Consider the following 576,716-nt stretch of genomic DNA (forward strand, 5'->3'; position numbering starts at 1 on the left):
CGCTCAATTTTTTATAACCAATGTGCTTTAGTGTTTCTTACTGTAAGATATTTCCTAATTCAAAGGGAAGCTGTGAGGATAAATGGGAAAATAGATCTGCTTTATTCTCTGCATGTTGGTGAGTAAAGGTGTGCAAAGCTGCCAAGAGCACCCCTTTAGTGTGCATGTCTGTGATAAATTTTTTAGATTTACTCTGACTACTATTTATTGTTTCCCTGAGGATTTTCAGTGTAGGCTTTCTTTGCTTTTATCCTGTCTGCAACAAGACACACTAACATAATTCTGAGAAATGCAAATACAAAACCAAGAGGATAAATTCTGGACTTCTCTGTTCTGTAACCTCAAAAAAGCAACAATGCATAAAATGCTGTCATTCTGGAACACAAAAAGAGATTCATGCCAAGCGTTCTGTTCTATTTTTTCTTAAACAGCAATGGCTACTGTATCTAGTGCTTTACTGCATTCATTTGACACATCTTTTCTGAGGTATGCCTAGGAATCGCTAGTGTGGCCTCTCCCCATTTAATTGTAGCTCCCCTCCTGTCTTCTAATCCTTCTGTTTATAACTTCTCTCTTGTCCTTGCTCCCTAACTGAGTTGAAAGATGGAACTAGGGGACCTAAAAATGAGTTTGCTTGGATTATAACAATTAACATTTTACTTTTTTTGGTCATCTTGAGCTATACATTGTTGACTTGATAAGATATCTTGTTATTGGTGAATAGAGCATGTACTTTTGGATTAGATAAACCTGAATCTGAATTCCAGTTCTACTATTTATCCTCAGTGACTTTGAGCAAATTGCTTTACCTCTCTCAGCCTCAATTTCCTTATCTTTAAAAAGGAGATAATAACATTAACTTTGGGAGTTTTAGATGAAATAGTGTATGTAAAGCACGTAGCACAGTGCTTGGCATACAGTGCTTAATAAATGGGGTATTATTCTGTTTCTCTTTAGGGTGACATATGGTAATTTTCATTTAAATACCACAAGTTTCAATGGTCCTAAATTCTCTTTTTTATAATGCTAACAATTCATAACTATGAATCAAGTTTAGTCCGTGTCTCCACCACCACTTTGCCCTCCAACTCCAACTTTTGGAAAGTATTTTCCCTGGGAAGATAGAGATGAGCTCCTTAGTTCCATGAACCACTGCAGTAGAGTGGGGAAGGGACTAAAAGCTTTCTCTTCCATACCATTCTTATATAACTTACCTACATCCACTCTTTGCTGTCTTTTATCTCCCCTTCCTGCTGAGGAAAGTCTGTCTTTAGTGCCAAGCACAGGAACTATGTCTGCTGTGAAGCTCTCGGCAAAGGATAACACAGCTTCTCTCAGAGAAAAGTCTTGGTTCTCCTTGGGATTGGACATCATCATGGACATTTCCCCTGGAAAGAAGAGTTTCTCAGGCCTCTCTTGAGAAAAGTCTTCTTAGACATCCTAGCCTGCTTATCTAAGTGATTGACGTTGTGATATTTTCAAGAAAAGATTTCCTTTTTCATTTGACAGAAATCAAGTGTATGCAGGACATCTAAACTTCAGCCTGCATAGGGGGCACTATAGACTTTTATACAGATTATAAAAGCATCAAAAGATTTAGTGGTTTTTTCACTTTTACTTTTCAGAAAAATATTATAGAAAAGAGCCCAAATGAATATTTGACAATGTTTTAAAAATGAACAGAAATTTTAATTTTCGCGTGATAATAGTGATAGAAATATTTCACCAACTCATTAGATTGATTATACATACTCATGGTACTATTTCTTTTGGGATAAATATGCAGCATTTTCCCATTTCCTTCTTGCCTCTTTAATTATGAAAGTTCCAGAGATTGTGTAGATAGCTACAGTCATTTTTATTAAGCAAAAGTTAATTGCCATTATTTTATAGACTTACTAGTTTATAATGTATATTTATGCATCCAATTGAATAATAATTTCCAGTTTTGTTTTTGAAGGTTTGTCTATTTTCTAACAGAGTCATTTAATATGACATTAGATTTCAAATTATTAGTCTTTTTAGAATAAACTCTAAGTATTGGTAGGAGTGTCTTATTTTTTCCCTCAAATTTAAATTGCTGTTTCTATAAGCTGTATTGAAGAACACAGGGCAAAATTAGTTATATGGAATTTGTAGTTTGTTTATTGGAATTAAATGTCATTAACTACTTATAGCGAAATCTGCTGATTCCATTCATATTGAGCCCATGAACAGAAAGTATAAAATTAGTTTTAGATAAGATTCAGCAAATTTAGTCCCCATAAATGATGTCAGGTTGGCAGCCTTTGAATGGTGCCAGATGGACCTGGGAGATTTTATTTTTTTTATTTTCATGAACAAAATAGAGAAGCAGGTGCTACAGGATAACACTCAGGGTGCTGTGAGGAATTTGGCCTCTATTCTCATTCTAGCATGATTCCCTATTTTGAAGCAGCAAAGGACCAGGGATGGGAGGAAGGGGGCGAATGGTCACCAGTTGGGAATTCCGTGATATGAATTCCTACCATAACTGTGACTGTGGCATAGCTAGGCTGACAACCAGGATTTCAACACTCAAATACCTAATGCATTAGAGCTGTTAGAATCAGCTTAGCATCACTGTATCTCAGAAGTGAAGAGCTTCTTAGGAATCTTCTATCCCATAACCATATTTTTACAGATGAAACAAAAGAGGCCTAGAGAAGGGAGGAGATTTGCCTAAAGTTACATGGCTAATTAGTGGTATACTCCTGACCCAATGCCGGATTCCTGACTTTGAGTCTGTAACTCTTGCCATCACACTATATTGCCAAACTCTTAACAAGGAGAAGAATAAAAGCATCATCTGTTGACTTTTCTTCCCCTGCAGTATGAACTTGAGAAACAAACAAACAAAGGAATTAGCGGCCTGTTGGTACTTTTGCATCAAGACAGGTCTTCCTTATCTCATAGATTCTCCCCATGAGTTTCCACATAGACATTCTTCTTTGGCAATTAGCAATTAGAAAGGAAAAATATTTGCAGCCTAATTTAAATCTTCTAATTAACAGTCATTATTATTTTTAATATAATCCAATTGCATTATAAACATTGGAGAAAACAATTACGGCAAGCCGAGAGAGAGAGAAAACCTATCAAATCACTGCACTACTCTTCTAGATCATTTCATATCATGGATCTTTTCCTGGAGTTAATGAAAGATCATTCCCCCGTCTCTTCATCTGGGTTGTATGGTATATGACCGTGTCCATAGAACCTAAAAGAAATGCTCTATGGTAAATAATTATAGCAGTGAAAATTCTGTCTCATTACAACATTGCAGAAAGACCAAGTTATAGGATCTAAAGTGCACAGAGGAGAAGCACGTATAAATGTGGAAATGTGCGTTGGTTTTAGCCGGAGCTTTTGCTAACCAAACTTTAAGCAGTTAAGATGATTTTATATTGCTTTCTCCACATCCATCCTTTTTCCTTTATTATTCTTATCAGCTGCCCTTCATTCTTTGCTTGACATCTAGCCTGCCTGGTTCTTGATTCTCATCCTTAGAACCATTTGGTCCTCTGGGCAGTCTCTGTCCAGATTGCCTGGGACTTCCCCCTCCCTTCTTTTCATAGACCTCTGCCCCCAATCCATCCACCCCTCATCCCGACCTGAGTGGCCCTGACTGGGATTATTCATGGCCAGAGGCTGGCTGCAAGGAGGATTCAAGTCCTTTTCTTCTAGCTCAGTATTGAGAGACTCCATCCCCACTCACCCTTGTTCATCATGTGATCCTAACCCAGGACCCTTCTCCTGATAAGATTAATTTTTCAGAAGAGGGGTAACAATGCTGAGGATAGACATTTGGGCTTTGGAGAGAGGCAGACCTAGATTTAAAGCCCAACTCCAACAAGTCTTATTACATGGTTGACATTAGGCAAAATACTTTTCTTTTCTTTTTTTTTTTTGAGGAAGATTAACCCTGAGCTAACTGCTGCCAATCCTCCTCTTTTTGCTGAGGAAGACTGGCCCTGAGCTAACATCCATGCCCATCTTCCTCTACTTTATACATGGGACGACTACCACAGCATGGTGTGCCAAGTGGTGCCATGTCTGCCCCCGAGATCCCAACTGGTGAACCCCGGGCCTCCAAAGCGTAACGTGTGCACTTAACCACTGAGCCACCGGCCCGGCCCTACTTTTCCTTTCTAAGTCTCAGTTTTTACCTCTGAGAGGTGTAGGGAGGCCTAAATGAGAGAATTAATGCAATTAATATGTCAGAGAGTAAGCTGCAATATACTGTACGGTGTTTATAACGAGGGGAGGCAGGAGAGCATGGACACTAAGTGCTTGGGCTTGGGAGGCAGACAGACATTTATTTGCATCCTGACATCATCCGTCACTAGCAAGTTCTTTTCTTCTCAGAGCCTCAATTTTCTCATCTGCAAAATGGAACGAATAATAGTTCCCGCTTCCCAGAGGATTTAGAGAGAAAATAGCTCTAAATCATTTGACACCGTGTGGTTTATCTGGGGATAGGTTGCAAGAAGGGAAGTTCATGCTCTGCTATATTGTCTCCTGCCTTCTTCACTGCCATAGTCACCTTTTCCACCGGGAGACCGGCTTATTCTCTCATGGGTCTCCCAGAAGCTGAGTGCATTGCCCAGAGAATTGGAGGAAATCTACACTCATTCATCCATCCATTTTCTCATTCATTCAGCAAATATCTACAGTTGGCTGTTGCTGTCCTTCCTTTCACCTCTATGTTGGACTTCCTCCCAGAACTGCCAGCTAGGTCTCTCCCCAGAGTCTCCCTTCTCTCACTGGTAGCCTTAATTTCAAGTCCTCAGCAACTTTCCGTCCTCTTTGTCCTGCGCGGTTACTGAAGCCATATCCCATGCCTACTGACCTCTGAGCTTGTCCTCTCCATTTGTGCCTGCTGACTTTCCTTTTGACCCAGAGCCTTTGCTTTTAAACTAAGACTCAACCATTCCTCCCCCTTAAAACTTCTTTCTTCCTTATTTCTTTCTTTCAGGTCTAGGTTCTTGTCCCATTCAGTGTGACAATGAACTAATTTGATAAACAATTCTGAGCTGAATGGGAAAAGTCATAGGATATTATTCATCCAAACACTATATTCTGAGGACATGCCAGAAGCAGGGCACGGTAGTAACTTCTATGGAAGTCAATGGTGAATGAGATGGATGCAATACTTGTCTCCGTAAGTCTTAGAGTCAAGAGGGGAAGATGGGGAAGTAAACAGACAATTAAAACACTGTGTGCTGAAAATTTCTACAGTAGGGGAAGCACATAGGATACGCACCAAATCCAGACTTGAGGGATCAGGAATGGCTTCCTGAAAGGAGAAATGTCTTAACCAAGACAAAGGGTGGTTGGAAGTCAGCGTTCCAGGCCAAAGCACATGAAAAGCTCTGAGCAAAGAGAGGGCATGACTTGCTTAGGGTATTGGGAAACATTCCGCATGGCTGGACAATGGGGTATAAAAAGGACTAAGAACAGATTAGGTGATAGAAGTAGGCAGGGCCTAGACTGCAAGTGGCTTTATAAGCTACATGAAGCAGTTTAGACTTTATCCTAAATGCATTAGGGAACCAGTCAAGGGTTTTAAATAGGGCAGAGACATTATCAAGTTTGGTTTTAGAAAGCTCCTTTTGGCAGAAGTACAGAAGATGGTCTGGAAGGAGGGCAATGCTGGAAACAGTCCATCCTGTTAGAAGGCTTCTGTAGCGGTTCAGGTGAGCAATGAGGTTGCTTGAGCCATAGAAGTGAGGAAGTTTGTGATCATTTCTGAATCCTCTTATTTATTCATTCAACAAATATGTATTGACTCCATGTCAGGCGCTGTGCTGGGTTTTCGGGATTAGATGGTGAATGGAAGAGACAGGGTCCCAGCCTTTAGTGGGGGATTCTGACTGGTTGTGGTAAGTATTAGGACAGCATGCTGAGATAACTCGGGGCTGGCAGCAGGCTGGCACTTGGAGGGGTCAACTGAAAGGCAAATAAAAGAAGTAAAAGGCAAACTCAGATCTGAATCCAGTTATTCCACAAATATTTATTGAATATTTTTTGTATGCCAAGAACTCTTCTTGGCACAGAGGAGATAGCAGTGAAAAAGACAAATTCCCTAGGTCATGGGCTTACATTCTAGTGCAAAGCCTCCTTTCTAGCCTCACGATTTATGAGTATCAGTAGGAAGCTAGAATAGGGGATGACAATAGAGAGATTTTATGAGATAGATTGACAATCAAGGTGAAAAAGACGAAGAAAGCAAGACCATTGTTCAGAGAATTCAGGAGGAGAAGCAGGACCGGCTAAGGAATGATGAGCTCAGTTTTATACATGTTGAGTCTGAGGTGTCAAACAAGAATTCTTCAATAAACTGTATTGTAAAATGGTCAGACATCTGGGCTCTGCATGCACATTGCCTGGGTTCAAATACTGAATTCACCACTTATAAGCTCCATTATCTTGGACAAATTACTTAACTTTCCTGTACCTCAGTTTCCTCATCTGTGCAATGGGGATAATAGTATCAACCTTATAATGTTGTTGTGAGGATAAATGAGCTAATATATGTTAAGTGCTTAGAACAGTACGTGGCACATAGTTCAGACCTAAGTAAGTGTTAGTTATTGTTATATCTGAAGCTAGAGTTGTATATTTTGGACTCATACCCATACATTTATATGAGTTATGCATGTCACAAAGGTGCCATACCTAAGGTGACACCATTAATATAATAGATGTAGTCAATTTGCATATTTATTGTAACTGCTATCTAGCAGATGTAAGCAAGGAGGGAGTATATTTTTCTAGTCTGCACAAAAGTACTGAAATAGTTAATAGTGGCCCTAAGACAGTTGACTATCAGTGCTGCTTATATGATATGAGACTTCTCAAGGAGAGAGCGTTGAGAGGCATGAATGGCTTAGGATAACACCTTAAGGATCAGCAACAACATTTAAGGAAGAAGTGAAATCTGCAAAGGCGACTGAAAAGGCCTGGCCAGGGAAGTAGGAGGAAAACCAGATGCTCATGATATCGTGAAAGCCAAGGAAAGAGAATGTAACAGGAAGGGCAGAGTGGTAAACTGTGCCAAATGGTGCTGAGAAATCCAGCAACCTAAGCACCAAGAAGTGTCACTGAATTAGCAGCCAGGATATTATTGGTGACACTGGGAACAGAAATGGTGGAGGAAACCTGGGTGCCATAGACGGAGAAGTGAACATAAGATGATGTTTGATTGTGAAGAGGTGAGAAGGCCTGATAACGGGGGAGATAGCGAATCCAGAGGGTGTTTTTCCTGCTTAATTTGAGGCAGGAGAGTTATGAATATATCTGAATGCTGAATACAAGGAACTAGCAGAAAGAGAGAAATCAAGCTCCAGGAGTGGAGTGGTGGTGATTGATAGAACAAGGTCTCTTGGAAGTTCGGGAGAGGATGCGGCAGGATATGGACCTCCCGAAATCTCCAATATTACACACGTACAATTTACCAATGTCCTTCTGGAGACTACTCCTCTTGCAAGGCAGGAATTTCAGGTCAGGAAAGTGGAAAAGATTTTGGGGGAAAGAATTTTGTGTTCCCTCAAATTATACCCTGTAAATGGTCATCCACTCTGTGTAAGGTTAATTTAACCAGCAATTGTCCATATTACAAGCGACCCCTTACCTGCAATAGTTCTGCTCTCTATGATTGCATCAATAGCATACCTTTTTGATTGATTTTAAGTGACAAGTCCCTTATAAAGCTGCAATTATTTCTGTTATCTAGGTTGTCTTGAGCTTTTATTGTATACTGTTAGTTTCTGCCACTATTTGGTTCCTATAATCATAAATAAAATAATGACTGGCTTCCACTTCCCAAGTCCCCGTGGGATCTGAATCAAGATGTGTCACATGTCCCACCCATCTAATTTGTTATTTCAGTCGTTCTCTACTTATCTCCTTAAAAGTATCAAAATGACATAATTATCTTTCTTCCTAACATCAAAAATATTTTTTTCTCAGTCATTTTATAGCTTGTATATCTTTTAGGATATATATGTATATATTCCTTTTCACATACCGAGGACTTTATGTGTGTAAGGTAGATCCTTTACACACATTTAAAATCTCTGTAATTTCTTTTAGACGGTTTGGGTACTATTTATGGAAGTAGGGTTTATTGTTATTATATGGATCCATTTTTCTTTAATACAGTTGAAAGAAATATGCAGGATGTATGAATTAAAATTTCATCATGATAGTCTTAGTAGAATAAAAAAGCATAGCATAGTTGAAACAGTAGAAGAAAGAGACTGAGTATCAGAACAGAAAGGGTTTGTCTCTGAGGTTCTTTTGAGAATGATGAAACTGAGGTCCAGACAGTTCGGATGACAATCAGCGGGGCACTCAGTAGCTTAGTGGCAGCATCAGAATAAGAATTTGGGTCTTCTGACTCTTAGATAGAACTGCAAATTTGTCATATTATGATACTTAGAAATTCTGGTTATTTCCAAAACATGCCAGTTTGATCAATTTAAAAGTAAAAAATATAAATAATACACATACATTTTTGGCCACATGATACCTATGAGTAGGTTAACTAATGTTTTTTCCTGTAGAAATTTTTTATTCTATACTAATAAACCAGTGACTTGCTGTCACTTGATAACAAATGGAAACTGGAAGACACAAATACTTTCAGAGAAAGCTTTCAGGATGATCAACGAAACACTTCCTGCCTTCCTGAAATTTCACTCTATCCAATGACTTTGTAATTCCTTTTATTTCACTGGAACAATGTGATATGCTATAATAAGAATTCAATCTGTTGTGATATTATTGCCTAGGAATATTCATCAGACTCATAAGCTTAGACACAATTAGATCTGTCCTCTTCAGAGCCTTTCAGACTCCATTTTCCTATTAACTTATCCCTGATGTGGCATTTATGCTTAGAAATGCCTTTTTATTTCCATAGACTTAAAACAGCTGTTTGTATTATTCATCCCACGGTACCATTTATTTCATCAGCAGGAATCACAACCTTTGTTGTGTGTTTTCTCTTCTCCTACTTTGATTGGTGAGACTGAGTCACTGGGCTCCTGAGGGCAATGTGGGGTGAGCAGTCTTGGTTTTGCAGCCCCTGCTTTGCCTTTCTGTGGGCATTCATTCACATACGGATTTACTCAAATTCCTTTTAGCACAATAACCTTGAAAATCTTTATTTTGTGGTATATCCTTTACAAAGAAGAAGCACCTAACAATGACTAGTCTGTGGAATGATGACGAAGAAAGAGAAATAGGAAATTGCATTTTGCATTTGCCTTCTTTTAAAGCGAATAAAGTGTAATTGTATCATGCTCCCTAAAAGTTTTGAAACAATATAGAAATTAAAAGTGAAAGCAATACAAATTTGTGCAAAATAAAAGCATGCATTCTTTTACAAAACAAAATCAGTATAGAAACGCTTGTATTGGTCATGGTCACTCAAAACAATCATTTGAATCTCTTGACCCAAAAAGCATTTCCTTTTATCACTGATGTGTTTGGCATTGACGTGATGGTGTCAGGCTGGTATTAGCCTTTAGCTCTTTTATGAAAGGATGACAGGTGAATTGTGGAGTGGAGAAGGTATAGCTAGCTCTAGAGAAATAACAGGTGTTTGTTAATTTCTTCTGCTTTCCAAAAAGCCCAATTTCTCCCACTGCAGTGTTGGCTTGTTAAAGTTTCAAAAATTAAAACTCACTTAACTATTGAACAGGACCGAAGCTCCCAGTGGGTCACACTGAGTCCTCCCAGGTCAATAGTGTTGCATCATAATACTATTCTCAGAGAATCCATTCCAGCCACAGGCGTGTTCCTCTCCTAGGCTTGTCCAGCACTGCTCACATTTATGGAAAAGGTGGCTTTGGGGTAGATATTTCTAAGCTATAAAAAGAAATCCATGCTGCCCTTCATTTTTGAGCACCTTTCCTTGCAAATTAAAAACCAATGCTAATTGAATTCATTTGATTCAATGATAATTCATTTCCTTTCTACTAAGTATAGAATATACCAAATCACACAGCCCTGATAGAGAATACTCTTGCTATGTTGCTGAACCTTGAATTTTACCAGGAAGGCTGGGGAGCTGGCTAGCAAAATGACTTCACTGATTCACTGCACAAAACCATATTCCCACCTGCTGGGAACCACTTTAAGCTTAGAAGCAAAGGGTCTCATTCCCCTAGCAGTGCCTGTTATCTGTGAAATGTAGTTTTAGGACATAACTGATCTTTTGAAGTTAAGGTGCCTAGATTTCAATCCTTTTTGGTAGATGGAGCATTTGCTTTCCTGATTTGGGAAATAAGCTGTTTCAGGTATGAATCTATGGCATGACTTTGTTTTCTTTAATGATTGAGTTAAAAGTGAGGGTGTGAACATTAGTTATGGCAACGCTTTTTAAGTGGTAAAATTCCTTTTGGAGTTGAGATAATCAGCTGTCCAGATTAACAAAATATGTATAATAGCTATGACATATTTATAAGAACAGTTTTTATGAGGCAGATGTTGTGTCTGTGTTTTATTCATTATTTATCATTGCACTGAACATAGTGGAACATAGTAGGTGGTGCATAAATATTTGTTGAATGAACAAATGAATGAATTCTCTTGAAAACTGATTTATAATCATTAAACAGTCTTCTCGATGATATCTCCTTAAGAAATAATCTGCAAACCAAGTTCAGTTAGCTGAATAGAGAAAGACATTACTTTTAGTTTTTCTGGGTTAATAAAATAAAGGGTTATAATTATTTGTCCTTGACTCTTATAGTTATTTAACTCTCAATTGAACTAAAGTTTTCAGTTTAAAAAAAAAAGTATGAGCCGTAGAAATGGGCTTATGTAGACATAAGCCCAATTTTTCTTTTAAATTATTGTAAAATCAAGAAATCCAGCCACCTCATTTTATTTACCACTGATAAATACCCATTGTGTTCATTTCTCTGACAAACTAATAAGATTTCAAGGCTCTCTTACTCCTATGTCTAACTAACACCCAAATTGTTCCCATTTATTTTGATTTAAAATAATTATGATCATGATAACAATAGCTTAATAAAATAGTAAGTGCCCTCCTACACCAAACTCAAAAGCATAGCCTATAACATATTTGAAATGAAACAAAATTCTTCTAAAGTATATTTGAATATACATTAGAAATTGAGTTGCTATTAGAAGGTTAATATTGTCAGCACATAAAAAATGGAATATAAAATCATAGGGTCATATTCTTAAAGGCATTTCAGACGGATTTCTCAATCACTGCATTTGAATTATCTGATAAAAACTGGGTTATTCTAGAATAGATTTTACAAATTTATTTTAAGTATTGGGGAAATTTATCGATGTTAAAACACTATTTATTTATACTAGATAAACCTAACTCTTGCTCTTGATCTTGTTCTTAGTGATGTAAAATACATTAGTGTGCCTTTTAAAAAAAATCCCTCTACAGTTTAACTGATTTCTAAAGGATGATGTTTTTGAAGTTGCGATGAGTGATCTATTCGAGTCTGATTTAAGTCCTTATTGAAGCATAAATTAAGAGAGATCCATGGTTTACACAGTGTGCCCACTTGTGAATACTGTCCAACTAAAGAATGTTCCAAAATAAAAATGTCTTTAAAAATTTGAACACACAGCTTCAATATTGCTTAGCATGTTTATACTAAAATTGCAGAGCTTTTATAAACAAAACGTCACATAGTCTTTCTGATTATCTAGGCCATTTTTCTGAAACTGATCACAAGGAAGCCAAGTGAGAAAGTGTGAATTGTTCAAAATTCATCACCACTAAAGAAAACGTTAAAGTTTGTTTGCCCTTAAAAGATTACTGGTATATTCATTTACAAAAGGGAGGGCAGGATTATTTAGATTTTGATTACAGATTCTCTCTCTCTTTGCCTGTTTTGGAAATAATACTTGAGTTAACATCTCAACTGGGACAAGGGCAAAGAGATTCCTAATTAAAAAAAAACTTCTAAAATTAATATTTTTGTTTTTCTATCCTTCTATGTAAATAATATTTCTACTTTTTAAGCATTTATTTATCTCCTAGTAGGGTACTTTGTGGGGGTAGAAAATAGGCAGATGACACGGCCCAGGAGCTTACAGTCTTATTAGAGAAATCTGAAGCAATTAGAGAATGCCATCGTATCATGTAAAACTAGAGACAAATTACATATAATCTAGGTATGCAGAGAAGTGAGAAATTAATACCGGTTAAGGTGATCAAAGATGAAACTTGAGTGGGCCTATGGATTGAGTTGGATAGACTGCGGGAAAAGGAGAAATCTGTGCCTGTATGTTGCAGGGGGTGTCTGTGTGTGTTTATGTGGTGTTGATAAGGAATGGAAAATAGCAAAGAATGAGAGAAGAAAATGGATAGATGAGAACAGTGTTATATCATAAAAGGTCTTAATAATGGGCTTTCAATTTGATCTTATATATACAAGAGAGACATTGAAGGTTCTTAAACAGTGAGGTCAAATTCTAAACCACTCAAAATATTAGTCCCATGCTTTCTTCCTATTATGTACTTTCAAGCTTTTCAAACTCTCCTATTAATGAAGATGTTTTTTCCTCGTGTCACTTGTTTCTATCACTGAAACAACCCTACTGTTTTAATTTCTTATGTGGCTTCTCTTTGGTGACTGGACATGTGTCCTGCTATATCTTGGTTTCCGCTACTAATGGAAAAGTGTATTTAACTATATTTTTCTGTCTCCTGCCATCGAGAAACATCTAAGGAGGAAGTCGGATCTATAATTTCCTTTATATTTCCCCTCTGTTCATTATAATGAACACTCTAAAACTGATCATGACTATCAATATAAGTATAGTTCTAGCTGGTTGAAAATAGAATAGTTCTTGGTTGAATATTTATGAGAATCTGTTTTATCATGTACATACAATTTAAGCTGGTTTTTATATTATAACAGAGAGCAAATATTCTTCAGCAAAACTCAAAACAGTAGAAAAAGTCTTTCTCTTTCTCTTTTCTTCCTGAAAATGACAGTTTTTCATGCCCATGATGGAAATACAAAGCACTAGAGCTGTGGAACTGCAGAAAATGCTCAAGACCTTCCAGGCATAACAAATAATAGCACCACAGAGAGGAACACAGGTTCTTTCTGCATCAGGGAGCTGAGTGACATTATATCTAAAAGCATTGATGCAATAATTGTGCAGAATTCCCAATGCACAGTGGGTGTATCAGAACCATGTAAAAATGGGAACATTTGTTTCATTGAATTATGAATTCTAGGATGCATGACTATTTTTCCATGCTACCTACCAAATTCTTTATTAGTAGCTAAAAAGTTACTACCATGATAAGAATAATATCTTTTCTAGTTCATTTTCTTAAAAGTCAACAAGCCACTGGACTCAAAATATATAAAAAAGGGTGTTTTATGATAACTAAATAGTTTTTGTTGTAAATCAGAAATTATAAATTAAAAATTGCACCATTAATTATAGCCATTTAAATCTAAGCCCTGGGTGTGATTAAAAATAGAGGAAAACGCTTTTGTATCTGGTTGAATTTAAAAGCCAATGTCTTCATGCATGTAAGGCATAGCAAAAACACTATAAAAAGAAAACTAGATTTGTGTTCGTTTTACAAGTCTTTAAGGCTAAAACCTCAGCCAAGACCAGATTCAACTGAAAGATTTATTAAGCACACAGTACAACTCCTTGTACACAGTAGGTGCTTATTAAGTATCTGTTCAAAGATAGATCATTCTGTAACTGCAAACTGTGAAGGTACTAAAATACCTTCCTAAATTTTATGTTTCATGTATCTGAAACAGGAACTTGAAACAAATTTGACACTCTCTAAAATAAATCCATGAATTATTTATAATTGAGAATAAAACATAAAAAGGAATAACAGGGCACAAATATCCATAATTTGGTCATTTGAAATGGAAGCAGAACATCAAGTCTGTCTGATTAAAATTAAAAGTGCTATTATGAAGTTAGCATATGAATAAAGCAGGAGCCCAGTGAAAGAACATTTTAACATGCGAAGATATTCTTTAGCATTGATATCAACAAGCTGGGATCAGCTTGGGCCTACAACTGCTTAGGCAGGAACCTACTTAGTTGAAATATTGTACACAGCAAGTGGCTCTCAGTGGATCAATGTCAGCTGTGGGAAGCTACGTATGTCAGAAATAACCACGTCATTATTGTCCTGGGGACATTGCTGACCCAGATGGGCAAACCATAGATTTTTCCAAGCTGGAGGAATTTTAGATCAACCCCTTTATTACTCAGTTGAGGGAACTAAGAGGTCAAGCGAATTGACCATGGCCTGTAGCTGGTCAGCAGCTCAGTGTACCACAGGATAATTAAATAGAAACTATGCTTACTGAGACCACAAATATCCCCAAACTGGAGTGTGGGGGGGGGGGCAGGTGGCAGTGACTGTCACTTTAGAAGATGGAATCACCTTGGTATAATTACTGGTAAAGTAAGAGGTCAAATAAAAAGAACGAAGCTGAATTGGAATGAATGAAGGGGGATTCAAACGGGCAAAACAACAGCTTTAAAAAATGCAGTGAAGGATGGCCAGGTGTGTGAACAAGAGACTGTGAATGAGTCAATAGTTATAAAAGTGTGAGGACCATGCGGTTGCATGAATACCAAGCAAACAGGACTCATAATGTAATTCTGCCGTGATATTCTCCATTAATCATCCCTTTCCTATGTATAGTTATGAAGGCTAGTTACAGAAGGCTCTGGAGAGATTTCAGAGCAGGGAAATAAGTGTAAGTAGCTGGGACTTGGCTGGGAATGATGATCTTGAACGGTGGACTTGAAAAGCAGATTTGACAACACACTCCATGAAAGAATTTTACCCAGCCTATGACAATCATCCATTTAAAATCTCCACTTTACATACAATGTCACAAAACTGATTTAGGACTGAAGACTATGAGCCAGATCAAGGTAAAACTCTCCACGGAGTATGAGTGGTGTAGCCTACTTGTAACATTTGAGGGATCTAATCTGAGCAATGTCCCTCTAAAACGTCATTTGAAAGATCAGATGGATTCTCCTGCTTCTGTGGTAAGAGGATCCTACGTGAAAGTGGGGAGGGGTATTAGGCCATGACTATGATTCTTGGCTTCCCTGAGATTCTCCATGGGAAAAGAGGAGATCAGCAAGAGGGAGCTGAAGTCTGAAGGCTGGAGCTCTGTTTCTGCTCAGTCATTTCAGCTCCCATGAGTCTCTAACCTTCTTCGATTATTTTTTTTTTAAATCAACAACAACAGCAGCAGCAACAACAACAGGCAACATTTATTAAAAGTTCACTCTGGGCTGGGTACTGCAGTGAGCGCTTTACATCCATGTTTTGCCTATTACTAACTTGTGCAAGTTACTTAACTTCTCTGTGCTTCAGTTTCTTCATTTGCAAAGAATGGATAGAAATGCCATCTACTTATTGTGGTAATCAGAGTTAAATATGAAGAATATTTAGAACAGTCTTTGGCAGGAAGTAAGTACTTAATAACAGTTGTTATTATTATCTCACTTAATCTTCAAAGCCAAGCGTTGAAAGTAGTGCTTGCTACTACCTATTCTCTCATTTACAGATAAGCAAATTCAGATTCAAAGAGTTTAACTAACTTATTCAAGATCATCAGGCCAGCAAGGAACAGAAGGACTTCAACTTCCAAGTGTTGTGCCTTTTAACCTGTATGCCATGCTGACCCTCCCCTTACAGGGACCTCAGTGCCAGCCATCGCATTAAACTGCTCTGATTGGTGGATCTCTGGGTTGAACACATCATGAGCTTTCAGATCTCTTTGCCGTTTGCTCATTTCTTTATTTCCTCTGTCTGAAACGGCTTTCCTAACTTTGTCAAGAAGATAAAATTAAAGTGATCCTTCGAGACTGAGTTCAGTTGTCACTTTTTCTCTCTCACCTTCCTTCTCCCATCTTCACAGAGTTAATTGCCTATCTGTGTTTCTTTAACACTTCTCTCACATACCTCCCCTACAGCACTTATCACATTGTCTCATAATTTGTTTGTGTCTCTGCTGCTATAGATGGTGAACTATGAGGGAGCCAGTAAAAAGGAAAATTTAGTTAAGATGCCAGACTCTCTTCTAAGGGCTTCACAAGGATGCACTCATTGAATCCTCTCAATAACCCCAGGACGTACGTCCTAGTATCCCCTTTTTATTGACGAGGCATAAAAAGGTTAAGTAACTTGCCCAAGATCATACATACAGTAGGCATACAATAAGTGATTGTTGAATTGAATTATGTTTAAGCAAAAATGCTTACTAGAAATGATCCAAAATTTCCTTTTTCACTGGAGAATATGAACTCTCAATTCAACATTTTTTTGATGGAGGAGAAAAGAACAAATTCCTCTTTCATCTAGTCAGATTTTTGCTTTCTTAAAGCTATAAAAAAAACCCCAAATTAATTTTACCTAGTTTAAGCTTGATTATCAATCCAGCTTTAAAGTTTTTAATATTGTAATAACTTTTTCCCATGATATAATAAGTGACTTACTTCTTGATCCCACGACCTTGAATATCCATACAAGTTAAATGTTATTTTATTGTCTATTCAAAGCCTCATAAACCAAGATATGCATTACAGTGTCAATTTAAAAATTTGTGTCAAGAATCTGTTATTTTCCAAACACAGAGATAAAAAAGGAACTGTTTTCTGCCTCCAAGCTGAGCTTGAAAACCTATGTCTTCCGGAGGATGATGTTGTCTCACGGCACCAGAAGGAGCTGGGGTCTGGCTGCAACGGCCAAGTGTGTGCAATTCTAAACCTCAAACCACCTGTGGCTCCTTTGAGTCCTCTTCCTACAATCACTCAGAGGGGAACAGTCTCTTTGCCTTTCTCCAGGGGCCTTTCAGGGCTCCAGCCCTCGTATTAACTCCCTGGTCTAGTGGGAGGAAAACTGGCTTTAAAAGCCTTTTAATCCAAAGGGTTTGAGCAGCTAATGGACATCATCCCTTTGGCAAAAGGAGATGATAAAGAAGCTACTTCTGCATTTTAAAAACCAGGTCTTATTTATATAATCCTTTTATAAAGTTAAAACCTCTTGGTTTTAATATATTTTTTAGAGCCTGTTACATTGGAGTACAACGCAAAAAGAGTTAGCCAAAAAAATCTTTGCTTCGTTGCTCCAGTTCTCAATATCGCTTTAACTTATTTGACTGTTTTGACTGATGGCAAAAAATAAGCTAGTCATTTACAAATGACATCTTTGTTTCAACACTCCATAGACTAATTATGAACTTGTGCCTCAAAATTGAGCAATTCTATCATTTTTAAATGGTGTCAAAAAAGTTTCTGAGGGAATTGGGAAAGTCACAGAACACTAGCAAGCCCAGAGTTGAGAACAACAATAAAAAGTGTCAGCAATAAACAATTATCTTAGTAGACCCTGCAGTTTCCATTCAAAACATTTATAAGAGAATATTAACAAACATGAAAGTGATGTATTTTTGCATAGAAAACAAACTCACAAGTTTTTGGAATCATAAATAGCCCACAATTCTCGTAACCATCTACCTTAATGTGTTTAGCCAGTATTTGAAACATTACGATTTATCATCTTATCTTCCTTCTTTTCTTTTTCATACGGAATTAATATAAGCTGGGATTTTTTTTTGTTTTAATAACAATGCAGTCTATGCCACACGTGGAATAAAATAAAGAATGAAACAAAGCAAATTCATATAATGGTGAATACACAGTGAAGAGTTTTGGTTTTGTTTGCAAGTGTACTACAGTAATCTCAATTGCAACACAACTCAGTTCCACACAGTTTAACTGAAAAGAAGTTTGTCTCTCTATAATTATAAATACATTTCACTGTATTTGCAATAGAAATAAATTTTGAAGGCCAAACTTTTCAACTGATAGGGGGTTAGGGAGTTTTGTTGTATCTTCAATAAGGGGCAATAAAAAAATGGAAGGAGTGGCATGCTTTAATAATAAAAGATATGTACCGTTTCACAGTTTGCTCCCGTCTTTGCTTGAGCACCATGGGAGGCTCCCTGGGAGTCTGCATCTTAGTGCCTTCCTTACCCAAGCATCCTCACACTAACTTGCAGGAAGTTATGAGTATGGAAGAAAAGACACCTCCATGCCTCTTGAAGGAACTGAAATCTCTCTTATGTGGAAATGGACATTCAGGACATTCAGCAAAACTGACCTGTTATTTTGTATATAGCGTTAACAACATGGGAACTCAGTGTTCCAAAACACAACATGATGATTCATCTAAATGAAGTATGAGCAGAATGGGGGTTCCCTCTGAATTGAGGGAGTATGCCATATAAAAGATCCCAAGGATTACTGGGAAAAGGTAGCAGATAAGGCACTGAAGGGAAAATGGAGAACAGTCCCATTTATGGCCATTAATACCACGTCCATCTTAGAAATGTTTACTATCATAACACTCATAACTCATTGCTACTATGTATTTAATTGTTTATCTTTCCCACTAGACTAAGAAATCTGTATGACTGTTCTGCTTGTTTTCCACTGTGCTCCCAGCACCAAGCCCAGTGCCCAACAGACATTCGTTGAGTGAGTGAATAAATGAATAAGCAATTCAGGTAGCGTTCATGGAAGCAGAGGCAAATGGCTACATGGCCATATCCATGTGTTATCAATACAAATCAGTTAACCTCTATGAAAAATACTGGTGTTAAAATCCAGCCAGCTAACAACATTCGAAAAAGACAACTCAGTCAATAGATTGTCCTACAAATAATTTTTAATCTTATCACTATGGTTCATTTAAATGAGGCGTCTGTGGGAAACTGGGCAAGTTACTCACCTCTTTCTGCCTCTGTTAATATCTGCATAGCATTCCACAGTCACAGACTGAAAGCCTGACTCCAGTCAGGCATCTCACAAATGAATATACTATGCACCAAAGGAACCAGATGAGATAGTACAGACACATCTATGCAAACACATCACCACTATTAAGGAAAACGATTTAAAGACTGCTCAGCTCAGATGTAATTAGTCCAAGAGGGACACATTATTATTGATAATGGGTCTTTCTTACAGGGAAGTTGAACTCCCCACTGCGAATGTATTTTTATGGGTTGAAGATTAGTAACATTTTCAAGTTAAATTAGTTACCAACTGTTTTTAAATATTGAATATTGGAATGGGTGCCAAAAGAGAGAATGTGATTTGGTCATTAAGACACTGAAGCAGACTTTTATTTTATATGATTGCTACCATTACTCATTGACTTACAAATGGCGTTGATTAACTGGGGTTGTATCTCACTCACTGCTTGCCCCTTGACCTGAAATGCCAAGTTAGTCAAGAGTAGGCTTACACGAAAGTCACTACAGTTCAGTATTATTCACTGACCATTGGAGCTGATCACTTCCCCAGGCTGTTGGAATCTGTTATTCCAAGTAGCTAGGTGGAGTCAGGCAATCTCACTTGGCTGCTGCTCTTGACCCCTCAATCCCCTACTCTTAATTCATGCCCTGGTGTTCTTCTCTATGTAATGGAGGCTAGTGTTGATAAAATCTGGCCTCTCTGGCCTCAAGATTGTTGCTGAATTTCCTACTGATTGCTGGTGATATTTGAACCTCTAAGCAAAATTCTCTATAAATATAATCATCATAATTATGTCTCTACTGTAAATTTTTTTGAGTTGGAAACATAATGTTATCAGAGTATCTTTCAATAACATTTCCTTTATTGTATTTCGGATAATTATTTTAGTGCCAACAAAGGGCCTTTATTGCTAGATTCAACTCACTGTTGTACATTAAACTTTGTCTCAGATCCAATCAACTTTGGTATAAAGTAAAAATGAGGTCAAACAGTGCTCACTAAGTCACGGCTTGAGTTGTCCTTATAAGAGCAAAATGGAATAGTTGCATATATCATTGAGACATTTCAGTGATTTATTTTTCCTTATTTATATTTATATTCTCTTTACAGAAGTACTGTAGTAATAAAGAATTCTGTTCCATTAGATTCCTAATCTTACTTTTCAAGTACAAAAATAAAATTAGTAAAACCCAAACAAACAAAAACAATGGAAAACAAGCAAAAACAATAACAACTTTCTGGCTTTGTCATGTTATTGTAAACTGTTCTTCTTGCAAGTTATATATTTAGAACCCCAAGTTTCTACTGTGCCCCAAATTTAAATGTGCTATTTATAACAAAATTCTGAAACAACCAACTAAACAGGTATACTTCTCTAAATATTACTGGCTTGTAAGAATAAATAGAGGGATAATTATGATAAGCTACCAAATAATGCTCTTGTGGATATTATTATTTGTCAGTTTATCAGCTTTATGCTCCCTACCATTCATGCATTTCCAGTTCCAGAATATAGAAGCTACAAAAATCAAAAAACAAAACCATAATAAAGCTAGTTTTCCTAGTTTGTGCTTGCCTCCCAGGTCAAAAAAAATTGTTAAGTGCCAAAAATGTAAAATTTATTCCAAAAAAAAGTAACAGGCTACACGGGTAAATTTTGGCAAATGCAACTTTATATTGAAATTCACACATCTGTATCTTAAAGAATGAGACTCACAGACTCTAATGTATTTCTAAAATACCAGAAATAATATTATAAGCTTTCACAAGTTAAAACTGAAATAATTTAAACGACCAATACACTAAATGTGCAGAAAGTATAAACAAAGACTGTGCCTTCGGTAGAATAAATGCTTCACAAATTGTGCAGGATGTCATACTAAGGCTGTGGTCTCCCCTTGACAGCTGATTTAAAATATAAACATACATCAACTGCCTGCTTCTTAGAACCCACTAGAATGGGTAGCACACCTCAGAAGAAAAGCTCATCCCAGTGATGTGCACCTTAATTTTCAAACCATGTGAGGAAAAAGGAAAAAGTTTTAAATGATCGTCCATGCACTTCCAGATGTATGCCCATGACCAGTTACCGATTCCATTTCCCTTGACTACATTCTCCAATTCTAAATAAGATGAAAGATACTAGATAACCCTTAAGGCAACATGTGTTTATTCTGCATTATTAGAACTGCTCGATTGTGACCAGTTGTACCATTAATGTTGCCTCCCAGACCAATATCTAGCATTCATAAAATATAAATGAATCGGAAAAACTTTATACCAAATCAACAAAAATCACATAATACAGCTCAATGCTAGCAATTTCACTAGTAGGTAAGGAAAGTGGTATTTAGAAATAGTAATGTATTAATAAAAAAAGAAAAGTAAACTCTAATTGGAACCAATATACTGCTTTGGAATGCTCCCAAAACCTTACAAGGCGATTTTTTAAAAGTGTGATAATCCAATAATTCATGGCACGTCTTTAGTGGATTACAGTACTTTAAGTTCCCAAATATTTCAGTCTTTGCAAAACAATAATTGTATGAAATGTTTTAAAGTCTTCAAACTTCTAAAATTAGTTTTTATCAACACATTTACCTCATGTCAACTTAATTTATTAAGATGTCCAATGCTAATTGTTTTTTGATGTTTTGTCGTAAGTAGTGATATACACAGCATTTAGCACTGATACTTAGCACCTGCTACTTTCATTATCTAGTTTTCAACCACATAAAGAAACTTAGGGCAGTGGTTCAGTCCTTTCTTAATTACAAACCTTCGCCGGCCATCAGCAGGATCACTCTGAGATTTAAAATAGGATTATAGGTGAACTATTGCAAAGACTGCAGAATGTTGCCCAAATCCTTATAACCTCTGATCCCATTCTTGATTTTCTTCTCAAGATATGGCTACAGGCCACAATCGCTTAGCAGAGAAGGTTAGTGTTTCACAAGGCTAAAGATTTACAGATGCTCCTTCATATAACACAGTAAGGTTCCCTTGGTAACCTGGATTTTCTGCAGTAAAGAAGGGTTGTGCTGAAACAGCGCCTCAGCTCCCTGTTGGAGAAAATGCAGACAAAAGGATTGATTCCTGCTTGGGCAAAACTCATCCAGACAGCAGCTGTTAGAAATCCCCCTGGTACTACAGGCCCTCTTGCAAAAACTCTCCAATAACAGGCCACCAGATAGGGGCCCCACAAGGTTAGGAAGAGGAAAGTCATGATATAGAACATTCTGCTGATTCTTTTCTCCATTTTGAACTCATCTAAGACCAATAGCCTTCTTCTGCCCGTGGTGTTTGCATTTTGCCTGATGCCCAGCAAAGTGGGTGGTGTGGGACCCCTTCCAAATCCTGCTAGCCAATTGGCAGCTGCCTGGCCACTGGCTCCGGGGCCATGAAAAGTCCAGTTCTGGCTGACTGCTGCTACAAACTGGACTGGCTTCATTTTCCTTCGGTCGTGGACAAAAAATATCAGCTTGAGGTAGACAAGCTGTGTGGCTAGGAGGATGAGAGCAAGGAGCAGCATAAATCCTAGGGAATCATTAGCCCTGAAGGAGCGGTGTTGGAAGGTGCATTGATCTTCCTCCCTAATGAAGGAGTAAGTGCCCACATCTAAAACTGGGGGGAAGGCCATGGCCACAGACAGAGTCCACACCATGCAGATCACAGCCAGACACGTCCAAAACGTCAGCCTCTTTGTATAGAAGCGGTGATGGGCGATAGCTAAGTATCTGGTGACACTGATGCAGAAGAGCATGAAAGCAGTGTGGAAACAGGACAAAACCCCCAGAAAGGCAATCACTTTGCAAGTCAGAGTCCCATAAGTCCAGGTAGAGCCATTTTTGACAGAGTTGAATACAAATGGGAAACAAATTGCAGATCTGAGGATATCTGAACAGCAAAGATCCAACAGGAAGTAGTAAGGTGCTCTATGCAAAGTCTTATCTTTCACTAGCAAAATGGAGATCAGAAGGTTGCCCACAACGCTGACTCCTATTATGAAACCCAAGGAAGTCAGTTTCAGAAAGGCTGTCAGAGGAGAAAGATTTTGCAAAATGTTGTCGGCTGCATGGCTATAGTTCGCCATAGATGGATGGAGGATAAAGATACAGCCTCAGTCAAGTCTCATGATCTAGATATAAGAACAAGGAAAAGATAGATCCATACATTTTACTGGAAATGTAATCCACAAAGAGAACTGATCTGATCTGCAGTCATGCTTCCTCGTTTCTTCCAGTTGATTTGCCATCGGAATATCTGAAAAAAAAAAGAGCTATCAGTTCTTAAGTTAACAAGTAATGATGTCAGGCAGTGCTAACATAAAGTTGTTCGTTTTTGGGTAAGCAAATAAAGTTTTAATTTCGAATAACATTATTTGCTTTAGTATTTTTGCTTGAGATTTCAGAGAATTGGCCTTTTTAATTTTCTGAGCTGGACAAATTTTAAAATGTCCTTATTTTGGAGAACATACGTTTGGACCGAAGGAATAAAATGTTCCACAATCGTAAAATATGCCAATCCAGGAATTAATCACTAGTGTTGCAATGGGATCTACAAGATTGCTAATAGGAAAGAGACAGAAGACTATGTACATTTATTTGAGGTCTGTTAGTATCTGTCAGTGTTTTACAGCCAGCTTCTCTTCTGCTGATGTGGATCCAAAGAACCCTTGCAAAATATATGTCTTTTAACTCAAGTGCCAGTATTCATGCTGCATATTGTAAGAAGAGTATTTGTTGATTCATCTTAAAGCATAATTTCAACATTAGACCTTGAAATTAATAGGACTTCTCCCAGGATTTGATGTGATTTAATCTTTTGTCTTTCCCTCCCCATCCCACCCCCCATTTTTGGCAAATCTTTTCTTTTTTAAGTCCATATGATTATTAAAAATGATTAATGTAAATATTGGCCAAGGAAACACACCCAAAGGAATAATGCACTTGCATTTGTAAACCCTGGCTGCCTGGATTCCAATGAATTCAACATGAACCTTTATTTCTTGGGCAATTAAGTCTTCCCCATTTGCACGGACAATCTTTGTTGCAAATTGCAAGTGGCTTCATTTTAAAACGAAATGCACATCATCTGCTAGGTGCCTGGGAGCCACACCAGGGAAATCAGCTTCCTCTCTTATTCCCACGAAGCGTGCTTCCTTGGCCACTTCTCACTTGCCCGGAATATGCTGATGGAAGCCCAGGCAAAACTGCGTTCGATGATTTCAATTTCCTCACCGGTACATCCCCGGGTAAATACCGATCGCATCATGCAACATTACGAAACCTGAAATCCGCCACCCCTGGATTTATAATGGGGGGTGGAGGAGGGGGAGGGGGGAAGAGAGAGAGAGAGAGAGAGAGACATGCATTACATACGCGAAGATGGGGAGAGAGATTGCTTCTGTGCTGCAAGGGAACTGTTCCCGGTGATTCGCAGTCTGATATTCCTCAGTCTTGCAACGCTTTCCAGAAATGAAGCTCTCAATAAGCCCTACTGAAGATGCATTGTCTGAATGTACTTCCATTATGCAGTTTATTGTAAAAAAAAACAAAAAAACAAAAAACCTCAGGGAGGGTTCTTTCCCGGTGAACCTGCAGTTTCATCGACACTGTGCGCCCCCCTCCCCCCAAACTTAACGGAGAGTATATCCTCCTACCTGTTGGTGTTGGATATCCCGACAGACTATAGCTTCTTCTTTCTATAAATTGCTGATTTTTTTTTTTTTTTTTGCCTTAGTGCCTTGACTGAGCATCCAGGCAGGGCTCGGCGGCGCCTGCGCGCTGGAGCCTCCTTGAGCTCCAGCCGCGTCCTCCCCTGTCGCAGCGGCACCGTCTCCCCCAGTAACGCAGGGGCCGTGGCGGCGGCGGCGGCGGCGGCGGTGGCGAGGGCGGCGGCAGGGGCTGCTTCAGGCTCTGTGGAGCCAACAGGCGCCTCGACCCGTTTCCAGAGTTGGCTGGGTTAATTGAATGTCCTGTCTTGTTGAACTGGCAAAATTAGGCTTTTGTCCCCTTGTGGCTCCTTCTGAACTTTTCCCTCCCGGCATTTGAAGTGGGGGCTTGGAAAGGCTGGATCAGGACCTCAGGCCCACCCTCTTCCCTTAGGGCAGCGCCCGGAGAAGCCCGGGTGCCGAGGGCGCCCGCCCCTTCCTCAGCTTCCCGGAACCCTCGCCTTCCCCGAACATTTTCTTCCTTTCTCTTTTAGGGTGGTCCGAAGCCTTGGAAGCTTCTTTTAGATTTCTTCTTTAATGATTTCCCCAGCTGACCTTTGACTTGCAGGCTAGCTGGGAAATAATAATAATAAGGAAAAAGAAAAAAGAAAGAAAAGAAATTAAATATAAAAGAAAAGCTTAGTCAAAAATTTTGCCAATGGGGAAGAAGGGAAAGCAGGTTAGGGCAGCCTTGTCCTTTGTTAGTCATCTTCTATTCTCGAATGCACGGAAATATGTGTTAAGTAGGGAGAAGCTAAGTTCAGGGGACAACTGCAAAATGCTTTACATCCATTCTACCTTAACGAATAGACTATAGAATCAGGCTTACAAAAATGTTAAATGACTACTCTTTGCATGCCACCCCACCGAGCAAGTGCCTTTTTTTTTCCTTCTTTTAAGCCGCTGACCAATAAATTGGTAATGTCAAAGCAGTTGTGTGTGTGTTTCCTTCCTGCCCCCCTTTGTTATTACGGAAGAAAAACAGTAGGAATATAGCGAATTTGTAAAACTTACACCCATCCAAAAGGTCCGAAGATATCACAAGACACCACATAGCCTGACACCTGAGTGCTTAGGGATGCCTCTGGAATCATGCATTTCCTTGTTTTACCATTTCCGAAGAGTTTTGTTTGTGGGGGTGGGATGAGATTTTAAACAAGTCTCCTCTCTCCACCTCCAAAAAACGAGCAGACGTGCTTTCATTAATTCCCAACGTAAAACGTCTGCTTCTCTTCCTGCATGCTTATTGCTTTATAATAATCTGTTAATGAAACAGAAAAAATAAAGATCTTCTCTACAGTAATAATTTGATCTCCAGACAGCAGTAAAATACCTCATTGCTGGGTGGTGAGATTGTGACATTAGGGGGAACTCAAGCCAATCAGCATACAGATAATATGGGTTAATTTACATATTGTATTTCTATTGGACATACGGAGGTAAAGCTTCTCTGTTTAAGCTTAAAAATGAATACTTCACTGTCATGATGTCACAGTCATTACACAAAGCCCTATGTTGGTAATACTGAAGTGATGTTACATTTCCCTGATTTGTTTTTGGATATCCCAAACCCATTAAAAAGTAGATAATGATTTGTTTAAAAAAGGTACCTAACTTTGGCATACCCTTAACCTAGAAAAATCAATCCTACAGCGGTACTGGAAGTAACTCGAGGGCATTTCCATTCAAGTGAAACATTCCACTTTTTTGCAAAACAAATAAATTCGGAAGAGCTCAAAACTATATGCTGGTTTGCAACTTGTAAGTGAAATGTCAGACTCGTTTTTTGTGGAACTACAAATCAATTCAATTTGTTCTTTTATACTTCCCAATTAGTGGCTCAATGTGCTTTGCAAAGAGTTATTATTTCCTGAATGTTTACAGTTAAAAAATCTATAGAATAAGGGACTTAAGTTTGTTGAAGATTCATGATTGGCAAGATTTTAGGTTGTATGGAAAAGCTATTTAAAAGTAAATTAAAAGGGTGACTGCACTGCCAGGCCATGAGGCAATAATTTACTCTGCCAAAAAGTTTAGGGCCAAGATCCAAGGGTTTAACTGTCCTTAAAGATAGTTAAACCCTTGGATCTTGGGAAGCTGGTATTGATTCCTTAAAAATAAGAGAGGGGACGTGTGTATGCAATATTCTTTCATATCCACATCTCAGGGTGCTGTAGAGTTGTTATTTTCCTTTGCATCTGAGCGCAGTTATATCCACTAGCTCTTCAGTTTTTCCAGCTGTTAGATGAGAATGTCATTTTCTTGCCTCACAAGGGGGCTCAAGAAATTAATGAGATATTTTCCATTTAGTTCATTAACTCTACTGGAGAAAATGTTGAAGTCTGTTTCTTCCATCAACAGGAATTTTTAGAAATATATCTGATAGCTGACAAAAGCTTCATATCATCTACAACTTCTCAAATGTGAAGTTATGGCTTCAAATTTTTCAGGCAGTAACGTTATTTGATCTTAGCTAATTTCTTTTTGATTCCTTATATCGCCAAACCTAGAAAAACTGATTGTCAGGTTAATAAAGGGACAAAGCAAACAACAACAAAATACTATATACCCTGGATTTGAAGATTCTAAAGATCTGAAGGATTTAAAGTTTTCAAGCTCTTGGCATATTACATTTACTATATTGATCAGTGGCTTAGGAAGACTGAATTTGCTTAATTGGATTCTTGTAATAAATGTATACAATTTTATTTAAAACAGCAATTATCTTCTTTTCAAAATTAATCAGACATTTCAGATTTTTGCCAAGTGTTGCACAGCTCATGATGGGCAAATGCGGTATTTTGTTCCACTCATTGTTTATGTGAAAATGTGTCAAGAAGTAAACAATCCTTGGTAAATGCAGAGAATGATAGGCTAGGTTAACATATTCTAAGGAAAAATTTTTAAATCATTCAAAGTGCTATCTCTGTTGCTTAAAGCTTGTCATTAAAACTTTGAAAACATGTATCTTTGATATTCTCAACTCTAGCCAAATCTAAAGCTGTATATGAAAAAGAGGCTTCTAGACCTTTTCTGGAAGCTATCAGGTTAAGAAAGGCTCTCATCAGGAACTTTTGCATAGAAATATTTTCTAATAGGTTATTTTAAAAATTCACTAACCTAGAATAAGTGACCAACAAAAAGGGAGATTGTGCGTTTATATTTTGATAATGGGTTTCACTTTCTAGTCTATGGAAAAAAGTGACCTTTTCCACAGTGACATCTAAGTAACTGGAAGTTTCTAGGGCTTTGTACTCTATCTGCTTGAGGAACACAATGGTGAAAGAATACACTAGACCTAAAAAACTACCACAGGACTTTTAAAATTGTGCCTCGGGAGTTCGGAATAACCATAATTGTGAACACCTCAAGCAGTGAAATTCCTCCAGAATTTTAATGAGTTTTGAAAAGATTAAGAATCTGGCATGTTCCTTTCCAAAATGCTAAAAGGTTCATTTGTCAGATTTTTCTCTCTGCTCTCACAAAACAGGTTCCAAAGTGTTAATGTAATTCATTTTTAATTTTAAAGCTAGCATCTCTAAGACCTTCCTTCTCAATTTAAGATCCAAGCTTTTAAAAACTTAGCAATTTCCCTTCTCTGACCTTTATGTTGAGAATTTTCTTCTCTCTGAAAACTTTAAGACTTGTTCCTTTATTTAATTCATTTAGCAAACATTTGTTGAGATCCTATACTGTAGGAATCACTGTGCTAGATCTTGCAAGAAACGAAAATCAAGAGAGAGGACCAGTGTCAGGCAGCTGCATCAATGTAGGGAAAGTGTGACCTGACAGAAGTGGGAGCAGGGTGGAATGAATAGAAACAAAGGGATAGATCAGATTGTAAGGGGAGGTAGAAGCTATTTTTGTTATCAAGTGATTAGTTAAGGGAAGCGAAAGAGATTGAGGAGTAAGAATTGACTCTAAGGTTTGGTGCTTGGTTAACTGGGAGGTTGGCGCCACCATTAACCAGGAGTAACAAAAGTCAAGAAAGAGGTAGCTGGTTTGCTAAGAAAAGAATGAGTTAACTTTAGACATACTGAGTGTGAAATGCTGGTGGAACATTCCAATGGTGATGTCTTACATGCAGTTAGAAGTGAAGAGACCAAGGTCAGGAAGTACCTACAGGTGATGGAGGAGGTAGGGTAACTATTGGGTGCCATTGCCAGGGGAGAGATTGTTGACAGAGAAGAAGGGTGAGGTTAAATAAATAAGCAAGCATGCCCATTCTCCTCCCTCTGGACAAACTGAAAAGCTAAGAGAATGCTTGCATTTAAGAAACAAGAAGGAACATGGAAGGACCAGAGGTAGAACAAACTGAAAGGAAGGTGGAGCACCGGTGTCATAGATCCTGAGGCAGGTGAGAATGTCAAGGAGGGAGTCGTCAGTGTAACTTGGAGGTTTAAAAGGAAAAGGGGTGAGAAGATATCCTTGGATCTGGTGATAAGGAAACAATTAGCAAGCTTTGAGGGAGCAGTTCCAGAAGAGCGAGTCAGACTGCAGGCATTAACAAGTGAGGGACAGGAGTTTAAAGGCTTATAAGGTCAGGCTAAGAAACTATTTTGCTGTTTATGACAGCACTGTCTTAGTGATAAAGGTTTTAATGGATTCTTTTGAAGTTTTATGTACAAAGTGATAGCTACTTAAATAAATATAACATGCCTTCTTCTGGTAGTCTTTAAAACTCCTTTTCTGTTAACATTATTTCAGTGTGATCCTGTGAATGAAGAGAGCAAATGCAAGTTTCCCTACTAATGCCCCACAAAACTTAAGAGTTTTGATCAAAAGTCCTTGGTTTATTAAAATGTTCTAAGTTGTCTCCTTCCCCTTTGCTTTTTTTTTTTAGATGAAGTTAAACCATGAAAAAGAGAAAAGTGACCCATGTGGTTGTGGTGTGAGAGTGAGTATGGTGTGCATGTGTGCATGTGTGTGTGCATTTGTGTTCGGAGGTGGTGTGGAGGCAAAGCAAATGTTGGTAAAATAATTAAGAAGTGGGAAGTTTCATTTATATTCAGGTTAATGACGAGTCATACATATCTTATAAGGATTGTAAATTTTCACAGAATAAAAATGCAATATAATTTTAACAACTCAAGAGGTATAGGCATTTTTTTCTTTGGTTATTTAGAGGTTACCTCAATCTTACAGTGTCTTAAGGCCATTATTATAAGCACTAGTGATATGATAATATGAACGATTGTGGTTATTTAAGCTTTTGTGGTGTTTAGCTCTTTGACAAACAGCATAATTAAAACATGGCTGAAAGTAAATGTGTCATCTAAGACTGCAATTTCACAGCTTCCCATATTGACTGTCCAGTCCTGCCTTCTGATTTTCTGATTAGCCCTTCCACTTTCATTTCTCCTAAGTTTTTAAACTTTATAATTTTCTCTTTATAGTGTAATAACGAAGAATAAAACAAAGTTCCCATACTTCATAAATATGGTTACTACTTTAATTTGGTTAACATTTGGTTAAAATAAAAGTGTGATTATTATCTGCCTAATTTTACATCAAAGAGGATTTAAGAATAAGTCCTGGGGCAACATGGTTTCATTCATTCAGCACGTCATCGTCTTCACCAGAACATGAACCCTCTGAGTGCCCAGACACTGTCTTGTTTTGCTCTGCTCCTCCCTGGTGCCCAGACAGAACGTGGCTCATAGAGACACTTCCCACATTTTTGTTGAATGGGCGATTATGAACTTATACATAAAAGGGGCTGAGCTAGGCACTGTGGGGAGGATATAAAAGAAAAAGAAGAAAAAACAGTGACACAGGCTCCGACTGAACTCTGTTTTTCTTAATTTAATAAGGTTGGGATAATTATTTGTATTATGGGCAGATAGTTTTTTTGGCCAAGGATTTCCCCTGGATTTGGGGGAATTTTGTTTGCTTCTTAGCCTTATTACATTAGCATTTACATGATTCTTATTTGCCTTCCTATTCAGTAATTTCAAACCATTTTCTAATAACATAATGTCTCTCATGCAGATTATGAGCCAAGAGCAGATATTTTATATTTTGAGCTCCTAACCTGGTGCTCAAATACGTGACAAAGTATCTGCAGCTTTTATCTGGCTTTGGACTTATGATCATTAATTTTTATTTATTTATTTTTTTTTAGTGAGGAAGATTGGCTCTGAGCTAACATCTGTGGCAATCTTCCTCTATTTTATATGGGATGCCACCACAGCACGACTTGACGCGTGGTGCCATGTCTGCACCAGGGATCTGAACCTGTGGACCCCAGGCCACCGAAGCGGAGCTCGCATTAACCATTACACCACTTGGGTGGCCCCAAGATCACTAATTTTTTAACAGCCAAAAGGGTAGTGTAGCCTGAAAACAAAATTAAATCTGATTTATCAATAAAGAAGTAAAATGCTTGGTAATATAAATAGAAAAAATTTTAAATGATGAATACTCTGCTCTAATTTTGCCTATGGATTATTCATAATTGTCTACAGGAGAGAAAGGAAAGGAGTTGAAACAGAAACTGGTCGTTTAGCTACTTGGAAAAAAGGCTTCACGAGGACAGTATTACTCTTAGGTAAAGATCAGGATTATCTTTTCTTTTTAGAATATATTCCTTTCCTTTCTTTACCAGGCATAAATTAGAGCGGAACAGAAGAGTTTCTCATATAAAATAGTGCTGATTCATCTTACTAATTGAATACAATTAAAAAGCTACCAGCTAAATCACCCTTTAAGTTCCCTTAGTTTGAACAAAGGCCAGAGCTGCTGTTAGAGTTTGCAATCTCTGAAACAAGGAAAGTGTTGAACCATGCTTCCAACAACTTGAAATAGGACGGTATAGTTGCTCACTTTCAGAAGGTGGTAATGACTGGGGCTGAGTGTACACAGTCTCACCACATAGAACTTGGTTAAGATTGCCGTTCTCCTTTATCTGATCCAGAATCACGGCATCCCCTATTGGCAGTTGGTATGTGATTTATAGCACTTGTTTTCTGGTATGGCTATCCTTAATGGGTCATTAATCATTTCCATGGACTATAAGGAATACTGTTGTATGCATGCATTATGAAAAATGCGTCCTGTTTATAGAGATTCAAAGTACCACAGGACTTACATCTACAAACTCTGTTATCTATACTCCCGGCTGTTACCTGTCGTCTCTTTGAATGTCGCTATGCTGCATAAAGGTGGGCAGGTGAACAGGCTGAAGGAGCGGAAGTAGAAATGCTGCTATGCCAAGAGTTCCATTATTTGAAATATTTTTTGACTGTGGATTTCATATCACTCAGTCTCAATTAAAACTGTAGAATAGAGCTACGATTCTAACATTTTTAAAACTAGTTGCTAGTTGTTTGGGCAAGCAGTTGTCTGGGTAAGCTGGAGGGCCACAGACTGGTGTTAGGCCTCCAGGTAAATGATTTGTCCTCCTGTGAGAATTCTTGGTTTTTTTTTTTAAGATTGGCACCTAAGTTAACATCTGTTGCCAATCTTCTTCTTTTTTTTCTTCTTCTTCTCCCTAAAGCCTCCCAGTACGTAGCTGTATATTCTAGTTGTAGGTCCCTCTGGTTGTGCTGTGTGGTACACTGCCTCAGCATGAGCTGATGAGCACTGCTAGGTCCGCTCCAGGATCTGAACCAGTGAAACCCTGGGCCGCCAAAGCAGAGCGCATGAACTTAACCACTCAGCCATGGGGCCGCCCCCCCTGTGAGAATTCTTAATGTGGAAATTTCTGGCAGTTTTAGTTAGAGTGGTGTCTCCTCCCGTCACCATGCGGTTGTGGTGTGCAGGTCCAGGATTGCTGTCATTTTGTTCTACTTGTACAAAATCTCTTGACAAAAACAGTTCTTTTTAACTCCAGGTCTTTACTAGCAGTTTTCTTCTAAGGGATCCAGGGGTCTCTTGTATTTTTTCATAGTAGATCTGGTCAGTTAATTAAAAACAACTCCATGATGTAAAATTCAAAATTCTCTATTAATTAGGTGTTCACTAGTTCAGGTAGGTCCTGTATGCAGACCCAGATGTATTTACTGTTTAGTATTATATCAAACACTTTCACATACCCTGGCCATCTCTAGCCAAAAGCTTTATAAGTGCTCCAGTCAGGGCCTAACACGCAGTTGGTCTGTAGACTCTCAGCCCAGGGAGTGTTTTCCACGGCACTGTGCAGTCTTTTCAACTAGCCTTTGTTAAACCAAGTCAGCACATTGCTTAATTTGCTCCCCTTATCCAAAGTATATGGAAAATGCATACTTTTATCTTAGGGCTCTTCAAGATTTCACTTCACAGCAAAGGGTTTTTTTTTTTTTTTTTCCCGTTCATGCACTGTTAGTTCCCGTAAATTCTAATGGGTATTAAACACATAAATCCTTGGCACTTTGTTGAAAGACTAGGAATCATGCAGAGACAGCAGTTTTGTATATGGCCTACTTGTAATCCAGTCTATAAATGGTTTGTTTTTTGTGCCATGTGGCAGTGAATAGGTGAGATTCTTGCTGGGGTTTCATGATGAGTCTTGCTACTATAGAAGAACATACGTAAATTGACATTTGGTGAAGAGATGGAAGGAATCTTTTTTTTTTTTTTTTGAGGAAGACTAGCCCTGAGCTAACTGCTGCCAATCCTCCTCTTTTTGCTGAGGAAGACTGGCCCTGAGCTAACATCCGTGCCCATCTTCCTCTACTTTATATGTGGGATGCCTACTACAGCATGGCTTGATAAGCAGTGCCACGGCTGCACCCGGGATTTGAACCGGTGAATACGGAGCTGCCGAAGCGGAACGTGCGAACTTGACCGCCTTGCCACTGGGCCGGCCCCATGGAATGAATTTTTTATCCTACTCACAGACTATGTTCAAAATGATGTTTTAGTAAAAAGCCAAAAAAGCTCAGAACTGATGCATGCCAACGTCACTCTCTACCTTGGGTGTAGACATGTGCTTGGTGTTGAACTTGCACTCTCAATAATTTTGATACTGCATGGCTCCATGAAGGCAAAATTTCTGTCTATGTTGATTATCTATGTGTTCCTGGTGCCTAGAATAGTGCCTGGCACATAATAGGCATTTAGTAATTATTAGTGGAATAAATAAATGCATTTTTCCTTTAAAACAATCATCATAACTAAGAATTAAATGCTTTTCCTTTTACATCTATTTCTCCTAATGAATCTCCAAGTGTGTATGGCACTTTGAAAATAAATTAAAGGATAATCCCTTCCTGTCAGGAGCTGGATCACATTTTACAGCTGAAACCTTTTTCTCACAGTATTTCCAAATACTTCTGAAGTACAACATGTTGTAGAAAGCCCTAAGTCAACTTAAAAAATGTGCAGTATCAGAATTATTGAGAGAGCAAGTTGAATGCCCAGTCTATGTGTATATACACAAATTTGAGAGTGAAGATGACATCAATCCTGAGCTTTTTTGGCTTTTTACTAAAAGGTCATTTGAACATAGTTTGTAATAGGAAAAACAAATATGTACAGCAGACCAACCTACTAATACTCTAGGGTAAAGGAATCTGCATGCTGAACTCACATTTATGCTGGAGGACTTCAACTTTGCAATGACCATCAGAGTTGCATGGATTTATTGACTTTTAGAGCTGAACAATTACTAATATTTGCCTAGTTTTTATAATTTATAAATTAATTTTAAATACTTTATTTCATTGGATTCTAACTTCATTCTGTGAAGTATTTTCCTTTTAATATAATAGAAACCAAGTTTAGAGATATGAATAATTAATAGTTATATGATGCTTATAATGCGACAAGTGTTGTTCTTTGCATTTATTAACTTACTTGATTTTAATAAAACCTTATAAGGTAGGTTCCATGATTCATTTCACTGTGGAAGAAATTGGAGGCACAGAGAGATATAATAACTGGTTCGAGATCAATAGAAAAGTTGGAGTTTGTGCTAAGTGACGTTTCAGAAGTGGTAAAACTAGAAACTTGATTTAGGTGTTTCTGACACTGAATCGTATGCACTTTCAGTACACCACAGTGCCTCTAGAGTCTAATCAGTGCTGTCCTTAGATATTTAACATGAGCCACACATGTAATTTTGTTTTCTAGCAGCCAAAATAAAAAAGTAAAAAGTAAAACTAATTTTAATAGTACATTTTATTAAGCCAATATATCCCAAATATTAGGTCAACATGTAATCAAACCAAAAGTATTGCAAAGATATTTTATATATTTTTTCTCACTAAATCTTCAAAATCTAGCATGTATTTTACAGCACTTACAGCACATCTTAATTCAGACTAACCACATTTTCAGTGCCTAAACCAGCTCTGAGCCATCAGGCATAAAGTCTTTATGTAGAGATAAGAATAATAAGGCCTGGAGAAGTGAATTCCCATACTCACACAGTTAATGGTCAAGTTGGTGACCAGACTTGAAGAGAAGAGTTAACTGCCAAGACTTGAGGCCTGGGTGGTCTCTGCTGCCCTAATGTGTGAGGTATGGCTCTACTGCACTCCTCCTGTTTCTCTTAGCAGCCTGTTCCATCGAGACCTAAATAACCAGAACCCACTGAACTGCATTCCATCTCCAGAATCTTGAATGCCAAACCAGCTGGTTTTACTCTCCAGTGGAACCACTCGTTAAGCGCTGTTTATTTACTGTTGCAAAGTTGCATGAAACAGAAAGAAAAAGCCAAAAAAGTTCAAATCTCCATGGAATAGAAGATCTTGGAAACTCCCTCTTTTCACAGATTCTCTCTGGTTAAATACAGATGGGCAGCGGAAATCATATTGTCATAATGTGCTTCGGTTTAGGAAGCAGTCTGGGATCTTATGGACTCCGGAAAGTGTGTTGTCTTAGAGACAATTCCCCCACTTAATCACAGATGCTGTGAACTCTTATAGGCTTATTACACTCTTCTCCTGTTGACTGTTGGGGAACCAGAATAATTCCTGTATTTTACCCTAAATTCATTAAAAACCTTCGAGTTGCCAGAGCCAGAACTGATCAGAACTGATGCATACAATAAATAGAAGCCTAAACTAGAAATTTCTTTAATACTATCTTAATACTGATATTACTAGATTCCATAGGATTTGAACTTTAGAGTTGAGGGACCTTAAAAAGTCACCTAAAACTGTTTTTTGAGCTTGTTTTTCTTAAGATAATGGTACAAGGGGTTTTTGTGGTGAGATCATACTTGGAACTCACATATAAAACAGACAATGGTGGAGCTGCTCTAAGTGAACCCTGGGGGCCAGAGGCACACTCTGGGGGCTGGAGCCACACTCTGCTGGCCTTGATTTGATTTGGCAGCTGCCAAGGCAGCTCTGTGGGGCCTACGGGTCTGATTAACACAGTTGAAAAACACTGATTTAGTATATCTACCCCTACTCCCCATTTTTTTCTTCTTGCCAGGCTGATGATAGCCAGAGACTTATAGTTCTAAAATATTTGAGTTTATGGAAAATGGTCCAGGCATGAGTCTTAGAGTGATAGAACAGTCAGTATAAAGAACTGTAATGAGAAAGAACCAAGGTAGGTCAGAATTATTGCCCGGTATGGAAGTAGAACAAGTTGAAGCTTGGCTGGCTAGGAGACTGATGGACACACACACACACACACACACACACACACACAGAAATCAGACAAGGTGTTCAGTTTTGACAGGAAGATGAGTTTAATTTTAGCAAATGAACATGAGGTAGCAGCCAGCCTCACACATAATAATCACATGGCATTATTTATAAGCACTAGTTGGTCTTGAACTGGAACTCAGAGAGTCAGGCCAGTCATATTGGGAGTTGCCTGTTCATAACGGAAACCCTGAGGCCATACTCTGAGGGAAGTAGTATGGAGATAGATGAATTCTCTGAGAAAGAGTGTGAGGAGAAGAAAAGGCCAAAGTCTGAGACCTGAAGAATTAAGGAATATGGGGGCATCAGAACAGCGAGAGAAACCAGTTAAGAACACAGCAGAAGAATAGCAGAGAGGTAGGAGGAAAACAATCCAACCATTCTCAGCCCTTCCCCTGTGATTCTCTTGACAAAACTAACCTCTCTTTCTAAAGCCACTGCAACAGCCTCCTAATTGGACCAAGCATGTATTTTTTTCTTGCTTTTACTGCAAATAAGACGTAAGTGAAAATTCATTTTATCCAGACAATTTTTCATTGTAGTAAAAGATCTTTAAAATGACAATGGATTCCCTTAAACAGAATAATTTCTTTCCTTCCTCTCTCCCTCTCTTTCTTCCTGCCTTCTTTTATGTTTGAGTCCTGTCATTTGAGTACACCGAGGTGTAGGCTCCCTTATCAGGCCCAAGGTGGGAGGGGAACCTCTTCTTTGTAGTGGGAGTGCTGTCACGCACTTTAAAAACCACTATAGCAACCATTTTATGCCAGGAATCTATAGAAAAATAAAGCATATAAACACACAGGCAACAGCTATCTTCATACAAAATCATGAAGTGCTCTTTCCTTGCTTTGATTTTACATTTTTATGGTAATGCTACTAATTTGAATTTTATTTTGATCCTACTTGGTTTTTGTTAGACTACCAACGTAGATGATGTTTTTTTCTTATGAAGTCCTTTATTTTGTCATTTAAACCATTTGGGTTTTTTCTGTGGCTGGAGTCCTTGGGTCAGCCTACAAATATTTATTGAGCACCTGTTGTGTTAAGTGTTTTATCTTGGGTGTTTAAGAATCATGCAAACCTAAAAAGAAAAATTTTCTGCTTATAAGGTTATTGCTATTAGGTCGACATGATTAATTTAATGAACTACAAAGCAGAAATTAAACCTCTTTTTAAGCAGGGCCAACCCTCAGTCATGTTGGTTATGAATGTCTGCGTATTTTTGGTGCATTGACCACCCCAGGCCCTTCCCCACTTTTGATAATCTTAACCTTTATCCCTCTCCCTAGCCCCACTCCCAGGTGTCTAATTCCAATTTGAAGTTCCATTTGGAGGTTCTTGTCATTACCATTCAATAGAGGAAGCCAGAAGACCTCTAGGCCTTCATGACCCAGAAGAGGCACCATTAATAGTGGAATTGCAGGTATCACAAAAATACTGAAGAATGGATAGGAGGTAGGCATTTTGGTTTGGGGAGTTTCCTGCTGGCTTTCCTTAAATTATGTCATCTACCAAGGAACTACTTCTGCCTTTTTTCAAGGCTGGCCCCACTTCTGGGTAACTTTCTGCCAAGGCCTTCCTTCACCTTGCTCATCCTTCATCAAAGAGGAATTCTTCTCTGAAGTGCCTGCCAGTGGAATAGGTTAAGAAAACGAGAACTAGGATAATTTGTAAGTGATTTGCCCAGTGCCCTATAGTTTGTTAGCAGTGTAGCCAGAACTAGGATCCTTGTCCCTTTGACTCCTCATAGTGCTCTTTTCATTATGTTTCACAGCCTTTCTTAGCCATAAACTTCTGTCACTTAGCAACAGCACAGAGGAAAGAAACACTTTACTGTGTGGTTTGATGCTTATTATTGTAATAATGATCAATTTAATGTTTCTTGATAGCTATCATTACTATTGACCACTAATGATAGTAAACATAGGGATCATTGGATGAGTAATGCTTAATTTCGATTATGAAAACAAAAAGGATAATCTTGAAAATGAATATTCAAGAACACATGATGATTTCTCTTTTCACTTCATATGCTCCTTTTTATAGATTGCTTATTATAAAAATGCACAGTGACTCCTGGCCTTTTCTTTAATAAGAGATTTATCATCTTCTCTCCCTGGATAAAACCTTTCTTTCCACACCTAGATTTCAAATAGTCTTTTACAAACCCAGTCCTCTAGCATTTCTGGTGTAGTACTGTATAGTAACCTCAATTATCCTCCATTTTGGAAAACATAGATCAGGACAAGAGACACTTTAGAAATATATTTAAGTACATATTTGCATTTGCTAATTTAGAATATAAAAATAATACTTAAAGTCAACTTATAAGCTGGAACCACACATTCAAAGGATGTGAGTATCTATTTGGAAGTTGGTAAGAATTGCCTATTTTGCTTATTTCAGTATAGTATTATCAGTAATGGCAAGATGTTGGAAATCACTGACATATCCAGCATTATTAAAAGAATGGATTTTGAATAAGTGATGGCAAATATAAGGGATGGAATATTATTTGGTTGTTAAAATGTCCATGAAATACTTAAATGTTAAACAAAACAACTTGGAAAACAAAATGGTATGTATGCTCTAATGGAGTTTCATTACATTTATGCATATGGAAGGTGGCATGTACAAGTGCAAATAGTTTTACTGAGGGCAGGTAAGGTATGGGTCATTTTGTTATTATACCATATCATTACTTAATGTTGTTTCTTTTTTTTTAGTTAAAAAAGTAATACATTACATAGTATAATAACCAGTTAGTTTGGTTTGTAAGTTGCAGAAAAAATTTTTTTTGTTACTTCTAAGTCACTTATTCATTTTATCAAACTGTGTAACTTTACATCTCTAAGTAACTTAACCTCTCCAAGCCTGAGTGTCTTTGTCTGTAAAATGTGAGAGCACAAACCTCTCATTCAATTCGGGAATTAGCTTACTGAGTGGTTGTTCTTTCTATTTCTGGTTACCTACCTTATTCACACACAGGGCTCAGCTCTGACTTACTTCTGGTTAATTCCTAAAACCAAATGCTCAATGATGAAGTCTTCCCTTCATTGGGGGTATTCAAAGGAGCATGTCACAGGCTAAATATGAGTACCAAATATGCTTTGAATAATGGCATCAATGAAATTAAGTCCACATTTTTCTTAGAGGACTATTTTATACAGCCCTAAATATTTGGATGAACAAGTTGATTTGTAAAAACTGACTTTTAGTGCTTCTTTGTACCTTTAGTCGTAAAGGTACTGACACTGAATTGATTTATTCTTCAGAAGGAGAAACAGCCCAAGTGAAAGATCCAGCACAAGTGCATGGAGCCTACATGATAGTCATTCGCCATGACTGAGGGTGAGAAGTGGAATCCTATTTGGGGCTCTTTATTTGAGAGTCATCTTTGGAAATGCAGAAGGACTTTGGGCTACAGGCATCTTTTCTTCTCTTTTTAAATTTTTGTCTGCTAAAGTCCTCTCACCCAAATGAAATGTAGGTTTTGACATCATCAGTGGTAGCATCATTTGAGAACTACGATGTGTTGACAACTGTCTTGTGATTACTTCACAATGGATCTCTTTCAAGGGATGACATTTAGAGTAACTATGAACTGCCAACTGCTTTCAGAAAGACAGAGTTCACACATTTGTGTGTAAAAGGAAAACTTCCAACCTGCAATGTTATTAAAAAGTAATAATGTTAGCTTCAGTATTATACCTCAGTTAGCATATAGACTTGCTTACTCAACGCTACTATATTAATTTGTTCTTCAGGATTTTTTAGGAACTAAATTCAGTACACAACCAATTATTAAAACCTCTAACACTACGGACAAGGTGTGTTAATACTTACAATGATAAAAAGACGCAATCTTGATTTCAAGAAATTTAAGTTAAAGGTAACAGAGGTAGGATGAATGGGAAGGGGGTGTCGTGGAGCTGGTGGTATAAAAGGCATAATAAGTATCTAAATAACCATAAAACAAGGCCGAGTGAAATGCAATAATACAGGTGTAGACAAAGCACTAGGGACTCTGGAGGATGGATATCATTAACTGCTTTTGGGAAAGGCTTCGTGGAAGAGATGACATTTGTAAAGTAGATGAAAGATGAGCATGGAGGAACGGCAAGGCATTTGATTTTGGTAATCAGGCGGTCTAGTGTTGCTGGAGTATAGGATGAAGAAGAGAATGAGGAGACAAAGCAGTAGATCATCCTGTGTTTCAAATCTGTGGATCTTGTCTAAACTAAACGAAGCATTAAATATGTACATACAATGCAAGCTTTTATAAATAGTGTATATAATTGAAATCAGCTAACTAGACATCTTGAAACTTATTAGGATCATGTTCTACAATTATAATTTAGATGTCCAAGAAAATGATAAATCTCACAACGAATCTCAAACTTGTCCTGTGTAAGATCTGAAAGATTGGTAGAGCTGCATTGAGGTTGCTGAGGGCACAGCCAGTCTCAGTGAGAGGATGCCATGATCTACTGTGTATCCTGGGCTGAGGTGTCCCTTTGCTACATTAACTTTCTATCACATATTCATTCTACAAAAGTTTGAGTGAGCCGCGTTTTCTATATGCCAGCCACTGTGTTAGAAGCTGGGAATACAGCAGTGAATTAGTGATTCAGTCCTTGTCCTCACAGAGCTTAGAATCCTGAGATGGTAAACCATCATAATCTCAATTAAAAAAAAAAGAATCCTAAGATGGGGTTGAGGTTGGTTGAGATAAAGATAAGTAAACAGAGATTTCGGTATAGAGTGCTATGTGCCTGATAGAGATGTACAGAATGCTGTGTGACCACACAGTAGGCTGTGTAACACAGACAGGAAGAGTCGGGGAAGACATTCTAAAGAAGTGCTGTTCAAGCATGAGGAGGAAGGAATAAGGCAGGCGAACCGGGGAAAACTATGCCAGGCAGAGGAAGAAGTGTGCAGACCTAGAGAGCAGGGCTTGTGGGGGAGAGAGAGAGAGACACACACACACATGCACACGCACACACACAGAGGTGAGACAAAGAAAACAGATATGGTGCTTTCTAGGAAGTGAAAGGCTTAATATGGCTGAAGGCTAGAGTACAAGGTAGGTTGTGGGTCATGGACATAGATGAGACTTGTGAAATAGGGGAGGAAATAAGGGCAGATCAAACGGTGCTATCTTCTTAAGGCTTGTTAAGAAACTCATAAAAACAGGAAATCCACTAAAGAGTTTTGACCTGGGATGTAACAGAATCAGATTTGTGTTTTAAGAAGTTTACTATGGCTGTTGTGTTTAGAAAAGAATGCAGAGGGCTAAGGTGGGAGGTCAAAAGACCAGCTAGGGGCCTGCTGCAGATCTCATCCTCATCAAGATGGCAGTCTGAACTTGGATAGGAGCCATGGGGATGAAGAGAAGTGGGTGGGTCCTAAGGATAATTTGGAAGTGGATTCCATAGGACTTAGAGATGGACTGGAGGTGGAGTGTGAGGGAGAGGAAGGTGCCATGAATCCTCTCAAATGTCTGTTTTGGCCACTGGGAAGATGGTGTCTATTAGTTGAGTCTCACTGGTAGTGCCAGAAAGACCAAACACAGGAAACTGCAGGGTTGTTTGTTCCTGGATCCCAACAGGCTGACATCAATTCCCGTGTGGGCTGTTTGCTGTGAGTGGGAGTGGCAGGGTCACAGGTTGTCTTTATTCTTCCTTCTTGAGACAATCTCTAATCATACTTGTTCAGTACAGAAAATGAGCGGCCCCCACTTCACTGAATTGAAAATCAAAAATGTACCAAATGACTATAGTTTTCACTGAGGAGTTCGAAAGAAAATCAGCTCCTCGTGTTGCCAAATGAAAATGGATAATTAGAATATTTTTAACACGTTAGACCTTATTATCTTTGAAATCAGGAAAACTATGGAGCCACAAAACTCTATCACTAGGAAGCCTTTTAAAGATTACTTGCAAATAATTTTACAGATGAAAAAATTATGGAGATTAAATTATTGGCTCAAGGTCAATTGCCTGATAGTTGATTAATTTTTTTCTTTCTAAATTGCACTGATGATGTCTTGAAACGTGTTGATTAAACAAGTAAAAGTGAGCATACAGGACCCATAAAATTGTTGATATCAAAATGCCCTGGTAATTTTTGTGGCAAAATGAAAGGGTTGTTCTGACAAATCATTTGAAAGACAATATAGTATAGTTTCTGTTCTTGGTGATCACGCCAGCTTCTGAATTCTTTTGTTAAGTGATTTATGCACATTTATCCAAAGCATAATTATCTTGATTAATATTGAGAAATATGGTATTTATATTCCCAATGTTTAACAAAGTGCTACATGATTAGCCCTTTAAAAATAATTAACCCTCTTGTATATAAAATTTCATAATTTCATTTTAGATTATGAAGTGCCAACTAATATTTTCAAAATTTTACTCACCCATATATGTAATAGATTCAGTGAAAATATGTGTGAGCATGGTATTTTAGTTCTGATACTACAAATCAATGAGAAATTATATCGCATTTTAGTTTTTTGAAGCAATCACATATTTTTCTGGTCTTCTGCTTTTTGCATTTAGATGTTAGATATACATTATTTAATTACAGAAAAGATTTAGAAAAATGGTTACGAAAAATTAGAAACAAAATTTAAAATGTGCTACTCCACACACATATTTATTGATTTGGTCCTGTTTTCACCTAAAAGTGAAAATCCTGTCTGGGATTAGTAAACCAAAATAGGGGCTTCCTTTCCACTCCCCATCATAGGAAACAACCATTAAGAAGTTACGTGTTGCTTATATCTTTATGACTTCTAATGAGATGAGATTTGTCAGAATATTTTTCCTGGTCGAATATGGACCAGATCTGCCATTTTCCTGAATAAGCAGAACCAAATTCCTTGTAATTTCCTTTAATGATCTGAGCAGTTGCTGGTAAGCTTTTGTTATGTCACTTAAGTCATCATGGTTGAACATGTTAGGAATTACTAAAACAGCATCAATTATTTTCTTTCTTTTTTTCCTTTTTTTTCTCCTCAAGAGACTCAGGTACAAATAAGAAGACTTGGGGAAACTTTAGAGTAGCCAAATTTTCTTTTCTTCATAGATGTCTTTGAGTTTCATCAATTTGTAAGCCTATAATGGGGGGGAGGGGATTATGGTAAAGAAAATGAAGACTCAGGGAAAATGTCAAAATTGAAATATAAACTGTTTAATAAGGGATTTGCTTATATAACTTTCTAAAGATGCCCTCTTTGTAAATAGAAACTTGGTGCTAGTAGTTTTTTTCCCCAATGTCTAGGAAATATCTCCAAATACCAATAATAATAATAGCATCCAGTGTGCCCAGCCTTTCACATTCATTATTTTCTGTATTCCTCACCTATTTGAGATAGGTACTACAGTCATGTATCACTTAATCATGGGGATGTGTTCTCAGAAATGCATTGTTAAGTGATTTTATCATTGTGTCAACATGCTAGAGTGTACTTATAGAAACCTAGATGGTATAGCCTACTACGCACCTAGGCTATATGGTTCTAATATTATAGGACCACTGTCGTATGTGTGGTCCATTGTTGACCAAAATGTTGTTATGCAGTGCATGACTGTATTATTATATCCATTTAACAGAAAGAAATTTAACAGGGAGACACAAATTTAAAAGAAGTTACTTGCTCAAGATCACATTTTAATTGGTGGAGCCTGGTTATCTATTTAGTTGTGTTAGATTCCAGAGCTTGGGCTCTTAACCCCTATTGGGATACCAGTAAAGAGAGTGATACGTGAGTCTCAGGGAGGGAGATAGGTTGTATACCAAGAAGTGCCCTTCTTTCATTATGTGCTGCAGGTTGTATAGCTACATCATTTTTCTACATCCAAGGTTGGAAATGGCATTTGACAAGCTTCTACACAGCTAAGAAAGCCTAAGAGGGTGAAGGTACATGCGATGTGTAGCTTCTGAGATTTCCTGGGCCTGGCTGGTTCCTTCAGTAGGTACATTTGGTCTCACATCAGTTTTTCAGAGCTGCCAGTTGCACTGGCTGAGACAAAATAGGGACACACTTCATTTTTTCAAACTTCATCTGCACTCCTGAAGTCTTGACTGCTAATTGTACTCCCTAGTTGAGCTTACTGGGTAAAGACAGGAATATGATACCTTGGATGGGTGAAAAGGGGATGACAGACGAGGGACATCACAGGACAAGTGAAATACCTTGAATCAATCATTTACCTGGTGTTTTCTCTCTCTAGGAAATTCACTCTTTAAATATGCACTGAGGAGACTTCTGTTCCCAGGAAGATGAAGTAGACATCCTTTTTCCTATTTCTGCCACTAAATAAAGCTAAAAACTCTGGACATTTTGTATAAAACAAACATATGAAGATTCGGAAAGTTGGAAAGAAGACAGATCGGCTAAGGACCTCATGACCAGTAGAAAGACATGGTAGTGAAGTCTCTAGATTTTCTTTTTGCTTCATAGGTCTCTGGTCAGGTACTGGAGAAGCTAGCAATCCAGAAATTCCAATGGGCTTGGACACAGTCACGGGCCAGTGGAGAACACGTGGGGAGTCTGGACTTCCACTCGCTCCCACCCAGTAGCTACAAGGTACCTCACCCCCAGGGTCAGTGGAGGGCACGTGGAGAGCACTAATGAGGTGCCCCTGGAACTTCTATCTCTATCTTGGCAGTAATGAGGCAGCATCCTCCCTTCCTCTGAGGGAGTGGTGTCAGAGGAGGCCTGCTAAAATACAAGATTTAAATAAGGTCCAGTCTTTTTAATATAAAACCCCAAATGTCCAAGAATCAATGGAAAATCACTCATCGTAACAAGGAAGACCTCAACTTGAATGAGAAAAGACAATCAACAGATGCTGAGACTGAAATGAAACTGATGTTAGTATCATCTGACAAGGATTTTGAAGCAGCCACCATCAAGGTACTTCCATGAACAATTACAAACATGCTTGAAACGAAAGAAAAAATAGAAAGTCTCAGCAAAGAAACAGAAGCTACAAAGAAAAACCAAATAGGAAAGTTAGAACTGAAAAACACAACGGCACAATCAGTGCACTTGAGGATAGAACACTAGAAATTACTCAATCTCAACAACAGAGGAAAAAAACTAGGGGGGGCCTGGGGTGGGGAAGAGCCTCAGGGACAAGTGGGACTGTAAGAAAAGATCTAACACTTGGGTCACTGGAGTCCCAGAAGGAAAGGTGAAAATAGATGGGCTGAAGGAGTATTTGAAAAAATAATGGCTGAAAACTACCTAAATTTGGGAAAAGATATAAACCTATAGTTCAAGAAGCTGAGCAAACCCCAAACAGAATAAACCCAAAGATATTCATGCCAACACACATCATAGTTAACCTTCTGAAAACTAAGGATGGAAAAAAAAATCTTTTTTTTCCCCTAGATTGGCCATGAGCTAACATCTGTTGCCAATCTTTTATTTTCTTCTTCTTCTGCCCAACCCCCCCAGTACATAGTTGTATATTCTAATTGTAGGTCCTTCTTGTTCTGCTATGTGGGACACCACCTCAGCATGGCCTGATGAGCTGTGCTAGGTCCGCGCCCAGGATCCAAACTGGCAAAACCCACGGACACTGAAGCGGAGCGAGCAGCCTTAACCACTCAGCCATAGACCCAGCCTGGAAAAAAAATCTTAAAAGCAACCGGCGAGAAACCATCCATGAAACGCTCTGATTTTTGGCATTAGAGGAATAGGCTGGTCACCAGCATTTCCTGTTGATTTCAACTATTAGTCTTCTGCTTTTAACTGGACTCAACCAGGCCAAGATGTACAGAGCATTTACATTTACAAATTATGCTGGGCACCTGGGGGACATTTATCACCCCATTCTTCTTATAGCTGCCCCACTGCAGGTGTTATCCCTCAGAGCAAATTAAGGAATTCCAGAATTGGAAAGAACCTCAAAAAAAAAAAGGAAATACAAGAGTAGAAATTTGTAATTTGGGATTTCTGGATGGGCTTCAGCTCTGTGAACTCCCTGAAATTAATCTAAAAATGCCAGTATGTATGTGCTTTTTTCTAGGGAAAGGACCATAGTTTTCATCAGCTTCTCAAAGGAGCTGATGGCCCCCAAAAGGTTAAGAGCCACCATAAGAGTTTCTGTTCTTTTCAGGCAAACCCATATAATCCAACCTAGATAGATTGGCTAAAAAAAAAAAAAATGAGGCTAAAAGTAGGGAAGATATTCCCTATCATATCCATCAAAATTCCTGAATGCCACCTCATGATGATTCTCTATTTTTAAGGAGAAAATAGGAAAACGACAGTTTCTAATTCCTTCTAGGCACTTCTGAAAATACATGTGCATTAAAGAATGTTTGCCTGTAGTCTTATTTTGAACATTTTAAGAATAGTAACTGGAGGTGACTACATGACTAATACACTGTGATTTAAAATGTACTTGAGGTTTGATTTCTCTCAATGCCATTGGAAGAGTTCAGACACACGAGGAAGCCACAGCAGCCTCTCTAGATCAGTACCAATGGGCTGGTTTACAGTCCACAGGGCAAACTGGCCTTTTTCTGCATTCCTTTTTCCATCTTTCAGAAAACAAAAAAAGGCATGTAAAATCAAGTTCTACTACTTACACAATGTGTAACTGCCAATTTATCTGAACAAAACATGTTAGTGCTTTCTCTGGTGAAAAAACAAAAGAACTATGACAAATACAGATCCATTCAGTTTCTTCACTATCTTGATAGCGTGGCTGTCCCTTACTCCTTGACTCCTCTGCCAAATCCCTCATGCAAGCCAGCTCAGCTCACATCTGTATTGTAATATACTGTAAACAAGATTGTAGATTGCTCCTGCCTGTTTTCCGACCAAAATTAAGGCTCCCAATGTCACCTGGAGAGCTAGAGATTGGTTAATGCATTATCTTAGGGAAAAAACTTGACTACCTGCTTCCATTAAGACCCTAAAGTAGTTTGACTTACTCAGATTATTCTATGCTGGCTGCATCTATAGAATCAAAAGAATCACTGGGGGGCCCTTGTTAAACATAGATTTCCAGGCCCCAACCTACAATTACTACAACACAACCAGGACAGACACCTGGGAATGTAAAAGTTTTACCAAGTTCTTCAGGTCATTCTTGGGTACAAACAAGTGAGAGTAGTCTTCTTAAACTTGAAGGTGCATACAAATGACACTGGGCTCTTCAAACAAATGCAGATTTTGATCCAATTGGTCTGGGTAGGACCCAAGATTCTGGATTTCTAACAAGTTCCCAGGAGATATTGCTGATCTGAGGGTACTTTAGGTAGCAAGGTAAGAGAGGGTATGTCTCATCTGGCTGGTGTATAAATCAGTATGGGCCACTATATTTTCTTTCTGTATTTGTGGATTCTCTACCAGGGGCCTCTCCTATCTTGATGCTGCCCATTTCTCATTTTTTGCTGATTTGTGTCTCTACAAGCTAGCGTGACCAGTTAAGGTAAGGCATCCTGCCCCTCTCCACTTAGCTTATATAAAAGTCTATGCAAAGATTGAACAGCTTAACCTAAACAGAAATGCACACCACACATTAACTTACAACATAATGGGTTTATATTTAATATAGTATTTCTCACTATGGAGATGTTAGTTAATATAAAGTTTTTTTAACATTAAATCGCTACTCCATTTCAACGTCAATATAAAGTATTTTTTTTACATTAAATCTTTTCTCCATTTCACTGTTAGATACACTGAATACATTTTTTAACCTTCTTCCCACCAAAGAAATAAAATTTTAATTTCTGACTGACTGTATATCATATCTAAGTACAATATTAACTTGGGAGATAACAAAAACAAAAATATAATAAAAATATGGAGAAAAGACTCCAAAAAGATGCAGGGGGCAGTGATTACAACTGAACAGTGGTGATTTCCTAGGATTCTGGGCCAGAGCTTCCTTCTTCCTATTTTATGTGCTTTGAGAATTCTGAAACTATGAAATGTTACATATGAAAACTTCAGCCCTCTTACTTTGATCCTTTTTCTAAGCAGCAAATACAAATTATAGACTGCATTTGTCAGTACATCATTTGTTGGGAAACTTTTCTTTCCATTTAACATATATCAATTTGTTCCCATTTATAGTGAAAACAGTTAATTAAGAACGTGAATTTACCCTATTTACTGTTTCTTGGGAACTTCCAGACACCAAAGCTCTGTTTTTAGCCTCAATAGCACAAAGATTTTCAGGGCAAGGTTTGATTCAGGAGGCTCTTCAAAGTCACATCTGTCCATTTCTCTTTCGTGCATATATCCCCAAACAAGCACAAATGCCTGTAACGCTGAGTACCACACCTAACAAGAGAGCAACTGCATCTCCGGTTTCTACTGCTTCAACAACAGGCAGCACCAAAAGCAGTGAAATGAGGACTAAGAACACTTGAGTTGAAACTGAGGTCATGATGCTGGGGTCTTCAAGTGGCTGGATCTTGAGGGCTGAAGGTCTCTAGAAATTAAACATGAAAACAAAAAGGAACCATTAAAAATTCCTACCTTTTCAAATGACAATATGAACACATGACAAATAATGCTCCACACAACCTGTTAAATTTAAATTTCAGACCCATGTCTTCATTTTATGGTGGAAAAAACTGAGGGAAGTAAAAGGTACTTAAAGATGCTCATTTGAGACTAATTTCCCCTTATGATAACTCCTTGACTCTAGCGATTTTTCCACCTATAATAATGCCAACACCCAGTGAATAAACCAAACAAACTCAACAGCAGAACAGAACTAAGAACAAACAGAAAATGCACAACACACTTACTTGGAAACTTAAAGTATCCTAGTGAGTAAAAATTACACTTGCTTAAGGTCTCTCCCATCCAGGAAATGCAGACAAATCTGGCAAAAGTAACATAACATATAATACCATGAAGTTGTGGAGAATTAGTACGACTTACCAAAGAAACGATATATGTTTAATTCTATCTGACTTGAAATACCCCTTTCTTGGAGCTCCGGATGCTGAGACTAAGAGCTTTTGCGTGACACCGCCTATTATCAGAGGAGGGTAGGATTTAAAAATTACTCATCATCACCATGACTATTCCTATTATTATCACTTTAAGAATGCAGCTAGAGTCAGCGCAAAGCGGGGGCGTTGTACAGAAGGAGAGAAATGGGCAATAAGTAGGGAAAATAGTTAAGCAGGACAACTAGACTGAAAGTTGGTTAGTTCGCCCACACAGGAAAAGCTAAAAATAAATCGAACCGAGAGACAAGTTCGTTCCAGGACTCGACACTAAGATTTTAAAAAGAATCTCTGCTTTGGCCCGGCAAGGTGCAAACTTGCCTTCTGTTTTACAAATACACTGGGCCAATCTAAGTACCCTTTGGAGACGAGCTTGTACATTACCTTCCACGAAGCAGCCATTACAGAAATGGCGAGGAGGGCGGAGTCTCCAAACTACATTTCCCACAATCCCCACTGCTGACGACTCCCAGGATGCACCGGCGCGCTCCCGTGTAACTGGCTGCGGGATGACGGTCACGCTCTGCTGGAGACTGAGGGGAGCGAGCTCACGGGGCTTCCCCACGGGGCCCAACATCTTACTGGTAAAGTGGTTTAGTGTATTTGTACAAAAGCTCGCTTAAAAGTAAGATCAAGAACTGACGGCGAGTGTTTTTTACCCCGTTCAAGGTTTCAAGACTCACCAGTAGTTATGTCTTTTTCTTTGACTGAAATGAAGACGTAACAGCTGGATGAGATACCAGAGCAGACCCATCCGTTTCGAACGCTTCTAAACCAGCGGCTTCCAGCGTTTCTCAAGCTGGGAATCAATCCCCTGTCACCATCTTCCAAAACTGCCTGTGACATTTGTTAATTCTTCTTAACCAATGGGGCAAAAACATGTTTAATAAGACGTTTTGGGAAATGTTAAAAGCATTTGTAGGGAAAAACAAAGTTTAGGAAAAATGGTTTTGATTCAGGTTCCAGAGTTGTGTGTTTCCTTATTCCGGAGCGCCGTATATGGTACACTTTAGTGATTTCTTCTCAGTCATGTTTTTATGACACCCATCCCAAGCATCCCCAAATATTTACGAAAAGATGTAAAATTGTTACTTTTAAATCGTACGAATGAATTACATGTGTAAGTCTTAACCCTTTCTGAAAGGCCTTCTTGAAGTCTAATATCAGTGAAGTCCTTACTGAACCTTTTTAGTCACCCAGTCTCCTAAACTGTCATTTACTGACTCAACAATTTGTTTGGCAGCTTCAGATTGTAAATTGTTAATGATGTGGGTTAGGGATGAAGTCGCCTGCTATGTCTGATAGTCTGTCTCTCAGATACAGCAGTTACATTCAGTTCAACGTCCATAATTAGCGTCGTTGTATCGTTGGTTATCTTTTTTCTTAAGCTTTGCTAACCTCTTTAGACTGACAGCAAAACTTTATATTCCTAGCTCCTAACACACCCCCAGCAGGTGCTCAATAGTGTTGGCTAATAATAATTATTTGGCTAATAATAATAAATGTGCCAAAGATTTCATGACAGACAAAGAAGTGGCAAATAAACCAAACCAAGGTGTCTTGCAAATTGGAAGATGGACAAAATAATGTTGTCAGTATTGCCTCTCTAAACTTGATTATTTTCTGTCTTTGCCTCATTTGCCTTGAGCTACTTTTAGTTTTGTACCTTTCTAATCAATTGTATTTGAAATAGAAGCTTTTTTTTTTATGGTTTCCAAAATAGTCTCTTGTATTCCAATGTGAACAGTTTGGGCATTTAATTTTCCCTCTATGTTTATTTCAGTTAGCTAAAGTCAGCAGAGACTACTTTAACGTTAGTGTTATTACGGGCTTGTTTCTAGGTGTGTCAACATTGACGACAGTGGTTTGGTTTTAAGTATGAAGAGTCTGTGCGTGGTAAAATGCTTTTTCTTTAAATTAATATATTAAGAGATCAATTAATGACCTGGCCCATCTGAAAAAAGAATGGCAGAAGTTTGTGCAGGGATGTTTTGGGCCCAAGTAGTTTTAAAATACAATTGGTTAACTTTCCCTAACCAGTACCCACCCCATCAGGCAATTTATCAAAGATATCATGATATATGCTTCTGTGTACTTTATCTACAGTCCTACTTTCCAAGTAGCATGATATCCTCATTCTCAGTTTTCTCTTCTTACTACCTTAGTGATTAAAAAAAAAAATCAGATCATTTACTCCTTTGCTTAAAACTCTCCAGTTCCATCACATTAAGCAGAAATCCAAGCTCTTTTTCAAGACCCACGAAGCCCTACACATTCTGGCCTCTGCCTGCCTCTCTGATGTCAACTCACCGCTCATCATACTCATTCCATTTCAATCACACTCACCTTTTTGTTGTTTGTTAAACATGCCAATTTTGTTGTTCCCTATTGAATTTGCCGTGGCTATTCTCTCTCCGGGTAATAATTTTCCCACAGACTTTTTATTGGCTGTTTTCTCACCATCATTCAAGGCTCAGCTCAAATTTCACCTCCGTTGCTGAGCACCTCACAAAAGATAGCTCTCCCATTACCTTCTACCCACTTACCTGCCTTATTTTTTCCTCATAGTGCCTATCACTAACTGAAATTATATTATGTATGTATTTGTTTATATGTGCAGTAGGTATTTAGTTCCTCTGTCGACTTGAGGCACCGGGATCTTGACAACAAATGTTGATTAAGTCCACCTTGATCATTATTTTTTCCTTAATCTCTGAAAGGGTTCTTTTAAATACTTCTTAATGTTGGACGAGCAGTATTGGTATTTTTGGTGGGACAGTGCTTTGTTGTGCAGACACAATATTGCAGGATGTTTAGCGTCCCTAGCCCATGCCCACTAAATGCCAACAGGATCCCCCAGTCCTGAGGACCACCTACTGCCGTCACACATTGCCAAATGCTCTTTGGTTGTGGATATGGATGCTGTCCCTTGGTGAAAACCACTCAAAATTTCATGAAGAAAGTAAAAGGAGTAACTGAAAACAGAATGAAACCAAACAGCAAACAGTTCACACACACTTGAGTTGTGTACATACACACTGCCCCCTCCCCCTACCAACACTACAGTGTCTTAATGATTTAGATCCTCTTCCTCTTTGGTTCTGCTGGTTTTATGTTTTCTCTTATCTCAGATTCCCTTCTTTTTCCTATCAGCATCTCTGCCAGACGGGTTCCACTGGTCGCTTTCTTATAGCAGCACTGATATGCAGATTGAAGTGATAGTTCTGCTTCTATATCGGCCACTCAGTTTAGTCTTTAAGCTGCAGAGAGGTGGTTTGATGTGGTATAAGGAATATTAGTTTTTCCTTTGCTGGCTTTTGGATTTGGATATTTAGTTAATCTCTCTGAGACTCAGTTTCCTTTTACAAAATGTATTGTATGAGAGTTAAATGAAATGTTTCTAAAGTGTCCAGAGCTCAGTACTTCTCACTTCCTCCTTTAATTGTATTTTTGTTTCCTCAGTCAGTGGTTAAGAGTTATAGTCTCTGGGGTCAGGCAGCTTGGTTAGAAAGCTAGCTACGCTGCTTACTAGTTGTATGACAATAGATAAGTTACTAAACTTTTCTAAGACTCAGCTTATTCATCTATCAAATGGGGTATAATAATACCTACTTCATGTGTATATTATTGAAGATTAAATATATCCAGAAATAAGTTCCTGGAATTAGTTGCTGGCATGTAGTAAACCCTCATTAAATAGTAACTGTTGTTACTATTCGCTGTTAATCCAATCCATGAGAATGAGGTCTCCAGGATGTGGCTTTTCTCCATTGTGAACATGCTCTTCTGCAGGCACACAGTAAATAGAAAATGCCTGTGGAACTCTTGGATGCAGAGGCATTTTAGGCCTCTTAGGCTTTGGGTTGAGGGTTGAATGGAAAACATTCCTCGATTACTTTAAAGCTGTGGTGTTTATGACAACAACCATCTAGTTGTTCCCTGGGGGGGGGGGGGGTGGATTTTACTATTTAACTATTTCATACCCACTGGAGGTTATATTTGTACTTAAAACATATTCTCCACTCAGCTAGTGTTGCATCAGTAACTCATCATATTACTGATGAGTAATATGTGAAGGGGGGTTTTGAAAATATGGTTGATAGGGTCTAGATATGGGTAAAGGGCCTCAAGAAATCATTCAACTCAAATGATCTCTAGGATCACTCCAACAAAATCCAACAAACAAAGAAACACACTCTTAATTCCTCTTGAATTCTTTTTATAATTACAGTAGCTAATCTGTAACTCTGTACTGCTTTCTCCATAAATTGCAGCAAAGGAAAAGACAGCGTTAAAAGCTTTGCTAAAAGAGAATTATAAGAATGGAGACTATGGGTTCAGAGGAATGTATTACTCTTGATAGATTGTTATGGGGTAATTAATTGCAGAGCTTGTAGGACAGAAGGAAATGCTTTTATATTACTTCCGAGAGATGCCATGCCACACTGTTTTGAATATGGTACCAAGATTTTTACCTTACCTCCTTGGCTTTAGTAAGGTCCAGTGTCTGAAGAAGATAAACGTTATTTTTCTTACAACCCATACTTAGAACTCATTTGCTTGTACTCCATAGATGAAGGAACTCTGTTTTGCCAAGTGGCTTCAAAAAAATCATGTTTCTTTTTCAAGTTTGTCTTTGACTTATAAGTAAAGGGTCATATGGTGTATACTGTAATTGGAGATGTTAACCTGGGCATTACTAATGTTAAATGATGTATTGGCAGGGATGAATTTCTGGAATGCAGTGAATATAATAATATCCTCCACTTCTTTGACCTGAGCCTGGCTTTTTGATTTTTAGTGTGCCTTCAGTCTATCTTAATGAACTGTTATTTCCCAGCTGTAGCTCAGATTTAGTATTCTGTCTAGATCACTGACCAGGACAATAACTGCTATGTTGTACATGTATAGTTCCTCTTCTAAAAGGAACTATCATTTCTTTAGCAGGTGCTAGACCGATGAGCAACTTCCTCTGTGGCCAGCATCTGCTGGCTACAAGTTCTGCCTTTGAAAGTCTCTGGTAGCAACATGAACCACCATTCTTCTAAAGCAATGCCACATTCATTTTCTTCCCCAAGCTGTCTGAATGCTTTGTTCCTCTTTTGGCATTAAGTATCTGGGGTTATCCAGAATCCAGAATTTAGTCTTTCAATTCAAGAGAACATACGTTTAGAACATACGATGTCTAAAATAGACATCACTGGTAGCCAGAGACAAAGAACATTACTTTAGTCACTTATTGAGCAGTGGAGGGCAAAATTTTCCAAGTCAGTTGCTACCAAGAAATGGTTTCGGAGAAGAAAGGAGAAGTGACTTCTGCTTATTTTATAACTTAGAAGTGAGTCATAGCTAGACGCTGAAGGAAGACACGTCTGGGATCCCATCAGAGGAGGCAGGATAGATTGACATCAGGTTATTGCAGTGACTGGTGTGTGTGTCAGGAAATTCATAAAACCCAGACCTCCTCATTAGAAATGGAGCCAAGCCAAGTGAATAGAGACATTTTATTGGAGCCTCACAATGAAAAAAAAAAAAAAACCAACCCAGGGCTAGTCAGTATTTCCCATTAATAATAGGACATTCATCACCAAGATCATTACATTAGAGCCAACTAATTGTTAGGCCAACAGGATGGAATAAGCCAAGCTTTCCAGAGCTGTTCAGCTGCTGGAGAAAAAATATCTGCTCAGGCTAAACACTCTGGTTCCAGCATTTTACAGAGGTGTATGGGCAAGATGCAAAAGGTCATTTTTAACATTGTTCCAGGCACCATCTAGAGCTCATTTGCATTTGTGGCCCTGACTTCTACCAACGAACCTCAGTAATCTGTGGGAGTCAATCACATACACAAGCCTGTGGTGTCCAGGGAAGTAGAGGAACCCTACCCTGAGGCACTGACAGATTCGAATTTTACTTACCTTGCTGGGCTTCCAGGAGCAGGCTAAGAATGCCTGGATGGGACAAATTTATAGTTTTGAAAAGTTGTGAGATTATCTCTTTATATAGCACTTCATTTATGGTAATGGATTAAGAACATCTCATTTTTGGAGATGTCATTGGTTGGCCCAAAATTTATCTCTGCGACTTACTAACTGTGTATTTGTGCAATATCTAACTTATTGAAACTTGAGTTTTCTCATCTGTAACGAGAACATCATCAGTCTTCATAGGATTACCAATGCAGGTTAAATGAAGTGACAGGTAAAATGCCTAATATGGTCAGTGTATAGAATTCTTAGAGATGTGGGACTAGCTGATCAGGTAATAGTTAAGTGCTGCACAAGGAAACTTAAAGTCAGGATTATCTTGCCTCATAGAAGGGTTAACAAATATTTATTGTGAAAATCAGATTTTCTTAGAAAACGTGGTTTCATGCTATATGGGGTCATAATGATTGATTTATATTTAAAAAACACTTAAACAGTAACTAATATGTGCCAGGGACTATTCTACACATTAACAAATATAAATCCCTTTACTCCTTAAATTAATCCTATGAGGCAAATACAGTTATTATCCCCGGTTACAGATGAAGAAACTGAGGCATAGTTAAGTAATTTATCCAAGGTCACATAATGAGTGAGTGGCAGAGTCAGGATATGACCCAGGAAATCTGACAAAGTCTATGCTCTTAAACATTGCCCATATGCTTTTATGTGGAAAATGTCCACAGTATCAAATGCCATTTTAATTTTCTTTGGAATAAGGTGTTTCTTAGGAACCCTAAGCATGGTGTCACTGAGCGGTTGGGGTTTGTATGCTTCCCTCCAGGCCCTAGTTGGGTGAATGAGTGAATACCAGTATTCACCTAATTTGTCAATTGATTTTGACTTAGATTTAATAAATATGTACAAAAAGGTGTTTTTTAAAAAACATAAAGTATGTCTGACCCAGGATCAGAAGCACACTTGATGGATATAGAAGTTACATGTCAAAGAACATAGATTGTGATGTGTTGGCAAATCTCAGCTATCATGAAACCACTAAAGTCCACATAATATACAAAATTAAAAAGAAAGAAAAGAAAATCAAAAGAACCTTTTGAAAATCTTTGCTTAGAGGTCAAAAACTTAAACTAGTCACTGGAAAAGTATAGAGAGGTTATGAACAATTTAGTGTGTGTGGTTCATAAGGAAATATTAATTCCTCTGTACAGACCAGGTGCTCATTATGATTAAGAGCTGGTAACCATGGAGACAGACAGCATGAAATTTATAAAATTAAAAACATACCAGATAAAAAATGCAAATAGCTTAAGAGAGTGAATCATGCCCCAACTGGTCTTAGCTTGATTTCCCTTGAATCTAAAACCTTGTAAAATTTCTATCTGGCCATTTTCTGAGTAAAATCGCTCATTTTTCAGACCTTGAATTTCTGCTTTGGATAGCTCAACTTGTTCATTTGATAATACCTTTTATTTAGAGTCAATTTAGACATGATGGAATATATAGGGCTAGAGTTTTTATAGGTAAGCAAAAGCTTGGAAGTGGTGACTTTTAAATTGATCTCAGAAACTTGAATGAGTATCTGAACCTTTTATGTCAACATTTATTGTGAGTTTTCAGTTGACATATTGTAAGTGATTGGTCACTTTTAGTTTTTAAATCTATTTCTTTTGCTAAATCATATAGATGGTCCAGGCAGAGAACTTTATGGTATAACATCAGTTTCTGTATTATGGAATGATTTATTTATGAAATGGTAAGTTAGAGAGCAATAATAAAGTTTCTTTACTCTTGCCCTGTAATATTTTGATGATTTTGAATCCAGTATGACAACAGGCTACCTATTTGTGAATATTCTAAAAGTGGTATTGTTTGAATTAAAAATCTTTATAAATAAAAAAAATTATGACAAAAAGAGTTTACTTTCTGAAGAATAATTTTACTCAAGGAGGTTGCCAGATTTTCTATTTAAAGGAAAATTCTGTGTTTTAAGAGTAGAATAGGTGATATATAAAAAAATGATTACAACTGGTTCAATTGGGGAAAAAGTCCCATACAACACTATTCGTAGTTTCATTTTATTGTGATTTGGACCCATTTTAATACAATTTAAGCTCTCAGTTGTCAGGAGAGTTAAGTAGCTGACCTCAATCTGACAAAGTGAAGCACTGCTTTTGCAAGCATGCCTATCAACACTAGGATGTATTAAAGTGCATGTGTTTGCAGTGTCACAGTAGGGGCATAATCCCTTCATCTTCTCTGCTTTAGTAGGGCCCGTAGTAAGAATACTCTACCTACCTTTGGTCACCAGGGCTTTAAAAGGGACCTAGAGAGACAACAGAGGGCTCAGGGATAAGTGACAGAGTTGATTCAAGTGATTCAAAAATCAGTCCTGGAAGAGTGTTCTTGAAGTGTGTTCTATGGTCCAGTTGCATCCAATTACATGGAGAATTTGTTTAAAAATACCAATTTCTAAAACTAGTTCTCCAGATAGTTCTTAGGTCCATTGTAATTGGGGAAAATAAATTATTGGGGCTGTTCTTTGGGAAGAGGAGACATAGGGGCAACTGATAGCAATCTTTATCTTAATTAACAGTAAGCATTGAATAAGACCCAGTTAGAATGATCTGTTTTGCTATCATAGATCATTTTTAAGTTATTGATGAAGTGGGAAATACAAATATTTCTTGCTATTTGTTTATGTATCTAATGACCTTTTTTCCTCATTAGTTCTTTCTGCCTTACCTTCTCTAAAATTTAATTTTTTAAAATGTATAAAACCATTCTGATGATTTCCATCATTAGAAATATTGACACATGTCATTCCTTTCCTAGCACTGAGAGGATAACAAAATGGACAATATCCTCAGTTTTAAAAATACAGCAATGTACTCGGGAGTTTCATATGGTTACTGCTTACAGCAATCTTTTGTCAAAGATTAGGACAAAGCATTAAATGCAACTCCCTGAAGGTGCTCAGAAAGATGTGTGGTGAATTACTACTATGTGGCTTTCTGGTGATTCGACATTAACCAAGGATTGAATTTATAAGGTCTTGGACCTATCTCCCCTAAACATTTCTTCTCTCTGTAGGTATTTGGAAAGGAGCTACATAACCTGGAGTGCTGGTATTCTAAATTGCTGGCTGAGGGCCCATCCATATGCTTTGGAACTGAGACCAGCAAGGAGCGAGGTAGTTAGCCTATTATGAAAATTGAGTAGCTCTAACAAGCATTCTTGCTACACAGCTATAGCTGGATAAAGTGGGGCTTGGGTCCAGGGTTTTGCCTCTTTCAGTTATATCACACTGATTTCTCATTCATTTCATAGTGTTATAATATCCATCTAATGACATTCCCCAAATACTTATTGAGTAAATTGACAATTAAGATTTTAAAGTTTTATTCAACATGAAGCTCAGTTTGAATCAATATGTGTGACATAGCCATGAAAACCATGAGTATGATCTTGGGCTGCAGGAATTGATGTGTAATATCTAGAATGGGGAGGGAAAGTTCTATTTTGCTCTTTCCATGGGTCATCCCCAGCAGTATATATGTACATATGTGTGTGTTTTAATTGAGGTATAATTGACTTATAACATGATATTAGTTTCAAACTTACAACATAATGATTCACTATTTGTATACACTGCAAAATGATCTTCACGATAAATCTACTTAGCATCCACCACCATATAAAATTACAAAATTTTTTTCTTGTGATGAGAACTTTTAAGCTTTACTGTCTTAGCAACTTTCAGATATGCTGTACAATATTGTTGACTATTGTTACCATGCTGAACATTACATTCCCATCACTTACTTATTTTATAACTGAAAGTTTGTACCTCTTTACCCCCTTCTCTCTTTTCACCAACCTCTCAACACCCTCCTCTCTGGAAGCCAATAATTTGTTCTTTGTATCTGTGGGTTTTCTTTTGCTTGTTTGTTTTGTTTTTTAGTTTCCACATATAAGTGAAATCATATGGTATTTGTTGTTCTCTGTCTGACTTATTTCACTTAGCATAATACTCTCAAGGTCCATCTAATGTTGTCACAAATGGCAAGATTTCATTCTTTTTTATGTCTGAGTAGTAGTTCATTTTGTGAACACACACACATACATACACACCACATCTTCTTTATCCATTCATCCATCGATGGACACTTAGGTTGTTTCCATCTATTGGCTAGTATAGTGTTCTTTTATGAATAACCCACTTTCAGAGAAACATTAATGAACTGGATATTAACTAGGATTGTGATAAGACTAGAATTATTAGTTGAAGAACATAGTTGAAAGACTGGGATGTTAATGAGATAACTCGGTGAGACTATCTGGTATTTTTGATGGCTCCAACCTGTAGGAGAGGCCCTAAAGGAAAGGAACTGGACTTGTTCTTGATGGCCAGTGGGTAAAAGTGATAGGCATGCTTTAGCTCAGTATAAGGGAAAGCTGTCTAATGTTCTAAGAGGGAATTGGCTGTCTTGGTGAGCAGTGAACTCTTGATCAATCACTTGGTTGGCTTAATGAACACTTGGCTGTAATGTTGTAGAAAGGATTCAGACTTCAAAAGGATGATTGGCTTAGATGTTCTTGAAGGTTCCTTCTGAACTTGACATTCTCTGCTTCTCTTATCTCTTCCTCCCACCACCCCCAAGTCTTATGCTAGTTGTCTGGTGCTCATTACAAGGGTTTGTTTCAAGAGTCTCTGAGACACTGCTATTTATCTTTCCAAAGCCTTTATTCTTAGTATTTCTTTATTTCAAATTGGAAGAAAAAAATGGATTTTTTCCTATTTCTGAAAAGAAAACCTTTGTTAATAATTTAATATTTATAAATACATAAATATATATGGTATATTTTTAATATTGTTCATATTTTATCATCAGCCTGTGTGACTGATACTATTTCATGAACTATCTTGTAGGCTAAAGTGAACAGATGAAAAATGGGTTCTGTATCTTTTATTTAGGCCAGCAAAAATTTGTAATCTGAGGATCAAGATATAAGTTTAATCAAGTTTTTGAATGTAATGTGTCCCCAAAATGCATTTATTATGGACTACCTACAAAATGCTTCCTCCCATGTGTTGGAATGATCTTAACAGACTTGTGGATATCAAGTCATTGTAGCATACATTTCTGGATGATTAAATCTTAGACCAAAGTAAGTTTTCGTATTTCTTCCTATTCTAAATTCACATTGTGCTTTTCTTGGAACTGAGCTATTTTGATGTAATTTCTGAGTGAGTAAATCCCTTAAACATTGAATATCAATGTATATTTGACTTTTGAGCACATGGGTAGCAAAATGTGTGCCGTGTACAGATCTGGAAACATGTTGACACTGCTTAGCACACTATCTAGGTGCTTAGCTGCTCAGTTAGGGGAGCAAAACCTGAAAAAAGACAGAGATTAAATTTATGGTATTTTTCTTTCTATGCATTTCCCTGGAATCTGTTGTTTAAGTCAGATTGTCAGAGAGTTGGGGAGGAAAATATTCAAATTTTTAAAATAATTATTTTCCTCTGGAAAATAAGAAATACAGATTTACTAATATTTACCATGTGGCTTAACACTGGTGCCCTTATACTGCCCACATGTCAGACAATCGTGTGTTCTGAGGAGTCCCCTGGCTATTCTAGGGAAAGCTGAGTCACCTTGATGCCCATATTTATTAGTTCACTTTCAACGTGTAACAATGTGTTGTCGTGTTTGTGTGTCTGGTTAAGTGGAAGAACTAGCACTATGAAGTGCTATCTAGTTTTAGCTCAGTTAAGCTTCAAAGATTCTTACAAAAAAACTATAGGTTGAACATAATATTAATCCCTCAAAAGATTGTAAAATGAATGTCATGATTTAATAAACACAGCCAATAATGTGCCTCAACTATTTGGATCTGTTTATCTCTGTGCAGCATTTTCTTTTTTAGCTTATGACAACTACAGTTGAGTTTAGAACCAACCTTTTGAATCACAGTGTCAATAAATGTTAAGCCAAGATTGAAAGAAATTGTGTATATTTGATTGTATTGATTTTTCGTTTAAAATATTATAAGGAATATTTTAGTGTGAGGGAAAACTTTTTGGACCATTAATTAACAAACCAAAGTTATATAAAGTTTTAGTTTCTTTTTTATTTCATCTTTTTAAAATTTCTATATTGTATATTTTGAAATGTACCTACTAGCACAGTAATACATGGATACAATTAATACATTTTATATATATATATGTGACTGTTCAACATGTTTTTACTCATAAAGGTGCATAGTATAAAAATTTGGAGTCTTGGTCTAGGTTCAATTCACTGGGGGTGAAAGAGAAAGACATATCATTTTACTTCTTCCAGAAAACATAAAAGAATGGCTCTCCAACCCATTTGCATTTGCTTCTTTCCCCAACAAGAGTAGGGACCTGTCATTCAGTTTTACGAAACCACTGTCAAGTTACTGATTTATCTGTACTAGACAGAAATTTCTAATTAAGGAAAGAGAAGATTCACTTTTGTGGGCAAGTCTTCTTTACTGTATGGCAACTTCTACCTATATATGAAAGTTATATTTTCTTAAAAGGATAGCACATTAGCATTTGTTTGCTACCGTACTCCGATCTAATTAGGAGTTTTCTTTGTGTCCATATGTTCTAGAAGAGAAGCTTAGGTTTGCATCAGCTGAGACAAATGAGACCATAGTTAGGTGGACCAACTGATTTAATTTCTACTCTTCAAAATGATGGTACCAAAACAATAGCAACAATAAAACTCAAAAAAACCCCAAAGACCTCAAAACCTTCATTTTCATACCCTTTGGATTGAGCAGTGGAATGGGATAAAAGAATCCATTGATTCCATGGTAACCTTTCATTCATTTCCAAAGGAGATATTAAGAGATTGATTGAGAACATCAAGGGTAGCTGCTATTCTAATCATTCTTTTTATTTTGCTCAGAAAAGGTTTGAGTCTTTACAAGTCCAACAAAATACATTTCCCATATCTTTGAGAATGTGGTAATCTGTTGTGGACAGATCATTTTTATTTTCCTTTTCTTCTTGTGCTCTTTCAGTTAGAATTTCATCTAGAATATTAACCTTTTTTATTATTATTATTTTTATTTATTAATTATTTTTTTAAATATTTTTTTTAAAGATTTTTTTATTTTTTCCTTTTTCTCCCCAAAGCCCCCCAGTACATAGTTGTGCATTCTTCGTTGTGGGTTCCTCTAGTTGTGGCATGTGGGACGCTGCCTCAGCGTGGTCTGACGAGCAGTGCCATGTCCGCGCCCAGGATTCGAACCGACGAAACACTGGGCCGCCTGCAGCGGAGCGCGCGAACTTAACCACTCGGCCACGGGGCCAGCCCCTAACCTTTTTATAATTGGTTGATGGTAAAATTATTCAACAATTTTTGTCAAATATTAAAAATTGTTCAGGATAAAAGGTAGAAATTAGATAACTTTTAATAACAATGAGTTGGTTCCTAGATTTTGTTGCAATTAAATGGAGTCAATTAGTGATAGATTAAATTCTAGATCTTGTCTCTGCCTCTATTAATAGGTTTACATCTCTAATAGAAAATCAAGACTGATACCAAGACTAGTTACTGATGAAGTCAGCAGAACTACTGTATACTGCTGTATTTGCCTTACACAATTATTGACTTGAGTCTCTGATTAGGTTGCTTGGAAACAGATTTTGAGATGAAGAGCAGCATGTAGAGGGTTGTTTTGAGAAGTGCTCTCCAGATATACACCTGTAAGGAAATGAGAAAAGGAGGATTGGGAAGAGGGAGAAGCTGACCCACAATGCAGCTGAGCCATCAGTGGAATCTGTAGGGAGCTCTGGAGCTGGATGTTCCTTCAGAGTTAATTCCTCCAAATTGAAGCAAAAGTGCTTTTGTTCCTCCGTGTGAGTTGGTCATTGACTGGGGGCTCCCCTCTGGGATGGGCCTTAACCTTAAGTAGGGTAGTTCCTTGTAGTTATGGGCATTTCTCTGTGAGGGACCCAACTGTGAGCTGTCAACAGATGGTATTCCCAACAGCTGGGGGAAAGACGCTTTAACCCTGAGGAAGGAATCTGCATGGAACATTCAGTACCAACTACACTTGGCAAGGTAGCACAGCATTCTGCACTCAACCATACACAATATAGAACAGTAGCTTGGCAGGGAAGATGAGTCTTTGTGGATTATGGCTTTTGCTATTGGCAAGATTAATTAGAACTGTGCTTACCAGACCTGTTTCCTATGGACCCTCAGGGCAAGCAGAGAATATCCACACTTTACCCCCTTCGCCACCCATCACACTCAAAACCAAAGCTTAGATATTGTGCTTGAGAGTTGAACCTAAGATTTCCTATTCAAAAGATTCTTCTAAATTGACAGATATAGAGTTTATCTTGATGCCAACTGCTTTATAACAGAATTAAACTTTAATATTATGAACTCTCAAGTTTTGAGTCACCTTAAATAGGTTCTAAAAATATATTTTTTCTTAGATAACTAGTTTCATGTTAAATATTGAGAAAGTGGTAATGTTTCTTTTGATTGAATTTGCTTCCAGTTATCACACTTGTTTGGATTCGGATAACATTAAGCATATTAGAGCTGTGTGGTTCTCCCCTCTTTTAACCAGGCAGTTCCTAACCATTGTGAGAAGGAAGCAGGTGATCAGCTTTCAGACAATTATGTGTTACTGGGATGACCCTGAAACAATGAAGGTTGCTTGTTATATTAATAAAACTAGAGAGATCTCTTAGCAAACTCAAGCCTTGTCTTTCTGGAAAATATAAACCTATATATTTTTATATTTACAAAACTTGGCTTTGATGATATCAGGGCCCTGTTAACCCTTAATAGTACAGAGTTAAAATGGCCTGGGTATATGTGTGTCCAAGCATTTAAATGTGGGATGCAAAGCTGAGTGGCTTGATTTGTTGTTAGTATCTTGGATCTTTATACACAGGTGCTACAGCCAAACCAGTTGTGCAACAAAATGATTTGAATTTTTTCATTTTTCCAACAAATACTTAGTGATGTGTGGGGGAAGCTAAAAGTGAACACCCGTTGATGACAATCATCAAGCAGGTAGGGTAGAAGAGATTCTTGAGGAACTAACAACTGAGATGAATCCTTTAAGCTGAGTAGGAATCAGCCTATCAAAGGCAGGACTATGGCAGGAGGGCTTTCTAAAAAGAGGGGGCAGTGGGTACAAGGGCCTTAGTGAGAGCTTGTCTGTAGTTCATGATAGCTAAAATGCAAGCTGTTTTTGTTAGAGTCAGTAAGGAGAAGGGAGGTTAAAAGATAAGCAGGGATCTGATTACAAAAACATATATTGTGAGCATATAAGACTTTATCCTGAGAACATGAGGAGCTGTTGAAGTGTCTTAAGCAGATGAGTACCTTGACCAGATTTGCATTTTAATTTGATTACTCAGCTGCAGTGTGGAAAGCAGTTGGGGGGGTTATGATGGAGGCATCAATACTAGTGAGGAGACAAAGAAGAGATCGTGGGGCTCAGATTGTGCAGAGACAGTAAGATGGTAGGAAGTAAACAGATTTGAGAGGCTTTTAGCAAGAAGGTTGGGTCTTGGCAACTCGTTGGATCTGAGGGGCTGACAAGGAAAAGTGACAAGTCTAAACTTTCAATGTAGGCACCTAGATAGATAAGAAATGGAATTTTTTTACACCTCTGGTAGGTGATGTGGAGAGGTGACAGGTTTACTCTGTGTGATGGTCCAGTGGTCTTCAAATGTAGCCTGAGGGTGGGCACTGAAGTATGTGTAGACATACTAGCATCTATTTTTTTTTTGAGAAGGAAGATTCACCCTGAGCTAACATCTGTGCCAATCTTCCTCTATTTTGTATGTGGGTCGCTGCCACAACATGACCACCAACAAGTGGTGTGAGTCCATGCCCAGGAACCAAACCCCGGGCTGCCAAAGCAGAATGCACTGAACTTAACCACTAGGCCTCAAGGCTGGCCCCTATTTTTCACTACTGCACAAAGGAAAAGACAAGCTGGAGAGATAGAGAAAGGGAGACAGTGAGGGAGAAAGGAAAGAAAGGAAGGAAGGGGACCTAATTAGAATTAACAAAGAAAAAAATAAGCCTCATTTTATTAGACATCAGTTGGAGTACTTAAATAGCATTAAATGAGTGCAGCCAGTATATTAGTATTATCATTGCTATCAGTGCCATCAGCCTGCATGGCACAGAGAGAAGAATTTCCTGTGTAGCTCATGCTTTGAGAAACTTCAGGAGCAGTCCTGACTTCTATTTCTTTTGAATCCTGTTGTTTGTGAAAACATCTCAATTTGGTGAGAGGACCTTGTAAGGAACAGTTGATTTGTATGGTATGCTGGTATATATTTCAAATACTTTTAGCAATGGAAACAGTATTGTGTGTTTTGAGCATATGCTATGGTAAGTGGAGTCTCTGATTTCTTTTTGTATGTTTAAGGAAATCTGTAGAACAATTAAAAATACATTTTTAAAAGTAATAGAAATAACACCATCACTAACATAACTGGTAGAATTTATTACCAGAAATTGTTTCTTTCCTATGTTGAAGAGAAAATAGTATTTTTGCCCTTGAGACATTTATGAGAGCCGTTAATTTCCCTTTGAGTTTCTTTTCTGTTAATTTGTATTCTTCCAGTGTTGAAGCCAGTCAGTTGGTACTAAAGACCTTTTCTTTTGCATTTACATTACTTGAAATATATGCACCATATGCTAAAATGTTTGTGTAAAGGTTTGTGATAACGCACATTGTCATTTTAATATATGACTGCTGTAGAACCACTTGTTTTCCGTTTTAGCAAACTCTTGTCTCATTTCATCCTGACCACTGCTGGGGACACAGGACACAAGCGGCAGTCCACAGCATTGTAAACCCTCTTAAAATACTCAGAAAGTTTCAGGGTGAGCCATCTTTTCCAGCTGAAACTTCCTGCATTTATTTTCCCTCTGGGCCCCTGGAGAAGTAGAATGGGGTGAATAAACATGCTCTTATGGTGAAAAAGGCCTCAACTTAGCTGCTAGCCGACTGCCTTGTGATGTCATAACTCCAATTTATTTTATTGCAGGTATTGCACATATGAAAGTTCTACAAACATCCATCTTCAGTTTGGCATATGTTCAGAGATTCTGATACTTCTTAATGTGAGGTTTGGACTGGGGTGGCTGATCGCAAGAGATGAAGAGTTTTTGGTTCCCAGTTCCCAGTTTGGTTCCCAATTCCCGTTCCCAGTTTTTGTTTCCCAGAACTGGAACCAAAACTGTTTACATTACATGAAAGTACACTTTCATGTAATGAGAACCTATTATTTTATCCTGAGAGATGCAGTCTTTACTAAATCATGCTAAAATTACCCCAAATAACACGGACCTTTGTATTCTGTCTGAGCTGTTTGTGTTCTAATCATTCTCACTCCAAGTTTCATTATAATAAATGGAGAAATGTATATAATTATTCTGCACAGTTTCATGATTAATGTATACATCTAATTAAAATGACTTTATTAAACTTCTTTCCCACTAAATAATTTTATTTTTCTTAAGGAAAAGTTCTTTTAAGCTTTCCTATAAAGAATATTGAAATTATTCAAAGTCAAAGAACTAGATTTATAGCCTATGCCGCTGTTCTGCAAGCAGTACATTTAATGATCTAAGAAGTCTGTGACCAATTTCAGTAACTGAATTTCCCTCCTTCTTACTTGATTGTTAGGGACAGCAGTAGGAATTTGACTTTCGATGGGAATAAATAGTCATTTCTGGGAAGATGCTTGAGATTTAGAAATTGTACAGAGGTTGTATATTAAACAGGTTAAACAAAGATGTTCTTTTTCAAGACTGAGTTTATATTCATAAATAATATTGTCCTTTTAGCATTGAGCATTGCGTTTAGAAAAAAGATAATGTCTATATAAACACATTTGAAAAAAAGGCACTTTTGCTCACAAAGATCAATATTTGTGACTGAGGCAGTGAGGCTTCTAAACATACGTTATTATGAGGTAATTTAAAATCCTTTAGAAGAGCAGTAGGAACTGCCTGATGCGCAGACCCCTACTGTGACTCTCAAGATGGCATCCTACAATTATAGGAAATGCTAGGGTTTAGGGGAGAACTAATAGGCTTATACACTACTCCAGGCATGCTGAACACCAACTCTGTGCCTCAAGTCAGGGCTAGATGGAGTGTGATGGTGTGGCCACAGACAACACTATAAAGCCACAACACTTCCTGTAGTTTTGTTGCAGATCACTATCTCGTCTTTCACCTTTATCCTTCTGTGACCTCCATTTCCTTCTTGGGCTTAGGTGTTTTAATGGAGGAACTAGCAGCTAACAAATTCCTGCTCTACTTTTCATGCCTTCAGGGGTCTGTATGTTTTGTATTGCCCTCCTCACCTTCTTTGTTTAACTCATTGATACTGTTTGTTCTCCTGTATTCCTGCCACTCTACGCTAGAGAAACATTCACCTCAAGTAATACATGATCCAGTGGAAAGTGCCTGCTCGTTTCTTCAGATTCAATTTGGGACATATCCTCCCTTAACCCTTCTCTGCTTTGCCCTTGTTAGGGCTAACCACTCCCGCCTTGGATCCCCAGTGTGTGTTGTACATGTTTCTTTAATAACCAAGTAACCCTTTATTGCACTTGACCTTGTTCTCCACCCTACTCCAGACTGCAGGCCGTTCTACGATGGGAAGTGTGTCTTATTCATTCTTAATACTCTCATGCCTAGCCAATTCTGAAATGACAAATGTGTACATTTGTGCTTTCTCTTTTCCTGAACAAATTATTTAAAACGGGAAGTCTGATGGGCAAGGAGGTAGGCACATCCAATTCATCAGCAAGTTCTGCCTATTTTGCCATCTAGACATGTCTTATTTCTTCGTTTTCCATTTTGCTCTCTCTGCCTAAGTTCAAGTTCTCGTCTTCTCTCTCCTGCATATTAAAACTGTCTCCTTACTGTACTGTACACTTAACAATTGTCAGGAGGGCGAGTTTATGTTATTTTTTTTACAATAATAATAATGATGATGATGATAAAACTGTCTCCTAATGGACTCCCTTCTTTCCAGTCTTAACTCAAATTCAACCTCCAAATAACTGACATAATCATTTATTAATATACAAATCTGAAGATCTTCCTCCGTAGTTTGTAGGATAAATTCTAAGATCATTATCATGTTACACAAGACCTTTTGTGATCTGGCCTGTAATTCTCTCATTTCATTTCTTGTTATTTCCTTCTCCGGCTATACTCTCCTTCTTATATGATCTCATACAGCACAGTTTCTTGCCTTGTGCCTTTCTCTGAATATTCCTGTTGCAAAAAATTCTCTTCTTCAGTCTGCTTTTCTGACAAACTCCTACTCGTATGCAGCATACTGTAGAGATTAAGAGAGAACAAGTTCATATCCTGGCTCTACTGCTTATTTATAAACTATTTAAGCTTGAGCAAGTTGCTCATCAATCTGTGCTTCGATTTTCTTATCTGTAAATCAGGGCTAATAATAGTATCTGTCTAGTAAGCACACAAATATGAGCTATTATGGTTTATTTTATTCTTTAGTACTTAACAAAGAATTCTACTCCTTCAGGAAACCTTTCAGGATTTCCCAGGATGGAGTAGATTTCCTTCCTATGCGCTCTATAACTTCTTTTGCATGTCTCTGTTCTTGGACTCATTGCGTTTGTTGGAATGGTCTCTTTATGTAACTGCCTCCTCACTAGACCGTGAGCCACTTGAAGGAAGAAATCATGTTTTATTTAGTTTTATATCTTCAGTGCAATACTTTCTTACAGATAATACTCAGTAGATGTTTGATGAATTAATGAGTTGTATAGTGAGAGGAATTCATGCTTTGGAGTCAGATGTGTTTAAATCCAATACTTACTATGTCAACATCCTCAGGCAATTTCTTTCACACTGTTTCTTTATGCATAAATAGGGATAATGCCCCTTTTTTTAAGGATTAGTGATAGTGTGTAGAGTCTACTGTAGTGCCTGAAATAAAGTTATCATTATTATCTTGAAAATATATAATTTTATCTCAAAGTTAGAGTCAGCAGATAGATACTTTTTTTTTTGGTGAGGAAGATTGTCTGTCAGCTAACATCTATGCTACTCTTCCTCTATTTTGTATGTGGGATGCTGCCACAGCATGGCTTGATGATTGCTGTGTAGGTCTGTGTCTGGGATCCGAACCTGTGAACCCCAGGCTGCTGAAGTAGAGCCCATGAACATAACCACTGCACCACTGGGCTGGCCCCCAGATATATATATGTTTCTTTCCTAAAGAATCATCCTAACTCTAAAGAATATATACTCTACTGCTTGTGTTTTTCTAAAGCTAATCCCTTGTTGAATTTCCCCTGAAGCACTCATGGCTTCCTGAATTCCTGCATTGTCTATAACACTCGGTGGACACTTAGCATTTTTTCCTGCAGTTTTATCAACCTCTTTATGTCTGCTTTGTCTGTGCAAGTAGATTGTAAGCCTTTCAAAAACAATAATCATGTCTTATATATCTTTTTATTTTCTTCTTACCTTCCCTGTTGTTTGGTCTGGCCCCCTCTTCCTAATAGAGATTTTTGTGTAAACTAACAGATAAGTAAGTGTTGATTGATGATGATGAGTGGAAGCCAAGAGCAGACAGGGACAACTGAAACCTTATGGCTCTGGAGGGTCCATCTCATTTGAAGTATAATCTCAGCCAACAGTTAACGCAAAGATTACACTGGACATGGAGAAGAATATAAAAGAAATATAAGATATGATCCCTTCTTTGCAGGAGCTGAAAATCTATTTGGCAAGATAAAGCTTGCCCACACTGAATTGTTAAGGAGCAGCACTGGTCAGAATGTGATTAAGCCCATACAGTGTTCAGAGGAAGAGAAATTAGAAATTCATGCAGGTGAGGCTCAAGTCAGGAGGTTGTTGGGAGGCTCAAAGGAGAAAGAGACAGAACCTCACAGATATTTGAATGCTTGCAATGTGCCAGATATCATAATGGGAGATGAACTTGTGTGTGTGTGTGTGTGTGATAGGAATTTTTTATTCATTCATTCATTCAATAAACATTTTTTAGAAGATCTTGTCAAGATGGCAGCATAAGCAGACTCTGAACTCACCTCCTTCCGTAAACACAACCAGGTTAAAACTATTCTTGGAAAAATTACCCTGGAGAGAAAACTGAAAACTGGATAAAAAGAACCCCCACAATAAGGGACAGTCCTGAGTGAGGCAGAAGAGGCAGAAATTCCTTTTGGAGAGAAAGAAATCTACCTTTGCAAGTGGCTGAGCTTCACAGACAGCTGGACAGGAGCCACCCTAAGGTGCACAGCCCTCCCTGAAGAAGTGGGAACCTTAGCAGGGGCACATTACTGCTATAAGAATCCTTCAGACTCAGCACAACTGAGATGAGTGTCCTACTGTTTGGCTTAGCTGGCTATTAACTGCAACAGGGGAATACGTGCAGAAAAGCTATTGGACAAAAGCTGAAAAAACCTGGCTCTTAAAAGGCCTGTGCAAAAATTCACTCATCTTAAAGAGCAACCTAAAATCACCAAAAAGAAAGCTACATAGTTCTTTGGTAAAAAGAGACTCACCTCTTAGGCTCTGGGTGCATCTCAGTGAGAGATGATACCTCTCCAGAGACTGAGAAATTGGTAGCAGCCATAGTTGTGACCTAGTACAGGCATGCAGTCACAGACCCTGGCAGTTCTTCACCTGGCCTGTTAGCCCAGGGATCTGCCACACCCACAAGAGTGCAGATTTAATCTACTTCAACCATGGCAGACAGCCTGCCCTAGGGAGTGGCTCTACCCAACAGCAAGCCCTCAGGCTACTTGTTGGCCTGCATAGACTGGGTGCCTTGATCCTCTACAGGCAGGTAAGTGTGCCTGCCTCTGTGGGGCAGGGCCTGTGTGAGGACCAGGTGAACTGTGGGGAACATTGGTGGAGAGGTGGGGGTGCAGTGGGGCGACTGGGTGCACTCCATGGAGTTTGGAAGTGTGCATGGACCAGGGCTGTGTTGACAGTGTGTGTGGACCTATGGGTGGTTGGGCTTATTGGTGGCAGAAGACCTGTGCTTCACAAACAGCCACAAAGAGGATTGGCCCCACCTTCTGAAGCCTGGAACAGTTGGGTGCTCCTGTGCCTAGGACCAGCCCCACTCAGCTGCAATCCTAAGAGAGTTGACAAAAGCTGTGCAAGACTGAGACCTACAGCAAATGTAAGCCCCTGAGCCTTGTAACCAGCAACACTGGATACCTACTCAACAAGAAAACTGCAACGGGAATGTGCTATTAGACCTTGTAGCCTACAGAGCTGGGGCTCCCCAAATCTGATTTACAAACAGCCGGCCAGGGAAGGAAAGGTCAGACTCCCTGGATACCTGCAGTACAAGCAACCCTGCCACAGCAGAAGGACACAAGTAGCCAACACAGGGATCAATCCTGGAACATTTGGACTGGTGATGAGAGGGAAGCACACTGCTGGGCTTCAAAAGGCATCTCTTACATAAGGCCACTTCTCCAAGATCAGGAGACATCACTGACTTACCTAATACATAGATATAAACACAGAGAAAGAGGCATAATGAGGAATCAAAGGAATACATTCCAAGCAAAGGAACAGGACAAAGCCCCAGAAAAAGAACTAAATGAAACAGAAACAAGCCAAAGAGTTCGAACAAAAACTCATAAGGATGCTCACTGATATTGGGAGAAGACTGGGTGAACACAGTGAGAACATCAACAAAGAATTGGAAAGTATAAAAGAAGAACCAATCAGAAATGAAGAATATAATACTGGAAATGAAAAATTCACTAGAGGGACTCAATAGCAGAGTAGATGATACAGATGACTGGATCAGTAAGCTGGAAGAAAGACTAAAGAAAATCACCCAAGCTGAACAGATAAAAGAGAAAAGAATTAGACAGAATGAGAACAGTCTAAGGGAACTCTGGGGCAATATCAAGCACACTAACATTTGTATTATAGGTGTGCCAGAAGGAGAAGAGAGAGACAAAGGGATAGAGAATCTATTTGAAGAAATAATAGCTGAAAACTTTCCTAACCTAAGGAAGGAAACAGACATCCAAGTACAGGAAGCACAGAGAACACCAAACAAGATGAACACCAAGAGGTGCACACCAAGACATATTGTAATTAAAATGTCTGTAATTAAAGATAAAGAGAGAATCCTAAAAGCAGCAAGAGAAAGGCCACAAGTGACATTCAAAGGAAAGCCCATAAGGCTATCGGTGGACTTCTCAGCTGAAACCCTACAGGCTAGAAGAGAGTGGCATGACATATTTAGAGTGCTGAAAGGAAAAAATCTATAGCCAAGCATACTCTATCCAGCAAGATTACCGTTCACTAGTGTTAAATATATTATTTTAGTGTGCAACAGATTCCAGAACTTTTTCATCTTGCAAAACCAAAACTCTATACCCATTAAACAACAGTAAACTCCCCATTTCCCCCCGTCCTTGAATATATATTGTTTTATCTAATTCCTATAATAAACCTGTGAGGTAGTGTTGGGAATACCATCTCACAAGGAATTAAATGAGGCCTAGAGGTTTAAGAAAATTTCCCAAGGTCTTATAATTAATAGAGGTAGAATCACATGATCCATGGATCAGGAAGGGAATTAGGAACTGTTTAATTAAGACTAATTAGGAGCTAATTAGGAACTGTTAGGAACCCATAATTTTAGGTAACATAGTAGAAGAGCTATGTTTTGCTTTCTTGTAGGAGGTTTTATGGGTTCTTGCCTCTAAAATGTGCCAAAGGCATCTGATATGCTCTACTTTCAATAACTCTCTTTCCTAGGCTTAGGTCTCTGTTTTCTGGAATTTTGCTGCTCAACTGAGAACATCAGAAAAACCGTAGTGGTTCCTATGTCTGCTTTTGGGCATGCAAACCTCTCAAGCCACAAGATACTGAAGACTATTCTTTAGGGTGAAGGATGTTAGATCACATTTGAAATCTTGCTGTACTCATGGGGTAGAAAGAAAGAAATTGAATGTGTCTTAATGGAAAGTTGGCCTATTGGATTGATGGTGGCAAGGGCAAGGAAATATGTAGGAGATATTTTTTTCCCCAGATTTTCAAGATGAGAGAGAGGAATGGAAGTGAAAATACAAGAGCCAAATATGGTCCCTAACCCAGAACCTAGGGCTCCCTGTTGGTTGAGGCCTTATAAATAGATTTTTCCTGCTGAGATATATTCTAGCAATATATTAAGCCACACATAGAGTTCTACAAGGTAGTCGTTTAAGGAAGGCACTGGGGGTGGCAGATGTACTTGGAAGGATGAATCAGGAGCGGAAACCATTAATTGTTGTGAAATAAAGTATTTTATTTGTCAAGCACTACGTGAAATGCTTTATATACATTTTGTCTAATTTCAAAACATCTTGTGTTAGGCATTATTGTCCTTATTTGACAAACTGTATCTCAAAAAGGTAAAGAATTTGCCCTAGATTACTGGGCTGTGTATTAAGCTATCATCTCTCAGCTTCAAACCCACTCTTCCATATTTTGCTTTCTGATTCTTGGGCTGGATGTTTGCACATCACATTTCTGCTTTGTCAGTTGGCTAAACTCTGTCGGTGAGGGGTGCTAGAGGGAGATTGCAAGCAGGAAGTAGGAGAGGGTAGATGGCACACACTCCTTCTGGTTTACTGTTGTTTTCTGTTTTTCTCCCTATTTGCTTTCTCTTGCCTTTCTTATCCCATGAACATCACCCCTGCAACACTTCTTTACCCCTGCTGCAGCAGTGTGTTCCAATAGCAGCAGTTGAGTCTGGTTTGCCGTTTTTCCCAACATTCTTAGAGCCAGTTCTTAGAGACCCCAATACCAGCCCCTGGCTCCCTATTTTCAGAGCTCTGGAACCCAGCCTCATGGGATGCCTCCTTCCCCTAAGCTCAGGGATCCAGACCATCTGAGTATCCCGCCCCCCCCCCCCACGCCGAAGTCTGAATTCCAGTGTTATGGATCTGTCCTACAGCCTCAAGAAGTTAATAACTCCAACTTTTTCCCTTTGTTCTTTCAACTTTGGGGACAGCAGATGCTTCTTGCAGTTACTACCTCTGTGATACCTTAGAGCTCTCTTTTTGTCTTTCCAGTACCTAATTAACAACATTTACTGAGTTAACAATTCTTCATATTAATTTCTTTCTGTTTAAATAGCTGGTGTGATTTGAGTCTCTTGGCTGGATCCTGAAACAGTTATTCAACTACCAGTACTGTGCCTCCTCCTCCTCATCATGGCCTCCATTTGTGATTCAGTATGTGCTTATTAGGTGATAGAACCACATTTCCTTTCTTGCTACCCATCTGACTGCCTATGGGCTGGAGTGGAATTTCTCAGGGGCACAGACTGCTCAATCCCACTAGCACTAGTAGTGTCTATCATCCCTGTCTTGATGAAGTTTTTTAACCTATAGGTTCACCACTATTCAAGCTCCAAAGCAATTCCAGCAAAGCTCTTTACAAGGGCAGGGACCCTGTTTATTTTTTCCCATTGAATCCATAGGGCCAGGAACAGAGTCTAACAGTATTTGGTAGGTATTTAGTATGCATTTGTTGAACAAAGGATTGTATAAATGAATGAATGAGCAAGGCTCAGCCAGAACTTCATCTTTCCCAGTGGATGGATTCTGGAAACTGACTTCTTAGACTTCTGACATTGTTCCTGATTTGTACTTCCATTCCCAGTTAGAACTCAAGCCTTGATCTGGAACCCAGTATGTTTGACTGAGGCCTGAAAGCCATTCTAGAACTTGTCAGTCTCACACTTCTTGTCCCTTTCACTGTCTACACCCTTTGAGCTACATCCTTTGGTTGGGGATGTGCTTCCAACTTGATGGACCTTCCTTGAATCATGGTGTTATCATGGTCTCTGCCTGCTGCCGTGCTCCACCCTAGAGCATTGAGGCAGTCCTCTTTGTCATTGGTATTTGCATAGCAGCCAACCTCTTATTCTCTGTACTTCCGGCTGGATGAGTTCCCTCTATCTCTACCCGAAACCCAGCCCCTTACCCTCTCCAGAATTCTGGCCCATGCTCTTCTCTAGCCTTTGGAGTTTCTACGTGCCTTGTGGTTAAGGCTATATAGTTAAGGATGTTTTTAATTCAAATATTTTTCATTGGGGCTTATTATATGCAGCACAAGCTAAGAAAACACTTTTCCCTTAACCTCATCTCAGAGGTGAAATAAAATTCACTTTTGTGTTTAAAATTTTTGTGGTCACATTTATGCCTGAATAAGCTTTTCCTGTGTATATGACTATTGAATCAAGGGTACATTAATATACCTACCTATATTTGTAATTAAACAGGACTTAGTATTATTGCCCCTCAAATTGAAGTCAAACATGATTTTGTGCAAGATTTAAAATTAACATCTCCGTTTTGTTTCCACTTGTTATTGTCTGTACTCTTTTTCTTTTCCATGCAGAGGAGAACCATTCAGGGGTCACATCATCTTATTGACTTCTTTCTGGTTTTGCTCTCTCTACCTATAACATCAGAGAATAGTAGAAATTTCTGCATGACTCAGAATATTAGGAAGCCTCACATCATAGTAACATAACATAGCATATCTTGTGATGGTTTTTCTTATAGTAATCAGAGTTCTGGTTGTTGGGTTACACTAGGAAGCTTTTCAAGGTGGGTTGCCTTTGAAGTAACCACACAACTGCTTCTCCCCTCTCTCCTCTATGGTTACTGTTCCTTTAAAATAAATAAGTAGATGCTTGATTTTATGGCCAGAACCCAAAAATGAGACCCCACAGAAAAGAGATAATTGGAACACACAGATGGGGTAGAACCACAAGGGCCTACCCAAGGCTGGAGGGGGGAAGATATCAGCAGAAAATGATGCAATGAAGTCTCAATAAATAGATTATGGTCAGCTGGGAAGTGTGTGCAGGTATTAGGAACCCAGCAATGGGGTCTGGAGTGCAGGCAGTACCGCCTAAGAAAACTGTGGAAGCTACACAGAGGTTTAGGTATGGTAGGAATAAAAAGAAACACAGGACCTGGAACAAAGTTTGAGATCAGGGACTTAAGAGCCCAAGTTCGTAAGGCTGAATCAGTTCCAGGCCATTGAGCGATGGTCTAAGGCTCTGTAGGTCTTTTTACCCATAACTGGAGCAAGCAATCTTGAACAATAATTTAGGAGTTAAGTGGGATACATAGTCAGTGCGTTGGGTTTGATTTCCCTGTGTGTAAGATATAGAAATGATAACAGTTGCCATTGGGCAAGAGTTAGAAACTGCTTAGGACAAAGGATTAAGACAGCAGTACTCTTTCTCCAGATAATGTCCCCTCTACTGTTCTCATTGTTATCTGGGCAGTTCTGTGATGTATTTAGAGGGAGAAAGAATTAGTCGGAAGGGACCTGTCTTTTGTGATAAAATGTTTGTGAATATGAGGTTTGGTCTGGGGCACGACTTGACTCCTGGGGTGTGGATGATATTTATAGCCAATTCAATATCTTATGTTTCTATAGTCCACAGGTTCTCAACTAGGTGTGATTTTGCCTTCTCCTCCCTGGATCTGTCAATATCTGGAGACAATTTTTGTTTGTCATGGGTGAGGGAGGGGAAAAGGGAGCTGCTGTTACTCCATCTCATGGATAGAGGACAGGGCTGCTGTTAAATATCCTACAATGCACAGGAGCCCCCCCCCCCATGACAAAGAATTATCCAATTCAAATGTCAATAGTGCTGAGGTTGAGAAACCCTGCTGTAAACCAAATGTACTCTGTCATTCTTTTTTTTATTATTCTGGGATCTTTTGTCACTGTGGATTTGCTTCTTGGGCAGTTGTAATACCTCTATATACATTTTAAGTTTATTTTGAACATGACAGAATCATCTTTCAGCACACAGTTATCTACTACGTCTCCGCAGATTAGCATTCCCCAGCTCTGTCCCCTCTGTGTGTGTGATTGTGTGTGTAAAGTTCATAGTGGTGCAACAGAATGAAACTACAGACAGACATTCACGAGAGATTAACAGATGACTTGACTTTTGGGGCTTTCACCATCTGAGCTACTTAATGAAACAAGTACTGTACACAGACATGCGAATGGTTCTCTTTTTTTTCTAAGTTTGAAGCTGCAGTGTGACCTAATATTTGTTTTAATGCTGATTAGTGCCTTCAGTGCAGTCAAAAGCAAGAAAACCGGGAGTGAAATCCTATCTTTCTTGTAAGCTGCTGTGCATATTCTCCGCTCATCCAGAAACAACCTGGAGAGTTGGCCTGGATTTCATAGTGTCTGTATACTCTGGGCTACCAATAAAATGTGTGCCGACTGACCAGAATTGAGAGACCTTTGTTAGTCTATTAATCAGCTGGGTTTGCTTAGGCTTACTTGATTTTTTTCAGGGTAATTCTGTAATGGGGAGTTTCTGTGCCCCTTTAATTCTAGGTCATTGAGGAACTAGGTGAGTTCATTCCCTCTCATGGTGTTCAGGTGCCTTATATGTATCTGACATATAGAATCATAGGTTTGAAAAAGACCTGAGAGGAGCTGGCAAGCCAGTGCACAAAGCCAGATCTGTCCTGCCGCCTTCCTGTTTTCATAAACATTTTATTGGAACATGGAAATGCTCATGCACTTACATATTATCTATGGCTGCTTTTCATTAAAATGGCAGAGTTGAGTAGTTGCAACACAGGCTTTGTCACATAAAGTCTGAAGTACTTATTATTTATTTTACAGAAAAAGTTTGTTGACCCCAACCCAATCCAGCTTCCTCATTTTACAGATGAAGAAACAGTCTTAGAAAGATTAAGTGACTACCTCAAGGTCATACCACCAACAGAATTAAGGTTAAAACAGGATTAATACATGTTTGAAGAATGAGGATGATGACTATCAGACCATTGACAAGCTATGTTCTAACAGCAAAATGAGGGAAAAAAATAAATATGCTATAAGTAAATTTACCTAATGAAAAAAACTGGCTTGATTGATTTATTTCCCCCACTGAATCGGTCAGTCATCTTTATGTCATGCAGACATAAAAGTAAGTCTTAAGTCAAGTGATATCACAGTTTCATGCAGTTAGGTCCCTGTTTTCTAAGGAATAGCAGAATATTTATTGGTCAGCCTCCTGTGTCTCAGTATTATATTCCTCAAAAGTTAAATTATTGATGGTAAGTCAGGGAAGACATTTTGGTAACTGCTGAAATCCTGAATGTATTAAGACTGACTAACTGTCCCTGTGTTCTGTGCTGGCACTAGCTGACAGTGATGAAATCTATAGAAGTAGGACACATTTCCATAACATGAATATTCAGGGTTGGTGATGCAAGAATTATTATTAAACCACTGGGAAGGAACACGTTCTCCTTATTATTTGATTGAATACTAAATGCTGCCTTTTTAAAATAATTCAGTATGAATACTTTGATAATGAGGAAAGAGAGATGCATGGGAAAAAAATCTCATACGTTTTCCCCTAGTACATAAGAAAGAAATTAAATTAAGTTTAAAATATATAGCACATCTAGAGGAACTATTTTGGAATCATTGGCTATATTTCATCTAAGTTTGTCTTATGTATGTTGAAATATAATGTAATAGAAGTCAGGTTGATTTAAATGACTTGAATAAAAATAGACTATGTAAAGAAGCATGCTTACCGATAAATAAAGACCTCTGAAAATAACTAAAATACTTATTACAAACAACAATTATTATCACCAAAACAGTATTTGTTAGACGTTGGACATTACCACATTTCTGAGTAAAGATATTTGCATTTCTGTAAATGACACAGTTTATGCTTCTCAAAGGGCCCTAGCACCTTTAAGAATCCTGAGTACTGCTGAAGGGTCATCATATATGAAATACATGTGGTTCTTCATAGCAAAGATTTTATGTATGAGAAATAGAAAAGAAAGAAACTGATTTTATTCATTCATCCATCAAATGTGAATTGAGCCTCTGCTATATGCCAGGCAGTGCACTAGGCTCTGGTGCCACACAAATAAAATGACACAGAGTTCCTGTCCTCTAAAACCCATGATCTAAAGGAGAGTGCAGGCAAGCAAACAGATAATTTCAACTGAGAATGGTATGTGTTCTATAGTAGAGAGAAGCTCAGGAGTCTGTTGTGTATAATTTCTCTTCCCTTTTACTAGTTTCTCATTTTTTCTTCTTTCTCTTCTCCCCAGTCAGTGTAGGTGAGGTTGTCCCTTAGGCCACGATTGGGTTTGGTACTCTTCTACTTTTCTCTTCCTACCTCTCCCCACCGCATTGAGGGTTTCATCTCTACCATGATTTATTAACTGTACTTCCTTCTGACCACCCTCCTTAAGCTGCCCACACCTTGTTAATGCCTTGGGCTTTGGACTTTTCATTTCCTCTATCTTCTCTTTCTCTTCCCCCTTACCAAAACTAAGCTATCCAATGCCCTATTATTGAGGTTTACTCTGTGTCAACTAGTAAACCAAATAAGTATTCAGTTAACTCATCTATTAGGTGTTCTTATTGACTATCAGCAAATATATCCTGGGATCTATGTATCATTTTATTTTAATGAGAATTCTTGACTAAGAATCCTTTATCCAAAAGGAATGGAAGGAAGCAAGGCTAAAAGTTCAGGCATCGTCATCAAAAGGTAGAAGAGACATTTTTGGCTCTTCAGGTGACACTATATAGATAAAAGATAAATGAGCAGAAGAGTTAGTGAGGCAAGGTCAGGGAGAGACTTGAGCAGCCATAGAAGTCATGGACCGTTCTTTTTAACAATGGCCACTCATCCCATACTTCTTCCCCCTACTTCTTAAAAAGACACCAGCTCTGTATAGTGTGTGGCAGCATGATGCATTGGAAAGAATATGGATTTTGGACTCAGACAGTGCTCAAATCAGACTCAGTTTCTGCAAAAATAAAAATGCATGTGCAAACACCTAACATACTGAGTGGCTTCAGATATGTGATCAATAAATGTATTGTTTTTTCTTTATTTTCTCCCCTTCTATCTTTCACTAAGAGGGTTAATAAGCAGAAGCTATTTGCACAAGTCTGAGTAAAGAAACTTTGTAGAGAGAGCAAAAAGTTTTTCTGGAACTGACCTCCACAGGGCAAATTCAGAAACCTGCAGATCTACATTATTTATTCAAAGAGAGAACTGCATCGTAATCACACTCCTGGATGCACCGGGTGAATGAGTGACAGCTGAACACCTCAGTCACTGTGAGATGGCAGCCTGAAATGGGTGCCTCCAAGGAAAGGGGCAGAGACCTCCTCCAAGGTCACGCAGAAGTAAGGAAGCAAGCAGCATTGCAGGGGAGGCAACTGCTGGCAGAGAGGGCTGCAGAGAGAGGAGCTATTATGGGATGCCTCTCTCCAAGGTGGGGTGGCAGTGTATATACTCTTCAAGATGTCAGCCACTGTGGATCCTCTCCAAAGAGCCACTCTCAAAAGTCTAGGTTTGACCTCATTCTGTAGACTTTTAAAAAGCTACCCTGGAGCTATTTTGTTTGTTTTATTTTACTTTAATGACTTGTAACGTTACAACGTGAGTTTAAGTGCAAGAAAGTTTAGAAAGTCTTTAGAGAAATGGAAAGTCACTGATGTAAGCAAAGTTGAAAAGGAAACACGTGTCTTATGTTAATTTTACTGACAGGACTCAGGACAGAAGCAGCTGAAATTTTTGGCAGAAGAAGTAGGGCATTGTTGGATGGTGTTGTGTGGTTGTGGCTGAGATAGTGAGGGTAGGGTGTGAGCTAGGAACTGTTGTCCTGACTGGGAGGTGGGAAAGGATGTTGTGGGGGACTGGCATTGGCTGCCCCAAGATATGTCTCTGGCATGAGGATTATTTGGGGCTGGTTACTTTTAATAAACTGCAGATGGGAAGGAGGCTCTGAGGAGTGGAACTTGCTTGCCCTTTGTTAGGAGACATTTACATTGTAAAGGAAATCTCCATCTGTAAAGGTGTCTCCCTCTGTACCAGGAAGAAGGGGGGGATGACCTTATCTGTAGAAACTCTTAATCAATGCCAAAGGCAAGGACTTACATCTGCATTTGTTTACTGTACTTGTGTGGTAATCTCCCATGATCAACTCCCCCTCCACCCCCAACATCCTCCTTTGTTGTTAGCTGAAGATGATATTTAAAGTGGGGGCTTCAGCCGTTTTGGTGAGTTGCTCAGCTTGCCTGAGCCTCTCCCATGTATACATGTTATAAAGCTTTGTTTAATTTTCTCCTGTTATTCTGTCTCATGTGAATTTAATTCATTCTCCAGCCAGAAGAACCCACATTGGGCAGAGGAAATGTCTTCCTCCCCTACAATGTCCAAAAACATTTTCTCATTGAACAGAGTGCCAGGGAGAGAAACAAAAAGAACCAAACTAAACCCAATCATAGCAAATCATCCTGTTTCCCTTTCTCTCTGCCTCCCCACAGAAGAGCTTGGGTCAGGGTGGGGCATGGGGATGAATGGCTGTTGTCCAAGATGCTGGTGACAAGGCTTGGGAAAGATGGCATCAGCAGTGATTTCAGGGACAAGTAGATCTGTTGTGAGTGGTTGGTCACTAACTGAGCCACTTGTGAGACCAAGGGGACACACTGGACAACATTTTGAGAATAGAAAGTCCAAAAAAGGCTAGGAGATGGGCTGAAAAATGGGACACTAAATGATGTAGTTGTGAGACCAAAATGAGAAGGAAAATAGGAAACAAACTGGGTGGGCAAGCTGCATGCACTGGGATTGGAGGCAATTCTAGGATGATTTCCAAATGATGGAGATGTGCCAACAATAGCTTGATGATAAATCAAGTATTTTATCAGGGCAACTTGGTGCTTCCCCTGGTAACCCACCCCCAGAGCTGCTGTTCCATCAACACTGTAGCTTCTTTGGTCCAGGAGTTTCCTGAGTCTGTCTTGGGAGGTAAACTGCAGACTTCACCAGAGCCAGATGGGAGCTGACTCTAATGAGTCTCCATGATAACTGCTATTGATCACATTCCTTATGTTTGGGCTCCTGTAGACAGAATTTAGATTGGGATTCTTTTCTATTTTTCCAAGGAGTGGAAATCATAACTGCGTATTTCATTTTTTGTTATTATAAATGATAATAAACTCATTGCCAGTATTTAAAAAGATGATCTGTCAGAGCATTTGTTTCTTGATGTTCAATGTAGCTAACCTTATGAAGGATATTGCAATAATAGTATTGTTCTATTTTGTTGCATAATTAAAATAATATTTCTGCCTTGTATAAAAATATGCAAAATGAAAAGTTGTCATGGTTTTGGCACAGAATATATAGGAACTTTTGATAACTTACTATTTTTTAAATGACAGAGTCCAATTTTGGGGGCCTGTGTTGGAGTTGTGATTTGCTAAGTCTAGTGTAGAAAAACTAACTCAGTAATCTAGAGCTGGAAGGGATTAATGAGACATAAGGAAGTTTCCCCAGGTGGCACTTCTGGAGTATGTCTCAGTGCAGAGCCTGTACAGTCAGGGGAAGCATGAGGAAGCCCGATAAGAAGACGGTAGACCAGGAAAGGGATGGAGCAGACTGCCACCAAGGGCTAAACACTTCTGTTCTTCCTATGAGGAAATTCAGTATTTAAAAAAACTCCTCTTAAGGAGAGGAATATCTAGATCCTCCATGGCAACCTTCTCCCGTACCATCTGCTTGTGTCCTGCTGCTGGGTCGTGTATGCTTTCTATTGAATTGCTCCCTCAAGCAAGTTCAACACTACCCCTAGGAGAAGACTGGTCTTAATGGGAAGAGTGGCTGTTTGGAGGGACTCGGGTCTCACCTGGAGAGTGAGATCATCTACCATGCCCTTCAGCACATTCTTGCCAATTGACAATGGCTGGAGATTGCTCCTTATGTTGATCCTTGGAACTTCGCAGGAACAGGGCTGCATCTCAGCATCAATAGAATTATTGGCACCAGTGAATTTTTCATTTTTACTTCTTATATTACTTTTCTGAGGCTGAAATAACAAAATACCACAGACTGAGTGGCTTAAACAATAGACATTTTATTTTCTCACAGTGCTGGAGACTGGGAGTCCAAAGTCAAGGTGCCAGCACATTTGGTTTCTCCTGAGGCTTCTCATGTTAGCTTACAGATAGCCTTCTTCTTGCTGTGATCTTACATGACCTTTTCTCTGTGCGTGTGCACCCTGGTGTCTCTTCCCTTTCTTATATGGACACCAGTCCTATTGGATTAGGGCCACACCCTTATGACTTCATTTAACCTCAATTACTTCTTTAAATGCCCTATCTCTAAATACAGTCTCATTGGGGACTAGGGCTTCAACATATGAATTTCGGGGGACACAATTCAGTCCATAACACTTCTTGTGCAGCTTTTGTTTGTGGGGAACATTAGTGGAGATGTAGCATGAGGAAAAAGTAAATCTGATATTTTCTTGAGCCACTGAGATTTTAGGATTGCTTGCTAATTCAGTACAACACAGTCTGCTCAGATTAATAATTGTGGCATAATTTTAATAAGATGGTAACACTTAGGTGAGAAGTACCAAGTTGCATTGCAACAATATTTAACAACTATTTACTGAGCAGCCACTGGGCCAAGCTCTAGAGATACAGTCATAACTAAGACATACCTCCTCCCTGATAACCCAGGGAAAGAGAGATATTAAGCAAACACATAGATTAGTATTTTATTACAATTTAGTTACGGGCTAATAAAAGATTATATTTCAATTTTTATCTTTTCATTTTTGGCTTCAAATATGACTGGTTTCTTGTAAATCAAATCTGGTATATCTGGAAGTTAGGTGATAGTTACTACATGGACACAGGCAAGTGCTGAAAGGGTAGTGTTGTTGGCAGGATGATTGTGAAATTGTAACAGCTTTTTGTGGTTAGAGTTGGGAGACATCAGCATGCAGATGATAACTGTGGTTACAGGAATGATGAGTTTACCCACGTTGGATGACACTAATGTTGGATGAGAAGAAAAGAAGGACTAGAGCAGGAACCCAAGAACACCACCATTTAAACAATGGCTAGAAAACGAGGTTTGCTCAAAACGATTGAGACAGAACCCCTTGGAGAGGTAGGAAAAAAGTCAAGAAAGTAGTACTACAAAATCAAATGAGAACGTTTTCAGGAGTAGGAGGGAGTAGACAGTCCTGCCGATAGTTAAATAACTTGAGAACTAAAATGTGCACATGGAATTTAGCACCAAAGAGGTCATTGGTGATGTTAATAAAAGTGGTTTTAGCAGTGTGGTGAAGATAGGACCAGATCCAGTAGTTTGAGGCATGAATGGGAGTTGAGGAAATGGCCCTGGTGAAGGATATATCTCATAAAAAATGTGGCTGTGAGAGGACTGAGGCAGAATGATAGTTGGGAAAAAATAGAAATGGGAAAGTCAAGAGTGAGTTTTTACATTTTAAATTAGGAGAAGGAAATATAAATTGTGATGACAAGGGGCAAAAAGACACAAAGAGTTGAAGATAGAGAGGAGAGGTGATCTACCCAGATAGAGCTGGGTCTTGAGATGCTAGGGGCAGAGGAAGAAGGATAAATCTTAGTCAGGAGGAAGGACTTCCCTTCTGTTGTTACAGTAGGGAAGGATGAGATGGTAGCTGGTGGAAGGTTCATAGATGTGTAGCAGGAAAGTGAAGAAATTTATGTCTGATGGTGAGGTAGTCATTTGTGCTGTTGCCACTTATTTCTGGTTTCTCTTGCGGGGCATTTTGGGATTTCACTTCCCTCTATTCTTAGAGTGGTCATGAAACTTGCTTTGGTCATTAAAATGTGAGCAAAATCATCTAGTTTGGAACTTCTACAGCTAGTGGGTGACTTGCCACACTCTCTCCTTTCTCTCTTGCCAATGTGGTTAACGGCATTCCAAACAGTGGCTGCTTGATTAGGCAGGATGCTGAATGAGGACAGCACAGAGCAGACCCAGGTGCTCTGCAGTAGACATGTATCATGAGTGAAAATAAACTTTGATGTTTTTTTAAGCCACTGAGATTTTAGGGTTGCTTGTTGATGCACCATAACCTAGTCTATTCGAACTATACTTGTGGTTTGTATTTTCTCTGAGAAGCCAGAAGGGAAATCCTTCTAAGCTGAACTTTAATGTGAAGTTATTATTTATTTAAAGTCAACCTGGCTTATCAATCACACTTACCAGTTTTACGCAATTGGTTGAAAGCAGAAGAAATGACTGACATATTAATTTATTTCAGGATTTTAATTTTTCTCCACACAGAAGCGGTAATGACTCACAGTTATGACAGTATAAAATAGCTTTTTTGAAATATGCAGATAGGTGTGTTGTGTTGAGTAGTTTTAAAAATGTAAAGGACAAGCAAGCCATTGACAAAGGAAACCTTTATTGCTAAAAAGTTACTTTAGAATATCTCCTTTCTAAATTACCACAGGATAAAAAGATAAAAGCGTAATACAGAGAGATATGCAAAGTGGGGGAAGGACTTGTAGCTTCCTGAAGACATCAAGAAGACATGCTTTTCTACCAAAACATCAAGGCACAGTTAGGAATTTAAGGACACAGAAAAAGATAGTAGAAGACCAGATCTTGGTTCATGAAAAAAATATGTGAAAGCTAGTAGTTTTATAAAATCTTTTAAAAAGATAACTAGTGCCCAGTTAAAAACAATTTCAATACATGGGACTATATATACGCATTATCTATATATTTATATGACTATGTATATCACACACACACACACAAAACACACATATATAATTTAAAGAGACTACATAGTCCTGAATACAAACCTTATAACAATGATTTGATAATAAGAGGCTTTTTAAAATCTTTGTTCCACTTTAGCTTAACAGCATTTAAAAAATTTTCTAAGTGAAATGGTTTGCAAGAGGAAGGAGAAAAAAATTCTCTTTTACTTAAACTCAATTACCCAGAATCATGCCTGTATATGTTTAGTTGTTCAGATTGTTTAAAAACAAATGAAAAAGAGAATAATGAATCTCCTTTTACTCTTTTAAGTTCAAATGGAATTCTAGGTCAAGATATTGCTACAGTTTAGAGCCTCAGAACTGTTTTGGGATGAATTTGGGTGGTTCAGAGGCCCCTCACTGAAGCTTAATTCATAACAATGTTCACACAAAATAAGAATAGATAAACAATTCAGTTTATCTGAAAAGAAATATATTTTATTCTGATTAATTCAGGACTATCCTATATAGCTACAAACTTATGGAAAATGATGATAAACTTCAGTAGAGAATGGAAATGTTGGGGTGTCCTGCTTGTGTTTAGTGAGGCTGTTGGTATTTGGCTCAACCAGCCTTTATTTGGTGAAGGTTCAAAGTTAGTAAAAATAGAAACAAAACAAAGCAAAATAAATGAATCAACGGCAACAAAAAAACCCAGCTCATGCTATCTTAAACAATATAACAAGTTGTTGGTCCCATATTTATAAGTCCAGAGATGTGGGTTTCAGAGTTGCCTCAACCAGTGTTCTCTTCATTCTTCTTTCCTCCATGTGTTTCGTTCATCCTCAGGCTATAAACAAGATTGTGGCCATAGTTCCTGGCTTTACAATCACCCAGGAAAACATTCCAAGGAAGAAGAGGAAATGCTTGTGTACCACAGTCATATGACACTGAATCAATAACAGGCTAGGAAAATGGAATGTTCTGTTTGCTTTAAGCCATATGTAGTCATAGTGGGACTGAGTCATATCTGCTGTTTGTGGAAGGGCTGCCTGACAGGAGGAAGGGGTGAATGGAGATTGGTTACAGTCAGGCAACAACAGTTCATAACATTGGTTTGTTTGATTGACACAGCCTCTGGTACTTTCTCTGCCTGAGGTAAGATTTGTTATAGCAAATTTAAGGTATTATTCTAGCAGCCGAATCCTGCTAGTGAGTCAAGTCAATGATATAATTGGTGTTCCTTAGACTAATTTGTATAAATGTACTTAATTTTATTGCTAAGGAACACATTTCTCAGTCCTTCTGCTTTTTCTAAAGAAGGTGACAAAGTACTCAAAGTTATTTGCTGCAAAGGGAACTTTCATAAGTAGTTAATGAAGTTTCAGTGGCTACACTGCGGGGTATTTGATTATTGGGAAATCTTCACATTAATCCAAAACTCTTTCTCAGCTCTTTAACTCTATCATTGAAGGCATCTCCTCATTGGTCAATTTATCTCCTCTGATACTGAGCTTGCTCCATCTATTTACAGACCTACCAGAGTCTCATTGTGAAAAGGGAAGGTTATGGAGAATGTAATACAACCCCTTCTACCCCTCTTTATTTCCCATACACACATAATGCTTTTTCTTATGGAGATCAATGAATTTAAAGCATCACAAGTCAATTGGAATATATTTTATTTGAGGCATAATTTTGTTGTCTTATCATTTTTTAAAATTGTTTTTGCTAATGTTACCCTTTTCAAACCCTCCAGGACTTGACATTTATGCTTCATCAGTAGTACCATGTTCCTGGCATGTGTGGGAAGTCTGCGGATCAGACAAGTTTTGATCATTGTTTTATTTTCTCAGCTTTACTTCTGATTCCAGCCACAGCCAGGGAGAACAGTTCTGAGCAGACTTCCACCTTTTTTATGTTGCCAGTGCCTCTTCTCAAGTATGAATTCTGCATCTCTTGCTTTCTGCCTTGGGGCTTCTCTGAGTCCACAGGGTGGACATCCTGGGGAGCCACTTGGCACTCATGCATGTGTGGGGAAATTAATGCCCCATCAGGTAAACCTCAATCAGTAGGCACTGGGATGTGGTGGTTAAATGTTTCTCCCATTCACCGCTCGGGTAAGCAGTTTTAAGGTTCATTCTAAACAACACCTTGAGGGTCCTGGCGGAAATGAACATCTGTTGCCTACAGTGTTGGTCAACTCTAAGTATTCTTTTTTTTTTATTTTAAAGACTAAAAAGTTGAGGCACAGCTTATCTAAAACTTCACAAATCTTAAACTTACAGCTTTATGAATTTTTACATATGTATACATCCATGTAGCCAACACCAAGTTCAAGATTTAGAATATTTTGAGTGCCTCAGAAGGCCAGCTTGTGCTCCTTCTGTTTTTAAATTTTATATAAATTTGTAAATCCTATTTTGGATCTGACTTCTTACACTCAATGTTATGCCAGTGGGGTTCACCTATGTTGTAGGTGTTAGTGACTGGTTTTTTTCACTGTTGTGTAGTATTCCAAATTATCCCATTCACTGTTTTGTTATATTGGTTTTCCTTCCTTTCCTGTTTTACTGACCCTGGTTCTCACTCCTCTTCTCTAGAATCACATCCCAAATAAACTACCTGCGCCCATTGTTCCTTCTCTTTCTACACCCCTCTTCCGGACTCCCAATGCTCCAGGGTTATTACTGTGAGTTAGCAGATAGGGATTCTCAGTTAGCTCTGTTCTTTACTTGATGTTTGATCCTGGGGAAGCTAATTCTTCAATTAGGGGTTCACTTTTCCTCATCTATAAACTATGAGAATCTCCCAGATGTGTTCTGGTCTCAAATTTCTGCAGTTCAGATCTAATTTAAAAGGGATCTTCTAGGGAAGACAGTGCTCAACAAATGGGAATACATGGCAGAATTTCATACACAAGAGCCCATGGGGTGAGAGGCAATATTTTTATGTAGAGATCTTCCTGATATATTAAAAATCTCACCACCAAGGTGGTTGCCTACCTTTTAGCTTCTGAGCTGAGTCAGAGTCATCTGCAAAGAGTCACTGGATGAAGAAATCAGCACTTCAGTGGAGGGAGCAGTTGGAAGGAGACAAAAGATCCTGGAATGGAAAAGTAGAACATAGACTATGGATTGCTTTGTTTCATTTCCCCTGTTTTCTAAGGATAACTAGAACTATGCGCCATTTCTGAGATGATTTATGTGGTAAAATGTGTCCAAAATAAGAGTAAATTTTACAAGGGTGGCTGATGATAGAATTCACCTGAGATTGTGGGAGAAAAAACCTTTGATGGGTGGTCACACCCTCCCCCCACATTCTGTGATATTTATTTCACATTAGATCAGCTAACCCTTTCTAAGTAACTATTATAAATTGCATAGCCACTATATTAATTGATTTCATATTTCACTGGTGGATGTCACCAAGGTTTGCCCTTACTTGATGACGTTGTTTCCATGGTAACTAATGCATTTTTAAATGATAAGAAATGTGAGGAATAGAAAGGATCAATTAGAAATACAAAGCTCCAATTAATGTATAAATGTTTGAGGTTATAGATGTGAAATGCAGTTTTCAAAAAGTGAACAAAATGGTCCAGCAGTTGTGGTTGAACACTGGTGGATGGTGCATATACTGGTGATAAAGAAATCTATGCTCTGTTGTGTAAATTATTTGACCATACCCCACTTTAGACTTTTATTTAAATGACCAAATGTGAAAGAGATGATCATGCAATCATCTCTTAATTAATTGTGTATTATCTAGATGGCTCCTGCCTCCTTCTCTTATTTTTCTGCCATTTCATTCTTTATTGGCATTTCTATCATAAAAGAAGGAAGAGAAGGTAAAATTAAAATGGTTTTTATTTTATTTCTCAATAGCTCTGTCTATGAGAATACCTTAATTAATTAATCCATTTGTCAAGGGTTTATTGAGCACACACCAAGAACTAGCATATGGTTAGATACCATAGATACAAAGATGCATGCATGGTTCTTGACTGCAAGAAGCTCATTGTCCATTGGAAATATAGAGGAATTAGCAAAGAATTGCAATTGGGTAAAATAAGCCATTTGAAGTTGTCTTTATCTGTATTTTTGCCTGTTGCTATAATTGCATGACCAAGGAAGTGATAGAACCTCCCAAATGTTTAGGGAAGTACTTGTAGTTACTAATTTATATATAAAACATATAACTTACTGGAATTAAAGTCCTATTTAAATATTGTTTTTCCAAGCACGCTCATCAGAGAAAGGCGTGCTTTTGGCCAAGGTGGTCTCTACTCTGAGGCCAACTCTAAAGTAGCTGACAGCTGTGGCTCCCTGTGGTGCATACTTCCTTAAACTGAGAGGCAAGTCCTTCCCTGAAGGGGAATTTGGGTGATGCATCTCCATGGTACTGTACTTACTAGGACTCTCTCAGTTTTATCTGCTGTTTTCTCCTCATCTACCAGACATTTATCAGGCAAGCTCTGAGTCTTTGGACCTCTTCTCCTTCTACAATAATGCCCTTGGTAATTCCATCTTATCTTGTGTTTTTGAATACCACCTATGCTCTGGCCAACCCTAAATGTATATCTCTAGCCTGGACATCTTCCTGGGAGTTTGGAGTCATAAATGTCCAATTGCTTCTAGACATTCCCACTTGGATGCCTAATAGGCATCACAAATTTTGTCCAAGACAGAATTCCTGATTCTTCCCTTGCCCCCACCCCATACCTCTTTCTCCCATAGTCTTCTCCATCTCAGTAAATTAACTTTCTCTGTCTAGTTCCCAGGCCAAAAAAATTCAACCCCTCTCAATTTTTCATACCTCACATCCAATCCATCAGCAAATCCCATTGGCTCCACCTTCAAAATATATCCAGAACCTGATAGCCTTTTGCCATCCTACCATTCTGGTCCCCTCTACCATCATTTCTTGCATTTCTTTATGGCAGTGCCCTCCTTACTAACCGATCTCCTTCGTCTGCCTTAACCCTCCTTCTGTCTATTCTCAGTAGTAGTCAGAGTGATATTATCAAAACATAAGCCAGATCATGTCCCTCTGCAAGTGATTACCCATCTCATTCAGAGTAGAAGCCGAAGTCATTACAGTAGGCTAGCAGGCCCTGCATGAATGGCACTCCCTTTTCTTGCCTCTCTGTGTACATTCCCATTCTTCCCCTTGCTTCCTCCCCTTCAGCCACACTGAGCTCTTTGTGGCTCCTCAATCAGGCAAGGCACTTTCCTGCTTAAGAACATATGTGCTTAATATTCCTTTTGTCTGGAAAGCTCTTCTCTAGATATCGATGTGGATTACTCACCGTTTCTCTTATGTCTTGGCTCAGATGTCACCTTCTTGGAGAGATTTCTGCTATTATTTCTATAATATCAACCCTCACTCCCACCCCACACACCCTCTGCCCTATTTATTTTATATTCCATATTTCTTATCACCATCTAACATAGTCTAATTTTTCTTATTTATTTATTCACTTATTCTGTATCTCCCCATAAGATCAACAAGGCATGAGTACAGAGAATTTGCTTATTTTGTTCACTGCTGTGTCCCCAGCTTCTAAATAATAGTACTTAGTAGGAACTCAGAAACTGCTTTTTTGAATGACTGAATGACTATAAGGATGAAGGAGATGGACACTGTTCCTACCTTCAGGGAACTTGTACTTGGGGTATTGATAAATAATAAAGAAGTGATTAAAGTGAAAATTACATCTTATCAGATGTACTGGCCAGCTTGGGCAGGCCAAGAAACACATTGCAATGCTATTCCATTTAGAGCAGAATATATTCTCAACCATATTTTATGTGACTGACACAGTATTTAAAAAATTGAATTTCAATATTTTTAGATGGGGTATGCCCTCTCCAGTTAACCCCAGGTTCCCCCACTCATGATTATGTTATACTCCATAGGATTTATATATTAAAATTACCTGCCTGGACCCTCTAGGAGTGTGAGTCAGCACTCTCTGATTTAGAGGATTCCAACGTTTCCTGGAATGTTGAGAAAGGTGTTTGCTGAGCTTGAGGTCTTCTAAGTATTAGTGTGAATCAGAATGATTGATCTTAAACACTACTGCTATTTTATGGTTTCAAAATATGTTGGATAAAGTGTCATTTATTGACTTTTATAAAATTCAGAGTAATTTTTTTAAATGAATGCATGTCTGCTATATTTTTAGGAGGTAGAAATGGGAGTCAAAACCATATTCTATTCAGAAAATGTAGGCGTTTTTAAATAGGTATATTTGAAATGGGCTTTTATTTCCTTCTCTGTTCATTTTTGAGAGTAAGGTGTGTAGGGGTTAGCATAGCTTGTGATGTACCAAGAACCAACACTATAGTGCTTACCTTCGTCAGACCCTGGCCTGATCACATGTGACTCTTGTTTGTGGATAACTAGGCAGCCTGGCCTAGAATTTACAAATGCAGACTCTGGAGCCAGACTCCTGTGGTTTGAATTCAGGCTTCCTGAGTTACCAGCTGTGTAACTGCGAAGTCACTAAATCTCTCTGTGCCTTAGTTCCCTCCTCTGTAAGGTGGGAATAATAATAGTGCCTATTTGGTAGTTAGTTTTTATGAAGATTAAATAAGCTAATTTACGTAAAGCACTTGCAATAGTATTTATCATTCAGTAATCTCAGAGTAAATACCAGCCTGTTACTAGTATTGTAATAGTTTTTATAGAATATCCAAGAAAATCCTGGAAGACGTTAAACTTTTCTAATCAAGAGATATCTTGTACTCATGATTCATGTTGCTCTCAGGAAGAAGGTAAAATGTAGAACAATCTCATGACTGACAAATAAGAACATTATTAAGGCTGATGTCATTTAATTTAACAATATCGCTGTCAATTTATGGAATTTAAAAAAGAAACAACATTTTTTAAGATGCTAAAGGAAGAACTTTTGCAGAATTTGCCTGTCTTAAAGAGATCTAAGTAGCTGCTTTTAGACAAAAAATATCTAGCAACCTAAAAAATACTTGACAAAAGCTATTTTGTTGTAATCTTAAATGGAGAATCCAACAATTCAATGATGCTTTTGTGTACAACTTCCTTTACTGTCTTTCATAAGGATAAATTGTGGGGGTCTTTTGTGTCCCACTTATTGAGTCTTTGGTAACATCGAATTGAGAAATGAAGCTTTTGGCTGTGGCTTCCCTTCTTAGAGTATAACATTTCACTCTGTTCCTCAAAAAGAAACAGGTCTTGAGGACTGCAGCTGGGCCAACTGCTGGAGGGACACTCCAATTTCTCTCACGTTCTTGAGGATGAAGTTGCCTATGGAGGAGAATGTGCACTAGGCAGCCGACTATTTCCAGGCTTGGTAAATGGAAATTAACATTGTCATCTAATTTTGTTTACATTTTCCTGCCATATTTGTTTCTCTTTAATAAAGATCCACTGAAAGGAACAGGGTTGGGGGCCTGCTGGGGAGGAATGGAGATATCAGAAGCCTGGATCATAGTAAATCAGTTAGAATTGACAGGGGGTGTACTATTGCCTCTCCAGAGACAGCCATTCATCTGTGTATCTCCTGCCAACATTTAAACTTTTAGAGGCAGGTATTTCCAAGCATATTTTTTCAGGTACTTTAGAGCATTCAGACGATTAGCTAAAGTCTTTTTTAAAAACAGCTCTCACTTAGTGTCATGTGCTTTGCATTCCTTATTTAAGACAAAGACTAACCAATAAAATATCCTGTGTGAGCTAATGCATGAGTACATTATCTAGTAGAGGGGAGTGGTTATTATAACACCGTAGTAAACATTTACTGTGTCCCAGGCCCTTTACCTGCTTTCTCTCAGGGAATCCACAGGACAACCCAATAATGTAGACACCACCATTAACTATGTAACAGATGAGGAAACTGAGACTTAAGTACATTATCGAAAACACACAACTAGCAGATGCCATCAGGATTTGAACTCCAATCTTTTTTTTTGTTTTCTTCTTTCTTTTTTTTTATTTTTTCAGGAAGATTAGCCCTGAGCTAACATCTGCTGCCAATCCTCCTCTTTTTGCTGAGGAAGACTGGCCCTGAGCTAACATCTGTGCCCATCTTCCTCTGTTTTATGTGGGATGACTACCACAGCATGGCTTGACTAGTGGTGCACAGATCCACACCCAGGATCTGAACCAGCAAACCCCAGGCCACTGAAGCAGAATGTGCAAACTTAACCATGAGTCACCAGGCTGGCCCCTGAACTCCAACGTTTTTGATTCCTAGAGTTTTCTTGCTTAATCACTATTGTTTCTCATTAAAAACACCAAGAGAGGGCTGACCCTGTGGCCTAATGGTTAAGTTCAACATGCTTCACTTTAGCGACCTGGATTTGGTTCCCAGGTGCAGACCTACACTACTCGTTGGTGACCGTGCTGTGGTGGCAACCCACACACAAAACAGAGGAATACTGGCATGGATGGTAGCTCAGGGTGAATCTTTCTCAAGGAAAAAGAGGAGGATTGGCAACAGATGTCAACTCAAGGTGAATCTTCCTCAGCAAAAAATAAAACAAAACAAACACCAAGAGAAATGTAGGTCAAGAGTTGAACACCATACCACAAATTGGTTAGTGCTGAAAAAAGATATCTACAATGCAATGAAGAAAAAGAATTCTTAACTAGGTTAAGGTAAATGTTAAGGTTCAAAGGACAGCTACATTTCCTATATATTTCTGTACAATAGAGATTTCTTTGGAGTTAAAATGTATAGCTCAGTTCTGTAGGAAAGCTTAAAATAACAGAAGAAAGAAAGAATAACAGGGATTTAAAGCCAGTTTTACCATTATTTGCACCTATTTGTTCCTACTTGGAAATGGGCTCTACTCATGCAATTTTAAGTTCGTGGATTGTTAATTTGTTAAATCTCATGGTTAAATATGGCCTTGCATTTGTGAGTGAGTTAATGCTTTTACTTATATAGGATTACAGTATCTCAGGATGTTTTCAGGGGTTCTCTTTCTCCCTAGTTTCCTACCTGCCTGTCCGCCGTGTTGCACCCCCAGGAGGTTTGTGGAGGTGTTATCGATCAACTTGTAGTGACCAGGCTGAGAAATGCCACAGAGCTCCCCCAAAGTGAAAAGGAACAACAACAGGCAACAGTGTTCGTAGGTAGAATCTCTCCCTGCTCCAGGTGTCAAAGCATGGGCTTTTAGGGCAGAGCATTTCCATGTATGCATCGATGCAAACGTAGAACCTGAAGTTTATGGCCAGTGTGTTTTAGCCTGTGGTTTCAGCTTCCTAGCTAAATTGGAAATCTTTTTCTTCTTCTGCTAATAGAGGAGAAGAAAAGAGTGGTTAAAATATTTTTAAAAAATTAAAGTAATAGGCGTGTGTAAAAATCAAACCGTGCAGACGTGCACTGTTCTTCCTCTCCCATGCCACACTCTCACTCTTCACAGGGGGCTACGGTAACGGTTCATAAATATCCTTCTAGACTTATACCAAGCATAAACAAGCACATGAACGTATGGGCTTGTTAGTTTCCTTTTATCACAAAAATAGAATCATACAGTACATCATTCTCAACTTGTTTTCCATTTATTTAAAGCTTTTTAAGGGATATCATTCCATGTCAGTACATATAGCTTAGCCTCATTCCTCTAAATCGCCACATAGTATTATATGATATGCGAAATAATTTGTTTAACCATCCCCCTTTTTAAAGATCATAATTCCGATTATTTCCAGTTTAGCTATTAAAAACAAAGTTTAAATGAATATCCTCCTACTCTGAGAGCTGGTATAAGTATTTTCATGGGGTGAATTTTTAAAAGTTAGATTCTGAGGGGGCTGGCCCCGTGGCCGAGTGGTTAAGTTCGCGCGCTCCGCTGCAGGCGACCCAGTGTTTCGTTGGTTCGAACCCTGGGCGCGGACATGGCACTGCTCATTAAACCACGCTGAGGCAGCGTCCTACATGCCACAACTAGAAGGACACACAACAAGGAATATACAACTATGTACTGGGGGGCTTTGGGGAGAAAAAGGAAAAAATAAAATCTTTAAAAAAAAAAAGTTAAATTCTGAGTGAAAGATACATGCATTTAAAATTGTGATAAATATTGTCAAAATCTCTTCCTAAAACATTATCTTGGTTGTTTGCTCCTACAGTAGTAGTAGTGTATAAGAAGCCTTGTTTTTGCCACGTTCTCACCGTCTGGACATTGTCAATCTTGAAAAATGTTGTCAGTGCAACAGGTGAAGCAGGGCATCTTACTGTTTAAAGTTACATCTCTTTTACTATTAATGAGGCTGAACATATTTTCTTCTGTGAATTATTGGTTTATGTCTTTTATTTATATGTCTTTTGGGCTATTATCTTTTTCTTATGGATATACAAAAGCATTTTATACATATATATTTATCGGCTAAACATACAAATCTTTCTTCCTAATCTATCAGTTGAAGTATGATTTAGCTAACCTCATTTAATTTTCCGAGCCCATTCTCTTCTGAGGATGTTACTGAGTAGTAAAATAACAAAAATGTTAAGCAGCAAGACCAAAAAGGAGGAGAAATAGTTATATAGATAATCCTTATATTAAACCATAAATCTTTTAGTAAGCAAGTTGATTGTGTCTATCTACCTCCAAACCAGCTGGTCAGCTTTGTTAATTTAATAAAATATGAGATAATAATCTCAATGTCTCATAAGGTTTTTTACTTAACTATAATGAGAACTCTTGAAGTTGGAGGCATTGTTTTTCTCTCTATATTACCAGTGCTTAGCAGAGTGCCTGTTACATAGCTGGCTCTCAATAATGATTAATGAAAAAGTAGAGTAAGAAGAAAACCAGGCAAACCAGAGGTCTTTTGTTAAAAACCATGGCAACTCATTTTTAAATGATGCTTAAACATTGGTAACTGATGTCATACTCATACGGCCCATATAATACTTTAAGCCTACAATAATTCTTAGGTAGATGTATTTTCGCTATTTTTTTTGCCAGTTTTAAACAAGATTTTTTTCCCCATGACTTGTGATATAAATTTGTAAACCATTTAAACATATCTGACTACTTTTCTACCAGGAACTCATATTAATGCTTGTAATTGCCATTTAAAACTATTACCTTTTAAATGCAAACATCCATGTGGAACTCAAGCCAACTTATTACCAAATGGACAGATCTCTTTTGTTGACCTATTTTTTTCCTCTTGAGAAAACCCTTGGCATACAGAAATGATCATTCAAGTGCAGGAAATGTCACAAAAGCATTACCACACTAGAAAAAGCCTGCATTTTCCTTAGAAAGAAGGTGATTTTGTTATCCAAGTGTCCACTTTTAGTACCTTCCACCTCATGACTCATGACATATCCTCAAAGGATGTTAGTGACAGTCCTTGAACCTCTAAATTATAGGTTGACTGCTCTTGCCTTTGTTTTAGAAAGGGCAGTAGCAAAAGCCTAGAGTAAGTCAGCTTGATTGATGAAAATTTGGAAAAATTGTCGGTCTAATGTTAACCACTTCAAAAATAAACTCAGCTAGGCAGGACCATGCTCTTATCCTCATGGCATTTTTCTTAGTTCGTAAATGCCTGAAAAGTGTCATTCATTCATTATGTTCATCCAAAATCATTTACTGAGCATCTACTGTATGCCAGAGGTGGGCGAGGTCCTGGGGGTTAAAGGCAATTAGGATGTAACACTGCTTTTCAGAGTCTCATATTCTAAAGTAGTAGTTGCTTTACTATTTTCAGTAATGGAAAATAACATTTTCAAATCAATTCCAAGAATAGACATAGATACAGCTTAGGATATGGCTGGTTATTGCCTATCCATTGAAACAGGATAGTGCTGTATAGGAAGAACAGAAATCTGAAATTAGACTAAAGTATTGGAGTGGAGCAGGTATTTGGGGTACATGAACAGTTGCAGGTGCTGGGAGGAAATCCAGCCTAGGAGGCAAAAGTGATACCCAGAATCTCTGCCAGTAAGTAGGCAAACAGTCCTTTCTGAAGGGGATGACCCAGTGATCAACGAGAATATGTGGTGAGAGAGAATTCAGCATCAATAATCTCAGATGTCCAGGCAGGCAGATAGTTGGCATCCAAGAAGTTTGCCAGCAAATCTTGAAGTGACAAGGGATGATTTCAGAGCTGGATTGTAGAGGAGAGTTAACCTGGGGCAAGTGGGAAGGGAAAAGAATGCAAAGAGTGTGGCATGTTTCTAGTTCTAAGAGCATTCTTAAGGTAGATACTTAGTCATAATAGAACAAGGCAGAAAGCTGGTTAAGTGAAATGGGGCATACAGACTTCTAGGGGAAGCCCACAGCTCTGCTCTTTTCTCTTCTTGCACCCCTCCACAGGTCCCTGCACTCCCTGCTTCCGTATCTATGTACATATTTTCCCCTTAGGGAGGAACGCTGTCAGGGATAGATCAAGTTCAAAGGCCCTCTTTAAGTCCTAGCACTAGAAGGTGCAACTTTCAAAAGGATTAAAAACAGAACACAGTTGGGTGTGGAATGTCTTGTTGCTTCCAGAATGATAAACCATGGGCTTGTTCAAAGTATGTGTGGTCCTTTCTTTTTCTCTCTTCAAATGCTTCTCTTCTCCCACAGGCCTGGCAGTAACTCCTTGGGAATTGCTCTCCGAATTGCTCTTTCCACCTGCTGCCCGGTCAGCCGTGAGGAGGCACCTGTTTCTCCCGTCCTCCTGTACATCTCCTTCTGGGGTATGAGGACTCTGAATTTGGCATTTTCTCTCTTTGGAGGGACACAAGAGTCAAACAGTGGTGAAGAAGCTGCCTTTTTTCATATTTTGGTTCTCTGTTCTTCAGGTCAACTTGGCTTAAGGAATAGAGCTCACTCAGAGAGTCCAGACTAAATCACTGTGTTCTTCACTGGGGTTTGAGTTTGGTGCCTCAGCTCATAAGATGCTTTGTTATCTCTTCCTTAGGGACCCGACCAAGAGAGAAGTCTGGTCAAACAGTATTCAGGTATTTCTGAATCCTTAATCAGACACCATCATATTTTCACTCCTTAAATCTTTTCCACTCTTTCAAACAGGGCACATGGGAATTGGGCCTTGAAAACAAGTAGAAACTCAGTTACTAAGGCTGGTGTAAAAGGCTAAGATCAGAGTATGGCTTGACACTTTATACACATTATCACTAATCTTCACAGTTCTGTGAAAGAGTTGTTTTTATCTCCACTTTACAGATGACAAAAGTAAGGCTCAAGTTAGGGAACCTGTCAAAGGTGTGTGAAATTATAAATGGTAAAGCCAGAATTTAGGCTTTAGTTTGACTGATAGCAAAGCCTTTCAATCTACCATTCCACCAAAACCACTCTTGTGAACGTTACCAACAGCCTCCATGTTGCCAAATCCAGTGGATCTGGCTGTCCACATTTTGCTTAACTTCTCGGCAGCTTTGAACAGTTTACTACTCCCTTAAAATACTCTCTTATTAGCATTAATGATATCACACTCTTCTGGTTTTTCTCTTGCTTGCTGAATTTTCTTTCTAAGTCTATGCAGCTTTCTCTTCCTTCATCTGACTTCTAGATCATAAAAACTTCAGGCTAGGTTTTCTCTTTCTCAACTCTTTCCATAGGTAATCTCATCTAGTCTGATGGTCTTAAATAGCACCTATATTACTTTGGTGACTCAGAATCTCTTTGGCCTCACTCTAATATTTTCCCCAGTTTACTCTACTCCAGCCACTCTGGCTTCTTTGCTGATACTTAAACATACTAAGCATACTTCTGCCCCAGGGTCTTTGCACTTACTGTTCTCTCTGTCTGTGACACTTCCATCTATCAGATATTTGTTCTTCATTTCATTATTTCATTTCTCTGCTCCAATGTCACCTTCTCAGAGAGGCCATCCCTGGCTTTGCTATATAAAATAACACTCACTCCAGGTACTCCTATTTTCCTTACACAATTTTAGTTTTCTTCATAACATTTATCACCATCTAATGTATTGTGAGCTTCCTGAGGACCCGAATTTATCTGCTTTATTCCTTAGGGCAGAGCTTGACACATAGCAGGTGCTCAATAATACATTTTGAATGAAAAAGCTTATAAACTAATGAATAACTCATAAGTACTATTTACAACTGAGACTGCTGTCCTGGGCCCCAAAGTCTTGTAAACCCTGAAGGGTAGAAGTTAAGGTGACAGGCTGTGGGGTCTGACCACCTGGGCTTGGTTTCCAGTTCCACTATTCACTAGTTGTTTAACGCAGTTACTTACTCTCTCTGTGCCTTAATTTCCCATTTATAAAATAAGGATAATATTAATAGTATTTAGTTTATAAGTTCTTTTGAGGGGTAAATTATAATGCAAATGATACATGCAAAGTGCTTAGAATAGTACCTTATATGTAATAAAAGTGCTCAACAGTTCTTAGCTATTATTATTGTTATTATAATAGCTAGCTATCTACTTGATCTACTTGATTGTCAAACAGACATCTCAAGTTTAGTATGTATAAAACAGAACTCTTTTTTTTTTTTGTGAGGAAGATTGGCACTGAGCTTACATTTGTTGCCAATCTTCCCCTTTTTGCTTGAGGAAGATTCGTTCTGAGCTAATGTTTGTGACAGTCTTCTGTTTTGCATGTGGATGCCGCCACAGCATGGCCGGATGAGCAGTGTGTAGGTCTGTGCCCGGGATTGGAACCTGCAAACCTGGGGCTGCCAAAGCGGAGTATGTGAACTTTACTACACCATTAGGCTGGCCCCCAGAACTCTCAATTTTTCCCCCAGACTTGTCTCCCCTCCAGTCTTCACCATGTTAGTAAATGGCACCACCCTTTGCTTACAAAATGAGAGGAATCATCTTTGATTTCTCCCTTTCCTTATCCACTACATCAGCAAGTTTGTGGAGATTCTGCCTTCAAAATATGTCTGTATCTCTGCAACTCCATTGCTATCACTCTAATCCACGATGCCCAGCTCTTGCCTTTTAACAATACCAATATCTCTAAATTTGTTTCTTTTTTCTCCTCCTCCTTCCTTCCAATCCATTATCACATGTAAGCCAGTAATTTTTTGAGAAGACTCTCCTGCTCACGTTCTTCAGTGACTTTTCATTGCTTGTAGGATAAAGTCCAAACTCTTTACCCTGGCCTACAAGGCTCTGCCTGGTCTCAAACCCACCTACCTCTCCAGCATCATCTTGTCCCACTTTGCCCTTTGTCTACAGTACTTCAGCTGTGCTGGATGACTTTTTTCTTCCTTGAAACTATTTTCTGCCCTTTACTGACTCAGGGCTTCTGCATTGATTATTCCTTTTGCCTGGAATGCTGTTCCCTGAACTCTCTGAATAGTTGGTTTCTTTTTATTTTGCAGGTCTTAGCTCAAATATCACTTGTGCAGAGAAACCTTCCAACATATGTTGCTAAAATTTGAAGATTATATGTGCATAATTATATGATATTTTAACTTGAGTAGTTTGCTTTACTGAAACAAGCATTCTTTTTGTTGTTATTTAAAAAAAAATGTTTTAAAGATTGGCACCTGAGCTAACATCTGTTGCCAATCTTCTTTTTTTCCTTCTTATTCTTCTCCCCAAAGCCCATCGGTACATAGTTGTATTTTCTAGTTGTAGGTCCTTCTGGTTGTGCTATGTGGGACGCTGCCTCAGCATGGCCTCATGACTGGTGCCATGTCCGTGCCCTGAATCCAAACTGGCAAAACCTGGGGCCGCTGAAGCAGAGTGGGTGAACTTAACCACTCGGCCGTGGGGCCGGTCCCAAAACAAGCATTCTTATTGGTGACTTTAAAGCTTTATTTCTTTTCTCTGGACAGTCTTTCCTGTCAATAAGCTATTATATTGAACCCCATTATATAAAATTAATAAAATCAGGACTGTTTTGCTTGCATTGGGATGGGCTGAGGAGTGAGGAAGCAGATTCCCATCTCATCCTTTTTGTAGTTCCCTAGAGATACTGACTTTTAGGAGCCCAATTTGAAGACCAATAGTCTGTATAGTCTACATATAAATTAAATGATTTTTGAATTAGAAAGATGACCACATAAGACCAAAATATCTGGTTAATGCAATGAACTCTCTAGAACAAGAGTTTCTTGCTGTATTTTCTTATCATTTTATTATCTTACATTTGTCCCTACCACTACATTTTACCCCGTTTGAGGTCAGTAAATAGGTATCTTTGGATTCCTGGTTCCTAGCACCTAGCCTTGCATACAAAAGGCACTCAGTAGGTGATTATAGACTAAACGAATGCATAGGTAAAGACAAGACAAAGGTAAATTGTTTAATTTTGGCTTCATGCTCTTTCATAGCCTTTACTAAAACTCCATGTCATAACCTCATTTCACATTTTGTGCCAGTTAGCTATTCAAGCATGATACACTTATAGCGTGCCTCCTGAGTGCCCAGAAATGCTACGTGCTTTCCTGTGTCATGAGTTGTTTTTTTTTAAAATTTAATTGCAAAAATCCTTGAAAGTAGATATTATCCTCACTTTTACATATGAAGAAAGTGAGGTTCATAGAGGTTAATTAATTACCACCTTGTTAAATGGAAAGGATAGGATTAAAACATAGTCCTTCTAAACTCAAAGTCCATTCTCTTTCCTTTAGATTATGAAAAATCCAAAACATAATTCCCTGATCAGTATAGAAGAATCTTAAAGAACGATGTTAGTTTTGGAAGTAAAAATTTTAAAGGCACTAAAAAGGGCACAGATAATGTTAAAGGGAAAGTTGGATGACACCTGGCTTCTTCTCTCTCTTTATATGGATTATGTATAATTAATAAAGTGACATTAAGTTTTATTTCACTTAATTCTAGGCTTTGTTAGAGGTTCAAAGAGAGTGCTCCTTAAGCACCCTCATTCCACAATGTTGTTAGCAGTAAAAAGTGCCCTCATTTTACAAGTCAGGAAGCCTAGGCCCTCTGAAGTTGAGTGTTATCTAATTTTGCTTCTTTGGTTATTGATAAAGTTGAAAGGAGACCTTACTTAGCCATGATCAGAGTGAGGTGCATTGTGGGCAGTTTATAAAAACCAAATGGTCTGCTCTTCTTTCTGGTATCATGTCCAGCATCTGTTCACCTAGTGAGTAGTAAGTGTGAGGTGAGAAAAACAAATTTATATTTCTGTAAGGCAGTAATCCAGTAGATATTTAATCACTGGGAGGATTTTAAAATGCTGACAGTTCCGAAATGGGAATCTAATGCAGAAAACTAGTCTGACAAAAGATAACATTATCAATTTAAGCAGAGGTAGGCTCACTAAACTTTTTCTGTATATGATTTAAAATCACAGTTGGAGCACTGAAATAATATTTATTAAAATAGTATTGGAGAGGGAAGCAGAGAAGAATAATAGAATATAGCAATTCAAATAATTGAAGATCCTTGGAGATCCTTTCCTTGAAAGGAAAGAGAACTATTGTAAGTTAATTCATCACTCTTTCAACAGATATGATTGAGTACCATCTCTATCTCTACCTCTATCACTATATATCTCTGTATCTGCATCTCTATATCTATATAAAAGGTTTACTATACTTACTAGGGAAATTAAACTGTGATTCATATGGTTCCTGCCAATATATTATCTATTTTGAGAGTCATGGCACAATTATAATTTATTGTTATGAACCTTGGGAGTAGGTAGCAAATGTTAACCCTTTTTCTTTTAACAAGTGAGAAAAGAGGAAATATTTAATGAACTCTACATTAAATAATCCATAATTCACAATGACATTAACAATAAAATTAAGATAAATAAAAACTATGAAGAAAAAAAGAATAAAGGAAAACAAGTTGATTTTAAGGAGGAGACAGTGGATTCATAGTGAGGATGAGAGGGGGAAGGCGAAAGACAAGGGGGCCTGGAGTGTCGTTTTGAGGTTTCAAGTCTAGATTACTGGGGCAAAGATGACCATCAAAAGGAGATTAGGGATCAGTGCTGGTTTTAGAAGGAGGGTGGTGGGATCAGTTTAGACATGTTGATTCTGATGTAAAAGTGAGACACCCAAGTGGAAAGGTTCAGTTAGAGATATGGGATATAGTAGGACAGAAGTTAGTGATAGGAGAATTGCACACACAGAAATGACATAGAAAGTACTGAGAGCAAATGCTGGAATGAATTTTAAGGAAAATCTTAATTTGGGATTTGGGTAGAAAGAGGACCATTAAAATAGGTAAAGGAGGTATTTTAAATATAACATTAAAATAGAAAGTATAAAACAGGCTTACAGGAAGAATCAATTAGAAGAGTTTAGGGTCACAAAGGATAAAGGCAGAGGGCGTTTCACAGAGGAATTGGTGAAACATGGAGCAAGAGAGTGAACTAGTACTTCAGAAATGTAACAATTCAGATGGGAGGGCATCGAGTCATATTTGGAACCAGACGGACTTGCCACAACATTTACCAGTAAATGGCTTTAATCTTATTGGACTCTTTTTACTTATCTGTAAGGTGGTGATAATGTGGTATCTACTTCTTGGGATTATTGTTGGCATTAGAGGTAATGTAAAGTATCTGTATATAATAAAACATAACCAATATATTTTTTACCTATAGAAAAGTTTTTAGACTAGTTTGACAATCTAGAAGATGAGGATAAAGCGTTTTTTTTTTTCAAAAATTAACAATTTAGCAGAAGAAACAAACTTGATAATTTGAAGAGAAATAATAGTAATTCCATAGGGAGAACACTGTGGTAGATACTTCCTTCTTCCTCCTTCCTAACAGAACCACAGTTCTCTTCAGATATGCTCCATGAAGCTCATGCTCCCAAGGGGAAGCTGACCTCATCCTCAGGCAGATTTGGGTTTGATTTGTTTAAGTCAGAGATTCCCAAATTTCTTGGTTCCCAGTGCCCTTACTATCTAAGTAATTTTTTTTCATGGTGTCTCTTGGCAGAGAGAAATATGTAACAGCTCCAAATACAACTCCTCAAACCTGGAATCAGATTACATGTTGCCACCCTCATTACCTCAACCCTACTGGTTTTTGTACAGTACTTGCTTTTTATAACGGGAGCTGCTGAAAACGCGGCTTCTCAAAGGTATGACATCACTGAAAGAAATTAGGGGATCTAATGTTGAAATTGTGAATTACGTTAGCTAACAGGTTGTATAGTGTCCTACAGATGTTGAATATTACTGTATTCCCTTCAAAAATCTAAAATATATTGCAGCCCCCTTGTGAGTTTACTGTGGTACCCAAGAGTGCCCTTTCATATAGTTTTGGAAAACTCATGTCTAAGTGTAGTTCTACACTGTTTGCCAATGATTGGTTCAGGGGTAGGTATGTGGTTTAATTTGAGCAACTAAGGCAGGAAGAATTACTGTTTTAAAATGTAGATTTCATTATTATTCATGTATTGTGAAGCCAAGGGATCAGGAGATGGTTGCCATTGAAAAGATAGTTTGATATTTCACAAGATACCAGGGGGAGGGAGTACACAATGCCATAGGGGACCACATGGGGGAAGCACCAGGTTCGGTCAGGAGGTAGAGGGAATGAGGGGAAAATGTGAGTAAGAGCCCTTATTGTGCTTTCTGTGGGAAGGAACAGGCAAAGCAGAGTAAGTTTAGGATTGGCTAGTTTGAATAATTTTGGCAGGCTCCGTGGCATAGTTCCTGTCCCTTAGTTCTCTGGTACCTGTCCCTGAGGTGGTTAGGACAGGGTGATAATGGCCCTGAGTGTGAGAGCTCAGCAGAAGAGGTGACTGGAGTCTTAGCTCTGGAGTGGGTGGTTTGCATATGAAAGGCATACTTGCAGGCCAAGTCATTTGCTATCTCCAGGAATTGGCTAGCCATCTCAGGGTCAGCAATGCCCCAGATGTCAAAGCATCAGAAACACATGGTTAACACAATGACAAGGCATCTGAATGCTTTTTCCTGGTGCTTCTGATACAGCCGTGGTAGTGCTCCCCTTCTCTCTCTTTGGAGATGTGAGGCTGGGAACTGATGCCACAGTCTTGCTACCACTCTGAGGGTGAACCCGAGTCAGGGAGGCACGTGGACAGAAGAACACTGCAAAACAACAGAACGGAGTCGTTTGTATTAAGTTTACCCTGACCCTTGTCCATCTTTGGACTTTCAGTTATGTGAACCAAAACATTTTCTTATTGTTTAAGTCAATTTATTGTTGCTCTTTGTTCTTGTTTTTAGATTTCCTATTACTTTCAGCTGTGCTGTTCTAACATTTACAAAACCAGTGTTAAAACCCACAGGAACTATTTGGAAAGGATTAATTTTCTACAGGAAAGGAGACATTTTCCAAGTCTGCTTTTGATAATATTAAGATGTGTTACAGAGGTTTGCTGAGCGTTTGCCCTCATAGAATAAACGGAGAATACAAGGCTTTTGGTTGCATTTGCATTCAATAGATGGCTGAGTTTGTTGACCTAAGTGTAATATCCTTTTGCAAAAGTCATTCTGAAATCTCTAATCACTGCTGGATAGAAAAAGTCATGTAGCATTCCTATAATAATGTCTCATTTTCAATATTTCATACTACGGTAATGGAAATTCATATGGAGATGAAAAATAACTTGCAGGTTTTTGGTGTAGGAAAACTGTTATTTTCTTGTGAAGAGTTGGCTACCGGGGGACAATCTGAATCAAATCCATTTGTTCAGTTTATACCATGTATATGGGGGAATAATAGTACTCCCCTCCCCCTAAGATGCAACAATTATAGCCCTATTAACACACGTGAGTAGCACACCTAGAGGGGTGTGTGTATGTGTGTGTGTGTGAGAATATGTATGTGTGTGTACATGTAAACACTTTATTTTTAATGCCGGATATTTCTTATGTCAAATACGATTCTAATTTAATAAATATGGAAGTTTGATTTCTTAACAACTCATTTATAAAAGTTTTATTAAGTTAATACATGTATATGGTTTTTTAAAAATCAAATAATACCAAAAGTGATTATAAGGAAAAACAGTATGTTTCCTTACTCCCATTCACTTTCAGTCTCTGGGGTCAATAGCTTTAGCTCTTTCTTCCTGTGATTTCCATGTTTTTCTATATAATGTTTTTATTGTTGTGCATTTACTGATCAGTTTTGTTTGTATATATTGACTACTTTTTATAATTTGTATGTTTAACTCCCTCATACTTCCACCTCCCTTTCCACATCCTCTTAATGTAGTTCTATCACTATTTTTTGTTAAATCAATAATCTATGTTTACATCATGACAATGTAAATACTGTTTGTTAAGAGATGTACTATACTTGCAGTAAATAACTTCCCTTTTTCATTTGCCTAAATTTTTTACATATACTTATTTTTCCATACACTCTATTATATCATTTATCCTATGATCTATTTATCAAGTCTGTATTTTTCCTGTGAACCTGACCTTGGAGAGCTCCTTCCTCCTGCTTGTATTGGACTTGTTGCTTTCTGGGCCTGCTATGCTATACTGCTGTCAAGCTGTGGGTTTTCTTTCCCACTCTCCTTGTTCAAACCATCATTTCCTGAATCCTATGCCTTCTGCTTTCTAGGTTTACTCTCTTGTTTTGCTAAAGCACATTCTTCTGTTGCTCTGCAAGAGAGGTTGCATGGTAGTTCTACCATGTTAAAGATATCCTTTTTTTCTTTTGGTGAGGAAGATCGGCCCTGAGCTAACATGTGTTGCCAGTCTTCCTCTGTTTTGTATATGGGATGCTGCCACAGCATGGGCTGATGAGCGGTGTGTAGGTCTGCACCTGGGATCCAAACCTGTGAACCCCAGGCCTCTGAAGCAGAGCATGCGAACCCAACCACTATGTCACTGGGCCAGCCTGTATTAAAGATAGCTTTTATTCTGCTTTTGGGTTGGGTTTAGTTTGAAAAAAAATTCCTCCGTAATTTTGAAGGCATTCCTCCATTTTCTTCTAGCATCCAGTGTGGTGAAGAAATCTAATGCCATTCTGGTTCTCTGATATTTTCCACTCCCTCCTAGTCTTACACATCCTTAAATTTCTCATTAATTTTCATTAATTATTTTTAATTTTATCCAGCTGTCCTCTTGATCAGATCCTCTTCTGTGATGCATGCCACTCTTGATTTGCAGTAGCCATTTAACTGATCTCTCACCTTCTGCTACTGATTATTTTTACACAGTAGCAGACCTATTCTTTTAAAACTCAAGTCTTACCGTGTTACTCCTCTGTTCAAAACCCCTCATTGGCTTCCCATCTCAGAGTGAAAGACCTCATGTGATTTGGCCCTCCTTATTTCTTTCTACCTGCCTCCCCCTGCCTTGCTCCCTCCACTCTTGCCACACTGGCCTTTTTCCATCATCACTTTTCAGTTGACTACCATTTTTAAAATTTGTCCAGTCCTTGTATGTTCAATCCTCCCTTTCTGTCTTTATTTTTCCCCACAGCACTTACCACCATCTCATATATTACATATCTACATATTTATTTTCAGTCTTCCTCCTACTGGAACTTAAATTCCACAATGGCAGAGATTTTGGTCTATTATTTCTTCCTTATTGTATACTCAACACCTAGAAGAGCGCTTGGCTTATCGTAGAAATGCAGTAAATATTTTTGATTCAATGAATACAAAGTTAAAACTAGTAACTATGAAGTGAAGGTAGAGCAGGCTACATGAACACCAGCACAGCTAGTGAGGAACACTAACACGACGGAATGCAAAAACTGGGAAAATAGAAATAAATGGGGTGGCATAGTTTTGTTGTGTTGTGCTAACAAGCACAACTTTCATCATAAGAAACAACCTTTATTCCTGGACATTCTGAGAAAAATGTATCATGAGAACTTTTGTATGAGGGCATGGAATAAGTTTAATAATTACAACCTTGATATGTATTTTACAAAAAAGTTTTCCCCATTGCGATTATTATTCTTATTTTTTAAATCAGCCTTGTCTAATAAAAGCAATTCTTAGGAGGTCAAAGTGTTGTTGTCCCAGATAGGTAGTTTAATGTAAGGATAAAGTCTGAAGAATCTCAAAGGATAAATATTTGTCTACCCTTCAGAATGTCTTTCTCAAATATTAGCTGTCCTAGTCTAGCTTTGGGAAATAGACATCAGGTTAGGCATGAGTGAGGTCTCCAGTGAGAAATGAAGTGCAGGTGATCCCTGTTTGTAACTGAAAGGAGATCCAGGTCCTCTAGATCTGTGTGAGTGACCGAGACATTTGTGGAGGGAAAGGCTTTTGTATTTTGCTTCTGTTAGAGGGCCAGCGTAACTCTGTGTGGGAATGACCTTCTGTGGACAGGGCCACAATTTTTTTTTTTTTTTTACAGAAAGCAGTGTTTGATCTGAAAAAGAACCCATGCTGACACTTGGTTCAAGTCCCACAATGGCCAAGCCAGAGACACAAATTGGTATGCCATTGGTATGCAGATGGAGGTTGATTCTATGAAGAGATAATATTATTAAGGATGAAATTTTGGGGGTGAAAAGATGGCCAAAATGAGATAGTTGCAGAATATATATATATTGAAGTTATTGTAGGAGAAATGTGGAGCGTTTGGTTGCTTTTTGGCCACTTGGCTACCGAAATCCCCTCCTATGCTTGGGTAGTCTACTCTCTTATAGTAGGGCAGGGTCTGGGACCACTGGTGAGTTGGTATTAGCAGTGGTAGCTACATCCAGGCCATAAGGTAACAGTGACCCTTGCTCTGTGAACAGCGTCCAGAAGGCTGAGTTGTTAGTGGTCGCATTGCAGGTTCTATTGTCTGTTTCCAGGGCCAGTGACAGAGGTGTCTTCTTAGGAGTAGCTTTCTAGTATGGTTTAGCTGTTATTTCTCTTTCATAGCTCACAAACATATTTCTAAACAACTTGCCAAAGTGATTTTACCACTTAATATTTCTGTGAGCATTGCAAGGAGAGTTGCAGTAGCTCTGCATCCTCACCGACACTTGTTATTGTCTCTGATAATTCATTTTTAGTAAATAGTTTCTCTTTAAATACGTCAAAATGTGTTTATTTGTTGGTTGGTTGGTTGAAACTAAGAACCATGTTTGATGCCAAAGGGGAGGCATATATGTACAGGATGAGGGAAATGTGAGCAGGAAGTATGAAGTGGGCAGGGAAGACCAAAAATAGAAGAAAGAAGTTAATTAGCATAAATAAAGACTGGGAGATGTGGGTAAAGAGTCTTGGAGTGACAATATGGGAGCAAGGACACAAGAGAAGCCATTGGAGAATTCGCTAAAATAAGAGGGAAAGTAAAAATAGAACATTTTCATACAGAAGCTTACAAAATTGTAAAATATGAAAACATTCAGAGTAACAATTAAATTTAAGGTACATAAAATTTTACTTGAAATCCATTTGTTATCTATAAGTGGGACCCTGTATGTGAAGTTTAACCTTAGGTAAGCCCTTGCATTGATGATACATAGACTGATAAGCAAAGTGTACCTTTTCTTTTAAAATATATTTTTACACTACTTGGCTTTCACACGTAAAATTATGAACTCATTTAATTTTCCCAAATAGCCGTAACTCCAAGAGACACCCATTCTTTTCTCATGGTTTCTCTTTGAGGAGAAGGCAGACTTTTCCTTCTGGAGTTATTTGCTTTAGGATTTTATTAGTATCCTCCTTCAATATGATCTGTACTTTGCTTCCTATGGCTGCTGTAACAAACTTAGTGGCTAAAACAGCACAAATTTATTAACTCACAGTTATGGAGGTCAGAAGACTGACACAGGTCTCAGTGGTAAAGCCAAGATGATGGTAGGGCGAAGTTCCTTCTGGAGGCCCTAGGAGTGAGCCTGTTTCGTTGCCTTTTCAGCTTCTGAAGGCTGCCTGCATTCCTTGGCTGGTGGCTCTCAATTCATCTTAAAGCCAGCAGCGTGGCATCTTCAAATGTCTCTCTAACTCTGACCTTCCTGCGCCTCCCTGTTTCACTCATAAGGACCCTTGTGACTGCATTGGGCCTCCCCAGATAATCCCCCATCTTGAGGTCAGCTGATTTGCAACCTTAATTCTATCTGCAACCTTAATTTCCCTTTGCTGTGTGACTTCATGTATTCACAGTTAGACATGCATTCTTTGTGTGGCTTTTATTCTGCCTACCACATTTAGAAGGGGTAAGAAATCAGTCTTAGTAGTGATTTTTATTTGCCTACTATAAAGATGTAATGGTCCTTTTCTTGCCAGTTCTTTTAAGGGCATTTCCTTTAATAACTGGAAAAGAAGAGATGATACAGTTGAATAAAGAATTCATGCTTTTGAAGCTTTTCTTCACAGGCTGATTCTTTGTGAAATTTGGTGCAAATAGCCCAAAAGTAACATTTACCTACCGTGGTCACTAAAATCTGCATATACTCCTGGAAAGGGTTGCAAATTATGAACTTTCACAGTACTCTGTAGTCACCTGTTTTAGATATGCCTTCTTATACCTTAATTTACTTGGCTGTAATGATGCTGTTACTCATTGAAGGGAAAAATAAACATTGAAAATCCTGGGCAGGCACAAAGTGTGTTGTTGCACAGATCGCTAATAAAACTGATTTGCCTTTCAGCTTTGAAGGGATGTGTGCTGACATTGACCTTAATATTCAGCTCTTGGTGTCTGTTTTAAAAGCTAGTGTTGCAATGAATTCTGGATTTTGGGTTAAATAGCACTAATTTTCATAGCTAATTTATTGGCTACCAAAGGTTTTCTACCAGGTTAAAGTGAAATAATTACCAAAAGTGATGTGAACTGCAGAATTCTATTTCCTTAGAAAACTCAATTTCTCTTTTTACTCATTTATTACTATTAACTTTCACTTTTATCTGATAGATTTTTTTAGAGATAATTACAATGAGATTCGACATAATATGGCTATCCATTTTCAGTTCTTGTTCTTAAAATTTATGTTTAGAATATACAATGACGTCTGCATCCATGGAGATGAGATCATTTGTTCATGTTACAACTCCATAAAGATTAGATGTATGATTTTTCCTAAGATTGGTCACAATCATAGTAGATTAATTTTAGCAAACTGGAAAGAAAATAATATCAACACATTGAGTACTAGAAATTTGATATGCTAATTTAGAAAATTGTGTCAAGGATAAGGCATTTAAAATATACATCAGGGGCTGTCCTGGTGGCTTACTGGTTAAGTTTGTGCACGCTGCTTTGGTGGCCTGGAGTTTGCAGGTTCGGATTCCAGGTGCGGACCTACACACTGCTCATCAAGCCATGCTGTGGCAGCATCCCACATACAAAATAGAGGAAGATTGGCACAGATGTCAGCTCAGCAACAATCTTCCTCAAACCAAATAAAAAAGAAAATTGGCAACAGATGTTAGCTCAGGGACAATCTTCCTCACCAAAAGAAAAAAAAAGTATGTATAAATACATCAGTCAGATCTGAACTATTTTTAAAAAATGATTTGACCTATAGAAAGTATACTTGGTCTTCAAACTTTTGCTCTTCTCACATATACTTGTGCTATTATTTCTCTATTCTTTTACTTTCTATATCTCTCCAAATTTTTAGAGAAGTTATTATTGCATATCACCTTTCATTTATCCACAGATGGTAATATACTTAGTTTTGGATACTACATTTTTCACATAATATTATGTTGTGAACTTTTTTCTATGCCATTTAAAAAATATTTAAAATATAACTTTTAATATTTGAATAACCATTGCTTTTTTGTTGTAGTTATGCTGTTTCTAATTTTCAATATTATAAATAATACTGAAAAGGCATTTAAAACTTTGAATTTGTGTCAGAAATCAGACCTGGAAATCTATCATAGGTTTTGATACAATGGCCTCATTCTTATTATTTTTCAAATAGTCTTTCATAGTTTTGCTTTGAACCAATTATTATTGAGAAGAATGTTAGATTACCAAATACCAAGATTTAGTTTTTCTCCATTAAACATTAAAAAAAGATTCCAAGCTTTAGTGGATTGTAGTCAGAAAACGTGAAGTGTGCAGTTTTTGCTTTTTGAAATTGATTGGGGGGAGCCTTCTTTGAAGCTATATTTATCTAGTTATCAAAGTCAGGAATGAAGTAAGATCTTTGAAATCCTCTGAAAGTGAGATGAATTTTATTAAATCTTTTGAAGCTTCATCTGTTGCTCTTTTCCTCCCCCACCACATGTCTAGTTGATATAAATCTAGAGGTTTCGTTACAATTTATCATTATTAATTTATGTAGTTTTCATTATGTTTAAGAATTTTTTTACATTTCCATTTAAAGGAAATTTCTGGATTATCAGACAATTTTTATTTATACTTGTAATTCAAGAGTTTACCGGGAATATTTGCGTGTAGAATACCTTTCTTTGATTTTATTTAAATCTGGTGAGCTACGTCTATTTGTGTATTTGTTTTTTCAATTCAGAAAAGTTTTCATTAATTATATTTTTGATGTTGCTTCTGTTTGTTTTGCTTATTTCAAGGAATATCTGTAATTATTATGTTGGATGCCAATTTTTTATTCATAGTTGTATAGCTTTAATGCCTTCCCTTTTTCTCTATATTTTTGATGAAACTTTTCAGTTTTGCCCTATGCATTTCCTTTCTAGGTTTTTGCAGTATCTATTCTTCCATTATTGCTTTCAACAGAGATATTGATCCTGTGTTGTACTTTTAGGTTTCTTTTAATTCTCCCTTGTTTTACTCGTCTCTTTTTCAATTTCATCTAGGTTAGTGCTCTCTTAGGGCTTTCTGCTCCCTTGTTACAGTGCTTCTTCTTGTGTTATAGTGCAGATGCCAAACCATTTTCAAAGATTAATTTCTGTTCTTATTGTATGTTCTATTCTTGAAGCCTTGGAATCCCTTGACAGAATCCTATCTCTCCTGCCTCTCTGTCCACATTTCTGAGAAGTCTGTTTCCTTTCCTGGCTTATGCATTCAGTATTGAGCACCTACCATGTGCTGACATCATGAGAAGTGCTTCAGATACAAAATGGTTAGCAAAAGCTCTGCTCTCAAGGGCCTCGTCTCATTGAGGATAAGACATTGTTTGAATGAGATGTCAACAATTGTAAATTTGCACCAATGATAATGTTATAAAGAAAAAGTACACAGAAACTGTGATAGCTCATAAAAGGGGATTTTTAGCTACTATTCTACTTTAATATAAAAGATGATATTTCTCAGATCCCTGTTCCTGCCCCTCTTCTTATGCTATACATTCTTCTTGGAAGCATGGTTTTAACTACTTTTATATTTCAAATCTGAGTGTAGGTGAGTCATGTCTAGGAGCCAGAGGATAAACCCCATCCCTGAGCTCAGTGTGTCTCCAAACTCTGACCTGTGTATTCTCTGCTTGCTAGGCACTGCCCCTAGGTGTCTCACAGACACTAAAATTCAATATGGTCAAAACTGGGTGCATAATCTCTCTTTCTTCACTACAAAACTGCTTTTCTTTTTATATTCCATGTTCTTTAAGGATACTACCACCCACCCAGAGCCCAAGCTATAAATCTGGCATTATCCTTGATTCTTTGTTCTTCCTCACCTCCTCTAACCAATTGGGCCCTTTGGTGAATGCCTATCACCTAGAGTCTAAAGAAGAGAGTTACTGAATGCGATAGAGGCCAGTCACCTTGTAGTTGCTGCCCACTTCTTCAGTCTCATCTCTGGTTGCCCCACTACTTTTTCTCTAGAAATTATTGTAGCCACTCTAATCTCTTGACGTTTCCCAAATGTTACTCTCTCTCTTTTTTCAGATGTCTTTCCAAAAGTTTCCCCTCCTACAGCATGTGTGTCATCTGAAATAACACTGATAATGCGATACTTAAGAGTGTCTACTCTGGAGTCAGAAAAGCCTGAGATCAAGTCTCAGCTCCATTGTATACTAGTGATGGGCTAATGTTAATTAATCACACTGTTCCTCAATTTTTAACTTGTAAAAGTACCTATATATAGGGTGTTAAGAGGATTAAGTGTGGTAAACACAGTACTTTCACCTACCTTACTGGTGTTATTATTATTTAGAACTAGATTAAAGTATTTCTGTCTCTATACATACTTTTCTGATATTTTCTGGAGAAACTGATAATTTTTCCCCTGGTACCTTTCCTATACTATGTGAATACCTATATGTACATACTCTATTTATTGCATTTGTTTATTTACATGTTTCTCTGTTTTTCTGACTACGCTGAGATAACCTTGAAGACAAGGGATGTTTTTGAAAATTTATATATATGCTAAGTGCCAACAGTGCTTAGTACATAGTGAGAATATAATAAATATTTGTTCAGAGTAAAAAAACAGCTTAAAAACACTACTGATATTCTGAAATGAGTACATATTATGCCCTGTTTCTGGTATCTCTGATTTAGCAGGGAGATTGCCCTGAGAAGTTTGATAGTTTGAGCATTGACTCAGGAGGTCTGGAAATCTTCAACTTCAGGTTTACAGGCAGCTTTTCAGAACTTCTATGCGCAGTCTTTAAAGGAAGTGTGAGGTCTATATTTTATTGCAGGTGTGATTGACAATAACATTGAATACTTTGAATAATGTAGAACTAAGAAAGTTTTAATTAACCTGCAATAAAGAAATATATTTTTTATAGGAAAGGGAGGGTTTTTTTTTTTTTAAATCACTATATTCTCTGATCAGTGATAGAGATGAATTCTGTCTCCTATCCTTGGTGACTAACACCATCCTTGCAAGTTCATGAAACACAAATGAAGATTTCTTTTTTTTGTTCAACATTATCATCAGTTACTTTGGTGGACATTTATGACATGCCCATCAAATTTGCAGATAACATAAACCTGGGAAGAATAGTGAATATGTCAAAATCCAAAAAGACTAAGAGCTTAACAGGATTGAATATAACATTCTAATATTTGCTAGGGTAACATGTAATGTTTTAACTAGGTACACAAACAAATTGTACAAATGCACACAGAGCTCTATCTTAAATTTTAAATACAGTGTCTATCTATCTAACTGTGAATTTTGGTTTGTTGTAGACTAAACTTTTATCCAGAGAATAATGATCCTGAAAAGTTCTCAGGTTGTTTTGACCTAGATGAAAATGAAAATGGCTCCCTGACTTGGCAAGTGGTGGTGGTGGCAGGCAGTGGTTGACACTGGGTTTGTGAAGGGTGGGTGCTGAAGAGTGGAGTGAGATAGGTTTATATGGAATATCCATTTTCTTTTGAGAAGAACATATTTCTGAATAAATTATTTTTGCATCCCCCATGTGATAAGAAGGAAGCTTGCCTGTATCTGGTTGGGTGGGGGCAATTGGTAGATAAAAGAGAGATTAATTGATCGAGTTCTCTCATTCTTTAAGAGTTCATTATGTGCCTATGTGGCTAGAGACTAGGGGACAAAGTAGAATATGTTTTCTGCCACAGGAATTTGTATTGATATAAACCCATTATAACAGACAGAAACATCAAAGCAGTTAAATGATAGATTTGATAGACAGGAAAGACTGAATCAATACAACTAATGTTAACTATTGATTTAATATTGATGTAGAAAGAAAACTGAATCAAAGATCATAAGCCTTAAAGTGTAACTTTGCTGTTAGTCTCCTTTGTGACTTGGTATTTCTGGGTCTGTTGGATGAGAACTAACTTTCATGTCCCTTGTTTCTAAAACATTTAGTTACTTTATTAAAATTTTAAGTCTGTCAGACCATTGATTGCCAAGCAACCCTTTGTCCAAACAGCTGATCTAATTTAGAACTGACCACCAAAATAATTCCATGGGATTGATTTTCTGGCTTATTAAGCATGGGTCAGATAGGCTCTTTTAGGCACAAGCAATAAGTGTTGAATTGGCACTCACAATCCAGATGATTGTTCCGTCCACCTGAAAATCAAGTTATTGAGTATTATAATTTTACCTGGTTCCCTAATATTCAATGTCAAGATTTAAACAGACAGGGTCTTTTGAAAGAACGTATTGAAAAAACAAAGACAGTTCAATGAAGTAATAAGCAAGAAATTAGATAGCCTAGTTACACAAAAGAATAAAGGAAGAATGGTGTATTATTCAGCCATACAAAACGAGGAAATCCTACCATAGGCGACAACATGGATGGACCTTGAAGACATTATGCTAAGTGAGATAAATCAGATAGAGAAAGACAAATACTGTACGATCTCACTTATCTGTGGAATCTAAAACAAACGAACAGACAAACTGATAGAAAAAGAGATCAGACTTGTGGTTACCAGAGGTGGAGGGTGAGAGGAGGGGAAATTGGAGGAAAGTGGCCAAAAGGTAAAAACTTCCAGTTATAAATAAATACTAGGGATGTAATGTACAACATGATAACTATAGCTAACACTGCTGTATGATATATAGAAAAGTTGTTAAGAGAGTAAATCTGATTAGTTCTCATCACAAGGAGAAAATTTTTTTCCTTTTTTCTTTCTTTTTATTATATCTATCTGAGAAGAAGGATGTTAGCTGAACCTGTTGTGGTAATCATTTCACAATATATGTAAAGCAAACCATCATGCCAAATGTCTTAAATTTATACAGTGATATATGTCAATTATTTCTCGATAAAACTGGGGGGAAAAGAATAAAGGAGAGAAAACGTTGCAAACTAGATGCATAGGTAGAAAATCTGTATTTTGAGGGTTTCAAAGAGGCATTCTGAAATATGAAATAATTTCTTTGTTTATTCATTCAACAACTATTAAGTACCTAGTATGGTGAGCAAAGCACAGAATTTACAATCTAGTGGAGATATGCACACATAACTAAGTAATTGCAGTTGGTTGATAAGGGGAAGAACAAAGAAGTACAAGAAGAGAGAATGGTGACTGAATCCAGACATGGGCACCAGGACAGGTGTCCCAGAAGACACAATGTCTAAAATGTCTCTATTGTTTACAATAGAGAGTTGGGGGGCAGATGGGAAAGGAGAATGTTATTAACAGGGGCATAGCATGTGCAGCTGCTCAGAGGTGAGGGCATCCATGGTTTGTTTGAGATGTATAGTGTTCAGAACTTAGATACTTTTTTAAAAAGCAAGAATATAATGGAGTAATTTTTAATTTTATTTAGTTATTTATTTTTCCAGCTTTACTGAAGTATGATTGACAAATAAAAATTATATATATTTAGGTTGTACAATGTGATGTCTTGATTTATGTATACGTTATGGTGATACCACAACCAAACTGATAAACATATCCATCACCTTTTGTGTATGTGTGTGGTGAGGACACTTGAGATCAACTCTCTTAGCAAATTTCAGCTATAAAAGGCATTATTATTTACTGTGGTCACTATGCCATACATCAGCTCTCCAGAACTTACTCATTTTGTAACTGAAAGTTTGTACCCTTTGACCATTATCTACCCTTCTCCCTCTCCCCTCTAGCCTCTGGTAACCACTATTCTACTCTCTGTTACTATGAACTGAACTCTTTTTTTAGATTCCACATGTAAGTGAGATCATGCAGTATTTGTCTTTCTGTGTCTGGCTTTTTTCGCCTAGCATAGCGTTCTCCAGTTTCATCCATTTAGTTGCAAATGGCAGGATTTCTTTCTTTTTTTAATTGAGATATAATTTACATACAAATGCTATATTAGTTTCAGATATACAACATAATGATTCAGTATTTGTATGTATTGTGAAATGATCACCACAATAGTTTAGTTAACATCCAACACACAGTTACAATTTTTTTTTCTTGTGATGAGAACTTCTAAGATTTACGCTCTTAGCAACTTTCAAATATACAATACAGTATTATTAACTATCGTCACCCTGCTGTACAATACATGCCATGACTTATTTATTTTATAACTGGAAGTTTGTACCTTTTGACTCCCTTCACCCGTTTCACCCACCTCCCAGCCCCCACCTCTGGCAGCCACCCATCTATTCTCTGCATCTGTAAGTTCATTGTTTTTGTTTGTTCGTTTTTTTAGATTACACGTAGAAGTAAGATGATACGGTGTTTGTCTTTCTTTGTCTGGTTAACATAATGCCCTTGAGGTCCATGCATGTTTTCACAAATGGCAAGATTTCCTTCTTTTTAATGTCTGAATAATATTCCAATGTGTGTGTGTGTGTGTGTGTGTGTGTATACACATTGCATTTTCTTTATCTATTTATCTGCCAATGGACATTTGTTTCCACATTTGGGATAGTGATTTTATATCCTTTGGCTATATAGCCAGAAGTGGGAGTTGCTGGATCATATGGTAGCTCTGTTTTTAATTTTTTGAGAGCCCACCATACTGTTTTCAATAATGGCTGTACCAATTTGTATTCCCACTAACAGTGCACAGCGTTTCCTTTTCTCCACACGCTCACCAACACTTGTTGTCTCTTATGTTTTTGATAATAGCCATCCCAACAGGTGTAAGGTGATATCTCATTGTGGTTTTAGTTTGGATTTTCTTGGTGATTAGTGATGTTGAACATCTTTTCATATACCTGTTGGCCATTTGTGTGTCTTCTTTGGGAAAATGTTTGTTAGGATTCTTTGCCTGTTTTTAAAATTGGGTTGTTTTTTGCTATTGAGTTGTATGAGTTCTTTATATAATTTTGGATATTAACCCCTTATCAGATATATGGCTTGCCAATATTTTCTGCCATTCTGTAGGTTGTCTTTTTGTTTTGTTGATTGTTTTCTTCTCTGTGTAGAAGCTTTTAAGTTTGATATAGTCCCACTTGTTTATGTGGGCATTTTTGCCTGCGTTTTTGGTGTCATAGCCAGTAAACCGTGGTGAAGACCAATGTCTAGGAGGTTTTCCCCTGTTTTCTTCTAGGAATTTTAGAGTTTCAGGTCTTACATTAAGTCCTTAATCCATTTTGAGTTAATCTTTATGTATGGTATAAGATAAGGATTCAATTACATTCTTTTGCATGGGGATATCCAGTTTTCCTAACACAATTTATTGAAGAGACTATCCTTTCCCCACTGTATATTCTTGGCATCCCTGTCAAAGATTGACCATATATGTGTAGGTTTATTTCTGGGTTCCTAGTCCTGTTCTAGTGGTCTATATATCTGTTTTTATGCCAGTACCATACTATTTTGATACTATAGCTTTGTAATATAGTTTAAAATCAGAAAGTGTGATGTCTCCAACTTTGTTCTCCTTTCTCAAGATTTCTTTGGCTATTTGGAGTCTCTTGTGGTTCCAGATGCATTTTAGGTTATTTTTTCTATTTCTGAGAAAAATGCCAGTGGAATTTTGATAGGGATTACATTGACTCTCGTGATCATTTTGGATAGTATGGACATTTTAACAATATTAATTCTTCCAATGCATGAACACAGGATATCTTTCCATTTATTTTTGTCTTCTTCAATTTCTTTAATCAGTGTTTTATAGTTTTCAGTGTAAAGATCTTTAACCTCCTTGGTTAAATTTATCCCTAAGTATTTTATTGTTTTTGATGCTATTCTAAATGGGATTATTTTCTTAAATTTTTTTGGATAGTTCATTGTTAGTGTATAAAAACACAAGTTATTTTTTATGTTGATTGTATACCCTGCAACATTACTGAATTCATTTACTGGTTTTAACAGTTTTTTTGGTGGAGTCTTTAGGGAGGTGTGAATATAAATATATATATATACATATCATCTGCAAACAGAGACAGTTTTACTTCCTCCTTTCTGATTTGAATGTCTTTCATTTCTTTTCTTCCATAATTGCTCTGACCAGGACTTCCGGTACTGTGCTGAATATAAATGACAAGAGTGGGACACCCTTGTCTTGTCCCTGATCTTCGTGGAAAAACTGTCAACTTTTCAGCATTTTCAGAATATGTTGTTAGCTGTTAGCTTGTTGTATATGGCCTTTATTATGTTGAGATATATTTTTTGTAAACCTAATTTGTTGAGAATTTTATCATGAAAGGATGTCGAAGTTTTTCAAATGCTTTTTCTGCATCTATTGAGATGATCATAAGATTTTTAACTTTCATTTTATTAATGTGATGTATCACATTAATTGATTTGCATATGTTGAACCATCCTTGCATCCCAGGGATAAATCCCACTTGTTCATAGTATTAATCCTTTTATACACCGTACTATTAAATTTGCTGTTAAATTTGGTTTGCTAGTATTTTGTTGAGAATTTTTGCATCTGTGTTCAACTAAACACTGTGACGCTGGAAGGGTATGGGAGACAGATACATAGGATTGTCTTTTGTTTTTAAATACTGTACTTGCTTATACATTCAGAGTAAAGCACCCTTTTAAAACTCTCTTTAAATGGAGACTGTACATATAATACTCGTTATGGACTGAAAGTTTTGTGTCCCCCTCAAATTCATATGTTGAAGCCCTAAGCCCCAGTGTGATGCTACAGATGGAGCCTTTGGGAGGTAATTAGCATTTGATTAGGTTATGAGGGTGGGGCCCTCATGATGGGATGAGTGCCCTTAGAAAAAGAGACACGAGGGAGCTTGTTTTCTCTCTCCTTGAGTGCCCACAAAGGTGACGTCCTCTGAGCACAAAGGGAGATGGTGACTGCCTACAAGCCAAGAGAAGAGGTCTCAGAATGAAACATGTCTCGCTGGCATCTTGATCTTGGACGTTCCAGTCTCCAGAACTGTGAGAAATAAATTTCTATTGTTTAAGGAACCTAGTTTATGGGATTTGGTTATGACAGCACAAACTGATTAATACAATACTGTAGCACAGATCTTGTGAGAGGGAAGCTTAATATCTAAGCCTTGGAGACACTCATCTCTTTTAAATACCTACATTTATATTAAAAATTGTTATTTCTCACATCTAAGAAAGACTGTAACAGATTCATTGTACTATATAGATTAGACATTACCAAATTCATTACCTATCTGAATAATAATTGCCAGTCTTTCTCCCCATTATCTATCTGATTTCTTTACCAAACTTTCTTTCCCTTCCTGACTTTGTATTCATAATGAGAAATGTTGGTAATAATAGCTTTAATAATGGTAACACTGTCTTGAATTTTTATAGCAGATTTCCTCTGAGAGGTTTAAGTGATCCAGATGAATTGTGTAGTTTTCACTGGCAACTTTCCAATGAGTTAGAGTGTTGGAATGAATGCTACCTCAGCTTCACAGCTATGGCTGTCATCCCTTCGTTATGACTATTTGCTTCTATCTTACATGAATCTACTCTTTTCCTCGCCCTATCTCAGAGTCACAGGAGCCTATTATTCTCTTAAGCATGTGTGGGATAGTGTGTGTGTGTATTGCTTTCCACACCCCCTCCTTCTACCCTATGCATGTCTGAGGGATTAGCAATGCTCTCGACTAAAGAATATAAAATGGAAATGAAATGCAAGAAACTTGCCAGAAGCAACACTTAACAGAAGTGTCAATTCTGTTTATCATAAATGTGACTATTTTAACCTTAGCTAATGGCAAATGGCAATTTTCACATCTAGGGAAGAATAATCAAGAATAGGATTCACTAAAATCTAACTTATAAAATATTCAATTGTGGAGTAAGTTGGATAAGAACGCTGAAGCAGGCAGTAAAAGCTGGGAGATACAGGATAACACTTCTTGCATGCTAAGAACATTTGATTAAATTACATCTCTTAGTGGTTTTCTTGTTAATGCCTAGTCACTGGTGTCGGTGCTGCTCGTGCATTTATGAGTCTTGGGGATTATATTGGAGTAATATAGACAGAGAAAGAAGAGGAACTCGTGGACACAGACATTATTTTTCTTCCTTGTGATCCTTGTTCTAATAATAATTTTTAGTTCTTACATGTAAAAACGTATCTAAAAGTAGAAGAGACACTCAATTCAATCATATTTTTAAATTTCAAAATCTTAAAAGTTATACTGGAAAAATAGTACACAAAACAAAATATGAAATCATGAAAATGGTTATATTTTAGTCAAACTCATGAAAAATTTGTAATATGATTAAGAAATAGCATTAAAGTAATTTATTGTTATGAAATAAATGTTTAAATATCTATATTTAATTCACTTATAAACTGTTCGGTAGTTTTGATGGAGTGAAAGATGGATATAATTTTTCCTTTGATGTCTTAGCAGATACATACTCTTCATTTTTGTAACAACATTTTCGTTTAAATATGCTGCAGTTTTTTGTAGTTAAGGTATAGAATAGAACTTTTTAAAATGCTGAACATTTAGGTTACTCTATAGATTTTCAGAAATAAACATACTTTAAAAGTTATACTATATATTATTCAGAATATATTAATATAATATAATATAATATAATATTACATATGTATATGTTTCTTCTAGGGAATGAAGCCCTGGAATCAACGAAAAGTATGTGGCATATGTGCCCTGAGATTCTAAAATTAATTGGTTGAAATACTCTAACTTATCTACGTATACAAACCAATGGAACCTTTATGACCAACCACTTTGTTTTGAGTGGTGTTAATTCCTTTGTTGTATCTCTCTGATAATGCCTCAATTCAACCTATGTGATGGTCAGATAACTATGTCAACCTGGCTAGGCTGTAGTCCCCCGTTATTTAATCAAACTCTAATTTAGGTGTTGTTGTGAAAGTATTTTGCAGATGTGATTAAAATTCATAATCAATTGACTTTAAATATGAGAGATTATCCTAGATAATCGTATTGGTCTGATTCAATCAACTGAAAGGCCTTAAGAGCAGAACTGAGGTTTTCTGGAAAAAGAAGAAATTCTGCTTGCATATAGCAGCATCAGCTCATGCCTTAGAGTTTCCAGCCTGCCCTATAGATTTCAGCCTTGCCAAGTCATCCCCCCCAAATCCTATAAACTAATTTCTTGTGATAAATCCCTTAATGTACATCTCCTACTTCTTCTGTTTCTCTGGTTGAACCCTGACTGATACAACCTATAATGGTCAAGTTTGACCTCCAACTACCTTTCTTCTAACAGTTTCACCCAAACCATACTTTATAAATCACTATAAAGAATTACTGAGTTGTTGCTTAGAGAGTTACAACAGCAACCCCATCATTTTAATATAAAGTATCCATAAATTGTCCTTGCTTTACACCATCATTTACTTGATGTGACATTGCAACTTGCAGCTTGTTTTGCTTCTACTGACCAAGACAGCCCTAATATTCCCCTCAGTTTGCCTAACCTTGAGCCAGATTTCTTCCTATTGGCTCCTGATCTCCCTTTTCTTAGAACGTTTACTTTAGAAAACTTGCAATTGTAAATTCTTTCTTTGTGCCTTTGAGATGTAAATCTTCTCCCAGACTCTTGCCAGTTTTAGAGCCCAGGAGTGTCTTTTTCAAGGAGCCATCTCTTTCCAAAGTAATCATCAAGGAAGACGGAGCCCCTATCTGCAAGTCTCTAGGGAAAAATAGGACCCTAACTTTTATAATCAGTTAGCACACACAGATAGCCTAATCACATACAACCTCCCCACAAATGCCCTCCAGTACTTTTCCACTAGCTCATCCCACTGCTTAAAAATTCTCCCGCCTTTTGTTTTAGAGGAATAGATTTCAGTCTCTTTCCCCTATTGCAATAGTCTTGACCTCTATTTCAACACACTTAAATAAAGTCTTCCTTGTCTGTTTAACTCGGTCTAGTGCAATTTTTCTTTGACAATACATAGAATTATAAGATTAGAGTGTGCACTTCTTAACTATTTGATAACTTTGGGAAGTATGAATTCATTTAAATGTGTTTGTATTATGATTATATTGACTTTGGCATAAATATCAGTATTACAACAGTATATCCTATTTATCAATATGTATTTTAAGAATTGTATACAATATTTTGCATATATAAAAACTATAAATTATTACAAGATAACTTCTAAATTAGTGAGGATCAGAAGTGGCTTATGTAATTCTGTCACCACTGTGATAATTTAGGTAGATGTTGACTTGCTAATTGTCAGCATCATTTCCTTCTGTCCTTTTCAGCCCTCTCTTTCTTTTTCCTTTCCCTCTCAAACCCTGTCCTGAAGACTAAGAACACAAGAAAATAGTGGCCATTAGTATTTTTGTGACTGCGGTGTTTTTGTTGCCATTGCAAACAGAAAACACTTGATTGCAAAGTTCTAACCTGAGTCCAGTTGCTCTTCAGCTGTTGAAAACAGAATTTAAATTAGAGATGGTGAAAAGCCATAGAGACGGGTTCTGTTTGGATTTCTTGTGTTTGAGAAACTCCTAAAAAATCCCCCATCTCCTTCAAGCCTCCACAGAATATAATCATTTCCCCGAAATCACAAGGATTTCTACTTTGTGGCCATTATTAATTATTAAGTTAACCAAATCAGAGTGGTCAGTGATCAAAATATAATCAGAGTTCGAAGGAAATGTGTGGAGGACCCCAGGCCAGAACCTGTATTTTAGAGGCAAAGCATGCCAAACAGACACAAAGAGCTTCTTTTTACCATACGTTTATCTTAAATTTTAAGAGCACTGTCTTCTTGAAGCATGGGATTATAGGTTAGTTATCATATTATGGACATTGTTTATGTTGGAACTTAACAAATAATAAATATTGACAATGATCTCTGTTTAAGATTTTGTATATATAGGCTGTTATTTTGAATACCTCACGTAAAAAGAAATTCTCACAAATTCTTACCAATTTCTTTTGCATGATATGTTGCAATCTTATTCGAATGTGATTCTAGGAAAGTAAAATACAGAGTACTCTGTTTGCATTCTCCCAAAGGGAGTTAATATAAATATCATCCCCCATCTAACAATAGAGCCTTAAATTAAAAAAATATTGTGTAACAACGTGCTGGCATTCATTCCTAATAAAGAGACATTCAGGTGTTCAAATTGAAGATATTCTAAAAGCAGAAATCCTACATTTGTTTTGAGTTAAAATGAATTGCACTTTATTATGAAGATCTCTGCTTTTCATTAATTTAAAGTTTGATCTCTAGTTATGTCAAGATAAATGATAAATCACTCTCAAAATATCTAACAGTATGTTTGCAGGAGATATATGTAAAAATGAGTAGAACAATTTTTAAATATTAAGCAAAAATTGGACTAGGAAAATATCTGATTATCTGCCTAAGCATTTTATGTAAAAGCACAAAGAGATAAAAAATTTAACAAGGGAAACAAAAAAAGACCCCAAATTTAGCTTAAGAAGCAAACATTGGGGCTGGGCCCGTGGCACAGTGGTTAAGTCCACATGTTCTGCTTTGGTGGCCTTGGGTTTGCCAGTTCAGATCCTGGATGTGGACCTATGCACCACTTGTCAAGCCATGCTGTGGCAGGCATCCCATATATAAAAAGTAGAGGAAGATGGACATGGATCTTAGCTCAGGGCCAGTCTTCCTAAGCAAAAAGAGAAGGATTGGTGGCAGATGTTAGCTCAAGGCTAGTCTTCCTTAAGGAAAAGAAAAGAAAAAAAAAAGAAGCAAACATTTATCAAACCAAGATAATATTGTGAATGATCTATCTTAGTTCAAACTGTTATAACAAATATATGGTAGACTAGGTGGCTTATAAACAATGGAAATTTATTTCTCATAGTTCTAGAGACTAGAAGTCTGAGATCAGGGTGCTAGTATGGTTGGGTTCTGGTGAGACACTCTTCTAGGTTGCAGACTGCCAACTTCTCATTGTATCCTTACATGGTGAAGGGATTAAAGAGCTCCCTTGGTCCCCTTTTTTAGGGGCACTAATCCTATTCATGAGGGCTCTACCCTCATGACCTAATTATCTCCTAAAGGCCCCACCTCTTAATATCATCACATTGGGGGTTAGATTTCATCATATGAGTTTTGGGCAACACAAACATTCAGTCCATTGCAAAATCTAATTCTGGACAAACTATTTTTTGAAGAAAGTCTGTAGAAGAAAATTCTCCTTATTTATTTTTCTTTCTTAATTTATTTCTCTTTAATCCATTGTACTATAACTGTATCTTCAGAGTCACTGACTTCAAGTTTTCGTTTAAGACCCTTGTGCCAGCTAAAAGTCAGCAACAATAAAAAAATGTCAAAGGCAAGTAAATTTTCAGTTAATTTACTGTCTAATCAGCATATGTGAGGTTTATTTTATTTATTTATTTACCCATTTAACAATATTTTTTGTAATTGTACTTTACATCAAACCTTGGGCTAGGCATTCAGCAGTGATCAAGAGAAACACAATTCCTGACCTCATTTAGTAGAAGTTTAGTGGAAGAGAGAAAATTTAAATAAATAATGGCACACATAACTATGTGATAATGATTGAATTAAGTACCATGAAGGAAAAGTAGGGAAAACATATTTGTAGAGCTCTTATTTCCTTTTCCTTAAAAATGTTCTGATAAATTGGTTCCTCCTGTCTCTAATGGCCAACTCCAGGCAGTAAGGTAGTAGAATGGGTGCTTGGACTGTGAGTGTACAGGGGTGAGAGTCTCTGGGAACACTTCCTTTAACTTGAGAGGGCCCCTGATGAGGGGGACCAGAGATTCCAAGCAGGGGCCGCCCGGGTGGTCTTGCTCAGAGTCACTAGTGCAGCCAGGGCGGAGATGCTCCCAGCTTTCCCTGATGCAGTCCGCAAGCATTGGCGTTCCTGCAGCTTGGATCCTTGTGGGCTTTTATAAAAGGAAATGAAAATTGGTACACTTATAATAAGGTTAAAGGTTAAGATGGACTTAAACTAAAAATTAAAACTAAGAAAATCGAGAACTCTCTGATGTTTACAAGAAGGACAACTAAAGACCCAGTAAAAGCGTAGAAGAAAAGAAAGTAAAGTAGACAAGGTCGAAAAAGAGATACATAAATGCTAAAATTCATAGAAAAGTGCAAGATAAAATTAGAAAATTGGGGAAATGTACTTTTAAAATATTTTAATAAAACATGAGTAACATTAATAAATGTGATCGTATTTTAATGTTAAAAAGCCTCAGTTAATATGAAATTTAAAAGTACTGTGCCACTAAGCACAACTAAGGCCCACAATATTAAAAGCTAAAAGAAAAAATGTGAAAAATAAGAACAGGCCACATAGAAATTATAAATATAGGTAAAAGTGAGTCTGTGCTGGAGGCAGGGTTTTGGGGAAGGGGGAGGCTGAACTGTAAGTGGGGCCTCCAACAAGGCAATGGATGGATCCAGAGCATTTGTTTGTTTTTTTGTTTGTTTTTCTAGGCAAAGACACAGGGACCATGGAAGCTTTTGGCTTCCAGAACATTCTCAAAGGATCCTCCCTCCTGAGGTCTAGCTGGAGAAAGATCTGTGATGCTATAGTCATTTGGTGCTGAGCTGATAGGGTCCTGCAACAGCTGGAAGACATAGCCAAATTATTTCCATTTGTATGAAAATGTAATGCATCCATGAGGAGAACTAAGTCCCAAATGTATAGCATTTTGCCTAATGTTATAGACTGTATGCCACATGGTAAGAGGAGATTTATAAACCACCCAGAAAATAAAAGGGCATTTGCATTATAGGAAGAATCTCTAAAGTATTTGGGCAGTTGTCTTCTGGTAATTCCTAAGTTTGATGAATACTATAGTCAGCAAGTTTACATATAATCTCCTGAGTATGCTATTGCTCTGCATTTATTAGGTCCTTCAAAGATACTCTCAAAAGTTTTTCCCCAGTTGCTTAATTTCAAATGTTAAAAAGCAAATCCCTGACATGCCAATAGCAGTATCGATGGTAATGAAATGTTTTTGTCAAAATGCTTAGGTAACCCTTAATGTCTACCTCAGACTTGCCAGAAATGCAGTTTTTCAGAGCCTTATGAGGCTCCTGCAAGGCAAACTGTTTCTTTCTAGAATGCTGAGAAAACTGTATTACCTGGGGGAGGGGGCGGGGAATACGTGGGATGGTGGGTTGGTGGGTTGGTGGGTTGGTGGGGCCGGTTTCTGTAGCTGACTCTGAGATGGAGACCTGTGTGTGGGAGGTTTCCTGGCAAGGGCCCTGGGAATAGCGCCTGTCACAGAGGGAGGGAAGCAGGATGGGCAGAGGGGTTGGCCAGGATTGGGATCTCAGTTGTCTCGGCCCATCCTGCAGAGAGCTTTGTCCTGGGAGGCCCTTCGGAGCTCCCCATGGGGAAGACTTTCTGTCCAGCCCCACACGGACAGCCCTGACTCCCGTGTGGAAGCATTGCAGTCAGCTTTATTACTTTCAGTCACAGAAGATTCCCAAAGGGACAGTTTTCTCAATAATTGTTTAAACAATTTTTTGAAAAGCCATATTTGTTTTCTCCTTGAAAAGACAAATGTTATGCCAATATAGTGCTAAGTGCTGGAAATCTATGTTATGGCATTTCAGGTTCCATTCTGATCTAATTCAATTCTGGTAAAACAAATTTTGACCCCAAAAGCATTGATTTCTCCATGTAGTTATCTCTTTAAAAAAAAAGTGCTTGAAACTGGGTTGATATATCAACAGACAGAGTCTGTTTCTTCTGTCTTCCTTGGCATCGTTGTCTGTGCACAATGAGACACTAGTGAGGCTATTTCGGATTATCTGTACTTTTCTGTATAATCTTGTTTGAGGTAATTTTTTATGACAATAGTGAGGGAAAAGTGTGAAAAATGGAGATTTCTTGAGATACTTCAAATATTTGTACCTCTTTTCCGTTTAAATACATTCTCCGCGAAATATTTTTTTCCTTTTTTTATGTGTAAGCATATATAACTTAAGCAATGCAAGTATAAGATAACTTGATTTCATGCCAATTCCAGAGTTCATATTATAAATTAGTTTCAAATTTCCAAATACTTAAATGATGTCATATAGTTTATAAGCAATTTTGTTCATACTGTATTTTCAATTTACTAACTCATTAGTTGAGTAATGACTAAGTGTCAGCTATGATAATAGGTCCAGGGACTAAAACTGTGTATCTTCAAAGATCCCATAGAGTAGTGGAACAGTGCACAAGAGAGAGATATGTACAGTATGGTGTGATAAGTGCTTGAGTTCATTTATTTCTCCATATTATGAGTAATATATGGATGTGAAAGGAAAATAAATGTGGCTGGGGAAAAAGACTGGATATTTTTGTCTGGTTCTAATTTTGATTCTCCTACCAATTAGTAAAATAACCTTGCAACACTGACAAGGTTTGCTCATGGGTAAGATGGGGACAACCACAATCAAATTAGATGCTATGTGTACAAGTTTTAAACTATAAACATTAATATAAGTTGATTTTAATGTTGTAGGGGAAACCTTTGAAAAAGGTAGTGAGAATTTACAGACCACGGAAAGCAAATATAATGCAAATTGGATATATGTTTATACAAATCAATTATAAAGATGGTGTTGTACAACAATTTCTGAACAGTGACTTATAATTAATTGCAGTTTAATGTACTCAACAGAATCTTGAAATCCATCAACAGTCCTCAAGCCTGCTGAGTGCTTCTGAAGTCTCCAGCAGTTCTGCTTAAATGAAATAGAAAGTTAAAGATTCAAGAGTGTATATCTCCAAGAGTTAAGGCTAGCTAAGAGTGTAACCTTGACCTAGTCCATTCTAGGTCACACAAATTTGCACTGTTGTTCTCTGTATGATAAAGAAGTCTGAAGTATTTTCTAATATTTCAGTGTTGGTGGAAGGGATGGTATGGAGTGGAGGTTCACCTCTGGGCTGGGAATATATAAGAAGGTCGTCTACTTCCTCCGTGGCTTTGTGAAACCCCTCTTTCTAAGGTGTGGACCCATCGGCTCCTCATGATTCTGAACTATCTCGCCTTCTCGTTTTGGCTTGCTCCTCTCAGTTTATGCTGCTTGAGACCGAATTTGTAACCCTGTAAGAAGTGTCTCAGGTTTTTGCCCTACATGAAAGTCTCCCAAACATCGGCCATGGAGTGTCACTTCCCGTGGTCATCCAGGATACTTGAGTCACGCTGTGTTGGTAAACCTACTCTCATGCTCTATCTGGGAATGGGGACCATCCTGGGGTAAGCCGATTAGTTTATCCATTAGAAACAAAACCAATACTAATGGTGATACTACAGATTATAGACAGCTAAGCTTTTGGTGTACATTATTTCATTTAATGCTCACAACAACTCTCTGAGACAGCTACCACTATAAACATTATACTAGTACACAATTCCTACTTTACAGATAATGAAATTGAGGCTTATAGAGGTTAAAAATCATACCACCTATGGGGCTGGCCCCGTGGCCGAGTGGTTAAGTTTGTGTGCTCAGCTGCAGGCGGCCCAGTGTTTCATTGGTTCGAATCCTGGGCGCAGACATGGCACTGCTCATCAAGCCACGCTGAGGCAGCGTCCCACATGCCACAACTAGAAGGACCTACAACGAAGAATATACAACTATGTACGGGGGTGCTTTGAGGAGAAAGGGGAAAAAAATAAAATCTTTAAAAAAAAATCATACCACTTGTAATTTTAGGAGAATGGTTTACATTTTTACATAATGAATTTAATAGGAAATATATGATCTAAAGTTTCATCAGTATACAAAAATGGAAGATTTACTGAAATGCTTGATTAAAAAGAATATAAACTTTTATTAATATGATCTTTTATATCAAGACTAGAGAAATAAGTTTAGAGAATCTCACTTTAGGTAGGAAAGAAAAGAGAGAAAGGGAAACTTTGAGTTTATACTCAATCTGAAAATTATAAAGAGGGAAAAATGAGCCAGTCTTTTCAGAGAAGCTTATTGAAACTTCTTATGCATAGAAGTTGGTGCTGATGAGAGCCTTTTTACTATATGAACATTTGTCGAAAATCAGTACCCCAGGTCACAAACCCTGTCAATAAATTCCTTTATTGCAGTGAAGACCATGAAGAAGTGCCAACTAGAACAGATGTCAGTCTTAACTTCATTTTCTCAAACAGGGAAATGCTTAAGGATTTAAAATTGGAACATAATCTTCAGATAAGCAATCATGAATTGGCAGAATTAGGGATTCAGAGAGAAGGCCTAAAAAAATCCTGAAAAATAGAATTAGTGTTTAGAAAGCTGATTTTGGCAAACATGTGAAATTATAGGGCAGGCTTTCAATGCGTTTTTTAACATCTTTGCAAAGCTGTAGTCACAGATGTTCTTTATCCCAGGCTTAGACATGAGCAATGCCCTGAGTCAGTTTTATTGGGGCAGGGAGTACATGATGAGCCTGTGCTGTTGGATTGGAATTAGGATAGACCATATTCATGATAGCTAGGGTGACCTTTGTGTAGCCAGTGCCCAGCAGATCACACTGTCTCCCTGAGCTGCTGCCGCATTCACTGGGACACCTGCCTTAGTTTCCAGCTATGATGAGAGCCCTTCATTTTTAGCTATGGTCTCAACACACTCCTTGATGCTTGCCATTGAAATGAATCCCATTCCTAGCACTTTCTGCAGTTGGCTGAAGTCTTGTTTAGAAGAAACTTATTTTTCATTATTGGGGTGATGACATTCACCCAGTTTTGAGTATTGCTTATTGCTTTGTATCTCTAGCTTCATACCCAGATAGGACCTGCAGATGCTATTAGAAGTAAGCGTCTAATTTCTCATGACCTTTTTGTGTACCTGGGACAAGGACCCAGTCTTTATGCTAGTCAGTTATTCTCAGAACAGGTTAGTCCCTTCAGCCTGCTTGGCAGAGTTCCCGGCATGTCTCATGGGCTTGCCTACATTATCATGTGGATCTCATGAGATGGAATTACATTAGGGTAAAAAAATTCCAAGAAAACAAAATTAAGGATGTTATAAAAACCTAATATTATACCTTATGGTGTAGAAAGTTTGACTTAAAAAAAGAATTCAGTAACAATCAAGTACATCTGTAAAAATTATATGTAATAGGAGCTAGGCTGTGTGTTCGGTGAAGAATATAAAGTGTATAATTGTAGAATCTTAACAGCTGAGTGAGAAAAGACTTGCAACCTATGGAGAGAGAAGCAGGGATTTTTAAACTTGCAGAAACAAAAGTTGGATAATAGAATCATAAAACAAATGAGATCTTAGCAATTATTAAGTAAAATTCATTACATAATACAGGAATTCCTTCTGTGACATTGCTGAAACTGATCATCCACCCACGACTTGAACTTTTGCAGCTCTGGAGAACTTATTACTTGTAAGTAGGCCACTCCATAAAGGAAAATAATAAGGGAATATATTTCCTTCTTAATAAGTATAAAAGGGCCAACAAGGCACTAAAGATTTTTAATGCTTAAAAAGACTTTAACATTTTTAGCAGGGAAAGCTGAGATCTACAGTCTGAACTAGACCGAACACGGCTCTGGGCCTCAGGGCAAACGTACTACAAGAGAGAAGAATGAATAAATATTTCCTCATTACATTAGCTCCATCCAAGTGTGCGGATCTGGATCCCCTGCATCTAAGATTACTTAAGACAATGCTTTAAATCACTCCAGGGATGCTGCTATCCTGTTAACCCTTTTTTGAGACTGAAGAATGGCAGATGACTGAGAAGTGAAAGGGTAAGTTTGGTTTTATATGTATACAAAATCATTGGCTGAAAACACCAGTTGATACAGATCCAGAAGAAAGAAGCAGCCTACTGAATTACATACAGACAGCCTTGAAAATGTGTTTTCAGACTAGACTTTCCTGTGCTACTCTGAGAATCACAGACTAGAGAGAGTGTCTCAGAATCACAGAGTAAGCAAGCACTGGAACTGGAAGGGGCCCTGGAGATATGTATTCTTCCTATAAATTGGTCCACAAACTGCTTTTAGTCTCATAACCTTTTTTTCCCAACAAAAATTTTACCTGAGCTGCTGGCCCAGTGGCATAGTGGTTAGGTTCGCATGCTCTACTTCGGCGGCCTGGGGTTAAGATCCCGGTTCAGATCCTGGGTGCAGACCTACTCACCACTTATCAAGCCATGCTGTGGCAGGTGTCCCACATATAAAGTAGAGGAGGATTGGCACAGATATTAGCTCAGGGCCAGTCTTCCTCAGCAAAAAGGAGGATTGGTGGCAGACGTTAGCTCAGGGCTAATCTTCCTCAAAAAAAAAAAAGAAAAGAAAAATTTTACCTGCAAATCCACTCTGTTAAAAGATGTAAGAACCTGTCCTTTGCCCCACTTCCCTCCCTCCCTTCATTACCTTTGCTCCTTCTCTCTTCCTCTATCTGTCTTTTTACCTCTCTCCATAGCAGCCCCTGAGGCACCTTCATTGAACCCTGTGACTGTATTGGCCAGACTGTCATAAGTCATCCTCTCCTAAGGGACAGCAGTTATGAACTGGGACACATGACCATAGAAATAATTTGAATCACCCTCTGAGAACTACAAGAGGGGGAAAACAAAACTGAGAAATTCTATCATTGAATTAACTCATCAGGAATGATGATTTAAACATGTGAAGAAATTTAACTCATATGGGCTCCAGCACACAAGGGCATCAAGACCCTAGCAATGATTTTTAAAGGCTGTCTCACAAAGGAATATAAATTTTTTAGGACAAAGCTTACCAAGGATCAAACTTTCATCCTGAAAGACGAGATAAATTGGAATCTTCCTCAATTTGTGAATTTGATGTTTGATCAGACTAAAATGGTGGCATCTTATTGGACATTAAGCAAAAAAGTAATTGAAGATCAGGTAGAGATCCTTAAATTAAACAAAACAGACGAGGCAAATATATTGCACATATTCTTTCTTTTTTTTTTAAAGATTGACTCTGAACTAACATCTGTTGCCAATCTTCCTCTTTTTTTTTCTTCTCCCCAAAGCCCCAGTACATAGTCGTATCTTCTAGTTGTAAGTCCTTTCAGTTGAGCTATGTGGGACACCACTTCAGCGTGGCCTGATGAGCAGTGCTAGGTCCGCGCTCAGGATCTGAACCGGTGAAACCCTGGGCTATCGAAGCGGAGCGCTCAAACTTAACTGCTCAGCCATGGGGCCGACCCCTGCGCATATTCTTGACCAATGCGAAATGTGTGATTGATAGTTGCTGTACCACTGAGGAAAATCTAAACTTGTTCACAACTTTGGATTTTCATATGATTTTTCATGATTACTGGATGGGTTGTCATCCCAGCTTTTGGCAAGGCAGGCAGCACCAAGCACACACACCCTGCTTCCATTCTCAGGTTGGAGGAAGGCCAACCTGAGAAGTATGACTTTTCAGATTCTACTGCGTTTATTCAATATGAAGAATCAAGGGAGCGTGATAGAAAAGCTTTCAGAAAATTTGGAGTCAGGAATTCTTTAATATTGGCATATGGCAGTTCTTGCTTCTCATAAGTCACAATAGAAACATGGTCATTATTCATAAGCAAGGTATTGTAAAGCTCGGTGTGCCCCTTCCCAGAAGACTAAATTATGCATATTTTAACAAGAGGGGAAACTGTAATGCCTGCCAAATTCCTCGAAGAAATCCCTCTTGATTTAAGTATTATGCTCACTTGATGATTATCATTTTTGTCAGAGAATAGAGAAGGAATTACCTTTTAATGCCCTAAATGAGGTAAGAGGCTTATGATTAGATGTCACCTCAGGTCCACTAATACTGTCTTGATAAGTAAAAGAGTCAAATGAACTTCTTCCTCTAAAGTGGTTGGTTGGTTGTATTCATGGAGTTTGAACTACCAGCTTTAGGTAAACTCTGCTGTGAATGCCGCTTTATTTAGATGGGCTAGACCAGCTCTGGTTCCTGGATATTTGGGTGTTGAAAGAAACCCTGCCCTTGGCAGAGGGCTTAAAGCAGTGCTTAATTACTTAGTATTGTCTCAAACTGGTGATAGCTAACACGTAAGGACTGTTTATTATTTGCCAGAGAACGTACCTTATAAAGATTAACTCATGTAAATCTTGTTTTTTTTTTTGAGGAAGATTAGCCCTGAGCTAACTGCTGCCAATCCTCCTCTTTTTGCTGGGGAAGGCTGGCCCTGAGCTAACATCCATGCCCATCTTCCTCTACTTTATATGTGTGATGCCTACCACAGCATGGCTTGCCAAGTGGTGCCATGTCTGCACCGGGGATGTGAACCGGCGAACCTCGGGCCGGCGAAGGGGAACATGAACACTTAACCGCTGCGCCACAGGGCCAGCCCTCATGTAATTCTTATTTTGACAGAATTCTGACCCTTAGTCCCTTGGTGTCCTAAAACAACTATTATGATTAAGCAAATTAAAGTTAAGACTGATTCCAAAAGAAAGTTGTAAAATAGATAGGATTTATAGTCCTAGAGAATTATAATAACAAAGATTCATGGAATGAGTTAAGAGTAGAATGAAGAAATTGTTTACATGCATGAGATTATAAGAATCTAAATTTGTATATATTTAACAGAAAAAATTGGGTGGAGACAGAAGGGGTGAAAATGAAGACATTATGAAATATTCTATAATGCTAGGACACTCACAAAATCAAACAAGCTTAGCAATTGTTGAACAGTGATCAACTGATGGTATTTGCAAGGAAAAGATTCTGAAGCAAAGGTGTCTAGTGAGCTTCATGACTTTTCTATAGTAACTGTTTATACTGAAAAGTATGTATGTCTCTGTGTGAAAGAAAGAATATATCTCTGAATGAAACTAGGTGATTAACACATCCTTTGAATATTTGTATCATATCTACTGATATTTTGTCCCAAAGTATTTGTAGAAATAAAATTAACTCTTTAATTGATTGTTTCAGGTAGGAAATTGGCAAAATATCTTTCTTTTTCCCTCTTCTGTGTAACTCTGCATCTAATTGGCCATTAGAACATACTGAGCTTCTTTTAGATCCATCTGCTCCTCTCCTCCATTGCTGACCCTGCCTTAAGTTTGGTGCTTATTAACTTTGCTATGTAATGCAAGAGACCCTCATTGGATCTCTTGCCTCCTGTTTGTTTTCCTTCCAGTCTATCTTTTACCTTGCCCCTGAGTTCTTCTGAAAAGAGATCTGATCCAGTCATCCCCTTTAAAAATCTTAGATGGCTCCCTATGGTTGACACAATAAGTTCAGCATTCCCTTTTTCAACTATGAATTTCTCTAAGATGCATTTCTTGACTATATTTGGTACAAGTGTTCCATGCTCTTAAAGACTTTTGTCTTTTCCTTGTCATAAAATCTAACCAAAATGTGTTGGGAATCTGGATTTAATTATTGACCTACTATACTTACGTGGTCCATCTTGTTTCCAGTTGTATCACTATTCCCAGTAGCCCATGCTATATAGTAGGTGCTCATTAAATATGTAAGTTAAGCGCTGGAACAATCTGACCTTAATTCAGTTAGTTTTATGCTTCATGTCCTTCTTTGCACACTCCAGTGCATCTGCTCCTCAACACTTCCCAAAACTTCCTGGCTCTTCCCCTTGGTAACATCTCCATGTAATATCACCTTTCCATACAAAGCAAAATTTTGCCTGTCCCTTAAGGCAGACCTCCAACTCCACATTATCTTTGAAGGCTTCTCTGATCTCACTGGCTTTATTTATTTCCGTTTTTGGAATCCAGTTGCATACTCTTTGGGACCTCAACTATGACACTAAACTCTTTCTATTTGGGAATGCAATTAGCTTTTAATCTCCCATTTCCTCTACTTCTTTGAAAGTTTCTTGAGGACACAGGTGATGCCTAACTTGTCTTAATTGCATCCATAGCAGAGATACAAAACACTAACTTTATGAAGAAGGTGCTTACTAATTATTTATTAGTGGAGGTTTGATATATCCATATTTCTCTACAAATATTCTTTGGAACTCTATTTCTGTAGGATGTCAGTAGATATTATATTAAATGGAGTTATTTGGCCAAAGAGGTTTGGAAAATGCCAGGTTAGACAGAATGAAACACACTTTTTTTCTTTCTTTTTTTTTTTTTTTGCTAAGATGCTTGTCAGAGCCTTAAATGCTAGTTTTTTTCCTCTATGGGGGAAATATTGTACCTAGCATTTCCAAACTTACCTGGCCACATGGCCCTTCATTCATGGACTGATTGCTACATATAATCCAGTGAGATCTGTCTGGCTCCTGTCTTAGAGGTGAGAACATTTCCAAATTCCAAACTGTATATAGCCTGGTGTTAACTAGTGATATGTAAATGAAAAGCAATAGGATATATTGGAGTATGTGAGGAAGTCATTTGGTTTAAAATGAATTCAGCCTGACCTTGTTTTTCCCAGAGGACCTGGCATGGCCTGTTGAACATATATTGTACATCTACTTTAAATATTTACTATGTCCCAAATACAAGAATGATGCCCCTAAAGATAGAGATGTAGCTTCCCCCACGTATCGGCGTTTCCTTAAGGATAAGCGTTCTCTTCTTGGAAACCAAAGATTAATTAATTACCGACCTGCCGTGCTCACCTTGTGACCACTGACCTGCTGTGCCAGCTAAGCATCTCATGACAGTTTTAAAAGGGACATTCTTGTCATATGTGACATATGCTCTTTGTTCCAAGGTGGTATATAATCACCCTGTACACCCCACTTGTTTAGTGCCCCTCCTTCCTTGAGGAAGGAAAGCCCCAGGCTCGTCCTCAGATCTGGCTCATAATAAACTAACCCTAATTTTGATTTACAGATTGATTATGGATTGTTTGTGTTGACACCAGGTTAGGGATTAAATCTTTAACAGAATTTGGCACATGAAGATGCTCTGATCTTCACGCAGCTACAACTATTGACTTCTGAGCTACAGGAGGCACCTCAGGGAGCCTCAGCAGGACAAGCATTGTTAGAAGATTTTTAACATTCTGAATGTCTAAATTGCACTTAAGTGTTACAGAATGTCTCAATATTATGTAATTTAGCACAGTATATGGAATATTATATGGAAACTTTCACAATTAATTGTTAACTTGATTTCTCTTAACTCATCCATCTTAATTCTATATATATATATATGTATACTTCTTTGAAAGTTTCTTGAGGACACAGGTGATGCCTAACTTGTCTTAATTGCATCCATAGCAGAGATACAAAACACTAACTTTATGAAGAAGGTGCTTACTAATTATTTATTAGTGGAGGTTTGATATATCCATATTTCTTACAAATATTCTTTGGAACTCTATTTCTGTAGGATGTCAGTAGATATTATATTAAATGGAGTTATTTGGCCAAAGAGGTTTGGAAAATGCCAGGTTAGACAGAATGAAACACACTTTTTTATATCCTATATATATAGTATATATTTTTATATACTATATATATATAGTATATATTTTTTATATACTATATATATATATATACACATATATATATATAGTATGTGTGTGTGCATGTTGTCTATAGCATGTGAGAATCCTGAGGAACAATTTTATAGATGTACAGTTGTGTGGGCTTTAGACAAAAAGGACTGCAACTCATTTCTCAGAGTCTAAATGAAAGGGGACTTGATAAGTAGTTTTTAAAAAAGGGATTGGTCTTGCTCCAGTTTCAACATTCTCATCAGTAATATGCGTTATGATCTCCCTTTACAGATCATATATGATACCAGTAATTTCTTAGCATTTAATGTATACTCAGTTTTCACCTGGATACTACACTTGGACATAATGGAAGAAATTGCCTTGGGAAAGTATACTTCAGTTTCTGTCTGTCATTCTCTTCTTCTCAAGTATAGTCTTTTAAAGAGCTGAGCTGTATTCTTCGTTTTCTTTGTATTTTCCTTTGAGTGCTGTGCTGTGTACCCAGCAGGTACTTCAAAGACATTGTTAGGCGGACTCTCATGTAAATCAGCACCTTCATTAAGTTTTACATGAAAGAACATCTTGATAATAAGGTAGGGTGGAGTGTAGGGGTGGTGGTGGGCAGAAGCACCAGCCCCCTGGAGACTGGGAACAGAATTCAAAAGACCTTGATGAGCAAGAAACAAATATAAGGACATTTGCTAGTACACTCAAAGAACAAAACCCACATCGTACAAATGCAAAATGAGTAATGAGGAGCTAGATCTAAGTACCTCAGCAAAACATCTAAAAGTCGTAACAAATTACAAAAGCCCCCATGAGTCAGCCACATGTTGCTTTTTAAAAACAGAGTGTTTTCTCCAGAATGTGTTAAAAAGGAGTATAGCAGGCAACATTTATGCTTGAAGTCTGTCTCGTGTTAAATGGCGTAATTAGATGAGATAACTTGGGAAATCTATCGTGAGCTAAAGCAATAAAAATCAATAGTTATTTCAATTTTGTGTATCTTCCCTGAAAGTTTCCTGAAAATATTGTGCCCATTAAGTCTCTTTATAAATAATGGCGGCCTCCACAAGCTGGGCTCTCAAATTCCGAAGTATAATATTGGTTATAGTGCAGAGGTGATATCCTTTGTGCTTTTTAAACATAATAAAATGACAATCACCATATTAGGGAGACATTTCCATGCGAAGAAGAGTGACTTCATTCCTGTCCTTGTAATACTTCTGGTGGTGTTAAAAGCAGTATTCCCATACTATCAACCTGTATGCACCTCTGTCGCTGAATATTCATTTGATTTCAGTTATACATGCTATGGGATTTCAAAGATTTGTAACAATTCAAAAAACCATATACCTATTTTGGAAAATTTATGTTGAATATTAAATATGAAATGAAATAAAAAGATTCTCTGCCATTAACTCATTACAACTATTGTCTAAAACAGATAGGAATTTTAAATAAATTATGTAAGTGGAGTAAACCAAAGCAAAGACAGAGTTTTACCATAGTTTTGTAATAGTGTGAAAAGGGGTCAGTTTGTCATCAAATGAGTTTCATCAGTGGGGAATGTACATATCAAATATGTTCTAAAGCCGAAAAGTAGAATTTCCCTGTTTTATACAAGGCAGCCAAAAGATGCATAGAGCTTTTGGACAATATAATTGATACATTGATGAGAAATATTTCAGCTTTGTGCTTCATAAAAGGGAAATACACATTTTTAAATTGTACCTTTGTAAAAACGAGCCACCATGCCATGAGAAGCCCAGATGGTCCATAGAGAGACCCACATCAAGAGAAATGAGAGCTCTTAGTCCACAGCCCAGCTAAACTCTCAGCTGCCAGCCACCCCAATTTGCCAGCACAAGAATAAGCCATCTTGAAAGGGAATCTTCCAACACCCAGCAACTGTCTGCTGCAGGTTGGGTTGTCTGAAAGCAAATATTTGAGACGGAGTTGATGATGCAAGTGGTTAGTAGACTTTAACACCTGTGTAAGGAGGGTGAACAGCAGAATTGGGCAAAGGAAGAAACTAAACTTCAGTGAAGTTTTGACAAAGCCTTTGCCAACCAGGTATGAAGCTCTACAGTGAGTTTTGCTCATCAAATTTGTTTAGGGTTGCACTGAGATGGCCAGACATTCATATCCCTGCCTTGCTCAGTCATCAGATGTGAGCTGGTCTGGAAAGGATGTGACCTGAGATAAATCAGCTCTCTGTAGCTGAGGCAGATCCTAAAGGAACTGACAGCAAGAGGTATCCATTGACTGCATACCCCAAAGCTGGTCAGCAAATCTTTCTTTGAAAAGAGGATCTTGGTAGTGTATCTCCTTAGCTGCCCCACTGCCACACTTGGAGGAGAGATGAGCTGCCCTGGGGTGATTTGTTATATAGTACCATTAATGAAATACATCAAAAAATTCCAGGGAAATTAAATTATAAAATTAAAAGAAAAATAGCAAAGCCTATGATTTAATTTAATTTATGATTTTATTTATTTATTAGGTCTCTATAGACAATGGAAGGAATCAAAAAGAGAAAATGTCAAGGGATAAAAAACTCTTTAATATCAAACTGTCCTAAAGTTAAAGTTTAAACAATTAATGGGACAATATTTGTGATAAAAAAATAGACAAAGAATTTCTTTCCTTTAATATATGATATACTCACATGGATCAATAGAGATTCTTAGTACAGAAAGACATATCAGAAAAGATATACATACAGATAATGAAGGTATGAAAAATGTTCAATCTCATGAATAAATAAAGAAGTGTAAAGTGAAACCATTTACCAAGTGTAAAATAAATACCATTTTAACTTGTCAAATACACAATATTAAAAGAAGTTGTTACTCAACGCTTATGTTGATGGGATGATAAGGTCATTCACATAAATGCTAATGGCAGAAGAATTTCTTAAGACTCCTCTAGAAAGCATTTTGGCAATATGCATTAAAAATCATAAAACTGTACATTCTTTCTTACCCAGTAATTAAATTTCCAAAACCCTACCTTGGAGAAATGTTCCAATATTTGTGTATTAAAATGTTCATCCTAGCCTTTTATGTTTGTTAATAGCCAAATAGGGGGATACTTATAGTAATTGATGGGGTAGGACATTATATGATCATTTAACATACTATTTAGTAAGAAATTTTAATAGTGGGAAAGTGTTTGTTGTATTCAAAAAAGTACACAAAATCTATACACAATAAAAATTCGACTATGAAAAATGTTTATATGTGTTTGAACATGTGTTAATGTGTCCATAGTTGCTTCTACTTTTAGGAAGATTCTCAGATGGTGTTAATTTCTGCCCACTTTGGACAGGGGGAAAGATTTTCTCTTCAAGCTGCCACCTTAATACAAGCTGTATTCGTGACTTCACTGTCTGGCACTTACAGGTGTCCAGGACTGTTGGACATCAAGTGGTTCTGGGCAATGATTAGCAAGTGGTTCACCCTCAAGCACCTCCCAGTGCTGAGATTCTTCCACTCACCCTTTGGTTCTTGTAGCTAAAGTTCCCTTTCCTCTGTTGGATCTCCTTTCTCTCCCCAGTTTCTCTAGGTCCTGTTACCCTCTGCTTCCTCTTACTCTTCCAGTCACAGTGTTCTTTCCCAAACTGAATTCAACCAAGGGTAGAGTGATGTTTAAATCTTTGTTTCTGCTCCACCGAGAGCTTCAGTTGCTATTGAGTAGTGACAGAGCAGAGGGTATGGGAAATATACATCTCTAAGCGATCTGGGCTAATAAATGTTTTGGCTTGACATATCCACATTATTGTTGCAAGACTTATGCTGCTTAGAGGAGACTAGATGAATTGAAAATGAAATCTACTTGAAATCCTTTAATTTCTACTTGAAATCCTATAGTTCTAAGAACTTTTGGAAAGTACATTGTATTTAGGTTGTAACATCGTTAGTGTTCAGGGAATTCACAACACTTGTAGAAAGCATTGAAGTCACAGTGATGATTTGTTTTCTGGGGTGTAGAGAAATGTCTCAATTACCTCAGGAGATCTCTATGCTCAGTTTTTCCTCTAATGTGTTTCATGGCAGAAGGAGGCAGTGCCACGGTCTCTTACATTGCAGACAGTAGTAGTGGTCTTCTCTTATTCAGAAATTTCTCTGTGCTTGACTCAGACTTTCTTTGTGAGGAAAAGCGATTGTGTATGGGTTTTCAAGGCTATTTTAGGTGGCTTTAAAGATTGTACCAACCTTTTAAGCAGACTCTCTGTTCTTCCTTCTTTTCAGTAGAGAAGAAAATCAACAGAAGCGAAGTTGACAGCAAAGAAAACATTTCTGCCTATGACAATGTGTCTGGAACATGAAGCATTGACCTTGAAGCACTGGTCTATTCATTTGTGGATGGTTTAATCAATGAGTCCTTTTAACAGCTGCGTCATTTCTCATTGGTATGTAACCCAATGGCTCACCTTTGCTCTTGTTTTCTCTGTGTCTAGCTTTATTACTTGTCAAGAAAATGAAAGCTCTAGACCTCCACTTCTAAGGGTATTTCCTCAATCTCAGAAAAGCAGGGAAGAAATGGAGTAAAAGTTGGGAATAAAAGAGACTATTAAGCAATACAAAGTATTTGATAAAATACATTCATAGACCCAGAGACCCAGAGTTTTGCATATATAATATGGTGAAGGTAGTTCTCAGTCCTGTTAAAATCCCTGCCACTTTTTCTAAGTGTCTCTGCTCCTCAGTTAATTTCTTCTGGGCAGCTGGGATACGTTTATGAGATTGTTTAAACATGGGCCTTTAAGAACACAAGTATGTAAACATCCCCACCAGCAATGAATGTTCCCTAAATGTCACTAAACTTAAAATGTAAAATCATCATTTAAGCTTATATGCAGAAAAAACCAAATGACCATCACAGGAATCAAAGTAAAGAAAAATGTTGGACTTCTTCTTTGTACCAATCAATAAAAGTGACAATGGAATCATAACTTTAAAATCTTTAAAGAAAAAAGAGCGTGTTCTAATCAGGTTCCTCAGCTGTGCTATCATTCCTAGATGAGGACTGCTCAAGCACATCCTCTGATTTGCAGACTTTCAGAATAGTTACTAGGTAAATGTCTTTTTTGTAGATATTACTAAAGGAGATTTAACAAGAACTCCAGAAGAAAAATGAAGTTGAGGTGAGGGAGTTGGGTATGTGGGGAGGGGGAAGGAAAGCTTTTGAGTAGGGAGGTTGCTGAAAAATGGTCTTAGGCCTACAAAAGAAGAGAACTATCCTTTTTAGAGAGAACATGGTAATGAAAGGTGTGTGTGTGTGTGTGTTTGATGAATTAATGTTGACTGACATGACCATAATTAATGAAGTGAATTATTTCTAATTCACTTAGCTGAATTCATTAAATTCAGATAATTAAATAATAAATTAAAACAAAAAGCAGAACATAAAAGATAAAAAATTTAATATGGAAATACTAAACCTCTGTACAAAATAATAAATTTGGAGTGGGAGATTGAGTTTTAGTGAGAGAAAAAGGCCCCAAATGAATTTTTAAATTTAAATAAATAGAATAAAAATAAGTTTGTGCTTGATTATGTGGTTAAGAATTAATAACTATAGAATGAGTAATGTCTGTTAGATTTGTTATGGTAACCTGAATGGTATTAAGATATTTCAGTTCATACTACAACATAAAAAGAGAATATGATCTCTATTTTAAAACCATATTAGAAAAGGGGCAACATGTTCAAAAAGGAAAACTTGAAGGAAAATAACAAAACGTGGAGCTATTAAAATTATGAAAACTACATAAAACTACTAAAAATGTTTGAGTAATGCTGGATGAAATATAACAGTACTGAAATGTGTGAATTGTTATATAAATTATGTAAATAGACATTCATGTGGAAGATAATATGAGCATATGAGGATAGGGGCACTAGTACTATTATCACTATTAAATTATTTTAATATTATTTTATTCTTTTTAATATTCCCATAATTCCTTATCATGAAGAATCAGTTGGTTTTGTAATGATTTACTTGAAATAATATGTCTTTGAATAAAATGCCAGGCTCTTCAGAAATGTTTTATTTTTGTTTTGTAAACAACTTTAACAATCTTGCCGTATTTTTTTTCCTGGCTTTCCCCCCACGCCCCCAAACCCCCCAGTACATAGTTGTATATTTTAGTTGTGGGTCCTTCTAGTTGTGGCATGTGGGACCCTGCCTCCGTGGCCTGATGAGCGGTGCCATGTCAGCACCCAGGATCCGAACCAATGAAACCCTGGGCCACCGAAGCAGAGCGTGCGAACTTAACCACTTGGCCACGGGGCCGGCCCCTTGCTGTATTTTTGATATCTAATAAACCAATCATTTACACAAAAGCTTCACCTATAAAATTATTTTAATGAAACTATGTTTCTGATCCATGATGGAATCAAATTTTGGTTCAGATAATTTTCAAATACTCAAAGCAGTTGCCTTTTGTGACACTTTAAAAAAAACTTTTTTAATAACCTTGTATGTTTTCGTTGTTTGAAGTTATTGCAACATCACTGGGATGATCTGCCTCATCTTCAAGTTGTTTCAAAGTATGTTATTTCCCAGGATTAGTAGTCTTAGTGTATGTATACTGGAGCAGAAATGGAAAGTGCCAATAAACAGAGCTCACGAGGCTTATTTTCATTGAGGGCTCCCTGAGGACAGGGACCACTCCTCCTATTTAATGTTGTTTTTGCTATTGCTGCTACAGCCCCAGTAAATCAAAGAACATTGAAGGAGCTCTATGGCCAGGGGTGCACCATGGTAAGGAGAGGCAGCCAGATTGGTCAGTGATGTGATGTGCCCATCGCATTTCAGCAGCATTGGGAAGTGTGGTCCTGTAGTGAGATCCATAGATCTGATGAGGAATTGTCTGGAGTCAGTTTTTGATAAAATACATTTTCCTTGAAAAGGAGCCATTTTTTCCAAGTGATATAATTGTTTTCAAGTGATTAAGTTCTAAATTAGGAAGAAAATGTGGGTAGTGAATAGCACTTGTATTGTTCAGGCATGATCAATTACCTCCTGCCCTAGCATATCCAATGCTTCTTTTAACACAGATTAATCCTTGAGGTCACTGGAACTCTGCTGATAATATGCAGAACCCAGAGTGATCCATGTTGGACTCTTAATGAACCTTCAAATCCAAAATGACATGAAAATGAAGTGTAGAAAAAGTTGATAAAAATGACATTAACTCATTTAACCCTTTTGATAACCCTGTGAGGTGTGTAAAGAAGCGTGGCTTGGTATGTAGAACCTGAAGATCCTTTCCTCTGCCTCCTGGAATAGACTCCGTCGGGGCTGGCTGAGGTAGTAAGATTCTCTGCAAAAAGTAGTCTTCTCTGAAATATACCTACCGCTCCTACTAGAAAAAGTCATCAAAAAAATGTTATACCTGTGGGTAGTGTGAGCTCACCAGTTCACTTCTTCGCATGACTCCAAAATACTACTATTAATCTACAAATTCTTGGGATAAAGTCAGATGCAGCTTGTTTCTCTTTAGATGCTGTGGGTTAGAAATTTATTTCTAGATGAGTGTCTCAATCAAATTCTCTTGTATCAAAAGTATTTATAACTCTTGTAGAGTTCAATATGTAATGATTCTATTAGATTTATAAATTAATACTTCTTACCTCAGCACAGGAGTCACACTTGGATGTAGCAAGCGATCTGAGTCTGATAGTTTTGATCTCAAGCCATAACTTTTCACCATAGATTATGTCTCTATGGCATGTGTGTGCATGCACACACACATGTGTACATATACGTATATGCATGTGTATGGGTAAATCTATATGTCTGTATCTATATCTCTATCTATATATCAGTTGGTCAGTATTCTTTGAGAGCCTATCACATGGTAGGCACTGGTGATAAAGAGGATCCCTCTCCCAAGGGAGCTGACATTCCAGTAGGGAGAAACAGGCAATAATCATGTCAAAAACAAACAAGATAGTTTCAGGTACTGATAGGTTCTCTAGAGAGGACAAGTATAGTGATGTAAAGAATGACTATTGGGGGATGGGGGTGTTACTGCTGGTGGGGAGGCAGTGAATACTTCTTTGAGGAGGCAGAGGGACATCTGAGTTGGGATCTCAGTGGAGAGAAAACGATAGTCATGTAAGAGTTTGGAAAAGAGACTTCCAAGCAGAAGGACTAGCAAGTGCATAGACACTGAGACACTGAGATGGGAAAGAAAATCCAGTAATGTTGGAGCTTTATATCAAAAAATTGGAGAACAATGAAGTTGGGGAGCAATGAAGCTAAAGAAGTACGCAGAGCCCAGATTGTATGAAGCCTTATAAGTTAATTGACAGAGTTTAGACTCCAAGAGTATTGGGAAGCTGTTGGAGGGTTGTAAACAGGTGAGAAATATGAGCTTACTTCCACTTTAGGAAGATGACTCTGATAAAATTCCTCCTGCTCTTTGTACCACACTTTCACTAGTTTGCCAAGGCCTGTCAATTTTATCTCTGTCATTGCCCTTTCATCCATCTATTCTCCATTCCCACTGTCACTATTTTAGTTCAGGTCTTCATTTTCTTGAGCTATTACTATGGCCTACTAATTTGCCTCCCTGCTTCCAGTTTTTTTCCTTCCTCATCCATTCTAATTTCTACTATTAAATTCCTTTGACTTCACTCATTAGCCTCCCAATGTTTCCAGAATTAGGTCCAGCATCTAGAAGTGTCCCAGATCTAGAAGTGTTCCAGAAAGAAGTCTTGTGTTTGTACCTGGAGGCTTGGCAGGGTGGATCTAGCATTATTATGTTTATTTGAGGAACTGAATTTCCCAACATAAGAGATTCATCTTTAAAAAGAATTTCAGCTCCCTGGCTTGGTCCAAAGATAAGAGGTCAATATTGGAGAAGGCTGATTTTGAACATAGCTTAGGCATGCCACACAGGTTTCCTTTTAGCCCAGTCTCATGGACTGAGCAAAATTTCCAAGGAAAGTTGGATGTCATAAACAGAGATTCTTTAAAAGAAAGTGAAAAACAAAATTTAGTAATACTTTATGTTCTCATAAAAGGTGTACTATGAGCTACTCCCTTATTTAAAAAACCTGTGGATCACAAAGATAAACTCTGGTAACAAAGTGAGGTTACTAAGCATTCTAAAAAGATTAAACAAGGAGGTCCTCTCACCATCTAATGGAGAAAACCATCAGCATCCAATGGAATGATCCTAATAGTTTAGGTTTTAACTTTACCAAATACAAGCTTTATTGAAATTTGGACCAATCTTGTACAACTCATTGAGTTATTCAGGGCACTGTGTGGCTATTAGTGGAAATCATCACAGCCAGGCCTGTAGATAAGTGAGTGATATCAGTGGAGAACACATTGTGCTGTGGGTTTATATTACAGCAATTAATCCAGCACCTGGGAGGAACACAGACTTAGGCCTTAACATCATCCCTCCGTCAGAATCATTCCTCATTTAGCTCATTTGGGAAGCCTTGCCACTGCCTGAAAATAAAGGATCACAGATGAAACTTGCCACATCCTGCTGAGAATGGGCAATGATCTTTTACTTGGTTTTCAGCCTTCCTTATGAATATGCTGACATATAAAGTGTTGGTCTGAGTGTAGGGCTATTAGAATCAACTTTTTCTTACCATGTGTGTGAAGCGTGTCCTCAGTCCTCATTTCCTGGCGAAGGCTCTGTACCTACGAAGTGTTATCTTTCAATGGCTATTTCTCCGTGACAAGTAACATTATGAAAGGGTGTAAAAGGTCAAGTCAGTGAACCGATGGCCTGTCTTTGTCATCACACCATACTGATCACTTGTTTTTAGTGTTAAAGAAAGATAGTTTTAATGTTTTCCCTTTGAATATTGAGTTCTAAGTATGGCAAGATGGGAGTTCTGCTTCTTTAACCTTTGTCCTACAATGGCCTGTGCTCCTTCCTGATTGTTCCATGCAGGAATACTGATGCATGACTGCAGTGGGCTTGCAGTCATGCAGGCGATACAGTTAGCCATGCAGAGATTATTGGGGAATAACAGGAGTCCAGGGTAAAGAACAGGAGGTTTTGCATCACCACCTAGGTCTTGACTCTGCCACTTGAAATTACATGTATTTTTATTGTGGTAAAATACAGATAATATAAAATGTACCACCTTAACCTATTTAAGTGTACAATTCAGTAGTGTTAAGTACATTCACATTGTTGTGAAGCAAATGTCCAGAACTTTTGCATCTTACAAATCTGAAGCTCTCTACCTATTAAACAACAATTCCTCATTTCCCTCTTCTTCCATCCCCTGGTAATCACCATTCTACTTCCTGTTTCTATAAATTTGACTATTTTAGATAACTTATATAAGTGGAGTCATTCAGTATTTGGCCTTTTTTGAATGGCTTACTTCACTTAGCATAATGTCCTCAAGGTTCATCCATATTATAGCATGTGGCAGGATTTCCTTCTTTTTGAAGGCTAAATAATATTCCATTGTATGCATATACCACATTTTGTTTATCCATTCATCCATGGAGATTATATTTTGTTATCTGCAAAATGGGGAATAATAAATCATTTTTACCTCAAAGAATCATTGTCATCTTCCAGTGTAAACTCTGAAGCAGTACATGTTTGTTGCTCTTATCTTAGAAAGTCATGTTACAACAGAAAGCATTGGTCAAAGATTTGTGAAATGTGGGTTCTAATCTTGGCTCTGCTCCCAATTTTCTGACTATACCAACAATCTACATGTTCTGGCACCACATTGTACTAGTCTTTAAGAATTGTATTTGTTTTAACTACTCAACAGGAGTTTTGAGAGATGAAAGAGGCAGATTCCTTCCTCAGAGATCTCTCGGTAATTCCTGGTGCCCAGGCACTCAGCTGTTAGTTCTGGATGTGGCTGTTTTTATCACTCAGCGGGGACAGGATCATGGCAGAGCCTCTGTCTCCTGATTTATGAAAATGATTGAGGCTGAACCAGATCACTGAAATCTCTGAACTTTAAAACTACCAATGAAAAAAAAGCTCTATCGATAAACAGACATTTTAAGTCCTGCTCCAATGTTATTTTGATATTTTAAAAAATGTTATGTGACTAAAAGCAAACTACTTTGTGATTTTAGAATCTGCTTTTTCAAAATTGTATGTTCCAACCACTCTCTCTTTTTCCTTGTCAAAGTCTGATAACACAGACACTGCCCACCACATACCCTCAAAATATCCTGTGGTATTGAACTAAATAAGCTTTAAGGCACATTTGAGAATTCTATGACTTGTACTTTTGAACTTTAGGTAGTTTTCCATTGCATTGGTTCTTCTGGCATTTGCAGGATCTCTGCCAAATGTGCAGCTACCCTTGCCACTAAGGGCTTCCAACAGTGTAACTATTAAAACGATGGACTTATCAGTAGATGGAGAGAGAGATCTATATTTTGAAGGACTCTGGATACTAAATATATGCCAATACTCATTACATTCATTTTTGTTTGATGTGGGAAAAATAAAGCAATAGTAGCAAATTTGAAAAGTGCCAATCTAAGAAATATGCTGCCTGGCTAAACATCTGATTATTAAATGATTGAACAATAGGAGGCAAGGACGAGGAAGATACAGAAGTTTGCTGCATCCTGCTTCTCCCCTTCCACACTCCTTCCAGTGGGACACTCAGGCTTAATCACCTTGTCATGAGGTTATTTAACTGCAAGCTTTGTATTGGAGATGCAACGGGCAAAGGTCATCAAGGGAGTATGAAGTGGGAAACCTGTCAGAATAGAAGGAGCTTTCTGATTGCAGTTAGATTTTTATTAGGTTGATTATCAACATCTCAGGTTAAATTCAGTTGGACAAACTTTGATTTCTCAAAGGCAATGTTTTATATCTATCTTAGAATAACAATTTACATATTCATACAATTTGAATTTAATACTGAAAACTTCTCTAATAAAAATCTAAACAATTAACAATATACTAAGTATGAATTATGTCTTATTGTGGCTATCTAAATGTTTGGTCATCAAGTTTGTTGGACAAAATGGCATTTATAGTTTTTCACCTATTTAAAATTAAGACCATCTATTTATCCTATTGATAAACAATTAGTTATTTACATTCTTTGGGGTTATTAATTGGACATGCAACTATTAAAAACATGGACTCATCAGAAAGTATGTTGATGAAGCAGAATGAAAACCAGAACAAAGATCTTAAAAAAATGTTTTAGACAAGGCTTTTTATTATATCTATATGTAACCTCTATCCTTGGTGAACATGATGTCTAATGCTATTCAATTATAAGTGATGAGAAGGCAAAATAAACAATTCCGTATGAGTAAAAATTATATGTGCATGTGACATAAATCCTTATTTTGAGCACAAAGATATATCCAATTTTTATTAATGGAAAATTAGTTTCTTCTTGTTCTTTTAAAATAAATATTAAGTAATATCAGTTTGAAAGAGTGTCAAATTATTGGTTGGCTCTGAAGATGAACATGTTCCAGTCTGGTTACAAGGACATTTTATATAATTCCTGGGGTGTTGTCAATATGTGGGAAGAAGGCTGATCAGGCAGTTACAAAGCAGCATAGATGAAGGAGTGGTTAATTTTACCTGGTAGTGAAGATGGTAATTCAGGAAACCTCCATTATAGACATAATGCTTGAAGTGAGCTTTGAATCGAGATCTGGTATTCAACATGGAAAGGGGAGACGTCCATCACAGAGGGTGCAGTGTAAGTGCAAGGCACAGCAGTGTGGAGCAGTATGGCTTGTCTGGGGGAAGTGACAAGGTTTCAGTGCCCACACAGATGAAACAGGTGAGAGATCAAGAATGAGACCCTAAATGCTTGACGAATGATCAGAGGTGGAGGAAGGAGAAAACGGGATCAAAGATAATGCTAAGATTTCAAGTCATATTCATTTGTCCTTGAGAACATTTTTGATTGTCATATACATGGGTACTACGACATTTTTGATCAAAATCTTGTAAAAGCATCTACAAACAGAAGTCTCCTTGTCATCAAACACTAGGAAAAAAACCAAGTACTTTTAACAGTGATAATAATCATGATATATAAAATCTCTTCCTGAAAGAAAAGCACAAATGAATTTTAAAATAAGGAGTAAACCTTATTTAACCTTGTGATTTTTTATGCAATGTTAGAAAGAGGTGCTGTCTAAAGTATGGCAATTAACAAATCCTGCTCTCATCCAGGAAATGTAAAATCTTTAAGGCTTTTAATTCAAGTGTGTGTGTGTGTGTGTGTGTGTGTGGTGTGTGAGAGAGAGAGAGAGAGATAGAGAGAGGGAGAGAGAGACAGAGATTTTAGAAATATTATTTTAAGAAGGACATATCAGGCAGATATAACGTCTATAATCTGCACAGAGATATAAACTTTGTTGTATATGAAAATGCAATAATTTTTTAAACTATAAATAGCAGAAGTAAATAAACAACTGAATTTATTTAGAGTCTTTTCATACAAATAGATACCCATGATATGAAGTTGAAGAAAAATAGAGCAGAGTGCATTATAACACTGTCGTGTCTTCATTGATAATATCTGATGCAGCGAGGGTTTCTTACAACCCCCATTTCCTGGTAAGGGAGTACAGACTTCACCACCATTCCATGTACACACTTTCAGTGTCCTCAGCTATTTCTGCAAGTCCTCAGAGAGGATCTCATGATGTTCCTGAATAGATATTCTCAGTCACTACATGTTTCTTCCTCTTTTGGTCCAATTTCTTTTGGAGATGTCTCCAAGAAGATTCATGAAGGTGTATTGCTCTCTCCTTGCCTCTTGGATTGCCTCCTATTGCTTTCTGTTTATCACCACTCTGCCAAGAACTCACTGGACTGAAGTTGTTCTTTCAAAGAAGGAAGGATACCCCCAAACACACATGCATCTGTGTGCCATACCCTGTCAAGAAGATCCCAAATATATGTCAGTTGTATTCCCTGAAACTCACTTAGATCGTGCATAAACCATAAGTTCAGCATCTTCTTGAGCATCTCTCTTCTTTGGGCTTAAATAGGAGTTCATGAGGGCTGGCCTGGAAGCTATCAGTCTACTCAATACAGGGTTTGCTTTTTATGCTAAACCTTTTCTTGTCTTGAAGTTTAGAGTTTATAAATAATTATTTTATTTTAAACTGTTTAACAATCCTATTAGGTAGAAAAGACAGATATTATATCACCATTTTATAGACTGTAAACCTGAAACTTGAAAGCTGCACTTACTCAGCAAGTACGTTGCAGAGCTGAAACTTAAATCCAAGTTGTATGCGTGCAGATCCAGTGCATTATGCTCAACTGTCTCCACAAAGATAGAGATATGCTGTATGCCAAATACCATCCTCTACTGCTTAACAGCTGCAATCACAGACATCCCACCCTTAACTCGGAGCAGCTTCCCCTCACTGCTCATAAGCACCTCATCAAAGCCATAATTCCTCCCCCAGAAAAAGGTGCATTAATGGGCAGCCCCATCCACACACACTTCACATCCTTTTGCAAATAGTTACAAGATCTTTAAGGATGTCCTGAACCACAGAGCCATATTTAAAGGGACATCTGCCCTGCGCATGCTGCTCCTGTCCTCTAAGTTCGGCTTTATAAAAGAGGTTTTACTGTGTGTATTTCAGTGCTAGTGCTATATTTTTTCTTTGATTTCAAAATCCTTTATCCAAGGCATATGTCGTTATTAAAAAATAAATAAAAGTGACTGAGTATACATGGTAAAGGAGAAGTTTAATTGAAACACTCAAGAGTTCTATTTTCCTGGAAGTTGTCTTAACAAATTATGGTTTCTTATGATGCTTACAGTAATGAATTGAACTGTTAAATAATATTCAAATTAATATTTGCATTAAATTTTTTTGTAATATGTTATACAAACACATATATTTAATTACTTTTTCAAATTACTTAGAGCAGATTTGAGCAAACACTTCTTGAGCAAACACTTAACAAAGTATTTTTAATAACTTAAAAGTGTGTCTGCATGACCCTTTTGGTCAATTGAGTGATTAACTGACTAGTATCTGATCAATATCAGTAATCTGTATGAACACTGCCAAGGATGGTGGTGGAGGCAGAGGCTCAAACTCAGTGGTTCTCAACCTTGGCTGCACTTTTGAATCACCTAGGGGACCTTTAAAAATTGCTTTATGCTGTGGCTCCAGTTCCAGGAATTTTGATTGAACTGTATGGAGTGTGACCTGAGAATGGGATTTTTTAAAAGCTGCTCAGGTGACCCCAATTTGTATCTAAGGTTAACAATCACTGCCCTAATGCATTGTTTCTCCCCGAATGGGCCAATTCCCAAAAAGCACAAAAAAGAGTATATTCATTATGTATCAAACCAGGACAAATTGAGATTATTTTTGAGGAGAGGAGCTGTATTTGACAAGAGTATAGCTGACCAAAGTGATAAATTTAGCCCACTCTTTCATAAATCCATCTTTTTTCCTTCTTGTAAATCACACACAATAGATAAAATCTGAATTGATCAATATGCAGCTACATACTGACTAGTCTACGTAATTAACCTTTCCTCCAGGCCTGGTGAATCATGATCCATGATTGTATTTAGTCAGAATTGTGGAATGCAGTATCTGCCTCACCTAAGCTGGGTGATGCACCTCCTTACTCTTAACATGTCACAAAATGCCTTGTACACTAGGTTACATTTTTGAATCGTAGTTTAGTAAACCCAATCAAGCATTGTTTTAAAAAAGCCCTGGCAGCTGAATTCCTGCCATCAGAGGAACTTTCAGTTTTTTTTGCACTGTATCTAAAGTGGTTAGGGAGTTGGAATGGTGGTGGAGGGGAGGGAAGGGGAGAGCTTTGGAAGAGCCAAAGGAATATGGGCCAGGTTAATTTTTTAACTCATATTTATAATGATATCTTTCTTGGAAACAACTTCTTGCTGCACCCCCATTTCAGGAAATGTAAAATAAGCAGTTGAAGATATGTGCAGTTATCTGTGAAGCAAGAAGAGTAGAGTCAGAAGGATGATTTCAGAACTGACTCCTGTTAGAAGACCACCTGCCTCTCTCTGCTCTCCTGCATTAGCCAATGCAATAGCTAGCAGAACTGTGCCTGGAAGGACTGGGAGGGAAGAGCTATCTCTGGAGAAGCCTTAGCCTTTAAATGTGGGTGGTTAGATCAGAAACGGAGTGAATGGGAAAAAAGGAAAATGTATCTTCATCGTTTATCATATGCTTCCTGTCTTTTTTTCTCCCCTCCCCATTCTATCCTTTAATGCTAGGTTAACAATGAAATCTTTTTCTTAAAATCTGGTGTTTCACTGTTGGTGGGGATGCAAACTGGTGCAACCATTATGGAAAACAGTATGGAGATTTCTCAAAAAATTAAAAATAGAAATACCATATGAGGCAGCCATCCTACTACTGGGTATCTATCCAAAGAACTTGAAATCAGCCATTCAAAGAGACCCATGCATCCCCATGTTCATTGCAGCATTATTCACAATAGCCAAGACATGGAAGCAACCTGAGTGCCCATCGACTGATGATTGGATAAAGAAGATATGGTACACATATACAATGGAATACTACTCAGCCATAAAAAAGGATAAAATCGTCCTGTTCACAACAGCATGGATGGACCTTGAGGGTCTTAGGTTAAGTGAAATAAGCAAGATAGAGAAAGACAATCTCTGTATGACTCCACTCATATATGGAAGTTAAACACGTGGACAAAGAGAACAGATTAGTGGTTACCAGGGGAAAAGGGGGGTGGGGGGTGGGCACAAAGGGTGAAGTGCTGCACCTACAATATGACTGACAAACAATAATGTACAATTGAAGTTTCACAAGGTTTTAAACTATCATAACCTCAATAAAAAATAAAATAGAAAAACAAAATCTGGTGTTTCATTTTAAAAATGGAGGGCAACAGATATACTCTTCTCCCACAAATGGTGATATAAATGGATAGAACCTATTGTTATCTCCATTTTACAGATGTGGAAATTGAGGCCCAGAGAGGGAAATAATCTGCCTGACATCAAGGTCGGGATATGAACTCAGGCATTTTGGTCTACGTTGTTAACCAGTATACGATATCACCTATATACAAAATGATTTGAACCAATTGGGAATAAAACGCAAGAAACCACACTTCTGGGAAGACTGGCCCAATATGGCAGCAAGTTAAGTGGAGGAGCCTCTGCAAAATCTCATTCATGTTCCCCATTTAGGAGATCATAAAGGATCTGGCTTGCCAGGAAAAATAGGAATAAAATGCTCCTCACTGCCTTAGATAAGTGAGACTGAAGGCTGGGACTGGGATCACACCCAACCTCGCAGTAGATGAAACAGGAAGACGCAAGAAATAACCTCCTAGGAAAACTGCCTTAGCCAGGACAGCAGCAGTAAACAGCGGAATCGGAGCAGAGGAAAATAATCGCCACATCAAACAAAAGAGATGACCAGTGAACTGATCGTTGATGTAGGAGTTTAAACAAAATAAGAAAGAGTAGAGACAAAATGCCCCAGCCCTGGTGGCCACAGTCTTAGAATCTTTCTCACTCCTGCAGCAGTGGAATGAGTAATCCATCAGCCCATATTCTAGGAAGGGCATCAAATATTGCCCAGGTAAATAGGGATTGAATTAAGGAAAATTCGTGTATATTATTTTTTGAATCTTTTGTTTTTGATTTTATTCTGGCTTAAAAAATTTCTATTGAAGTATAACAAACAAAGAAAATTGCATAAATCAAAAAAACAAAACAACAAAGAAAATTGCATAAATCAAAAAAACAAAACAATCAATAAATGATCATAAAGTGAAAATTCCCATGTAACCACTCCATGAGTCAAGGAATGAAACATTAATAACACCACAGAGTGTTCCTTGGACTCTCTCTTGACTTCTAACCATGTATTGGTTTTGCATATTTTTGTATTTTATATAAATGGAACATGATGTATATATTTTTTTGCGACTTGCTTCTTTCTCTTAACATTATGTTTGTGAGGTTCATCATTGTTGCTCATAGCAGTAATTCATTCGCTGTCATTGCTATATATTGGCTGTGGTAGATTGCTATAACGATGACTCCCAATTGTACATACCTCTCTGCAATATGCTGTTGCTATTTCTCCTGTCAAAAGATGGAGGTGATTTCTTCACTGTCTTGAATGTGAGCTGGCCTTATAAATGCTGACATAGATTGTGGTAGAAATGATATTATGCAAGTTCTAAAGCTTAGCCCTAAGAGCCCTTGCAATTTCCTCTCTTGCCTTCTTAGATCCTTTTATTACCATGCTATAAGGAAGCCCACTAAAGATGAAAGGCTCTGCAGGACGAGAGAAGAATAGAGGTATCCCAGTGATAGGCAGCACCGTGTTCCAGAGGCCATCTTGCACCTGCAGATCCAGGCGAGACATCAGATGACTGTAGCTACATGAGCAAATCCAGACAAGACTAGTAGAAGAAACTCTCAGCCAAAACACACGATCTTTGAAAATAATAAATTGTTATTTTAAGCCATTGAGTTTTAGGGTAGTTTGTTATACAGCAATAGATAACTGAAACAACACGTATGAAAATATTACTATTCATTTATCCATTCTACTGTAATAGACATTTGGGTTGTTTCCAATTTTTGGATCTTGCAAATAGTTTTGCTCTGATGTGTTTTAGGAACCATATGTCTGCATTTCTGTAGAATATATATCTAGAAGTAGAATTGCTAGGTCAGTACTGCCAAAGAGTTTTCCAAAGTGGCTGTACCAATTTATACTCCCATCAGCAATGTAAGAGAGTTCTGATTGCTGCACATCCTCATTAATCCTTGGCAATGTTTGTTATTTTCATTTTAGTTGTTCTGTTATGTGGGTAGTAGTATCTTACAGTAGATTTAATTTGAATTTCTTTAATGCCTAAAGAAGTTGATCACTTTTTCATATGTTTCTTGGCCCTTGGGCTATCCTTTTCAAATAAAGTATTTTGTTAAAGTCTGTTCCCCATGTTATTATGGGGCTGTCTATCTTTTTCTTATTGGTTTGTGGAATTTCTTTATATATTCTGGATACAAGCCTTTATCAGTTTCTTTTGTTGAAAATATCATCTCCCACTCTGTGGCTTGTCTTTTCATTCCTTGAAGGTTTGAATCATACCACCACTTAGGCCAACTGAGGTGATAGCTGAGGGTGAGGGGGATTTAGAATGGATACTGAAGAAAGGAGATCATGTGTGATAATATGGCCCTGAGATCAACTGTGTGATGAGGCTGTGGCTCATCCCACTGACTTTCCTCTTTTGGGTCTCTCCTCAGAAAGAAAGTCCTGTGGACATGGCATAAGGGGTGGACTATGGCAGCCATGAGATGTGCTTCACAGACTTCAGCTTCAGGGAGTGTGAGTAATGATGTCAAGCACCTTTTCTTGTTTATTGGCCATTTATGTATCTTCTTTTGTGTAATATCTGTTCAAATCCTTTGCTCATTTAAAAGGTGGGTGTCTTTTTTTTCTTATTGATGTACACTATATATTCTAAATATGAATCCTCTGTCAGATAAATATATAGAGACTATTTTTCTCCCTGTCTGTGGCTTGTTCTTAATGGTATTTTGGGGGTGAATATTTTCTTTTTAATAAAGTATAATTTAACTGTTTTCTTTTATGATTAGCACTTTTTGCATCCTGTCCAATGAATCATAACCCATCTTAAGTTCTTGAAATTATTCTCTTAAGGGCTTTAGATTTTGCCTGCACATTAAAGCTATGGTGCATCACAAATTAATTTTTGTGTATAACCTCAGGTAAGTGTCAAGGTTCTCTCAGATAAGTATATGTTTCAGAATAATTTATTGAAAAGACCCCTTTTTTCCCATTTAGTTCTATTGGTAAAAACTGTTGATTTTATGTTTGCAGTTTTTTTATGGACTCTGTTCTTTTCTCTTGACCTATTTATTTTCTCTTGCATCAGTACCGAACTGTCTTATTTACTGTAGCTTTATAGTAAATCTTAAAAGTGGTACTGTAAATCCTCCAACTTTGTTCTTCTTCAAAATTTTCTTTGATTCTCTAAGTCCTTTATATAGCCACATGAGTTTTAGAATCAGCTTTTAAAGTTCCAAAAAAAGCCTACTAGGATGTTGATTGATATTTCATTGAATCTTTAGATCATTTGGGAAGAACTGATCTCTTAACAAATTGAATGCTTCAATATATTTACATGGTAATTGTCAACTCCTGCATTAGAGGCAAAACTGACACAGCAGAAAACCAGCTCATGGTTACTGAGGATGGGCTGGAGTCTCATAGATAAAGAGGCAATTGTCATCCGAAAGATGATACATATGAAAATTTTTTAAAAAGTCCAGCATATGGCAAATGAAATGTTTAAGGAGAGAATGGAGCTAGTGGAACAGAATCAGCATTCAAATTCATAGTAGAACATTTATTAAAGTAAAACAAATCAATGAGGCTAATTATGTTTTAGGAAAAACTAATAGAGGATAACCACATCAAGATAAGGTTTAGCAAAGTTACTGAATTTCAAGGATAAAGGATAGTCTATTAGATTTCTGGTCAATCTGGTATACTAAACTAATGTAGAAAATCCCTCTCCTATCTAAAACACATGTTGATAAATTTAACAACAAACTTTCAAAAATACATGTCAATTTGTGAAAACAGCAGGGAAAGGCCCTAGGAGCTAGAAATAAAGAAGGATCGTAAAGCCATAGTTAGAAGTGAGGAAAGCTAAAGCTGAGTGATATTAGAACAGGACATGTGCTGCAGCGGCTACGGTTCCAAGACCTGGACTCAATTCGGAGATGAAATCTAGACGTGTGCTTGGCAGGGAGCTGGAACTCAACTCTTTACAAAAACTTCAGAACCATCAAGTCGTTGAAATACTAGAGGCTAGAAAAACTACTCACAGACTAGACAGTGCCCCAGTGGTGGGAAAAGAACCACCTATGAGAAATCACAGCTCCAAATCTGAATTGCCAAACTTGAGCGTGGAGTTCAAATTTGTACTTCTTATGCATTTTAGCACTTAGTCCAAAAATAAGCACACGTGAGTCTAAAACTGGTGAAATACATGAGGCTTTAGTAGAAGCATGTGAAAAATCATCCCATGGAGACTTCTCCACAACCCAGCACATGTAGACTCCTAAGGAAATAGTGCCAACGAGAATGATGGCATGATAGATAATTATACATAATAGGAGGAAATGAACCGAGAGTGAGTAGATGCACAAAACGGCTTGATTAACAGGCCAAGAATAATCTGTATGAAATTACCAAAGGATTATGTTCCATATGTTAAAGAGAAAAAAGAAGTAATATAAACTATTAGCCAAAATCAGGATGTTATAGAAAAAGAATAGGGAAATTTAAAAATACTGAAATATAAATCCCAGTAATCAAAAGAAAGATTTTTGAAATTAAAATCATAGTATACATAACAATGAAAAGACTAAATATAGTTGAAAAGTTGAAGAGAGGAAGATATTTGGGATATAACACAGAGAAATGAAGACTTGGAAAATATGAAGAAGAAATTAGAAGATATTAAAATAAGGAGTAAAAAGAACTGTATATGAGTTCCAAAAGGATAGACAGAGAATTGGGGAGAAACAATGTTTGAAAATAAATTTGATGGGCTAGAATTTTGGATAATTTCTGAAAACATGGGTTTTCAGGCTGAAAGAACTATCTGAGTCCGGAGATGGACAAATACAAATAAATCCACTCCTAAAGCTATTTCTAATCAATAGAGAGAAATAAAGATGTTGATTAATTCAGTAGAAGGGCAGAAAAAGAAGGAAGCAAAGAAAACTCATCGTAAAAATAAAATACAAAAGATGATGGTGGAGATAAGATAAAACATACCAGAAATCATTATAAAAATAGATTAAATTCACATATGTAAAAGAGAGACTCAGATTGTTCAAAAACCCTGTGTAGAAATATTCCATTTATACGAGACACAAAACATTATATAATGAAAGGTAAAATACATTTTTGGAAAAAATGTACCAGGAAATAACAGCCAAATAAAATGCTCGTTGATTAATAAACAAAAAATTATTTAACATGCAAAACATTAATAGAGATGAAAAGGGATATAATATAGAGTTAAAATGAATATTACACCAAGAAGTAGTGAAATTAAATTTTATGTATCATTGCCTCAAAATATTTGAAGCATATTTAAATGTTAAATATCTAAAGAGTGATGGTGATCAAAAAGTGCAAACTTCCAGTTCTAAGATAAATAAGTCCCGGGGATGTGATATACAGCATGGTGACTATAGTTAACAATAGTATATTGTATTTTTGAAAGTTGCTAAGAAAGTAAATCTTACAAGTTCTCATCATAAGAAAAAAAATTATAAAACAAAATATACTTAAAGCAAAAATTGACAGACTTATAAAGAGAATTTGACTAATCCATAGTTATGACAGGAGATTTGCACATGCCTTTTTTTACCCGTAATAAATCAAGCAGACAAAAAAGATTTTTCAAGGATGCAGAAGGTTTGAACAATCCAATTAACAAGCTTGATCTTATAGGTATATATAAGACTGAAAACATATACATCTTGACTGTAACAAATAGAGAACCCATTCTTCTGAGGTACTCAGAGATTAATGACCTTGATTTCTAAGTGTGTTAAAATATTTTAAAGGTGATGGATTTCAAAAATAAAATGTTGTATATACAAAGTACAGCTTGAGATTTTATCTGTCATTTGATAAAAATCTGACACGATGCAAATTTAACATGTGTATAAACATTTGTAATAAAGTGTAGAAACCAGCTAAGTTGGATGGTGGTTGTCTCTGTGAAAAGAGGGAGCAGAAGGAGCCCAGAGAGGTGTAGATGGAGACATAAAATCTGGAACGATTAGTTTCTTAGCAATAATAAAAAAGGGATCTCAAGGAAAGATAGCAAAATGTTGTTAGCATATTGTTAATTCTGGGTGTGGTTTCATCAGTATTATGTTATACTGTAATTTTCTATATGTTTAAATATAGCATAATTTTTAAAAAAGAGTGAGAAAAATCTTATGGAAGAATTAACAAGTAGATAAGAACTTGCTTTTGGGATAATATAGCCTAAGTCTTATCTTGATATATTGATATAAGCTTGATATTATGGGCTCTGATAAAATGCAGTATCAAGAAGATCTTTATATCAGCAGCAGAGTTTTAGCAAATTTCTTGGAATTTGTCTTAAAAGTGCTACATAAGTGGCACAATTTAGGGGCAGTTTATTCAAAGTACCATTGAGTCTGCCTTCCCTATCACAAAGACCAAAGCTTGTCACTTTGAATGGATTGCAATGGACCTGAAATATCATACAGCTGTTGCCATAATTAAAGAAGGTAATGTATGCCAGGTATATAATATAAATCAACTACAAAATTATGCTGTAAACATTCGGTATCCCAGCAGAAGAAACATGTCACTCAAAAATGTTAGGAAAAAAAATCAAGCTGGCTTCAATAGTCTCTTGGGGACATCAGATACCAGTAGTCAACCAAGCAATACATAAAGAGTCATAAGGGCAAACTAACATGACCCCAATATTTCACATCAGCCATGTTTCCATTCGTGCGTGAAGGTAACCTAAAAATAAACTTAAATATGCAAGGAATCCTAAAATATATCACCCATGTGTTCTCTCTGAGAAACTTCCCTTAACAAGAAATTCTTCGTAAAAAAACGAACTCTCTCTGTTTTGTTTAATGTTCTGTATATTGTGTTCATTTTTGCTCAACATTTGATTGTTCTATTTGTTCTCTTTTTATGTGTACACTTCTGGTTTTCCTTTGCCTACTATTTTATATTCAAGCTATGAATTACCTTGTTTTAGATATCATCTTGTATACAGTGTATTGTTGGGACTTGTTTCTTTTACCTCTTCTCAATACAGCATTTAGGAGTCAATTTCTCAATTTAGGAGTCAATTTGTTTCAAAAAGTGGTTTTATATCTTGGATTCATTTCTATGATAGTTCTTTGGGCTTAATTCTCTGTATTAGTGTTTATTTATGTATGATCCTATTTTTGGCTTTCTTGCTGTGTTCTATTTCCTTTCTGTTGATATAATAACATCAGTTTCCTTTGTGCCCCCTCCCAACTCCTCCATCACATCTCAGAAACTTGAAAGTATACACTGCAGCATATTTTTAGCTCAACTAGTAATTATCTCCATTAATTTAAATACTCTCATTTTGTAGCTTGAAAAATGAAATGATACATACTGATTATATTAATTTATATATATTATAAAGGATGAAGAATTAGCTAATGTCTATTTTTGTTTTCTGTTTTTACTCATCATTTTTGTTACACATTATTAATCATTTTGTCTTTATGTCGTGTAGCTTTTGTTTAAATAATGATAACAATTGCATTCTCATTTGTAGTGAGCTATGGGCTTGACAGAGCAAGAAGATTAAAAAAGTAGACAAAATGAATTTGAACAATTATTATAAATATATTCATTAATAGAATGTACCATACTTAGTGCCCTTCAAACAGAAACCAAATAGTTTTAAGTGCTATGAAATATTTACAAAAGTGATCATACATTAGGCCACAAAGAAAACCTTAATAAATATTTTAGATTGGAGAAAGTACAACTGTATCTTCTGATCAAAGTGCAATAAAAATTAGAAGTCTATGATAGAAAAAGGAATAAACAATGAAAATTATTTTCAAATATTTAAAAAAGTAAATAACAAACATTTAGAAAAATAAACATTTCAAACATTTAGAAAACTAAATAAAAAGATATAAACTTTAAAAAGCTTCTCCAAAACAACTCTTAGGTGAAACAGAAAAACAAAATGTAAATTACCAATATCTAGAAAGTAATGAGAATGAGAGTACTATTTATCAAAATGTGAGATTTCAGCAAACCTGCACTCAGGGAATATTTATAACTTTGGACACCTTCAATACGTAAAAAAGAAATGAAAATAATAAATTAAGCATCCAACTTTGGAAGTTAAAAAAGAGCAAAATAGGGGGCCAGCCCAGTGGCGTAGTGGTTATGTTCACTTGCTCCACTTCGGTAGCCTGAGGTTCGAGGGTTTGGATCCTGGGTGTGGACCTACACACTGCTCATTAAGCCATACTGAGACGGCATCCCACATGCAAAATAGAGGAAGATTGGCATAGGTGTTAGCTCAGTGACAACATTGCTCAAACAAAAAGAGGAAGATTGACTACAGATGTTATTTCAGGGCCAATCTTCCTTACCAAAAAAAAAGAACAAAATAAATCTAAGGAAAGTAGTATGAAAGAGTTAAAGATAAATGTGGAAATCAATGAATTAAAACTAAGTAGGAGAAAATATTAAGTAAAAAAGAAGCAGATTTTTTTCTTAAGTAGAAAAAAGTAGAATTAAGATTAATAAACTAGGCACAGATCTGGCCTAAAAAATGGAATATGATAAACAAGCAATTAGCTAGAATAATCACCAGTAGAGCTCAAACCCACCAAAAATAAACATATGTAAAAAGCGAGTAGGGAAAAGGAACTGTTGCTAAAGAAGAAATGAGAAGATTTATAAGATAAATTTTTCAATAGTATAATAACAACTTTGAAAATATTAATGAAATATACCAAGAAATGGAAAAATAAAAAGGCCAGGATTGGTTCAAGAAAAGACAGAAGTGATAAAAATATCAATAAACACAGACAATTATGAACATTGTCTAAAACTATTCCTCAGGAATTACAGACTGAGATGATTTTATGGGTGATTTATTTTAAATCTTCACAGAAAAGATAACTCTGATAATATTTGAATCTTTTGAGAGTATTGGAGAATGAGAAAACCTTCTGACCTGTTTTTAAAAACCATCATAATATTGTTGTTTATATTTGACTCAATGCAAAAAAAGAGAATACTATGTCCAATTCCAATCTCACTTGGAATGTTGATGTAAAAATATCTTAAGACATTATCAAATAGAATGCAGTAGATTATTGGAATATACACCATGGATAAGATGCCTTTGCACCATGAATGCAAGTGTAGCTCAATATTAGGAAATCTACTACTGCATTTCATTCTAATAAGAGGGGAAAACATGATTAATTTGGTAGCTCCCCAAAAAGGCACTTGATAAGAGTCAGTCTTGGTTACTGATAAAAATCCTAAGTCACCTAAGAATTGAAGGAAATTCCCTCAGTAGACTAAGGAGTATGAGAAACCAGCAGCCAATGTACTTATCAGTGGACTCCCAGATATATTTTCTTCAAAATCAGGGAAAAGACAAGTTGGAATTCAGTTTACTGCTAAGAAAAGGCCTAAATCCTCTGGGAATAAAGATCCAGGGGTAGCACCAATATGCGTGTCTAGGGAAGGAGCAGAGGGTCTGTAGGAGACATGATCAAATGAATATTCCTGGGGTCAGTTTTTGAGAAGCAACTAGAAGAAAATTTCCCGTAAACCCTCCCAAACACTAGCAAACCTCTGTAATCCAGAATGACGAAGGTTGCTGCATAACAGATTTCCAACAGGTAACTCCAAATTCCTTAGTTTGCAGTAATCACCGCCTGAAATTCCACCACCTAGACATCTTTTGAAGTTAACAAGCATTTACACATATACCTTGGTGGTATAGGAGTAACTAACTCCTAATCACTGACATCACAGTGATGAGTCTTTCAATAGGTTATCACATCACTAATGCATTAAGGGAGGATGATAATGGTAGCTGGTATTTATTGAGTGCTTAACTGTGTTCCAGGCACTGTTCTAATGATTATACAGGTTATCTCATTCAATCTTCACAATAACCATATTACATATGAAGAAGCAGAGGAACAGTGATGAGATATAACTTGTCCGAAGTCACACAGCTAGTAAGTGGTGGGGCTGAGATTCAAACTCAAGCAACCTAGTGCCTGAGCTGCTGCTCTGAACCACTATGCTGCACCGCCCTGGTCACTGGAAAGCAGATGTTCAATGTATGGATTTCCAATCCTCCAACTAAATTGATTCAAAAAAATTTACTGAGGGCTATCCATGTGCAAAGTGTCATGAAGCCTCTGTAGCTGATAAACACATGAGTATGACACTTTTCTTGCCCTCAGGAAACTCATTCTCTAGGAAAGGAGATGCACACATGAATAACCAATTACACTTCAAGATCGGTGTAGGGTGCTTGGCTGTGGTTGCGGGTTGGTGAGGGCTCCTCAGATTACACTTTGGGGAAATGGAGGCAGTGAACCTTCTTTGGAGTATCCGTGCTTTTGGAATTCTTTATTTTCCCTACATGGGCACAAATCTATGGTGATATTCTCTGAGGTGTATGGTGACTTCTGTACTTTCAGTCTGTCTGAGAGCATGTCATAAAAAGGCAAAGGGACTGTTCTCCCCCCTCCCCCCCCCCCAGGCATTTTATTACTCATGTTGGCAAGGGAAAGACATTGGGAGAAACTTATTAAATACATAATAAATAAATATGATGAAGTAACATGCAACTTCTGACCCTCTCCCCTTTCAAAGCATGCAATGAGTGATGTCATCATTAAAGGAAAGACTCCTTAATTTATTCTCTCATTTGGATAACCCACTGGGAAAAAATCTTGATAGTCACAGATTGGAGGGTGAGAGAAAATGCTCTTTCACTTGTCAGCACATTTTAATGAAATGCCAATCTTTACATGCCAAATCCTGAAGGAAACCTCTGGGTACGGATTGATGAAGTGATTTCACTCCCAAATGGAGTCTAAGCTAAAATAAAGCCTCTACCATTTTGCAGAGCACAGCACTCTACAAGTTCAAAAGGTAAGACATACTTTCAGTACGTATAAACTGTGGAGTACATTTGAAAATAACATTTTTAATTATGTTTGACATCTCAAGCCCAGTGCTGTCATCCTGTAGGAAAGTAACATCTGTTTTGACATCTCTAGTGGTAGAGACTTTAAATCAGTTTCCACATTGCTTATCTGCTGGCTAATCAGAATGGATGAGGCATTTTTGTTACCAGCTCATTCACAGGGAAGAAAGAAAAGATATGCAGAGAAAGTAAGTTTGGGCTCAAACTGATACGATGAATTTAAATGAAAAATCAAAACTCCTTTTAATATATTATATGTTTTAATTCAATGCAAAATATGAAAATGTTCATTTAATTCCTAAATGTGCAGGTTTTTTTTCTTGTTCCTGATATATGCATTTTGCTTTAACTTAAAAAACTAATAGAACTTTAAAGCATATTTTACTTCTCAAACCATTAGTTTGATCTCAAGTCCAAGGTTTTAATTGGAAAAAATTGATTTGCTATTTTCAATAATAAGTACTATAAAAATGCCTGAAACAGGAAGATCCAAGATGGTGCAGTGAGTAGTCCTCTTTGTCTCTCCCCCTTCGAGTCTACAATTATTTGGACACTCATCGCTTAACAAAGGATATCCAGATAGCATCTCAGGACGTCTGAGAGACCCACGCGACTATACATCAGAAGGCAGACGGACTTCCCTCCGGGAGGAGGTGGAGATAGGTGAAAACTCTCCGACCCCGACTGAACAGCCTAGTACCTGCAAGCGGCTTTCTTCCAACGGATGCCCCCAGAAGATCAACACACACCTAGGGCAGGAGTGAGCACACAGCAGAGGAGCGACGGTGGAAACAGGTGACCAGAACCCTACCTAACCCCCCCCCCCCACAATTACTCCTAAACGCAGAGGGAAACTCTAGAGTTACACACCTGAGACCCACGGTGCCCGGAGGGTCCCAGAGAGAATCACAGAGGGCGTGGCGGCCCCCTGGCTGCCACTGCCTGCACGGCCGGGCAAGGGATTACCAGAGATCTCGGAGAGGACTGGGTCTGGGTGGAGCTCCAGAGGCCGGCTCCATGGCCCCGGGGGAAGCTCCAGAGTTCCCCCCGGGCAGCAGACAAAACTCTCTGTCTGCCATTAGCAGAGGGGCAACACCCAGCATTCACAACTCCAGGAAAGTCCCAGAGAGAATCCCAGAGGGCACAACGACCTCCAGCTGCCATTGCCCGCCCTGTGGGGCAAGGGACTGCTGGAGATCTCAGAGAGGACTGGGGCTGGGTGGAGCTCCAGAGGCCAGCTCCGCGGCCCAGGGGGGAAGCTCCAGAGTTCTGCCCGGGCAGCAGACAAAACTCTCTGTCTGCCATGAGCGGAGGGGCTACGCCCAGCATCCACAACACCAGGAGGGTCCTGGAGTGGAGAATATCAGGCAGGGCAGCAGCTGACCAGCTACCACTGAAATCAGGATCTCCGGCTATCCCCCAGTCAGGGCAAAGTGCTCCCCGAGTTCCTGGGGAACAGGACTGGGGCTGGGTGGAGTTCCAGCAACCTGGCTCTGTAGCCTAGGGGGAAACCCTACAGGCTCACAGCAGCCTCAGCGAAAGCCTCTGCACAGCACTAGTAGAGAGCACCCATCCAGCAGCCACAAGGCTGGAAGACCCCGGGACAAAAGTAGCATAACTAGGTGAGCTAACCACAGACTGTAGAAGATGCCAATAGCTCTGCTGCAACCCATAGTGGACAAATGAGATTTTGTGGGTGCTGACAGTGACAGAGTGGCAAATATAAGTGATCCTACCCCTGGCTGCTGGAAAAGCCCATAACACCATTGCAGACCCCAAGGAGGGAGAACATCTAGGTGGGCTGCAACAGTAGGCACCAGCAGCCTGAAGCACCCCCATGATGGCCCCCACGGCAGAAGAGGGAATCCAAAGGACCACTGTGACTACGAGGAGGGGCCCAGGTCCAGTTAGCAACTGCGGATAGGGTTCCTGGTTGGTGCAGTATAAACAGCTGCTCCCCCACCACACCAGCAGAAACAAGTGGAAGGAGCAACTAATCTCTATTTCTATGCAGAGGCACAAATCTGCAACATCAAGCAATATGAAAAAATACATTAAATCTCCAGAACAGAAGGAAAACAACAAATACACAGACAACAATCCCAAAGAAAATGAAATATATAACCTAAATGACGATGACTTCAAAACAGCCATCATTAAAATACTCAATGAGTTAAGAGAGAATTCAGATAGACAACTCAACGAGTTCAGGAGCTATGTCACAAAAGAGTTTGATACGATAAAGAAGAACCAAACAGAAATACTGGAAATGAAGAACACAATAGAGGAGATTAAGAAAAATCTAGATGCACTGAACAGTAGGGCCGATAATATGGAGGAAAGAATTAGCAATTTGGAAGATGGGAATATAGAAATGCTGCAGGCAGAGGAGGAGAGAGAAGTAAGATTAAAAAGAAATGAAGAAACTCTCCGAGAATTATCAGACACAATTAGGAGATGCAATGTAAGGATTATAGGTATACCAGAGGGAGAAGAGAAGGAGAAAGGGGCAGAAAGCCTATTCAAAGAAATAATGGCTGAGAACATCCCAAATCTGGTGAGAGAGATGGATCTTCAGGTGACAAAAGCCAATAGATCTCCAAACTTTATCAATGCAAGAAGACCAACCCCATGGCATATAGTAGTGAAGCTAGCAAAAGTCAACGACAAGGAGAAAATACTAAGGACAGCCAGGCAAAAGAAACTAACCTACAAAGGAACCCCCATCAGGCTATCAGCAGATTTCTCAGCAGAAACTTTACAGGCTAGACGAGAGTGGAATGATATATTCAAAAATCTGAAGGACAAAAACCTACAGCCGAGAATTCTCTACCCAGCGAAAATATCCTTCAAATACGATGGAGAAATAAAAACTTTCCCAGATAAACAAAAATTAAGGGAGTTCATTGCCACAAAACCTCCTCTTCAGGAAATCCTCAGGAAAACCCTCATTCCTGAAAAATCAAAAAAAGGAAAGGGGCTACAAAACCAAGAGCAGAGGAGACAAGTAGAAGGACAACAACAGAGAGTAGCAGCTCTTCATCAGAACCGATTAAACCATGGGACGAGAAACAAAGGAAATTGAAGAAAACCGGAAAACAAGACATAAAATGGTAGTGGTAGGCCCCCACATCTCAATAATCACTCTAAATGTAAATGGATTGAACTCCCCAATCAAAAGACACAGAGTGGCAGGATGGATCAAAGAACAAGACCCAACAATATGCTGCCTCCAGGAAACACACCTCAGCCCCAAAGACAAACACAGACTCAGAGTGAAGGGATGGAGAACAATACTCCAAGCTAATAATGAACAAAAGAAAGCAGGTGTCGCTATACTAATATCAGACAAGGTAGACTTCAAAGCAAAACAGATAAAGAAAGACAAAGAGGGACAGTATATAATGATAAAAGGGACTCTCCACCAAGAAGACATAACACTTATAAATATATACGCACCCAACACAGGAGCACCAAAATTTGTAAAGCAACTCTTAACAGAACTAAAAGAAGACATCAACAACAATAAAATAATAGTAGGGGACCTCAACACACCATTAACACCAATGGACAGAACATCCAGACAGAAAATCAACAAGGAAATAATAGAATTAAATGAAAAATTAGACCAGATGGACTAAATAGATATATAGAGAACACTTCATCCAAAAACAGCAGGTTACACATTCTTCTCAACTGCACACGGAACATTCTCAAGGATTGACCATATTTTGGGAAACAAAGCAAACATCAATAAATACAAGAGAGTTGAAATAATATCAAGCATCTTTTCTGATCATAATGCTATGAAACTAGAAATCAACTACAAGAAAACAGCAGAGAAAGGTGCAAAAATGTGGAGACTAAACAACACGATTCTGAACAAACAATGGATTATTGAAGAAATTAAAGAAGAAATCAAATATTATCTGGAGACAAATGAAAATGAGAACACGACATACCAAATCATTTGGGATGCAGCAAAAGCAGTCCTAAGAGGGAAATTCATCGCAATACAGGCTCACCTCACTAAACAAGAAAAAGCTCACATAAGCAACCTCAAACAACACCTAACAGAACTAGAAAAAGAACAAACAAAGCCCAGAGTCAGTAGAAGGAGGTAAATAATAAAAATAAGAGCAGAAATAAATGATATTGAAACAAAAAAGACAGTAGAAAGGATCAATGAAACAAAGAGTTGGTTCTTCGAAAAAATTAACAAAATAGACAAACCTTTAGCCAGACTCACCAAGAAAAGAAGAGAGAAATCTCAAATAAATTAAATTAGGAATGAGAGAGGAGAAATCACAACAGATACCAATGAAATACAAGGGATCATAAGAGAATACTATGAAAAACTATATGCCAACAAATTGAACAACCTGGAAGAAATGGACAACTTCCTAGACTCCTACAACCTCCCCAAACTGAATCAGGAAGAAATGGAGAATCTGAATAGGCCAATCACAAGTAAGGAAATAGAAACGGTAATCAAAAATCTCCCCAAAAATAAGAGTCCAGGACCAGACGGCTTCTCTGGAGAATTCTACCAAACATTCAAAGAAGACTTAATACCTATTCTTCTCAAACTATTCCAGAAAATTGAGGAAGATGGAGCACTCCCTAACACATTCTATGAAGCCAACATCACTCTGATCCCCAAACCTGACAAGGACAACACAAAGAAGGAGAACTACAGGCCGATATCACTGATGAACATAGATGCAAAAATCCTCAACAAAATTCTGGCAAACCGAATACAGCAATACATCAAAAAGATTATACACCATGATCAAGTGGGATTTATACCAGGGGCACAGGGATGGTTCAACATCCACAAGTCAATCAACGTGATACACTACATCAACAAAATTGAAAAACAAAAAACCACATGATCATCTCAATAGATGCAGAGAAAGCATTCGACAAGCTCCAACACCCATTTATGATAAAAACCCTCAATAAAATGGGTATAGAAGGAAAGTACCTCAACATAATAAAGGCCATATATGACAAACCCACAGCCAACATCATACTCAATGGACAAAAACTGAAAGCCATCCCTCTGAGGACAGGAACAAGACAAGGGTGCCCACTTTCACCACTCCTATTCAACATAGTACTGGAGGTGTTGGCCAGAGCAATTCGGCAGGAAAAAGAAATAAAAGGAATCCAAATAGGTAATGAAGAAGTAAAACTCTCGCTGTTTGCAGACGACATGATCTTATATATAGAAAACCCCAAAGAATCCATAGAAAAACTATTAGAAATAATCAACAACTACAGCAAAGTAGCAGGGTATAAAATCAACATTCATAAATCAGTAGCATTTCTATACACTAACAATGAACTAACAGAAAAAGAACTCAAGAACTCAATCCCATTCACAATTGCAACGAAAAGAATAAAATACCTTGGGATAAACTTAACCAAGGAAGTGAAGGATCTATACAATGAAAACTACAATACTTTCTTGAAAGAAATTGATGACAACATAAAGAGATGGAAAGACATTCCATGCACATGGATTGGAAGAATAAACATAGTTAAAATGTCCATACTACCTAAAGCAATCTACAGATTCAATGCTATCCCAATCAGAATCCCAAGAACATTCTTCACAGAAATTGAACAAAGAATCCTAAAATTCATATGGGGCAACAAAACACCGCGAATTGCTAAAGCAATCCTGAGCAAGAAAACTAAAGCCGGCGGAATCACAATCCCCAATTTCAAAACATACTACAAAGCTACAGTGATCAAAACAGCATGGTACTGGTACAAAAACAGGTCCACAGATCAATGGAACAGAATTGAAAGCCCAGAGATAAAACCACACATCTATGTACAGCTAATCTTCGACAAAGGAGCAGAGGGCCTACAATGGAGAAAAGAAAGTCTCTTCAACAAATGGTGCTGGGAAAACTGGACAGCCACATGCAAAAGATTGAAAATTGACCATTCTTTTTCACCACACACCAAAATAAACTTAAAATGGATCAAAGACCTAAAGATTAGGCCTGAAACAATAAGTCTTCTAGAAGAGAATATAGGCAGTACACTCTTTGACATCAGTTTCAAAAGAATCTTTTCGCACACTATAACTCCTCAGTTGAGGAAAACAATAGAAAGAATAAACAAATGGGACTTCATCAGACTAAAGAGCTTCTTCAAGGCAAGGGAAAACAGAATTGAAACAAAAAAACAGCTCACTAATTGGGAAAAAATATTTACAAGCCACTTATCTGACAAAGGGTTAATCTCCATAATATACAAAGAACTAACACGGCTTAACAACAAAAAAACAAACAACCCGATGAAAAAATGGGCAAAGGACATGAACAGACATTTCTCAAAAGAAGATATAAATATGGCCAATAGACACATGAAAAGATGTTCATCATCGCTACTCATCAGGGAAATGAAAATCAAAACTACACTAAGATATCATCTTACACCCGTTAGAATGGCAAAAACAGGGGCTGGCCCCGTGGCCGAGTGGTTAAGTTCGCGAGCTCCGCTGCAGGCGGCCCAGTGTTTCGTTGGTTCGAATCCTGGGTGCGGACATGGCACTGCTCATCAGGCCACGCTGAGGCAGCGTCCCACATGCCACAACTAGAAGGATCCACAACGAAGAATATACAACTATGTACTGGGGGGCTTTGGGGGAAAAAAATAAAATCTTTAAAAAAAAAAAGAAAGAGTTGTCACTATCTTTAAAAAAAAAAAAAAAAAAAAGAATGGCAAAAACATCCAAAACCAAGAGCAACAAATGTTGGAGAGGTTGTGGAGAAAAAGGAACCCTCATACACTGTTGGTGGGAATGCAAACTGGTACAGCCACTATGGAAAACAGTATGGAGATTTCTCAAAAAGTTAAAAATAGAAATACCCTATGACCCAGCCATCCCATTACTGGGTATCTATCCTAAGAACCTGAAATCAGAAATCCCAAGAGTCCCTTGCACCCCTATGTTCATCGCAGCATTATTTACAATAGCCAAGACATGGGACCAACCTACATGCCCAGAAACTGATGATTGGATAAAGAAGATATGGTATATATACACAATGGAATACTACTCAGCCATAAAAAAGACAAAATTGGCCCATTCGCAGCAACGTGGATGGACCTCGAGGGTATTATGTTAAGCGAAATAAGCCAGTCAGAGAAAGACGAACTCTGTATGACTCCACTCATAGGTGGAAGTTAACATATTGACAAGGAGATCTGATCGGTGGTTACCAGGGAAAAGGGGGGGTGGGGGGAGGGCACAAAGGGGGAAGTGGTGTATCCACAACATGACTAACAATAATGTACAACTGAAATCTCACAAGGTTGTAATCTATCATAACATTAATAAAAAAAAAAAAGCTCAAAAAAAAATGCCTGAAATAGATTTTTTTTGTTTCTTTTATGCATCAAATTGCAGGTATTAGAAAGGCATCCTGTTATATTGCTTCTTTGATGGTTGTATAGTCTTAACATCTCTTGACTCATCACATACATTAGATTTAAAAGCATAGTCAATGAAAACAGCTCCCTATAGGAATCATTACTTCCATATCTTCCATGCTTGTGAAACTTCCTTAAAGATATACCAACATAATTTTAGGTATCTCTTATGAAGAAAAATAAATGATTTCTACTTGAATAATCAGGATTTCCCTCAAAACTTTACCTGCATTGTTTGAGTAATAATCATATTGCCTGCATTGTCTTTTTCTTTTTATAAGTGTAGGCACAGACTTTATATTTCTAGCTAAGCATCAACTTATTAATTGTAAGCTGTTTGATTAGTTGGATTACAAAACACACATAACCAAATTATTCTGTTCAACTGGCCAACTCATTTCAGACATTTTATTAGTATAGATACAGCTTTAGTTAAGAGAGTAGCTGAGAGAAGCTTACAAAGGATTTTGATGGTAAATATGTGGGAGGACAATGCTTTACCCAGATTAATGCTAAAAGGGATTTCTGTGTTCTTCAAAGAAAAAGGCAGAATTTAAACTAAGGAAACTAAAGATAATTGGAATAATTTTCATATTAAATATACATTTACTGGAAAATATATTTGAATGGGTGAAGATGTATCATATTTTAAGATCTAATTTACCCAAGAAGCAGACAGAATGATAAAAAATAATTACCAATCACCACTAATAATGAAGCTTTGATTGCTTTTCTTTGCCTTTTGACTCTGTTTATTGGGTGCAGTGGTAACACAGGACAGACCTCCCCTTTATTAAGCATTAATAATGCTTACATGAGCCTGCACTTTATTTAATCCTAGAGTAAAGGTCAATAGCAATGGTATTTCGGCAAATCAGATAATAATTTCTAATGGGTGAAAATAGGAAAATGTCGAGACTTTAATTTACAATTATGATCCATTTTTGGATGAGTTATAAACATAATTCCTTCCTTTGCTCTTGTTACCACACCATAGAATTTTATATTGTTTCTTCAAAATACAGAACATATTATATATTCATCCTAATTGCCTAGATCTGTATTGCATGCACATACCCATAAGAAAGTGTCTCATCCAAAAATTATTTAGAATTTGGAGCTACATGGAAAGAATCTTATTTTTAAATTATTTATTTTTTCTTCTTAAAAATAAAATATTTATTGACTTAAGGAATGGAAGAACTAGCATTCTTCTATGTACAAATCATTTTATTTTATCCACATAAAATAAAAACAGCTTTTTTTTTGAGGAAGATTAGCCCTGAGCTAACATCTGTTGCCAATCCTCCTCTTTTTGCTGAGGAAGACTGGCCCTGAGCTAACATCCGTGCCCATCTTCCTCTACTTTATATGTGGGACGCCTACCACAGCATGGCCTGCCAAGTGGTGCCATGTCTGCACCTGGGATCCAAACCAGCAAACCCTGGGCCGCCAAAGTGGAACGTGCGCACTTAACTGCTGTGCCACTGGGCTGGCCCTGTAAAAACAGCTTTAATTCTAATTATTGCCAGAAGGGAGTTCCACAGATAAACTTGGAAACAAAAAATTCATTTTTTGTAGATGTTGCACAACTTTAATAACTCTGTTTTGTGAGGTATTTAATTTAATTTCCATTTTATCTTGGAGGACACATTAGGGAGTTACATTGGTGAAGGCTAGATATTTTGTGGGTGTTTTATTGAGTAACTTTTTCATAGCTAAGGTGAGTGTTGGATACTCTTTCTTAAGTATGTTATTACAACCACCACCATTACAGCAACAATAATATTAAATAACTGGGTTTTCCCCAAGAATCAGTCATGACTTGGTCTTCTTTGACCATATTTCCTAATCTACGAAATCTATATAAGCAATTGATGCAGCGGTCAGGAGAGTTGCTCATATTCTAGGTTATATACTCTATGGAAAATCAAGATTTCCAATCCTCTTTCTCTGACAGTGTTCTGATTGTATTCAAAGACAAAATTAATTTCTCAGTAATTCAGAAATAAGTAATTTACTAGGGGATTGAGTTTTTATTGGAATGAATAAAGGAATGATTAAATAATGAATAGTGACAATAGCAGATTTAGCTATTTCTTTCTTTCTCCTACCCTATAACTATGTTAGTGTGGTTGAGGACTTAACAGTTCCTTGCATTTCAGAAAATTCTCTCCATCTTGAAGTCCAAATTGGACAAAAGTAAGGACCAAAAGAAAAGAAACGTCGAGTGTGAGACTTAGGGCATTTTAGGTGGGAGGGAAGTCTCTTCCATACTTGCTTTTTTCTACCCTTGCTATTTGAATGATAATTTTTGGAGAGTCAAAGCTAAGGAGATGCCCAATAGAATGGACATAGAAAAGGATGTTTAGGCTAGTTTTTGGTTTAGGCCTGGTGAGAAAAGAACCAAGGGATAGTGTTCTTAAGATCTTGAGTGAGAAAAAACTCAGCTTTTCAGATAAGATAGCTTGCAGACATGTGAATATAAAATCTTAATTAGCATTTTCATGGACTGAGGCTGCTGGAGGTTTAGAAGAAGTAGAGAAGCTGTCCATTTCACATTGTGGCCTTGATGAACAGATGCTTTAAGGCCAACAAGTGATGTAGGAATGTATAGCATCTAGTCTTCACAGAGCCTCAGAATTGCTTTTGAGGGTTACCCCATCAGAGTTTTCCTTGAGGGACTGTGCTTGTAGATGGTGTTCTATTAATATTTGACTTATGTTAGTTAAAATAGAAGTAAGCAACCTATAACTCTCATGTATAGTACAGTAAAGCATGAATATAAGTTTGGGACACATTTTAGCCATTTAGATATCTTTTTATTAAAAAAGATATGCTATCTCTAGTTTGGATTCAACATGAAATTTTATTTAGTAGGAAAATAGAAATTATGTCTTTCTTTTTAAATGTTTGGTATTTTAATCAGAAAGGAGAACCAGGCTAACATTAGTAGCTTAAAAAAAGGTCAACAGTGTAATTATTCCTTCAATGTAATTTCAGAGTCTGAGTCAAGCAATCAATTTTTTGTTTTTTAAGACATTTCTCTTTAGGATACATGACTATGTACTTTGAAACAAGTGACATTTCTGATTTTGTATCCATTTATGTCATTTTACACCATAACATGCATTTATACTTAATTTATATAGGCTATATTTGAAATAAATAATACCACAATTTTTCAAGTTTTTCATGTGTGTATTATGTTTGATATATTCTTACTTTTCTGAATCAATTAAATTTTGTTATATGTGAATATGATGAAGCAGAATTTAGACTGTTGTACTCTGTCCAAATGATTACTATAATTAGTAATTAATAAATTAAATTGATCAATAAATAGTCAAAAGTAGGCTCAAACCTCTGTTCTGACCCTTGAATCATGTGTTTTTCTTACCGATTAGATTTGCCAGGTAATTTTTAAATGTCCACGTTAGGCTATGTATCTTGTATCTCCTGGCTTTCTTATTATATCTTATAAACATTAAAGTGTAGCAAAAATATTTTTTCTGAGTTAGTTGAAATTAGTTTTTTCTCAGAATTTTCTCCCAATATGTTTTAAATTTAATTCCTCGATGGTATTATTTTAGGTTTAATTTTTTTTCAAGGGTAAGTGTTACTTTTAAAACCTCAAATCACTCTTTTCTGTGGAGACAATGATATAAAAATTGCATCAGCATCCATGAGTCCATACTGATATAAATTAATGATTGAATAACTTTTTAAAAAGGGAGAGAATAGAAAAATCTCTGTGTAGAGAATTCCAAATGATTATGTAGATACTTCATCCTCAAAGAGGTGGAGCATGACCTTCCACAGCTTAAACATGAGCTGCCTGTACTGACCTTCTTCCAAAGAGGAAAGAGGGAAAAAGAGTAACTTTGCAGAGGAGAAACCTGACAAACATTATCTCAGCCTGGTGGTCAAGGCTGAAATCAACAGTGATAAGTCATGTTGATAGTATGCACCCTTGATATAATATCCTGAGAATGACAATTTACCTCTGTAGTCTTTTTCCCTAAAACCCATAACCCAAGTTTAATCATAAGAAAAAGCATCATAAAAAATTCCAGTGGAGGGAAATTCTGAAAATTATCTGACAAATACTCCTCAAAACTGTCAAGGTCATCAAAAACAAAGAAAACCTGAGAAAATGTCACAGACAAGAGGAAACTAACAAGTGGTGTCAATTTAAATGTAATGTGGTATCCTGGAACAGAAAAAGAACACAAGATAAAAACTAAGGGAATATGAATTAAATTATAGTTTTTAGTTAATTGAAAAAAAAATGCATTTGGTAGGCAATCCCTCCTATTGGTATACCAAAATTTATTCCTAGACTATTTGTAATTTTCTCATTGATTCAACTTAATTCAACACTATGCTAGAACAAAGAAGCTGACATCATGCTCAGATAAAAGACAATTTGTAACAAATAGTACATTTTTCTTTTCCTTAATTTCACATATCAAGAAAAATCAGTCAAAATACTATTTGGTATACTAGAATGAGAAAAGGACTAAGTGTCTGAAGTCTTTGTAATGGGAGATGGCTAAAGTAGAGTTGTTTCTAAATTAAAGAGGGAAATACATACATATATGATAATATCAGACATAATTACTTAGAATATAAGTTACTTGGGATTTTGTATGTGACATCTGCCTTGGAAACAATCTATATTTGAAGATATGTCAAAAAAGATTATGTTTTTATGGAATCGTACAGTTTTGGAAATTGCATCTGCCATGACTGAAGACAGACTATTAGGTGATGCCTCCCATGAGGAAAACTTTTAGCAAACACGGAGGATATAGTTCTAATTTTGCTGTGATTTTCAAGCTTTATTAGAAATTTAATCAAATTTATTCATGACCATGGGATAAATGAAAATGTACACATCTTCCATTTTGTATCACTAGCGGTATCGTCTTAAGAAGAACAGTACCTTCTGGAGAAAGCTTGTGACTGAAGCATAATATTTTTATTCTCTGTAGACTGTAGTGCATATATTAGCAGGCATATTCTCTGGTGAATGGCAGCATAATGTAGAGAAAGAGGACTCTGGAGAACCATGTGGAAGTTCTGTGTTCCCATAGCAACTTAAGCATACCTTGAAAGGATCTGTTTATATGACTATTCTCTATCTACAGTATAATGGACGTAGTACGGGGACTGTGTCTTGTTTTTCTTTCCTCATTGCCTACACAGACATTAAGGTGAAGCATTCAGACCTTAACTGATTTTAGAGTCAGATGGATGGACTCCAACATAATACATAAATATAATCCCAATTCTACTACTTAGTATTGGTGTGGTAGTAGAAAAACTACATTTCATAATTCGTAAGTGGGATCATCAGTGAGATCATCACAAGTGAGAACATCAGTTTGTAATAGTTTGATGTAGAGCAGCTGCTAAATAAATATTTGGCTTCCTCCAACCTAGTTGAGGTTGTGGATGTTTTTCAATATCATTTCAGGCACTGTTTTCATTTCCATTATTTTTAAAAAATTATTTTGTTTCTACTACCATTGTTAAAATCAAAACAATTTGAAAGAAATGCCTCCATGCAGGACAACTGATGGACTAAATGGCATAGAATATTTTTAATGGTTGACAATTCAGCCCTGGGCATAAAAGGAGAATGGGTTATAATTCTTTGCATGGTTTCTTTCAGGAAATCTAACTGAATTTAGTAAATGGCTTTATTTTCCTAACTTTATAGAAATTTTAGTTCCCATTTTTAAAATTTTCCATTTATTACTGTTTGTAGTAAGTACAAGTAAGAAATATAAAATATAAGTAATAAAAGTAAAATATTAAAGTTATGTATGTAATGACAGCCCTCACTTAGATAAAGATGAGCAAAGTGTGAAAGATAAAATTAGTAATAAGATAATAGACTTACATGTATCAATATTTTCTTAATTGTTACTGTGCTATTTTAAGTTAAAACACTTAAAATTTTTGTTTGAAATTTATTTCTAGCAAAGAATTGACATAGAGAAGATCAGTTGTCTTTCCAGTCAATAGCTTTCTGAACTACTGCTCAGCCCTCTACCCTTAATATTACTCTATGTGTATTTACTCATTTTTGTCAGACTGTTTCCCCTGTTATTACTAGACACCATTTTCTCTAGCATTATCACATCGTTCTTGTGGAGTGAGAATCTCACACTCAAATATGAAGAATGAGGGGCTCAGCAGAGAGGGCATCCTATGATACAGGGAGTGATGACCCTGTTATTGGAGTGTGAAAGACCCCATCTAGAAACATTAAAAAGGTATTTCCTCTTCAACATTCTGGTACGTTCTGACGTCCAAAGAACACAAATCTCTGGGCTAATTTGTTTTATCACCTGGTATTTTGCTAGTCCTGCTTTATCTAGAGCATATGTTCTTAACTTGGGGTCTAGAGACAGAATTCATCTTTATTTGGATGGAAAAAAGCCTTTATTATTTTACTCTAACTGAAATTCAGTATTTAATTATGAATGAAGGTAATCAATCACAATGATAGCAATAATTATGACTTTGTCACTATTATAAACCAGAGATGTTTTCATATCACATTACATTTGGTGTAAATATCACAATATGTTTACATTCACTACTACTCCAAAGTGCAGTACTTATTAGACTTAGCATTAGGTCTTATTACTTAATGCCTTACAAAGGAAGATGGAACTTAATAAGGAAGATGGATTGATTAAGACACAATTTTGGCTAAAGAAGCTGGAAATTGAGATCAAGAAGCACTTTCCATTGTATGTGTAATACTCTATTTCTTAAGTTAGATGGTGAGTTCATGGGTGTTCTTTTTATTGCTATGTTTTATAATCTAATTATTATTCTCTACCTATTCTTTTGTATGCAAAAAATTTTATAACTTATGAATCTTTTTGTAGTATCTCTATTAGATGCCGGTATTGCCCACTCTATTCTCCCTTTCTGAAAACTCCCCACCAACTGCCCTTGCTGAGTTGGTAGAGCACCCTGTGACCCTTCCCTGTGGGATAGTTTGTTGGGCTACAGGTGAGCTCCTGACCTATGGAGTAACCTAGGAGTTTCCTCAAAATCTTGAATTTTGAGGATGTGGTTTGAAAAGAAGAGCTGAATGGAACTACCTCTTGATTAAAATCTTGAATTGAAACACAGACAATTTACCAGTTATTATGGATAACTGAACCTAAAGGCATATACCTAATATGAGATACAGCAAGAGGAGCCCATGTTTAGACCTCATGGGTCAGTGAACCCCTAAAATTATGTGCAAAATTTTATGTGTATCCTTCAGGGAGGCTCATGGCTTTCACCTGGAGTTTCTGATCTAACATAGGATAAGAACCATTAGGGCAAAGAGGCTTGTGAGGAACCTGACTAGTGTAGGGGAGGAAGACATTTCCTCTTCCCAAATGTGGGTTCGTCTGGCTGGAGAATGAATTAAATTCACATGAGACAGAATAGCAAGAGAAAATTAAACAAAGCTTTATGAGGAACCATGGCCCAGGGCCTTTCTTCCCGAAGGAAGAAAGGGCACCAAAGAAGTGGGGTGCACGTAGTGGTTACATACCCCCAAACAGGGTGTTTCACATGTGATAGAAATGTCCCTCCCACAATAGTCACAAGATTGCCCTGTCAGCACAGTGCTTGATGGACACAGCAGGTAATGGTCTGCTATCTCAGTGGGTGTAGCAGGAGGCAAGTCAATTGTCTGGAGCTGGGCGGTCACAGGTGAGCGCAGCAATCAGTTCCTAGCCTAAAGAAAGATGCTTAATCCTTAAAGAAATGCCAAAGTTGGGAGGGGGAGGGAATTCAGTTACAGGAGGTTACCAGACTAGCACAATAAAATGCAGATTTAAGTTCTTTGCCTTTGGCATTGATTAAGAGCTTCTAGAGAGAAGGTCATCCCCTCTCTTCTTCCTGGTACAGAGAGGGAGGCACCTTTTACAGATAGAGATTTACCTTACAAATGTAAGTGTGTCCTAACAAAGGGCAAGTTCCATTCCTCAGAGCCTCCTTCCCTGTCCCAGTTTATCAAAAGCAATCAGCCTCAAATAATCCTGATGCCAAAGAGACATATCTTGGGGTGGCCAATTCCAGGTCCCCACACTAGTTAAGGGGAAACAGAGCAGATAAGTAGGGGGAGACAGAGAAACTAGCAGGGAGAATTGAGACTGAGGTGAATAGGTTGGTGCCCAGAGCTGCCTCTGTTTCTGCCCTTCCTGAGCCATTCTTTGTCTTTTGGGGGGTAATCTTATGAGAAATCTGAACGCTTCAAAAGAAAGATCAATTGATATCTTTTTAATTTTTTGGACTAAAAGAGTCTTGCCTATGAAAATATGGAAATGATACTTTTAATCAATTTTTAATTAATTTTCAAATTTGAAAGTTTTCTTAAACAGCAAATTGGTCTATAGTTTTTCAAAGACTATTCGTTACCATGGAGAATAGTTGGAAGAGTTAATTCATGGCAACCAATTAACACTTGAGCAAGAACTGGAGGGAGATTTTAAATTATAGAAACAGCACAGAGCAAGCCTTTTAAGTCATTCTAGTCATATTAGCTGGGTTAAAATGCTGGTGAGAATTCTTTTTGCTCATCAATTATTCATCTGGGAAACACTGCTAGCCACGTTTCACATTATAATGTGCTTGGCCCTGCCTTACTTTCACAAGGTGATTTGTGGTTCCAAAGAAAACTCAATGCTTCTGATCACACATACTCAAAAACAAAAACCCAAAATCAACAAACAAATCACAACAATGTTGTCCTTTTTGAGTTGCAAATCTCTAGCTATTCAACCAGAATGGATGCTGTCAAGCAGAAATGGAACCATGTTCTCATTTCTAAAATGTATTTCTCTATTGCACCACCGCTCCTTGCTTATTGTTCTTCTTTTCTCAATTTTTTTAAATCATTCATGCAGAAAGGGAACTAGAATTTGTAAAAATCTTTAAAATATTTCTCTTATTGTGCAAAGAATTTATTGGCTCTGTATCCTCCAACCAATATTTCTAAAGTCCCTTTTGATTGGTATACTTCAATAACCATTCAGAGGAATTATCTTGCTCATGAAAAGTACTTTGCCTTATGATGTTAGGAGAGTTTGCCATTCAATACTTACGGAGTCAGTCATTTTTTTTCCAAGTGGCAAAACCTGAAAGAAAAACACGTGACAATTTGGCAACCGCTTTTAATATAGGATCAATGTCACTTAGGGCCCTGGACTGCAGACCTCTCCTGAGATTAAGGTAATCTAGTAGCAAACAAACCAGACAGGGAATTAATGCTTTTTTCCTACCTCTTTCTGTGATTTTAGGCACTAACTCTTAATGTGATCGTACAGTGCTATTCGGAAAGTAATTAGTTGTGTACTTCACTATCACACGGTTTGAGGTTAAACAAATGTGATTTCTGAAATTTCATGGAAAGAAGTAAAAATGGTACCTTTTAAGTAGGCGTAAGTACTATGAAGTGTTTTATATCACACATGAACAACTCACTGTGAGTAACATATAAAGGCCATTTTTTATGGTTTTAAGTGTAATATAAATCAAATGAATAGGCGTCCTCATCTATGCAAGGTTTAATCTGATTTTCCCTATGAGTGAAACTATTCTTCTTTTGATACAGTAATTTAATGTTGCACCTGTGATCCTGACTTCGTTTAGATAGTGTAGTTTTGGTATGTAACCCATGAATTCCATAAGGCTCAGTGGAAAAAGCACCTCAAAGTGGATAGGCCAGGTGAATAAGGTGGCCAAATAATTCTAATCTTCTGAAGAAGTGTCACTGAAAAATTATCACACATGGGAAGCACAGTGGCAAGGAGCATTGCGTGCATATCATGGGAAAGACTTCATTATTATAGGTTACGGATAAAGGCATTCTGAACAATGTCAAAGGAATGCTCAGCATTGATTGCTGTTGCATCTTTAATAAAAAGAAAGAAGAACTCATGATGCTTTACCATTGGAGAGGATATCAGAATTTGGGAATGATTCTCTAATGGGAATTAGCAAAAACAAATAAAACACAAAGAAACAGAAACAGCTTTCACTAGAATTAAAAACTTGGTGAAAATTGTACTTGAGTAATGTTGCAGTTTGAATTTAGTGGTATATACAAAGTCATTACACTTTAAAAATTACAAAATGCCTTTACATACACCATATTTTATTATGTGAAAAATTGGTTCAGGCAATATTTTGAAAAGCAATACAACTTTTATTACTGGATATGACTCTATTTATGGGCTGAATTGTGTTCCCTCAAAATTCATATGTTAAGTCCTAACCCCCAGGAACTCAGAACATGACTTTATTTGGAAAGATCACCTTTAAAGAGGTAATTAAGTTAAAATGAGGCGGTAAAGGTGAGCTCTAATCCAGTCTGACTGCTGTCCTTACAAGAAAAGATTAGGGCACACAGAGACACCAGGGAAGCATGTGCACAGAGAAAGATTATGTAACGAGAAGGTAGTCATGTGCCAAATAGGGAGAGAGGGCCTCAGAAGAAGATAAAGCTGCCCACACCTTGATCTTGGACTTCCAGCTTCCACAGCTGTGAGAAATAAATTTCTGTTGTTTAAGCCACCCAGTTTGTGATTTTTTGTTAGGCCAATTCTAGCAAACAAATACACGTTATCTTACGTAAGATACTGAAAGAGGCTGGTTCTAAAATGGCTGTTGTAAATGTGGAAGAAACCACTGCTCACCTGTGTCAGCTGGTTATGTGAATGGTCACAGAATCGTAAGAAAAGCCTATACCGGCTCATTTTAAGGAGCCTTTAGAAATCTAAGAATAAACGAAATCAATTATGGTGCCTCCACCATCGCTTAAATAGAAGCTTATATGTCTGTAAGAGATATTCTGAGGTTAAAATATGCATTTTATAATGCTTTGTGTTAATCCTCATTGTTTTGTAAATATAAGAAGAATAACAAGTTTGACAAAATTTTTAGATGCCACACTGGGAAGTTTTGGAGGAATAAAACCTATTATAGAATGTTAAATGATACCTTCTTTCAGAGTCCAAATCGGTAATCAATCCTTTGCTGTCCTCAGTTTGACTCTGCTTTATGTTAAATGCACAAGAGGCTTTGTTTTTTGTGGTCATATCTTAATTTTAAATAGAAATCTTCCATATAATTAATTTATCAGTTATTTTGGTACTAGAGACATTTAGGTGACCACAGACCACAACTTTAAAGGAAATGTCTTTCATTTTCCACAGCAACAGTGATGTCTGGTGTAGCTTTGTTAACCTAGATTGTGCCTGCTTCATCATTCTAGGCAGCAGTTCAAATGGCTTCAATGGTAGCCTCAGCAAACCTCCCTACCCTAACCCCTCCACTCTGTTTTTGATGAGTGACTGTCAGTTAATCTTACATGTCAAACTGTCTCTATTTATAAAACATGCTTATGGATATCTTCTATCACATTATAATACATTTCTCAAGAAAGACTATAAGATATACAAAAATGTACTGTTCCTACGTGAGAAAAATGATGATCTTTGAAGAGAACATGACACTCAGAAAGAAGTTACTCTAGTAATAAATGAGTTTTAAGTTAATATGTTTCTGTATGATAGTCAATTTTTAATTAGGGCTGATTAACTAGTGTGTGAAGTATTTTGCTTCATTATTTCTCCTTCATGCATTTGTCAGATCAGATATAACCTGTAAGAAATAGTGAGCAAGGGATATTAATAGAAAGAAAATTTTAATCAGCATATTTTCAAAGTTGAGAGTAATTGTGGTAAAGAATGAGTGATTGGAGGTTTTGACTCTTGATTAAAGTTATTTATGAAATAAATGGTCTCTATTGTACCATAGGAATTTACAAACTTTACAAATAAATTCGAATAATTTATACAGCAAATTATTATAGTGCTTTTTATCATCATTTTGTGGAAGGAAAAATAACTGAAACATAGAAATATAAAGTAACGATGATAATTAATTCACTAGGCTTAATCTAGACTTATGTGCAAGTGATCAAAGGGTCCAGGGTTTTGTGTCACTTATGATTCCATCTTCTCTGCCCCTGGAAAAGTATAAAATAATTGCAATCATGCCAACAATTGTGAAAATCCTTCACTACTTTGAGAGCAGCCAAAATTGTCCTCAGAAACTCATGGAAGATAACACAATTCCCTATTCTTTTTATATCAGGCGTAAATAGATTATACATGAAATGCATGTGTATTTCACTGATGATTAAAATGCGTAGCAGAATTCACATGGAATGCTTTAGTTATCTTACAATATGCCCTCAAAAGAAAACAAAAACCAAGGTATTGATGGAACCTCCCCACCTCAAATCTGATTGTCAGGCTCTAAATGTGCAGGGGGTTAACGTGTCCATTTCTTCTCTCCCAACCTTCCTATTTATAGACTTAAAGAAAAAAAAATTGGCATGACTGGTATAAGAAGAAAATGTCAAAAGGTTATAAAACACTGCAGAGAAAACATTTTTAATGAGTCTTCTAGAACTCTGAAATAGGAAAGATCAGAAATAAGGTTATTATAGTGAAACCAGATAATGAAACCAGTGTTCAAGACGTGCTTTCTAGTATATTTCCACTGATCTGTACTGGATAATTAGTGGTACGCAAGTTAGGTTGTAAACTGTGAGAAAAACAACATATTTTCCAACTCTGGCTCCCAGCTCTGCTGCTGGCAGCTGGGAATGTTTTCCAGAAATAGAAGATGGCTGTAACAAACAATAAAATATAGGCAGTGAGAGCCACAATGATCTCTTTATCACATCTGTCATCACTGCACATACTGACGGATTTACCAGAATGCTATGTGAGTCTGAAGGTGATGTGTCACAATCTGTGGGTATGCCTGGTCCCAAAGGATTTATTGCTTCATTAGGAAATAAGGAAAGAACTTCAATTAGATAAAAAGTTTTAAAAATGAATTCATAGTCCCTAATAGCCTGGAATGAGATTTTGAATGCTATAATAAACATGTGCTTCAATTACACAAATTTACTTCTGCCTTTACCCAGTTCTCTTTTTTTAAAAAAAAATACTCCTTAGTTTCTGATAAATCAGGAACACAAAGATTTGGCTCTTTACACTTAATAGTTTGATGATGTTGAAGACTTCAAATGATGAAACTAGCTGGAGGTTTTTTTTTAGTTGTCTCTTCTTGTCAGGTCAGTCAAGAAAGTAAACCACTTGTCCACATTGTTCAAGCCTGAGGTCTTATTCTGTCATAAGGATTAATTATATAACCTTAGGTCTAAATAGGAGTGTGTCAAAAAAGATGCTGATAAAGGTCAGAAAACCTGGGTTCCAGTTCAGCTCTTAGGAACTGTGTGACGTTAGAGAATCATTATATCTCACCTCAGAGTGTTGTGAGATTAAGTGAAATAAAGTATTGCAAGTCTTTTGTGAAGTAGAAAATGATATTCATTCATTTATTTGCTCAACAGTAGAGTATAGCTGTATATTATTAAGAAAACAAAATATTCCCAATGAAAAATATTGTACTAGAGTCAGAGCACTGGGGCTCTAGATCCAATACTATATGTTCAATAAGTTCTTCCAATTGTATGGGATTTATGTGAATTTGTTTTTGGCAATATAAAACTATTTTGTTAAAGATCTGCTAGTATCCTATTTTTTATTTCTAGAGATTGTGTCTGTGTGACCTTGGGTTAGTCAGTTAACCTCTGTGGAAGACTAGTTTGCTTTGTAGGAATATAAAGGGATTGGAATAGATGATTATTAACGTCTGTTCAAGTCTCACAGTGTTCTACTACGTTCACACTGCTCATTCTTTGTGTTGAAATCTGGGACACCAGGCATAGAAAGGACCTTCAGACTCAGCATTTCCTGTTTGCATGGGGCTGAATGGAACTGAAACTGTCTCCATCTTTGGCTTTCCTGTCCATTTTGTCTTCACCTTACAGCTTCTGTTACAAACAACTCTCTGTTTTGGTCATCAAAATCCTTGCTTGATTTTGCCTGAGGTTTGCAGAGGTATAGGTAAATATTTCATCAGTTAAACTAGCATCTAAACTAAGTCTTTCTTTTTATTTTTTTTCTCTGCTTTCATGAAAGACCTGTCATAGAAATACCTATATACTAATGTTGTCACAGAAACAGATCATCAGCAATTCAAAGTTGAAAACCATAGAAATCTTCCCTGAAGGTAAAAATTAGAAATTTTCTAAGAAATAGCCATTCTGCATTTGAAAGGACTATGATTCCTGAACTATCACAATGCTATTTCCTGTTAATACTATTGCTCGTTTTCTATAATGTCTTATGTTGTTGACAGATTAAGCTAATTCATGTTGAATAACATAAAAGTAGTAACAGTGAAAGCACTTTAAGTATAGGTAAACATGTGCATAGAAAATCATAATTTATTTCAGAAAGGCCACAGAGGCTTGATTGTCAATATTTTGTATTTTATTTTCTGCCTCTTCTGATTTGAGATCATGTTAAAACAATCATCCCTTTTACACTTTTATTTCCATTCAGCTTGTATTAGTCAGGGTTCTCCAGAGAAACAGAATCAATAGAATGTGTATATCTATATACATACATAGAGAGAGTGATTTTTTTTTATGGAAGAGGCTCATGCAATTGTGGAAGCTGGTAAGTCCAAAATCTGTGGGGTAGGCTGGCAGACTGGAGAAAGGAAGAGTTACAGTTTGAATCTGAAGGCAGTGTGCTGGCAGAATTCTCTTTTCTCCTGAGGAGGTCAGGTTTTTTTTTTTCCTATTAAGGCCTTCAACTGATTGAATGAGGCTCACCCACATTATGTAAAACAATCATATTTAAATGTTAATCTCATCTAAAAAAATACTTTCGATGGAGAGTAACATCAGCATCATGGTGGAGTAAGTGCTTCCTTTAGTTTATTCCCCCAAGATACAATGAAAAGGACATTCATAAACCAACAGAGGACATTCACACAACACAATCGACATCTGAGAGATCCACAGAGCTATACACCTGAAGGTGGGGGTGTGGAGCCCCTGGGAGGCAGTGGAAGGAGGTAAGGGGATCTCCTCTCCCTTCCATGTGGCAGCAATTTAGGGTATGGGGACCTCATGTGGCAGCTGGCACACAATCCTGAGAGCAGAAGGGAGAAAAGGAAGTCCTCCACAGGAATGCTTGTGCTCTTGGAGTTGCCTCCCAGCCTGTGGGAATGCTCCACACCAAGGCAGCTGAGCAATCACAGAAGTGTCCACACCAAGCTGAGCAGCCCAGGCAAACAGACAGTGAGTGAAAAGCAGGGCACATGGGGTCATGCATGTGAAAGAAAGCACCCCTCCCCCCACTCACACCTGGTGCACCAGCTCAGCCATTTGGTCAGAGCAGGGGATCCCTGCCAGAGCACCTGTGCCTACATGTGTAAAGTGGCAGTGGCCAGCAGGTAAACAGAGACAGGCCCTGTCAGCACAGCTTCCAGTGGAAAGGCACATCTCCCAGGGGTCACAGAGGGCTCAGAAAGCACAGCTCCTGCCCCCCACCCCTCTGGTGGCAGGTGGAATCTGTGACCAGACACAACCACTATGCGATGGCAAAAGCCTATCCCATCAAATAGCAGGAAGAAGTATATTAACACTCCAGACCAGAAAGAAAATGACAAATACCCAGAAATCAATCCTGAAGTCATAGAAATTTACAATCTAAATGACAGAGAATTCAAAAGAGTTATCATAAAGAAACTCAACGAGTTACAAGAAAACTCAGAAAGACAACTTAATGATATCAGGAATAAAATTAATGAACAGAGGGAATGCCACACAAAGGAAATTAAAGCTATAAAAAAACACCAATCAGAAATGATGGAGATGAAGAACACAATGAATGAGATGAAGAAAAATCTAGAGTCCTTAAGAAACAGCTCTGATATTATAGAGGACAGAATCAGTAATTTAGAGGACAAAAATATAGAAATGCTACAGATGGAGGAGGAGAGAGAACTGAGACTAAAAACAAGTGAAGAAATTCCCTGAGAAATGTCCAACTCAATTAGGAAATGCAACATAAGGATTACAGGTATTCCAGCGGGAGAAGAGGGTGGAAAAGGAGCAGAGATCTTGTTCAAAGAAATAATAGCTGGGAAATTCCCAAACCTGTGGAAGGAGCTGGAATTATATGTGAATGAAGCTAATAGATCTCCTAATTACATCAATGTAAAAAGATTTTTTCCAAGGCATATAATAGTACAACTGGAAAAGTCATAGACAAAGAAAAAATATTAAGGGCAGGAAGGCAGAAGAAAGTAACCTACAAAGGAACCTCTATCAAGCTTTCAGTGGATTTCTCAGCAGAAATCTTACAGGCTAGGGCTGAGTGGAATGATATATTCAAAATTCTGAAAGACAAAACCTTTCATCCAAGAATACACTATCCAACAAAACTATCCTTTGGATATGAAGGAGAAATAAAAACTTTCCCAGATAAACAAAAGTTGAGGAAGTTCATTGCCACAAGTCCCCGGTACAAGATATGATCAAGAAGGCCTTCATACCTGAAAAAAAAAGAAAGAAAGTGTTTACAAAGCTGAGCAAGGAGATAAATAGACAGACAAAACCAGAAAATTGCATCTCTCTATCAGAACAGTTTAGCAAACAATTATAACATTAAAGATAAAGGGAAGGAAAACATCAAAAATAACTGTAATCACTTCATTTTAACCACAAACTCACAACACAAAATGGAATAAGTTGTGACAAGAACAACTTACATGGGGAAGAGGAGAGGGATGGAATTTGCTGAGACTAAGGAAATAAGAGGCTATCAGAAAATGGACAATCTCACTTACAAGGTCTTTTATACAAACCTCATGGCAACCACTAAACAAAAAATCAGAACAGGGACACAAATGATAAATAAAGAGAAAACTGAGGAAATCTTCATAGAGAAACATCAAACTGAATTGGTAGTCAGAAATATATGGGACAAGAAACAAGGGAAATACAAAACAACTGGAAAATAAGTGATAAAATGGTAGTATTAAGGCCTCATATATCAATAAAAACTCTAAATGTAAATGGATTGAATTCTCCAATCAAAAGACACAGAGTGGCTGGATGGATTAAAAAACAAGACCCAACAATATGCTGCCTCCAGGAAACACATCTCAGCTTTAAAGACAAACAAGGCCTCAAAGTGAAGGTATGGAAGACAATAATCCAAGCTAATGGCAAACAAAAGAAAGCAAGTGTTGCCATACTTATATCAGACAAAGTAGACTTCAAGGTAAAAAAGGCAATGAGAGACAATGAAGGGCAATATATAATGGTAAAAGGGACACTCCACCAAGAGGACATAACACTTATAAATATATATGCACCTCACATATATATAACAGGAGCACCAAAGTACATAAAGCAACTATTAACAGACCTAAAAGGAGAAATTAACTGCAGCACAGTAATAGCAGGGGACTTGAAGATCCCACTTACATCAATGGGTAGATCATCCAGACAGAAAATCAACAAGGAAATAGTGGAATTAAAAAAAAAATTAGACCAGATGGACTTAATAGATATATATATATATATACATATATATGGAACACTCCATCCACATTCTTCCCAAGTGCAAGTGGCAAATTCTCAAAGATAGACTGTATGTTGGGAAATAAGGCAAGCCTCAATAAATTTAATAAGACTGAAATCATATCAAGCATCTTTTCTGACCACAATGCTATGAAACTAGAAATTACCTACCAGAAAAAAACTGGGAAAGTGACAAATATGTGGAGACTAAACAACATGCTACTGAACAACCAATGGATCAATGAAGAAATTAAAAGAGAAATGAAAAAATATCTGGAGACAAATGAAAATGAAAATACACCATACTAACTCTTATGGGATGCAGCAAAAACAGTCCTAAGAGGGAAATTCATAGCAATACAGACCCACCTCAAGAAACAAGAAAAATCTCAAATAAGTAATCTTAAACTATACCTAACAGAACTACAAAAAGAACAAAGTCCAAAGTCAGCAGAAGGAGTGAAATAATAAAAATTAGAGTAGAAATAATTGAAATAGAATCCAAAAAACAGTAGAAAGGATTAATGAAACTAAGAGCTAGTTCTTTGAGAAGACAAACAAAATTGGTGAGCCCTTAGCCAGACTCACTAAAAAAAGAGAGAAGGCTCAAATAAATAAAATTAGAAATGAAAGAGATGATATTACAATGGATACCACAGAAATACAAAGGATTATAAAAGAATACTATGAAAAATTATATGCCAACAAATTGGACAATCTAGAAGAAATGGATAGATTTGTAGACTCATACAACCTCCCAAAACTGAATCAAGAAGAAATACAGAATCTGAATAGACCAATCACAAGTAAAGAGATTGAAACAGTAATCAAAAACCTCCCAAAAAATAAAAGTCCAGGACCAGACAGCTTCTCAGAATTCTACCAAACATTCAAAGATTGAATACATATCCTTCTCAAACTATTCCAAAAATTGAAAAAGACAGAATACTTCCTAATGTAGTCCATGAGGCCAACATCACCCCAATCCCAAAGCCAGAAAAGGACAACACAAAGAAGGAAAATTACAATGATGAACATAGATGCAAAAATCCTCAACAAAATATGGCAAACCAAATACAGCAGTACATTAAAAGGATCAGATAGTATGATCAAGTGGGATTTATAACCAGTGATGCAGGCATGGTCCAACATCTGCAAATCAATCATTGTGATACACCACATTAACAAAATGAGGAATAAAAACCTCATGATATCAATAAATGCAGAGAAAGCATTTGACAAGATCCAACATCCACTTGTGATAAAAACTCTCAATAAAATGGGTATAGAAGGAAAATGCCTCAACATAATAAAAGCCATATATGACAAACCCACAGCCAACATCATACTCAATGAGGAAAAACTGAAAGCCATCCCTCTGAGAACAGGAACAAGACAAGGGTGCCCAATCTAGCCACTGTTATTCAACACAGTACTGGAGGTTTTGGTGAGAGCAATTAGGAAAGAAATTAGGAAATTAGGAAAGCAATTAGGAAATAAATGGTATCCAAATTGGCTAGGAAGAAGTGAAACTCTTGCTATTTGCAGACAACTTGATTCTATTTATAGAAAACCTTAAAGAATCCGCCAGAAAACTATTAAAAATAATCAACAACTACAGCAAAGTTGCAGGGTACAAAATAAACATAAAAATTGGTTACATTTCTCTACTCTAATAACAATCTAACAGAAAGAGAACCTAAGAATACAATCCCATTTACATTAGCAACAAAAAGAATAAAATATCTAGGAATAAATTTAACCAAGAGGTTGAAAGATCTATACAATGAAAACTATAAGACATTATTGAAAGAAATCAATGATGACATAAAGAAATGGAATGATGTTCCATGCACATGGATTGGAAAAATAAACATAGTTAAAATGTCCTTACTGCCTAAAGCAACCTACAGATTCAGTGAAATCCCAATCAGAATCCCAATGACATTCTTCATGGAAATAGAACAAAGAATCTGAAAATTCTTATGGGGCAACAAAAGACACTGAATAGATAAAGCAATCCTGAGAAAAAAGAACAAAGCTGGAGGCATCACAATGCCTGACTTCAAAATATACTATAAAGCTATGGTAATCAAAACAGCATGGTACTGGTACAAGAACCAACATACAGATCTATGAAACAGAATTGAAAGCCCAGAAATAAACCCACACATCTACAGACAGCTAATCTTCAACAAAGGGGCCAAGAGCATACAATGGAGAAAGGAAAGTCTCTTCAATAAATGGTGTTGGGAAAACTGGACAGCCACATGCAAATGAATGAAAGTAGACCATTTCTTACACCATACACAAAAATTAACTCAAAATGGATTAAAGACTTTAAGGTAAGACCTGAAACCATAAAACTCCTAGAAGAAAATATAGGCAGTGTACTCTTTGACATTGGTTTCAGAAGCATCTTGTCAAATTCCAGGTCTACTTGGGCAAGGGAAACAAAAGAAAAAATAAACAAGTGGGACGTCATTAGACTAAAGAGCTTCTGTAAAGCAAAAGAAACCATGAAGAAAACTAAAAGATGATCCACCAACTGGGAGAAAATATTTGCAAATTGTATATCTTGCAAGGGGTTAGTCCCCCAAATATATAAATAACTCACACAACTCAACAACAAAAAAGCAAACAACCCAATAAAAAATGGGCAGAGGATATGAACAGATATTTTTCTAAAGAAGATATACAGATAGATGGCCATTAGGCACATGAAAAAATGTTCAACATCACTAATATTCAAAGAAATGCAAATCAAAAGTACAATGAGATATCACCTTGCACCTGTTAGAATGGCTACAATCACCAAGACCAAAAATAACAAATGTTGGAGAGGATGTGGAGAAAAGGGAATCCTCATACACTGCTGGTAGGAATGCAAACTGCTGCAACCCCTATGAAAAACTGTAAGGAGATTTCTCAAAAAATTAAAAATTGAAATACCATATGACCCAGCTATCCCACTACTGGGTATTTATCTGAAGAATTTGAAATCAACAATTCAAAGGGACTTGGGCACCTTTGTGTTCATTGCAGCATTATTCATAATAGCCAATATGTGGAAACAACCCAAGTGCCCACTGACTGATGATTGGATAAAGAAGTTGTGGTGTATACACACACACACACACACACACACACACACACACACACACAATGGAATACTACTCAGCCATAAAAAAGACAAAATCATCCCATTTACAAATACATAGATGGACCTTCAGGGTATTATGTCAACTAAAATAAACCAGACAGAGAAAGACAAACACCACATGATTTCACTCATATTTGGAAGATAAAGAAACACATGGACAAAGAGAACAGATTAGTGGTTACCGTGGGGGAGAGGGTTAGGGGAGGGGCATAAGGAGTAGGGGCACATATATGTGGTGACTGACAAATAATAATGTACAGCTGAAATTTCACAATGTTATAAACTATTATGACCTCAATAAAATAAAATTTAAAAAAACCTTTGCAGAAATGTCTAGAATGTTTGATCAAATATCTGCGTACCATGGCCTAGCCGAGTTGACCCATAAAATTAGCCATCACACAGCTCTTCATATGTACTTTATTGTTTTCTCCAGGATACTGTTTTTAGCCTCTCTTGGCTATCTCTAAGGCTAAATCTACTGCATAAAGAATAAGGACTTTTAAATGTCAATCTTCAGTTCTCATCTCTTATAGTTCCCACTGTCTCCTGAATATCTCCCCCCAGTGCCTTTCAGGCCCTTTAGTTCCAGCTTGTTTAAAACAAAAACTCATTATCTTTTCTCCCTTATCTACTGCTTTTATTAATTATGACATTAATCAATCTAGAAATCTCGGAGTCATCATTCACATACTGTCCTAAGCAATGTAAATAACATTGCAATGAGCCAGACAATAAACAAATAATCCCCTAAATAATTGTGATAAATGCTATGAAGAAAAAGTAGAGAGTGCTACAAGGTTGTTTAACTGCGGGAACTTATGCAATGTGAGAGGGTCAGGGAAAGTTGGCACCAGATGGAAATGTACAAGTTAGCTGGGCAAAATTAGGGAGTAAGGAGAGGAAGAGTATTCCAGGCAGAGGAACTAGCATGTGCAAAGGCCCTGATGTAGGGCACAATGAGAAGTGATACGATGCTTTGAGTACTAACACTGAGTCAGAAACTTTTATTCTCACAATGACCCCATGATACAGGTATTATGATGTAGATACCAATTTTGGTACATGTAGGGTCTCAACAAATCTCTATTGCATAAATAAATAAATTCTTATTTTAACTGGAGAAACTGAGGCTCAGAAAGATTAAATAAGGAGTTTAGGTCAGCAGAGTAGGGTTCTGCTCTCTGTAGGAGACTCAGAAAAGAGAGCCACTGCCTCTAATCACCCCATTACGTCCCATCAGCAAGACAAAGACACACCATCCAACTTCTAAATCATTGTTGGTAAATCCTGGTAAAGCAGTGTACAACATTCTGATTTTGCTAGACCAAGAATGTTTTCCAGTGTTTGGTTTGCATAATCTTGATCACTTTGGAATATATTCACATTAAATAACCCTTGAGATTGATTAAATGATTCAGTTTCTCTTCTGCTCTTAATTAATCTTAGCATTGGTTTATTGCTTTCTTTACTAAAAGAAATAATGACTTTTTTTAACCTATCAAAATATTTGCTGTCATCTCATACAAATGAAGTGATTATGAATTTCAAGTTGGCTAGATTTCAGAATAATTTACTACATCTTTTTTTTTTTGTCTTGCAGGAGGAAGCAGCACTTCTAATTTAGAATACAGTATCTCATGAAAATAGAATCAAATTTAAGTGGACCCCATGAACAGCTCTTTTAATTTGCAATTATAAGCTTCACCAAAGGAAGAATTAGAATTCTTATGAAGAGAATCATTTTGAAATTAAAAAAATTTGTCATAGATTTCCAGTTTTAATATTCACTATGGTGGCATTGGCACCAAGTTAGAAATTGTGAAACAGAGTATGAAGCATTCTCTGGACATAAAAGTTTGCTGCCAACAGAGATCGGAAGTCTTCCGATTCTCTGCCTGCGGCTACTTTTCAACTCTTTGTGCTGCAGCTTCTGGCCCCACCACTCCACTGAAATTGTTTTCATCCGGGGGCCCTGTGATCTCCAGGATGTTGAATTCGATAGAAATTTCTCAGTACCATTCAATACAGCAGACCTTTCTTCATTCTTTTCTTAGCTATGATGACATCAGCCACTTGTAGTTTTCCTTTTGTTTCTTGTAGTGACTCTTTCACCATGTTCTTTGCTGATGCTGCACCTTACTACACCTCTAAATGTTGGAAGGTAGACATATTGGTTCCTCCAATGGCAACATGTTGTTCCTAGGTGATCGCATTACTTTAAATATCATCTGTGTGCCAAAGGCTTCCAAAGTATCTTTCCAGTCCAGGTCTTCCTTCAGAGCTCCAGGATCATTTATTCAATAGCATCCTTGATATTTCCACTTGGATTTCTCTTAAGCATCTCAAACTTAACATGTCTAAAACTGAATTGCTAATCACCCCTCACACCCAAATCTGTTCCTTTAATTGTCTTCCCAGTTTAACCACCATCTATGCAAAAAACTAAGTGTCATCCTTGGTTTGGCTCTTTCCTTTCCAGCAAGTCTCATTAATCTTATCTTCAACATACATTAAATATTTTCATTTTTCTTCACTTCACTGCTACCACTCTCATAAAAGCCACCATCGTTTTTTGCCTGGACTTCTTCAATAGCCTTGTAACTGGTCTCTTTGCTTTTACTCTTGCTTTTAGTCTGTTCTCACTACAAGGATCATTGAGAAATATAGGTCATCATTTAATGCCTCTGCTCAAAACTCTTTTCATTGTACTTAGAATAGAATCAAATGTTGCCGTGACTTCCAAGGCCCTGTGCCATCTGGCCCTGTCTACCTCTCCCCCATCATCTTGTGAATCACTCTTCCTTGCTCACTATTCTCCAGTGCTACTGACTAGACTTCTGACTGCTCAAACCTGCCAAGGTCATGTCTGCCTCATTTCTGTTTCTCACACATACACGCTCTTTCCAGCTTTTGGATTTTGTTGTAGACCTGCTTAAAAAAGCTCTTTCCTCTTTTTCTTTTTTATCATAATGGCCGATCTTTTTTTATTCTTTAGGACATTTCCTGAAAATTTCCTTCTCAAGCTGGTATTTCCAGACTACCCTACCTAAGAGCCTCTTTGAGTCCCAGTCATACTCTCATATGGTTCTGTTTAGTTCCTAGCCATCACTTACCCCAATTTCAAATTATCTTGTTTGTTTATTGCCTTTCTCCTATAACTAGATTCTAAGCAGTCTTTCTATTTATCCTAAAACTTGTCTTAAATTAAAAGTTTTGGGTTTTTTTAAGGTGATTAAATAAACAAAAATACTTTTAAATGAGTCGATGATCTAAGAAGAAACTTTGGAATTTGCAGAGGTCAAAAATGAAATGAAAACAGGAATTCCTAGATTCACTATGATTGCTGCATTAGGGGAACGATGTCTTTTCTCTTTTCTGGTAAATTATTTTTTATTGGTATGAAATGTTGAGCATCTGTCTGCTCTGAGCCTCTTGTGCATCTACTTGTCTTGCTGAGTCTTACGAGGCCAAAATTGTAAGGCCTTGATTGAACCACTTCTCAGAATTTTTTATGCTGAAGACCATCTTGAAAAGTGATGTTTTTGCACTACCCCAGGTATCCCTCTGGATGAAGGAGCCTTGCTTAGTTCTTGCTATAAAAAGAGTGGCTTCTCTAAGCTCAGACTTCCTCTCCTGTGGCACATCCTCATGTGTGTGCTGATTTCCTCTAGCCTTCCTTGTTGCTTTGTGGAATTTGGGGCTCAGTGAACTAATGCAACTAGACTGATAATCCTTCTGTTGTTTTTGCTGTAATAAAGTCTTTTCTGTGACCCAGGAGTCCTGTGTATTCTGTTAGCTTCCATAGAACTGTGGAAGGCTTGCATAGATATTTTGGTGGGCATTCTCTGGTTCGAGCTCTCCTCAATACTATCATATTTATTTAAGCAGCACAAAATCCCAACAAAAGAATGCCAATTTCAAATTCCTTCTCCTCAGCAACTCTGATTAAGCACATATTGGCCTTCTTATCATATTCTTCAGGTTTTTAAAACTTCTCTTTTATTTCTTCCATCTCTTTGGTTCCCAGTGTCCCATTATCTCATTTACTAATTTTCTTTTCAGTTCTTTTCATTACGCTTGTTGAAATTATCTGTGAATGTTTATTATCAACAATTATTTTTTTCTGGAAATTCCATTTGTTCTTTTTCAAATATGCCAGACATTAAAAAAAAACTCTTGTTCTTTACTCATGTTTTCAAATTCATCTTTTACTTACTTTAAACATTTTTAAACATGTTTAAAAATTTTGTTTCTGGTTAATTACAGTATCTGAATTCTTTGAGATTTTGTAGTGTGTTTTCTCTGCTGTCTCTTCCTCATGGTACCTTATTTCCTGACACATTTTGTAATTTTGGAGTGTAGGTACATGTTCAGTTAGGCCTGATTCAGTGACCTAGCTTGAGATTATTCCTGTAGAAAGCATTTGGATTTGCTTCAGCCAGATACCCTGAAGCACCCCAGCCAAAGACCCTCTAAATTAATTACTGCTAACTAAGGATGAAACTATTGCCAAAATTATCAAGGGTGACTTTCCTGCCAACCCCCTCAATACCCTAGAATCCAAAGTACAGGAGACTGAAAAGTTTTCCTGCTACTTACTTTTGCCTGTGGGTAGATATTTTTCTATGTTCATCATTTCATTGAGCTTGTGGCTTTGAGGGTCTGTACCTTTCCCAAATCATTGTTTCTTGTTCACTTTCAGATTGTTGTACTATAAACTTCTTTCTTTCTTCTATTGTACATATAGGGCTTTCCTCTTTCCCCTATTTTAACAGTCCTAGCTTGGAAGTTTTCCATTCTATTTTTTTGTTGTCATTGTTACCCTTTAATTTTAATATGCGTACTTAACAATATCTCAGTCTCTCTATCCTCATTTAGAATAGCACAAGCACATTAGATCAGTATAACTGTAAATCTTCTCTTCCTATTTTCCATGTAGTTTTATTTAGCATTTTAAGTGCTACCGTTTTTCTTAAACTTTTAGTGAAAGTATAACACACAAAATCTTAAGGTTCTGGCTCAATGAAATTTTACAAAGATTTTACAAGTGGACGCAGCTGTGTAATCACTAGGCAGATCAGAAACAGAATATTTCTGAAATAAAATATTTATAGTACCCCAGAGACCCTTGTATACCTTCCCAGTTATTACCTCTCTGTAAGATAACCATAATTTCAACCATTGATTGATTTGACAAAGTTTTGGTTTTGAACTTTGTATAAACAGAATAAAGCAAATAGTATATACACTTTGTGTCTGACATCTTTCACTTAATGTTATTTGTGAGGCTTATCCATAATTTGTATGTAGCAGTGTATTATTTATTTTCATTGCTGTAAAGTATTTCAATGTATGAATATATATTTTTATTTATCCATTATAATATTGAGGGGTATTTTTTAGCTGATACTAATATCATCTATGCTGGTATGACACTAATGATGCCATGAAAATATTTATGTATGTCTTTGGTTGCATATGTGTGTGTATTTCTGTTGGAGTAGAATTATTATAACATAGGGAAGCATATGTTCAACTTATCAGACACTGCCAAGCAGTTTTCCAAAAGTGATTATTCCAGTTTACACTCTTACAATAAAGTGTTTGAGAATATTAGTTGCTCCACATCCTTGCCAATCTATAGTATTGCCAGTCTTTTTCATCTTAACCATGGTGGGTAATTAGTTGTACTTCGTTGTGCTCTTAATTTGCATGTCCTTGATGAATAATAATATTGAGCACCTTTTCAAGTATCTGTTGGCCATTTGTTTATCCTTTTTGTTTTGAAGTCCATTTTAAAGTACTTTGCCTCTTTTAAACATTGAGTTTTAAAAAAATTATTGATTTAAGTTCTATATATACTCTGGATGCAAGTCCATTTTCAGATAAATATATTGCAAATATATTCTCCTAGTTAGTGGCTTGCCTTTGCATTCTCTTAATGGTATTTTTTTATAACAGAAGTTCTTAATTTAATGTAGTGCATTTTATTATTTTGTCCTATTTACAAAATCTTTGCCTATGCTAAAAGTTTTAATTCCTGGAGGCTGCATTGTTTTACCTTTTACATTTATACCTACAATCCACCTGGAAGTGATTTTTTGTGCATGGTGCACAACATGGGTCAATTTATTTTTCTGATATGGATATCCAGTTAATCTAGCACTATTTGTTGGAAAGTTAATCCTATTCGCCATGGCACTGCAGTACCATCTTTTTCCTTAACCAAATGCCTGTTTAAGCGTAGGCTTGTCTCTGGACTGTTTCTTCTTCTGTTGGTCTTTTTGCCTATACTTTCACAATGCCATCATGCCTTAATTACTATTGTTTTACAGCAAATCTTGATAACTAGTTCATCCTCCAAGTTTGTTCTATGTATTACTTAAGATTGCCTAGTTATTCTTGCTCCTTTGCATTTCTACCTAAATTTGGAATTATCTTTTCAATTAAAGAAAGTCATGCTAGAATTTTGATTGAAATCTCATTAAATTTATAGATCATTTTGAGAAGACTTGAAATCCTTACAAAATTGAGTTTTACAATTTATGACCACAACATATTCTCCAGTTTCTTTAGGCATTATTTATTTTCTCTAAGTAATGTGTTATATACTTCTTTGCATCGTACCACTCTTAACCTTTTGTGCTATTGTTGTCATGCCACCTTGTTGATAGCCTTTCCCTAATTAATCATTTCTATACTTTTTACATAATTATTTATATCTACTAATCTACTTAGTAATTTATTTACTTACCACTGATTTTTGTATTCTACTCTTTCCATCTGGGACTAATTTCCTTCCTACCGAGTAGGTCTTTTAGTTTATTTCAGATTGTGTTCATAATATGTAAACTTTCTCAGTCCATGTTTGTCAAAAATAGTTTTTTATTTTGGCTGTTTTGTGAATGTGTTTTTTCCCTGGATTTATAATTCTAGGTTTGGCACCTATTTTTCTTCTGTATTTTGAAGACATATTTTCACTGTCTTCTGATTTTTTTTGATACTAATGAAAAATTTGTCTGTTACCTAGATCTGTTGGAAGCAATCTATCTTTTTCCTGCAGATAGGATCTTTTAACAGTATCCCCTGTATTTAACATTCTTCAGATACTTTATATTCTCTATATTCCATCAAATGCTCTTTATGTTTTGTTTTCATCAGTCCTGCTAAGTGTGTAGTGATTTTCTTCAATCTGAGAATGTACTCTCTTTTTTTAAATTTCGTTTTGGAAAATCTTAATCTAGTATCCCTTTAAATAGTGACTCTCCTTAGTTGTGTTCCCTCATTTCAGAATTCCTATTGGACATTGATTCTTTCCTTTTAATTCATCCTCCATGACTTTTAACCTATTTTTTCATATTTTGTATATCTTTAAGTCATTGCGTGGCATTCCAGATAATTTCCTCAGATATAACTTCCACTTACCTTATTTCCTCTTTAGCTGTCTATTCTAGTCACTCACTCGACCATTGAATTCATCCAGTAGACTTTTTCAAAGTTTAAATAACTACATATGCAATTTTTGGAATTTCTATTTGCCTCTTTTTTCAAATCAGTCTGCTGTTTTCTCATAACTGTAATTGCTTCACAGTTTTTGTTGTTTCCTTCATCTTTTAGAAATTTATATATACTAATTAGAATTAAATTTCAGACTGTGTTATTTTATTTTATTCAGTTCTTCAAGTTAGAATTTTTCCATTTGTGTTATTTTCCATCTCTTCCTCTTGCTAGTAGTCATGTAACTTGTACTTTTTGACTTTGAGCTCATCTTGAGCAGTGATTAACTTTAGTGGAGGACTTGTTGCATCCTGGATTGTAGAAGCATGAATCTCTTGGTGTTTCCTTCAATTTTTTGCTCCTGGAAATTAAGAAAATATTTACTTCTTATCTTTCGTTTCAGCAGAAGACAAGTACCATAGTTTTTGCATACAGCTTTTTTGTGTATAGGCAGGTTTTGGAGAAACTCTGTTTTCACTCATGTCGGGAACCGATAGTAAGTTTTAGTGATGCCCAAAGAACCAGAGGATAGGATTTCTCTAGTTCCTGTTCATTGTTAGGGTTTTCCCCCTAATGGATCTTGGCTTTATATGTGAGCTTAAAGTTCAGCTCTCTACTTTGTATTTTCCTGAGACGTCTACTGTATGCACATGCAAGCATTAAATTCTCAGCTCCCACCATTAATATATATATACTCTGATTCTAAGGAACCATTTGACTTTTGCTCCAAATTACTGCTTTGAATACTTTTTGCTTCTGGAACATGAGATTTTCTCTTCTTTCTTTCCTTTATTCTTTCATTCATTTAAATTTGATCCTATATTAAAAATATTTTGAGTACATTTTATTTAACATTTTTATATTTTTGAAGCATGGAAGATCAAACATATTGGTGCGTTGTCTTATCCAAGACTCTTCATATATAGGAAACTAAGTGTTGCAATGGATAACATTCTATCCCTATAATGTATATGGTAATGAGTTGTACATTTCTTGTTCTTATATTCTCATTTCATTAACTAGTTTGTATACTTAGAAACTTATTAAAAGTTCACTTATCTCAGACACTGTGCTGTGTATCCATTTTACATGAGTTGTACTCACTGTCATGGGACTTACTGTCTAGTTGGGGAGAAACACATAAATAAATATTCATATGCAACGATGATATTGCAGAATGTTTTGAGGACTGATTTTGTGTTGGAGAGATTTGCAGAAGAGCCCCCTTGGAAAGTGATATTTAAACTGATAAGAAGGAACTCACCAGCTTAAGGTGGAAGAAAGAACATCTCAGACAAAAAGAACAGTGGATGTTAGGGTAGGAGAAAACTTGATACTTCTGAAGAACTGAAATAAAACCAGTGTCATTGGAGTGTACTGGGAAGGGGGAGACTTCCCATAGGTGAAACTGTAGGAAAAATTGGGAATCAGGTCATCCAAGGCCTTGTCAATTTTGTAAAGAATATGGATTTTGTTCCAAAGGCAATGGAAAACATTTGAAGGATTTTACATAAGTGGTGATGTGACTTTATAAAATATCACTTTGATTGTTGTTTGTAATAGTTTTGAAAGAAACAAAAATAGAAAGAAGGAAGAAGTTAGGAAGTTGTTGCAGGAGTTCAGGCAAGATACAATAGTGACTTGTACTAGAGTGGTGGTGAAGATGCGTAGAGGTTGAAAGTCCAGAATGGCATAATATTAAATAATATAAGAAATTCTACAAGTGATAAGAATAATGACATATTTTACCTTTTTTTGTGAGAAAGATTGGCCCTGAGCTAAGATCTGTTGCCAATCTTCCTCTTTTTGCTCGAGGAAGACTGTTGCTGAGCTGACATCTGTGACAATCTTCCCCTGTTTTCTATGTGGGGTGCCGCCACAGCATGGCTTGATGAGCAAGGCGTAAGTCCATGTAGGGGATCTGAACCTGTGAACCTGGGGCTGCTGAAGTGGAGCATGTGAACTTAACTACTATGCCACCAGGCCAGCCCCAAGAATAATGACATCTAAGTATCAAACTCTCTGAGGTTTGATCTAGGGGTCAATTTTATCTTATACGTTCAGGGGTTCTTAATCTGGGAACTAAATGAACTTCAAAGGGATCAAGACTTCTGAAATTTAGGAACCAGCCCTGTGGTGTAGTGGTTAAGTCCAGTGAGCTCAGCTTTGGTGGTCCAGGTTCTCAGGTTTGGATCTCAGGCATGGACCTACACCACTCATCAAGCCATGTTGTGGTGGATACCCACGTGCAAAAATATAGAGGAAGATTGGCACAGATGTTAGCTCAAGGCTAATCTTCCTCAAGCAAAAAAAAAGAACAAGAGAAAGATTGGCAACAGATGTTAGCTCAGAGCAAATCTTCCTCAACAAAAAAAAATTCTGAAATTTAATTTAAACTTTGAGTCTATGGGCCTATGAGAAGTTTTCCAGGAAGATAGTTGAAAGCTCTTATTAGATTCTCAAAGGATCTGTGTCCCTAAATAACAAGAACTCCTGATTTAGGAGAATTATTTATAAATATTTTTTCTCTAAAGTAGGGTTTTGCCTAGCATTTTCTGATAAGACAATTAAAAATTGTACCCATTGGTAAGAACCTAGAAACAATATATTCCACGTAGGCATTATATAAAAAAAATATTTAACAAGTATTTCAATGGTATAAACCAATCAGAGTATATGGCACAATCAGAATGGATGCTGACCATAATCAATGGCTGTTTCATTACTGGTGCATTGCAGCCCAGATTCTGTATTATCAATTAAGGGAAAGGGTTATTTGTAATCAACCATGAAGAGTACAGCATTAAAATCCATTTATAAAAACTGAGGGAAGATGCCTACATACAGGGTAAAGCCATCACTCTTTATGGTAGTGGGTCATGGTTCCACATTAAGCATCTTGTTTTCTAAAACAATTTTAAATTATAGAATATGAGAACTAGGTAAAAATAGTGTAGATTCTAAAAAGATGTACCATTAAAGTCGAACAAGTTATGCCTTGTTTTTTTGGATCTTCACATTCTATAAGATTCCTCCAACAGAATAGAAATTGGACTAACACTCAAATAACTGAAATAATTTGAAAATAATGGGAAATAATTTTAAAAGTTGATTGATGAGAGTAGTTGTTTCCAAGCTTTGTTCCATGGAGATATGAAGTAAGCAGCATTAGAGCACATGAAGAAAAAAGTGATGTTATGCTGGATGTAATTTTTCTGCATCAATTCTAGACTCTTCCACTACCTTGAGAGGTGTTAAGGTCTTAAGTCATGAAAGTAATATAAGGAGGTTTATTTTACAACCCAAGCAAATTGAAAAGACACACAACAGAGAAGCTAAAACCAGACAAATGTATTAAGAGTTGACATTTTGGACTCATAGAAGGAAAGACTACCCTGTATTCATAAAAAGCCTGAATTATAGGCTATTCTTGAAGATATACAGTCTTGTTTTCCTTTAGCACACACAGTTATTTAGACAAGTTGTTCTCAAACCATTCCAAGCAGAGCTCCTATGGGTCCTCATTTAAAGAATTAATGAGACTGACTTGTAATTAAGAACATCTATTTATGTAAACATTTGTTAAAAATCTATAAAAAATGATTCTTAGGTTATTTAGAAATCCAATAGCATCTCCTATAATTTTGTCTACACTATTAATTTGACTAACAATTGCTTTTTCATAGCATATACCCCAGGTTTAATTATTGTAAATCTTAAATTGGTGAAGTTGAAATTAATGAGGTTTGACTATATTTAAAAATGAATACTTTTTAAATGAAAACAATCTCCGTATACAAAAATTGATGAAACATAGATCTCTAGAAAAGCATATTTTGGCATAATACTTATTATTATAAACTGTCTTGGCTAGGATAGACTTGAGAGTTATATATTCCAGCCATATGGACTTAAGCACACCTTTCCTTCCAAGAATATATTTATATTCATTCATTCATTCAATAAATATTAATAATGTCCCTTGGGTGTCAGGCATTATTCTGAGTACGGAAGATATAGGAGCAGCCAAAATAGACAAACTCTCTGCTCTCATGGAATTTACATTCTCATCTGTCTATAGGATAATAGGGGATAATAAGCAAGATAAATAAATGAAAATAGTATGTTAAATGGTGAAAAGGGCTAATGAGACAAGTAAGATAAGGGAGGAGAACAGCAAGTGTGTTTAGAGGGTTGGAATTTAGATAGGGTCACTAGGAAAGGACTCACCAACAGGTTAATATTTGAATCAAAATTTAAAGGAGATGAGAGAATGAGATGTGCTAATGCTTAGGGAAGAACATTCTAGCATAGGAAATAGCAAGTGCCAAGATCTTGAGACAGGAGCTTACTAGGAATGTTAGGGGCCTAGCTAGGAGTAGGGTGAATAAGAAGAAAAGCATTAGGAACTGAGATCTGAGAGGAAACTGGGCCAGATCTCCTGGGGCTTGTAGAACTTTGTAAGGACCATGGCTTTTGCTCTGTCAGATAGGGAGCCACTGGAGGGTTTTGAGTAGTCCAGTGACATTATCTGACTGTGGTTTTAGAGAAATCACCATTATTGCTATGCTTCAAAAGGACTAAAGAGGAACAAGGGCAGACCCAGAGAGATCAGTAGGAAGCTGTTGCGATAATCAGGAGTAAGAGAAGATGATTTGGTCAGAGTAGAAGCAGTGAAAGGCAGGAGAATTGGTTGGATTCTGATTATATTTTGAAGATAGAATAAACAGGATTTTGCTGATGGGTTAGATGTGGATACGACAGTACAAAAGGAGACCAGGATGATTGCAGTATTTTAAAAATAAGCTTTAAATTTTAGCCTAGTGTTCGAATTACAGAAAAATTACAAAGATAATACAGAGTTCCCATAGATGCCACACCCAGCTTCTCATATTATTATCGTACTGTTTGTATGGTACATTTGTTACAATTAATGAACTAATATTGTACATTATTATTAACTAAAGTCCATACTTTCTTCAGATTTCTTTAATTTTTGCCTAATGTCCTTTTCTGTTCCAGGATCCCACGTTACTTTTAATTGTCATTTCTCCTTAGACTTTTGAATGTGATGGTTTCTCAGGCTTTCCTTGTTTTTGATGACCTTGACAGTCTTAAAGAGTACTGGTCAATTGAAGAATGTCACTCAGTTGGGATTGGTCTGACGTTTTTCTCATGATTAGGTTGGAGTTACATGTTTTCGGGAGGACTACCAGAAGTACAGTGCAATTTTCATCACATCGTTTCAAGGATGCATACAATGAACATGACTTACTACACTTGCTGTTAAGCTTAATCACTTAGCTAGGGTAGTTTTTGTGAAGTTTCTCTGCTGTGAAGTTACTCTTTTTTCTCCCTTTCTGCACTATGCTCTTTGGAAGAAAGCCACAATGTGCAGCCAACACTTAAACAGTGAGGAGTTATGCTCCATCTCCTTAAGGACAGAGTATCTACACAAATAATTTGGAATTCTTCTCTATGGGACATTTGTCTTCTTCCCTATCTATTTATTTATTTAATCATTTATTTATATCAGTATGGACTCATGGATATTTATATTATACTTTGGGTTAAAATACAATACTAGTTTATTTCGTTGCTCAAATTGTTTCAGTTTTAGCCATTGGGAACTCTTTCAGTTGGCTTCCATGTCCTTTTGACATACTGTTGTATATATGTATTTTTGAGTACTTTCTTCATTTTTAGCACTATAAGGTGCTTTAGACTTATCTTTTATAGTTCCTGCTCCAGTCCTAGAATCAGCCATTTCGCCAATGAACTCTGGTTCCCTTTATTGGAGAATGTATTTGCAACCAAAGTCTGGGTTCTAGGTATGCTCATTGCTACTAAGGTATCATTACTTCTAGGTCCTCTCAGATGACAGAGCAATGAAATATATGTGTGCATGCTAACCTGTGTGTGTATATATATATATACATATCTATAAATATTTCTATATGTAGCTCTCTGTATCTATATTAAGCTAAACATGAGTTCATACTAATGTCTCCACCTCTAGTTTCTTACCACATACCACGTGGATCATTCTAGCCATCTCCCATTGTTTATTGGTAATTCCCCAACCCAACAACGAGACACCTGGCTCACACTGTCTACCATCCACTTACAAAATTGTTCAGTTCCAGTATATATGTATAGTGGTTTCAGAATTATTAACTGTATCACAGTGGGGTACAACTTTATTAATAAAGTACAGTGCTTATATGTAGTAGCGGTGCCTTTAATCTTACGGACTCCAGTCATTTCTAAAGTTACTTATGTCAACACCTTTTGTCCCCATCTTTTTCAGTTAGGGTGTTTCATACATTTGTAATATGGTTAAGGTTCTTTTGTCACCTTCTACACTGCATCCTGCAATCCTCTGACCTCCTAAATGTTTTTTTTAAATTAACATATGTTGAAGTGTTGCAAAAGTTTTATGGGTTTTGACAAATGCGTAGTGTCACATATCCACCATAGTAGTATCATAAAAAAAGTAAAAATCTTCTGGACTTCTTCTATTCAACCCAACCTCTCTCTTCACATCCTAGTAACCACTTGATACAAATTCATGATTTTGAACTGCAGAGTACAAGGCTTTAAATAAACATCTTACTCATTTGTATTTATGTTTAAAAGTTACTTTAATAAGAATATAAAGAGGAGGAGTATAGTTATAATTGTTCTGGTTATATATTGCAGCTTAACAAATCACCCAAAACTCAAGTCATGTAAAAGAGCAATCATTTCTTCTTCTTTTCTTTTGTGTACAGCTTAGCGAAGACTTACCTTGATTCCCCTACTATACGATCTAATTTTATCCTTGTGGTGGCTAGTCCATTTGTATAAAGATGTTATCCAATCCTTATTTGGGAAGTATGTTCAATACAACAAATATTTATTGAGTACTCGTTATGTATAAGGCATTCCATGAAGTGAAATGGTGAATACAAAAGGTACAAAGATAAAGAAGATGTGACTCCTATCCCCAAGGAACTTGTAGGACATACTAATTTCGATGGAGATTTAGATGCTATAACAAAGACTCAAATAGCAGTGGCTAAAATAAGATAAAGTAGTATTTATTTTTCAGGTTATAATCTAGTATAAGTATAGTGGCTCAGGGTTGATATGTTGGATCCATAATGTCAAGGACCTGGGTGTCTTCTAGTTGTCTGTCTAGTTGCTTCACCATCCCTAAGACCAAGATATTTCACAAACACCACCACATTCTGGGCAATAGAATGCTGGAAGAAGGGACAGAAGAACATCCCTCTTTAAGGTGATATGAAACAGAAATTGCTCAGATCACTTCTGCTTGCATCCCCTTGATGAGATTTTTGTCATTATGACCAAACCTACATTCAAGGGAGGATGAGAAAGTTGCATTTAGCTAGGAAGTCCATTCAAAGATTTTGTTACTGAATGTAGATGGGGAGAATATTTCCACAAAGGAAATATAAACCTTTTTGAAAAATGACTATGACATTAGGAAGGATGTGATAGGCATTGTTAGACTGATATAAACAAAGTGGTTTAGGAATTCAGAGGAGCTAGAAATTAATTCTGGATTAATAAACAGGAAAGTGTAGATACACTAATCCAAACATGTAAATATGGGTAAAAATTTGAAAGACTGAATTCTGATCAGCGTCAGAAAGATACAAATTTGAATTTTGGGTGAGCAGAAACTCCAGTCTAGCTTTAAGTGATGCTTCAAGAGTGAAAGGAGCTGAAGATAAAGCTAGAAAGGAAAGTCAGCACCCAGTTGTAGTTGACCTTTCATTTTAGAATATATTCAGGAATGGTTTGTGGATGGGCGTTGCTAAATGTATGGCGCATAATAGGTTATTAATAAATGAATATTAATAAATATCAAATTACCTTCCATAGGGATTTAAATTTAATTCTACGTTTATTGAATGTGTCACTTATTTTTAAACAAAGGAAGTAGCTTACTCAACTTTACGTTGGAGAAGTTGGTTCAAGAGTGGGCCTTGGTCCCTCATGGCCAGTGGGTGTCTCCCAGCAGCTGATGCAGGGCATTTGGCCTGTGCACACTCCTCTCATGCCCCACTGGAAGGATCCTGTGCTCTCCCCACAGAGGACATATTAATCACTGGGGTTGGCCAGGTGCCATATGACTTCACACACTTATGCAGAACGAAAGAGCATATACTGGGCTTGTAAAGAGGAAAGATATTCCCACACAAGTGGATAAGCGCAGCAGACTGCACAGGCTCTGGCTCTTTATCTCTTTATAAGGAAGTTTTCCAGGCTCGAGGCACTTTATTTTGCAGCTGAGTGGGGTCAAAAGGTTGCATGGTTGAGACAATGGTGCAACACAGATCTTGCAGAAATAGCATATTCTATTATATGTGAATATTACAAATAATTAATAAACATTATATCATATTTATCTTCTTGCTTCTAATAGTAAAGTGCAAGCTTAAGTGCTGTGGCATTGAAAAGAAATTATTTTTATAACACAATATGATTCACTGAGTTTTTCTGTGGTTTTTCTTTTTGGTATTGCATAGATTTCTGCTTGTATCTTTATTTCTTTCCTTACACTTAATTTCATTTTATTTTGTTCTTTCTCAAGGTGAAAACCTAGATTAATTATTTGAGCTATTTGTTCTTTTTCTAATATAAGCATGTAACACTATAAATTTAATGCTTCTATGGCAGCCCACAAATTTTGATATATTGGGTTTCTATTTTCATTATATTTGAAATATTTTTCTCACTTCCCTTGTGATTTTCTGACAGATTATTTACAGGTGTGTTATTTAATTTCTGAATATTTGGGGTTTTGTCTTTTACATATCTTTCTGATCTTTATTTGTAGTTTCATTCCATTGTGATCTGAAAATATACCTGTATGATTTCAATTCTTTTCAATTTGTTAAGGTTTGTTTCATGGTCCAGAATATAGTCTGTCTTGGTGAACATTCCATTGTATTTGAAAATAATGTGCATTTTGTTCTGATTGGAAGAGTGCTCTATAAATATCAGTCAGGTTAACATGGTTGATAGTGTTTTTCAGGTCTGCTATATCTTTATGAATTTCTGTCTACTTTTTCTGCCAGTTACTGAGAGAGGAATGTTAAGTCTCCAACTGTAACTATGGATTTGGCTATTTTTCCTCAGTTCTATCAGTTATTCCTTCGTGTATTGTGAAGTTTTGTTTTTAGGTACATAGACGTAAGATCGTTATGATCTACGTAACGGTGGTGAATCTATATAATTCAACAATTCTCAATGAATCAATTTCCTTATAATTATGTAAGTCCTGGTAATTTTGCTCTAAAGTCTATTTTATCTGACATTAATGTAGCCACTTCAGCTTTCTTTTGCAAGGTGCTTGCATGACATATCTTTTCCATCTTCTTACTTTTAACTTATGTGTGCCTTTATATTTAAAGTGTTTTCTAATTTCTATAATTGATTCTTATCCTATCATTCCAATCTGACAATCTCTGCCTTTTAATTGGGATTTTCAGATCATTTAAATGTAATGTAGTTATTTTTACTTACGTTGTTTTAAAAAATGTATATCCACCATCTAGTTGTTATCTATTTGTCCCATCTGTTCTTTGCTTTTTTCTTTCTTATTATTTTTATGATTCTTTTTTATTTACACTATTGGATTATTAATAATACACTTAAAAATATTTTTTGGTGACTGCTCTAGGATTGACAGTGTACATCTGTAACTTATCACAGTCAGCCTCCAAATATTTCTATATCACTTCGTGTAGAATTCAAGCAGCTTACAACACTAGTTACATTTGCTTCCTCTCTTTTTTATGTTATCGTTTTCACACATCTTACGTCTGCGTATATTATAAACCCACAATTAGTGTTACTATTTTTGCTTTAGACAGTCCATTGTCTTTAAAGTGACTGAAAATAAGAAAAAACAAATCTTTTATGATTACTTTCATTTTGCCATTTCTAGTGCTCCTCATTTCTTTGTGTGCATCCAAATTTACATCTGGTATCCCATTTCTTCCACTTGAAGAACTTCTTTTAACATTTCCTATTGTATATGTGCACGGGCAATGAATTCATCCTTAGTTTATCTGGAAAAAAAACCAAAAAGACTTTTTTTGCTACTATTTTTGAAGAATACTTACACTGGGAATAGAATTCAAAATCAATAGATTTTTCTCTTTCAGTGCTTAAAGATATCACACTGTTGTATTCTGACTTGCTTAGCTTCTAAGTCTGTGGTAAACCTTCTCTTGTTGTCCTCTATGAAATGTTTCATTTTTCTCAGCCTGCTTTCAAGATCTTCTCTTTATCTTTCACCAGTTTGACGATGGTACGTCCAGTTTTGTTTTGTTTTTGGGAACGTGTATTAGATTAATGTTTTCCCACAGCTCTTGAATTTGTTATTCTGTGTTTTCAAGCACTTTTTTCTGTCTTTATTTCAGTTTGGATGATTTATTTTGCTCTATCTCAAATTTAACGATTCTTTCCTTACCTGTTTCCACTTTGGTAATGAGTACATTGGAAGAGTTTGTCATCTTTGTTATCATTTTTATTTTTATTATTTTTAGCATTTCCATTAGACTCTTGTAGTTTCCATCTATCTGATGAAATTCCGTCTGTTCATCCATATTGTCAGTCTTTTCTTCTAGATCATTTAACACATTTATTATGGTTATTTTTAAGTCCTTGTCCTTCATAGTTCCAACTTATGGGTCAACTCTATGATTCTGTTGATTGCTTTCTCTCTTCACAATGAGTCATTGTTCTTGCTTTTTTTTTGTTTGTCTCGTAATTTTTTATTGAATGCTCTCATAATGTATAAAATACTAGAGACTGAGGTTAATAGTATTTATGTCAGAAATGCCTCTTCTTTAGTCAGATCATTAGTATGACTCAATCCAGTCAGGAATTGAATAGTGTTTAGGGTTTTTTGTTGTTATGATTACTTTCAGTGCAACATAGGCTTCAAATTTATCCAGTGGTTGGCAGGAGTTACTTTGTGTTTTTCTCAGCATTCTTGCTCTACTCTCAGCTTTGGAATTTTCTGTACTCCTGAGCTGTAGAGTGGAGTCTTTGTCCATGCTCTTGCCCCTTCTCTAGTAGTAGACTACTGTTGCTTGTTACTTGGTATTAGTCTCACGTAAAGGGTCAGGAGGGGTTTCTCCTTTTACTTCTTTTTGTGTGTCCGTCTTCAGTGTTTGGCAGGCTCTGTGACCCTGGCCTCAAAGGCGAACCTTTGCTTGCATTCCTTACCTTCTTTCCCATGGTAGCCAAACTCTAAATTGTATTTGTGGTTGGTCTAGGGCAGGAATAATTTTTGCCCCTCATCTGGTGCTAGCTAATCTCTGCTTGCTATTGGTGTTGAATCCTGGGGTCAAGAGCCTTTTCTGCCCTTCCCCCTTGGGTATAGGGTTTTTGCTTATACACTTCACCAAACAGCAAAGGATCTTTGCCTGTGTCCTGTTGATGCGGGGTCGGTGAGCCGAGGAGTCGAAAGAAAGATTTCTTGGACTCTCAAGATCTGGCAGTAGTGCTCTTTTATTTAGAGAATAGTGTGGAATAGCATGGGGACAGGACCCATGGGCAGTCAGAGCTGCTGCTGCTGCTGGCATGGGGAAAGGACCCATGGGCAGTCAGAGCTGCTGCGTGGGGACAGGACCCACGGGCAGTCAGAGGTGCTGCTGGCATGGGGAGCTGCTGCTGCTGCCACTGCTGCTGTAAACATGGGTGGAGAATAAGGCTAAATTTAAGGCATAGGTATGTAAGTTATCTCTTTCCAAGACAAAGGAAAGAATATGTAAAAAGAGTTGTTAAAATGGTATCAGTGCCGGTAGGATTCTGGTTATTGTGTGGTCCTATAACTTTTAGATAAGAATCAAACCGGATTGAGTAAATGGCAGAAGTCACCGCTTAAATATTATCTTCAGCTAAAGACAAAGGAGGATGTTGAGGGGGGGGGGTCAGTTACATGAGGTTGCAAGACAGTAAACAACTTAAGTCCTTGCCTTTGGCATTGATTAAGAGTTTCTAGAGATAAGGTCATCTCCCCTTCTTCCTGGCACAGAGAGGGAGGCATGTTTACAGATGGAGGTTTCCCTTACAAATGTAAATGTTTCCCAACAAAGGGCAAGCAAACTGTGCTCATCAGAGTTGCTTTTATTAAAGGTAACCAGCCCCCTTCTCATCTGCAGTTTTAAAAGTAACCAGCCTAAGATAATCCTCATCACTGTGACTGGGGAGTGTTTCTATCCCAACCCTGATAGCGGCAGGTTTTGATTCTACTCCTGTACCAAAATAGATTTTTACCCACATCTGTGGGGACGAGAAAGTTTGCTACTCTTCTCCAAGTGGCTTAAAGCTTTTGCTTCCTAGAAAGAAGGGTGTAAGGAAACATAAGAGACTTTGTGCAACAGCTGATTATATCCCGAATGCACGTGCCAAGTGGCAAGAGCTCTCTCCAGTCTCCCTTCCTGCACCAGTCCTCCTCAGGGGCACTTGGGAAAAAGCCATGGAAAAGCTTGCAAGTGAATGCAAACTCCTCTTGCTTGTGAGTTCCACAGATATTACAACTGACAACTTCCCCATACTTGTCCTTTAAAAATTTGTTAAAATTTTAGCTTGTTTATTTTTATTGGCTTGTTTCATGGCCACCTCTTTCTCTTGTGCTCTGATGTAGGTAAAATGGTTTGTGTGTCCTGTCTCCACTCTTACAGGGTTGTCACTCTGTCAAAGTCAGTTTCCTTGGTTGTCTGGAGACCTCAGCTCTCTGATGGGCTCTAGAAAAGTTATGATTTTGTAGATTATCTGTCTTTCTCTCAGTATTAGTATGAAAGCAACATTCTCTTATGGCTTTCTACATCTTGTCTCTAAGGGAACTGAACCAATTAAGGCAGATTCTTTTTTATTTTTTCTTTTTTTTTGAGGAAGATTAGCTCTGAGCTAACATCTGCCACCAATCTTCCTCTTTTTTGCTGAGGAATACTGGCCCTGAGCCAACATCCATGCCCATCTTCCTCTACTTTATACATGGGATGCCTACCACAGCATGGCTTGACAAGTGGTGTGTAGGTCCACACCTGGGATCCGAACCAGAGGACCCCAGGCTGAGGAAACGGAACCTGCGAACTTAACCGCTGTGCCACCCAGATTCTTATTTTCATGTTATCTTAATGAAGCATTAAACATATTTTTTTCTTATTTTATCCAGAATTTTAGTTGTTTTCAATGGAAAGGTCTTCAAGGTGTTTAGTCTTCTATGCCACTGGAATAATACTGATTGTCTTAAAATTGATAGTAAAACTCTACATTTAAATATGAATGCAAAACATTTAAGGATAATCACTAAAGCTTTATAATTAGCATATATAATTTCCAACCCATTAAAGGAAAAAAAATATGTACAATTTGACTAATTTAACTAAAAGCAGGGTTTATAATGACCTACTTATCATCAATTTAAAAAAAAAAAGAAAAAGCCCTGAATATGTTATTTCAGAGAATCCTCTTGAATAGGAAATATTCTGTGCATAATATTTTTAACTTTTTTCTAAAATCAGAGTTTTCTAGAAAACAGTGTAAGATTGTCTTTTTTGAGGAAACAAATGGGAATTTTTTATTTCTCTTAATACCTGTGCTGGAGAAATGGACTTGCATTTTGATTAGGTTATTCATTTTTAGTGCTGGTGTTCATCATTAGCCCTCAAGAACATTTATTAAAACTAAAAATACAACATTAAGGGCAGATTACTCTACTGAATGGTGGGATTTTCAGTACTTTTTTTTTTCCTCCTGGGAAAGATATCTTTTCTGAGCTTTACTTTTAGCACTAACAGAAATGTCTTGAATGCAATGAGAATCTATTACACTTTCATGTTTGTGCTATACAGCTCAAAAATGCAATCAGCATCATTTCCCTCTTTGAGATCATTTTGTTAGGGAAATAAGGGAGAATTGTGTTGCTATAGTACCCCAAAGTCATCTTGAATAGATTCATCTTTATATGGATGAGCTGGTAATGGTGATAAAGACCTTGAAATACTTAGGGAATTCTCACCGTTTACTTCCAGAGTATTTACATTTATCACTCTTGCACAAGATAATAGTAACATAATTATGCTTGTTTCTTTTTCAAATTCTGGTTTGTCTTAAGAAAAAAAAATATGCTGGAAACTTTCTGTTCTCTCACAGCACCCCTCCAGCTGTAAAAGTCAATGACTCTCTAGTATCAGTTATTAAAAAGCTTAGTATACAGAGAATCTGTCTTAGACCCCATCCCAGGAGATTTTCTAACTGAAGTATCAGTATTTGGCAGTTCCTCAGCATGGAACCAAGAATAGTGAAATAGGATAAAGCTTCACTGTCTTTTGTAGCACACTTCCTGGAAAAAAAGAATCATCTCTTTATTGTGCAGGGTGATGAACAATTTAAAATCGTACTGTTTGCAAGCTCTCTGATTTAGAATTCTAAACTGAATCCATGCCTATAAATTGCCTGTAATACGTAAATGTCTTGAGGAAGCATTTGTAGAACATTCAGTTTAGAGGTTGTGTTTAAATCCATTCCTTAGAATAATACTCTGAGTTAGGTTGAGTTTATTTCCAACCTACAAAGAAAAAAACAGTAGAAAGATTTTTCAGCTACCCTATCATGGACATTAATTAGGTAACAATGAGACTCCATTTACTCACTCATTCACTACATCTTTAAAGAAAATCTGATACCAGCTCAACACAAGGTTGACATAAGGGAAGTCGTATTGTAGAAAAGAAACCCTATTGTAACTTTAAATGACCTCTGACTAACTAGCCCAGACATGCTCTGTAGATTTTGTGGCCCCTCTCAGCTGCTTTAAGATGATAACTTTGTTCTTTTGAGTTCTCTAGGAATGTGATGACCCCGGGTAGAAAGCCTATGCTGATAGCCATCATCAATGACAACTGAAAGATCAGGGGATAAGATTGCTCCATTCTCTGGTGCATATCCGATAAAACAAAGGGCTATCAGGAACTGGGACCAGATTTCTACCCCAAACCAGACCCCAGCCACCTCCCCTACCTGGAGACCAGTCTGGTATATAACTGGCTGGTAGTCTTTGTTCTGTAAGATGGTTCTTTCGGACATGAATTGGCCATCTTCCCTCTTGCTAGCAAGCTGTAATAAAGAAAACATTTCTCTCCTACCACCTTGCCTCCTGACTATTGGCATGCCTCGTGCAAGCAGAGGGCCCCTCCTTGGGCAGTAACAAATCTTCTTTAATATAAGCACTCTGTCAAATACTGATAACACATAGATGAAACCTACAACTCCTGACCATAAAATGATTATGTAGTCACAATAGGAAAGCAGAAGCTAAAGTAAATAATGAATACTATATAATAATCACTATAATGAGAGTATGGACAAAATGCAATGAGAGCACAGGCAAAGGAGAATTAATTGTATTTGGGAATATTAGGAAAGACATCACTGAAAAATTACACAGAACCCTGGAATAACTCCTTAAAGAAGGAGTAGACATACGCTAGTCACACTTCAGGGTAAGGATTGGGTAGAGAGCGGAGTTTTTAAGGTGTATGAAATAGCATGTCCAAAATCTGGGAAAATATGGAAATTTGTAACATTTAGGGAACTCCCATTGTTTCTGGACTCATGGAGCAGAGATTGAGTGCAGAAATGGAACAAAAGGAGGCTGGAGATAGGGTCAGGCTCAGTAGTCAAGGATTTTGCATATTTTCTGGAGAGTTTTAGGCTCTACCTTGGAAGTAGGAGGCTACTGGAAAGGTTTAAGCTAAGTCAATAATTTAACTTGCATTTCAGAAATACAACTGTGACTTCACTGTGGAATATAGAACCGAAAGTGGCAAGATTTGTTCATTCTTTCTCTAATCCTCAAACAATGTTAGAGAATGGGCACTAGGTTGAACACTGGGAGCATAATAATAATAGCATAGCCAGTGGAGCTTAGAGTCTAGTGCGGGAGATGCACAGAAGTCAAGCAAATATACACCCTTTGGAAACTAGGAACTGAATGAAGGGAAAGACTTTAGCTAGAACAGTCAAGGAAGGACACTCAGAAGTTTCATTACTGTAAACAACATGCTATTTGCGACAAACCTTACAATGATTACAGCAACTAGGTTGTCACGGCCCTTGAGCTGAGCGCACTGCGGAACTCTCAGGTAATATTCAATGTGGAATTTGTTCTCTTACATCCCCAATCCGGGAAGATTTATAAAACCTTTTTCACTGCAACTGTGCACAGAAAAAGTATTTTTGTCATATCTATTTTTTTAAGATTCGAGTTGGAAAATAGCCAACCCTGAAAGTTTTGCATTTGTATGAGTCTTCAAATAGGAATATAAATACTTGAAACCTGCATTTAAAGATTTAATTTTGAGCTTTTACAAAGCTGCAGAAAGATACTGCACTGTAGTTAGCGTATGTGACCTGATATGACAGAATAACCAGATCTGTGTGACCTGGCAGAGATGGCACTGAGCCACGGACTGGTGTGATATACTGAGGTGGGTCAGGGCATAGTGTAGAAACAGCTATCACAAAGAAGTGTCCATTAGGGAGCAGGCAAGACTTTTTATAAGCTTTTCTGGCCAGTAATGGGATTTGTGATTCAGAACAGAACCACAGCCCACGTTTTTTTAATTTTGTGTTTTTTTATACATGTTTGTATGTGTGCGTATTTAAGTTATATAGTATAAAACTATAAGATATAGATATTGTGATGTAGGTCCTGTTCTTCTCAACTAAAAATTTTTAACATTCCAAGTAATCTTTTACCAATTTACCTGGATTGGTTAGAGTCTACAGCAATTGTATACACGAAGTAAGCAACATTTCTTACCTAGTGATATATGAGCAAGGCCTATTCCTCTGTGGTATATTGGCAAATGGTCAATACTTGTTAAATTAAGATGTTTATGTCTTTTGGGAAGTGTTACATTATATTGATTAAGAGTGTTGACTCAGGTCTCAGATGGCCTGGGCACCAATCCCGCGTCTGCAATTTGTTGCTAAGTCTCAATTTCTTCACGTTTAGAATAGGGAGAGAAATGCATAGGCTGGTTCTAAGAGTTCAACGAGATAATCCACAGTCTCTGCCCTATGTTAACTGCTCAACGTTTTAACTTCTGATTATTTAGCAAAAAATATACACACAATCTCCCTAAGGAAAAATAATTTACTGGCTGAAATCAAAAGTGAAATTGGAAAAAATGGACTTATTTTGCTCTGAATAAACTAACAAATCTTGGAAATTATAAGGTCATCTCATGATGAAAAGGAGGAGAAAAAAGCCCACTAACTTTTATCCACTTCAAGGAGTTTCATTAAAAAGCTTTCAATGATCCAGTTTCCACAATGTGGATATATAGATGACATAGTATTCATATGGTATTCATTTTTAGTGGATTTATCTAGTTGACATATTGGTATGCATTATCATCTGGATGGTCATGAATATCTCGGTTGAAGACGAAAATCTCTTAGCATGTTTTCACTTAAATGATTTCAAGAAATGTTTCAAAAACCAAAGTGTACATTTATAAACTAAAATACTAATAAAAGAGGATAAGCAGTAATATAATAAATGAATTGCTGTTTAGTAAAGTGTTCCCATTAAAATTAATGTCTTGGGGCTGGCCCAGTGGAGCCAGTGGTTCAGTCTGCATGCTTTGCTTTGGTCGCCTGGGGTACCTGGGTTTGCATCCTGGGCTCAGACCTATGCATTCTTTATCAAGCCATGCTGTGGCAGGCATCCCACATATAAAATAGAAGAAGATGGGCACAGATGTTAGCTCAGGGCCAATCTTCCTCAGCAAAAAGAGGAGGATTGGTAGTGGATGTTAGCTCAGGGCTAATCTTCCTCAAAAAAAAAAAAAAAAAAGAAAATATTAATATCTTATTTGGGGAGAAGAGGGGTGAAGAAAAATGAATAAAGTTGAGTAAAAATTCTCCTTGGTTTTTCCAGTAATTTGAAAATGATTTCAAAACACAAAAAATGATGACCACTATTTTATTCCACTCCTAGGGATGTTTGAAATGTATCTCAATATTTATAGGAACACAAAGAAATCTTGCTATTGCCATGTCTAAAATGCTTGGGCATTATAGGTGAAAACACTCTATAATGAAATTAACATTATTATTTTCAATTATCTGTACTTCTCTTATGTCTTTAGAATATTTTAAACACTTTGAGAACAGTGACTTTATTGTACTCATTTTTTATTTCCTTCGGGGCAAGGCACATAAAAGTTTGTTCAGCCATCATACTGTTCATGACATATTTCACTTATACCAAGTTTAGCTCTAAATAGAATGTGGTGTAATTGGACTCCAGTATAAATAGTCACCAAAATATCTCCATTTGGAATTTCACTAAGAAATAGATTTTTCTGTCACTATTAGAGCTTACCAAGAAGACGAAAGTACAGAATATTTTTAGACTGTACTGACAAGGCTTCTAAACTGATATTTATTGACCTTTTGCAGATATACTAGCTATTAGAAAGATTGAAAAAATATATTTCAAAGATTTGCAGTACAGCACGGAAAAGAAAATAAACAACTCAAATTAATTTTTGACAACTATAAAATCACAAAAGCCAAATTTGCTTTGAAACAAGGTATATATTTTTTATTTTGAAAATAATAAAATTGAGCAAATAGACATTTAAAACTTGATCTTCATGTTAGTCTATATTTTTAGTAGAATTGGTGCTGGGGTTGAGTTTTGGGGAAAAATCTTTTGAGTGAGGTATGAGGGTCTATAATTAACCTTTTTTTTTTTTTTTTGGCTGAGGAAGATTCGCCTTGAGCTAACATCCACGCCAATCTTCCTTTGTTTTTCAGCATGTGGCTGCCAACACAGCATGGCTACTAAGAGAGCAGTATAGGTCTGCGCCTGGGGACCCAACCTGGGCTGCCAAAGCAGAGTGCACCAAACTTAACGACTAGGCCACTGGGGCTGGCCCTACAGTTAATGTTTTGATTGTGTTACCTGTGTACAGTAGAGAAAAATGTATAGAGTATAATTATTTTGGCCATTGTTTCAAACAGAGAAGTTGAACTCAAAGTTTCTCTTTCAGTGTCCATAATATCTTTATTTTGCAGTTGAAAAAAAGCATCACTAATATTGGGCCAGAATCCCTAACAGAAAGGCTAAGCACTGTTAGTACTATGAAGTTTCATCTAACTCTATCTTCCTCTGAGCTGCCTGCTTTTTTGTTTTTTTGTCTTTTCTTTTTTTTTTAAAGATTTCATTTTTTTCCTTTTTTCTTCCCAAAGACCCCCAGTACATAGTTGTATATTCCTCATTGTGGGTCCTTCTAGTTGTGGTATGTGGGACGCTGCCTCAGCGTGGTTTGATGAGCAGTGCCATGTCCGCACCCAGGATTTGAACCCACAAAACACTGGGCCGCCTGCAGCGGAGCGCGTGAACTTAACCACTCTGCCACGGGGCCAGCCCCCTTTTTTTTGTTTTTAAAACTATATCCCAGGAGCCAAGAGTTCATTAAGAAATTATGACTTATGCACTCCTTTTTTTTCAAGATTTTTCTCTTGGCAATGGAGAATAGAATTTTGACTGAATTTTGATTAAGTGGGTATAGAAATGAATCTAATGTCTTGCCATTTTGTTTTATTTGGAAGCTGTTAAGAGGTCAAAGCTTAATAATACATTCTAAATGGCTTTTATATCTGAAGAGTAAAGGCCTTTAAGCTTGTTCCTAGTATTTTACTTATGCTTTCTCTAGGAAATGTTTGACTCTCTATGCAACTTTAAAGAAAACAATATTGGGTCAAATGCTGAATTTAAAGTAACATTGTTTATCATTGACAAATATTTCAATATTGTCTTTTCTTTGAAAAATGCTAGTGTCGTGTAGAAAGACAATTACATTTTTCACCATTACCAGACTCAATCCTTATATTTCTTCTGGGATCATTACTGTCTCACTTAATTCACTCACAGAAGTAGATATAGCAACTAAGACCATATTATAATTGTACGTCTTGTTGCCATAAGAGAATTTTGTTTTTAAGAAGACATTACTTTCTGCTTCAGGGTAGAAGTAGGTATTTTTTAGTGGCATATTTGTCTTAAATCCAGTTGTGCTACCTAGTTATCTGCTTTTCATTATTTTCAGTGAGGAGAGTACTGTCCTAAACTCAAATAAGGACATGTGAGTACATTTGATTGATGTTACACTCAACACTTATGCTTATTATTAGTTGTGACTTTACACAGCTTGGAGTCCATATAATTTTCCATTTCTCAAATCTGAACTCAAGTTCACAAAATGGTTCTTTAAACAGGGACACAGAAAATCACCATTCCAAAATGATTATTTTAACCAAATACAACTGGAACTCTGCAGTTTTGAAATGTGTCATTTTTCCTCCAAAGGAACTTCTGGGAGCGTTGCCCAAATCAGACTTTTATCTTCTGAAAGAAAACTTGAAATTTAGCAAAGATTAATTTCTTATCATACATACATATCATTATATGAAAAATATTAAGGACATCACGTCATCCCCACAGTGCCTAGATTGGTTGATTTACTATTCAATTTTACATGAGAAAAGAAAATTTTATTCAAATTGGGAGTTTCTCCCCAAAGACTTAGTTATAAAGTATTCTAAAGCTAAAGGAAAAATGTCATTAGATAACAGAGGTTTTTTTTCCGAGAAAGAGATATTCTTGATCATTATTTCTTAACCTTACCAGAGTCTCTTGGTTTTTATCCAAGTTTAGTTAAGCAAAGATAAAAAGTAAATGGATAGTTTACTCCTTTCGTTTGTAAGGAACATTCTGTGTACACATCCATATTTATATCTATTTATCTGTCTTTAGCCTCATTAATCTTAGTTTCAGTCAATACACTCTTGAGCAACTTGTAATGATTCCATAAAACCACTGTGGATACTTTCAATACCTTTGAGTACAAATATCTTTGGTCATATGTAATCTGGGAACTCATAGGTAAGAATATCATTAAAATGAATAATTTGTAAACTTAACATTTGTGGATGAATTCCAGGGAAGGCTCAATTTATACTAATTCTACTGCATGGAGGCTATTGAAAAGTATTATATGTAAGATCCAGCATTTGTGATTCTTTTAGGCTATTACTGACTCATTAGGGACAAAGACTGACATGTACAAAGATCCTAATGAAAGTGGTAGGTTACATTCTTGTGGATTCTGTGATTTAAAAATAATTCTCACTATTTGTAATACATATCAACGCAAATTAATAGCCTTAAAATACTACTTTTATCATGCTATACCTCTTTTCAGAAAATAATTTGCTAACTCTCAAGATTGTACAGAAAAAATTATTGCCCTAGTATTGAAGGAATTTATTTTACCATATGCTCCAATCTGTCTTTACTATTTAATCTTTGACCATGTTTCTACATAAATTCTCATAAATAGTAATAGTTTTTTATTTGTTAACTTCTGAACATTCAACCTCTTCATTCCTGGTTCTCCAGGTCATCATCCCTGGTGAATCAGATGTTGAGATGAGAAATTCAGCACCACGGATAGTTTCATATTTTTGAAGTCATTGGCCTCCTTCATAATGGAGTCAGCCTTTATAACTTTACTCTTGAAGCCTTGCAAAAAGCTGAGTCCAGCAACTCCCAGGGATGCTTATGGTCATTACTGTGGAATGTAGATAATGTTAACATTCTTGAGAAAGATGTGGGTCTATTTATAGTGTCCTTGAGTTCCCATTCATTGAAGTCTTTCTTTGAGGCTTTGGACCCCAGGAAATAAGTGTGGACATACATGAGGATTCAAGTCCCTTAATTTTTAAAAATGGTTCCATTCACTACACCATACTAATTTAATGTGTTTTTTTTTTTTTAATCGTTCTTATACCTAAACCAGAGACTCAAAATAAGATGAGAATGGAGATGGGTGAAGCTTCTTTGATAACTTAGAATTATAACCATTTGCCACTTCTCTCTGCTTCTTCCATAGCAGTGAGTTGTAAATATCATCACACTCTGAATCACATGGAAAGAAGAATCATAAATTACAAACTAAAAATGCATGAACAAGATTGGAAAATTGCATACTTATGTAATTTAAGCATATATTCTAAAGTATGTATTCTAAAGTAAATTTTAGATTATTTTTAGTTCTGCATAGTTCTGTCTAGACTCTCAAGGGTAAGCAATTTCAGTCCAGAATTTTTGTGGATCCCTAAAACTCCAATTTATTTTCTTATCTTTACCATGATTTTAATCCATGAATGTCAAGAAAAGCCTATTCTGCTAGATGTTTGCACTCCAAGTAGTCCTAACAGTAATGCTTCCCATTTACACACATAATGTCTTCATCATCATTACAATCTCTGACATTTTTTACAGAGATCTATTGTTTAGAAAGCTTTGTTAACTTATTGGGAGTGTTCAACTACCTATATGGATGTTAGACATAACTGGATCCATTTTCCCTGTTTCAAGATGAATAATTTACCTACACAGTATTTCACAACTTTTCAGTCTGTATTTACATCTAACCTGGCTGTATCCATTTTTGTAGTCAATTCTGGTTGACTAAACTACTCTTTATTTCTTTCTTTTCTCCTGACATACCTATTCTCCTTTTCTTCCCTGTTGTTTATTTTATCCCTTTCACTGGGACATGGATTCAACCTGGTATCCACTTATTTTCTCTTTTCCCCTGTCACCCCCCTAATTATCACAAATTAGCGATTAGTAACACATTTTGACATTAAAAATTACCATGCTCTTCCTAAGCCAAAGTTGAATAAAGAAAATAAAGATTTAAAAATTTCATACATTTTAAACTGATTTTACATTAGTAATATTAGAAATATGAAAGAAATATAAGGCACATGATTTATTGTTGAGTAACTTTCAAACCAACCAGAAATATAAGGAAGCAAGCACTTTGATTTAGACAAACAACAACATAAAGCAGAATAAGGACTGGATATTATTAAGAATAATAATCCTGGGTAGGACCTTGTTGGTGATGGAAATTTGTAGTTTCCTTGCTGAAATTTCTGATGTCTGTCTTCACCTACGTGGAATTGATTAAATTAAGCAGACAATGTTTAGGCTTTAAAACCAAAGGCTCTATATAGGATTTCAGCAGTGAAAGGGGAAGAGTGCATTTCTGTCCCCCCATCTTCCCCTGCCTGTATCACCCCATCTCCTTGATGGTAGTCCCATAGGACACCTCAAGATCAGGGCTTTTGGTCATGTGAACCCAACAGATGGGGACAGCGTATGTAGGGAGAGGTTTAGTTCTTCTCAGACTGATATGAGATGCTTACCCTATGGGCTATGAGTTGATGCAGTGTGAAAAGGTCTCCTTGGATAGTCAGAGGCTTCTGGATAGGATCCTTGTATATGGGATCCTCTCATCAGGTTGCAGGGGGAGTTTTCTGCTTGAATGCTCTGTTCTTTATGTCAGAGGTACTCATGTAGCATGGATATATTTGAAAATTGTCTATCTTTTACCTTCTCTAAGTTTGTCTATGGAATCCATCTGCTACATGTTTACCCACTCTTAGGCAACTGAATTATGTTGTATCTGGACAGAACAGGGCCTCTGAACACCCTGCTCAGGCAAGACATTACACGATAGTTGATGGTTCATCCTTATTATCACTAACCAGTTTATGCTTATCACTAAAACATCTTGTGGTTTTCAGTTTTCAAACAAGCCTTATACTGGGAAAATATTGATAAAAATAGTGAGGTATACCTTTAAAGGTGAACTTTTTGAAAATATCTTGGTACTGAACAGGTGAGGTGATGGAAAGCATTAAACTTAGAGTCAGCGGATATAAAATTAGCTCTGCACAGTAGCTCATCTTCCCTTGAATGTCATATGAGTGACATAATGTATAAGTGGTTTTAAACTATAGAGTACCATAAAATGTAAAACACAGAAAGTATTGTTGGTCATTGATAGTAATATGTTTTTATTCCAGACAAGGCTATTTAGAGCAAAGTGTAGTGTAGAGCAAATCTCCTAGAGATTTAGAAGTCCCATTGTGGAAATGGGTCTTGATATAGGCTGCAAAGGAAAATAAGAGTTGGATAAACTGTGGAGAAGGGAAAGATATTAAATGTAGAGGAAACAGGATGATCACAGCCTCAGGCTAAACTGAGGAGATTGCATTTGGGGAACAGTGAGATGAATGGTCAGCTGATATGAAGAGTGCGTTCAGAGAAGGGAGAAGACATACGTACATGTGATTGAAGAGATCTTTTCTCTAAAGAGACTAGAAAGCTACGTTAGATTGCTATGGCCAAAGATAAAAGAGGGAAATTTGAAATATGCATTAAATTGTTCCTAATATCAAATATTAGTTAACATTTTAAAACTGCTTTCCAAAGGCAAGTGAGGCTGTTTTCATTTATTGCCTCATGTAGCACTTTTAACAGCCCTAGAATGTAAGATATATTATTTTCCCAGTTTTACATATAGACTGAAGCTTTAAAACATTAGTTAACTTACTTAATGTCACAAGTATGGTAAGGTATACAGCTGGGATTTGAATTCAAGCATTTTTAGTTTAGAGTACAGATTCTGAATCATAAATTTATACTACCTTTCTCGGCCAAAAGACTAAATGATAGTTAGCAAGAATAATGAATAATTAGGCCCCCCAAAATGAATACAGCTTTAATCATTCCTAGGATAAAATATTTCAAAAGAATATAGAATATTTTAACAATCATTCCCACACGCAGGCTAAAGAAATTTTAATATTGGACTACATTTATTTTACATCATTAAACTAAAGAAATATGATAGTTGTAGTTAAGACCTTCTGGGAATCCCTCATTATCCTAATTCCCTCACTTCCCAGAAGCAAAAACTACCAAGAATTCATATTTATTATTCCCATGAAAGATTATTTTCTTTTTTAAAATAAATGTATTATAAAACTATTATCTAAAAATAACATATGATAATTTTTGCAAGTTTTAAATGTTACATGAATGGCATGCTGAATTCAAAATACTTTTGAGATTTATCCATGATTATACACACAGCTCTTGTTCACTTATTCTAACTTTTAGAGAGTCTTCTATTTTACGAGTAGACCATAATTTTCCTACCCACTCACCTCTGATGGATAACTAAGCTGATTCCAATTTTTCTGCTTTATAAACAATACTGTCACACATTGAAGGAACCCAGCCAAGAGCATTTTTTACTGTCAACATTTGCGAGAGCTTCATGTATGTATATACCAAGAAGCAGAGTCCCTGGATCCTGGAATATGAGCATCTTCAGCTTTACCACATGTTGCCAGATTACTCTCTAAAGTGAATGGACCTATTTACACTCCCACCAGCAGTGTACGAGTGTTTCCATTTCTCTATACTTTAGTCAACACTTCCTACTTTGAGACTTCTATTTTTTAACCCAATGTATTGGGTATATTATATCACTCAATTTGCATTTTTCCATTGACTAATGAACCAGCACAAAAATGCTGACACTGTTATTTAAGTCATTTTCTAAACTGTCTTTCTATTCTTTCCATGGTGGTCCAACAGAAAGGATACAGAATCCTATGAGGATAAAGGGAAACTTTTATTTAATTACTGCTTCTGTTAATTAAGAACTTAAAGGCAAAGGGAAAGTAAGAAATGCAGTATCTCTATATGGCCATTTGAAAAGGCTAACAGAAACTGGGGGCTTATAGTGGTTTATCATCAACTATATTCAATTGTAGCTCCCAGTGCCCTGGTGTTTTAGACATTGTGACTGTAACTTTATCTATTGCACAGACTGATGTCACTTGTTATGCAGTCTTGGATGTGGCCAAAGCTTTTATTTTCTATCCCATTAGCACCTGAGGACCTAGACCAATTCATGTTCATGTGGCAAGACCTCAAATATATGTTTTCGGTACTCCCTGGGTGTATCTAAATTCCCCTGCAATTTGCCACCAGTGGATAGTTTAGGGTTAGTCTCTGGCTTTATGCATGCTGCTCCATACCAATCACAGGAATGGAACTTCTTGTAAACTCTTCTTGTTTTTGAATTCTAAGGCTTATGAGTTTACAGATCTTGTCTCATACATTGTTTTCTGTTCTGTGTCTTGACCACAGAAGCATTTATATTTGATTTTATCTCAGTTATGTATTTTCTAATTTTCTCCTTTTATAACTTGCCCATCACTGCTATGTGCTTATAGCAGAAGGGAACATCAAGGCATAAACTTACTATATCATCTTGACTGGAAGCTACACCACCTATATTTTTTATACAAGGGAGATGTGGTTGAAATAACTACAGTCAATTCTGAAGATAAAGGTAAAGAAATTACAGGATGGGAGTCTGAGGGGCTTTGTGACCATTAATTTAAAGTCCATAAACATGTCTAGCACAGCACCTAAAATACAGAAGGTATTGGTCACTTTTGGTAATTTTCTCTTATTCTCTTGCCCTTCATTCCTGCCTTTCTTACAATTAGCTGTAATGACAAGGGGTAGGGGAAGTGAGTATGGCTAATTGGAAATATATTAAACCCAAGACTCTGAAAATCAGGGTTCTTTGTTCAGTGTCTGTCTTTCTGGGTTACTTGCCACCTGTCTGTTTATATCTCAGTTGTGAATCTGTAACAGACTTGGTGGAAGGGATATTTTTGTAAAGGAGGTCTCCAAGACTGTAAGGAAGAATATATTGCAAGAAATCCCATTAACAAATACATTAGTCAGGAGTGTATGACAGATAACAAATGACTTAGAGAAATGGGCACATGCACAGATTCAAGAAATAAATTGGTAGCTTAAACATACATTGAGATGCTGAAACAGTACAGAGGAAAGTTTATGTTGGGGAACTTATGTAGGACTTTTGACTCCTGGACTCAGGTTCCATATGCTGGACCAAACGAACATCCCATATTCTTCTGCCTCATTGATATATTCCCTAAGAAATTAGCCTGCTTTTTTTAGCCTCTTGATTTCTATCATCTACTTTTCGTCTTGGGAAGACCTCTTTCTGTAAGCTTGGCTATGGAGTAATACCTAAGCTTCAAAAAAACATTTCTTATTGTAACCAAAACAAGGGTCATGTGTTCTGGTTTCCAAGGGCCTTTGCTACTAATAATTATAGGGAAACAGATGGGCTAAGGAAAATAATAAACATGAGGAAGTTACTAAAAAATCTTACAGCAGCAATTCTTTATATTTAGTCCTTATTTATTCACTTTATTTGAAAACCCTGGCTCCTCTGCTTATTATCTCTGTGATCTTCCTCAAAATATTTAAGCTTCATTTTCTCATCTATTAAATGGAGATACAATACCTATTTCATAGGATTGTGGTAAGGATTAAATAACATAATGTATGTATATAATAACTGTTATTAATTTTATTTATTTTGAAGAAGATCAGCCCTGAGCTAACATCTGCTGCCAATCTTCTTTTTGCTGAGAAAGACTGGCCCTGAGCTAACATCTGTGCCCATCTTCCTCTACTTTATATGTGGGACACCTGCCACAGCATGGCTTGATGAGCGGTGCCATGTCCACACCCAGGATCCGAACCAGTGAACCCCAGGCCACCAAAGTGAAACGTGCACTTAACTGCAGTGCCACTGGGCTGGCCCCAATTATTACTAATTTTAATTTTTATTTCTGATGTTAACCCTTTCCCCTCCATTGTCAATCACATCTGATTGTATTTCAACAAAGGCCAGGAGGGTCTCTTCCCTTACAAGGCCATTCATATTTGAATTGTGAATATAGGTCAAATTGTAGGTGTTCCCTTCGTCTCTGAGGACCTCTCAATTGGGTTACCCCACTGCTTTCCTGTTCTGCGTGTGAGGAGCTAGAAAGTCACCACTCTATCCTAACAAGGAGTAAAAAGCGGAACAGACTGAAAAATCAGCAACTCTTCTTGGATCCGTAAAAGAGGGGAGGGCACAGGGCAATCCACTCCCCCAAAGACTGGAGAGGCAGACAAGCAGATACAGGGAATCATGGATTCCGAAGTGGACACAGAGACCCACGAGTGAAAACTGCTGTGGGAACCTGTGCCAGGGTAGGAAAACCTGAACTGAAATTGACAGGTTGTTAGAGGGGCAGTGTGGACAGTCTGAGAGTTAAAAACTCCGGGGGAACCTGTCTTGGGGTGGGAGTAGGGGGACATAAAACTATTGTGAGTTTTACCTCCAGGAGCTTGACCAAGTTTTCACAGTAATTATTAGAGAAAACTCCTCTCATGCTTCTAGCAGGGGAAGGAGAAAAGGAACCATTTTTAAATACCTCACAGCACCCTGAAGAAGGCCTACCTCAGGAGAAAGTAATTAATCCTGAGCCTATCCTGCTGGGGTTTCATCAGAGCCTAACTGACTTGCCTGGCAGGAGGGAAATACTCAACTCTAGTCAGCTCTAGATTCCATGTGAGAGAAGAGAAATGTCTAACTTTAGCCCACTGTAGCCATCCTGTCCCACCTGAGGCGGGCAGAGGAGAGGACTGAGAAGCATGTGTGAAATTCAGTCAGGGGCACCAGCTCCCTGAAAGACTGAGCCCTAATTATAGGACTATAGAACACTTCCCCTCCTGCCCCAGCTTACCGCTGTCTTATTAAAGGCCTATTTACAGCAGTTCTTTTTACCCAGTATATCATGTCCAGCTATCAAGAAAAAACTACAAGGCACACTAAAGGCAAAACCCCCCACAATTTGAAGAGACAGAGAAAGCATTAGGACCAGACACGGAAGGGATATTGGAATTATCAGACTGGGAATTTAAAACAACTATGACTAATAAGCTAAGAACTCTAATGGATAAAGTAGACAGCACGCAAGAACAGATGGGCAATGTAAACAGAGGGAAATCCTAAGAAAGAACCAAAAAGAAATGCTAGAGATCAAAAACACTGTAACGGAAATGAAGAATGCCTTTGGTGAGCTTATTAGTAGACTGGGTTACTCCTATATTTATTTGGTATTTATAATGACCTGCTACAAGGACCTGGACGTTTCCTTGTTGACAAGATGTAACACAGGAATGAGACAGTGGGTGCCAAATGTGTCTTACAGAGACTTACGCTTGAACATCGGTATATATTAAGATGACTTTTTAGTCCAACGTCAGTACTGTAGTGTAGGTGTGGCTAATTAAATGCATCATGTTTTTAAAAGCCCTTCTTTAAAGTTCTTCAGGTAGCAAAAAGAACCTTTGAAGTTATGGGCAGTAAGACACTTAACTTTTATTCATTGTACTTTTGGGGTAATTCATCTCCCAGAGAACTTCTAAAGCTGATCATTCTAAGAATTGGTGCACTTCTATTGGACTTGACCTTGATAGCTTGATTTCAAAACCATGCTGTTAGTTCGTGAAGAATGAATGGAAGTGAAGCAGTGAAGTCTTGAGTCTTTCTCATCACTCATTTGTTGCACTTCTGTCTAACCTAGGTCCAGGCGAGGTTGATAGCTGGCTTTCTAAGCTTTGGGTTATTACATATAATCAATGGCAATAACCTTATCTCCTCAACTGACCTTGACACTTAGTGGAAATTTTTATATGCTCATCCTTGTCATTTCAAACTTTGTTGCTTAAAAATTGCTTAATTGCTTTACTAAGATTTGGCCTGATTTTCCTTACTCGTTGAGATCTGAAGACCTTCCAAGTTAGAATTTTATGGCTTTAGAAGATTTTCTATATATGCATAAAATATACATATGTATATATATATTTTTCTCTGCATGCTGGCAAAAAAGGCAAGTGTTCTTTCCCAAGCTCATATTTTATAGGTAGTTAAGTAGTTTGATTTTTAAAGTATAGATAAACACAGGTTGAAACCACAAAACAAATTCTGGAATAATTACAGCCAATTTCTGAAAAAAACAAATCTGAGAATCAAGCTTTTGAGCTTTCACTGTTATCATCTACTTTCCATATTGCATAATAATTGGGTAGGGGGAAGCCTTCTACAATAAGAAAACAATTGGATTCAATTTTATAATGTGGCCTCAAGAAGATACTATGAATAATTTTTTTTTTATTTTGCTTAGCATAGGTGTGTTCATAAACAGTTGTATAATATTGAAGTGATTCGCTTTCTTTTATACTTCTCCATGAATGTAACCAGTGATGTGCTGGTCATGTATAACATCTGGCTTTTGGGGTGGGGAGGGAACTCTGATTTTGTAGAATTTGCCAATTTCCATGGTGTAAATATTTCCACCATGGCTGATGTCAACCAGTTTGCAAAAGTTCTCAAATTTAACAATCAGTTCTCGGAAGCTAAGCACGCTGTTAAATGTAACTTGGTCTACTTCCATGAGGTAAGGTAAGTTTATGAAGACATCTTACTTGATAATTTTATTTTTAATAACTACATGTTTATATATCAAAAATAAATTTGAAGTATTGAGAGCTTTAAAATGAGATAACTGAAACTCAAAATTAAACCTCAATTATATCTCAGTCTATCATCTTATTTTTTTTGTTCAATAAAGACAAAGAGAGATGTTTCCTTTTTGCCTTACAATGGAATTATTTTATTCTGAAAATAATTTTAATGTTGAGGTCAACTTTTAAAAACTTAAGATACTTAATTTTTAAAAGAAATTTGGTAGTTTCTATATAATTTTGTGATTCAAAATATTAGCAAAGAAAAGAAGACTCATTCTTTCTTTTTTGAGAGCTAACAAGGTTTGGCACAAGACTCAGACTAATCTAACTGTTGGTTGGTGGGCTGGCTCAGTGATTCTCTAGGGGTTCCAGTGTTTTAATGGAATGAATCAGCTCATTGTTTTCAATGTGTTTGTAGGTAGTCTGTATCTCTCAATTTTTGCGTTAGAATTGAGAGAACACTAACAGGACTTGATTCCTTTGGTTAGTAGGTGATTGCAAATGTGGCTCTGTTGCCATCCTTTAGTATTTGCCCAAGCTTGGATCCTTTCCTAAGCAGTTATAGTCTGTTTTCTTTTATTTCTTGAACCAATGAAGATTACTTCAGCAGTAAAGAGCCCCAGCTACGCTAGCCAGTGGGATAAGGAAGAGTTGGGTGTTCTCTACATCCCTGGTATGGTTATTTAGTTTTATTTATTTTTAATATATCAGGTAATAAACCCCTGAATATCATGAAAGACTGGCTGGCTCCCTTTTGTGAAGTCTTCTAGGTTCTGGAAGTTTCCTGATTTTACCATGCCTCTAGGACTTTGCATATTCTGTTCCTTCTTTCTGATACAATTATCTTTTTTCCTTGATTGGTTTATCTTCAATCATCATTTAATTCTCAACTTAGGGATTTAAAAAAATTTCTAAGGTAGCTCCTTTAATTCTATATTCCAAGTTAAATGCCCATTCTGTATGTTCCCATTATTTCATGCATCTGCTGGCATTGTTATTGCCTATTTGTTTGTCTTTCCCAACCCAACTCATCTGTGTTGGAGCAGAAACCATATCCGTCTTAGTTTTGTTGTTCACCCAATATCTTGCAAGGTGTCTGGCACATCATGATGTCAAAAGCTTACTTTTGAAAGTAAGCTTCAAAAAGAATCTGCTGAATAAATGAATGGAGGACTGGATAAACTATCTTGGGTATTACTTTGAGAGTGATGTCGTTTTCTTGATGAGCTATGAAAACTTATTTCCTTCTAATTCTCATTCCCTCTAAATGAGTTATACCAAATGAAGAGCCTGTTGTTGAGGAGTCCTTATAGTTAGACTGTAGTTAATCCAGAACTTAGAGATTTATCTTAATTTTATCAGAAGAGCCTATTTGGGGAGTCAATTAACTATTATTTTCTAATTGAGAGCTGGTGACTTTTTTAACATTGGTTTGTGTAAGAAGGAACAATATTAAATGGTGAAGTCAGAGAATAGCAGCCGTAGGTTTTGCCATTTCCTTTTGATGTGTCAATAAATAGAAAAGAGAAACTTGACAGACAGACTCAACTTGACAAGATTTTCTGAGATAATGTTACCTAGAATGAACTTTCCAATTTAAAATACATTGAGGAACATAGTCTTGCAATTTTCATAGCCAAAGTGTTTTAGAAAAACAACAAAAGTAAACTGTAAGGTGGCCTAATCTGTGTGGAAGTCCCTGGTCTAGAGAGTCACAAATTTTCTTGAGTGGAAGATTTTAAATAAAATAATATTCAGTATATCTACTATATTGTCTGGATACAATTGTTACTTGGGATGGCTTATGTGACTATGCTGCCAAATCTCGTTTGAAACTATTGTAAAAATAGAAAATTGTGTGTGTATGTGTTTATGTAAAACTTTTAAATTTAATTCAATCTTGGTAAGAAAGTGTAATTGCAGCAAACCTACAAGCTTCAGTTAATGGTTAATGCAGAGTCTCGCAACAATAGAAGTCTGTGTACTTAGGGACTTGGAAAAGATAAGACGTGATTAAGGCACTGCATCTTATCATCTAAGATTAGACTATTCTAGAAAATATAGAAAACATATTCTGTAATTCACGCTTCTCCTTGCTCAAGCCATTTATTCCACTAGAGTGCCTTACTCCTCAATTACCCAAGCCAAAATATCTTTACTCTTAGTCTCTTTAACAACTTTTTCAGATGCCTTTACAGAACAACACAGCCCACAGTTATTCTTTTGTCTTTCTGAACTATAAAATACTTATTTTATTTATTATTTTAGCAATTGATTGTGAATTAAATTCGATGCATAACTCAACAAATATTTATAAAAACCAAACATGTGTAAGACATTACGCTCTAAAATTGTTCACAATTATTTTTATGACATCACTTTATTGACCTCTATTGTTACTATTTTTCATTATTACTGCATTGACCACTCTAGTAAAACTTGTAGTTTCCTCCCCAGAATGTATTCCAGCCTTCTGCTTTTGTACGGTATCCTTGGGATATGGGTGATATTAACTCCCTCCCCAGCTCCAGTGGTTGACCCAGATTAATATTTGCCAGTGAGGATAATCTCATTGATTGGTTCAAAGATGGACAGTAACTGAAGCCTGAGCAGATCAGTACATGACGTTCTCATAGCCACAGTGATTTTTTTGATTTGGTCAAATCACATCTAAATAGGACTTTGTTTGATAGTGGATATACAGGAGACCTCTTTCTTGTGGTGTGAAGATATGAACCTGGAACCACTGCAGCCATTTTACCACTATGAAGAAAGGCAGTATGGGAATTAAGCCAACCTAGATCCCTGATCAAAATTGAAATCTGTTTGCCTTTATGTTCTCCATTGAAGTTACTCAATAAATTATCTTAATTTTTAAGCCATTTTGAGTTTTCTAATTCATACAAATGAAAACAGCCTAGTTAATACAATTCCCAAATGGACAGCAAGTAGAACAAGATCTGTGTCTTATACTTCTTTATGTCCCTAGCAGCTAGGAAATTATCTGCTCACAAGAGTTATCCAATAAATATATTGATTTGAGCTGTTGAGAATATTGGTGGTGAACTTCAGGCCTCATTTCTAACTTCATCATAGCTAACATCATTCAGGAAGTCATCAATTTCTAGAGGCTACTTTCAAAAATATCCTAACTGAAAAGTTTGCCACATTGCCTGGGGCATATGTGTTACCACCTGAGAGTTGAGAGAACCTATACCTAAACTAATTCTGGGAATATTCATTTCATGTTATTCATCATAGGATTGACAAAAAGAAAAAAGTTGCCATGATTCAACCTTAATATATAACTTTCTTGTCATGAAATTACAACATATATTTAGTAAAAAATTGTAAGACGTGTGGCCTTTAAGAAGGAACTAATCTTGCCACTTCTTATGAACATTTCTGCTTCACCGGATGGATTTTGACATGCTCTCCTTCTTGAAACCCTTTTAAGGTGTTTTACTTACCTTAGTTTGGGAGTAGCAGGCTAGGACTAGCTTATCTTCTTGAGAGAATGATTTAAAAAGAGTAAACCATATCAAATGACTTATATTTTTAAGACTAATATTTAGAAACTATGATGTAACATTTTCATTGTAAATGTAATACATCCATATTAAAAAAATAGAAAATAAGGAAAAAGAAACCCTAATGCAACTAGCATTATTTGCATATTTTCTAGTTTTTTCTACTGAATATGCTTTTATTGCTTTCTTGTCATCATTGTCATCAGAGACAAGATACAAAATTTTAGGTTATATTTTTGATCTAATCATTCATGTAAATGAACTGTGGTACTGGCAAATTCTTTAGGCCTTCAGACTGCAGATTTTAAGCATGATGGCCTTAGGGGTGAAATCTGGGAATGAGGTCTGTTTGGATGTACAAAGACCTTATTTGCCTTGAGCAAATTTATGGGGCTGTGGAGGTTGAAAAAAAATGGATGTCTGGAAAATAAAACACAGAGCAACTCCTTATATGGGTTGCAACAAAGGAAGAAGGAAGAGAAGGCTTTAAATCCCCAATAGACTCATTTATTTTTAAACAAAACATCATTTTCTATTCTCTTGCCCAAATTTAAATTAAAATTGGCATGTAAAATTATTTTTATTAACTATATTTTTGTACAGTAATAATTTATATTTGGAAAACTATGCTCAGGTGGTGGATATATTCCTCCACTTCAGACTGTATAATTTTATAAGACATAGTAATACTATGTGGTGTTACTATGTACTTTGTATACTACGTGTATATACATGTTTATACATAGAATATACTACTACGTACTATATATATTACATGGTAATACTACTTTTATCCCTAAGAATTCTAGATAAATCTTTAGAATGAAATTATAATACTTTATTTGACTGTAATGTGTGCTCTTTTGATCTGAACTTTGAAAAAGCACACACACACACACAAACACACACACACACACACCAAGAATAAAGATTTAGTAATGCTAATACAGTCAGCTCCACATCTGCAAGTTCCACATCTGAGGAATCCAAAGGCCTAGATGGTTGCATCTGTACTAAACATGCACAGAGTCTTTTTCTTGTCTTCATTCCCTAAGCAATATAGCATAAGAACTTTTACATTGCATTTACGTTGTATTAGGTATTATAAGTAATCTAGAGATGATTTAAAGTATACGGGAGGATGTGCATAGATTATATGCAAACACTACGCCATTTTACATATAGGACTTGAACATTCACGGATTTGGATATCCATGGGCGTCTTGCAACCAATCCACAGTGGATACCAAAGGTTGACTGTATTGTTAATGAAGTAGTAACCTTTAGGACTAAATTCGATTGTTCTTTCAACTTAATCAGAACTGGATATTGTTCTTTCCTAATATTTCTAAGAAAAAATTAAGGCTATATATCTCTAGATTTTTTTTTTTTTTTGGAATGTTAAATCAATGTTTCAAAGATTCCATGATTAGTTTTTCAGTATTTTCAGAGATCCCTCTTGACTTTTGCTGGTTAGTTGGTTACTTCATGAAATTACTGGTAGGTTCAACTGACTAAAAGAATATAAAAGTAAGATCAGCATAAAAATTTGGGTTCTCAGCGGGAATGATAAGTAAGTTGTGTGGTGTATTTGCAATTACTCTCCCCTCCTGAGCTCCTGGCAGACAATGATTATCAGTTACAGAGCATTTTCCACCTGGGCTTGAATATTGAAACATTTCTGTTGGCACTTGAGTCAAAACATATTTGCTGGCTTGATGTGAACCACAAATTGCATTTCCAACCCGGTCAGCTTCCTTGCTAGGGAAAGAAAGTACCGCTGGGGCTAATACAAGTGTATTGCCTCTACTAGAAAATCAATTCTGAGAGCATACACTGCCGATATACAATCAGATCTGCAGCTGTGTATATAATGGACACGAGGTTATTAATGACCTGTAAACTGAGGGGCCTAAATTGGGGCCAACATATATGCATGAGCCTAACTCACAGAGGACCCAGCCAACCTCACCCCTAGCTCTGGCAAAATGTTAAAGGAACTCCAGGGAGCAGGATTCCTTTCTTTATCAAATGATTGCGTTGAGATTTGAGGCAAGTTATTGAAGTAGAAGAATGGAGAATTGCTATGGTGACTAAGGTCAGTGCCTGAATTCTTTTTATAACTAGAAAATTCAGCTCAATACTATACCGGATCCCCTTATTAACAAGTAATATCGTATACTAATGGTAACTAATGTAATATCCTTACACTAATGGTGACTAGTATAATACCATACCCAGTAGACATTTTTAACTACTTTTACTTTTAGAAATGAAAGCTCAGGACCAATAATTTCTGTGACTTAGATACTTTGTGGCTCTTATTCAATGTCCTTTCTGTTAAAAACTGAAATTTTACATATTCTGACCAGATGCTAGTACACTCTGGGTATTTAATCAATGTTCACACATGGGACTTGAAAGGAGAAATGATATCACCATACTCATGTTCAGTGCCTTTTGGCTTTGTGCTTTCCTTTTCATAAAGTTTTAGCACATTCTCCTAGAGCAACAAACCAGGAGAACTGCATTATCTATAATCATTAGGTTTTCTCTGATTCACTGCTTATAATTGACATCACTACATTTACTTAAATTAAATTTGAAAAAAATGTAGTGATTGAAAATAGCCGCTTAAGTGAACCAGCCAGGATGAAGAGTGATTAGTAATGAAAAAAGATAATGATATGCATTGCGATAATTATTGCAATGCTTTCCTATCAAATGATCCTTTTAATTTCTTTCTCCCTCTTTTAAAAAAAGTAATTGGCAGGCTCTTTCTGTAAGTATTTTTAGAATCAAGTGTTTATTTTAAAACTGGTTGAGTCAAACTGGTTGTGACAGTCGTTTTTATTGATCTTGACTATGAATGGAGACAAAATGGATTAAGGAACTGTATTTCTAAAGGATCTAGTTCTCCTCCAACCCCAGTCATAGTTTCCACTCCTTCTGTGAAGTTCCCTGATCACTAAACATCACCTGGCAGGGTTTGACATTGGCTCACAGCAAAACTTTCCACGACTGATCCATCCCACCTTCCAATGAAATATTAATAACAGAGCGTAAAGCTGACTCAATAGAGTACGTCCTTCCAGAAAATGAACTTTTTTGTTGTTTTTCATTTTTCAATGTCATTATCAATGCCATGGATGAGGCATACCGTAGAGCTGTTTGTGATATCAGAATATAGCATTCTTCTCACATCACCTATGAAAAAATAACTTGTCTTTATTATTCAATCTAATTTTCAGTTTCTGACCTTGAGTCCATCTAACAATTGGGCTACTATATTAGGCACTGTAATATTAAAAATATTTTCACCCTTTTTGTTTAATTTTTCTCACTATATTTCTGTAAGGGTTAGCAGCTTTGGGATTGCATGGTCATTTTGGCATTTTAATTTGGCGGCACTGGCTATGTCCCACAAGATCAAGACAGCCTACTAGTAAAACAAATAAATAATTGAAATTTGAAAACTAGTCCAAAGACATAGATTTCCCTCTGGAGTTTTACAGTTACTTGATATGTGACCTTGGATTAGATTCTTTGTGCCTCAGTTTATTTAGGTTTAGTAATATACGTTAAGAATGTGGTTATTGGAATCACTCGAAATAATGTAGGTAAAAGTGTTTTGTAAAGCATTATCTTTAGCAGCTTGGTTGATTCTCCTGTATTTCACATGCAAATGCTCATCTGAAGTAAAAGAATTCCCAATAATTGATCTATAATTCTTTCAGGGTTGCAGTTCCTCTAATGGTGCTATACTGATTTAAAATTTTGGATTTTTTCCCCCTCTTTCTAAAAATTGGTTTCCATGTGAATTCCACATTTATTCTAAATGTCCTAATTATTTCTGCATTTCTTTCTAGTAAGGACCAGGGACAAAAGGAGGGGCCATTTTCTAGGGTAAATACTTGCAAAAGAGTTCACATGGCTAAGCCTGTCCTGAATTTACTCTCCCAAACTGTACTTTTTGACCAGGATCATGTAGTTCAATTGAGATGCTCTTTGCTTAACTGGTACCTTAGAATGTTGATTGTGGAAAGGACCTTAAAGATCAATTATTCCTTTAGCTATAGGAGAGAGGTGATTCTCCTCTTGCAGAAATGTAAGGGCGTTCCTCTGTGGGGCAACAGTAAATTTGCTGTAAAAGTAAAGTTGTAAAAGTTTAATACACTGATGTACTTAAAATAGTGGGAAAAACCCAGAAAAATGGAGTAACCCTTCAGAATATTACTACTGATTTTTTGTCTATTTCCTGCAGTTAGTTCCGGTCATGATTACCAATTTGACCACACAGTTTTAGAGTTGTTACTCATTTTGAGAAATACATTTGCTTCTCTTCATAGACAACCTTTTATTCCTCTAACCAGTAGCAATGAATTATCTCATCTTTGTTCACTTGTATCAACATTCTAACATTTTCCAATGCTGCCCTAAAAAATATCCCCATACCTTCAAGAAGAGATTTTAAAATCTCTTCTCTTTTTCATTGACTAAACTCAAAGCGCTTCAGGATTGAATGCTGTCTGCTCTTGTGACTGTGATACCTTTCCTGCTATACATGTTCAAAGGGCTTTTCCATACATATTTAAAACATTGTTATCTCAGCTGTAAGAGGGTACACAATATTTTACTGTCGTTGCAATGAATGCAAGTATTCTTTGAAGAACTACCAGCCTCTGCTCCTTTGCCAAGACATATTTATGCATTTACTCTGCTCATGAGAGGCTGTTACACTAGTTTTAAAGAAATAAGTGGTCATATACAAAGACTTTTATTTTTTCCCCAATGGATCAAGAAATTTTGCGCTCATTTTAAAGGAAAATCTTTTATTACTATTAAAGGTGGAGAGAGGAATAGGCCATTGGAAAGTTACCCTTTCAAATGCCGGACAGTGTCTTTGTTTCTCCTATTTCTTCTTCAAAATGGAGGGAAATGGTACAAACTGGATGTTTATTTATATGACTGATAGAGGTGGTCTAAGCATTTATTAAATTAAGTTAGATAAAACCAATTTATCTATCATGGTATCTCTAGTTATTTTGTCACAAATATTAAACTCTATAATGTTTTCCTAGAAATGTGACAGCAAAATTCATTCTTTTATTAAAAAATGCCAAATATGGTTGTGTAAGTTTCCTGTGGCTGTTGTAACAAATTACTATAAATTTAGTGGCTTAAAGGAACACACACTGACTCTCTTACATTTCTGGGTGTGGGAAGTCTAAAATGGATTGGCAAGATTCTGTTCCTCCTTGAGGCTCTAAAGGAAAATCTGTGTTATCGCCTTTTACAACTTCTAGAGGCTGCCTGCATTCCTTGATGTGGACCCGCATCAGTCCAACCTCTATTGCTATTGTCTCATCTTCTTCTCTGACTTATCCCTCTGTCTCTCTTTTATAAGAACCCTGTGATTACATTGGGATAACCCAGGACGATCTCCCCATATCAAGGTCTTTGATTACATCTGTAAAGTTGTTTTTACCATGCAAGGTAACATATCCACTGGTTCCAGGGATTAGCATGTGGACATTTTGGGGGGCTGTTATTTTGTCTACCACAATGGTAATTTAAAAATACATGTCTTTAGGGGCCCGCCTGGTGGTGCAGCGGTTAAGTTCGCACATTCTGCTTCAGCCGCCTGGGGTTTACGGGTTCAAATCCCACATGCAGAACTATGCACCACTTGTCAAGCCATGCTGTGGCAAGCCTCTCATATAAAATAGAGGAAGATGGGCAGGAATATTAGCTCAGGGCCAGTCTTCCTCAGCAAAAAGAGGAGGATTGTCGGCATATGATAGCTCAGGGTTAATCTTCTTCAGAAAAAAACAGTGTCTATAAAAGATAAAAACTAAATCCAAGAGGGAAATTACTCTTTTAAATTATCACCATTAGTATTGTATATCAAGAGCAATAGTCAGATGTAAAAACCTTTTTTTGGTGTGTGAGATCATTGTAGTAATCATTTTAGGCAAAGGCAATCTTACTTAAATCAACCTTGATGAGTTAAACTAGGGAAGAAGAGACCTAATCATGGCTTATTCCAGACTTTGTAAATCATAAAGAGAATAATTTGTCATTTCTTTTAACAATGAGTAGAAGCAAAGGACGTTTGTACAGGATATCTAATTTCCAGATGAAAGGAAGATGCGTGTGATTGGGGTTACAAGATTTGTTTTTTCTGAGTTAACAGAGACCCAGGAACATGAACCTCCCATTTTCACGGCAGGATTGTGTTCACCTGACTGACCACTAAGGAAACACTTGCCTCAGGTAATTATATGAACAAGAAAACACATTCAGTTCTCTGAAAATATCCCAAATAGCATTTTTTGGATGATTCAACTATGTCTTGTAATTGGTATTTTCAAAAACCTTGAGTATTTCTCTGCCACTATGGCAACTCATTTTGGCATTCTGCAGAACATGATTAATGAGTTTTACTTTCTTCCTTTCTCTGGACCGAATATAGTTCATAGTTTTAAATGAATTTTTCACATAAACGTGTAGAGTGATTATTCTATTGTCACTGTTCAGTTTTGAAACGATATTGGAAAGGAATGAACTAAAATAATTCAATGATTTGGGAACCAAATCTGAGCATTTGATCATATCCCTATGAGGTCAATGCCAAAGAAGGGCATTCATTCTAAAAGACTAAATTTAAACAGACTGGTTAGATCTTCATCATAATTTTTGTGCAGAGGAGGGAAAAAAATTTCTGACACTTGAACTACTTTTTTGGGAGAGATTTCTGTAGAAACCTAGGACAATATAAGTGCAGTGATAACAACATGAGATTGATGTATAGAGTGTGTGAGGTCCACCCTGTTGGAGTCAGTTATGGTCAAGATGGTCAGAGGGAGTAAGCGTTTCTTGAATGTATATAGTAACACTCACTCTAGAGCTATTTTCCATTGATAGAATGTTCTTGACGCATGATCAGCAGTTAATAAATATTTCTGAAAATAAAAGAAGGAAGGAATATAATGTTAGGGAATGGGATTACTAGTGCTAAGATCACTCTCAGCTTTATTTTTCAATCAATGGTTCATAAATATAAGTGAATTAAGCTGAAGCCTGAGAATAAGCATGTTTAATTTGTCCAAAAATAATTAAATTGCTAAAATCATGTAACTTAGGACTAATCATTTATTCCTGGTTTCTAAATCTGTACATGAAAGAGAGAAGTAACACTAGAAGCTAGAAGATCAAAGACAAATTTAAAAATAAATTTAGTATGACTTTTTATTTTTTATTCTTAAATGATGTTACTGGATATTCGTCTTAGAACATACCCAATCAGAATTGCTGAATATAAATGAAATATATCTGCTTGTCATCCTGATATTGGGTACATGGGTGTTTGTATAACTCAAATTTGTAGCAGGTGAGTTAGTAATACTATAGATACTGAGCTGTATGGGGTCACTCAGATGACTGCCAAGGGGTTCTGACCCTTAAAATCCAAATGAAATATGCATGAATCCTAAGGAGGTGTCTACCTTTTTCCTAGACATCTTTGGCTGCAAACTTTTTTTCCTAGAAAATTAGTCTGTTTCTGGGTCACTTTGAAATCTCACATTCACTTTCCTTTTTCTGCTCCATGACATGACCAGAAAGATCACCATCCCCTTCCTTACATCACACACCTTCACAAAGTCTCATTAGATCAAGTTTTCAGGTGTGAAGAGTGAAACGATGTTTTGGAGTGATGGAAAGGGTTTTAAACCAAGGGCATGGAACTTGTAATTGAATACAAGACATCTACATTCTTAAAAAACTGTGTTTTAGGGGGCTGGCCTGGTGGCATAGTGGTTAAGTTTGCACGCTCTGCTTTGGCAGCCTGGTGTGCATGGGTTCAGATCCCGGGCATGGATCTACACAGCGCTCAACAAGCCATGCTATGGCGGCATCCCACATAAAAAATAGAGGAAGATTGGCATAGATGTTAGCTCAGGGCCAATCCTCCTCATCAAAAAAAACGTGTTTTGGGGCCGGCCTGGTGGCGCATTGGTTAAGTGTGCATGTTCCACTTTGGTGGCCCAGGGTTCGACAGTTCCGATCCTGGGTGTGGACATGGCACCGCTTGGCAAGCCATGCTGTGATAGGCATCCCACATATAAAGTAGAGGAAGATTGGCATAGATGTCAGCTCAGCTACAATCTTCCTCACACAAAAATAGGAAGATTGGCAACAGATGTTAACTCAGGGCCAATCTTCCTCATCAAAAAAAGCATGTTTTAGTCATTTTTGCCAACTTAGTCTCTAGCCTCATTAATTCTTATCAGAGCACCTCAGAGCCCTCTAGCTCAGTCTCCAAGCTCAGTTTTGGACTTCTCTTTTATGTCCAAAGATTTGGTGAAATGCTGTATTAAACAATGGCACTTCCGCTCTGAATCTCGCCTTTTCTATCTTTCCCACTCATCTCTACAAAGAAAAAGGAGCAATTTAGAGGTTTGTTTTCCCATTGATATGAATTATGTTTTTCCCTAAAAAAGGACAGAATCACTACAGGCAGATTATGGATTGAAATAACATTTTGTCTGTATTAATTAGTATTAGTTGAAGTTATGATACTGCTGTCATTGTTAGATTATAACCGGTAAAGATAACAGAAAAAGCCTGGGAAATTCAATCAAATGGTTCAGAGCTTGTGACACATGACAGTTCTTTCCATGTTCCTTAAATAGTCAAAGTAAAGGTTAAATGAAAATGATTCTGTTCAGAACCCTTGGAAAATTGAATAATAGAACATATGTGCTAGACTAATGGAGACTCAAGTTAGGGATGTGGCTAGGAACTCTTAGAAAACTTGATTGCACGTGTTCCTCCAACCATATGTATAGGAGGGTTGCCTTGTACAGAGAGCTTAGCTATGTCCTGGCTAGTAAAAGAAATACCACTGAGACTCAGCTTTCTGCTCACGAATACATTGCTTTGGGGTTCATGGTTACCAAGGCAGCGATGAGCTGTGAACTTTCTATGGATCCATGAAAACATCTGCCATTGGAAGTTGATAGTGTTTGAGAATTTTACAAGCTTCTCCCCAGAAAGCGGTTAATATGGTATAGATATACAATAAATCAAGTATTAGATTCTCTGTTCAAATACTCCTAAAGAGAGGTAAGGTAAGTTACTTCTCCAGTGTATTCACATATTAAATGATACTCGTTAGGTCTTGAAGGAGTTAATGCAACCTTCACAGGAATAGAAATTCAAATCCAGATAGTTGCTAACTGAAGTGAGCAGCTTTCCTCAAGTGATTGTCCATTTGTAGCTTAGAAAATGTCTTTTCTATATGCAGTAATTTGCAGTATGCAAATATGCAGTAATTTGACTCAATCAAACAGCCAGTTTGAAATTACATAGACAAGACTATTTAATTAGTTGAATATTTATTTTTCAGTGCATTGTTTTGGTGTCACGTGAGGTTAACCCAAGCCAGAAATTTAACCCATAGTCAAAATTAGTGAAAATAGAATAGCACAGTGGTCGCTGTACCAGACTTGGGATCCAGACAGCTTGGGTTCGGATCCTTCCTTTGTCATCCACTAGCTGTATGACTTTGCGAAAATCGCTGAACCTCTTTTCTCACTTTTTCGTCTTGAAAGTGGAGATTGTAACAGGTTCCCCCTCTGATGGTTGTTGCAAAGGATAAATGAGTTAATAAGTAAAGTGCCTGGCAAATAGAGGCTTTAAAAATATTTTCTATAGCCTGTTTATGTAGTATTTTATCTATGAAACAAACGTGCGAAAACATGTATGGAAAACATGCTAATCTTAAACCATTTAGATTTCAAAATGCTCATTTTCTTTTAAAAATGAGAAAATTAGTGTTAATATGGAATTTTAATTAGACTATAAATTGAGTGAATTTTTACTTTTTGGTTCTATTTCTAGTGGAATAGCATGTAAAATACTTATTCATTTTAGCAAGCATTATAGTATAATAAACATTGAGTATAAAAAATCCATCTGCTAATTATCCAGGGCTGAATAAATTCACATAGCAGAGAGTAGCGTTCAGCCTTAAGTTGTTTTCTTGATATTTACACTGTGTAATAAAGTGTTGCTCATAGTCTGTATTTTTATTGGGAAAAATATTAATTTAAGAAATAGAAGAATGAAAGTTTTTAATGGCAGCAAGTAATAAGGAAATTGGTTTTGCAATCTTTGTAGAAGTGAAGCTATTTTTCCTCTTTGCTTTTAAAGTCTTACTATATTAACAGAAAAAAACAGCTATATTTAAGGGATAGTTATTAAAATCTTAAAGAGCCTTGAACCGTTGAGATAAAAATGACTACTACAAAGGTCCTAGGAAGGTTATTTATCTTGGAAGATTAACCTTATGACAACCATTATAAAATTTCAAATCTATTAATATTTCACTGTTTAAACTGAAATAAAACGTAGTATGGCCTAAAGAGAATTTACTTAATAAAAGGGCAAATGAAAGAGTTAAATCAATTAAACAGTGTAGTTATTTATTACTGCTGAATCATTCTAAAGAAGGACAGGCCGATCCTACGAACTGATTTCTGGTTTACGTCTCGTCTTTGTCAGAAGGCAGGAAGTTCTCCTGTTCCTGTGCTGCTTTGACGTCCGTCACCTGCTGGATTCTTGCTACCAGTCTCTACACTTCTCTGAGACTTTCTCATCATATTCTTGCACCTTAAATTTCTTTTTTTTTTCTACCTATCCATTTTTATTTTTCGGCTTTAAAAGTTGCTCAGGACTTTTTGGCAATCTTCAGAAATATGTTTGTAATTTTGTCTATACCTCAAGCTACCAAGACAACGCCTTCTTTTTTTTTTTTCCTTAATGGGCCTTCTACCCACTTTGCCTCTATTTTCTCACCTCTCCTTTGTTTCTTACCATGGTGTTATTGATTGTCCCTCCATCACTGTCCTTCCACTCTTCTCACAATATTAAATTAGGTGGTCTCTTATAATCTGAAATATACTAATTCTTTCTACTGCATTGGACAAATTTTTTTAAAAAATTGAGATACCATTGACATATAACATGTGTAAGTTTAGGGTGTACAACGTGTTGATTTAATACATTTATACATTGCAGTATGATTACCAGCGTAGCATTAGCTAACACCTGTATTCTATTACTTAATGATTATTTCTCTTTTTGTGGCAAGGACATTTAAGATCTAGTCTCAGTAACTTTGAAGTACATCATACAGGATTGTTGACTGTAGTCACGATGCTGTGGGTTGGACCTCCAGAACTGAATCACCTTCTATTTGCAAGTTTGTGCCCTTTCACAACATTTACCTAGTTCCCCTGCCCCCGACTCCTGGTAACCACCGCTCTGCTCTCTGTTTCTATGAGTTTGGCTTTTTTTAGATACCACGTATTACGGAAAAACTTTTTACATGGTTTCTCTGCTAAGATCTAGTATGCCTATCTTACCTCTGTCAACAATTTCAGTGTCCATCATTCCTCCTATTGTCCTTAAAATGTTAATTTTCCCTAGGAATTTACCTGCATGTCTTAGAGCAAACATAGACTTTATTTAGCTCAAACTAAACTCACTTCTTTCCCTTGCCCCACTTGTTTCTCTCATGTTTCCCTATCCCATTGTGAGCACACAACCTATGCTATTGTCTAAGCCAGCAGCCTCAGCGTCACTGTTGTACACTCACTTCTAGTTGGTCATGAATGTTAGGATTCAGCTCTTCTCTTTATTCTCTGAACGCTTCAACTTTGATAGCAGTCTTCCAAAATCTGCTCTAGATCTGCATTAGCACAGATGAAATTCAGAAGATTTTTACAACCCTTCCAAGGAATCTTCCAACATTTTGGCTGGTTATCTGATTTATTCGTTTTTCTTTGATTGCTGACTTTGCCCTCTAAAGGACTTTCAAAGTCAATATTCAGAATTTTTCTTGCATCTCTAGACATCAACAGAGAGAAAGTAAGGTCAAGGCTTAAATTTTGTGCCTGCTGAGCCAGTGAGAAAGTAATGGGGCTATTATTTAAACCCACGTCTGTCTGACTCTCCCAAAGATACTGCCTCTCTGAAAGCAAATTCACTTTATTTTCATTGAATAAAAATTGGGGCTAGTGAAAAATTCTCTCCATCTTTGTAAAGATTACATATGTTTGAACCTGTGAAGTTTCTAAAGGTATGTTGTTCGACTCTTTAGAATAAAAATGTTCAAGTCACTTGTTTAGATACAGGACATCCTCTGCTAGAGAAGAACTAAGTCAATGTGTTAATTTTGCATAGTGGTGGTAGGGTGATCTATTCTTTCTTCTTGAGAATGAGAAGAAAAGATAATACTTTCTGCTTGAAAATATTATTTTCCTTAGTTCTTCACTTTTTTTGATCCTTTCAAGTTAATTATTAATTTGTGTTATCTTCTGAATATATTAACATAAGTAAATAATTACCTGACAAAGTATTGTATACAGGAAAATTACAAAGGTACTTTTAAAATTGCAGAGTAGTTGCTGCTAAACATGCATAAAACCTTCTTCTTTTAGATAACTTTAGAAAATCACCTTCCTGTATGATTCCTAGGTCTGATTTCGATTCATCTGATTGCTTTCTTTATGAAAATATCAGAGTTTTTAATAGTATTAGGAAGCAATAGAAAGAGCCATTCTGATTATCATAGGGGACAAAGACTACTTCAACTTTCATCTCCACCTTGCAAAAAAGAAATTTTAAAGATTTTATTCTCTTCCTTTAGAACTTAGAACTCAGACAACTTCATTTATAACTGTCTATATTTCTAGGGACCAGTTTTAAAATGCAGTAAACGTATTTTCTGCATGAAACATGCCTACCATACTTACAATTTTTGTGACTACACAGGGCCAGTTAAAGATTTTCTGTTACCCTCTGGAAACTTATAATTATATAAATACGTGTAATTTATAATTAAACACAGACTGTAAAATTTTAAAATAGATTTATTCATCTAACAAACATTTCATTTTATAAGAAACATGATATAGAGAAAAAAGTTTTTAACTAAGAAAAGTCTATTCATAGGCAAGAAGTGTCTCTCCATACCCTGCATGCCCTTAGGTGGTCATGAGGTGCAGCAGCAGTTACAATGTTGAACTCATTACATTTAAGTTATTGATTCATTTATTAATATATTTATTCCTGCCAACTTTGGACAACTGAAATGTCCAAGAGAATCTCATTCTCTTATATGAAGCTAGCATATATTTTTCATAATATAAACTTACAATTTTTTGTTTTACTTTTTGGGTTCATATTTATCAATTCATTTATACAAATATATATGTATACTGAATATATATTAAATTCCAGGAGCTGTTCTAAGCACTGGGGACACAATATTGCAAAGGAAAGACATGCTCCCTGTCCTCAGAGTCTGAAAGGAATAATGTAGGGGTCATCACAGGGAATGTTTTTCAAGCTCTTTGTAGGCAGTAATATCTAGGCAAAGAGAGAGAAAGTTTTACACACAAAGGGAATAGAATATGCAAGGAACTAGAGAAAAGAAAGTATGGTGAACTGATAACAGTTCATCATGGTTGAATATGTAAGTTGGGGGGCTGAAGAAGCAAAAAGGATAAATCTTGACAGATTTCAAACTATATCTTAATGGAAATAGCAGATCATTACAGGAGAATAGCATTAAGAAGAGAACATAATCATATTTACATTTAATAAAGCTCAAACTAACTTCGGTGGGTGAAAAAATTAGTTGGATGTTAGAGAAGAGAGAGAGTAGCCAATTAGGATTCATTGAGATACAGCCAAGGAATGGTGGGAACTAATCTTAGAGGAGCAGTAGTGGAATGTAAGGAAAATGGAACATGCCTGGGGAGTACAATCAATAGGACAATGTGAGGAAGTAAGGAAATACAAGGCAGCAATGTGTACTGTGCAGCTGGAGAGACTGCCCTTCACATAGACTGTGATGGCAGGCAACAGAGTGGACCCGCATAGATGATACCCACGATTCTAGTTTGAATACCTGGGTAGTTGGTAATTCTATTCACTGAGTTAGGGAGAATAGGAAGAGATATAGTATCTGGGAGGAGGGTGTGGGAGATGAGTTCAGTTTTGGACATACTGATTTTGAGGCATCTTTGGGATGTCAAAAGTTTCCTGACCAATAGGTAATGGGATGTATGAGTGTGGAGCTCATGGAAATTTTCTTGGCATTAGCTGTGGATCTGACAATATCAGCATATATATAATAATTAAAGATATAGGAATAGACTAACATTTTCAGGGAGAATATGTAGAGTGAGAAAAGTTGTGTGGCAGGACACCCCAGTTAAAGCAGGGAAAGGGTAAATAAGAAAAGGCCCTGCTACTGAGGTAGGAGGAAACTCCATATAGGCTGATGCCATAGAATAAAGGGGAAGAGAGGTTTTTAAAAGGAAGGAGTAGTTAACTCTCCCAACTGCTGCCAAGAGGCCAACTATAGTAAAAATTAAAACCTAATTATGGCAATTATAAGTGAAATAATAATTAATGAGCTTAGTAAAAGCCTTTCTTGTAGAAACTGCTGAGAGTGGGGACCAAAATGGGATAGGTTGAAGAGAGAATGGGAGGTGAGGAATGACAGGGAGTGTAGAACATGCTTTGTAGCATTTGGAGTGTCAAGGAATTTGGAGTGTGAAGTGGAGGGGAGAGAGAAAGGCAGTAGGTGAGAGGAATATGAATTCAGGAAGGATTTTTCTTTTTTAAGCATGGAACTTCAGCATGTTCAAATATTGATGGGAACGAATATGCAGAGATGGAAGGATGGAAGATGATTAAGTTCCTAAGGAGGAAAAAGAGAAGACTTTCCAGAGAACTGGTGGAAAGATTAGACTTCAGTAAGAGGAGGAAGCAAGACTGGAAGAAAGTAAGAAAAATGGACATCGATACAAGTTACTTTTTTGGTTTAGTGGCAGAATATTGGCGGAATTTCAGAATAGCAAAGTTGGGAGCAGAGTCATCTGTTAAGGAAAGATGTGGGAGGATGGAGCGAGGAATGAGAAGTTTGAGAGAAATAATGATATTAGACGTTTATTGAGCTGCATGTTTCAGGCTATTTGCGGTGTAATTTTATATTAACTAATTCAGTTAACCCTCAAAGCAATCCTATGGTTTAGAGATGAGGATGGGAAAGAGGGAAAGAGGCTTGAACTTGTCTTTGAGAAGAATGGGAAAACAAGCCGACATGGTCCTGTTAAGGTTAGAGACCATGAAATTACAATGGCACTAAGCAAATGTTTCTCACATCCTCTTGATAGCCTGAACACAAACTTTCAAAACAGCTATCATGAACATGTCTTGAAAAGAATTCTTACTATATTATGTTAAAATATCTGCTTATGTGTCTGTTTTTCCCATAGGAGAGAAGTGTGTGGGTCTTAATCATTGTAGTACCCCTGCACATAGTGCAGGATCTCAGGCTCATAGTAAGCACTTAAAAGGTTTGTATTGAATAAATTTACGCTTGTTTCCATCCTTCCTTGCTTTCCAGACTCACCAAATGCTTTGTTTTCTTGACTTAATATTCCAAATTCCTCCAACTGCTCCACATATGATTTTGTTGCGTCTCTTCATGTTCCTGCTAATACTCTGCTGCATAAGCTTAACTGTGTTTATGTCTTTAGCATGTAGTGTCCACAAGTGAATGTAACACTTCAGCTATAGTAGAGAAGAAAAAGTCTAACATCAAAGTTATAGATCTGGTAACCCTCTTTTTGTAAATTAAGAGAAAAATAGCAGAGGCCTTTGAAGATAATGATTACAGTTCAGGTATATTACTCTCAGGCACAAAGGTTTTTATCAGTCTCTTCCACTGAGGTGATATGGTGGTTAGCCCTTCTCTATGGAGGGATTAAGCTAACCATCCTAGTGAATGTTTAGCCCAAGTCTGGCTCCTTCTGAAGTTCAGCAAACGTCGCTACTTCTTCTCCATCCCTGGTTAGTTGATATTCGTTTATAGAAAAAAAAATGTTTCCATATTAGCATAATCAAAACAGAAAAAGCCAGCCCTGCTGACAGCTTGACTTAAGCCCAGTGAGACCCATGTCAGACTTTGGACCTCCAAAACTACAAAGTGATAAATTTTTGTTGTTTAAGTCACCTGGTTTTAGTAATTTGCTATAGCAGCAAAAGGAGACTAATATAGGGAACTACATGTTGAAGTTATAAACTGGGACAGAATTAAGGACACGTATTAAAACTCCTTAGCAAAGATGATATTCCACTTCCAGTGAATGGGTAACTAAAGCAGCTTCTTCAACTTTAACCTTCAGAGACCCACTTTTCCCTGAGCTATTGAGTTGACTTTACTGTTTATAGCAAATTATCAGCACAAATTATCAGCACATTTGCGTACACTTAGTAGTGAAAACACGAGCTCAGGAAAAATGGCACTTGATCTGCTTACAAAATCAGGGTGCTGGCCACTACACAGCCACACAATTAAATTTAGCTATCCCACAAAACACTGCAACTTACATGTCGATTTGTAAGGACATTTTCTTTATTGATAACACAATGATGACATTCATCATTCATGCCGTGCCACACACTGCAATAAGAATTTTATATATATTATTTCATTTCATGCCACAACATCGACATGTAAGAGACGTTATCCTCATATTATGGATGAAATTTAAGCAAACTGGCCTCTATGACAGTGGTGGTAAGAATATCTGACCCTAAGGTCTGTATTCTTTCTCTATGAAAGTTTTAGGAAGATAGATTGGTAGCATCAGGCCTCTTCTCTTAATATTTAAAATAATTGGGTTAACTACAGTCCTGGTTTTGCATATCTGTGCTTCTGCATAAGAATCACTCACACTTAATTTTTGCTTCACTTTGCTTTGCAGAACATAAACTATTCTAGGAACAAGTGTCCTTTTTGAAGTTTGCGCTGTGGACATTGACTTAAAAGGGAAGATGTGGAACAAAATGGTACTCTGGGACCTAGATTCTATCACAGGAGGCTACCTTTAAGAGTTTAAAATTTGGCAGTAAAATTTTGCTTTAGGCCTTACCATGTTGTGTACAAATTTATCTACAGGACAGATACTTAAAAATTAGTTTATGAGCTGGCCTTGATGGTCTAGTGGTTAAAGTTCAGCGCTCTCACTGCTTTGGTGGCCTGGGTTTGTTTCCCAGTCATGGAATGGCACTACCCTTCTGTCAGTTGCCATGCTGTGGTAGTGGCTCACAGAAGAACTAGAAGGACTTCAACTAGGATATATAACCATGCACTGGGGCTTTGGAGAGGAAAAAAAAAAAGAGGAAGATTGGCAACAGATGTTAGCTCAGGGTGAATATTTCTCCACAAAAACAAAAAAAAAAGAAAATTAACTTATAAAATCATTTGTTTGACTTCTATTGAACTCAAATCAAAATGTAACAAGATAGGTCATAGTTTTAAATATCTGATATAGCAGATCAGAAGTTAAACCATTGGCAAACTACTCAATTTAATTTTTGACTGACCAATTTGAAATTAGGTAAAAGAGAATGAGTTTCCTGTCTGATCAAACAGTGCTGACTATTTTAGTTGTCACTGAAGTTTTAAAGGTGATGGGATTGAAGAGACTAAAAAATTGAACTCTTGATTTTCCCTTGATGTTACTTTATACTAAAGGCGACAAATCCATCTGACACAGGTAGAAACAGGAAATATAGTTGTGCATTGATTAACAGCAGGAATACGGTCTGTGAAATGTGTCACGAGGCAATTTCGTTGTTGTGCGAACATCATAGAGTGGGCTTACACAAACCAAGGTGCTATAGCCTACTACACACCTAGGCTATACGGCATTAATCTTCTGGGGTTTTTATTGAGGAAGATTATCCCTGAGCTAACATCCACTGCCAAACCTCCTCTTTTTGCTGAGGAAGACTGGCCCTGAGCTAACATCTGTGCCCATCTTCCTTTATTTTATGTGGAACACCTGCCACAGCATGGCTTGACAAGTGGCTTATAGGTCTGTACCCAGGATCCGAACTGGCGAACCCCGGGCCGCCGAGAAGTGAAACGTGAGAACTTAACTGCTGCACCACTGGGCCGGCCCCTAAACTGATTTACTTTTTAAATGTTAGTCAAAATAATTAGATTTAAGAAAATTGGCATTTGGGTATTTCCCTAATATTACTCTATAATTTTCTCAAAACTTGGTACCTAAAACTCTTCTCTAAAATTGAGGGGAATATATGACTTATCCTCTTTGATGACTTGACATTCCCCATGAGACAGCTACTTGTACCCTCTAATCTCTGGATATATCTTCCTTACTGCCTTTCTCCTGTTAAGGTTAATGACTTCCATTTTGAAAATACTGATAAGAACTTATTCAATCTCTTTATCCAGAATATATATGTATATTTCTTAAGCACACACTCAGTATAGGTGAAAGAAAGAGGAAATGCAAGATTCTGTCTTTTAGAAGGCCCGTTTGTTAGGAGGAACAGACAAGAGTAAAGAAAATTATAACAAGTAGGGGTAAGAGCCATGACACAGGTCTCTACAAAGTTTTATGGGTGTGCAGAGAAACCATGCTTTCCATGAAACATTCCAGAATTTACTCTATACCAATGATAATGATAATAGCAAACATTTATTGAACATCTACTGTGTGTAAGGGTCCCAGGTAAAGGTACTGTACAGAGTGCCATATGTGCATTATTTCATTTAAATCTTACAATAACCTGGGCATTAGAAACTGTTTTTACTCTTCCTTCAATAGATGAGGAGTCTGGAGCTGAAGGAGGTCAGAACAGTTTCCCTAGGTTATGTAGTCAGCTAGTGAGATAAGTTTGAGAAAAGCAGAGGTTGCAAGTCTGTCACCCCCAAAGGCTGTCGTCTTATCCCAGGGCAGAATTGCTTCAAGGCAGTGCTCTTTAGTCCTACAGCCAGCAAAGAAATTGCTCTGCTCAGTGCATGACACTTGATAGTGGGTTTTCTGTACATTTCTTTGTGTATCTTTCTTTCATTACGTTCTGCTTCTTCTATTCAATAGTGAACTTCTTGAGGATATCACATATTTATTTGGATTAACAGTGTCTCTTCCCAATGCTTATTTGTGATAGAGGGCCATCCATATGGATTTTGGTCAATTAAGTTTGATTACTAATTAAACCTGGGACAGAGGATAAAAAAAGGAAAAGAGATCAATTTTTGGTAAAGCTGATTAAACAAATGAGAAAAATGTAAAGAAAAGTTATTAAAGTTAGAAATTTTAGAACATAAAAATGATTCCCATTCTGAATTAGAGTTATGTTTTATCCGGCCTCAAGTTTGTTTTTAACACAGGCACAAAGGGCCACATTATGGTTAGAAAAAGAGTATTCTTGTTTTTTATTTTAATCTCAAAGATTAGAAACATTTACAAAACCTTAACTTTATGATATTTGTGCATTAGGATTTTGTGGTAGGCAGAATTCTGTTACAACCCCTAAGACTGTTAGTACCCTGCTATATATACACTTTCTCTCAGCTATTCAGTTAAACACTAATCTAGGTGCTGCTGGGGGGGATTTTGCAGAAGTAATTAAAATCTCAAATCTTAAAATGTTCATATGATTGGGAGATTATGAATAGCGTGTATAATCACATGAGCCCTTAAAAAAGGACTGGGCTCTTCTTGGAAAGAAACTAGAAGTGTGAGAAGGATTTGATGCAAGAGAGAGTCCCTGTTGTTGGTTTTGAGGATGGAGGGGGCTATGTGGCAGGGAATGGTGGGTGGTCTCTAGGAGCTGAGAGTCACTGCTAGACTATAGCCAGCAAGAAGATGGGGACTTCAGTCCTACAATTGCAAGCAACTGTATTTGCCAAGAATCTGATGAGCATGAAAGCAGATTCTCCTCCACAGCCTGATAAAAATCACAGCCTGGCTAACACCGTGAGTTTGAGTCCTGAACAGCAAGCCCAGCCAAGCTGCTCCTGGACTTATGACCCACAGAACTGGGAACAATAAATGGGTATTGTTTTAAGCTGCCAAGTTTGTAGTAATTTGTTACACAGCAATAGAAAACTAATATAGATTTAAAAAAAGAAACTCAGTTTGTGCTGCTTATTGTGATGATTTTTTAAAGTTTACTCCACACTAAAGAAAATAATGTTAGCTATTTTCTATCCAAAACGTAGCTCTTATTTTCAATTCATGTGGTCACTACAGATGACTTACAGATTTGGTAAATGAATTATTCATAGCACTTAATATATTTGTTAAACCTTTGTATTTCTAGGCCCAAGAATCCTAGTCACTTTGGTTCATTTGTGTACAGCAGTACATCCATCTCCTTGATTATTTTAGCTGGTCTTTTAAAAATATATTTTCCTGAAGAGCAGTGATTATACCTGAACAGGAATGCATGTGGTTGATAAATTAGGATTTTGTACAAAGGCAAGATAGTCTTTATGAAGAAAAGAAGGAAATAGAGGTTTAGGAGGTTATATGTAGCATAAGTGGCAGACCACTTCCTACCAAAAACACATTTACCACAAAACATATATATTTCACATATACATATGTTTTGCATTTACCATTGTGCTTTTGGTAGGCAAAGGTCTATATAAATAGGCTTTATTCATTAGCCTGTAGAGTGAATATTTCAAATCTAAAGACTATTATTAATGGCAGATTCTGAAAACCAGAATGGAAACCTTAAGAGGACACTTCCTTACTCCATGTCTTAAAACAAAAGTCTGATCTGTGTCAAGAACCTCCCATTTGTTCATTTTGGAAAGCTGTGAAGGAATTACAATGGAGCTTGCATTGGATCCTGGATGCTCTTGGCTTTTGCGAATTCTTCTCTTCCACAGGGTTTCTTTCTTCACCATTTCTACCATATGACTTTGTGGGGAAGTACTTCCTGACAAGTGGATGCCTCTGGGGAAGAAGTCCTGTAGCAGAATTCAGGCCGCTTCAGTTTGAAAACATCTGAGGTCTTAAAGGAGAGTTGCAAAATAAATAAAGCTCAGAAGCTCATTTATGGTCTAGCACAGCCCACTAGGGTGCAAGCACAATGTTTGGCACATAAAAGACATTCAGTAAGAGTTCTATGAGTGCCTGGATCAGGGGCCCCCAAGACCCCTCCCAACAGAGGTTAGATGATTTGCTAAGAGGACTCACAGGACTCAGCTTATAGTCATACTCATAGCTGTTATTTTTTACAATGAAAGAATGCAAAGCAAAATTAGCAAAGGGAAAAGGTACATGGGGTAAGTGGGGAGAAAACCAGGCACAAGGTTCCAAAGTCTGCTCCCAGTGGAATCACACAGGACATGCTTAATTGCCCCAGGAATGAGTTGTGACAATGCATGCAGAATATTGTATACTGGAGAAGCTCATGAGAAACTCAATTTCCAGGGTTTTTATTGGGGCTTGGTCACTTAGGCAGCCTTTGCCAGGCATTCCAGACTGCCAGAAGGAAAGCGGGTGTTTTGCATAAACCACATTGTTTGCACAATCAGTTTAGGCACAGTGAGCCACTCTTATCAGTTAGGTGATGAGAACTCTCTCTAAATCTAACTTCGCAGATGCCGGTTGAAGGTCAGCCTTGCAAGCAGGCCTTTCTAAGGATAACAGTCTTAGGCCTGCTATGTTAACTCTTTTTTGCACAGTGCCAAAGTAGAGACTTGAAGCTAAGACCTATCCAGTGTATATTTGGTCAATACCCTTAGGAAAAGAGCATGTCGATTGGTAGCCAGCAAAGCATTTAAATATTTTTATATTTTAGCCACTTACAGCTAATCCAAGGACAAATAAATCTATTTCAAAGGAAAATATGGACTATGGAAGATTAAAATAAGATGTATGCATGATATAGAGTGTCCCTTAAAGCTCTGAATAAGCTTTTTCAACTGTTTTTAAAGAATGCCTACTATGTGTTAAGTAGTTCTTGGTACAAAATTATGACTTGAGCAAGAGAAAAAAAGTCCCTGCTCTCTGGACCTCGTATTACAGTGAAGGGAGACAGACAAATACAAACTAATAGATAAGTGATAAGTACTAGGAATAAAAATAAAGCAGAAAAGAAGGATGTGATACTGTAAGATGGTAGGGGGTAAATTTTTAAATAGTTTATTTTGGGAAGACCTCATTAATAAGGTGACATTAAGCAAAGGCTTGAAGGATGTGAGAGAGTAAGCCAGGTAGTATACAGGGGAAAAGCTTTCCACATAGAAGGAACCACAAATGCAAGTGCAAAGATTTTGAGGCTTGGTGTAAATAGTGTGTTCAAAGAACAAAGAGGCAATATAGCTTAAGTAGACTGAGCCAGGGAGGTAAGAAATGAGGGAAGGGCCAGAGGGTGTAGAGCCTTTAGGGGTAACTATAAGGACTTTGATTTTTACCTTGAGTAAGATGGGAGATAATTAGAGGGTTTTAAGTAGAGAAGTGACAAGACCAAACTTTGTTTAAAAGAATACTCTGGCTGCTGTGTTGAGGATATATTGTCGGGGGCAATGGCAGAAACATAGAGATGGGTTCAGAAGCTAGTGCACTGAGATGATGATGACTTGGATCAAAGTGATCATTTGGACATAGTGAGATGTGGTCAGATTTTGGATATGTTTTGAAGATAAGGTTAAAATTCGCTGATGAACTGAATATGAAGTACAAGAAAAAGAAGAGTTAAGTATGATGCTGTGGTTTCTGGTGTGGACAATTGGAAGAACGAAGTTGCCATTTACTAGATGGAGGAAGGGTGCCAGTGCAGCACATTTTAGGAGAACACTTTGGAATTTAATTTTGAATAGAATGAGATGCTTTTTAGATATATATATGTGGAAGTACCAAATAGGCAGTTGGAAATAGAAACCTGGGATTCAGGGAAACTATCTGGGCAGAAGGTATAATTTTGGGAATTTTGAGCCAAGAGATGGTATTTAAATCCATGATGTTAGATGAGATCACCAAGTGAGTGAGTGTAGACATTGAAAAAGACCAAGGATCCAACCTTGGATATTCCTTGTTTAAAAGCCAGATAGACTGGCAGTGGAGACTGAGAAAGAGCCAGCTGTGAGAGAGGAGGACAGCCAAGAGAGTGTGGTGTCTTGGAAGACAAGTGAAGGAAATACTTGCAGGAGTAAGAATGCTCAACCCTGTTGAATGCTGATAGGTGAAACAAAACAAAGATAGAACAACCGTTGAATTTTTCAAACTAGAGGTAATGGTGACCTTGAGACGAGCAGTTTTGGTGGGTGGCTGTCAGTTTTATGTAGTTGCTGGAAACACACTTTAGCTGTTTAAAATTATCAGGAACAGGAGCAGCTCCACATGGGCCTCAAAGAACTTCATCTTTCTTATGTCATGTATACATATATATATATGTATATATGTATATATATTTAGATTTATATCTATCTCTCTCTATATATAATCTATCTATATTTTGAATGTTTCTTTAGTCTTTCTTGTGTTGTACCAAATTACTTTTTAGTCAATTTTTTATAGCACTTATCTTCTAAATTTAAGGACTATGTTAAAAGAAGAAAAAAATATATACATGACTTTTACAGAGAGTAAGATCAGATGCCTGTTTCCTTCATTCTATATGAAATACAGAGCCTGGCATGGGCAATTAGCTGAAATCACTTTTAAATAATTGTGTAATTCAGTTAGTGATTAGAACAGACTTAAAGGCTTTTTATCTAATGTGAAATCATAATAAAATTTTTTAATGTTTTAAGAAGCTGTTTAGAAAGAGTTCTTTTATTAGTTACATTTGTAAACATTAGCTTTAATTATCTAGACTACTTTTTACACCTTCATTATTGGATTTTAACTTATATCGTAAGTCATCTTCTAAATTGTAACCTTTAATCATCCATGGAACATTGATTTCTTGAAGCCTTTGGGCTATACTTGACCTTTACATTTAAAAGAGAAATTTCTTTACCTTCTAAGAAGCTGGTAGAGAAGAATATTAAACTACAAGAGAGAAACTTCAATTTCAAGTTCCTATATCAAATATACATGCAGAAAGTGTGAAGTTAGTTGTGATGCTACATCATATATCTCATTCTTGTTCTATACAATAGCCTGCTATTTATTTTGCTTACTAAAGTTCAAAGAAAAGGAAGGCCTTAAATATGGATATTGTCTAACACTGATTTTGTTTTTGTTTTCTCCTGCTGAAAGGTTATTTAGTTTTAAGGAAAAGATTCAATTATTTTAACTATTAACATTGATGTTTTGCTTAGAGTAGCTCTTTCTATGCTGTCTAAATAAAGGAGTAGGCGGAATCATTATCTAGTCAATTAGAAAAGATATGCAGTCTATGTGAATTACCTAAATTGTCGAATGAATGTGACTCCCTCCATTTAAAGATTGATGACACACTTTTGCACCCTTCAACAGACTAAATCCTAGACTTGAGGAGGGTATCACCTATGTGAATATTTATAAAGGGGACAGACAAGTCACCCTTACAGAATTATAGAACCCAAGACTTTCGGTCTGGAAAGGGTCTTTTGAGAGCATCTACTTACTCAACCTCCTCATTTTGTGGGGTGAAGAAAGATGTCCCAAAGAGGTTCTGTGATTTCCTGATCTTCCAGTGACAGAGAAAGCCCCCAAGCCTGATCTCATGATTGTCAGTCCAGCACTCTGTTTACTACAGAGGAAGGCTGTTGTTGAGGCTGGAAAGAGGAGCTTTAGGTCAAATTTTAAAAAGTTGTATTTTTTAACAGAGAGTATTCACTTGCTTTTGCATAAATGTATGCAGACACAGATTAAGAAAAAGAAATGTATACATTAATGTAAATAAAATAGAAAAGTATAAATTTAAAATGTAAAATTGAAAATTAAACACTAACTGCATATTCACTGATATTATGGAATTAACGTTAAGTATCGTAATGGTATTGTGGTTTTGAATAGAAAGAGCCCTTATAGAGATACATACTGAAGTATTCACAGATAAAATGAAGAATAAATATGAACAGATTCATAAAGTGTTTAAGAGAAAGTTTTGCAGGAGAAAAGCATAATGCTCAACTGAGAACTTGGCAGTTAAGAGCTGTGTGCCTGCTGCATAGGTGGGGCCTCAAGGAAACCACTACCTTGGTGGGCTCAGCAAGGGGCCAGGATCTGGTTCTCATTATCCATGTTCAGAACATTATTTTTATATATAAGACTCTGGGGAATTGATTGAAACTATCCAAGCTTACCATTTATTAATTTGTAGTGAGGAACTTCATTTCCAATGGTGGAAATAATGATATCTGCTACTCAGGGCATTACCTTTGCAATAGCAGAGTACCTGGGAAACTGAACTGGAAATCAGAAAGTTTCCTAATGAGCATGATGCTGGAGCCAAAGGAGTTGAATAGATGGTGGAATGTTTCATTCGTAAGTGGAACTGCCTGGAGAATTCTTTTGTTTCACTCTATATCATTCTTTTCTAAAAAAGGATTCCTTTTGTGATGGTGTTTTCCCCTTAACAGGCCCTTGAATATATTGAAATGATTATTCTTCAACTTCTTGTTGTTGATCATCAAGAATGTCATGATCCCATGCTAGACATGAATAAACTTAATGCAAAATTTTCAAGGTTACGTTTGACTGGTCTACCTAAATTTAATCCTTGGTAATGTAAACTGGATTTGATGGATACCTCAGTCTCATCATTAACGCCTCTACAAAATTATCTTACTCACCATCATCTCTCCAATGCCTGACATGCAGGAGACCAGAGGTCAGCAAACTATGGCCAGATACCCACTTTGCACAGCCTGTGGGCCAAGAATGGTTTTTCTACATTTAAATAGTTGAAAAGATCAAAAGAAGAAAAATACTTTATGATGTGAAAATTACATGAAGTTTAAATTTCTGTGTCTATAAATAAAATTTTATTGGAATACAATCATTTATGGCAGAGTTGAGTAGTTGCAACAGAGACCGTATGGTCTGCAAAGTTTAAATATTTACTGTATGGCCCTTTATAGAAAAAGCTTGCTGATCCTGCAGTAAACAATTAATATTTATTTAATAAATTAAAACATCTTTTGGAGTGGGCTGCTCTTGCAAATGGCTAACCTCATTTAGATGTTGGTTCACAATTTCTAATTATAGAGAATAGATGTTCTTATTTACAATATCTGGAGGATGTGATTTGTTTTACTCATTCATTCACTTAATCTTTCCACGTTCATTATATGCTTACTACATGCAATTATGGTTTATTATCTCAACTAGAGAAATTAGAATGGTCAAATTCAGGCTTAAGTTTTAGGAGTCAGTGTCATAAAGGAAAGTATTCCCTTTGTAAATTGTGCTGAGTAGGACTGTGACAAGCAGCATTAGGCAGAATGAACTGTAGGTTTAACTCGGTTTGGTTTAAGTTTTAGCTGGTTGCTCCCAAAATCAGGAATAAGTTACATAGATCTGTTGTGCTAACAACACCTGCTCCTTCATTTTTCATTGGCTAGATTAGTAACTAGGTAAGGTTAAAGGGAAATTGGAAACAAATAGTCGTGTCTGAATCTCTGGCAGAGCACAGTTATCTGTCAGTCAGGTCCGTAAATGCTCTTACAGAACCCCATCAACGTGGAGAACCAGTTGACACATGTTTAGTGCTCCTGGATGTAACTGGAATAGTTTATCATTGCATTTGGTTTAATATAGTCAAATAAACTTTTAATTTTAATTAAATTCTCTATACTTTTATCTTAGAAGATCAAATGCAAAGTAAATTTTCTTTAGGGAAAAATTCCAATCTCACATTTATTCTCAATTCTCTAAACTCCCCCTTGCCTAATCTATACCTCTTAAATCTGGACTCTTTGAAACCACTTATGTTTTCCAAAGTGAAGATTGAAAGGTTGGCTCCGTGACTGTGGACCACTCTTAACCCCATCCAATTTATCTTCCTTAGAGCTACTGGACTTTTAAAAAATTTTTTGACTGAAACCAGGTCATGTTTTTCCTTTGGTTAAAACTTGTCAATGCTTTTTCAATGCTCTTGCAATAAAATCTTCAACTCTCAACCTTGGCCAACAAGGTACAGCATGACCTGGTCCCTGCCTGACCATCACTCTCACACCACTCTCTCCCTACTCCCCTGTCATTGTCACCCTGGTCTTCTGTGAACAGGACAAACTCTTTCCAGCCTCAGGGCTTTGATGCTCCCTGCTCCATCTGCCTGAAGTGCTCTTCCCTGATCCTACACATTGCTGCTGCTTTCATTATTTAGGTCAAAGCTTAAATGCCATCTCTTCATGGATGCTTTTCCTTCATTTTACCTAAAGTAGGGCAGAGTTTCCCTCTCCCTATTGTCAAAGGAAAATTGCACCAGACAAGTTAAACAGGCAAGGAAGACTTATTGAAGACTATTGAATAGAGGAGAAAGATGGAACTCAACTCCTCTGAAACAAAAAGCAAGAGAAATGTTTAAGCGCTAGTGGAAAAATCCTGGAGGATATTAAGGGGGAGGTTGTCAATTAGGCCAGCTGTGTTGGCTTGTTGGTAAAGTTAGGCTTCTACCCTCCCACAGAGATTAGAAGGAAATAGGGCCCCTATCTTTCTTTCTTGTTGAACACATTTCAAAGGGATGGTCCAGGTGCTTGGTAAAGACTTTCCTGGGTTGTAAAATTGGCAAGAGGCAGGAAGAAGATTGACATCTAATTGGGCAGAGAAAGTGTTTGCAATTGCAAGTTTTCTAAAGTAAATTCTCTAAGAAAAGGCCATTTTTGGGCCTATATTCAGGAAGAAACCTGTCTAAAGTTTGGTTAAGCTGAGGGGAATGTTAAGGTAATATTGGTCACTATTATGCTCTGTCACAGCAATCCAGTTATTTCCTTCACAGAATTTATAGAAGAAGATATTAGTTAGTGAACTTATTGAATTCTTTTTCTGTCTGCCCCACTAAAGAGGCATAAGAGCAGACACTTTGTTATATCCACAATCCCTAGGAAAATGCCTAGAATATAGTAGGTACTCAAGAAATGTTAACTGAATGTGGGGTCTTGTGAAGATGTTCTGAGCATATCAATGATAGTAATAACTGGGTCAGAGTCTGGACTTATTCTGGAAGTGCCTATGTAGGTATAAGATACTGAAATTGTAATTGGTGACTACTAATTTAAAGCTTGCTTAAATGAAAATCAGTGAATAAGTATTAAACCACGGTCAATGTGAAGAGTAACACAACAGTACATTTAATTAGTTCATATCATTCCTTTGTGTGCTGCCCCATATTTTTCTATGGCAGCTTTGCTGCTAAAGTGAGACTTTGTACTTTTTTTGTTTTTCTTATTCCTGGTAAACACGTGTCCATTCCAAGGCTCAGAAAATATTAACATAATCAAATACAATTAAGAAATTTTCACTCTACAAGGGTTTTTTTTTCTTATATCAGAGGTAAGACCCCTAAAAAACTCAGCTTCATTCCAGATTCATAAGATCACCAAGGCATCATTGTGACTGTCATAATTAACTAAATCACAACATCCAAGTTGTAAATATATTCATTTTATGCAAATAAATCAGTAAAGAGCAAAATGCTACAGTACTGGAAAATCATGTTTTTCATGAAAAACAAGGATGACTCATTAGGCATGCATCCCACAAAGTCTGTTTTGTATTCAGAGAGCCAAGAAAATATAGATCAGATCTGATTTCTGAAAAATTTATTTTATTAGAAACACTGGTTCTGGATGATTTGTTCTTGAAAGCTGAGATAATCAATCAGAAAATGATGACATCCTTTTCTTAAGGTTAATTGTTCTCTCAATTGCCTTTAAAAGATTATGATTTTATAGTGATGAGATAAAGCTAACATTTAAAAATTCAGATCACTTACAGTGAAGGTTTTAACATGAAGTATAATGCCAGTAAAGAATAATATGTTCTTCCTTTTTTTTTTTTTGGTGAGGAAGACTATCCCTGACCTAACATCTGTTGCCAATCTTGCTCTTTTTGCTTGAGGAAGATTGGCCCTGAGCTAACATCTGTACCAGTCCTCCTCCATTTTGTATGTGGGACACAACCACAGCACAGTCTCATGAGCGGTGTGTAGGTCTGTGCCCAGGATCCAAACCTGTGAACCCCAGGCCACCAAAGTGGAGCATGCAAACTTAACCACTACACCACTGGGCCAGCCCCAATGTGTTCTTTTAAATTAAATAACTCTCATGCATCATATTTTGTTTTCTTAAATACACAATATATTTGATTGGAAAGTGGAGCACAACCTTTAAGACCTCAAAATCATTAAATTAAAAAAAAGTTAGAGTCACATAGTTGTTTAAGAATATACAAAGTGCCTTACTAGTAATGGAAAATGTACAGAATTTTTTTGAAGTATATTCAATCACATTTTTGAGCTGTAATGATTTTTTTCTAAATATCCAAACACTCATCAATGACCTGGCTATTCTAGACTCTACTCTTTTTTCTTTCTTTTGTTTTCTTTATATACCTACTTGCGAGTGAATCTCACCATCTCCCTTAGTTTGGGGAACCATCTGGACATATATTTTTTGTTTATATTCTTATGGGAATAAAAATCTCACCATTAGAAAAACAGATCAAAATATGAAGGATAGGAATTCTGGCACTAGGGAGTAAAGCTATGTGTTCTGAGGGTCTCCTTAGGATGCGGTATGAAGAAGCTGAGCTGAATGGATGGAATATCTGAGAAGTTAGGCAGCAGACACTGTATAAGAATCAAACTAGGCAACTGGTATAGAAAAAGTAGGGCCGGGTTGGGGTGCAGCAGGCAGGGTGTAGAGGCAGTTACCTACTCATGGGCACTAGCAATATGGTCAGGATTCTCATCCTCATTCAACAAATATACATGAAGCACTCTGTAAGGTACTGAGTTGTCATCATATGCTCTACCTCTGAGTAACTCTCAGATTCAATTACATCTTATGATGGTCACCCCAAATGTCCTATGCAGCTCAGACCTCCTCTCTGCTCCAGACTAGCCTATGCAACTGTTTACTTGACATCTGCTCTTGGATATCTCATTCACTTGTAAATCATTGTAATGGAACTCTTGACTTCTTTCCCCTCCACCCTCCCCAACCTGTATCCATCTGTTTCTCTCACTACCACAAAACATCTTCTCCATCTCCACATTCTAAGCAGTTTCTCAAGCCTGAGAGTCATCCTAGATTTCTTACTCTGTCAATGCTTACATTCAGTTCTTCAGTACATTCTGTGAAGTAAATGGCTAAAATATTGCCTTCATCTTGGTCTGAGTCTTCAACATCTATCATTTTGGATCATTTATATACATAGCTTCAAAGTCCTTCCTCCATACCAATACATTCCCCATGCAAAAATGCTCTTCTCAAAATCCACATTGGGTAATATCACTTTCTTGCTTCTAACACTGCAGTGGTCTTCCATTGTACTTAGAATAAAATCCAAATTCCTTACTATGGTTTCCAAAACTGTCTACTTCCCTACCTCATCCCATGCCATGCTGCCTTCACTCACTGCATTCACACCCACACTAGCCTTTTAAAATTATATAAGCATACCAAGTATTTCCTGATTCTGAGCTTCTGCAACTACTCTTTCTTCTGTAGAGATGTCCCCCATCACAAATGCACACACAACTTTTGCATAGATAGTATTTCTCTTCTTTCAAATCTCATCTTTTAATTCTCTCCTCTCAGGAGACTTGCCTTGATTATCCTACCTGAAGAAGGCCCTCCTCTGCTTTTCCCTATTTCTTCCTCATTTTTTATCATAGAAATTATTAACTTAAAACAATTCAATAGTTTTCTATCTTTTTCCTTTTTTAATCCCTTTTAGAATGTAGTTTCCAGAAGGCCAGAGATCTTGTTGGTCTTGTTCACCATTCTACCGTCAGTACTTAGCATAGGGTCTGGCACATAATAGCTGTTCTATAAATATTTTATGAATAATTGACTCCTGGGGTTACAGAGAAGAATCCGACAGGCACCTGTACTCAAGCTATCACTGATGGTGAGAGAGTACTTCTAGAGAAACAGCCCTCCCACGCTTTATTAGTGCTGGATAGAGGCTTACACAAAGTTTTCTGGGTGCCAAAGGAACCCAAAATGTATAGAGGGAGGGAACATATGGAGAAATATAGAGAAATTAGGAATGTTTCACAATGAACTGATACTTAAACAGAGAAGTAAGTTCTCTTTGAGTAAGATTCAGTCTTTAAGAGGAGTATGAGTGATTTCCTGCCCTTCTCCTCTGCCCACCTCTCCCTCCACCCTGGGAATATATGTGTGTAGAGAGTGAAATCTATAGGGATGGAGACCCAGGCAAGTCACTGCAGGTTCAGTCTTTCTTCTGTAATTCTTCTCTAATCCTCTTTGTCTTTAGAAACTTTCCTAATGAGTGGGCAGCAGTTATTTCTAATTTAATTTATTTATTCCCTTTGAAAACTTCATGTTGGTTATCCTTCCTGTCTCAGAGAGAACATTCTTTCCAGTGTTTTCAGTTCCAGTAATTGCAGACTCATATTTTTTTCTTCTACTTATCAGGCGTAAAAACTCAGTCTCTGCTTAGAGAGTTTGTCTTCTATGTATTGTCTCTCCCTTCCTCTGATGCCTTTGTAGGGCATAGTTATTGATGCTGTTGACTTCTTTCTACCTATCTATCTGCATGCGTTGATGGAGCAATACCTGACTGTATAAGACAGCGTAATGCTAGGTGCTGTTAGCAATTAAACCCTAAATTGAGAGTTTTAATGTGATAAAAGTTTATTTCTCACAACTTAACAGTTCTACATGAATGTCCCAAGTGGGCGGAAAGTTTCCTCCATGTGGTAATTCCAAAACCCAGGCTCCTTCCATCTTGTGGCTTTGACATCCCATGGGGGCTCTTAGGTCAAAAGACAAGAGACAATGGAGAATTAACATCTGCTTTTAAAAACTCCAGTGTGAAAATGACAAACATCAAATCAACCCACATTCACTGGTGAGAGCAAAACACATGGCTCTTGGATGCAAGGGGAGTCTGGGAAATGTAGTTCTTGAGTAAGTCAATAGCCCATAAAGTTGAATCTTCCATGTGGAAGGGGAGCATAAAATTTTGTTGGACATTAGCCATCTGTGCCACATTGACCAATAGTGTCATAGAAATATTCACTTCCTCATTCTAATGTGATCTCTGCATAACAAAATTATCCATATTTAGTTTATTTTATTAAATGTCAACAATTGACTTTATTGCCAGTTCTCCAATAACCTTATATTGTGTCTTATTTATATCTCATATTATTTCTTTACAGGACTGTTGAGTACTTTGCTTTTATTCCCTTGTAAAGGAATGGCAAGGAATGGTAGGCAGATTGGTTGAATCTGCTTTTGGCACAGATAGAGATGAAGTGCTCACTGTTAATGAATAATGTATTGGGTACATCAGACCCACTTTAGCTCACTTCCTCTGGGTAAAATAGGCCAACTGGGTAAGACCACACACTGCTGGAACGTTCTCTTCCACAAGAACATCCCTGATGTATTTCTTTTTGCTGCCTTCCAGTTATGTAAGCATTTACCCTAAGAATGTGAATTGTGCCCATAGAAATATTATGTCTTTTTGTGGTCTCCTAGAAAGCTATTGAATGATATAAAATATCACATGTACATTTTGATGAAACGTATATTATAATTTATTTTTTTTCTGAATTATATTTTTATTACAACAAAATCTAATAGATTTTTTTTTTGAGAAATATTATCCCTGACTAACATCTGTTGCAAATCTTCCTCTTTTTGCTGAGGAAGATTGGCTCTAAGCTAACATCTGTGCCCATCTTCCTCTATTTTATATGTGGGACTCCTGCCACAGCATGTCTTGATAAGCAGTGCATAAGCCCACCCCTGGGATCCGAACCGGTGAACCCTGGGTTGCTGAAGTGGAGCGTGCGAACTTAACTGATACACCACCAGGCTGGCCCCAATCTAATGAGATTTTAAGCATAAAATCATGACTTTATATGAGAATTTAAGTATAAAATGTAAGGCAAAATATAAAACAGAAGAGATTTTCAGCGTCATTATTTTCAGATGTGATGTAGACAAAGGGAAAGAATAATATTTCACGAATGACAGCATCATATTTTTATCTGGTCTCAGACCTCTTACTTCATCTTGTTAGGAAACAAAAAGCATAATGCAGAGTCTTTTTCCCAGTCTCAGAGAGGAGAATGAGATTACCCCATCCTTCTTCCTTTAAATATTATTAGTATAACAGAATATCAATACATAAATTTGTTCTTTCAAAGCTGCTAGTCATTTCCTAAATTCCTAAAACATTTTATTCCCAAATTCTTTGCATGCATACCTATTACCAAATCATTTTAAAAGGTGAAAAGTGTAATTCAAAAAGTGAGCAGTCACTTCCATCCTCTGTCAAAAAAAAAAAAAAAAAAAAGACAGAAACTCATATAAACTTGATATTCATCAAGACATTTGTATGTCTTTCTGAAAAACATTACAATTTCATAGTCCCAAAGCCTGGCTAGATATATGGCACTTATGGTTAAGATCACCTTCCTAATAGCATTTTAAATTTCACTGAATGAACATCATAGAGGATCAGACAATACCTTCAGTTTTTCTGAATTGGTCATCCAGTCCTGGATGGTAAACAAACAGAAACATGTAACCTGAGGGTTTGCTTCTTTGTTTCCTGATGTCAACTCTTAAAAGTTCTTGGCTATGTTTCCTCCCCCACTATTACCAGTGAGCTTGATGAGCTTGGATCTAGTGGGGTGGCTACTTTTAGGGGAGTAGTTCGGCTCTGTAAAATTACATGAAATAAAACCTCTTTTGGCAATAGTGAGGAATGCAATTGCTCCACAGTAAACTTGCCTAAGCCCGAACAGACGGAAGAAAAGTAGAGCAGACGGATACACAGATGATGATAAGCAACAGTTAGACCCAAAGATGAGTGGCTTGATCTGAGGAGAATTAAAGAAGCCATTTGCATCAGATGTTGGAACAGTTAAGCCACATTTGAAGTCAGTGAATGTCACTGGAAGCTGCTTTAAAGAAAGTGATGCAACACAGATATTTTATGTATTTGCAAAGCCAGATAGGATGAGGAGTGAGAATTTTAGAGAGAACAAACTGGCAAGAAACACTTTTATAGATGTCACTCTGAACTGATGCATTATGGAGATGTGAGCTAATGGGCTTAGGAAAGAAAGAAATATCATCAATATTAAACCGAAATCTCAGATTTCATCAGGACTTTTTAGTTTATGTGCATTTTATTTTCTACACTAAAGCAGAACACACTTCCCACCCCTGCCATCTCATGCTTACTGAGAAAGCTAACATGGATGTGTGCTTTTGTGTATGTGTGAATGTTTGTATGTCTCTATCTCTGTCTCTAGATACAGATATAAAGAGGTATATAGATATATACCAGAACTGAACTTCTTACATCACTCTAGATATTTTAAGTATCTTGAATTAACAAACTTATAAATTAGCTGAGTTACTAGTTCATTTTTAAATAAATTTTTTTCAAAATAATTTTAGCTTTATAGAAGAGTTGCAAAGATAGCAGAGTGTTTCTTTATACCCTTCACCCAGCTTCCTCTAATGTTAACTTATTACATAACCTCTATGTATTTATCAAAACTAAGAAATGAATGTTGGCTTGGTACTCCTAACCAAACTATAGCCTTTGTTTGAATTCGTTCTTCTACTAATGTTCTTTTTCTGGATAGCCAGGACACCACATTGCATTTAGGCATCATGTCTCCTAGTCTCTTCTGATCTGTGACTATTTCTTGGTCTTTCCTTGTCTTTCATGACATTGATACTTTTGAAGAGCACTGGATAATTATTTTGCAGGTCGTCCCTCAGTTTGGGTTTGCCTGATGTTTTCTCATAATAGATTTAAGTTGTAGAGTTTGGGGAAGAATATCACAGAGGTGATGTGTTCTTGTCATCACACCATATTAGGGGCATATGATATCAGAATAACGTATGGTTAAGGTGATGTCTGCTGGGTGTCTCCACTGTAAAGTTACTATCACCCATCTACTTTAAAATCTGCGTATCTTTTATGCAAGAGTTACATATAGGATACAGTAATTATTACTGAGCTACCTTAAATTATTAGTCATGCTAGATGAATAGGAAGAGATTAATTTTAATGACACTGGAAAAAATCACATAATGTCCAGACAGTATCCTGTATGCCTCCCAAACATACAAATAATAGAATATATAGATAATCCCTAGATTAGCATTTTACAGATGTTACATAGAAATAACATTCAACATTGCCTATGTGTATATAGCAATATTAAGAAGTGACAAATGAGTCCTTTCTCTATTACTCTCTTCACTTGTTCAGTTTGACTCCTTTGTTTCCTCTTTTAAACACATAGCCATTTAATCAGTTCATTTTGGCACAGGTAAACAAGCTATCCAAACAACTGATAATGTTTGTCCTTTAATCTGTCACTTTTTTTGGGTGCGTGTAGACACAGACTCTATTATAGTCTCTTGACACTCTAAAGAGAAATACTAGGATGTTGTAAATGTGCAGAGGCCACGCTAGTCAGATTGCCAAGGTGAACACAAACAAGAATGAAAAAGTATAAGCATTTCTATAATTCTGACATTTAGTTATTTTAAAGCATTTGCAATGCACATTGACAATAAAGAAGAAACATACATATATTACTGTGACACACAGTTAACTTTCCTTATAAATGCCATGGTTTAAACAGTTCTACAGTGGCGCTGGGGTAAAGTGAAGCATTTTGAAAGCTTTGGTTCTAGGCAACTTCCTCTTCCCACCATTTTACCTAAGCTCAAGTTGCTAAAGGTACTGAAGACTTGATCTGTGGGTTTGTTTGAGGAGGATTTGTTGGCAGTTATCAAGAGACTTTAGGAAGAAAAACTCTCCTCAAAGTAGACCAAAGGAAGCATATAACTGGGGAAAAATGAAAAAGAATAAAAGGAAGCAATTAAAAAAATCTGTGAGATGGGGCTGGCCCCGTGGTGGAGTGGTTAAGTTTGCACGCTCCGCTGCAGGAGGCCCAGTGTTTCGTTGGTTCGAATCCTGGGCGCGTACATGGCACTGCTCATCAAGCCACGCTGAGGCAGCGTCCCACATGCCACAACTAGAAGGACCCATAATGAAGAGTATACAACTATGTACCGGAGGGCTTTGGGGAGAAAAAGGAAAAAAATTTAAAAATCTTAAAAAAAATCTGTGGGAAAGGTATACATCAGCAGATTACTCTTTCATTTGTCCAAGAAGCTCACATAGCTTCAAGCCCCACCAGTCAGCACCTCACAGTTAAGGATCCACTTTAACCTCGAGGAGGGCAGCATGCCCCATGCTCCCAGTTCTCAGAGGAAGTTAGTTCCCCTGGGAGAGGCAAAGGAGTGAGGAGGAAGACAATTAGCCACTCTAGCCTATCATCCAAGATCCTAGCAATAGTGTAAGTCAAATATCATCTTGTATTTCTGGACTAATTTCAAGGGGTTGAAAACATTCTGCACAGATGATATTTTATTTTTATTTATTCTCTCATCTTCACCTGCATTCTAATGAGATACTGATACTAACGTGAAAATTACAAAAACAGTGATTAGCTACTAATCACTAACCCATGATTTTAAACACAGATTGCTCATCACATGGCTCTCTTTAGACTGTGGGGCTATTAGCCATGAACTGAAATTATAGAGCAGTTGTTTATGAGGACCATCTGTGTTTCTCAGGTGTAGAGTTTTAACCCTGACTTAGTACTGTTTTTATCCTGATCATGTTTATTTTTGGACCTATCTCTACTTTTTGGAGGAAGCACGTAAAAGCCAGTACCCTGAAACATAGACAATCGGAAAGAAAGGGAAAAAAAGAGTAAGGGGGATAGAGGGAGAGAGGGGCTAAAGAATGAAAAACAGTTTCCTTCTTTCCAAAACTAGAAATTTAGGGACTTAGGATAAGTAAAAGACTTGATCTCCAGCTTTTGTTCTGCCCTCTTCTGCGCTTACCTGTTGACAAATCTATTGAAGTTGGGCTCACAGCTTGACTCTTTGCTGTATTAATTCAATGTCTGGACATTTTTAAAGTCCCATTTAGAGGAAGGATCTCTGGGGAGCTCTGAAAGGCACAGAGGACTTTCTTTAGGACTTACCTAAAGAAAGAGAAAGAGAAGCAGTGAACAGTTGGAGGTGAGAATAGCACCTGCTCTTGGATCCCAGCCTAATACATTGTGTGTCTTAGAGAGGAAATTACATTTGAGAAGTAAGAAAGAAGAGCTGCTTTACTAAAATCACACTAAGACAGAGAAAGCATAAGGCAATAAATCTTACTTGTCGATTATGTCACAAAGGTTTACTTCAAGATGGGAGAAGGGGAAATGTTGGAGGACAGATGACAGATGTCTGAACAGGAAGCCATGCTTATCTACATTTGGAATTGGGAGACAATCAGAGCAAGGAGCCCCGGCACAAATCATGATACCTTTGGTTCTAGCTTCAGGATCCTCAACAGCAGACATTGCTCCAGGAAGCAGGGCCTGAGCAGGAGGCGATGAAAATGTTCCCTGTCTGGCAGTTGCTGAAAACAAAGGTGAGGCATGACTTCCAGAATTATTTAGAAGGGATTTGAGAGGGCTGGAGTTTTTTTAATCAAGCAAATAGGAGCAGAACTAGAGAAATATTGTTTTTGCCAATGTTATTATGACCCTATTTTATTGTCCATTGCCTAGGCAAACAAAGGGTATATGACATTTAATTTATATGCAATCTTGAATACTTTATTTGTGTTCATGAACAATGCAGATCCTATTTTACCTCTTTGGAGTTAGAGATTGAAGTTCACTTCACAAAGATACATGGCACAATATCTAAATAAGGCTTTAAGCATTTAGAGAAAAATATTAACAGTAATACTCCTGAAGGGACATGAGAGTTTTAAAACTATAGGTGTAAATTTATATGACCCAGATTTCCTCTTCTCCTACAAATTAGAATGATTTTTTGTAAATTGGTTTTAGTCATAATGGTAAGAAAGAAGGAAGGGAGGGAGGCAAGTAGTGAAGGTGGAAGACCAAGTTAGCTGTTTGATTGACTTGGATAGTTTTGGACCACTTCAAATATTTTTTAATAGACTTGGAAAGTAAGTCAAAGGAGTCAAATCACTTTGTTAGTCCAAATGGCCGCAGAGGGTATGACTTAATACCCCTAGTGTGAATGGTAGAGTTTGAATATATATCTAGGGGTGGGGAGTGGGTGGGGAAGCTTGCACTGAGACTGGTATGGGAGAGACGAAATTCTGCAACCTCAGAACATCCACGAGTTCTTCTGTGCTGCTGAAGAGTGAGACCCAGAGCAGAGGACCCTTACTTTAGTAGGATTTGCAGACATCTAGTGTCAGGTCTTGGACAGAGTAGGGAATGGTGAACTAAATTGCTGTACATAACAAATGGGGGGAGGTCTGAAAAGTGAGAGAGCTTTCCAGAAGAGAGGAGGCTGAACAGTGTCTAACTAAATATGTTAATTATCTGTATTAAAATGTTAAAGTGCCAAATTAAGTAAAACAAAACATCCTGAAACTCCAGACCTTTAGTGCTAGATGTGATTACCTTGAGCTGGGAGAAGTCAGAGAAAAGACCTGAATTCTATATCTGAGCCTTCCCAGAGCAGAAGGTTGAGAATGGCTTTGAGATAAAAGTCTTCGAATCCACAGGAACCTGAAGAAATTCAGAGTGGGAAGTTGCAATGAAAATTTAAGCCCCCAAAGTTCTCAGAAACATAGAGAAGGCATTACATTTAACCTTGAGGTTATTTTACTTACACCTCAAAGGACAGGATGACCTCAGCTGCCATTTTGGTCTTTCAGACAGCACATCACTGGCAGTAGTGGAATGAGGTAGGCAGCCAACACCCAGTGAGACAGTAGCCATTTGGCCCTGCTGCTAATCATTTAATTGCATAAAGATGACAAAAGAATTTAGCCAGTGATGCAGCTTGAATCATTTCCCGATTGTGTGTCACTCAGAATATTTTCCTGAAAGTGTTTTGGCCCCAGAGAAGAGAAAGAGCAATCATAGCATGTACCCTATGACTCTTGAGGGAAATCTAGGGTGACTGGAGTCACATGACATCTATTTTTCCCTGTAAAGAGCAATGAGATATCTTGGTTGTGAAGATAAATGCGATCAGCCACATTGTATCATTTCTATCATGTTACATTGTTTTTTTTAACAAGCCACATGGACCTGTTAAAAATTGGGATTTAAACACACCTGCAGGTAAATAATTATCTTAAGGTGAATTACTTGAGGGAAATTGCAGGTTGATGTTGGGGCAGGGTATTTTCTGAGTGTAGAGCCACAGAAAGATTCTGCCCTGAACAAATGAAGCATTTACTTGCCAATTCTATTATGTATTTGATGTTACTGATCCCAGCAAGGTTAAGAATAAAAATTGAGCATTTATATACACTAATTTGGAGAAAGAGGCCTTTAAATTACCTTTCAGACTGGGAATTTAATTGAACCTCTCCCATATATTTCAGTCTAACGACAGCGGTTTGCTGGGTGATGTCACCATTCTTTGAAAGCTACTTTATTCTTCCTAATAGCACAGGACCTGCGTTCTTCATCTTTAGAGAGTCTCCCCAACAATAAGTAACCTGTAATAAGCAAGTAACAAGTAATAAGCTTGCCTGTAAATTGGAATGCACCAGAGTCCTATTGAAGGCCAGCCTCAGTGACAGGCTGGCAGGATGGAAGAGGAGAATGTATGTTTTATGTTCATACAGCTTCTTGAGGAAATGGACTATATACAGTCAAGTTATGATTATGGTGATGCTCATTTATTTGTCAAGTGCCAAGGAATACACTTGACAAAGCAAAAAACAGGAAGATCAAGACAATATGCCTGTCTCATAGATGATGTTACTACAGGAAAATAAAGCTTCTATGAATCCTTAAGGAGGATATATACCATTATTTTTCTATCAGTTGAGTATTACGTGAAGTTGTTTTCATATTTTTGGGGACATAAAGATTTTCCCTATGGAAATCATTTATTGTCTTTATCAGCTCAGTATAAAATATAGTGGATGTTTACTCTTCAGAGAGGATGCATCCTGTCAAAACTCGCAGAATCACAAAGCAGTATTATTTATCCACTCCTGGCTTTCCTGAAAGTCATATTTCCATCAAGGATGCATGCCTCCTGTGCAAACTGTCTTTTCAAATGTTGCTAAGAATTTCTTTCTCACTTGATGACCTATCTCTGATCTGGTTGGAACATGTCCTGAAACAGTCATACTAATCCTATCCGAATTTATTTAAGCGAACACTGTTATAGTACTGTTGTAAACCCTTTGTAAATATTAACTAATTTCAACCCTCATAATAACACTTTGAGAGATAGACTATAATAACCTCACTTTACAGATGAGAAAACTGAGGCAGGCGCTGCTGAGAATTGATCAGAAATCAATTTGATTAAAATGCAAGAAGTCTGGTTCCAGAGTTCATATGTGTAACCATTATACTATGCTCTTCTGTATGGGGCATAAACGGAGTTTCTTCTTATCAGTGATATAGCATTCTTGAATTTCAAAATTCTGTTTTCTTGCAAAGATCCCTGTATTTCTTTGACTTTTTCTTTACTTCTATCACCAGTTCTAAAAGCTAACTTCTGGATGGTACAGGATACACTGCATACAATTTATTGCTCATGCATAATGATGGTCACGTCTCCACTGCCAGGCCACTGCCCAACTGCCCTCATGGACTGCAGGACTCCCTCTGACATCTCGCCCTTTCAACATATGTAATTCAAATTGTGCCTCATCAAAATTACAGATTACCTCATGCAGGGGACCCAGTCACTCTACAATAGTCAAAACCATGAATGTCAAATCTGTAAGTGCCAAGATTTTATTATAGTCGGTGCTTAAGGCTAGTGGAGTGTTTCATTTTCTTAAATGTTTTCTGGCCATCCCACCCCAAGGGCACACACGTATTATTTTCCTTTGTGTAATTCCACTATGGAAAAATATTTCTAGAGGACTGTTTTATCCTTGGAAAATGTTACTCTGCAGCCTCTTACAGGTAGATGTGAAGTACATGTTTCCAAGAAAACTTACCTCCTTTCATCTATATCTCTATCTCCTTTTGTCTCTTTTCCCCTCACACTGTTTTGTTTGTTTGTTTTTGTTTGTGCACAGTATTTATATTTATCTTAACTGGGGCTAAGTATTCATGTTATCTTAACTCTAGATGTAATCTGATGAATTTTCCCAATTAAAAATTAATTATTTTCTCAGCTAGGATTCCAGATTAAAAATTCAGGAAACAAACTTTGAAAATACACAATGTTTGAAAGACATTCATGTGGAGTCATGATTTACACAGAGCAAAACCTACAAACTGTGTAGGGGAGGTGATCTCTGTTATACGTGATCAATGATCAATTGCTTTTTTATTTCTTTAGTAACTTTCCATTCTCATTTCCTTTTTTCTTCTCACCGAGATATTTTATACTCAAATGCATATGTTTTTAACCATATCTTGTAGAGAGGGTTGCCTTACTTTATATTTGTACTTTGGTTAGATTGTTTAGACTCTTGCTACACTGGACGCTTCTCATCTAGTGCTTTTGCAAAAATCTTGAGTGGCTTTCTTTTTTTTTTTTTAACTTTAATCTTTTCCTTTTTTGACTCCAAGAGGAGCTGAATGAGAGTTATAAATTAGCCTCCAGTAATTCCCTAGTGTGTAATTTACTCAGGAGCCTATTAAAAATGCAGATTGCTGGTTCCCGCCTTGGAAAGTCTGTTTCAAGAGGTTTAGTCTGGGACCTGGAAATCGGCACTTTAATAACCATTTCAGTAATCCTAATATTGTTGCTCCAAAGACACATCTTTCAAAAGAGGAAACACTGCTTTGCAGTGACTGGTGCTGAGTCTCCTCTGCAAGGTTATCTCCTAAAGAGGTTCCAGTGCATGATATGTCAGTTGACATGTAGACTAAGTTACATAGGAGTAAGGAAAGAACAGATTGGCTTAATTTGTAATTATCTTTCGCCGATAATCAAGAAATGACTGCATCTGTAGATTTTTATCTCTTCCCGATTTCTGAATGTAAAAGGAACAGGATAGAATAAAGGAAAGCATGAGCATTGGTATTAATATTCCCCCTCCAAATTATTCTATATGATTCTTGCATTTTTGAGAATTTAAGATCTTGTTAAACAAATCAGAAAGTTATGTTGTGGTTTTAAAGTATTTCTTGAAAACACAGCATACCCTATCTGCAATTCAACCATTTTGACCCTTGCCTCCCCGAATTACACAGGTGTATATCTAACCACGACTCCAGACAACTGAAGACGTATGACACAAACCTCCAAATGAAGGTTTAATAAGAATTTAATTCAGCCTCCTGATAGCACTCATAATCCACAGTGGTTAATGTGACAGCAGTGACCCATGTTAACGAATGGCAAGTATAAAGGGAAGATTAGGAAAGGAAAAGATATTTTCTCTCTGCTTGTTCAGTGATTCAATCTGAGTCCTTTAACACTGATTTAACTTTTCTGCCTCGGTTCCTCTATTTCCTTAGCACTTAACTATTTTCCTAGAGTCTTCACTGGATTAGGAGTCAAAAGTAATGAAATAAAATGTTTGTTTTAAAAACACGTGCAGCATAAATGCAATTTTGACTTGATCACTTCAGTCATCATAAAATATTTATAAGACAATTCATGATTTATTAATTGCTTTAAAAGTATTCATGTCCTTCACCAAGAAAGCGTTGTGTAATAAAAATACATTAAAACATTTTAAAATTTAGCAACAACAAACAGCACTACCAAAACCAGAACAAAAACCCAACACCTGTTAGGACTATAGGCCCAGGCCTGTCTGGATGGATGGGTTTTCCTGGACCTAATTACCTGGTGCTCTGTTGATTGCTTCCCAGCAAGCCAGGTCTCTATTTAAACCAGTTGTTTAGAGAATCTTACTGTAGGGATTCAAAACAGTTGGCCAGTTCTAGATCTTATGCAATTGCTGACTCTTACATAATTAATTGAATATTAAAAAAAAAAACATACTCTGTAGGTCATGAATGAAACTGGGATTTTGCGGGTGGATCAAAGCAAATCTACCATTGTTATTGGAATCGCAACTCAAAGTGTGAGTCCCGATGATGGTAGATTAGTAACATCCTCCTTGCATATGAGGATAATACAGCACCAAGGGCCCTCCCTCATGGTCACTGGGTGTGATTCATCCATCTTTTGTCACTAACCAGCTCTATGACCTTGGACAAATCACTGAACTCCCCTATATGAGGGCTAAGAGAAACTTGGGTAATCACATGAAAGGACTTTCAAAAGCTCTATAAAAATGCCCCCATTGCCTTCTGGAAAAGGTATCAGTTTATTATGGTCTAGACACATAGAAAATTGCTAGGAATTCTGGACCAGGAAAAAACATGAAGAGCATGGGAAAAATAGCAAGGAAGTTGTAAAGCAAGGAAACTCAGTAAAATCATAATTGTAGAAACCTTGTAAAATTCTCCTTTAAAGTTTATTAGATTTCCACTGAGCCACAGAAATCTTTAACTAAAGTAAAGAAATAATACATGTTTACATAATGTCCACAATGTGCTTGACACTCTTCTAGTTATTGATGTTTAATAAAAGATAAGTCTCAACTTTTGAGAAGGTTAGTTACTTTTCTATTTTGCCTAGTACCTAGTACTGGAGAGATGACCTCCTAGATGTGTGATTTCAGGGTTAACAAGACTAACATAAAAAATTTTAGCTCCTGCTCGTTCCTGCTGGTGTTACATAATCCACAGTAGAACTTTAGTTTTCTATTTTAAGACTTTAACTCTGGCAAAATTCAAATACTCTCAGGATTTAGCATGCTTCAGTTTCTGATGCTTCCTGAGAAAAGTCTATAGTAGGAAGAAAGCAAGAAGCCCCTCCCTGAGAGTGTCTAGTATAGAAGAAAGCGACCATTGATTTGAATGGGGGTCAATCAGAATTCCAAATTGAAGAGAAAGAATACAAAGTGCTGACTACTTGAAATGAGAAAGGCAAATGGTATGAGTGGGATACGTGATGTACATAGGAATAAAAAACCGAGGCTCAAAGACCAACTGCCTATTTTATAAAGTTTCCTAAGGCCCTCTGCCTTCATGCCATAAAAAGAATAACCTCCTAAGTATGACTGCTCAACTTACATACATTTCTCAGTTTTGTCCCATTCTGAGTTTTCTGTGTTAAGGAATGAAAGGAAAAGCAATAGAGGTGGTAGAAGGTAAACTAAAACTATGAATTAGCCAGATAGAACAGAATAGTATTCTATGATGGGCATAATGTTAAATATAATATTAATTTATTAAACACATACTTATCAATTGCTTATATACAAGTGAGAAAGACAAGCAATAAACAAATGCAAAAGTAAACATATTGCATATAAATAAGTTGGAAATGAGTACAGGGAGAAAAATACAGAAGGAGGATAAGGGAGTTCAGAGAGCTGGGGCATGGTTGATGCTGGTGGAGTTATTTTATGTCGGGTGACCAGAGAGAGTTCTAAAATAAATTGATATTGAAGCAAAGACTCAAACAAAGTGAAGGAGGGAGCTGTTCAGATAGGTGAGTGAAGAGCTTGCCAGGCAGAGAGAACTAAGTACAAGCTTAGAGTGCTCAAGGAATAAAAAGGCGGCCGGTGTAGATGGAGTGAAGTGGTAGAGGATGTAAATTGGAGGAAATGAGGTTCATGAGGCAACGGAGTCCTTATCATTCCTGCCACAAGCATGTTGTAAAGACTTTGAGCTTTACTTTGAAAGTGATGAGAAACCATTGGAGGGTATTCAGTATCAATCTGGCTGTTTTTCTGAGAATAGACTGTGGAAAGGCAGATGGATACACAGAAATGAACTTGGAGGCAATGATGGTTTGGATCAGGGTGGAGCAATGGAGGCGGTGAGAACTGGTAAAAATGTTGATGAATACATTTGGTCAATAATTCATTCATTAAAACAAACATTAGTGAACAGGTAGATGAATGAAACAGAATGTTCTATGTTGGAGAAATAATGAACAGGACAAAGTCCATGCCTACAGTCAGTAAACTCATCGCTTAATGGAGGCAGACATGTAAACACTTGCTTTAACGTCTTGTATGATAATTGAATCTAACGCAAAATAGTGATTAGTTTTGCTTAGGGAAGGGGAAGCGTCAGCAAAGACTACCCAGAAGAAACAATGCTTGAGCCAGATCGTGAAGGAGGAGCACAGGTTCAGCAGGAGATAAAGGAAGGTAAGGAGAAGGCCTTCCAGACAGAGGGAACAGCATAGACAAGGGCACAAGGGCATGAACAGCATGGCATGTTCAAGGGCTGTGAGTAGTTTCATATGACTGTTGCATTTATTCAAGCCAGGAGTGGTAGTAGATAAAGCTGAGGAAATGTGGAGCAAGGAGGGAGAAGACAATGAGAGGATTTGTGTATTGTAACAAGGGGTTTGCATATTGTCAGCAAGATTATGGGGAATCACTAAAGGATTTTACACAAGAAAGTAAAATCAGCTTTATAGTCTAGAAATTTCAAAAGTCTTCATCGATAGAAACATTTTCATTCAACTTTAATTATACAATTACATTTTGGGAACAGCAGTATATAGTAAAAATATTGTATGTCTTCCTTTTCAAACAAGATAATAAGCAACCACTTGTTGAGCACTTACTGTGTCAGGTATGGGGCAGAGGGCTTTGCTCACATTGACTCATCAGATCTTCACTAATGACTAGTGAGGTAATTATTATCATTATGACTCCTTTGTGGAGATAGGAAAACCAGTGCTTCGAGAGGTTCAGCAACTCACCCAAATTCACACATGGCTAGTAATAGGCAGTGGCTGGGCTGGGCTTGCAATCCAGCATCACAGGCTGTGCTCTAAACTATCTAGATACTGCTTTGATGCTCTTAAAAGGGCAACAGAGGTTACTAGGAGCAGGTCTCTTCTGAAGACTGATTACATTAAATCAAGTCTCTATACAATAGACGCACCTAAATTATAATTTCTTAATTTAATTATATATGGTGCAAAGAATAAAGGGAAATGAATAATGTTCCAGATTTTGGGAATGAATTTATTCAGTGTCTATAATGAATTTACGTATAGCTTTGTTGAGTAGCACAATTTTCATTAGAGCTTCCTGGCGTCAATTTTGACTTGCAAAGATAGGCATGCAATTCCACCTGGCTGTGTCCACTTAAGCCAACAAAGATTTCTTGAATGATATTTTTCCATTCCTTTACCAACTGTTCTTTTGATAGTCTGTAGAATTTGGCTGCCTTCTAAGATATCTAGTCCCTGCTGCTCAATACAATGGAACTTTCCAGTCTATAGAAATTCCAGGGATAAAGGACTGGTGCTGGAGGAAAGGAGAGAAAGGGATTCTCAGAAGTTTGAATCCCCTTTGGAAGAATTTGTTAGGGGCTGAGATGTAATTACTGATACATTGGATTTGCTATTAGCAATCCTTTCAAATATATTCTTTATTGGCTGAAAAAAAAGAAAAAAGAAAAAAAATCAAGACTCAGAATTTCTCCGAGAATTACCCAGTTCTCTGGAGAATGTCCAGACATGTAAAATCAAAGATCAAGTTTAAATGTCCCGAGTTTATACTTTCTAAAAAGCAGATCAGTTGGATTCGATGGTGATTTTCATGCTGGAAGATAAAATTCCTAATCCACCAGCAAAAATCTCTGTAAACAAATCTCCCGAACAAGTTCCTCTGTGTATTAAAAAGAATAATAAATACAAGAAAATCAACTAGATTGCTTTGAAAACTTTGTTGAAAAAAATATTGAAAATGGGGAGAGCAATCATGAAAAAGTGGAGTTAAAGGATTAATTTGGTTTAATTTTTTTTATATTTCAGGAAGATAGAGAAAAGGAAGACAAGCTAATTTCAAAATGTTATTTAGACCTTAACAACAAGTTAAAATTTACAGTACCATGTCTAAGACAAGATGCATTCTTGATAATCAGATAAGTTTTGACAATACCCCAATCTCTTCATATTTACTGGTATATGTTGCTGTCTAAACTTTAATATAGGATATACTACAATTAAATTACTTATAAACTCTCATTCTTCTGTCTTACATTAGTCTGACAGTATTTAGCTTGGTCCTTTGAAGGTTTCAGCTGGTTCAGCAAATCTGTCCATGGATCAAAGTCTTCAGTCCTCTGAAAAGGGAAAGTTTTTACCTGGCTCAATGCCCTGTGTTATTCAGACATCAGCAGCAGTTTGCTATGTCACTGCTCATTGCTCTGAGGTTAAAACTGCTTTTGTGGAGGTGGTTGGCCTGCGTCTCTTGTAATTGTTCTCTTCTCTGTTGTTATGGAGATGGAGCTCATACGGTTTCTTCTCTGCTTACTTTATCATGCTTCATATCCAACAGCACAGTAAACAACTGATTAGGTGACCTACTTAGGTCTGCCAGCATGAATTCACAGACTTCTATCATTTGAGATATGTGATAGCTTGAATCTTCCTGTGTGGTCTAGCTTTTTATTTCTATTATCCTTACATTTTAAGTATGTTCTTTTAAAGTGGATTTGTTTGGCCTAAATGCTTTGTTCAATGCTTTCTGTTAAGCAAGAAGCAGTAGATCGGGTACCTAGGCTGAGAAAGTGAATTTTAGATTTATCGCTATTGACACAATACCAAAATCCATATTAATTCAAGGACACAAAATAGTGCAGCATGCCAAAACAGTGCCCTGATATTGTCAGGGACACTGAACACCACCTCTCACAAATCTGAGCAGCTGAAGAAACAAAGGGTCAGGAGAAAATTAATCTGGTAGTTTATTGTTTTACCTTGCTTACTATAAGGATTAGAGGGAAGAAAGCATAAGAGGTTGAGTTATGGTGTATGGAGTAGGAATAAAAAAGGTAAGACCTGGACAACATTACGTTCTGAAAAGAAGCTATATAGGAGGCTGGAGATCTGAATTCAAATTTTGGTTCTATGGAAAATCCTGTTGGTGCCTGGCCCAGAATCCTATTTCTGGACTGGTGCACCACCCTTCAGTTTCAGAGTTGGCTGAAAATGGCTTACAGAAGGCCCCTGAGAGCTGCCTCATCCAAGAAGTTATGCCTATTTCCCACCTCCAGGCAGCCCCCATCTAAGGGCCAATGTATACAAAAGTCCAACCACTTTGAGTTGGGATCAGTTCTGCAGTGTGCTTAATGCTCCGATACCCTCATGGATCAGGCCAAGCTTAGACTTACCTGTGCCATCTCCTTGCTGGGCTCTTTCCCCTTCCCTGCATCGTTCATTCAGCTCCAGGTGTCTCCTGGGAGTGCTCCCTCAGTAAATTCCATGCATCTGAATCTCTGTCTCAGGCTCTGCTTCTAGGAAGGCCGACCTAAATTTGACTTGATTATCAATTAGCTTTGCAGTATATAAACCAGGGTCTCTTTCTCTGCTAGCCTCAGTGTCCTCCCTGGTGAAATGAGAGGATTAGTGATCATCTTTGTTTCTTTCCAGCTCTAAAGGTCTGTTTTCAGGGAAGGCAAAACATTGGGTCTTTTCTATCAGCAAGACCTTCCTGGTCCAAGTGTTCTGTGGATTCTTTAATGCTAGGCATCTTTGATATTTGAAGCTGATTGATAATAACTAAGCTGTCATTCAATCCAATTTTCTTCTTTAGCTGTTTTTTCTTCTGCCTTTGAGTGTACTCACCCTGGAGTGGGGAGGCCCATTGCTTAAAGCAATGTGGCCATGAATGTATTGATGATTCCAGACTCCAGGAGTTTGCCAATAATATTGGCTCTGTTACTGGGGAGGAGGTAATTGTTCCCATCTTGCTTACTCTTTAACTCTGGAAAATTATTGAAGAAACATTCACTTTCTTTTTTCATCCTGTGCAATCATTAAATAATGCACAAAGGGAACTTCCCATAATGGAAAGCTGTCTAGCAAATCATCTGAGTGAGCATCCACATAGAGGCTTGTAAAATATTAGAAGAATATTCTTAGAATTAGGAGAATAGATAATCTTCTGGATGCCTTCTTGCCAAGAAAAGTTCTAAACCATCCAGTTAAATCATAGTGTAATATACAACAATATAATTCTTTCCAAATCCTTATCAACCAGAACCCTCCTAGTGAAAATTGTAAACATATGTCAATTGACATCATCTCTGCTTTTCAATAGCCTCCAAATAAGAGTTTTGAGAGTGGAATTATGACAGCTCCAAGCCTAATCTCAGGCAACACAGCAACCTCGAAGTCTAGAGGGAAATGAGCAGAGATCTCTGTCTGGCACAGGGCCATCAGCTCTACAGCTTCTTGTTAGATAAAAGAGTGAGGCACAGTTGTATGCACCTGGCCCTCCCCGAAGTGCTTGAGGTCGGGAATAAAGATCAACAAGCAATGTCTGAAATGACTCACTTGAACAGAACAGCAATTCCTTCAAACCCTCAAGACAATATAATAGGTACAGATACCTACACGATTAAAAAAAATACATGATCTGTACATGCACACAAACCCCTCTTTGGGGTAGTAGGTTAAAAATGTCTCAATTGCTTTGAAGTTTCATAGGCATTTCAATTTTTAATGAATAGAAGAATATCTTATTGACTTCGTACTAGTCATAACATATTTACATATTTGGTTCTTGTTAACTCTTACTGCTATAATTGCTTCTGAACTAAAAGCTTGATAAAATATGAATGAAATAGTCTTATAGAGTGTGCTGGTTTTTCTCTATTTGCCTCTCTCTCCTACCTCTGATCCACTTTCTCCTCTTCTCTGTGCCTGAGGATGTTGAACTCTGTAGAGTAAGTTAGCAGGGCTCCTTGCCCTCTGGGTTCCAGGTGAATTGGGCCAATGGGAGGCACTGACAGAAGACAGGAGGGTAGGAGGAGAGAGAGGCTGGTCATTACTTCCCCTGCTCCCTCTCCTCTGGGTCTCCAACCTGGCAGAGGCCACCTAACCTATGACTACAGCCCATGGGGAGCAACACCTCTTGCATGGCCTCAGCTCCTACAAGACTCTTGTAACGTCATTTTCTACCTTTACCCTTCAGGTGGTGGTTTTCTGTTGTTGCTAGCTGCTGGGTGTCCACTCTTCTATAAATACTCGCTTACTTAAATCCTCTTAGAATCCTTCTTGAGTGTACCTTGTTCCTTGCCAGGCCCTTGACTAATGCATTAATTCTCATTCTATTCAGACTCTGACAAACTAAAATTAGGAGCCCTAAGTCTTTCTCAAATGTCTACTTATAAAGTCAGGGGTCAAGGTGCAGAGTATGGAAGACTTATTTTCTCATAAGTAACTATGTTTGAGAAGGGCATCATCCTACCCCGTCCACCATACACATCTCACTCATACCTCCCCAGCCTTCTCACTTCCTCCCTCTTTCTCCAATACACTGAGCACTCCCTTGCCTCAGGTCTCCGTACTTGCTATTTCCTCTGGGTGGTTCTCTGAAGTATCTGGTAGAAGAGTGTTTGATTTGCCTACTTACTTCTTCATACTCCGAAGTCACATTTTCCTTGGGGCTTTCTTTGCTCATCTCTATTAAAATTGCAACCCCTGACTCTCTATCCCTGCACCCTGCTTCTTTTTAATCACTGGACTTATTTCCAACTGACACTATTTCTTTGTGTGTTTCTGATCTGTCTCTTCTCATTAGAATATTTTTTTCATGGTATTTTCATCATGTAGCACAGTTTCTGGCACATATTAGTTTAATATTTTTTTCTGAATGAGTAAATAATGAGAAAAAAGCACAGAACAAGACCAAATGAAACATCTACACTCTCCTTTCTATGGGGACATGATGAGGACTAATTCATCTACGAGGTACTTAGAACTCTTTAAAGAGAAGAGACAAAAATATCTCAATTGCAATTAAAGTTTCCCCGTCATATCTTATGAAAGCTACTTTAATTTATAGGTGAAGCAAACTATAGGTTAAGTTCTTCAAACAATTTTTAAAATATTATTTCCTGGGGCCAGCCTGATGGTGTAGTGGTTAAGTTTATGGTTATGTTTTAAGTTCATAAAACAGAGGAAGATTGGCACAGATGTTAGGTCAGTGACAATCTTCCTTACAAAAGAAAAAAGAAGAAAAAATATATTTATATTATTTCTTTATATTTCTATACATTCTTCTAGATAAGTATGAGGAACAACAAGAGCAAAACTCACTAGTTCTCGGTCAGGGTTAAAATGTACTGAGGGTAATGGCACGAAGTGCAGAGGGAAGGACATAACTCAGAATCCTGATTCAGACTTAACAAGTAGAATTTCGTCTTTTCTTTTCTTCTCTTTTTTTTTGAGGAAGATTAGCCCTGAGCTAACATCTGCTGCCAATCCTCTTCTTCTTCTTCTTCTTTTTTTTTTTTTGCTGAGGAAGACTGGCCATGAGCTAACATCTGTGCCCCTCTTCCTCTACTTTACACGTAGGATGCCTGCCACAGCATGGCTTGACAAGCGGTGCATAGGTTTGCACCCAGGATCCGAATCAGCGAGCCCCAGGCCACTGAAGCCGAACGTGCAAACTTAACCACTGTGCCACCTCACCAATCCTTTTTCTTTTCTTAATTATCAAGAGGCAGCAGTAGATAATTGGAGAATTTGGAGCTGAGGAGCAGAAACCACATCAAAATCATAGGATAGTAAAACTGTGACATACTGTGGCTCCATCAGACAAGTGGAAGTCTATTTGATTTTTAAACCTTCTAGTGCAGGACAGTCATAGTTTTCAGTATTTTTTATTTAACAGCTGAAGATTCTTACTTCCAAAATGCTTTTCCTTAGCACTTGCCTACATTCCCCATGACACACACTCTGCTCGTTTCATCCCATGTTCAGGAGGTGGATGTAAATGTCGGTCACTACTCTTGGTAAAGTAATCCTATCCAGTGAGATCATTTATTTACCTTATTTACCTTCATTCATCATCCAACCAAAATAGAACGTGCTGCACTCAGTAGGGTGCAACTAATCATTTGCTGAATTGAGTTCAATTTCATATCTTCACAATTGTTTCTTCCACAATTCCTTTACTTTTGATTTGGTTTTAATGTTTCACTTTTTAACACATATATTTTTGTTTTAATCTCTGAGCCTCTCAGAATGTCCTGTCTTCTTTTCAAATTTAGGAAACCTGATATTTGGTTGAAATCTGACAAGATTTGAATACATTTGCCATTCTCAAAAGTTTTAAGAAAGTGGTTCTCAAATCCAGTTACACTTTTAGCATCACTTGGAAAGCTTTTAAAAAAGAATACTGACGCCCAGACCCCAAACCCAGAGAGACTTATTTAATTTGTTTTCAATAGCGCCTGGACATCAGCATTTAAAAAGCTTTTCCCTGTAGTTCTTTTGTGCAACAGAGGACTGTAACACTGCCTTAGAGGCCCCAGGTTTGTGGATTTATTTTTGCTTTAACTTGCAGCAAACTTGTTTAATCTACAAGGACCCTAAAAGGACCCCTGATGATAAAATGACCCAACAGGCAGACAGTATTACAGATGGCCGGATGCTTGTCCAGATATCTTGAATCTCTGTATGTCATATGGGTGCAGCCTTATGTTATCATCCAACAAAGAGGATTAGCTGGGAAAAATATGAACATATTTATCTCTATCAGAGTGGGAGGAATTACACAATTGCTGGAGTTTATCTTTGACTCTCTGAAGAACAGGTCACACAGTTTTAAGCCAGCCTTCCAGCAGAGTGGAAACATCAGACAAACTGCTTATCTGACATACCCATAATAATTTAACATGTCGTGCCTTTCCCCACTCTGTTGTTCATTTGCACTGCCAAGCATGATAAGCAAACGAAGATGGACACACTGTTAGCATGTAAATATGACAGTGCCTCTCTGTCTTTATCATCTGTTTTCTTTCCACCCATCTCTCTTCCTTTCTTTTCTCCATCCTTGCCTCTTTTTGTATCTTTCCCTCCTCCATCTTAAAGAGCTTTTACAATAATAAGGGTTATTTTTTATTATGAGCAAGTGACACTGTGATAAATTCCTCTCATGATGTATGTAGCGGCACATTGCCTTACTCACATGATTGATTAAAATTGATCATAAAAGAATACTAATTTACTGAGATGTCTTGAATACCTTTGAATCCTCTGCTATGAAGGAAAATCCCAAGGATGTGCGGCAGCAGTGGCATCAGTCTTTGAGCAAGGAATCTTTTGAGTTATGGACAGCTACAAGCTTCTCTGAAGTTCAATGCTTTTGAAAGAAGCAGCAGAATGTCCTTCGGGGACCCCCCTGACAGATTTCATAGGATTGTTTCATTTTGTGTTGGGAAATATAGCAAATGCATCCAAGGGAATTGAGGGTAGACATAAAAATGTATCATTCTAATTATGTCTATATGGATGGAAGATTTATTTTAGCTCTTTGAAAATTTAAGTGTGTATTTCTAGTGTTATTTAACAATTACGTGACACTTTATGAAATGGTACTGTCTTCTAATGGATCCCAGGAGACAAGAGAAAAACTGCTCAGGACAGGATTTCAGGCCTTGCAGATCTCATCTTTATCTGTCATCAACCCTCCTGTTCTCACCAATCAAACTGGAATCCAGCCATTAATATCCTCCTGTAATAAAAACCACAAAGTGATTGCTGTGAAAAAAATAGAAAAAGTAAAGAAATGTAAACTACTGAGAGCAAGGATGAAACCTGGCTGAATTTCCTAAATTCTCATGTTAGGCATTTTAAATGTAATAAATAGAAGGGCGGCGATCCTAGTATTATTAATTTACACAGAGGAGAGAAGCCTGGAATCCTCATAACCTTTAGGCTCTGCCTCCTAAGTGAGACAAAAAGTTTCAGTAAATTCAGGGGGAAAGTCATTTTTACTGATTATGAAGCAATTCAATACAAATGGATGGTCTTGTGTTCTATTTAGATATACCCTGAAGATCTGACACAGAGACAGAGAACAATCAAGGGCTCCTGTGTTTTGGGTACATCAAAGTCATAATCCTCATCAAGCATTAATTGATGTTTGGGCGTGGTGGTAATCACTGTGTTATGAATGCTAATGAAGACGTATTAGAAATATCGGAACAACAGTGTGAATAGGAGGTTGAAATTTTATTCTCCAACAGGGAAGAAACAAATATTCAAAAAAGTATAAAAGACAATGCTGTAAGGTTGCAAGAATTCTATGTAGTGTCACTGAATTCATAGACAAAGCTAGGACACGCTTGGATCAGAATTAAATCTACCGGCTAAGCGCCGGAGTGGAACTACATTTGCTTGCGGTGCCCAAAGTACCACTTGGGTCACATTTTACAAGAAAGACATAATACACATTTTTAAGTACATGAGGTCATGGGAAAGTATTTTAATTTTCACGTACTTATAATTTGGAGAAGGAAAGGACTCATGCTTTTTCTGAAGCGCAAGAGAAAATCAAGGATGAACATAGCATTTGGATCCCTTTGTCATTTGAACACCTGGGAAAGTGTCTGCAAGTATAAGAGAATATCTCTAGAAACAGAAACAAAATCCTAGGACTAATAACTAATAGTTATTTAGTGCTTACTTTGTGCAAGATGCTGTTCTAAACACATTGCATAAATTAGTTCGTTTAATCCTTATCATGATCTAGGTATGTACTGTTATTGTCACCATTGTACAGAAGAACTAAACCAGAGAGGTTAAACAACTAGGCCAAAGTCATAGAGCTGGTAAGTGGCAGAGCTAGCATTGGAACCTGAGAATTCTGGGTCCAGATTCTGTGGACAAAACTGTCACACTGGAGTACCTGGATATGTTAGGGTGATTTTTTAAAATCTTCCTTGCCTCTGACTAGGATTCTATCACAACCTTATAAAGTTAGTTACTTTTTATTATGTGCATTTCAGATCATTAAAAGTTCAATGACTACAGTGAAAAGGTCAGCCTATGTCAAAAAATAATAAGAGATGATCATCAACCGTCGGAGGGCACATTTGCATATGGTCCTGAAACCTCTGGAGGGAACAGGCAGGGTGTGGGCAGAGGAGCTAAGGACACACAGCCCACCTGAGTTTTCCTGGGCTCTAATACCAGGTTGAACCATAGTGGAAGTGTCCACCAGCCTGCAAGTTTCACCAATCAATGATAAAATTTCCTGTGGAAAATCTTCCATGTATATCTAGGGGGAAAGGCTTTATTGGCTTGTCTGGGGCAGCAGGGCCCTCAGGCTACACAGGGGATAGGTACATTTCAAGGACCAACAGGGGATTGAATAAATGGGGCCAGTGTTTGGCTTCTAATATGTTTACTCACTATGGCAGAATAACGTTTCCTCCAGGCTGTGATCTGATCCAAGAGATGGAGGAAGGGGCCCTCATGCTAAGGACCATCATGAAACAGACGATTGTGTCATACATACAGTGATGCTAAAGGGTGAATTCCTGGTCTACATCTCTTCAATATAACTAGTCAATGCTTTTGAAATTATTGACGGGAAAGTTGCTGTAATTTGTCCAGATTAACATCCTCTAAAACCCTCTGGAGAGGAGACAATACAGTTTCCCTTCTCTCATAAGTTTTAGATCAAAAGTTAATTGTTCAGCCAATAACCCTTTTCATAACAAACATTTTGTAACCCTCCTTTTTTTATCCTAAAATAAAATTTTAGATACCATATCCTGTGTATAATATTAAAAAATCCATTTAATGATCTGGTTGATTATAAAAGAAAAATAAGTGAAATAAATTTAAATGAAATAGTATTCATTTTAATCTGAAAATACGCAGTCATGACTATAAAGAAAATAAAATGAAGTGGTGAGATGCTTGCATCTGTACACAGAATTCTAGAAATGGGACTGTTCCAAATGCAGACTGACGCGGGTGTGTTGCATTGGTTGTAATGGTGACACAAACCTTGCAAGTGACTGATGTCCTGGACGTGAGTTTTACAAAATTATAAGCAACTCTTGGTTAAAGTCCAGATAAAGCAAAATAAAATCTTCCCACAATTTGCTTAGTAATGGCATTCCTGGAAAAATTACCTTCGGGAAAACCATGCAAAAATGAACTGTGTTTATTGTAAAATGTAGTCAGATTCTAGTATCAGATTCTAAACAGATTTTTCATCTATGTAAGTGACCAGCAGGACATTTGAAAGTCACGTGGGTTGGGGACTGCTCTGCACACTGAAGAACATGCAGCATCTTTGGCTGTCTTTCATGAAGAACAAGTAACGTCCATCCTCGATGTGACAACCCAAAATGCCCGACGCTATTTCAAAATGCTCCTTACATGGGGGTAGCACATGGAGAATCATTGGCCTGGCTCACACTGCTTCAGTAGAATTTGTCTTTTTTTTTTCTCTCTCTTTTCTTAAGTGGAAATAACATAACTATTCATCTGCGCTCGAGTACCAATGACTACAGACTGAACGTGCTTCACATGGAGGGCATCATCAAGCGCATCTTTAACCTTATGAAATGCCAAGGAAGACATTAAACCAAAATCTCTCTGTAAAATTGAAGTTACTTTAAGAATGATTCAGCCATGGCAACAGTGAAAGTCAGTTCTTAAAAAGAAAGTGTTCTTCAGTCAAAGTAAATTCCAGAAGAGAAAAAGAAAAAAAAAAGTGCTACATAGACCATCACGGTCATTTTGAAGGGCAAAGAAATTTAAACTATGGGTTTTATTCAAAACATAAGTGCAAATGCAAAGCAGGTTTTCAGAGGGTCAGTGGCTCTTACACAAGATTATACAGTCAAGTCCATTTAGTGTGACTCCAGCCACACTAATCAATGTTACATATGTCCTGTCAGAATGCCCCACACATAAATCTCTTAAGTGCCAGACATATTGATAAATCCACCAAGCACTAATGTTCTCTGACTGTTTCACAGATAAGGTGCTACATTTTTTGTTGCATCCATAGATTATTTTAGACAGGAACAAATTCCTAGAGGAAAAGAGGATAAGAAAGAAAAGATAAAGTATATGCTATTAAATACATTGAGATTTCTTTTTTATGTATTGTTTGAAAAAGCACAAACTTAGCAACCTTGTGTTTTGTCAAAGTAGCTCTAAAACTTACTTTATCCATGAAAACAAAATAGAGAACACATAGGGATATCAGGAAGCCTGTATACTCCAATGACTGCATTGGTACAATATCAGGACAATGCCCAAATGGATAAAGACTTGGTTAGACACAAACAGGACAGATTTTCATGCTTTTTAACTTCTTGGCAAGCACTGCTATCATTAAGAAATCTCAGAGCATAGTAAGGTTAAAGGTTTGAGATACAGACCTCTCAGTATGTCATATATAGACATAGAGTGACTGTGTATATTTAGTTCACTAAATGTAGTGTGTCCTCAAATTCATAGAACTTGGATTATTTTTAGATTTATCATATATTGGCAAGAATTTTAAAAAGCGAGCCTCTTGCACAACAGTGTGAATATACTTAACACTACTGAACTGTTAAGAAAAAAGTGAATAATTAAGATTTTAAAAAAGTGAAACTCTGCAGTCAAAACCCTGCACCTCCTAATAATTTTCCTAGCCCTGTGTGGTACCTCATAACCGGTGTGGTACAATATCCATAAGAAAGTAAGCTGTGAGTTCAGGGATGTGATTTCTCTTGTTCACAGCTATATCCACAGAGTCTAGAATGTGCCTCTCATAACAGAAGTTCACAATACTTGTTGAATAAACGTTGAATTTATTATTAAATATCGGTTGCTGCCGTGAACCCCAGTGTCTTTAAGTGCATAATACAATCAATAAAATATACTTATTTATCACACCTACTGATGTGTCCACCCAGTTGCTTAAGTCAGAAATTTGGGAGTCACCCTTAATTTACTTTTCCTAATGCGCTACCTTCCCCCAGCCAATCCATCAACAGATTCTTTGAGTCTTTCTTCCTTCAAAATATCCTCAAATCTCTATTTCTCTATATCTTCCCTGCCAGCACTCTGGTACAATATACCCTCCTTTCTTCCTTAGAAGATACCAGTAGTGTCCAGCTGGACTTCCTCCTTTCGCAGTATATTTAGTTGCCAAGGAGAACAATTTGACTTCAAATCATGTCAATCCCCTTTTATGCTCTTCTACTGCACTTAGAATCTAATCTAAACCCCTTGATATTTCTTATCTGGTTCTGATGATCTGACTGCTCTTTTTAATAACCTTATTTCGTGTCTCTCCTTGATTCCCTTTTCTGTGACAGCTGCTGTGGCATACTCTCTGATTTTTGAACAAACAGATCTCTTTTTTTTGGTCTCAGGACCTTTACACAAGCTTTTGTCTGCCCTAACACCACTTTAAATGGCTGGATCCTTCTCACCGCTGAGTCCTCAGCACATGCCTCTCTCCTAAGAAAAGCACTCTTATCTCTTTATCTAAATCAGCCCCATTCCTTGTTGTTAAGCATCACTGTACACTGTTTTCTCCATAAAAACAGCTCTGATTTGGAATGACGTATTTGCTTGTTTGCTTATGTGAGGCCTGTCCCCCTAACTGTAGTCCAGTTCTCTGAGGGCAGAAACTTGTCTAATTTGCTGTCACATTCTTCTTGCCTAGAGGAGAACCTGGAATCTGAGAACTGAGCTTCCTAGACACGTCCTTTCTTTCAGAGCACTTGCTTCAGTTTGTAATTATATAATCCTTAGTGTGATCATTTCAATCGTGTCTGTCTCCTCCACAGATCTGAAAGCTCCATGAGGTCAGGAGCCATGTCTGATTTTGGCCTCTTGGTGCCTAGCACAGGGCCTGTGTATAATAAATAGTCAATGCATACTTGTTGGATTTTATTGACTGAAAAGTAACTTTAGATTATATAGAAGGAAATTCTTACCAGATCAATAACCTTAGATTAAAAGCAGCAGATTCTAACCTGATCATCTTATACATATGATTGTACTGTGTTTTTCTATTTGCTCTTAGAATGGGACATTTCACCTGGTTTCCATTGTCTTAAATCTTCATAAAATGGTATTTTGAAAAATTATCTTTAAAAAATCTTTAAATATAAGAAACTTTCCATAAAGAATTCTGACAACTCCCTGTTTTCATAAAACAATAGTGTGTAAACCCCTGCTGAACAGTGAATATCATTCCAAACTAGACAGTTATATGACTTTGACAGTTATGCTTACTTGTACTGCCTAAAGAAAATATGAACTATTATGGTTAGTGTCTATGTTTCATTCTGAATTATAGAGCGCTTTTCGAGAGCAGTCTCCTTTCATGAGAAGAAAAAGAAGGTGGATATTTTATTTATCCCTCAAGTCTGGGACTTTATTACGGAGGTGGTAGCACTGCAGATGCAGATACTGTGGACTCTGTTATAGAATTCGATAACTTTAAAAACGGAATTTGTCAAGCTTATGCTTAAGTAGTTCAGTGAAGGATTAAAAACCAAATTGCTGACCCAAGGTCCTATGAAAAATGCCACCTCTTATATTCCAAGGGACTTAGAATTTGAAGTTACAATCCAGCATTAGTTATGCACTTTGCTTTATTCTACAGAGATAAAACCTCAGAACTTCTTTTGCTGTAAAGGTCCACTGACTTCATTGTAACATCGTTTTAAACCCATGCTCTGTGAATTACCATGTTACAGGCAAGATTATGTTATAACAAAGTCTTCATAGCATTTCTGGTCACTGAACTTTGCTAAATAATAAACTGTGAAGGGATCCTTGAAGAATTGGTGACATTTGCATAGGTGACAGAAGAGGAAGGAAAGAAGCTTAGAGGTCGCAATGAGCATAATATGTTTGCAGGTCAGTGAAAATACTGACCTATGTTGCTCAGAGGGCTACGTGGGAGGGAAGAAGAAATAAAACTGGCTAAGTAGGGAGACCAGTGAAGACCTTGAAACGCAGGCAGAATTATTCAGGCTTGACTCAGTTGTAGATGGGGAGCCATGGACGGTTATTAAGCAAGTAAGTAAGTAAGCAAGTAAGGTGCTCCAAAGTCATTTAGAGCCCTCTTTGTGTTTTTCATGATATCATATTTTGCTTTGAAAATGGTCAAGGTTATGGATCTGATAAACACAAGTGGGAAGCAATCCTTACTAAAAGAGATATGTGTGTACAGAGTCCTTTGCAAATAACAGCTCCTCATTACATGTTAACTTCCAGCCCTCCTTTCTAAGGGTTTGGTGCCTTTAGGCTAGTTAGTTTTGCTCCAGCACATGGTCATCTTCTCCAAAGTAAAACAGCTGTAACCTAATACTTGCCATTTGTTTGTCTTACAAAAGCCTTTAGTAAGAGAGAACATCCAAATATGAATATGATCATCAAGTTTCTGGAAGCAATATGGCCAAGAGAGATTATGTTGCGTACAGCTCTTAACTTTATACCAACAGATGACTGGTAATTCTATACCCAACACATTTTAAGAATAAAGTTGAATAATTGATGAAAATACAAGCATAATTCAGAGTTAGTTAGATATCCAATTATGGTTCAAGTATACTTGGGAATCATTAAGGCAAATGAAATTTTCAGTTGTAAATAACTGTCTACCAAAGCCCCTGTTCCAAGTCTTGCATTTGGGATTCTTACCCTAGAACAGTCTTAAAAGAATAACCTGATGTGGAAATCTCAGAGGTTTTTAGGCATAATATCCATCCAGACTGAGACTTTAAAACTCTCAACTCTATTCTCAGCCTGCTTAGAGATGACAGTGTGGCCTTGCAGACAAGGGTGTTTCCTGGGCAGATAGTGACCTGACTGAGACCTGGAGGTCCAGGTATGGACAGGTACATAATTGCTACCAGGGGATGGTGACTAAGCAAACATGGGTCATTTCAACTTAGAGTCCCACCCAGCTGCTCTCTTAAATGTCTCTTTCAACTATGTACAGTTGTTGTTTTCTTTCTGCCACAATACATCCGAGCCATAAGACGACCCCTGAACCCAGGAGCATCTGTTCTTTGCAGTCATTCACACACAGTCTGGGGAATAGGGTTTGTCAAGGCAAGCTTCCCTAGAGAAGATGGAATCAGAGGAATCTAGTGTGTGAGCCCACCTGCCAGCTCTCCCTCCCTTATGAGTATCAACAAGGTCTGACTCTAATATTGCCACCTATGTGGGGCCCAACTTCTCTCTCCAAAGTCCTGAGGGGGTCTGACTTCTGCTAGTCTGCTTTTAGATTGCCTGCTGATAACTATGGGATGACTTCCGCTGCTGGTCTGTTCTGACAGCCAGCTTAACCCTCCAATTCTGGAAATGCTTCTTTCTCAACTTTTCAACATTATGACTGACAAAGCTAGCCACTGCTATGTGTAAAATGGCTTAGGGGCACCGCCATTAAAATAAAGCTACACCATAAACTATGCTGCTGCTTTGGCTCATACCGAATGGCATATGTATGTTCTCAAATTACCCACTGATTCCACATACACTAATTGACCATCTACTATATGCCATCAGGGCTGGTTAATCTATGGTGTACCAGTATGCCTAGTGCTTAGGCCTTCTAGCTCCTCAAAGGCCATGGACAATATTTAAGAACTGCTAAAAAAAAAAAAAAAAAAAGAACTGATTCCAAAATATAAAAAGAAAACCCTGAAAAATTAAAAGTAATAAATGTCTACAAAAACTAACATTGCTCCAACCTCATTAATTGTTAAGGTTGATGTCCATTAAAATTTCATGACCATTGAAAACAATTTGTAGTTTAGATTATTTCACTTTGCAAGAATTCCTGGGTGTGCATTATGAGACTGAGACTGTGGGGAAGTTAGAGCCAATCATAAAGGTTTTGGCTCATGGCCAACTTTAAAAAAAAAATATTTGCAAACATCTTTAAAATTTTATCGTAAAAATAATCTTTTAATGAGCCATAATGTGACTACTAAAATTTGGCGTGCTTCCAGTGATGTGGAGCAGGGCCTCTAAAAAATGTCTTTGTCCTGCAATGGCCCTGAGGCAGCGCTGCTGTGTGTGGTACTAACACAAAGTTGAATAAAATGTACCTGCTTTCAAGGAACTCACAGTTGAATGAGAGTCACAACCACTGAAACAAACATTTAAATACAATGTGACAAGTGTTAAAATGAATAATCTGGCCAGGCAAAATAAGTGTTGTTAAAACATGGTTCTGTAAGAGACGCTGCTTACTTAGTTTGCCCAAGCTCAGCTTCAGAATTTCTGGGGTCTCTTGTGATGTTATCTCTGTATATGGTCACTTGACCTGGAACTTTGTGAAGACCAAAAGAGGACACATTGAGAATGGTGAATCCACACTTCAAAATGAAGCACTGCATATGTTACTATACCTTAACTTGAACATAAATCCAAATACCTGTAAGCTATATATTGTGTATTAAAATTTCCCATTCTCCTCAGTAAACAACTAATTTTGACTAAGACCTAACAGAACTTAGAGGATAGCCTTCTCTCCCCACCCACATGCAGACTGAGATCCTCTTTTCCCAAGTTTTATTAACATCTTTCTGTGTTCCACATCATTCTTACCCCACAGTGTTCGATCAGTAAAATGTCACTTCTTTGTGTTAGGGTCTTCATTTCTATCAAAATATATTTCTAAGTCTCTGTTATATTTCTTAAGGTTTGCTTCAATAATAGTAAAGTAACAGGCCATCTTTTATCGACTGCTTACCGTATGTGGCCCTGTGCTATACACATACATTTCGTCTCGTTCTGATAATCTTTTCAAGGTGGATATGATTCTCTCTGTTTTACGGATGAAGAAAAATAGTCTCTGATGTTGTATAACTGTTCCTGGCCACGTAGCAAATATCTCCACCAAGATTCGGCTCCCTCGTGTTAACTCCCACAATCTTTTCACTACAGGATATCTCCTCTCAAATCTTTCTCAATTGTTTCCTATGGGATTGGCTTTTCAGTCCATTCTTTACAGCGCCGGCTCCATGTTGGAACCTCCAATAACTGTATGACAGGTCACCTTCCACTCCTTGTCTCTGCCTGCTGCATTTTGGCCATGATGAGAGTTCTTTCTCACCATGAATTTCTCTGTTATGGTTTTAATACAGGGAAAGTTAACTGGATCTCCTCTGGACAAGAGTAGTTATTTACTTGCTGGAGTCTCAGCTAGAGACAAATTTTCTCCCACTGCACAGTATCAGAGCACTTTCTGTTTAATGCCATTGAATTACTTCTCATTAACAGCAGCTCATAAGTCCTATTGTTATATTATTTCCTTTCCAATCCTAGATATACTGCTGAATAATAGAGGCAAGCCCAGAATGCTATGGGCACAAAAGGAAGGGACACCAATCCATGTGGTTTCTTTGTTGCGGGAGTCCTTACTACCACTTACAGATTATTCTAATTACTTGCTAATATAATTGCTCAGAGTTTGCTTTCAGTTAAATCTTTATCAGTTGATTTCTACAGCAGTCATAATGCACTTTGCAAAAGGCCTGCTGCTATTTACTTAGTATGAAGGAGGGAATGGCTTCTTTCTAATCTGTATGCTCTGTTCTATGTCTGTTTTTCCTCTTTCTGTATAATCAGCAATCTGTTTGCTGTTTACTACAGCAGTGGAAAGGGTTATAATTTGTTCCCTTTAGTGGGAAGAGAAACTTGCTGATTGGGATCACAGTTGAATATGAATCTTTTATGGGGCAGAAATGTGCACAACATGTTTAGTGATTAAACATTCCTCAGAGGATGGTCTCGTTTACCCATTTTGTATTCAAAATCATGTGCGTATACAAAACTAGTTCAAAATTAGGAAAATAATTAGTATACCACTTCCTACCAGTAGGTCAGAAAAGAAAAAACAATTTGCTAATTTCAACAAAATCAGAAAAAAATCTAGAAAAAATTAATACTCATATCTTATTTTAAAAATAACTTTCCAAGCTCACATATAAAATTTCATTAACATATGTTGTTTCTGTAACAATATTCATCTCAAATCAGTGGATGGCTTCATTCTTAATAGTATCCAATTAAAATCAGGTGGAAAACAAAAACGCCTGTTATTATCATTGTTATCTAATTGTTCTGGAAGCACTAATCAAAGCCATAAGATATGAAACTGAAATAAGAGGTATAATTATTAGAAAGGAAATGCAAAATTATCCTTATTTGCAGATGGTATAATTATGTACCAAAAAACACAGAAAAGAATGAACTAAAAAACTCTAAGAATTAATAAGAAACTAAACTAAAATGTGCTGATGCAAGATGAATACACAATCCCCTTCCAATTCCATAAATGACCCACTACGACAGGCTTTTTACTATTATTATTACTATTATTCTTAAAGGTGGTCTCTTAGGGGGCTCCCTGCCAGTGATGCTCCTGGTGCTGATGAACACGGTGAAGACAGAACATGTCCTGAGCATTAAGCCACAGCACAAACTCAAATTCTGAGGTCCCTTCATCAAAGTTGTCATCGTGACCCTAAAACTTGGCAATCTCATAGACCAAATGCATATTTTAAAGTGAAGATCCTGGCAGCACGTTGATGCAGAAGCGGGGCTGGAAGGTTGGTGAATCTGTGATGTTATAGCCTTCCAATTTTGATCCCAATGAGAAAAGTAAACACATGTTTACAGTCCAATCTGTGTCTCTTCCCAATGACACTTCTGATTACAAGGGAAGCAGCATGACCAGAGGAAAAACCAGAAGATGCAGATCCAAGACTTAGGTGTGTTTGAATGGCCAGCAGAAAATAATAAACCACATGTTGTAGAAATCAATAAAACACATCCACAACTGTGTCAAATACAGAAACACCAGCCATTCTAAATCTTTGAGTTCTTCTACTTGGGAGGACACTGAAGTTAAGACATGGATGATGGTAAGAGGCTGCTGGTAAAGTTCAGAGGCTGTGAGAAGAGAACAAACCATTAAAGGAAGATGAGCCTCTATATTAGTCAGCTCAGGCTGTTCTAACAAAATACCACGGACTGGGCAGCTTAAACAACAGGCATTTATTTTCTAACAGTTCTGGAGACTAGAAGTCCAGGTTCAAGGTGCCAGCAAATTTGGTTTGCGGTGAGGGTGCTCTTCTTGGCCGTCTGTAGATGGCCACCTTCTTGCTGTGTGCTCACGTGGCCTTTCCTTTGTGCTCACATGGGGAGAGAATTACATCTCTGGCGTCTCTTCTTCTTCTTATAAGGAGACCAATCTTATCAGACTGGAGTCCTGCCTTCATAACCTTATTGAACCTTAATTACCTGTCTCCAAATACAGACGCATTGGGGGTTAGGGCTTCCGTATATGAATTTGGGAGGAACACAGTTCAGTCCATAACAGCTTCATATGAGGAAGAGAGTACAGAGCAATAACTCATCTTCTGCTTTAGTCACAACTCCTTGCTCTGGGGGTTTCTTTCTTTACCATTGTGGTAATTATAAGGAAAATCTCCTTGTAGAGGTAGCATGCAAAGGATGGAACATCAGAGTGATGAATGTACTATATCTTGAGGTTTACATTTATCTTAACCATGTTTAAAAATCAATTAATGATTGATGACATCTCACAGTTCTTGCCTTTAAATTACCCCTCCCTGTGCACATACAGACCATACACACACCCCCCCCCAATAATGTTTTAGACAGTTAGAGATGTGCAGTAAATTATTTGGGCAGGGGGTGATGAATGATCTTTATTAAATGACAAGGGGAACTGTAAATAATACCACAATGAAGTATTGCAAAGGTAATTTTCATCATTTCTAGGCCTTGGTACATATTGCTGGATTACTAGTGCATTCTTCCTTTCATTGTTGGTGCTGGCCCTTGGGAAGCTGGAGTCCAGCACGATGGGGACTATGATCACCTCCACAGAGAAATCCGCAAAATGACTCATTAACTTCCAGAGTTTTCTTTTCCATGTCTTCAATGCTATCCAAGCCATCAGTTTCATGAGACTGATGAACAGATTCAGAAGCCAAAAAGAATTCCATTGTACAACAATACTACATGAGATGTGCTGGTCATGAATGAAAGGCACATAGTGACTGCCTCACCCAGCACATTGAAATCAGTTGCTGCTTTGTTCTCTTAGAGGGGCCAAGCTAATTACTGTTGGTTCACTTAGTGAAACTGAACTGTGGTTCAGAGATGTTTACTGCATGGTTAATTTCTTTAGTGTGTCTCATCTCACGTTTTCTTATTGTCACAAGATTATAATTAATGCTGTGGCTTAAACTCACGTGTGCTAATGAATGCCAGTGGGTTAAGCTGGCATTGCTGCTGAGAGCTATGCTGGCCTCTTATTGCTACATTATTGTGGAAGTTGTGATTTATTTAAATGTTGGAAAACAGCTGTAAGGAAATGTTTTCCTCTGTTGATAAATAACATCTATCATAGGAAGGTACATTCTCAGTGAAAGCACTCAAGTCTAGGTTATCCTTTTAATGGAGAAGAGTCAGCAGGAAGCTGATCCTAACATAAAGTCCATATTGTTTTTCCACAATGCCTCACCAGCACTCATACTTCCAAAACACTTACCCTCGGTGTAGCCCCTACTTTTCTCAATTTGGCCCTGGTTTGGAATCATGACAAAATGAGCAGATGCCCTGAAATAGACATTTTCCCAAAGAAGACATTCAGATGGCCACAGACAGCTGAAAAGATGCGCAGCATCACTAATCTTCAGGGAAATGCAAATCAAAACCACAATGAGATATCACCTCACACCTGTCAGAATGGCTATTATCAAAAAGAAAACAAGTAAATGTCGGCAAGAATGTGGAGAAAAGGGAACCCTTGTACACTGTTGGTCGGAGTGTAAATTGCTGCACCCAATATGGAAAACAGTATGGAGTTTCCTCAAAAAATTAAAACTATTGGATAGAACTACCATACAATCCAGCAATTCAAATTCTGGGTATTTATCTGAAAAAAATAAAAAGAATAGTTCAAAAAGATATATGCACCCCTATGTTCATTGCAGCATTATTTGCAATAGCTAAGATATGGAAGCTACCTGAGTGTCTGTTGATAGATGAATGGATGAAGAAGATGTAATGTGTATGTGTGTATATGTATAGATACACACACACACAGGAATATTACTTAGTCACAAAAAAGAATGAAATCTTGCCATTTGTGACAACATGGTTGTACCTAGAGGGTATTATGCTAAGTGAAATTAGTCAGACAGAGAAAACAAATATGGTATGATTTCACTTATATGTAGAATCTAAAAAACAAAACAAATGAACAAAAAAGCAAAATAGAAACAAATTCATAGATACAAAGAACAAACTGGTAGTTGCCAGAGGGGAGGGAGGAGAGGCAATGGGGAAAATAGGTGAAGGGGATTAAAAGGTACAAACTGCCAGTTATAAAATAAATAACTCATGAGGGTATAATGTACAGCATAGGGAATATAGTCAATAATACTGTAATAACTTTGCACGATGACAGAAGGTTACTAGACTTGTCATCATGATCATTTTGTAACGTAGTAATGTTAAATCACACCTGCAACTAATATAATATTGTATATCTACTATACTTCAATTTAAAAAAAAGAGTGAATTAGGCTGCAGAATGGTTAGGAGAGAGGGCAACCAGCTTTGGGTAGGGGAAGTAAGGAAGAGGACTTTCCAGATAATCCAGAAAGTAAGTAATCATTGAGAATTTAACTATGAACTTTTTTATGCTATAAAAAACCAATCCAATCCTGTTTAATTATGTAGCATCTTAAGATGGGAAAAAAAATTAAAATAAACCTCCACAATTGAGTTCTTCCATTTTGTCACATTTGCTAAATTAGAGCAGTTATTGGTTGTTGTTGTTGTTATTATTTGTCATCAGAAAGTTGATTTTAAAATAAGCTTCATCTGTGAGAGATATATTTAATAATTTAACTGTATTTTCTTTGGTTGACTCAAGAGGCAGCCAAGAGTATGGCATTCTAGAATTTAAGAAAATAATGGTTTTTAGAAAGAGATATTGATTCGTTCTCAAGTAAATGAATATAGAGAATTGGATTTGATGCTGTAGAGGTGATGAGTGGCATTGACTAGAGCAGATTTGGTACAGTAGGATGATGAGCAACGTATTGTAGTGGGTTCAAGAGAGAAAGGAAGGTGGAAATTGAACATAGACAACTATTTTGAATAGATTTGCAATAAAAAGGAGCAACCAACAGGTGGTGGAGAGATTTTTATCTTCCTTTTTTTCAAGAAAGAAATTATTACAGCATGTTTTTTGTGTTGATGGAAATGATCCAGTAGAGAAGGAAAAATTAATGATGCAAGAGAGAGAAGAGATAATTGCGGGGACAAGGTCTTTGAACATGCTGAGTGTGGATGTGATGCTAGGCAAAAGTATGACTATCTTAAACCCACAACAAGGGATTATGGTTATATGATAAAATTAAAATAAGGTAAAAATAGAATAAAACAATGAAGATAATATAAATTAATGTGTACAATTCTTTTTTCAGTAATATATGTGTTAATGAGAAAAAAATGCGCATGTGTCAAATATCTCATGGACAACTGAAAAAATAAATTATGGTAAATTCATTATAATAGTATTCAATATTTAAAATAATGAGTACAGATATGTTACCATGACCAGAACATACCATTCCTAAATATGCATGACTAAGGTTAGGGAACAAAAAGCACATCTCAGAGCACTATATTCATAGGACTGTCTCATTTATTTAAAAGGAACAAGGAAAGAGTATGACATTTTTGTATCTATACACAGAAAATATTTGGAAAAATACACAGCAAACTTAATAATGGTCACATGGAGGGAGTGAGAGAATGTCTATATTTTAGTTTGCATCCTTCTGTGCTATTTTAATTTTTTAACTGAAACAGCTGTTGAATTTACAATAAAACATGCTAAACAAATCAAAAAGGGATATACTCTTAGATTTTATCCATATAAATAAAATATTTCTTAGAAAACAAAATAGAAGGGAAAACTAAGTGGAAACTAACACACACACACACATAAAGACACTAATAGTTAAAATGAACAAATTGCATGAGTAGTAATTCACACATTCAACATTAAAATATATATGTTCATTAGTTGGTTACTACGTATCAAACATTTTTAGATCATGTATATGCAAATGTGAGTACAGAACACTGTTCTCAAGGAGCTTCCAATCTAGTGGAAGAGACAGAGAAGTAAACATGAAATTATAATTTAATATAATACTACCTACGATAGGGAAAGGATGGGTTCCATGGGCATACATAGAGAACACACATACGTTGAATTTCCAAAAGTAATGATATCTAAGCTGAGGCCCAACAGGCAAGTTGGAGTGATCCAGAGAAGAAAGAACATTCCAGATAGCAACAATAGCATGTGCAAAGGCCCAGAACAAGGGAAAGCACATGTGCTGAGGCAACTGCAAATTAGTTTCATTAATGTGTTCCCAATACATACCACAATGCCTGACACATAATATTTAATATTTAACTGAATGAGTTTGGCTGGGTATAGGGTCAGGGGTGGGGGAAAAGGAGAGGTAGCAAATATTTCATACAAATGACTCACAAATTCAAGAAAAATGTATCAATTAAAATAAACTAGATATCATTTAATTTACCAAATTTGAAACAGTAAAACAAAAACACCAGTGTGGTGGAGAGTGACGTTGAACTGCCAACACTGTTGTGCCTTTCCAATGGCAGGTAAATTGAAAACTTGAGGAAAGAAAATTTTGCAAAATAAATCAGGAGCTTTAAAAATGCAGATGCTTCTAATCTAAGAATTTCTCTGTTGGGTAACTCTCCTGAAGAACTACTTTTAGTTACAGAGAAAAATACCCAAATCTGTGTACAAAAATACCAATTTCCACAATACTTATGATAAGTCAGAACTAGAAATAGCTTGTCATAATATTGAAGAATATTCAAGTAAATTATCCATTCTGCATCATTACAAAAGGTACTTAAGGAAAGTTTAAAGTTCTCAGGAAAGAACTTTGTTGTGATGTAAAAATAGGAAGCATAAAAATGAGAAAGACATGTTTTAAATGAGGTGCTGTCGACTAGAAGAAATGCAGTCAAATGTTGACTGTGGTGATATTAGATGGGAGTACTGCATATGATACTTTTTCTTCCTTCTACCTCTCTCAGTTTACTATACATAACAAAACCACCACACAAACTAAAAATTTCTTAAAATATTTACTGGTTAACCTAAGTTGAAAATATCTAGACTTCTGTGATGCCATTTAGAAGTAACGTCCTAAAGCCTGAAATATGTGGTAGTGGCTTTGAAAGCTCTGTTTTCTTCGTGTTAGTTTTGTCAGCTTCCCAAAAGTAATTCAAAGGTAACCCTTTAAAATTCAAATAGGATTGCCCCAAATTGCTTATTCATGGGGAGAAAGAAGAGAGAACTAGGTAGGATGGGTCTGGCTTTGTAGTCAGCCATACTAGAAAGGAAATTTCTGATGCCAGTGAGTGATCTGTATTGAGCTCCTTGAGGCCTGTGGAAAGAGAGAAAGGACAGCTGGTATGTGGATTCTGTGATACTGCAATACAGTAAAAGGGAGAATGATTCACGATCTAGGCTTAACTAATATATTGTAGATTAAAATCTTCCAGTAAACCGATTTTTCAATAATGACTATGTCAATTAGGTGCAAGTTTTTTATACGAGGTTGAATTTTTGACCACTTTGTTTTATTTTCTCCTTTTTTCCTGTTGTAAAATTCTAGTCATGAGGGCACAATTCAGGTGAATAAATTGTGAAATTCTTGTTGTGTACTTCTCATTGTATAGTTCTTTTTGTCTAATAAAAAATAAACTTTTTCTTGGTACTGAGAGTTCTTTGTATATCAAGGAAATTAGCCCCTTGTTTGGCAAATATATTGCTTATATTTTTGCTCTGACTTCATAATTTATCTTTTGACTTTGTTTATATATTTTTTTGCCATGCAGAAATTTTTAATATATCGTTTTCATAAGCTATACTCATGTGTGCAAAAAAATTAAAAATATTGACCTTTTCCTTCTTTTCTGAATATGTGAATTTCACTTCTATTTCCAGCACTCCCTCAATTTCCCTCCTGTTCCATCTGATAACAGATGAATTTTATTCACTTCAGTATGAATCTAGTCATTTCAAGTTTGAACTATGGCAACTCAGGACTCCCTCTGCTTCCTACCTCTACTTGTCCTTGGAGAGGCATGTAAGTTCTGGGGGCCTTCTAGAGTGTCATGGTGTTGGGGGAATGTGTTTAGTCCCTCAGCTAGGCTCTGTCCCTGTTTGCATCTGCTGAGATGGCTGTTAACACCCACTGATGGTCGGCCTCACAAAAATGGCTCCGATCCCCAACTGTGCAGTAGTCCATGCTGCCATCTGCTGGTGTTTCCTCTTGTTACAACCGTGAGACCTCTTCAGGTCCCCTGGATTGCTCTTGAAACTTACAGCTGCATGCTTTTCAGGGTAATTCCATCTTCTCTCCTGATACTGTCTGAGGCTACAGAAAGTTGGTGGGATTGCCTCAGCTCCTTCATACAGGCATCCCAGCTGCTCCCATTCTGCTGTGATGATGCCGATGGGGACTCCTGTGAAGAACCCTCTTGTTCAGAGTTTCAGACAGGAAGCGAAGTACGTCTCCTCTAGTCTTAAATCCAAAACTCCTTCTCTTACCCTTGAGAAAATTTTTATTTCCTTTTGGGCAGACAAAAATTGGTTTAACATTGTTCTCCCGTATTTTTATGCCTTAAAAATGGGCCATAGAAAAATTCTGTTTGACTACCATGAGGTTGTCTTTCCTCTTTGCATTAGTGAAGACCTTATGTTCAGTTCTGATGCTTAGATTAACACTGTAGCACAGTCAAAGGGAGTATAGGAAATAATTCACCAGCTCGAATTTAATGATGTCATCCTGTGCCAATTTTTATGTAGTGAAATTGATCCATCCTCCTGCTCTTGTTTCTGGGCTTATATTATGTTTATTCTAAGGCCTATTTCATCTCAAGATTTTGCAAAATTTCATCTATATTTTCTTCTAGTACTTTTGTAGACTGAACATTTTAAACATTTAAATCTTGGACTTATCTGGTATTTATTTTGATGTACACAGTGAAATACGAATCCAGTTTACTAATTTCTAAAAATGACACTATAGCAACATAGTGGTTTGGATTTCTTGGAGGAAGATTTAGCCTGAAGTGCTCCAAGATGTCAGAAATAATCACTAATTTCATGACAGTAAACCTGTCTTTAGCATTACAGTAGTGTTGCCAACTTTGACTGCCTATCAGAACACTTAGGAGGATTTAAAAATACTGATAAGTGGGGCCCCAGCCCCTCATGACTGTAAACATTTTCCAGGATGATTCCAATACAGTCAGATTTATGAACTGTTAACTTATAAGCCTGTCTTTAGGGCAACAGAGAGTATGAGTGAGACCTCTGTGACACTTATTTTCCTATAGAACAGCCTGGAATGTGCATCCCATCCACCTGGAGGGCTTGTTGAAACCCAGATTGCTGGGTGCCTCTTTCAGAGTTTCAAATTCAGAAGGTCTGGAGTGATGACTAAGAATTTGCCTTTCTAATAAGTTCCTGTTCATACTGATGTTGCTGGTCCAAGGACCACACTTTGAGAGGAGCTGTGACAGGGTATAGAAAGGACTTCTGGGAGAAAATAACTCTAGTCCTTTTATTTGGGCAGAAGTAATCAGCATCCACACTTATACCAGTACTTCTCATTTCCCTAGTCAAAATTTTTTAAAAGATTGTAAATAAAAAATATTTTATACGCAGAATTTATGTATACTCATTCTTATTTAGGAAATGATTTAAGGTGCAATAACAGTAAAATATAAAAAATGGAAAGAAGATGAGAAAACCAGAATATGAGTAAAATGCTGTTTGAAAAGATAAAATTAAAAGGGTAATGTACATATGTATGCATACTGATATCAGACCATAAACTTGGCTAAGCTTTCTAGCAGTGAACAGTAGCCAGGGAAACAAAATCATGGCAGGATTTATAGTGCTTCTGAGATGAAAACAGCCAGGTGCTTCAGATAAAAACACTTATCCCTGTCCTAACATCAGAGGAAAATTTCCTCCACGTTTGCTTTCAAAGATGATGCTATGCAACATTGGCAATAACATCTTCTCTCATCATTATCATTACAATGAAGGCAGATCTTCTGTTGATCAAAGTTTGGGCTCAACTAGTGACACAAATATACTGCATCGTTTGGGCACTAGGTCATTTGGAGTTTCTTTTTTTTCCAATGAGTTTCAGAGTGTATATACTTAGGTGGGTCCTTGCTCTTCTGTGTGAATCATTGATGTCCACCAAAATATAGTAGAAGCGATGATGCAATGGGCAAATATGATACTGTTTAACCCTGACATTCTCAATTTGTTGAGTTTGAGTCAGAGATGAACTTAAAATTATTCTGGGTCTTGATTCTTAGTTTGGTTATTCTGAGAGGTCACAGACTGTTTTTGAGGATCTAGTGATAACAGAATTTTCTTCCTGGAAAATAATATATAGATCATCCTTATTCACAACTACCAACTTTATGAATTTGCCTACTCACTAAAGGTATTTGCAACCCCAAAGTCAATAGTTGAAGACCTTTCCTAGCCATTCTTGGATGTGTACCTGTGAAGAGCAGTGAAAAATTTGAGTTGCTCAATGTGCACATTCCCATCTGAGATGTAGTAAGGCAATGCTGTGCCCTTTTGTTTCATACTTCTCATACTGTAAACAAGTATCATTTTCACAGTATATTTAGTGCCATGTTGTTCACATTTTTGTACTTTTTCTTATGACTTCAGTGTTTAAAATGGCCCCAAGCATAGTGCTGAAGTACTTTCCTAAGCACAAGAAAGCTGCGATGTGCCTTATGGATAAAATGTGTATTCGATATGCTTAATTCAGGCATGAATTGTAGTGACATTGACCACCAGTTCAGTGTTAATGAATTTACAATATATATTTAATAAGGTGTCTTCAGACAGAAACACACATAAAGCAATGTTATGTGTTAATTGGTTGACAAAAATATTGTGACCTCAGGCTTGCAGAAAACTCTCTCTGTATTTCCCAAGGAAAGTAACCCTTCATTTCCCCCGGGAGCAGTGATTCAGTAGTCACTAATTCTGTGTTTGCAGTAGCATTATAAAACATAACTACTGCAAGAATTAAGAATTGACTGTACTGTATATGCCCCAAATTTTCCTTCAATTCAGGGATTTTACAAGGTATTGAGGCCTTTCCATGTATGTTGGATAAGACCCCTGGATGAAGAATGGATGTACTGAGTATATTCAGAGCTATCTTGCACAAGTAATTTTTTCTCTCAATGAGCTTTTGACAAGGGTTATTGTCTCTAAAGCCAGACTTCTGGGGTTCAAACCATGTCGCTTACTAGCTGTGTGATCTTGGGAAAATTTCTTAGCCCAAGCTTCTTCATCTGTAAAATAAAGGAATTAAGGAAAGGAATTGGAGCATCAAACAGATCATATGATATTACTAGTATTATAAATTGATTGAAGGAATATTGACCAGAGAAAAACAGGAATAATTAGAATTTTCATTACCCAGCAGGAAGGGAGTTAGATAGAGAACAGTAGGCTCCAGATATTAAAAAGTAAACCATTCTATTTTTATACCTCAATGAGTATAAGACTTCTCATTTAAACTGTTTACCATTCAGCTCCACATGGTTCCGTTCGCAAATGGGTTTGGTGGGAACTAGTAACTGAAAGAATAGCCCACAGGGAAGCAAACCTCTCATTCCTCAACTTTGTGTTGAAAATAATCATGCGGCAAAATAGCCCAGCTTAAAAATAAAGAAAAATGGCTTAGCAGCCAATGGGATTAAAAATATTAAAAGGAGAGTTACAAGATTAAGATAAAAGGCTAAAGAAAGGCAAGAAGCTTAGAGATTATGAGAGAAAAAAAGAAAAAGGAAAAGCAGATAAGGCATTTGTGCCGAAGACAAAGCTGAAGCTGTGTCTAGTTTCCTGAAGGGTTGGGTCCTCCATTGGTGTCGACTACTCTCTGATAAATAGTTCTTCAGAGATCTGTAGTAACAAGATGCAGGACCACTCAGTTCAAACGACTGGAAGGTTTTAGGCTAAGCAGCAAGTTATCTCAGCTAAATAGAACACAGTGAGGAAATAAACACGATAGTGAAATAATTCTGCTATTCTGTACAGTCACACACTGCATGACGACATTTTGGTCCGCCACAGATTGCATACACAGCTGTGGTCCCACAGGATTAGTACCATACAGCCTAGGTGTGTAGTGGACTATACCATTTAGGTTTGTGTAAGTGCACTCATGATGTTCACACAACAACGAAATCGCTTAATGGCACTTTTCTCAGAACGTGTCCCAGTGGTTAAGTGGCAAATGACTGTACTAAAAAAGTTGAAGTTTAGTGACCTCCATCTTTGTTCTTTTTTAGCATTGCCTTGGTTATTTTCGACCTTTTGCATTTTAACATAAAATTTAAAGAATTTACTTATTGATTTCCACTGGGAATGTTTGGAATTTAATCTATAGATTGCATTTAATTGATGATAATTGACCTTTCTACAATACAAGTCTTTAAATATGTGAACGTGATATATTCCTCCATTTATTTAGTATTTTAAATTCTCTCCAAAATATTTTGTGGTTTTTTGATGTAAAAACAGTCTTACATATGTTTTATTAGATTTATTTCTAGGTATTAGATGTTATTTAAGCTTTTATAAATAGTATTGTTTTGAAATTTCATTTTATATTTGCTTATTGCTCATATAGAGTGAAAACAATTGGCTTTTTAAATATTAAGCTTGTATTCAGTGACCTGGCTAAATCCACTCATTGTCTCATAGTTAGCATATTGTTTTGGACCTTCCAACACATTATTATTTCTGTCCATAGATTATAACAGCTTTAATTTTTCCCTTTTAATTCTTATAATTCTAACTTTTATTTCCCTCCCCCTCTCCCCTTTTATCTCCCTCTCGCCTTTCTCCTCTTCCTTTTCCTCTTTCCCTCTCCTCCTTCTTTTTTCCTTCCTCCTAATCTGCCTCCTCCTCCTACTGTTCTTCTTTCTATTTCTCCTCCTTCTTCTTGCCTTTTGGACTGGCTACAAACTTCAGTTCAATGATGACTAGAAAAGGTAATAGTAAGCATCTTTGTCATGTTTCCAGTTCCAGGGGAAAGCTTTCAATATACAGCCGCTAGGCACACTTGCATATTAACATTATGGATGTATGTACATCAAAAGACATCATTAAGGGAGGGAAAGTGCAATGACAGAATGGAAGAAATTTATAATACATACCTCTAACATAGGACTCCTATTAAGAATATACAAAGAACTCCTACAAATTCATAAAAGACAGATAACAATTGAAAAAATGAGCACCATTTGAACAAGTACTTCACAAAAGAGGATATCCAAGAAGCCAAAAACATATGAAAAACTGGGTAAATTTATGTCATCAAGGAAATAGAAATTAAGACCACAAAGTAACATCACTACATATCCACAGGAAGGACTAAAGTGAAAATGACAACATCAAGTGTTAGCAAGTGTATAGAGAAGCTAGAAATCTCATGCACAGCTGGTGGGAGTAGAAAATGGTAAAGCCACTTTAGAAAAGTGACATCTATTAAAGCTCAACATACACATATTCTCTGACCCAATAGTTATAATCTCAACAGAAATACTTACCTATGATTATTAAAGTACATGCACAAGAGTGTTCTTAGAAGCATTATTTGTTATAACTGAAAGCTAGGAAGTGGCTCAAATGTCTATCAACAGTAGAATGAATAAATGTATAAATGTTATATGTATATCTATACAGTATGCTATAAAGTAATGAGAAGAAGCAGCTATTACCACACAAACAACTTAGGACTCAGTGGAGTATATACTGCAGGCTTCTTTTTACATAAAATTCAAAAACAGACAAAACTAGTCTACAATCTTAGAAGTCAAGGTAGAGAATAGTACCTAGGAGAAGGCATGAGGGATTTTCTGGAGTTCTTGTAATATCAAATATCTTGATCTGGAGGCTGCTTACGTAAGTGTGTATGAAAGTTCATTGAGCTGTATTTGTGGTTTATGTACTTTCCTGCACATATGTTATATTTTGGTAAAAACAATAATGAAAACAAACATAAAACCTGAGGGATCAAATAAGGCTATTTGACTAAAAATGACTGAAAGCTACTGTAAATGTCTAGTGTGCTTCAGAGAAAAAAGTAATGCCTATATAAGATGTTTAAAATTTATAGGCTGAAAAGCTTAGACCTCCATCAAAGATCTGTAAGGGAAGACTTTGAAAAGCACCCGCTGCTCCTCATGCCTCAAAACAGACAACATGTACTCTATGCCTGGGGGGAGAAGCAACTGGTAGTAGACAGTAGCATCTGCATTCTCACACCATCAACCATCTCCAAACAGAGTCCATGTTAATCCCCTCACCCCGAATATTTTAGCAGGACAGTTTCCATGTTGAATTCCCCAATTCCATTTGTCCCATGGCATTCTTTTCATGATATATGGTCAATTATTGGGTCTTAATTTAGAACTAAAGCTCTTTCTGTCAGCTGCAAACACATGGCCAAATGAATCATCCACTGGCTGATGAACTTGATTACTTTTATTATTTTTACTTCTTTTCAAATGAGGAAGAACAAACCTCCCCAGACAAAAGGTACCAAGATTTCTGAGTTCAAGGTCAGTGTGATTACAGAATTTTTACTGTCTCTTTCTCAGACTGATAATGCAATGACCAACAAAATATGAAAATAAGAGCAAACATGTAGCACCTCTGAAAACTAGGAAAGTTCCATGAAGATATCAGAAATTTCCAGGAATTTCTGATAGAAAATAGCAGACAGGTTCAGACTAGAGGCCGTGATTAAAGGTTGACTCATCACCTCACTATGAGAAAATGAGTCAATATTCCCAAGATGAGAATGGGGAACACCTTGGAGAACACTACCAACGTTGCCTAATCGGAAGAGGTGAGTTTTAGAAACAAAGATGAAACACACAGGCAATAAAGATGCACAGTACTTGTACTTCTCTTTATTGAATTGGATCAACCACATTTGAAAGCAGAGTACCTGACGAACGGCAAGGGTCTTGCAGCAACCAGAGAGATTACGCAGAGTATTGGGCAAAGCTGCCCTCTCTCCCCACTAGAATTTATAATTGTTCTGGATTTTCTGATAGTTTCCACTAGACAATCAATCAATCAACCAATTAATCAATCAATATAAAAGGCATCATTTTCAGGAAGAAAATAAATTTATTATTGTTTATAGACAATGATTATTTGCCTAGAACATAAAAACTGATAGCAATTTTGATAATTCAGTAGTGACTGATTACACAATAAATATGCTATAATGCTACATTATAACAACAATGACAAAGTAGAAAATTAAAAAAACTCAAATAGCAACAACATATATAAAACAAGTAGGAAAACTTCACAATGAGAATGGAGAACGCTGGAGTTATGCAGTTATTATGAACATAGTAATTCTTCTTAAATTAACTTAAGAGAATAAAGCAACTCAAAGCAAACCCAACGGGATCCTTTTCTTTTTGGAATTTGATGGAATTAATCTAAGTGTCAACTGGAAGAATAATTCAAGGGTTTTTTCTCTCAAAATTAAGAAAACATTGTGTTCAGTGAAATGCACAGATCTTAAATTTATGATCAATGATGTTTGGCATAATAATAAAGATTTTTTAAAACCCAAAATTTCCTTCACTCCCAGAAAATTGTTTTAGACCTCCTACTAACCAAAATTTCCACTTCGAAACTACCCCACCTTCCCAAACGCCACCATAGAAAAATATTGTGAATTTTTTTTTTTACTACAGATGACTTGTGTTAGTTTTTGAACTTTAGATAATCAAATAATATTTAATCTTTTGTACTGAGCTTCTTTTTATGAAATAAAGTTTTTTTAACATTTATCTATATTCTTGCATGTATTAGTAGTTTATTGTTTTTCATTGCTGAGAGTTTTACGTTGTATTAAAATAACATTCACTTTTATCCATTCTCCTGTTGTTTCTCAGTGCTTCTATTGGTGGTTAATTGGATTGTTCCCAATTTTCAAGGATGTTTGTATAGCAAATAGCCTTGGAAAATAAAGATGGTGTCTCCCTCTGGAACAAGGGGTAGGCATGCTTACTAACTCTTGTAAAAGACTTGAGTTCCCTAAGCTCAGTGCTTCTTTCCTGTAATGTAACCCACTGCCTGTGCAGCTTTCCATATGAGTCCATCAGAATCATTCTGAAGGACTTGGAGACAAAGGAAACTGACCCAAATCTGCTGATTATAGATAGTCTCCTATCTTCTGCCAGAATCCAATAAACTGGCAGACTTAACTTGTTAGTTGAAAATAGGACAAATTCTGTGACACTTAACAGTTCTTGACAGTATCTATGATTGGAGGGATATTGATGTGTAATTTTCTTTTTTATAATGTTCTTGTCAAGTTATGGTATCACGATTGTGTTTAGCTCATAAAACAAGTTAGGCGTGATCTCCTCTCCTTCCATTTTCTGTAAGTATTTAGGTAAAATTAAGATTAGTTCTTCCTTAAATGTTTGGTAAAATTCATTTGAGAAATTACCTGGTCCAAGAGGTCTCTTTCATAGGAAGATTTTTTAATTTCACATTCAATTTTCGTAATAGATAAAAAGATAATCAGATTTTTAATTTTTTCTTGCGTCTGTTTAGGTCATTTGTGTTTTCCAAGAAATATGTTCATTTCATCTAAGTTGTCATGCTTATTATCAAAGTCTTTTTTAATATTCCCAAAGTATTCTTTTAATATCTGTAGTATCTGTAGTGTATTACTTTTTAAATCTTTCTTTTGATAACTGTGTTTTCTTTTTTGTTAATCAATCTTGCTAGAAGTTTGTCCATTTTATTAATCATTTCAAAGCACTAGCTTTGGTTTCATTAATTTTGTCTCTTTGTTTCTATTTCATAGGTTTATGCATTTATCTTTATTATTTCTTCTTATTTTGGTTTTAATTTACTGTTCTTTTAAATTTTATATAATTGAGTTCAAACCTCTTTTCATTTCTAATTTAAGCCTCTAAAGCTATACATTCTCAACTATTGAGCGCTTTAGCTGCATCTTTCTATTTTTGTTTCAGTGCTCTTCATTTTTTCCTATAAATATGAGTTTCTGTATAATATAATTTTCCTTCAGCCTCAAGAATTTCTTTTAACATTTTCTCTAGTACATTCATCTGGTGATGCATTTTTCTCAGCTATTTTAACCTAAAGACATCACCACCTCATGTCTCATTTTAATGGTTGCTTTAGTCGGGTGGAGTACATCTAGTACCTCGCAGTCGGCTTTACCATTGTCTCTGGCTGCCATTGTTCCTGACAAGAAGTCATCGTCTATTCTTATTTTTGTTTCCTTAAATATAGCATGTCTTTGTTTTCAGCTTTATTGAGATATAATTGACATACAACATTGTATAAGCTTAAAGTGTACAACTTGATGATTTGATATACGTATATGTTGCAAACTGATTACCACAATAAGATTAGTTAATATAATGTATGTTTTGAAGTCTAGCTGCTTTTCAGATTTTTTTCCCTGTATCTTTTGTTTTCAGCAATTTGACTATAATATGTCTAGATGTGGTTTTACTTGTCTTTATCAAACTTGGGGTTTGCTGAGCGTTTTAGATAATTTCACCAAATATTGGAAATTTTTAGCTACTATATTTTTAAATAATCTGTTTTTTTCCTATTCTCTGTCCCTGCTCTTCATCTGGGACTTGAATCACATTTCTTAGACTGATTGCTATCACCCCATTGTCCACTGAAGCCCTGTTTTGTGGTTTTCTTCCCCCTCAATCTTTTTTCTTTTTTTTCTGTCCTTCAGCTTGGAAATTTTTATTTATTTGTCTTAAGTTTCATTGACCCTTTCTTCTTCTGTACCCAAACTCCTGTTAAACTAACTCAGCGGATTTTTCATTTCATGTATTGTTCGCCTCTAGAAATTTATATGGTTATTTTTGTATGTTTATAACTTTTTTCTGAAAGACTCCATCTGTTTATTTATTCTGTCTATCCATTCCTTTGTATCCTTAATCCTATTTATAATAGTGATTTTAAAGTCCTTCTTTGATGATTTCAATGTCTAGATCATCTAGGGTTTTCTTTTTGTTGACTACATTTTATCTAATTATGTTTCATATTTCTCTGCTTCTTTGCAGTTACAATAATTTTAGATTGTATGCTGGACGTTGTGGATGACAGATTGTAGGGATTCTTAATATTAATTATTATTATATATTTTAATATAATATAATATTAATATTATAAATATTAATATATATTATATATAATTTATATATATAATTATATAATATATAATTATTATAATATTGCTTTCTTTTAAAGGATATTGAGTTTTGTCCCTGGCAAGCAAGAAGATCAATAGGTCTTCTTCCATCTGTAACTCTTAGCCTTTTGTTTTAAGCAGGTTTATTTTTGTTTTATCTTTAATCTTAAGGTATGGTCCTATTTCTAGTAGTTGATTCTTACCTCTGTATTTTACCATTTCTGGGGTCCCAGTTGAATGCTTGAAATGTTCAATGGGATCTCTTCACTTTGACTCAGCCAGTACTCCAATATATCCCAGTAGCAAAATTTCAGATGTCTTCTTTTTTCATCTCTTAGTTCTGAAGCAGCTTCTTTCTACTAGGCCTTTGGAAATCTTTCTCTGTAGGTGTATAGCATAGACCTCGGTCAAAGATGCAAAAGTAATTCCCATGACTTCTGGGGCTTACATCTGCGTATTTCCCTCCTTTCTGATGCTCTGTCCTAAAAATTTCACCTCCTTTAAGAACCCCAATATCTGCCTCATAAGCTCAGCAAGACTGCTTCTCTGCTTCGGCCCCATATCTTTAGCCATACTAGGCAATACGTTTCAGGTATGGAACCTAAGTTATTATGGTGTTTACCTCACTTTGTCTGTTTCCCGTCTCTCAAGTTCTGACCTGCCTATTGTGCAATGCCTAGAAACAGTTGCCTTGTATATTTTGTTAAGTTCATAATCATATAGAATGTGTATATAAGGGATAAATACAGTATCAGTTTTTCCATCATTATTTGAAACAGAAGTTAATCAGCAGATTTTTATAGAAAAACAAAAAGATGAAGAGTGTTACAATTCATGATGCTAAAACATTTTATGATATTACAATAATTAAAACAGTGTTGCAATTAACCCAGGATAAAGAGGTCATTTTAAAACAAGAATTTCTTGTACTCAAATAAGCTTTCAATACCTTATTCAACAAATATTACAAAGCATCTAGTATATACCCTATCTCTTGAAGTGCTCACTACCTTGATTTATATCATTTTTATGTTATTTCTTCTTCCAAGAGTGTTCTCAATGTGGCAAAATATCTGAGACCTTGTATGCCTGAGAATATAGAGTTCTTCTCCTTCAATATTTTAAATATCTATTCCACTGTCTTTTTGCCTCCACCGGTGCTGTTGAGAAATCTGATGTCAATCGGACTTTTGTTTGTAGGTTATCTACTCTTTCTCTTCATATACTTTAATAATTTTAATATTGTCTTTGTTATTCTTAAATTCCACAATCACTGAGATGTAATTCCCCTGAATTTTTGTGGGTTCTCTTCTTACCTTGTGGCCTGCAAGTGTCTTGTCAGTGTAGATAGAGTTTCTGCTTCTTCCTGCTGACTAGGTTCAATTATCATATCATCAATGGTGTGGACCAATATGATAGAAAAGGTGAAAGAAGGAACAGGTGAGCAAGTTCCTTCCCTGTGGACTAGATTATGACATAGGTCTGGTGAGTTTACATACCCCTGACGTAAGGCAATGAAGGTGTGTTACTGACCTTGCCAAGTGAAAGAAACCTCCTTCAAATGGCCTTTACAAGCCATCAGAATAAGTATAGAGCAAAAAGCCTTGACCAGATCAATAGTTGCGTACTAGGTGTCAGAGGATGTATTGATTTGTTCAAGCAATGAAACCATATTTTATTTTCTCCTTTATAATAAATATATTTTCCTCATAACATAAAATAATCCATGCAGGCATACCTCGGAGATATTGCAGGTTCAGTTCCAGATCACTGCAATAAAACAAATATCACAATAAAGGAAGTCACATGAATTTTTTGTTTCCTAGTGCATATATAAGTTAAGTTTACACTGTACTGTAGTCTGTTAAGTGTGCAATATCATCATGTCTAAAAAAAACCAATGTAGCTACCTTAATTAAAAGATACTTTCTGGCTAAAAGGTGGAACCATCATCTGAGCCTTGAGCAAGTCGTAATCTTGCTTGATACTGGTTTGCCACAAAACTTCAATTTGTAAAAAGATTCAGTATGGGTGAAGTGCAATAAAACAAGATATGCCTGGATCTTCTTAACATGTTTATGCCATTTGATGAAATTTAGAACAATTTATGAATGTATTATACAAACTAATAAGAGATATTTATAAAGATTTGCTGCAGGGGCCAGCCCAGTGGCACAGCAGTTAAGATTGCACGTTCCACTTCAGTGGCCCAGGGTTCATCAGTTCGGCTCCCAGGTGCAGACCTATGCACTGCTTGTCAAGCCATGCTGTGGCAGGCCTCCCACATATAAAGCAGAGGAAGATGGGCATGGATGTTAGCTCAGGGCCAGTCTTCCTCAGGAAAAAGAGGAGGACTGGCAGCAGATGTTAGCTCAGAGCTAATCTTCCTCAAAAAAAAAAAAGAAGATTTATTGCAGAAAGAATTGGAACCATCCTATTAAAAATAAGAAACAATAATAATATATCTATAAAGCAAAACCATTTAAACTATTAAAATTAGTTTTACAAATATTTAGTGATAAAATATTTGATATGCTTTCAGGTTTAAAAAAGCAGATTAAATATAATCTATTTTGATTTTGTAAAATATTATATGCATTCGTACAGTAAAGAAAAATATGCTAGGAGGATACACCAAATGTTCTCAGTGGTTGTCTCTCCATGGCTATATGGTAGGAGAATGGTTTGCTTTTGTTTTCTTCTTTATGCTCATCTGAATTTTCCAATGTGGTTTTCAAAGTCCACATATTACATGTTTTTAAAAAGATTATATGTTTTAAAAGTGCTTTTTCTCCTTCCAAACATTCCTTTCTAAAAAACTTAGCCTAGAGAAGAGCTCTAGACAAGAAAAGATAATGGAAAGAAATATGAAAAAAAATTGAGTAGTTAACTAGAAAATAACAGGAAATAGGAACACAGGAAAAGTAGAAACAAATGAAATGTGATGAAGCCTAAATAAATGTAGACACAATGTTTTGCCACTTATTTTAATTACAAGAGTCTATTACATTCAAATTGTCTCCCAAATATTTTACTAGTATCTGATATTTGTATAGAAACTTGAGGTTTTCAAGAGTTTTTTTCTAAAAGCTATTTAAGAAGTGTTTTCTTTTTTCAAGAAACAATCAGCTATTGAGATTTAAGTAATAAATATAAGTAATTAAAAAGTATGTCATATTGATTTTTGTGTTTTTTTGATATTTGCTCAGTGAAGGAAAAGAGGCTTACAACTCAATTAAAAAGATTTTCAATAATGATATTAACCTGGTTATTTTCAGGGCAGATTGACACTGTATGATGTGGTAATTGCATGTTTCATCTTCAAATATCTGAGCAAACACTGTCTATAGTAAGCGTAATGTTCCAAATTGTTACAGAGGCTCCTAATCAAAAACTTTACATGAAAAATTGTTGAAAGTTTTTGAAAAAAATATTGCGTATTTAATTTATTTGTGCTACTTTTAAGAAAAGTCATTTAATTTATGTCCGTCCTTCAGAATGTAAACCTTTCATTGGACCCTTATAGAAACTTATTTAAAATACATGTAAATATTTTGTTCTTTTAAATATTTCATCTCATCCCATCCAGAAACCTTGCCTCCTTGTTACCTATTGAACAACGTCTAAACATCTTACCCCGGGATTCAAAACTCTCTAGAGTTAAGTCTCGATACACTTTTAACGTCTTATATATACATTTTCTTTCCTCTACCCCAAATGGCCTACATTCTTTCCATAGCAGCATACTCTATTTTCCACATCAATTTCTTAGCCCAGAATATCCTTCCTCTGTGTCTCCACCTGTCAAAATTTTACCCATCTTCCGCGAGCTATCTCATGTCATCTGCTCCACAAAGCTGTCCCTAATTTTAGATTATGCTCATTATTCAGGTATTTCAAGGTATTTAAAAAATATTTTTCGTGGAGAGGGTGGATTTTTCTAGTAAGAAGTAGACGACAGTTACCTCAATGTTTATGGCATCTCTTCAGGTAAGTGATTCTCTTAAAAAACAAAAGCAAGAACAGTAACTAACATGACATTCAGTTTTCTTCCCTTTGGTAAAAACTTGCCACTTTGTCGCATTGGTGATTTTCATGAGCATGTAGGAAACATTTTTAAGCCACTAGGATATGTGTCTTATAACAAGGAAAAGAGAAAGAAATCCGGTTAGATGGCTAATCAACATAAGACCTGGTCTTCTTCTGAAGTAGAAGAGGAATTTTGGCTCCAAATCAGAAACCTTTGCACGGATATGATGTACCACTCTTCTAAGTATTTGCAAGGAAGATTTGGCATGAGATCTAGCTATCAAAATCACTCATACTACTCTTGCTATGTTAGGAGTATAGCAACACATAGTTTTTGGGATAAAGTGCATCTCCATTCTTCGTGTCAGAGATAGGAATATTTTTTTTTCATTCTGTCCTGGCAGACCTCTACAACTGGAGGCAGCCTGAAATGCCTACCAGATCCCAGGCGTCCTCAGGTTGGAAGATCAGGTCTATGGCTTTCCAAGATGACTTATAAAGGCTGTATGATTGTGAGGTTTTAAAGACTTTCTTCAGTAGGTGGAAGTCAGGGGGCTCGTGGTTTTCACAGGTTTTCCAGAATTGATCTAACTCTAGTCCCACCTCCAGGCCATTCCAGGCAGTTAGCTCTGCAACGGAAGAAACGCCAAGGACAAGGGAAGGCATGATTCTTTTAATCTGAGCGTTTTTATTGTCCAGTCACTTCATAAACTTACGATTTAGCATTAATTAATAATTGCTAAATATTTTATCATCAATAGAAACTTTCTAGATAGTTCATCTTATTTTGAATTTTGTTTTTGAAATAATAGGCATTTTTAAATACAAAGCAATAAACTAACATTTGAGGTTACTAACAACATTATCTGCTACAGTATGGATGAATAATTAGATTTATGGTGTTAAGATATATTACTTATAAATAAATAGTGCATTTTTCCGACAATCATAAAGGGATCCATCCTATCCAAATTACCAATTTTTAGCCATATATTTTTTAACTCAAATTTTGAATCTTACAAATCTACTAATGGTTATGTATTCATCTAAAAACTCTTAAAGCAAAGAATGTATTTTAGTAACCGGAATGTTTTAAAAACAAGAAAACAAAATGGCAAGCAGAAAAACCTATTAAAAAGGCATTTGACTAGGAAAATATGGTTGATTTTTTAAATTTTTAGAAAATTACTGTTTTCCTAACAGTATGATATTAAATCAGAATAAATACACACCCCACACAATATTATTTTCATGGTGATACTTTAAGTCTATATTAGGCATTGTTTTGAGTTTATCGTTTTATTCATTTTCTAGGATATACAGACAATGCTTAGCAATTTAAAGAGAGAATCACACAATTTACTAGTATAAAATTTGCAGTTCCTGTGTATGCAGAAACAATACATGATGATGTTATTTACTCTTCTTTGGGCATTGTTAGCTGACAGTTGTAGGAAACCCTGAAACAACTCATACACTGTGATTTGTGATTAAAATTATCTTTCTCTGAAGAAAGAGAATTCTACAAGTGATGAGTCTTACTGATGTTGTTAGGGATATAAAGCAAAAGATACACCATTAAATTCCAATCTATTGTGAGTCCTTTGGTTCCAGCGGGGAAGATTGATTTTCAAATTCCCATTATTTTTTTTCCTTGATCTTTTTCATAATCTTCATCAACATATACTTTATGAATATATACCTTGTGAAAGTCTAAAATTAGGAAATAAGGATGCAAATTCCCAGTTCCATGAGCCCCTCATTTGTGTCCCTTTATCGAGTCCTTATTTTCTTGGTAAGATTGATGACAGTGGGCTCAGGCAATCATTTCTCTTGAAAATTGAAATTGCTTTAGTGTGGTGTCTTGCTGTATCACTATTTACAGTCAAAGATGATCTTAAAAACTTCCTAGAAATTTTGTGCCAGAATTTCCTGGCCAAAAGAAAAAGAAAGATAATTTTGTTTTGGTATACTTTACTTACAGATTTTCTACAGCTAAATAAATTGAGCACTATTTAGCGTTATGTTCTTCAACTCCTCAAAATTTTTTATTAAATAATAAACCAAGACATATTTATCCATGATTGATTATATCAAATTCAGTTTAGATGAATATTGAAGATATCCCACTTGAGAATGCCTGGGGAAACCTTACAAATTTGAAGAGAAGTACCTGGAATGAAAATCCTCGGTTAAATTCCTCGATCTGGGTTGAACAAGTATTTTCAGGCAGATAGTAGAGTAAGTTTATATTTTACCTTAGAGATAAATTGAGCCAAGTTATCACATTCTCTGAAGCTTGGTTTATATTTTATTAAATTTTTAATACTCAGGTTTGTAAGATTCTAATGCTTGATGTGACCACATACAGATCATTCTGACAACCATATTGATTTCTTTAGTGGTCTAGGAAAAAAATCAAAAGCTACAAATCTGGAGCTTAAATCATTTCTCTGGATATGATCTTCTTTCAAATGACTAGTCTCAATAAGTCAGGCATAGTATTCTAAGATCAAAAACTCTTCAAGAAAAGATCCTTTACAACATCAAGTAGTTTTTGATAATTAATTATGTCATGTTCTTTAGGACTCAGTGCTCAGTACAACTGGGGATTACTATTCTGCATTTGATCATTCATTTATTCAATGAATATTTATTATGTATGTTTTTATGCCAAGTAAAGTGCAAGGCTTTGGGATGAATAAGAGTGCTCTTTGCCCTTGAGCTGCTTGCAAGTGAAGTCAGACATAAAGAAATTTCAGTTATATATAATCTCTACAGTAGATATGTGAAAAGATGCTACGAAATAATTGAATAAGGAGCAGTGAGGGGTACCTTTCAATAAATGAGATGAAGCAAAAGTTCAGGCATGTGATCACTAAAAAATGCTTGTTTCCATCAGAGAAAGTCTTACTTAGAAATAGTAATTACAATAGGTAATATTTATTAGGTACTCACTAATTTAGGTGCTAAGTGCCAAACGTTGTTCTAAAAATGTTATAAATAATATTAATCCCTCTGTTCTTATCCAATTTACATTACTGGGCTAAAAGAACATAGCCTTCTGTGCCTGTGGTTCTCAAACTGTGCACCAAGGTGCCCTGGGGCTCTGCAGCTAACTCACAGGGGCAACGTGGGACACGTTAACTTTTTAAGGGAAACACAGTGATACCCAATAACTATCAGACATCTCATGAAATACTAACTTGAGGTACTTCACAATTTCTACATTAGATTGCACTAAATTCTTTTTAATTAAAATCAGATGTTTGCAAAGTTGGGTTTCATCAGTTGCTGTGATAAAAAGCACATACTATGCCAAAGTCAATATGGAGCACAAAAAGAGGTGACTGGCCATATCCAATCTGATTGCATGGTTTGAGAAATTGTGCAGGACTCAACAGGTATATACATCTCACTAGTAAGTAACTGTAGTTATTTAAAGATAAAATTTTAAAAATTTCTTTCAGCTCTTTCAGCTTTTTTGCATTACTTCTTCAAGTAACAACATTTTTTCAGGGTATAAAAATTTAAGTTGTTGTACCTAACTGCTTAATAAAAAGAAGAGTTTGGTTTTTTCTTTTTAAATTGTTGTTTTGTTTTGTTTCTTTGTTTTGGCCTTGATGACTTGTTTAAAAAAAGTTATTGCGACTCAAAAAGTACTTTGAACTAAGAAAGTTTAGGAACCTCAGATCTACATCATTTCCATTTAGAATATGCCCCCCAAATGCCTATTTTAAAGTTTATGTAAAAAAAAGCAATTTAAGTAGATAGACTTAATTAAATATACTTTGCTTGGTTCCTTGCCTTCTGTTGGGAACACAATCATTCCAGGGCTGCCTTGAGGGGCCACAAAGATACAAGTTACAGTCGTATGTCACTTAAAGACAGGGATACATTCTGAGAAATGTGTCATTAGGCGATTTTGTTGTTGTGCTGACAGCATAGAGTGTACTTACACAGACCTCGATGGTGTAGCCTTACACACCTAGGCTATACAGTGCTAACCTTATGAGACTGCAGCCGTACATGCAGTCTGCTGTTAACCGAAACCTCCTTATGCAGTACGTGACTGTAAAGCAATGACTGTTTTCCTTTATTAAACAATAGGAGTAGAATCTGTTTCAATGAACCATAGTCAAGCTGACTGTGCATGTATGCGTGGCAGCATTGCAAAATTATTCACGTCCCACTCATGTAAATGATCTAGATGACAAGAAAACAAAAACAAAACACATGTAGTCCAATTCAGTTTACATTTAGTCCAAGGTAGCCATTTAAGTGATACCTTTAGTTTTCATATTTTCACTCATATAATTGCTCAATCTTCCACAAACCTCTATTTCTTTCCCTTATTCATCTCTAGGGAAAGTGGGGGACTGACTGTGTCCTTGCTGCGGCAGGGGGGACAGGTGCTTTCCATGGAGTCCTCTGGTCTTTCTGGACCATGCAAATGTTCCTCATCTGCCTGTGCTCTGATCAGCCTGCCAGCACTCAGACTGAGCTTGGGGATCAGTATACACATCTGGTCTGGCCCCTCTTGGCATGACTGGAGCTTGGCAGCCTTCCCTCTTCTCACTTGGCTCCCACCATTGCCTTGCACCCACTGAACCTCTGCCATGTCCTCCATCCTGCCAGTGGCCTAGTAAACCCCATGGCAGATCTGCTGGCTCACAAAGCAGCTGCTTTCAGCTGCTCCTTCTAAGATTGGAGAACTTCTGGGTCCTGTCCTCAACACAAGCAAACTAAGAGCAGTGCAGAAAAGCTAAACTCTGTCCTCCTTAATAAGAGCATGTGTATATTATTTCCTGTCTCTCTTCCCTCTTTCTCTGTTCTTCTCTTAATGCATTTGGCCCAGAAGAGAAGGACATGCTTTTCCCTTATTTCCGTGGCGGCAGTGTCCTGTTACCGTCTTAGGCCTCTTAGTGAAGTAATGAAAATCAGGGTGTGGGAGAGAGAGATGGGCTTACAGATAAGGGACCTTAAATTGAGAGTATTGTAAAGATAATTAACCACATACTCATAAAATAAGGAATTAAACTCTAAAGACAAATGCTTAGATCCCAGGTTTTTGTGTTTTAGATCTTTGCAAAATGAACAAGTTGGGAATGGTTACCTTACAAAAGGTTTTGCCTAAAAACTATCCCTCCATATAGTAGGGCATAGAGAACTGAAACACAATTTGAAGGACACATGCTTTCAGGGAAAGAAGCTTAAAAATATGTGGATAACACTGATAGCTCTATGCGAAGTAGTAAGATAGTTTTATTCAACATCCTCTGATTCTTCTTTTATGCCATTCAACCTTGGGTACCCAAGGCCTTATTCTGCTGACTGAATTGCCCCCTTCCTCCAGCCCACTACCCCCAGCTCCCGATTGTGGCTACCAACCTGTGTTTAAGCTCCATGGACACCATGTTCCACAATCAGAACTTTTTCCCTGCATTCTTGACACTATGAAATGGGTCCTATCTAGGTACCATATTTCCAGGTATGGTCTCTAGTGGGAGATAAATAAATTTTCGTATTAACTAGAATCTCTTCTGATTATGGCTTAATCTTTAACAGTGACTGTAATGATGGTATATTCATATACCACAACAGACGTGGAGAATAAATTTTTGGACTGTGAGCTCTCAAAACCCCGTTATATAGAAAACTGCACATTTAACTTAAGCTAACTTTATTTCCTAATTCATTTTTTCTCAAAGTATCATTATACATGAAAATGTGGCTTCAGGGTGGAGATTAGAGATCCAGGAAAGCAAGCATTGCATTTCATTGTCTGCCAAGTAACTTGTACAAGAGAGGCAATGAAGTGTGATAGAAAGAACCCTGGTCACAGAATTAGATGGCCTTTTATACAACCTTGCATGCACTTGGATAAATCCATTCTTTTGGAGTGGCATTTTCCTTATTTGCAGAAGACAAAGTTCAACCAGATAATGTTTCTTCTTGAAATAGCTATTTTCTAACGATAATTATTTTTACCATATTTTAACATTTTTTTCAAGAAAATAATCTTCAGGAAATCATTACAAGAAACTATTATTGAATAGTGCATTTAAATTATGTGACATATATTGAATACTTCTTAATAGATAAAGAGAAGGCATCACCTGAATTCTATCTTTCATGGTCACTAAACATGATAAAGACCATTGAGCAATACAGTTCTTACCATTCGATCAAACAAATTAAACATGGAAACTGAGAGGTCTTGTTTTTATCATTTTTAAATGCAGCTATAAAATAAATCTATCCTTTATGTATCTTGCTCTGATTGCATTGTGGTCCCTGCAAATAGTGCATTGGTGCATGTAAACAAAATAGTTCCACTTAGCAGAGCACATAGCTCAGAGCCTTCTGTCCTGTTTTCAGTGACCTGGAAAGTACAAAGAGAGCAGTGTCACAAAAATGGCTTTACTAGTATATTTGTGGACAGACAGAACCTTCATTATCACCATAAATTTAAGATCTATTCACTTCCTTCAAGAAAACTATTACAGGAGAAGTAAAAGTATTGAGTTCTGTTTCATAAAAATTTCATTTGAGAGGTTGTGAAAAATCAGAGGGAAAATGGATTGGGAACATCTTTACCCTGATGTGAAATAATAATAAATTAAGAACTTAAAAGAGGAAGAAAATTCTACCAGTAGCTTATTGAAAAGAATTCTATTCACAATCATACCACTTTTGTAAACAATATTTTACTTATTTGATGTACCTACAAATTAACTTTTCTGCATTAAGCTCATTTAATCACTGGCATTGGTGCCTTTAGTCTTCACAAGTAGAAAAACAAATATATAAACCCAAATGCTTTAGACAGTTTTATTGCTTACTAAATAGATAATGGAGAAAGAGCTTATTGCAACATATTTGTATGTTAAAAACAGATTTATGGTCATCACTTTCAGTGAAATAACTTTTTTATTTTATGTACACATCAAAGATATAATCCAACTATATAAATATCCATTTTTTAAGGAATTCATGAAGGTGGTTTAATATTTCTTAGTGGAAGAAAGTTAAACTGATTTGGAAATGCGTTCTTACAGCATCACATTTCAGTTTTGTTTTGTTTAATTTTTAGTTTAAATTTCTATTGTGTTTCCCCTGGCAACATCAGACATGTTGGAATATGCTTATGTTAAAAAAATATATCTATTCTAGATTCAGGGGATTAATAAATGAGGTTTAACTGTAGATGACTATTTAAAAAATCTAGGTGTTGATGAGGACCCAGCTGCCTCTATCTGGTTTGGCAAAGAAAAAGAAGAAATCTCAATAGAAGCTCTAAAGCCAATCAATTCTTCTAACTTTGAGGTTTTAAAGCTTCATTTATACCTAATACTGTAGTTTGTACATTTGAAGACGTTATGTAAACACGCAAGACATTCATCTTTAATGTTCCTATTTGTGCAAAGCAAGAAGGCTTTACATATTTCATTTATATACACAAATTTCTGACACTTGAAATAGACTTGAATTTTTATGTGCTTCCCTTTTAGATACCACTTTAAGAAGTTAGAATTCATGTCCCTCTACTAACTAATTAACAGTTCACTTATTAATATTTCATTTTTAGGGGCTGGCCCTGTGGCGTAGCAGTTTAGTGTAGTGCACTCTGCTTCAGCGGCCTGGGTTCACAGGTTTAGATCCTGGGCGTGGACCTAGACAACTCGTCAGCCATGCTGTGGCGGCAACCCACATACAAAATAGAGGAAGACTGGCACAGATGTTGGCTCAGGGTTAATCTTCCTCAAGCTAAAAAAGAAGATAATTGGCAACAGATGTTAGCTTAGGGCGAATCTTTTTCAGCAAAAAATAAAAAAAAGAAATTTCATTTTTATAAGTAGGACTTTATCATTGTCTTGATCAGTAAACCTTATTTTCTATGTTTAAGCTAGAAAATTTTTTAAATGTTTTATTTCAGTTACTACCAAGTGATTGATTTAATTCTCTCATGTTGTTAGGGCTCTCTGTTCTGTATTTCTATTTTAGTAAATGTTAGTGTTTGTCCCTTATTAAATTAAGCTGTAGTTCTGTTCTCAAATGAATGTCTCACTAGTATTTAGAAACCTGGTGAGGACCCTTTTCCTTCCCACTTTTGTCAACCAAGCTTGTTTTTTCCCTTTAATATTGAACCTTTATAAATATTTATCTGTATTTTAAATATACTTGTGGTTATCCTGAAGGATAGACTATTTAGCAAGTCAGTCAATGTAAGCACATCACTCATTTTAATTGTATTAATTTGCTTCCTTAGAGAAAGAAGACGAAGCTTCCATCTGTCTCTGTCAATCTTGTTTCTTTCCAAGGAGATGACAAAGACATTTTTACCATATAGATGTGAAATGCACAAATATGGTAACACAAGTTCACTCCCATGCTTACTTATTTTCCCATAAAACATTCTACCAACAAGTGAAGAGCTGAAGGATAAGTGATGCTAGCAGGCTCAGAATCCTTACTTTCAGTCCCTATTTAAAAAGCAGCAATCCCCAGCCAGAAAGCTTCAGTGAGACCCTTACCCTTCTCCACTGCTACAGGACTCAGAGCTGCACGATTAGTGATGACCTGCCCCGCTGGGATATTGCATAGCCTCTTCATTCATGAAATTAATTCCTCAGTAAAGGCCAAATAAAGTCTCATGAAGCCCCCTCACTGTAATTTCCAAAGAACCAAGACAGGAAATATTTGAGGAAGAAAATGTTTTATGCGAGATATAAAACATAGGTTTATAGATTTGACTAGTCATGAAAAAAATAAAGATTTAAGAAATGTTTTTTATGGGATTGTGGTAACATGTTAAATTAGTAAAATTGTCCAAGGGTGACATACTTTTCAACTTAAAAGGTAATAGAATCCTTTGGCTACACAGACTCTCTGACTGGGGCAGCAGGACACAGTGACATTGCCTTGCTTTGTGGCAGAGAGAAAAACTCCCCTCCTTCTGACTGTTTTCCTACAGTGTACACAATTATTCCTAATTTTTTTCCATACAAAACCCTGACCTTCAGCTCTCCATTTCAAACGATTCTCTTGATTACCACAGCTACACTTTTAGCGGCTTGACAATCCAAAATATGTTTCTACCACTTATGTCGGCACAGAGAGAGTCCAATAGCCAGAGAATTCACAGAGTAGAAATGCGTGGAGAAAAATCACTTTACCTATGCTTGCCCTGGCCACATCTTTCATTAACTTTAAAGTATTTGGAACAAGGAAGCAGGACCATCCCCAGTCAAACAAATAGGCTGTCAGCTTGTTTGTAAAGCATTGGTTGATAGCGGGCTACCAGAAGCAATCCTTTTTTTCAATCAAGGAAGGGATTTTGTGCAGAGGAAATGTAAAAATTACGGAAGACTTGAACGTTAGCTTAGAAATAAGCTTAGAAATAAAACATTTGTGTCCATCCCTATGATTTTTTTTGTGTGTGAGGAAGATTGGCCCTGAGCTAACATCTGTTGCCAATCTTCCTCTTTTTGCTTGAGGAAGATTGTCGCTGAGTTAACATCTGTGCCAATCTTCCTTTATTTTATGTAGGATGCCGCCATAGTGTGACTTAACGAGTGGTGCTAGATCTGCACCTGGGATCCAAACCTGCGAAGCCCGGGTCCCGAAGTGGTGCACACTCAATCACTACGCCAACCCCACCCTTATGATTTTGCTTAAGAAAATAGTTAAGACTCAGCATATTTATGTAACAGAGCTCTCACTCTTAATGGCTAAAGCAGAATCCCATTTCTTTCGGTTCTAATCGCTGAGAAACACTCAATTTGCACATATAATTACCTACTTGTACTTATTATCATAACTAGTACTTGCAGTGTCAAGCCAAGTAGGATGATAAACATTAAATGTGCAGTAAGAATGAGTATTAAGAATGCTTCCTATAGGCCAGCTGGTGGAAATTACAACGGCCACACATTGAGGGGCATGGTGGTTGGAAATGTAAGTGAGGTAAAAACAGTATTTCTGTGGTGATTTACATGCAACGCTTCCCTTAAATTAATTTAGAATATGAACACTAACTTTTATCACAACTTGCTTTCTTTTATTTTTTAACTAATCAACTTTATTCTTTAGAGCAGTTTGAAGTTCACAGAAAAATCGAACAGAAAGTACAGAGAATTTCCATATAGCCCCTATCCTCACACATGTACACTTCGTCCACTGCTGACATGCCTCACCACAGTGGCACGTTTGTTGCAATTGATGAACCCACAGTGACACATCATTATTACCCGAAGTCCACAGTTTACATTAGGATTCACTCCTGGAATTGTACATTCTATGGATTTGGACTAATGCATAAGGACATATATACTATACACGTTACTATTGTAGTGTCATGTATACATACATAGTTCCACTCCTCCAAAAATCCTCTATGTTCTTCCTCTTCACCCCTCCCTCCCATCAATCCTTGTCAACCACAAATCTCTTTACTGTCTCCATGGTTTTGCCTTTTCCAGAATGTGATATAATAGGAGTCACACAGTATGCAGCCTTTTTAGATTGGCTTCTTTCATTTAGTAAATGCATTTAAAGTTCTTCCAGGTTGTCTTTTTATTTTGTTCCCTAAGTTGTGGCAATATGATTTTCTTACACTGTCTTTCCTACTGCTACTGAAGTATAAAATCATTGAGAGATGAGAGAGTTAGGGTTAGTAGGGTACAATTAAGCATACGACTAAAGCACCTCTTCCTGAGCCTCAAAGTTACCTTCAAATTTTAGGAGAATTCATAGAAATAGTCTAGTCACAGGGAAACAGCACATCTGGGGAAATGTAATTAAATAGCTGTACTAAAGAGTTGTTTATAAGAAATGTTATAAAACATCTCAAAAGAAAATTCCAGGGCCAGCCCCAGGACCTAGTGGTTAATTTGGCATCCTCTGCTTTGGTGACCCAGGTTTAATTCCCAAAGCTGGACCTATATCATTCATCGATCAGTAGCCATGCTGTGGTGGTGGCTCGTGTACAAAAAGAGGAGAATTGGCAGTGGATGTTAGCTCAGAGCAAGTCTGCCTCAGCAAAAAAAAAAAAAAAAAAAGAAAGAAAGAAAGAAAGAAAGAAAGAAAAGAATTCCAACAGGTATTGTGGCATCATCCAAAATAACGTACTGCAGAATCACAGGAGGCATACACAGAAGTGCAAGCCTTAAAGACTTCCAGAAAGAACATTCAATAATCTAAAACTTAGGAGCCATCAAAAATTACTATTTAGGAAACTCAGCAATCAAATTAAGGAATTTTCTCCGCAACAGGGACAGGGAAAGTACAGAGCACTTTCCATCTAAATTGTCCATTTTTGCTCTTGCCTGGATGATTACACTTACATGGGAGGATTGTCACAAAATCAGAGGTTTGTCCTTCTGTTATTCTGAGAAGGAATTTCAATTGTCAAAACAAAATCCTAGTAATTAGAGGGGCTGGCCTGGTGATGCAGTGGTTATGTTCATACGTTCTACTTCAGCGGCTTGGGGTTTGCCAGTTCAGATCCTGGGTGTGGACCTATGCACCACTTGTCAAGCCATGCTGTGACAGGCATCCCACATATAAAGTAGAGGAAGATGGGTACAGATGTTAGCTCAGGGCCAGTCTTCCTCAGCAAAAAGAGGAGGATTGGTAGCAGATGTTAGCTCAGGGCTAATCTTCCTCAAAAAGAAAAAAATCCTAGTAATTAGAGAAGCAATGTGGAAATGAAATTCCAAAGAGGCTTTATTGGAGCTCATCAGACTAAAATATTATAAACATTATATTCTCAAAAACAGATAAATCCAATGTTGAAGTTGCAGCCTGAGTGGAAGATTTTAGCACTCAGTTTCCTAAATTTTACAAAAGAGGTCATTGAAACCTCTTTTGAAGTGATGTTTATCATGCTTAATTTTGCCAACTTTATAAACCAAAATCAACTCTAAAAGTTATAGAATTCAGGCCTCTGTTTCTTTCCTCTTTTAATTTTTTTCCAAAGTAATGCTTGCATATGGTTAAAAATATCAAATTGTGCAAAAGAGATTATACTGAAGAGCAACTGTCCACCATCCACCTCAGTCCACCAATTTACACTGCTACTTGTCCTGCCTCCCAGAACACAAGAAACAACAACAAAAAATCTCTTCTTAACATTTATAACAGTTGTTACCAAGCAACTAAATATTAGACATAATCTTATTGACATCAATTTAAGATTCTGTTTATTGATTCAACATTACGAAAGTTGAAGATTTATTTTAATAAAATCCTCTCTATTTTCACAGGTATTATTTAGTTTTTCATTTTTCTGTTGGATACTTTTGTAATGTTAAACTCTATTTCTGTACTTCCAGTTTCTGGTTCCACATGTAAGGATCTTGGAAGTTGCCACTCTGTCCTAAAGACAAATAAAATGCTGAACAGTCTGAAAAATCAACTGCTCTTCTTGGACCCATAAGACAGAGGAGGACACAGGCTAACACACTGCCCCAAGACTGGAGAGATAGACAGGCCAATACAGGGAGTCATGGCTTCCCAGAGCAGAGACTCACGAGTGGAAACTGCCAGAGGAGCCAGTGCCAAGGTAGCAAAACTGTAATTGATAAATTGCTGGAGGTTCAGTGTGAACAACTCTGAGAATGAAAAACTTCAAGGGGACCCAGTCAAATGGGGGCCCCTATACTTTAGTGAGTTTGACTTCTTAGAGCTCAGCCAGATTCTTACAGCAAATATTGGAGAAAAATCCCCTCGTGCTTCCAATAGGGAGAGGGGAAAATGAATCATTTTGAAATATGCCAAAGCATTCTGTTCTTAACAAGGCCTCCCCTCAGGAGAAACAAGTTAATCAGAGCCTAACCTGCTGGGATATTTTCAGAGCATAACTGACCTGGAGGAAGGGCAATACCCAACTCCAGCCCACTCTAGCCACACAGGGAGAGAAAAAAATGAGAAACACTTGTGCAGTCCACACAGTGTAGAGTTATAGTTGTACTAAAAGACAGACCTACTCATAGGACTGTAGAATACTTTGCCTCCCCTCACACCTTACCACTCTATTACTAAGGCCTATTTACAGCAGTCCTTTTACTTGTACATCACATCCAAATATCAAGAAAAAATTACAATGCATACTAAAAGGCAAAAAATACCAGTTGAAGAGAAAAAGCAACATCAGAACCAGCTGTGGCAGAGATGTTGAAATTATCAGACTGGAAATTTAAAACAACTATGATTAATATGCTAGGGGCTTTAACGGTTAAAGTAGACAGCATGCAAGTATAGATGGGCAATGCAAACAGAAAGACGGAAATCCTAAGAAACAATCAAAAAGAAATGCTAGAGATCAAAAACATTGTAAGGGAAATTAAGAATGCCTTTGATGAGCTTATTGTAGCCTGAATATGACTAAGGGAAGAATCTCCAAGCTAAAGGATATATCAACAGAATCCTTGAAAGCCAAAGGAAAAAGAACAAAGACTGAAGAAAAACAGAACAGAATATCCAAGGCCTATGGAACAACTACAAAAGATATAACATACGCGAAATGAGAATACCAGAAGGAAAAGAAGGAGAGAAAGGAATATGGAACATTAATGACTAAGAATTTTCCCAAATTAATGTCAGATACCAAACCACAGATCTAGATAACACCAGACAGGACAGATTCCAAATAAACTACAACTAGGCATGTCATTTTCAAACTATAGGAAATCAGGGGTAAAGAAAAGTACCCTGAAAGAAGACAGAGGAAAAGAGCACCTGACCTATAGAGGAATAAGATAAGAATGACATCTGTCCTCTCAGAAGCACAAGCAAGAAGAGAGTGGACTAGAATATTTAAAGTGTTGAGAGAATAAATCACCAACCTAGAATTCTGTACTTTGTGAAATTTTTCTTCAAAAGTGAAGGAGAAACAAAGACTTCCTCAGACAAACAAAAATGGAGAAAATTTGTTGTCAGAAGATCTACCTTGCAAAATATATTAAAAGAAGTTCTTTAAAAACAAGGAAAATAATATAGGTCAGAAACTCAGATCCACATAAAGTAAGGAAGAGCTTCAAAGAAGGAATAGTTTGTTCAAATTAATAATACCAACAATATATTTGATTATGTATGCTTATGTATATATCTTCTGTATATATATGCTTATATATGTTTATGTAAGTGAAATGAATGGCGGTAGTGATACAAGGACAGGAAGGAGGAATTAGGACGATTTTGTTATCATAAAGTACTCACACACTTGTGAAGCAGTAGTGTTATTTGAAAGTGGGCTTGGATTAGTTGTAAATGTATATTGCAAGCTCTGGAGCAACCACTAAAAAAAGTTTAAAAAAAAGTATAACTGATATGCGAAAGAGAACGGAATCATATAAATGTTCAACTAAAACCACAAAAGGCAGAAAAACAGTGGGAGACAAAAATGGGAGCAAAGAACAAGGGCAACAAATAGAAAAAAGTAAAAGTATGGTAGTTATTAATCCAATTATATCAATTGACCACTCACTGGCCACCCCCACACACACAATTGTTGAGTTAGAATCCCTCTGTTCTCTCCACTTCACCCTTCCATCATGCCTCCTAATTCCTATCAGCTGTACCTCTACTTCCACCGATTTAAGCCTGAAAACATTAATAACGATCTGTTTTGTAAGTATATTGAAATCTTATATCAATTTATTAGCCACTATGGACTCTATTATGGTCTTCTTCTTAATAGAGAGAGTGTCATCATAATAAAACTAACAAAAAGAGTGGGCAACTTCTACTGTCTCAAATTTCAGGTTTTTTAAGCTTAAAAGATTTTCTTTCTTGATAAATTGTTAAGCTGAAGCTATTGAGACCAATATTTTACGAGAGGGGCAGATGATGATTTAGACTCTGTTAGTGTTTTTATCATCTCTGGGACAAATTTGTCAGGAATAGCATGGGGTTGTGTGCAGCTGTTATTGATTCTTTCATGGCCTTTGACTCCAAGTCCATAATCAGTTATAGGTCTAACCAAATGAACTCAGTGCAGGCCAGCAGCTTTTGATATAACCTGCACTTAGATACAATCTCCTGATGAGTCAGATAATAATTTCCAGCAGATAAAACAGGGATGTGTACTGGCTTTCCTGCTCTTCAACTAGTTATTTAATAACTTGATACTTTTTTTGAGTGAGTTTGGCATAGACACCCACTGGCTCTCCAACTAGAGAGAACAGAAAACAATCTCCTTTGTGTGTTTTGGGAACATTGTTTTGCTGCCACAAATTAGGAGTGGTGTCAGCAGTGGTATCTAATTAATGTCAGATAGTATGGCTAATCATCAACTACTGCAAGAAGAGAGTAATCGTTTTGGGTAATGAGCATCCAGTCTTCATCCAGTTTGTAGTGAACAGGCTTTCAGCGTTCCCTAAATCTGGATGCATCAGAGTCATTTAGGAGGCGTTTTAGGCATACTGTCTCCTGTGACCCACCCACAGAGATTCTCAGTCAGTGCGTGTGTTGGAAGGGGGCCTGAGGATTTGTGATTTTCTAAAGTGATGCCAAAGCAAAGCCAGGTTCTGTAACTACTGTATTCAGCAAGCCAGCTTGCTCATTATTTACAGATGCATTGTACAATCAGTTTACATTAGAGGGCCGTCAGGAAGCCATGCAGTTTAAATATAAACAATCTTTAGAAGGATTTAGAAAATTGTCTTCATATGTATAGCAGGTATTTAGTAGTACTTGCTTAATTTTTTTTCCTTTTTAGAATTATCATGACTATGCTCTAGATGTATTTTTTGGAAACTTGGTTATCCATGTGTTTACAAGCTGGAATGGTGCAAACTCGTTTTCTGAGGATAGTACCGCAGAATCATTTCCACTAAAGTGAGCTTCCTTTTATGCCTCTGCTCATCTCTTTGAAGAGCTAGTATGTCCTTCTTTTCAGGCACATATTTTTCACGTGTTAGGTTCTGTTAACCTAAATTTCTACCTAAAATTTTCATTGTCAATGCATATAAATCAATGATTAACTGGTAATATAAAATAATTACACTCCAGATACTTATCAAATAATGTAACCTTGAACTCTCTGTTGTCTGATACTTACAAAAACTCTGTTAAAATAAATAACACTCTTGAAGGACTATGTAAAATGTGGGTACTTCGACCCTTAATAAAATTTATTCTTGGATCAAGTCAGACCTGCAGAGAGCTGAGTAATATTCTGCATTGTTTTGACCCCCAGTGCACTGCTTTTATTAGAAGGAGACCACTAGCCTCCATTGAGAAAACAAAAATCTATATAAAAGTCATAATTATAGTTACTAGTAGGATCTTAATTATCCAGTCTTTAAATTAATGGAAAACTTTGAAAAGCACTGAGTATTACCTTCAAAAGATGAAGGAGAATATATTACTATCTCTCAGTTTATGGAATATAACCGTAAGTGTAGCAATTAATTGTAGACTCATATTTTGTCTTAAAAGCTCACTGATTCTTTTCTGCTACTGCATATCAGTGTTGATTTTGCAAATAATGATTCTTATTCTCATCTAAATTTTCAAATAAAGTTCATTCCACAGAGAAGAACTGTGTTTATCCTAGGGTCTAATTAGCATGAGGCATTTGGCATGACTCTCAGAGGTAAGCACACCCCAGTTTAAAAACCAAAGTCAGTGTCCTCTTCTGAGAATCCATGGCGGAAAATTTTTTCATGTCCTATAATAATGGTAAGCTGGGCTTCTGATGAACAACTCTTTGGTTTCTATCTTATAGACACTGAACATTGTAACTGATTCTGTTTCTGCCTTTATCCTCTGGAAAGCTTCAGATCAAATTGTCAACCATCTTGAACATATGTTCAGAACCATTCAGCATCTAATATTTTTTGTTCTAATCTCTTATTGGATTCTGTTTAATTTTTATACATTTTTATTCTTCTGTAACAAATCTTGATCCATTTCATTGTTTAGGAAAACTCCCAATTCAAAACTCCAAATTCTAATATTCTGCTTTCAGACTACAAGCTTCTATACTTCCACCACTTCCATCACTTCATCTGCTGGTACATCTACTCTTTGACCTCGTGAAACCCTTCATTTTATTTCTTTGCTATTTGATAGACTCTTCTCATTTTGGTAAAATAACATCAAGATCCATCTGGTCACCCAAGACATAAACCTGGGAACAATCCTAACTCTCTCTTTCCACAGTCCCCTACCACCAGATGTCATTAAATTCTTTCATTTCTGCCTCTTTAAAATCTTGAGAATTTGTCTCTTTCCTTCTTTATTTCTATAGCCATCACCTTAGTTCAGATCCTCAACATTTCTTGCCTATACTATTACAATAGTTCCCTAGTTGGGCCTCTTACTTCAAGTCTTTTTTTTTTTTTTTTTTGAGGAAGATTAGCCCTGAGCTAACTGCCGCCAATCCTCCTCTTTTTGCTGAGGAAGACTGGCCCTAAGCTAATATCCATGCCCATCTTCCTTCTACTTTATATGTGGGACACCTACCACAACATGGTGTGCCAAGCGGTGCCATGTCTGTAAACCCTGGGCCAACAAAGTGGAACATGCGCACTTAACCGCTGCAGCACCGGGCCAGCCCCTTACTTCAAGTCTTATCCTCACCAATTCTTTCCCATACTGTTACCAGTTATCTTTTCAAAACATGAATCATCACAAATCATATCATATCATTCATCTACTTAGAATTCTTCAGTGTCTTCCCACTGTCTATAGGATAATGCCCAAATTTCAGCATGCCATACACAGCCCTTCCTGATTGACTGATCCCTAACTACTCTGTAGAATATTTCCCCCCACACCCCACAATACCCTCTACTCTAGTCTTGCTGAGTACTTCAATTTTGCAAGAGCACCATACTGCTCCTCAGCTCTGGGATTTTATACATGTATATCTTTTCTCTGGAATATCTTGCCCAATTCCCCTACCACATCAGTTCTACATGTTAAATTTCTAAATCTTTATTAAAATATTATTTATACTGGCAAGGCTTGTATTCTCCTGACATTTGTATCCTCAATACTTAATAAAACTTCTTTCTCTCTCTCTAGCCTCCTCTCCTGTCATTCTCTTTTGTGTCTATGTTTCAACCATCTCTGGGGCCTTGGCCTTTCTTTTACCATGTAAGACCTTCACATATGCTATTTCTCTTTATTGGAATGTTCTCTTGCCTTTCTTTCGTCTAAACTATTCACTCTCATTTTTTAGATATGTGTCACGATAAGCAAAGAACTCCATTGTGACCAAATCACATGGAAACTTTTCTGCTCTCAGCAATATTTAGTAAAATATACAATTCCATTATTTTTAAGACACTCTCTCCTTTCCTGCAGATATATACTCTATTTTCCTCCTGTGTCATTGACTATTCCTCCTGACTTCTTTTTCTGGTTCTCTCTTTGCTAGCCCAAATCTACTTGCTGGATTTTCTCAGGATTGAGTCTTTTGTCCCATTTTATTCTCTTGTTGTGGTCTCTCCCTGCGTGATTTCATCAAGTTCCATGACATAAAATACCACGAGGATCTTCATCCCTAGACATCTATGCTAAGATCCAGGGTTGTAAGTACAATATCTTACACGGCATCTGTACTTGGATGTGTCAGAGACACCTCAAAGTTAAAGTGTTCAAAATAATTATTTTCATTCTCTCTTCCAGAAGACCTGGTATCCCCCACTCTCTTCGTTCAAATGACACCACTTATCTACCCAGTTACTAAGGCAGAAGACTGGAAAGTTCATTATTCTAATGCCAAACATATTTCAAACTCTTCTACTTCTCTTCTTCTCATTTACTATGGTCTTTTCCTCTGATTTCTTTAACATCCTCCCTGATCTGCTCTTGGCTCCCTCCTATCCATTCTCCATGCAGAAACCAAAGTGACCTTATTAAAACCTAAATCACATTGTCAAGCCTCTTAAAATCTTTCAAAAGTTTCCCAATTAGAGTAAAATATACACTTCTTACTATGACCTACGTAGGAGAAAAACCTCTCCAGCTTCATCTAAGGACACTCTCGCCATCACTTGCTCACTAGTCTGGTAATGCTGGTGTTCTCTCAGTTCCTGGGACCGGCCCAGCTCTTCCTTGCCTCAGGGCCTCAGCCCTTGCTACTCCTATTGCCAGAACTCTCTTTCTCCAAACCCAAAAATGTTTAGGTCCTTATTCTTCAGTTCACAGCTTGGATTTTGCTCTTTCAAGAATATTCTTCTGACCACCCTTAGCAAGTCTCGTTTTCCTGATATTTTGCTTATTCACTATCTATCATTTCTTTTCCTTTTATTGTTGAGGTAACATTGGCTTTTAACATTATACAAATTTCAGGTGTACATCATTGTATTTCAATTTCTGTTTAGACTACATCATGTTCACTACCCCAAGACTAACTACCATCCATCACCTTACACATGTGCCCTAGCACCCCTTTTCCCTCCTCCTTCTTTCTACCATTTTGGTAACCACCACTCTAATCTCTGTATCTATGTGTTTGTTTGTTGTTGTTTTTATCTTCCATTTATGAGTGAAATCATACAATATTTGGCTTTCTACAGCTGCCTTATTTTACTTAGCATAATATCCTCAGGTTCCTTCCATGTTGTCTTAGATGGCAAGATTTCTTCTTTTTTTATAGCTGAGTACCTATCACTTCTCATAGTTGCTAACATAATTTATTTGCTTACGTGTTCTGTCATTCCCACCAAATTTTAAGTTTCATGAAGGTAGAGACTACATCTGTTTTGTTTATTGTTGTGTCTCCAATTCCAGCATGGTGCCAGAGTAGGTGCTTAATACATATTTGGTTAAGTGAATGACTCTCTCAGCTTAAACATCATTCCTTCCACCATAGGAAGCCTATGATCTTCAAATCAGAGTAGATCCACTTATTATATGACCCTGTAGCTCTCTACACTTCTTCATAATACTTTGCCTATTTATAATTACTGTTTATCTTCCTGTTAGTAATGACATGGAACCTTACACATTTTTTTCACTGCAGTATCCTCAACACCTTGCATGCTGGCTGTGATGTAGCAAATGCTTCACAAATGTTGGGGTAGTAAAGGAATATCTAGTGCACTTTAGAAGCTTATTAACTTTTTGTTGACTCAATGACTGTTGAATCAAAATTGCTGATGGTGACTTAGAGCCTTTTTTTAAATGATAGAAATGGGTTAAATGTTAACAAGATAATAGGAGAGCTCATGTTGAGTTGGAGCTTAGAGAAGATTGTGATTTGATCATTACAATCCAAATAATGTTTTCTCTGTCTCTACAAATAGACATAACCATATGAATCTAAAAAGTTATTTGATAATTTGCATAAGAGAAGAGCATCGGAAGTAAGACAGAATGCCTGATTAAGCAAAAACTCTTTTTATTTGTAGTGAGTCAAAAGGGCATATGCAAAGCTTAGCACCATAGACAGCTGATTCTCCTTGAACAGCAGAATATTAGATCTAAACCATTAATCAAGAACAGAAAATACAGACTGGTAAATAAAAATTTATTACAACAAAAAATTAACAACATGGAAATATAAAATCCCAGAACAAGAAACTCTGAAGTGTGTTCTGCTGCTGAAATGGAGTGGGGAGTGAGGGCAGGGACAGAGTTCCCGGGTGACATAAGTATGAGAAACACTGGCTCAAACACAATCATAACTGTGTTTCTCCTGAAAATTTCTCAAAGCCTCTAATATTCTACATTGCTTTGGGGCCCATCAAGGGAAGTATATTGAATGCTTTTTTCCTAGAAATATTTGGCCATGGAATCGTTTTTGCACAGACTGTCTAGTGGGATTAATCTGGGAAGAATTAGTCTTGGTCCTGGAAGTGCCCTTCTGTTAGCAGAGATTTAGTTCAGTTTTGTTGGATGAGAACTATAATAGTCATCCTTAGATTATTAGAAGGGGACTTTCTCATCTAGGCAATTATTTGACTGTATTGCCTGTAGTTATTCAAGGACAGCTAGTCATGTTTCCCTCTATGTGAACAGAACGCAGTCATTTTACAAGGGAGTATCAAGGGGAAAATGGAAACTAGATTGTTGGAAAGGAAGGAGGAAATGAGAATGGTGGAAACAGTGTATGGATATACCTTAAATGCTAAAAAATAAAAAGAGCAAAGCTGTAGTAATCTTAGTCTAATCCTTGACAGAGCCTAATTCATACACTTCAGTCATTAAAGGGGTCAATATAAGGTAAGTTAATGGAGGCGTCATGATCTATTGACCTTATTACATCATTAAAAGATCAAAATTTGGCCTGAAAATAGCAGATTCCTTCCCAATGATTCACATTACCCAGAAGCCTGGGGTTTACTGGAATTCTTAATAAAAATTACAAATCTCCCTGCAATGAATTTCAAATGCCGGTTCTTGATAACGTTAAGTACAGTTTGCCATTAAACTTGTCCATTATCAATTATTACTTGCCTTTCATTTTGTTTTGCTTTTTAATCTTTTTCCTCATGATTTCTAGGCAGTGCAGAACCTTCCATTCCCAGTTTGTCCATGGTAACCCGGGAAGTTGATTTTAGTTTTTGGCATTAAAAGCCCATGTGGTCCTTTTAACCGTGGCTTATTCACACTGAGAGTGCTTCATTGTGCGGCTTCCTCAGACAGAGACCCAACCCTCAGCAATACGTGAAGCGCTCCTCTGGAGGGGAACTGCCCTCCTCAGCTCAAGCTAGACTGTCGACTTCCTTTCCCTGGGCTCATTTCACTGTTTTCTTTGTGTTTTCACTTCAAAGGCGTGAAAAAGTAGGACAAAGGCTAACTCTGATACTTTCCTCCTTGTAACTATATTGTTTAAAGATTACCACTATTTTTCTAGATAAAATGATACATGCTTATCTTAAACTTAGATGCAAAAATATAGAGAAGCAGAAAGAAGAGACAATTTATCCAAAATTTCACCAACCCTGAAATGACCAGTGTTACAAATGGGAAGCATTTCTTCAGATATATCTCTGTACGTGTACACAGAGGGGAAGAGAAAGTGAACCAAATGTAATTTTATAATAATTGCGTGATAGACAACATGCTCTTTAAAAATAAAATGTATTAAATTTAATTCTACTTGAGTCTAACAGAGCAAGAAACAAGGAATTGTTAAACTTGAAATAAATATTTCTTTTTACCAAAAGATTATCAAGACTTCTTTGTACTGATAGAAGGAGACATCTTCCAAGTCTAAGGAAGCCTATGATAGGTATGGAACCTTTTAAACTGTGTATCTAGACTTCGTCTGGGTGGGCCAATAGCTCTCTATGGAGTGAAGGGGTGAACTCTTTTACACTTGCTTCCCTCTCCTATAACTTCCTCATTGTCCATATGTTATTTAGTACCTCAGTGTCCTAACTGACAACTGGGTTGAGTATGATACTGTTGTGTCATACTTTCTTTCTTTCGGAATGTATAGACTTTGCTCCATTATATTCTGGGATTGAGTATTTGGGAAAACTCAGGCCAGCCTGCTTCTCCCCGCTGTAGAAAACTTGCTTTATTTTCTCAGGATACTCTAGAAAATTCTTTACCTTTGAAGTTCAATTATTTAACTAGCATACACTTTGCTACTGATTGTTATTTGTCAGCTTTTCCTAAATCTGAAGATTTAGTCCATGGAAGTATTCTTTATCATATCTCTAAGTACTTTTTCTGTTCAATTTGTTGAGTTTTCTACAAATCACAATTATCTTTATGTTGTATTGTTTTTGTCCTTCAAGTCTATCATTGTTTATTTGATTGCTTTCTTTTTTTTTTTTTCCCTTCTGCGTTTACTGTGGTTATCTCAAGATATCAGTTCAAATGCCAGGTAAGTCTGTTTTGCCCCTTAATTTTTCTAACTGAGTTATTAGTTCTATAATGGTATTTTTTGGTTGTTCATTTGCAGTTGTTCTCAATTTACTTCCTGTCGTCTGCAGCTTCCTTGTCTAGTCCTTTCTATTGGTTTATTTTCTTACCTTTGAGCTCTTAACTCCTATCTAAGATTTTCTATGGCAAAGGCATTAATGAGGACTCTGCTTCAGTTTGTAAGGTTATGTTTTCATCCACACTGGGTTCTTGCTTTATCCAAGAACCCATATTATCTATATTATTCATAATATGTTGCTTTCTTTCTTCTACTCCTTCCTTCCTCCCATCTTTCCTTTTGCTTTAGTGTCTTAGTACTTATTGCAATCTAACATCTTATATATGGGTGAGCTCTAATCCAGTATGACTGATGTCCTTATAAGAAGAGGAGATTAGGACGCAGACAATGCAGACTGAGGACTCAGTGAGAAGGCAAGCCAAGGAGAGAGGCCTCAGAAGAAACCAAACCTGTCAACAGCTTGATCTTGGACTTCCAGCCTCTAGAACTGTGAGAAAATGAATTGCTATTGTTTAAGTCACCCAGTCTGCCATTTTGTTATGGCAGCCCAACCAATAAAGGCATGTATTATCAACCTGACTTACCGCTGGTGATGTTACCATGACTTCTAGCCCAGGTAGTTTCTTCCAGTTTCTCCACTGTAAGTCACTTTTTCCTCCTCTATTCTTTGGAAGCAAGTTACTAATTTAGCCCACACAGGAGGGGCCAGGGAGCTGACTGAGGGAGAGTTTGGCTTCGCCCTGTGGAGAGGAAGTATCGTTCTGTAAGAAAGGATTCTTCTCCATTTATTTATTTATTCAACTGTTTATTTATATCAATATGAATTCCTGTATTTTCATTTTATACTTTGGGTTATAATCCAATACTAATTTATTTATTTTTTGCTCAAATTGTTCTGGCTTTGACCACTGGGAGCTCTTTCAGTTGGTTATTATATCCTTTTGACATGCATCCATCATGTGTTTTCATTTTTTTTTTTAGCACTTCTTTATTTTCTGCCCTTATATGATAATCCAGGGTCATCTTGTATTTTTATTGCCCCCGCCCTAGAATTAGGCATTTTTCCAGGAAGCCTTGCTTCATTTTATTGGAGAAAACAAGATCGGGTGCTGGATGGAACAAATTATTTTAAATATAGTCTTACAGAGCTTTTCTAAAAGTGTTCTCCATGCGCTGATTACAATTTCTTTGTTGTATTTTCCCTCAGTCATTCAGAGAAAAGTCCTACTTTTCTCTCCTTGATGTAACAGATAAACTTCCCTGATGTTTGCTTTTTCTTTCTTATTCACTGAAACAGTGTTTCCGGCGCAATATGTGTTCTATGGAACACAAGTTCTCTAAGAGGCTCTGCAGGAAGAAAGATTAATTTTATTATCAAATAATTTTTAAAGCATGGGTTATCACATGGCTTCTGGAAATTCACATGTTACATTGCAAATGATAGAGAGCTTTCTTAAAATATTTGTTCAGTAAAAAAATTTAGTTAAGCTAGTTTAACCTAGATTTTTTCCAAACTTACTTGACTACAGATACCACCTCTTTTGGAATGTGTACTGGCATCTTATAGAACTTGTATTCCTTGGAATTCATGAGGTCAGGCCAAACATGATACCAGGGCTCAGAAGCCACCTGCAGCTATACTGTACAACAGTTGGGAAAAGTGCTTTCTTTTCAATGCACCAAGGCTAGAATGAAAATTATCCTTTTGAGGTGCCTTAGGTTGAATGGACTTTTCATCAGAGTGCTCTTTCTAGATCTTTCTTTCATTTTCTTGAGCACCAATCCCTGCAGCTCTGCCAAGCTCAGGCTCAGTGTGGGTACTTTATCCAGTAGTGGTGCTTGTGGAGTCGAGAATAATTTTCTCATCTATCTCACTGAACAGATACACAGTTAACCCAGACCATTTCTCCAATGCTCTGACACCGTGATTTCCAGATACTGGTTTCTTCATACATGTCTAAGAGATGTATTCTGAAAGAGAATGCACACTAGCCATTAAGTAAGTGACGGATAATTTCTATGAATTCACTGAAATTAGGGACAATAAATTCAGTAAAATCTTGATCAATAAAAATGCAACTGGTTAGAACAACCAATTACCTAGAATTTGCCCCCCACAATACTTAGAGGAGTTAGAGACAGAAGACAATAAAATAAACTGACATCAGGCAAATCAGCTTCAAATTAATTTTCAGATCAGACACATTAATTTTTAAAAATTTTTTACCTATGTAACAGTGACATAAAATTATAATAGAATCATTTTTGTTAATGATAATATAATAAACAGCATTTTAAGTTACTATTTTTTAGCTTGTAATTAGAAAATATCTTGTGGTGAGATACTTTAAGGCTATGTAATATCTTGTTTCCCATTAAACTTTCACCTCTATTTTTAGCATCCGTTGATGATTTTTGCTTGACTCAGTTATTGTATTGATGATTGTCAAATGATGATTTTCTAATTCTATTATTCCTTCTACATATAATGGCTGGCATTCTACTATAAGAGAGAGCATGTCTTTCTTATTGGTTAATTGGCTGATTGATATCAACATGTACTTATGGATTCTTATTTTATTTAGTTGGTTACAATTTGTCATGATCATTATTTTGATTTTCAAATTGTCCCAGATTTAACTAGTAGGAATGCTTTCAAGCTGGCTCTTGTGATCTTTTGACATGTTTCCATTATTATTTAAGCACTTCCTTACTGTCCTGCACTACAAGATGTTCCACTCACAGGCTTCACAGATTGTAGCACAGAACTCCTTGGTCTTTGACGTTGCCCACTTGTGATGCCCTTTGTCTGACTTTTTGTCTCTACCTGGACATCAGAAAGCTTATTTGGCTTTATCTCCACCAGCTTCTTGAGCCTCCTCTATGCTTCCAGAACCCTTGCTTGGTTTTGTCCTAGCTCATCTATTTTGAAACCCGTCAGATATTATCTTTGCTTTCTACCACTCCATGGCATTCTGTACAATGCTGCACCCTGTGGGCTTTTGGTAATTATTGGTTGATTGATGGTCATACACAGACAAGCTTGCTTCACTGTAAACCTCAGGAAGAACAGCAAGCTAAAAAAATGACAATCTTTCCAATTGTTAGCACCACAAGAACCTGCAAGACACATGATTTTGGATGAGGATCCTAGGATCATTAAGTGTCAGATTAGCCTAATTGTTGACAGGACACCTGTAGTGAGGAAAACGTGCTTGTACTTACTCAACACAAGACTAATGTAGCAAAAAAAGTATCTAATGTTGAATTATAGCTTAATCAGATTTTTTATATTTTCTATTATATTCTGTTTATATTAGATATCACTGCTATTTCTCTCCCCTGCCATTCCCACTTTGGTAGCCTACATTCTTATCATCCCCATATTGCTCAGTCATCTTTGGCTCAAAGTTGGCCAGAGTTCAGAGGGTGGTGGTTTCTATCTTCAGGTAAGAGAATGAAGAGAAAAGAGACGAGGAGGAAAATACAAAAACAGTAGAGAAAATGTTTAAAGGGTGTGAAGCTAAGCATCTGAGGGTACAGTTGCTGCTTAGCAAAGCAATATCCATGCAAAAGAGGAATGATGTGTTTGGGAACTTCAACACTAAAGATGGCCTGGTGTCAGCAGACGCATAAAGATAATTTTATTGATACTTTTTTCATTTTCTCTATAATATAATAGGTTCTTTACTAAGAGAAAATACCTTTCATGTGTCATGCTGGGCTTTCTACAACACAAAGCAGGGAAAGATTTTTTTTTCTTTTTAAATGTTCACTGAGTTTTTTTTTTCTAACTTTTTATTAAGATTATGATAGTTTACAACCTTGTGAAATTTTAGTTGTACATTATTATTAGTCATGTTGTAGGTGCACCACTTCACCCTTTGTGCTCTCCCCCCCTTTTCCCTGATAACCACCAATCAGTTCTCTTTGTCTATATGTTTAACTTCCACCTATGGGTAGAGTCATACAGAGTTCGTCTTTCTCTATCTGGCTTATTTCACTTAACATAATACCCTCAAGGTCCATCCATGTTGTTGTGAATGGGATGATTTTATCCTTTTTTATGGCTAAGTAGTCTTCCATTGTATATATATATATATATATATATACCATATCTTCTTTATCCAATCATCACTTGATGGGCACTTAGGTTGCTTCCCGTCTTGGCTATTGTAAATAATGTGTAGGGGTGCATGGGACTTTTGGAATTGCTGATTTCAAGTTCTTTGGATAGATACCCAGTAGTGGGATGGCTGGGTCATATGGTATTTCTTTTTATAATTTTTTGAGAAATCTCTGTACTGTTTTCCATAGTGGCTGCACCAGTTTGCATTCCCACCAACAGTGTATGAGGGTTCCTTTTTCTCCACAACCTCTCCAACATTTGTCACTTTTTGTTTTGGTCATTTTTGCCATTCTAACAGGTGTAAGGGGATATCTTAGTGTAGTTTTGATTTGCATTTCCCTGATAATTAGTGATGATGAGCATCTTTTCATGTGTCTATTGGCCATCCATATATCTTCTTTGGAGAAATGTCTGTTCATGTCCCCTGCCCATTTTTTGATCTGATTGTTTGATTTTGTTGTTGTTGAGCTGTGTGAGTTCTTTATATATTACGGAGATTAACCCTTTGTCAGATATATAACTTGTAAATATTTTTTCCCAACTAGTGGTTTTTTTTTGTTTGAATCCTGTTTTCCCTTGCCTTGAAGAAGCTCTTTAGTCTGATGAAGTCCTATTTGTTTATTCTTTCTATTGTTTCCCTCGTCTGAGGAGTTATGGTGTCTGAAAAGATCCTTTTGATACTGATGTCAAAGAGTGTACTGCCTATATTCTCTTCTAGAAGACTTATTGCTTCAGGTCTAATCTTTAGGTCTTTGATCCATTTTGAGTTTATTTTTGTGAATGGTGAAAAAGAATGGTAATTTTCATTCTTTTACATGTGGCTGTCCAGTTTTCCCAGCACCATTTGTTGAAGAGACTTTCTTTTATCCATTGTAAGCCCTCAGCTCCTTTGTCGAAGATTAGCTGTCCGTAGATGTGTGGTTTTATTTCTGGGCTTTCAATTCTGTTCCATTGATCTGTGCACCTGTTTTTGTACCAGTACCATGCTCTTTTGATTACTGTAGCAGTGTAGTATGCTTTGAAGTCAGGGATTGTGATGCCTGAAGCTTTGTTCTTTTTTCTCAAGATTGTTTTAGTAATTCAGGGTCTTTTGTTGCCCCATATGAATTTTAGGATTCTTTGTTCTATTTCTGTAAAGAATGTCATTGGGATTCTGATTGGGATAGCGTTGAATCTGCAGATTGCTTTAGGTAGTAAGGGCAAGATATATTTTAATGTAAAGAGTGCACACACTGAAATCAGTAGGAGTTGCTATTTCTACCCATTAACTTTGAGACCATGGGCAAGACCATGAATATCAGTTTCCTCATAGTAAAATGGGGATAATACTATCTATTTAACATCTATATAATAATATCTACATATGTATCTTTTTATTATATAATATGTAATAATATCTATTTTATTGTGTTGTCATAAGGCATAGAGACTGTAGCAGCATAAAACTTAGAGTAGAGTGCCTAACACATCGTAGGTACTTAACAAATGTTGCTACTAGAGAATGCCATGCTGGTAAGAATCCTCTAAGGGTGTTATTTTAAAAACAAAATAAGACAAACAAGTCTGCTGGCCTTTCCTTGGAGATTCTGATTCACTCAGTCTGGGAAGAGATCTGAGAATATCTTCTTTTCTGAACTTATTTTAATGAATACTTCAGGTGACTCTTGTCAGCATAGATGGACAAACCTATAACAGAGCCTGCAGTGCAGCACAGGCCTTTTAAGGGGAGGTTGGCAGGACTAATGAAACTAATACTCGTATGATCATGATGGCAATGGTCTATTTCTAACCCACACTTTTTCTAAAGCTCCTGTGCCTCTTCTATATCACTGACCACTTTGTAAGTTGTACAAGCATGCCTTTGAAACAGGAATATCCAAATTGAACTTGGCCTTTCCTTCACCATCCACCTTTCAAAGAAGGAAACTTCCACTCTGTGTCCATTTTCAGGCAGAAGCACAGCCATCTTTCCAGTTTTCTAGCAGAGATGGGAGGAATATCTTCCATTCCTTCTCCATCTCTTCCTAACTGGTCTCCTGCTTTCAGTCTTGCTCATCTCTCAACTTAATACCAGACCGATCTTTCTAAAACACAAAGCTAGCCATATTTGAAAATCTTTGGTGCCCCCTTACAAATCTTCAGGATAAAATTCAAATTTCTCATGGAAGCATTTGAGGCCCTTTATGATCTGACCCTAGCTTCTCTCTATATAGGCTCACCTTCTACAATATTCCTTCTTTACCCTCTCTCCAGATAAACCACAGTACTTGCTACTTCCCACAGGTGTTAAGGCCTAAAACCTACTTGACTTTGCAGTTTTCTGAAATTACCTCTAGGGTCAGCTGCCACATTTCACCTAATTCTAGTAAACTCCTCCATCCTTTGTCTCCCAGATAGCTACAAAGTAGCCTTCAAGACAGATCAAGCATTACATGCTCCTGAAAGCTTTCTGAGCCCCCTTTGCTCACATCTGCTAAACCCTTCTCTTATGACCTTCCTCTTGCTTCCATAGCCCTGATAATGCTATATCTTAAGCCTCAGTTTTCTAATTTCTCTTCTGCTAGAGTGGGCTTACTTTGAGGAGAATAATTATATTTTAGTCATCTTTATTTACTTGAAAAACTTCTGATATATGAAAGGTACTCACTAAGTATTTGTTGAATGAGTGAATGAGGAGCCAAATAACTATTTTTTTTAATCTACTAACAATTCACATTTATTCACCAACAATTCACACTTAACAATTAGACATAGTAACATTTACCAGTTATTATGATCTCACCCTAATTACAATTATGTAGATTTATCCTTATCTCAGACACATTCTGCAACTAGATAGTGTAGGATGTTTCCCGGAGAATGTGACTAGAGGTAAAGAATGTCTCTTAAAGATCTTACGCAATGTAGGTTCTTATCATTTTTCATCCACATAAACTTTGGAGATGAGAAGTAGGAATGTTGCAGATGTTATTCCTTAATTCTATTCCAGCGGATGTGGGGAAGGATAGCCTGGATTTCATCTGCCCCACTTAGCATGCCTTACTTCATGGATCATCCAATCACTAGTGACAACTTACAGTTAATTACTTCTTCCTGTCACTAATGTGAGTAGACAGACTCTGTCAGTAGAAACTGGCTCAGGGGAAATGATTCAGAAAGAAAAAGATCACAGCGTTTTACAGAAATGTCCAGGCAATGTGCTTTTATTGATTTTTACTGATGAACAAAATGGCTGATTTGTATAGTCCCTGTCCTTTGTGTGTAATGGGAATAATATGTAGGCCCTGATAATTTGCATGTTAATTCCTGAGGAAAATGTCTCAGAAGAATACTGAAGTCGTGGTGAATTTACAATGTTTTGCTTGAGGTCATTTTCAGGAAAGCCTTTTTCTCCAATGTGAATGTAATTTATCTTCTGGCAGCAAACAGGAGTTTGATTGTAACAGTAGTCATTCTAGCATGGGCTTCAGCGTAGTGATGGTAATCTGTTGATCTATTCAAGGAGGCTTAGAGTACACAGAACATCATAGTAATACACCATTTTACTTAATGTGTGAATCCATTCTATAGAAAAGTCTTTTAGGGGAGGGCTTTCCATAAAGTCTTCCCTATATGGGAGTGGAGGCAGAGACAGTATCTGCCTTGCGTACACCCATCTGAATTGGAGAATAAATAAATGAAAGTTGTAATGGCTAATGTCAAGGATAAGGAAGAATAATTAGGAAATTTATTGTGTCCTCTCTATAATTTTCCAACTAAAAGTATTAGTTTAAGTATTAATGAAACACATTATGAACTACTAATGGACTAGCAGGGAACATCAGTAACTTACCTGTGTTTGCACTGCACAGAAATGTGTACATTTCAGTTTTACACCAGGTACTAAGATCAGACAACACTTCCTCCAGGAACCTCTTATTAAGACAAAAAGCTTGATTTAGACACACTCAGTTTTGCTTTTTGATGAAAAGAAGGATTAATTTATTTGTTCCTCCCTGCTGCAGTCAGTCAACACAGCCTGCAGCTTAAAAGATGAAAAGTACACTTACATAATACAGTTATCAAATGATAAGAACATTACTAATTCAAAAAGACATTTTTAATGAAGAGAATGAATATCCTAAGACCTTTTCTCTCCCACACGTGTAGATCAGCTTTAACATTCTACAAGAGACTGGGATTTCCAATTTTTCCAAGCTCATTAGACTTTAATGGTCCTTTATTACTGTCGGCCTTGTCAGGGATTGGACAGAAGTCCGGCAAAGCTGCGCATTAATTAGGCAAAGGCGTGAATGTCTTCCTCGCAGCGTCTGCATACATGCTGTGTGCCAGCTCCCAAAAGAAAGCAGAAGAGCAGAAGTTAGAAGTTTTATAAGCTTTACATTTTAAATAAAGACATGGGAAATGTTAACACTTTCAGCAGCTTTTAAGATTGCAGAAGGAGAGTAGTCATTCATTCCCCCCCCACTTTTATTCCCTCCATAATCGTTCTCATCAGCAGTAGGCAGAGGGGTGGCTGGCATATTCTGAATTCATGAAGTCAAGGACATTCTTTGTTGTTTCTGAATTAACACTTTTGTATTCATATATTCTGAGTGGAAAAACAAAATTTAAAATTTTGCTATTATGGCCAAACACTGAATAGCGCTTTAGTCAGTACTCTCTCAACTGCAAGGAATAGAAACCAAACTCAAAACAAATTCAGGTGAAAAGGGGAAATATTGGTTCATATGATAAAATTTTAAAGAGGCCAAGAATGAAGTAGCCATAGGGATTTGCATATTTCAGAATTTGTGCTCTTACCATGTTTCTCTCTCTCTTTCCTCCCCCACACCCCCTCCTGGCTCCTGCTCTCTCTTTCGTTTTCAGTTTTAAATCAGTGTATGCCATAAAGTAAAGGGTTTGCTCTCCAGGAGCTCCAGGCTCACCTAGTATAGCTTTGCAACTAGAGAGGAAAGATGCTTCTCTCCAGACTCCAGTTGGGGAGTATTCAAAGGAAAAAGTCAACAAGAACAAGAGACCAGGAATGGTCTCTGACAAGTCACTTAAAAACACCTTAGGCCAGGGGCTGGCCGGGGGCATAGCAGTTAAGTTGGCATCCTCCCCTTTGGCGTCCCGGGGTTGGCCGGTTTGGATGCCGGTCCTGGACCTGTGAATGCTCATCAGGCCATGCTGTGGCTGGGTACCACATCCAAAACAACAGAGGAAGATTGGCACAGATGTTAGCTCAGGACCAATCTTCCTCACAAAAAACAACAACAAAAAAACAATCTTAGGCCAGAGAAAATATTGACAAACACAAAAATAACTGTTCAGATTATGCTTCTATTCTGAGGGATAATCTTTGTTAGTTTATAGTCTTATGTGATGCTTACAAGTCACCCTAAAGAAAACTATGATTGCAAAATATACAGAAAGACACACTTTCTTTAATTCAAGGAAAGCTAATGACTTCATGAAGAAACAATATTTCACTTTAAAAGCAAGCAAACAGATGAATAACAAGATGATAAAGTGTAAAAGAATTCCTCTAATTGAATTTGCTCGGAGTGGGAAAAACTGCTAGTGGTATTAGTCATTTGTTCTCGACATGCCCTCCTTCTTACCCCCTGCCCTGCCACACCGATTCATTAATCATTCTTCAGTCTATTGAGAAGCATTAACAAGTTATGGGGCTCTGGAGGCCTAATGATGTAGAGGCCTAATATTAATCATGTGAAAGCTGATTACACAAATAAAATCAGAAAGAACTCAGAGTGGCAGAAAAATTGTGGGGAATTCTGAATATTTCTCATCCCAGATTCTCTACTGAGTACCTCACATTACCTTCTCAGGAAACAAATGTGACTGGTTAGATAATTGCCTAATGGTTCTCCTAGTTTTAATTTTATTGCCATTAAAAGACATCTCCTTTGATTTGGGAATATTCTTATTTAGTCAGTTTTAACTTTCTCATCTTCCCCGTCCCAAAGATATTACAGATTATGAAAGGTAATAATGGAAAAATTAATGTAGGTTTTCCCTGTAATTGACATATAGCCTGGATCATGGAGGAGTCTATACATAGTCTATTTTCAATATCAAAGGAGAACCCTAGATTCCTGAAATATAAACACCTGGAACTTCTCTTAATTTCTCTTCTGAGTATTCTGCCATGGAACGGGGAAGGGTTTAAATTTGAGAATAGACTGACAGATATTGGAATAGTGGACCTCTTAAAACTTAAAGAAAGAAAGATATTCTGTTTTGGTTTTGCTTTTTTCCATAAAATTTTAGGCCAGGACAATGTTTAAGTGTCAAGGTGTGGGGACATCTTATATCTAACAAAATTTCCTATGAGCTGTCAGGTAAGATTGATCCTCTCTACTCTAAACCAGGATTTAAAGAGACATTGTTATTAGAGAGATGAGTCCTGGTACTGTCACCAATAACATTTAGTGAAGGCTTATTATATAGCAGGCACTAAGGTACTGAAAGCAGAAATCAGAAAGAGATGATGCAATCTTATGTTTCAAAAAACTTAATTTCTAAATGAGTGAAGTAGAGAAGAGAAAACTGCATGATAAATTAATAAAAATATGTACAGGTTGCAGCAGGGGAGGAAATCGATTCTATATATGGTAAAAAGAGAGATCAGAAATAATTTACAGCAGAAGTTACAGTTGAGCTGAGTCCAAAGATGAGAAGGTATTTGCCAGGGAGACCAGGAGAAAACATTCTAGGCTGAGCCAGCAGAATCAGCCAAAGTGTGAACTATTAAGTTCCACTGGGGCGACTGTTAGCATTTCCTAAAGGCTGGTGTGTAGGGTAAAGTTGACGATCCATAAGGCCTTATACCATATGAAGAATCCTGGATTTCTTTTCCTACAGAAAAAGTAAGCTGATCAAGATTTTGGTTTTCTTAAAGATGAATTGAGAGCAGTTTGGAGGTTTGATTGGGAATGACAAGAATTAAAGCAGGGAGATGGGTTAAGAGGAGATTGTACTAGTCTAGGTATGACAGTGAAGTAGCGTGGACCGGGCTGCGGCATAGGGATGCATGGTTAGGCTTGTTTACTGGCAAATATAATATTGTCTTAGCATTTTTATAGTTGTCAATCTGATAGAATTCTCTGGTGTCTTATTATAATGTCCACTTATTTGACTATCATTGAGTATATTAATTCTTTGTGATTTTTCTCACATTCTGTGTATTTTTTTCCAGTTGGGACAGTGTATGGCCGAGACTTCCAGCTACCCCCAGTATCTTCTTTCCTTCTTTAGTTAGGAATAAATCCACACATTTTATCTGGGTACATGGTCATTGAGATAAAGGCAACAAGTTCCAGCCTGCTTGGCAGATAGAGTGGTCCTGTGACTGCTTTCTGGCTAGTGGATGTGAATAGTATTGATATGTGTGGTGTCTGGGTTGTGCCCATAAAAAGAAAGAGGGAGGGATGACCTCTACTCTCCTTTCTCCTCTTCTTTCCAGCTGGAATAAGGACATGATGGCAGAAACTGGAGCAACCATTGTAGCCCATGAAATGGAAGATGCATGTTAAGAATAATAGAACGGCAAGCTAGGAGGAGCCTGGTGTTCACCACTGCCCCATGGAGCTGCCATGTCAGCCCTGATACCCTTGTGCTCAGATTACACGAGGGAGAAATTAATTCCTATGTTGTTTAAGTCACTGTTATTTGATCAACTGATATTGCAATCACACCTTTATCCTTACAAATATGAGACATTAGAATTGTTATTTTTAATTTACAAGAATTCTATATGTATGTATGCATATTTAATTTTCTATGTATATACATATAAAATATGTGAATCATTTTTTTGTTATAAATGTGTAACACTTTTCCCCATTTGTCCTTTTCCTTTTACATTTTTAACTTTTTTGGGCAGCTAAGACTCAAAAACTATTTCTTCCGGAAACTATTGTAGTTTGCCTTCATAGATGACTATTTCTTCTCTTTTGTCTCTTCTTCTCTCGTCCTTAAATATGTACATTTCTTAACATGCTGTCCTTGAATACCATGTCATTTAAAAATAAATTCTCTCCCCGAGTCTTCATCTACTTGTACAATTTCAAATATTATTATTCAAGCATATATGGGTCTGAAATATACTTCTGTAGTCTTAATCATTCTTCTGAGCTTTAGACCACTAATTGTCCATTTGCCGTCTCTGCTACAATGTACTGCTGGCACTTGGTGTTTGACATGTCCAATATCATATTCATTGTCCTCCCTCCAGATCACATCCTTCTCCTTACATGTCAGTTTTCATTAATGGTACCAACATTCTCTAAGATACCCGGACTTAAAACTCTAGAGTCATCTCATTCTCTTCCTTTATTCCTTATACCCAGGCAGTTGTCAAATCCTATTTATTCCATACCTGGATGATAGTTTACTACAAATACTCTAATTCAGGCTCTAAAGTGTGTTACATCCTTGTCTAGGTAACTGATAAATTTTTTTGTAAGAGATTCAATTGCCTCAGCTTCCTATAAATCTAGTACTGGGGTTGGCAAACATTTTCTGTAAATGGCCATATGGTAAATATTTCTGGCTTGAGGGCCATATAGTCTCTGTTGCAATTACTTGACTCTATCCTTGCAGCATGAAAGCAGTCATAGACGATTCTTAAACGAATGGGTGTGGCTATGTTCCGATAAAACTTGTTTACAAAAAAGGCAATGGACTGAGTTGGCCCAGGAGCAACAGTTTGCCAATCTGTTCTAGCCCAGGTAACAAGAGGACAATTCCTGGCCCTCAGATAACTTCTAATTTAGACAAGTAGGGAAGCAAAACATAAAGAAGCAGGTAAATAAATGACCAAGACTATGACCCATTTCGTTGCTGTAGTAAATGTTACAAAGTGAATGATGTGGATGATATGACAGCGAAGGACTAAGAATCTCTTCTCTTTAATATCGGATGGTCAGGGAAAGATTCCCTGAGGAGATGATATTTGAACTGAAACCTAAATAATGTGCAAACTCTGGGGAAATATATCCGAACAGAGACAGAAGTCACCCTGTACTGTGAAGGAGATTGATTTCTTTAAGGAACTTGTTAGTAGAAGAGGTAGGAAAGGTTTCAGAGGTGGGGGGACACTTCATGGAGGCCTTCTACACAAGCCATGATAAGGATTTGGGGTGGTATTCTACATCCAAAGGAAAACTGCTAGAGGTTTTAAGGAGGGAAGTGAGAAGTTTTGATTACCTTTGGAATGGATTATAGAGGGGCGAAACAGGAAGGCAGGAGACCGATTGGGGGATATTGTAGTCGTAGCAGTTCAGTCAAAGAATGACTATGTTTTAAGTGACCCTGTTATTAATCTGGTTGCAGTGGAGATAAGGGGAAATACTCAGAATATATTTCATAGGAAGAACAAATAGAACTTGATTTATTAGTTTGAATTCAGTAAGTGAAGGAAGGAAAAAATAGGGATCTCTTCTAAGTTTTTGACTTGAACTATGGGGCAGTGATTTCTTGCTGAGCTGGAGAAGATTTGGGGAAATGTTTGGAGAAGGGTAAGTAATGGGCACAGGGGAAATCAAGAGACACTTTTGACTGTGTTATGGCAGATGCTGCTGAGATGAGAAGAAAGATGTAAGGGTTAGATTTTGTGAGGGGGAAGTGATTGACCTTGGCAAGAGTGACTTTAGCAGAGTGGTTGGAACAAGGCCCAATTATAGAAGGTAAAGAAAAGAGGGGTCATAAGGGAGTGAAGGCAGCAAGCATAGATACAATTTTTGAGAACTGTTGCTTTAATTATTTGTTATGGTACCTAACAAGGTGCTCTACACAAATGAGATTCTAAATAGTATTTATTAGTTGCTACTTACAATAGAAGTGCTTGAATAACAGAAAAGAAAATGATAGCTCTCAGTGTTTTAAAGAAAAAAGAGGACAATCATAGATATTCGATTCCTGTTAAGAAGCTGTTACAAGTCTATGAAAAATTAATGGGTAATCATATAAAAAAATCACAGTGTATTGGATGGAAAACATTATGGCCTTCAGAACAATATTTATATTGACTATGTTTCTTTCTTTAAGATAGTGGCACACTATAGACTAATGAGAAAAAATCCTATATCCTGCACTTCATGGAGGCCTTTAACTCATTCCTTTATTCAAAAAATAACATCTGAACATCTACTGTCTGTCACATTAGGCTGAGCAAAAGATTTTACTGTCTGTGATACCCAAATGTACAGGTGGGAAAGGCATGGGTTTAGTCTGGATTAGGTAGGTCCCAAATGAAGAAGGCATCCGCATCATCCTGGAAGTGATATCAGAATGTTACCTTTGGGATTGTCTTATTTTTATAGTTAGCTATTTGATATTAGGGTTACAAAGACAAATAAATGAAGACCTCTGACTTTGAGGAATTTATAATCTAGTTTAGTTTGACTGAAACATAAGATTTATAGAGGAAAAGAGTAAAGGATATTGTCTGAAGGATTGGTAGGGCCAGATTTGTGGAGGATCTTGAAAAGAAGATAAGAAGCTTGGAATTTGTTCAGTGGGCAGTGGGAAAGCTGTGAAGATTTTTGAGCAAGAGAATAAAAAGATGATAATTGTCAGAAGGACAAACAAGTGGGTCCTGGAGCAAATTACGCCTGAACTATTGCGGGAGGCAGAAATGATAAAACTGAGGCTGTCCTACTGTGGGCGCATCATGAGAAGGCAGGATTCTTTGGAAAAGACAATAATGCCAGGAAAAGTAGAAGACAGCAGGGAAAGAGGAAGACCAAATTTGAGATGGATTGACTCCATAAAGGAAGCCATAGGCATGAGTCTACAAGAGCTGAGTAGGACATTGTGGACATCACTCATTCACAGAATCTCCAGGAGTCAAAGCCGACTTGATGGCACATAACAACAAGAATTGTTCTTTAAGAAGATTAATCTGGCGGAACTATCAATCAGAGAGAGAGAAAACCCAGAAGCTGGGAAATAAATTAGGATGTTAATTCCATTTAATATTCCTATGTGTCCAGATAAATAATCTGGTACATTATACTGTCTTTAATAAACGAAAATATTTTTCAAAGATCTTTCAGCCAGCTGTGAAATATGTGTTAAAAAGAAAATAAAATATTCTTGGACTGTCCCACTTCTATTGTGAGCTTATTTATTGATTAGTAACAACTAGGTGGACACTTAATCTAATGGATCACTGCTGTTTTTCAGCTCTTGCTGTGTGCCAGGCACTGTCCTATGTGCTTGACAACATTGTTGCTGATTTTTACCACAACCCTATGAGGCAAGAATTTTCACCCTTTTTCTACTCAGGAGGAAATTTAGTTCTATAAAAAATTATGTAACCCATCTGAATTCACCAAGCTAAGGGCTCAAACTCAGTTCTGTTTCACTCCAGAATTTGTACCTTAACTCTTAAACACCTTACCATTAGAGTTCATTGAAACGGTAATTTTTTCCTCTAGCAATTCACATAAAAATTAGCTTTTTAGTATCTCAGCTCTGACAACACCAAGTCAAACATTTTGTTTATTGTTATTTCGTTTGTTGTTTTCTTCAAGTTTAAGTTTGAAATTAAGTTGATTTTCTTTCTCCTCGTGAGATTGTGAGGTAACAGCACACAAGTGAGGTATGATGTGGGCTTTTAGAAATGTATCTGAAACCATATCAGTATCTGCCAGTTTGTATAAATAGAACCTGCAAGTCCCTGTGACATTAAACAGTGGTCAGATTACATGGCTGGGTTCTTGAGGAGATTATGATGGCCTTTTTCTGCAGAACATGAAGGTTATATTTAGAACCAGTGTTTATTTCACCATTAGGAGTCTTTTTTTTTTTTTTAAATAAAATTTTGCACTGTGAAAACGTTTTCTAGGTGGAGTTTAAGGAGAATAGAGTACAGTGGAAAACCAAAATATTCAGTGAATATCTTCTGTGAATACAAATGGATTATCCTCTTTTTATAATACTTTATGTTAAATGTGTGAAACAATTACTAGAATTGTTCTGAAAGAAGGAATATAATGCCAGAGGTTACAGGTGACTTAAAGCTTTCATTCAGCAGTTCTCTCTTTATGGGTGTGCTTTGAAGCATGCCGTACACAAGAAACAACAGCCAAGTGCATTTCTTAGTTCCTAGGTAAGCTAGAACTCTCCCAGAGCACGGCTTCTCTGATAAGCTAGACCCAGAAGCTTACTACTCCAGGTCTTCCTACCTCCTACTTCTACTCTCTGGATCTAGAACACCTGGGTCTTTCAAACAGACTCTAAATTTCCTTCCCCCATCAGTCTCATGGAGTTGGGGATACCCACCCGTCCACAGGCGGAGACACTAGCACAGGGAGGACCTGTTTGGTAGCCTTGCCTCTATGGGAAACACTTTCATGTCTGCTTCCTATAAGGACGATAAAAAAGCACAATAAATGGTGGCACAAAGGAAGGTCTAAATCTCCTTAGCTAATAATGGGTAAAGGGGAAGAGAGGCTCCTATCTGGCTGCCTATTAAGGCACAGTAGCACTCTCTACTTGGGAAGCACAATGACTATCACAGGCTCTAACCAATTGCATTAGCAGCCTTCCTTTGGTGAGGAGATAGCAAGGGAATGGATAGAGAGTTGAAAGAAGTCTCTCTAATACTCCCCTGAGTGGGAAGAGGTGTGAAAAGTCCATTCTCACTATGGGCAGAGGTACTATATGTTCACAAAGTCAAAACACAAGCAAAGGGAAGAATAGTCTTTGCAAAACAACTATTCCCGATGAAGCGGTGGTGAGAGCGGTCTTGAAAATCAGCCTCAGCATAATAAACACATTCAAAATATCCAATTCCCATATAATTATATTTTACCCCTAAGAGATAAAGTGTAATTAACAAAAATAGAAAAATGTGAGTAAAAAGGGTAATTATGGCATTTAAACATTGAAAACATGACAAACTTTCTACAGAAGTAAATAATTAATTTACAGCCAAACATGTTAGACACAAAGAAGAAACTAAAGAGAAGCGGTACCCATCAGTATAGCTAGTGATGGTAGTTACCATATGTTGGACACACAGAGTGCTAAGCCCCTGGTTAAGGCCTTTACTTGCTTTTTCTCAGTTAATCCTGGAGAACCATATGCCTAGCAATTATTAGTATTCTTAATTTACAATGGACAAAACAGAGGCTTTGCAAGGTTAAAAAACTTGGCCAAAGGCACACAGACAGTAAAGTAGGAGCAAGGGCTGATGGGCGTCAATTTCCGCACTAATATCAGCTAGTTTGAATGATTTAACACATTCATCAGACTTAAAAAAAGTTCCGGCAAAATGTGTAAAGGTGAAAAGTGTCTGTGAAAGTTAATTCTGAGGAGTCTTTAATAAAAGAGAAGATAAGCACCCCTTGGTTAAGTTAAAATTATTTCCTAAGAAAGCTTTCTGAGAGAAAGACTCTTCTGATTTCTCTTTTTGTGCATAAATTTGAGGAAAGTTGATGTTTGAAAAGTCTAATCTAAAGTTTCAACCACTGCAGGTACAATTTTAAGTAATTTCTGCAGATATTCACAATGATACAAAACAGGAAGAAAAAGTTAACATCAAGGCAGCTATTTCTAGGCTTTCAAAGATAAGCTTCCGGATGAATCCAATATGCTTGAGCCAATAGTGCTCCCAGCAAAACAAATTAAATTTCATTAGGTCTTTTCAGGCCTCAGGATAAGTGATAATTCTGAGTGATACTGGTCTCATGCAATATCATGCTTTATGGCTCAGCACCATAGAAACGCAAAGGATATCTGGATTATCTGTTTTATCAGAGCTTTGGGCATAAAATTTAGATGTGCATGGTTACAGACAAAGTGCACACTCCAGAGAAGTTACTGACTTGTGTATATGAGCTATACATTTCTTCTGAGTGAATGTAGGTTATCTCAACTTTCTGAATGACTGAATCTTCAAGGCAGTCTTCATCGCTAGCTCCTAAAATGCTCCTGCACGGTCCTAAGCAATAGTAGAAGATATGACCAATCCTCCAGTAATTCTTATGAGGTCTGTCCACCAGAAACACGAGGCTCTTGTTTCCAAAATCTGTTGGGAGAGATCAATTATTTTATTACAGAATGTTTAAAAGGCAATACAAGTAGTAGTGCTAACAATAGTGATAGTGTCAGTGATAGCAACAGTAGTTTAAAATGACTAGAGCCAGATTATGCCAACTGTGCAAGGCATTGTATAATTTGACAAAAAGTTTTTAAGCATAACTGAGAGTATGTCAAAGTGCAGCGAACAGTGATTCATTCATCCATTCCGGTCAGTTAATACTAAGTGACAAAGATGCAGTGGTAACAGCACAAAGTCCCTGCCTTATGGAGCTTACAACAAAGGGGAGGGGAGACAATAAAAAAGTAAAATAAACACATTAATTAATTAATGATATAATTAAAAATTGTGATAAATGATGCAATGCAAAAAAAGGTGATATGGTAAAGCAGGGAACTGAATTTCGGCCACTTTTGACAATGTGATCAGAAGCCTCTCTGAGGAAGTGACATTTTAGCTTGCTAAGAGCCTAGGCACACAGAACAGTGAATTGCAAAGGTTCGAAGGCCACATGAGAGCTTGTCTTGCTCAGGGAAAAGAAATCATTGTGGTTGGGAGTGAGATTAATAACATCAGAGATGTAGCAGAAACTGGATCACACTAGGCCTCTGGGACAAGCTAAACTTAGTTTTGATGCTATTAGACAAGATTTCATTCCACATGCAATGGGAGCCATCAATGGTTTTGAAGGAGACTGAGGATTTGATTGATATTTTCAAAATCAGTCTGGCTGCTAAGAGAACAAAGTCGAAATGACACAAAAAGTTTCTTCAAGAGTCTAGACAAGAGATAATGAGGCTTGGAGCAGAATAATGGCAAGGATGATGGAGAGAAGAGGATAGATCCAAGGTACACTTTTAGCAGCGTTGTTAGGCTCTACTGATGGTTAGATGTGGGCGTTGAGGGAAAGGGAGTGACTTCTTTCCCTTTCTGGGGTTTTAGCTTGAGAAACCGGGGGATGATGGGACCATTTATATGAATGAGGAAGGTTGAGAGAATAAAATTTGAGCTCTGTTTTGGACATTTTGGTTTGTGATACCTATTAAAAAGTGATATAAAATGTCAAGTAAGCACCTAGATATACTAATCTTGAAGTCAGAGAGCATGTCTGAGCATCACACAAAACATCAGAGAATACCGTGCAAAAAGACCCTAAGTAATTTACTCTTCAGAGATCTCACACCCCACGCATTCCCCTATGCATGCTCTCAGACGCCTCCTTAGGGGGAGGGGTAAGGGAAGAAGTCCACCTGAGCAACTGAGCTAATCTTAGGAAGTCTAACATTACCTTAGCTTCATTACTATTTAAATTATTAGGAATGTAAATGATATTGGATGTTTGGTTAATCTTTTACCTGCTAAAGAGAAGATGGAGACTTGTATGGAAGTCAGATAATCTATAAAAAAGATAAAGGAATTTGTTTTTTTCTCTAAATATCCAGGTTGCACTGTGAGTTAAATTTACAACCTCATTCTACATTATAGAAAAGTTATTCTGGTTGTGGAAACTTCTTTTTTCGAACAGCTCACTTCTCTTGATGAAATGTAGGGACGAGGCAGGCACTCACGCTGCAGGGAAAGGCATAGGGCAGGATGGAATGATGAACCTAGATGGAGCTGCGTTTGTTTATAACACTGCCTTGCTTTTGGCGCTTACCGCATGCAAGTTAGAACCACACGATAAATTAATTCTTCACAAGCTGCACTACTAATCTTCAGCAAATGCAGAGTCTATTAATGCAGTTTCTCTAGGTTGGCAGAAACATTGTGGAGCTTCAGATGTTTCAAATAAGAGTCTAAACGTCCCTGTGAAACAGCAAACTCCTTAGGCTGTGGCATCACATGTTAAAAATCTCTGGACCTTCCACCTCAGGGAAAAGATTCTCAAACCCATTTCTATTTATCTGGATTCTAAAACACTATGTCAAAGCAGGTGCTCTTGTGCTGGGAATATACAGCAGTGCATTTTGTAGAGTGTTTACTCTTACCGCTGTTCACTGAGTCCTTACTATGTAAGTGCTAGTGTACTTTACCTCATTTGTTTCTTACAATAGTCACGTGAAGTGGATAGTACTATACTCATGTGGTAGTGCAGATGGTAATACTGAGGCTGATAGAGATTAAACCCGAAGTCAAGCGATTTAGGGTGTTAGTATTAGGACATAAACCCAGGTCTGTCGGACTCCAAAGCCCATGTCCCAGACACACTTCATTGAGGGAATGTTATGGGATCAAATTGGGAATTTATTGAAGGGAATATCAGATAAAGAGTTTCTAGAATGTCCTCTGCACTGAGGTTTATTTATTTATTTATTTTAAGGATTGGCACCTGAGCTAACAACTGTTGCCAATATATTTTTTTTTCTTGCTTTATTTCCCAAACCCCTCCCGGTACATAGTTGTATATCTTAGTTGCAGGTCCTTCTAGTTGTGGGATGTGGGACGCCGCCTCAACATGGCCTGACGAGCGGTGCCATGTCTGTGCCCAGGATCCAAACCCTGGGCCGCTTCAGCAGAGCGCGCGAACTTAACTACTCGGCCACGGAGCTGGCCACTGCGCTGAGGTTTAATTGCATATCTATTTAATCATTCAGACACGTTGTATCTCATATTGTTTTGTCAGTGAAGCTTTGACCAAGTGGTCTGGGCAGATGTCTCAACTGCTTTATTGCAAGTTCAGCCCAACTTATTCACTGGCTTATCCATAAGCAATATAGAAAAATTACTCTAAGATCAGTCAAATTTCATCAGAAAGAGAAAGTGCTCACTCAATTCCTGGCTTTGCGTGTTCTTTATCCTCCACCACTCCTTCTTTGCCTCCCTAATCCCAACATTACTTCCTTGTACATAAGTTACTGAGCTCGCCCCAGTCCACAGATAGGTGCACCTGGCTGTGTTTTCCTAATACCGAGTGCATGAATTCTATCATAGCATTTATCACATCATATTTTCTATTTAGTTTCTAACTTCACACTGGATAGCAGATTTCTTGGCCACAAGACGTTTCTGGATCTTATTTGACTTTAAATCCTCAACATCTAGTCTAGTGCTTGACATATATTAAATAATAGGATTGTAGGCATAGATGAGTGAATGAAGGAATCCACCAAATCAATTGAGCTTCAGTCTAATTATCTCAGATGTCTTATAAAAAGAAAAGGCAGGCAACTTAATTACTCATTGGGCCAGTGATCTGTTTGCAACTGATGTAGGTCTAGCTTAAGAATTTCAAATTCTCTCAATGCTTCTGATTAAGTGATAAACCAAGAGAAAGAAAATTTCTACATCAAGAAATATTCATCATCATGAAAGACACCAAATCTGCAAAGATTTGTTTTTCTGAAGAATCAGAAAGAATATTGATGTAGGCTTCTCTTGGAGAAATACACATTAAAGTTACTTTATCAGTGAAAAAGAGCCTATTTTAAATGTGTGCATTGGATCAGAGTGCTTACACATAAGGCTTTGTTGAAATTTTTTCTAGACATACATCTATATTTTAAGATGCTGTGCCTGCTGCCATGATTTCCAAATTTTCTGCCATCTGTTGCTATTGCATTTTACCTACAGGGAATTTTGCAAGCTTACAGACTAATTAAAACTCCATAATTGTCGTCTGAAACGTTGTTTGCGATATTACCTTTAAACACATTTTTCTTAGGTAACTTGTTGAACCATGTTACTGTTTTTCTTTTGCATAACTTTCTGAAGACTGTGTTAGGGGAAAGGACATTTTTCTGCAACTGTTTAACTTTTCAGGATATCTATGACAGCTCTCATTCCAAAAGGGATAGATTTTTATCTCATTAGAGTTGAGGCATTTTTAAGGTATTGGTTTTCTTAACAGAGGAAATAGAGAACTTATGCCAAATGTTTCACAAGCCAGGTCTCTGAGATAAAAGAAGATCCAAGTGTATTGATTCTTTCTTAACAATCTAATTGAGATATGATTACAAGCAATAATTGAACATATTTGAAGTGTACAATCTAATGAATTTTGACATACATATATATGCCTGTTAGATCATCACCACAATCAAGGTATTAAACATATCCATCCCCTCAAAACTTTCTTGGTGTGTTTTTTTCCACTCTTTGCTTTTACACACCACTAATTTTCCCAATTTTGTTTGAATTCTTTCTATCTCTCTTGTGCTCTTTCCTTGAGCCATTTTCAGGGCATTTGTTCGTGAAGTTTTTCTTTATTGACGTTCTCTCTGTGTGAGCTTTGATCAAACCTAGCTGTAGTTCTCACCTCACTGTTTCAGATTGTCTCGACACGCACACCGTTTAGCTAAGGACGTTGGCTTGTTGTTGCTGCATCCCTACTGGGGTGTGATTGTTTTTTGATTTTAAGATTTCTCATTTTATTTCTAGTCTTTTGTTCTTTCAGAGTATGTCCATAGGAGTCCAGAAACATCCTGCCATTTCAGTCAGGAATTCAGTAACATCAATCAAAACTTTAGTCAGACCTCTATGAGTTATAAAGATACAGATAATGTGTTTTACTGAAATGACAGAAAAAAACAGATGGTTTGGCATCTGAGGCCTTGACAAATCTATGGTGATCATGACTCTGTTCTTTTTACGGTGTCTTCTATTGTCCGTGCTGTTTATAGTGTAGATTAAATTCGATTTTCTGTCCTAGCCATTCATTCTTTTGCTTTCTGTCTTTGCCATATACCTGTACTTCCTGGTACCATCCGAACCTCCTTCCCTAATGATCAGAATTTGAGAACTTCCATGAGCCACTTCAGAGACATGTCTCAACTATATGACAGGTTGCCCTTTATTGTGGCACTCAGCTCTGGAAGTATTGTTCTAAAGGATCACTAGATAGCATATGACTATGAATAACAACAATATGAATTTGGGTTGCCACTGTAAAAGAAAGTTCGGCAAATCACAAGGGTATGAAGTGAAATGAGACACAGACTGAGGAGAGTTGACTAACAAGAAAGTCTGAACCCTATAGAAGGGAACAAGCCTAGAAACATTCCCCAAAATTCCCAAACGCCAAGAGCTTTGACACCTGTTCACCCAGTTCTTGCAGCTGTAATTTAAGTATCTCATCGAAGAAGACCGGTCATTCAACTTCAGCTTCTTATATAGCTGCTATATGCCTAATGGTTTGTCCTGCATTTTCTCTATATTGATAGACCAGCACATTTGGGAAACAATTCAATATACCAGCCTGGGATTTTTTCAATAATTATTGTTGGTAATCCTATGTTTCCATTTCTTCTAATTATTATTAATTATTAATTATTATTATTCGTTTATTATTATTATTAACTATTATTATTCATATTATTGTTATTATTAACTATTAATTATTAGTTCAAAAAGTACTTACTGAGGGTTTACTATGTGCCATTCATTATACCAAGTACCAGGAATCATTCCTGAGTAAAGTAAACAGACTCTTCTCTGGTGAAGGTTATGGTCTTATGCATAAATAAATTTTATCATTAAAAAATATTGAGAAAACCAATATGGTGTGTAAGTCCAGGTACATAAAAACCTGGATGTAATTCTGCTCCCAATAAATTCTCTGATACTAACTGGGTGTTCTACAATTCAACTCAATTCTGACACCACCTACCTGAAGATAGCATCAGATCCCACAGGTTAAGGGCTTAGTCCTACAAGATCATGATCCCCGCTCACCCCCCTCCGCCACTTTAGACACCAGTCACAAGCCCAGGTTGTTACCTATGCTTCTGACCACCTCGCTAGAGATTGGCGATTCCAACAATCTCGTCTTTGGGTTTGATTAACTTGCTAGAGTGGCTCACAGAACTCAGAGAAACATTTTACTTACTAGATTACCAGTTTATTATAAAAGGATATAACTCAGGAAGAGCCAGATGGAAGAGATGCATACACAGGGCAAGGAATGGGCAAAGGGCACAGAGTTTCCATGCTCTCTTCAAGTACACCACTTTCCCACTACCTTCAGGTACATGTTCACCAACCCAGAAGCCTTCAAATCCCATCCTTTTGAGATTTATGGAAGCTTCATTACATAGTCACGATTGAGTAAATTATTGGCCATTGGTGATCGCTTCAACCTCCAGCCCCTCTCCCTTCCCTAGAGGTTGGGGGGTGGGACTAAAAGTTTCAACGCTCCAATCACATGGTTGCTTCCCCTGGCATCCATCCTTAGGTGCTCTCCAAACGTCACCTCATTAACATAAACTCAAGTGTGGTTGAAAGGGGTTTTTGTTATGAATAGCAAGACAACTTTATCACTCTTATCATTTAGGAACTTCCAAGGATTTTAGGAGATCTGTGTCAGAAATGGGAATGCAGACTAAATATATATTTCTTATTATAAATTCCAATATCACAAATGCCAAACAAATGGTTGAAGTCAATATTAAAACTAGTATTTGACAGTTTTTTAAAAATTACTTAATCATTCAAGCAAAACTGCAACCAAAACTGGCAATAATTGCGTGAGAATAAATCCATTTCATCTCTGCCCATTACACCTTCAATTTAATCTCAAGCGTAGCGCAGTATGGTTGTGCCCATAGCCTGTCAGTTGATTTGTGTACTCTTGATTTGACTAGTAGAATCTTCAGTATTCACTTAAGCTCTAGTAAGGGTGAGGAGAAAATAGAGAGAGGACATTTCTCTTTAAAAAATATCCTGAAAACTAAAATCAATCACTTAATCAGGCCACACTCTAGAAGATTTTTTGTTTTATGCTAGAAAGTTAACTTCTAAATTAATAGAAAATGCACAGAGAAGCTGCATTTTAATGTTCATGAGATATATATTTATAGTCTAATTCAGTAAATTGGATGCTCATACCCTGGTCATTAATCCATTAACAAGAAAGGATCATAAATCAAAGGACATTTTAGCTAAGTATTAAAGATAAAGTGTGTTTTTAATTAGCTTAATAAATAGGGTTTTTGTAGCCAAAATTTTTGAATTTTACATGAAGTCCTGGACTGTGAAAATTTGGAACTGACTTTGTTGCCACTATTTTATAGACACATTTTTAGGAGGTGGGAAGGGGAATTGATTTTATCTTCTAACTTTTACATTAGCTGCTTTTATGTGGGCTTAGTTTAACAGCCTGTTTCTCTGATAAAACTTACTTGTAAAAGACTAGGTTGGACAGACTTCTTACATGCTCACATAACACCCAAAATGTAGTCCTACTACAGGCTGTACCAATCTGTGTGTTTATTGCCTTTTTGCTTGCATTGCAAGCTTGTCATTAGTCATAAACTGTGACATCAACTTGATCTTGCAATATGATCTTACAATATAACTTGATTAAGTGAGTTATTCTACTGTATCTCTAAACTTCAGGCAAGTACTCTTTTATTCCCCCTTTAGAGATCGTCTCCTTGACTCTACTGAAATTTCTAATCGCTTAATCCTTTCATTTCATGCAGGCCTTTTTTTTTTTTGGCCTTGATATTCTGGACTCCTACCATATTCAGCACCTATTGGTCATCTATTTCAATATTTCTCTTCCCAGAACTCTAAACCTCCATACTTTATGCCAAAGCTAGTGCCAATTGCAACCCTGGGTTACTTACATTATTTACTTTCTCCTCTTTTTAAAGATTAGCATAGGAAAATTTATACAAATGAATCTGTAGCTCTACTCTGCTTTATATCCAACAAAGGGCCATTTTAATTACCGATTGAATAGCTCCACTTGGAACTCTTTTATAGGCCCTTTGAAATTACTATATCTAATGCTGAACTAATTTCCATCCCTTAAAATTTACCTCCTTTTCCACCTACATCTAGTTAATGACAGAATCTAGTTGCTCAACCCATGTTCAGTGAAGCCATTTGACTCTTCTCACCCTCAAATTCAGCTGATAACTAAATCATGATTGTTGCATATCTGAAACATCTCTAATATGTGTCCCTCTTTTTTACAGTCATTGACCCTGTCCAGATTATTATTACCTCATGCTGGATTACTATACTTATCTCCTAACTGGTCTCTCTATTTATCTATCCACAATAACCCAACTCAACTGAACACTACCAGGCTTCCCTTTCTAAAATACAAAGTAATTTCCTTCAATATTTTGTTCTACTTAAAAGCCACTGATAATAATTTATTGATGAAAGAATAAAATTAAAATTTATTAGCATAGTATAAACTTCCCTTTATAACCTGCCTCTACCTAACTTTCAAGCTACACTTACTCTAGTCTGATACCTCTCCCAGTGTACATTTTAATTATATCAAACTCTGGTTCTGAGTCCTGAAGCAGGGCAGTAAGTTGCGAAGGGAAGATGAATGAGAAATGGGCCGCCGGGAGGTGGGATGATCAAGAACAAACAGGAATCTGCAAGTATTAGCAGTAACCCATGAATGAATTGGAATCCAAGCCTCCAACTTCAACGCTGAGGGTGACCTACGGGAGAATCTGCTGCCTTTCAGCAAAAAGCCAAACTGGCCCAAGAGTCAGTTAAGGATGCGATCTATTGGACAACATCAGCTGGAGGTGTTATTGACTTGGTGGCTACACCAAACCACCAGGTTGAGCCAGCAGATAAATGGCATCATGTGTGAGCTGCTGTCTGGCATCAACCTTCTGAGTGTAAAAGGAATACGGTTGCTGTCTTATTTCTGTTTTCCAAATCTTGCAGAGAAAGTTTCTGGTGTTGCACGTTAACCTGGAACTGTGCAGAAAAGTGATCAACATTCTTTTGGGATCAAACCTAAAGGATTCCAGCTGTGCATGTATTTATATGCACCTCATTTTATAGGAGAGGGACTCCTGAAACTATTTTTTAGAAATAAAGCACACATAAATATTTAAAGTTAACTCACTACTTAAAATAATTCTATAGTGAATGCTTACTGAAAAGTGTATATTATTCTAGATCCTTCCTTGCCAACCTTTTTAGTGTTATCAGTCTTCATAATTTTAGCCTTTCTAATTCGTGTGATTGCATTTCTTTGATGACTAATGATGTTTAACACCCTTTCATAAGCTTATTGGCCATTCACATACCTTTTCTGGGGAAGTGTATGTCTATTTGTCCAATTTATAAATTGGGTTGTTCGTCTTTTTATTATTTCTTTGTGATTATTTATATATTGGTTAGATATATATATTGAGATACTTTCTCTCATGCTATAATTTACCTTTTTTATTTCATTAATGGAGTGTTTTAATAAGCAGAAATCTTCATGTGATAAGCTCCATTTTTAAACTTTATCTTCAGTGCATTTTACATCTTATTTAAGAAATCTTTTCCTGTCTTAACATCATGAAGAAACTCTGCTATGTTTTCTTCTAGAAGCTTTATAGAGTTAGCTCTAATATTAGGACTGTAATCCATCTTGAATTAATTTTTGTGCAATAAGATAAGATGTGAGATAAGATTTGAGCCTGAACTTTTTTCCCATTTCTTAATTCAGTTGTTCTGGTATTATTTCTTGAAAATACTTTTCTTTCCTTATTGAATTGCCTAGGTGACTCTGTCAAAAATCAGTTGACTATTTTGGTTATTATTTCTAGATTCCGTATTTTGTTTTATTGATCTATTTGTCTATATTTACACCGAAATCACACTGTCTTGATTACTGAAGCTTTATAATAAGTCTTGAAGTCAGGTAGAGCCCTGATCGTTCTTTTCCAAGATTTTTCAAAGTCCTTCGCTTAGTATATTAGTTTTCTATTGCTGTGTGACCAATTACCACACACTTAGCAACTTAAAACAACACCATTTATTAACTCACAGTTTCTGTGAGGTGGGAGTCCCGGCGTGGCTTATCTGAGTGCTCTCTCAGGCTCTCACAAGGCTGCAAGCAAGGCATCAGTTTGGGCTCATTCTAATCCTAGGCTTGGAGTCCTCCTCTAATCTCAGAGTTATCAGGATGCATTTTCTTGCAGCTGTAGAATTTATGCTGACTTGCTTCTTCAAGGCCAGTAGAAGAATCTCTCTGAACTCAGGGAAGGCCTAAGCCCTCTTTAGTTCAGCTAGCTGAGTAACATTTTCTTTTCTTTTTCTGGCCTCAGCACCTTGGCACATTCTCTTCTCTTTGCCTGTAATAGTCTCCATATAGGTCATATCTATTCTTCTGTTCATCAGGTGTAAGCTTACATTGTTTTTAATTTTATTTGGAAAATTTTGAAATAGAAAAGTTGTAAGAATAGTACAAAGAATACGTATTCGACTTCCACCTAGATTCACTGTTTCTAAATATTTCATAATTTGTGTATGTTGTCATTCTCTGTTTTTCTTTCTGTCTTTCTGTCTCTTCCCCTGTCCTTATCTGTCTATCCATCCCTCTATATATCTATTTCGGTTAAACTATTTCAAGATAAGCTACAGTCACTGTGATCCGTCACCGCTAAATAACTCAGCCCGTATCACTTAAGAATAAGGTCATTCTCTTAGATAACTACAGTACATTATCAAATTAAGGAAAATTAGTATCAACAAAATACTATCATTTAATATATACCCCATGGGTAAAACTTGCCAGTTGGCCCCATGTTCTTTATAGCAACTTTATTTTGTCATCCAGGATCCAATCCAGAATTTTGCATTACACTTAATTGCCATATTTCTCTAGTCTCCTTTAATCTGGCACAGTCCCTCAACCTTTCTTTGTCAACAATACTTCGATGTTTTGGGGAAGTCCAAGATAACTCTTTGGTTTTCTCAATGATTGCCTGATGGTTGGATTTAGGTTATTCCTTTTCGACAGGAATACCGCGGAAGTGATGTTGTGTATTCTCAGTGCATCACATCAATTGTCCCACATTTATTGGTGATAACTTTGTTCATTCTTAAGTGGTACCTACCAGATTTCTCCACTGTAAAGGTACATTTTTGTTTCCATTTGTGAATAACAAGTGATTTTTGGAGATATAAGCTTAAATTTTACTTTCTTGATTTCACAATCTAAACCATGTCTCCACAATATTGTAATCTTTGGGAGGACCTGGTATTTGTCAGTGTATTAATTATGATTTCCATTTATTTGTTTATTGTGTCTGTTTGTTGTAGCCATTTCTCTGAATGAATTGTGTCTATGTTGTTCATTGTTATATTCACAGTGCCTAGAACAATGTGTGGCACAGAGTGGACGCTAATAAAATAATTACAAACAAGTGAATGAACGAATAGATAATTACATTTAGGAAAATTATTTAGTAAAATAATTATAGGATTTCTTCATATGGATGATAGAAATAAAGTTTGTAAGACTTCATTTTAAACCCTGTCTATGTTTTACTGATAACTTTGCTATCCTATTCCTAGAGAGTTAGACAGAAGATGATGCTATTTTTCTAAACTGGACATTTCTCTCTAATGCACATCTTGTATTCTGAGCAACACAAACCTGTAAGCAGAAAGAGAGTAATCAAAATGGAAATCTTACCTCTTGAATAATAGGTTCAGATTTTTTTTAGGAACAACAAATCCAGTTGATTGATAGTCACATCTCATCCGTAATGATCTATCCAATGTTAGAAAATCTTTCTGCAGATTGGTATAGAAGATGGGACATGTTTTTAGACTTGTAGTTTGTCATTCAATTCAAAGAGAGGTCGACTGTAGAGAGCTGTCAAAAATTATTCTTGGTAACATTTTTTTAAGTCACATATTATAAGGTTTTGAAATAATGAAATTACTTTTATTTTAGTCTTGAATTGTTTTTTGCAGAAACTGATTTGTATGCTTACAAATCAATTTTTCCGTAGAATAATGAGTTCCTCATTGCCTTTCCACTGCCCTCCAGGTTCACCTATTTCCTTCCAATACCTCCACTAAACATGTAGTTATACTTCAGAGTACAGTAAAGAAAAGGTGTGAATTTGATAACAGAAGTTTTTTTAACCTCCTTCTGCAGGTCTGCTATCTTCCATAAAAGAGCAACCTTTGATTTAGCAACTCAGAATTCTCTTGGAAAATTCCATAGCAGATCTTCACCATTTTCTGCTAATACCTTAAATGTCATTGCAAAACCCTATGGGATCTGATGAGTTCTGAGACATAAATGCTATATTTTATAACCTTTGAGTTTTTATATTCCTAGCAAGGCTGTCCCCCTACCCTCAACAGTCCCTGTCTACAGAATTGGAGGGGCATAGAGTACTCCATGTTCTTGGTGGGATCACCTTTCATCACCATTGTTTAACTCACTGATTTACCACTACAAACTGCCTGAAAACTGTCTCAAGATGAAAACTAAAATAGGAACTTCTCCCTAAGAGAATAACTCCATCTTGTCCTCCATTTCTCTTTACATCAGTTAACAGACTTAAGAAGTCCAAGGCTCATGGGCATCTCTCATTACCCAGAATCTCTTTTCCACATGGCTCTGCATATTCCATAAATGGACCCTTATTTTGCTGTAATTGGAAGCCAGCCTTCTCTGCAGGCTTTTCAGGTGGTGGAATCTCACAAATTACTAGAAGTGTGGTAAGTCCACCTTTTGTCATTGCTCTTTCCAGATACTGTCCCTTCACCCTCCATAATAAGCCCAGCTTTCATTCTCATGTTCCTGTTGTCTTCATTCCTAATGGTCACCTCCTCCCATTTATTAATGATAATTACATCTGGTTCAAGATCTCTTTCTTCACCATTATTTTCATTCTCAACCTTGGTAATTTCAATTCCATGTGTATCATCTATATAATAAAATCCAATACTCTGACTTGTTAATTTCTCGACCTGCTCACATCTAGGGATTTTTTCCCTCCACTTACCTCAGATATATGTTCTAATGTATTCCAGGTCTTGTTGTATGCACTAACTACAACCCATCTAAAATCTTAATTTCAAGTACTCATGTCTTTGACAATCAATTCCATCTTTCCATCTTACTTGTTGTAGCACTCCAATTCCAACTACTCTTTGACTTGATTCAGAACTAAAATATATTCATCCTATTAGCTTTTTACTGTCTTCCACATTATGTAATCTTTTCTTTTCTTACACAGAATTATATTCCATGATTCACTATTATAACTACTCTTTAGTGTATATTCATAATTCTTTTTTTTTCTTTCTCCCTTCCTCTTGGCAAAACTCCAAAGCTGGTTAAATCAAACTCTCTGCCTACTCCAGGTGTACATCAGAGCCACATAACTGGAGAAAATACAACGAAGCTGGCTAGTCTTACTTCAGATTCTAAATCACAAAATTCAAGTGAACCCTCAAAGCTGCCAATATTTTCATGACATTTTCATAATCAGTTTGCATCCCCATTCTCCAGGGATACTATTTCGTATCTTATCTACTCTGTTTAAATCTTTTATCCCTCCTGCATCGTCACTCTCAGATCATGACCTGGCTTATAACAAAGTAATTGAAATAATCATAAAAGAACCTCTACATCTTTTATGCAGGTGGCCTATATGTATACCTGTACATCCTGCCTTTTCTTATATTACAACAAAGGTACTCTCCTCACCCAGCCCCCATCCAAAGCCACCTTATTTGTGCACTGGATTCTATCCCTCATCATCTGCTTAAGACTTTTATCCTTCAATTGTCTTCCTATTCATTAAATCATCAGTTTTTCTCACTGTACTGGATCATTTCCATCACAATGCAAACATATTATAATCTCTCATTTTAAAACAACTGTATGAAGTGCATACCCTGAACCTTTATCTTCTCCCCACAGGCTTCTCTTTTCTCTGCTCCCCTTTGTAGTAGCACTTCTAGACAGGGTCTCAGACCCAAAATGTGAATTCATCCTGGATTCCATACTTTCTTCTACATACCACATACATTCTATTAGGCAATTCAGTGACCTCTATCTTTAAACTCCATAGCTTGATAAATGCCAGGGTCTTTGGAAAGAAAACAAATAAAACACTAGCATGAAATTTAAACTCCAGGCCTGTACCACATGTAAGTGTAATTTCCAAATTTTCATTGTCTCTTAAGAGTGAAATTAAGCCAAGCAAGTGAAATTGATTCAATTTAAACCATAGAGTTATGGCAAATAAAACTAAACACAGGAAATAGTAAAATGAAATTTGTTCTCATTGTGAGTATTTTTCCAATATCTATCAGCCTGTAGTCCAATTGTTATTTCTAGTCAGTTGGTAAAGCAGAAACAAAATTCAGAAGTGAAAATATTGTTGGAAGTTCTATTTACTTCCTACAATCTTCAAAGACTTATTGGAACTTCTTAGTAACCTAGATTCTGTCATCATAGTTTACATTAAGTGTATCGCTGAAGTCTTACCTGCTAAGGAAAATTATGGGAAAGCAATATTATAGGAAACGGTGCATAACAGATTTCTGAGTTCATGAAAACAATTCTGTCACAGAAAAACTGCATAATTGCAGTGTTCTACTGGGATGAATCTTAATGCCTCAGATAAATCATCTTTCTGTTTATTTATGGCAAAGTCTATTGTCAAGATAACAACTATACAGAACCATCGTGTCAATATGGTGTGACCAAATCTTCCACTCATGGTAGAGTCTTTTCTATCCAGCCTGATAGTAAATAATCACTCGTCTCATACACAAAGTTTCTGTTTCAGTTGATTGCTCAGCAATTGACTTTTACTAAGTGTGACTTTGTTTCCTAGAGCACTGGATTCAATTCATTTCAAAGACTCAGCTTGAATAAATGATAACTTATACTGAGAAAAGCCTAGATATTATTGTTGTACAGAGACCTTGGAAATGAATCCCTGAATAATGGACTCTTAAATGTGTATTCAATAAAAATGATCATAAAAACTCCATCTATACCCCAAAATTGATTTCACTGCACTCAGTTCTTTGAGAAAATGTTTCTTTTGTCTACAAGCCAAATATTTGTTTTAACTGTAATTTTCTATTTTCACCGTTTACTGCTCTATCCTCTTTTCAAAAGGTTAATAGGTGTAAAGGGATGTATTCTCCCTTCTCAAAGTTGAAATCTTTACAGTAGCTATACACTGCAGACTTCATGGAATTCTCTGCACTGTACTAACACAGGACTACAAAGTTTTACTCCATTGTAGACAAACTGACCAATTAGAAGACAGAAAGATAAATTAGAAAAATAAAAAATAAAATTAGAAATAAAGTTAGAAATAAAGCTTGTAAGACTTCGTTTTAAACCCTGTCTATGTTTTACTGATAATTTTTACATCATATTCCAGAGAGTTAGGCAGAAGATGATGCTATTTCTCTAAAGTGGGCACTTCTATAAAATAAAATAAAATTTATTTGTTAATCAGTGATCCTGCATGATCACCAACATGAGAGATCTGAACTTGCTTTCACATCCATTATTTTTTGTCTCTTCTGGCATATATTCAATGAAAGCTTTGTGCCATACAAAGGATTAAGAAAATGTATAAAGATTTTTATGATGTACCAAAATATATACTTATTTATAATGCATTAACAAACAAGTTAAAAGTTAAATTTAGGGGGCCGCCTCCGTGGCTGAGTGGTTACATTCGTGCGCTCCTCTGCAGCGGCCCAGGGTTTGGATCCTGGGCGCGGACATGGCACTGCTCGTCAGGCCACGTTGAGGTGGCATCCCACATCCCACAGCTAGGAGGACCTGCAAATAGGATATACAACTGTGTACAGGGTGGGGGTTGGGGAGATAAAGCAGAAAAAAAAAAAAGGAAGATTGGCAACAGTTGTTAGCCCAGGTGCCAATCTTTAAACAAAAAAAAAGAGTTAAACTTAATTTTTTAAAAACATCACTGTACAGACTAATGTTGCTTAACTTAGGTAAGAACATTAAACTCTAAGGTGATCTTTGACCAACTTCATTCCACATGTTAATCAATAAACAACTGTAGACGTAGAATACTGGGAAGTTATGTAGATATATTAATAACTGATGTAAACACATGCAACTTTATTGTTGGGTGCTTGAATGATCACCAGGCACAGAGTTGCCCATGAGTCGGCAGTTAGGTTACACTAACATCTGTAAAGGGCAACTCTAACCTGTGTGATTTAGTGACTGGTCCAATCGCTGATGTCATATCAAATAGTTATGAGTATAAAGGAAACTTAAAGGTCAGAGACTACTGTAATATGATTTTAAATCACCTCTGATTTCTATTGATTACAAAGTCATAGATATCATAAATACTGCTATGTGTTGTTACCTACCTTCACAATGGAAGGAAATGATAAATTTCAGTAGAGGTTTATGAAATAAAAATGTTAGTCTTTTTCCCATACTAGAACACATACTTCCCTGAATTTTATGCATGAACCTCAGGTTAAGAATCCCTGATTTATGGAGTTTGAAAAATCAACTGAAGGATATCTAGGCTGGGAAAGTGTTATGTTTCGGGAGGAGTACAATCACCACTGTTTTTAAAGAGGCTGCTGAATGAATAATCCTGTTGTAGATGCCACAGTGAACACAACAGAGGGTTAGGAAATAAAGTCTTTGCTCTGGAGGAATTTACAATTACATAGAGATGTAGCACGTGCTGACATCGCATAACAGTCTTAAGTGCTTTAGGTGTATTTTAGATTGGGGAGAGCAGATTTCCAACCAGTGTACAATGTCTAAGCCTAAATAGGGGAAATGATGAGTTGCCACTGTTCTGTAAGTAGAAAAACTTATTAATACCATGGCATGAATGTAGACATTTTTCAGGTCTGCAAGTGATGTAGATACTCCTGAGAGCTATTCTGTTGCTTACTTAGGTCTACAACTGGGATGCAAAATATAAGAAGTATTCTTTGAAAAGTAAATTTTGATAACTCTGAGATAATTGATATTTCTTCTAAGAAGCAGTACATAAAAATGCCATTCATATTTGAAGATATAAATGGGTTTATTTTCTGTGTTTGGTCATAACTAGAATAGATTTAATTCACATTTGTACATTTCTTCCAAGTAGGCTGCTTTTTGGTCAACGTACTTAGCTAGATCTAGGAAGGCCTTTGGCTATGTGCAGTGATGGCTCAGCCCTTACTACTCGCTGAGTATGGCATTTTGAGCTATCTAATTTGGATTTATATTAGCAAAGCTGTATTCATTTTCACACAATACCAGCCACCCACCAACTCTTACCCCTTTCTTCACCACTTCAAAGACTATTATCATGAAGAAGTTTACCACATTTTCCAGATATGTCTAATTTACAATCAGGTTGTAGCTCAGACAAAGCTTGCGGAATGTTGTTCAGTGATATAGTGTGACAGAAATGGATGAGAAACAGCTGCAGAACAGTGTGATTCTGTAATAAAATAAAGTAATTTTTTATTGATATTGAATTTAGAATCATCAGCAGATATTCATCAGGCACCTACTATGTGCCTGCTATTGTGCCTGCCAGTATAGGTTTGGTCACCAAACTTCCAGACACAACAATGCCAACCTGTCACCTCTAGGAGAGTTTAGGAGAAAGGGCCTTTAAGTCAATTCAGAGTCCAAGCATTGTCTGAGAAAATGTTAAACCAGAAAGAAGAAATTAAAGCAGTCAGTTCCACAAATAAGCATGGGACTACAACAAATAGGAGGTCAGAAAGACAAGCCCAGCTGATATAGAGAGAAGCTGGGGAGACAGAGCTGCAGACATCAGATTCTGGTTTCTTTATTCATTACTTGTTCAACTTATGTGTTCTTGCCAGGGACTAGACTTCTGAGCCCAAAATGAATTACTGTTTCTGGAGCTTGTGTACCCTTGCCAGTGTTGATTTACGTGTGGTGTTCTGCTTGGGTTCTTTTGTTTTTGTGGGATTAGAAAGAGATTTGTTGTGTTACACAAACACCAGACAATAAGACCAACAGAGAGAATGAACAGGCAGTTACAGCCACTGTCTCATTCTTGAGCTGGTTTTGGTGGCTTGGTAGGGAGAAGAGATACCACCATAAGCATGAGCTGTGTTTATATGAGCTGTGTTCGTAAATGACTCCATTCGACTATGGGAACAAGCATTAGTATTTCCAGGTTTCAAAGCATAAGTACTTGAGAGAGTCATCCACTGCTCTCCCTTCCCACATTACATATCACGCTGCAGGGAAGCTCTGCTGCTATGAGTGTAGTATCCAGGGGAGAAGGAAGAATAGTGTGTCCATTGGTTGTGCAGGAAACTGCTACAGAAGCCAGACATGAGTCTGAAAGTGGCCAGCCAACACAGACTACTGTCAAGGTGACTGAAGCAGAAAAACATTAATAATAAAGTTCCTGTTCACATTAACATGTGTTTAGGTCTTAAGAATATAGAAACTGGTAAGTAAAACTGAAAAAGCTATATATGATATTTGTTGTGATTCAAGTAATACTGCTTTGAAATTCCTCTAATATAATGTCAGACATAAAAGGGAGCTCATTTTCTCTAGCACTATTGTAGACTACCCATCAGGTTTAGCATCCTTATGTGGAACAGGAGAAGGGGTAAGATAGAGGACCTGATGGCACAAGCCACAAACAAAGAAATACCGTTGTTGGTGGAACAAACAGAGAGACTATGACATCCTTAAGGCCAGTTCTGATAAATTGATAGCTCCTGGTGCAGCAGCATGCTACTGGTGGAGTAGAACGTAGGTAGGTCACCTCCTCTGGACTCTGAGATATACCTGGTGGTAAGGGGTAGAATGGGGACATGATACCTGCAGGGGGCTGGAGAGCCTGTTGCTGTGCTGGTCAAGCCTACAAAGCTAGTCAGGAAAATGCGAAATTTATGTTAATTTATGAAATCTTTTGTAGGAACTGGTGACACTTGGATTATACGTAAGATATATCTCAATGGATGTTAAAACACCATCAACTAAAATTCAAATAAAAAATCCTACAAACCATCAAAATTGCATAGCTCAGGATCGTAGTTTGTTGATGGCAAAATTTGATTCAAGGATAAAAGTTAAAATGCCTAGAACTAATGGACTGCTTGTCCTTTAGGCAATTTTCCATGAAAAATAATTGCAGATCATCTAAACTGACAATTCAGGTCACATGCATTTGCTTTGGTAAAAATTTGACTTACTGAAAATAAGATGTCTTAATTAGGATACACGCCTGAGTAGAGGGCCATCTCACATATGGTACAGGATAATATAAGGCTGTGTCTATAAGCAGGGCCAATATTTCCTCAAAATGAAACTCTGAAGCACTGAAACATTGGACTTTGTGGCAGTCAAAACCTCAAAATTTGAGCTATATAGTACTCCATGAATATTGGAGCCTGGAAATGTCAAAATCATTTCAAACACCGAATGATATCATTAAAAATTCTTAATATTTTGCAACCCATAGATTGCAAAATTTCAAATAAGGAAACAATCCAAGAAAAACAGTTTTCAAAATCTATCTCCAAGCATCTAAATGATTTTCCCTACTCTCTAGGATTCATAAATATATGCCAATTAGACGTTAGAGGAGAGCTGCCAAAAATGATCATTTGAGTTTTAAAATTATTCTTTCTGACAATGATTAGCTAGCAGAGCAGTTTTAATGAAACTACTTCTAAATTTGACAATAAAATCATGTCATCAGCATGTTTTCTTTCCTGCTCCTTAAAAAGAGATGACAGATAATGACAGTTTTCCACCTAGTCAAGAATATCCAACACAAGCATAAGTCTAGGCCAAGTCACCTTATGTGCACTAGAAATAGTGACTGTCTACTCCACTTTTGCCATCATTTGAAAGTGTATTAAGAAGCTTAGTAATAGCACTTGGTTTCTTGGAGAAGTCATCTAAGAGTGTTAGGTAGAGGGTCTCTCACCTGGCGGAAATGTCTGTTCATATTCCCTTCTTGAGTTGTAGCATTATATAAGGTTGATCCAATATCCCACTATTATGCATGTTATAGTTTACAGGTTTTAGAACATATAAAACTGTTCTTGTGAGCATTAAATGTTGAGAAATATTGAGCCATTCCTCATGGCCTAGTGGTTAAAGTTTGATGCTCACAGCTTCAGAAGCTCGGGTTCGCTTCCCAGTCATGGAACCACACCACCCATCTGTCAGTTGTCATTCTGTGGCAGGGGTTCACATAAAAGAACTAGAAGGACTTACAGCTAGGATATACAACTATGCACTGGGGCTTTTGGGAGGGAAAAACAAAAAGAGGAAGATTGGCAACAGATATTAGCTCAGAGTTATTCTTTCTCTGATCCCATCTCAAGAAACCACTTTCTTTGCTCATCCATAAGAAGTAACTCCTCATCCATTAAAGTTTTAGTATTTGATTGCAGCAATTCAGTCACATCTTCAGACTCTACTTCTAATTCTACTTCTTTTGCTATTTCCACCACATCTTCAGTTACTTCCTCCACTGAAATCTTGTGGCCTTCAAAGTCAACCCTTAGAGTTGGAATCAGCTTCTTCCAAACTCCTGTTAATGTTGATATTTTGACTTGTCCCCATGAATCACGAATGTTCTTAATGGCGTCTAGAATGGTGAATCCTTTCCGTAAGGTTTTCAATTTACTTAGCTCAGCTCCATCAGAGGAATCATTATCTAAGGCAGCAAAAGTCTTACAAAATATATTTCTTAAATAAGGAGTCTTGAAAGTCAAAAATACTCCTTGATCCATGGGCTGCAGAATGGATGTTATGTTAGCAGGTGTGAAAACAACATCAATCTTGCTGTGCATCTCCATCAGCGTTCTTGAGTGACAAGGTACATTGTCAAAGAGCGGTAATATTTGAAAGGAATCTTTTTTTTTTTTTTGAGCAATATCTCTCAATAGTGGGCATAAAATATTAAGTAAACCGTGTTGTAAACAGACATGCTGTCATCCAGGCTTTGTTGTTCCATTTATAGATGGAGCACAGCAAGAGTAGATTTAGCATAATTCTAAAGGGCCCTAGGATTTTCAGAATGGTTAATGAGTATTGGCTTCAACTTAAAGCCATCAGCTACCCTACCCCGAACAAAAGAGTCAGCCTGTCCTTTGAAGCTTTGAAGCCAGGCATTAAATTCTCCTCTCTAGCTATGAAAGTCCAAGACGACATCTTCTTCCAATGTAAGGCTGTTTCATCTACATTGAAAATCTGCTGTTTAGTGTAGCTGCCTTCATTAATTGTCTTAGCTAGATCTTCTAGATAACTTATGGCAGCTTCTACATCAGCACTTGCTGCTTCCTCTTGTATTATGTATTATGGAGACAGCTTCTTTCCTTAAACCACATGAACCAACCTCTGCTGGCTTAGCACTTTTCTTCTGCAGCCTCCTCATCTCTCTCAGCCTTCATAGAATTCAAGGGAGTTAGGGCCTTGCTCTGGATTAACCTTTGATTTAAGGGAATATTGTGGCTGGTTTGATCTTCTATCCAGACCACTGAAACTTTCTCCACATCAGCAATAAGGCTGTTTCGCTTTCTTATCATTCATGAGTTCACTGGAGAAGCACTTTTAATTTCCTTCAAGAACTTCTCTTTTGTAGTCACAACTTGGCTGATTGTTTGGTGCAAGAGACCTAACTTTCAGTCTATCTCAGCTTTCAACGTGCCTTCCTCAGGAAGCTTGATCATTTCTAGCTTTTGATATAAAGTGAGAGACATGCGACTCTTCCTTTCATTTGAACACTTAGAGGTCACTGTAGGGTTACTAATTGACTTAATTTCAATATTGTTGTGCCTAAGGGTATAGGGAGGCCCCAGGAGAGGGAGAGAGACAGGGGAAGGTCAGTCAGTGGAGCAGTCAAAACACACACAACATTTATCGATTAAGTTTGCTGTCTTATATGGGCTCAGTTCGTGAGGCCCCAAAACAACTACAATAGTAACATCAAAGATCACTGATCACAGATCACCAGAACAAATATAATAATAATGAAAATCTTGAAATATTGTGAGATTACCAAAATGTGACACAGAGACACGAAGTGAGCAAGTGCTGTTAGAAAAATGGTGCCAGTAGACTCATTCATCTCAGGGTTGCCACAAACCTTCAATTTGTAAAAAGCATGATGTCTGCAAAGCACAATAAAGTGAAGCATATATAAAAATGAGGCATGCCTGTATATCTTTTTCTTGAAGGGAGAGATTCAACATTTTAAAGAAGATATTCCCTCAAAATCATCCCCAATTTAATGTTTTTTGACCAAACAAGTCTTTTGACCAATGTGGTAGCGAGTCCCTTGGTTTTGCTTTTTCTCTCATACATCCCATGATCAGAACTGAAAAAGCTGGCGATTTGGAAATGCCAATAGACATAGCCAAAAAAAAAAAAACACAACAAAGCCTGCTCTCTATAATCAAAAGACCAGGAAAGAGAGAAACTAGAAAGAAAAAAAAAAACCTGTAGATAATAATCACTCTATTCAGGCAAAACACCACAGGAAAGGCTGTGGCCCTACCGCCATCCATGGCAGCAAGGACAAGTGGGGACCCAACTTTTCTGCTGGGGTGGTATCAAAGAAAGTGAGTTCAGGACCAGGACTTCCAACCTCACCAAGTGATATAAAACCCCCATCCCGGGGCAATGGAGACCATGTCAGGAGTCTGGACTTCTACCTTCACCTATGAGTAAGGAGGCACCCTTTCCACGGCTCACTAGAGCTGTGTCAGAGAAAGCCTAGTGGAGAGTCAGGACTTTTACCACCACTCAGCACTACAGAGGACACTCCTCACACCTATGGGTTTCAGTAGAGGCCATGTGTTTATGAATCACCAAATGTATAATTAGAAAGTCAATCAAGTCAGAATGAATGAATACGTAGCTAAAAGATTAGCCTATTGACTGTACAGGCCAGATATATTGGTATTAGGTGCCTGTGTTATTTAAAAAATAAATACTCAAACTTAATTTTTAGGAATGAGAGAGAAGTCTGAAAGAAACATCAGAATTAAGTCAATTCTTTTACAAAAAAAGGAAAAGAAAAGCACACAATTTTTATGCATTATCTAATACAATTTATTTCAATCCATCAAAAAATGTGTGACTGTATTATAACTTCCCTTTAGTGAGTACAATAATCTCAGCATTGCCATAAAATACGTCATTACATCTTGCAAAACATTGAAACTTGTGGTAATTTTTTCTTATGTCATACTCATTCTTCTTAGTGTGCTGTGAAGTCCAGGAAAACTTTCCAAAGTTAAAAAGCACTAGAGAATATTGTATAGTTATAAGGACTTCTGATATTGCTAGCATGCTGGATGGAGGATCTCTTTACAAAAATTAAACATACGCTTAGCAGCTTCAACTGGATCATTGGCTGAGGTAACCCACTATGGTCAGTGAAATATCTTGATGTATGAGAAATGTTGAGATAGAAAAGAATTAATTAGTTGGATGGCGGTGGATCGGGACTGTCCAGTGTGTAAAGCTTGTGTACATGTTACAGTCCACGCAGTGCTGATGAGAATAACGAGCAGCGTGGGGGAAAGGGAGCTGTGACCAACCCTGCCATTGGTTATCAGCTGTTTAGAATATGAATTTAATAACTGGGGACCATAACTATAGACCTTGGAGGCCATTTCTATGAAGTCTGTTGATTATCAGTTCTATCTTTGCACGGGGAAGTAAAGTTGTTAACACATACAAGCATGTTTGGGATTTTTGCTTTTCCAAAGATGAGAAAAGGAGTTACACAGCATAATTTAATAATAAATAATTTCAAAGTTCAGGTGTTCTTTATGAATTTTTCTATTTACTTACTTATTATGGGAAAATTATATTTTATGATAAAAAATAATAATCCTGTATAGAGTAAGGGCAAATAAAAATTAAAAATAAGAAGCCTAATTCTCTCTGTTGAAAATAAGGGAAGAACCCCCCCTCCATCTTTTTTCTTACAGCATTTACTTGAGAAAACTGATATTTGTAAGTGCTTTCTCCTTTCCTTGAAATGTATATAAATCCTTTTTTAAACTAGATAGGCCTTTTGTCAGCTTTATGACTTAGCTGTGTTTTTCACAAGAACCTGAGAACATTGTCTTTCAAATGTAAACAAACTAGGAGGTTGCACCTCTGTCTGCTAGTTTCTGTGGAAGGGCAGGAGCCTAACTTCAGTGGGTGCCTTGCTCCAATCTGCCAAACTACCTCATATCATAAAGGCATGAAAAGTTTGTCTTCCTCCAGCTAAATACTCCAACTTCCAGATGGAGTTAGGATGGACTGTGTGTGACAAACGGTGCTGTCAAGCCCTCTGACTTGAGGACTAGTTATTATTTATCTTGGAAACGTGTGTGTGATGGTTGTATCTGTTTGGATGTATAAGGATGAGATTCCTTTCTGATTTTGCAACCTCTTAGCAGATTGCCTGAGATGAAATCACATCTGGTTGAATGTTTATTCTATAATATACATGGTTTTTTTGTGTGTGTGTGTTACCTATGTGGAGAGGATTTCCGGGGTGGGATAGATTTTACTGTTAATTATATTTCCCCAGAATTTTGGAGACAGGGGCAAAATGAGTCTGGCAGTTTCAGAACTGATGGAACAATAGAAGGTCTGTGGCCACACGACAGTGAGATAAGGGACCTTAGATTATAAAGTCTTCCTTCTAGTTCTCCTCTCTTTAGAAACACTCGGCAGATGAACGACACTCTCCAAATTCAAGATTTTACTTTTGAATAAGCATAGGTCATATGGGCTCTAAAATCCCATCAGGATCCCCATTAGTCTGGACAATATGGGAAGACAGGAATGTCGTCTGCAGGTGTCCCTACTAAATGGTTAATCCCTCTCTGTCACATTTGGAATGGGTGTACGTATGAGATTCAATCCCGAGGTGGTCTGAGGACCATTCTTTTAATTTGAATAAGTTAACACATTTGCAGAGGTTCTTGGAAGGGCCTCATCCCAAGCAAATGAGTTATTGGTATTTATAGGATGAATATCATTCTACGAGCAAAGTGAAAATGATTGGCATAGGCAGAAGGAAAGATTGGGGAAAAAATAAAAGAGGAAATGCGAGGATTAAAGGTACTTTCTCTTTCACAGAAACCTTCTCCCCCTTTCTCTGCTGTTCATGCTCCCTCTGCTCCCTCTACCTTAAAATGACTCTTGGGAAAGGAAAGGGGATGATCTTTTAGATGGGTGCTTCCTGTCATTAGTGGATTTCCCTGTAAAGACAGATGAAAACACTTTTTTAGCTGGTAAAGAATTACCTACTCTGCGTGAGGACACAGGATTGTGTACCTTGGGGCCTAGGTCTGGGTTCACTTCACATTCTAAACCAGATTCCACCTCCAGGAGTCCCTTAGCATCCACACACCAGGTGGCAAGAAGGTATAGTAGCAAATCACAGACATGATAAAGAGACAGAATCATGGAATGATTATGAACTTGGTCACAAGACTGTGTCCCCTTATGAAGGCAACAGGATGGAGAGTAGCTACACTAGTCACCTGGGAAAAGGCAAACAAACAAGGTGTTAAGCTGGTGAATGTCAACACAGGAAAGGAGACCAAAGTGCCATGTAATTTACATTTTTCTTGTCCCAATGAGAGGAAACCTAGCCTTTTCTATTTGGATAGCTAGCAAAACTAATGCCATTTAGAAACTACCCAAGACTTCTGGGTAATTCACATGCCTTTCTCACCAGTTCATAAAACTCATTTAGAGGCTTCTTTTCACTGTGCCCCAGAAGTTTGCAGAAGTACTCAGCAGCATGTTTTCAGTTTACAGCCCCACTCATGGAAGATGTGTACTCGCTACTACCCGAAATTCTGCAATCAGTAGACTTTTCTCCTTTGATAGAGCAAATGTCAGGGTCTGGACAATCACCAGGGCATGATGGTGACCAAGGGAAGTCAACAATCTGCCAAGGTCTGCCCCCTACCTCCAACTATGAGAGAGCCGATTATTCTAGAGATCTGTCAAGAGGGGTTGCTAACAGCCATACTTGAAACTTTCTGTTGAAGGTGATCTGGGAGAAGTTCCGTTGGTGTACTCAGAAGAGGGATGAGGTCCCCACTGATTTCCATTGTTGGTTTGTTGAGACTTTCTCAGAATTTATTAGCATAGATCCAAGACAGATCAAAATTGCCCTCTGGCCCTAACCACCTTTGTCTTGGCCTTCTTGCCAATTATCCAGATCCAAGTTAAGGAAAATGTGGGATGGCAAGGACAGAGTATTACTCATATTTTAGCAGTAGCTATTCAATGTGAGGATAATCTAGAGAAAGACAAAGAAGTGATTAGATGACTGTGTTGACTGCCCTGTTAGAACTCTACTAAAGAGAATAGTCTCTACTCTGGCCAAGCTACAAAGGGAAGAAAGCAAGATAAGAGATAGTAAATCATTATTGCAAGAAGCAAGGACATTGGAAGAGGGATTGCTGAAAAAGACTCCGAAGGATGCAGGAATTGTAAGGATAAGAGAATCGAAAGAGCCTAGAAGGACAACACTCAGCTAGGAAGTACTTGGCAAATGGCTCAAAGTGGACGCATTGAGGGAATCTCAGAGTTGAGAACTGATGAAACTTATGTGTCAATAACTTTTCCTCAGGCTAATCTATCCTTGCCTTTTCTAGTAGCTACTGGTGCGACTTACTCTGCAATTACCTTGGAAATTTCTAGCGTTCTTTCTGGTGATAGATCAGGTTGTTGCTATTTTGGGTCATCCTTTACTTATTCCTTTCCCTCCACGATTCCCATACAGATAGGTGCTCTGGCTGAGTAATAGGCATTCTTTCTTTCTGCTGAATCTCCTGTAAACCTATTGAAGAGAGACTTGCTGTGCAAATTAAAGGCTATTTATGATACTCTCTACTCCAGATGGAGTGTTTGTGGAGCTCTTTTGGGAAAAAGGCACCTGAAGTAGTTACTCTGTGCCTTCTGGAAGAAAAAGGGTATAGCATAGAGTGGCAGGCTCACACCATGCTGGAAAAGCACCCCACACTGAAACAAATTTATGAATCACTTTGGGCCCTAGGTGAATGATGATACTGGTTTAATTTGTGATATAGAAAGAATAAAAATAGTTTGCTGAAAACATACGCCATGACCATATGTAAACAAATCCTTTGTCAAGAACTCAATTAGAAAGAATAAAACTTTAGAAAAACAACATATAATTTTAAAAAGCGGTGTTCACCCTGTAGTATTCCCATATTTCCAATAAAAAAGAAGGTAATTTTGACACATATGGTTGACCACTATATAGATTTGCACAAGATCTTAGAGAAATAAATTTGTTGTCTCATTAAGCCGTGCAGTTCCTACCTTTGTGACTATTCTGACTTTAGTACTATTGTTTGCAAAGTCTTTCCCTGTGATCCATCTATGTTCTACTATTTTTCTGTCCCTATAGTGGACCAGTCTGAATTTTGGGTTGATTTTACTCCTGAAGGAGCCTAATATTTACAGTAAAGAATTTCCCAAGGGTTGCAAGACTCCCCTACTATTTTCTCTAGTCAATTGTTAGGAAAACTTAGAGAAATTTGTACCATCTGAGGGATAAATAATTATTCAAAAGGGGGATAATTTGCTAGTAGCCTTTGAAACTAAAGAACAACACAAAACTAATACTTTGGCTTTGTTAAAATTTTTTGTTTCACAGATGCGTAAGTCCTCAATAGACAAATTGTAATGTTGTTTATTTGAGGTCAAATATTTAGGGCATCCATTGTCAACTGTAGGCCACAGAGTGTTACAGTCTGGGAATCTACCCATTTTGCAAATGAAATACCTACTATGAAATTAATTAGATAATTTTTTAGTCTAATACAACATTCTAGACAGAGGATTCTGGCTTTTGCAGAGCGAACCAAATCTCTGATGGATCAACCGCATGATAATCCTCCTGATCTTCTGGCTTAGTCAGTAGGCTCTGAAGAGGCTTTTGAACAACTGAAATTAGCTATAGTCTCTCTCTCTTTCTCCCCACCACTCCCATGTCTAGATTATTGCCTTTACTTGATCATCACCCAGATTCCAGCTTATTTCTCTTTCTAGTTTCAGAACCACTTTTATCTTAGAATACTGACCTTAGGCTGAGTTGTTTCTTAGAGTGATTGAAGTTGGCTTCTTACTGTCCCACTCTGAGAAGTTGTGGTGCATCAGTTAGTGTCTTAAAAAGCTACATTCCCTGTATTAGTAATTGTAGTCTATGGCACACCCTTGGGGTGTCCTCCCTAGAGACTATCTGGCTCATGAAACACAGCATAAGATGGACTCTGGACAATCAGGTGAACTCTGGTGAAGTTACCCCAGTATTCACATCAGCTTGCTTCATAACATAACAGTATATAAGATAAACCCTAAGTTTTTCAGATTGTAACCTACCTAACACAATCACAATTGTCATGGATATTATAATGGATAGTCTAGCATTCACCAAAGACAGAGAAAGATTGTGTTAAAATCAGTTCTAGTGCTTTCTTTTTCTAAATTTAGTGAACTACAACCAATTTTTTATTTTAACAAATTTGTGTGTGAGTAAATTTTCATTATAATTTCATAAAGTAGAAGGTGATTTAATGTAAAAGCAAGAACAGCGCAGAATAAAAAGATGAAAAATTTAATTTTATGAAACAATTACCACCTTGTTCTAATTTTTCTCATTTTCTCCATGGCTCCAACAAAGTTTATCATGGAGAGGTCATTGAAGGCAGCATTCAGAATTACAAGCTAAAGGACTTTTAAGTCCTCATTTTCCCATCCCTGTGATGTCAAGATCTTGGAACTATCAGTACTGTAACAAGATTGAAGAGAAGACAAGATCTGGCTAGTATGATTAGGCTTGAAAGCTGCCATGAGCAGTTGTGCTGATAGCATCCCTATCTCTTGGAAGTGTTGACCTGAGTTTTCAGGCCCTCGTTTAAAGAGACATTTCCCCTAGCAGTATTGGGAACAGAGACAGTTTTGGCAAAAAAATCATGCCAAGTAAAACACACCATAGGTAGTTCTTTCATAAGCTTTCCCTAAGAAATAATAAGCACTGGGTGTTAATTTTTTGTTTGTTTTGCTTTTCATATGGTTTGAGAATTAGATATTAACCAAGAGGAGTACTGAGATTGGAAGGTGATTTATATGAAAAAGCTACATTTCAGGGCCAGCCCAGTGGTGCAGCAGTTAGGTTCGCACGTTCCTCTTCTTAGTGGCCCGGGGTTCACCGGTTCGGATCCCAGATGCAGACATGGCACTGTTTGGCACACCATGCTGTGGTAGGCGCCCCACATAGAAAGTAGAGGAAGATGGGCACAGATGTTAGCTCAGGCCCAGACTTCCTCAGCAAAAAAGAGGAGGACTGGAGGTAGTTAGCTCAGGGCTGATCTTCCTCAAAAAAAAAAAAAAAAAAGCTACGTTTCTTAGCTACTTTTCTGTTTTATTTATTGGATTAGATTCTTAAGAAATTCCAGAGAATGAATTCTTGATATGCCAGTTCAATATTAATTCTATCAAAAATTATTTTATAAAAACTATTTTATAAAGACTTTTCAAACACATTGTCTCTAAATTTGAACTGAAATTTTGAAGTAATCATGACAGAAAGTATTCCACCTATGGAAATTATATTGAGGAACCATAAGTTACAAAAGGCTGTTAATGAAATTTAGAAATTCTATGTTACCTTCAAATTTTCCAACCAACCTGTATCCCTATCAGTGTATAAATTTGACGAGCTTAGAGAAGACTTGGCCTCAGGACTCCTTGGAGAAAATTTTTTCTTAACTTTACATCCAAGTTGAATTTGTCCTTATTTTGCTTTTTCTCATGGCTCTTCTTGTTAGAAAAAGAAAGGTAGTGTGAAGTACAGCAAGATCTCTTTTTTCAAATATAAATTAATCAGATGATTCTAAATTCCTATGGAAGTGATGGACATGGAATAGCCAAATAATCTTGAAAAAGAAGAACAAAACTGAAGGAATTAACTAAGCTGCCTTTAACTTTTATAATAAAAATAAAGTAGTCAAGGGGCCGGCCCTGTGGCCAAGTGGTTAAGTTCACATGCTCCGCTGAAGCAGCCCAGGGTTTTGCTGGTTTGGATCCCGGGTGTGGACGTGGCACTCCTCGTCAGGCCACGTTGAGGCAGCATCCCACATGCCACAACTAGAGGGACCTGCGACTAAGATATACAACTATGCACCAGGGGTATTTGGGAAGATAAAGCAGAAAAAAAAAAAAAAGATTGGCAACAGTTGTTAGCTCAGGTGCCAATCTTTAAAACAATAAAATAAAATAAAGTAGTCAAGACAGAATAGTCTTTGCACAAGGAAGGACAGAGTTCAGAAAAAGATCCATATAGATATACATATATATATGCAATTGATTTTAAACAAAGATCCATAGCAATTCAATGGAGAAAAGAAAGTCTTTTCAATAAATGGTATGGGAATTTGACATATATGAAAAAACATAAAAACTGAAAAAAAGGTAAATATCTGTTTAAACAAGGTATAGGAAAGGGAGGCAAAAATTTCTTGAACGGGACACAAAAAACAATAACTTTCAAGATTAAGACAAAAGATGATAAATTAACTTCATCAAAATTTTTTTAAAAAACTTCTACTCATCAAAAGACACTGCTAAGAACTTGAGAGAGTCAGCCAAACACGGTAAGAAAATATTCATAGTGTGTCTGATAAAGAGCTCTATACAGAATATAGAATATATAATGGACTCATATCACACAATGATAAAAAGACAAACAACTGTGTAAAATGGAGAAAAATATGAATAGATGTTTCATAAAGGAAGATACATAAACAGCCAACAAGGATATGAAAAGGTCTCAACATTATTAGTCATTGAGAAATACCAATTAAGCTACATAAGATACCACTATTTAACCACTGGAATGGCTAAAATAAAAAAAGAATGACAACATCAAATATTGGCAAGAATGTAGAGCAACTGGAACATTCTGATGGGAATGTAAAATGGTAAAACCACTGAGTTACACATAAGAAAATGTGGAGGAATAGATCATATGCTATGGTGCTGGATTGGAAATGCAGGTATCAGTAGAAACATATGCCGAGAGAGAGAGATTATATATGTGTGAGTGCCTGTTTGAGTATATGTAACAATGTATTTGTGTGTCTTTCCTACTTAAGAGGGCCTAGAATTAGTTATGAGCACACTTAAAGAGCAAATCAAAAGGACCACACTAAGTGCCCAGACCTTGAATTCTAAATATTATTCTTCACTAAAAGGAATCTGGACTCCTTGGAGAAATAGTCCATTCCAAGGTTAGGAACAAAGAACTTTCAAAATGAACCTAGAAATTCTTAATTATGCTGGAAAGATGAGGAAACACTCAAAGAATGATGGGATATGTCAAAAGAACACTGGACACAGTTTGAAAGGGATTTGGCTTCTCAAATCTAGGAAATTTGTGTATTTAAATTATGGGACATTTAAGTATTTACATAAATAATGAGACTAATCGACTGTAATTTAGTGAATGAAATAGAAACCCATAAATGTATACTGATACAAGTAAACAAGAAGAAGAAAAATCTCCTACTTAGAGAGCGTAGTACTGAATGACAAAGGAATGACGGAGACAGAAAATCATCAATATGTATCAATAGTGGAAGAACGTACGACGAAGAACAGGGTAATTATATCCTGAGATGATATAATTATGTCAAGATATTTCCGACAGGGGCTGGCCTGGTGGCGCAGTGATTAAGTTTGCACGTTCTGCTTCGGGGGCCCAGGGTTCGCCAGGTCAGATCCCGGGTGAGGCCCTAAGCACCGCTTGTTAAGCATGTTCTGCTAGGCATCCCACATATGAAGTGGAGGAAGATGGGCACGGATGTTAGCTCAGGGCCAGTCTTCCTCAGCAAAAAAAGGAGGATTGGTGGCAGATGTTAGTTCAGGGCTAATCTTCCTAAAAAGAGGAAAAAAAAAAGGAAAGAAAAAGAAAAAAAAGATATTTCCCACAGACAAATTATTAACTACAAAGCAAAATATAGTAACTTTACAGTACGTATACTTAGTGGACTGCATCTGATTAAAGCTAAATCCACAATAGTGAGATAAATCAGTATCATGTGCCTCCTGGTAAGTTGCACTGGGAAGAACACAAAACCAGATAGCAGATATTCCTGCCCAAAACTCAATCTATGTAAAATAGTGAGGAAATCCTCTCAGCTTTGTTGTAAACCTAAAGCTGCTCTAAAAAAAAAAAAAAAAAAAAAAAAAAAAATCTTTAACAGAAATACTGCTTTAACAGCTGGGAAAAAAAAAAAAAAAAAACCTCAAGGCAATGGTGGATATTCAGCAGTGGCAAGGGAAGTTGTAGGTGCTTCTCTAGCTTTCCTCTGCTGTTCTGTGGTGGAAAAAGTACAGATTGACTCCTGAACTGCGTCAGCAGCCACAGCTCTGTGTTATCTATGCATCAGACCACATCCTTCTGGAAAGATATTTCTGAGATATTTCCAGCAGTTGCCTGGGAGCCCACTCTGCTGCCTCAGATCTGAAGTGACAGCTGATGGGTGGATGATTTCTATTCTTCTAATATGTGAGGAAGTGTATTTCCTACAGTCAAAAACAACGTGTTATTCTCTGGTCTAAAACAGTTTGCCTTCAGAAATTACATCAGAATAGCAGCATGTGCACTATTATTTGGTTGGCAGTTTTTGTTTCACTAAAAGATACTGCTTTCTATATTGTTACTTCTAGAATTTCATGAAATACATTTTTATACTAACATTTAATATCCTTGACCTCAGCTCAAAAGATATGAAGAATGTATTTTCATATATTATTTTAATTTTCATATTTGGGAAAAATGTATCATCTTTATTAAAGCATATTTATGGGTAGTTCTGTTTCTAATAACTGGGAAATATAATACTTTAAATAGGATTAATCAAATGTAGTCACCATCCGTTAGAAAGTTATTAAGTATTTTAAATTTTAAGTAGTTAAATTTCAGTTAATTTTAGGATTTTTAAGTTATAGCATAGCAGCAATAAAAAGACAATTTCTTTAATAAACTTTAGATTAAGACAAAAAAATTTTTAAGGTTAACTATGTCACTGTAACACAGCAGTTTCTTTTTGGTTTAATTCAAAATCAATGTGTGTATGATTTCTGTATACACACCTACACATATATACACAGTTTTTTATATATACATAACTAATTCTGGGAAATCTGTTACGTTATTTGTTGTTATGCTTCTAAAATCAACAGATGCTTGTTGAAAGTTAAGTGCAGAGGGTACAATTGTGAAAAGACAACCCTACCACTCAAATGGGTTACAATTTAATAAGAGGAGACTGCCAGTGGCAAGAGTGTAATATGTGCTACAGTAAGAGTTAGTAATGTGGGAACATATGTAAGAAGCTCTAATACAGTCTTGAGGGTGAACCTGGAGTGTCAGAGAAATCTTTGCAGAAGAGATGTCCAAGCTTGCCCGTTAGCCTTGGTGGATCGAGATATCAAATAATGTCTCTCCCTCTTCAGAGACAAACTGTTTAAAAGAATTGCCTATACAATCTGCCTATATATCTTCAATTTTTACTCCTGATCTTACCTAAGTCTGGCTTCAGCTTCCATCACTGCATTTAGCAAGTGTCCCTTAGGCCACCAGTGATTTCTGTTGTTATGCATCCAATGCACTTTTTTGCTCTGTTCTCATCCACTGTTGACCACTCTGCCCTTCTCAACACATTCTTTTCCCTAGTCTTCTCTGAAAACAAACTTTTCCTTTCTAGCCTAACATGTTCCCTTCCTGCTTCCCTTTGCAGGGCATCTCATTCTACCTAGCTTAGAAACACTGGAGCTCCTCAAGGCTTGCCTTAAATTTCTGTTTCTAGGTAATGATTTTTTTCTAGGTAATCTCATCCACATCCTTGGCTCCTATCCACATATGATCACAAATTTCTATCTTTACCGTGAATTTATTACCTGAGCTCCAACCACAACCGAGAATTTTATATCTTTTCTTGGATATTTCAAAGACAGCTCAAACCCAACATGTCCAAAATTAAACTTATAGTCTTCCTCCTAAATCTGGCACACTTCCAGTAAGTGACACTGCCATCCATCTACCAGTACAAGACATAAACATAAAATTTATCCTTAAAACTTCCTTCTTCATGCACAATATCCAATAAATCATTAATTTCTGCCCGGTTTACTTCGTAAATCTCTCAAATCCATCAATAGCTCTGCATCTCCGACATCAGCCCCACTTAATTCAAGCCACCTTGTCTGGCCTGTGCTACTAACAACCACATTCTTTAAACTGATCTTTCCATAGCCACTCTTGCCCCTTCAAGGTCATCCTCTACCCAGAAGCCACAGTAATATTTTAGAAGGGTCGGCAAAGTCTTTCTGTAAAGGGGCAGATGGTGAATATTTTTAGCTTTGTGGAACTTGTAGTCTTGGTTGCCACGTCAGCTCTGTCATTATAGCTCAAAAGCATCCATAGAGAATATGTAAACAAATGGATATGGCTGAGTTACCATAAAACCTTATTTACAAAACAGGCAGTAGTCAGATTGGCCCAGAGGGACATGTTTACCAACTCTTGTTTTAGGATACCAAACTGACCCAAAGAACCCCTTGCTTAAAACACTTTAATGATTACGCAATACTCTTAGGTTAAATACCAAAACATAACCCATAGGCTTCTCAAGATCTGGCCCCTGTCTATCTCTCTTATCATCTACCTCCATCTCTTCCATTACCTCCCTCCTCTCTTTATTCCTGTATCCCCTTGCAATTCTTCAAATGCATTGTGTTCCTTCCTGCTACACGGCTCTGTCTTTGCTTTTTCTTCTGCCTGAAAACTCTAAACTATGTTAAACGCTCCATGTTAAATGCACCATGTATCTCTCTTTCAAAGAACTGACTACAAATGTCCTTTCACATTTCTTTGTGTCACTATTTGATTAATGTTTATCACTCTCAGTAGATTAAAAACTAAGAAAATAGGTTGTGTATCTGTTCACCTTTGCGGCCCGAGCTCTTAGCACATTACATGGTACATCGTAAGCGTCACAGACACTTATACTTACAAGATGAGAAATCATGGCTCATTAGAGGAACTAAACATTCTGGTGGTGCTGGAGAGCCACTGATGGGTTTTAAGCAGTGGGGTGTCAAGATAAGACTGGCTTCAGAGTATGGCATACAGCAGATTTCCAAATACTATTTATTTATTTATTGCTTCTCTTCCCTTTTACGCTGAAAGCCTGTGTACAAACTCTCTTTGTCTAATAATTTATTTGAATTGTTTTACGTATTTAAGTTTGTTTATATTTTCTCAACAAAATCATAATGTTGTTCTATTTTTAAAAAATTATGCGTGTGTGTGTGTCTATGTGTATTCTTGGGAGAAGTGTGCTGAAGCTTTAGGAATCAGGGTTTGGAGCCTAACGCCTTTCATATTTCACAGCCACATAGGAGCCAAGTCTGCTGAAAGAATCCAATATAAAATTTTAGTTGATACATTACATATTATAGATTGGGCCACTTATTACCACTCTATCAAGATTGCCAGCACAGCCATAATTATTCAGCATGGGAGCTAGGTATTAAATTTAAATCTGGCAATTTATTTCACCTTTTATTCTGCTAGAGAGGTTTGAGAACCTAACATTCAGATAGCAAAATAAGGATTGATGACCACCCTGTGTATGAGTCCATGGCTTGTTACAGTGTCTCCTGGCTGAATGCCATAAAAACACCTTTAAGTCATAGACCTAAACAGGAAAATATATGCTGGTCGTTTTAAAGAGAGAGAACACCACTGACTCACTATTGAATTGCTTTCTATTTCATCTAAAGCAGAGGGATCAGTCTCCTTTCTGACTGTGCTAGCATTGACCAACTGAGCTGTTTATCACAGTCTCCGCCTAGGAGCTAGGTGAGTTTGACCCAGCAATGACCAGCCTTTGTTTGACGACTCTCTTATACCCAGGGTTTCAAGTTTCCAATTTTTAAAAGTGAAACAGTCTGCTTTTATATACTTATGTACATATACACGTGGCCACTTTGGATGGACGGGGTGGGGAGGTTTGACTGTCCAAGATTGATATTTTAAAATCAGGAAAATGATACAAATGATTCACCTATAAAAACCTTGGTAATTATGGGATTCAAAGCACAAAACCACAGCCCTTCTGAGGAAAAGGCAAATCTCAGGGCGCTGAGAAATGAGGTTCTTGGTCTTGTCAGCATCCCTGACAAGTCCCTGTTGGACTTAAATTTTAGTATGTTCTCATTTATTAAATATCTGAAAACCATCAGCATCACCAAACTATCTCAGTCATCATGTCTAAGGAGTTACAGGCAGATCATCCGGTCAAAGTCCCTCGGTTTACCTTTAGAAAATGAGAAAAGTTCAGTGACTTCCCAACGTCAGCCAGAAAATAATAATGTCAATAACAACTCTTTTTTTTGCAGTACTGAACATACGCAAGCACACACTTCAAAATTCAGCAGGACTCTCTGGGGGGCTGCGATGGATCTTGAATTAAAATCCTGGTCACCCTAATTTCAGGGCCCAGAATACAACCCAACCAAATGCTCTTTCCACAACAGCATTCATACTTAATTATTTTTATTTTATTGATTACTTCTGCTTTTTCAAGGGCATAACATTCTCTGCCTTGAAATCACTTGAGTTTCAAAGACCATATGAACATGTCCACCAGGACTCGACTAATAGTTTGGTTTTATTCCAAGCAAATTTTTCGGGCTCTTCCTTTCCACATCCATTTTCTTGAGGACCAGTCCACATGCTATCTCTCCTGCTCCAGGTGGCTCAGTGCATTTTCACTCCTGCTGCAAGAGGCCCAGGAGAATGTCTAAATCAGGTTTTCACAGAGGAACATATTTAAAGGCTGAGCCAAAACCTAGGAGTATTTGTTTTAGAATTCTTCCTAAATTTAGTGACTCTTAATCATTTCTTTTCATTATCAAGAAACTTTTTGTTACTTAGTCAGCATGCGCTTTGTGATACTTGAAAAACTTTTGTCTACCTCAAACTAATTAAGCAATTCTTTTAAGAAATATTTAATTAATTACTCATATATAAATGCCAATAAGAAATTCTAAAGAGCATAAGTTAAGTAGCATTAGAAAAGGAAAAAACATAGTGCTTTACTTAGCTCATATTGCCTGTATGTAGGCAAATGTATATTTCTGTGTAGCTTTTGGAAATATTAAAAATATTTACCAGCCATCCCACTGCTGTTCTCTTATAACACTTAGGAAGCCAAGGCTTTGTTGGTGCACCTCATGATCTCATCCTGACCCCAAAGAATGCCTTCTAACATTGTGCAGGATTTAATAGTACCCCAATACACTCTCATAATATTATGGCTATCCTTGGATGGCAAAGCTCCTTTCTCTGGAAAAACAAGAAAATTATATGTGACTATTTTCTAGTGTGAGAGATGTAAGTCAGTAAGTGTTACACTCCAAACTTGGAGATGTTTTTATAATATCACAACAGTAAAATTTCAAAGCATTATGATCTGAATTATAATATATGAATATAATGAAACGCCAGACAGCCACTAAAAATTATTGGAAAAAATTACAAAATATAAAACATTACATGCATGACTTTTTAAAAAAAATTATAAACATGTTACTTTTACACTAAGGGGAAAATAACTTGGAGAGAAAATAAAGACACCATTGGTGCCGGTGGAGAATAGAATGAATTGCTGAACCGCTGACCCCTGTACTCATTCAAATGAAAGTTTCAAGATGGTCAAATACACAGACTGATGCAAAGGAGGATGAAAGGCCTTTCCAGATCAGAAGAAAATAAATAGAAGGAAGATGAGGAGATGAAGGAAGAGTAGGAAGAGAAAGAGATCCAGATGGAAGGTTCTGGAGAATGAGGGACATCAGGTCCTAGTGGTTCCAGATGAAACAAATGCAGAGCAGTAACTCCTGAAGGTGAACTTCATGGGCACGATGTTTCCTTGATGGAAACTGTTCCTCCACCAAACCAAATTCTACATCCAGCTCAATTATTATAAAGTTCTTTTCAAAACTGACCTCTTTTTTCACACCCACTCTGAATGAATCCTTTCATCTCATCTTAATTTGTGTTGCACAATCCCGCATTTGCTTTCTTGACTCCCCTATTCTTGATTCCTTGTGTAAAGGGCAAACATGTCATGTGAGTGGGTGAGTGTGGGAAGAGTGTCAATAGCTGTAATAGAGGGGTGTGTGTGTGTGTGTGTGTGTGTGTATTTGAAAATATTTATCAATATACCAAGCTCAGCTACAGAAATTGCAGCAAACCAGATGCCTCTGGGTAACGTTTCTCTATCTCACCAATCAGGCTTGTTCTTTATCTGATCTTTGTAAGGTAAAGGAATTAAGTACTATTAAGAAGGGGCTCCTTTAAAACCTTCTAGGAATTATTAGTGAAGACAGCCTTTATTCTCTCCATAGGATATTCTCCTAGAATCTTTATCTGGTAGTGATTTCTCCTGACTTTCACCCATTGGGCAGCTCCCGTCTCTCTGTGTCTCTTTTATATCATTCCTCCATTCCATACATTCTGTCTCCAAAGGACACTTGAGGCTAGCCAAATTACTTGATCAAGGAATTGTATGTTTACAGGATTTAGTTAAAACTCCTTCAGTGATCTCTATATCTGCACTGTGTTTTGGTAAACACTTGAAGTAGTGCCAGCTTGTTTAATCTGTATGTGCTTGTGAATTTTTAAACAGCATTTTGGTCTAATATTTTACGTGATAAATTATTTGCATGGTTAAAATGCTTATCAATTTTTAATGAACACGTTTGCCTGCTTAACAATTGAATTTATTCTATTTAAAGTATCCATAATGTCTATACAGAAAAATGAAGGGTAATTTTCTCAATTTTCTGCAGGTTGCTTCGAAGCCTGGGTGCTTGATTGGACAAATTTGAGGGAATAGGGCAAAGGAGCTTGGGGCATGACAAACCCTGTGTCCTAGTTTCTGGCTTTCAAATCCATATAGTAAAACAAATTTTCAATGGCATTTTTATTAGTGTGCTTATGGGTGATAACTTATTAAAATAGCTCTTGAATGTTCTCAGTTAGCCAGATCCATTCAGCTCTTCCAAAGCCAGGCAATAACATTTCTTCCACGTTAAAACCTCATTTCAGAACCACCCTTGTCCTAATTCAATTTTGTGTGCCCTCTCTTTACAGACTTTTTCTTTGAAACAAAACCCTGTGCTAGTCCCTATGTCTCTGTCCCACCTGGCTGCTTTGCTATGCCATAACATTTGACCCTTACAATTATTTTCATTTTGGTCCAACCCTAAAAAAGCATCTTTATCAAGGTGCATTATTTTTTATAAGATCCTCTAAGAATGCTTATGTCTGTGAATCTAGAATAACCAGATCAAAAAAACCACTGTCATTGTTGCTATTGTTGTTTTGCCACTTAAGAAGAGAGGGTAATTCAGTTATTGCATTGATCATAAGGCAAAAGGATAAATTGGATGTTTATCTGAGTATATTACATGGAGATTTCCATTAAGATGAAATCTAAAAACTAACATAAATCAGGAGTTCAGGCAAGCATGTATCAGTATTGGAAATAGATTAATGAGCACAAAAAGCAAATTTATTATTTTTTGCTGCAAGATTTACCACAAAATAAAATATTGAATTATTGGAAGCAAGGTGGGAGGGAATCTGACCTTGGGAAGATCTAGTCTTCATTTCGCCTCATGTTTCCGCCTGAATCCATGGGGAGGGCAGAGGATCAGCACGAGTCCACCCCACCCCCTGACACAGTGTTGAGGGGACATTGTGGAGAGCCTGGCATTCAGAAGATCACTTGCCACTTGAGGGCAGGGTCATCTAATTAAAGAAAAACAGTTATTTGCATTAGCCCCCTGCTCCATATTTTCCACCTCCAAATGGGTTGATAATCAACCCGGGGACGAAGTGTGGGAGGAATAACATGATCCACTCTGTCCTCATTTTATCCAACACAGTTCAGTGGAGGCCTGCATTTTCTGGGTCGTTAGGATAAATGCTCAGACTAATAAAGTATGCTTCAGTTCTCATTTGGCTATAAATCCTTGTCTATACATTCCACAGGTCATTACCTCAGAAGGATGGAGGGTGAGAGGCATCAAGAACCCTTCTTCCTACCTAAATCCCTTCAAATTTCTCTAACTTTGCTCATCCTACATCCTCTAACTGAAACGCCTGTCAGTCCTATCCATCCATCACAAACTCTTCTCAACACTTCCTCCCATAAAGTGACTAAGCCCTTATAGAATTTCGCTGGTGGCATTTACATATCATTTTATTACATGTGGGTTTTTTAATTGACTTTATTTTTAGAGCTGTTTTAGGTTCACAGAAAAATTGTGCAGAAAGTGCAGAGTTCCCGTATAGCCCTTGCCCCTACACATTAACAGCCTCTTCTACTATCAACATCCCCCACAGGGGTCGTACATTTGAAACAGTTGATAAACCCTCACTGACGCTTTATCAACCACAGTCCATGGTTTACATTAGGGTTTACTCTTGGTGTGGTGTGTTCTAATGGTTTTGACAAATGTAAAATGGCATGTATCCACCATTGTAGTACCATACAGAATAGTTTCACTGGCCTAAAAATATATATTTATTTATTGTCACTCACCTTACTAGAATATAAGATTCTTAAGGTGAGGAGCAGAATTTTATTGGTCACTATCTTCACTGTAGTAAGTTCAAACTTCCCTGTTTGAAGTTAAGGATAAAAAAACATTAATTGAATTGGTATCTTTCAGGGACCATAATATAGAAAGAAAAGCATCCATCTTGTGTGCAGCTTAGTTCTATTGAAATGCAATCCTGTTCTGTACAAGAACTGTCCAGTGATTCCTGTCAAACAGGGAATAAAATGCTCCCATGTTCAAATAAACATGGACAGTACTCTCATAGCCTGGAACAAGTCAAAGAATCAATATTATCAGTTTTAAAATTAAACATTTTATGTAACATTATCCATATTTTAAGATTGTTAAGGCAAGGCTATAGAAGGGGATAAAATCCTTGAAATTACATCATCCGTTACGTTTTACTTTTCTGCCCTCACATCACCATAGACCCGACTCCGACATTTTGTATTTCTCGAAATAGGAAACACTACATGTTATACATCTTCCAGAGTGGCTCAGGTATGTCAAGTTCATGCTCAAAAGATGATGCCATTATGGAGTTTGCTTGAGACATAGCACAGGAATCTGTCCTAGTTCCATGCAGTTTAACATTTTTACCAATTATTTGTATAAAAATCCAGGTATTCTCCACCTATGTTAGAAATTACAGACTGCTTTCTCAAAGCTGTGAGAAATTTAAAGTGAATATAGATAATCGGTTACCTATTCTCAAGTTAATGAAAATGTCTTTAGTTTTTGGATATAGTAAACCATAATTTAGGAAACAAAATCCTATAGTTATAAGCAAATTAAACAAACTAAGCTAAAAAGGGTAATTGTAAGGTCCTGAATAGAGGGCCAAAACTTAATGCAGGAAATATTACTTAACATTTAAAATATCATTTAACTTTTAAACCCTAGATATTATGGTTAATAATACACCCAAATTAAGTTAACATTAAGTATCTTACAGCAGCACTAATATCTTTAAAGACCACATTCATAGAAACGTAGTAACTATGACAAGGGAGGAGATAATCTTACTAACTGAATTCATGTCACCAGATATACTGGAATTGTGTGTTCCATTTAGGAAGCTTGTGATAAAAAGGATATTAGAGTGAAACTAGAAGAAATCATTTGTGATCATTTGCTTGCTCTAAAGAATATATGTTTCTTAATGGGTCCTTAGCAACACATTAATTATATCAAATTTACTTCTTTACTAAATATTATTGTACACTTAGAATACAAATCACTGTTTTCAGCAATGCAGTTGTGGTAGGCAGATATGTAGGCAATTCAGGTTGGTAGGAATGCAGCCCTGCCAACAACTTGATCTTGCCCAGTGAAACCCCTGCTGGACTTCTGACATATAGAACTATAAGATAATAAATTTGCATTTCTTTAAGCCACCACATTTGTGGTAATTGTTACAGCAGCAATAGAAAACTAATACAACAGCTTATTCTTCAGTAGAGGAAGTCTACACAAAGAATTACCAAATCACAAAGGTGAAAAGTACTTTGAAGGAAAAATGACCAAAACTGTGTGGATCTGTCCATATCCAGTCTAGTCATTGAGTTGATGACAGGAAGGATTAGACATTCCTGAGTGATGATCTAGACAGTAACAAAGGTGTGGTCAGAGACTACCAAGATAGAATGTTTATATGGGAGCTGTAGCAGTCAGGGTTCAATCAAGGAAGCAGAACCATCATGAATTAAAGATTAGAGGTTGATCGTAAGAATTTCACTGGGGAATTGAAGTATCAGAGGACTTATTACCAATCAAGCTAAGCCAAGCATGTTTAACCACCAAAGAGGGACCATGATAGAGGAGTCAATGGGAAGTTGGTGCATTTGTGTGTGTACAGCTAAAGATGTGGTGAGGAGCCTGGGGACACTGTTTTTGTTTTTCTTGTTTTTATATCACCTAGACTTTTTTTTTTTAAAGATTTTATTTTTCTTTTTCTCCCCAAAGCACCCCCAGTATATCGTTGTATATTTTTAGTTGTGGATCCTTCTAGTTGTGGCATGTGGGATGCCGCCTCAGCATGGCTTGATGAGCGGTGCCATGTCAGCGCCCAGGACCTGAACCAGCAAAACCCTGGGCCACTGAAGCAGAGCTCACAGACTTGACCACCCAGCCACGGGGCCAGTGGGGCCACTATTGAACAACAGGACCATTAGTCAGGAAGAAGATCTGGCCACAGAGTAGAGGAGATAAGAGAACAGCTTGAACCTCACTGGCACATTTGCATCTATCTGTCACCACATCTAACCATAACGACATTCAGAGAGTAGCGGCTGCTGCTTCACTTCTGCCTCCATACATCATGCAGATTTCTCTTTTGCCCAACCCAAAATCCATACCCATATAGGAAAGGAGATTCTGGAAAATGTAGTTACCAGCTTCACCAAGTTGATGATAGAATAATCCATCACTACAGGAGCCATATTTTAAGAGGAGCACGGTTGACTTTTTCTACTGGCAAGGGCCGGCATCTAAGATGGTTTGGTAACATTAAAGCAATGCTATATAAGAAATTCGACCTTACCGTTTTTTTGTGCATCTTTCTATATCTATACACTCAGGTGTCAAGGTCAACCAAAAATTACTGTTATACATTTTTTTGCCTAAAATTTTTAGTAACTCATTGTCTTTCTTCACAGCAATTGATTTTACTCTTTTAGGGGCATTAACGGGGGAAATTTCAATTGTATACGCATTGTGAGTAGAAAAAACTCAGTCCTCCTCCTATGTGTTTTTCCTTTACTCTCACCCTACTACCACTACACTCACAACACTTCTGACACCAGATATGGGCAGAGTTTTCCCGCACTAAGCAATTTCCTGCGACATCAGTGGGGTGTCCTACAATTTAACTCAATTCTGACACTATCTACCTGGAGATAGCCTCAGATCCCACAGGTTAAGGACTCAGTCCCACCAGACTGCCTCCCACACTTCAGATGCCAATTGCAAGTGGTAGATCCCTAGGTTACCCACAATTTCTGTCAGATGGCTACATATCAGAGGTTCTCATGACCTCCTCCCCATTGGATTTGATAATTTGCTAGAATAGCTCAGAGAACTCAGGGAACTATATTTACCAGTTTATTATATAATATAAGATATGATGAAGGATACAGATGAGCATTCAGATAAACAGATACATAGGGAAGGTCTGGGAGGGTCCCAAGCACAGCAGCTTCTGTCCCTGTGGAGTTGGGGTACATCACCCTTTCCGTACATGGATGTGTTCACCAACCTGGAAGCTCTCTGAACCTCATACTTCTGGGATTTTTATGGAGGTTTCCTCACGTAGGCATGATTGATCGTTAACTTCATTTCTAGCCCCTCTCCCCTCTCTGGAGAATGGGGATTGGGGCTGAAAATTCCAAGATTCTAATTATAGCTTGATCTTTCTGGTGACCAACCCCCATCCGGGAACCCACCAAGAATCACCTCATTAGAACAAAAGACACTGCTCTCACCCAGGAAATTCCGAGGGATTTAGAAACTCTGTGTAAACGACTGGGGTCAAAGACCAAATATGAGAACAAAATATGCTCCTAGTGCTCTTATCACTTCGGGAATTATAAAGGTTTTAGAAACTCTCTGCCAGGAACTGGTGGCAGACAGCAATATATACATTTTCTATTATTTCACACCTTGACAGAAATACATTGACAATGAATGAATGGTTCTAAGAAAAGAGCAAGTTAATAGGATTTTGACATAATGGTTATTTCTTTGCATTTGCCTAAAGACAACCATATTAGAGTATTTGTTAGACTTTAAAAATAATGATTGCAGGGCCTGGCCCTGGGGCTGAGTGGTTAAGTTCTCGGGCTCCACTTCAGCAGCCCAGAGTTTTGCTGGTTTGGATCCTGGGCGCAGACATAGCACCACTCATCAAGCCATCCTGAAGCGGTATCCCACATAGCACAACCAGAAGGATCTACAGCTAGAATATACAGCCACATACTGGGGGGCTTTGGGGATGTGGGGACCTGGAATTGGCCACCCCAAGATATGTCTCTTTGGCATCAGGATTATTTGAGGCTGATTGCTTTTGATAAACTGGGACAGGGAAGGAGGCTCTGAGGAATGGAACTTGCCCTTTGTTAGGACACGTTTACATTCGTAAGGTAAATCTCTATCTGTAAAAGGTGCCTCCCTCTCTGTACCAGGAAGAAGAAAGGAGATGACCTTCTCTCTAGAAACTCTTAATCAATACCAAAGGCAAGGACTTAAATCTGCATTTTATTGTGCTTCTCTGGTAACCTCCTGTAACTGACTTCCCTCCCCCTCCCAACGTTGGCATCTCCTTAAAGATTAAGCATCATTCTTTAGGCTGGGAACCGATTGCAGTGCTCATATGTGACCCCCCCCAGCCCGAGGCAACACACCTGCACCCCGCTGCTTTCACTGAGACAGCAGACCTATCTGCTGTTTCCATCAAGAGCTGTGCTGACAGAGCAGCCTCATGACTATTGTAAAAGGGACATTTCAATCATATGTGAAACACCCTGTTTGGGCGTATATAACCACTCTATGCACCCCACTTCTTCAGTGCCCTTTCTTCCTTCGGGAAGAGAGGCGCCGGGCCATGTTTCCTCATAAAGCTTGTTTAATTTTCTCTTGCTATTCTGTGTCACGTGAATTTAATTCGTTCTCCAGACAGGCGAACCCACATTTGGGAAGAGGAAATGTCTTCCTCCCTTACAGGGAGAAGAAGAAGAAAGAAAAAAAGAAAGCAAAAAAAAAAAGATTGGCACCTGATGTTAGCTCAGGTGCCAATCTTTAAAAAAAAAAAAAAAAAAAAAAAAGAGAAGATTCACATTTAAAAAAACAGGGGCTGGCCCCGTGGCCGAGTGGTTAAGTTCGCGCGCTCCGCTGCAGGCGGCCCAGTGTTTCGTCGGTTCGAATCCTGGGCGCGGACATGGCACTGCTCATCAAACCACGCTGAGGCAGCGTCCCACATGCCACAACTAGAAGGACCCACAACTAAGAATATGCAACTATGTACCTGGGGGCTTTGGGGAGAAAAAGGAAAAAAATAAAATCTTAAGAAAAAAAAAACAAAACAAACAAACAAACAAAAAACAATAATTGTTATTATTGTATTAGAAAATACTACCAATTTCTTCTTAGAAGAATTATTTTGTTTTTAATATTTTTATATTGTTGTTCTTAAAATTTTGATGGTGTACTCAGCTTAGTGTCTAAAACAAGCTACTTGAAAATTTTAAAAAATATGTTACTGTTGGTGCATTGTTTTGATAAAATATTCAAGAAGCTTCAATTTTAATATTAAGCAAGTAATTAAAATGAAGAAAATATTTTCAATTTTATTTTGTTGTATTTCAGTTACGATGACAGCAAATGTTGTACGTATTTAAATGTGGGATAGCATTTTATATATCAATAAAACCCCTAAAATATCTTGAGTAGTGGAAACTGCAGATGTCAGTTACATTATAAATCTTGCCAACAGTTTGGACTGCTGTGCATTCATGTGTGGAACTTGTGAAGGATACCCCAAGAGTTTAATTTAAACACTTTAAGTAAAATCACTATCACCAATTATCCCACTCTTTATTTACCAATCCATAAATAAGCCTTTAGTTTTTATCCTAGTAATGTTATAAATCATTCCCATAAAAATAACTATTCTGGTAAAAGAGAAAAATATCATGTCATGCTTGAGTTGAATTTATATTTTCTGTTCTATCATAAAAATATTTAATGATTCACATATAATGTGCCACTTTTTCTGAGTACCATAAATATGAACTCAAATGGGAGTTATTTATGCCGTAAAGCAGAATGCTTTTTATTGCATTTCACACACAGGTATGTGATACCTATATAACTATAAGAGTACAATCACCCACGCTCTTCCTGAAACATTGTGGATTTGTATCTTAATATAGCAATTTTTAGTTATGTTTTGTTTGGCTGGTACAGTGTTTACAAAAATGTCTTTGAAGGGCTTTAAGTAGTGCATGGAGTCCCCAGTCCGTCCACAGGCTACATTCTCCCATTACCTTTCTCCTGCTCAAGTCACACATTTATGTTTTCATTAGGCATCTGTAGGCATTTCAGTTTGCTGACCCCTCATCTACAGCATATCATATATCACTCTCTCCTGTAGCTTAGTTATTATGAATCCATCTCACCTGCTACCCTCTAAGCATCTTAAGGATATGAGCTATCTTCTGTTCATCTTTGCATTCTCCAGAGTGTTTTACACAAAGGAGACATTCAATGAAAATTTATCAAAATATTCAAGGAAGTAAGAAATAGCTTCAGCATATACAGAAGATGCTCCCTGAACATTTAAAGAATTAAAAGAAAATTTTATATTTTATAAAACTCATGTTTTTAGGAATGTAGCAATCTCTGGTAACAAAATAAGTGTCCCTTGTAGAATAAATAAAACCTTAAACAAAATAACAACTGGTATTCCTTAGTCTTATTTTTCCTGCAATCTGGATTTTTATCACCATAGTCTAAGACTGCTAGTTTTTCTTTAATTTGAATTTTATGTTGTGTTATCAAAGTATACTTTAAAAAGTCAAATATTTCAATGAGCATATAATGGAAAATAATAGCCACCCTGATATGTGTGTGTCTGTGTGTAAGGGGGGTATTTGTACCTTAAGTTAACAATAAAAATTTAGTAAGAATGTAAGACGGACTATGATTATTAGGATGTGAAAAGGATTTTAAGAACCAAGTAAAGCACATTTGAAATCTCAGCATCTGCTCCAATCATTCGCATTTCAGAATAATAAATCTTTAACCATTTGAAAATGTCATTAGTTGGGTGTTAGAATTATCATTTTTCTTACATACGTAAGCAAGCAAATAGTGAGCACTTGCATGTTGTTCATGTGAGGTCACTTATAACCCATGAAAAATGACTTGGGGCCCAAAGAGTTATTTTAGAAGAATATAGATCTTTGAATGATTTTCTTATCCCTAAAGATTTTCAGATTATAAGAACAGAACTGATGGTGGATATAATCCCCAAAGAAAGCCCTTGAACAAAGATTTATAACTTTCTAGAACCAGATATGTAAAAGAACATTTCTTAATTTAATGCAACCTATTTTGGTATTCACAGAAATTTGATATATTGTCTTACTGGCTTTTACATCATTCAAATGACTAAAACAGGATGAAGATAACAAAAGAGTGTAAATTACTGTAAGGGAGAAAAGTATATGTCTTGGTAATTTTGTAGTTTAGATACTTTTGAAGACAAGTTATACATTACAAATGTTATATTAACAATGCTTTAAAAAAAAATTTCTTAAACCCTGGGACAGATAATTCTTTTCCATGACCTTACACTTTAACACCAAGCTCTATCTCTCACCCATAAAAAAATCATCTGGCATATTTGAGGAATAACCAGGATGTAGTTTGTATCTATGACATCAGTATAGCCAGATAAAATGTGAAAAAAAAGTCCATCAAATACTTTGCCTGGTACCATATATACATTTCATAAAAACAAATTTCTGTAACTCAAGTGGAAGCCTCTTGGTTACTTTATAATTAGCATTGTTGGGTTATAAAATGGGAAAAGTTCAAGTTATATAAGCAAAATTAAAACTGTTTTCTATTTTTATTGAGACAGATAGCTGAGAGTTCATGACATGGTAACATACTATGGTTTCATTCTGTCTTTTTTGTCTTTTTTTTTTTTTTTTTAATGTTTGTGGCATAATTTTGGTCATCTCATATCTGAGTGGAATCTGAAGGAAAAAAATTTTGTCAAAGAAATGTGAGAACTCCCAGTGGATTTTGTTTGTCTACTATGTTTTTAATTTAAAAGTGGAGCATAGAAATAGCAAGCAAAGGATTTTAAAGTTACATTATTATTACATTCGATTATAAGAAAGGTGATAAAATCTCCATGGAAGGGCATGGAGTAGCCACATACGTATCATACTAATTTCTTTTCTTTATCATTATTAATCTGACATGAATTCTTAATGAAAAAATACTTCTAATGATATTTATTTGCAAGCCTTTGTAATTTATTAACTTCTTCAAATTGAAAATCTCCGGGGGGAAAACATATCTCATCTTTATGTGTGTTCTGTCAACTCAGAGCACTTTCCCAAGTCCCTCTACCAGGAGAATGCAGCCAACCTATATATGAAAGGTTTGATCTGTAGAGGTGACTGTAGCTGCATTTTATTATTTCCTATTAGAGATAGAAGTTGATTTGGTAATGGCTCCTTAGACAACCACCTTGTAAGGGATGCTGTCAAGGCCGACTTCCATTCCATTTAGGAGCTATGTGACATTTCTGATTCCCTCTCCCGAGGAGGGCTGTACTGTGGCCCTGGGATGCTTTGCTTGGATTTGAATTTTGGCTTTGCTTCTTGCTATGGCTGCGATCTCTCCGTGCCTTGGTTTGATCTTCACTAGAAGTAGAATAAAAAATATTTTGCTGCATAACATTGTTTTGAGAATTAAATCCAACCATCTACGTAAACTGCGTGGCGTAAAGTGCCGTTCAGAAAGGTTAGCTCTAGCCCGAATAAATGACCTTGAGGCTGTTTCTGAACTCTAAATAATTTATAGTGTATCTTGATGATTTCTCCCTGGCTCTTCTCCATACATAGAGAAAAGTAAAGGGTCTTGGGGAAATACATAGTCATTGGTTCTATTCTTTAGGGCAAGTTTTGGCAAATGTTATCCATAAAGGGCCATGAAACAAGAATGGACTGTAGGCTGGGTTTGGCCTGCCAGTTTTCATTTGCCAACCCCTGCCTTAGACTAAAGTATGCCACTTTTAGTGAATGATAGATTCATCTTCAAACAGTTTCTATTTTTTTCTAGTTAAAATTTAATTCATTCTCACTGTGGAAGGAAACAAAATAATTTGAAAAATACAGAAATGTTTAAAGAAATATACAATTACTTGTAATCACATAATGCATGAGTAACTACTTTCAACAGTTGATGATTTTCTCTATGGAATTTCTATTTGTCTATCTATCTAAACAAATTAGAAATACACTACGAACATAATTTTAATTCCTGTTCTTTTTATTTAACATTATGCATTGAACATTTCAAAAACATTTCATAATGTTATTTACAAATTTTTCATTAAACTGTACTAATTATACCTCATAGATTAATATCTTTTAATAATCTACCTCATAGATTGATATATTTTAATAATCTACCCTAATCCGCTAGATTGTCTTCAATTTGAGAGTAGAAACTGTCTTATCATCTATGTAAGTTTCATACTTAGTACCATGATTGGTACATGGTACGTGCTCATAATTGAATAAATTTCAAAATTTACAAACCTAATTACCCTTTACTCAATGTTATAGCTTACAGTTCTGGTCCTAGTTCAAAGAGAACATCCTCAAACTCATTACTGGCTAATAACTCACCACAGTTATGCAGAAACAGGAATAGCGTGATTTTTGATGACCAGTTCATTTTGGATAGCTCATTACATGAGAAAAATAATATATTTAGTCCATTCCCAAAGTTTTTCCAATATTTCTTTTATTGTCCGAAAAGGAATTTCACTTAAAATAATTTTCTCCAAATTGTTTCAAGTCAAATACTTCTGAGTAGCATTTTAGTTTGTACCTAAAATTCAATATTTGGTACTACAGAGGATGATATGTAATTTACAAAGTAAACATCTGAAGACATTCTTTTAGAATACAATGAACCCTTGTCCTATGAGAAGCTAGGTTTTCATAGCCAACCTATTCGAGAAGTAAACACCAAAAGCTGAGAGAAGTGTAACTTCTTTTGGTGAGGATAGGTGTGCCTGAACTTATGCTGTATCTGGAAACACAAACTAGTTTGCATATTTTTGCTGAAAAAAAAAAGTCACTCACTTGTCCCAAAATAGTCAAAAGAGTGCTCTAATTCATCAGCTCGGTGAAAATGTTTGATTCATTGGTAGTTTTTGGACTAATCTCAATGGACTTTTTCAAAATAAACTCTATCTGGGAAATCTAGATAAAATGTCATCCTGAGCACAGGCATCAAACTCTATTTTTCTCAGTACCTTATTAGAGTGTCAAAAGTAGGTAAGAAAATGGGAGCAGGACAAGGTGGGAATTGACTTCATCCCTTGAAACTTGAAAAGTTAACATCTGTGCAGGTTAACTGATGATTTGCTTTCATATCCATCCACTCTCGCATACACCCTTTATAACACAGGGAGCTATATTTCCCACTCTCCCCTGAACGTTGGCGTCCATGTTGAATATGTGAAACATTGGAGGGTGAAAGATGAATAGAAGCCGGGGCAGGTCTCCTCAGTACGGCATCTTTGTAGTGGCTGGGGATCACCCACGACTCCTGCTCCTGCTTGGGCCCTCCTTCGCTACTATTTATGTCCCAGCTCTCAACAGGTTGTCCTCACTGTAGTTCTAGCTCGCATGGGACATTCTGGAATTCTAGGCTCTGGTAACACCACCTCGTCTCTCCTCCCATTGTCTTGTGTTCTTTTCTATATGTTCCATTTTTTTGTCTCTCTGTATTTCAACGTGAATATTTATTTCATTCTGATCACTAATCCAGTTCACTATCTTTACTTTGGATCATCTTCTGTCAAACACATTTATTGAGACTTAATTTTAGTTACCTTATTTTTTATTTCTAGATTTTCCATTTGAGTCTATTTCAGAGATTCTAGCTTTCAGCTGAAATTCTTCATCTTGTTCTTCAGTGTATCAAACAGATTATTTCAATATGCCATTTATTTTAGAGTTGATGTGTAATTAAATCCAGTGTATGGATCACATGGATCCATCTCTATGCTGTGCTTTACTTTTTGTTTTGGTGAGTCGGTCTTGTCTTCTAGCATGCCAAAATTTTTTGCTTGAATGAAAAAGAACATGATCATGAATTCTTGTAAAGATAATTTGAGGTTCTGATGATGTTATAATTCTCCATGTAGGATTTCCTTTGTGCTGGCAGAAAGTTAATAAAGGAGTTGATAATCTTAAATCAATAAGTTATTGACCAAATTCAAACACGTATTTCAATATTTGTGAAGGGTGTTTTATTTCTGGTTTGCCCTTCTCCCTCCAAGATGTTAATCTTCAATGGTCCCAGTGGGATCCTGGGCTGTTTACCAATGTCCCTCCTCCTTGTCATTTCTAATCTCTAATTTTTGTTCTTCCAGCCTCATAAGACTTCTGAAAGCTCTTTTCAGCTTTTCAGCCTCCTGAAAGGGGAGCTTCTCAGTCTCTCAGTTGTGCTTTATGGGTTGGAAAATGCCTCAAGGAGCAGAATATTGGATTCACTTATCTACATGTTCGTCTTCTCTGGAACATTGACTTCTCTGGTCCTCGCTGATTTCTTAATTTATCTAATGCCTTCAAACAGATTTTTTAAACATTTCAAACAGATTTAACAGTCATTCTTGTGGGAAGGTTGGCTTAATAATAACCTAGTCCAGAAAAATGACCAAAATAAAAAAGTGAAAAATTGAATAAGAAATTTATAGAAAAAGTAGAAAAAAGGAATTATGTTTTTAAAAATCTAAAAGCAAATCACAAACTGAGAGATGCAAATATAAAAATAATTAAGATAAAAATAATTATAAAATAAAAATAAAAAACCAGCAGATTTCTTGGAATTTCTAAAAAGCCCAGAGAGCCAGCCTTGTCTCCCAGGTTTGCAGGGAAACCTGTTTTCTTTCCCGACATCTGTCTTCCCTTCTCCCCCTTGCTCTCCCATGGGAGCCCTCAGAAGGGTAAAGGTCACAGAGCATCTTTGCAAAACATCCCCAGTTCTTTCACAGGTGCTCTAGAATTTCTCTGGAGTCCTGGCCTAAGTAGGTACATCTCTTTGATCACCAAAAGGCACTTTGGACGAAAATAATTGATTGCCAGTCTGCATCATGGAGGATACAAGATGAATCTGGAACATTTTGTTGTGTTAGTAAGTAATAAAATGTTCAAAGAATGATGAGGATATAATCAAAAGGCAAAGGAGCTAGCCTAAATGTCTCCCTTTGGACCAACATGGGATAATTTGAAGATAAATTGAAATAATGATAGGACTAGATTATCAAATAGAATCCATTTGTTCATGTATATAAATAAGAATACAAATAAGTAAATAGGAGATAAAGGAAAACTCTTCCTTCAGTAAGTGGCAACTAATCAATATAGAAGTAATGATGCAATTAGAAAATCATGAGTGGATACTAAAACTAGTGGGTGAAAGCTTCATGAGAAACAGGGTATTTATATATTACGAGGTATTTCTCCCAAAATAACATGAATTACATAGGAGAAAATTACCTTAAAGTGAACAAATGTAGTGGATACTTCCTTAAGTAAGTGATAGAAAGTAACACCACCAATATTAGGCCAAACCAGCCTCACGTTTCTCCTGATGCTGAAAAGGAGACATATTTGCTGTGGTATTCCTGCCCAAAATGCAGAAGTTGAATCTAACAAGGAAATGTCAGACACATTAAACAGAGGGATATTCGACAAAATAACTAGCCTGTACTCTTCAAAAAATGTTAAGATCAAGAAAAACAAAGAAAGAATGCAAAGCTGTACAAGATTAAATGAGTCTAAAGAGATATGACACCTAGCTGCAATGCATGATCCTGGATTGGATTCTGTATTGGGAAACAGAAGTAGATATTAGGACCATTGACAACATTTGAATATACACGATGGATTAAATGATAGCATTATATCAATGCTACATTTTCTGATTTTTGATAATTTTACTGTGGTTATACAAAAGAATGTTCTTGTTCTTAAGAAATATATACAGAAGTAGTATGTATGTGGGCTTGTGTATAATTATATGTGTGTGTGTGTGTGTGAGTATGTGTGTGTGTGTGCGTGTGTGTGCGTGTGTGTGTGGAGGGAGAGAAAGAGAGAAAGTAAACGGGGCAAAATATACCAACTGATGATCTAGATAAAAGTATATGGGTATATAGGTGTATGGGAATTCCTTGTGCCACTTTGGCAACTTTTCCATAAATTTGAAATTATACCAAAATAAAAAGTTTGCAAGCAAACAAGCTAGGTGACAAGAAATCTCCAAAACTGTAAAATATAAGTAGATGGAGTCCAATCACTGAGAGTAGCAAGAAGCCAGTGATATTTATAACTATGTAAGAGGAAGCAGAGGGCAAGAAAATAAAGACAGCATCTTCATAGAAAAATAGGCAACAGACAGCTCATAGGGAAAAATACGAATGGCCCTTGAACGTATTAAAATGTGTTCACTTGCACTCATAAGAGAACTTGAAACAGCATTAAGATATTTGATATACTTTACAAAATGATTCTTGCCAAGGATGTGGGAAAATAAGTATTCTCATATGTTTGATAGAAATGTGATATGCATATCTAGCAAAATTATACATAAGTTTACTTATTGACCTACTGACCCCATTTCTAGGACTCTATCTCAATGAAACACTGTAAAAATATTAAAAGACATATGAGCAAGGCGCATAAGTGCCAAATGTCTGTGAACCAAGAAATGATTGAGTAAATTAGAATACATCCACATAATGGTATTATCCTCCTTTAAAAAGAAAGAAAGTAGATCTCTACACACTATGTACTACATAGTGGTATCCAGGAAAGTTTTTTAGGTGAAAAAATGCAATTTGGAGAAAAGTGTGTGTAATATACTAGCATTCATCTAAGAAAAGAGGGAAGGAAAGAAGAGTATATTAACAAATTTGTTTATAATTATAAAGAGGGAGGGGGATGAGCCAAAAAGTGAAAAACAATGTTTGCCTATTGTGGGTTCGGGGGAAGAGGGAGGAGGAGACAGAAGCCTGCTCTGAATATACCTTTTTTTGTATATTTGACAAAATCAACCATTAGTAAAAACCTATGTGTGCCTGTGTGTGAGAGAGAGACAGAGACAAAGACAGATATGGAGTCAGAGAGACAGAGAGAGATTATATAATCATAGTGAGGCTTGATTGCATTAGCATAGAGCGTTACATAAGAATACTCAGGAGCTGTTCACACTGGATTGTGGTGGGAGATGGGGTGAGCCTTTCAGGAGGAGATGATGAGGAAGAGAGTAGGAAAAGGGAAAGTAAGAAAAGAAAGAAATTGCTTTAAATGAAAGTTGCCATTGGAAATACATGAATAAAATAAAGCAAAGCAAAAACACAGCATGTGTGCTATGGTCCTATTAGTAAAATTATATTTATGTTAATCAAGAGATATAAAAAAAGATAATCACTGAAATGTTAATGGTGTTTTTCTCACAGGGGTAAGAAATTAGGTCATATTTACTTTGCTCTATATTTATGTATTTTTTTTTTTTTTTAACAATGATACAGTACTATTTATAAACCCAGAAAAAATAAAGCAATTTACATTCTGGACAAAAAGAACTACATAGCAATGAAGAAAAACTAAAACAGCAAAAGGAAAATGAATCAAAGATGTGAACAACCATTTAATAGATAAAATAAAAAGACTAAATATACATTTGGAAACATATTCAACTCTTTAGTAATCAAATAAATGCAAAATAAAGCAGCAACTTGGATGTGGGGCAGGAGAGAAAGGGGAGTGAGGGATACTCTGAGGTTATTGACCTAAGCAACGTGAAGCACAATTGGTCCTTGATGACATGGGGACATCCAAGCAATACCTATAAGACATCCAAGCAGAGAAGCCAACCTGTTAGTTGGATGTATGAGCCTAGAGCTAGGAAAAAGATCTAGGCTGGAGCTATAAATTATAGGCAACTGTTGCCTGCAACGAGATAATATTCAAAGCCTGGAAACTAGATGAAATCATCATGGCAAGTGATTGTATACATAAAATAGTTCTAAGGACTGATCCTAATGTTCAATCAGGATTCAATTAGTCCAATCCTAATGTGTCCTAATGTTCAGAGTGTGGGGAAAAGTCAAGGAATCAGTAAAGGAATTTGTGAGACAGAATAAAAACCAGGAGATTGTGGTTTCCTAAAAGAATAAAATGTTTCAGGAAAGAGAGAAATAATATAAGTGAGTAAGATATTAACCAAGAACTGATCATTGGATTTATCAATATGGAGGTCACTGACAAGAAAGACCCATTTCAGGGAAACTATAGGGTGAAATTCCTACAGGTGGGTTTCAAGAGAGTAGAAGAGACTAGAAGGAGAGGACTTGCAGACAGTGAGGTTAGAGAACTTTTTTTGAGGAAGTTTTTGATAAGGGAGAGCAGTGAAATAGGGAAACAGCTGGAGGGGTGTTTGTGTCAAGAGAGGGCTTTTCTTTTATGATAGGAGATGCTGTAGTATACAGGTCAGTGAAACTTAATTATTTACTTACAGAGGAAAATTGATGATTAAAAAAACGGGGAAATTGCTGGAGAATTGATGACAGAAGATGGAATCTAATGTATAAATGAACACGTAGGTTTAGTTTGATTTTCAAGAGCAAGCCTTTTCTACTGCAGATACTGATGCTCCAGACCAAACATGGAGGGACTCACATCCTCATGCTGTCTAAATCAAAAGCTTGTAAGTCTTCATTTCTATATGCAAGCTTGGGCATACAAAACCATCTTTGTCCTGACACGTATTTTCTCCCGCAGAAGTGCTTCATTTTGGTTATGGTTTTGATTTGGCTTAGAATTCTTCCTTCAGTGTTTCTCTTTAGGAAGGTTACTGGGAAATGCTAATGTATTTACCTCATGTAAATATGACTTCAGCATGTAATACACTTCAACATGACTCAGTCCTTAATGTCTGCACTATCCATCATGGTGACCAACAAGTGGCTATTGAACACTTGTAATGTGCTTGGTGTCACTGAGGAACTGAATTTTCCATTTTATTTAATTGTAATTAATTAAAATTTTAAAACGGAATTATTTAAAAATACTTGTCCATTAAACACAACTTTGTTGCTTTCTTCAGGCTACAGTTCACTTTAACCATTGAAAATGGTTAGCATTCAATTGAGATGAACCATAAGAGTAAAACATACACTGGATTTGAAGATGTCATATGCAAAAAGAAAGCAAAATATCAAGTTGATAAATTTTTATATTAACTATCTGTTGAAATGATAATGGTTTGGATAAAGTGGCTTAAATAAAACACATAACAATAAATTGTTAAAATATTTAATTTAGTTATAAAATATTTATTTTATGTAAAATAAAATTTTAAATATTAATAAGAAATATATTTTACTTTTTAACGTGGCTACAAGAAAATTCTACATCACAGATGTGGTTCACGTTATGTTTATACTATACAGCACTGCTCGAAGGATGTTAAACATAAACTTTGTGCCAGATGAATAGGAAGGTCCATAGGTTGCCACTGCTGTGAACCTTCTTTCTGTCTGGGGAGGCAAAGAGCATTAGCTCAAGCTTTCCATTTACAACTCCCTGTGGCTTCAGAATTAACAACAAGAAGCTATGGGATTAGGAATACCTTTATAAGAGAATCATCTAACAACATAAAGGGTGCCCAAGAAGACAGTGGATCTCCATTCTGGGATGAGTTCAAGAAGAGCCTGAATTGGGAGAGCCTGAGTCGTTGATAAGGAAAATACAGGAAGGTGATGGAGAAATAAGTACTTATCTCCTGAAAGCTTTCCAATAAATTTCTCAGTTTCAAAGTCAGGGACAAAACCTATCTACACAGGTATCTTACAAGAGAGACTGGTAGCATGTGCATTCCAAGTCAAGCAGTTAAAATACATGCTGGTCCTGGATGTTTCGAGTTTTCTTTTGCTTTCTTGTTTGTTTGCTTGGGTTTTGTATTTTGTTTTGTTTTTCGATCATTGCCTTTTCTTTTTTCTTTTCTCTTTCTTTGCTTTTCTTATTTTATTTTCCAAAAAAATAGTAGCGCAGCATGACCAGCCCTGGGAAAATTTATCAGAATGGAGAAGTTTTATTTGGCATCTTCTTTCTCTCGGTGATATCCTTTCACCTTTTAGCAGTACCTCCAATGCCTAGGGTTCCCCAAGGTCTCCATTTGGAGCCCCAACCTAAGACTTCCTTCTTGCAAGAGAGTAAGTCAATCTGTGCTAATATATTTCATGGACCATTTATTACTATTTGTTGGGCATGATGTCTTAGCTATGGAATAGAAATTTGAGGTTCTATGACAGGCGATTGGAAGATATATTCTGGGAACGTGAGATTTGAATTTTACTACCTGACAGCTCTCTATTTCTCCTACTGGGCCTATTAAGGGTCTGTTGGTGGGTCCTATGAAAAGCAATTTGACTTATTGAGTCTTTTTTCCTGTTTGGCAAAGGAAAGTGTATAATTTTCCACAGCTCTGGTAGAATGCAATACTCTTTATACAGAGGTAATCATTCATTTTCAAAATTCTCATATGTCCAGAGTTCCTTTAAAAAAAACCTCATAGTGGGGGCCGGCCCGGTGGCACAGCGGTTAAGTTCGCACATTCTGCTTAGGCGGCCAGGGGTTCGCTGGTTCAGATCCTGGGTGCAGACATGGCACCACTTGGCAAGCCATGCCTGTGGTAGGCGTCCCACATATAAAGTAGAGGAAGATGGGCACGGATGTTAGCTCAGGGCCAGGTCTCCCCAGCAAAAAGAGGAGGATTGGTGGCAGTTAGCTCAGGGCTAATCTTCCTCAAGGAAAACAAAAACAAAAACAAAAACAAAAACCTCATAGTGTGTTGATACAGCAATGCTGCATACTCTTCACCTCACCAATGTAAAAGTTTCCTGCAAATATTTTATGGGAGGGATCCTTGAGTTAGCATAACTTTATTTATTCCCTGGTGCGTGGGATTTCACTGCTTTGGTCTATGTGGGATAGTCCTCAGAGTGATGGATGACTCACTGTGAAACAGCTGTGACCTGACGGAGCTCTTGCTGGCAATGCATTTTCTGTGTAAATTTGATTTTTTAAAAACAATCACCATTATGTCATTGCAATCTTCTGCTTCAGTGTTGGTGGCTGCACTCCCTGAGGATGGAGTAACACCCTCTTACAGGGGGTTGATGGAACAGATGGGCTGGTGTGGACAGCATGAAGATGAGAGAAGAAAGATGACAGTATATATGAGCATTTGCAGAACTAAACAGTGTACAAGCTGTCCTATTTACTGTTAAAGCTAGGACAGGCCCATTATGTAATGTTTTGAAATTCCTAGAAATGGCCCGCTGGGACTAGTAATCATCAGCGGATGCTGTGAAAGGCAGATCCTAGGCAAGACTGCACAGTGCCTCGTCAGTGTCATCCCCTCCCTCCTATACAGCTCTTCTTCCTCATGGACACTCCCCTGCCATCTTTTTCCATCCCTTTCCAGGAGTAGGATCCTGGGTACATGCTTAGCTTATCTGGTTTTCAGTTCCTTCATCAGTGAAAAGAGATAAAATAGTATCTATCTCTCAGGGTTGTTTTAAGTAAGTAGGTGTAACACTTTAGACCAGAGACTGGTCATATATGTATTGAGAATGTGTGATTTTTATTACTTGAGAAAAACCAAACAATTATTTGATATATAGCTCAAGATCTTGGATCTGCTCTCCTTAAACAAAATTAGATGATTCAAATCTCTTTCTTTCTCATGCCCTCATCAAAACTTATTGGTTTTGTGTACCATTTCATCAGAGGCTTCCCCCCCCGATTCTGGATATTAAAAAGCCTCAAACTAGCAGCCAACTGCTGGTTTTGGGGTGTAAATGACTTCTTTCGTGCCTATACAGTTTTTTAAAAAATTGATTAAATGCCAGTATTTACAAATTAAAATATTCCTTATAAAATTATGATTTCTGATTTCCCTTGGAAAAAAATCAAAAGATCTCTCAATCATGGGACAGCAACTCTCATAGGAACACTCAGTTGAAACTACATAGCAGCAACCTTTGATACTCTATGTAACTCCCAACTTTCCACTCTCCACCATCCCTTATTTTTCCTTACAACCTAGCCCAATTCACTTTTCATTGCCATTCTGGGCTCTGTGAATATATGAGTTTGTGAGCTAGGTGTCACAGTTGTCTTTCATAGCCAGGTTATTTTTGTTTTCAGTAGAACCCTCTAGAAAAGAAAGACATGGAAAAATGCTATGCTATATTTATATAGGAAGACATTTAATTCACATTCCCTGAGTTCTGTATATGTGCCAAGCACTGCTCTTAGTGCTTAACATCTGCTAACTCAGTTGACCTTTACCCCAGTCAAAGTATGGTGTTAGAATTTATTCTAAGCACTGTAAGGAGTCCCTGAGGGATTCTAAGTAGAGGAGGGGCTCAATCCGATCTACATAATTAGTATCACTGCAGTTGCTGTACAGAGTTTGGAAAGGATAAAAGAGAAGAAACAGGGAGCCAGTCAGGTGGTTATTAAGGTGGTCAGCAAAGAGAGGATGACAGAGATTTAGACTAGATGATAGGAACAATAAGAAAAGAAGATAGAGATTAGGGGTATAACCCAATGCACTTAGAAGAAAATAGTTTCCTGTGGAAAATAAGGGCACAATTTGACCCCTTATTAGTAGTTGGCCACTCTCCTACACTTGCTTGTTCTATTCTAGTCCCACCAATATTTCCCTTTCTCTAAAAAGCAAGATTATTTCAACCTCAGGATCTTTGCACTTACTGTGACACTCTCATCCTAACTCATCACACAGTTGTCATTCTTATCCTATCATAGTTCAATGCCACATCCTATCCCATACTGTCTTTTCACATCAGTATGTTTTAAATGCTGTAACTTTTTGCCATTTGATATTTTCTTGTTTGTTTTTGTTCTTGATTACTGTACTTGATTTGTTTCTGTTTCCTTTGTTTATATAAGTATAACTGACAGGAACAGCTTGTCTTATTTCCAGCTGTATCCCTCATGCCTAGAATAGTGTCTAGTACATTCAGCTGCTTAATAAATATTTGTTGTGTGAATGAGAAGACCTGAAAGATCTTAGTTAAAATATGAATATAGGAAATGAGAGAAAGCAACATCAAAAGTGATCCTCACTGTATTTGGTAAGGATAATTGAGTGGATGGTGGTAACACACACTGGAGAGCAACTGGCTTGCTTGGAATGGGAGATAGAATTAAAGAATTCTGTTTTGGACGTTGCATGAGTTTTCTGGAGCTGCCATAACAAAGTACAACAAACCGGGTGGCTTAAGGCAACAGAAGTTTTTTCTCTTACAGTTCTAGAGGCTAGAAGTCTGAAATCAAGTTGTTGGTGGGGTTGTTTAAGTGGCCAAAGCTGGAAGAGAAGAGATATGTCATGTAGAGACAGGATTATGGGATAGAGGAGCTGTCTTCTTAGTACTTCAAACCATCACTGGCAACTAAGATCAGTCCCAAAGAATCAAAGGTAAGAGGTATAGAAGATGGAAATGGGCCAAACAGGTAAAGTGAGTTAACCTGAAAAAATATAAAAAGGAAAGATGAAAATAGATGTTCGATGTAAGAACGGGAAGAAAAAGAAATACATTAATTTCACTGTGACTTTCGAGTCTGATTGTCTTGGTATTTCACAACAAAGCAAAGTGAATCCAATATGACCCAGTTTCCTTGGAATTAGTACATTGACTTTCCAATGTACCAATATAGTGGTTGCCAACATTTCTATAGTTGCTGGTCATCTTGGAGAGATCTTGCTGGTGCAGTAAACAATGGGCTCCATATTCCCACATCACATGTAAGAAAGGAACATAGATGTTAAAAATATGTTTATAACAGTAAAGGGAAATTTCATGATAGTACCTCACTTCAGCTTCTCTCAGCAGGAAGGCCTTGTGCTCAACTCAGGACAATTACGCTGTTTCAGAATGTTCACCATTGCCTTATAGACCAGGGAGGCAAGCTACAAATATAGCAGAGTGCTGAAAGTCACAAAACCGAATGTTAATGCTAATGTTTAAAAAGTTTTTCCTAGCTGACTCCAGAGGGAGAATGAATAAACTGCTTCTTTTCATAAGTGAATTATATATTCTTTTTAAAAATCATTGTGGAAAATTGTAAAATGAAATACGTTTAATTGCTCCTTTTTTTTACTTCTTTTCTTAGAAATTAGCTTTAAAAAACAAAAAATTTGTCTCGTATTTACATGATAGCAGGGAAAAGATATTTCCATTTTAACTACAAGTACCCTATTTTTCTTCCAAGTGTGGAAATGTGATGAAAACAAATGGGAAAATCTTGTTTGAAACCTTGCACATATACCATACATGTGTAAAGCATGTGTTCTTAATAGATACAGAGATCACAATATTGTCGCCAATAATTTGAGATTTTGTGTGTGTTGGTAATTAATGAGCTAGTTGATTTACACATTCTCATAGGATTTCCTATCTATTTCAGTGATTCTCAAAATTTAGCACACACCAGTATCACTTGAAGTTTGTTCAATACAGATTGCTGGGTCTCCCTCCCCCTGAGCTGAGGCCTGAGAATTTCATTCCTAATAAATTACCAGGTGATGTTTATGTTGCTAGCCCAGACACCACACTTTGACAACCACTCCCCCAGATAATTGATTCTTAAAGTTTCCAACAAGAATATATCAACTATTTATTTTCATAATAAGAAAAAAACTGCAGACAATTTGGTCACTGTGAATCAGTGGTTTTCTACACTTAGGCTTATTTTACATATCAATGATTAGTCTTGATATAGCAATCTGTTTTTTTTCTACATATAAGCATTTTCCCTTATTATCATAATCCTTGTGATTATTTTTTTAAAAAGACAAAGAATTAAACATTAGAACGGTAGGTTTGGAGAATTTGGTGAAATAGGCATTCACATATGATGCTGGAGGTGTCCGGCAAAATCAACAGCCACACTGTCCATTCTGAGCTCAGCCCACAAAGACTGTCCACGGTCTGGTATTGGGAGAAAGACAACTGCAAATCAGCTTATGGCATTCTCACTTGATTTATCATCAACCCGGTAAACAGGTCTTCAAAAACGTAGATCAGGATTCAAAATACACCTGAATAAGTCTCCTTGGTATCTCCACCGGCTTTTTTCCCTTGAAGTCGGCCTGAAGTAGCCTGGGGGAGCTAGGATCCACCAGGTCAGAGGCCACCCAGACAGTCAGTCTCTTGGTTAGTTTATTTGCTTGTTTTTGTGTTTATTTTTCAAATTGAGGTTAGAGGAGAAGTCACTTCAGTACTCAAGCATCAATTCTGTTAGTCTATTATCATATAAGGAAAGTGTTGTTGCATCATATTTGCCTGCTTCTACCTTCCATTTCTTACTGCATTATCAGGATACAGGTTTCAATATAGCAGATGTAGACATGGCCAATTACTCTTCAATTCACAGAATGTATTTTAAGAATCGACCCTCTTATCCCATCATTACCCCAAAATGTTTTTTTTATATCAAATTTGGACTAATAACAAGAAATTACACTGTCCTCTGGTAGTATTCATCTCTAAAGAGTATAACAAATAAAAGAAGAGAATTCTTAGAGAACGATGTTGGACAAATTACTTAACCCTCAGGTTAGGTTCAACGACTGGAACACAAGGAAAATCATAGTACCTCATAATAGGATTGTAATGGTAACTAAATCAAGTAGTATATTAAAGAGCAATTAGACTGTGCCTGGCACATCAAAAGTACTAAAAATGGTGCCCTCAGCTACCTAGGTGTGTGCCTTATTGCAAAAAAAAATTCACGACTTGAATTACTTAAGGAATTTGTGCTATTTACTGTAATACTTTATTATATTTTGTTTTCTATTTTCTAAAACTGAATGTTAATACAGAAAAATCAGAGTCCTGCTAGATTTCAGCCTGAATAACATATTTACTTGTAGAGAAACAAGACAATTACAGAAAGTATATCAAACACTGAAAATATTTTCAAAGATTTTGACTAAAAGGCAAGATGTAATTAAGGAGTGAAAGTCAGTATCAAAATAGTTAAATGATACAACTCCAATTGCAATGAGTATCCATAGTATCCAGATCGTGTTCATCCAATATATTTTTCTCATAAAAGGAACCAGAGCTCTAGATTGAGGGCAAGAAATGTGCAAACTGAACCTGAAACAACTTAATATGCTAAAAAGCAAAAAAGCTATCAGATTACTAAATTTGTGTCAACGGACTCAGGAACCAACTTCAAGAGGCTCCATTGGCCAATGACAGTTTTCTTTGAACATCAGTAAGAATATTGATTGTAATGTATTGAAACCTCTAATGTAATTAAATCTATAAGTTTAAAATGATACCAAAAGACAAAATAAAAACTAAAAGATCATTGATCACCTTTGGAACATGATAGAGGATCGAGTAATTATGCAGAATTAATGCTTAATTGCCCTATATGAACTGTATGTTAGTTTATTCAAATAACTGATGAAAGTTTCTCTTTATGGAAATCTTCTAGAGAAGATATGAAAGTAGAAATTATAGAATTAGACTATCATAATTTTTTAACCTCTAGTGAATTAAATGATTCAGGTAATTATCACCAATGGCGGCTGACATCACACTTGCACGTACACACACACTCATGCTCACTCACACACACACACAAATCAGACATTGTATGTCTCCTGATAGAAGTATAGCGTCCCCTAAAATGTTAAACTTGAGTCTGAACAATCCTCTAGATCTAACTGCCATTCTACAGTATAATCAAGGAGCAAAGTAACATGTTGAATGATATCACAGGGATGCAATCAGCAAAATCCAAGCTGTACAGAAAAAAAATCTACAGAAAAATAAATTAGATTTTTCAACAAATAAATTTTAAGGAAACAAAAAGTGAGGGGAGAATCTACAGATAAAAAGTGACTTAAAAGACATACCAACCTAAAATATGTAGGCTTTATATGGATTCCAACGTGAACAAATTGCAAAAAGTTAACAGACAACTAGGAAAATGTATGTGATATCAAGAGATTATTTTTAATGTAATGGGATGTGAAAATAGTAATATGTAAAATGACAATATGATTACATTTTTAAATGTACTTTTCTTTTAGCGATCTTTTGGACATATATGCTGAAATATTTATGCGTGAATAAACTGGTGTTGGGGTGGCTAATAGGTGAGGTGTAGTTGATAATTGCTGAAGCTGAGTACATGAGAGTCCACTAAGTTGTTGTCTCTACTCTGGAATAAGATTGACTTTTCCATAATTAAATGGTAAAAATTAATAACACTCGGTGATCTAAATGTAGATGAAAGTACATAGTTTCTTAGAACTTTTATGTAAATACTGGTTATGACAGGACTTTTAGCAAGAGAAGACCAAAAATTTCATTAAATCTTTACTTGAAAAGTTTTAGGAAAATTGATAAGAAAGCATTAGACCCAGCATTCTAATCTCCTATTTATCCTTTGCAAAAATTACCATCGGCCTGCCCTTCATGTGTGCATTTAAAAAACATTCTCTGTTAAGGGTCACTTCAGGCAAGCTAAAACAGCTAGAATGTAAAGGAAGAAATTATTTCAGAAAATGAATCTGTTTAGATTTAACACTTAATCTACTCAATGTTTTTAGAACTATGTATGTATATCCTAATTCTTACGAATAAAACAGGAAGGACTTACAAAAATAGGAATATCATCTTTTTCTAATTATCTCAGAACAGAATTCCCATTATAACATGTAAATCTACGGCTTGATTTTTATGTGTTTCACTTCTGTATATATTTTCAGGAACATATTGTAGTAAATGAGACTATTATACATATATAAAGAGCTAAATAAAGTTTAATCTTTGACTCAATTTGTTTCTAAGAAGCTGTTTGAAGAAACTAGAAATTCAGACGAATATTAATGTTACACTACATCACAATGTTATTAATAGTGAAATTTTGAAAGTAATCCAGATTACAAATAAAACAAAACCATTTTCTTTTTTTGTGTTGTCCTTGTCTGGTTTTGGCTTCTGGATGATGTTGGCTTCATAGAATGAGTTAGGAAGCCTCCCCTCCTCTTCAATTTTTTGGAAGAGTTTGAGAAGGATAGATATTAAATCTTCTTTGAATGTTTGTTGAATTCAACAGGGAAGCCATCTGGTCCTGGACTTTTGTTTTTTGGGAGGTTTCTGATTACTTTTTCAATCTCCTTACTGGTGATCGGTCTATTCAAATTCTTGATTTCTTCTTGATTCAGTTTTGGAAGGTTGTAAACCAATGTTACCGCAATAAAAATAAATAAATGAACAAAACAACAAAAAATCATTATGTTATAGCTCTTTGTGAGGGAATATTTTGTAGTGTTGGAGAAACCTAATTAAAACCAAATCTTCTTCCAACGCAGAAAACCACTCCCCAAAGATAGCAGAGAAAGAAAACACTTTTATTATTGAATAAGCATTAAACCAGAATGTGACGCACATCACAGGCAATGTGCTGAGATTGCAAAGACAGGAAGAATTCTCACCTTTTTACGTAACCAAGCAGATACAACTCATTGCTTACATGTTTTCAAGATAAACAATAACTAGTTCTCAAGTGAGAGGCCTTGACAGCTCCATTTCTCACGCATGGTTCATCTTCGATTTACCTGGTAATTGAGGCTAGCTAATTGGCTTTATCCAGAGGATAAACAAACTTCTCATATCTTTATGACAGGAGGTAGTTTTGTAACTTGGAACAAGTGCCCACATAAGTTAGACACCAGCATTCCTACAGAAATCAGGAGATAGGAGTACTGTCTCCCTTGATGCCTCCATTTCTTAGAATGGCGCGTAGGTACTTGAGAAAGACATTCCTAGTCATAAAACTGACAAAAGTCCTAACTGGTTTTCAAAAGGATTTACATACATTTCAAAGAGAAGAGAAAGTACTTACAATTACAAGTTTTCTAAAGTAAATGTTCTAAAAGAAGGTAGGGGAGGGAAATCTATTCCCTTATTTAAAAATAAAATCATTAAAGACTTCGGAGTTTTTTAGAGCAGTTTTAAGTTTACAACAAAATTGAGAGGAAGGTACAGACATTTCCCATATAGTCCCTGCTGCCACCATGCATAGCCTCCCTCATTATCAACATCACTCACCAGAATGGTACATTTTTTACCAGAGCGAACCTACATTGACACATCATAATCGCCCAAAATCTATAGTTTACATTAGGTTTCACTCTTTGTGTTGTACATTCTACGGGCTTAGACAAATGTATGATGGCATATATCCATCACTATAACATTATGTAGAGCATGTTTAATGTCCTAAAAATCCTCTGTGATCTGCTTTTTTACCCCACCCCACCTCCACCCCCCATCAACCACTGGTCTTTCTATTATGTCCATAATTTTGCCTTTTCCAGAATGTTATGTAGTTGTAAAAATATAGTATGTAGCTTTTCCTGATTGGTTTCTTTTACTTAGTAATATACATTTAAGTTTCCACTATGTCTTTTCACGGCTTGATAGCTCATTTCTCTTTAGCACTGAGTAATATTCCATTGTCTGGATGTGCCACAGCTTATTTATCCATTCACTTGATTGTTTCCAAGTTTTCACAGTTATGAATGAATCTACTGTAAATAACTGTATGCAAGTTTCTGCGTGGACTTAAATTTTCAACTGGTTTGGGTAAATACCAAGGACAGAGATCACAGGATCATATGGTGAAAGTATGTTTGGTATTGTAAGAAACTGCCAGTCTGTCTTCCGAAGGGGCCACACCATATTGCATACCCACTAGCAATGAATGAGAGATCCTGTTTCTCCACGTGCTCGCCAACATTTGGTGTTGACAGTGTTCCATATAACGGCTGTTCTAGTAGGTGTGTAGTGGTATCTCATTGTTTTAATTTTCATTTTCCTGATGACATATAAGGTAGAACATGTTTTTGTATGTTTATTTGCCATCTGTATATCTCCTTTGGTGAGGTGTCTGTTGATATTTTTGTCCCATTTTTCAGTCGTGTTGTTTTCTTATTGTTGAGTTTTAAGAGTTCTTTGCAAGGGTTCCAATTTGTCCACAACCTGGCCAACACTTGTTATCTGTTGAGTTCTTCGCTGCTTTTTTTAATAACAGCCATTCTAACAGGTGTGAGGTGATACCCCATTGTGGTTTTTATTTGCATTTCCCTGATGATTAGTGATGTTGAGGACTTTTTAAAATGACCTGTGGCCATTTGTACATCTTCTTTGGAAAAATGTCTGCTCAAGTCCTTTGCCCATTTTTAAATTGTCTCATTTGTTTTTTTGCTATGGAGTTGTAGGAGTTTCTTACATTGGAAATCAACTCATTATCAGGGATATGATTTGCGAATATTTTCTTCTGTTTCATTGGTTGCTTTTTGACTCTGTTCACTATTTCCTTTTCTGTGCAGAAGGTTTTTAATTTGATGTTGTTCTGTTTATTTTTGCTCTCGTTGCATATGTTTTTGGTGTCATATCCATGAAATCATTGCCAAAATTAATGTGTTGTGAAGCTTTTCTCCTATGTGTTTTTCTAGGAGTTTTACAGTTTCAAGTCTTAATGTTTAAGTCTTTAATCCATTTTGAATTGATTTTCATGTATGGTGTAATATAGGGGTCTAATTTTGTTCTTTTGCATGTAGATATCTAATTTTCCCAGTGCTATTTGTTGAAGAGACTATTCTTTTTTCCATTGTGTAGTTTTGGCACCCTTATCAAAGTTCAGTTGATTTGCATATATGTGGATTTATTTCTAGGCTCTCTATTTTTTTTCCATTGCCCTATATTACTGTCTTTATGCCAGTAGCAAACAGTTTTAATTACTATAGCTTTGCAATATATTTTGAAATAAGGAAGTGTAGTATGTCCGGCTTTTTCTGTTTTCTCAAGATCACTTTGGTTCTTCTGGGTCTTTTTATATAATCATAGAGAGATCAAATTTTACACATATGTAATATGCAAAAAAATGTGCACAAAAAGCAAGCAAAACTTCCATCCAGTCCTGGTTTAAAAGTGTCTCTAGTAAGTACTCAATGTATTCAAAATTTAAAATCCCTATCAGTCCCTTTTGAGATGTTTTCCCTCCCTCCATCCCAAGGTGGCTTTTGAGGTCGGGAGTGAACTTATGCAAGCTACATCAGGTGGGTTTATCACTGGGAGACAAAAAGGCTACACAATTACATGCCTTGCTGTCTGTGCAGGAACTAACAGCTGCACAGTGACTAATCACCAACGAACTTTGAAAGAAGTGATGTGGCTGGTCACTGGTCATGATGTACATCTGTTCCTTACGTAGTGATCTGTGGACTGGAGAACTAGTGGTGAAGTTTGTATTTCACGCACTTACAGTTAATATACTATGATCATTGAAACTTAAGCCATGTTGGTGGGGGGCTGGTATTATTTAACTAAACTGTGGTAACTGGAATTCCTGTTCCATATTACAACTTGCCTGTGCTTACATTTCCTTGGAAGGCATTTGTTACCCCATTTCCTGAGGCTATAAGCATGGAAGGGCTGCAGGGAAAGAAGCTGGACTACTGAGAAAGGAAAATTATTAGGAGGTTGTTCAAAAGTATTGACCGCATCATATTGAAATATTGTATGATACATACTTATTCACTTAACATGATGTTTGTAATTTCCATATTATTAATATTTAACAAAATGGTTTTATGGTTTCATAATATTTCATCAAACTACAATAGATAAATTTTACTCAATGTTTCTACATGCTAGACACTGTTCCAAATGCTTATAGTATTATCTCACTAATCCTCTTAATATTTTGAAATAGGTACTATTATTACCCACATTTCACAGAGGAGAAAACCAAGGTAAAGACAGATTAAATTAATGCTCAAAGTTGCACATTCATAAGTGAGAAGCTGTGATTTGATCAAGCATTCTGATTCTAGTACCCTTTTCACTTTCCCACTAGTCTATATTACAATATTATTTATTCATCTGCACTCTTTTGTTGGGTATTTAGACTTTAATATTTTTCTACTTTCTTTGTACAGAAGTCTTTGTATACAGTCATGGTTTTCTTTAGCAAAAATATCCATGAATTGAATTATTTCATCAAGTTTTATGCATCTTTTCAAGGTTTTTTGTTGCAATTTGCAAATCACCTTTGAAAATATTTGTCTGAATTTACATTTCCATAAGCAATGTATTAGATGACCCATTTAAAAAACACTCACCAACTAAGAGTTCACAGTTGAATGTATCTTTAGTGGCTTTGTATTTTCCTGTTGTTAATTACTGTTATTATTCTTTGTCTATTTTCAATTGGGCTTTTTTCAAATTATTAGTGTGCTTTTTATACACTCATGATAATAAGCTCTTATTTTATATAATGGAAATATTCTAACCCTTTTCGTCAATATTTTAATTAGCTATTGGGGTGCTTTTAGGAAAGCTGTGGATTTTGCACATTTATTTCACAACTGTCCTCTTTCCTAGATGAGACAGAGATATTGTGAAAATAGCATAAAATGAGAGTCAGTATAAAAGGGCAGCTATGATAATGATTGGAATTTACAGCAGCATTGTATGGGCTTTTAAAAAATTCAATATATAAAGTAACATTGGATATACAATGTAAAATTAGAATTATGCAAAGTAGTTTAAGAATTCAAAGTCCCGAGTAGACCTACAAGGACTAAGATAGAGAATCTATTATTACAACTGAGGAAGAAAGTCAGAACAAAACTGGTAGCAGAGTTATGATTTAATGCTGAGTTATAAAACCAGAGATCTCTAAATCTTCCCTACTTAGAGGTCAGAGACTGAGGCAGATGTGGACTGGCAGGTCACCAGGGCCAGGGAACTGATGATTAAGCTGAATCCTCCTTAAATTAATCATATCACATCCAATCAGATAGGTAAAGAATAGTGATAATAGCATTTATATAGATTCTGCCCATTAGAAAACCAAATGAAGAGGTGGCACAATCATGTGACTTGTTTATATAAGCAAAGTAAGCATTTAGATTGAGAATCTTGGAGTTGACTATTTTTTGACAACTTTGTCATATCAACCTTCATGGCAGAGTCTCACTTATATAACTAACCTTAGAAGCATTGTTGGGTTGGTCTAGCGATTAAATTCGTTGCTCTCACCGCTGCAGCCCTGGTTCCTTTCCAGGTCAGGGAACCACACCACCCATCTGTGGGTTGTCATACTGTGGTGGCTATGTGTTGGTGTGATGCTGAAAGCTATGCCACTGGTGTTTCAAATACCAGCAGGGTCACCATGGTGCACAGGTTTCAGCAGAGCTGACATACTAAGACAGACTAGGAAAAAGCACTCGGCCACTCACTTCCAAAAAAGTGGCCATGAAAACTCTATGAATAGCAGCAGAACATAAGTCTGATACAGCACTGGAAGGTGAGAGGATGGTGCAAAAAGACCAGGCAGGTTTCTGCTCTGCTATACACAGGGTGGCTAGGAATCAGAATTGACTCCATGGCACTAATAACAGGAAGCATTATCAATACTTGCCATTTGATTACATAAATGTGATAGCATGACCCTAACACTGCCTCTATTTTTTTCAATTGCTTACTCTCTCTGCTAATCAATCATTTCAGACCTCAAACTTTGTTTTGTACTAATGAGAACATGATTTAAAAAATAATATTTACCTATATGGGTAATATTTTAATTATGTGAATGTCAGAAAAGTTCAATTAATACCACAGAGAAATGAACAGAGAAGATGATTTCAACTTGGGAAGCAACTGAAAATAGACTTGGTGGCCTTTATGTTTCCAAGAACTGATTATGATTTTTCAAATGATATGTCACCACTGTGATGGGTATAGGACAAAGTTAATAACTACACCCAAATTGGTCACTTCCAAGCCAAATTATCTCAAAGTACATTTAGCTATTTTTCTCATCATAAAAGAAATGTAATTGTAAAACTTAGATTAATTTTGGGTTATTTTATGTGTCAACTTTTTCTTCTCTCTCTGTCATTCTAAATGGAATTCTTATTCTTAAAAGCCTTCATTAGTTCTCTGCACATTTAAGATGATCAACATGACTAAAAAAAGAATTTCCAAGCTACTTTAAGTTTCCTCATTGCACTGAGCTATAAAGTTCCTTACCCAGTTTCTTAAAAAATCTATAATAGTGCCATGTTAAGTGGTCCTTTTGGTCAAACGTTAAATGAAAATGATGTTCCATCTTCTGCTTCTTGCATATAGAATACCCTAAAGAGTGGTAACAAAAATTATTTTCTTTTTACAGTATCCAGTGTAGTGAGTAATCTATAATTTAGCCTATGAAAGTGGTACCAATTTACATAGTTTATTCATGCATAGATTACTAAATTACCAAAAGCTGAAGACTCTTTTTAAAGCAAGTATGTTGTTTTCAGACATTTCAATTACTGGTTTTCTATTTTATAAGAACAACTCCCAGTTAAATCAGAAATTATAACCCAAAGCAGCATAATCTAGGGATTTTATAGTCTCTCAAAAAATGTGTTCTTTACTATCAACTCCATTGAGTTGTCCCCAAGTTCTAACTTTATGAAGAAGGAAACATCTGGTCACTATTTCAGAGCTGAAAGATAATTAGCCCCCAATTTTCACAAGTTACATTTTCACCTATGCCCCTTGCAAAACCCAGGGACTTCAGATTTGTCCAATTACTCTGACCCATCTCTCCAGGTGAATGAAAATGGGAAGCAGTTCTTTCCTGTGAGGAATTAACCTATCACCTGCTAACCTCTAAGGTTGTATCTTAGTAGCTATTATGCTGTCACTTAAAAATTATTTTCTTATAATAAACCCATAAATGCCCAGTTGGTCACTAGAACATCAAGAAATCCTGATTCCTGGTACAGAGTATATTTGCATTGTTGAAGAATGTGAGAGCAAATTCCTTCTGAAATGATACTTTAAACTACTCTCAGCCAAAACATGGGCTACTGCATAGCTCTATTTCTGCTGTAATTTATAGTTCCATTCCTAGTTTTATTCATAGGAACAGGAAAAGATCTTAACAAGTATAACTGAAGAAGAATTGAATTGTTACTTTCGCTTTTAAGCATCTCAAGCACTTCTGCTTTAGCTGCATAAATATATTCTCTAGTACCTTCCACTCTCCCCTCGTCCTTACACTCACCAACTGTGAAAAATACACTTGCTTACATTAGATTTAGTTTTGAAAAGCTTTGTCATATTATAAGAGAAAGAAACATTCCTGAACATAATAGAAACTTACAGCTAGCTCAGTGATAAAAAGAGAGTGCTCCTCTATTTTTTGGAGAAAATGTAAATTAGAGAATGAGAGGATATGGCAACTGAACAATCAAAGATGAAGAAATAATTGGCCAGGGAGCCTTTTCTAGAAGAAAACTAATATATATTTGTGAGCATAACCCACACTACACGAATCAGCACCTCGAGCAGTCTGAGAGCAGCAGTGATAATTCAGAACTGAGAATAAATTGTTGGAAAACCTGAAAATGGTCTAAAAATGACAAGTCATCTTAATTAGTACAGGGCATTATTTGGGACCATAAATGTTTTGTTACTTCTAGAAACTTGCTCTATGTGACTATTTCTTACTAAACACCAATTTCTGTGGAGCAATGCTAGAATAACTGTTATACACACCGTTTGGATTCTGTCAAACAAACTACTTACCATTTTCCCCACATTGTCTCTCAACTATTCTCTTTGCCTCATATGTTGCCCTGCCACATAGGTACATAGTATCTATCAAATTGAATGATGGAAGAAATATATAGATCCTGTTTTTCAGAGCCAGCAACACTATGACTTCATTCTACCTCTTTCATCTTATTTCCCACTGTGCCTACAACTGAAACTGGAATCCCCTAAATAGGGTTAGACTGGTTTCTTCATCTGTCCACAAGCACATCTTGTATCTGTTTGATTCCTTGCTTGACAAACCATTGTTGCTCTGCTTGCATTAATTCTATCCATTCTTCAAAATCAATTTTATATTAGCCTTACTTTCTTAATGGAGAATCCTTTCATTTCTCTTGCCCTCATTTATCACTCTTTTTTCCACGCCTACATGTATAATGCACAATTTTTAACCTGAATACTGATATATAGGTATAATATCTGGCATTGTACACAGCTGTCCTTATGTAATAGTTTATTTTCCAAATAGAATATTAAACAACTGAAGGATCATTGCCATGTCTTCGTTTTCTTGTGCACATACATATTACCTAGTGAATGATTGAGAATATAATAAGCTTACAATAAAATTTACAGATAGGAATTATGTGATCAAACATAAAAGATATCTAGCAGTTACAATACCATCTTTTCAAAATTCTACATATTTTTCTGTTATTGGTAGGTGTCCATGAACATTTCTAATAATCAATTTAAGCGTTGCAAAAGGCAGTGGAAAGAGACTGGAGAAGCAGAGTGTAAATACCACAAGGGTGCTCCTCAATCAACTAGCAGCATATAATGTCATATTTGGGTGTTTTAAGATTTTACACAATGCAGTCGGGGGATGCTAGAATTTTCAATCATGAGTCATGAATCGCAGATCATTTCAGTGTACCTCATGATGAAGTTCAAAATGACTCCTTCTTGAAGTAAATAATGTGATGCCCCAAAGAATAGAATATGTACAGTGTGAAGGACAGAGTTCAGACTTTAAAAGCATTCCTATTTGAAGATATATAGCTGTAATGTAACTATGATGACTCAAAGATTTTATTGACTGAGGTGCTGATTAGAAAAGTCATAAACCAAGACCTCTAAGATAATTTACTTCTGGTGTATTAATATCTTACTTCATGCTCATTTGTTGTTGTTATTGTTTGCTTGTTCATGCATGTTTTTGCCTAGTCATTGTGTTTTTCAGGATGTGCAAAATGCACCTAAAAATCACTCCAGAACCTGTTTACTTTTAGTTGGCAAAGACATAAGATGAATAGGAGCTTCAACATGAGCTGCTTCCTTGCAAATAGAAAATTCTAAATTCAATCTCAAGCTCCTATAATTATCTTTGCAAAATAGAAAGATTTTGATTCCCTCTTTTATGTAACTTAAAATTCACAGTAGAAAAATGTATCTATGTTTGTGTAAATTTATACTTTTAAAATACAATTTGCCAGCCTGGTGGTTTAGTGGTTAAGTTCACCTGCTCTGCTTTGGTTGCCCAGAGTTTGCAGGTTTGGATCCTGGGCGTAGACTTAGCGCTGCTCATCAAGCCATGCTGTGGTGGCATCCCATATAAAATAGAGAAAGATTGGCACAGATGTTAGCTCAGCGACAGTCTTCCTCAGGCAGAAATAGGAAGATAGGCAACAGATGTTAGCTCAGGGCCAATCTTCTTCACACACACACAAATTATATATATATATAATTGAAAAGCAGGGAGAAAAATACTTAAGTCCATTGCTCTCATTCATTGAAAATGAGCTGTAAACATGTTTTGACTCTTTCTTTTATTGGCCCTGAAAATCAAAAGAACAAATTAAAAACACAAAGCCAATTAACAATTTGATTAAAAAGTAAAAGCATTTTCTTATCCCAGGACCAATGTCAACCCTCTGTTAGTACTCTCAAGCACCCGTAGAAACCTCTGCAACTAATGCATGCAATTTCATTAAATGAACCTTACCGTCTCTCCACAAACTAAGAAAATAACATAACCATCTTCAACCTGGACTTAGCCCTTGGACCTAAAGTGAGCTAAAGCATCTGAAGCTGAGGTGACAGAGCCAGATTCCGCTTTCCACCAGTGAGAGCACTGGGCTTCCAGGGACCCTGAACTAGCCACCCCCCGTCTTTGCTTAATTCATGGAGTCGCTAAAGAGATATTAATAAAATAGCTATTTGTATTAGAGTTAAAACTTTTATAAAACTCATCCTAGTGCTAGTGTTTTGGTCAGAGTACAAACTCCTTTATGGATGCCTTCTACCATCTTCCATCCTCCCATATCACAGGCTTTCAGAGCATCACAGCCCACTGCTGGTAGATGTTAACGTCTTGGACTACTGAGACCTCTACTCCGAGGTCTCCTCTGGCTACATGACCATACCACACCTATTGTGTAGAGCCCTGCCTGCCTCCTTTCCCAGAGCCATCTTATGGTGTTGAAGAAATTCTAGTCAAGAAATTAATGCAAACTTGGCCATAATGCGACTCCAAGACCAAGCTACTGGTTTCAGCTTGATATACTTTCAGCAGGTGATCTAAAGGACTAACAGAGAATCGCAGGGAAAATCACGCTCCCCAAACAACACTTCCCTCTCAATTATACCGCTTTCCCGACAACACCCTCTCTCTCAGAGACCTTCCCTGTTCCTCCTTCTTAATCCTCCTAACAGAAGAAGGGTACTATTCTGTCGTGCCAAATTCCAAGGCACCATATGGCCGTATTTGCAAGTGGAAGAAGTCACTACCTAACAAATTTATGTATGGCCTCCTCCTTATGACTTTCTTTGACTAAATGCCATGGGATTAATAAGGTGTATCAGGGCCCCCTTAGTGCCCTGCTGCCAAGCATTCTCTTACTTCTTCCATATACAGCTTGCCACTTAAGCTCTGGCTATTCCACTTCCAGTTATACGTCCAGTTGGTTATGTCCCTACTGTTACTACCTTAGATCAGGTTCTCTTAATTTCTCAGCCAAATTATTGCTACAACCTCTTAAGTGCTCATTCTACCTCTGATATTTTCTCCAATTCAATTTTCTCACTGCAATCAGAGCAACTCCCATGCTTGAAATCTTTCTTTGTTTTTTTAAAGATTGGCTCTGAGCTAACATCTGTTGCCAATCTTTTTTTGTTTTTCTTCTCCCTGATGCCCCCCAGGACATAATTGTATATTCTAGTTGTGGGTCCTTTTGGTTGTGCTACATGGGACGCCACCTCAGCATGGCCTGATGAGCGGTGCCACATCCGCACCCAGGATCCAAACTGGCGAAAACCTGGGCCGCCAAAGCGGAGCAGGAAAACTTAACCCCTGGGCCAGGGGGCCAGCGCCCCAGGCTTGAAATCTTTTAATGGCTCCTCTTGCCCTTAAGATAGAATCTACATTCTTTAAATATGGGTTACAATGCCCTTCAACATCTGTTTGCTCTTCACTTCTCAGCCATGTTTTGGTAACTCCTTGCTCATATTCTATTTCCCACACTAGGAAGATGGAGGTAAAGAAGCAGGTGGCCTATGATGCTGGTACTCTTTTGACTGTAGGAACTCAGTCAGGGTAACAAAGGTGAGCAGTCTAATCTATTCTTGTTAACTGGACCTTTGGGTGCCTCTTGTGCTCCTACACTTCTTGCTGAATATGCCAAAGTCAGAAAGTTTTGACCATCCTTTCACCTGGGCCACTTCTCAGGATTGTTTATGCATCTGGAAATTCTTGGAAGTGAGATAATGCATTGAAGAAGGCATTTCTTAGCCCTGCATTGCTGGTTGCCCCCTAAAAAAAGAAGAGTCTTGCTCACTACCTACTATAAAAGTGGTCGATTTCTACAGTCAAGGTTCCTTCTATTGCATTTTCAATTAAATTGCAAAATTACTTTTCACAGGAAGCCTTCGTGGGCTTTGAAGTCTAGGTCAGTACGCTTCCTGTATAGCTGATTGTATATAACTGACAGAGCTGACTTCACCTCAGTAGCAGTTGTTGATCTTATTGTAATTGCCTATTTAACCAGTTAATTGCACAGAGCAAACATGTTAAAGTACAATTATAAAATACCTTTATTTCTCCCTATTTACTGCCTTCAGATGCCCTCTGCTAGATCTCTGTCACTGCCCCTTGGCTATAGCTCAGGCAGATCCTGTAACATTGCCTTCATTCCCAGCTGTAGGAATCACCTCAACTTCAGGTAATAAAAATTCTAGCCCAAACTAAATTAAAGTTTCAAGCTTTTATCTAATTCAAAGCTATATTCCTCCCTCGGTTCAGGCCACTTTCAGATTAAGGGGCCTGCAGTGAGGAATGGGGGCATGGTCTGCTTTTCATTTCTCCTCCTATTGCTCTTCCAGGCTTAGAGAGAGAAGGGTTGAAAGAGAAAAGATAGAGACTTATGATGCTGTCACAACTTGGCTGATGGTACCCTCTGTTGTGCCCAGCATCCACATGGCAACTCTCTCTCAAGTAGTGTTTTTTTTTTTTTGCTTAAGGAAGGTTTGCCCTGAGCAAACATCTGTGCCAATCTTCCTCTTTTTGCTTGAGGAAGATTTGCCCTGAGCTAACATCTGTGCCAATCTTCCCCTATTTTGTATGTGGGTCACCATCACAGCATGGCTGCTGACGAGTGGTATAGGTCTGTGCCTGAGCACTGAACCCAGGCCACTGAAGCATAGTGTGCCAAACTTAACCAATAGGCCACAGTGTTGGCCTCAGGGGATGTTTTTGCAGGTTCTTCTGAGATTCCCTTTGCAGAATTTCGCACTGTACTACTTCATTCTCTGAAACACCTGAGTTACTCTCCTACTGACTTCATACAATTCCCACTTCATCCCAGCTTTGCTCCTACCTCCAGTGGTTTGCCTCCAGTCATTTCTTGTTAGGATCCCTTCAGCTCTGCAGGCGACCCTCAAGACAGCTCTGGGCCTTCTCCATTGTCTATGTGGCTCATAGGAAACATCAAACACTGTCCTAGCCAGTATTAGAAGTGCCAGTTGCTCCCTGTGTGTTTCTTTCCTCATCCTGCCTCAATAGGCAGCTCTAGCTAGGTTGTCTCCCCTACACTTCGAGGGAGATGGAACCACTACACTCAAAGGGCACATGTTAAGCTCCTCCAACTTCCCTACCACCACAATTCATAAAGACCGGGACTGTGTAAATCATGTACACCAGTATGACTCAGTACCTGACATATGAATAAATGAATGAATTAGCTTGACCTTGTGGAGAGGAAACAAAAAGCCCATGCTCAGCTGATGCAGAATCTCTGGAGAGTATTTTGATCATTTTTGTCAGAAACCTTCTTTAAAAATTCCTTTTCTTCAACCTACCAATCTCAATTCTAGGAATTTATCTTAAGGAAATAACTGGGCAAGTGCTCACTGATATATGTACAAGGATAAGCAATATCTAATATTAACAAAATGAAAATCATTTACATGCCCAACAATTGTGGGGTGGATAAATAAGTTATGGTTCATTCAAACATTTGGAATATTATTTTGTCATTAAAATTTTTTTGTGGATGTATATTCATTGATATGGAAATGCCACTTGAAGCAGAAAATGACAACCTAAAAGAAAAATATCTGTGATTTGCAAATAGATAAATGATATCAAACTATAACCTGCAACACAAACAGTCTAAGTGCAAATAAAACATTGTAACACATTTTTAGGACTTATGTGTCAAGCTAAGATAACAGCAGCAGTAACACAACACAGATCCACACGTTCCAAAGACCACGGAATATTCCAGCAAGTCATCTAGTTTATAAATCTGACAAGTCACCGTCCAGATCATGCTTACTAACTTCTGCCATAAAACCGCCCACGACTAACTCCAGTTCCTGAAATCCTGTAAGTATCCTAAACTCTGTCAAAATGATGTCTCTTGATCCGCATGTTTGATAAACCTAGTTTTTGTGTTCGACACTTTAGCTCCATGAATCAACAAAAGAACTAAATTTACTCAATTCTTTCTTTCTTTCCTTTTTTTTTTTTTTTTTTTGCTACAACACAGAAAAATTTTAGCCTGATATTTTCTTGGATGCTATCTTTTTAACCTCCATTTGGAGTATGTTGTGTGCCAAACTTTTTCAAATTATGAGCTAAGTTGTTTCAACTTATGAATATTATGAAATTTTCAGCAAAATTAAGATGTCACAAAACTGTAGATCTCATCAATTTTATTCCATTCCCAGAGGATATAAATACACCTAATTTTTAAAAGGAGCTTCATCAAAATATTCTTCCCATAAATCAAAATAGTTAAAGATAGTTCAAAAGTAATCTTGTATGTCATCTGAAGTCTCATTTATTCTGATCCTCCATAGATTTTATAAAGATGAACTTGTTTTCAAGCTCTACTTTTACTAATTTCAATTTGCCAAAATCCTCAAAACCTAAAGTTGCTTAGCATTCCCTCTGTGGACTACTTTGATTAAAGAATTCCAAAGGATTTTGAATAAAATATAACCAAACTTTAAAAGACAAATTTATATTAAAGTTGAATATCTTTTTAGAACATCTAGCTTGATTGAAAAGTAGATATTCAAATGCTTTAATGCTTCTAAGATCCATTTGATGATGGTTAACAAAGAGAATAATCATGTATTCACAGTCTGAAGTATTGTTTTGTTCAATATCACCATCATCACATTTTGTGCTTCAGTTGCTTTTGCACTACAACTAATTGTAAATGTATTTGTCATATATTTCTTATGTTTCTTTTTTTATTATGGCAAGAGCACTTAATATGGTATCTATCCCTTTAACAAACTTTTTAGTGTAAAATACAGTATTGTTAACTATAGGCACTGTGTTGCACAGCAGATCTCTAGAACTTACCCATCTTGTATAACTGAAACTTTACACCAGTTGAAGGCAACTCCCCATTCCTCTCTCCCTTCAATTCCTGGCCACCACCATCCTACTGTTGCTGTGAGTCTGACTATTTTAGATACTTCATGTAAGTGGAATCATGCAGTATTTGTCCTTCTGTGACTGTCTTATTTCACTTAGCAAAATGTGCTCCAGGTTCACCCATGTTGTTGCATATGGCAAGATTTCCTTCCTTTTCAAGGCTGGATAATATTCATTGTATGTATATGCTACACTTTCTTCATCCATTCGTCTGTCAATGGACATTTTGGTTGTTTCCATATCTTGGCTATTGTGAATGATGCTGCAGTGAAGATAGGGGTGCAGACATCTTTTCAAGTTAGTGTTTTCACTTCCTTCAGATGAATACTCAGACATGGAATTGCTGGATTGTATGGTAGTTCTACTGCTAATTTTTTGAGGAAACTCCATAATGTTTTCCATAGAGGGTACACCATTTTATAATCCCACCAACAGTGTGCCTAATTTAGTAAGAACATTATTTTACATTGTTCTGTGTCCCACAAAACTTTGTATTCACATTATTATCACAAAAATGAGAAATATATATTCACTTCTGATTTGTGTGTGTGTGTGAGGAAGAGTGGCCCTGAGCTAACATCTGTGCCAATCTTGCTCTATTTTATATGTGGGACACCACCACAGCATGGCTCAATGAGTGGTGTGTAGGTCTGCCCCAGGGATCTGAACCTGCAACCCTGGGCCACCAGAGCAGACCATGCAAATTTTACCACTATGCCAGTGGCCCAACCCCCACTGTTGATTATTTTGACTGAATTTATAGTGGCAACATAAATAAGATCTGATGCTTTGCCTCAGACAGAACGAGTCTCCAAAAACTTCACTTTGATTTCATTAACAAGAAGAAAAATTAAGATGTGATTCAAATTAAATTAACTGATTTTCTACTTGAAGCATTTGATAACACTGGAAAGAAAAATTTCCCATAATTTAACTCCGCAAAATTTTACTTCTGCCAATTAAAGCAACACATTAACAGCTGTTGATGCACTTTTCACACATAGATGAAAAGACTTGGCTTGAAAATGAGTGAAATTAATTTAGAAGAATAGTCATTTGATCTAAATGAAAAGTCAGTATTCAAAGTAACACATAATCCACCTTCTGCATTACACATCTTAAATTATCATTTTTAGTCTTCTCTGATTAGCCACTCAGTTTTGAATTCGATATTGATACTTCTTCAGCAGATTTATATCTTCTGATTTTCTATGGTCAGTGTTATTACTAGGGCCTCTATAATGGATGGCAAATGTTAACACACAAGCTGCAAATTACATGTTTCTTCCTCAACTTTATTGAGAAATAGAAATGTAACACTTAATTTTTTATTAAATATGAACTCATTTTCTTGAGCTCACTGATGCAAGGAGGGCTTATTGCAAAATTAAAAAGCATGGCCAAACAGTAAACAAATAGTTACAGATTTACACCATGTGATAAATTACAAAGCCACTCAAGCAAAACAGTTTAGACTACTCTCTATACACACTACAGCAGGATTGCCCAGCCTCTATCTCCCACACATATATTTATAAACTCACATCATATAATCTCCACTGAAGACACTGATTGACAGCCTGAAGACACTGCATCTCACAGGCCATGGCAGAACTGGCTGGTGCACCAATTGACTGGCAAGGACAATAGAGTATGATACTTTCAGAAATGCAAAACACCAGAAGGAGTGAATTATTCCTGTTCCTCGTGTCAGAGAGAACTTCATTGTCATGCTGTCCTTGAAAAGGAGAAGTTGGTAACATTGTACCTGGAGAGAGTTGGGAGAAGAAAGAAGGGCTATCATTGGCCATCTCTCAGATTTAATCATGACTTAAATTTTGAACTCTGTCACTTCACCAGAAGGGACTTATCAGGCAAGACATTGGCAGAAGCTGGAAATCTAAAGGAGAGGTTGCCAAAGAAATAATGGGTTACTTTAATGCAAGTATTAGTCATAAGACTTCATTATGCATTGAAATATCTGGGATAAATTCTAAAACTCTTTGGACCTTGTTTGGTAGAATGAGACACATAGTCTCCCTAATTAAAGACCCAAATGCAAAGTGCAAATTAAAAATTCTAGAAGAAAATGTAGAAAAATATCTATGACTTTGGAGTACAGACAAATTTATCAAACAAGACAAGAGAGCACAAATTATAAAGAGAATTACTGAAAAAAATAAAACAGATACAAGAAGTATGGTGAAAATATAACACAGACAGCAAAAAGATATTTTCAAAATATGTAACAGATAAATTTAGGGTATCTAGGTCATATAAAAACTCCTGCAACCTATATTTCAAAAATACAACAACCAAACATACCAATTTAAATTGGGAAATGATATACATATATAAATTACAGAAGAATAAACAGGAATATGTCAATGAGATACAAGAAAAGATGATTAACTTCACTAACAGTAAAGGAAATGCATATTTTTAGAAGTCTGACAATATAGAGTGTTTAAAGTCATATATAGGATTTCTCAGATACAAGTGGTGTAAACCAGTACAATACCTTTGGAGCATGATTTGAAAATAACCTATAAAAGTTGAAAATGTACATAATTAATGTTCCAACATTTCTTCTACTAGGTATTTACTCTAAAGAATCTTTCATGTAATCACACAAAGAGACATGTACAAAGATGTCCGTTATCTACCTGGAATAGCTGTTACCAGCAAATAGCTGGAAACAAGCTAAATATTCTTTAATCAAAAGATGGATAAATAAATTGTGGTGTATTTGTATGGCAGAAAACCACACAGCTTGCAAGAGATACTAAATTTGATTTATATGTATCAACACTAGATTATTACAAAAACCAGCTTCTATACAGTATAATATGTTTTTAAGATTCATTTATGTTAGTGCATGTAAATCAAGTTCATTCATTTTAACTGCTGTAGGATTTCCATAATTCTGAAGTTTGCATTTTTCACTCAATATTGTTTTAAAATGATACGTAAATCATGATGCATTTTGTAGAATTTTAAAACACATAAATCAGTTTTATACTTTGGCAAAGGACGAAAACATGTTTGGTAACCATGGAAACAAAACAGGCACAATACACTTCAGGATTGTAGTGGAAACTGGAAAGGGAGGTGAGGGAATAGATGGGAGAGAGATACAAAATGCTATAAGCTGCTTCTATAATGTTTTATTTAAAGAAAATAAAATGAGGGGGAAGAAGAAGAGATCTGAAGCAAATATAACAAAATCTGTTTAATCTGGGTGGTAGGTACATGGGTGTTTTATTACTCTCTATGCTTTTCTGAATGTTTGAGGTATTTCATTGTTTTAAAAATGTTTCAATAGGAAAATTTCAATTATCCAAATCAAAAATAAAACTGTCTTCTAACATCTCCCTATACAATCAGATGACATTAGTGGCCTTTTTTTTCTTTTTTTTCCAGTATCTATCCTCCTTCATTTTCAACTTTAGTCTTTGTTTTAAGTCCTGAATTTTAGATTGCAGTTATTCTCGTTGAATGATGTTTTACAGCTTGAGGTTTCCTTTCAAAACTATTTTTTAATATTTGCAATCAGTTCCATAACTGTTTAAATAGTTTTGGTGAAAGGCACTAACAATTTTGCACCACAAGTCAATTCTTAATTTTGATGTAATTCATGAATGGCTAGTGAGTTTTTGATGATTTTATTTTTTGAAAGAATTCATGGTTGGTATATTTTCTAAGCCCTTGCGTTTATGAGGGTATCTTTCTGTCTCTGTCTTACATGAATAGCAACTTAGCTAGATATATCATTCACGAGTTAAGATGCTTTCTTTTCGAAATGTGTACATGTTGACCATTGTTTACTAACATTTAGCGTTACAGAGAAGTATTAAGCCAGTATGAATTTTGTTTCTTAGTCAAAATCTCTTGTTTGTTTTCTGTCTGAAAACTTACAGTTTTCTCTTATTTTGTAATTCAAAAATTTTTTCCAGGATTGTCATTAGTTTCTTTCATAATTAAATTTGCCTACACCATAATGAAACTTTTTGATATGTGCAATTTAGTGTGTTTCATCTCTAGGATGTTTTTTCAATTACGTTTTAAATATTTATTCTATTTCAGTGTTTTGGCTTCTTCCTTAAGAACAGAAATAATTGATTTTAGGTTAGATTTCCATTCTGTTGCCTTCTTTTTTTTAACAGTAGAGAATCAAACAAATTTAATAAAATGTATACATGGGAGAAACACAGGAAAACTGAGTAACTCACCAAAATGACTGAAGCCACTAATTTAAATACCATCTTCAGCTCAAGACAAAAGAGGATATTGTGGGTAGTGCTTTGGGACTTCAAAGGGGAGGAAGGCAATCCACATGGAGATGGAAAAGCAAATGTTTAGTAAACAAATGTTTACCATGCCATGCAGAGACAATGAGACATAGAGAGGATTTTGATCAAATGGGCCTTGCTAGGTTCCTCCCTGTCTACTACACTTAGTTCATATTATACTATGGTTATCTATTGTACTAGCTCCTTCCTGAAATAGGCCTTCTACCTTATTTATTTATTTATTTTTATTGAGGTAACATTGGTTTATAACATTATATAAATTTCAGGTGTTAATCATTATATTTCGATTTCTGTGTAGATTATGTCCTGTTCACCACTCAAAGACTAATTACCATCCATCACCATACACATGTGCCTAATCACCCCTTGAGCCCTCCCTATTCCACCCTTCCTCTCTGGTAACCACTAATCCAATCTCTGTTGCTATGTGTGTTTGTTGTTGTCTTTATCTTCTATTTATGAGTGAGATCATACAGTATTTGACTTTCTCCCTCTGAATTATTTCATTCAGCATAATACCCTCAAGTTCTATCCATGTTGTCGCAAATGGCAAGATTTAATTGTTTTTATGGCTAAGTAGTATTCCATTGTGTTGGTATTTTACATCTTCTTTATCCATTCGTGCCTTGATGGGCACCTAGGTTGCTTCTAAGTCTTGGCTATTGTGAATAATGCTGCAATGAAAATAGGGGTGCTACAGCTTTATACATTTGTGTTTTCATGTTCTTTGGCTAAATACCCAGAAGTGGAATAGCTGCATGGTATAGTAGTTCTGTTCTTAATTTTCTGAGGAATCTCCATATTGTTCTCCGCAGTAGTTACACCAGTTTGCACTCCCACAAGCAGTGTATGAGAGTTCCCTCTTCTCCACATCCTCTCCAATGCTTTTTATTTCTTGTTAGTAATAGCCTTTCTGACAGGAGAGGAGGTGATATCTCATCGTAGTTTTGATTTGCATTTCCCTGATAATGATGTTGAACGTCTTTTCATGTGCTTGTTGACCATCTGTATATCTTCTTTGGAAAAATGTCTGTTCAGCTCTTTTGCCAATTTTTTAATTGGGTTGTTAGGGTTTTTCTGTTGTTGAGATGTATGAGTTCTTTATGTATTTTGGATATTAACCGCTTATCAGATATACGATTTGTAAATATATTCTCCCAATTCTTAGGTTGTCTTTTCGTTTTGTTGATAATTTCCTTTGCTCTGCAGAAACTTTTTAGATTGCTGTAGCTCCATTTGTTTATTTTTTCTATTGTTTCCTGTGTAGCCGCCCTGATGCAGGAAGGGTTAATAATCACTGGAAAAGGCTTGCCAACAAACTGTGACCCAGAGGTGAGAAGGCCAGTTAGCCAATGATGGGTAAGACCTCCAGGGCGGGGCAACCTAAGCCAGGCATGGTCGCCTGGGGGCACAGATGGAGACACGATATGGGGAGCAGGAGGTGCCATTGCCTAGGAGAACTTGCATGCTCTGAGATAAAAATATAGGAGCACAGCAATAACATGATAATATTGAAACAGAGGCCGAGGGAGGGCTCCTTGAGAAATCACTAAGAATTCTTGGCATTCTCTAATTACATTGTCCAGAACACCTGTGTATGTTTAACAGATGTAAGCTATGTATATATTGAAAAGCTGGTTATGATAAACTCAGAGTGGCCATCAGCCCTCTCCGCATTTATCCTGATGTGTACATTGGATTGTGACACAGACATCCTGGACTTTTATCTTTGGGGATGTTTTTGATTATTGTTTCAATCTCCTTACTGGTGATTTGTCTAGTCAAATTCTTTATTTCCTCTTGATTCAGTTTTGGAAGGTTGTATGAGTCTAAGAATTTTTCCATTTCTTCTAGATTATCCAATTTGTTGGCATACAGCTTTTTGTAGTATTAGTTTATGTTTTTTACTTTTATTTTTTATTTATTCTTTTAAATTTTATTTATTTTTTATTTCAATAACATTGGGTTATAACATTATATAGCTTTTGATGTACAGCATAATATATTTTGAATTCTGTGTAGATTACATCATGTTCACCACCCAAAAACTAATTATAGTCCATCCCCTCACATGTGAGCGTGATCACCCCTTTTACCCTCTCCCTTCCCCCCTGGTAACCACCAATCCATTCTCTGTTGCTATGTGTTTGTTTGTCGTTGTTTTTATCTTCTACTTACCAGTGAGATCATACAGTATTTGACTTTCTCCCTCTGATTTATTTCACTCAGCATAATACCCTCAAGCTCCATCCATGTTGTCACAAATGGCCAGATTTCATCATTTCTTATGGCTAAGTAGTATTCCATTGTGTATAAATACCACATCTTCTTTATCCATTTGTCCCTTGATGGGCACTTAGGTTGCTTCCAAGTCTTGGCTATTGTGTATAATGCTGCAATGAACATAGGGGTGCAAGTATCTTTATGCTTTTGCATTTTCAAGTTCTTTGGATAAATACCCAGCAGTGGGATAGCTGGATCATATGGTAGATCTCTCCTTAATTTTCTGAGGATATTCCATACTGCTTTCCATAGTGGCTGCACCAGTTTGCACTCCCACCAGCAGTGTACAAGTGTTCCCATCTCTCCACATCCTCTCCACCATTTGTTGTTTCCTGTCATTTAGTTATAGCCATTCTGACTGGAGTGAGGAGATACCTCATTGTAGTTTTGATTTGCATTTCCCTGATAGCTAATGATGTGGAGCATCTTTTCATATGCCTGTTGGCGATCTGTATATCTTCTTTGGAGAAATCTCTGTTCAGATCTTTTGCCCATTTTTTAATTGGGTTGCTGGTTTTTTTGTTGTTGAGCTGTATGAGTTCTTTGTATAATTTGGATATTAACCCCTTATCTGATATATAGTTTGCAAATATCTTCTCCCAATTGTTAGGTTGTCTTTTCATTTTGTTGGTAGTTTCCTTTGTTGTGCAGAAGGTTTTAGTCTGATGTAGTCCCATTTGTTCATTTTTACTTTTGTTTCCCTTGCCCTGTCAGATGTGGTACTTGAAAATAAGACTGATGTCAAAGAGCATCTACTCCCTATGTTTTGTTCTAGAAGTCTCACGGTTTCTGGTCTTACATTCAAGTCTTTAATCCATTTTGAGTGGATTTTCTGGCCATGGTGTAAGGGAATGGTCTACTTTCATTCTTTTGCATGTGGCTGTTCAGTTTTCCCAACACCATTTATTGAAGAGACTCTCCTTTCTCCATCGTATGCTCTTGGCCCCCTTATCGACTATTAGCTGTCCATAAATGTGTGGGTTTATTTCTGGGCTCTTCATTCTGTTCCATTGATCTGTGTATCTGTTTTTGTGCCAGTACCATGCTCTTTTGGTTACTATGGCTTTGTAGTATATTTTGAAATCAGGGGGTGTGATACCTCCAGCTTTGTTCTTTTTTCTCAGGAATCCTTTGGCTATTTGGGGTCTTTTGTTGTTCCATATAAATTTTAGGATTCTGTGTTCTATTTCTGTGAAAAATGTTGTTGGAACTTTGATAGGGATTGCATTGAATCTATAGATTCCTTTAGGAAGTATGGACATTTTAACGTTGTTAATTCTTCCAATCCAAGAGCATGGAATATCTTTCCATTTCTTTGTGTCTTCTTCGATTTCTTTCAACATTGTTTTATATTTTTCAGTGTGCAGATCTTTCACCTCTTTGGTTAAGTTTATTCCTAGGTATTTTATTCTTTTTGTTGCAATTATAAATGGTATTGTATTCTTAATTTCTCTTTCTGCCACTTCGTTGTTAGTGTATAGAAATGCAACCGATTTTTGTACATTGATTTTGTATCCTGCCACTTGACTGTATTCCTTTATTGTTCCTAAAAGTTTTTTAGTGGATTCTTTAGGGTTTTCTAGATATAAAATTATGTCATCTGCAAAGAGTGACAGTTTCACTTCTTTTCCAATGTGGATCCCTTTTATTTCTTTTTCTTGCCTGATTGCTCTGGCTAGGACTTCCGATACTATGTTAAATAAGAGTGGGCATTCTTGTCTGGTTCCTGTTCTTAAAGGGATAGCTTTCAGTTTTTCTCCATTGAGAATGATATTTGCTGTGAGATTGTCATATATGGCCTTTATTATGTTGAGGTATTTTCCTTCTATACCCATTTTATTTAGAGTTTTTATCATAAATGGATGCTGTATCTTGTCAAATGCTTTCTCTGCATCTATTGAGATGATCATATGATTTTTCTTCTTCGTTTTGTTAATGTGGTGTATCACGTTGATAGATTTGCGGATGTTCAACCATCCCTGCATCCCTGGAATGAAACCCATTTGATCATGATGTATGATCTTTTTAATGTATTGCTGTATTCGATTTGCTAGTATTTTGTTGAGGATTTTTGCATTGATGTTCATCAGTGATATTGGCCTGTAATTGTCCTTTTTTGTGTCACCTTGTCTGGTTTTTGTATCAGGATAATGTTTGCTTCATAGAATGAGTTAAGAAGCCTCCTCTCCTCTTCAATTTTTTGGAAGAGTTTGAGAAGGATAGGTATTAAGTCTTCTTTGAATGTTTGGTAGAATTCACCAGTGAAGCCATCTGGTCCTGGACTTTTATTTTTTGGGAGGTTTTTGATTGCTGTTTCAATCTCCTTACTCGTGATAGGTTTATTCAAAGTTTCTACTTCTTCTTGGTCCAGTTTTGGAAAGTTGTATGTTTCTAAGAATTTATCCATTTCTTCTAGATTATGCAATTTGTTGGCATATAGCTTTTCATAGTATTCTCTTACTATTTTTTATATTTCTGAGGTGTCCACTGTAATTTCTCCTCTTTCATTTCTGATTTTATTTATTTGAGCCTTCTCTCTTTTTTTCTTGGTGAACCTAGCTAAGGTTCCGTCAATTTTGTTTATCTTTTCAAAGAACCAGCTCTTGGTTACATTAATTTTTTCTATTGTTTTTTAGTCTCTATATTGTTTATTTCTGCTCTGATTTTTATTATTTCCTCCCTTCTGGGCTTTGTTTGTTGTTATTCTTCCAGTACCTTTAGATGCGCTTTTAGATTGTCTATTTGGGATTTTTCTTCTTTGTTGAGGTAGGCCTGAATTGCTATGAACTTCCCTCTTAGATACGCTTTTGCTGTATCCCACAGATTTTGGCATGTCGTATTTTCATTTTCCTTTGTCTCCAGGAATTTTTTATTCCTCCTTTGATTTCTTTATTGACCCAATCATTGTTCAGTAGCCTTTTGTTTAATCTCCACAATTTTGTGGCTTTTCTGGTTTTCTTCCTGTAGTTCATTTCTAGTTTCATTCCTTTGTGGTCAGAAAAGATGCATGGTGTTATTTCAATCTTCTTAAATTTATTGAGACTTGTTTTGTGGCCTAATATGTGATCAATCCTGGAGAATGTTCCATGTGCATTTGAAAAGAATGTGTATTCTGTGGTTTTGGGATGGAATGTTCTGTGTATATCTACTAAGTCCATCTGGTCTAATGTGTCCTTTAAGGCTAGTGTTTCCTTATTGGTCTTCTGTTTGGATGACCTATCCATTGTTGTAAGTGGAATGTTAAAGACCCCTACTATTATTGTATTACTGTCTATTTCTCCTTTATGTCTGTTCATAATTGCTTTCTATATTTAGGTGCTTCTATGTTGGGTGCATAGATATTTACAAGTTATATTTTCTTGTTGGATTGTTCCCTTTATCATATGTAGTGCCCGTCTTTGTCTCTTGTTACAGTTTTTGTTTTAAAGTCTATTTTGTCTGATATAAGTATTGCTACCCCAACTTTCTTTTCATTGCCATTTGCATGGAGTATATTTTTCCATCCCTTCACTTTCAGTTTGTGAGTGAGTTTAGATCTGAAGTGTGTCTCTTGTATGCAGCATTTATATGGTCTTTTTTGATATACAATTGGTCACCCTATGCCTTTTGATTGGAAGATTTTGTCCCTTGACATTTAAAGTAGCTATTGATAAGAATTTGTGATAATATCATTTTGCTACTTTTTTTCTGGTTGTTTTAGTAGTTATTCTCTATTCCTTTCTTCTCTTGTTCTCTTCCCTTGTGGTTTGATGTCTTTCTTTAGTATTATATTTGGGTTCCTTTCTCTTCATTTATTGTATATTTATTATAGGTTTCTGGTTTCTGATTACCAAAAGGTTCATATATAATAGCCTATGTACATAGCAATCTATATTAAGTTGATGGTCTCTTAACTTTGACTTCTTGCTAAAATCTCCTCTCTTACTCTCCTAGCATGATTTATGTTTTTGATATCATATGTAAACTCTTTTTTCTGTGTGTGTATCCATTACTCTCTTATCACGGAAATAGATAATTTTGCTACCTTTGTCTTTTGGCCTTCATATTAGCTTCATAGGTGGTTGATCTGCTACCTTTACTAAATATTTGCCTTTATCAGAGATTTTATTGGATTATTTTGGTAATTTTCTTATTCCTATTTGTGGTCTTTTCTTTTCCATTTAAATAAGTCCATTTAGAATTTCTTATAAGGCTAGTTTCTTGGTGATAAATTCCTTTAGTTTTTGCTTGTCTGGAAAAATCTTTATATCTCCTTCTATTCTGAAGGATAAACTTGCTGGGTAGAGTATTCTTGGCTGTAGGTTTTTTTCCTTTCATCACTTTAAATATATCATGAAATTCCCTTCTAGACTGTAAGGTTCCTGCTGAGAAGTCAGCTGATAGCCTGATGGGGTTTCCTTTGTCTGTAACTTGTTGCCTTTCTCTTGTGGCTTTTTAGGGTTCTTTCTTTATCTTTAATTCTTGACATTTTAATTATAATGTGTCTTGGTGTGGGCCTTTTTGGGTTTATCTTGTTTGCTGCTCTCTGTGTTTCCTGTAACTGGATGTCTGTTTCCTTCCTTAAGTTATGAAAGTTTTCAGCTATTATTTCTTCAAATAGATTCTCTGCCTCTTTGTCTCTCCCTTCTCCTTCTGGTACACACATAATACAGATGCTAGCATGCTTGATATTGTCCCAGAGGTCTCTTAGACTGTCATTCTTTTTAATTTTTTTTCTTTTATCTGTTCAGCTTGGTTGATTTCCTCTAGTGTTCCATCCAGCTCACTGAGCTGTTCTTCTCTATCATCTACTCTGCTATTCAGTCCCTCTAGTAAATTTTTCATTTCCATTATTGTATTCTCCATTTCTGATTGGTTCTTTTTTATATTTTCCAATTCTTTGTTGTAGTTCTCACTGAGTTCATTCATTCTTCTCCCAAGATCAGTAAGCATCCTTATGACTATTAGTTTGTACTCTTTATCAAGTAGATTGTTTATCTCTGTTTCATTTAGTTCTTTTTCTGATGACTTGTCCTTTTCTCTTATTTGGAACATATTCCTTTGTCTGCTCAGTTTGCCTCATTCTCTTTGCTTACATCTGTGTTTTAGGTAGAGGGGCTACGTCTCCCAATCTTAGAGAAGTTGTCTTATGTAAGAGATGCCTTATGAGGCCCAGCACTGTGCTTCCCTTTTGTCATAAGTTCCAAATCTTCCAGGAGTGTCCCCTGTGTGGGCTATGTGTGTCCTTTTGTTGTTGCACGGTTACTTTTGCTGCATATACCTGAGGAGGTGAGGCTGTCTCCCTAGCTGGCTGGTTGTAATGCTCTGCTGCCTGTGGCTGCTATGGCCCCTTCAGTCACTTTACTGGGTATGGGGAGCCACAGCACAGTTGGCTGCAAGGTCTAATAGCACACTCCTGCTGCAATTTTTCTGTTATGTGAGTAGGCCCCCAGCATGGCTGGTTCCTAGGCTCAGGGGCTTACAATTGCTGTGGACCTCTGGCTTGCAACACTGTTTTCAGCCCTCTCAGGAGTGCAGCTGGGTGGGGCCTGCCTCAGGCGTAGCAGCACATAATTGTTTCAGGCATTGGAAGGTGGGGCCAATTCCCTATGTGGCCGTTTGAGAAGTGCAAGTCTGCTGCAGCTGACAAGCCCCACCCTGTCAACACAGTCCTGCCCCATGCACATACCCCAACCCACTGAAGCAGCCCCACTCACCTCACTGCAGAGTCCCCACACATTCTACCAATTCAGGCCCACTTCTTGCACACACTCTGCCCACTGCACACACTCTACCCTGCAGAGGTGGGCCCACTCACCCTGCTGCAGATGTCTCACATGCCCTGCCTATGTTGGCCAAACAAGTTGACTGAGGGCTTGCTGTTGGGTGGGGTCATCCCTAGGGAGGGCTGCCTTCCCTGGATGAATTGGATTAAATTGGTGCTCTTGTTGGTGGGGCAGACCCCTGTGCTAACAGGCCAGGGGAAGAACTCCAATGACATCTGCCAGTGTCTATGTCAGCATGCCTATTCTAGGTCACAATAATGGCTGCTGCCTATGTCTCAGTCCCTGGGGAGGTGGTCCCAGCCTGAGGAGGTCTCACCTCTTGCTGAGATGCACCTAGAGCCTATCAAGTGAGTCTCTTTCCACCAAAGGACCGTGCAGCTTTCTTTCTGGTGATTTTATGTTGCTTTCTGAAATGGGTGAATTTGTGTGTTGGCCTTTTAAGAGCATGCTTTTCTTTCTCTTATGTCCAATAGCTTTTCTGGGGGCATTGTCCATTGTTGTTAATAGCCAGCAAAGCCAGATATTATGACACTTGTATTGGTTGTGCTGAGTCCAAAAGTTGCTTATCGTGGCAAAGCTCTCCTGTTCAGATCCCTCACTCTTCCAGGGAAAGCTTTGTACCTTAGATTACTTCTAGCCATGAAGCTCTGTCACTAAGATATGACTTTTTCCTCTCCAGAAAGGAATTTCTGCCTATTCCACCTCAGTCAGCACTGTCCCTTATTGTGGAGGGTTTTCAGTTTTCTCTCAGGGGTAATTGTTCCAAGATTGGCTGTAAATTTGTTGTGTCCATAGGAGGAGGTGAGTTTGGAGTCCTCCTACACTGCTATCTTGATGCCGGATCTGTTGCTTTCTTATGGACAAAATTCTTTATTACTGTTTTAACTCATTGTCTTTTTCTCTTCATCTTCTGGTTGAGATTCTCATATTCATATTCCACATCACTTGAGTTTTTTCTCCTGTTATTATTTCCATTTATTACCTCCAAAGTAGGTTTTAATTTGAGATTATGTTCTTATATTCTTGAAACTTTGTCTTATTTCAACAAATTTCTTATTCATCTTGGCTTTTGCATCTCAGCTCTGTTGTTTCCCAACAAACCTAGTAACAGTATTATGTCAGTAATAGTCCTACTCCTGTTGAGTTTCCATTTGGTTGCTATTAGCATCATTCTCCCAGATCCCCACTCCTGGGATGGAATGGGAAATGGTTGTTATTGTTAGATAGTATCCAAATTTCCCAGTGTCTAGTGGCATTCACTGCTATACCCTGACTCACCAGGTGGAATCCTGTGCTGTGCACATGACAGGGTACATGGGTACTTCAAACCAGTACAGTAGGTGAAAATTTACCATTCTCATCATGCCTTGCTGCTGCTGAGTTTGTCTCTTCTTTCACCTAAGGAGGCTACTCATCAGAAGTTCAGTGTGCCATTTCTAGCAAACTCCCTTACCATTTATTGGCAAACACAGTAGCTGAATAGATATAAAAAGATAAGTAGTAATGAGGGGTAGCTGAGTACAAGGGTAAACCAATCACCTCCGGAAGCAGCAGTCATGCATGTTGAAGTACATGAGCCAATCATCTCTTTGGTATAAATCTGCCAAATATATCTATTCTGAGGTGAAATCTAGAGAAAAAGAAGAGCTATAATTTCCTTCTACCTACTTCTTAGGGCTAGCAGGCTGCTATGTTTCAGGGAATGTGCAAGCCAAATTTGTGCTTTTCAATTAACTCCTTGGTATTTTTTGCTAAATAGAAGTTCCTTCTGGATTTTAGCACCAAGTTGTCTGCCAAGTCTTAGTTTTTGGTGCCAGTCTAGTTTTGTTGTTTTCTACAAGTTCACAGGAAGTGTTGGAAAAGCCACTGTCAGAGAATGCCAATTTGACGCTTTCTTAGACAATAAAGGGAAATTATTAATTATTCAAGTAATTTTGCATGGGTTTTTAAAAAAATAATTGACATATTAAAAATAAACTGATCTGAAAACATATTTTAAAGTAATTCCTACAAATCAAATTCTCCTCTCTGCTTGTATATTTGAATCATGATCAAACTATGTTTTTACTATAACTACAGATATTCAAAGTTGTAGGAAAAATTACTGGTGAAAAACTGTGAAAGGTCAAATTCCCAACTTCACTAACATCATGTAAGTGTTTAAGAATGTTAGTAATAGGTATTGTTGCATCAGTAGGTATGGTCATATCATCCATAGATATATGATATAGATATGGAGGAATATACATTGTAGACATTCCTATATTATATATATACTCATACTGTCTATGAATTTCACATCCATGAGCATTTTACAACTCAGCTCAATTTGTTAAGTGTATTAAACAATCATCTAATATACTCTAGGTGCTCTGAGAGATAAAAAGATGAATGAGATATTTTTCCTCTTTTTATTGTTAAAGGAACTGATAAATAGGAGAAATTTAGCTTTCATACTCTGAATAATTCATTCACAAATATTTGATGCCTACCATGTACCAAGTAATGTGCTAGGACTGGGATTTACAATAGAAAAAAAAAAATAGTCATTGCCGTCATAGGTGAGGAAGGGGCTGGGAAGGGGAAAAGGCAAATATTGAGAAGAGTCACTAAGAAGATGGTATTTGAATGATGTAAGGAACCCAAGGAAGAGAAAGACTCTGACTTGAAGAAAAGCTTACCGCAGCTGCAGGGTCAACTACAGCTTAAAGAGTAGGGGGTGGAGAGTGTCATAATAGATGGAGTTGAAGAGTCAAGCAGGAGTCAGACGACACATGGCCATCTAAGCCAGGGGAAGGATGCTGGGATTTTTTTAAGTGTAATAGGAAAAGAATGAAGGGGTTTAAGCAAGTAAGTTTGCAGAGAGATATTCTTTAAAATAACCATAGTTAATGTATCCATTCACAGTATTAAACGGCAAAGTGGAAGTTTTCACAGGAAACTGGAAACTATAAAAACCAACCAAAAGGAGATTCTAGAACTCAAAAGTATAGGAATTAAAATAAGGACCAATAGATATGCTCACCAGCAGATTTGACAAGCTGAAAAAGGAATTAGTGAACAAAGATTAGGTCAGGAAAAATATCCAGGCGGAAGCAAAGAGACGAAAGGATGAAAATAGAGAAAGGGGCATGTGATACACGTGAGACGTGTGTAGTCTAAAGGAAGAGGGAGGAAAAGTCCTACAGAAGAAGCCATATTTGAAAAGATGATGGAAAAGAATTTTCCAAAACCAATCAAGGACATCAAATCACAGACACAAAAGCATCAAAGCCCTGTGAATATAAAGAATATCACACCTAGGCACACCATCATGAATCCGCTGAAAATAAAAGAGAAAGAAAAAATCTATAAAGCTGCCAAATCTCGCAATAATGTATCACGTACCTGTAAAGATGCAACAATAAGACTGACAACTGATCTCTCAACAGAAGAACCCAAATGAGGCCAATAACAGTAGAAAGTTATCTTTAGAGGTTCAAAGAAAATAACTGCAAACCTAAAATTCAATAATCAGTGAAAATAGCTGTCCAAATGAGGGAGAAATTAAGATACTTTCAAAAATGAAAACTTAGAGTATTTGTTACCAGCAGACCCACACGAAAGGCTCTAACAAACGACAAGAAGGAAAAGGACACCAGAAAGCAGCTCAGAGATGTAGGAAGGAGTGAAGTAGGTACACACGCAATTAAGAAAGGGCGAATATCTAGGTAGTTGAAAAAATATTAATTATATCACTTCAATATATCAGGCATACATAGGATAATCTCTAGAGAGCCTACTAAGATTTTTTTTCTGTTCTTTTTTGTTGTTGTTGTTTGGAAGATTAGCCCTGAGCTAACATCTGCTGCCAAACCTCCTCTTTTTGCTGAGGAAGACTGGCCCTGAGCTAACATCCGTGCCCATCTTCCTCTACTTTGTATGTGGGACGCCTGCCACAGCATGGCTTGCTAAGCGGTGCCGTGTCTGCACCCGGGATCTGAACTGGTGAACTCGGGCTGCCGAAGCAGAATGTGTGCACTTAACCACTGTGCCACCTGGCTGACCCCAAGAGCCTACTATTAAGATTTTTTAAATGTAAAAGTAGCAAACCAATAGAAGGGAAACATGGAGTAATAAAAAGTGCTTAATCTATCCAAAAGTGACCAAAAAGAGAGAGAGAGAGAAAGAAAACAACGTGTGTTAGTTAGAAAACAAATAGTAAAATGGTAAATTAAAAAAAAAAAGCAATGGTAATAATAACAAGATTGTAATATTGGGTTAAAAGAAACCAAACTATGTATTGGTTATGCGACAATCTTAAATATAAGAACATAAAACGATTGAAGGAATAAACTGTGATACACTCATACAATGGAATATTATTCAGCCAAAAAAGAAACTATTGATACATACAACAATATGGATGAATCTCAAAATAATTATTCTGCATGAAAGAAGCCAGGTTAAAAAAAAAAAGTATATACCTTATTACCAATTTATATAAAATTCTAGAAAATGCAGATGAATCTATATTGACAGATATTAGATCACCGGTTACATGTAATGGGGCTGGAGGAAGGGATGGATTACAAAGGACCTCGAGGAAATTTGTGGACCTGAAGGAAATGTTGGTTATCCTGAATGCGGCGATTGTTTCTCAGGCGTATATACATACCAAAACTGATCAAATTATGCATCTTAAATATGTGCAGTTTAGTGTACTTTAATTGTATCCCATCACAGTTGTAATAAAAAATAAAATAGAAAACAAATAAGTAATAGAAAAATTAACGAAGCCAAAATTTCGTTCCTTGGAAAGACTGATGAGATTTATAAATGCCTGGCAGAGATGGTGAAGAAAAAAATACAAGAAGAAACTGGCACAAATTCTCAATATTCTGAATAAAAAAGAGGGCGTCATTGTCATAAAACTAAATTTGAAGTTTTAAATGAAATGTATAAAAATCATACTAAAGCTGACATGAGAAGAAATAAAATATGTGTGTGTGTGTATATATATATATATATATACAAGAAGAAATGGAATATATTATATGCACGCACACACACATGACTTTAGCAGTGAAATTTCTAAACATTTATGGAAAAAATAACGCCAATCTTAACCAAATATTTTCAGATAATGGTGAAAATATTCCCCAATTCATTTCTGAGGTTATCATAATCCTATGCCAAAACTTCAAAATATGACAAAGAAAATATGAAAGGTAATATATCATGAGCACGTTGTGTTTATTCCAGAAATGAAATGTTGGTTTAACATTAGGAGATTAATGTAATTCCCCAATAAAGGAGAAAATTCATCATCCACCCATGGTATAAACTCTTAGCAAACTAAAGACTATCTACAGGAAATAATTCAGAAGGCATAATACCTAAGGATGAAAAGATGAATGTTTTCTCCCCTGAAAGCAAAAATAAGACATGCATTTCTACTATCATCCCATCTGTTTAACCTTACCCTGGAGGTTCAGGCCAGTGCAATAAAGCAATAGAAAGATGTAAGGTATACCAGGTTTATATAGGGACAGATAAATTATCATTATTTGCAGTCATCATTGCGTTCATAGGAAATCCAAATATGCTACAGATTAATTATTTGAACTAATGAGTAAATGTCCTAAGATTTCTGGATACAAGATCAATATGCCTTCATCAATTGTATTTTTCTATATCAACAAAGAAAAGAAGAAAAGAAATTTAAAATTTGGTTCTCTTTACCACATCAAAAGGCAACAAATACGTAGGAATAAGCCTAATACTGTGTATAAGATTTCTACCAGGAAAATTAAACAAAATGTATTGCTGAAAAAGAAAATGTAAATAAACACATAGATGCACCATATTTATGGCTTGGAAGTCTAAACATTGTAAAAATCTCAATTCCATCTAAAGACATCTTTAGATTTTATGCAATCACAATAAAATGCCCACTATATTGCGTGTTTATGTGTAAATTGCTAGGCTTATTGTATAATCTCTAAGGCAATACAATGGAACAAGAACAACCAGGTTAACCTGAAGAGGGCATACTCTATTAGATATCAACACCTATTAAAAAGCTACAAAATAAAAACTATTGATGTACTGTTGGTGCAAGGATAGAAACATTATTACTGAAATTGAATAGCGACCTCAGAAATATACTACCCATATAAGGACATTTGACTAAAACAAATGTTGGCACTCGAGGGAAGGGCAGAGTCTTTGCAATTAATAGTACTGCATTAATCGACTATTGGAATGAGGGGAAAATACTTGACCCCCTACCTCACATCATTCACAGAAGTCAATTCTTAGTTAATTGTGGATCGGAAAATGAAAGGCAAAACAACAAATCTTCAAGAAAATAACATAGGAGAATGTCTTTCTTTTTTTTAAAGATTGGCACCTGAGCTAACATCTGTTGCCAATCTTCTTTCTTCTTCTTCTTCTTCTCCCCTAAACCCCCCAGTACATAGTTGAATATTCTAGCTGTGAGTGCCTCTGGTTGTGCTATGTGGGACACCGCTTCAGCATGGCCTGATGAGCTGTGCCATGTCCGTGTTCAGGATCTGAACTGGCGAAACCCTGGGCCACCAAAGTAGAGTGCACAAACTTAACCACTTGGCCACGGGGCCAGCCCCTAGGAGAATATCTTAATCACTGTAGTACAGGCAAATTTTTCTTAAATTGGACTCAAAAAGCATCATTCATAAAGGAAATGATAGATTGACAAACTGAACATTAAAATTAAAGAATGACACGTCCCCAAAGGACATCTAATTGAAATTAAAGAATTAAATGACATTAAAGAATTAAGATTAAAGAATGAAAGGTCCTCAAAGGATATCAATAAGGGAAGGAAAAGGCACACCACTGAATGCAACAAGATAGTTGTAGAACAAGATATTCACAAAGGGCTCAAATCCAGAATATATAAAGAATGCCACATAAAAATAAAAAAAAGTTACAATCTCCTCTCCACCCCCCAAAAATAGGTAAGTGACTTGAACAGGTACTTCATAATTGATATATGACATATATAAATGGCAGATAAGCATATTAAATGTTGCTCAGTATCATTAGTAATTTGGTAAAAAATGGTCCTACATACTTACAGAAAGGCTAAAATTCAAAACGTCTACAACGCCGAGTGTTGGCAAGGAAGAAGAGCAACTAGAATTCTCAGACACCGTGGATGGAAGTGTAAATTGATGCTACCACTTTGGAAAACTGGCAGCAAAGTGAACACATCCCTTCCACCTGATCCAATTCCTAGGTGTACATACACACCAGAGAAGTGTATATGCACAAAAGACTTGTGCAGAATGTCTAAAGCAGCATTATTCATTATACTTCTAAACTGAGGACAGTCCAAATGACTGCCAAAAGTAGCATGGAGAAAATATGTTTGAAGGGTCTTCTAAGAAGCTAATAACGTTCTAATTCTTGACTTGAGTTGTGATTATTCCTCTTGTGTATTCATTTTGTTACAATTTTTCTAACATTTTTGGGAATGAATTAACATTACACTTAAAAATATATATTTATTGTAATTGGAGAAGCAATTGCAATAATCTCTCTGCAGGATACCAGAGGCTTGGGCTAATTTGCTGTTGGTGGAGATGGAAAGACATGGGTGGATTTGAGATTATATTTTAGAAATAAAGGAATAGAAGCTATAAGAGGTACAGATGGATTGCATGTGGGAGAGGGCTAATAAAGAGGATTTCTTTGAAGTTAGCTTTAATGGTATTGATCATAACATGGTTCACTAGTTACTATTTTCAGACAAGGCCAGACAAAAGAAAACAATTTTATCCTTGTGTCAGTGGTTATTTTTCAGTTCTAAATTGAGTTAAGCTTTGGGGGAACTTCTAAATATTCTTTTTTCATTCCAGTGCCTTTGTCATTTTATTTTAATATATCATTCTCCTTGGTGTAGGCTAAGATTGGAGAGGAGACAGCAATCGTAATTAGAGAAGCTCCTCTCTCAGCAGTTCACACTAGACCTCAGAATGAATGTGCCAGATACTGAACATCAAGGAAAATTTCAAATCAGTCTTCAAATTCAAAACTACTAGGGAGTTTAGATAAGCTTCGAGATGACCTTAAATTTCAATTTGTATAACTCCAGCTGCAAAAAAAAAAAGAAAGGTTACACTTGTTCATCTTACCTCTTAATGGAAGCGATTCAGATGAAAGTGACCAGGTGAAATTTTTGAGACTTGAAGCTGTCAGATCTTAGATTTGCATGTCACAGCAGAGGAAAGAGCTGTTTCTCAACCGCTTTAACATACTGCACTCAAATTTGTTGTGAGATCCTTAGTTGGTCATATCAAAATAGGAGTGTTCTCTCACTTTCCAGGGTACTTATGAACGACTCAAGGTACGCTCTGACATAGGGGCAGCAGATTTCTACTCCCAAGGTGGTGGCAGAAATGATGGAAGTCCCAGAGGTGGAGCTTCTGAGCAGTGCCTTTGATGAACTCCGGGATATGATCCAGATTGGTGTCCCAGGAAATGAGCAACATCCAGGACTGATTCTTAGACTTGTGTAAGCATGGCCTGGCGATGGTTAGGAAGGGATGACACTTTGTATAGGACTGACCAAGCAACTGGAAGCACTGAACATGTGAGCTAGTAATATTTGTACCCTTGTTTGGAGAAGTCAGGGACAACCCAATTTTACCAATACCACATGGAGAATCTACAAGGTATGCTGAGAAAATGTTTTATTGCCTGAAGTTCTAGATTGTTTCATTTTCTGAAGTTCTAAAATCTTTAGAAATGAAAGAAAATGTACCAGAGACATAGCACTTCTGCGTAAAAATATTATAGTATCTCAATTTTTATCCTAAGGCAAACTGGGACCCTCATAAATAAGATGCTACTACCTCTTATAATTTTGAAAATGCCATTTAGTGATACATGGTTGAGTATTTTTAATAAACTAACCTTCATTCACCCGAATAAATATTGACATTTGTTCATCAAATGGTTTTAAGAGATTCATAAAACACTTTCTCCTTAATTTTATGATTTCAATTGTTATGATGAAAATAAATTAAGATGATATTCAAGGTGAAGTTATGATAGCTGATTTTTCTTTCAGCTTTATGGAGTGAATATTTTCATTCATTTTTGTTTAATTTACATGAACAGAAAAATTTAGTAGCTTTATCATTAGGTTTTATTATTAAGGTTAAGTTAATTTCTCTGTGGATAGTTGAAAACGACTTATATTCTTGTTTTAAATTATAGTATGGTGTAAAACAGGAATGATTACTTCATTTTGATTTTAAATATACCTGTGCCCTACAGATTTTGAATGGCATATGGGAGAAACAAGAATGAATAGCTTGGAGTCAGAGTATTTGTTCTATTTAGGTGACACAGATATCGAATGTTCCTGAAGGACTTGGATTTAAGGATATAAAGTATATTCATCAGCAGATTGCTTCTTAGTTATTCTTAGAAGCAGCATATGCGCCACCAAGGCCTGCCAGGAAATAATTTATATAGTCCTCCATAGCACTGGGAGCCGCTGATTCTCAATTGCAAATCAATACAGTAAAAGAGAAAAATTTGATTAAAATGAACATAAACATTTCGAAAAACAAGTTTTCTTTTGAAAATATGTTTGTTAATATTTTCAACTTGTGGTTGATGGTTAGAAATGCAGTTGAAATTTAAAAATAGATGAAACTTTTTCAATCATTTTTTAAATAGGTTGTTAACCAAAGAAGTAAAGTGTGCCTTATTTTTATTTTAAAAAATTACTGTAAAATATATGCATTTTTAATATAGAAAGTTATAGCAACTAGAGAAAGTGGAATATTTTAATATTAACTTCTTAGTTTAAATTAATTGAAGATATTATTAAAAACTCTCCAATTTTCAGGATTTATATGTAGAATTCACCTCTATTATGACATTGTTACAAGGTTTAGTAGTGTTTTGATTGGGATTCACCTTCCAATCCAAATTAGGTTAATACTAATGAGTGCCTACCATGTAAGAAATCACACTACAAAGAACTTTCCCACGATAGAACAATTAAACTTCAAGAAAACTGTAAGGAACTAACATAATGTCCAATTTTAGCAATGAAAGATCTGAGGTTCTGCCTAGCTAAATGACTCAACGAGAGTATCATGGCTATTAAGCGTCAGAGCAAGAATTAGAGCCAGTTTTTTTTTTTTTTTTGAGGAAGATTAGCCCTGAGCTAACATCTGCTGCCAATCCTCCTCTTTTTTCTGAGGAAGACTGGCACTGAGCTAACATCCGTGCCCATCTTCCTCTACTTTATATGTGGGACACCTGCCACAGCCTGGCTTGAAAGGAGTGCATAGGTCTGCACCCGGGATGCGAATCTGTGAACCCTGGGCCACCAAAGCAGAACATGCAAACTTAACTGCTGCGCCACTGGGGTGGCCCCTAGAACCACATTTTTTTAAATGTCCAGACTTCGACAATCTACAGAGATGGAAAGTAAATTAATGGTTGCTTGTGGCTGGGGAGTGGGTGAGAATAAGGAATAACTGGTAATGAATATGGGGTTGCTTGTTAGGGTGATGAATGGTTGCACAACTCTATTAATATACTAAAAACCCCTATACACTTTAAATGGGTGAATTTCATGGTATGTGAACTATACTTGAATAAAGCTATTTAAAAAGTAAAAACAAACTCATGGATTATGGATCTGCCAGACTAGCAAAGACTGAAGGATCCGGCAGACTATAACATACCAAGACATAATCTCCAAGATAAAAAACAATCGATTGCACACTGTATCCCAAATAAAGCACAAGTACCTCCATCTTTCACCTTTTGCCTGAAAGAAAGTAACACAGGGCTTGGTAGGCCCCGTCATTTTTTGAGAAAACACATACCCCACTTTGAAATACCACTCAGGCCTATTAGGTGACTTGGAAATATACCAGCTTTGAATGGAGTCCAGTGACAGAGGGGATTTTGTAGCAAGTTCAGCCTGCTATTTGGGCCAGATAACTTGGCAGATCCTATGTTGCCAGAGGTATCCGTGGTAAGCAATGCGGTGTCTTTCACCAGCTACAATAAGATAGACACAGGATAGACTCCTAGGGCTCAGAAGTAAGACCCTGCTAACTGCAACAAAGTATTTACATTTGGCAAGCAGCTCCTGCCATGCTATTGGACCTCAGTATAGACAGAAAGCCTGATCATGGGACTGAGAGTGAGGGAGTTGGAAGAAGTGTTAGTGAAACAGAGAGAGAACGTGGGAGATAGGGCCTCCTAGTGATATGACTTATGCCTTTGGGACCTGCTCAGGCTCAATCATAATTGTTCCCTTTCCACTGAATGTTCCCAATTGACCTTGTGACTTGGTGGGCCGGACAATACATAGCTTATAAGGCAAAGTGAATAGTCACAGTACTTGATGTCCCTCACTCTCAGGCCTGTGTTCTCATTAGCTCCCAGAGTGCAGTGGAGCGGAATTAACTCCAGTTGACTATAGTGGTACTTAGTTTGATAACACACCATTTATTAGTGGCTCTTACTTCCTGAATAAATTCCCATTTCTCTGCACCTCCCAAGTAAATCAATTGCCCTCAAATCTTTGCCCAGAGTTTCCTTCTAGAGAAATCCAAAATAAGACAGAATTCTATAATAACATGTGGAATATGGAAACAACCTAAATATCTCACATACTTAATAAATTATGATCCAGTCATGTAACTAAAATAATGATACAAATTTATCTTCCCTGATGTGAAAAGATAGTCCACATGTAAAATCAGGTTATTAAATATATACAATGTTATCACATTTTAAAGAAACAAAATATTAATGCTTATATGTTTTAGATATATAAATCAAAATGTGAAGAGCCACTCTGAAGATTTTAGTTGATTTTTTTCTTTATCCAGAATTTTTTATTTTCCACAACAAATATGTGTTACTTGTGTTATGAGAAATATTTAAAGAAAATTTAGCAAATGGTGCACGTTAATCTGTTCAGTTTTGTGTGTTTCTCCTTGTTTTGATTGGGGTGTTAAGGAAATGAAGTTTGATAAATAGAGTACTACCTTGTGGGGGAAACTCTGAAATGAACCTTACATCCTCTTAACCACCTATATAACCAGAGCACTCTTTGTATCAGTGTACATGTATCCATTACATGTCAGTCTACCTCAAGAGTCCAGAGACTCAAAGCAATAACTCTGGGCACTTTGAAGAGACCTACCGGCAGTCTGAACTATCAGACTTGACTAGTCAGAGAGGAAGTCTTTTTAGGCACACACACTTGTGCACACACACACACCACACACACCACCCCACACACAAACTCATCCCCCCCCACACATCACACTTCACAGAAACACTCCCCCACCCCAAACCATGCCCGCACACCCACACACACGCATACCCCTCTTCCTCTCATTCTTTCCTCTTTTCTGAAGTTCATCTCCAAGTAATTATTAGGTTTGGAGTGTCAGAAGCATTGATTACCCAGAACCCAGAATCCACACAGGCAGCGGATCCCTCTCCCTAATGATCCTATTTCATTAAATTTGCTCTTCTGATGGAAAACCAAGTTCCTGACTTGGCTTTTGGATTATCTGAAATTTTACTTAAATAATACCTGTTTCTGACATAGCTTGAAAATATCTGAGTCTTATGGTCTTGCTTTAGGGCCCTGTTTATTGCATTAAACACACACACACACACACACACACACAGGCTGGCCATGTGGCATAGCAGTTAAGTTTGTCCGCTCTGCTTTGGTGGCCCAGAGTTTGCTGGTTCGGATCCCGGGCATGGACCTATGCACCTATGCACGGCTTATTGAGCCATGCTGTGGCAGGCATCCCACATGTTAGCTCACGGCCCATCTTTCTCAGCAAAAAGAGGATTGGTGGTGGATGTTAGTTCAGGGCTAATCTTTCCCCCTCAAAAAAAAATTTTTTTTAAACCCACACACATACACAAACCAAATTACAAAATCTTGGAAAGAATTTCTGTTTTGAATAATAAGTCTTCACTGAAATTTCTTAACAAGAAACAAGAGGGAGTATAATACAAAAATACAGCCAAAAACTTCATAAAATATGCTTCACCCATTTCTCTCCACCCAAATCCCATTCCTGTGGGCAGCTCAAAAGTTCCTTGTTTTTTGCTCTCTCCCTCTCACGCTTGGAGTCAAATGTACTCTCTACTCCACCCACTCTTTGATGGTGGTCCTCTGCCTCTCTCACTCCCTTGTCTTCCTCCGCCATATCTCCGTGCCTTTTCCAAAGTAAAGCACTTCCAGCTCGAGTGTTCTTTCAACGTTCTCTCTACTATGTCCATCAAATCAGCAACATCAAGGTTTACGACTGAGCAGTGGGGGTTGAGGGGCTGGAGGTGGGGATGAAAAAGATCCCTCTTTAGAAACGACATGAGTTCCTGCGCTTTTTTTTTTTTTGGTAGCCTTGTTAGAGTTAGTAATTTACATGAGCGCCAACATGCTATATATATATATGGAACTTTATATTTCTAGGTGCATGAATAATGATGAGCTGAATTCTCTTATGCATATTCTTGGTGCTCCTCCTTCTCTGCTTTTCAGGCAGTGGGAGGGCAGTGCTTGGCTATAGTGTAATTATATTGTGCGCCCATCAGCAAGTCTCCGCTTACAACCTTGGAACAATCCCAAGGAGTTTGGAAGCAGTGGAGCAGTGAAGAATTGGACCTAAATATAAAGAGGGGAAGTCTTTTGTTTATTTATTTGTGTTGTAAGGATAGAGTTATTTACATTCCACTGCACCATAAGAGTTGTAAATTTCTTTAATAATTGTGAATCGTTAGGTTGGAAGAAATTTAAGAGATCATGCAGCCCACCTTTGCTTTAATTCTGATTCAAAGCAAGAATATTATTAAAATAAAACTTTGGGGAAAAGATAAAATGTTAATTGCCAAGAGCATTATACTTCCATTTAGTACAAGTGCTGATTATATAATTTGCTGGTGTCAGAGACCACAGTCTTCAAGTCATACCTTAAGAAAAATTTATTAAAATTCGGAGTAGTGAAATTTAATGAGGATAATATAAATACATGAAGTGGAGTAGATAAAGGTAAATTTATACTTATTCCAGAATATATTCTGGAAGATTTTTTAACTGGTAAAACCCTTACCTTGTGTTATGACTCTGTTAAATTAACACTGTTAAGTGGAGGACCGGATGCCGGATGGGGGCGTCAATGTTCAACAACAGACCATAAGAGAAACTGAAGTAGAGAAGTTTATTACTCACAAGTCCTGAAGGAAGTATACACCATGGCCTTGAAGGGCCACATGGGGAGGTCAAGGTAGAGTGCAGACAGAGAGTAGCACCTGGGGCACATGCCTTTGTTAGGGTCCATAGGTGAAGTGCTTTGGGGTCCCAGCCTAAGGGCGAATTGGTCAATTCGAATCAAAAGAACAGGGTTTGGGTAAGCTCCATGGTGGGGGTGGAGGTAGGGGCTTACCTAGGGGGCGCACAAGTGGAAGGCCCTGGGATGCAGGGGAGGCTGTCGTATCAGAAACTTACATTTGCTCATGACTCTGGGTTATTTAGAGTATGCGTTTGCATGAGGGAGCTTGTGGTGTCCCTTTAAGGCCCCTGCAGACTGCTTGGCCAAACAGAATGCATGCCAAGACAGCCATGCCATGGAGTAGCTTTGTGACCAGAAACCAGGCAAGGAAAGGGTTAATGAAAATCTGATCCATAACTAAACATTGTCTATCAAATGTTTTCCAGACAAGGAGGAAACTAAATGTGCTGTTTTTCAGAAGACGATGTCCTTGTTTCTGCAGATGTTGCCATCTTACAGTGAAACTTACACAGTTGCAGCACGACCCCTGCAAATTGCTCCAGCTCTAAATGGCATGTTGCATTGAACCTGTTATGTAATGGTTTGCACATGCGCCCTGATCAGGCCCAGTTCCACAGTTGCAACATATCCTTTGCACTCTGGTGTATGAAGTCTACACCTGCACTAAGTGGGGTGGGAGGGGGAGTGCTGGCAAGAGCAGGACACTGCTTTGGGAGCTTTCCCCGGTGTTCTCTATTGCTCGTGCAAGCACTAAACCTTTTTTCTTCATCCATTTCAGCCTTGATTGTGCTTTTCAGCTCTACACTTGCCAAGAGACGGACCTATTAAGTTGGGTTACAGCTTAGCTAAACTCTTGACATCTTGTTTAATGCAATTTGTCCTAATCTCCAGTCATTCCTGCTCCTTAAACTTCACTGCTAAATCCAATCACCTCCCAATTATTACATTTAATCCCCTTGCCATCTTCTCCTCACCATCAGTTCTCTTGCTGGTTTCCCTATTTCTGTCAATTGCACTGTTATTATCACAAGAAACCAATCAGGCATTTTTATACTAAACTCTTACTTGCTTTTGGACTCATGCAGGAATCAGGGCCTGTTAAACAGCCCAGATATAAACATCCATTGATATAAGGCCATCTCCCATATTCCTAATGAAAAGATTAAAAAGGGTCCATTTTGGGGGGCGTGAATATATAAACATTTGGTACTGTAGATAAAAGTCAAAGTTTACCTAAAATATTTAATTAATTTAGCTACACATACGTTTTAAAAGTTATGTTAAAATGTATTATTGTAGTTTTAATCTGAAAATAAAATTTAGCAGATGTAGAGTTGAACAGTCTTTTTTTAATTTCCATTTTTTTATCTGGTTAAATCAAGAATTCAAAAACTGTAACATCAATGTTACTTGCTGCAAGAAAGTCAGCTTGAAAGGTCTCATCTTGAGAATCCTTGAAGGAAAAAAAAAATCTCAAAAATCACATTGCTTAAGCTTTTTTAACCTTGAAGATAGCGTTACTCAAGATCAAGAGCCTCTTTTCTTTTGTTGGCCTCAATTTGCTTTCCTGTAAACGTTTTGCTTTTACCCCAGCAATAACCATAGAGCCGAGAGCTGCTGTCAGGGGTTAACTTTGTCAGGGATTGATCTCAAGCTTAGACTTCTTGGAAAACTTTGGGTGTCTTCTATAACAGAGATCAAATATCACCCCTAGGAGGTAGATAGGGCTGTTTCTTCAGGTCTTCCAAAGCACCTGAGAGTTATTTATTTAGAAACTGATCTTTAACTGATTTGTTGTTTCCAGGACAAAATACTTTTCTATTAAGTAATTTAAGCATTTACTTAACCAGTACTTTTGTTTAAAAAATGATATTGTTGCAGTCCCAGAAAATGTAAAGGATTTGGCTAAGAAGCAGGCCAAATTAAATTTTTTAAAAATATAAAACAACTAAAACAGCAAAAGGAGAAAGAGAGAGAAAGAATTAGATTCATTCTTCAATACTGTAAACATACAAATATGGAGTAAATATTTACAACACACACAGAATGTTAGAGGTTGCAGGAGGCCAAAAATAGTTGGCAAAAATGTCTTAGTATCCCACACTTTTAGATTTTGATGATAAATTTTTAAAATTAAAGCATATTTCTTTGTTAACAACTGAGAAAGAAGAGAACCATCATGAGCAAGGTTTTCGAGATCTCTAACTTTTGAATTTTTCTACTACTTTTATACCTAACGTGCTTCAAAAAAAATGCTGCAGGAATACAGATCTACAAAGCACTGTTACATTTGGGAAACAACAAATACCTGGGTTGTTCTTAATAGGACACTAATGTGGGAGCTGAAATGATTATATACGGCAGTTGCCAAAAGTTTTCTCCCAAAACATTGGTATTGACTTAGTTATCTTTCAGTTCTCTATCTCAGGAAATGAGGAAGAAGCTGTCATTTAGAGTCCACCTGATTTCCCCTGCAATGTAAAGGTGATCTATTATCAAACAAAACTAGCACTCATTTATTTCGACATTACTTTGTGCATTTCAATCGGGGCATACTATATCCGTCAGTCAGAAACCGAGTAATTTATTTGACTCCATATTATAAAATGCAAATTGGTTAGAAGTTTAATACAATGCCTCAGTATAGAGAAATTCACTCCCCAGATTTGGTTAATGCTAATCTATACCAGTGAACCCAGGGCCAATGAATTTATTTTGATGCTGTGTCATTTTTCACCATGACACAATTCAATGCACATGTTAAGACTTCCCTTTTAAAGACTGTATTTCAGAAGTCTGTTTATGTCTCAACTCATTAATTCACTTCATGCTGACCCTCTTGAAATCTGAGAATAATTTTCCAGGGCACTGAACATGTTTCTTCCAGAGATGACTGCAGTCATGATATCCTGGCATTTAACTTCAAAACCCTGAATATCCTATGGCTACTAAATAATAATCAACACTGCGCACCTACTATGAGCTACAAGCATTATCTCATTTATCCTCATACCAACCTTGTGAGGTAGGTAGTATTTTTCCAATCTTACATATAAAGGAATGGGGAGTCTGAGAGGTAAATTGACGCCTAATTCCAAATTCATGTTCTAAAAATTATACTTCTTGTTTGTGAGGAAATAAGGAAAAGAAACTATAGCAGCCAAGCATAATATTTGTTCTCCTTACTGAAATTCTTTTTTCTACTATATTATAAGCAAGGACATTTTATCTGTTGTAGATTCTAACGTAATGTCCTGCACATAGAAAGAGCACAACTGGTGCCTGATGAGTACATATGGAAACCTGATCTTGAGGTTGAACTGAGAAAATCAATTTTTCAACATAATTTTGAATAAAATGTATTTACTCTTATAGTTGACAGAGTTAAATAATTATGGACTTTATTTATTATATTAGTGAATAAAATGTTATACAAAATCCTTTACACCTTTTTATAACAGTACACACCTTTTTGTAACCGAGACTGTGATGTCCTGTCTATACATATTTTAAATCCATGACATTTTTCTAAGTAATGTAATTACATTATCTTACTAAGATTTTTCTCTCTGAAGATCATTAAATACTAAGGAATAATTTGCACAATCATTTAGGCACTTTTAGATACCTAAAAGTATTTTAAATTATTTTTGCCATAAATCCGCTAATTGTTGGACTATGTATCCAGATATCCAGGCAAATAGGCAAACCATTTGTTTGTGGCATTATGGTAACATGTTATTGGATTTTTTTTTCTTACTTGAGATACAGTCTTTATAGCATTTTCTAAAAAAGGAATGTCCTCAGCCTTTTTTAGCAAGGCAAGCTGTTTTTTGCAATAGATAGAAGCAAGACCAAGGAGAGATCTAGAAAGGACTTCTCTGTGGAGGAGCAGAGCAGAGGACACTAAACAAAATGCTATACAATGTTCCAGGTTAAAATTTCCCTTATGGCACAGATCTTGAGAAGTGGCCCTATGATGTACATGAAGCCTAGCATCATCAGACAGATGACGAGCAACAGTCAGTACTAATCGGTAAAGCATGTAATGACTCCCTGGAAATTCCTAGAAATATAATATTTCTTTGAATCTAAGATGCCATTATTTTAAGGTACACCACTGTTCTATGTGCCACAAAGAGAGAAAAACTATTGCCAATTAAACTATCATACAATGATTTTTTTAAGTTTTTTTTTAAAGATTTTATTTTTTTTCCTTTTTCTCCCCAAAGCCCCCCGGTACATAGTTGTATATTCTTCGTTGTGGGTCCTTCTAGTTGTGGCATGTGGGACGCTGCCTCAGCGTGGTTTGATGAGCAGTGCCATGTCCGCGCCCAGGATTCGAACCAATGAAACACTGGGCCGCCTGCAGCGGAGTGCGCGAACTTAGCTACTCAGCCACGGGGCCAACCCATCATACAATGTTTTTTTATAACTTAGATTTTTATGTCATACTTAAGTAAAAAGCCCTTTTAGATTTACTTGTACATAGATTTTTATTACATATCACTCTTGCACATACATAAAAATGTAAGAAAATAAATTGGGTAAGACAGTTCTAAAGCTTCTTGTATCTGACTCCTCTTTATAAGTCTGGCTCTCTGAGTCACTTTTTGACTCAGGGTCGTTGATATCTTGGTTTTCCCATGCTATCTTGGTGATGCAGCATGTCTTCAAAGAGTGCTCTGACGGTGATTCTGGGATTTTCTTCCAAGCCAGTGATACTAGTTTTGAAGCTGGTGCTTTCCTAATCTTGCTGTGGGACTTGTGAAAAGGATTTTGTATAACAAATAGAGCTCATATTCCTTCCTCAAATTGTCTTTACATCTGAATGTTCATAACTGGCCAGTTTTGCCATCAGGAATATCTACCGGTCACACGTGTGATGACAATGATCACTGTTTCACAACTGCTGCCTGGCTGACAGTGATTGCAAGATTCCATCAACTGTAGGACACGTCCTACTTCAATGATGTTAAAATGTGAACAAATACTTGGTAAAATACAGCATTTAGAGAGAGCATTGGACTTCTGGCAATCACACAGGATGGAGACTTGGGGGTTTTAGTTGACTACTAGAGGAAGAGCGTCCCTCCCCCAAAGCTGAAGAATTTGGGGATAGATAAGTTATAACTGTATTCATTTGCTATTTTTACAATCACACTTACTAATACACGTATTTCTAAAATGTGAGTTGCCATTCCTCCCCAAAATGGTTTCATCATAATAAATGAAACGTCAACTTGTCACATTAAATTATAAATTATAAATTATATGCTATCTCCTTAGTCCTCTAAATGTCCTTCACCTTCATTATGGCACTGTCCTTCAGAGATAAGGAGCAGGAAGACTCTAATGAGAACTTCAGCTAATTAGAGAAGGATGAGCTAATTAAAAAATATGCAAAGACTGATTAAAATTACTCTATGCTTAAACTGTATGGGTTAAATGGAGGCAGAAAACTCAAAAGAAACTTAAGTTATTTTACTGTTTAATTTTTAAATCATGTTAAATACTGAAGCATATGCAAAAACCATATTGTGATACGTTATTTTCTTCCATTTAAAATCAGAAATTGGAATGTACTTCCTAAATGGAGAGACCATGATGATATGCTTTACGGTCCAACTCTAACACTGAGCTCACACACTTCTCTAACAAGTACCTTACATGATTTGTTGTCCAAAACATTAAGATTATTACATTTGTCCAGTTTTGCCACCTGGAATGCTACTAACATCGCACACGTGGTGACAATGACAGCTACATCAAAACTGTTGCCTGGTTGACTTGCTATAGTCTAACATAAACAATCTGGATAAATTTTCTTAAGGTAATTGGGAACCAAAAAAATGTAACTTCAGGAATTCTGACTTTCAAGGCACTGACTCAACTCTTACATTCTTACTTACTGTGATCAAGATAGCTGAATGAGATGTCGAGGTGGTATGGTTCTTGTTCTTTCATCTCCTACAAGAAGGTTGATTCAGTTTTCTTCATTTTTGGTCGCACGTTGTCTTTATATTCTCCTTCCTCTTTCTCCTCCTTCAACGTCTCCACAAAGCTCAAACTATTAAACAATACGTACACAAAACTAGTTCAATATAAAGCAGCCACCAGGATTGGGTTGTATTTGTGTAGAGGAGAAAAAAATACGCCATTTATCCTTTCTTTTTTTATTTTACGTCTTATACGCAAGTGACCTCATCAGAACAAATTGACAGAACTAGAAATAAATGATCATGAAAATTTCTGCCCAGAATCATCTCATTTAGATTAAATGGGATATTTATTCTCATACAAACTTTCATAAGCAATTTGCATCAAAGTCTGTCTTGAAATTATCATTACTATTATTACCTTAAAATTAATTGTGAGAGGTTCAACGTTAGCAGTTAAGCACATCCAGGGGAATACAGTGAGGATGATGAAGGATATATGGACACTACTGTATGAATAACTTTTAATAGATCAGGAGAGATGAAATCTGAGCAGAGAAAAACATGGTCCCAGTTTGAGAATATCGGAAGGGCTATTGAGCAGTCTTACTCTAGGAGACATCAAGAAGAGCGGTAGACAGGTGAAAATCATAATAATGTGGATTCAAGGTTCACTAGAAGATCTTTGTTATATTGTCTCAGAATGTATCCAGTTGCACTTTAAGATGGTGAACTCCTTATTCCTGAGGAGTGTTTAAGAAGCCCTCTGACCTACTGAGGATTCTGTGAATTACCATAGTCAAATGATGTCCTCTAACAGATAATTTGGAGCAGGTCAATGAGAAATGGGTGTTGGACAGAGCATAGGACAGTCAGTGCCTCAGCATGGGAGATGTTAAGGGCTAAACACGGAAATTTCTCTTCAGAGCAAGAGACCTTCGTGAGCCCCCAACTCCAATCCCAGTTCTGCCACGGATTTGCTCGGTGACCTGCACCAGCTTCTTGACCTATTTTTGCTTACATACAGGCTTTGATTGCATGATAGTAATTTTCCTTCCAGTTTTAATTCTTATATACACCTTCTTCACATTTTTGGATAAAGTTGATCCTGTCTGTATCTATCCACAGAGTACAGCACCCTTTGAGCTCCACCAGCACCAGCCCCAGATCCACAAACATCTTCATAGGGCAATGTGTCAACACCAGCTCTGAAGGAAACACATGGTACACCTTGTAGAGGTCAAAGAGATATGGCACAATTCAGAGGGAGAAATGATGAGGGGCAGTTGGGGGTAACTCAGATTACAACTTTTAAAATACTAGTATTATTATATTTAAGAATCTTTTACATGCCGATATTCAAGTACAATATCAGCAATATCAATGTGCTTTGATTACAACACCTGAGATTTATATGGAGAAGGATTTTGTGGCCCTGTCATTGGTTCTCTGGTGATGCTGCATTGGACTGATGTGACAAAAATAGACTGTTTTCCTACGTCTATCATTTTTAAACAGTTCTATATTTGCTAATTAATATGTCAACATTCAGAGTTCTTTTTTCCCTTTGTGCAGGTTGACGCTGACAGCGTGTATGGTACCTTTCTCCGGAATGACTATGAAGTTGATTCAGCACTTTTCTAAGAAAAAGAGGAACAATCAAAATTACACTGCCCTTTTCAGGCTACTTAGAGGAGCACAAATAACATAGCAAAACATGGAAAGAAATTGTATTTCTGTCAAATAGGCTGCATGTGTCATAACAGATGCCTTATTGGTAGAATAGGACTAAAACAAAATTTATGACTAAGAAGAAAACTTTATTTTATAAGTTCTAAAACATTAACTTATGATTTAAACTAGGTGTTACTCTCACTGGTTTGAAATTTTAAAAAAATAAAGAAAAAAGCAATACCATTTTATTTAGCAAATACTTGACAAATAAATATAATCACTTGGTATTTATATGTCATTCAAGGAAACTCTGAGAATTGGTAAAAATATTTTTTATAAATCTTACAATTTTGTCTGTACATAGCATCATTAAAGACATTAAAATTAAAGGGGCCGGCCCAGTGGCACAGCAGTTAAGTTCACACGTTCCGCTTCAGCAGCCTGGGGTTCATCAGTTTGGATCCCGGGTGCAGACACGGTACCGCTTGGCAAGCCATGCTGTGGAAGGCATCCCACATATAAAGTAGAGGAAGATGGGCACGGATGTTAGCTCAGGCCCAGTCTTCCTCAGCAAAAAGGAGGATTGGTAGCAGATGTTAGCTCAGGGCTGATCTTACTCAAAAAAAGAAAAATTATAAATTTTATAGTTAGATATTCTTAAAACTCTTTGAATACAGTGAGTTTGAAACTAAAATAATTCTTCCTTTCATTTCATCACTTATGAAGCCTGAGTATCATGCAGGAATAAGTAAGAATCTGAAGTAGAAAAACAAAGATCAATGGTGTTTAACTTTTAGCAACTTTCCAGTCACATTGGAAAATAATGACAAATCCAAATATAATGTTATATTGGAAAAGTGTCCGTATAAAGATACAAGTGCAAAAAGAATATTTATACACATGCACACATGTGCTTTGAGTAAATAGACTGCAAATGACACAGAAAAGTAGTATTCTTTAGATAAAAATATAAATATACAGTCAATATTTTATATTGTTTTCTGATAAAATAAATATAAATATAACGCCATTTTTATATCTCATTCAACAAAGATTTATTTCTGAAAGATTGCAGTCAGCCCTCCATATCCACAAGTTCCACATCTGCAGATTCAACCAACCACAGATGGAAAAGCCTACGATGGTTGCGTCTGTACTGAACACGTACAGATGTTTTTTTCTTGTCATTATTCCCTAAACAATACAGTATGACAACTATTTGTGTAGTATTTACGTTGTATTACGTCTTATAAGTAATCTAGAGATGATTTAAACTATAAGGGAGGATGTGCGGAGATTTTATGCAAATATTATCCCATTTTACATAAAGGACTCGAGCATCTGCAGATTTCAGTATCCATGGGGGTCCTGGAATAAATCCCCCACAGAGACTGAGGGAAAACTATATTCATTTCTGAAAGGGTATTTCTGAAAAATATACAACTAAATATTTATTTCTCAACATTTTCTAGCTAATACCATAAAAATAATTCCAAGACTATAATTATAAAATCCCTCTAACTTAACCCCTAATTTTTATGTCCTGAATCATAGTAAAAAAAGATATTAGTAGATTTGCATTATTAGTGACCTAAGGAAAATGGATATTTGAACATACCAATGACAAGAAGATGTTCAAGGATCTGTGATCATATCCCAAAAGACAAAACTGGGAAATTGCACACAAAAACTAGAACCAAAAAGAGAGACTGGTTAGGGAGATCAGTCAAAAGCATGCAAATAGTATGTGGATCCAAGCAGCATAACTTTTCAAACATCTAAAACCAAAGAGAACAAAGAAACAAAGCCAGTGGAAGAGGTTAACACCAGCAGGTTCTGAGAAAGCAAACGTGTGAACTAGAGGAAGTTGAGTCTGGAGATTTCCTGCCCACGGCTCTTAGAGCCTCCCCTGCCTTAGCAGCCAAACACACCCATCTTGTTAACTGATAGTAACCGACTTGGCTTCCATTGAGAGCTTAGACTTCACTCTCCACACCTCAGTCAAGGAGCAGGAAGAATTCAAGAGTCCTCGAGGCCCACTCTGCTACAAGGCAGAGTTTTGTTTTTTCTGGACACTGACCTGTTTGGATTCACCTTTCTCCGGCTTCTTTAACCTATAAATCTAGATTGATTTTCTTTAGATTTTTCAAAATGCTATTGAGACATAATGTATATACAATCAAATGAATATGCCTATTTAAATTACAGTTTGATAAGTTTTGACATATGCGTACACCTACATAAGTATCATCTCATTCAAGATAGAGGATATTTCTACCAACTAAAACACAGGGTGCCTTGCCACCTTCCCTGTCATCTCCCACTGCCAACCCACACCTTCTGCCTCAGGCGATCCCTGATATGCTTTTTGAAAAATTTTATTTTATTGAGGTGACATTGACCTCAAGTTGTGTGAATTTCAGGTGTATATTATTGTATTTCAGTTTCTATATAAACTGCATCGTGTTCGTGACAAATAATATAGTTTTTATCCATCACTGTATGTATCCATGTGTCCCTGTACCCTTTTCACCCTCCCCTGACCCCCTTCCCTTCTAGTAACCACTAATCTGTTTTCCTTATCTATCTGTTCATTTATATTCCACATATGAGTGAAATACAGTGTTTGCTGTTTGTCTTTCTCTATCTTACTTATTTCACTTAGCATAATACCCTCAAGGTTCGTGTTGTCCCAAATGGAACAATTTTGTCCTTTTTATGGCTGAGTAGTGTTTCATTCTATATATATATATATATACTCTAACTTCTTTACCCATTCATCTGTTGATGGGCACCTGGGTTGCTTCCAAATCCTGTCTATCATGAATAATGCTACAATGAACATAGGGGTGCATAAATCTCTTTGAATTGTTGATTTCATGTTCTTTGGATAAATATCCTGTACTGGGATAGCTGGGTCATATGGTATGTCTATTTTTAATTTTTAAGAAATCTCCTTACTATTTTCCATAGTGGCTGCACCAGTTTGCATTCCCACCAACAGCGTATGAGGGTTCCCTTTTCTCCACACACTTGCCAACCTTTCTTATTTCTTGTCTTGTTAATTTTAGCCATTCTTATGGGTGTGAGGTGACATCTAATTGTAATTTTGATTTTTATTTCCATAATAATTAGTGATGTTGAACACCTTTTCATGTACCTCTTGGCCATCTGTATATCTGTTTTGGAAAAATGTCTGTTCATATCCTCTGCCCATTTTTTGACTGTGATGTTCATTTTTTTGTTGTTGAGTTGTATGAGTAACTCAAAATGGATTAAAGACTTGAATATAAGACCTGAAACCATAAAACTCTTAGAAGAAAATAGAGGCAGTACACTCTTTGACATCGGCGTTAGCAGTATCTTTTCAAATACCATGTCTACTCAGGCTGGGGAAACAAAAGAAAAAATAAACAAATGGGACTACATCAGATTAAATAGCTTCTGCACAGGAAATCATCAACACAATGAGAAGACAACTTGCCAATTGGGAGAAAATATTTGCAAATCATATATCTGACAAGGGGTTAATTTCCAAAATATATTAAAAAATGGTATCCTTTTTGTCCCTATAGATTAGTTCTGACTGTTCTAAAACTTCAAAAATATGGAATCATGTACTATGTATCCTTTTGTGTCTGGCTTCTTTCATTTAGCCGAACTTTTTAATTTTGGTGAGGAAGATTGTCCCTAAGCTAACATCTGTGCCAATCTTCCTCTATTTGGTGTGTGGGATGCTGCCACAGCATGGCTTGATGAGTGGTGTGTAGGTCTGCACCTGGGATCTGAACCCACAAACCCTGGGCCGCCAAAGCAGAGCGCACGAACTTAACCAGTACACCACTGGGCTGGCCCCAGAACCTTTTTTAGATATGTCCATGTTGTTTTGTTTCAGTAGGTTATTATTTTTTGTTACTAAGTAGTATTCATTATATTAATATACAAAGTGTATTTAACCATTCATCTGTCACCAAATATCACTTACTATAAGAAGTGCTGTTGAAGACATGGAGCAATTGGAACTCTCTACATTGCTGGTAAGGTTAATAAAATGATGCAACCACTTTAGAAAACAGTTTGGCAATATCTTACAAAGTTAAATGTATACTTAACACATGATCCAGCAACTCCATTTCTAGATATTTATCTAAGTAAGTTAAAATATACGTCCACAAAAATGTTTATATAAGAATGTTCATAGCAGCTTTATTAATTAGATTTGCTTTACACTTTCTGGGTAAGGAAAGGTAAAATCTGACTAGTGCTACTTCCTACTTGGGAGGGGCTTCCTGTTTCAAGAAAGCTATGCAGGATTCAGATTACCACCTGTTGATGCAAATAACCAATAACCATTCTATAGATGGGAGAGATAAGGTGAATTTTACTTGAATCAGGCTGAGGACTATAATCTGAGAGGCAGTCTCTACGAAGGAAGAAAGCATTCCCAAGAAGCATGGCTTTCAGTACAGTTTTACACCTTCGTAGAACAAATAACATACATCAAACATGCCCAGGATACGTACTCATCAAAGTTTCAAAGAGGTATTCAGTTGCAGATGAGCAGGTCAACATGACCCTGATGTCCAGGAAAGGACACATCTTCAGGAGCGCTGATACTGGTGTTACCAGATACTGGTGGTGTGGGAGGGGAAGTATGCATCCTTATCTTCAGAGAGTGCATTCTTTTAGTTTGAGATAATGTTTAATGCATTCTTCAGTGGTTAAAGCAGATGTTCAATATATGTTTGATAGACCATAAATCAGGCTTCTTTAGCTCAAGCTGAATCAGACTTAATCAGACTTAATCCAGAACAGCTACTCCATATACCTCAATATGTGAAAATTTCTTTCTTTCTTTTTTTTTTTTTGAGGAAGATTAGCCCTGAGCTAACATCTGCTGCCAATCCTCCTCTTTTTTCTGAGGAAGACTGGCCTGAGCCAACATCCGTGCCCATCTTCCTCTACCTTATATATGGGACGCCTACTACAGCATGACTTGCCAAGTGGTGCCATGTCCGCACCTGGGATCCGAACCAGTGAACCCTGGGCCACTGAAGCCAAGTGCACACTTAACCGCTGCACCACTAGGCTGGCCCCAATATGTGAAAATTTCTTGTCACCCCTAAGGAAAAGAAATCTCCATCCAGGTCTCTTAGGTAAAAAAAAAATAAATGAATTAAAAACAAACAAATATCAATCCGTCTAAGCCAGATGTCTCTCAAGTAATCCAATCCAGCTACCTACATGTGGGAGTTTGGGTTAAAACCTTTGCTAACAATAAAGAGAAAGATTTTCACCCACTCTTCTCTCTTCTTATCTTTGTCACAAACATGGATTTTGGCTTCAAGATCTTGGCCAAATATCTTTGCTGTCTCATCCTATCTATGAAGAGCCTCTCTCTTTTGCCTTCTAAGTAATCTGTTCCTTTATCATTGAGCTCCTAAAGTAGGGAAGTGAAGTAGCATCTTGACATATAAATAGAAAAACTACTATTGGATCGGTAGAAACTTGAGAAACCCTTCAAATCCAAGTGTGTGTGCAGATACCTACTTGCATAGGAGAACCAGCTCTGAATCCCACTAGCTGGCACACTCTTGAGACAAAGTAAGGACGTCTGCAATGCTTGAATCATCGATATTAATGTAGCTTACAAGTATGTACCCTTACTATAAAAATTACAGATCATACTGAAATCCTCCTTGCTGATCCATGCTTGCTCTATTTCATCTGGTTTTCAAACCAGATCATTCATTGAAGGAGGAGGGAAGCATTTTATTGCATTTATAGAGGTCTTGAAGAAATAGACATGCATTGACTTCCGTTCAGATTTCTGATAACAATTTGTTGTAGAGAACCATTATGTCCTTTACTGAGTCAGTCAACTTGATGGAGTATCTCTCTCTACATCACAAATTACAGTCAATCATTTTGAAAACTATACTCTTTCAGGAATTATTTCTGTTCCAAAAAATGATTAATGTAGATTGAAATAACAGCAAGCAAACACAGCTAAAGAAGGGGAATCCTACTGATCTCAGACCTTTCTCTTCCACCCGTTCCCAAGAACAAAAGCAGACTACTCAGGAAGACTAATTTAGTAAGTCATTCTTCCCTTTGCTTCATTCTGGGTTTTTTCTCCTATAAAGACAAAGTATTAAGGGTTTTTGTTTGTTTGCTTGCTTGCTGCCCACCATCTCTGGTCTCTATTTTCCTTTGTGCCTCACTGCCTTTTATTCCTGTTTGTCCTCATTTTCATACTAACATGGCCTGTGTCCATTGATCAAAGTGAAAAACAAATGAAATGAAACGCTTTGTGCGTAGCTTCAGGTGGGCAAATATAATATAGGAAGTTTAGTCCACAAGCTCCTTCTAAGCTAGATAGCCAAAAGAAAACCAAAGAGCAGGATGGTTTCAAGCTTTGCTGGATAAGAGATCAAATAGCAGCAGTGCTGTCCGTACCATCTCAAGCATCTCTTCTCTCATTAAGGGCTTAATCCTAACCTTCCGCAGTCTAGCCATAATTGTCTCTATGCCCTGAACACTCACTCTTTCCTCTTCATGGTATTCTATCCAAATCTGTAAATCATTGGACTGGAAAGATTCTAAGTAATCAGCAATTTGAAAAGATGGACTAATGGAATATCTTTTCACCGTTTTAGTAGGAAACAAGATTCCCACTTACGTTAACTTTTTAATCTGGATAATTTCAGTAGAGATGGGAAACACATAATACAACTTTATAAGTTCTTTGGGATTCTATGGTTAGTAAAACTATTTTTTCTTGGGCATACATTTCTACATGGGTTATTTAAATTAATGCTGTCAAGTCATTAAGGCACAATTTGAGGAAACTGGAATGTCTCCAACAGACTTTGGAAAGGTTAATCTCTACTTCCTTCCAAAATAAAAGAAGAATGAAAAGAGCCCAGTTTTTGTTCATTTTGTTTTGTTTTACTTTGGTGTGTTTTTTGTTTTTTTACGTGGGATTAGAGGCCACACTGATAAGCAATGTGTAACATTCAAAATAATTAAGAGCTTTCCAGAGAGCCGTGTCAGAACTGAAATGCCGAAGTGAAAACTGACATGCCTGATCTGTTCTGGGGAAATAGATGTTTTGATCTGACATTGGAATGGTGCGTCCTGGTAGAATTTAATAAGACAATAAATGGAGGGAGCAGGAATAGAAATGCATTCTTCATGCATTCTGTTAGGATCAAGGAATTCAGGCTATTATCATTTTTCATTCCCTCTTAAAACAGCCCTATTTTTTGGAACAAGAATAAGTGCCCCATTTAAGTTGAAATTATTTTTTCTTATGAAAGCCTTTATAGTTGTAATAACTAGAAAAAAAATATTGAGACAAGCAAAGCTTTGAAATGAAGCAATCAAAAGAGAAAACTGCGTGTAGCATTATTAGAGCAGTAGTTAAATACACTAGAATTATTTTTAAAATGGATAAGCGAATTTCAATTCAATTTAATTTAAAAATGACTTGAGACTTGTTTGGTTTTTGTATAGATTCATGAATGTCAAGTATCAGAGGGGAGGGATATGGATTGCGCCTAGTGAAAGCACGGATATTTTTGTTATACTTTCTGTTTCAGGGCTAAAGTTTTTTTAAATGTAGGGCCTTCTGGACCTTATTATGGATGTGACCAAATTGTAGAATACAACCTCAAACATTTTAGAGGAAAAACTCTTTTTCTCAAGAACACTGTAACCATCCAACTTTTCCCGTGCCTCGATTAAAAGTTTTCTTCAGAACAAAGGAGAGGGGGGAGAAAGCTCCTTTGACACATCACTTTTCCATTAGTGTTAGTGGGATAACATAGGCCCTTGCTACTCAAAGTATGATCTGTGGACCAGCAACCTCAGTATCATCCAGGAGCTTGTTAGCAATGCAGAATCTCAACCACCCTAGACCTTCTGAACCAGAATTAACATTTAAACAAGATAACCAGGCAATTCATATGCACATTAAAGTCTGAGAGGGACTCTTATAGACCCTGGCACTGTAAATTAGTGCTGTCCAATAGAACTTTCTACAGCGATGGAAAGGCCCTGCACCATTCAATACAGTAACCAGTAACCACATATAGCTATTGAACACTTCAAATTTGGCTAGTGCCAAGAAGAACCTGATCTTTTTATTTTATGTCATTTTAATTAATTTAAATTTAAATAGACACACAGGTCCAGTGGCTACCATATTATACATTGCGGCTATAACTTTTTATTCAGATGTATTTACAAGAATAACATATGTCTTCTGAAGCTTTGGGACGTTTGTTCTTTTTACATCATTTGCCTTTGTAGGTCATAGGGACCTTATAGCACGCTGATACTTAAAGAGTTGTTTGTTTAGTTATATGTTATCTGCACTATTCCTGGGATGTACTTATTATATTCCACTACAGTTATTTGCTTACATGGCTGTTACCCACCATCAATTCTACCTCCAGAAGAATAACTGTAAGCCTCTCAAGAGAGAGATCACGTCTTAATGATCTTCGTGTTCCCACACACCTGGTACCAAGTTTGGCATGTACGAGGTACTCTAATGCAGTTGCGTTGAATTGAAATTGGCAAAGAAAGAAACCCATGGCTATTTACCTTAATTAGACTTAGTAAAACATGGGATTAAATTTAAGGTCACGTTATCTTGACAATATCCATTAGCATTCATTCCACCAAAAAACAAACAGTCAAACAGAAACAATAACAACAGCAACAACAATGAAATCTTGCATAGCTAGAATCAGTTTCAGCCCTTTAAAATCAGGCTGGTGTAAGAAAAATGCTGATGCAGATCAGTAAACACATGACATGCCCTGGCTAAGTTATTTATGAGTAACATGCACATCCACATTTTGAACTGTCAGTTCTGAATTGGCAAGGACACCAGAGTTGTATCTGGGACGTGGAAGAGGGGCTGCCTCCCTGAGGGGCTGGCTGCTGAGACACTATTCGGCTGGATAGCCGAATTCTCTAAGTCTCAAGCTGATATGAGCTAAAAAATTAGCTGCAGAAGACGAATAACCCTGGGGTCACTAGCACCAGGTGGGTAGCCAGACCCTCACGCCATGGTGGAAATACACAAATGCTTTTCTGACGAGCAATGCAAACAGCCAGGTAAACAGCTTGGGATATGAGCAGATGGCTATGTAATGCCAACTTTCTTTCTGTTTTTACTTTTTTTTCTCAGAGAAAAAGCAGACTGCCTGTGGCAGTAATGGCTTCTGACTTTGGACCCAACAGTGCTTCTCATCACAATTCTCAAATCATGTGGCTTGTAAACAAACGATTGCTTTACTAAAAGTCCAATTCCATATACTTTGCTCATTTCCATTGTCTTGTGAACAACGATAAGTCTACTTAAAGTTTTGAGTCGAATTCATCAGACATTAGGACTGATGTATTATCATCAACTAAAAATATTTTGGTGATGAATTTCATTTGCAGAGTTCATTCTTAAATAAGTCCCAAATGTTTACAAAGAGTTCTGGCAAACAGGGGGCTTTGTTTATTTATTTGTTTTAATCTTTTATTATGGAAATTATCACACATATCAAAAATAGAGAGATGATTATGAAAACCCACTTACCTATTATTCAACTTCAAAAATGATCAACACCCTTATTTCATTTCTTTTTGTTATTTGGAGTATTTCAAGACAAATATCACCATACTATTATTTCATCTATAAGCACTTCACTATGAATCTCTAACAGATAAGGATTTTTTAAAAAAATAGAATTACAATAGCATTATCACAGTAACAATTTCTTCTTATTATCTAAATCAGTCCTTTTTCAATTTTCCCTGGTTATCTCAAAATTATCTCTTTATAATTGGCTGGTTTGAATCAAAATACAAGCATGGTACAAACTAGATTTTTTTTTTATTTGACTCTTAAAATGTATATTTTTTTGTATTCTTTTTAAAAAAATTTTGAAAGTTGTAGTAAGAACACTTAACATGAGATCTACCCCGTTAACAAAATTTTACTTGTACAACACAGTATCACTTGTTATAGGCACAAAGACCAGATCTCTGGAATTTAACCTTCTTGCATAACTGAAACGTTATACCCATTGAATAACAACTCTCTCCCCTTCCACCCAGGTCCCAGCAACTACCCTTCTACTCTCTGCTTCTATATCCTTGACTATTTTAGTGTATGAGGAGGAAAAATAATTTTCCCTTTACCCTTCTGAGTCCATAGCTGTGACCCCTGTGATGAAAGACAGATTAACAAGAGAAGAATAGAGTTTATTAACACGTTTACCTTATGTACACATGGGAGATGCCCAGGGAAAAAGGAGGAACTCTCAGAGGTAGCCTAACTATCAGCGTAAATACTGTCTTCAGCTAAACACAAAACAGAGAAACTCTGGGGAAGGGGTGGCTGTGGGAGGAACAGGAAGCCCGGTCACAGGCAACCTGGAGGTTACCAGGGAAATTGCAGTAAACAAGGGTAAAGTTTGTTATGCAGATTTAAGTCCTTGCCTTCCCCATTGATAAGATTTTCTTGTGATTTAGAGTCATCCTCTCTTCCTGGTGCAGGGAGGAGACTCCCTTACATGGAGATTTCCTTTATAAATGTAAATTTCCCTTACAAAAGGATAACTTCTACTCTGTTTTCAGAGTTTCTCCTATGTCTGCTCTCTCTCAAGATAATCAGCTCAAATAATCTATATGCCAATGAGGCATACTTTGGGGTGGCATATTCTGCTACCCTTCCTTTCATACCTGATTTCTGTGGAATCATGCAGTATTTGATCTTCTGTGACTGGTTCATTTCACTTAGCACAACGTCTGTAAGATTCACATATGTTGTTGCATATGGCAGGATTTCCTTCTTTTTGAAGGTTGAGTAATATTCCATTGTGTGTCTGTGTGGTATATATATATATGTATACACACATCATATTTTAATTGATAACAATTCCCTCTCTCCTTTTAATGCCATGTGTTTGTTGAAAACACTGGGTCATTTGTGCTGTAAAACTTTCCACATTCTGAATTTGGCTAACTGTATTTTTGTATTTTTTAACAAATTCCTCTTCTAGCTCCTATATTTCTTATAAATCTGTAGTCAGATGCAGAGATTAGATTCAAGTTCAAAGTCTTTTACCAAGAATTCCCCATTGTGGTCCTCTGTCCAGTTATTGCATCACAGCTGGAAGTCCTTCTTCACAAAATGGGTCTCTGAAAATGGAGGTGAATCATGGTGGAAGTCTTCTATGAAGGCATATTTGAAGTTACTGAAGAGCTTAAAGTGAAAATGGATATCTGTGAGGCTTTTTCAAAATATTTTTGTAATAAGAGGAGATCTGCCTTAGAATTTTTAATTTTCTTTAGTTTATAAGTTTATAGTTTATTTTCATAGTTTTGGAGAGAATCAGATTAAAACAATAACAACAATTAATTTTCACATCCCTCAGGGGAGCTGTCTGTTTCACAGGTAGTGAATGCACGAATGAATTTGGAGAAATGCATCAGAAAGACAAATCTCAAACTTGCCCTGTGATTGCTCCTTGGGGAATGGGGTTACCAGCTCACCTAAAATTTGGTTTGACTGTGGAGATGGATAATGCCGCACGCTATGCACTACCAAGAGGGTCTGAAGAGATTTATTATGCACATACTGGGGCTTTCTGAGGTCAGCAGGGCAGGCCTTCCAGTAGGTCCTAAAATGGCTTGAGAGAGTGGGGAGGGTCACTAACTTTGCTTTTATTGTAGGTAGGCGGTGGCAACAGGGTGAGGATTTTTGCTTTTTGATTTGAACTTGCCACATCCAGGCTTTTTCATTGGCTTTCCCAGAAGTAGGGCAAGAGACAGGGGTGAGGTTTGTAAAGTGTCACAATCAAACATGAAAAATAGAGTCAGACTCTACTATAAACCTAAGCTAGTTATTTAACTTGATGTATGAAAAATACAACGAATAGAAGGAACTAAGACATTTGGGGGTTTTGCTTTTCGAGATAGATCTATCATCTATCCACTTATCTGTCTATCTACTTATCTATCAACTATCTATATCTACTTATCTGTCTATCTGTATTTTAAATAATAAACATGACTAATATTTTGGAGCCTCTTCTGTGTGGTGGAACTAGTTCTTTCTTTGTATTATCCATTTAATACAACATTCTTAACAACCATAGGAGTTGCCAATTATTAACCCCATTTTACAAAGGAGGAAACTGAGATGCAAGAATATTGAGATACTTGCTCAAAGTCATATAGCTAAAAGTGGTGGAACCAGGGTTAAAATCCACACAGTCTGGCTCCGAGGAGGCACTCCTCACTATTGTAAATATATACTAGTAGCTCTCAAACTTTGCATACGTAAGAATCACTTGGACGGATTGTTAAAACACAAATTTCCAGTTAGCCTCTGCCTCCAGTTTCTGAATCAGTAGGTCTGAGACGGAGCAGGGGAAATTGCCTTTCTAATGAGCTCCCAGGATGCTGTGATCTGGGACGGCAGTCTGAGAACCACCGTTGAACACAGATTTTCCTGAACGCAAATTTGTACCATACATGTGATTCATTCACCTTCCCAGTGCTATATCCTCATTAAAGTTTATGTGAACAGACTTACCAAAACTGGTTAGAGCATAATATTAATCACTCTTTAATACTAATAACTCCAAAACTGAGAAACAGATAACATAATGGTTACAAGCTTGGCATTAGAAAGACCAGGATTTCCTTTCTAGTTCTCCCACCAAATAGCTATGAAACACTGACCATGTTGCTTAATTTTAAGACTCAGTTCCCTTACCTGTAAAATAGGGAAGCAGTGGTACCCAATCATAGGACTGTTGTAAAGATTAAATGAGGTAATGTGTGTGAAACACATGGCAAGTATTGCAATTCTTTAGCAAGATATTAGAGGTTGGTTACTGTCCTTACCTTGTCTGCCCAGAGTTTGAATTTTAGTATCTCTTGGCATTTGTTAAACAGTTTCCAACAGCAGTGCAAGGTTTTAGGAGTTTTGCAACAACTATCCTTAAGAGTATACAAATTATATTTGCTTTTATAATTTGCTGTAAGTAAACTCAACTTGTAGCTTTGAAAAGGTTTTTGGAGAACCATAAGCAGGAAAAAATAAGTTTATAACGTCAAGTGTGTTCCTTTTATTGTGTGGGAGAACATAGAGGAATATTTCTTTTTTAAGGAGCTTACAACCTGAAGAAAAGTCTTGCAGAGTCCCAGAACCATTTTTGTCAACTATCTTCTTAAAGAAAATCTATTGACATTGTGTCCAACCAACAGAAGATCAATTTAGTCAATTAATTTTTTTTATAACAATCTCCATTAAGGAAATTGAACTGATTGACACATGGTCAAAATAATTGGATGATTGGCAATCTTGCAGCCAGGAGTTTTGGCATTATAGTAAATCGTAGGACTTTTGCTATGTTGTCCTTACCACTGGCATAAAATGAAATTAATTAACCTTTGTGGGTTTTGTGTTCAGTTTCTCTGAGTTTGTACTGCACTGCCCTCTGGCGGACAGAACTTATTATAGCACGTGCATTGTAATTTTAGGAAAACGTTACACTCCTCCATAAAGAAAAACTGTGCTTTAGGAATGTGTGATTCATGACAATAGCAGTAGAATATAACACCAAAATTTTAAGAAATTATAATTTATGCTACTATTTCAATTGGCATTACTGAGTAGTATTGTTTTTTCATTCCAAGTATTAATTTCTATAACAAATGATTAAAATGTTTTATCAATATTCTTTTAAATAATTGTGTACCTCTCTGGATTGGCTTTTCAAAGAAGTCTAAATTTTTCCATATTTTAATATATTAATAGTTCAAATTCTGATTCATCAAATTTGCTTTCCTGATAATGAATTTGTTCCTTTTATGTTAAATATATGTGGGATTTCCTGTTTAAAGAATAGAGGTGTCTTTTTATTCACTTCCCATAGATTTTCATACATAGTCAAAGGTTAGTCCTTTACAATGTACATGTGCATGAAAACTGGTTGGCTGGATTACAAAAATAAGTTATTAAAATATTTCTGTAGAAAATGAATGTATTGAACTTGACTGGTTGAAAAAAATCAAAGAAACCAGGAAAGAAACATAAAAATATCTTTTAAGCAGATCTAAATGACTTGAAGATCTTTCTTGACCTTTGCAAATCATTATTTCTAATAAATGACTGTCACAGGAAGAAATTCAGGATGAACTTCAAAGACGAAATTTGTGAAAACTGAGGTAGTGACAGTATTGACACCTTGATTATCCTGTATTATTGCCTATACTTTATTTGGTCTGTATAAACTTGGTCTAACAAAAGAAACTCCTTTGCATTTTTCTTTCTTCAAGCTAGACATCCAAGATTTCGTTGGCTATGACCTTTGGGCTGAGAACTAGACCAATGTTATCACAAGAAGGATAAAAGGAGAAATAAAGAAAGTGGGAACCTTTGGGATATCTTCTATTTTTCCTTTACCATTTTTGTCTAGATTTTTCAACCAAAACAAAAGCATCTACAGGCCAATCTCAGACTGCTAACTAAAGCCCCAGGTAGGCAAAATCTCCTTTAATATTTCTAAGCTGCCAGTCCATATTGGGATGGGTGACCAAAAAAATGGAGCTAAATAGTAAATGTCACTTGTCTCTCATAGCTGTTTTTCCACTCCTATCACCTTAAGGATACTGCACATTGTACAGTGTCAGGGTCTAAAAGCAAACAGGTCACTTTTTATTTGCTTTTCAACTATAATAGAGGTACAGGTCAAATGCCCATGAAAGAAACTAATCAAAACATGAGAATCAATTTCCAAATGACTCTACATGCATGGGTTAAGATTTAAGAAAAACAGGGAGTGAGGCAGAAAAATGAAGGGGAGAGATTCACTGTTTTTAACTGTACTTATTTTCCTGGGATAGCCAGATCTTAAGACTACCTGTTAATTTCTAAATTACCAACCTGAAAGTGACAAAATTGTGTTAGAAAAGAAGAATTTTTACTCGTCTGTTCTTTCAATTGATGAATATTTGTTTATTGAATGTCAGCTATGTGCAAATTATGGTGCTGTTATGTGCAAGTTGTGGTGCTCTTCCCTTTGATTAGTTTAAATGGAAATAAAATAGATAATGCTGTGCTTTTAAATACGCAACTTTAAATCTCTATTCATTGCTCCTCTCTCCACTTCAACTGTCAATATCCAATTAAAATGTGTGAATATTTCAACATTCCAATGGAAATACGTTTATATAAGCCAGAATCAATTGCAAGATTATACCTCATATTCAGGGTTTGTTTTGTTTTTTACCTATTATAAAATTATTATTTATTTAACAAACTGTTGGAGTGTATTTACCTCTTTTCTTCTGAATATAATCCTCTTATAATAAATATTCACTCTGCCTATTATATTTGACTTCAATTCATTTACTATAAGTCAGAGAGACCCTGTCATTACATTACATTGCTTTTCTAGTACATTTTAGCTTTCTCATGATAAAGCTAATTCTGAACTCATTACTACCAATTGCAAATTAGCTTTTATCCCACTCTGACTATTGAAATATTTTAACGTTTGTGCCCCAAGATTTTATAACCTAATATTCATGTACTTTATCTGTTAATCATCATAACCTGAATTAATCTAGCTATATATCTGATTTATTTGATACTGTTTCGTGATCCCAGAAGGGTTACAGCATATTTCAGAGTCTTATCTATGTGCATATTGAATTTCCATGTTGCTTAAAATTTTGGAGGAAGATGTTGGCTTTCTGTGCCAATTTTTAAAATAAAATTTGAAAGAAAAATTTTGAGGTTGCTAAACCACTTGCTTGGCCTATAGTAATGTTGATTTCTAAATATGTGCCTATATGATTTCTTAATTGCTGATTTCTCACTACAATGTAAAGATTGCAAATATAGTCACCTCTACCTCCAAAATATATTTCAATCCTCATCCATGGAGACTTTGACATAAAAGTTTCTACTCTAATTGCATTGGTATAATTTTAAGTTGCTCTCTGTAGTAGATAGATTTTTTAAAAACCAGAATGGATGAACTTTGCTCCATTTCTGGCTGCTGAACTTCTCATCCAACTGCAGGGTTAGAGTCACACATATATCCCCTCCTCAACCTTCTTGGCTCAACAGACACCTTATTAATTGTTGGAAGTGTGGTTACTCTGAAAACATCAACACAAGTGGACTGTACTAAAACAAACTTTGAAGATTCCTTCATAGGGCCTATAGGATATGTATTTACAAACCAGGCAGCTGAAATAACGTACACAATTTCAGTTCCCCATGGTTTTTTAAACTCTCATTTCAAGCACACTAGCACCAATAAGCATAGCAAAAGGCACAATGCTTGTGATACCATTTATTTTCTTAATCACGATGGGAATCCATTGTTAACAATAAGGTCAATCATTTTGTCCCTCCAGGATAAAGTTTTGGGAGCAAACACAGTCACTCTAGTGTCTTCAAGTGGAAAAATCTGGTATTAAGACTAGCTGAACTCCATATCCTAAAATGAGATTGATATACAAACATCTAAGGAATAAACTTATTTAATTAATTTTAAGCAATCCATACTTCTCTGATCCTTACATTCGGGGAAATTTCAACTTTTCATCAGTGACTTTAAAAAGTTTCTGCTACCACTATTATCATCGGTATAGAATGCTGTTGTATATCCATCATCTCTTAAGCTAATAATCTTTAGCATCTTCATTAATGGCTCTGGAGAGGGAGTAAACCCACTAACACATTTTTGCAGATGATCTAAAGGTAGGAGTTTCAGTTATGCCACTTAAAATGAGAAAATTGTTCTAATTGACCTTGAGAGGTTAAAAGAAAGGATTTGATAGAAAAAAATATTAATGGAAAAAATTACGCTAAAAATGTGACCTTCTGAAAAGTGAAAAAAACAGAACAGTTCAGAGCATTCACTTAAGAATAGACAAGAATAATTTAGAAAAATATATGCAGAATATTACCTTTAGTTATTTTAGAACAAGACAGTATATATGTGATTGTTTTTGACTGAGGAAAGCAATTTACAGTTAGTAAATTTTCTGATATAGTTAAGAAGTGGGATCTTTTATCACTTGGAAATTGGTCCAACTTAACCTCAGGTTAATTTTCTCCCTGATTTTTCCACTTCTAAAATCCAACCCTGGGGAAGGACAATCTTTCCAACAAACGGTGCTGGGAAAATTGGATTTCCACATGCAAAAGAATGAAGTTGGGCCCTTACCTTACACCATATACAAAAATTAACTCAAAAAGCATCCAAGACCTAAGCATAAGGCCGAAAACTAAAAGACTCTTAAGAGGAAACATAGGAAGAAAGCTTCATGACAATTTTAGATATGATACCAAAGCACAGGCAACAAAAGAAAAACTAGATAAATTTAGACTTCATCAAAAATAAAAACTTTTGTACATGGAAGGACACTAACAAGAGAGCAAAATCGCAATCCACAGAATGTGAGAAAATATTTGTAAATCATATATCTGATAAGAGATTAATATCCAGAATGTATAAAGAACTCTCACAACTCAACAACAAAAGCACAAATGATGTGATTTAAAAGATTGCATAGACATTTCTTCAAAGAAAATATGCACATCTAGTAAGCACATGCAAAGATGTTCAACATCACTAATGTTACGTAAATGGAAATCAAAACCACAATAAGAGAGTGATGTGAGCATTATGGCAGAGTGAGCTGTCCCCTTAGTCTCTCCTCCCCTAGGTTACAATAAAACAGACATTCATTAACCAACAGAGGACTCCCTACAGAGCACAATAGGATATCTGAGAGATCCACACAGCCATACATCTGAAGATTGGAGTACTGGATCCCTGGGAAGCAGTGGAACGAGGTGAGCCAATCCCCTTCCCCTCTCAGGTCACAGCAATCAGGTCACAGGTTCTCATGCAGCAGTTGGCACATGACTGTAAGAGGAGATTGGGGAGCAGGCAGGCCTGTGCGCAAATGCTTTCACTTTTGGAGTGACCAAAGGGCCTGTAGGAACACTCCACACCAAGTGGTGTAGCTCAGCCACAGCGTGGGTGCACCACCAAGTGCAGCAGCCCAGGCAAACCACCCATGAGTGCAGATTGGGCCTGCGTGCACATTGAAAAAAGTGCTTCTCCCACCCTGCCTAGCACACCAGCTCTGCTGGTCCCCACCAGGGCAACAGATCCAGATCAGAGCCCCTGTGTATGCATATGTGATCTGCCAAGCAGCTGTGGCCCAGGAGTGAACACAGATGAACCCTATTGGTACAACTTCCAGCAGACATGGCAGGTTCAGAAAACACAGCTCCTGCCCCCATCCAGTTGGTGGCAGGTGGAATTTGCAACCTGATACTACCACTACGCATCAGCAAAAGATCACTTCATCAAACAACATTAAGAACTACATTAACACTCCAGAGCAGAAGGAAACTGACAAGTCTCCAGAAATCAATCCTGAAGTCACAGAAGTTTACAATCTAAATGACGGAGAGTTCAAAATAGTTGTCATAAAGAAACTTGACAAGTTAGGAGAAAACTCAGACAGATGGGTCAGTGCACTCAGAAATAAAATTAATGAGCAGAAGGAGTTCTTCACAAAGGAGATTGAAACTCTAAAAAAAAAAACCAAACAGAAATTCTGGAGATGAAGAACATAATGAATGACATAAAAATCAATCTAGAAACCTTAAAAAACAGAGATGATGTTACAGAGGACAGAATTAGTAATTTAGAGGACAGAAGTATAGAAAAGCTTCAGGTGGAGGCGGAGAGAGAACTAAGACTTAAAAAAAATAAAGAAATTCTTTGAGAACTATCCAACTCAATTAGGAAATGCAACATAAGGATTATAGGTATACCACAGGGAGAAGAGAGAGAGAAAGAGGCAGAGAGTTTGTTCAAATAAGCAGTAGTTGAGAACTTCCCAAACCTGGGGAAAACTGGAATTACAAATAAATGAAGCCAATAGAAATCCTAATTATATCAATGCAAAAAGACTTTCTCCAAGGCATATAATAGTAAAACTGGCAAAAGTCAATGACAAAACAAAAAAAAAGTGCAGCAAAGCAGAAGAGAATAATCTACAAAGGAACCCCTATTAGGTTATCAGTGGATTTCTCAGCAGAAACCTTAGAGGGTAGGAGAGATTTGAATGATTTATTCAAAATACTGAAAAATAAAAACTTCCAGCCAAGAATAATCTATCCAGTGAAACTATCCTTCAGATACAATGGGGAAATAAAAACTTTACCAGATAAACAGAAGCTGAAGGAGTTCATTGACACTAGACCTCCCTTACAAGAAATGATCAAGGATGACCTCATACCTGAAACAAAAAGGCAAAGGTTTACAAAGCCTCTAGCAAGGAGATAAACAGACAGACGACATCAGAAAATTGCAGCTCTCTATCAGAATAGGTTAGCAAACACTTAATTATAACACAAAAGATAAAGAGAAAGGAAACATCAAAATAACTGTAAACACCTCATTTTAATCATAAACTTACAACACAGAACAGAATAATTTCTGACAACAATAGCTTGCATGGGGAAGAGGAGAGGGATGGGACCCACTAAGGGAGATAAGAGGCTATCAGGAAACGGACCATGTAATCTATAAGAACTTTTATACAAACCTCATGGTAACCTCTAAACAGAAAACCAGAGCACAGATACAATCATAAATAAAAATAAAATTGAGGAAACCAACACAGAAAACCATTAAACTGAAACGGCAGTCAGAAATACAAGGGAAGAGACACAAGGGAAATATAGAACAACCGGAAAATAAGAGATAAAATGACAGTATTAAGCCCTCATATATTAATAACCACTCTAAATGTAAATGGATTGGATTCTCCAATCAAAAGACACAGAGTGGCTGGATAGATTTAAAACATGACTCAATAATATGCTGCCTCCAGGAAACACACCTAAGCTCTAAAGACAAAGACAAATACAGGCTCAGTATGAAGGGATGGAAGATAATACTCCAAGCAAATGGCAAGCAAAAGAAAGTAGGTGTTGCCATATTTATATCAGATGAAGTAGACTTCAAGACAAGAAAAACAATGAGAGACAAGGAGGGGCACTAGATAATGATAAAAGGGACATTCCACCAAGAGGACATAACACTTATGAATATATATGCACCTAACACAGGACCACCAAAGTATACAAAGCAACTACTAACACACCTAAAGGAGAAATTAACAGCAACATAATAATAGTAGGGGATCGCAACACCTCACTTGCATCAATGGATAGATCATCCAAATGGAAAGTCAACAAGGAAATAGTGGACTTAAATGAAAAGCTAGACCAGATGGACTTAATAGATATATACAGAACATGCCAATACACATTCTTCTCAAGTGCACATGGCACATTCTCAAAGATAGACCATATGTTGGGAAACAAGGCAAGCCTCAATAAATTTAAGAAGATTGAAATCATATCAAGTATCTTTTCCAACCACAATGCTATGAAACTAGAAATCAACTACAAGAAAAAAGATGGGAGAGTCGGAAGTATGTGGAGACTAAACAACATGTCACTGAACAACCATTGGATCAATGAAGACATCAAAGGAGAAATCGAAAAATACCTGGAGACAAATTAAAATGAAAATACATCATACCAACTCTTATGGGATGAAGCAAAAGCAGTTCTAAGAGGGAAATTCATAGCAATACAGGCCCACCTCAACAAACAAGAAAAATATCAAATAAGTAACCTAAACTACAGCTAACAGAACTAGAAAAAGAAGAAGAAACAAAGCCCAAAGTCAGCAGAAGGAGGAAAATAATAAAAATTAGAGTAGAAATAAATGAAATAGAGACTAAAAACAAAATAGAAAGGATTGATGAAACTAACAGCTGGTTCTTTGAGAAGATACACAAAATTGACAAACCCTTAGCCCGTCTCACTAAGAAAAAAGAGAGAAGGGTCAAATAAATAAAATTATAAATGAAAGAGGAGAAATTACAATGGATACCACAGAAATACAAAGGATTATAAGAGAATACTATGAAAAACTATATACCAACAAATTGGACAATGTAGAAGAAGTGGATAAATTCTTAGACTCATACAACCTCCCAAAACTGAATCAAGAAGAAATAGAGAATCTGAATAGACCAAGCACAAGTAAAGAGATTGAAACAGTAATCAAAAACCTCCCAAAAAACAAAAGTTCAGGACCAGATGGCTTCTCTGGAGAATTCTACCAAGCATTCAAGGAAGATTTAATACCTATCCTTCTCAAACTATTCCAAAAAATTGAAGAAGATGGAACGCTTCCTAACTCATTCTATGAGGTCCACATCACCCTGATATCAAAACCAGACAAGGACAACACAAAGAAGGAAAATTACAGGCCAATATCACTGACGAACATAGATGCAAAAATCCTCAACAAAATATTGGCAAATCAAATACAGCAATACATTAAAAGGATCATACACCATGATCAAGTGGGATTTATACCAGGGACGCAGGGATGGTTCAACATCTGCAAATTAATCAATGTAATACACTACATTAATAAAATGAGGAATAAAAATCACATGATCATCTCAATAGATGTAAAGAAAGCATTTGACAAGATCCAACATACACTTATGATAAAAACTATCAACAAAATGTATATAAGGAAAATACCTCAACACAATAAAGGCCATATATGACAAACCCATAGCCAATGTCATACTCAATGGGGAAAAGCTGAAAGCCATCCCTCTGAGAACAGGAACAAGACAAGGGTGCCCACTCTCTCCACTCCTATACAACATAGTACTGGAGGTTTTGGCCAGAGCAATTCAGCAAGAAAAAGAAATAAAAGATATCCAAATTAGAAAGGAAGAAATGGAACTCTTGCTGTTTGCAGATGACATGATCCTATGTATAGAAAACCTTAAAGAATTGACCAGAAAACTATTAGAAATAATCAACAACTACAGCAAAATTACAGGCCACAAAATCAACTTACAACAGTCAGTTGCATTTCTATACTCTAATAATGAACTAGCCCAAAAAGAACTCAAGAATAGAAGCCCATTTACCATCATAACAAAAAGAATAAAATATCTATGGATAAATTTAACCAAGGAGGTGAAAGACCTATACATTGAAAACTATAAGATATTATTGAAGGTGACATAAAGAAATGGAAAGATATTCCATGCACATGGATTAGAAGAATAAACATAGTTAAAATGTCCATACTACCTAAAGCAATCTACAGATTCAATGCAATCCCAATCAGAATGCCAAAGACATTCTTCACAGAAATAGAACAAAGAATCCTAAAATTTATATGGAACAAGACCCCAAATAGTCAAAGCAAGCCTGAGAAACAAGAACAAAGCTGGAGGCATCACAATCTCTGACTTCAAAATATATTACAGAGGCTGGCCCAGTGGCGCAGCAGTTAAGTGCGCACATTCCACTTCTCGGCAGCCCGGCGTTTGCAGGTTCAGATCCCGGATGCAGACATGGCACCACTTGGCACACTATGCTGTGGTAGGCGTCCCACATATAAAGTAGAGGAAGATGGGCACAGACATTAGCTCAGGGCCAGGCTTCCTCAGCAAAAAGAGGAGGACTGGCAGTAGTTAGCTCAGGTCTAATCTTCCTGAAATATATATATATATTACAAAGCTATAGTAATCAAAATGGTGTGATCCTGGCACAAAAACAGACACACAGATGGGTGAAACATAATTGAAAGCCCAGAAATAAAATCACACATCTATGGACAGCTAATCTTTGACAAAGGAACCAAGAACATACAATGGAGAAAGGAAAGTATCTTCAATAAATGGTGTTGGAAAAACTGGACAGCCATACACAAAAGAACAAAAGTAGACCATTATCTTACACCATACACAAAAATTAACTCATAATGGATTAAAGACTTAAATGTAAGACCTGAAAGCATAAAATTCCTAGAAAAAAATGTAGGTAGTACACTATTAGACATTGGTCTTTGCAGCATCTTTTCAAATACCATGTCTACTCAGGCACGGGAAACAAAAGAAAAAATAAACAAATGAGACTACATCAGACTAAGGAGCTTCTGCAAGGCAAAGGAAACCACGAACAAAACTAATACATGACCTACCAACTGGGAGAAATATTTGCAAATCATATATCCCACAAGAGTTTAATTTCCAAAATATTTAAAGAACTCGTACAAGTCAACAACAATAAAAACTAACAACTTGATCAAAAACTGAGTAGAGGATATGAACAGACATTTTTCCAAAGAATATATACAGATGGCCAGCAGGCACATGAAAAGATGTTCAACATCACTAATTATTAGGGAAATGCAAATCAAAACTACAATGAGATATCAACTCACACCCATCAGAATGGCTATAATGAACAAGACAAGAAATAAGAAGCATTGGAAAGGATGTGGAGAAAAGGGAACCCTCATATACTGCAAGTGGGAATACGAACTGGTGCAGCCATTATGGAAAACAGTACGAAGATTTCTCAAAAAGCTAATAGAACTGCTATACGATTCAGCTATCCTGCTGCTGGGTATTTATCCAGATAACTTGAAATTAACAACTCAAAGAGACTTATGTGCCCCTGTGTTCAGTGCAGCATTATTTACAACAGCCAAGTTGTGCAACAGCCCAAGTGGCCAGTGACTGATGACTGGACAAAGAAGATGTGGTATATGTATACAATGGAATACTATTCGACCACAAAAAACATGGATGGACCTTGAGAGTGTCATGTTAAGCAAAATAAGCCAGACAGAGAAAAGGAAACATCACATGATTTCACTCATATGTGGAAGATGAACAAACACATGGTTAAAGAGATTAGTGGTTACCAGAGGGGAAAGGTGTTGAGGGGTGGGTGAGAGGCATAAATTTAGGGGCACGTATATATGGTGACTGACAAAAATTAGACTATTGGTAGTGAGCACAATGCAGTCTACACAGAAACTGATAAATAATAATACACACCTGAAATCATACAATGTTATAAACCATTATGATCTCAGTAAAATAATTGAAAAAAGGGGGAGGAACCACAATAAGATACCACTTGGCACCCATTAGAATGGTTTTATTGAAAAAAAAATCCAGAAAATAACGAGTATAGGCAAGAATGTAGAGTAATTGGAACCCTCACGCACTGTGGGTGGAAATGTAAAATGGTGCAGCTGCTGAGGAAAACACTATGCCACTTCCTCCAAAACTTAAATGTAGAATCACTGTATGATCCAGCAAATCCACTTCTGGATTTACATCCAAAATAACTGAAAGCAGGGAATCAAACAGGTGTTTGTACACCAATGTTCATACTAGCAGTATTCACAACAGCCAAAAGATGGAAACAACCCACATGTCCATCCACAGATGAACGGATAAACAAAATGTGGTATGCACTTAATGTGTCAACTTGGAGGATATTTTTGAATGAGATTAACATTTAAAGGGGTGAACTTTGAGTAAACAAATTCTCCTCCATAATGTGTATAAGCCTCATTCAATCAGTTGAAGGCCTGACAGAACAAGACTGGCTTCTCTGAGCAAGAGGGTATTCTCCAGCAGATTGCCTTCCATCTTCACCTGCACTATCAGCTCAGCTTGGTCTCTGTCTGCTGGCCTTGGGACTGGCACTGCACCATGGACTCTTCTGAGTCTCCAGGCTGCCAGCCTTCAGCCTGAAACTGCACCATCGGTTCCCCTGGTCTCGAGCATGCCAGCCCATATTGCAGATTTTGGGCTTCCCAGCCTCCATAATCATGTGAGCCGATTCCTTCAAATAAACCTCTTTACATAGAGATTTGTTCTGTTCATCTGGAGAACCCCTGACTAATACACCTACGATGGATATGTGTAATCATCTGTGTACTTGTCTCACTTATCTTTAGTGGTTTCCAAATGTCTCAGCACTAGAGCTCACAGTTGCTATTGCTATGTCTTATACTGTGCTCTCAGAGTTTCCTGATGCTGAATTTCTGTCTGGTTTTGGTCCTCTGATATCCCAGGATTCGGTACACTTTATAATAGTGCAATGCTCACTGTTGGCATGAATCCTTATTCCAGACCTCAGTCAGCAGTTTCCTTCGCCTTTAGTGATCCACTATAGTCTCTTTCTCATCCTCCTTCCCGGTCTCCCTGCCTCCATTCCAACACTGGCACCTTACACAGAAAACACCCATCCCTTCTTTGCCCCTCATTTTGGCACCTGCCAAGTGTAAGCCTCTGAGTTCCCTGCAGTCTCCTCTAAGGAAGGGAAGGAGTTAGGTCTCAGGCTGTACAGGCTGTCAACGAGGCAGCTGAGTAGGCACCAGAGAGTACTGGCTGTCCCTGCAGTGTTCCCAGGGGCTCTCTCCACTCAAGGGAGAATAAGAGAGCGGGAAGGAGCTGGAGCCCAACAGCTGTCTCTGCAGATACCCAGCTGGAATAGAATCCAGGCGCAGGAAACTGGAGAGTGCACGACCACAGCCAAGCTGGAATCAGCAGAGGAACTTTTTCTAATGTTCAAAAGTTTTAGTACTTAAAATGTATTAAAAGCCAATGATTTATAATTTTATAAATTCCACCCATTGTCAATAATAAAATACTGATATTAAGATCAATTAAATACTGAAAGACTCTCATTTATGACAGTATTGCATTCACTAATGTGGATTTTAACCATCTCCCCTCTGACATCACTGTCGTTGGGTTTTCTGCCCATTGAACACCCCTTTCCTTATACCACATTGCTAGGTTTGTCAGAGTTAGCAGATAAAAATATAGGACGCCCAGGCTGGTCTGGTAACATAGTGGTTAAGTTCACACGCTCCACTTTGGTGGCCTGGGGTTTGCAGGTGTGGACCTACACATCGCTCATCAAGTCATGCTCTGGCAGCACCTCATATACAAAATAGAGGAAGCCTGGCTCAGATGTTAGCTTAGTGACAATATTCCTCAAGGAAAAAGAGAAGATTGGCAACAGATGTTAGCTCATGGCTAATCTTCCTCGCCAAAAAAAAAGAAAGAAAGAAAGAAATACAGGATTCCCAGTTAAATTTGAACTTCAGATAAATAACAAATAATTTTTAGTATAAGTAAGTCTCATGAACTAAACTATTATTTATCGTTTATCAGAAACTCTAATTGAAACAGGTATCCTGTATTTTATCTGGCAACCTTACATAACCCCCAGTTTTGACTATTGATTTTTGTATGGACCCTTCAAATAGTGAACCATGATGACCAAAGTGGACTTTCTCTCTCAAACTCCTAATTGGCCTATTTCCTTGGATCCCTCCACCTCCCATTCATCCGGGTCACGGGAATCTATGCCCCAAGGTGTGACAGCCAGTAAACTTGTGTTTGCCCTTGGAACCGAATACAATACTCTACTTGAGATGTGACCTGAGCCAAACAGAACAGCACTAGCATCTCCCTTGTTGTAGACTCTGCTTCTGTTAAAAGGGTCTAATGTAACCTCAGCCGATTGGTCAGCTTCATCACACTGATAACTAACACTGATCTTCATCTAATTAATTTTGTCTTTTTCATATGTTCAGCTGAATGATATTTTACTCCTAGTTTTCTTTTCAAGCCTGACTTCATTTTATTTTAAAAAATCACAGCAACAAATTGTCCTCGTCCCTTTTACTTCTGAGCTCCTCTGAGAGTGAGCTAAGTGGCCCCAGTGGCATTGCGAGGTATGCCCCTTCTTTACTCCTCATCAGGCTTGCTTGAGATTTGTGTCATCAGAATTTCGTGTTACTCCTGAAAACTTTCTTCTCCCAAAATTTAAAAATCTAATTCTGTAAAGTATATGCCAACCTATGCCTCTATGTTAGGTGCTTTACATGTCTTATCTCTGAATTCTCACATCACCATGAAAGGCAAGTTCTATTATTTCTGATTTACAGGTGAGGGAACAGAGATTCAGTGGAATCCAGTGACTTGTCCAGGTTAAGATTTGCAGCGGAAGTAAAAGCACTAGAAATGGAAAAGGCAAGGCCAGATGTCAGTGGAGCCTAGGTGGCTGGATAGCATCCTAGCCCGGGAAATAGCAGTGAGCTGCCACCTCTGCGGAGAAGGGGTGGTCTTGTGTCATCCTAAGGGCCCACAGGAACAGGGGTAGGATTTGATCTCACAGCAACGGTTGCCAAACTGCCCGCCAGAGTGCATCTCCAGAAAGACTTGCAACAGTTCTTTGGCATTAGGAGATAAAATAAGAGCTTCTAGAACCCAAGCATGGATGAGACTGTCCTGGGTTGTGATTGCCAAATATCTGGAATTTCTAAAAATTAAAATAGTAAATAAAACAAATTTTAAAAGAAAATATAAATTTCACCAGATGCCTGAAGAAGTTTAGCGCTATTTTCTTTCATATACTGTTGCAAATGGTATTATGAAATTGTAGCACTGGAATCTTAGAAATCGCCTAGTTCTTAATTTCATAGGACATGGAAGTCCAGAGTGGTCACATGATTCATTCAAAAATCGCGTTCGTAGTCTTACGAAGAGCCTAGAGCCTACATTCTCCAGTCCAATCTCTTTTAATTAGACTACGTTGATATTATTGTGGTTGATTTTAACTCTAAGTAGATTAATATTTAATTCACATTTATTCTGTTGACAGGTAGAGTAACATTTATCTATCTATCTATCATCTATCTATATCTATCTAAATCTATCTATTATCATCCATTTTCCATCTGTTAAGCAACTTGCCTTCTTAGGGCTACTTGTTAGATAAGGCTGGAACGCTTGCTCTTTTGCAAATAAGCAAAATGCCATCTAGTGGTAGTAGCCTGAATTGCAGTCAGAAGTCTGATAGCGTTAACAACTAAACCCATCAACCCGGAACTAACCCAAATGTCTCTGACACATGGGAAATCTCCCACATTCTATACAAAACGCTGTATGTGGCTTTTTATTTTTAATTATACATTTTTAAATTCAGCTCGGTTTTCCAAAGCAGAGAGTAAGCACTGGGTCCTCCAAGCCAATAAAAGGAGGCTTTAAAGGGCTGAGAAGGCATCCAAATGTATCATAATGTCCCAGAGTAATGCCCTACTTAGCTATATTTTAAAATGTTTAGGGACAGAAAGACATTTTCTAAGATACTGTCGTGAAGGTTTCCTGAGAACCTCTCAGAGTGCCCAGAAGTTGGCAGCTTCACAAATTCAGTTAGTAGTTCTTTTCCAGCAAGTATAAATATGGTTACTCAGGGTTATTCAAGGGGCTGGTTATCGCAGGGGCTAGCCAGAACATTCATTGTATTTGAAATTAACATTGCAACACTAGCATTCTTTGTTTAGTATTTTCCAGTATATCTTTCACCATCTCTTTACTTTCAGCCTTTCTGTGTTTTGATGCTTAGATATTCTCATGAGCTAGGTTAAACAAATCCAATCTGATTTTAAAAATTAACATTTTATTAATCCAGTCACATTTTTGTGATTATTGTGCTATATTTGGACTTATTTCCATCACCTTATTTACTATTTTACATGCTTTTTTCCACTTAATTTTTCTGCTCTTTTTCTAGTTTCCTTTTTTATTCTTCTACAAGTTTACAAATGTGTTATATTTTCATTGTTTATGGCAGTTGTCCTTTTATTTTTAACATCCTTTCTTGGCATTACAAAGTCTAGCATTCAATAATATCTCTGTCTTCTCAAAAGGAGTAGACCAGTTTAATTTCTAACACATCCCTCCCCTCTCTTATGTTAGTTTTTTAGTATTTTAGATACTACTTCCTTTAAACTCCTCAAAATAAAGTGGGTGGTTTTTTGTGGGGGGTTTTTTGCAATGAAAGGTCATTTAGTTTTACAAAAATATTTAAAATTTCTTTGAGGAGAATTGCTTCTTGCATTCTAGTTCTTTCTTCAGAATACTTTCTTTTTCTTGTACTGAAATACATGATTTAATATTTCTTTCAGTAAAGTATACAGATTGAAAATGCTCTCAGGCTTTGTCTAAAAAATGTTTTTATTTTACCTTCTCTCTTGACCAATCATTTAGCTGGGTATAAAAGCCAGTGAGTTCACTCATTTCTCTTGAGTCTTTTGAAGGTATCTTTACCTTGTGAAGGTCTTGATGCTAACAAACAGGCTGTTCTCTTTCTGATTACCTTTCTTTACTAGGTGATCTGTCTTTTCTTCTGAAAGCTTTGAATATTTTCTTTTTGTTGTTTATAAACTAGTGGTGGATTTATTATATTTTCTCGCTCTGGATTTGTGTGCCACTTCAATCTAAAATCTCTTGTTTTTCTTTCAATTTTGACAAACTTTCAGGTAATATTGCTGTGAGTATTGACTCTTAGTCTTTGTCTCTCCTTCTAGAACATCTTTCAGACAGATGTGAGGGTTTCTAATTTTATCTTGCACATCTCTTAATATTTATTCATTGTGATGGTTAATTGTATGTGTCAACTTGGCTATGCTAAGGCGCTTAGTTATTTTGTCAAACACCAGTCTACATGTTGCTGTGAGGTATATTTTAGATGCAATTGACATTTAATCGGTAAACTGAGTAAAGTAAATTACCCTTCCTAACGTGGGCGGACCTCATCCAATCAGTTGAAGGCCTTAAGAAAAAAACTGAGATCCTCTGAGGAGGAAGGGATTCTGCCTCCAGACTGCCTTCTGACTCAGGACTGCAGCATCAACTCCTCCCTGGGTCTCTAGCCTGCCAGCCTGCCCTGCAGATTTGGGACTTATCAGCCCCCACAATTGCCTGAGAAAATTCCTTAAAATAAATCTCATTCTCTCTAAAGACAGATAGAGAGAGAGAGAGATAATTATTGGGAATAATATATATATACAATTATCAGGAAGTCAGAATTCTCAGTGGCTAAATAACTTGATTGTTCAATATTTTGACTTATATGTATGTGCGTATACACAACATAGGATGGAAGGATAAATGAGTGGGAAAACCACTTGTTGCATGGATGCATTTGGTTTAATCACTCTATACATAGCTTCACATGATGGCTTCTGAACAATGAATGAAGTTTTTAAATATTCAAACCTTGACATTAAAAATAACCAGGTCTTTAGACCTCTGTTATATTGTCTCACTTATAGGGAACTTGAATTAATTTTCATTTTATAACTGGCATAGCTCATAGCTTAAATGTATTAATTTATTATAAGTGCAAAGCAAAAGTTTTAATCAGAGGTATAATCTAATTATTGCAAATTTAATGGTTGGTCAATTACAAATAACCAGTAAATCTTTTCTTTTTTTTTTGTCTTTTCTTATTTTAGCCTCATAAATAGTCATCTGGCATTAAATATTTGTGATCTAGGCCAGTAACCTTTTTCAATCTCACCGGACCTTTTTTAATTAAACTATATCTTTGTCCCATGTCTGTAATCCTCTCCCTGACATTTTATATACAAGACACCTTGCTGAAAAAAGGTCAAGCGGTACAGTTATAAATGGAAAAGAGATTAAAAGAATTCTCAGGCCATGGTGTGATCTAAGAGGGAGTTAAATATGGAGCAGTACTTAGTAGACGTGCTCAGTAGACAAGGAGGAATCCTCTGGGTAGATTTTAATGATTGGGGTAGCAAAGCAAATGAAAATTATTTTTATGGCAAAAATGAAGATTACACATTTTTTTTTCATAGTCCACAATAATTATTGTGAAAGACCACCATGAGTCTTTAATAGCCAGAAAATGTTCAGGAAAACAACTGCAAAATACAGTCATTGTGTTTGTATAATTCTTGCTTACAAAGACACTTTTGTTGCTCCGTAAACCTTGCAAATGTCAGTCTAGTGTTGAGGTTAATTAACTCTAGAAGTCAAAGAAACATGTTGAAACTTGTATGCATCAATGAAGAGTAAGAAAGGAGTGCAAAAACTGAGTAAGGAAGAGAGAGTGAGCAAATGTCACATTACTGAAAATTCTATTTTGGTACCTGGATATTGAAGAGTAGTTATAGTGTTTAGAAGGTAAATACATTCACAGAAGAAGTGACTTACATTATTTTCACCAGAACATTAAGCAGAAATTGAAAACGGATTTTTCCCTCCTTAATATTCTCCAGCTGGCACGTTATGAGTAAAACTTGCTGAATCCATGCCACACTGTGATGCATTTAATGGCGTACATGGGTACAGCTAAACAATACATTACTTGTAATGTCTGAAATAACCTAGCAAAGCATGTTGAAACACCAGTGTCTGTTTCTCAGAGGTTGCTTAGTTATACCCAAGAGGCCACCCTTCTCTGAAAAGCCTTTACTGCTAATTTCTTTCTGTCACTTTTATATAGTCCAGTGATAAAAGCATACCCTTTCATTCCCATGTCATCAAAATGGCATTAGTTACATGTTAATGCTGGAGGCAAAGCAGCTGTTGACACAGGAGCTTAAGGGTTCTTAGTATTTGTGTTTATAAACAATCCACTTGGTTGCAAACATCACTTAATTTTTTAAAGAGAAAAAACACCAAAAAAATAAAATAAAATAAAACCAGAACTTTGACTTCGACTTGAGCTAAACCTCTTTCGGTGTCTCCCAGGCTTTAGGTTTCTGGGCAGAATCTTTGTCGGTGCTAAATGAAAAGGTTACTGTGTGCCGTTTCCTGCAGCTATTATAAGACTGCTGGCAGGGACTGAACTGTCAGGTTCCAGCAGCCCAGTCCCTGTCCAAAGTAACCGGATGCTGTGTTTGAGAAATGTGATAGTTGACGGGCTGACATTATAACGCTTGTGACACAGCCTGTGCCCCAAGCTTCAAATCAGCTATCAATCCAGACAAGAACAGTTTCTATACATAAAAACCTGGGGGTTGTTTCATTTGTGCCTTTGCTTAGTGGAAAAATGTTTTAACTTAGTAAAGCTAGTTACGTTTCTAAAGATCAGGCAACTCAAACAGGTTCATTGAGTTCTGGCAATTTTCAATTTGTTCTGTTGGAATGCAGCTTTTTTTTTCTTTCCAAAAAACTTGTTCATCTAGATATAATTTTAGACCCAGATCTGTTGAAAAGATAGAAAAATTCAGTGCATCAAAAGGTTGCTTTATCCAAATGAAAACTTTCTACTAATTTTCTGAACTGACAGAAATGACCCATTATTTTGCCATTGATTATGTTGGGCTATTGGCATGCGAAATGTGAACTTTCGTCTGAGATCAGGCAAAATGAGTCAAGTCAGTCAAGGCAAATTGGGTATTTGATAAATGATATTTTTCAGTTTACTTTCTTAACAGATTAATCTGTCAAACAGTCAAAAACAAACTTACTGGAGGATAAATTATGAAAAGTAATCTATTGAATTATATTCTGTATAAAGCACTTCTCAATAACCCCATTATTATCGTTGTTATCATCGTTGGCAAGTTGAAGTTCAGGAAAGTAAGATCCAGGGAGGTTGTATAATTTGCCCAGGCCCGTGAAAGTAGTAAGTTGATTTGTCTCTAACTTCATGTTTTTCCAGTTACAATACTCTCTTTCATTTACTAATCTGTCTGCACTGTCATCAGGAACAGTGATTTTTCTTTTTAAATTTATTTATGGACTTTGCCATTTTCATCATATTGCTTAGATATAAAAGATGGGGCTTTCATTTTATTGTGTCTATAGAGCAATGAAATAAACAACTGAGACTATCAAATAATGGCATATGTTAAAATTGTAGTCAAACAGTTTTTTTTAAAAAGAGAAGCACGTAAATTTTATTCTAATGCACAGGCATATCTATAAGAAACAGAATTTTAAAGTATAACTATAGAGTATATTTTTTATGAGTTACCTCTGAGGTTTTTCTTTTTTTCCCTGTTTCATAAAAGCTGTAATTTTCCATGACTGCAGATATTCAGAAAAATATGGTCACGACCAGAAAAAGAACAAAACGCTTGTGATGGGGTAAATACACTAAGAGTTTGCTAGATGGTGCTGCAACATATATTTGTAATACTCTATTAGAAGTATCTGTTTGAATACAAAATTTTCTTGCAATTAGAAATATTTAGATCTATGTTGATATTTGGAGTCTTCTTATGATATATGCATGATTTTCTTAGAAACGAAATGATGGTACCCTCTCAGCCCTCAACTAGATTTCAGTCTCCATTTTTATTGAATTTGGGCTATATTTAAGTAATCAGCTTTTTATATTTATAGAATATTTTAACACATAGACAGGCTCAAGAGGCCACTGCACAACAGCAAGTTTTAATCTCTAATACCATGTTTCTTGGGATACAGATAATTTTTTTAGCTATCCTCCTAATAGATGAATATAATTCAAAATAAAATGATTTAATTTTGTGTGCTAATTCAGAACAAAGGAAACTAGTTTAGAGTGCTCAATAATCTGAAAAGTAAAGCTGTCCATTATGTGTAATCGTTTTCTCTTAAAAAACAAATATAAATTAAAAAAAAATTTAAAACAATAGAAAAATAAATCTTTCATATTTTTTTAAAGCCAAACTTTTTTTTATATCAACAAGGTATTATCTGTACTATGGCCATTAACCTTAATCATGTGTTTGTGCTGTCCAGCCTATGTTGTAGGTAACGTTCTGAAAATTAAGTTGCAATTATAGAGAAATAGTAGCCACATATCAAGGGGGAAGTAGGTGACAATATATGTATGTCAGCATTTGCTAACTGGAATTCCCTGCAGATGTCATAGCTATAATAGCTTTAGAACTTCAAAGCACTTGGGATCTATATAACCTTGAAACCAAAAAGATAAAAACAATGAATTCCCTTTCCCAAGCCTGATGCTGTCAGGGTCAACCCTTAGAAAAGATCTTCAAGCCAGGTGTAATCAAAAAGCAATCAGAGCCAGCCCTGATGGCCCAGTGCTTAAAGTTTGGTGCACTCACCACTTTGGCGGCCTGGGTTTGCTTCTTGGTTGTGGAACCATACCACCCATCTGTCAGTTGCCTTGCTGTGGTGGTGGCTCACATAGAAGAACTAGAAGGACTTACAACTGGGATATACAACCATGCCCTGGGGCTTTGGGGAGAAAAAAAAGAGAGAAAGATTGGTAACAGATGTAGCTCAGGACAAATCTTTCCCTTCAAAAAAACAAAAGACAAAACTAGATATACTAGAAGATTAATAAAACACTAACTAAATTTCAATAAATGCCTACTTTAGAAAAAAGATATAACCTCCAGACATCCTAGCATATCTCATCTTATAAAAATATATTCATAATGCAATATTATTGAACAATAAAAACTGAATTAATAAGCAAAGTACTATTTTATAGTCAAATTAATTGAGGATAACATCATACAGGAAAATAGAAGGTTAAATTGTAGAATTCCAAAAACTTCAAACCCACCTGAGTGTGAGACAGAAATTTCCCCACTTGAGGAAATTTAAATTGATATTCCAGGATTTTTGCATGGCAGACTAGCTGTCATAATATTAACTCTTTATTGAGGACAATTAGAAAAACTAGATAATTTTTAAGTCTGTTTGAAGTCACTGGAAAGTTCACAAGGCAACAACCAGGCATTTGAGGGGAAGATTCCTAGGGAACAGGAAGGCGCAGAGGTAAGTTTGACGTTTGGATTTTCTTTTTCCTTCAAGGCAGTATGCCAATCCCTAAGCAGCTGAGAAGCTGAGCAAAGCTTACGGAAGACTCACAGTCATGGAGAGACAAAAACTGAAGCACAGATCCTAGGAAGAAAGAGGGCCCTGGTACTGACTCCAAGATTTTAGCTGAGACCCCTGAACGGTTGTCCTGTTAGTAGAACCATCAAAAGTAGCCTTCAAAAATGAAAGTGAAATAAATACGTGGCCAGAGAAAAAAATAAGGAATTATCATCTGCAAACAGCCACTAAAGGAAATGCCAAAAGGACTTTTTTTTGGCAGAAAATTAAACATCGCAAATAGAAACAAGGAAATTCAGGAAATAATGAAGAACAAGGGAGAATGTAAGTATGTGATTAAGTGAAGATTAATATTCAACATACAAAATAATAGCTATGGGATTTTAAATACATGCATAATTAAAAGACTGAGGACCATGCACTTGTCAAAATTCATAGAACCTTACAACACAAAGAGCAAGGCCTTAATGAATGCAATTTTAAGAATCAATTAGGCTATTGTGGGCTCAGAATGGAATGCAGACTGTGACAAAAGAATCTAACTGTGTTACAAATGTATGACATAACTTCATTGAAGGGAGTGGGGGAAAATTTACCTAAGTAACTTAGGAAATGAATAGAGATTATAAGACTGAGGACTAAAGGCACTGTACATAAGCACTGTAGTCTACTTGATAAAGTTGTTTCCCATAGGGGTACAAGTTAGCGGTTCTGATACTGTTATACATGTGTCTTAGGATTGAGCAAACAAACAAATAGATTTTGGATAGTGAGAGTCAAGTTTCTTGTTATTGGAGTGAAACTTTACACATAAATAAGAGTGGAAGGCTAGAATGAACCATGTGGTACTGGATGAGAATCAGACAATCAATATGAACTCATGTTTAGCTTAATATAGATACAGATAGTTACATATATAGGTGATTAAAGATATGTGAATATATACACGGGTAAGCACACCACGTATATTTCCTAGCTCTGTCTGCTGAAAGGGCCTGGAAACAATAACCCCAGTAGCAACAAACATACCCAGAATCCATATCTTGATTCCTAATACCAGTTTCCAATAAAAGGAACTAGGAGTTCTTGAAGAAATGCCTGTTTCTGGGCTAGAGCAGGGAATATACAAGAAGATCCTAGATCATCTTGCAGTGCCAGAAAGTAAGTAATTATTCAAAAAACAGAACAACAGGGGTATATCAAAGGGCCACAGGAACCAACCCACCAAAATAGTTCCCAATGGCCAAAGCTGGAACAATGTAAGCAACAAAATAATGCAATATTGGGTTATAACCTAAAGTATAAAATAAATACCAGTGAGTCCATACTTTTGTAAATAAATGGTTAAATAATAATTAAATGGGGAATAATAGACAAATTTCCCATACAGAAGAATTATGAATAAATTACATATACTCCACTCTCAAGGAAGTGGAGCATGACTATCTACTCCTTAAGTGTGGACTCTGCATAGTGACTTCCTTCTAAAAAATACAGTATGGAAAAGCAAAAAAAAAAAAAAAAAAAATGAAAGCAATTTTAAACTGGAGAAATGTAACAAACATTATTTTAGCAATGTTATCAAGTTTAGCATTATCAGTGATAAAGCATACCCTCAATACGTGATGAGAATGGCACTTTGGCTCTGCAATCTTCCAAAAACTCACAACAGCTGTTTAACCATGAGAAAGACATCAGGTAAATCCAAATGGAAGGACATTATACAGGATGCCTTATCTGTACTCAAAATCCTCAAGGTCTGAAAAACTGTCACAGTTTAGAGGAGTCTCAAGAAATATAACAAGCAAATATGATGTGGAGCCTGGATAGGATCCTGGAACACAGAGAGAACACTGGGTGAAAACGAAGAGAATCTGAATAGAGTATGGACTTAACAATAGTGTGTCAATATCGGTTCACTGGTTGTGACAGAGTGGGATAATAATATAAAATGGTAACGAAAGGGGAAATGAGGAGTTGAATATATGAAAACTCATACTCTTGCAACATTTGTGTCAATCAATACTTCTAAACTAAAAGTTTATTAAGTGTTTAAAAAAATGTAAAATGCTGGGAAATAGTGCAAAAGATGGTGAGGAGGTGGATAAACAGAGTCAAAGCTTTCTAAGTCCTTGCCTCCTCTAAAAAGTGGGAAAAGTATTAGTTTATATTAGACATTTAAAAGTCAAGGGCGCATTTGTGATCTCTGGGTTAACCTCCGAGAGAAGAGTAAAAGACTGTAAATAACATACTCACAGGGTAGAAAAAATAAAATCATTAAAATTGATTAACCCCAAAGAAGATAAGACTCTAGAGATTAAATAAAATAGTTTGTAAAAAATAGAAAACAAATAGTAAGATGGTAGATTTGCACCCAAACACGTTGGTAATTATTAGATTTAATCACATAAAATTGCAGATATTCTATTTGCCTATAATGATAGCAATTACATACGATTCAGCCTAATACATTAAAAAAATTGAAATAAGTACCCCAATTAAAAGACAGAGATTGTCATTTTTAATGAAAAATGCAAAAGTATCTTACTTACAAGAAGAACACATAAGAATTCTAAACATAAGAATACGGAAAAGTTTAAAGTAACAGATTCGAGAAAGCTGTACTATATAAACGCCAAACCTAAGAAGGCTAGTAAAGCTATACTGATATCAGGGAAAGTAGATTTCAAAGCAATTGTACGTACCTAATAATACCTTCAAAAAAATATAAAATAAGAAAACAACATAAATGAAAGCAGTTAAACCGACAGTCAAGTTAGAATTCTCCTACTTGTTAAAATTTATTTGTGACACCAAAATCAATACTCATAGGGGCCAGCCCAGTGGCACAGCGATTAAGTTTGCAGATTCCATTTTGGCGGCCCTAGGTTCGCCAGTTGGGATCCTGGGTGCAGATCTATGCACCGCTTGTCAAGACATGCTGTGGCAGGCATCCCATGTGTAAATAGAGGAAGATGGGCACAGATGTTAGCTCAGGGCCAGTCTTCCTCAGCAAGAAGAGAAGGATTGGCAGCAGACGTTAGCTCAGGGCTATAATCTCCCTAAAAGAAATTTTTTTTTTTAATCAATACTCATAGTACCTCACAATCATTTCTGAACATGAGCAAAAGGGCAAACAACCTGAGTGGTTCAACACACACGTTCCCAGCTGAGGTCAGACAAGGCCATATTCCGCCTTCTTGTTTCACTTCTTAGACAATGAACAATTGTCCTTTTCATAGTCTATTTAGTGCCACATTTTACACACTTTTGTGCTTTTTGTTGGTGATTTCTCCATTTTAAATGATTCCCAAGAGCCAAGCTAAAGAGCTGTCTTATGCTCCTATGCTCAAGAAGGCTGTGACGTGCCTTACAGAGAAAGTACATGTATTAGATAAACTTGGTTCAGGCATGAATTATAATGCTGTTTACTGTGAATTCAACGTTAGTGAATCAACAGTATATATTAAATAAGATGTCTTTAAGCAGAAACACATATAAAATGAGGTTATGTATTGATTGGTTGACAAAAATGTGACCAAAGGCTGACAGGAATATAACTCTGTATTTTCCCCAGGAGCCATGGTTCAGTATTTGCTAATTCAGTGTTCACACAACTCATGGAACTTAACTACTGTGAATAATGAAAATTAATTGTATATACAAGATCTATATACAAATTTTTAATGTTCTTATATTTGCCAGGAACAAGCAATTAGAAAATGAAAATGTTTGGATATCGTATACAATAGTTTAAAAAATAACAAAACCTAGGAATAACTCTAATAAGATAAACAAAACTCTACACAAAAAAAGTATAAGATATTAGGAGAAATTAAAGAACTACATCTTTCCTGTGTTCAGCCTTATATAGACACACATCTGTCATATGCATGGAAATAAAATTCCATAACGTCCACTATGTCTTCCTGATTGCCCATAATCCTCAGTCAGACTTGTCTTAAATTTATCTACACATGGTCAGAATTGGCAACAACCTTTCTGATTCAAACTGAAAGAGCTTCCTTGGACAAGTATATTAACCTACTTAGTTTTCTTGAAAATCGTAATCTCCAAATATTCTTTGGTTGCTGAGGTCTTTTCATCTTTAAGATTTGCACATTAAATGCAAAGCCTCTTGAGAGGGCGGGGTCTGAAACTGCATTTCGCTAAGACCTTAGGTAACGGGAAGATGCAATGGGAATGGGAGGAGGTGCAGAACGGGAAGATTAGCAGAGCAGAAACATGTTTAAAGAGAAGCGTGCATTATAGTGCTTTACAAGTGTTCACACTCACAGTGTATTTCCTTTTACTAAAATTAAGTCTCACATATGACAGTTAAAATCCCTTCCTTGGGACCAGCCTTGTGGTGTAATGGTTAGGTTCGCACACTCCACTTTGGGGGTTTGTGGGCCCAGATCCCAGGCATGGACCTACACGCTGCTCATCAAGCCATGCTGTGGCAGCATCCTGTGTACAAAAAGAGAAAGACAGGCACAGATGTTAGCTCAGGGCCAATCTTCCTCAAGCAAAAAGAGGAAGATTGGCAACAGATGTTAGCTCAGGGCCCATCTTTCTCACCAAAACAAAAACAAAAACAAAAAAAATCTCTTTCTTCTCTCTGAACCCTGAGAAGAAATGACGAAAGGTGATGCTTTGCTAAGGTAAGTTTCTTTGGAGAAGTCTGTTATGAAGCTCTTGCTTTCTTTTACACCGCCTAAATCCATCTTTATTTTTCTCTGTGGCCCCATTTTTGACTCACAAATCAGCTTCACTACTTAACGAGTCTCTCCACTCACTGTTCTTCTGAACCATTATAGGCATTATTAATATGAAGCTGTTGCTTAGTCATTTTTGTTTTCTGCATGATTCCTAAGTTTCCCTGTTTGAGACACACATTGTGTTATAGGCTATAGATTCCACAGTCCCAAGAGAGGAAAAAACGTGTTTTTTTTTTTTTAAATGCCATTCTTTGAGGGACACAATTGTTATAACATGATAACGTTAAGTTCCAGATACTGAGAAAACATAACTTCTGGCCATATTTTGAAAAGAAATTGAGTATGTATCAAACTTAACCATATCATATCCCAGATCAGGAAACTGGAGTTCCTCTCCTAAAAGTACAAAGTTAGAAGTGAAGAGCCTAGAATCTTGCCTCATGGACACAATTCTTTGACTATTATTTTGTGGTGAATAAGAATCATTCATTTTTCCCTCGTCTTTGCCAAGTGAATGTTTCATTGTTCAGCTGAGCTGACAGAACAGATGAAGGCGAAAGAGAAATACTCAGGAGCACAGTTACTGATAAATAATTACAACAAGGACATTATAATTATTTAATTAAAATCTGCACACGGGGAGAGATTATGAGTCTTTCAGCTTGCTACCTCATTTAGATGATACTCGTCATTAACCAATTTAGCTAGAGTCAGCGCCTAAATGTCCACATGCCCCACTTTATCTTTGAAACCTGTGCAGTCAGCAGCCATGGCTGCATGCTCTGTGTCCCGCTGCTGGGGAGCAAAGCACACTCCCTAATAGCTTTGCAAGACACTTGCCTGTTTTAACTACCCGTAACCATCTCATAAACCTTCTCCGGGATTCTGAAGGTTTTCCTTTGAAGCATAGTGCCCAGAAATTTGGGTGGCATTTACTCTTATTAAGAACACACAGAAACCTCTGCCAAAGAATAGGAATCAGCAGACTACAGGTCTGTCTGAAGCTGTCTCTAAAGAGCTTTCTTTTCTGATGTATTGAAAGGAACTGGTTTAAAGGAGGAGGGTTCATCCAGATAGCAGTCCTACACCACCAACCGCCAAGACATCTCTGTAGTAAGACTCCAGGGTACCAATATTTCAATCTCACATAGATACTAAAATCCCTGCCTTCAAGCATTTTCTTTCTTTTTTTTTTAGTAAAGAAAAAGGCAACTACATTCTTACTGCAGAAGAGACTCTGGGGACAAAGGAAATGAGGGAGACAAGAACCAATCTTAATGTGTTAATGGGCTCTTTCTCTCTCTCTCTCTCTCTTTCTCTCTCTCTCTCTCTCTCTCTCTCTCTCTTTCACACACACACACACACACACACACTCACACACACACTTTCTCTGTTTATTTTGGTTTTACTTTGATAAGTCATTTATTTTACTCTGCTGTGGCCCAATTCTGCAGATTCACCTAATTTCTAAAAATGTAGCAAATTACTTGTTTCTGAAATCAACTCAAAGTAGGACATCCTAGCAAGTCAATAAAGTCCCGCAGGCACAGTACCTAAGAAAAATAAGACAACCTGAACTATATCAAGTAGAAATTTTCATAAAAATTAAAAATGTCATCCCTGGACCCTAGGCTACTTCCTTGAAAGTCTAGTATGACACGGCCACCCAAACTGATGAGTCATCTCTGGGAATTTGAGAACGAATGATAATTTTGACATTTTATGCAATCTAAAGAAGCTATGTAAAACAGGCCTCTAGTCCTTCAGTGCCTCCTCCAAAATGATAATTTCAGGGCCACTCAATGTTCCAGACACAGAAAACCAAATACAAAAAAACCCTCTTTCAAGAATTCCTTTGTCTAATTTCCTTCTTGACATAGGAGATGACTGTTCTATCCATATAGGAGAAATGAGACCTGGATTAACTAAGAGGAGGCCAGACTAGACAGCCTTTAGGATTTGTTTTAGCTATATTGATAACTTCTTGTTGATATGTAGGTTCATCTATCTTTCCCCGTAAATTACTTCTTACATGAAAATCTGCTTTGCTTTTCCCCTGCTTACATATGTACCCTGCTCCAGCAACTGTTCCTGCTTCCAGGGACCAATTTGGTTTCTGTCTCACGGCTTTACCCCTTGTTCTTCCCTCTACCTGGAATGCTTCCTTTTTATAGACTTTCAAATTTCTCGCTTCTTTTTGTCATTCAGATTTTAGTTTAAACTGCTCAGAGAGGTCTTCTCTTACTATCCTGTTTAAGGCAGGCAGCCACCTGTTATTCTCCATCTTAACACTTTGTTTGTTACCTTCATTTTTAGTTACATAAGTATTCATTTGATGACTCAGATATTGACTGGTTCTCTCCGTAGACTATAAATTCCACTAGTAGAGGTGCCACGTTGGTCTTATCCACTGTTATAGTTGCCTTGTCTGACGCAGTGCATGAATGAATGAACCCCCAATCAACTTGGAAGGAATAAACAGAAAGTTTCATTTAAGTGACTTTGCTCCATCTTTTATTTTCCCTTTTCATCTGAGCTGGTTAATTATTGACAAGTGGTTGAATAGGATTGACTGGTGTTTTCTAGATCTTTGTGCATTACCAGGTAGTTTTTATCTTTATTCCTACAAAGTGTTTTGCTTGTTTTCTTTTGATTTTTTGGTATTTTCTCTATTGAATCTCAATCTGTTTATTTTTGACCACTTCTCCAACTGAATAGTATGATTAAAATTTGAAATCCATCTCACAAAAATTTAGAATATATTATTTTAATTTCCCCTTCATTTTTCTTATTTCTTTTTTATTTTATTGGGATCTTCATCTCTAATACTTATGGATACTTCCCTCAAGGAAACCCTCAGTTCTTCTTCCAGCTCAAAATTATCAAGTCAATCACTATAGAATCCATCTATACTTAGGAGATCACTTTAGCAATAAATAAAAGCTGAAACAATTTTCTAGTAATTAGCCTGTTATTCAAGTTTTTTTCGTTAGATTTTTTGTTTTGTTAAAGTAGACATTTATCATTTTGTCTAAAAATAACAAGTAAGATCCTTCTAAACGGGTTCGTTTGCCTATTGTATAACAACCCTAAAAAGGTTTTGGTTAACATGGGTAAATTTTGCTAGCACAAGCCTTGAACAATATCTTTGTTTATGCTAAATTAAGGTTATATGTCATTTTACCCGAAGCAAAGTGTTCATAATCTTTAAAAACGTGCTTAGCCAAATCCTGGCAGTTAAGTATATTGTTTCTGGGATTGGATGACTAATTTATTTGCAAGGAGATTGTTCACAGCACAAGGTCTACTAAAGTCTTATTTTCCTGATTATATGATTGTAATTTAGTTATGAATGTATTAACCCTATTCTCTGGCATTTACTTTCTATCACTACTCCATGCAAGCTTTGATTCAAACAGTTAAAACTAAAACATTGTTTTAGTGTATGTCTTACAACTCAGAATATTTTAAACCACAAAGTTGATCATACACTATAGCTTTCAGTACTATTTGTATTAAAATTGTTGCTGCCTTTGTTATAGAACAGGGAGCAAGCGAGCAAATTGAGAGCAACTTACCCAGCATCTTATGGGTTGAGTATTATATGGCTTTAAAATCTTGCTCAGTTTCATGCATTCCTGAGGCAGGTATGAGCAGACTATTTATACATAAGAACAAAGACCATTCTTAAGGTCTTAGATATTTACATTTGCTTAAGCATTTTATTTTGTAATTTTGATCACAGCATTTAATGAAGAGCCCCCGAAAAATTATAGGAAATAATATAAACGATACTGAAAGTCAAACATCAAAATTTTCCCCTGCATGTAAGTATTTCTGCAATGTCTCATTTCCTCCGCTCTGGAGATGGTGAGCATGATGTGAGAGGCAATTTTTTTCTCGTTCCTGTTTGTATCCCTAAAGTTCCTACTCTGAACCTTGGCCCTGGTAAGTACTCATTCAACTTTTGTGGAAAAGAATTGAATTAAAACTCCCGTTGTGAATGATCGACCTTAAAAATGCATAGGACATTAAATAATCTGGCATTTTTAAGGTGAAAACTCATTAAAGCCATTGAGACTGTGTAAAATATTCAGGATATATATTCAAATTTTCTTGGGTTTCCAGTCGAAACCCAGTGTTTAATAGAAACAGGCTGGCCGCCCCAGACAACCTATCCAGAACATGTATTCATTTCTGAAATAGCACCATTTTGGAAACCTGCAAGGTTAGACTGAATATCATGCAAAAAATTAGCTGAGCCAGAAAGAAAGAGCTCACATCCTCTTAAAAACCTTTAACACAAATAAGCAGCAGAAATAATTGCAAAAAATCGTAGCTAATCACACTGTGAATCTCTGCCAGATGAACTGGCATTACAGTTTCTGAAATATCATTGTGAAGTTTTGCCTCTCGACTTGAGGTTGACTCTCTTTATTAATGTAACCTCACAGGAGATGATATTACATCACCTTCTACGTGCCATCTGCACACGGTTGTTAAAGACCTTTAAATCTAATGTGCACTGACCTCTTGAACATTTGCTCTCACTGTGGGTTTCCAGTTTCTTCTATATCAAATGGTGACCTTAACATTCTAACTCACGGATGTGACTATTAGAAGTGAGCTGACATGATAAATGACTGTTTTTGCCACCTCTTGTCATATTTTTATTTTTCAGAGATTCAGTTGATAGTTTGGTCTTTTCAGTTTGCCTTTTATTTTTCCCAAATAATGGTCATTTCATTGCTATTTTGCATCTCCCATAAAAGAAAAAGAAAAACTCTAATAATTTAATTAGCAAGTATACTCTCTGTACTTCGTGGTTTGATATTATTGATCAGCTTCTTTAATTTGTTTTTCAAAATTTATTCAGGAACAGTATAGCAACTGTGTCTACTCATGATTATCTAATAATCTATTATCTTCCATGATTGCAAATTTCACCATTTACCCTAACTACCCAGTCCTACAAGTCTAACAGTTATCTACAATTATTTTTAAAAGCCTTCATGATTTAGGTGACTATTAAAATTTTCTCTAACCTTTGGCTCTCACCATAGGTTAGCTTCTCTGTTGATGTTTATCTTCCCACCACCTGATACTGAGTATGTGTGAAACCAAATGTGTTCTCTCCAGGCACTGTTATCCCCAAACTGTCTGTCTTTGGTTATCATCAATGGCTGAACAGCCCTGTCCCGGGTTATAACAATAACAAATTGGGAGCCATCCCTCAATTAGACCCACACAAATTATCTATACTACCTGAAGGATTATTTTTCATTTACCAAGATTTTAGCAACTCTAATTAACATTTAATGTTTAGTCTGGATATCCCTCGATCGGCTTAACTGAATTTGTGGCTATATGCGTGCCTAAATAACTTGATATGCAGCTGCAAGATAGATAAGAGTTTTCTAATGTTAATGAGGATTTATTTAATGAACTATAATAGTTCCATTATTTAAACACTAAAAGGCTAAGTGCTACAGTCAAAAATTAAATTAAGCTATTTCCTGAATTATTAATCTGTTTCCACTTAGGTGTCATCCTTACAACATTTTATGATCTAAAATAATTGTGATCGTTGTATAATCACTACATTTTTACCGAAAGAGTTAAAGCATTTTCCAAGTGTCTGATACACATCCCAAAATAGCTTTATTTAACTTGACAAACACAGTCCAATACGTATTTAAGCTATTTTGAAAATAATGGAAAAATCTTATTAATAGCTGTTTTCTCTTGTGGGGTGTGGTGAATAGCAATTTAGGGCAGGTGAGAGCAAAGCAATTTAACATTTCCCTTGTTAATTCCTTTGACCTACAAGTTTGGAGGTCTCTGCAACACTCTCGAGATTTTCCACAGGGTAAAGTAGTGTTGCTAAGACTTTGCCAAAAAGTTCTCTATTTTGCTGTTAGTCTCTACCTGCATCTTGTTCAGAAATTTATTTCTTATATTATTCGTAACTCTGAGAAGAACAAAAAAATATATATGTATGCGTGGCTTATATATATAATATATATGATATTATATATGTACACATGTTAGTTTCTTTCCACACAAATTGTCCCTTGGTTAAAGTTGATGTTGCTCAAAGGAATGATGCCTTTTAAGTTGATCTTATGTAATGGATCTATGTGTCTGATCAATTAGAAGTATATATTGCCCTTATTTTAAACTGTATGGCCATTGGCTTTAACCCAACTGTGCGGTCACCTCTCATTATTGTGGCTATTCCCATTGTCTTCAATCTCTCTCAATCTTGGCTTTTCAACTAGGCCAAGAGAATAAATTCATGTAAGTCTGTTTTTTGAAGAAATAAAGCCTACTAGAAATAACTTATTGAAGTAAACAGCTTGATTTCCTTCAGGGCTTCTCTGAATCCTTTTCTGTTCTGGGTTGCTGGGTGACTGCATATTTTCACAATTCTGAGCCAAAGCCAAATCAGGGCATTGTCCAGTAAGCCATGCTTAGAGCTGTGAGCCAGCCAGCTCAGAGTGCAATTTTAACTCTACCATTACCTAACTCTGTGAATTCTGGTAATCTCTGAAATTTCCTGGACTTCACTTCCCTTGTTTGTAACGTGAAGTGGTTGGATTAGGTTATCTAAAATGTCCTCCTCTCAGAAAGCTCTGTGATTCAGAAAATTCTAAACAGAATTGAGAAAAGGTCCTTCGGCTTCAGTAAATTTCCATTCGCGACTTTGCCTTTCCTCCTTCCTGACGGGCCAGATACACTCATGTTGCCCAAGGCCTGCAGGACATGTAAATTGCCTGCCTGACTCCTGACAGGTTTGAGCTGGTGACCTCTGAGCCTAGGCACGTCTGCTTTGTCTTGAAATAATGCTGACCTCCAGTAAATGCAACCTGAGATGAAAGCAATATCCTACTATCTAATCTTCTTTATCATCTTCTATTCTTTGATCTCCTTCACCAGCTTAGGAGTGTTTTACAACAGTACTAATGTCCAGTAGTAGAGAAAACTGCCATTTCCATATACTTCAATGACAGTTTAAATTAGGATAATCTTTATAAAAAATCAATTGGTAATAAATACTAAGAGGCTTTCCAATGTTTTCATAATCTTTGACCCAGAAATGTAACTTCTGGGAATTTGTTTTTAAGAAATATCAGGAGAGGCCAGCCCGATGGCACAGTGGTTATGTTTGCACGTTCTGCTTTGGCGGCTGGGGGCTTCACTGGTTTGGATCCTGGGTGTGGACATGGCACCCCTTGGCAAACCATGCTGTGGTAGGCATCCCACATATAAAGTAGAGGAAGATGGGCACAGATGTTAGCTCAGGGCCAGTCTTCCTGAGCAAAAGAGGAGGATTGGCAGCAGGTGTTAGCCCAGGGCTAATCTTCATCAAAAAAATAAAATATATATCAGGAGAGAAACATAAAGATATAAAAACAACCCCATTCCTTGATGGGGGGTGCGGTTGAAAACAATAGAAATGTCCAAAATATGATATCTGTTAAATAAACTATCAGGACTCCTGTAATGGACGATTAGGTAGCTATCAAAATCATGGTTTAAAGAATAACAATATGGCAAAAAGATGCCTGGTTAATATTAAATGAAAAAAACTGGATAAACAGTGTGATTTCTAATTGGGAAAATTCAGGAAAGGGGTAAACAAAAATATCTGGATCTCCACCACCCAAGGCTATTCTTTGTACATTTGTGAATCTTTCATAGCACTACTAAAACCAAGCGTTGCTTTATTATGTGAAAAACAGGAAAAATAACAACCCCCCCAAAAAAACTCATTTTAAAGAACTTTTCTGTGTCAATGGCCAAATATTAAGAAGATACCAAGATATATATGTGTGTGCTAAGGCATGAAAACCAGGGATATAAATTCAGAGAAATCTTGTATAAGTGTGTGTCACATATAAGTGTGAAAATCGTATAGACACATTGAGCCTTCAAAAATATTCTGGTTTTTCCCTCTAAGCAGGGCTTCTCAATATCAGCACTAATTACATTTTGGGCAGATAATTATTTTCGTGGGGGGCTTCTCTGTGCATTGTAGGATGTTTAGTAGTATCTCTGGCCTCTATCCAGTAGATGTCAGTACTGCCTGCCCCCTCTTTTGTCTCCAGATTTCTCTTGAGGAGGCCACGTCACCCCTGAGTGAGAACCACTGTTCTAAGGTTGCAATCTCCTAGACCATGTCTTTCTAACAGCGAACCAGGAATATTATTAGGTTGTTTTTAGTAGTTAGGAAAGGCAGAGAAACCAGATAAAAGTCACTGTTAGGAAAAAATGCCACATACTCCTGACTTCTAAGTCTTTTTCTCAAGTATTAGCACTGTCTCCTAAGATATGGCTCCCTCGTGCAGCAGCTGAGGCAGGAGAGCTCAGAAACCCATGATCCCAAAATAATATCCTCTTTCAGTCTCTAACACCTGACAAACAGGCATAGCCTCAAACACTATTTTTATATCTCCAGGTCTACCCCATTGCCAGTCCATGAAAAATGTAACTGCCACAGCTCATGTATCTAGGCAAGAGCTGCTGCTTATTCCTTGTGTGGAAAGTGAAGTTACATAGAGGTAAGTATACAATGCATTTTGGCCTTTAGCATCTACAGCATTAATCATAATAGTAGAAGCCATAACACCAAAAGATGCCGCTCTTTGACCTTTGGATTCTTTACAGAAAAAATGGCATTACTTTCTATAAGGAAAGGAGGTTTGCTACTAAACAAGACCAACACACTTTGTCACACTTACCATCTCTCTCTGACACACGAGAAGTACAATTCTTTCCCTCAAGAAACTCACCATGCAATGGAAGATAGAGATGTGCCCTGAGCTAATTCCAAAACAAACAAACAAACAAATGATGAAAATTAAGGAAACTAGCAAAATAAGAGACCGAGTCTTCTAGGAGGTATGCTTGGGAGGCCCAAGTCTCTATTCAAACCTTTTCAGACATAGAAAAATGGTGTGGCAATAAAACCACTTAAACTCTGTATGATATCTATAGCCTTAACTGTAGTATATAATATTCATTCTCTACCTCTATCACAGTTTCCTATATTACCCGAGCCATATGTAAAAGCAAGAGCATGGGAGAATATGAGTTTGTTTTAAGTCCTTTGAGCTGGGAAGACTGGTGATCGCACAGGAATCCCGCAGGTAGCTGACATCCTCAGATTGGAGGTGTTCTACTGAAATCATATTTCAATAAAGCCTACCCTTTCAAGCATATACTTTTAAGGCAAGATTTCCTTTTTGCTTTTGTTGTCATAAAATACTTTATACCTACACAAAAAAGTATTCAAAATAATAAATTAGGTGATGCAAGAAATATAATATAAATGGCTTTGAAATTCCCTTCTTTTCTTCCTGAACAAACACATTCTTCTTCTTTGCTCCAAGAGGTGACCACTATCTGCTTGTGGCATATCCCTTAACAAGATACATATAGGGTTATTCTGCATGTTTTACCTTTGTATGAAGTATAATACAATACATATCCTTCTGCAACCTGTTTCTTTTGCTCACTGTTTTTGAAATCTGTTCTTGTTGATTCGTTTTAAATGTTATATAGTATTTCATTATAGAAATATTCTTGTTCAAGAAATCTTCCCCTACTTTCTGTGTGAAAGGGAAGGCAATACAGTATAGTGTTTTAGAAAAGGGACTCAAGAGGCAGATGACCTGAGTTCAAATCACAGCTCTTCTACTTAGTGGCTCCATGGCCTGGGACAATTTAATTATTCTCTTTTGCCTCAGTTTCTTCATCTATAAAATGGGAGTGATATTAATAATACCCACTTCACAGGTTGCTATTGAGGACTAAGTAAATTGGCATATGTAAAATGCTTAAAACTATATCAGGCACATAATAAGCATCAAGTAAGCGTTTTCTATTATTATTTGCATCTTTATTCTACCTGGCCTGGTTTTTTGTATGTTGTGACATTGAAAACTAATTAGAGTTTTGTTCCTCAGAGATAGCCAACTATTAAAGCACCATTTATTGACTAGTTCAACCTTTCTGCATCGCTTTGCTCATGTTTCAAATTGGTTTATGCCACAGCTCTCTATTCTATTCCATTGGCCCATTTATCTGCCCCTGTCTCTTAATAGCTGCATTCTAACTTTAATATGTCTTGCTTGTGTGGAGGATTGGAATTGGCTACCCAAAGATATGTCACTTTGGCATGAGGATTATTTTGGGCTGGTTACTTTTAAAAACTGCAGACATGAGAGAAACTGTGACAAGTAGAAGTTACTCTTTGTTAAGAGACATTTACATTTGTAAAGGAAATCTCCATCTGTAAAGGTGTCTCCCTCTCTGTACCAGGAAGAAGGGGGGATGACCTTATCCCTAGAAACTCTCATCGATGTAAAAGGCAAGGACTTAAATCTGCATAATAACCTTACTCTTGTTTACTGTGCTTTTCTGGTAATCTCCCATAACTGACTCCCCCAACCCCCAACATCCTCCTTTGCCTTTAGCTGAGGAGGGTATTTAAGATGAGAACATCCTCCATTTTGGCAAGTTGCTCAGTTTTCCTAAGTCTCTCCCATGTACACATGTTATAAAGCTGTGTTTGATTTTCTCCTGTTATTCTGTCTCATGTGAATTTAATTTGTTGTCCAGCCAGAAGGACCCAGAGTGGGTAGAGCAAATGTCTTCCTCCCCTACACTTGCTAGTAGGATAAATCCCTTACCTTGTTATTCATCTTCCAAATTATCTTAAATGTTCTTAGACTTTTGCTCTTAAATACAGATTTTAGGATTAGTTTGTCAAATTCCATAAAATCTCTTTGGGTATTTTGACTGAAATTGCATTGAACCTCTCAGTTAATTTTGGTGGCACTGACATCTTTATGATGCCTCTGCCACTGCTGATGAAAGCACAAATTAACACTCTCCAAAAACACGTTTCCTCACATAATTCACTTTCAGATAGGATTCTTGCATGTATGTGTCTAGCTGACAAAATCCAAGTCAAATGACAATGTCTTAGCTATAAGAAAAGCTGAATACATGAGTTCTGTCTCTATTTTGGGGAGGGTAATTAAAGAGAAGATGGACAGCCATGTAAATATGATGGAGGTACACTATATATTTAGCCCAGTATATCATTTCTAAATAAGTATAATTTTGTTCCTTCCTTTCAAAATCCTACAAATTTCACTTCTTTTCCTTCTCTAGCTGCTTTTGTAGGAAGCTAGAAATGTATTGAATAGAAATAGTTATAATGGACATCTTGTCTCATTCTAATTTTAAAGGGAATGAATCTTACATTTCACCATTAGGTATCATGCTATGGATTTTTGCTAGATAATCTTTATCTGGTTAAGAGTGTCCTTTTATTTTTAGTTTATTAAATTTCTTTTTAGATTTAAAAAGGAATATGAATTTTATCAAAAATGTTTTGCACCTAGTGAGATGATCTATTTTTAATTTAACTTATTAATATATTACATTATATGCTTAGACTTCAATGATAAATAATTCTTCTTTGTGTGAACACAACTTTGTGGATGCTTATGTGTATCTGTATATACACACACACACACTTGAACATGCATGTATGTGTGTGCTTGTATATAGAAGTACATAGAATATGTAGGAGAGGAAGAACTATTCTACCTTCTAGGTTCTTCTGGCTGGTCTAAGAATTAAATTGACATGAGACAGAATAACAGGAGAAATCAAACAAAATTTAATAACATGTATACATGGGAGAAACCCAGGAAATCTGAGTAACTTGCCAAAATGGCTGAAGCTACCACCTTAAATACTATCTTTGGTTAAAGACAAAGGAGGATGTTGGGGGTAGCGGTTTGGGATGTTAAAGGGGAGGAAGGCAATTTACATGGAGACGGAAAAGCACATAGTGGGTAAACAAATATTTGCTGGGCTATCTATAGACAATGTGACTCAAGAGACAACTTTGATAAAAATGGGCCTAGCAAGATTCCTCCCAGTCTGCCACATCTAGCATTATCTATGATTATAGCTCCTTCTCAAGACAAGCCTTCCATCTTAAATTCTCTTAGGCAATCAGGCGGAAGTTCAAAGTTTCTTTCAGAGTCTTTTGTTCTTAAAAATAATCAAAACAAAGAGATACATTTTGGGGTGACAAATTCTGCTCCCCCAAAAGTATATAAACTACTTTGCTGTTTTATTGAAAGTCTTTATTTCCATATTCATTGGTAAAATTGCATATGATTTTACACTCTTGTGTCTTCTCTCTTTATGTCTTCGTCCCTCTTGCAAGAAGTTTGTCAATTTTGCAGATCTTTTCAAAAAACCAGATCTTTGTTTCATTGATAGTCCCTATTGTTTTGCTCTTTTTAATGTCACTTGTTTCTGCTCTTAATTTTATTCTTCTTTTTCATATATTTACTTTGGATTCATTTTGCTCTTGTTTTCTATTTTCTTGAGGATGGATTTGAGATTAGTGATTTGAAAGTTTTCCCCTTTTTTATGTACACATTATTGTTCTCTGGATTTTTTTTTCTGTTCTCTTTTTCTAGCCTTCCTGTGCATTACTTAACTTAAACATTTTTATAAAATTCAATTCTGATTTAGTTAGTATTTTAACTGTATCTCTTGTATAGCTTTTTTAGTAGCTATCTTAGGTATTACAATAGATAGATAGGTAATATATATATATATTACACATAATATATATATGATCACAATCTGCTGGTGTCATCGTTTTATCAGTTAAATGAAGTGCAGAAATATTACCTTCATTTACATCCTGTTACCCCTCCCTCCTTTATAATAGTGGAGGGTGATGCTGGGTTGGTGAGCCGAGGAGTCGAAAGAAAGATTTCTTAGACTCTTAAGATCTGGTAATAGTGCTCTTTTATTTAGAGAATAGTATAGAATAGCATGGGGAGAGGACCCATGGGCAGTCAGAGCTTCTGCTGCTGCTTCTGCTGCCCCCGCTGGCATGGGGACAGGACCCACGGGCAGGCAGAGCCACTGCTGCTGCCCCTCTGACATGGGGACAGGACCCATGGGCAGGCAGAGCTGGTGCATGGGGACAAGACCCACGGGCAGTCAGAGCTCCTGCTGCTGCCCTGAGTTGAGGGTTAGGGCTACATTTAAGGCACAGGTATGTGAATCATCTCTTTGCGAAGACAAAGGAAAGAACATGAAAAAAGGTTAAAATGGTATCAGTGCAGGTGGGGTCTGGTCGTTGGGTGATCCCATGACTTTTAGACAAGAATCAAATCGGATTAAGTAAAGGTCAGAAGCCACCACCCTAAATCAGTTACATGAGATTGCCAGACAGCAACCAACTTAAGTTCTTGCCTTCCCCATTAAGAGTTTCTAGGGATAAGGTCATCTCTCTTCTTCTTCCTGGTACAGAGAGGGAGGCACCTTTTACAGATAGAGATTTACCTTATGAATGTAAATGTGTCCCAACATGGGCAAGTTCCATTCCCCAGAGCCTCCTTCCCTGTCCCTGTTATCAAAAGCAATCAGCCCCAAACAGTCCTGATGCCAAAGAGACACATCCTGGGGTGGCCAATTTCAGGTCCCTACAGGGTCATCCCCCCTTCCTTCACAAACGCAAATGTCTCTCAAACGGGCAAGCAAAATTCCAGTCCTCGGAGCCTGCTTCTCATCTGCAGTTTTAAAAGTAACCAGCCTAAAAATCCTCATCATAAACCGTTTTAAAATTAAGCAGCCTAAAAATCCTCATCAGAGGGGAGCAGAATTTGCCATCCGAAAATATGCTTCTTTGGCATAAGGATTATTTTGTGTTGGTTTTTTGTTTGTTTGTTTGTTTTACTGAAGAAGATTAGACCTGAGCTGACATCTGTTGTCAATCTTCCTCCACTTTAGAGGTGGGTTGCCACCACAGCATGGCTGATTAGTGGTGTAGGTCCACTCCCAGGATCCAAACCAGCAAATCTGGGCCGTTGAAGCAGAGAGCACCAAACTTAACCACTACACCATAAGGCAGGACCCTGGTTATTTTTTTTTAAACAGCAGACACAGTAGAAGCTCTGAAAACCAAGTAGAAGTTACCCTTTTGTAAGAAGCATGTACATTTATAGGGGAAATTTCCATTTGTAAGGGTGTCTCCCTCTCTGTACCAGGAAGAGGAGGATGACCAAATCTCTAGAAACTCTTTTACCAATGGAGACTGCAAAGACTTAAATCTGCATAACCATCATGCCCTTGTTTACTGTGCTTTTCTTGAAAACCTCCCACAACTGGCCTCCTGCTCCTAATATCTTTCTTTTGTCTTTAGCTGGAGACAATATTTATAGTGATGACTTGGGCCATTTGGGGGAGTTGTTCAATTTTCCTGGGTGTTTTCCATGTATCCATGTTGTTAAACTTCTGCTTGTTTTCCTCCTGTTAATTTGTCTTTTATTGGGGGGAGGATAGTCTCAGCCAAGAACCAGAAAGGTAGAGGGAAAATTATTTTCCCTCCTCAACAATATAATTGCACTGTATATTTCTTCTGTATACGTTTAGAACCACATAACACGATTTTATAACTTTTGCTTCAACAATCAAGCGTAATTTAGATACCCAAGAGGAAAAGGAAAGTCTACTGTGTTTACCAATATTTTTTGCTTACTATGTTTTTTCTTTCTTCCTGATGTTTCAAAACTCCTTCTTTTATCATTTACTTTCTCTTTAGAGAACTTCCTTTTGCCATTCTTTTAGGATAGATCTGCTAGTGACAAACTCTCTTAGTTTTCCTTTATCTGAGAATGTCTTGAGATCCCCATCATTCCTGAAGGACATATTTATTGGGTACAGGATTATGAGTTGATAATTATTTTTTTTAAACACTTGAAAAATGTTGTACCACTCCCTTCTGGCCTCCAAGGTGTCTGATGAGAAATTCACTGTTGTCCATATTATTTTCCCCCTATAGGCAAGCAGTCATTTCTCTCTCACTACTCTCAATATCTTTCTTTGTCTTTATTTTTCAGAATTTGATGATAATGTGTCTTGGTGTGGATTTCTTTGAGTTTATCCTCATTGAGATTTGCCTATCTTCTTTAATCTGTAGTTTTATGTCTCCTGCCAAATTTGGGAAGTTTTCAGCCATTATCTCTTTCAGTACTTTTTCAGCTTCTCCCTCTGTCATCTTTCCTTTCAGGACTCCAATACACAAATGTTAGATCATTTGTTATAGTCACGTGGGTCCTTCAGGCTCTGTGGGTTTTTTTAAATTCCAGTCTATTTTCTCTGTTTTTCAAATGAGATTGTTGCTATTGTTCTAACTTCTGGTTCACTGATTCTGTTTTCTGTCTCTTTCATTCTATGAGTCCATCCACTGAGTGTTTTATTTAAGTTATTGTATTTTTTAGTTCCAAAATTTCCAATTTTTTCTTTTTTACATTTTCTCTATCTCTGCTGAGACTTTCTATTTCTTTGCTGAGATTTTCTTTTTTCCATTTATTTCAAATGTGCTCCTAATTGCTTTTGAAAAAATTTTTCTGGCAGCTGCATTAAAAGCTTTGTCAGATAGTTCTAACATCTCTATCATACTCGTGTTGGTGTTTATTGAGTGTCTTTTTTCATGCAATTTGAGATCTTCCTGGTTCTTCATTTTCAACTGAAACATGGGCATTATGCTATGAGACTGAATCTCATTTAAACGTTGTTTAGGCTGGTTTCTCAGACACTGCTCCTGCAGGGGATGGGGTACTGCTTCATTATTGCCAGGTGGTCATAGAAGTCCAGGTTCTCCACTTGACTTCCATTGACTAACAAGAGGGGATGGGCCTCTCCTCATCACAGTTGGGTGAGGGTGGGAAACCCTGTTCCCCACTATGCCTCACTGATACTTCCCTTGCTGGGAGGGGAGGTATCAGTGGGTATCATTGGCTGGGGTAGGAGTGCCTTATTACTGTTCCTTGTGGACTTCCATTGACACCATGGAGGAGAGGACAGGCCTTGTTACTGCTGGGCAGTGGTGAATGGCCTGACTCTCCACTAGGTTTCCTTTGACATCACCCCAGTGAGGAATAGAGGGACACCTAGTTACTTCTGGTGAAGTTGGGAGTCCAGGCTCCCCATGTGGTCTCCACTGACTCTAGAGGGTCAGCCTCATCCCTGACAGGAATCAAATTCCTAGTTCCCTTCTTGGCTTTCTCTCACAGCACCTTAGTGGGGTGGGGTTGGCCCACCACATTAAAACCTGGCGTGGATAGAATTCTAGGCTCCCCACATGACTTTTGCTGGTGTAGATGGAAATGAAGCCACCATTTTTTCTATGGTGTTTAGCTGGGATACAGCAGCTATTTTTTAAAAGTTTTCTCTTTTGCCAGACTGCCCCCTTCCCTGATCATTGGCTAGAGCAGGCTTTTGTTAGGGCTATTTTTGTTTGCATCCATTGACATTTCCAGGTTGCCAGCTTCTTCATCTTCAAATCTGGGATATATGACATAAAAAATATATATTTATAGAATACATGGTTTCCCCAAACTCATCCATTTCAGTGACATTTTCAAAGTTATTAGCATAAGGATAGACACACAAATATTTTCTCTTTAATCTTCTACACATCTGCAAATTCTTCACTTTTAATTTGTGCTCTTAGGTTTTCCTGAGTTCAAGAAAAATTTTGATCCCAGGCCACACTGAAGGTGTAGACCATTGTTTTGAATTGATGTATATTATCGTTCCTTTAGAACAGTATTGTAAGGAAAGTTAAGATTACAAACAATCAGACAGCCCATGATTGGGATATTAATCATGCCATTTCTTTCCTGTGCTACCATTGACTGGTCACTAGTCCCACGTGGATCTCCTCTTCATCCTCTCAGACAGATGGGATAATATCTATCCTCCAGCATTGCAAGGAGGCTGAAATAAAATAAAGTAAATAAATGCTGGCAAGTAGCACAGCTTTTGGATTCTAGCATTGATAAATGCTAGATTTTAGCTGTTGGAGGGGAGGACAAAGTTTTCCTCAACCCTCTTCGGGTCTCTGACTGGGCCTGAAAACTAAATTGACAAAGACGGATTAACGAGAGAAAAACATGCAAATGTATTGAATATGAGTTTTATGTGACATAGGAGCATTCTTAAGGAAACGAAGACCCAAAGAAACAACCTTGTGCATTTTTATGCTAGGTTTGATGAAGAGTGGATAGTTGTGGAGGAATATGATAGATTAAAGAGTATGAGATAATTGTAGTAAACTGGGGAAATTTAACAAGGCCTGTTTGTTAGGATCCTTCTTGGCATCCCTTTGTTTTCAGAGATAAGGATGATCCTCTCCTCTGGGTATAGGAAAGGCACCCCTCACTTGAGGATTTTATGAGCTGTTTCAAGGAATTAGGGCAAGCACAAGGAGGAGGTCAAAATGACCTTCCCACTTCTGCCGTTTTCTCAAAACCCTTCAGCCTAGAATATTCAATATGCTCAGGTGCCATATTTTGGGGTAGCTTGTCCTGCACCCCATCACTATTTTAGGATACCATGAATGATTACATTGGTGGTGATGTTCTTTATCTTTTCAAATTTATTAGTAAAATATTCTAATTTTAATTCATGCTCTCAATAAAAATTTGTCTTGACTATTATATCATATTTCAATATTAATGTTAATTGGTGAAGGAAGCAGAATATGCCGCCCCAAAATATGTCACTTTGGCATGTGGGTTATTTTGAGCTGAAGGCAATCAAGTCCCAGCCAACTCAGGAAAAACTTTTACCTCTCCCTTAACTACCTAAAAGAATTCAGATGGGGGGCCTGTACCAGAAAAAGAGCTATTACCAGAGATAATGTTTTTTGTTTTTTTGTTTTTTTTTAAAGATTTTATTTTTCTCCTTTTTCTCCCCAAAGCCCCCCGGTACATAGTTGTATATTTCGTTGTGGCTCCTTCTAGTTGTGGCATGTGGGACGCTGCCTCAGCGTGGTCTGATGAGCAGTGCCATGTCTGCGCCCAGGATTCGAACCAACGAAACACTGGGCCGCCTGCAGCGGAGCGCGCGAACTTAACCACTTGGCAACAGGGCCAGCCCCACCAGAGATAATGTTTTTATCTGAAAGATCTATTTGCACGGCAGGGCAAACTTCTAATTACCAAATGTCTGCTCTTCTTATTGTCCTGTGAATTACCCTCTTCCTCTTTGAAGCCCCAGACCTCTATCCCATTTCTTAGCTTAGGGTGGTATATAAGCTTCAATTGCCCTACCTGCCCTTCAGTCTCATATCTTTGGGGCTCTCATACATACAAAATTAATTTTTTTTCTCCTGTTAATCTGTCTTATGCCAATTATTAGACCAGCCAACGAACCTAGAAAGGAACAGGGGACATTCTTCCACCCCTGCATTAGTAAGGAAGCTCTTCAGTAAAGTAATTTGTCAAAAAGATTGCAAGCCAAAGTAAAGAAATTCATCTTAGTAGGGGGATATTTATTTTTTGGTGTGTCCTTCTTCGTCTGATTATATTTAATCATATTATGCTCTTCTTATCTTGACACACCCCATGTTTAATCCCCAGCTCTTCAGGCTTTCTTGTATGATCCTGTTCCCCCAAGGTCCATGCTTAAGCAGGCAAATTCATAAGAACTTTCAATATTGGAACACAAAACAATTTGGAAATTTTAAGTTTGGTGATAGTGATTAAATAAGAGGTTCAGCTATATTAAAGACTAAATACCTCTTGACTCAATACTTGTTTTTTTCACTCTAGGTCTTGCCCTGCTACCTAATTGGCTGGAGAAGGACACTGATGAGAAACATGTCATGCCCGACCTGGGGAACTGTTTGCAAGTAAATGGTTCTGCAGGATTTAATCTTAAGAAAGCAAGTGTGTTATCCACAGGTACCAAAACTTGCTCTGAAACAGAGGGTTTTTTTCCCCCCTTAATTAAATTATATTTAGGATACGGATTTGTCCATCACTGAAAATCCTCTTACTATCTCAGGTAAGTTGATTTTTTAAAAAAAGTATTTTGACCAAAATATTGTTAAGTAGCTATGTAAATACGTCTCTTAATTCTCTACCAATTAATGTTAAACCGATGTTCTTATCCAAAATATCTGCTTTATATCTTTCTCATTTCTCTGTAACATCATTCACCCACTAGCTAATATCACATCACATTTATTTACAAATATGTTTTAAGTACCTGCAATGTGCCCGTGACTTTTTCTGGTGCTGGAAATACACCAGTGAATAAAACAGACAACACAGACCAAAAAATCCAATAGAATTTACATGTTAGTGGGGAACATAAATGGTAAATAAATTGTGATAAGAATGAGAAAACAAAGTATGCAAAGAAAATAGATAGTTGGAGGATGCAAACTGTAAATTTTACTGACGTATAGCAGAAATGCAGAAAAGTGCACCAATTATAAATGCACGGCTCACTAAACTTTCACAATATGAACACACTTAGTAACCATCATCAACTTCAAGAAGCAGAATGTTAGGATAATTCCAGTAGTTCCTCATGGCTACCTGCCCCAAAGGTAACACTATCTTACATTCATTCTAAAGCTCTGCTACACTGGCAAGAGCTATATGCCATGACTCTTAGTAGGAAGAGAACATTCTATTTGAGATCCCAAATGAGATAAGATTTTCTCACTTTATGAATGCCGTGTTGTTTTTCTCATTATATAGCAACATTAAAATTCCAATCTCCTAGCCTCTTAAGATCTCGGGACTTAACAGTTTCATAACCAGTATAAAGACTTAGTTTTAACTAAGTGCCAATGTAGTTATGTAATCACAAAATGACCCAATGGAGTAGGGACTATTTATAATTATTCCACATTTTAGAGTTGTGGGAACTGAGGATAAGTAAGTTACTTGGCCAAATTCTCAGTGTTAATAAATGGCAGAGTCAGGATTAGTACCCAAATTAGTCTGATTCTAAAGTGCAAATTCTTAACCACAAGTCTATTCTCACACTCTCCCAAAGATACCAATAATATCTGTGATGTTATTAAAACACTTTCCTCTGCTTTGCCTCAATTGTTTAACTGTTAACATCATATGAAAACTTCCTCTTGTTATTATGTTTGGATTCAGGAATAACCATTTCATATGAATGTCGTGCATTGTATCTTTTTTAACTTTTTTTATCAATAAAGTTTACCTAGAACTAGATTCTTAAGTTTTCATGGCATACTTTATTTATATTTAAAGGTTTAAAATCAAAACGCTTTTAAAATGTGACCATCTCTTAATCTATGAATGTAGGAATTCCAAAGATTAGATTTCAATTATCAGTGGGTTTATAGCTTAAACAATCTCCTTTAATAATAAATAAACTCATACCAAGAAAAAATATTTAAGATTTCACCTTTTTTTACTTTTTACCTAGTATTGCACTTCTAAGAGACATAACATATATTTACTCTAGTAAATAACCAAATGTCCCTATAGTTCAAGCGTAAAGTAACAGGTTGATGATGAAATAAATTTATTCTACAAGATGAAACTCTCATATTATTCCTGATCCATTAACACAGCTTTTTGTGCCTTAAATTTACACAGACTTTAAGCAAGATGAAAAGCTTATTAAAATTAATTTTTCCCTTAGGACATATTCTGGGTTTTCACACACATTGCACAAGCAAAATGGCTTTTTAAAACTCATGCTTTTTGTCATCCTAATTGTTTTACACATCTTGGCAACTTTTCACACCCTGCGTAAAATGGGGGTTCATTAGAAGTCATTAAAAGAAAATGTTTTTCTTGCAAGTGCATTAGAGAATTTGCACATTATTTTATACCATTTTCAGAAGAGATGTAAATTGTGACTAACCATGAAGTAAATAGGGTCACTTAACAATAATCTAGGAAAGAGTCTCTCAGCAACAGCATTTCAAAAATGAGAACTTGATGGGATTTGAAAATGGAACCATTATTACTGATAATAAATGTTTAATATTATATTTTTATTTGATCATTTTTAGCTCTTAACTGATTAGGTGATATTTTTATGTATTCTTAAGTATTACAAGAAGAAAATAAGTACAAGCAAAATGAATAATAAAATTACAATCAAAGATGAAGAGTGTATTCTTAGTTTGCTCTTACCTAATGACTTCTTACAGTAAGAACATAGATATGACGGGATGGGGTGGAGTTAAGGCAAATTTAGGAGAAATATGCAGTTTAGCTGGTGCAATATCACTGCAGGAAGAAAAAAGACAGGCATGTATTTCAGCATTACCAATACGTAAGTCATGTTAATGAATAAATCTGATTTCACAACCACTTTATGGAACATCCAGGAGTAGTGTTATTATTAGATCTTCAAGAACAACAACAAATAATCAAATAATCATTTAGATGAAGCAAAGCTATGAAGAGCAAATAAAAAGCATTGTCTACCTTCGTTTCTCAGAACAACCTGTATTTACTGAGTCATATATGATTGCACATGTGCTTAGGTCCTAAACAAATCAGTTGTTAGAACTGATACTCAACCTCTTAGTTTCAAGTTCATGTGCTCCATGAGCAGCAAGCCAAACACTGAGGCATGGGTGCTTGGAGATGGAGAAAGGCCCCATTTGAGTTGGCCAAGGCGAGAAGGTGGGAGCACGGGTTCACTCAAATCCACCTCAACAAGAGCAGCAAAGAGGGGCATTTTACAGAGCTAAGGGGCTTGGCAGGAGGAGCTTCTGAGAAGTGATGGCGTCACTCCTAATAAGCCCCTGGGTAATCTGCAATGGCTGCTGGAGATCCCAACCTCCCTGAATGCATTTTCTTTCTTCTGCAAAACAAACTGACAAACTCTCGAGACCGGAGTCACCCCTCAAGTTAAACAAGAGAACAGCAAATTGACAAGATTCATCTATGTCTGTGTTGAGAACAAGATCAAAAGGCAATCATGTTGTTATTGAACATCTATAGTAACCCTCAGGTACCCAGCTTCAGAACCACGTAGTGAAATTTACACTCTGAGTATGGCTATCCTTTCTCCCCGATAAACTAGGCAATAAATTTGATTCCAACATATAATTGACCAATACTGACTTGATTCATTTAATGAGGAAAGGATCATCCTATTTTGATAACTACTACTGTGTATGAAAAGAGTCAAAACAGGGAAGTCACTCTGAGTCTTTATTTAGAGACAGTCTGAACCCCTCCTTTGTTGGGAGGGGGATGGTACGGATATATTTATTTGTTTGTTTATCTATCTATTTATTTTAACTTGAAATAACTTTAGATTTATAGAAGTGTTGCAAAGATAGTGCCATATAACCTTCACCCAGCTTCCCCTATTGTTGACTACAGACTTTATTCAGATTTCTCCCATTTTTCCACTGATGGTCTTTTTCTGTTGCAAGACCTAGTCCAGGATGCCATATTGTATTTAGTCATGATATCTCCTTAGCTTCTTCTAATCTATGATAATCTCTCCATCTTTCTTTATCTTTCATGACCTTGACACTTTTGAAGAGTAATTGTCCAGTATTTTGCAGAATGCCCCTCAATTTGAGTTTATCTGATGTTTTCTCATGATTAGATTGAGGTTATTGAATTTGGGGGAAGAGTATCACAGAGGTGATGTGCCCTTCTCATTGCATCATATGAGATCAACCCCTCCTTTTTAAATTTAATTTAATTTGGTTTCCTGGGGAAACTTATTTTTGTGGTGCAAATCTCTGGGTATGCAAGCTACAGTCATGTGCTTGGCCTTTCTTACCTGATAAGAGTAATTGAAAAAGTTGGTCACGACAATTTTGTGGATCAAACAAAATATTAACAGGGTCTAACAAATTCTGAAAATTCTTTTCAAGAACACCAGAGCCATTTTATGCTATTTTTATTGGCTACCTGGGGCTGAATTGACATCTGCGGCTTTTTTTAACTCAATTAAAAATAAATGACATCAATGACCACTGTATTCTGTCTACTATTTATAGGCTATCCAAGTTCAATGAGTATTCTCACTATGGTAGCCTCTGCATCAGGAGAAAGGTAATGATTAATTCAATATTTGCTGAACTTAGACTACTAGATGGTGAGCATCATGTCCAAAGACACATTTGTATTCTTCTTCATTGGCTGAAATTCTGGCTTTGTTACTTTTAGTTTAGATATCAGTCTTGAGTTGCACACAATTTGGTTACACCGGTAGACTTTGGGGCCAACTTTGTGGGTTCAAATTCTTGTCCCTCCTCCTAGGTGCCAAGCCACTGTCCCTTACTGCATAATTTCTTCTTCTCCTAAGGTTATAAAGATTAAGTTGAGTTAATGCCCATAAAACCCTAGAACAACAATGTGAGACACACAGTAAGTAAGCAGTAAACATTAGCTGCTATCATCATTATTCAAAGCTGCGAGGCTTTATTAGGAAATCATCTGTGTATCACATTTTAGTGTGGATAAATTAGGCATAGAACTTTTTCAGGGGAAAGAAGAATTATACAAATAAAAGTGCTCTTACATAGTTTGCCTAGCCAATTTTATGTCATCTATTATACATGTTTCTCTATATTTTGAAATTAAATGCTTAGTTCCTTGAGTTCATGTTTATTTTTCAAAATACATCCTTCTTTCAGTTCTAATTTATTTTACTAACATTCACATCATGTTTAGTTTTCAGATATCAGCACTTTTGGTACCTAAACTTTCCCCATTCATATTGACTTTCAGATTCAAAAGTTGGTTTAGAAATTCCGTTGAATTTCATATTTATTTCTGGTACATCATAGGAGTTAAAACTGTTTATTCAGTATTTTTAATAATTTATTTAGTAATCTATACTGCTAATAAAAATGGTAAGTCAAAACACTGTAAATAAACTCATTAAGAGTTTGCAGAATGGAATACGAAGCACTGTTTACATAAATAAACCAATAGTGACTGTGTGATCATTTTTTTATGGTCTGATTTGCCTGGTTTTGTTTGCACTTGTAGGATGACCTTCTAGGTAAGATTACTCCTCACTTCTCTGAATCAGAGGATCCCAGAGGCTGGCAGAATAACTCTATAGTAAATTTGTACTTCCATGAAAATCCAGTTTCCCAATCCTCACTGGGATGAAATTATATTTGATTTTTGTTATAAGCACTCTTGATGAAATAAAGGAATTTCTTCTTACTCATTCACTGTGATTTCCATGACTCCCACTGACAACTATCAGAGAAATATAGAGAAGGCTGTTCTTGAAGCTCTTGCAGAAAGTGAGGAAGAGCTTTTTCAGAAGTCTCTGCCAAACCCCTCATCAAGTTTCATTGGCTCAAATTGGGTCACATGCCCATTCCTTGCTCACTGCCCAAGTGAAACCATTGCCTGGAGCTGGCATTGGTTTAGCTTTCCCTGACACTGATCAGCTGAAGGGGGAAGGATGAAAAGTGAAACCTATGAGTTCTGTTAGGAAGAAGCAAGGAGGATTGATGATAAATAGGCAATAAAAAATGGATATTATGGTAAAAAATTAGAAACATATTAATTAAACATATATTCACATGACAGTTTATTACATGTAAAGCACTGTTATAGAAGCTGGGGTTATAAGCATGAACAAGAAAGACAGTTTCTGCCCTCATGAAATTTCGTTCTACTTTGTGGATACAGACAATCAAATTACTAATATCATTTCACTAGTTAACATGTGTAATGAAAAAACTGAAACTTGGGGCCCGCCTGGTGGCACAGCGGTTAAGTTCGCACGTTCTGCTTCGGCGGCCAGGGGTTCACCGGTTGGGATCCCAGGTGCGGACATGGCACTGCTTGGCAAGCCATGACTGTGGTAGGCGTCCCACATATAAAGTGGAGGAAGATGGGCATGGACGTTAGCTCAGGGCCAGTCTTCCTCAGCAAAAAGAGGAGGATTGGCAGCAGAGGTTAGCTCAGGGCTAATCTTCCTCAAAAAAAAAAAAAAAAAAGAAACTGAAACAGTGCAATTGGGTAGAATGTGTGCGGAACACTTGTTTCAGGGAGGCGGCCTCTCCGAGGTGGTGATATTCTAGCTGAGACTGGAATGATGAGAAGACACAGCCAGGTGAAGACCTGAGAAAAGTATGTTCCATTTCAGAGAGAATAGCAAGTGAAAAGTCGTTAAGACAAGCTTGGCCTTTTCAAGTGAGAGAAGGCAGACTGGCCAAGCTGGAATATCATGAGGGAGCTAAGAGATGGGTGTCCGAGAAGTCATCAGGACTAGCACATGTGAGGCCTTCCATGTCATAATGAAAAGTTTGGATTTTATTCTGCTTGGCCTCGAAAGCCACTGGGGTTGGTGTCGTGGAGAGAAAACAGAGAGGCATCCAAGGGAAGTAAAGTTCTCTGATGTGGGTCTCACAACTTCACCCGTGTGCATCTGTAGTTCCCAAATTAGCTGATCTCTTTAATCATGGGGTTTGAGCCCATTCATTTGAGTACCCCAAATATTTTCCTGCACTGAATCATGGGTCAATTTTTCACACGCAGATATTCTACAAAATGGATCACTCTCTAATTTTAGAGAACTCCCACCATTAACTTGAAGACACAATTTTACAACTGTCCCATATGGACGTTGAGCTTTATTGCAGAAGTACCGAGGTAGTCACAACACCAGGATTGGCTGGGAAGCATTCTAAATGAGCAGATTTGTCAGGGCATGTACCACAAGTCAGAAGTAACTGCTATTCACTCAACAGTCTAAACTGTCAACTCCATCCTCCTCCTGCATAAAAATAAACATTTTTATGCACAATAAAGGCTTGTTTTAAAAGCAATAAAACAACTCAAGGGAGCATTGTTATCATGAGCTAATCACACCCTTGGGGAATTAGAGGCACTTAGCCGCACCCAGTGCCTCACAGCACCTGAGGGCTGTGATTGTCTCCTGATAACCCTGGATCTGTCAGGACTTGTTGGTTAATTAGATAATATTCAACTCGGTAAGACTGTGTTTGAAGCTTCTTTCGGAAGTTGCATAAGCAAGCACAGTTTATAAAACATACATACATACATTCACATACATATCAGCAAAAGCTTGGATAATTATTATTTCCTGCAAACGAACTCAAGCTTTAAATAACTATATATATATATGTGTGTGTGTGTGTGTGTGTAAAAAAATAAGAGTCCAAGAACTAAACCCCGAGGCACTACTTTAACAACGAGTAATTCTGATGAGCTGGACCCAGGAAATCTTTGGGAGAAACCTCCGAAAATTATATAGCGTAGTTTATTTCCAATCAATAAATGGTTGTGACACTTCAATTCTCCTTATAAGACTCAGTTGTCAATAGTTTTTTAAAAAAGAATTGGGACAGAATAATAAACACATATTATTAATAATAAATCCAGGTATAAATATACATATATACATGTATACATATATATATGTATACATATAAATATAGTTTGGAAAACTTTGTCATAATAAGGCTTGTATTAGAGTGAGTGAGAAAAACTTGGAAATAAACTTGAATATTGACATAGTTATTTGGCAGTTCAAATTTTTTAATTAGTTTAAATATTTAAAGAAAAAATTACTTCGTTTTTATTTATATCCTTGACACAAGTTACTATGCAAAATAAATGTACCCACCCATAGAATGAGTATAGAATCTATGAATATCATAAATTATGGTATTACATGACAAATGACTGAATTTTTTAATAAAAGATGATATATAACTGAAAATATTTTATAGCACTATCACTTTCACAACTACCAGAAAATTAAGAAGAAGGGTTCAAATGTTTCGTTTTGCTTTTCTTTGCTTTCTTATGGTAATTACATATGAACAAATTAGACGGACGTAAATAATAATCGTTCAAGGTAGAGTTTAAGTTTTGAAAGCTTCATGAGTTTATAATGTAGAGTTGGAGTGGAAGAAGGTTCCCCCTACCCTTCTAGATTCTTCTGGCTGGTCTAAGCATTAAATTGATATGTCACAGATTAACAGGAGAAGATCAAATATAATTTCGTACATATGTGGATTCCACAAGAACATGGGGGGCCCAAGGACAAATCGGGCAGTTGAGGCTTATATGCCGTCTTGAGCTAAGGAGAAGTGGGTAGTGGTTTGGGACTTCAAAGCGAGGAAGGCAATCCACATGGAGCTGGAAAAGCAGATGTTTGGTAAACGAATGTTTTCTGGGCAGTGCAGAGACAATGAGACACAGAGTAGACTCTGATCTGTAGGCCCTGAGGAGTCTTCCCCACCACACCTTACCCATATTCTTTGTAGATATCTCTGGTGATAGCTCTACTCCAGGAACAACCCTTTTATTTAAATTCTTTTAGGCAATTAAGGGGAAAGTAACAAGAAAAACGTCCTGAGTCTTCTGTTTCTGAAAAATAATCAGCCTAAATTAATTCTCATATCAAAGAGACACACTTGGGGGTGGCAAATCTTGCTCTCCTACAGTAGTATGCTAACAAAGAATGATGGGACTTTTAGAGGACTATTAGGAATCTAGGAGAAGTAGCTAAGAATGGATAAAGGAGAGAGAAATTAGAATGAATTTCTGAGACAGAATTATTTTTCCTCTTGACCTGGAAACAAACAAAGCAGGATTTATTGAGTCACCATTATACCAAGTGCCATTACTGCCTGATTGTATATAGGAGTCAAAATTCAAATAAGGTCGAGTCCCTGCTCTTGAGGAATTTATCTTTTTGTTGGACACAAAATGTCTCACACCTGAACTTAGTAGATGTTTATATAAGGCAATACAAACAGTCAAATTAGTCCAGGATGCCAATGCTCATCCATCAGAATCACCAGGGAAGCATTTATTTTTAAACACAATTCTTGGACCTGAGAAATTCTAACACAGCAGATCTGTGGAAGGAATTTGTTTTTAAGTCCCTCCAGTGACTCATATTAACAGCTCTACCTGGAAAACATTTGAATATTGTTGGGGAAATATAATTAAAAGCAAAATCTTCCCAATCCACAAAGGTAGAAGAGAAAGAAAACAATTTTATTGTTGAATAAGCATTAAACCAGAATGTGATGCGCATCACAGACAATCCATTAAGAGACTGCAAAGACAGGAAGAAAATCACCATTTTGTGGAGCCAAGCAGATACAACCCATTACATACATGTTTTCGCCATAAACAAGAACAAGTCCCCAAGTAAGTGAACTTGACAGCACCATCTGTCACATACAGTTTACCCTAAATTCACCTGGTAATTGGGTTTATACAAAAGAAAAACAAATTTCTTCTATCTTTATGATGGGAGGTAGTTTTGCAGTTTGGAACTAGGCTCTCACCTCCCACAGAAACTGGGAGATAGGGGCACTGTCTCCCTTGACGTTTACATTCCAGAGGGATGGTTTCTGGGCCCTTGAGAAAGACATTGCTGGGTTGTAAAACTGGAAGGAGACTTTAAAAAAGATTTACATACATCTCAAAGGGGCAAAGAAAGAATTTACAATTACAAGTTTACAAAGGAAAATGCTCTAAGAAATGGGCAGGGGATATATCTTCCCTTATTTTTTTTTTTATTTTAATTAAGATTATGATAGATTACAACCTTGTGAGATTTCAGTTGTACATTATTGTTAGTCATGTTGTGGGTACACCACTTCACCCTTTGTGCCCTCCTCCAACCCCCCTCCCCCTTTTCCCTGGTAACCACTGATCGGTTCTCCATGTCTATATGTTAACTTCCACCTATAAGTGGGGTCATATAGAGTTCGTCTTTCTCTGTCTGGCTTATTTTACTTAACATAATATCCTCAAGGTCCATCCATGTTGATGTGAATGGAACAATTTAGTCCTTTTTTATGGCTGAGTAGTATTCCATTGTGTATATATACCATATCTTCTTTATCCAGTGGTCAGTTTCTGGGCATTTAGGTTTGTTCCACGTCTTGGCTATTGCAAATAATGCTGCGATGAACATAGGGGTGCATGGGATTCTTGGGATTGCTGATTTCAGGTTCTTAGGATAGATACCCAGTAGTGGGATAGCTGGGTCATAGGGTATTTCTATTTTTAACTTTTTGAGAAATCTCCATACTGTTTTCCATAGTGGCTGCACTAGTTTGCATTCCCACCAACAGTGTATGGGGGTTCCTTTTTCTCCGCAACCTCTCCAACATTTGTCACTTTTGGTTTTGGATATTTTTGCCAATCTAAAGGGTGTAAGGTGATATCTTAGTGTAGTTCTGATTTGCATTTCCCTGATGATTAGTGATGATGAACATCTTTTCATGTGTCTCTTGGCCATACTTATATCTTCTTTGGAGAAATGTCTGTTCATGTCCTCTGCCCATTTTTTGATCGGGTTGTTTGTTTTTTTGTTGTTAAGCTGTGTGAGTTCTTTGTATATTATGGATATTAATCCTTTGTCGGATAAGTAGCTTGTAAATATTTTTTCCCAATTAGTGGGCTGTTTTTTTGTTTCAATCTTGTTTTCCCTTGCTTTGAAGAAACTCTTTAGTCTAATGAAGTCCCATTTGTTTATTCTTTCTATTGTTTCCCTCATCTGAGGAGTTATAGTGTCCAAAAAGATTCTTTTGAAACTGATGTCAAAGAGTGTACTGCCTATATTCTCTTCTAGAAGACTTATTGTTTCAGGCCTAATCTTTAGGTCTTTGATCCATTTTGAGTTTATTTTTGTGAATGGTGAAAAAGAATGATCGATTTTCATTCTTTTACATGTGGCTGTCCAATTTTCTCAACACCATTTGTTGAAGAGACTTTCTTTTCTCCATTGTAGGCCCTCAGCTCCTTTGTCGAAGATTAGCTATCCATAGATGTGTGGTTTTATCTCTGGGCTTTCAATTCTGTTCCATTGATCTGTGGACCTGTTTTTGTACCAGTACCATGCTGTTTTGATCACTGTAGCTTTGTAGTATCTTCCCTTATTTTTAATGGGAAAAATTAAACCTCTTATTTTCAATTTGTGTTTTCCCTTAAAATATACATACCATAATCCCATCATCTAAGATGGTCTGTGAACAGGACCACCTATGAGATAATGATTATTTTTAATTACTCTTTTAAATTGAAAATTCCAAAGAGATATTAGACTTGGACAATAGAAGACTGAATATTTAAATGAATGAATGAGTGAATAAAGGAACTGAGGAATGGATGAACAAATATCCCTTCCTATAAGGGGCATTCTGTGGCAGGTGAGCTGTCCCACTTCTCTTCTGTGGACTCTTTGAGACTTCAGTCTTGGATAGAAAGGGCTTTCCAAAGCCCCTTCACCAATGAGATTCTTAGAGAGATTTAGATTGTGTTCAAGGATACATTGGTTTAAATAAAACAGGCATGTTAGAACCACTAGTGCACTCTCTTCCAATATGAGATTCTACTCACTAGGACAAACATATTTCAGTGTTTGAGGTACAACAAACTGGTAGAATTTATTGCTTTTCTAATGAGTAAAACAGAAGGTATGGCCAAGTTGGCTATAGCTGTTAGGGTCTTTCATATGGCAACAAAAATTCTAAATGACCAGAAATACAAAAGATAAATTAATCTGACATTTTTTGAAATACAGTCACACCCCACTATGTAATTACGAAGTTAACATAATGCCTGAGAAAGTTACAACTCATATTTACTCTGTGTGGGCTCTTATTTAAAAAGAAATAACACTAAGTTAAAAACCAAACATTTTAACATACTTCAGAGAAGCTACTAAATAACCAGGTAAAACACATTTCTAAGGAGAGTGTTTTGACCCAATTGTCAAAATGACAAAAATTTTAAGCCCAATCACATTTTTTGTTTATTCATGGATTATTTACTCCTGTTTTGCTGCCTCAAAATAACACATCCACTCAATTAGGCAGTTCAATCAATTTCTTCCAAGATTGTTCTGGGAATAATCCTTCTGAATCAACTTGTGCCTTATCTTACTACTCTTCACAAAAAATTCTGGATTATTTTTCAGTGAGTTGGCTGTTTTTCTTATCTGCAAGAAGAAAAAACATTATTTTAGGGAGCAAGGAAACCCATAAATATTTTTAGGAGCAAGTGGGTCTGTTACTGGAATACTGAGGCAAGAATATGACATCAAGCCTTCTTCAGAATCGTAATACGACAGTGATGTTAGCTATTGAATACAATTTTTGAGGCAGTCTTCCTTTTTGTATAGATTGATGTATCTAGTATAACTATTTTTCAAAGCTTTAAGAGAAGTATTTTTCAAACTATTTAATTTGCAAATTAAAATTGGCCAAACTGAAATTTATTGGAAATGTTAAAAGATAAACTGAAGCATATTAAACATTTTAAGAATTTATCTGAGCAAAAATTGATTCTAACCTGGCAGTGCCAAGCCAGAGGTGCTGAGAAGCACCCCTACAACAGGAGCTTGGGGAGGGATTTTTATAGAGAAAAGGTGGAAGCAAAGCAAAAAAGCTATTAATTGGCTAGTTGGCTGTCTATGGTTGGTTGTCCTTAGGTTTCCATTTCATAATCTTGAGACATTTACATGCTTAGAGTTTGGTTTTCTTACATAGGTCACCAAGGCATTAGAGCCACCTCAGTCTAATGGTCTCCTTGTTTAATTAATTTAGCAGAATTAGCTTATTAGTCTCTCTGGAACAAAAGAAACATCTTTATTCTATCATTTAAAACATTACTCATAATGCCTTAATATTTTTAAATGAGATTTTCTTCAAGATAGTGTGATATCTGGAATGTATTTCTTGACCACAAAGTAACTGAACAACTTAAACGTCACTGAGGGAAGGGTTGTATGTTAAGCCTAGCTCCTAGCGTAGGGCTTTCTCCCTTTATGCTCAGAAAATTCTTAATGAGATCAGAGGCATACAAGATCTTCAAGAATGCAGACTTTGAGGAATTTTTGGAAGTCTGATGAGTAAGATATCTTTAAACATTAGTTTCTTTCTTTCACAGTAGCTTCTTTGTTTTCTCCTGTAATAATAGGCATAGACAAAAATCCCAGAAGGCAATCAAGAAGTCTTCTAAAGTGATTGCATTTTCAGGCAAAGTTATCATATCCAAAAATAGACTAACTACTTTGTGGAACTTTCGCAAGTATAGGAAAGGAATTGCAATAACCTGGAATTATTAAACATACTGCCTAAAACTTTGCCTTTCTGGGTATTTGTTCATTTGCTTTATGTGGATATACCGCCTAAGTTAGAAAGAAAGCTTTGACATATACAAATAATATTCCATTGAGATTGTGGTTGGAATAACTCCCAGATGGAGATGCTCAAATCAGTAATTGTAATTATATAAAGTAAATTTTATTTTGATCAAAGTGATACATACACAGAGTTAACAATTCACCAATGATTAAATTCCTCATATTTACAAAAACATCAGTTTTCTACCCAATCCTTATACCACCACCACCAGTCCTTCTCCTCAAAGGCAAGATCTTTCAGTTTCCTTAGCTGTTTCTTCTGGTATTGACTTAAATATTCCTAAATAATGTATTTATGCTAGATACGCTCAATTTATCAATATTATACAATATCAATTCAACTTTCTAATTTATGATTAGTTAATTAGTTAACTCTTTTAAAGTATTATGCACCTCCCCTCATTCACTGCTGCTCCCTCCTTGCTCTCAGTATGTTTGGTTAAACAATAGGCCATGTGTACCTTGTTAGGACCATGCAACTCTTTTCAGCGCTGAGCTGACCCAAGTAATGAACTAGAATTTCTTTTTCAGAAAGACCTTTTAGTTTTTTTGTTTGCTTAGTTATCTAGGTACTAATTAATTTTAGTGACAGGTGATGTAGCTATCACTAAGGTTTTTGGTCACTCTTTCGATAGATCTATCATACTTAACCAATATTTTTCCAAATGTTCAAACTCATCTTAGGTCCATTTATTTTCTGGGAAGCCTTTCCCTTTATACAGTTCTTTCCCTCTCAAGTTTGGACTGATTCTCTCTAGACCTGGAATAGAACTGCCGTCCTAGGACTTTCCTTCTTCAGTTTTCTGCATTGGATCACCCATTTCCTAAATTCTAGGTTTTCCCTGTTCTTAGTTGATTCCCATGTTTTTCTGATACTCACCCTTTATTAGGTTCCTAAGAAAAGACGTTTTGGAAATATGTCTTTCTGTCCACACACATTAGAAGGTATCTTTATTCTACTTTCATACTTGATTGATTAGTTTTGCTGGGTATTGATAGTTTGGCTGGGTATTTCTATCAAGTAGAAAACTGTCCTCAGATATTTGAAAATATTGCTCCATTGCCTTCTGATTTCCAGTGTTATTCTTGAGAGAATTCAAACTACATTCTGGTTTCCAGTTATTGTTTCGACCTGTCTTCTGTCTGTCACCTTTTGGGTCTTCTCTTTATTCTTTTATTCAGAACATCTTTATGGTGTTCTTGGTGCTCTGATTTTCTTTCTGTTTTTTATTTGTTTTGCCTTGTCCTGGATCTGTTTTTATTCACCGTATTAGAAATGTGCTCTTTAGGGTTGAGGGGGATCATAGCAAGGAAGAATGAGGAGCCCCAAGGACCTAATCACTATGAATAAGACCTTCAGTCTCATCCTCCATCTTCTGTCATAGCTGATGCTTCAAATCACTGTGTTTTTCAGGAGTTCTTCAGGCAAATTCTCTTGCTTTTTTGCTTTCTCTCTCCTCCTTAGGCATTTATCTTATAACTCCCTCAATTCCACCTTAAGTTAGTTACCAATCCTCCTTCTGATTTCCACTTTTAGAAAATGTGTTGAAAATTTTCATTAATTTTTCACCTCTTCCTCCAACTTTATTTTTCATTTTTGTCTAACACTTTACTTATTTCTTTACTGTAATTTTATTGAGGTTTGTGTATGCAGAGGAGATAAACATAAGAAGTCAGTCTATCATATTTAAGCTGATGTCCCAATTTAATTTTAAAAGACAAGAACCAATGAACTTAAAACTCCCTGACGGTAGCCTTAAGATATTTTCTATCTAGTCCCTAAATAAAGGTGGGGGTGGGGGGTAAAGGGGGATAGTATAGAAACTTTTAAAAGAAGAGTCTCTCTTTGGTACCTACTGCCTTTCTTTCCCACTATTCCTGTACTTCCTGTGTACACCTTTCCTGTCCTAGCAGCTATTTCCACTCAATTTCATTTATATTGCTTTTGTTTTAACCCATTTTATTGTATCTCTTTTGTTACTTCCTGGCATATATTTTTCCCTTCCCATAACTACCTCTAGTAATTTTACTTTATATTGCTTTTGTCTCAAGCAAATGTTATTGCATTTGTTTAATTTTAAGAATATTGGATGGTGATCTAGTGGTTAAAATTCAGCGCTCTCACCACCATGGTCTGGGTTCCCTTCCCAGTCAGGGAACCACACCATCGTCTGTCTGTTGGTTGTTATACTATGGCAGCTGCCTGTTGCTGTGATGCTGAAAGCTAAACCACTGGTATTTCAAATACCAGCAGGCTCACCCACGGTAGACAGGTTTTGAGGAGGTTTCAGACTAAGACAGACTAGGAAGAGGGATCTGGCCACCCACTTCCAAAAAAATTGGCCATGAAACCCTGTAAATAGCAGTGGAACATTGTCTGATACAGTGCCAGTAGGAGAGAGGATGGCGCTAAAAGACTGGGCAGGGTTCCACGCTGCTGTCCACAGGGTCACTAGGAATCAGAATCAACTTGATGGCACTAACAACAGAGATTATTAGAATGTGTATAATACACTTTAACAGATTTATATCCAAGAGACAAAATGAGTGATAGTTTATTTCACATTTGTAAATATTTAAGTAAGCTCTTCATTTCTCTATTCCCGAATTCTGACATCTCAGAATAAAGGACCAATGTAGTTCCTCACTTGACCAGGTGGTATAGCAATGATGAGAAAAGATATTTAAATATTTTACCAGTGAAATCTCCTTAATCAGTCTCATGCTCCTCTTCCTTTGCTCCCATCATAAAAAACAAACAAGCATAAAGATCAATAAGTAGAGCTAACGTATCTTACAGCAATAAAACTGTATTTACATTTGTACTGGCATCAATCAGGTATGATCTAGAGTACTAAGCACATTATTCACACGGAGTTTTGTGGGCTCCGATTCAACAGAACATTATTCCCACACTGGCACCTTATGTTATTATAAAGACAATTGAGCCCAAAAGTAAATAGCTAAAATACAAAATACAACTGAATCATGTGGGCTTTTTATTGCCCCAAACTCACCATATAATAATAATAAACACTTGTATTTATTGAATGCTTTTCTCTAAGCAACTCAAAGAACTTTCTAGACATAGTGTCAATATGCATGTTTCACATTTACAATAAGATGAATGAGGAAGAAAGAAAATACGTACAGTTTCAAAGAGTGATTTTCTTTATTAATCACCTCTTTAATAAAGAAATTATATTTTTGCAACAAAAATACTAAGTATTGTAGAAATGATTTTAAAAGTTATGGAGTGTCATCTAAACTGACATCTATATAACCAGTTGTGTTTTTAAATAACCAGCTGCTAGCGTTAGTGACATGCTTTAACCAGTTGTTTGACTGAATTCAACAATCTCCCTTTTCCACTCAACCTGTTCCCACCTCTAATCACCTTAGATTTCTTGTATCTTGAACCTGGAAAACAACAGGTGGGTCTTCAACTCAAAAAATTAAAATGACACCGTTTACTCCCTATTGTGTTCCCCGGGCCATGTTGGGCATTAAAAAGGCCTAAGAATATTGGGAAGTCAAAGGTCTCCTTGATCATAAATTAGGCAATGATTTCATATGCCTTACTAAACTCCAGCACACTACCTAACTACCACTATTCTCCCCTTAATTTTGCAGTTATTAGTATTCGAGTCAGACCCCGTGCACTTTCTAAATTTAGCAATTTCTTGCGCCCACATCCTCCAAACTATCAAAACAGCCACTCTTACTATTTGGTGTGGCAAGGATGAGTCAGTTTCCTACCGATTAAATGGCCACAATTGAAGATACTTGGGAACTTGAATCATCTTGTTGGGACCCCAGTGACAAGAAGCTGAGGATAGGCTTCTGGAGCTAGAGTTTTATTCTGCAAGTAGAAAGGAGTTGGACAAGGCTGAGTGGAGCAGCTGCAAGGCTAAGGCTCACTGCCTCCATGAGGACCAGCATCGGTCACTTCCCATCATACAGTGTTAATCAACCAACGATACCCCAGAAAGCAGCACCACCCAGCAGAGCCCTCCGACCATTTGCCCAGTTAGGAACAAGATTTTACCCCTTTCTCCATAATCCTTCTCCCCAGTCCCAAATTTAAGAAGCTAGAACCAGAGGCAGGATAAAAGGTGAAGTAGCAAACCAATTTTCCTCCCTTTCTCTCACTCAGGTTCTATCAGGTTCTAGCTAGCAGGAGAAAAACTGGACTAAGAGTGAATGAGATTTTAATAACTGTAAATGACCGGAAAGCTATGGAAATCTGCTCAGATATTCTTAGGAGATCTGCTACCCATCAGGAAATAAGATTTAACATAGTCCTGGTTGGGGCAGTGATTGGTGAAAAAAATAAAATAATTTCATGTTACGTCCTACTGAGCTAAATATTTCAATATCCTGGTTACACAAATCTCTTCAAAGCTGTAGATAGTGAGGCACACTGTAGTGATCGGTTACTGTTTTCATTAGTATTTGACTTTTAAAACTCAGAGATGTGTGTTAACTTATTACAATGGCACGAGTTATGATAGGAAATGATATTGCACCAAACTACTTCTGAATATAAATCTCTAAGTGCCTATAAAAATGCCTTGATAAGTAGTTTCCAATCTTTTCAAATCATCAAATAAATTGTTAAAGACCTCCTTAATTATTTTTCTATTTTGTATCTAAATAGTCTCCAATCCACCTATTCTCCGTTCCACCATGAGTTTATTTTTTACTATCTGAAATTTTTTTAGTTATTTATTTTTTACTTATCTATCAAAAGTCTCTTCTAAATATTACTCTTAAAATACTATCCCCTTAAAGGTGACAACGTTGTCTTTCTTGTTCACAGATATAGTCCCAGCTCTTTGCTTATAGTAGATATTCAATAAATATTTGTTGATCAATTGCATGTAAACTTTGCCCATGCATTTTATATATAATTTCTACTAAACAAATGATATTTCATAAATTCGAAGTGTTTCATTTCCCATTAGTTCACCAGGACTGTTACACAGAAATGACATCCTTCCAGGTCAGATTAGAGAAACTTAATAAAACTTTGCTATATCGTGGGATTAGTGTAGAATGTCCCAGGTTGGAAAAGTCTACTCAAAAGAAATGTGTGATGAACTACTGCCACACATAAAATGAACGTGCTATATCAAAACTGTATAAGAACGTTTATAAATGCCAGATGTCCAGATGATGATAATGTTCATTTTTCTCAATATTCACTTTGATCTGGTAAAATGAGCTCTAATCTCATGTACTATTTCTTTAGAGACTATGCTTACCATCAGAAAGAGTACCAATATCAAATAATGCAACATCATATTATTATGCTTATCAAGGACACAACAAAGATGCACTTATTAATCTTTTATTTCCAACAAACTTTTAAAAACAGAATTCTTAACAGTCACTAGAACTGGATTTTGTCCACATTTCTCTCTAGTTTTAAATTTGGGAATTCTAAAATGTTAAGAATTTTCATGAAACTTTATATCTATCTTCTGTGTAAATCCAAAGCTGATTGATTTTCTGCATTCAAAGTGACTATGAGAATTATTAATACCACTCAAGTAATTTTATTTGACGCTTAATCTAGCTTCGTAGGGCATGCCCAATTTATAGTCAACTCTATTTTAGGGAAGAAAAGCAAAATATAAATTTTATAACTTTGGAAAAGAGTACAATTTCTAACATTCATTTTAATTAGAATGTACTAGATGGTAATATCCCTCTTACTAAAATCAAGTAAGAAAATCTCTTGACACAAATTTGAAACGCTAAACTAATCAAGATTCTAACTAGACACCAATAGCCATGAAGGATTTATATTCACTTGTAGGAATATAAATTTGAGGGATTTGAAACCTTCTTAAAACCAGATTATATCATTCAGAAAGCGATAAATATAACTCACCATGGGGAAAAAAAATGAATATTACAGAGTTAGTTTCGAATTCTTCTGAACATTTGTCTTAACTCTCAATGGCCGCTAGATGGCGCCTAGTATTTGGCAACCATAAGCCTTCTTTATTTCTAGGGCTTAAAATAACTATAGCGCCAGGTCAGTTACGACAGAGCAAAAATTAATCCTGCCACAGACATATAACACTTCCTCGTCAGATAACTAAATTTAAAATGCATGTGATTTTATGGTCACACAAGAAAATATGTAGTATCTTTTTATTGTTCCCAGGTTTTCTAACTTCTGAAAGAATGGTGAGAGTTAAATTTTTCTTAAACAGGGTAGTTGATTTGCATCATTCTAAAGTAGAGATTGGGACCATTTTGCTCTCAGTACGCTTCATTCTTTAAGTATAAATTTTATTCTGCCAAGGCCAAATTAAGGTATTATTTAAAATAGATATTCTTGGGGCTGGCCCCGTGGCCGAATGGTTAAGTTCGCGCGCTCTGCTGCAGGCGTCCTCGTGTTTCGTTGGTTCGAATCCTGGGTGCGGACATGGCACTGCTCATCAAACCACGCTGAGGCAGCGTCCCACATGCCACAACTAGAAGGACTCACAACGAAGAATATACAACTATGTACCAGGGGGCTTTGGGGAGAAAAAGGAAAAAAATAAAATCTTTAAAATAGATATTCTTAAATTAAAAGATCCAGTTGTAACCAACACTACTCTTAAAGGCTTTAAAGTAATAGACCCCTGTTTTATTGATTTATTAATTCTTCGACAAACATTTTTGAACCATATCTATGACAAAACCCTGTGCTGTGATAGAGGTATCTGGGTGTACTACTGTTTATCTTTCTAGAAGACTTCACTATAAAATAAGAAAGAAAAATAAGAATAAACTATTTCAATGTATATCTAATGCCTAATAAATTATCTAAGAGAATGGCAACATTCAAACGATTGTAGCTTTCCCACAATCAATGAATTCAGAATAATAAGATTTAGGGGAAGAGAAATGATTTTTAGGGTAAAACAAGAACACAGTTTTTAAAAAGTGTTAACTGTTACAAACGAGTTGTTTATCTTCATGTGGTTGTGTTTATTTTCATACTGAGGGACACTTTAGTTGTGGTATGGGCGGGGGAAGAGAGATGTCCTCTTGTCTTCGGAAACACCGCTTTCTTTTGCCTCTTCATTTTTCTTTCTTCTATATTTCCTGTCTTTCCCTCTCATTCCATTTTGCTGCTTCATTTTCTTTGCCGTCCTCTTCTCACTCAACACATTCCCTTCTCTCCTCTCTCTACACATCCCCCCAGGGTGCTGTCATCTCTTTCCACGGCTTTGGCTAACAGCATACACACTAGCAATATTTCTATGTTCTTCCGGGGTGGCTTTCTCCACTGAGCTCCAGATTGGAATATGGACTTACTGAGCATACCACCTAGATATTTGACAGAAAACTCAAAATCACCATAGCTAAAACGGAAGTTTCCGTCTCACCGTAGAACCCAGCCATCCTTTTCAATGATCCACTCACTCACCCAAGCCGGAAAGCTAGCATTTTTCTCTTACCTCTTATATCGCTAAGTTTTGTGATCTTTATCTTTTAAATATCTCCTACATCTAATCCCTTCTCTGTATCCCATTTAAACTCAGTATGGCAATGACACTTTCCCTTCCTTGGTTAGGCCATCTCTCCACTCCTCAAACCTCATCTTGGTTCTCTACTTGACCTTAAACTTGAGAGGGACTGAAATACTCACAGTTCTTCTCCTTTTTATCTTTCCTGCCTCTTTACACCGACTGTTTCCTTTGCCTGTCCACGGTTTTGGTTCTTTGCCTCATGAACATGTGCTCTCTTTTCAGAGTTTAGCACATCTATGACGCTTTCCCCGATAGCACCAGGTAGAGCTGGCCACGGTACCAAGTCAATACCTTAACACAATGGGTATGTGCTTTGGTTGTGTCATCAATAAAATGGGCAAATAAGGCATTTACATCATTGCATTTTTAAGAGTAATAAAATGAATAAAGTGCTTAGAAAAGTGCCTGGTATATAATAAGCATTCAATAAACGTCAGGCATTAGTTGTAATAGTATGAGTAGTAATAATACTAGTAGTAATAGCACTACTACCAGTAACACATTACAGTGCCTCCTGTATCCCAGATTCTGAACAAGGTGCTACAAATATATGTTGGGCATGTATTATTTGCATGTCTATCCTTCTTTTACCCACTAAGATCTTTGAGATTAGGAACTGCATCTCACTTAACTTCCAATAGCAAATGCCTGGCACAATCCCTGATACAGACTGGGATCTTAAATGAATTAAGAAAGGTTTGGTGGCATGTCAAATTCCCTTAACTTGATTATTTCAGTCAGCTTGTCAGGATATCAGTATCAGGACAGAATGAATTCTCTAATCTCAATAGATGAAGAAATGGGAAAAAACTATATTTTTCTATGAGACAGAATGCATAGTTTAGGATTAATATACAACCACTGTTTCATTACCTATTTGCACTATTCAGTTGGAGATTATAATATAACATGGTCTTGCTATCATGCTATAATCTCAGGACTGGTATTAAAAAAGAATCACAGCTCTGAAATTCTCTTTTGTATCCTGACACTAATGAATTCACTTGAACGTAGCATAAGTTAAAGCAGCATCATACCAAATTCTACTTTTGCAGGGTATGTAAAATGGGTGATGTTATGTAAGTCTTCATTATATATCAATATCTAGCTTACAAGGGTGTAAAAAACTGATGCATTTCTAAGAAATTTGGATGGAAGGTATTGGTATTGCTTTAAACCAAATGTGCTAAGATTTTCAAATGTGGAGGCTATTTAACGCCCTCCTCTTTTTTCCAGAAATATTAAATACAGTTGTATGACTGTTTATTAAAAACTGGAAATTTTTATTTTAATAATGTATTTTCTTATCATTTTACTTATGTATTTTTAAAACTACCTGAATGAACTTTTATTTTCAAATATATTGATGGCACTAAAAGACTACACAGTAAAAATAATGAAGTGGAACTGCAAAAAATGACTCAAGAACCAGATGTAGAAAAGTCATTGGCATTAACTCCACCATGTGAGCTTGGAGTGATACTTTTCCACTGATGCTGCCATTTGTATTGCGTTTCCTTCTTCTCTTACAGAGTCTTCATTGGTAAGTAGGAAAAATTAAAACTTGAATTGCAATATACATAGCATATATATATATGTCCAACCCATAACTGCTCTAGGCAACATAGTAAACTAAAACAATGTCTTCTCAATTCTAAAATTAAGCTAAAATTAAAATTATATATTTGATTGACCATAGAAGTCGTAAAGAAAAACAAAACACAACAGGACCATGGGGAAGACAAGAAAAATAATCCATTTATTGATGTCATGTCCACAGAACCCCTTATTTTCTTGTCTTATCTAAGTAGCCTATCAAAGATACTAATGTTCTTATCAAAATGAATACGCTAAAGGAAAGCACCTGTATTGCTTGCCTCCCTCATTAAGATTCACCGAAACGACTTTAAGACATACGAATGGGAAGCAAATTCATAAATGTTCCAAAAATGAGAACTTTTCATTCAACTTTTTCATCAGATAAACTTTTAACAAGGATTCATTGTTTAAATTACACAAGATTGTATGTGCCTTTGTTAGTTAAAAATAATAAATGATACCATAACGTTTATTTGTTTATTTTAATTTATTAGCACTAAAGCAAGAAGTTAAAAATTAATAAATTAGTATGTATTGAGTGCTCATAAAAATTTATGAGAAGTAGAAGTAAAAGAATAATTCCACTTGAAGGAAAACATTTATTTACACTAATAATGTCATGCTCCCATCATAAAGCAGATGCTATTGCCATCAATAATGAAACTAAGAAAGGGAAAAGAAGTTATGGGTAGTTACCAGCCACTTGTTTAAATGTTCTAATGTAAGAAATCAATGCTCTAGTCAATTCAGAAGTGTTAGCTAACTGAAAAGGAGACGACCAGGATGACATTACTATCTCAAGAAAGAAAAAAGAAGAATGTGAGTTGTTTGAGATTATTATGTCTAACTCTAAGATAATCGTTCGCCAGTTAAATAAATTATTCATGAAAGTATTGTGATCATAGTTCTGAAAATTTGGAAAATGTAGAATAAATGTTCACAACCTACTGTGTATTATTGTCTTGTTGAATTTGTCTCCAGAATATTTTCATATGCTTATTGTGCCAGAGTAGTCTCCCAATGTTTCTTTCTTGCTAGAGGAAACCACTTTCCACAAGAGAGGCTGAAAATACCAAATGTTTGTGTTCCCAGACTCCTTGGCAGCAAGGGTATGTGACCCAGTCCTGGCCAATGAGGGCTGAGGGGTAGTCAATTAAAGAAAGGTAGTTATTTCTTCCAGGAAATATTTTATTTCCTGTTAAAATAGAGATGTGTGAAGAGGATTTGAGGTGAGAAATGTTCAGCCATCTTACGATCATGAAATGGTGGTCAAGAGAAACTGACATTGTGGAGGTATATACTTACTGATTTGAGAAATAAGAAGCATTTATAGTTTACACCACTTTTATTCAGGTATTCTGTAACTTGCAGCCAAAAACATCATAAGAGACATACAGTTATGATCACTGTGTGTATACAATTTTGTATCTTATTCTTGTCGCATAGTGATATTTCACTGTCATTTTCTTATGTGGGTACATCTCCTTAAAATTATTATATTATGGCTGCTTACTATGACATTGTATGAATATATTACAATGAGAATTTCCACAGACTTCACAAATATTGTTGCAAATGAAATCATATTAAGACTAATAGCTGCAGTTCCAGTGTTTTTGAACCCCCACTGCTTACAGGACATTTCTGCTTTGTAAAACAGGGGTCTCTGAATGGGCTTCAGTGTTCAGAAAGCCCCCTGTAATTATAAGCAGTACTTAGGGTATATTTTGTGCCTATGTGTACTTTTTCTGGGGAGATAGTCCACAGGTTTTAGCAGACTCCCAAATGGAAATCTAAGGCTAAAAAGTTTAAAAGTGAACTGTTCTCTTATTATTTAAGTCTCTTTAAAAGATAACTGACTGCTTAAAAAATAACAGCAATATTGTGTGAAGTATATAACATATATAAAAAAATGGCAACAAAAGCACAAGAGAAATGGAAGTATATAGTTATGAGCTTCCTATACTATATCTAAAATGGCATAACATCACTTAAAGTTAATCTCTGATTAGTTAAAGATGTTTACTGCAAATTCTAATGCAGTAACCAAAGTAACAAAACAAAGACTATCAAAGGAGATAACATGCAGTCATGAAAAATACTCTGTAATCCAAAAGAAGGCAGAAAAAGAAGAAAAGAGGAACAAATAACAGATGAGAAAAAGAAAGCAAATAGTAAGATAACAGACTTTAATCTGACCATATCAACATCCAGATGAAATGAAAATAACCCACCTATCCCAATTCAGAGATAGAAGCTGTTGGATTGGATAAAAAAGTGAGACTCAACAATATGCTGCCTACAGGAAATGTGCTTTAAATATACAAACATAAATAGATTAAAAATGAAAGTATGAGAAATGTTACACCATGTAACATTAGTTTAAAAAGATAGAATAACTATGTTAATATCAGACAAAGTAGACTTTAGAGCAAAGAATGGTAATGAGGAAAAAGAAAGTTATTTCCTCATGATAAAATGGCAATTCATCAAAAGCACAAAACAATCCTAAATATTTATGTATCTAATACAGAACTCCAAAATTCATGGGGGAAAAAACCCAAGGAGACATAAACAAACTCACAATTAAATACCACACTCTCAATAATTGATAGAACAAGTAGACAGAAAATCAGTCTGGATGTAGAAGACTTGAACAATTCCATCAAGCAATTTGACCTGTTTGATATTTGCAGAATATTCCACCCAACAACACTAGAAGACACATTCTTTTCAAGTGTGCATGAAGGTTTACCCAGATAGACCATAATATGGATCATAAGACAAATTTTAATAAATTTAAATGTTCTCAAGTCATGCACAGCATGTTATCTGATCACAATGGTCAGAGAACAATCATTAGCAGAAAGATCTCTTTAATGTTGCCAAAGATATGGAAGCTAGATATGTTATTTAGAAATGATACACTTCTAAATTAACCGTTAGACAAAAAAAAAATTTTAATTAGAGAGTATTTTGAACTGAACAAAAATGTAAACACAACAGGCCAAAATTTATGAGATGCTGCTAAAGCAGTAATTTACAGCACTAAAGTATTTATAGCACTAAACACAAGGGTTAGAAAAGAAGAGAGATCTCAAATCAATAACCTCAGCTTCCAGCTTAATAAACTACAAAAGAAAAGGAAATTAAAACCAAAGGAAGCAAAAGAAAAGAAATGATAAATATCATAGCAGAAATCAATGGAATGTAAAACAGAAAAACAATAGAGAAAATCAATGCAAACAAAAGTTATTCCTCCAAGAAGACCAATAAAATTGCTAAACTTCCATCCAAGCTGATCAGTGATACAACAGAAAAATCACAGATTACTGACATCGGGAATGAGAGAGGTGACATCACTACAGAATCTATAGATAGTTAAATGGTAAAGATAAATTATTATGAATATCTTTAGGCCAATACATTAGACAACTTCATCAAAACGAACCAATTCCTTAAAAGACACAAACTACCAAAACTCATTTGAAAGGAAGTATATGACCTAAATAGCCCTATAGCTATTAAAGAAACTTAATTTGTAGTTAAAAACCTTTACATAGAGAAAACTCCAGGTCCAAAGGATTTTGCTGGTGAAATCTAACAAATTTTGGGGGGAAAACATGTTACTAACTCTAAATAAATCTTCCAGAAAATTGAAGAGAATGGAAGACTTCCCAGTGTGTTCTATGGGTTTGGCATTTCTCAAATTCTAAAACAGAGAAAAGACTTTATGAGAAGAGTAAAATCACAGCTATTATCCCTTGTGGAAATAGAGTCCTACTTCTCAACAAAATATTAGCAAATTAAATCCAGATATATATAAAAATGATGATATATCATTACCAAGTGAGATTTATCCCAGAAATGCATGGCTGGTTTAACATTGCAAAAGCAAAAGGCTTCTCTTATCCTACAAAGCCCAGAAAATAAATCTAAAGCGTTTCTTTTTCTGACCTAAAGAGACCTTCAGACTATGGAGTCAGAATTATTTTCCCTCCTCCCCCTCAGCTCTTTGTTATTATGGACCTATTGTTCTAAGCATGGCTATATGAGATACAACTTACTATTGAATGATAACCTGCTAGGTACACTACTAGTATAATTTTATTTAATACTCACTGGAAACCTAAAAAGTATGTGACTGTTATTTCACAAGAGACAAAGAAATCAGGTTCAGGAGGTTAATTAATTTACCCAGTTTCCCCGGATGTGGGTAAGAAATTAACACATCAAAAATTTTTAATCCTTTATGATTCATGAATCCATGATCTTACTATTATGTCCTAGTTAACCTCTTATAACTCCCCGGAGACATATTTTGAATATTTCTTTGCACTTTCACCTACCATTCCTTCTGTTTGGAAAGAATTTCTCCCCTCTTTAACTTGGTAAACTTTTGTTTAACCTTCAAGAAACAGCACGTCTCTGGAGAAACAGGTATTCTCAGACACTACTGGTATCAGTGTAAACTGGTACACGTGCTCGATGACTGTTTGAAAAATGCATCAAAAATCCAAATTGCATTTCTTTTTGTACCAGAAGATTCATATGTATGAATTTATTCTACAAAAACCAAATTAAACTAGTATGTAAAGAACATATACAGAAATGTTTATTATAGCATTTATATCTTATAATGCTTCCCAGCAACATGGAAATATATAGAGGTACTAGACAAAATAAAACAGAAACATGGAAATCACAGCCAAACTTAAACAAAGAAAAAGAAAAGGACAGAATAAAAGAAAAGGAAATTTCCTAGTGCCAAAACTGAAGAGTGTCCTCAAAGCTATACCATTGTAACCGATACCATGACATGATATCAGACGTGACACAGCCCCAGGGCACTGCAGAATGAATTACTAACACTCAATGGGAACAGGAGAGTACCCTTAAACCAGCACAGGGAGAGTAGTTGAGACCGAGTGTCCTGCAAACACCTCACAGCCTCGAAGGTGGCCTCATTCACGTAAATAGGCCTTGAAAGCACAGTCTCAACAGCTAGAGAAAGTTGCAAAGTATCTTGCTGAATGCTGAATTTTAAAATTATTGAAGAAATAGAAATTATAATAAGGTAATAGGAGGATAATAAAGGCTGGAAAGAAGGAAAAAAAATGATAAAGAACCAAAGATCTTCTAAAAACAAAAATACTGTCAGTGATATTAAAAACACAATAGGTGGATTAAGCCAAGTCGTGACAAAATTTCTAGCAATCTAACAACAGATAAGAGCTTCTTAACCAGAAAAAGCACATCTACCAAAAATCTATAGCAAATTTAAGTTGGTGGTGGACAATCTACTGGGAAATATCAGTTGCAAACTTGAGCTCACAATCACAAATCACAAATCACAAATATTTGAGAAGCACCAACACCACAAAGGATGGGGCAATAAAACCAACAATCTGAATTTACATTTCAAGAAATAGAACTAATAGAATAATCAGAAGGGGACTTTAAAATAAGTAAAATTAATATTCTCAAAGAGGGTAAGACAATATAAAAAAGGAACAAACGAGAAGTTGCTAAATATTTTAAGAAAGAAATTAGAAGAAAAGATCTTTGTATTTATATTTTATATAAAATATTTTATATTTTAAGCAAATATTGCTTACTAAATAACAACAAATATTTTCCTGAACTAAAGAGCTACAATGTGTACTCTATTTTCTCTTTTACTCCTCTACTGCTTTTTTTTTTTAATCAATCTCAGCTTTGTAAATTGGGAAATGAAGAGGGGAAATCCTCAGATGGTAGAATAAGTCACAGGAAAAAAGCACAAATACAACTGCCTCAGCTTAAGTGAGGAGAAAATTAAAACTAAGAGTGAATAATTTGTCCAAAATTACACAATCTCTTGAAGGTACAAGTGCTTGAAAGATGATATAAAGGGAAGAAATAAAGAGAAGGTAGTAGGGAACAGCAATCTATCACAGTCCTCTTCTCTCTACCATCCCAGACCACTTCTAAAACTACAGGGGAATAATTTCTATAATTCTCAAGTAGGCTGAGGTCCACTCGGGGGAAAGAAGGTGATTTCCAATTTAGACAGGCATTTTGATCTTTCTTAGGTGATGGCTAAAGTGATTTGTTGATTCCCAGCTTTAAGTGTAACTTATATTGCATTGAATGATAAGTTCACTATCACTGTTCAGAATTTTTCCCAGTTCTCTTACCTCTACTCTTCGGGGTCTTATGGCAACACCTTTGCAGTGTGTATAATGTTGTGCACAGAAAATCTGAGGCAGTAAAAGTATCATCAGTGTTAAGCTTATCCCTTAAGGACCTCCTTAATCCTTACTTTGCTTTTTCTCCTTGACAGATGATGATAAGAAATGATATATTCAATGCCATATTCATAATGAAGGCCTACAGCTTACCGTCAGACACCAGAGAAAATCAGTTTATATTTGAAGGCTTAGTGCCACCCCAGGGTCACAAGTGATTATAAGGTCCAAATAAAGAGGCCAAAGCTATTTTCTAACTTATGCCCAATTCTTTTCTCTGTGAGATACAAGTGTTGTTCTTTTCAAGTATTTGCACTTCCTAACCTGTGTGTTAACACATATCTGCATGTAAAACCAAACAATGATAACTTATCTTCACTTGTCTAATAATTTATTGGGTTCTAAAATACTTATTATAGCTTTTCTGACAAATTATAAACATTCTTTTTCACTACAATTCCAAATGTATTTAGGAATTATGGTTTAATCAAGCCTGTCCATCACCACAAGCCGTTGGAGAGCACCCTCAGTTTCCAGCCTGTCTGAGCCTGGAAGTAAACAATGAACAAAGGTAGGAGTAATTGTAATGAAAGGCATTCCTGGTCCTGAGTTTCTTCATGTCATCGTCTTTTGAGACAGCAAACCTCAGTTTTCCATTTATATCCATGTGATCTTGACCAACTCACTTTAATTTGCTAAGCCCAGGTTCCACAATTTGTAGAGTGGGTATAATGAAAATAGTACCCACTTTATGATTAGTCTATAAGGATTAAGTAAGATAGTGTATGTGTAACATTTAGCTCCTGGTTTATAGAAGGAACTTAGCAAAGTTTAGATGCTACTTTATCACCACCATCATCACTGTAATTGCCTTATCCCCAAGGTGTCCCCTCCAGTAACAAGATTGTGGAGCTTTCAGATACCTTCTCCTTGGCAGCCATTACAAGAACTCTGCAGAAATCTGTACCTCTCTCTGTCCACCTGATAGCCTTACGGACTCAGCTATTATTGCATGACAGATGCTGATGACACTTGACCTCATGACTTTGCCAGTCGCTGTAGGCGGAACCTGCCAGTGTCACTCGGGTTACTGTCCAGAAGCTGCCAACACTGCTTACATTTATTTTGCACCCCACCCCCACAAGTCTCCACCAGTGGTACTCTTCTCATTAAGCTGCTCTCAGAGAAGTCTTGCTCTCTTGGTGTTTTAACAATGTTACTGCCCTTCTGTCAGAGTCTGTCTGCCTCCTCCTGCTATAACAATGATAAATGAGAAAATGTCTTCGTAAGCACATTGCTCAGAATCTAGCAAAGGAGACGGACTTATTAACAACAGGCTATAAAACAATGTGATAAGTTTCATTTGCTATAATTTTACTTGCTTTTCCTTTCTCTCTTGCATGATGTTTATGTTTTTGTCTTTCCAGGTCCCCCCTGGTCACAGCCATAGGTCAGATCATACGCTTAGTTGTCTAATCGGCTTTCCTGTCTCCAGGGTCTTGCTCTTCTTTTTCACCTAACAAGTCACTGCTAGATTAATCTTCCCAATGGACTACATTAATCATATCAACTGCTTACTTTAGAAAAAAAATTCTGAGTCTACTTTGTTTCTTAAAGTCCCATTTTCTTGAAGAAGTGGGAGAACATCTTCCGAGACCAGGATCAAAGACAATTCAGATGCACAATCATCCCGCCCACTGAGACCACTGTGTGCCAAAGAGTTGCCCAGCTCTTCTAATCTGTGCATCTCAGAATGAGCTTCGTCTCTGCTAGGAACCCTCTTGGCATTTGAGACAGTGCATTTCTTACCATCCCATCCTTACGTTATTTTTGAAATTTATAAAAGCGTTAAGGAGATGGACTCCACCATCTGCTGAACGATGCCCCTCAGCCATTGTCCAGACCAGCCGGCTCATCAGGAGAGCCTGCTCAGCTTCCAATTGAAACTTAGCTTCTGGGCACACTCCTCAAGTCACTGACTTGGAACTGAAATTAGAAGTTTCATCTTTGTAGCAAGCTCCTCCCTTCAAACATAGAGCCCATGACCTTCCGATTTCCATTTGTGCTGCTTATCAAGCTATTGTCTCTTAGCTCTAAACCCACTACTCTATACTTGGTTTTATGATGCTAATGCTTGACTCTGCAAAGCACATTTCAACATTTCACCTCCTTGGTGAAGGCTGCTACATTCTGCCAATAGGAGATACTAGAGAGATTCTGTTAGGATAAAGGAGGAAGAAGAGCTTTTCTCCCTCCTGTTTTGCTCCCTGTCTGCTTCCTGTTCCTCTGAGCATCATCCTAGCAATGACTTTTCACCCTGGCAGTGGTGATTCCTTCCTGTAGAAGCAGCTGAATCTGGTTTGTAGATTTTTGAACACTTGCAAAACAGATTCACCATGACCTCCCTTCCCCCACCATGAGACAACAATTCCAGCAGTATGACACCTCCTCCCCAAAGGTTTGGATCTCAGGCTCATAGGGACCCTCCTTGTAGTCTGAATTTCAACTCTATGGAACCCCTCTTCTAAGTTTTGACAATTTCAACCTCTTCCTTTTTTCCCCTTTAGCAATTCATCCTGCAATTGATAGCTCAGTGACACCTTAGAGTTCTCTTTTACCCTACAGATTACCTAGTTAACAAGTGTATACCGAGTTAGCAATTCTTTATATTAAATTCCTCAGCTCAAATAACTGGCATAGTTTCTATTGCCTGACAGGACTCTGACAGATATATCATTATTAGGCTATCAGTCTGGTGATCCTTTTTTATTTTTTTTTGAGGAAGATTAGCCCAGAGCCAATGTCTGCTGCCAATCCTTCTCTTTTTGCTGAGGAAGACTGGCCCTGAGCTAACATTTCTGCCCATCTTCCTCTATGATGATCCTTCTTGCACCCTCCAAAGTTTTCCCTAAAATGTAGAGCTGAATGTATATAAGGTAGGGAAGGAGTGGCAGAGGGCATAGCCTGTTTGGGAGCACCCCCACTGTGCATCCAGTCACACCAAGCCCAAGGACAACTCTCCATTAGACAATGAAACTTAGGGAGACTACACGTGTTTTGCTGACCCTCTGCCTGTAAATTTCACCAGTGAACATGCTTTACACCTGCACCATGTTTCATTTCTGGAGTTTGTCCCATCTCTGGTTGAACAAGCAGAAGCAGGTACAGTATGGGAGTCAGAGAACATATCCAGAAAATGTTTGATAAATGAGTAAATTAAAACCCATTAGTTGTTTTAAGGAGAAAAATTAAGATGTTAAATTGCTCAGATGCATTTCAGACCAATAATGCAGATGTCTATTGCTGATCATACCAGCTCCTTCTGAGAATGTTCATAGGACCAGTCCCAGATGCAGGGACACCTTCTGATAGACTCTGCACACGTAAGTCAATGTGTTGGTTAGTAAACTGTTATTTCTCAGCTCCAAATGCAGCCTTCTATACTCTGCTTTGTGATGCCAGGGTTGGTATAAACACTAGCTGGGTAATACTTTTTTCTCAATATTTTGAGTCCTAGCTCTACAAGATCCTTCCTCTAAGTTTTTACATCAGTAAACCCAATCTCTTTTTGTTTGTCTGCAAACCACACTCCTTCTTTGCCAGCTGGCTTCCTGTTAGGCTCTTCCAGCAGAGGACACCACAGAGAAACTGGAAGCCAAGAGGGCAAGAGAAGGAAATTCCTTATTCCTGTTTGCTTGTTTCCATCAGCATCTCCACAACAACAGTTCACCCTGGCAGGGGCAGTTGGTTCTTGTTTTCCCCATACTCCCTGGAAACAGACTCTTGGAAACCCTCTGAAGAAATACTAGTATCAGTTGGCAGGCACCCTTCCTCAGAAGTCTGAATCCCAGTTCCTTGGCTAACCTCCTTTACGATCTTAAGATACCAGCACCAGCTAGACAACTCACTCTGCAGAGGTCTGAAATTCACCTCTCCAGGGTCTTTTCTCCCTGTTGCTAAGATGCTATCACCAACCGAGTAGCTCGCCCTCCTCAGAAGTCTGGCTCCCAGCTCTGCAAAGTTCTTTCTCTGAACTCCTGAGGTACCAGCCCAGCCGGTCAATATCTCCTCAGTATTTTGAGTCCCACCTTTTGAGGGCCCCTTCCCTAAGTGTTTAGATCCTATAAACTGAATCTCTTCCATTTTTGTCTCATGGTCCTGGACATAGAAGCTACTTCCAGTAATTACTATCTGTGTAACATCCATGTTTCCCTTCTGCCTTTCTGTCCTCCAATATTGTTTAACCAACACTCTATGTTAAAATTTCTATGTTAAATGAACTATACTAAATATTCTGTTTTCCTGACTGATATAGCCACATTCTTGATACCAAGTTATGTCACCATTATTTCCACAGCTAATTTGAACAGAGGATGGACACTAGTCTCACAGAGCTTAGGCCATAAAGTCAGATTGCCTCCCAAGGCTAACTCTTACTAGCTTTGTGAAATTGAGCGAGTTACTTAAGCTCTCTGTGCTTCTTTCCTCCATTTATTAAATAGGGATAATAATGATACCACATTTATAAGGTTGTTATGAGTATTTAATGAATTGATATATGTAAAATTCTTAGAATAAAAATTACCAATGTGTTAGCTATCATATACCATTAAAATATTTCTTTTTAGGCGCTGGCCCCGTGGCCGAGTGGTAAAGTTCATGTGTTCCACTCCTGCAGCCCACGGTTTCGCAGGTTCGGATCCTGGGTGAGGACATGGCACAGCTCATCAGGCCATGCTGAGGCGGCATCCCACATGCCACAACTAGAAGGACCCACAACTGAAAATACAACTATGTCCTGGGGGGATTTGGGCAGAAAAAGCAGGAAAAAAAATATTTCTTTTTAAAGAATATGAGTTGTATGAAAAATCACTTAATGAGTAGCAGTGTATGCAAAATAAGCAGAATGAGAGCACAGCAGAAACAAAGGAGTTGAGTAAACACTGTAGTCGGTGGTGGGTATCCAGATGGCTGGCAGACCACCGGAACAACCATAGCATGCAGAATGAAAATGAATTCTGCTCCCCACCCTCGTGTCTCTGCACTGTCCTCTCTTCAAAGAACTTATAATCAATTATAATCCAGCTTGAGGACTGCTGGAATAGAAAAATGTAGAGTTTTTATAGTTACAGAAGAAAGACTGGAGAAGATGCCCTGGAGTTATGATGTAAAAAGGGGAACTCAGTGAAGAAAGCAGGAAGAGCATGTGCAAAGAGAGAGCTTAAGAGAGAGCACGGCATTTTAGTTTAGTGTAAATGGTTATGTGGCACCACAGGATATGCGTGGGATGTGGGAGAAAATAAAGCTGGAGGCATAGATGGATGCCAGATTACCAAGAGTCATGGTCACAAAGCTAAGGAGATTGAAAACTATGGGGAGTCCTCAGTGTGGTCCCTTTCCCATTATCATGGTAATACAGCGAAAATACAGATGTGTTTATCACACTGCTTCATTTTCCTCCTGTGTACACAGGAAACTACATTCCCAGGTCTCCCCTTTAGAGCTGGGTGGGACCAACCAACTGGCTTCAGGCCAATAAAATGTAGGTAGAAGTGGTATATACCACTTAAAAACCCAGTGGTCTGCTGCTGGACAGGGGCAGGAAAATCTCTTGGTTTCCTATTCCAGGAAAATATCAGCAGCCACTGAGTGTAAAGAAGATAGAACACCTGACCCAGCCATCCTGCACTGATCCTAGGAGAAACCGTCTGCTGACCCAGACCCAGATGCTGGAACCATCAGAGAAAATCTTTCAAATGACTAAACTGTGATTACAGTGGGCCCACCTGGATAATCCAGGATAATCTCCTCACTTTAAAATCCTTAATTTAATTACATCAACACAATCCCTTTTGCCAAGAAATGTAACATATTTACAGGTTCCAGGGATGCGGATGGAACCTCCTGGGGCAGGAGAAGGAGGCGTTATTCTCCCTATATACCTAGATTCTAAAATTTCAAGGAAATTATTTCTTTAATTGCATTATGATTTCCCATCTCTCTTCTTGTTTGCTCCTCTCTCTGTCTTCTCTTTTCTCTCTCTTTCCTTCCTTCCCGCCCACCCTCTCTCTTTCTGAGTCCTCTACCTCTGAAATGTCTCTCGTGATGTTCCTCTCCTTTCAGCTTCCTCTGCCTCTAGGAATCTGGTTTCTTTCTATTTGTAGGCTCCCCTACTTCATGTCTCATTTCACACCAGATGAATTCTTCTAAAACGCTGATCTACTCGACCCTCTCTCACTGGCATAAAATCCTTGACTGACTTCCCACTGCCTTCAAGAAGAAGTTCCTTAGCAAAACTCTTTTATCACCTGCCCCTTCCCACCACACTAGCCTCCTTCACTGGCCCTAATCACTCCTGTCGACGTGCATTTAATATTCCAGCTACATCAGCCTGCTAGTGGGGTTCCTGAAGGCACCATGTTGCTTTGCATGTGGGCATCTGCACTTCCTTCTTTTCTATTTGAAGTTCCCATCATCTCCTGGGCTATTCTTCAAAAGCCAGTGCTGACTTGACCTTGGACCAGAAAGGCCCCCTGACTTCCTAACAGAGATAACCCTCTCTCCTGTCGTCATCTCTCATTTTACCTTTTACTTATCCTCTTATTTTATGTTTAATGCTAAATATTAATTTACTTATGTATGTTTTCTTTTCTATCCTTGTGAGCATCTCGAGATCAAGAACCATCCATTATTTACCAGTGCACGGCCGGAACGAGCACAGTGCCTAACACGTAACAGGTTCTTGATAAATATCTGTTGATATCTGCATCTATTATTAGTGTGTTTTCAAGATCCATTTTTTAACATCTCTCAGTATTTGAAATTTAACCTCTAGCAAGTATCTCAGTGTGACTCTATGTCTCTGGTTTTAGAGAGTAAAACAATTCTCATATAATTAAAAAGACTTCCTTAAAAAAATATTTTCCCTGATAGTAAAATAAATTCTTTCTTTGCTCACTTTAGATAAATGTCCTGTGATCTGAAACTTAGAGTTCTCATAATAGAATTGGATTGATTTATATATCCTGGATCCTAGTCTATTCCTCCTGGTTAAATAAACTGGTAAGCAGCTCAGGAATTTGTAGGCCAAGTGCTAAACACTTTTTCGGGAAGTTACAACCACTATTTATTTATTTGTCTGTTTTTTACAAAGTAATTTTCTCTTCTGTTTTCAGCCTTAAGTGTTTCTGGAAATTGGGAGACACTTGCCATGAAATCAGAACATCATCAAATGGGAGAATATAGACCCTATAAAAAATGATACACAGTATCATTCCAACATTTTAAAGCAAGTGAAATATGGACAAAATAAAAACCAAGAACAGAATTGAATGGGGAAAGAGTTCAAGACGTGTAGCAGAGGTAAGCAGAGAATATGTTATAAAATAGAAAGAAAAAGTCCTGTTTTGGTGGGAGCTGAGGGTTCATAAACATAAGCATTGTAGCCCCTTAAAACAAACAAACAAAAAAAGAACAGAATTAGTAGAAATCTCTAAATGTTTCTTTCTATGAATTCTTTCTTCCTGATTCATGCCCCAGTCACAGGTATATACTAAAAAAAAAAAAAAAAACCTTTGTTCCTCCTAACCCCCGGACCCCCCCAGTGCCCATCCAAACCCACTTTGTAGGGTTATTTCTCTGCTACTCAGAGGAAATCCTATGACATTTGGGTCACTCATGGAAAGTAAAAAGTCCTCTGATCACATCTAGTCACAAAAAGAAAGTCTCATTTCAGCAATTAAAATGTCCAGTCCATGTAAGATCAAACTTCCTAGGAAGTTAGGGCTTCTCCTCAGCCCAAGCTGGGCTGCTGTAGGTTGTTACCTGAAGGGGGAAAAAGCCTGTGGGCTCCTCCTCTATTTCCTCTCTTTCTTTGCAAGTCCTACATAGGTGGTCTGGCTTTAGAATGTGGAACAGTTGGCAAATATTGTCTTGGGGCTTTAGCCAAAACAGAGTCAGAAATAGTTCAGTTTTAACATCCTGCTGCATATCCTTGGTACAACTAAAACACACGATTTTCATACAGCTTTCAACTCCACATATTGCAAATTGAGATGGAGAATTCAAGGGCAGGCACTAGAAAAACAAAGTAGGCACATTTACCCTCTTTACAGGAAATACCTAACCACACATGTCACAATCAACGCCAGTGTTTTCTAAACTTTCCCAGCTACTTACCCTGAATCACTGAGAAAGAAGACAGACCTCTGTAGGATATGAGGTCTTAGTTTAAAGAGGCATTTTTGTTTGTGATATTTCTTAACAGGGTGTATTTTACTAATTAAAGCACACAAACTTTGTATTCTGTACCATAATGCCCTGTTTATCCTAGCATAAAAATTATTAGTTTTTTCTAACATTTTCTTAAAATTGGCTCTCCAGGGATACACACCACATTTAGCCTCTAATTCCAGTTAAATCCTGGCAAAATGTCATATTTCTCAGTTTGATCATCATAAACCTGTAAAAATAATGGTATTCTTGTAATTCTAAAGGACGCTTTTGAACTTAGTTTTTCTTGTGTTACCCTTATTAATATTAATATTGATGACCATTCAAGCTGTTTTTAGGAGAGGACTTTAAATTCCTATTCAGAGGGGAGCAAACATATTTCCCAAATAAATACATAGACTCTTTTACAGACATTGATTTTTCTTTAACCTCTCCTCTTAACATATCCAATTACAGTCCCTGATTAGTCTCCAGTTTCAAGAAGCACTCAGCTTAAAATAGAAATAAGAAATATCTTTGGAAAGGGAGAGGAAACTTTAGAAATATAACTTTTTTACTCGTTCAAAAGAAAATTGGTCCTGCAAGAGAACCAAGCTAAAAGTGGTACAGAGTTGAGTGTACACTTACAAATTCATTTCATGCCAGTTGTCTGCTATTTCTGTTATGGATTCGTTTACCCATCAGAGTTTATCTATAGTTTTTCTACCTATAATTTCCAACTATAATGGGAACGAGGGACTCCTTGAACAATTCTATAAGCTCAAAGCTGATACTCTGGTGAGACAGATACTCAAAGATAAGTGGAAAGTATTCAGCTCCATTTCAAAAAGCTAACTCCTGCCATTCCAAGATAAACAGCCCTGCAGAGCTGCCGGTGAAATTAATATCACACTGAGAAGTGAATGGCTCTATGACCTGGCTGCAAAAGGAGCCAGAGTCAGAGAGGAAGAACAAGAGAATAAGCTAGTTAGCTGGTTCTGTGTTTAAAAAGAGAAAATCCCTCAAAATCCAGGACATTAAAGCTGGAACTAGTGATATTAGTAGTTTACCAGAATGAAAAATGAACTCGAAGTCTAGAACAGTATTTTCAAAGCGTGAATCCCAAAACTGCATCAGAATCACAGGTGGAGGTGGGCATGGTCCAGCTTGTTGGAAATGCAGATTCCAAGGCTTTACGCTAGACCTACTGAATAAAAATTTGAGGGTTGAAAATTACCCCTACAAGATCCTTATTGATGCTGAAGATTGAGAACCACTGGATTAGGATCTGATGGATCAGAACTGTAAGGAGAGGGAAACTGTGAATCTGAGAGTAAAGCAAGCTCTTTCCAATAGTGCAAAACATAGGCTCACAATTTCTGAAATCCATAAACCTCTGAAAACCAAAACTCTTTTTTTTTTTGGTAATATATTTAGAGACAATTCCCAACCTGATCTAGACTTATCTGTTGGCAAAAAAGTGACCTATATTTATGGGAGATCATGTATAGCCTGTATTTATCCTACTTTGTGTGCATGTTTGGGTTTCACTCCATAGTCACTGTGCAATACCCCAAATGGGTTAGTATATAACATAAGATAGATACACCATATTCTGAATTCAGAAACACTTTTAACCCAAAGGGTTTCAGATAAGGAAACAGGTACCTGCAGTTGTTTAAAGATTTTTCAGTTGCAAGAGAATAATTCACCTAAATGAGCCTGAACCTATAGCAAATATTAGGGGGAATATTTGTGAAAGGTAAAGGGAAGAGGGAGAAAAAGAAGTGGCAAGAGCCTTTGGGTTGCAGTGCAGTTCTGACACCTGTGAAAGAGCAGGAGGGAAGGAGGTGGAGGAGGGGGATCTCCAGACTGCAAAGCATCTCTGAGAGTCTCAACCAAGCCAATGTGGAGTCCCTGAACAAAAATTCCTATAAGAGGAGGCTTGTATTAGGCGGAAACGGCCTTAGCCAGGCCCTGCCGTGCTTAGTCATTGGCTGGGAGTAACCTGGGGGCTGGTATGGCCTCAACGTGAATGTGTTGGCAGATCTGAAGGTAGAGCAGCTAGTCTTATGGCAGGTTTACTTTAAGACTATCTGGGTGATGCACCTCCACGGCCCCCACAGTCCCTGAGTTACCACATGGAGCAAAGCAGCCCAGTACCTGGGAGCATCACTTAAGATTGGAATATTACAGCAAAATATATTTCCTTGTTCTGTAGACTTGTGTTATTGGGTCTCTTTGTCACAGCCGTCTAATCTTATTCTAGCCAATGCAGTTCACATTTTGAATTATCTTTTGCCGCATATATTTGTCAAGCCACGTCTTCATCTAGAATTTGCAGAATACCATCACTATAGTTTAAAAAAACAAGTTTTTAACCTATCATAGTCATTCAGCCCCGAGGAAAAAAAGATATCAAAGGAATTGTTGGGCTCTAGATCCTCCGGAGAAACCTTGAAACATTTGGCTATCTGTTCTAATTCACTGTCTGTCCAGTCCATTGTTGTTGAGGGAAGACCGTGAAGTCAAAGCTGTCTTGGTTGACAGGGAGTAGAGCCAAATGGCCCCAGTCCCTTGGGTATTTATCCAAAGAGCCTGAAGTCAGCAATCCCAAAAGTCCTATGCACCGCAATGTTTATTGCAGCACTGTTTACAATAGCCAAGACGTGGAAGCAACCTAAGTGCCCATCAACAGACGAATGGATAAAGAAGATGTGGTACATATATACAATGGAATACTACTCAGCTGCAAAACAGAACAAAATCATTCCATTTGCAATAACATGGATGGACCTTGAGAGAATTATGTTAAGTGAAATAAGCCAGCAAGAGAAAGATAATCTGTGTATGACTCCACTCATATGAGGAATTTAAAACTATGGACCAAGAACAGTTTAGTGGATACCAGGGGAAAGGTGGGGTGGGGGTGGGCACAAAGGGTGAAGTGGTGCACCTACAACATGACTGACAAACATTAATGTACAATTGAAATTTCACAAGATTGTAACCTATCAATAACTCAATTAACCCCCCCCCAAAAAAAGAGACATTTACATTTGTAAGGGAAATCTCCATCTGTAAAGGTGTCTCCCTCTCTGTACTGGGAAGAGGGGGGATGACCTTATCTCTAGAAACTCTTATCAATACAGAAGACAAGGACTTAAATCTGCATAATAACCTTTAAAAAAAAAAAAATGGCCCCAGTCCTTCGTCCTGCATGGACGCCATGTTCTCTACCTCATTGAGTATCCCAGGAGGGGAGCCTGAGCTGAAAGAACCTACTGGCTGTTGCAAGCCAAGATTGGTAAAAAAAAAAAAGAAAAGATCTTATAAAGTTTGTTACAGTCCTCCCAATCTGGACACTTTGCATATCCTCAGAACCCCACCTAGTCTTTTCCTTTATAGCCAGATAATGCAGAGTTTTCCAGATAAGTCTTGTAAGATACTGATATAGGACATTGCTTGACAAGAATAGAGGGACAAATCAGGACTCTGTGCTGACTCTGACTAAGACATATAGAAAGTTTGATATGTTTTAGTAGGGTCCTTTCATAAAATAGACATTTATAGGGCCGATCATTTTGGGGGGAAACTATCTTGTTAATGGTGTTAAGGTTCAGGTCTGTTTTTCCTTGTTTCTTTGCTTTTTCAAACTAGTGATCACCTTGAAAATCAAACATAAAAAAAGCACTTAAGAACTTAAGTGTCCGCTTGTGTCCTGGTTTTCATGGGGGCTCTATGGGTTTAAGGTATAAGAAAAGATGGGGAAAAAAATGTTCACTAGTCGGTGCCCTTGCCTCAGAGTTCAATCCTAGTTCTCAGAGATTTTAGCATCACACTCATTACTTATTTATATCTTCCCTCCTTTTTTCCACTTTGCAGATAATTGCTACTTAATTGATACTGCCTCTATGCAAACCTAGTCACAAGACACACTGCTAAATAGAGGAATCATTAATTGGCATGCATGTTGTAGATTTCCTTAAAAGGGTGGCTAGAATAAGCAAAGTCATTAGCAGTTGATTTGCAACAGTGCACTTATGAAAAGCTCTTTGGAGAGCACATCGACAGTCAGTATGTAACTGAGCAATTAACACAGGACTTGGGTACTTTGGGGTGTTAGCATGGGAGTAAATAGAAGCAGATGTGAGGTGTTTGTGCTGTTAGCATGCACAGTCTGTTCTGACATATGCAAATACCTCTCATGCTTACAGGACCTGCAGCCCCTATTGTAGCGTGACCTTACCAGTGAAGCCCTATGACAGAAGTGCTTCATTTGCACTAGGTGCTATTAATTATTCACAGGCCAATCCCACCTATCTTGTTATTAGAGCTTTTCAGAAAGCCAGGTGAGAAAGCGTCACAAACAAGTTGACAACACAGTGGTTCCTGGCTTGCCTGGGCTACTTGTCTCTTGCCAGAAGACTCCCTGAAAATAGAGAACAATTAAGGCCAGAGAGAACAGAAAGGATATCAGAAGACTGATACATGGGATCACCTGTGCAATCCAGACATGAGTCTGAATAGTTTTATCCAAAGGACTCAAGGAAACCCTGTGCTGATCCAGTGGTTTCTAAATGAAGGTGGGAGAATCCTGGGCTTGCAATGGATTTGTCCATAGAACTCAATTTACCATTTTTCCCTTCTTGGACAGGGAGCTGGAAAATTATTGCTCACTAGAACAATTAAAATTAGAAGCAAATGGCATGCCTTTCTGGCCTTGTATCTTTAAAGGACACGTCTTAGGCCTCACCTTTCATTATTACCTGCATTCTGGAAAAGAAAGCAACTTTTATGGTGTAAAATGTAATTCCTTCCATCTCACTGTCAGTAAATGCTGAGATTTCTCATCGTTAAAGAAACGTTAAGTATTTCCAAAGTCATATGTGCATCTCAGAAATGGTAACACTTCATTAAAAGGAAAACTGTAACAAGGATTATTCTAGAGCCTTTTTCCTCTATAAATGGGCAATCCACTCATGGGTAGTTTGACAAAAGACAAGTAATCGAT

General features: G+C 36.9%; 2 protein-coding genes and 2 long non-coding RNA genes across 10 annotated transcripts; 2 read left to right on the forward strand and 2 right to left on the reverse strand.

The window, feature by feature from the left end:
- Positions 1-21,222: 21,222 nt before the first annotated feature.
- GPR85 (G protein-coupled receptor 85) lies at positions 21,223-25,028 on the reverse strand. 4 transcript variants are annotated; one of them, XM_044764499.2, is made up of 3 exons: positions 24,536-25,028; positions 24,255-24,369; positions 21,223-23,136 (listed from the first exon to the last, which is right to left on the reverse strand). In XM_044764499.2, the coding sequence occupies exon 3, from the start codon at positions 22,964-22,966 to the stop codon at positions 21,854-21,856; it is 1,113 nt and encodes a 370-aa protein (XP_044620434.1). In that variant the 5' UTR covers positions 22,967-23,136; positions 24,255-24,369; positions 24,536-25,028; the 3' UTR covers positions 21,223-21,853. The 4 variants fall into 4 exon arrangements, with proteins under 4 accessions (XP_044620434.1, XP_014705479.1, XP_044620431.1 ...); XM_014849993.3 differs by having other exon boundaries at positions 24,255-24,396; positions 24,536-24,974; XM_044764496.2 differs by having other exon boundaries at positions 24,255-24,372; positions 24,536-24,693.
- A 22,697-nt stretch (positions 25,029-47,725) lies between these two features.
- Positions 47,726-49,575, reverse strand: SMIM30 (small integral membrane protein 30). Of its 3 annotated transcripts, none has more exons than XM_044764325.2 (3): positions 49,555-49,575; positions 48,964-49,040; positions 47,726-48,641 (listed from the first exon to the last, which is right to left on the reverse strand). In XM_044764325.2, the coding sequence occupies exon 3, from the start codon at positions 48,594-48,596 to the stop codon at positions 48,417-48,419; it is 180 nt and encodes a 59-aa protein (XP_044620260.2). In that variant the 5' UTR covers positions 48,597-48,641; positions 48,964-49,040; positions 49,555-49,575; the 3' UTR covers positions 47,726-48,416. The 3 variants fall into 3 exon arrangements, with proteins under 3 accessions (XP_044620260.2, XP_070368195.1, XP_044620314.1); XM_070512094.1 differs by lacking the exon at positions 49,555-49,575 and adding an exon at positions 49,133-49,195; XM_044764379.2 differs by lacking the exons at positions 48,964-49,040; positions 49,555-49,575 and adding an exon at positions 49,100-49,239.
- A 59-nt stretch (positions 49,576-49,634) lies between these two features.
- LOC123282824 (uncharacterized) lies at positions 49,635-479,384 on the forward strand. 2 transcript variants are annotated; one of them, XR_011504035.1, is made up of 4 exons: positions 49,635-49,754; positions 142,958-143,118; positions 157,994-158,075; positions 476,648-479,384. It is a non-coding gene; the product is annotated as an uncharacterized lncRNA (long non-coding RNA). The 2 variants fall into 2 exon arrangements; XR_011504034.1 differs by lacking the exon at positions 476,648-479,384 and adding an exon at positions 196,318-199,964 and having other exon boundaries at positions 49,640-49,754.
- On the forward strand, positions 354,915-356,025 carry LOC139045527 (uncharacterized). The gene is made up of 2 exons (XR_011504032.1): positions 354,915-355,353; positions 355,950-356,025. It is a non-coding gene; the product is annotated as an uncharacterized lncRNA (long non-coding RNA).
- Positions 479,385-576,716: the final 97,332 nt, after the last annotated feature.

Source organism: Equus asinus, chromosome 1 (genome assembly GCF_041296235.1).
Source record: "Equus asinus isolate D_3611 breed Donkey chromosome 1, EquAss-T2T_v2, whole genome shotgun sequence".
NCBI classification, from domain to species: Eukaryota; Metazoa; Chordata; class Mammalia; order Perissodactyla; family Equidae; genus Equus; species Equus asinus.

What these genes read in the sequence shown, in the direction of transcription:
- GPR85 (XM_044764499.2), bottom strand. Translation starts at nt 22,966, where the DNA reads ATGGCGAACTATAGCCATGCAGCCGACAACATTTTGCAAAATCTTTCT.
- SMIM30 (XM_044764325.2), bottom strand. Translation starts at nt 48,596, where the DNA reads ATGACCTCAGTTTCAACTCAAGTGTTCTTAGTCCTCATTTCACTGCTT.